At 45.8% G+C, this 574,749-nt stretch overlaps 13 protein-coding genes, 2 long non-coding RNA genes and 1 pseudogene across 37 annotated transcripts; 7 read left to right on the top strand and 9 right to left on the bottom strand.

Annotated features, from left to right (window-relative positions):
* Positions 1–614: 614 nt before the first annotated feature.
* On the bottom strand, positions 615–30,527 carry RAB11FIP1 (RAB11 family interacting protein 1). Of its 2 annotated transcripts, XM_082680280.1 has the most exons (6): positions 30,105–30,527; positions 15,414–15,859; positions 13,519–14,305; positions 10,684–12,474; positions 9,805–9,913; positions 615–4,179 (listed from the first exon to the last, which is right to left on the bottom strand). In XM_082680280.1, exons 1-6 carry the CDS (start codon positions 30,482–30,484, stop codon positions 3,961–3,963), a joined length of 3,732 nt encoding a protein of 1,243 aa, XP_082536406.1. In that variant the 5' UTR covers positions 30,485–30,527; the 3' UTR covers positions 615–3,960. The 2 variants fall into 2 exon arrangements, with proteins under 2 accessions (XP_082536406.1, XP_082536407.1); XM_082680281.1 differs by lacking the exon at positions 10,684–12,474.
* An 18,506-nt stretch (positions 30,528–49,033) lies between these two features.
* Positions 49,034–53,832, bottom strand: GOT1L1 (glutamic-oxaloacetic transaminase 1 like 1; the record flags this gene model as incomplete). Its single annotated transcript, XM_082680409.1, has 10 exons — positions 49,034–49,185; positions 49,447–49,589; positions 50,068–50,233; positions 50,718–50,868; positions 50,962–51,054; positions 51,265–51,374; positions 51,633–51,744; positions 52,482–52,663; positions 53,539–53,716; positions 53,815–53,832. The coding sequence occupies 10 exons, from the start codon at positions 53,830–53,832 to the stop codon at positions 49,034–49,036; spliced, it is 1,305 nt and encodes a 434-aa protein (XP_082536535.1).
* A 13,778-nt stretch (positions 53,833–67,610) lies between these two features.
* Positions 67,611–68,785, bottom strand: ADRB3 (adrenoceptor beta 3; the record flags this gene model as incomplete). The annotated part of the gene is given in 5 exon segments (XM_082680410.1): positions 67,611–67,672; positions 67,675–67,765; positions 67,771–68,669; positions 68,672–68,698; positions 68,701–68,785. Coding segments are annotated over 5 exon segments (1,164 nt in total).
* A 17,713-nt stretch (positions 68,786–86,498) lies between these two features.
* EIF4EBP1 (eukaryotic translation initiation factor 4E binding protein 1) lies at positions 86,499–108,609 on the top strand. The gene is made up of 3 exons (XM_082680401.1): positions 86,499–86,832; positions 105,809–105,988; positions 108,175–108,609. Exons 1-3 carry the CDS (start codon positions 86,688–86,690, stop codon positions 108,204–108,206), a joined length of 357 nt encoding a protein of 118 aa, XP_082536527.1. The 5' UTR covers positions 86,499–86,687; the 3' UTR covers positions 108,207–108,609.
* Positions 108,610–120,907: 12,298 nt separating this feature from the next.
* Positions 120,908–126,703, bottom strand: LOC309838905. 3 transcript variants are annotated; one of them, XR_014298422.1, is made up of 4 exons: positions 126,271–126,309; positions 125,823–125,932; positions 123,175–123,299; positions 120,908–121,187 (listed from the first exon to the last, which is right to left on the bottom strand). It is a non-coding gene; the product is annotated as an uncharacterized lncRNA (long non-coding RNA). The 3 variants fall into 3 exon arrangements; XR_014298420.1 differs by lacking the exons at positions 125,823–125,932; positions 126,271–126,309 and adding an exon at positions 126,512–126,703; XR_014298421.1 differs by lacking the exon at positions 125,823–125,932 and having other exon boundaries at positions 126,271–126,376.
* ASH2L (ASH2 like, histone lysine methyltransferase complex subunit) lies at positions 126,475–165,558 on the top strand (the record flags this gene model as incomplete). 9 transcript variants are annotated; one of them, XR_014298414.1, is made up of 26 exons in its annotated part: positions 126,490–126,677; positions 127,357–127,423; positions 127,543–127,688; positions 129,150–129,238; positions 129,520–129,614; positions 133,125–133,220; positions 133,894–133,989; positions 134,862–134,937; positions 135,709–135,726; positions 137,407–137,500; positions 138,247–138,464; positions 145,707–145,874; positions 146,164–146,357; positions 149,251–149,343; positions 150,908–151,006; positions 151,734–151,793; positions 151,890–153,914; positions 157,700–158,012; positions 158,633–158,715; positions 159,130–159,340; positions 159,715–159,912; positions 160,280–160,444; positions 161,765–164,156; positions 164,783–164,884; positions 164,969–165,032; positions 165,444–165,558. XR_014298414.1 is itself a non-coding variant. In XM_082680320.1 (17 exons), the coding sequence occupies 17 exons, from the start codon at positions 126,490–126,492 to the stop codon at positions 151,995–151,997; spliced, it is 1,905 nt and encodes a 634-aa protein (XP_082536446.1). In that variant the 3' UTR covers positions 151,998–153,946. The 9 variants fall into 9 exon arrangements, 2 of the variants coding, with proteins under 2 accessions (XP_082536446.1, XP_082536447.1); XR_014298415.1 differs by lacking the exon at positions 158,633–158,715 and having other exon boundaries at positions 161,765–162,595; positions 164,041–164,156; XR_014298417.1 differs by lacking the exon at positions 158,633–158,715 and having other exon boundaries at positions 151,890–152,708; positions 153,748–153,914.
* Positions 155,920–160,696, bottom strand: STAR (steroidogenic acute regulatory protein; the record flags this gene model as incomplete). Its single annotated transcript, XM_082680322.1, has 7 exons — positions 160,593–160,696; positions 159,521–159,634; positions 159,108–159,235; positions 157,819–157,977; positions 157,518–157,702; positions 156,553–156,646; positions 155,920–156,033 (listed from the first exon to the last, which is right to left on the bottom strand). The coding sequence occupies exons 1-7, from the start codon at positions 160,654–160,656 to the stop codon at positions 155,920–155,922; spliced, it is 858 nt and encodes a 285-aa protein (XP_082536448.1). The 5' UTR covers positions 160,657–160,696.
* Positions 165,559–165,594: 36 nt separating the features above from the next.
* Positions 165,595–170,618, top strand: LOC309838913. 3 transcript variants are annotated; one of them, XR_014298424.1, is made up of 5 exons: positions 165,595–166,560; positions 167,980–168,091; positions 169,630–169,710; positions 169,979–170,107; positions 170,480–170,618. It is a non-coding gene; the product is annotated as an uncharacterized lncRNA (long non-coding RNA). The 3 variants fall into 3 exon arrangements; XR_014298425.1 differs by having other exon boundaries at positions 169,630–169,706; XR_014298426.1 differs by lacking the exons at positions 165,595–166,560; positions 167,980–168,091 and adding an exon at positions 168,576–168,958 and having other exon boundaries at positions 169,630–169,706.
* Positions 170,619–171,751: 1,133 nt separating this feature from the next.
* LSM1 (LSM1 homolog, mRNA degradation associated) lies at positions 171,752–182,182 on the bottom strand. The gene is made up of 4 exons (XM_082680335.1): positions 181,749–182,182; positions 177,800–177,868; positions 176,317–176,432; positions 171,752–172,934 (listed from the first exon to the last, which is right to left on the bottom strand). The coding sequence occupies exons 1-4, from the start codon at positions 181,792–181,794 to the stop codon at positions 172,764–172,766; spliced, it is 402 nt and encodes a 133-aa protein (XP_082536461.1). The 5' UTR covers positions 181,795–182,182; the 3' UTR covers positions 171,752–172,763.
* A 156-nt stretch (positions 182,183–182,338) lies between these two features.
* BAG4 (BAG cochaperone 4) lies at positions 182,339–210,795 on the top strand (the record flags this gene model as incomplete). 2 transcript variants are annotated; one of them, XM_082680238.1, is made up of 5 exons in its annotated part: positions 182,339–182,608; positions 199,156–199,263; positions 207,702–207,956; positions 208,833–209,087; positions 209,813–210,795. In XM_082680238.1, the coding sequence occupies 5 exons, from the start codon at positions 182,339–182,341 to the stop codon at positions 210,302–210,304; spliced, it is 1,380 nt and encodes a 459-aa protein (XP_082536364.1). In that variant the 3' UTR covers positions 210,305–210,795. The 2 variants fall into 2 exon arrangements, with proteins under 2 accessions (XP_082536364.1, XP_082536365.1); XM_082680239.1 differs by lacking the exon at positions 199,156–199,263.
* Positions 210,796–225,612: 14,817 nt separating this feature from the next.
* On the top strand, positions 225,613–258,890 carry DDHD2 (DDHD domain containing 2; the record flags this gene model as incomplete). 3 transcript variants are annotated; one of them, XM_082680583.1, is made up of 18 exons in its annotated part: positions 225,613–225,751; positions 226,999–227,226; positions 228,040–228,230; positions 229,016–229,105; positions 229,662–229,782; positions 230,925–231,014; positions 231,968–232,103; positions 233,924–234,132; positions 234,414–234,481; positions 235,136–235,258; positions 236,141–236,236; positions 237,278–237,406; positions 237,514–237,669; positions 237,942–238,044; positions 238,183–238,353; positions 239,058–239,220; positions 248,829–248,936; positions 258,780–258,890. In XM_082680583.1, 16 exons carry the CDS (start codon positions 227,007–227,009, stop codon positions 248,908–248,910), a joined length of 2,148 nt encoding a protein of 715 aa, XP_082536709.1. In that variant the 3' UTR covers positions 248,911–248,936; positions 258,780–258,890. The 3 variants fall into 3 exon arrangements, with proteins under 3 accessions (XP_082536709.1, XP_082536707.1, XP_082536708.1); XM_082680581.1 differs by lacking the exon at positions 225,613–225,751 and having other exon boundaries at positions 226,968–227,226; XM_082680582.1 differs by lacking the exons at positions 225,613–225,751; positions 258,780–258,890 and adding an exon at positions 250,214–251,141 and having other exon boundaries at positions 226,968–227,226.
* PLPP5 (phospholipid phosphatase 5) lies at positions 248,984–257,081 on the bottom strand. Of its 4 annotated transcripts, XR_014298455.1 has the most exons (10): positions 257,004–257,081; positions 256,788–256,896; positions 256,259–256,349; positions 255,804–255,867; positions 255,206–255,330; positions 254,387–254,557; positions 253,320–253,511; positions 252,550–252,634; positions 251,046–251,149; positions 248,984–249,548 (listed from the first exon to the last, which is right to left on the bottom strand). XR_014298455.1 is itself a non-coding variant. In XM_082680589.1 (8 exons), the coding sequence occupies exons 1-7, from the start codon at positions 257,060–257,062 to the stop codon at positions 253,348–253,350; spliced, it is 660 nt and encodes a 219-aa protein (XP_082536715.1). In that variant the 5' UTR covers positions 257,063–257,081; the 3' UTR covers positions 252,344–252,634; positions 253,320–253,347. The 4 variants fall into 4 exon arrangements, 2 of the variants coding, with proteins under 2 accessions (XP_082536715.1, XP_082536714.1); XR_014298456.1 differs by lacking the exons at positions 248,984–249,548; positions 251,046–251,149 and having other exon boundaries at positions 252,344–252,634; positions 253,320–253,459; XM_082680589.1 differs by lacking the exons at positions 248,984–249,548; positions 251,046–251,149 and having other exon boundaries at positions 252,344–252,634; positions 254,387–254,434.
* Positions 258,891–263,103: 4,213 nt separating the features above from the next.
* On the bottom strand, positions 263,104–366,468 carry NSD3 (nuclear receptor binding SET domain protein 3). 3 transcript variants are annotated; one of them, XM_082680587.1, is made up of 24 exons: positions 366,232–366,468; positions 330,878–331,596; positions 322,307–322,378; positions 321,778–321,940; positions 311,009–311,163; positions 308,988–309,503; positions 306,726–306,852; positions 303,116–303,216; positions 300,939–300,984; positions 297,869–297,999; positions 297,368–297,496; positions 296,603–296,729; positions 289,456–289,653; positions 288,819–288,992; positions 284,208–284,354; positions 280,776–280,932; positions 275,419–275,621; positions 274,603–274,715; positions 273,749–274,018; positions 267,937–268,053; positions 266,148–266,289; positions 264,546–264,652; positions 263,788–263,992; positions 263,104–263,359 (listed from the first exon to the last, which is right to left on the bottom strand). In XM_082680587.1, the coding sequence occupies exons 2-24, from the start codon at positions 331,550–331,552 to the stop codon at positions 263,118–263,120; spliced, it is 4,317 nt and encodes a 1,438-aa protein (XP_082536713.1). In that variant the 5' UTR covers positions 331,553–331,596; positions 366,232–366,468; the 3' UTR covers positions 263,104–263,117. The 3 variants fall into 3 exon arrangements, with proteins under 3 accessions (XP_082536713.1, XP_082536712.1, XP_082536711.1); XM_082680586.1 differs by lacking the exons at positions 263,104–263,359; positions 263,788–263,992; positions 264,546–264,652; ... (10 more) ...; positions 297,368–297,496; positions 297,869–297,999 and adding an exon at positions 298,474–300,044; XM_082680585.1 differs by lacking the exons at positions 263,104–263,359; positions 263,788–263,992; positions 264,546–264,652; ... (11 more) ...; positions 297,869–297,999; positions 300,939–300,984 and adding an exon at positions 301,915–302,072.
* Positions 313,765–314,945, top strand: LOC309839073 (glutathione S-transferase LANCL1-like; annotated as a pseudogene). The gene has a single exon. The product of its transcript is annotated as a glutathione S-transferase LANCL1-like (transcript).
* Positions 366,469–372,411: 5,943 nt separating the features above from the next.
* LETM2 (leucine zipper and EF-hand containing transmembrane protein 2) lies at positions 372,412–387,833 on the top strand (the record flags this gene model as incomplete). The annotated part of the gene is given in 11 exon segments (XM_082680411.1): positions 372,412–372,458; positions 373,868–374,321; positions 375,156–375,273; positions 375,276–375,298; positions 379,604–379,741; positions 380,157–380,357; positions 381,972–382,091; positions 384,863–384,976; positions 387,196–387,288; positions 387,606–387,704; positions 387,819–387,833. Coding segments are annotated over 11 exon segments (1,422 nt in total).
* Positions 387,834–393,428: 5,595 nt separating this feature from the next.
* Positions 393,429–440,666, bottom strand: FGFR1 (fibroblast growth factor receptor 1). Its single transcript, XM_082680323.1, has 18 exons — positions 440,566–440,666; positions 432,667–432,845; positions 407,367–407,633; positions 405,929–406,018; positions 405,458–405,630; positions 403,708–403,831; positions 402,468–402,658; positions 400,448–400,592; positions 398,239–398,442; positions 397,141–397,285; positions 396,788–396,909; positions 396,251–396,361; positions 395,534–395,724; positions 394,751–394,873; positions 394,544–394,614; positions 394,139–394,276; positions 393,842–393,947; positions 393,429–393,727 (listed from the first exon to the last, which is right to left on the bottom strand). Exons 2-18 carry the CDS (start codon positions 432,755–432,757, stop codon positions 393,551–393,553), a joined length of 2,469 nt encoding a protein of 822 aa, XP_082536449.1. The 5' UTR covers positions 432,758–432,845; positions 440,566–440,666; the 3' UTR covers positions 393,429–393,550.
* Positions 440,667–574,749: the final 134,083 nt, after the last annotated feature.

Consider the following 574,749-nt stretch of genomic DNA (forward strand, 5'->3'; position numbering starts at 1 on the left):
GAGGCAGGCAGACCTCTCACCTCATCAGCAAAGGTGGGAGATTGGTAGAATGAGCTCAGGAGGAAGAGTCCTTTACAGCCAGAATTCCCTCTACTCAGAAATGAATGAACTCGGTTGATGGAACCAGGAACCTAGATCTGGTACTGATCTGGGCGTTCCTGAACCCAGTGTGAATTCAACTCATGCTCCAAAGGTCAAGATGCCACTCTCTGGGAAATCAGTGGGGCAGGGGTGAGGAGGCAGGGGGTGGCATGGGGGAGGGAACCAAGAAAGTGGCCTTGTTCATGTGATTAGCTGAAGGCGACCACTGCCAAGGAAAAGGTGGCAGCCTGTAGCACTAGGGACAGGAAATTCAAATGATCTTCATCTGGTAAACACCATAGTCCCTTCCAGGCCAAAATATGGGGTATGTCATAGGGAAGGGTCAGAGATGTCCCAACCTCTGGAGGAGAAAGGGCATTGGGATCCCTGGGCATCAGACAGCGTGGCAGCAGCAGGAACCCAGGCAAGAGACCCTCATGGGGTGAGAAACGCCGGTCACGCCCCCAAGGAAGGTTTTCCAAGAAGACAGAAGAAATTCTTATTGCACCCGTACGACACCACAGACACAAATCTTTGAAAGGTAGTGCCATTTTATTTAGTGTTGTAGGAAATTTGAGGTTACTTCTTAAAAATAAAAGCAAAGAAGTTCAAAATTCCCGAAGTAACAAAGCAGGAAATAAGAATTCTGTAATCCAGAGATGCTGGGTGAACTTTCACGTCAGAGGGAGGAAGAGGTCAAGTTAGCAGCTCACATGATAGATACTGAGAAACCACAGGGTTGAGGCTGGTGTGGAGGTTAAGCTTAACTGGAGGTTAAGCTCTCCACTCACCTAAGGCAACAGATCCTTCAGCCTTGAGGGACCATTAGTTAGCAGTTCTAAAAAAGAAGGGGCACAGGGAGGGAAGATCGTGCCTAATTTAACATCAGGTTGCCTCTGGCCTTCAGTTCGGCAGGTGGCTGAGTGTCGTGGATCCTCCTCCCTCTTTGCCCTTCCGAGCCCCCACTGTTAGCAAAGCTGGAAACCACACACGTATCCCACTCACCACGCACGCACCCTCCACTCAGGGTCAACGCTGTTCGTGTGGCAAAGGACAGACCTTCCTGCCCCTCCATTCTGTTACCCGGAGAGGCCGACACACAGGAAATAAAAGGGGTGGGCAGGACATCTGTCAAAGTCCAAGGACTGAGATGATATGAAACACCCGGGCAAAGGGTTGACATTTTTTTCCGGACGCTGACCTCCCACTGAAGTTCATCGCAAGGTGTTTGGTATTTCATCGGATGCTTCTCTGAAGTACTGACTGGTCTTCCAGGGGGTCAGCCAGGCAAGGCCAAGAAAGAGCTGCTCCTGCTTCTGCAGAGCACGGCCTCCTCCTAGGGCCCGTCAGTTTGGTGAGCACTTTCAGCAGCTAGAGGCTAATTCAGGCTCTCCTGGTATAGACAGCTGGGTGTAAGCCCTCAGACCCACGCCGGCTGCAGGAGCTCCAGCCCTCCAGTCCACCTGCCCCTGCCAACAGCTCAGAGCAGGCTCCAGCTTTCCTAGCTGAGTTCTCCCTCACAGCAGAGTCCTCAAGGACAGGCGTTAACCGGTGACCTTGAGAGGTGCAGGAATGCTACCTGCATTGGAATTTTTTTCCCAGCAGTGGTAGAAACCAGACACCCTTGAAGTAGATTGTCCTTCATTCTCCAGAGTTCTCGAGTGGCATACAGAGCAGAGGAATTTGCTCCTCCACCCAGACGTTCCTCTCAAACGGAGACCGTTCCTCTCAAACAGAGACCGGCTCCCATCCCCGAGGTCCTAGCAGCAGATCTTTCCACAACAACCAGCTCTTGGGAGCATGCAGGTCTCCGTAGCGGCTCTTCCGAGGAGAAACCACTCAGCGCTCCCGCCACCCAGTGCACGTGGGCATCACCGTCAAAGTACATTGACATCAAGTAAAAAACATTGCAGAACAAATATATACACGTGCATTTGCAGAGTTCCAGGGAATATCCAGTTCTCTTTACAGGGGTGCACGGAAATCTCATAGCGCTACAAAAATACAAGTCATCTGAGAAGTTTACAGTGGTCCCCAGTACTGTAGGAGGGTATTAAATAAAAGAGCTATCGATAATTCAAAGCAAATTAGCTAAATCAAGTTACAGTATCATCCTTCAGATTAAAGTGCTCTGATATTAACTAACGTGGCAGCAAACGTGATCCTGAAAAGGGATTCCGCTGCCAATCACCTTGCCTCTTAACTTCAATATAACAAGAATGAACATAGAAGAGCGTTCCATTTAATAACCGCTCTCATCTCAACCCCTGCCCACCCACTTGGCCTGTGACATTCTCCTCCCAGGAGAGATGTTGGGATTTGAAGAGATTCTGTCACAACTGGGAGAAAAAAATGAGTAATACAGAAAACATTCCAATTCCAATATCAGGTTACTAACAACGAAATTACCTGAAGACTCTGAACTGGTGCTATTAGTTGAGAAGGGGGCAAGTGTCCTAGTTTAAAAAAAAAAAAAAAAGTATGTTAATCTAGTTTTAAAAATACAGCCATCTAAAAATAGGTATCATCTTGCTCTTCACAATTTTATAACAAGGGGTGGGGGAGGGCAATGCCAAGAAGAGCTGCTAAGGGAACCAGGGAGCCAAGCGACGGCACGTGGGAGAGGGCCAGTGGATGCCGCTGCAGTTGTTCCGTACCTGGTGGGACTGTTTTAGCAAATGCTTGGCTCACCCGATCCCTAATCAAGGCACTGACTCGGTCACTCCAGCCAGCAGGGACCCTGCGATCACAAGAGGAGGGATTTTGACCAACTGCCCCAGTGCAAAGTGATTCTAATTCCCCTGGTCTACTTTCCGTACCTCCACAGCCCCTCTTGGATGATAAAGAGCACACTTTAAGGCTACAGAGTAGCGGAGGCTGATGTCTGAAAAAGGCAGCTTGCTCCAAATATCAGAGGCACACTCGGAGGTGTACCCTAAGCCCCTCTGCTCCAGTCGAAAACAAAAGACCAAGTCCGAGGAGCTGGGTAGGTTTACATAGTATCAAAACTTAGCATCTGCAGCCAAAACGCCACAGCTGGGCTACTCAAAGGCCAAGAAAGTATGTGCAACACCGCACCAACTGCCTGGTCCTCATCATCTCACCCTAAGTTTTAATGGCTGGGGGAGACGTACTTTATATTTTATTTTTTTATTTTTTAAAGATTTTTTCCAAGGTATGGTTTCTCCCTCCTAGTCCTATTGGCTTTTTTTTTTTTTTAATTTTATTTATTTATTTTTGGCTGTGTTGGGTCTTCGTTCCTGTGCAAGGGCTTTCTCTAGTTGTGGCAGGTGGGGGCAACTCTTCATCGTGGTCCGCGGGCCTCTCACTATCGTGGCCTCTCTAATTGCCGAGCACAGCCTCCAGACGCGCAGGCTCAGTAGTTGTGGCTCACGGGCCTAGTTGCTCCACGGCATGTGAGACCTTCCCAGACCAGGGCTCCAACCCGTGTCCCCCGCATTAGCAGGAGGATTCTCAACCACTGCGCCACCAGGGAAGCCCGGGAGACGTACTTTAAAATCTCAATATTAAAGAAAGAAAACCCCAATGTTAAAAATACATTAATACCCCCAGCGCCATCTGAACCTCTGGGCCAGGATCAGATCTAATGACCATGTCTCCGGTCAGGCATAAAATATTTACAAGTTGGTTAAAGGCACAGTGGCATTTAAAAATAAAACCCTGGGAATGTCCAATAAAAGATTCATTGTAATAATTAACCTGGCTTCTGTGGGTGGGACTGACTCTTGCCAGATAAGGCGTGAGGGAGAGAGCAGTCTGGAGCCTGGACCCTGGGGCTCCCAGGCACACCGAGTCCTCTGCCTTGGGAGCAGGCGGAAACAAACTCACACACAAGTCTCAGTGCCGGAGGCAAGTGATTCACATTTTTCCTGCTTTTTTGCCAACCTGAGAGGGAACCCGGAGGATGCTGGGGGTCTCTTCCATGACCCTGACCAGCAGGTTGTCGATGTAGTCTTCCAGCTGGCGCACCTGACACTCCTTCTTGCTTATCGTTTCCTTCTGTTTGAGGACAAGCTGGATCAGCTCGTCGTGGGTCAGCTGTGCATAAGCAAACGCGGGTTCCGAGGGCTTGTATTTCTTTGGGGGGGGGAGAAAAGTGATAAAGTCAGTCAAGGAGTCAAACATCTTAAAGAAATACAAAAGAGGTAGCTTTTAGTGACTGAGTCTGTGATCTGAGTCTCCTGGGAATTCGTCTTTGATTTTGGTGGAAAACTGATGACGGATGAACTTTTCTGTGAAAGGGCCAAAGAGTTAGTATTTTAGGCTGTGCAGGCCACAGGTGGCCTTGGCTGCATGTTCGTCTCTGTGGTTTGGTTTGGTGTTTTGTTTTATGACCTATTAAAAATGTACAAACCGTACCCAGCTCACAGGCTGCAGACCCCCCGGGCTAGACTCTGGGCTTGGGGTTTAGAGATGTAATGACTGGTGGCCTGTGACCCCTGGAGCTGGCACAACCAGCTACCCAAGTGGAGCTGAGCCCCAGTCTAAGGTGACCTGTGAAGAAACCCTAGTGGCAGACGGTGCAGGAGGCGACACTGTCCCCCCAAGACAACACGTGGCCGCTCATCCCAGAAGGTCTGCTACTGCCTCGGCTGTGCTCAGGATATCTGGGGATCAGGAGGGTGCACTGGGAGACCCCACTGTAAGTCACTCCCCAAAACTACGCAGAGTCAAAGCCACGGGCCACCATCACAGCCATCAATGGCGCCCCCTCTGGGTACAGCGGCTGAGCAGCCCCGTCCTGACCAGAGCAGGAGCCCCACGGAGTTACACTGACAATCTGGGATGACTGGCGGCTGACTGAAAACTGCCCAGGCCCCAGCCACGAGGAAACGCAAGATAAGGATTATATAAAGTAACACGCTGTACCAAGTCTCTAGTGAGAGGGGAAAAACCCCCAAAGCTAACTTTTCCTGAAATCTGTGGCTCAGATTCGTAAGTTTAAAGAGACGAGGTCATGGGGCAACCTCAAGACAGTTTTGCCGGTGGAACTCTGAGGTAATCACGGTTTCACTGTCGTGAGGGTCTAACAGTTTCACCGAGGAAGGCTCAGAACCACCTGCTTCAAGAAGCAGCTACGTCAAGAGCAGGGTCAACCCTGACACGACACAAGAGAAGACCCTGTTCAGTCCAGTGACGCAAGCTGCCTGCACACCGGCCAGAATCCCGAAAGAAATCCCGTCCCTCTTGTCCGGGCTACAAAGAACAGCACGATGATGGCAACACTAGCTTAGAAATGTGCCTGACACTTTCAAACAGGGTGTGTCTGTTTACATATCCTATCAAGGAAAAAAGTGGTCTTTGTAAACAATAGCCAAGAATACACCCTCAAGGGGTTTTAGATTATACCTCTGTCACAGAAGGATTATATGTATTCAAAAATATTGATTACATAAGATGCTCTGCAAGAGAGTTTGGGAGAGAGGAAGAAGCAGCAAGCCGTGTAGCGCAAAAAAAAAAATTAATTTCCTCCCCCCAAATAACAGGATTTTGTTTTGAATCATAAAAGGAATATTTACTTATCATAGAAAATCTCAAATCCAGAAGAGGGAAAAAATTATTACCCTCTAATATATATAATTATAATATATAACTTATAATATAAGTTATTATTATAACTCCAACACCTAACATTGGGGTCTCTTTCTTTCTTATTCTTCCTGTTTTTCTGTTTTGTTTTGTTTGTGGGGTTTTTTCGTTGTTGTTTTTTATTTGGTTTGGTTTATTTGTTTTTGTTTATTTGTCACACTGCACGGCTTGTGGGATCTTAGTTCCCTGACCAGGGATTGAACCCGGGGCCCTGGCAATGAAACTGTCAAGTCCTAACCACTGGACCGCCAGGGAATTCCCTTCCTGGGTTTTCTTTATGATATGTTTTACAACTTTAGCATCATACAAAATCGAGTTTTATAGCTTTTGAAAATTATTATTTTGTGAGCATTTTCCCATCATTAAACTTTAGAAAAATTGCTTTTTAAATGGATTTTCTTTGTTTGTTTAATTTTATTTATTTAATTTTCGGCTGTGTTGGGTCTTTGTCGCTGCACACGGGCTTTCTCTAGTTGCGGCGAGCGGGGGCTACTTTTTGTTGCGGTGCACAGGCTTCTCATTGTGGCGGCTTCTCTTATTGTGGGGCACGGGCTCTAGGCATGCAGCCTCAGTAGTTGTGGCATGCAGGCTCAGTAGTTGAGGCTCCCAGGCCCTAGAGCGCAGGCTCAGTAATTGTGGCGCATGGGCTTAGGTGCTCTGCAGACCAATCTTCCCGGACCAGGGCTCGAACCCGTGTCCCCTGCATTGGCGGATTCTTAACCACTGCACCACCAGGGAAGTCCTAAATGGATGTTTTAAATTTCATTATATTTTAACCATCTCTCTGTTGCTGGATATTTAGGTTGGTTTTGATTTTCACAATTATATAATAACATTTATTTAAATGTGTGACCATAAATCTTTGGTCATATCCCTAAATGTTTCCTTAAGACAAATGCATAGAACTGAAAAGGCATGCACACTTAAGGTACTTCCTACAAACTGTCCAACAGCTCTTCGATTTGGATTCTGTAATCTAAAGAGGAAACTATGCAGGACTTGGAAATCATTAGAAGTTCCTATTCATGTGATGACTAAAAAAATTAAAAAGCAATCCAGCAATTACAGAAAGTGAGTAATGGCCATGGAGAGGAAGAGGTGCAAAGAAAATACCCATTAATTCAAGAAACAATAGTGCCCAGTGTCACACATTTCCTTCCAGGATTTTTACGTTGGATTTTTCCCTTATAGCTGTACCAATAATGACGTACATTCAAATTTGTATCCAACTGTTCCCATACAACATGACAGATGATTTTTGGATCTAGTTGGCTGGATTATTTTTAAATGGAAGTGTGGAAGCCACCTGAATAAATAATACATTCCTAGTTTTAATCATCTATAAAAGATGGCGGCCCTAAAACAACAACAACAAAAAAAGCCATTGTAGTAATGATTCAGCTGGCTTTTCGTAACTTCAGCGATGCGACTTCTTTTCCTAACCTCTCTCTCACTTTGCAACATTCCAAAGAGTAGTTATTTTTATAAGCACTGTTTATGCCTTAGTACAAAGCGTCTATTCTACGGTCGGCCAATAGCCGTCTCCAGGAACCTTTCCATGTTTATTCAGAGTAGTTACCAGGTATGGTCCAGGACCAACAGCTTTGTTGCATCCAGGCAGGGGGGCAGCAGCGGAACTTACAAATCATGAGTAGAATAAGCAGCCGTTGCCTTTGTTTTAAGGCAAGTTACTCTCAGTCAGGGCCCGGAGATAAGGCCCTGGTTAAATGAGCTTTGCAGAGGAAGCAGAATGGGAACCAGGGGCCTTGCTTCTCTTCGGAGCCAAGCTGCATGCCACAGTAAATGGAAGAGGGGACGGGGCGAGGGGGGTGCTAAGTGACTCTAGTTTTCGTGATGGTCCCTTTCATGCTGTTCTTTTGCCCAGTTTCCCGGTAAATATCATTAACTCCAAGAGGACAAGTGCTGCCCCTTCTACACAACTACAGAAGCCAGCCAGGCTGAGCTGGCGAAGTTAGGGTCCACCTTTAGGCTTTGGGCTAAAACACCGTGGGTTCACAGTTCTGGCTACAGCTGATCATTTTGAGAATGATGCTTAACAGTGATGCCCTGTCAGCATGGACGACAGGGAAGAGAAGGCAAGATGGCCAGAAGATGCTAACTTGTTTTCAGCAGCAGTTCGTTATTACTACTCAGCCTCTCGACCCCAAAATCTCCAGCTTTCAGTGTACCTTCAGCCCAGCGCCTGGAGGCAAAGGTGCAACAGAGCCAGAGGTATCAGCCACCGCCTGGCACTTACGAAACGCTTGCAGGAGTGAAGAAGACGTGAGCAAAAGTTTTATTTTAAAAACACAAAAACTATTTGATGTCCTGGAGTCCCTGGGACCGTAAATATCTATGACTGAATGAAACTTCTAGACGCTTGCAGTAAAATAGAAATAAAGTTTATGTCTCCCAACTGCGATCCCCAGCGGTGGGTTAGGAAATTCCTGTCCACGTGTCTGAAACACAACACATCTGAATCCCTCTGATTTTAGGATCAGAAAGGGCAGGATGAAGATACTCTCCAGCAGAGATCATCTGGGGGGCACTGGTTTTGGTTTTAAGGGGAGGAGCTGGGTTTTTTCGTGTTAGCCACTCAAGCTTTTTAAAGAGCAGAGATCTTCTCATCCAGCAATAGTCTTCCTGGAAATTTAGCTTACGGAAATCACCTACAAGAAGGGAAAAGTTCTATGCGAGAAATTATTGATGACAGTGTTGTTCATATTGAAAAATAGAAAACAAGCTAAGTATCCACTAACCGGGGAGTGAGTAAGTAAAGACTGGCATAACCTGCTCAAAAAATAAGTAAGTAGCAACATGCAAAAGTGTTTACTATGTGATACTAAGGGAAAAAGAGGATTTCAGAGCGTTTCCACGCAGGTGATGGAGCTGGAGAACCATCATTTTGCTACCACCACGTGCGTTAGTGGACAGAAGGCCTGCCAGGAGAAGGCTGATAAGAACAGGAGGCTTACACCATCTGAAACGAATTCCCCACACATTTCTTACTAACTGTAAAGGGGAAAACTAGCAACTTTGCACTGGAGACCCTAGTGGACACCTCCTAACCTAAGTCATCACAGTTAACGCCCCACTAACAGGACAGGCTGGTGTCACGGGCTCTTTACACAACGCACTGGAAAGGGCACGTTATTTCTCTAGTTAATTCCTGCCGAGAATGCCCAGCCTTGACCAAACCGCAGGGAGACATCAGACAAATCCAAACTGAGGAAAGTTCTACCAAACGACTGACTGCAACTCTGAAAAAGGTCAACGTCTTGAAAGACAAAAGAGGCCAAGGAACTATTCCAGAATAAGGGAGACTCCCGAGATGAGATAACTGAGTGACCCTGGACCGGAGAACAGACAGACAAGAAAGGGCACTACTGGGAAAACTGGTGAAGGTGAAATACGGACCGCAGATGAGAAAGCAGAGAGGCATTCATGTTAAATTTCTTCATTTTGATAAACGCCTTCATTCTTGGGAATTACACACTTAAGCATTTAGGGGTAAAAGGAGCACGACGTGTGCATCTTACTCTCAAATAATTCAGAAAAAAATATATACGCAGCTACAAAGAGAGAACGGAGTAGGAGAGGGTGAGGATGATAAAGCAAATCTGATGAAATGTCAACAGTTGGTGACTTGGGATGGAAGTAGACAGGAGCTCTTTGTGCTATTCTTGCAGCTTTTGTAAAGTTTGAAATTACTTCAGAATAAAGTTACAAAAAAGTCTATCTGTGCAATGATGACAACTGCGAGAATTGTATGTTCTTGCCAAAAGATAAGAAAGGACATGTGGGGAAAATGAGAATATCTGATCTGCATGGGCTGGAGGGTGGGTGACAGTTTCTTCTCATTAAAAAAGAGTACTGGTGTCAATCATGTTGCTTGACACACAACAAAATTCAACGACAGCCAAAAAACTATGAGGGGAAAAGTAAGTATCCCATGGAAAGTGTAGGGGCTTCCAAAGATCATCCAGAGACCGAGACGTGTGGTTAAGTCACCCCTGGCGTTCCCTGCTGCCCCGGGAGATGTATGTCATGGTGACTCTCACAGCGGGTTTTCTAGATCCCTAACTAACCTGCCTCCTTCTGGAGAAGACATACCTTCATCATGGCTTCGTTGACCAAGTTCTCACTGATGATGGTGGCAGTTCCCGAGCTGGAGAGAGCGACCTTGGTGGCTGCCGTGTTCATTGGCTTCACGGGATGAAGTCTAAAGAGAAGGGGGAAAGGACACTTAGCTGTTTCTTAGACGTGTATGTCACGGCAGAACCGGAGGAACTGAGGGACTGCCTCTCTCAGACGTGGCCGCCAACGAGAGAGGTGACGGGGGAATAGCGGGGACACGCACGCTGACACCTGCAGTCCCACACGTGCCAACGTTCCTTCAGAAAGGAAAGCAGTCAGCGCGAGGCAGCCACGTGAAAGCCAACAAGGCACCACTTCCGGCCACGTGTCCCGAGCGTCTCACAGGACCCTTGGCCTCGTTATCAACGTCAGGAGAACGTTAAAGACGGTCTCCTATTCTTAGCGGCAGCTGCAGCCTAGGACTCCACTGTGGGAGTCCCCGCAGAGCCCTCTGCGCGCGCCTCGAGAGGGAGGAAAGAGCTCAGAACAAACAGGCCAGCTTCCCATCGGGCGCTGCTTAAAGTAAGCTGTCCGCACTGCTGGGTTCTCCTGGTCAATCTCAGCTGGTTTCCGAGACTAGGAAATAAGATACGGTTCCCGGTGTTTCTCTACAAGGAGAGCTCCAGCTCAGACCATGCAGAACAATTCCAAATCTACCTCTGAAGACAGCTGCTACTCTGTTCTTGCTACAAACGCAGCTACAAACGCTGCTCCCGGCCCAGGACACAGCCCTTCCGGCAACACAGGTGGACGCCCCGCAGAACAGCTGTGCGGTGAGCAAGCCCTGGCGCCTGGAGACGAGAAGCAAAGGGGGCACGGCTACACTCACGAGGACGGTCGTCCCCCGGCTCTCACCTGTGCTTGGCCGACCCGCTTCCAGCGCTTGGCCGAGCCGAGACGGGCTGTGTGTCTGAGGGTGAGACCCAGGCCTGAAGAAGCGGCTTCCTCTTGCCAGAATTTTCCACTTTACCCGCGGAGCCCTCGACTGCTGCTTTTTTTTGAGATTCTGCTGTACTGGTGTGGTGGGTGTCAGAGTGTGCACAGGTGGGAAAAGAGCGTGTGGCAGGAAAGGGCTCAGAAAAGGGGGGGCCGGACACAAGAGAATCCAGGGCTGCGGCTGGAGGCTGACCCGGCCTCCCATCTCCCACTGGTTTTGCCTCCCCGCTGTCACCGGGGCCCGGCGACTGTGGTTCCTGAACCTCCAAGGCTGTGGTCTGCTCTGCAGAAGGGGGGGCGGGTGCTCTGGACGCTCCCGGCCTGGGCTCGCGCAGGCCCCCTGCTGACCCGCCGGCCTCCCTGCTGGGCGCCCTCTCCCGCTCAGCATGGGCGGGCCACGTGCTCGGGGAAGAAGCCCCTCCTCCCAGAGCTGCCACCGGGGCCACCCCTCTGTCATCTTCAAGCTGATCTCCTCTCTCGTCTTCCGAAGCGACTTCGGGGATGGAAGGCAGGGTCAAGTCCAGATGGGCCAGGGCTGGGGGCTCTGCCTCGCAGGAGGACTGAAGGCCGTGCGGGGGGTCAGACAGCAGACCCTCGTGGTCACTGGCTTTGCTCTGGTTCTGCGCCATCCGGGTGTCGTCTTCCTGACTCCTGAGACGGGGACCATCTTTCCCCGAGCTGGCGGCATGCGCGGGGCCCCCCAAGAAGCTCCCCTTGGAGGACGGGCAGGGAGGGCCAGCTGCCAGGGCAGCGGGCCAGGGTCCAGCCACAGCCACGCCCTCGTGGGAGCGTCCCGTGTCCCACGCATTTCCAGGGGCGGCCCCTTGTGGCGTCACCGCCTGGGGGTCACCTCTGTCCCCGCGGACCAGCACAGGGGCCTCCTCCCCCGCCTCTTCCCTAGAGAGCTGCTCGGAAAACACCACCTGCCCCTCGATTCCCTTTCTGCCCTCACAGGCATCCGGACCCATCTCTTCGTGTCTCTGCATCGCAGAGTCAAGTGGAGGCACCGACTCGCCCACGGGAACGGGGGGCACCGCTTCCTTAACTGCAGGACTCATCCCGCCACCCCTGTCTGCATCCCCCACAGGAGACCTAGAATGACCCGCAGAGCCTGAGGCTCCCCGCCTCGCGGGCTTCCCGGCAGGGCTGCCCGTCCCGCCTCCTCTGAGCGCAGTGGCAGGTGTTACTTCTCGGGCCTCGACAGATGAAGGGATGGTGCCTCGTTGTTTCCTGGGGGGAGACCCCAGAAGCTCTTCTTCTCGCCCCACTTCCGGCTGCGTCCGGAGAGACTGTCCTGGGTCATCAGCGCTGGTCTTCCCCACTGGAGAGTCTTCCATCCCTTTCCCCACTGGAATGGGTGTCTGTTTGGAAAGCGAGCCCACAGCACAAGGAACAGTACTTGGAACTTGTGTCAAACTCTCCTTTTCTAGCTCTGGTTCAAGGAGCGAAGGCGGTTCTTCAGGACTGGCCTCACCCACATCTGTGGGAGGCCAGTGTTTAATGGGAGTGGATGTGGAAATGGGGGCCGCTACAGGAGAGGGGAAAGAGGAGCCAGGAGGAGAGTCCAAGGGCTGTGGCTCTGAGTCATGCCCCAGTTTAGAAGGGATGGGTGTCTGACCAGAACTGGAAGGGAGAGCAGAGAACACGAGAGGAGAGCGAGTGGAAGGAGGGAGCCTGGGTGCGGGCTGAGCCTCTGGAGACACTTCCAGTCTGCAAAAAGGACAAAATAAAATCTGCAGGTCAGTTGCAGATGCAGCATGAGAGGCAAAAGACATGTAAAAATACAGTCTTTCCAAAGGCGAGAACTCTTTTTTATATTGGGGGCAGTACCTTGAGAAGTTAAAGAAGCAGCACCAATACTTAATCCACAAAGGGCACAATTTTATCACCAAGTACATCTGCCACAGAAAGGACTGTTGCAATAGAAACAGAAAGATCCAGGTAGAGCAACAGTCTGCAGTCTCTTTTGGTGATAAAGAAAAAGCACCTAAAAAGTGCAAAGTCATAAAAGGTGTACCACAAAGCAAGAGGCAGATTTTGAAGAGGAATACTGTGTGTGTGTGTGAGTGTGTGTGTGTGTGTGTGTGTGTGTGTGTGTGTGTGAAATCAAAGTAGGCAGAATCTCAAAAAAAAGTCTCTCCCACCCCCAGCGCACAGGAATATCGTCACTGTGAATGTGAGTCATGCTGAGAAGCAGAACACCGGCTAGTGAGACAACGTGCAGAGGAAACACACAGAGAACCCTCCCAGTCACACTTGACAGTGGACCAAGGGTCTCTTGTGCCAGCAAAGCCACACCAAAGTGCAAGGAGGAGAGATTACACTTGCCTCAAAGGGAACTCATGGGAAGAACCTACTAAACCCCGGTCTGCACGTACCACCACCGAAACCTGGTATTGCTCCCAGACCACGGCACTCGGAATCTGATACAAAACCAGGGCATTCCACTGTGCTCTGCTTATCTCACTGAGATGGACAGACCAGTTCTAGGTACTTTCGCCAGAAGCAAAACTGTGTGCAGAGAAAACGCTTGCGGCAAAGATGCCTGCAAGGAAAATGTCGGGCAAGGGGCAGACCACGCCTGCTGGCAGTGGCCCCGGGCTGGGGCACATCACTGCAGTCTCTGCAGGTGGGCCAGGCCAGTGGTAGGAACTGGCTAAAAACAATTTCTGCAGGAACCACTACGGACCAACAAGCAAGGTCTGCTCTAACGTAGGCATGGCCGCTGGGCCCCGGGGAGGGGCCGAGACTCACCGGGGTTTCACGGCTCTGGTCTGGGGAGCCCTGGGTGAGGGAACAGGTGGCGCTGGTGCAGCCTTGGGCTCTGGGTCAGCTTCTGGTTCTGGGATCTGCACGTCTTCAAAGGGGTTCGGGGCTCTGCCCCATCCGGAGACAATGGCCGCAGTCTCCTCGTCCGATCTCTTCACAGGGTCGTCGACAGGCCCCGGCTGGTCCTCACTGGCTCTGACCGCCACGGGCGTGCCTTCCCTCTCCTTCCTGGGGGCGGCCGGCGGGCTTTCGCCTTCACTGCCCTTGGCTGTGTCCTTCTTCCCGGTCACCAGGGAGAGCAGAGAGGACTTCTTGTTCTCCTGTTTCTTGCTCTCTTTGGTTTCCTTTGCAGCCTCCAAGGTCGCCAGAGCCGCGTTCTCCCGAAGGTCCCCGCTGACCAGCTGCTGGTAGGATGGCAGGGACATGGACTTGAGAGAGTCCTTTGTGGAAGACTCGGAAGGCACTGCACCTCCTTCCCCAGGCTCCTTCAAAGGTCGAGAGGCCAGGTTTTCTGTAGATGAGAACAAATGCTTCTTCCTGAGGCCCTGGGGGGATGGCGAGGAGGCCGGGGAGCTGCCCTTGGTCTCGCTCTTGGCTTCAGGCTGCTCCACATAGACGTGGTTCCCGTTGATACAAACATTCGAGCGGGAAAGGGTGTCATTCTTAGACCGAAGGCCTCCCAGGAAGGAGAGTCCTTCCTTCTTGGGGGGGTTGAAGTGGATCTGGTTCAGCTGCTTAGGATCCACGCTTGCCGTTCCCTTGTGAGACAAGACTGTGGGAGAAGAACAAAGAACCAAGGGAGTGAGAAGCTAAGGGAATGGGTCGCAACACGGGGTGGGGGTGGGGGTGGGGGGCGGGGCATGGCTTTTGTCCTCACGCATCTGAGTGCATTTTTGGTTGTCACAGCTGGGTGGGGTGTGCTACCCGCATCTAGCAGGTGGAGGCCAGGATGCTGCTAACGCTCCTACAAGTACAGGGAGGCTCCCACAACAAACCGTTATCCTCCCAACTGTCAGCGGTGCTGAGGTGGAGAAGCCGTGCATGGAAGCAAGGATAAGGGCAGTGCTCTTGGTAGAGGTGCAGAATCTGGCCAATAATAGGGATCTGGTCACTGAGACTGAATTTCAAAATATCCAGTTAATTCAGAGTTAATGGAACTGGATTCCTCGGCTTTCATTAGGAATGTATTCCATGAGAGCTCAGTATAAGTACCCAACGAATTAATGAAATATCAGAATTACTGTAAGTTTCCATGGTTTTATCCTTAATTAAAAAAAGAAACTCGGGGCTTCCCTGGTGGCGCGGTGGTTGAGAGTCCACCTGCCGATGCAGGGGACACGGGTTCGTGCTCCGGTCCGGGAAGATCCCACATGCCGCGGAGCGGCTGGGCCCGTGAGCCATGGCCGCTGAGCCTGCGCGTCCAGAGCCTGTGCTCCGCAACGGGAGAGGCCACAGCAGTGAGAGGCCCGCATACCACAAAAATAAAAATAAAAAATAAACTGTACATGCATTCATTCTGTTAGCCCCAAAAGCTTGTACTAATGTACATCAGTTACAGAGCCAGGCGTTATGGAAAAGGCATTCGCACATTCCTAGAAACCAGAGGGCTTAGAAATAGAGAAGGCTTCCTAACCAAGGTTACCCCTCATCATCACCACCACTACCGTGACCACCACGAGCAGCTACAGCGCCAGCACCACCAGTAAAAGCAGCATCACCACTACCCCCGCCACCCCTCCACCAGCATCACCATCACTGTACTAACTGAGGAGCTGAATTAAAATCTTTCTCCTAAGGTTTGTTTGTTTCTTCTCTCCCAAAGCAAAGTAGGCTCAGCTTGGGGAGAAGGGCCAAGTAAGGAGGAGGGGAAGGAAACTCACCGTCCGAGGCAGAGGAGGACTTGTCCTCGCCATTGTCCTCATCCTCCCACTGGGACTGAAAGTCTCCAGGACGAAGCAGCACTTTGTCTGACTTTGCAGTCGGCAGGACAGACATGGACTGGGAAAGTGGTGCTCTCTGCAGGTTGGACCTGGAAAACAAGGTCTTGAGCTTTGACTTCTTCTTCTTGTCTTTCGAAGGAGACTCGTCATCGCTGTCAGCCGAGGGCGTCACGCTGGGGATGATGGCTGACACGGTATCTGATGCGCTGTCCTTATTCTTCCCCTTGATCTTGTCCTTCAGTTTCCCGAAGGGATTCCGAGACTTGTCTTTCATGGAAAGGTCAAACATGCTAGCGGTCATGTTGCTTCTCATAAACTGGATGTCAACCTCAATTTCTCCTCGTTCTTTATTCTTCTTCCCCGGTTTGGATTTCAAGGTACACCACCTACGAGGAGAAAGGCTGAGAGGTTACCTTTGAATGGAAGCACCTCAAACGATGTTCACAGTCCGTGTTACCTGGCCTCTCCTCTCTGCTATTACCAGCCTCGTACACACACCCTGTGTTCTCTTCTTTGGGGAGTGAGGGGTGCAGTGGGGGAGGGCAGAACTTGAAGTTTTATTTCTGAGAAGACACCCTCTAGGCAAAGATAGGATCTGATTCTGTACTTAGTGTAAGGTCACCTAAAATCTTGATTCGGTAAAGAGCTATTTCTAAGAATAAAATAAACATTCCATCAAATCACTTCCTGTGACTGGTTTTTTCCTTCAACGGGGTAAAAATGCAAAGATCATATACAAACAGTTACGTAGGTAGAGTGCAAATTTGCAAGAGAAAAGCAAGGGTTTGTAGAATAGTCCCTGGCAGGGAGTAATGGAAACTATAAGACAGAGTAAAAGATTTGTTAAAGAAAAAAAAAAAAAAGAGCGAAATAAGGCAGTCACAAAGTGACAAATATTGTATGATTCCACTGACGTGAGGCCCTTAGAACAGCCGAGTTCAGAGACAGAAAGGAGAATGGTGGTCACCAGGGGCTGGGGGGTGCGGGGGGACCTGGAAGTGTCAGTTGGGAGAATAAAAGTTTTGGAGTTGGGCGGTGGTGATGGTTGCATAAAAATGTGAAAGCACTTAATGACACAGAACTGTGCGCTTAAAAATGATTAAAATGGTCACCGTTCTTATATGTATTTTACCACGATAAGAAAGAAAGAGAAACTGAGAGGAGGCATTCATCCCCAGCTTAATAATCAGAAAAAGGAATATTTCAAGCATGATTCAAGAATTTCACTTGGTCATTTGCAAACTACTTCACGATATGGCAAATGATATTATATCAGCCCAACTCCATTGAAAGACGAACTTCAGAGAAAGTAAACCTCCCCTCGGCATTTTCCATCGGGTGAACCGCAAGAATGTGAGCCCGGTGAGTGGCGCGGGCTCCGCAGAACAAACAACTCCAAATACAGGGCTGACCCACAGCTGCCCCCGGGGTCACCCTCACATGCCGAGAACCACACTCTGATGTTCTTTTCGGTGACCTATTTAAGAGCTGAGGGCTGTGGACTTTAAGGAAATGATGGTTTTGCCCAAATAAACACAATTTCCTGTTTCACCTTCAGCCCGTCCTGCTCCCAGGGCAGATCGTGCCCCCCGCTACTTTAGCTCATTCTACACTTAAAGGGGCAGAGGGATGCAGAAACACACTTAGAAACGTCCTCCTCTAGGTCTCACGAGAATGACATGAAGTGGACAGCATACCCACTTTACAGATAAGGAAATTGAGGCTCACAAGTTAGGTAACTGGTACAAGGCCTTGCAACTGCTAAAAGGCACAGTCAGGACTCTGAACCAGCTCTACAATTTCCCCAAAGCTTTCCCTTACACCAAGATTCCAGGTTGGCACTCCCTCTGAACTCATCTTTGCTGAGCCGTCTTTTACAACACATAGAAAAGAGGGCTGAAATTTAAATTCTTTTTGAGGAAGGCTTAAGCTTCCAATTTAAATGTCCTGAGATGAAAGAAGAGAAAGGGGAAAGCCCCCATAGCTGGCATCAACCATAAATCATAGGGCTGCACATAAAGTTCAGACACAACGTCATCGAGAAGGACTTACACTGGATTAACAAAATACAGCCAAGATCTGGGAAAATGACATGAGCTACGACTTTGGACCTTTAGGAGAAATCTTTTACGATTTTTAAAACTACAGTCCACAGCTGGAGCAGGAGGAAGACGCAAGGTCCTTACAGACAGCCTCACCCTGCCAGCCGAGTGTCTTCCCAACACATTTTCCATGGCAGGCTGGGAACAGTTTGCATATCTGTCATTTAGATGTTGAGAGGATTATTTGTATCTTTCTCTTCTGACAGTCATGTGCTAAATGGTAGCCTTGGTGATGAGGGGTGGTTAGCTTTTGTAAATAGCAAGGGTAGGCACCTGAATAGGGGAAGTTGCTGAGAGCTGAGTGTGGAGGCACAGATGACCACACCAGCCACAAGCAGAGAGCCTCACCTCTCCACCCAGGGCCTTCTCCCAGCTCTTCCACCTCTCTATTCACCCTCCCAGGGGACGCAAAGGCTCCCGACCTTCAAAGAATACCACTTGCCAGCTCCCTGAACGGGGCGCCTTCCCCGAACTATCAGTGCTGAAGTCCGTTTATTTTGAGCGAAGCTGCAACCAACTCTAGGATCCTCCCTGAGGGCCTATTATCACCTGATGCTCAGGTTCAGTCCCTGGGCACTAGAGTGGGATTTGTTTTGGAAACTTCTAACACCACTAGGAGGTATGAACAGGCACTTCAACTGTTCCTGTCACTTATTTTCACACGCAAGCCTAAAACCAAAGACCAGGTAGCCAAGAACAGCCACAGGGCTATTTAAGGACGTGAAAAGCAGACTGAATCGTAGGCAGGTAAGTAACCCCTGTGAGTCTGCTGGATTTATTAAAGCTGGAAAGGAAGACAGGAATTCTTCTAGCAATATTATCCTGATCATTAAATTCACACAGCTTAAGCAAGGGATCTTTTTTTTTTTCGGTACGCGGGCCTCTCACTGTTGTGGCCACTCCCGTTGCGGAGCTCCGGACGCGCAGGCTCAGCGGCCATGGCTCACGGGCCCAGCCGCTCCACGGCATGTGGGATCCTCCCAGACCGGGGCACGAACCCGTGTCCCCTGCATCAGCAGGCGGACTCTCAACCACTGCGCCAACAGGGAAGCCCTAAGCAAGGGATCTTTGACACAAGTATAATCTGATAGTTCATGAAAGCAACGATCCATAAATGTCTCACCCTAAGAAATTCCAAAGCAGGACATATTTGTGGGTCCCAACATTAAGCATTGGTTCAATTTATCAGTGTTTCTGTCCGTTTGATTTTCAGTGCACTTAATTCCAGCACCTCACAGAAGTAGTTCATATATAATCAGGTCCCAGCAGGGCCACACAGCATGTGACAGCAGGGTGGCTGTGTCCCAGCACAACCATTCACGAAGGCCCAGAAAGCTTGAATCATCTCAGAAATCAGGGCTGGGCTTTCCCAGTACAAAGGGCAGAGTACAGAGAGAAAGCCATAATCCCAGTGTAGAAAGTTTATTTTTAGGCCCATATTCTAAAACATCCTGCAACCTATCAAAAAAATGAAAAATAAAAGGATCCCTTCTATAAGCAAATAGTCATTTTTACTTATAATTAAAAGTTAGTTCTTCCAAAATTAAAAGGATCTCTGAATACACAGAAAGTGACAAGAAATGTATATAAACTGTATTTTAAAGTAATAACACGCATAGGATAACAATTCAAATCATACAAAATGGTACAGAATGAAAACTTTAATCTCCATGCCCCTCAGTCAAGTGAGGATCTTGGAAATGAACATACAAGCAAAAATCGTGTTATCCAAACAGGCTGCCCTACTGTTTGGGAGTTTTTTGGTTTGGGGTTTTCTTGGTCAAACACAAGACAAGGCAACAGCTAAAAATATAGAAAAATTCATTTAAGTCTTCTACACTTTCAGAAAGATGCCTTATTAAGAGCAGCAAGGGAAAGAATGAATAAAAGTAAAAAAGCATGAACTGGGTACAGGAAGGAAAATATACAGTATGCAGGACACAGGGTCTGCTTCCCGAGTCGCCGGACTGGGGAACTAGTGTCTGGACCCGCATTGTCGTATCTCCTGGGCTTTTTATTTATTTCTTTTTAATACATTTATTTACTTTATTTATTTATTTCTGGCTGCGTTGGGTCTTCGTTGCTGTGCACGGGCTTTCTCTAGTTGCTGCGAGTGGGGGTTACTCTTCGTTGCGGTGCGCAGGCTTCTTATTGCAGTGGCTTCTCTTGTTGCGGAGCACGGGCTCTAGGCGCACAGGCTTCAGTAGTTATGGCATGTGGGCTCAGTAATTGAGGCGCACAGGCTTAATTGCTCTGTGGCATGTGAGATCTTCCCGGACCGGGTCTCAAACCTGTGTCCCCTGCATCAGCAGGCAGATTCTTAACCACTGCGCCACCAGGGAAGTCCTCCTGGGCTTTTTAAACACTCCTTTTGAGAACAGCTAAAACCACCCAACCATGTCCAATTATCAGGGCTGGTTTGCCTCAGAAGGTAGGTTTCTCAATACAAGGAAAGCTGGTCCCAGGGGGCCTTCTATCGGAATGTGGGAGAGCGGGGGCAGTGTGGTTCCTGCTCTTGGGAAATGAAAGGTCTCACAGTGCATCCCTGCAGACGTGCGGGATTACACTTGTAAAGGACTGACTGGTACGCCTCAAAAATAACCTGTCTGCAGCTGAAGCAAACATGTTTTTCCTTTAAAACATTCCAGAGGGGTAGACACAGACAGAAAAAATGTTGGCTTCAAAGATTCAAGACACAGAGAAACGATGGCTTCAAAGATTCGGTTCGGTTCATGTTTTTGCACGGCAGGCACTGGAAATACAAAACGAAGAGGCCAGATTCTTCGCTGAAAAGCTTACCCACCAGTAGAGAGCTGGCTCACCAAACATCACAAAGCGTTTGTTACACTGAAACAACTGCTGCCTTTTCTTTCTGACTATGAAGTGTGAGAAAATAATTAGACATGAAAAGAAATTCCTGCTAAAACAAGGACTCTCACACACAAAGAAGGTTCTCAGCTAATTGAAATCCCAAGGGGCTATAAGAACCACCTACTTAGGGACTCCGCAAAATGAATTAAGACTGCACCCTCCCATTAGACACAGGAGGCTCCAGGAAAGGCAAGGCAAAGGAAGACCACCAGCTCCACAAGTCACTTCACTTTAATGGGTGAGCATTAATTTCAAGGGGTCCTTGTCTATGGGTCTGATGTGGACTCCAGGGTCAATGGTGGACCGCCTACTTCCCTTCCTGCACAAAAACTCAACCATGAGTTATAGCATGAATCATCCCCCACGGTAACTAAACTTCATGACACAGGGGAGTTTGGCCTCAAGGGAGGAAAGAAGCAGGAAGAACACAAGAGCACCCGAGTCTAACGTTTGAGATGGAGGACGCACTTGATCTTTCTTAGACGGAGAAATTTTAAGAAGCAGTTTATTCACCGTCTTTCCCAGGGAATAAAAATAAATAATAAAAATCACGTGAGGGTAGCAGAGGAGGACATCTAAAAGGGGTTCTGAAAAGGACTGATTCCACATGGGTAAAGTGTCCAGACTTTTCTCTTGGTAGCCTAGAGGCAATGCACAGCAAACAGGGACAGAGATGTTTATGACCTATAAAAGGTTTGTGGTGTGTATCCTCCAGAAGCTAAGTAGTTTAACAGGTTTTGTCATTGACCAAGATAGCTAGTCCTAACTACCTAAGTGTGAATACAGAATCACCGATCAGCCAGCCTTGCCCCCGCCCGCCACCCCCGCCCCCAGGTGGACCTTCCCCTCTGCCCATCATCAACTTCCTGGTGGTAAATCATGAGGGTTGCAAATGGCTCCTTTTTTACCCTAATCCCTAAAACAGCCATTCTGGAAGCACTGAAAAGCTATCTGTAGTCACCAAATTCAATCCTAAAAAGCCAGTAAATGACATGGCAAAGGAGAGATCACAGAAAAAGCAGGTTGAAAACGCTTTTGATCTTCCTATACTATTTGCTCTACAGGAATTCCCTTAGAAAGTAACTAAAACAGGTTATAGAAAATTTTTTTTAATATTTTTTTAAAATTGACTTTCTCTCATGCTAATTCAAACATTCCCTTTTGCTGTATTTTCTTGAAGTCTTTTTCCCCCGCATAGTTCAACGATTACTAGCTGAGAGGCTTCAGACAAGTTACTTAACTTGTCTGTGGAACAGGGTTAAAAGCACCTACCTCATAAGGATGTAATGAAGATTAAATGGCTTAATATATGTAAAGAGCTTAGAACAGTGCCTGGCACTTACACTCAGTAAGTGTTCGCTATGATTATGACTTGGTAGTAACCAGAGTACACGTGCAATTCTATTTGCAGCGTGTTTTTAAAGATAATTGTCTTACAGTCTCCATACCCACCATTTTTAATGGTTGTATGATGTTCTGTGAAGTGCATTTATACCATTGTTCACCCATGGTTCTCAAATGGGAATTTAAGACATCAACAGTTCTGACTGACTGTATTCCTAAGGATCCAATCTTAAGCCATCAAACACAGATAACAATGATTTGCACTTGAAGGGAGCGGGAAAAGACTCAATTATAAAATTAGTTTGTGGAACTTCCCTGGTGGCACAGTGGTTAAGAATCCGCCTGCCAATGCAGGGGACACAGGTTTGAGCCCTGGTCCGGGAAGATTCCACATGCCGCGGAGCAACTAAGCCTGTGCGCCACAACTACTGAGCCTGCACTCTAGCGCCCGTGAGCCACAACTACTGAGTCTGCACGGCTAGAGCCCGTGCTCCGCAACAAGAGAAGCCACTGCAATGAGAGGCCCACGCACCACATCGAAGAGTAGCCCCCGCTCACCGCAACTAGAGAAAAAGCCCGCGTGCAGCAACGAAGACCCAACACAGCCAAAAATAAATAATTTTTAAAAATTGTTTGTATGACACAATTTCCAAAATTAAAAAGTACATACAATTTTTAAAAATACCACGATTGGTGAATAATTTCTATAACTTATCCTGAGATTTAATGATCCTCAGAACTCCACAGGATTTCTAAGTAGGTGGGAGAGACAAGAAACAGAGGCCCCCAAACTATTTCAGACATACGCCAAGATGGCATAACTGACTGCAGTATAAGGATCAAGACATATTTTCTAAGTTGAAAGCAATACCAAACTCCTTGTAGGTAAAGACTAAAGAAAAAACCAAGCACCAGTGTTTTAAGATTCTCTAAGAATTAGAAAAATTAACACATTTATAAACATGTAAGTCTACCACTCCTGCCATCATCTAGTTACCAAGTTTTTACTTGACCATATCTCAAAAAGCCACAAATGTTAATATTCTAACATCAGATCTGGTATCTCGCCTCTTGCCCAAAAGTAAATGCCACTGATGTAGTCTACATGATCTGCCAAAGAACAGTCTCTGTGGGGTCTCTTTAAGGATGGGGAAAGAAAATGTGATGGTTTGGTTCACCACCTCTCGGCCAGGACAAAAGAAAACAACTTCAGCATGACAGACATCAAAGAACATTCAGTCCACTCTACCCCACAGGCAGACTCACACTCCTTTCTGTGGGAGCTCCCGGCAGGGAAGCACAGCATCTGATTTATCTGGTAATCAGGTAAGTCCCAAGGAGGAGGAAAAAACCCCATACCACGAGGATTTCAAAATCCTGTTCTCATGACAAATGATCAGTAAAAACGAAAAGTTCCATTAGTGTAAAAGGAAATCCCACAGGACTGGTGCTGTAGGTGGCGACACTCTTGAAGAAATAACTCGGGGCCCGCCTGCCACTGGTGCCCCTCACACAGGACAGCGGTTATTTAGGATCACAAGAGGCCTTTTCAGACCAGGCTTTCTGGAAGCCTTGGCTGTTCTCCCTCAGTTAGCCAAGTCCTTTTGAATAAACAAGAATTTTAAAAGTGAAGTGTGCAGCGGTCACACCTCTAGAAAGGGTTTTTCTGGGATTTCCTATAAATGCCTTCCCTCTGCTCCACTCAGAGGCCAGCATTCAGGAAAAGACACTTAATTACAGCTGGCTTTTTTCTCCCTACGGGCACATTCCTAAATGTGTCCCTCAGGGACACCCTGGAGACGAAAGCCCTTGATTTTTCTCTAACAGATCATCCCCAGACCTGTCCCAGCAGGAAAGGAATTTCTCGTCTCATTAGTGGCTAAAAGCGGCTCCTTTACCAAGGGCACCGTAAGCCCCAAGCTGCAGGTGACCTGCTTCTCCAGTGTTGAGCAGGGGTGCTGACGAGCAAGCCAGACAGCACACTGGGAAACGGAGAGAAGCGAGGCTTTGACCTCATACCGAGGCCACCCCTAGTCTTTAATCCACTGGGCTAAAAGTAAGATTAAACACTTCTCCACGTCCACACGGGCAAACGACCGCCTGCCCTGTGTCTACAGGGACCGCACTCAGAGACATCTGCGCAACTAGGCTGGGTCACACAGCAAACAACGAGATGGAAGTGGTCCCTGGCCAAGGGGAAAGCAGAGGAACTGGCCTGGTCTCCTGCTGAGCCAGCTGCGGCATGAGATCTGGCCCAGGACCCCTTAAGGGGAGCACAACCCGCTCACCAAGTTTTTTCCACACAGTGGATGTTGGCTTTCTTCAAAGGCCATACACGTGTCTGGGTGTTAATCGTGTTGGAATTCAAAGGCCCTGAGGGGGACTTCCCTGATGGTCCTGTGGTTAAGAGTGCGTGCTTCCAATGCAGGGGGGTGAGGGTTCGATCCCTGGTCAAGGAACTAAGATCCCGCACAGCGCGGCCAAAAAAAACCAAAAAACCAAAAAAAAACCCCAAAGACCCTGAGGCTTAGAGATCCGCACCAGGCCCAGGACAATAGGCCACCCAGGGCATGGCTCTGAGATGAAGAGAAGGTCTTAAATGCCCTTCTATTGCTCCCACGTTTGGGCAGGGCATCTTAATCCTCTGGAGCTAGGCCAGAGTGAGCGTCCCTCCAAAAGTATAGGGTGAGAAGCACAGCTTTCTCGGACGTATGGCAATTAAAATTGGAGCGGCCAAATGGATACCTAAGATTACCGTCCAGGGAGAGGGAGAGTGGTGTCAGCAAGTGCATGTTGGAGTTGATGACCGTTTAATAAGCACGTGTACTGTTAATGTAATCATAACATTTTTTAGTTAATAACTACAATTAAAATGACAGAGATACTATTTAGAAAAGCCTTCCTCTGATGGTAGTTGTGGAAATACAACAGAAGTCTTTGTAACCAAAAGGAAGTTAAGCAAAACAAGGCTCTTTTGTGCGCTCACCTTCCCTGATGTGAGAAACCTTTACATGGTTGACTGACTTGCCTCCAGAGGCGTAGTTTTCATTTACAGGTTTATTTTCCCTCGTGTTATTTATTATTTTTCCTTTTCTTAGTCCTGTAGTCCTCGCAGAAGTGACTCTACCAGCGGGTTGGGGCAACCAGAGAGGTCACATCGGGTTATTACAAAACAAAGGCTTGGCCTGTGTTGAAACTGTAAACACTTGAAGACATACATATACACACCCTGGTTTCAATGGTGTTTCCTGCTCATTCACTCAGCGCACAGGTATCACTGCTGGTGTTGTCTTTGTAATGGTGATCTCACTCTTGTGTCACGGTGACTGCCAGGGAAAGAAACCTGCCACCGTTTCCTGGTTCATTTTCAACAGCAAGTTCTCCTTATTTTGTTTGTTCATTCTTATCACTTCCTCTCACTCACGCCCACCCATACCCAACCCATCACCAGTCAGGCCAACTGAACCTCCGGAATACTTCTGAAATCCACCTACCTCTGTCCGTGACCATGCCTGTCACCCGAGTCCAAGCACCATAATTGGTTGCCTAGATTCCTGCCAGAGCCTCCCACTTCACCTGTCTGATTCCAGGCTAGGCCTGCTCCCAATCTGCTCTCCACCCAACAGCCACAGTGATCTTTCACGAACTGCATCACATCACCCCTCTACTTTCAACACTCAGTGGCTTCCACTGCTCTTCAACGAAGCCCTGCCTTCCTCTTCAGCCTCAATGGATGCAACCTCTCCAGCTTCCCAGGCATTCCTGCCTCAGGGCCTTTGCACAGGCTGCTCCCCCTTCCTCTACCTTTCCCTGGGAAAATTCCTCTTTATCCTTCAGGTCTCTGCCTCAGAGAGGCTACCTGCAATCTCCTTCCTGCTCTTTTCTCTTATGACACCCCGTTCTCTTCCTCCACTGCACTCACCCCAATACAGGATTGTTCATTTATGTGTTCATTTGTTTACTGGCTATCTCCCCCACAAGGCTCTCAGCTCTCTGAAAGCGGGGATCATGTGTGTTTTGTTCATCACTGTTTACAATGTATACCAAGTGCCTCACACATAGTAGGCATCAAAAAATAATTACTAAAAGTATGGATGAACGTTAACAACAAGGGGGAAAAAGGCAGTTAGAACTTTCCCCATGCTAACTGTCTTCTAAATGAAATCATCATCAAATCATATCACGAAAAACAGGAGGGAACATCTTTCACATCGATGGAACTGTGACTTTGAGCCACCCTTCCCCTTCTTAGTCACTCCGTTCCCCTGCTGTGAACAGGTTGGGGTTATTTATCCCAGAACCCACAGATCCCCGTCCTGGACGTGAGCTATCAGGTTCCTACACTGGGTGGGAGGGTTTCTAGTAACGCCCAACGGCATCTTTAGGGGGAATCCCAAGGAAAGAAAAACTTAAGCAGTAACAGCATTGCTCGAATTTTCTAGTCTGTTATAAAAAGCCGAAATGTGCTTAGGAAACCCAGAGGTATAAGTGCAAACACTGACGACTCAGATTTGTGAATTCGAGACCTCTGTGCTCATCTGTCACCTCTATGCCTCCACCTCTCCCAGAAAAACAACTGTCTAGCCCTCCTTAATCACCTGAATTTCCTTTGACAGCTTGTCACTCTTTCTTACTATACTTACAGTTCTTCAAAATGTCTAACCTTTATCAGTATCCAGATCTTTTCACATGCAACCAAATTTCCTCTTGAATCTTCAAGAAATATGAGAAAATGACCCTCCATCAGTCTCTCTTCATATCTGGAAGGCTATCACAGTATCAAGTTTCATCCTATTTACTTACACAATGGCCTTCCAGGCACCAGCCTGAATATTTATTTTAATCTGTCTTTAAAAGATTATTTCTCCCATTTTTATTGCTCTTAGTATCCTAAAAAGATGTTTTGGGGCTTCCCTGGTGGCGCAGTGGTTGAGAGTCCGCCTGCCGATGCAGGGGACACGGGTTCGTGCCCCGGTCCGGGAAGGTCCCACATGCCGTGGAGCGGCTGGTCCCGTGAGCCATGGCCGCTGAGCCTGCGCATCCGGAGCCTGTGCTCCGCAACGGGAGAGGCCACAACAGTGAGAGGCCCGCGTACCGCAAAAAAAAAAAAAAATGTTTTGTTTTGTTTTGTTTTGTTTTCAGTCTAGGACCCCAAACTACATGAGACCGGACAGCAGAGAAATCCACATGCTAGTCACCTGATTCTGCCTCCTCTCAGATTCACGTCTGTTTTATGATCACGGGACTTAACTGATTCCCATTTAACCGGGGCCCAGCTGAGACCCCAGATAAGTACGCACGAGTCGGCCCTCTGTATCCACAGGTTCCACATGTTGGATTCAACCAACCTCAGATCAAAAATATTTGGAAAAAGAAACATTCCAGAAAGTTCCAAAAAGCAAAACTTGGATTCATGCATTGGCAACTATTTATATAGCATTTACATTGTATTTACAACTATTTACATGGCATTTATATCGCATTAGGTATTATAACTAAGCTAGAGATTATTTAAAGTATACAGGAGGATGTGCAGAGGTTATATGCAAATATTAAGCCGTTTTATATAAGGGACTTCAGCATTTGCAGATTTTGTTATCCCGGGGGGGGGGGGCGGTGGAGGTCCTGGAACCAATCACCCTCGGATATGAGGGACAGTTGTATAAGTGCAAAATCAATTCATTTCCATTTTTTCTTAACTAAAGGGGCCAAACACTCTTCCCTGTTAAATGGATCCTATCTATATGTCAGCCTCTGTTTAGTGCTTTAAAGATATGTATCATCACACTAAATTTGAGGTCTGCAAAATCTGAGTCATTACAAAAAGCATATTCTCTTGACTCCAGATACATGATACATGGGGGCTTATTAAGAGAACAAATGAAAATATCAGCACAGTTAGCTCTTAATGCCTTGAGTTTTAGCTTCTGGACCCATGGGGGAAAAAAATCATACTCTAGAGGAGCAACTGTTCTCTGTAGAGATGAACACACATGCACACATTAACACACACATACAAAACTGCAGACCAAGATTTGAGCTTTTGTTTTGGTTTTGGTTTTAATGTCTAAGGTGGAGTCAAACCATTAATAGCTAGTTCAAATGATCTTCCTAGCCCAACCAGTTTCTTTCCGTTGAATTCCCACCTCTCAGTGTATATCTCATGCTCCAAATCACAGCTACCTTGGGCACCCAAGTGATGTACCAGGACATCAGACAGGCTTAGTTTAACTGGGTTTCCCCAGCACCTTGGAAAGTCCCAGCAAGTGACAGGTGGAAAGCTTGCAATTTCACCTACTGCTTAGCAGAGCAAAGAAGGCTTCCTTTGCAGTTATTAAAAATCTATCAACTAAAAAAAAAAAAAAAATCTATCAACTAAGTACCATTTTCCTATAAGCTGATACTCTAAGTGGTCACAAGCTCATATGATAGAGACAGCAGTAATCATCTAAGTTTAGAATTACATCAGAGAGGATGAGAAAAATGGAGATGCGGAGACTGTACCCTTCCTGAAACAGGGAACTTGAGGAGGTTTTCATTCCTCCCAAAGCAGTAACAGAACCTTTTGAATCTATACACGGGGCTCCATTAATCCAGCAACCTGGAAACATCTTATAAACATCAATTAAGTCTGGCCACAAGCTCCATTTATACATAAGGCAACTTGGATGTTTAGAGACCGAGTAGCCTGAAGCCCAGCAATGAGTCAGGGCGAGAGTGGGCACCAGACCCAGGAATCTGGAATCCCCATCTCTGGCAGGAAGATGCTATCTATCTTTCAAGGGAATAAAAGGTTCACAGAAGAAACAGATGGCAGAGACAGACGATAATATCCACACATCTCAGGATGGGACAAGACAAAGGACGGCCAATGGTGCCTAGTTGAAGCTGGAAAGGAAGCCAACCCCAGGCCCCAAATGTCATTTAGTCAAATGGAAAATTAGCATTGCTTCAGCCCCAGCTCAGCAAAGACGCTGCTGCTCACCTTATGGCTTGTAAGTTGATGCCACAAAGATACCCCATCCATCCTCACCTCAAGGCTCTCTCTTTTTATCTGATTTGAGTTCAGAAATGCCTGTTCATCTTTGGCCAGGTAAGAGGAGCAGGTATTACAGTTGCAAGCACCCTACAGAAAGGGGAGTCTGGTAACTTCAAATCCTCTGGCTCTTCCTGTCTCCTTCACAAGGGAAAGCTGAAATACCGTTTATATCTAAAACACACAATATGGATCAGAGTGCTTCGTAAACCACAGGAGTTAGGTGATAACATGACTGCCTTGCATATTTAAGGTCCAGCAAAGTAACCAATTAAGCTAAGCGAGGCTAGTTGTCGGTACACTAGATGAGCATAATCAAATGTTCCCTTCCAAACACCCGCGAAAGAGAACAAATAAATCGGTATCACTTTGGAGTGCACAGGGTTTCGCCCTGCTTTCCCTGCGGGACTCTGATACCCTAAAAGAGAAGTCTTGGGGGCGGGGGGGGGGGGTGCGGTGGCTACAGGTGAGCAGCCATCCCCTCCCCACTACCCAGTAGGACCAGAGAACTTGACAAACTCCGGACAGAAACAATGCTTACTTTTCAGTTCAGCTCGGCCAAGGGCAGGCCCTGGCTCCAGCCATCAATGGGAAATCCTTATTCCTTTGGGGCCCGGGGCAAACACGGTTAGTATTTTTCGGTCTGAAAGTGAAGACCAAACTGTTCTAGCATTCTTGAGGGAGGGGCGGAGAGGAGGGCGGGGCAAATTCTCTTGACCAACCCCTTCGGCGGCTGTGAGGTCGGGTTGGGGGATAGCCCTCCCCAGGCAGCCCGCATTCCCCGTTCCCCAGTCCCCACCGCACTGTAACGCCCCAGCTCAGTCCCTGGGCGAGGCTCTAGGGCCCTAGTGTCAGTGGCTTTCACTGCTCCAGTGGGTCCTCCCTGCGCCCCGGCCCAGCCATTCTCAGCTCAGTGTCCAGTAAAATTAAATACCCAGGAGGCTTTCCACGGAGGCTAATGGGTACATCAAATATACACGCTACTCAACTAAATAAGAGTAATTCGTCAGCCCACAGGTAGTTTCGATTCATCAAAAATTCATTAAGTGATTACTAAGTTCCAGACGCCGAGCGCCGTCCTGCAGATTCAAAAACTCTCCGGGTACCCGAAGCCACACACTTGGGAGAGCCCAGGAAGGTGAAGCTAGGTGAGAATACTAGTACGGGCCGAGGGGATCCCTCTAGAAGGGCCTCGCTCCGTTCGTCCCCTTGGTGGGGACACACTCAAAAGGGTCTCGGCGCCCAGACCACGCGTCCTCGCCCCCGGCCCGCACTCACTGGGTCTTCCTGTGGCCGTGGTCCCGGTGCAGCTCCCGCAGGTCCACCTCGGCGCGGCCCAGGAACTTGTCGAGGCCGAGCAGCGCGCGGTGCAGCACGGTGAGCTGCAGGGTGGCGGCGGCGGCGGCGGGCGCTGCCTCAGCCGACAACAGCGGCGGTAGCTCAAAGGTGGCCTCCTCCCGCCACACGGGCGCGCCCAGGCTGCGCTCCGACACGGAGGTGGCGTACTTCTCCTTGCCCACCTGGATCACTGCGTACGCGTCGCTCGTGCCCCCGGGGCCCTTGGCCCGCAGGCCCCGAGCCTGGAGCACCGTCACCTGCACGTGCGTTGGGGACCACACGGCCCCCGGGCCCCTGCCCGCCGAAGCCGCCAGGGACATGGTGGCTGCGCTGCGGTCCAAACGAAACTGAGAAGATCGCCGCGACCCGCGGCCCCTACGGCCCGCCCCGCCGCGCCGGCCTCTTTAAGGCTTCCGGCCACGCCCCCTCTATGCCTTGCCCCTCCCAGCCCCGCCCCGCCACCCGCCCCACCTGCGGGTGCTGGGCCCGCCTCCTCCGCGCAGGCCGGGCGAGGCTCCAGGGCGCCGAGGACTGGGCGGGCTCGGCGCGGGCGGGGGCGGGGCTTGAAGAATTCGGGTCTGAGAGGTGCTAGGTGAGGGCAGGGGTCTCCGACTGCCAAAGGTCTCCCGGCCCAACCGGAAGTGGCCAGAGCAGCTACTGGGGAGCCACACCTCATTTCCAATCTGGCCTTGCCAACCGGCAGGTGTGTGACCTTGCACAGATTACTTAATATCTTTGGGTCTCAGTTTCTTTATCTGTAAAATGAGATAACAATCACCTCATAGAATTGCTATAAAAAAATGTTACCTGGCACAGGGTGAGTTCCCAATAAACGGTAGCTACAAGGGTAATTATGAATGCGTTCCCAAATTCGTTGCTCTTCCTACTTTGGCCGCGGGGGGCGTTGCTATGGAGGAAAGTGGGTTCGGGGAAGGTGCCAGGTGAGGGAAGAGCGAGGAGGATCTTTTGAGGACCCGAAAAGGAGAAGGGAAAGGCAGGAGGCGCCTGAGACGGCGTAGGAGTGTTCTGTTTTGCCCCGCCCTGACCAAATAAGGTGAGGCCAAGAGGCTAAGTCGGGGAAGGGGATGAAAGGAGGAACTGAAAATGGGATTGCCCAACGGGGCCCTTCCCCGCAGTTACCCTTTTCTCCCTGGCTGGACCCTCTGCAGTCTCTCCTCGCTCTTTATCTCTGAGCTCCCAGTCAGGCACTTTCTCGTTCCCAGTTTCCATTAGAGTGGCTGATTCCCTTCATTCCCAATATGCTACTTCAAAGACTCAAATATCTATTGATCATCAGATTGCAAAGGTCACTTTGAAGGTTTTTAGGTTTTAGAATTAAGGAAAGAGCCAGGGAAGCAGAGAAGTGACTCGTTCAAGATCCTGCAACAGAGCCAGGACTAGAACCCAGGTGTCCTGACTCCCATCTAGTGTTTCTGCTGCATCCTTTGCTTCTTCCAGATCCTCAGAACCCCAATCTTGGATGGCTCAAGGCACTCCTATCTGGACCCCACCCTGATTCTCTCTCCTCTATCTCCTGAGCAAACTGTAGCCCAGATAATCTTCCCACCTCAGGCATGTACTCACTTGGCTGGCCCATGGCGGTCCTGCCCACCTCTCTGCCAACCCATGTCCTATCCACCGCAAGGCTTCACTCAGATTTCTCCAGGGTCTGGCTTCTGATAGCCCTCTTCAGGGCAGGACCGGGTGGTGACTTGTCTCCTCCAGAACCCCCAGCAGAAACCTGGGCAGCCAGTGAGTACTCAGGAAGTGCTACGGAACTGAAGAGTTGGCAGGTTATCCCAGCCAACCATGAGTACATGGTGTTTCCTTTTACCACGTAAGAAATTACAAGACAGACATTATGCCTCAGGTTTGCAACTGAGGGTGGCTGCAGTGTGGGAAAGGCCTATTTACTAGGCCTTGAAATGTTTAACAGTGATCGGAAGCGGAAAGGAAAGGAGGTACCAGACCTGTAAGCGGCAGGAAAGCCTAGCAGAACTCTGTTGATTTGGTGCCATTTCCCTGCTTGACGATCTGTTAACCTCACTCAACCTTATGGCTCCATTCGCTACTGTAAAGATATATTGAGAACTGACCTGGTGCCCAGCGTGTGCTAGGTGCTACAGACCGAGGGCACAAAACCCTTTGAATGAGACCCAGTCCCAAGGCACGCCCTGACAAATGCTGTAAAGGAAGTCCTGTACCAACAAAATGCTTTGGGTGTTTTGAGGATAGAGCAATTTCTCTAAGCTAGTGGATTTTTTTTAAATTTTTTAAAAATTGAAGTATAGTTGTTTTACAATGTTAATTTCTGCAGTACAGCAAAGTGACTCAGTTATACATATATATTCTTTTTTTATATTCTTTTCCATTGTGGTTTACCATAGGATATTGAGTATAGCTCCCTGTGCTACAGAGTAGGACCTTGTTGTTTATCCTTTCTCTATAAAATAGCTAACATCTTAAGCAGGTGGATTTTTATGAAGGACATGGCATTGAGCTGGGCCCTAAAGGATATGCCAGATTTGAAAGGCAGAGAAGGGAGCATGGAGGAAGAGCCTTTCAGGAGAGAACAGAACAGCTAAAGCAGGAGTGTGGAGGTCAGAGTACCCCAGTGGGGCTAGACCGTGGGATACTTCAGGAAGGCGTTGGGGGTAGGTGGTGGAGATAAGGCAGCCCAGGTAGGCCGGGCCAGATCACGCAGACCATGGACACCAGGCCATGGTGTGTATACAGAGCTCTGGACCAGGTGAGCCCGCCTCCAGAGGACTTTGAACAGTGGTGTGATCAGGTTGTAAGGCAAGGTATGACCAGAAGCAGCCCAGCAGCCAATAGCGCGGTAGGTCACAGCCAGACACCCACCTTTGTTTTCACCTGGAGACTGTCTGCCTCCAGCCCCATTCTGCCCCACCCCTGACCCGCCCTTGGTGACTATTCTAAGTTGATGCTACAATAAATAAGGCTGTACCATACTCCCCTCTTGGCTGCTCTGCCTGTCCACTGCTCCACCGCCTCCCAGCCAGACAAAGTCAGAGATCTGCCATCCAAACTGATCCTAGGAGTAAAGTTTTTCATCTCCAGCCTCACCTCCTCTCCCACACACACACGGTTCCCCGGGGGAGACAGAGCCAGGAGTGAAACCCAGAAGGACAGCCCCACAGGCTGAGTATGACACGGAGCATCCCCTCCACTCATGGGAAGGATATGAGGACAGGCGGGGTGCGAGAGGGGAGGAGAAAACAGGATCCCCTGGTGACCTCATGTGTTTGGGTTTCTGTCAGACACAGATAGGCTCTGTGGTTAAAGAGGAAGTGAGAGGTTGGGGGAGGACAGGGCAGCCTCGCCACCTCAGAGAAATCCCGGTCCATATCCTTCTCTCTAGACACTGGACATGGGCAGGGGTTAACTCAGAGGAGTGGGGCTCACCGGAGGCGGGAATGAGAAACTTGCCGGTGGAGAGATGCCAGGAGGTCCAGCACAGGGCGTGCTTGGGAGCTGGCTGATCGCCCTCCACACGCCTCGGGGTGGCTTTTCCCCCTCCCCAGCTGGAGCACACTGTCCCTGAAGGCCTACCTACTGACCGCCCAGAGTCCAAGAGGCTGTCTTCTTCCAGCTTTGTAGACAGACCCTCAGGCCACGTGGGGCAGGGGGTGGACGGGTGGAGCAGGCCCAATGACGAGGGCAAGGTTGGCGCTGGGCCCGCTGACCCCTGGCCGGCTCCCTGAATTCCGGGAGTGTTTGTAAACACCTCCCATGGCCAGGGTGCGGAGGGATGACTGCTCTCTCCTCTTACCCCGCCCCGCCTGGGGCTCTGACTGGCAGAGGAAGGAGTTTCAGCAGACAAGGCACCTGACAGGTTCAACTGGAAGGGTCAGCCACCTGTCCTCCTCCCAAAGCAGCAGGGCGGAGAGCACCTGGGCCCGGGCCTCTTGCCGGGCGGCGCTGGGCCTCGCTGTGGAGTCTCTAGCACAGATATGCTCTTAGGCTCATCCGGGAAGGTTTCCCCTCTAAGACATGGTGCAGAGCCAGACTAGACGGGAGACAGGGCCTGTGGAGGGGGAGGCGTCACTGCCCCGCCAGCGGCCAACCTCCCTACGGCCCCTCGACATCCCCCAGCTGCAGACACACGACCTCAGAGATCATCCTGGCGACTCTGGAGGGGCCCACATGCTCCCCCGAGGGAGGAAGAGAAAGGGCCTGGTAGGGCTGCCTGTCAGCCTGTTCTCCTTCGCCCCAGTCTCTGGGGGGTAGCGACAGCCTTCCACGCACATGACTCATTCACTGGGGCTCTGCTTAAACAGCCCTCTGGCTGCTCCGGTCCAGCTGCCTCTGCCTCCTCCGGCCCACTCGGTTGGCCAAGATTCCCTCCAAGGAGCAAGGGCTTCCTGCTTCTTCATGGAGTCAGTGAGCACCAGGCTCTTTCCTGTGCCCCAGGGGCTGTGGCAGTGAAGAGGTTGAAAGCATGGCCCAGCGGACAGAGGAGGGTCTCAACAAGAGGATGGCTCAGCCATCTCCCTACAATCTTGGTGACAGTACTGCTTTGTTTAATGAAGCTTGCCTCACAGATTACGCAAAGGCATTGCCTTTCCAACTTGTCAGGTCCCTTCAGAGAAGGCTCCTGAATCCCACAGCTGAAAAGCTCTAGGGAATGTGCAGCCCTCACCTTCCCACTTTCTGCCCAAAGCTTTCCCTCCCGCCGCTCCCATTCAGAACTGCTGCCTTTTCCTAGCTATTTTTTTTCGGGGGGCGGACACGGAGGGGGGTGGCCAGGTCACATGCAGGATCTTAGTTCCTCCACCAGGGATCGAACCCGTGCCCCCTGTAGTGGAAGCGCAGAGTCTTAAGCACTGGACCGCCAGGGAAGTCCCCCTAGCTTATTTCTTGTACTCGGAGTCAGCACTGGTTTTACTCACTTGCCAGCAGCTCGAAGGCAGGAAAAATGTGGTCCTCACCTTTGCCTGAACCATCTCCCAATTCCTTGCCAATGGAAGGCAGCTCAAGTTAGGTAGAAGAGACAAAAAGGACTCTTGAACCTTCAACGTTAGTCCATTTAATCCCTGCTACCGCCACCTCCAGCACTGCCCTGTATTACTGTCTTTTTAAAACATAAGGTTTAGGACTTCCCTAGTGGTGCATTGGTTAAGAATCTGCCTGCCAATTCAGGAGACATGGGTTCGAGCCCTAGTCCGGGAAGATCCCACATGCCGCAGAGCAACTAAGCCTGTCTGCCACAACTACTGAGCCTGCTGCACTCTAGAGCCCACGACCCACAACTACTGAGCCCGTGTGTCACAACTCTGAAGCCCGGGTCCCTAGAGCCCGTGCTCCGCAACAAGAGAAGCCACCGCAATGAGAAGCCCACACATCACAACGAAGAGTAGCCCCCGCTCACCGCAACTAGAGAGAAAAGCCCGCGCACAGCAACAAAGACCCAACGCAGCCAAAAATAAATAAATTAATTAATTAATTAAATTATAACGTTTATACTTTCTGAGTATAAAAAACTACATGTTCATCATAAGAGCCATTTTCCACCTTTCCAGAATCAACTTCATGGCACAGAGGGGCAAAGTAGAAGTTTTGAGTGTTTACTCCTCCTTGAATTCTCGCATTGGAAGCTGCCCCTCAAGATGTTGTTCTCTTCCTGGCATCTCTCAGAAAAGCCATGAGCCTCCACTTTCTCAACCGCTGCCCCCCCCGGACCACTGGGGACCCCACCACAGCAGAGCCGGCCAAGAGGAGGATGTAAACAACCCCATCAACATTTTACTCCTCTTCCCTTTTGATGCCACGACACATGGCACAGGGCTGATGGCTACGTGGACTTTTGACACCCTAAGGAATCGTGACGTAGACCCGGAAGCTTCAAGCCAAGCCCAGCGCTTGATGCTTGGCAGGGTCCAAGGGAGAGCACCAGAATAAAGCCCTTCCACTGCAGGGAGAATGGGTTTGATCCCTGGTTGGGGAACTAAGATCCCACATGCCAAGCGTCACAGCCAAAACAAAAAAAAGGAAGAAAAGTGTTTATATAACATAGGAACAGATTTTATTTATTTATTTATTTATTTATTTATGGCTGTGTTGGGTCTTTGTTGCTGCTTGCGGGCTTTCTCTAGTTGCAGTGAACAGGGGCTACTCTTCGTTGTGGTGTGCAGGCTTCTCATTGCAGTGGCTTCTCTTGTTGCAGAGCACGAGCTCTACACATGCGGCCTTCAGTAGTTGTGGCTCACGAGCTCTAGAGTGCAGGCTCAGTAGTTGTGGCGCACGGGCTTAGTTGCTCTGCAGCATGTGGGATCTTCCCAGACCAGGGCTCGAACCCGTGTCCCCTGCATTGGCAGGCGGATTCTTAACCATTGCACCACCAGGGAAGCCCAGGAACAGATTTTTTAAAACAAACTTTATTATAGCATTACAGCATGGCTATAATCAAGGAAAGAAAAATGTACTGTAAACATTATATGCAGAAAAGTACACAAAAGTTTCCAGCCTTGTGAAATTTCACCATCCAGATCAAGAAATAGAACAGGACCAGCACCTGCGGAAATTTCCCCTTGGTTCACCGCCAGTCACTAGGCTCCCCTCCTTTCGAAAGGTAACCACTACCTTGACTTTTATCCCCAAAGATTAGTCTTGCTATTTTTGAACATTATGTAAATGAATCATATATTAGGTATTTGTTTGGGATCTGGCATCTTTACTTTTTTTTTTTGTCTCAGCTGTGCTGCACAGCATGCAGGATCTTAGTTCCCCGGTCAGGGATCAAACCTGTGTCCCCTGCAAAGGAAGTGCAGAATCCTAACCGCTGGACCGCCAGGAGATTCCCCAGGGTCTGGCTTCTTTCACTCAGTATTATGTTAGGAAATTCACCAGTGGTGTTCGTGCAGCAGTAATGTATTCATCTTTATTGTTTTGTAGTATTCCACAGTATGACTATACCACAACCTATTTTTCATTCTACAATTGGACTCCTGGCCTCCAGAACTGACAACGAGAGAATAAATTCCTGTTGCTTTAAACCACCAAGGACGGCAGCCACTGGAAACAGGCCTATTAGGAATAAATTTGCTGTCCATTCTCATATGTCTTTGGGTACACATGCATAAACATACACACACACCTAAGCATGGAATTGCTGGGTCACAGGGTGATTATATGTTTAGCACTGAGAGAGCACCAGATCATTTTCCAAAGTAGTGATACCAATTTCTACTTCCATCCACAATGTCTGAGAGATCTTGTTTCTCCACATCTTTGTCAACCGTGGTATTGTCAGTCTTTCCTATTTTGTTCTTCTGGTGGCTGTGAAGTGGTTTTAATTTGTATTTCCCTGATAACTAAGGGGCTTGTGTGCTTGTTCATTGACCATCTGGATATGGTCTTTTGTGATATGCCTATTCGTTTCTTTTGTCCGTTTTTGTTTTCTGTTGTCTGTCTTATTGATTCACAGCGTACATATAATATATTGCGTATATTATACCTTTGTCCAAAAAAATCTCAGGCAAATATCCTCTCCCACTCTGTGGCTTGCCTCTTCACTCTCTTAGTGGTGTTTTGGGTGAAAAGAAATTCTTACATTTAATGAAATCTGAGTTATCAATTTTTTATGGTTAGCGCTTTTGTGTCCTGTTTAAGAAAACTTTCCTGCCTCAAAGTCATAAATGCAGTCTCCTTTATAATCCTCTAGCAGCTGTACTGCTTTACTTTCACATTTAGGTTAGCAATCCATCTGGGATTAACTTTATTGTGAAAAGATAATTCTCCAAAATAAGATAAAACCATGACTCATACAGATATAAAAATGAACACATCTTAAATTTTTATTTAATTTATTAAGAAGGAAAGGTGGCAAGGTGTTTCAGCCTGTTCCAAGGTGAATCCGAAGAATAGACTCACGTATAGATCAGGAATATTGAAATAGGGACTTCCCTGGTGGTGCAGTGGAGAAGACTACCTGCTCTTACTGCTGGGGGCCCAGGTTCCAGCCCTGGTCAGGGAACTAGATCTCATGTGCATGCCACAACTAAGAGTTTGGATGCCACAACTAAGAGTTTGGGTGCCACAACTAAGGAGTCTGCCTGCTGCAACTAAGACCCGGTGCAACTAACTAAATAAATTTTTTTAAAAAAGGAATATTGAAATAAATGTGCAAACTGAGGCAAAACTGGTTTTTCCACGGTTGAGGGTGTGTTCCTCCACCAGACAGAATTTATTTTTATGAGCTTGGCACTGCTATCAGTTATCTACAAGTTACAGAGGTTTTTTGGGTTTTTTTTGGGGGGGGGGTGGTTCTTTGGCTCCGCAGCATGGCATGCGGGATTGAACCTGGGCCACAGCAGTGAAAATACTGAGTCCTAAAAACTGGGCCTCAAGCAACCTCAAATTTTGATTGAAATTGCATTGAGTTTGTAGATTAATTTTGGGGAAATTTGACATCTTTACAATATTGAATCTTCCAAACAATGAGCAGGCTGAACTGCACTTAAACCATCCTATAGAGCATTTATAAAGTAAGGAGGACCTCGAGGTCTATCATCATGAGATATTTTTATTAAGCATAATTAAACATTCATATTGTACTGGGAATGATCTTTATAATGGTTAATCCAAAAACAGAGTAAGATCTTCTTCTGAGAATTTACATCCAAGAGAAAATAAATGAATACAGGTAAACGTATTTGATGATACTTTCCAAAAATTTATAAAGAAAGGGAGAAATGGTTATATGTGTCAATGGTCCTTGACTAGATCTTTCTTCTCATATAGGAAGACAAACAAAAACTTCTTACAAGTTGTGAAAAACTTTGTGTAGAAAATAATTTACAAACAAATGTAAAAATGAAACCACCATCGGTGCTGTGGAGCTATCTCTTGTCAGCATTTTTCAAGTGGTTTTGACTATCACTTCTCCATCAAATACAGTCAGTCTCCTCAGGACCTACAGGACCTAATACTCTAAATTTCTCTGAGAGTAACATCTGGAGGATGAGTAGAAGTTAAGTGGGTGAAGAATGGTCCGAGCAGAGAAAGCAATACGTGCAAAGGCCCTGTGGCAGGAAAGAGCAAGTGATGGGAGGCATTGTAAAAAAGGCCAACTTGACTGGCTCTAAAGAGCAAGGCCAATCATGGTGTGAGAGGAGGCCGGAAGAGTGCTAGGATACACACCGTACACAGCCTCAGAGGCCATGGCAAGAACACTTTTCTTAGGGTCAGATTTGTGTTTTGAAAAGATCACTGGCTAGAGTGGAAGACAGATAAAGGTAGGGCTGTGCATGGGTCAAGGGAGGCTAGTTAGAAGGCTATTTCATTAGTGCCAGTGAGAAGTTATGGCAGGTGGACTGAGTAGTAATGGTGGAGAAGGAGGGAAGGGAATGCAGTCTGGAGACTGCAGACAGTAATTAAATACCTACTCTGTGCCATGCACTGTTCTAGGGCTCGAAGATACAGCAGAAAACAAGACAGGCCAGGTGCCCGCCCTCAGGGAGATTATAACCTGGCTCTAGTTTCCTGGCTTGCATAACTGTGTGAACAATGATGCCATTAACTGAGCTAGGGAACACTGGAAGAAGGACTGGGTTCCATTTTGGACATGCTGAGCTCTCGGTACATTTGAGACACCCAAGAGGATGGTAAACAGACTGGTGGATATGTGGGTCTGGAGCTCAGAGGAGAGGTCTGGACTGGAAATGTATTTCCTTCATCAGACGTAGAATCAAGCCAAGGGTTCCCTATGAGGCTATTGTGGGAAAAAATGACTTTAAAGTTCTTAAAAGCCCTGCTCTTTCACAGAAAGGATGAAAGTTGGCTTCATCTTTACCCTGAGGCTGCATTTTCATGACAGCACCATATATTTAATTCCCCCTCCCCAGGCCCTTTATAAATCTGAGAACACTTAGCTACCTGTAAACACTGTCATGAACGCTCTATACTTCCTTGAAATTCTACCCGCAATATATACCAATTGATATAATGAATACAACGTGATTATTTTTACTCTGTTAATATGATGGATTATCTTCATGGATTTTCAAATATTGAACAAGCCTTACACCACTGGAATAAACTCCGTTTGTTTGTAGTGTATACTTTAAAATATATATATTGCTGGAAAAAAAGCTGGAAGTAGTACAAGAACTCATCCCAAATAACATCATCCTTGTCTACTGGATACTTGGAATACAGTGGAAAAAATGGCATGTATGTGAACGGGCAGCTGCTACGTATCTATACACATGTATATATATACCCACTATATACCTGTATACATGTAATTTGCTTGTATTTACTGATAACTTTCCTTATTTGTGTTACTATTATTTTTTCACACATAGTGATCCTGAACTCCTTTTTAAATTGTAACAATGTTGATCAAAGTCTGCTTTATATTAGAATTATTTAACCATGTCTATCCTTCATGAACTTCTAAAGGGTAGGACCAGGAATTCCATAGCATCCGGTTAGGATTCGGTGCTTTCACTGCCGTGGCCTGGGTTCAATCCCTGGTTGGGGAAGTAAGATTCCACAAGCTGCACGGTGCAGCCGGAAAAAGAAATAGATAAATAAAGGGTAGGACCACATCTAAATTTCACTGTTTCCCCTAATTCTGCATTCAATGGATGGATGGACTTACGTTTCTTCTCCCTTAAGACACATTCATTCATTCCATCTACTAGCGGTCAGATTTGCTTCCATACATACCTTAAGACACCCGTGACCAACAGCTAAAATTGTATACATAACACAAAGAATCATTCCTCTATTACTTTAATCCCTAATTCTATTATCTTGTATGTGTATATATGTATTATGTGTCTGTACGTATATATATATATCATCTACTTCTGTAAAGAAAATTCCAGGTACAGTTACAGTTCTGTTAGATGTGAAAGAGGTCAATATGGGTGGTGAGGTGAGGAAACGGGTGGTCTGGGAATCAACAGGCATCAATCTTAGTGTAGACACTTTAGCTCTGGGACCTTCAGCAAGTCATCTAGTCACTTCCAGCCTCAGTACTCTGCAAGGATGGTGTTAAATGATCTCTATGATCTTACGTCTCTAAAATTCTTTGAAATCCACTTGGATGGTAAAAATGACTTTTCAACACTGAGATGCCCCTGACCACAGGCCTTTGGGCGAAACACCTCAGAGAAAGCAGGGAACTACATCTAAGTATTTGGTATGGCTACATTCAGCTTTTAAGACTGGAGGGAAAAGTGTGGGTTAAAACTGAAAGCCAGGGTTGGTGCTGGAGGTTACGAAACATCAGCCGGTTTGAAAGTGATCCTAGGAAGGTAAGGACCACCTGTTGAGGAAGGAGATGGTAGGCCCTGCAGTTTGAGAATTGCTTAGGTTTGTCACGAGTATAAGAAAACAACAGCTGCCCTGATCGGCTTCTGTATGAAAGTTGAGGCCATCGTGCGGTGCCTCGCTTTGACAGGAACAGCCCTGAAAGGGGGTCATTCCAAGTGTCAAGGGAAGCAGATGCTCAGATAGAAAATAGAACCAGGAGAGGGTTGGGGACAAGGAAATTCCCTCTTTCTGTCTAGACCTTGCTCTCTTAGCTTTAGACTCGGAAGAGGTGTGTGCATATATCCTAAGATGGTAGCACTGTCCTGAGGCAGACTAGAGAGTAGGGAAGAGGGACCCCACTAATGGAAAATGAAATAAAAATTCGTAGCCGTCACTAGTTTCCTGTAACTTTCTGCTTCCGTTTTGCTTATCCCATGGTCTTTTCGGAAGTCATTTCAAATGTTCCGACCTTCTGGGTTTAGAGCTTTAGAAGCTCTGCAGGGAGCTCTAAGGGAAAGGTCATGAGTCCACAGCAGCAAAATGGTTACAGGACGCAGCATCCCCAGGCTCCACCCTACCCTAACGCTTGACGGTAACAGCAGCAGCCCTAGAAAGATGCCAGGGAGAGGCCTTAGGAACGCCAGGGGTCAAAGTCAAGACTGTGCATTTCTATTGCCTTTTTTCATAAGGAGACCCTCTCTCTGCTGTCAGTCGTAGAAGATTCTGGATGTTATGGTGATTAAGGGATGGAGTCATTTTCTTTCTTTTTTTTTTTTTAAGGATCTTTCTTTTTTATTGAGTTATGTATTTATTTTTGGCTGCCTTGGGTCTTCGTTGCTGCATGCAGGCTTTCTCTAGTTGCGGCAAGCAGGGGCTACTCTTCATTGTAGTATGTGGGCTTCTCATTGCGGTGGCTTCTCTTGTTGTGGAGCACGGGCTGTAGGTGCGCGGGCTTCAGTAGTTGTGGCTCGCGGACTCTAGAGCGCAGTCTCAGTAGTTGTGGCACACGGGCTTAGTTGCTCTGCGGCACGTGGGATCTTCCCGGACCAGGGCTTGAACCCATGTCCCTTGCATTGGCAGGCGGATTCTTAACCACTGCGCCATCAGGGAAGCCCTGGAGTCATTTTCTTATATTAGCTCAAGGTTCAGCCACTATCAGAACATCTAACCTTTTAGAGCCGTGTTTTTCTATTTCTTTGTACCCTGACCTGTTTCCAAAAGGATTTAAGGCTGCTTACAAAACCACATAATGGAGTTAAAGAGCATAAATTAGAATAGCAGGGGAAAGGCGAGGCAGAGGAAAAACAAGGGTGAGGGCATGAAAGTGTGCTAAGAGTGAGCGGCAGCCCATGGAGCCCCAAAGGCACACTGGGCTCTGTCCTGTTGGGCTTTTAAAACTTGCTGAAGCTGTCAAACCAGTGTTGTTTTCATTCCCCAGAATCCTGTCATTGTTGGGGACAAAGCCCAGTGAAACAATCAAATCCGGATTCCCAGGACAGAAGGAGACCTCTTACCTAATCCGATGCCCTAACCCACGTGGAAAGCACTGCAGTTCACCGACCAGTCCCTGTGCATGCTTTCTGGAACCTGCACTCGCTGGACCAAAGCCCGACATTTAAAAATACATTTAAGGAGATGGCTTTCAAGTGTTTGCTCTGTTTTACTTCAGCGTTGCAGAATCCTCAGAGCAGTTTGAACTTCCTACGAAAAGGGGGGCTCCTAGGACCAGGGGGAGCAGGCAGGACCATCGAGGTCACCCCTAAGCTGGGTAGAGGGTGAGTCAGCCTGGCTGGTGGAGGGGGGTGTGAGAACACCTCTAAATTTCCTTGCCCCTCCCAGACAAGCTGCAGGTGGCCACCACCCAGGACTTCACCTGAACCGCATTCCAAAGACATCTGCGATGCCTACACACGTGGGAAGTACACCTGAGAGCAGATCTCGGGCCTCCTTCTCCCTGGGGCCGGGTGAGGAGTTCTTTAGAGGTCAAAGAGGAAGAAGATTCCCATCTCCCCCACCCTCCTCTGTACTGGCAGATGGAAGGAGAGAGTTACCAGGCCAGAGCTGCCCAACTTCTCAAGTTTAAAATTCAGGGTTCTTCTTCCCTGCTCCCAAGTTTGCTAAACAGCACCACCTACTGTCTCAGACGTCAGGAAACGGGAAAGAGCCGACATGGGTGAGCCTTGCAACGTGCCGTTGATAGAGTAGAATGAGTTTCCCTCCCAGTGCGCCCCTGAGACCCTCGGGAAAAAGCAGAGGCAGAGAAGGACATCCCACAGGCCAGCTTTACACCCTCTCCTCCCGGCCTACCCCACTCCAACCTCCCCTCCACCAAAACCCACCAATTTCCCATAGCTTTATGCTAATTCCGTCCCCAGCACCACATCGACAATCCCTCGGACACCAACATACCATTCATTGATAAGACAGGTCCTAAACCCAAATTCCGTCATTGAGCTTCTGTACTTCCTGGTAGGAAGGGGAGGTTAGCGGCTCAGGGTCTGATAAGGTAGACCCCCTAAAAGTTCTCATGGATGATGTGTTGTTGCCCAGTAACTTCTTTTTCGGTAGTGGTAAAACGCACATAGTATAAAATTTACATGTTTTAAAAAAAATTTTATTGGAGTATAGTTGATTTACAATGTTGTGTTAGCTTCTGCTGTACAGGAAAGTGAATCAGTTATACATATACATTTATCCACTTGTTTTTATTTTCCCCTATAGGTCATTACAGAGTATTGAGAAGAGTTCCCTGTGCTATACTGTATAAAGTTTACATGGTTTGGGCTTCCCTGGTGGCGCAGTGGTTGAGAGTCCGCCTGCCGATGCAGGGCACACGGGTTCGTGCCCCGGTCCGGGAAGATCCCACATGCCGCGGAGCGGCTGGGCCCGTGAGCCATGGCCGCTGAGCCTGCGCGTCCGGAGCCTGTGCTCTGCAACGGGAGAGACCACAAGAGTGAGAGTCCCGCGTACCGAAAAAATAAATAAATAAATAAATGAAGTTTACATGGTTTAAGTTGTACCGTCCCGGAGCGCTAAGGACATTAGCTTCTCGTGCAACCAAACTCCAGAGCGCTTTTCATCTTGACCCCAGTACCATTTTCAACACTCTTCTCCCCCCAGTTCTAACCTTCTCTTCTCTGTCTCATAGCTCAAGTTCTTCTTGATTGCCATTCGTATTTTTTTCATTGACACCATAAAACCCTGTGCGAGGGCCCGGGAATCCTGCCCGGCAGAGGTACCTGTCTTTGGCTCTAAGGGAGGATTCAGGGAACAAAGATCACACTTAGATGCCAACCCTCTACCCTGACAGATTGGGGCTGCTGCAAGTAGCACAGATTTCTGCAGAACTGCCCTGTCCAGGAGGCGTATTCTGGTTCTAATGTTCTATGGAGCAAGGAGGCGATTAGTTAATAAAAACGCTATCACAGGGACTTCCCTGGTGGCGCAGTGGTTAAGAATCTGCCTGCCAATGCAGGGGACACGGGTTCGATCCCTGTTCGGGGAAGATCCCACATACCACGGAGCAACTAAAGCCCGTGCACCACAACTACGGAGCCCACGTGCCACAACTACTAAAGCCCGTGCACCTAGAGCCCGTGCTTGGCGACAAGAGAAGCCACTGCAATGAGAAGCCCACGCACGGGCACGAAAAGTAGCCCCCGCCCACCTCAACTAGAGAAAGCCCGCAGCAACAAGGACCCAATGCAGCCAAAAATAAATAAATAAATTTATTTTTAAAAAGATGCTACCACAAATATTTGTGGTATTTTTATGTGCCCACTTGACAAGACGAATATGTTCCTTGTGCTATTTTACATTAAACTGGCAAAGTCAGAGAATAAAGCAAAATAAATACAAAGTGCAGCAAGAAGCATAAAGGAAACAAGAAGGAAAGGAAATAAAATATATTTGTGGGGGAAGGGAGACCTTACTTTGTAGGATGGTTACATACAAGTCTTTGGCGGGGGCGTGGGCGACATTTAAGCTGAGATCTGCGACCCACACCATGAGAAAGAACTGACCTTGCAAAAAGCAGAGAGGGCGTTACTGGGCAGGAGAGACTGTGCAAAGGCCCTGAGACTGGAAGACCTGTTTATATTGGAGGAACTGGAAGAAGACCGGTGTGGCTGGAGTGTGGTGAGCAAGCGAGAGAAGGGCGCTTAACTTCCAAATCACGGTGCGGAGTGAGCGTCCCTGTCACAAGTCCACGGGAGAGGCGTAGGCGAGCACAAGAATTTGGCTTCCCCGGGGAAGACCCTAGAGCCCGGGCAGGAGTGGAATCGCGAGCGAAAGTGAAGGCCTGCTGGGGGCGCTCAGGAGCAGTTCCGAGTCCATCCTCCACCACGGCCCCTACCCCGCATCCCACAGCGGGTCAGCCCTCCAGGCCTTGTCCAGGGACCAGAGCCCCAGCCTTAGACCAGGGACTCAGGCCGACTCCTAGGTAAAGAACGCCTTTCTCCCACCTCTGGGTTCCCCTCTACCCGCTGGCCGGTGCTTGGCCAGGTGACCTCGCCGCCCGCGGTCGGATGCTCGGCCCCGGGTACTGCCCGGCTCTGCTAGGTCCGCTCCGTCCGGGAGGCTGCGCGCTTGCCCCACCGTGGAACCCCATTCTCGACTTTCCTCAGCTCGAGTTGGGCGTCCTCCCAACCCTGGGCCCCCCAACACGCGCGCGCGCGCGCGCGCACACACACACACACACACACACACACACACACACACACACGCACGGGATTTGGAGCTGAGCCTGGGGCCATCTCTGCCTGCGGACAACGGGGTTTCCTGGAAGATGCGCCCAGGGCCCAGGCTTCTCCTTGTGCGTCTGCAGCCACTTGCCGACCAGGGAAAATCGGAACAAACTCGCAAATTTTCTTTTACTACGAGGTCTTGCTGGGACCCACAGCCGATGGAAAAGGGGAGAAGGCAGCCCCAGAAAGCTCAGTGCGTGCACTACAAACTGCTGGGCTTGGCGCCCGCATCTGTGAGCAGAAACACGGGGACGCCCGTCCCCGGGATCCTCTGGAACCCTCTGGAATCCCAGCTTGCCCAGGCTTGGATAACCTTGGAGTCGTGGGCCACCGACAGAGGCGGATTCACTTGAAGACCAAGATCCAATTAAATATATATATATTTATATATTGGACCAATATATATTTATATATTGGTATATTAATTGGACCAAGATAATATATATATTAAAAAATTAAAAAGAGGTGATCAAGGCAGAAACTAGTTTCAAGGAAGTCTTAAATGAACATCAAAGAGATGTAAAACGGAGACCTGAAGCCAACTAGCAACAAAGGGTGAAAAGATATTCTCTCCTCAAATCCTGCTGGGATTCTGGGCTGGGGGTACCAAAAGCCCGCATATTTCATATAAGCTAGTAGGAGAGGTCACAGGCAGTTCCAAGCTTTGCTTGTTCAAGGCTTTCTTATCTACATAAACTGAAAGTCACTAGAATTATTTTATTAGGCTCAGGAGGTTGGAGAGAACCTGGCTGAATAAATTCTATCCTCATGCTTTGAGAATGGTTACAAATGCTACCCACTGAGGGTTCCTCTAGAGATCTTCTGACATTAAGGCTAGAAGCCCTTAGAATCTGGGGACAAGAGACTCTTCAGAAGACCTGAAATAAGAATCTTCACCTGTGGGTAAACACAGGAACTTAAGATAAATTCATCTCTAAGCATCAGGAAACCAAAGGAGATGGCCTCATTTGCTCCATGAGCTTGCCTGCAATCCTTCTCAATTATGAGACCCGTAGACAGAACCTCTGCTTCCTCTCATAAGAACTACAATTTATGGAAAAGGTATTATTTATTTTCCAGGAAGGAGCCGCCAGCCTTGATAGACAGGTTTGAGTATCTTAAGCCCAACCCCATGAGGCTGCTCACTTGTCTGCACTCCCTGTAAGAACAATCCTCAGGGAGTGCAAGGAAGCTGAGAACGGACTTGCCTAAATCCTTGTGCTATATGCAGCTCTGGGACTTCCCTGGTGGTCCAGTGGTTGAGAATCCGTCTTGCAATGCAGGGGACACTGGTTCGATCCCTGATGGCGGAACAAAGATCCCACATGCGGTGGGACAATCAACTAGAGAGCCCGCGTGCCACAGCTAAGACCCGATGCAGCCGGAAAAAAAAAAAAAAAAATGCAGCTCTGCACCTAATTTAATGTGTGTTTCAGGAGTCCCCAAGGTTCAATGATTCATTAGAAGGACTCACAGGACCCAGTAAATCTGTTACATTCATGGTTACAGTTTATTACAGTGAAAGGACAGGACTGAAATCAGCAAAGGAAAAAGGCAGATAGGGTGGAGTGCAGGAGATACCAAGCACGAGCTTCCAGTTTCCTGTCCCGTTGTCCTGTTCCAGTTGCACAGACAGTGCTCAATTTTCCCAGCACCAGTGTGTGACAACGTGTGTGAGGTGTTGCCAACGAGGCACACCAAGATTTTGATATCCAAAGTTTTTATTAGGAGTTAATCACATGGGCATGCAGTGCCTGCATAACTCACCTTAACTACCCAGTCTCCAGCCCCTAGACATCAAACTGACACAGCATGACCCAAGGGTTCCATCATACAAACCACTTTTGTCAGGCAGGAAACTCCAAGGGCTCAGACTTCATTTCCCAGTAACTGGTCAAGGGTCAGTCCTGAAGCCCCTTGGAATGTATAGAGTTTGGGCAACAAAGTCCTGCTGTGTTAACATTTTCCTGAAACTTACTTAGCACTTATTACATGCCACCTTTTATGATTAACTTCTTTTTTACCAAGTGAGTTGTATTTCCCCAGCTGGGGTGGAGGACATCATAAGAGCAGCAACAGTGTCTTATACCTTTTAGTATCCTGGGGGCTTGCAGAGTTCCATGTATTAACAGACACCCAATAGTCACTTCTGTTTCATGTGATTAAGGCTCATCTTCCAACTAGACTATAAACTTCCAGAGAAAAAGAACTGGACTGTGCCTGTTTTTTGCATACCTTTTGATGCCCAGATGTTATGGTCTGAATGTTTGTGTCTCCTCAACATGCATATGTTGGAAGCTAATCACCAATGTGATGGTATTGGGATGTCATTAGGTCATGAACGTGGAGCCCTCATGGATGGGATTAGTGCCCTTATGAAAGATGACTCAGAGATCCCTCACTCCTTCTACCATGTGAGGTTACAGGCAGAGGTGCTGTTTATGAACCAGGAGGTGGGCTTTCACTAGGCACTGACTCTGTTGGTGACTTAATCTGGGACTTCCCAGCTTCCAGAACTCTAAGAATCTTAACGAATTTCTGTTGTTTATAAGACACCCAGTCTATGATATTTTGTTATAGCAGACCAAATGCACTAAGACACCAGATCAGGCCCTTAACATGATAGATGCTCAACAAATATGAGATGGTCAATGAACGTAAACATTCCCTTTTTCTCTGGGTCTCTTTGCTGAGGCCAGACCAATGCTTCATCAATGGACGGAGAGAGAGACAGAGAGTGTTTTGCAGAGAAATGAATTGCAGCAATGAATAATCAGCACAGGATTTTTTTAGAGACCAAAGGTTTTATTCCAATCAGGAGTCATTTACTTTTGGAAGCTATTTCTCTGAGTCCTTTGTGAAGAGGACAGCCTCATTGACGCTCTCAGTGATGTAATCTATGTTGTAGGAATTGATACAGGTGAAGTTGATCCGCCCATTCTTGGGGATATAGATATGCTTTTTCTTGACCAAGTAGTCCACCTGTTGGGCTGGTGATGACCATAGGGTCTCAGATCCTGAGGTGGCCACCTCTAGCTCCCCTCTAGCCTAGGGTGAATTATGGAGGAGAGGGAGTGTCAGCCTTTCTGGGGATCCAGAAGCATCTTGAAAGCAGCTCTACCTTCCTCAGGAAAGGATCAAAATCTGGGGTGAAGCTAGGGACTGGTCACCTAGTCCATGAAGTTTATGCTCAAATACAAGCCCAAATACAAGGTGAGAAAGTGGGGAGCTGTCCCTTCCTAGACACTTACGGTTGAGTCCAAGATAGCCATGGGACCCCTTCTGCTCCGTGATGTGATCCCAGGAGCCTGGGGTTCCCAGGAGCCGGAGCTTCTCCTTCACTTTTTCCTTGGTCATCATGACGTTCTTTACAACCCCTTCCAGACTCTGTTTCCTGCCAAGGGAAAGACATCAGGAAATTAAGAGCATAAGGTCTCCCCGTGCTCTCAGCCTCCTCAGTGCCTTTCCCCTCTTCTCCCTTCAAAAGTGGTGGAGCCAGGCCTCCACCTGGGATGGTTATAAATGGGAGGGGGTTTCAGCCCATATTAATGTAAGCAAGGGAAGCAGACTCTCAGGCAGACTGCCAGAGTAGCAGGCCCTTGGTCCTTCCTCATCTCCTCCTGCAATCTGGGAATGTTCAAATAATTCAATAATAATTTGACCTGGGTCCAAAAAGCGCATCCTATTACCCACTGCCGCAGGCTGGGCAACCCTCAGCATAGCCGCTGCCATTGGTACACAGGGGCTCCTCAGTAAAGAGTAAAGAGGCAATGTGGGCAGGAAGAGAGGCAGCCACTGCATCCTGTGAGTCAGCAAGTCTGTGGGTATCCAGAGGCTCCGCCCACCCGTCCTGCCCCACCCCTCCCCCTTACCATTCTCCCTGCATAGCCGGGTTACAGAGGACAGAGGTGATAATGCGAGCACCCGTGGTAGGAGGGTTTAGCCACAGGGCCCGCGCGAAGTCCGTCAGCTGCGAGAGGACGCACAGCAGGAGCTCGTTACTGAGTGCCACCACCACGAGGATCCCCACTCCTTCGTCTGCAGCATTGGGACAGACAGCCTGTCTCAGTGCCCCCTCTGCCATTCCCCGGCCGTGCACGCAGTCTCTGCCCCTTGCCTTGCAGAAGAAAGGGCTGGACCGCGGGGCTCACCACCCAGCCCCACCAACTTGGCATCCATGCCCCGGGAAGCTGCCACAGGCTCCTCTTGCAGGAAAAAGTAGCCACAGGTAAGAGCCTTAAAGGTGGAAGGGACTTGAAAGATCACTAACTCCCACCCCTCGTCTTATAGTGGAGGAAACAGAAGCCCGAGAGGCGTGAGATGGCTCAGCTAGAGTCAGTTTTAGCAGCTGAGCTGAGACCATACCACAGAACCTGACTGGTAGCTCAGTGCCCTTCCCTTCTGCCGCCGGTGCCCTCTCTGGAGGCCTGGGTTCTCTCCAGAGGGTAGGAGATGTCAAACGCGTCGCTCGTGCCCAGGGTGGGGCACCACCAGGCCTTCCCTTCTCCTGCCCACGTCATACCATAAATACCAAAATTCTTGGACAGAGACTGGCTGCAGAAGAACTCAAAGCCTCGAGACACAAAGTATTGTAAGAATCTAGCATCTTCTTCCAGGTCACCTGTCGTTAAACCTTGATAGGGAATGTCAAAAAATGGAAAGATCTGCTTGCTCTGTAGGAGAAAGGAGAATGAGAAAAGGAAGGGACTGATGGAGGTGCGGCAGGTGGTGAGAGGGAGGGGAGCCAGGCGGGAGGGTGGGCTCACCTTCATGAGGACCATCAACTGTGTCCACTGACCCTGTGTCAGCTTGCAGCTGCCGATGTTCCCAATCACGAAGATACAGCCATGCGGGGCCTGCTGCAGGTAGAGACTGTCTCGTCAGGCGCTTCCTTGACCACGTAGGTCGTGGCAACGCGACATTGGGAGGAGACGTGGTCCTCCATGTTGGTCCTACTAAAGGGCTACGAATCCAAGCCTAGAAAAGGCCTTGATGATCGAAGGGGGCGGGAAAGGAAAGGGAAACTGTGAATCAAGTCTCGGGGGGTGCTTCTGAGCGAGCACATCTACCTCCACCACATCGAGGAGCATGCTGGGGTCCAAGCACAGCCGTGCGGAGTCCCAGAAGATGTGTTCATAAACTGTAAAGCCCATGTCCTGGAAGACGCGTCCATGCGGTTCTGTGGGGAGACATCCCCCACCAGCTGGTACGCGGCAGGTGGAAAGATGGAAGCAGCCACACCAGAGAGTGAGCCTGAGGGGGAGGGTCAGTGGCCGAAGGCAGGACAGTAACAGGAGAGGGACAAGCATACCTTGGCTCGTCCACCATGTTTCTTATGACAGAGGGTGCAGAGGACAACAGTGGAGATTGCAAATGGGGTAGGAATCAGGAACACAGAACGGGGGTCTGCTGTCGCCCCCACTTGCCTAACACTCACCTTTGTGAGAAGAAATGATGTAAACTACTTGAGAATCCCGATGCCAAGTTTTGAGGAACTGGGCCCCCAGCTGGAAAGCACCGCTGTCACCTACAGTGTGCACGCCCCCTGCCTGCCAGCAAACCAGAAACAGGAGTAGCACCTGCAGGCACTGATGTTTCCCAGAAAAAGCTGGGGAAGGAGGGTCACTTCCTCATGGAGGTCAAAGCAACATGCTCCAACACATACGCCTCCATTGACTCATTCAACCAGATTTACTGAGCACCTACTATGTGCCAGACACTGTAGTAGGCACTTGGGATGCATAAGGGAACAAAAAGAACACCCTCCACCCCCGTGGTGCTCACATCCATACCAGGCACGGGCAGCCTTTTTCTACAAAGGGCCAAGTAGTCAATGTTTTAGGCTTTCAGGCTGTATAACTACTCAAGTCTGCCTTTATAGCAGAAGACAGCTCTGGACAAGGCAAGCAAATGATCGTGGCCATGCTCCAATAACATTTTCTGGACACTGAAATTTGAATTTCATATAATTTTCATGTGTCCCAAAATATTACCCCTCTTTGATTGTCAACCATTAAAAAAAAATAAAAAAAGAGTGATGGTGATACCAGCCCCACTTCAGATTCAGATCATCCCCTTCTTAAAAGAGCTTGCACATAATCACGTGGGCTGGTGCGAGAGCCCTGGTTTGGGGTCCTGGCTCTGCCCTCCAGTGACCAAGCTGGGGGACTCTTTGAGCCTCAAGGGGCCCGTCCAAAGTCTCTTTCAGGTTTATGATTGTACATCCCCTATCCCCGATCTCCGCTCCTTGTGTCTCGGTGAGTAAGGAAAGGGCCCTGCTTCTCACCCTGTTCTCCATAATGACTTGGCTGTCCTTTCCAAAGAGGAGGTTCAAGGAGGCCTGGATGAATGATTTCATGCCCATCACTGGCGTGTACTCATAGGTCAGGGAGGGATCCTGGGCGATCTGCATTCGGGTCTTGCGCACGACAGAGGACACCCAGGGTTGGCCTTGGCTGGTCATGCAGACTGTGAGGGTAAGGGAAGAGGGGGCCCTTTTTTTTGCGGCACGCGGGCCTCTCACTGTTGTGGCCTCTCCTGTTGCAGAGTGCAGGCTCCAGACGCGCAGGCTCAGCGACCATGGCTCACGGGCCCAGCCGCTCCGTGGCACATGGGATCTTCCCGGACCGGGGCATGAACCCACGTCCCCTGCATCGGCAGGCGGACTCTCAACCACTGCGCCACCAGGGAAGCCCGAAGAGGGGGCTCTTAATGCCCACCTCAGCATCTGCGAGTTTGGGCTCTTCAGAAAGCCCACAGATCTGTCCTGCCTCTCTTGGGGCTTTGGGAAGTCATCTAGGAAAAGACAACTTTCCTTTTCTTTTTCCCCTTTTATCAAAACAATGTGTTGTGAGTGAATGTATCTAATTTTCATCTTTTTAAAAAAGGCAACAGAAACCTATGCCATTTAAAGGGCAAAAATGATAGACAACGTGAGAGTTGTAGGTACATGAGACTGAACAAAGGTGACACTGACTTTCACCATAACAAGGGCTGGCTGCATCCCTGAACAGTCCATTTTAGGAGCCATTCTCAGTACAGGAGCGGAGGAGGGAGGGGGTGGAATGAAGAGGCTGAAGAAAGTACAGTGTCCACGCAGGCCCCAAGCGTAGAGCTGGGGGAGAGGATACAGCTCTCATCAAATCCCGGGAAACCCGCAGAGAAGGGCGGAGGGCACAGAATGACCCAGGAGGTTTTCTGCTCTTTTATTTACCCACTGGGCAATTCTGTTAACAGGAGCAGAGCTGTCTGTCTGGGGAGGCTTGGGCTCTCTCCCGATACGGCCCTCCTAGAGGCAATGATGGTAGACTAGGTCTCACACTCCAAAACTACGAGGCACCTACCTTTATAGGCCAGGAACACCTTGTTAGGGTGGTCATCTTGTTTGTAGGTCTTCAGCAAGCTGCCTTCTAGCTTCTGGGCTAGGGGCACATCCGTGAACACAGACATCGTTGAGGGAAAGTAGAGCCAAGACTGTGCTTCCGCTCCCGAAGGCTTCTGCTCTGCAGCGTTCCTCCAAGTCTGGACCCGACAGACAAGCCTCTTCCCAGAACCTTGGCAACTCCAACGCAGAGGCTCCGGTCAACTGGTCACCAGAGCAACAGAACCCCACCACTCACTGTCTCCGCAGTGGCCATCCTCCAGGGCTACGGGAATACTGCAAGACAACTGGGGAGAACCCTCTGAGAGAGGGGGCCGGGGGAGGGCGTAGGGAGGACTTGGAACTCCCAGGCACCTCTCCCTAACTCACTGGCTCCTCTCGTCACCTAATCCAAAATAACAAGTCAGCCCCTTAGAAGATGGGGCAATGCAGGCAGCCATGAGCCTGGTGAGGGCTCCTCCTGCAGATGGGAAAATCTCTGACCCAGCAGTAACGTGAATCGAGGGATACATTTTAAAAGCTTCTACTTTCATTTTGCTCAGGGCTCCAGATTTTTTTTTTTTAATAGAAAGAAATCACTGTTTTCTTCTACAGTTATTTTCATAAAGAGTCCTATGTTTAGAACAGTATAACTTGCAACTCTCTAAGCCAATCCTGTTTCTCTGTTATTTACAGACGAGACTTCTACATTTGCAAACTGTTTCAGTGGTGGCCGAGCAGCAAGTGTAGAAGGCAGAGACCAAAGGCAGAAAGCGTTGGCCTCTGCAGGGTCAGTCTTGCATTTTGCTTTCTTTTTTTTTCCAAATGACTTTGTGATCCTTGCAGACACTGTTGGTGTCTCACTCAAATACATTTTCCAGCCCTGTTGGTGGATAAGGCTTATCTTTCAGATCTACCTTCCAGATTGTCCTTGGCAACAGGAAACCACCTGGCAGGTTACACCCCCATCAGCATCACACTTACACCCCCAGGACTGCCTGATCCTGGCATACAAAAAGCCAGCCCTCTTGCCTTGGGGGATGCACGTGGCTCAATTTGCACTTCAGGGCCCATCCCCCAATCAGGCCAAGGCCCCATCCTTGCATGGCACCCTCCCCTTCACAATCGTGCTTCCCCCACTTCCTTACAGGTTCCTCCTACAGGGCACTCCCTCTGAAAATCACATGCCCCAAATCTCTGTCTCAGCCTGTGCTTCCAGGGAACCTGCCTTGAGACAATGATAGTGGAAGTTATCCTTATTATTGTAGAAAACTTTAAAACTTCAAAAAACAATAACAAAGAGCACCGATGTCCTACAGTCAATCCACAACCACAGTTAACATTTTGGTGTACACCCCTCTGGTTTCTTCTCTAAGATGTTTATATTTTAAGATGATGGTTATTGGGACTTCCCTGGTGGCGCAGTGGTTAAGAATCCGCCTACCAATGCAGGAAACACTGGTTCGATCCCTGGTCTGGGAAGATCCCACATGCTGTGGAGTAACTAAGCCCGTGCGCCACAACTACTGAGCCTGTGTTCTAGACTCCACGAGCCACAACTACTGAGCCTTTGTGCCACAACTACTGAAACCTGCACACCTAGAGCCTGTGCTCCGCAACAAGAGAAGCCCGCACACCACGAGGAAGAGTAGCCCCTGCTCGCCGCTACTACAGAAAGCCCGCGTGCAGCAACGAAGACCCAACGCAGCCAGAAAAAAAAAAAAGATTATGGAGATCAAAATTGCCGTGTCATTATTCATCATTCTTGTTTTCACTACACATTTCAGTTGTGACAATTTTAACATCTGTGCCAATGAGAACTTTTCATGCAGCAGGTAATAAAAAACCCAACCTAAACTACCTTGAGAAAGAGAAGGAATTTCTTGGCTCTATAACGGGGCAGCCCAGGGTACATCTGACCTCACTCATCGTTCAAGCCAGAGCGTAATGAGTCGTCAGGGCTCCAGCTCCCTTTCTGTGGTTCCCTTGGCTCTGCTCTTCCGGATGTTTCTGCTCTGTTCTCGGGCTGACTCTGGGCACGGGAGCAAATGCCAGTGTAGCACATGTGCAGAGGAAGCGCATCTGAGGAATTTACATTGCAGCTCTGTTTGCAAATAAACTAAATGCCAATTCCTGAAGGAATGTTTACATTAATAATGGGATATCCATATAACGGAATCCCATGCAGGTGTTAAAGGCAGCCCTACGTGTACAAATGTATACAAATATTCAAGATACATCATTAAGAACAAAGGACGTACAAATAGATAGCAAAGGGGGGAATATTTGGGGGGATATATCAATAAAAGATGCATTTGCATGTATATGCCTAGAAAATCTCTGGAAGGGTGCATGAGAAGCAGGTAACTGTGATCACCTCTGCAAACTGGAACAGGCTGGCTGGTGGACAAGGACAGAGAATAACCCTGACTTGCTTTCCACTGGACACCACGTTGCCCCTTGGAAATGTTAGACCACCTGCATATGATTTCTCATTTAAAAAGTGTTTATGGGCTTCCCTGGTGGCGCAGTGATTGAGAGTCCGCCTGCCGATGCAGGGGACACGGGTTCATGCCCCAGTCCGGGAAGATCCCACATGCCGCGGAGCGGCTGGGCCCATGAGCCATGGCCGCTGAGCCTGCGCGTCCGGAGCCTGTGCTCCGCAACGGGAAAGGCCACAACAGTGAGAGGCCCGCGTCCCGCAAAAAAAAAAAAAAAGTGTTTATGTTTTCAAACAATGGCTGCAGCCTTTCCAGACGTTACATCCTCACTATCCAGAAGAAGAGAAAGCGTCTCTTCTCTTGGCTCCTTGCAAGAACGAGGAAGCTTCCCTCCTCGAAGCCCCCGGCCTCCTTTCTCTGGCTGCAGTCGGTCACTGGCCCATCCCTGACCAAGGACGGGATACTCTGGTGCGTGTAAACCAGTCACCTAGAGCTGAGGGGGGGTGTTCATCCCTCCCAAACTGCACAGCTAAGAATGGACAGAAGCATTCCCAAAAGAGATGCCAGGTGTTCTCAGAAATGGGAGAGCGGAGAAGGGATGCTGGAAAGGCAGTCAGAGAGTGTTCGCTGAATCATCCATTCCCAAGGCTTAAGAACCACCATCTTTTTTTTTTTTTTTTTTAAATTTTGGCCACACGGGCTCTTCTAGTTGCAGCGCGGGCTTAGTTGCCCCACAGCGTGTGGGATCTTAGTTCCCCGGCCAGGGATCTAACTCACGTCCCCTGCGCTGGAAGGTGGATCCTTAACCACTGGACCACCAGGGAAGTCCCCAGGAACCACCATCTTTAATGGCTATTTTTATGTGTGTTGGCTTTGTGCTTCCAAACGTGTTAAACATCCACGGTCCCCACTGCTGTCTCAGCAGCAGAGGGAAGCTTCCTTTCTGGTCTACCCCAGGCTACGGAGAGTGACAGCATGTGGGGAGTAACGGAGGGGGCGGTTGGCTTGTGCCTGAGGCTCTGCCTGGAAGCTGATCAGCCAATAACTGGGGATGGAGTGTTTGTGGCCCCAAGTTCTGACCATTCCTGGGGTGTTCCCTAGAACACCAGCCCACGCTCTAGGGGCCCGGGCTTCAGAGTTGTGACACACGGGCTCAGTAGTTGTGGCTCGTGGGCTCTAGAGCACAGGCTCAGTAGTTGTGGTGCACGGGCTTAGTTGCTCCGCGGCATGTGGGATCTTCCTGAACCAGGGCTTGAACCCATGTTCTCTGCATTGGCAGGCAGATTCTTAGCCGCTGCACCAGTGGGGAAGTCCCACATACTTTGCTTCTAATAAACACTTGTATCTTTTATCTTTTTCACAATCTTGGTCTCTATGCTGAATTCTTTCTTCAAAGAAGACAAGGACTGAGGCCCTTCTTCCAGCTTTTCACTGCTGGAATCAATCTGTCAGACTTATTGTTGAGCTGCACCCACAGGCCTGCAAGGCATGGACTTGTCCAGTCTCAAGAGCCCAGAGTCAGCAACAGAGACATCAACGGTGTAAGGGATGAGAGGGACCTTACATGTCTGAAGCAAGGTCTTGGAGCGACACCCCGCTGTGTGTGGCAGACAGAAGGCAGGACAAGGCAGTAGTCTTCGCTCCCGGGGTAATAGAGAGATTACTAGTTATAGGGGACTTGACGTCAGGATGGCTCATCAGTTAACAGGGAAACCAGCAAAGGGATGCACCCCTCATGGCTCCTTTGGTAAACTATCATAGTTGAAATAGTTCTGATCTAAAGATTAGAACAATCACTAGCTAGGGCCAGGGTAAGTACATAGGCATTTACTGATTAGGCTCTATGATTAAGAGGGAAGGTCAGTCAGGAGAGTAGGGTGTAGGTGAAGCAGGGCCTGGCCCAGCAGGGGAGGTACAGAGAGCAAGAGAACAGCCATCTTGGGTGGCCTGACCATACACTTATATATCCGACTCCAGTTTCTTTCCTAACTTCCGACTTGGAAATCCAAGCCTACATAGTATCCCAATAAATCATTCATAGACGTTTCAAATTTACTGTATCTAAAAACTAACTCATAGTTTCATATCCTCCCATCATTTCTCCCCATTTTAGTAAGTGGCAAGTCCCTTCTGCCAGGTTCTCAGCCCAAAACTCTTGGTCTCATCCCGGACTTCTCTCTCTTTCTCTTACACCCTACCTCCAAGCCATCAGCAAACCCTGTCAGTTTTACTTTGTAACATATTTAGAATCTGTTCACTTTAAAGTTATTACTTATTGCTGGAAGGGATGGGTGAGTGGATGAGTGGAGGGTACAATCTGTGTTTGGATGGGCGACAGAGGGTACAGTCTGTGTGAAGGTACAAAGAAAAATTAGCTCTTTAGTGAATTTAAATGTCGTTTGGGGAATTCCCTGGTGGTCCAGTGGTAGGACTCTGCGCGTTCAATGCCGAGGGCCCGGGTTCAATCCCTGGTTGGGAAACGAAGATCCCATAGGCTGCGCAGTGTGGCCAAAAGCTAAAAATTAAGTGTGGTTGGAATAAAAGTGTATGGGGGAGAGGAGTGGTATGAAATCAGGTTAGGAGGGTAGGCACTTGTCCATCTAATGCCAGGCCCTTGTGTTAAGGGGTCTGAATCCTACCCCAAATGCTTCAGAAAATCACTGAATGATTTTGAGAAAAGGAATGACACAGATTTATACTTTAGAAAAATCCATCTGTGGGCTTGTGGGAGATGAACTGGAGGAAAGCCAGAGCTAGGCAAGAAGGCCCAGTGAAGACTACCTGAGTGAATTCTGTTAAGTGTTGAAGGCCTGAGATATGCTGTGGGTACCGGGTAAACTCACCAGATGTCCTCCATAAAAATACCAGGCACCACAGCAAGCCTGGAGGGAGATGTCAGTTCTGCAAAATATCTGCTTAATTTAAATAATATCTTATGTATCATTAATAATATTCACTTACTTTTGTCCAACTTTTCTACCTTTTTTTTTTTTTTTAAGAAATATCTTTTTCCTTACAACAACTTGCAAGAAATGTTAAAGGAAAGCAAAGCAAAGTTTTCAAAACTGTTTCATTCTCCGGGGCCAGAAGTGCAATACCAGAACGGGCCAAACGAGCTAGCCAGCAAGACTACCAAGGGGATGGGCATAGAGCTAGGGTTACGGAGAAAGGACTAGTTTGCTCTTAAAATGTGTTCTCCCCTCTGCGTCTTCACGTAGCGGTGATGTTTGCCACCAGCCTCATATGTTTCTCCTTCTCCTCAAATGGTAAGAATTTCTTCATTGGGAAAGCAGCTGCCTGTGGCCCTGGGAGAGTGTTCCGACGTCAGTTAGATTCAGACTTGGGCCCAAGGGGAGCCTGCAGAGGAAGGGCTCAGTCACATGATCCAGTGACAGGGAGAGAAAACAGAGAAGCCGTGGGTGGCACTGAGCTGATGCAAAGCTCTCCCGTGCCCAGCACTCTCTTCTCTGGGAAGAACTGACCCATCCACCCTTCCTTCTGGGAATACCAACAGCAGAAGCAATAAGACTTCATCTTGTTTCTTGCTGAAGAGGCTTTGGGAACTGTGTTTACTGTGTGTTATAAAGTGTGGTTCCTCACTAGCAACTCAGAAATGAAAAATGTAGTGCAATGAGTTCTTTAGCTCCTAATTTTCTCAAAAGGCTGGGGAGAAGGAATCATAGAATGACTGGTCATTCCCTCAGGAGTGAAGGACGGAGGCTGAGAGATGCTCTTTCTGGACCAGACAAGCAAGAGTTTCCCAGAGTCCTTTGGAGAAAAGCAGGCCATGGCAGATCATGGGACCTTCCTGAGCTTGGGGTCCCATTGTATTTCGGTTTCTGATAGGAAATCTTTGAAAACAGGACCAGAGAAGGACTGTTAGAAAGAGCAGCCTGGGACAGAATTGGGAAGTAAGTTTATATTTGTTTTTCTATTATTGGGCCACAGATTACCACAAAGCAGCTCAGAACAACACACATTCATTATTTCACTTTCCATGGGTCAGGAGCCTGGGTCTTCTGCTCAGGGTCTCACCAGGCTGCAATGACCGTGTTGGCCAGGGCTGCAGTCTCACCTGGAGCTCAGGGTCCTCTTTCAGGGTCACACGGAACCCATTTCCTTGCAGCTATAGAGCTCACCGTGGCTGGCTTCCTCAAGGCTAGTAGGTGCATTTCTCTTCTCTGCCCTCTGACCTTCTTTTAAAGGGCTCACCTGATTAAGTCAGGCCCACCTGAGGATGATCTCCCTTTCTGTTAACCTAAGTCAATGGATTAGGGACCTTAATTACATCTTCAAAATCCCTTCCCCTCTGCCACACAACATGACATAATCACAAGAGTAACATCCCATCACTTTCGGCATTTTCTATTTGTTAGAAGCAAATTACAGGCCCCACCCACGTTCAAGGGGAGGGGATTATATAAGGACATGGGTCCTTGGAGGTCATCTCAGAATTCTGCCTGCCACAGAGTCCAAGAGCTTCTGGAGAAAACAGCCCTTCCGTGAGGGGTGACTGGAGTGGATGAAAATTTCATGAGATCAGAACTATTCGTTAAAGAGTTCACATGGATCTCTCACTGTAATGGGTTGAACAGTGCCGCCTACCAAAAGGTATGTCAACCAGAACCTCAGAATGTGACCCGATTTGGAAGAAGGGTCTTTGCTGATATAATTAAGGCAAAGATCTTGAGATGAGATCATCCTGGATTAGAATAGGCCCCAAATCCAAATCCGATCTGTCTCTTACAAAGACACATCTGTGCCTTTCTATGAGACAGGAAAGGAGAGGACACACAGGGACACCGGGGGAAAGTGAAGACAGAGGTAGACATCAAAGCTATGTGTCTGTAAGTCAATGAAAGCCAAGAATTGCCACAGCTATCAGAGGCTGGGAACGGGGCCTGGAATGGACTCTCCTTCAGGGCCTCCAGCAGGAACCAGCCCTGTCAACACCTTGATTTCAGACTCCTGGCCTCCAGAACTGTGAGAGAATGGATTTCTGTTGTTTTAAGCCTCCAAGGCTGTGGTCACTTGTTGCAGCGGTCTTGGGAAACGAGCATGCTCACCGTCCCCATGTGAGTTAATGTCCAGGAGATGGGCTTGGTGGCCACAGGTACGACACGAACTCAGACTCTACAGAAATTCCAGTTCCCAGAGATGCCCTAGGGGAACCCAAGCAAGGCAGCCTTGTAAGGCAAGCCACGTTCATTACAGAATGTAGGAGATGTCCGTTCATTGTTATCCTTTTGTTGCCTCCCTTCACTGATGAATGTGTTTGATTCAGCAGCTATTAAAAAAAAAAAAAGCAAAAACAACGGTAGCTTAACAGGATAGACATTTATTTCTCTTTCATTTAAGAGTTTTAAACATAAGCAGTTCAGGGCTAAAAAGATGACTTCACACCGTTGGACACCCAGGCTCCCCATGTCTGGTTCTTCTGCCATTGGCAACACGTGGTTGCCATCTCATGACCCAATGTGGCTGCTTCAGTTCTTACCATCACATCTGCATTCCAGCCGGCTGGAAGTGGACAAGCAGACATGGGGGATACACCCTTTCCCTTTCAGACGTGGAAGCTGCACACTTCAGTCAGCTAGGACTTAAGTCACTTAGTCACACCTAGCTGCAGGTGAGGCCGCAATGTGTTTTTAGGGAGGCCACGTGCCCCAATCAAACTTAAGGGTTCTGTTACTCAAGGAAGAAGGGAAGAATGGAGAATGGACAGCAAATTCTGCCCACAGGAGACAACAAACGCAAAGTCTGACTTGACGAATCGCCTCTCAAATCTGGGGCCCAGGGAGATGGGAGAAAAGGCTCGTAACTGGAAATCCAGGAGTGCATAGCATGCCCACTACCCTTCTGACTGATTATAGGATGAAACAGGGCCTGGGAAATGTGGGTTTGAGACAGCAGTAATAAGATGAGCGTGGAGAGTTAAAAGTGTTCCTGCTTCCCCATCACACCCTCAGCTGTGGGTAGAATTGTGTCCCCCTAAAAGAGATGTTGAATCTTAAACTCTGGTACCCCAGAATGTGACCTTATTTGGAAATAGGGTCTTTGCATGTATAATCAAGTTAAAATGAAGTCTTACGGAATTATGCTGGGCCCTGATCCAATGGCTGGTGTCCTTATAAGAGGAGGGAAATTTGGACACAGACACACGGGGGAGAAAGCCAGACAAAGACGGAGGCAGAAGTTGCAGTGAGGCAGCTATGAGTCAGGCGACACCCGGGCTTGCTGGCAGCCACCAGAAGCTACAAGAGGCAAAAGGGGATTCTTCCCCCAGAGCCTTCGGAGGGAGAATGATCCTGCCAACACCTTGATTTTGGACTTCTAGCCTCTAGACCTGAATAATTTTCTGTTTGTGGTGATTTGTTATGGAAGGTTTAGCAAACTAATATACCATCTCCCTCTTCCGGTTCCTTAGGGTACATTCTCACAAAGGTACCATAAAGCACAGACATCTAAAAGTGCCCTCTCTCTTAAACCTTCTGTCCATCCTTAAAATTACCTCATTATAAATGCTGCACCCCAATGGTAGGGTGAGCCAAACCATGACCAAAAGGTCAGGCACAGGCCAGATCAGGGTCTGAATGTGAAAAGAGAGCTGGAGGGGGAGGTGTACAGTGACATGGAGGTGACACCATTGGAATCAGCCTGAGGTAGGGATGAACCTGTGGAAGAAAGACCAGGCAGGACATGCCCACAGTGACCAAAGGCAAGTGGGTCCAAGATCCAGGCTGTCAACAGAAGCAGGACCAAACAAAGACCAAAGCCAGGAGACCTGGGTCTAGTCCGAGCTCCGTACTCCATGACACCCCTTACACTGGAGGAGCCCTTTCAGTTTCCAAATCTTTTCACATACAGCCTCTCATCTGAGCTTCAAAACCAGTGTGCAGGAACTGAGTAGAGCAGTAATATAATCTGCGTTTGATTCACAGGCAAACAGAGATGTTAAATCACTTGTTCTGTGTGACTGATGGTGAGCAGTGAGTGCAGGGAAAAGAAAGTGAACTTGGGAGCCTGGTAGACTGGGTTAGAATCAGCATAGCAAGCTCTTTGATTTCTATGCAGATGTATTTTTTCTTTGTTGTCATTACAACATAACGTTTGGAGAGCACCTCTTAGAGTGTTGGCATATTTATTGATGGGTCATTCCCTTCCTTCCTTTTTTATTTGTTTTTTCCAGCTCCAAATTCCGTGCAGTGTTGCCTTTCATTGACTACACTAATCTTGGCTACTCACAATTCACCTCTCTAGAAGTCAGTTTCTTCATCCATTTTATCAAAGGATTGGGCTAAACCATTCCTAGGGTCTCTTCAAGTTTTTGCAAGTCAGGGCAACTTGCAAACTCTGTCCACACCTGTTGTACCTTAAACCGCCGTCAGGGGGCGCCTCGCACCGCTTATGCCTTGGATGGAGCACAAAAGCTCTGCACAAACGCTGAAGCTGCAAAGCTCTGCCTAGGGCTCCCCAGAGGTCGATGAGAGCCAGCCGTCCCAGTCACCGTCATTCCCCTTCTAAAGGCAAGAGAGGAGAGAAAGGGTTATTCTCCGTTTATTTTATAGATGAGGAAACTGAGGAATGCATTCTGATTTTCCTTAATCCCATAATAGGATGAGCTACGAAAGAGTCGATGGCCCTATGGAGTTTCTGCTCATCAGACAGTTGAGCATGATACTTCAACTGCTCACTCATTGGCCTAAGGCAGACTGTCCGCAGGGCGTTTGGCAGGGGGCTGGGGCGGGCATTAGCAGATCTGTACCCCCATTGCCGGCTCCCATTTTTTCCCGGGAAAGACACACAAACAAAGACATACTCCCTCCGCCAAGAGGGTCTGAGAGGGAGCCTGGATCTCTGGCTTTTAGGATGGAACCATAAAGGAAACTGTTTCCATGGCCTTCACCTGTGGCCCCAGGACGACAGGGAGAAGCTGCTCAACTCTGTAAGGGTTGAGGGATGAAGCTGGTGTGGAATGATAGCCCCGTGACCCCCCACAAGGACCACAGCCTGCACTTACCATCACTCCCCAGAAGAATCTACCACAGAGAGAGTCCTAGGAAAGTCTGTTATCAACCTCCCCCTCTCCCTAATTCTGCCTGCCCCTCAGCAGTCCCACCTGATGCAGAAGGAAGGTTCCCTCTGAAAAACCCAGTCACCCCTCATCCCCTGTCCTCCAGCTCAGCACTCTCCCCTCCCACCCCCTCACTTCTGCCCACGCCCAGGCCGGGCCGCTGTTCAGAGGGCCCTTTTGTTCTCACTGGTCTGTAAGTCTTCACACCCCTAGGCTCCGAGGATGGTTGTTTGTCTTCCACAGTTCAAGTGTTCAGGCCCTGTGCTCGCGCTAGCGAGAGCAGCCCACTTGGCATCCGAGGATGTAAATCTCCCTCAGCCTGACACCTGGCCACACGTTGCTGGAGAAACGACCAGAGCAGCCGGCTGCCTCTCCATCAGATGCACCGGTGACAATTCGCAGATGGAGTCCACAGCCCCGGTGCAAGTCCAAACACTCCAGAGGAGACTGACAGCTGGCACGCGGGTGCACGTCGAGCGAGACTCAAGCCTTACGAGCCCCTGGTTAGCGTTCAAGGACAATTCTACACACCAGAGCGCCCTTCCTCCCCCAAATCATCATTCTCCCCTGCCTAGCACTGACTGGGCAACTTCCCTCGGCGATGCTGGGAAAATATCCAGAGATGGGGAGAGAGCAGAGGCCCTCTTACGTGTCCCCAGGCTAAAGCAAGACTTCCCTCTCCCCTAAGGGTTCAACAGTTGAGTCCTTGCCAAGAAACTTTCCATACCTCAGACACCAGAGAGCTCACACTGCTCTGGGTCGAAAAGGAGAAAGTCATCTTTGGTATGCAAACATCCTAAGAAATAAAACCTGGACTCCTGGACAAAAGAAAGCAGCTGAGGCCAGGTCCAATTCACAGGCAACACCCATATGTGGAAATCCACCGAGCTCATCCTCAGGGCAGATCAGAGTTTCATATCCCTGGAGCCCCTGAACTTAGCCAATGCATTGTATGCTGCTGTCATCCAGCACGTTAAACTTTTGACGATTTAGTGGCTATCCTGTAAATCAGCCCGGACAATGGTCTCTGCTCATGGAGTTTAAATAAGAACCCACAAAATGACCCGGGGATTTCCATAGCAATTTTCTTTCCATAGGAAACTGCCTGATAAAGTTCATAAAAATTGAAATAAGGGGAAAAACTTATCAACGAGCTCAAACTTGTAACTCCAGTTTTACTTCAAGAGGATAATATAGGGCTTCCCTGGTGGCGCAGTGGTTGAGAGTCCACCTGCCGATACAGGGGACACGGGTTCGTGCCCCGGTCCGGGAAGATCCCATATGGCACGGAGCGGCTGGGCCCGTGAGCCATGGCCGCTGAGGCTGCGCGTCCGGAGCCTGTGCTCCGCAACGGGAGAGGCCACAGCCGTGAGAGGCCCGCGTACCGCAAAAAAAAAAAAAAGAGGATAATATAGATTCCTGACTCTCAGGAAAGGGAGTGGGAAGGTAGAGGTTATGCCAAGGATGGGAAATGTCAGAATATATTTATAACCCAAGACATCTGCCCAACACAAACAACGGTCTGCATGTCCAGACACACACACATACAGCACCAAACAAAACTGGTTCCTGAATCCACCACCGGCTTATAGCACAAGAGCTCCATATGCCCTGATCCCAGGCACAGCAGCCCCATCCTCCTGTGGACACACTGCTCAATCCCGTGGGTAGAATGGCTTCCAGGAATTTTGGAAAGGGTGGGGAGACAGGAGTGTCAAAGGCTCAAACTCCATCTCCTTCACCCAAACAGACATCATTTTTCCTTTCATGAGGATTAAGAAGAAAGGGGCAAGGATTAGTCCAAATTTATTGCCTCAGTCAAAAGCCAGCTCTAAGAAGGGAGAAAGTGGATTATGCAAAGAAAACAAAGGGAGAGAAAAGAGGACAATGGATACTTTGCATTCAGTAATATTTATTAATTTGATTTTAAAAGGAAAAGAAGGAATCCATTCTAATGGTTCACCTCCCCACGAACCCAGGAGCCCCCCAAAACTCTAAAGAAGTCCTTCTGACCCTGCTGTGAGGTAGATCAGAGCCATCCTGTGTCTAAAGTGAGGGAGGCTGGAGCTTAGAGGGCTGTAGTGAGGGAGCCAGGAACCAAACCCCAAACCTTGACCTTTTCTAGCTGCTTCTTCTCAGCCTGGGTCGCCAGGGCCTCCAGTACACTGACTGGTTCATCAGGGTCTGGGTGGCAGAAGGAATGGAACGAGGGTGCTCTCTTTGCCCTAAGCACACAGCACTCAAGCGAGCAAGGGGATGGGTGCCCAGGCAAAGCCAGCCCGGCTGCTGCAAGGACAGCCAGACACTCAGGCTGCTGAGGTAGTGGTGAAGTTCAGGGGTGGGGTTTAGAAAACATCTCTCGGAAGGAGAGAGAGAGAGAGAGAGAGAGAGAGAAAGAGAGAGAATGGTGAAAACCCACTTCGTAAGGGTTCCCCCTCCCAAGCCAGACCCCCTCCCCATCTCATGGCTCAGTGGTCAGGTTCCGGAGGGCAGAGTTTTCCAGCTGGGAAACTCCACAGGGCTCATTCCGAACAGGCCAGAGGCTCTCCAAAGGTTCTGGATCAATGGAGTTGTTTCTTCAAGGTCTAAGAAAGTCCCCAGGAAGCCCTGAAAAAAATGGAGATGAGGTATCTTGGGGTGAGGGGGCAGAGGGTGGGAACAGGAGAGGGAAATGGGTGAAGGTCAGGGACCTTGAGGCGCACGTGCGGTTACACAAAAACCTCGGGGACCCACCCTGCCACAAAGCCCAACCCAACTTCAACCCGGCCCGGTTCCTACCCGGGAAGAATTTGCACTCACACGTTCCTGAGCCTGTCTAGCCTTCATCCCAGAAGTGGATTCTCACCTTCATAGCTATCAAACCTCTCAAAGAAACCAAAGCTGAGCCCGAGGGCTTTGGGGGACCTCTAGTCTAGTCAAAGCCAGCCCAAGAGGTGGCAAGAAATCTGGGCAAAGAAACTGAGCTAGAACACCAAAACTAGAGCTGACCAGGCGAGGGGGGCCCTTGGGCACAGCGGGACCCACCCCATCCCGGGCCCCCCCTTGCTCCTGGGGTGGAGAACAACCGGCCCGCCCTCCTTTGCTTCAACCCCAGGGCAGGGTGGGTTGGGATGTGGGAAAAGAAAGGGCCCTGGGTTCCACTTCGGTTCCCTACTCCATGCCCCACTTCCCTCGATGCAGAGACCCCAGCCCCATCTTCTCCTACCGAACCCCAAGCTCAAAAAACTGAAGGGAAAAAAAAAAAAGAAAAAGAAAAAAAAAAACTGAAGGGGCTTCCCTGGTGGCGCAGTGGTTGAGAGTCCGCCTGCCGATGCAGGGGACACGGGTTCGTGTCCCGGTCCGGGAAGATCCCACATGCTGCGGAGCGGCTGGGCCCATGAGCCATGGCCGCTGAGCCTGTGCGTCCGGAGCCTGTGCTCCGCAACGGGAGAGGCCACAACAGTGAGAGGCCCGCGTACCGCAAAAAAAAAAAAAAAATTGACCGAAGGAGATACCGAATGCTTCCTGATCCCGAGCCGTCAACCCCTTCGCCTTGGCTACCTACCAGTCGAGCGGTGGGCACTGCCTGGATTCTGCGGGGCTGGTCAGGGCCGCGGGGGCGTGGAGGCGGCGGCGGGGTGCTCCTCGGGCCGGCAGCGGCCCAGCAGGCGGCGTAAGGCGCTGCGAAAGACAGGGCTGCGGCAGTAGATGAGCGGTTGAAGGCAGAGTTGGCATAGCCTAGACAGTTAAGGGCGAGGAAAGCGGGGCCGGGCACTAGAGAGGGGCCCCCGAGGGCGCGCAGCACGTTGACTACAAAGAAGGGCAAACAGCAGAGAGTGAAGTTTCCCATGATGAGCCCCAAGGTGAGCAGGGCGCGGTGTTCCCGCAGAGGCAGAAGGCGCGCCGGCCGCCGACCGTAGGAGGGCACCCCTGCGGGCCAGGCGCACGGCCCCGCCGGGGCGGGGCACAGGGAGCAAGACCGAGCCCGCGGAGACTCCTCTGGCGGGAAGCGGCCCAGCTCCCGGAGCAGAAAGCGCAGCTGGCGCGTAGCCACCGCGAAAAGTCGCGCGTAGACGAAGAGCATCACCAGGAGCGGAAAGTAGAAGGAGACGGAGGAGAGCGGCGCGTAGGGCATGTTGGAGGCGAAGGCGCAGCAGCGCGGATTGCAGTGGCAACGCTGCGCCTCGACGTCAGCCCCGGCGCGCCACCATTTGCTCATGATGGGCGCAAACGACACCAAGGCGGACACGACCCACACCGGGACCACTGCTGCCCGGGCTCGGCGTTTGGTGACCAGCGCGCCGTAGCGCAGCGGGTCGGTCACGGCCAGGTAGCGGTCCACCGCCAGGGCGCACAGGGTTTCCATGCTGGCGGTCACACACTGCACGCCCACCGAGGTCCACAGCTCGCAACCGGTGGCGCCCAGGGGCCAGTGGCCGGTCAGCGCCAACGTGGCACCCCGCGGCACTACCAGGAACCCCACCACCAGGTCGGCTGTGGCCAGCGAAGTCACGAACACGTCGGTCATGGTCTGGAGTCTCGGCGTCCGGGCGATGGCCACGATTACCAGCAGGTTGCCCCCCACGGTGGCCAGCACCGCTAGCGCCAACAGAGCCCCGCTAGTGCCACCGCCCACGGCACCCCGGGCAGCCGCTCGCGTTAGCAGTATTGGGCGCCCGGGTGGCGACATCTGGCCACGGGGCCAGAGGGCTGTTCCCGTGCGGCCAGGGAGCCATTCCCGCGTCGCGCGCGGGGCGGGAGGGAAAGAGGGAAGGGGTCTCGCAGCTTACCCGGCTCAGGGGACGGGGCAGCGGGCCGTGGGAGCGATTCCCCCGGCCTGGGCCATCCTCCCCAGTCGACCCGCGAGAACGCACAGCCTGCCCCCCGCCCTCGCTGGGTGCCACCACTGGGGAGGGGGTGGGAGGAGGAGTGGCGGCCCTTAAAGGGGCAGCGGCCAATAGTCGCGACGCTCGGCGTCTGTAGGGAAATTGGGGCGTGCGTAGGGAAGCACGACGGATGCTTGACTCCTCCATTAGCCAAATCCAGAGTAAGATGTGTAAGAGGTAGGTCACGCCGTGTGTTCTCTGCCACGATGTGTCCGCTCCTGCCATGACCGGCGCCTGCGCTGACACGCTCAGCGCAGCGCTCCAGCGGCGTGGGTTTTCTGCACCAATTTCCCCGGAAGGTCCAGCAGCAACTCTCGGGGAAGACACAGGAGAAGCCCCCAACCCTTTACCTTGTCGGAGGAAAAGGTAACCCTCCCAAGGCAAACAAGACGACCCACAGCAGCCCCTCTTCTACTTGGGTGTCCCTCCCCCTAAGATATTGTAAGTTACGTCATAGAGGGCAGCCAGGGTCTTCCCTCTTCTCCTAAGACCCCCTTCCAATGAGATCTGACCCCCTTCGCTTCTATCCACTTACCCTCCCTGTCACTCTAGTTTCCCTTCTTTTTTTTTTTTTCCTTTTCAAATCTTCCATTTTCCAGGAGTCTTTATCATTGTCTGCTCATTTGAATTTGGATTTGGCCTCAGGTAGCCTAAGATGCTGAGAGTTTCCATTTCTCCGTCTTCCACATTGCCCCCTCCACACACTTTCCACCAAGAAAGCTTCTAGGTGAGCCCCTTCTCTTAAAATGCTCCTGTTGTAGAGACGCGTTAAAAATGAACAAATGGGTTCCAGGTTGAGGCTTATCCACCATCACCCCCAGCTCTTCACAAATCCTCCATCACCATGGCAAAGTCTCCTCTCTACTTCCCTGAAGATTTTATTCATGAACATTTGAAAAGTAGAAGACACTGAGCTGAGGAATCCACACATTGCGTCTCGGAGCGTGTGGAACCACAGGCCTGGTATTTTAGTGTACGTTGAAGTCTCTCTTACAATCCCATCAGAGGATCCCTTCACCTGAAGAAGCCCAGGGCCTCCTCCCTTCCCCTTTCCCTCACCCACACTGATGCCTGGTTCCCAACCCGGCTCTCCCGGTGGCTAAGCCAGTTCCTCTCAAAGTGGGTGTGGGGAGATTAGGCTGCAAAACAGTGTTCAAGCTGAAGGGCAGGAAGGTATGACACCTTTATTAAGTCCTATCAATCCCGAACCTTGAAACTTCTTGCCTCCTCCCCTGAAACAATGGGACAAAAGGGGGTGAAATTATCATGGAAAATGCCTCCGGGGCCATGCCTTAGGGAGAATCTTTTGAACAGCTCTATATTTCAAAAGAACCCTGTAGAGTCACTGGTCTAAGCAATCCCTCTGGGAGGCTGAGCCAGGGCCTGGGAGTTAGAGAGACTGGAGGGGAAGTGAGGACCGAAAATTATCCTCAAGGAAAAAGAACCCAGCTGCCTACCCACGAGCAGGGTTGGTCAGTGGCTCCCAAGCAAATGCCTTTTGTGCCCATGCTGTACCCCAGGCAGGCCTTTGGATCCATGGAAGTGCATCGTGGGTAGAGGTGGAGAGGCCCGGCCTCTACCCCCAACCTCCAGTCACTACCAAGCTTTGCAGGCCCCAGCTGGCCAGAGTCTTGACCGTGGCCGCTTGCTGACCATCAGGGCAGTCACTCCCAAGTTGGGTTTTGCAACACCCCAGAGAGTGTTGCCAGTTACCACAAAGGGGTGACAGAAGATTCTCCAAGAGTAATCTCTAAAACAAATCCATGTCGTGCAGCAGGGTTTTTTGTTTTTTGTTTCTTCCAGGGTGCCAGAGTTTGTGGGGGGAAGGGAGAGGGGTGCCAGGAAGTCAAGCGGCTTCAAAGGCTGCTGTTGTGCTAGGGGTGACCTTGTTAGTCTGAGGAACTGTGTAAAAGTGTTTACATCTCAAAAAAAGACAAGATTTCCCAAACCACGTGAGCGTGCCTGCGTTTGGGAAATGATGAGGCCCATAACCAAAGGAGACTGTGAGGAGAGGAATTAGGGCCCCTGTTAGTGGAGGCATTTAGGAGCCAGCAGAGAGCAGTGACCCAGCACCTGGAGAGCTTCCTTCTTTGCTCTGGCCCATCCCCTATCCCACCTTTCTCAGTCTGGCCTCCCCACCTCACCGACTACCTTGGGGCCCACAGGGAGAAGGGGTCCATCCTTTACCACTTTGGTCTCTTTTTTATCGTGCTTTTGTGTTTCTTACTTTTCTCTTTTGACTAGGTGAGGCATCCACGTTATTCAGCCATCAAAATATACAAAAGACGTGTAATACAAAGTTGCCTTCAGCCCAGTTTTCAACTCCCTAACAGATAACCACCATTAATTAGTCTCTTGTTTATCTTTCCAGTAATATTTTATATATAAACAGGTCAATGCAAATACATATGGCTTTGTCGTTTCTTTTCGACCCAAATAGTAGAAAAATATACCGACTGTCCTGAATGTTGCTTATCTTACCTTAACAATATATATCTGTGACGCTTCCATACCAATGCACAAAAGCCTGCCATTTTTAGTATTCCATCGTATGGCTATACCATAATCTATGAAACCGATCGGCTATTAATAGACATCTAATTTACTTCCCATCGTGCCTAGTAGATGACGTTGCAATGAATCACTTGCAATCGTGTCGTTTCACACGTCTGTGAGTATATTTGTAGAATAAATTCCTGTAAATAGAATCACTATATCATGCGGTATATAGTTTACAAATTTAAAAGGTATTACCAGATTTCCCTCTCCAGGCAATGTACCCACTTACCCTCTTGCCATCGCTTCTGATGGCCAGCGAGGGGTGGGAGGCAAGTGACCCGCTGCTTTGGGAAATCACCCAAACGACTGGGCCCAGGGAGTTAGGCTGTCGGGTCTGTAGAGGTCATCCAACTGTGGAGAGAAGCGTGCATGGGCCAGAGAGAGCTTTACCCTGGCCCTGGGCCCCCAGATGACCTTTGTTCTGTGCCCTTGGAGGTAGACTGTGCATGCGGACCTCCGAATCTGCCGAGTTCAGGCCCCTAGGCTGCTGCTGTCTGTGTGTTGAGGGCTCCAAGGATGCAGGTCATCCTGTTGCGTCAGAGACCAGCTGTGTGATGGTCTGTGATTTAGAAAATGGGGTGAGCAGAGCCAGAAGGAGACAGCAGCTGCCCTGCCCCGTGGGCAGAAGTTCTAGGAGCAGGGTGTGCTCTCCTTCCTTTGTTGGTTTTAGCTCCTGGTCTGTCCTCCGAGCCTCATGACCGGGTCCACGCATGTGCGTGTGGCTGTGTGCCTGTTTACGTGACGGGGTAGGAGGAAGCCTAGCTCAGGCGACTGAGCCCTGTACTTTGTCCAAGACTACGTGTGTTCAAGCTTTCCCCTCTCATCCTGTCTCTCTTCTTCCACTGTAAGCGTCCATGCCATGCCGTGCTTGAAACGCTGTGCGTAGGTGTGGCCTCTGAACAGCCGGCTTGGTGTTCGCTGTTTCTCCTTTTGTTGCAATTAGTCCAGGAGGGTAGAATGATGAGCTAAAAGGGGTCTGAAAGATCAAATCCAACACCAACATTCTACAGAATTAAAAAGCTGAGGTCCGGAGAGGAAACTGAGGTTGGACCATAATCTCACAGTGAAGGTTCATTCCCAGCAGGAGTACAGGCATCTGAGGAGCCGGGTCCTCTTCCCAAGCGCCTCCCCCACACTCCCTAGCAGTCTGCGGCCGGTGCCACCTGCCAGCCTGTCCTCTGGAGGGGAGGCAGGGCTCGGAGAGGACCACCGCCCTGCCCCCAGAGCTGAAAAGAAGCCCCCAACCTAGCACTTTCCTTGTCTTCTACAACATGCCATGGCTACTCTCCACACATCTGCTGTTTCCCAAGGCAAGGAGCTTGAAGGAGAGGCAGGGAAGGAACCTCCATCTTCAGGAGCCAAAATGTCCTCTTGTGCCTAAGAGCTGGCCGGGGACAAGAGCCTTATTCAGGCAGACACAGGGGTGGACGCTTAGGATTTTCTCGCAGTGCCTTTTCTCTTGTTCCTGGTCATCCACGAAAGAGGGGATCAGAAATGTTTCTTTCCCTCCTGCAGTAGGGAGAGAAATCCATGTTCTAATCTCTTTGAATAGTGATTAAAATCCTTGACTATTAGAGAGGCTGCTCCCCAGGGACAGGACAAGATCACACAGCCCACCTGCAGCCCAGACAAGAGTTTCTTGGGGTTCAGGAAGGCACCCTCTCCCAGGGAGGTCGGGGAGCGATCAGGAGGGTGGGAGAGGGAGAGAGCAAGAGAGAGTGCTCACCAACCCTCAGATCATGCCTTCCGAGTCACCCCTGGATACTGCTTCCGCTGGTTTCTGTGCAGCCTGTTTCTTCGATTGGAAGCCTGGAAGAGGGCAGATCCGCCACGCTGCTTGCATCTGTGGTCTCTTCCCTCCCTCTCCCTGGGAAGGAAAGCGCCAACAAGGCTAGAGCCTGTCTGGCACTCAAGCTGCACAGTCTCTGGCCTTTCTCTCACATCAGCCCACAGTTTTCACCGGGAACAAGTACTGAACAAGGAGTATCCGGTGCTTGGAAGAAAAGGGAGCAAAACAAGGGGACGGTTTCTCCTCCGACGGGGAGACCCACGTCTTGCATATGAGACCCTCCAGTTAAGACAGAGTGAGGAGCTTTCCCGTCTGGAAAAAGGAAGGAAGCTGAGTCCCACAAACCCTTTTTTTTTTTTTTAAATAAATTTATTTATTTTTATTTTTGGCTGCATTGGGTCTTCATTGCTGCACGCGGGCTTTCTCTAGTTGCAGTGAGAACTAGAGAAAACTAGTTTTCTGGTCGGGGGCTACGCTTTGTTGCAGTGCATGGCCTTCTCATTGCGGTGGCTTCTCTTGTTGCGGAGCACGGGCTCTAGGCACGTGGGCTTTAGTAGCTGCAGCACGCAGGCTCAGTAGTTGTGGCTTGCGGGCTCTAGAGTGCAGGCTCAGTAGTTGTGGTGCACGGGCTTAGTTGCTCCACGGCATGTGGGATCTTCCCGGACCAGGGCTCGAACCCGTGTCTTCCGCGTTGGCAGGCAGATCCTTAACCACTGCGCCACCAGGGAAGCCCAGGGCTCACTTCTCTCTCTTTTTTTTTTTTTTTGCGGTACGCGGGCCTCTCACTGTTGTGGCCTCTCCCGTGTGAAGCACAGGCTCTGGACGTGCAGGCTCAGCGGCCATGGCTCACGGCCCCAGCCGCTCCGCGGCATGCGGGATCTTCCCGGACTGGGGCACGAACCCGTGTCCCCTGCATCGGCAGGTGGACTCTCAACCACTGCGCCACCAGGGAAGCCCCCAGGGCTCACTTCTTACTTGAGTTTCTTTGCTTGGTTTGGCTTGCTTTCCACTCACATGCCTGGACTCACATCTCCCCCCAGATTGAAGTGATTCCAATGTCGTGATACTATTTAAGACCAAAGGCAGCAGCCCCAGGAGCCAGGAAGGCATTCCAGGATGGTGTGATGGGAATAAGGGATTCCTGGGCTTCCAGGGAAGAGGAAAAGCACTCAGACACCATCCGTGATCGCCAGGGAAACACCATGGGGCCCATGGAGGGATCATCTTTTTAACCACTTCTAGCATCTGGAATCCTCTCTATAGGCTACAGAAAGGAAATCTCTGCAAAGTAGTATTGCCATGACCTCCTCCACCTCCTCAATATAAAAATGAAATGCTGCCCCTTCCAAATGCTTCCAGCCTAGAAACCAAAGGGTCCACGCTCCTGCCTTTCATTCCACTGTTCCCATTTCTCCTGGCCCCCAACCAAGCCCTCCACTCCTAATGAGCCATTGAGTACCAGAAGAGGAAATGTCAGCAGGATGGGGGGCCTGGTGGCCTCAGGGGCTCCAGAGCAGAGCTTGGCAGAGGGGGAAGGAGGGCTATCCTGATGTCATCACTTTTCAGGAGACCTCGGGCTTTTCCTGCCCAGCTGTGGGTAATGGACTCAGCAGCTGGTGCTGGGAGGTGATGAAGCCTCTGAGGTCTTGAGCTGGGATCTTGGTTCCTGATGCACAGTGGAGACAAGATGCTTGGTGGGGACCAGGAAGCCCTGAGAAGAGCAGGATGAGAATATTCATCTTAGTCTGTTCTTTCTGCAAAATAACTGAATACCCCAGGAACACCTTCCTGGGCCTGGTGAGAAATGCAAAAAGGCAGAAGCCACAATATTGCTCTCACCAAACCCCGTGTATTGTAGATTATTGAATGCACAGCTGAAAAATAGGAATACTCACCAACTCTCACATTAATGAAGGCAAAATAATTTGATACAATTCAAGTAGGGTATATGCAGGGGCTAGTTAAGTAAGTATAGGAGCTAATCCAGGAAGACTTTTTGGAGGAGGTTCCATCTCTACTTTCAGGAAAGGGCTGGCCAGGACTTGATCCTCCTTTTATTTCATCCTGGTCTCCTACAGTATCTTATATCCAATTTATTTATTTTTAAGATTGGTTTAGGCGTGTTAGGGCCTGTGCTTTCTCATCTAAGTGTTAGAATAAGCTTATCTATGTCTACAGAATATCTTGCTGGGATTTTGATAGGAATTACATTAAACCTATACATGAATTTGGGAAGAATTGGCATGTTTACTATGTTGAGTCATCCAGTCCATGACCACAATGTATGTCTCCATTTATTTAGGTCTTCTTTGATTGACTTTATCAGCATTTAGTAATTTTCGGCCTACAGATCCTACACATATTTTGTTAAATTTGTAACTAGGTGTCTCATTTTCTTTGTAACAATTATACATGGTATAGCATTTACAGTTTCTGCCTGTTTGTTCTTAGTATGTAGAAATGTGATTGGTTTCGTGCATCGATCTTGTATCCTGTGACATTGCAGAACTCACATAGCAGTTATAGGAGCTTTTTTGTAGTCTTTGGGATTTTCTGCATACACAATTATAACATCTGCAAATAAGGACAGTTTTCTTTCTTTCTTTCCACTCTGTATGCCTTTTTATTTCTTTTTCTTTTCTTTTTCTTTTTTTTTTGCAGTGGCTAGAACTTCCAGTACTGTATTGAATAAGAGTAGTGAGAGGAAGCATCCTTGCCTTGTTCCCAGTCTTAGGGAGAAAGCATTCAGTCTTTCACCATCAACTATGATGTTAGCTGTAAACTTTTTGTAGATGTCTTTATCAAACTGAGGTAGTTCCACTCTCTTCCTAACTTGCTGAGAATTTTTAATCATAATTAGGTGTTGGATTTTGTCAGATGCCTTTTCTGTACTAGTTGATAAGATTATGATTTTTCTAATTAACCTGTTGCTATGATGGACATTTAAAAAAATATTTATTTATTTATTTGGCTGCACTGGGTCTTAGTTCCATGCGGGATCTTCGTTGCCACATGCGGGATCTCCGTTGCGGCATGCGGGATCTTTAGTTTCAGCACGTGGGTCTTTTAGTTGTGGCGTGCAGGATCTTTTTTTTTTCTTTTTACTTGCGGCACGTGGGATCTTTTTTTAGTTGTGGCAGGCATGCGAACTCTTAGCTGTGGAATGTGGGATCTAGTTCCCTGACCAGGGATCAAACCCAGGCCCCCTGCATTGGGAGTGTGAAGTCTTAGCCACTGGACCACCAGGGAAGTCCCTGGACATTATTTTTAATCTAAACTTTATTGACCACTTGATATCGTGGAATTCTGAATATTGAATCAGACTATATATGTGGAATAAATCCTACTTGATCATAGTATATAATTCTTCTGATATTTATAATTATTTTAGAACAATGGATTCAATTTGCTATATCTCATGAGAGATATTGGTTTATAGTTTTTTTTAGTACCGTCTGTATCTGGTTTTCATATCAAGATGATACTGGCCTAACAATAAGTTGGGAAGTGTTCCCTCCTCTATTTTCTGGAAGAGTTTGTGCAAAATTGCTGCTTATTCTTCTTCAGGTGTTTGAAACTGGAGTGAAACCATCTGAGCCAGGAGATTACTTTTTGGGAAGGGAATCTGCTTTATCTTGATCATAACTTCTTTGTGCACTGGAGTCACAAAGGCGTTAGCCAAGTTACAAACTCTAGAATTTCAGCAGACCTTGGCAATCATCAAGTCCCACATCCCTCACTACATATGAAGACACTGAGGCTTGGGCTGAGAGAATAACTTGCCCAAAGTCGCAGAGCACTTTAGCAGAAGAAATGGGAAGAGCCCGTGGACCAGGATGCTTAGTCCAGCTACCTCTGCTCCTAAGTTAATGGTAGTGGCTCAAGAAGTGGAGACTTTCAACTTTCAGACACCCTGGCATTCATTGCCCACTTGCTCTTTTATAGGAGGAGATCAAAGTCTTCCCTGTGCACAAGCGCTTGATAAGAGGGTTCCCCAAGTCCCTTCTAGCCCATAATTAGAACAAGAAAGGGCAGAGGTCAAGAGCAGAGCTGGCAACCCAAGACCAAGTGGGCAGAGAGACAAAGCTATGGCAACTGAAGTCTCCCAACAAAGAAGCAACCACAGGACTGATCAGCCTGGGAACCTGCTCCCTCTGTTGGTTTGATGTGCACTTGGACCAAAGAGGAACAGAGGAAATTCCCTGGTAATCCAGTGGTTAGGACTCAGCCCTTTCACTGCAGTGGCAGGGGTTCAATCCTTGGTTGGGGAAGTAAGATCCTGCAAGTTGTGCAGCGCAGACAAAAAAAAAAATTTTAATAAATAAATAATTTTTTTTAAAAAAAGGAGGAACAGAGGAGGTGGGCACATCTCCTAACTGGGTCAGCAAACAGTAGGAAGTTAAGTCTTCCAGCTCACACCCCTCTGGCTCCCTGCAGCCAGAGGCCACTGTCCAAACTGCAGGTAAGAAGACAGAAGGAAGGAGTGGAGGGATTACACCTTCACATTAACATAACTCGACATTCCTACAGCCGAATCCCCATCACTGCAACAGCGTTGTTCAGTGGAACCTTCCACAATGGAAATATTATATATTATATATCTGTGCTTTCCAACAAGATAGCCACCAGTCACATGTGGGTAGTAAACACAGGAAATGTGAGTAGTGCAAGTAAGAAACTACATTTTTAATCTTATTAAATTGTAATTAATTTAATTTAAATAGTCATATGTGGATAGTGCAGACCTAGAGGAACCTCTCTTTGTAAATACACTCATGAACAAACATAAAAAGCAGGGGAAAACCAGAATCATAATCTATAACAAAAGAAAAAGCACTAAGATATGACAAATCACTTAAAATTGAGCTAAAAACCTCACTCCTCAAATTTGCACCAATATTACACGATGCTCTGGTTTCATTTTATTTGGTGGTCTACGCATGCTAGTTTTTAAAAATTCACCTTTGGCAGTACAAAAGAAGGAACAAATAACAGACTTCAGGGATCCAGATGGAAGTTACTAACCGGCTATAGAGTTAGTTTAGAGAAAGAACACTGCAGGGGTTTGTTTTGTTTTGTTTATTGGTATATCTCCAATGCCTAGAATATTCCCCAGCAAAGAAGTCTCTCAGCAAAAATTTGCTGAGTGGCCTCAAGGACAGACTGTCAAAGGAACTGATCTAATTAAAAAGAAATGTTTGCAGCGGGAGGACCACTAGAGGGCGCGCCAGCCCAGCAGCCAAGAGGCTGGGGAACAAAGGCGGGGAGGCTCTTGGGGTTCCCCTAGCGCTTCCCACGCTCTGGGGTGGCTTCAGAAGAGTAAACCCCGCCACCCCCTCCCATCACCCCTTATGTCTTCGTTTCCTTTTTATTCGTCTGAACGTTTTCTCGTGTGTACGAGCCAACCCACTGACCCCGAGGTCAGGATGGCCAGCCATCTATGGGCAGTGCAAGGCCCCCAGCCCCGGGACGCTTAATAAATGTCACATTTTGCGCCTCAAATAAAGGAAATGGAGAGTCACAGGCAGAAGCCCAGGCCGGGAAATCAGGAGGCGGGCTTCTAGACAGCTCTTTACACTCACTGGAAGCCCACCAGGTCCCAAAGCTTGTGCTACACGTTTTAACCCAGGTAGATAGTGTTACCTCCATTTCACAGATGAGAACATTGCATTTCAGTGTGATTGGCAAAGGTTACGTAGATCATAAGTGGATTGTGAACCCGGGATGTTTTCTTTACAAAACCCGTGGAATTAACACTGTGCCATCGTCTTTGAGTTCAAAGATGTCGCTACTGAAGGCACTGCTTTCTGTGGGATCCAGTGAGGCTGGAGACTGAAAGCTGGGGTTCAGCTGGAGTCAGGGGAGGGGAAAGAGAGGGAGTTACGTTGCAGCCCTTCCTGGGGAGCTGAAGAAAGGCACGGTCAGCACTCAGAAGGGCGGGGTGGACCCACCCTTGGCAAAAATCTTCCAGGTTCCTTCTGCTATGGACTGAATGTTTGTGTCTAGCCCCAGATTCATGCCTGTATGATGGTAACCCCCGCAATGGGTTGGTTGGGGGTTTTATTGGTTTTTTTTTTTTTTTTTTTTGGCCACACTGCAGCATCTTAGTTGCTCAACCAGGGATCAAACCTGCGCCCCCTGTGGTGGAGTGCAGAATCTTAACTACTGGACCACCAGGGAGGTCCTGGGATGGTATTTAGAGATGGGGGCTTTTGGGAGGTTAGAGTTAGGTTTAGATGGGGTCATGAGGGTGGGCTCCTCTCCCATCATGGGATTGGTGTCCTTATAAAAAGAGAGGAGTGACCAGAGTTCTCTCTCCCCACCACCGTGTGAGGACACACTGAGAAGGCACTGTCTGCAAACCAGGAAGAGGGGTCTCACCAGGAACCATATCTTCCAGCACCTTGATCTTGGACTCGCAAGTCTCCAGAACTGAGAAATCAATGTCTGTTGTTTATGTCGCCCAGTCTGTGGTGTTGGACACCACCCTTGCCTCCAATGTATCCTTTCTGTGCTTTGGGACGGCTTCCCCCTCTCCTCACATCAAGACCAGCTCCCAGATAAAGATCCCACCTATTTCATAAGCTTCTCGGCTCATCTGAAGCACTCTGAGGTTTGGGAATCACAGGGGTGGTGATGAAATGTATGGGCTTTGGACCAAGTAGGTTATAAAAATATCTAAATGTGAGCTGTGGCATGGGCAGGCTAAACCCCTACCCGCCCCCCCCAAGCCCCATGTGTGAATTAGGAATACTTGTTATACTTGTCCTACAAGGTCCTGGGGCCATTTATCAGTCTTGTCAATGTCAGACCTCTCACATGCAGGTCGGGCACAGAGCACAGGAAGTGTCCGTTTCCTTCCTCCTTGCTTGTGGTGTCATGAATGTGAACGTCACTTTACAGTTAGCAGAACCTTTAGCTGAGGACAGAAAGCTTTTTTAAAACAGGGGATTTCAGGCATCAACCTGTGAGTGGAGGAGATATTTGGGGGTGGGGGAGAACATTTGGGGACTGAGGATCTTGAGCATAAGGGTGAAAACGTGCAACTCAGATTGGGACTTGAACCCACGCTCTTTTTTTTTGCGGTACGCGGGCCTCTCACTGTTGTGGCCTCTCCCGCTGCGGAGCACAGGCTCCGGACGCGCAGGCTCAGCGGACATGGCTCACGGGCCCAGCCGCTCTGCGGCATGTGGGATCTTCCCAGACCGGGGCACGAACCCGTGTCCCCAGCGTCGGCAGGCGGACTCTCAACCACTGAGCCACCAGGGAAGCCCGAATCCATGCTCTTTTAACTGAGATCACACACCTGGTCTCAGGACTTAATGAAGCTCAGGTTCTTGATGTCTCATCGCAGAAAGAATTCAGTGAGAGACAAAGTGATAGGTAAGGATTGGATTTATTTAGAGAGAAACACACTCCAGAGACAGAGTGTGGGCCACCTAGAAGGCCCCATGGTATGGGGTTGTCAGTTTTTTTTTTTTTTTTTTTTTTTAATAAATTTATTTATTTATTTATTTTTGGCTGTGTTGGGTCTTCGTTTCTGTGTGAGGGCTTTCTCTACTTGTGGCGAGCGGGGGCCACTCTTCATCGCGGTGCACGGGCCTCTCACTGTTGTGGCCTTCTCTTGTTGCGGAGCACAGGCTCCAGTCGCGCAGGCTCAGTAGCTGTGGCGCACGGGCTTAGTTGCTCCGCGGCATGTGGGATCTTCCCAGACCATGGCTCGAACCCGTGTCCCCTGCATTGGCAGGCAGATTCTCCACCACTGCGCCACCAGGGAAGCCCCTGGGGTTGTCAGTTTTTATAGGAGTGAGTCATTTCGTAGGCCAATGAGTGGGAAGAGTATTCCAGCTATTTTGGGGAAGGGGCGGGGATTTCCAGAAATTGGGCCACAGCCCACTTTTTATGGTTGGCCTTGGAACTGTCATGGCTCCTGTGGGTGTGTCATTTAGCATGCTGATGTGTTACAGTGAGCATACACTGAGGCTCAAGGCTTGGACCATTTGGTGCTAATCAGTTTAGGCCATGTCCTCGAGCTATGTTATTCTTTTAAAGGTTGTGCCCTGCCCCCTTCCCTCCTGTCTCAAGGGGACTGGGGACACAGGTCACTGCTCTCACCCCAAAGCAAGAAGAGTGCACTGTGAGGTTCAACACACACACACACACACACAAACTCACGCACTTGCTCAGGACTGCTCCACACACACGCCTCCCAATTTCCCCTCTACTTGCTGTGCTGGAATCTTCTGTTGCCCCTGCTTGGTGCCCCAGGAGGTTGGCCCACAGGGCAGCATCCATGGGCCCCCTTGTCCTCTGTCTTCTGGCTGGACTGGGCCATCAAGGAGCCTGGCAGCAGAGCCGAGGGCAGGAGGCCAGTGAGGGTGAGTTTCTACCTTCCAGCTCTTTCCCTGTGCCCAGCCAGGATGGCAGGTGACAGCTCCTGTGAGGCCTTTCCCTCTCTGTCTCTCTCTGTCTCTCTCTGTCTCTGGATTCCAGTAAACACCTTCCTCACTCCTTCAGGCCCAATTCTGGCCCCAGGCACCACGATTTCCCTTTTGGTTTTCCAACCTCCTGCCCTCAACTTTGTAGATCATCCCTTTACTAAACTCTCCTCAAATTACCTGACTTAAGTGACCCTGAGGGACACGTCCCTGAAGGCTGGTTAGGGCCAAGGATCTGGCCACCCGCTGGCCCCTGGTGACCGCAGTGCCACCCTTCCTCAGTTGCCACCAAAACCTCTCAGCTGTTCTGCTCTCCTGGCCAACACACAATACCTTCTAAGCCTGTGAGGCTCCATCTCAGGTGGACACACCCAGGGTCATCCGTAGGAGGGCCCCCCAGGCAAACCGCCCTGCCTAGAGGTCAACACACCCACCCCCTCCAGCACCCTTGCATTGTTCCCACAGTGGGAAGATGACGATTCCCAAGGAATTAAGCCCAACAATCTGTTCTTGAAGTCCAGGTAAAGGTTGTAGACCCTGCTCTGAGCCATTAAAACCTTTCTTGCGAACTCTGAGCCCCAAAACGACACTAAAACTTTAAATTCATCATTGGGAATCCTTCACGTCAGCTCATGTGTCCTGTCACCATGGCCCTGTGTTCTTCAGAGGCTCTTGTGCCCTCTTATACGACAAGTGATTCCTAACCTTCCTGCCCCAGATGGAGATTCAACCATTTACAAAAGAGCTGTTTAAAAACAAACAAGCTCATAGATACAGAGAGTACAGATTGGTGGTGTCAGAGGCAGGGGGTGGGGATTAGGGGAAATGGGTGAAGGAGGTCCAAAGGTACCAAAAAAAAAAAGACATTAAAGAAAATAGGCAGGACTTCTGTGGCGGTCCAGTGGTTAAGACTCCACGCTTCCACTGCAGGGGGCATGAGTTGGATCCCTGGTTGGGGAACTAAGCTCCTGCATGCCACACGGTGTGGCCAAAAAAAAAAAAAGTATACTAAAGAAAACAGGGAGATTCTCCACTGACTAGAGGATAACAGAGGATCGTTGAAAAGAAAGAGCTCTTAGCGTAAGAAGTAGCCTTGCCGTTGGGTTTATCGGAGGCAAAGCAGCGCTAAGAGTCACGAGTACACAAAAGGGCTGAATGCTGGGGGGCCCGGAGACACGGCATGAAGGTGTGCGTCCGTCAGCCATCAGCTTGGGTTTGCAAGCAGGGCCATCCAAAGATGAAATAGGAGAGAGATGGTATGAGGAGACAGATGGCCAGCGAGGATCAGGATGGACAAGGGCCACGGAACCACTCACAGAGTCCACCAGGCAATGATGCTACAGATGTGTCTGGAATGGAAACCACAGCTCCATGAAGAAAGGCTGCATCTACGTCTGGGGCGGTAAGTAGAGAAGAGGAGCCCAGAATCCCTTATTGTACAAGAAAGCACAGAAGCCTCCAAGGACCACTGGGGGGTTGGCAACAGGACACGCCAGCTAATAGGAAGGAGTCCCAGTGGTGAACCAGGAGGATTTCCAGCATCAAATAACAGGAATGGATTCAAACAAACAAACACACCAGCTCACTTCTCTCTCACTGCCTCCCCTACACTCCCTGGCTTCCACTGGGGTGTGATTCCTCCCTGATTCCTCTTGTGGCCCCTGCTCCATCCTCCCCAGGCAGCCACTCCCAGGACCCTCTCCCACCACTGCTTCCCCACCCTGGTCCAGCTCGGCACAGCCTTGTTGAGATGGACTCCAGGGAGGGCCGGTGCCCACTTAGGGCTGTTCTTAATTTCCCCTGATATTATCTGTTAACCTCACAGAGCATTTCATACTGCAAGGACTGGGCCTGTGTGCCTGCTTGCTACTCAGAGAAATTCCACTTCCTTCAACTGATAAGATGGGACCCTTGCCCCTCCCCATCTACAGGTCAAGTAGAGTAAGGTGGGATGGAAACTGTCCTACCCGCCATGTCCTCCTTAAACAATCCTTGGCTCACTCTGTTTTCTTTCTTTTGACCTTCCCTTGCTCGAAGGGAAGACAGAAATAAGTAAGTTTGGCTCTTAGTAGAAGCACCCAAAAGTATTCCAGTGGCCTTTGTCAAGAGTGAGAGTAAACCCACGGTCCCTGCCCGTAGGAGCTGATACTTGATTACAAGGCTTCCTATGAATGAGTCCCTGCTCCGTAAAGAGGCAGAAATCACTATAGGTGAAATGTCTGGGCAGGAAACAGAATTCAGCAGTTTGTCAAAGACATAAAATGTCAATGCTCAGGGTCCTCAGAGATGTTCAAACACACCCCCCTCATCTGATAGATGCTGAAACAAAGATGCTGAGAAAAAGGCCCAGAGAAGGAAATAGCCCTTCAGTCTGGTCCAGGACTAAAGAGTTCTGTGGTGGCAGCACCAGGCCCAGGCTAGTATTCTTCCCATATCCACGGCCCCGCCCTGTGGCTCCCCCACAGTCCTCAGACTCCCCGCAGCAGCCCTTGGCAGCCCTCTTGCTCAGGCCATTGTGAGTGTGGAGTTTTCTAAGCAGGCCTCTTCCCTAGAAACTCTGCTCTAACCAAACATGCAGGTCTGATAAGGAACAAAACAAACCTTTTCAAAACAGTCCCACCCAAGGGAGGGGGATGGGCCACTTTGTTTTCTCGTGTGGTGAGAACAGGGCTGGCCTGGGAGGGAGGCAAGACGGGGTCCTGGTCCTGCCTCAGGCATTTCACAGCTGCGTGATCTTAAGCAAACCCTCCCGTTCCTCTCTGGGCCTTTGTTTTTTGTTTGTTGGTTGGTTTGTTTTGTTTTTTAATAAGATGGAGATAACTATTGTCCTGGATGGCCTATAAAGTACCTGACCAGAGCTAACATTTGATGATTCCATAGTTTTCTGGGAGGACAGTTTTGAGATCTTTTTTTTTTTTTTTTTTTTTTTGCGGTACGCGGGCCTCTCACTGCTGTGGCCCCTCCCGTTGCGGAGCGCAGGCTCCGGACGCGCAGGCTCAGCGGCCATGGCTCACGGGCCCAGCCGCTCCGCGGCATGTGGGATCCTCCCGGACCGGGGCACGAACCCACGTCCCCTGCAACGGCAGGCGGACTCTCAACCACTGCACCACCAGGGAAGCCCTTGAGATCTTTAGTATTGCTTTCATACCACCTCATTCTACAGCAGCACTGTCCAATAGAAACATACTATGAGCCATATATATATGTGTGTGTGTGTATATATATATACATATATATTTCTTGTAGTCCCATCAAAAAAAATAAAAAGCAGGTGAAGTTAATTTTAATAATAGATTTTACTTAGCCCGATATATTCAAAATATTATTTCATCATGTAATTAGTACAAAACAAATTATTGAGATATATGACATTATTTTTTTCATACTAAGTCTTTGAAATCCAGTGTGTATTTGTGATTGTGGACTAACCAAACTCCAAGTGCTCAGTGGGCACTTGTGGCCACTGGCTACCATGTTGGACAGCATAGGCCTAGGGTTTAGCTCAGCAGTGACCAAACCCAACCAGACTTCCTACCTTGGGCCTCACCCTCCTATAGTCCATTATAAAAAGAACATCGTGTCACTCCCCAGCTTAAAAGATGTCTGATATCTCCTACTCTTGAGACAAGGTCTGCACACCCTGTCATGATTTAAAAGACCCTCCACGGGCTTCCCTCGTGGCGCAGTGGTTAAGAATCCGCCTGCCAACGCAGGGGACACGGGTTTGGGCCCTGGTCCGGGAAGATCCCACATGCCGCGGAGCAACTAAGCCCGTGTGCCACAACTACTGAGTCCATGTGCCACAACTACTGAAGCCCGTGCGCCTAGAACCCGTGCTCCACAGCAAGAGAAGCCATCGAAGTGAGAAGCCCGCGCACCACAATGAAGAGTAGCCCCTGCTCGCCGCAACTAGAGAAAGCCCGCGAGCAGCAACCAAGATCCAACGCAGCCAAAAATAATAAATAAATAAAATATTTATTAAAAAAAAAGAAATGCATAATAAAAGACCCTTCACAATCCAGCCCTAATTTCCCTTTTAAACTTTTCTCTCTCCTTTTCCCTTCCAAGAGGTGGCCACCACAGGCTTTTCTGTCCTCCACTTGGGGATCTCCTTGAGGATTCGTTCCTTCCTTCGTTCATTCAAGAAGCACCTACTAAACGTCAGGCAGCGTCGGGGGGGACGGACCCAACTCAAAGGGTGTAAGGCACCTTCTCTGACCGACTCTTACCCCTCCCCACACGCCCGCCCCACCGAGGTCCAGTCTCTCAAAGCCCCACCTCGCTTCAGGTTTACCCCTCGTCGTCACCCAGCTGGATGGTTTGTCCCCATGTCCTTCTCCCACAGCCTCCAGGGCAAGAAATGTGCATTCTTGGCGCTTTCTTCCACGCCTGCCATATCACGAATGTTCAATAAACCGATGAATGACCAACCAACCAATCCCCACTTTCTCATCTGAGGAACTAGAGCACGAAACAGGGAGGGTTGAGGGGACCTTCAGGCCTGATGTCCCAGTATTGAAACTAGCCTTCCCACAGGGGGCCGGATGGGCTAGAATCCCCGCACAGCCTGAGACGCTCCCCCAACCCAGCAAGGCATTAACGTAGGCAAGCTTCCCGACCACCAACCCCAACCGACCCGTCCCTGCCGGCGTGTCAGCTGGGGACCCGAAAGGAATGGGGTGTGACCGCGAGGTACCCGAAAGGAACAGGGGCGGGGCGCAGGCTTCGGCGCGCTGGAGCGGGGGGGTAAGAGGCCTCAGACCCAGCGCGAGGGAGGAACAGCAGAGCACTCGGCCCGGGGGGAGGTGGGCGTGGCGGCGGCGCGGGAGGAACTACAAATCCCAGGGGGCGTCACCCCGAGAGGCGGAAGGGGCGGTCTCGGGCGGGGCGGGCCCGAGCGAGACTGAACGAGGCAAGAGGGGTGTGAGGGCCCCGCTCCGGCTGCTGGCGGAGCGCTCGGGAGACCATGTCCAGCGGCAGCAGCTGCAGCCAGACCCCAAGCCGGGCCATCCCCGCCACTCGCCGGGTGGTCCTCAGCGACGGAGTGCACCTGCCGCCCGGGGACTACAGCACCACCCCCGGCGGCACGCTCTTCAGTACCACCCCGGGAGGTAGGCACGGGCTCGGGGGTCGCCGCGCGCCCGCTCTGGGTGCGGGCGGTGTGGAGAACGGACTGGGCAGAGCTCGAGGGCTCGGGAACCGCCAGCTGGACGTGGCGACCTGGCTCCGGGGCGCGGCGGCTGGGAAGAACGGATACGGGGCATCAGGGAGGCGGTGAGGGTCACGGAGGTGGCCACAGGGAGCGCACGGGGGGCCGTCTTCCATAGCCCGCCCTCTGGGTGCGAACTCCAGAGCCGCGGCTGCAAATGCCACCACATTAGTTTCCTGCTTTCTGGGAGAGACAGCTGAGTCCTCTCACCCAAACAAACGCACGCTTCCAGGACTGCCACATGCCAAGGTGTGCTGCCCGTTGTGGGTGCTGGGGGCAGTTCTGAGGCGGAATAGGGTGGGGTCAGGGTGACCCACGAACCAAGAAGAGGCCGGGCCTGGGGTTTTTATGGAATAGGTTGTTGGCGTCACTGCCTCTTGCGGAGACCTTTTTCCTTCCCGAGGCACCCCCAGCTTTGGGCTGAAGGTGCTCGCCTGCTCCAGCAGTGCCTCGACGACACGGGTGGCAGATCGCCCTTTTACGCGTGTGCTTCTCAGCGAAGGGACCTGGGGCCGCGGGCAGCGCCGTGCAGAAAAACACGTTCTTCTGCCCGGGGGGGGGAGGGGAGGGAACCGTGTGACCTCCCTGAGAATGGATGAGGAAGAGGAAGCTGAGCTGGCGCGGGTGGGGGCCCGCCTTGGGCTGCCCTCGGGAGCCTGGCGTTCCCTCCCAGCCCCGGAGTCCCGGCGCACGGGCGCTGATGAAACCTGCCCGCGCGTTTGCATGATGAAACCCTCGTGCTCACCACTTCCCTCTCGTCCTCGCGCTGTTCTCACCCGCTTCTGCCCTTCCCCCCTCCTCTTCCACCCTCTTCCACCGCTCCTTCCCAAACTACTCGAAAACCGCCGCAGATTCTGGCGCTCCGCTGAGACCCACGGGTGGGGACGGACGCGCGCGGGCGGGTCTGCAGCCTCGTCGCCTGCCAGCGTCGGGGCCACATGCTTATTTTCTCAGGCAGCTGTCCCGCCACCAGCGAGCACAGCCAGACCCGAGGTCCGGAGCTGTTTGATCCAAAACATACAATGTTAGAGCTGTTAGCGATCTTAGACGTTCTTGTACAACGGTGCCGCCGTATTCTATGGAACGCGGCACTGAGGCCCCAAATACGTGCCCACTGTGCAGTGTCACACCGTTTCCACAGATTGAAGAAGGAATAGCAGCCAAGCATAGAGGGGAGAAATGCTGCCTCATCTATTAAAAATGATCCAGGGAAACGTTCCCAGCGACCCTTCCTACCACTCTTTGACTCAAATTCTCTTTCCATGCTGGAACTTATATAGTCCACGCTGTTCTGCTTTTTCTGTGTCATGATGTGTCTACCGGGACTTTTCTGGACAGTTTTGGGGCTCCTTCAAGTGAGGGTGTGAACCTGTGCTTGATCTCTTCGGGGTGGGCACTGAGGCAGGCCTGAGGCTCAGGTGGCCCGATTTTGCAGCTTTGTTGCTAGATGGGATGGGTCGGATTGGAAGCAATAGCCAGGGGTGCCCTTGATAGGGAGCTGCCCCTTCTCACTTTGCACTGGGAAATAGGGCTTTGGGGCAGACCTCAGCCAATCTACCTCCTTTTGAAGGTCTTCAGTTGAGAGAGAGAAGAAGGGGCATCAGAGTGTAACTTCGTTTCTGAGGCCAACAGGAAGGAAGCTAGCAGTGCCTGGAGCCTAAAGCCAGGTCTTTCTTGTCTGGGGTGTCCAGCCGGGGAGGCACAGCTCACAGCCCGTAACCTGGAGGATCCAGGCTTGTCTCTGCCTCAGCCAAGTCGTGGAGTCTTCCTCCAAAGCCCACTTCAGCCCAAGCCTTTGCCGCCCCTTTGCCCAGGGCAGAGGAGCTTGACCTAATGAGAAAAGGTCATTCCTGGCCCTCTTCTGCTTCAGTCTGGAGTGCTGTTTCTCAGTCTTCGATGTGCATACGAATTACGTGGGGACCTCATTTCAATGCAGATTCTGATTCTGTAGGTTTGCGGTGGGGCCTAAGATTCTGCATTTCTTTTTCTTTTTTTTTTTTTTACATCTTTATTGGAATATAATTGCTTTACAATGGTGTGTTAGTTTCTGCTTTATAACAAAGTGAATCAGTTATACATATACATATGTTCCCATATCTCCTCCCTCTTGCGTCTCCCTCCCTCCCACCCTCCCTATCCCACCCCTCCAGGCGGTCACACCGAGCTGATCTCCCTGTGCTATGCGGCTGCTTCCCACTAGCTATCTACCTTACGTTTGGTAGTGTATATATGTCCATGCCTCTCTCTCGCTTTGTCACAGCTTACCCTTCCCCCTCCCCATATCCTCAAGTCCATGCTCTAGTAGGTCTGTGTCTTTATTCCTGTTTTACCCCTAGGTTCTTCATGACATTTTTTTTCTTAAATTCCATATATATGTGTTAGCATATGGAGTTTGTGTTTCTCCTTCTGACTTACTTCACTCTGTATGACAGACTCTAGGTCTATCCACCTCATTACAAATAGCTCAATTTCATTTCTTTTTATGGCTGAGTAATATTCCATTGTATATATGTGCCACATCTTCTTTATCCATTCATCCCATGATGGACACTTAGGTTGTTTCCATCTCCGGGCTATTGTAAATAGAGCTGCAATGAATATTTTGGTACGTGACTCTTTTTAAATTATGGTTTTCTCAGAGTATATGCCCAGTAGTGGGATTGCTGGGTCATCTAACTAGCTCCCAGTGATTGGTGTAAGTACCACACTCTGAGTACCCAGGAATTAGTGGAATGGGACAGCCCTCACCGTTTCAGTCCTCCGCGGTCTGACCAAAAGTGATGCTTCTATCCAGGTAAACTTCTCTTGAGGTTGGGTTTGGCATCCATCTTTAAACCAGGGTCTGGAGAGCCAGGCTTTTGACAGAGTCTTCCTGGGTGGGAAGTGTCAGGAGCTACTGGAGTAAAGTGTCTGCTGGTCACTCTTGCTGGGAAGAACACTGCAGTGTCTGTCCCTGGGGCAGAATGAGAGCAGGTGACCTGAGCCGTCTCCATGCGTGTGACTCACTTTGCTTTCCATGGTCATTAACCCTACACAGGCTGAGTCACTGATCTGAAGTTAGGTATCTGGAGAACTTAAGAGAAATTTACTTCAGGGAGTGTCACAGATGAATATTTGAGTCTGTGGAGTCTTGTGGGTTGTTTTTTTTTAAATTTTATTGAAGTATAGTTGATTTACAATGTGTTAATTTCACTGTACAATGAAGTGATTCAGTTATACATATATATTCCTTTTCATATTCTTTTCCATTAGGGTTTTTTTTTTTTTTTTCTTTTTTGGCCACGCTCTGCGGCATGAGGGACCTTAGTTCCCTGACCAGGGATCGAACCTGTGCCCCCTGCCTTGGAAGCACAGAGTCCAATTCACTGGACTGCCAGGGAAGTCCCTCCATTATGGTTTATCACAGCATACTGAATATAGTTCCCCGTGCTATACAGTAGGACCTTGTTGTTTATCCATTCTATATATATTAGAATAGTTTGCATCTGCTAATCCCAAACTCCCAATCCTTCCCTTCCCCACCACCCCTTTCCCTTAGCAACAAGTCTGTTCTCTGTATCTGTGAAGTCTTAAAAATCTCCAGTAACACCATAAACCAGCAGAACCTTTGAGTGGGTCAGATACCTTCATCCACCCTTCCCGCACCAACCTCTATGTTCCCAGTTCCTTATTGGATGTTTGACCCCAAAGCTGTAGGGGTTGTTGCTTGGGTGGTAGTCATACCTAAGCCCTGGACCTGGATAAGGTTAATCAGAGGTACGCAGGTAGGACTACAGGTGTTACTGGCACCCTATTTGGTTAGACAAACAAAGTCTGTGCCCAGGAAGCTTACCTTGGGGCAGCTCCCAGGTCTGGCTGTGGAACAGACAGTGCCGGGAAGATGGGGAGGTGGGCTGGGCACTGAAGCTGGGGTACAGCCAGTGTCCCCAGGCCTTAGTCACATTGTCTCTCTTTTTTTAAAAATAAATTTATTTATTTTATTTATTTATTTTTGGCTGCGTTGGGTCTTCGTTGCTGCGCGCGGGCTTCCTCTAGTTGCGGTGAGCAAGGGGCTACTCTTTGTTGTGGTGCGCTGGCTTTTCATTGCGGTGGCTTCTCTTCTTGTGGACCACGGACTCTAGGCACGCGGGCTTCAGTAGTTGTGGCATGCGGGCTCAGTAGTTGTGGCTTGCGGGCTCTAGAGCACAGGCTCAGTAGTTGTGGCGCACGGGCTTAGTTGCTTCGTGGCATGTGGGATCTTCCTTGATCAGGGATCGAACCCGTGTCCCCTGCATTAGCAGACAGATTCTTAACCACTGCGCCACCAGGGAAGTCCACATTATCTCTTTATTACAGGTTAAAAGAACTTGACATTAAGGCAAGGAGGGAACTGTAATGGGCCTCCTTTTACACTGACCTGAGCTTCCTTTTAAAGCGTTTGGAACATTCCACACTATGTGCCTCATTAAAGACTTTGACGAGGACCCTGGTGTAGAGCATCCCAGACTCCCTCCAATGCCCATGGCCTCCCTGTTCTTAAGGCCTTTATGGCCTGGGAAGACAGTGTGACCTCGAGGGCTTGCGTTGCAAGTTAGAAAGATGAAGTCACACCTGAAGTAGAATTATAAGCATCAGAGTTTTATCTATAGACTGAAGCAATTAGACAGACACCCCACGCCACCCCAGAGAACCTGTATGATATTAAGTGAGAATTGCCCGCTCTAAGTAGTCGACCTGGTAGGCCTTACATTCTAACAATGCAGACACAGCTGTTGGATTTGAATTGCCTTCAGAAGCTTATGTATTTTTTTCCTCAAAGGTGGCAGGGCCTCATTATTTGAAAAAGGAGTTTTTTTGTTTTTTCATGAAAGAGCAAAGAAGTCCTTCATTACCACATTTGGTGAAAGGGCCAGCAGGATGGTACCGTATTGTTCTCTTGGTATAAAGTAGTGAGGCGTTTGCTTGTCAGGTTGTTATTTGATGTCGTTCCTGGAAGAGGAATTAGGAAACGGCAGAATTACTGAAAAAAGGATTGCTTCTTAAGGTGAAACGGACAAAAGGTATTCATTTGTGTGCATAGATCCTTGTGTGTTCAAACAAACAAAGGAAAAATCTGTTACTTTCTCATCTTACTGAGATCCATGCCAGCGTTCTTCCTGCTTTATGTCATAACAGTGAATCACATGTATTTGTTTACGTGTTTGTTCCCTAGGTTAGATAGGAAGTTCTTTCAGAGACGGCTTATTTTGCAGTGCCACCAGCTACGTGTGACGTCTAGAAGGTGAAGGGTTGAAAAGACTCCTGCAATGAAAGCATTCTCAGGGTAACCTAGTGTCTCTACCACCAGGCCTGGGTCTGAGCTGGCTTAATAAGAATATTTAGAATTTTCTTTTCTGTCCTTTCAGTTACAGGTATAGTTATTTATCTTGGAAAGTCCCAGAGGCAGAAGCTAACTTTCTCTGAACTTTCCCACTTATCCCAGTATTATTCCCAATCATTATGGAGCAGAAAGTGGAAGGAAGTGACTTTTTATACTGAGCAACTCAGTATTGGGGCCCAGGTCTTAGACACTAGGATTGCTGCTCTTTATTTACTTGTTTGCAGCCAGTATTGCTGACTAGGTGGAAATAGGTGACATCTATCCATGGCATTTGGATGCTCAAGACATGGGCCTTGTAACCCATTGCTTATGCCCATGAAGGTTCATGGGGAGAGCTCAGATACTAGACCCAGAGATACTTGTCTTGATGAGAATGGCTGTATCAGTTAGCTACTGCTGTATAACAAGCCGTCCCCAAACTTAGTAACTTCAACAACAACAACAATCTGTTATTTCTCTTCATTCTTTGGGCCAGTTGGGCATTTTTTGATCATCTTGCCTGAGCTACTTCTCTGGCTGCATACAGTTGGCAGCTGGATTGCCCTGGGCTGGAAGGTCCAAGATGGCCTTAGCCACCTGTCTGGGCATTGCTGGGGACAGCTGGAAGGTTGGGCTCTCTTTCTGTCCTCGTGGTCTCACATCATTCAGAATGTGAGCTTATTTCCATGGCAGTTTGCAAGGCCTCTTAAGGCCTAGGCTCAGAAGTCACGTAATGTCACTGACATGGTATTCTATCAGTCAAGGCAAGCTGTGGGCTAGCCCAGATTCAACGAGAGGGGAAAATAACTCCTTTGAATGAGGGAAGCCGCATGTGCAAACAGGGATTGGAGGATTTATGCGGACCACGCTTTTAGACGATGTTCCACAAGGGCCAAGCCTCAAAGAACAGTCCTTTAAGAAGACTTAACTGCCCGTTCTGCTGTGTGGCCAGCAGAGCCAGGGCCAGGTGTAGAAGCAGACAGGAATCACAAGCCTGTGTATTGACCGTTGGTTTAAGAACAGAGGACACCTTCCTGATAATATTGAGTCATAGATCTCATGCCCCATTTTCAAGCCCTTCTGTCCAGCTCCAGAACGCCAACCATACAGATGGCCATGGTGCCAGGCCACTGGGCCATACGTTCACTTGGTGTCATGCCTTCTCTTACTAACTGCCGCCCAGCCTACCTCTTTCCCCTTCAAGCAGCCGGGCTTTGGGTACACCCTTCAGAGGAGCCCGTGCTTGCCCAGCCCTGCTCAGCACTTGCATTTGAACATCCTTGACTTTCTGGAATACTGGCAAGAGGATGATGTCAGGTGTCTGAGCCCAGCAGTCCACAGCTGGGTGGAAGGGAGACTACTGGGGGTGCAGGCGGGTTCACAGTCAGCACACGCCTGGTGAGGCACACGGTGTGGAGGTGAAGAACTGGGTCTCTTGCCTTAAAGAGTGGGTGTGTATAAGTGGGCTTCTCTCTCTCTCTTCTTTTTTTTTTAAAGGGCTCTGGGGAGTGGCAGGGAGACTTCACAAAGGAAGCAGACTTGGGTTTTATTTTATTTTTAAAATTTTTAAAAATTTATTTTATTATTATTATTTTTTTTTGGCTGTGTTGGGTCTTTGTTGCTCCGCGCGGGCTTTCTCTACCTGCAGTGCGGGAGCTACTCTTCGTTGAGGTGAGCAGGCTTCTCATTGTGGTGGCTTCTCCTGTTGCAGAGCACGGGCTCTAGACACGTGGGCTTCATTAGTTGCAGCATGGGGGCTCAGTAGTTGTGGCTCACGGGCTCTAGAGCACAGGCTCAGTAGTTGTGGCACACGGGCTTAGTTGCTCCGTGGTATGTGGGATCTTCCCAGACCAGGGCTCGAACCCGTGTCCCCTGCATTGGCAGGCGGATTCTTAACCACTGTGCCACCAGGGAAGCCCTGGGCTTCTCTCTTCTGCTCTTCTGAACAAAAGGGGAAAGTGGGCCTATATTAATTTGCTAGGGCTCCCGTAACAAAATCCACAGACTGGGTAGTTTAAACAAGTTTATTTTCTCCTTGGTCTGGAAGCTGGAAGTCCAAGATCAAAGTGCCGGCAGGCTTGGTTTCTCCTGAGGCCCTGTCCTTGGCTTGCAGACCGCAGCCCTCTTGCTGCCTCTGCACCTGGTGGGTGTCCTTCCTCTGTGGAATCTCTCTCTCCTCTTACAAGGACACCAGCATGTTGTTTTAGGGCCCCTACCCAACGGCCTCATTTTAACATAATGGCCTGTTTAAAAGACCTTCTCTCCAGTTAGGGTTACACTGAGGTACTTGGGGTTGGGGCTTCTGCATGTGAATTTGGGGGGTGCCGTTCACAAAAAACAGGGCCCCTCCCGTTTCCAGCAACAACAGGGGTGGGGCATTTCAGACGGGCACTCCCCTGTTGGTAGTGAGTTTCGGAGGCAGCCTTACCTGGCTCTGCCAGGTGCACAGGGAACGGGGAGGAGCTGGGCTGGCCCTAGAAGAATTCATTCAACTATTTTGTTCTGAACGTCCCTGTAAAAGCCTTGTCCCTTCTGCTTAATTTTCGAATCAACTGCCCTATTCCCTCATGGGGCCTGAAGGGGGGGCCCTTTGCCACTCGCTGGTGGCACCTTTGTTACTCCAGGACCTTCATAAGACCCCTTGACCCTTGAGAACGTGGGCATCTTGGTTCTCTCTGCAGAGCTGGCGGGGCCAGACGTGAAGGGCAGGCTTGGAGGGAGCGTGCTCTTCTGCTTCTCTACCACGATTCTCTCCCAGACCGGTCGGCTCTGCTTGCCAAGCAGACTGCCCAGCAAGAACAGCCGCCCAGGCAAGGGCAGGGAGGGAGAGCCCTGCGGGCCCGCGCGGCTGCAGCTGTGCCTCCCGGTCGTCGGGGCACCGCCGGTGAGCCGGCTGTAAGCTCATCCGAGTGCGTGGCTCCCGGGAGGCTGGCCCGCGTCCGAGCACAGGCGTCCGGCCCTCCGCCTGACCGTGTTGTGAAATGCTCTCCCGGCCCTGGAAGGGGAACAGCAGTTCTAGGAATTCCGCGCTTGTACTCTTGTTGGGCCTCACGTCCTGGGAAGGAGCGCTTCTGCCTGGGAGGCCCGGGGAGAGCGAGGGACCAGCGTCTCAACTTACAGGAGCCGCCGCATCCAGACGCCGCTTGGCCCCGAGGGGAGGGCGGGACCGCGGGGGGGGCGGGGGATGAAGAAGGAATCTAGGAGGCCTCCCTCCCAGGGAACGTCCTGTTCTGGCCAAACAGGAGGGAAAGGTGGCAGAAATCTGGAGACCCCTGCGACTTCCCCAGTGGCCGGTGCGGTGGCCCCGCTGCCCTGCTCGTTATAAACCGAGGCTGGTGTTTGGGGTTGGAGGCGACGTGGGCTGTCTCTGCCTCAGGATGGCTGCGAGGGGCTGGCCTTTCTGAGCCTCAGTTTCCTGTCTGCGAGTCGAGGACAATGTGTCAATGTGTCTCCCTCCGGGGGGTCGAGGGGGCCACGGAGACCTAGCAGGTCAGGCTCTGAGCGCCGCCCCCCTGCCCACAGGCAGACAGGGCTCACGTGGTGATGTGATCTTCAGGCCACTCCTGGGAGGCGCGGGTCTTGTTGGCACCGAGCTGTGGAATGAAGCTGGGACTGGGAGATGAGGGCTGGTGTGTGGCACACCCGGGTTTGAGCCCAGAACTGCTGCGTCCCCGGCCCCGGGCTAGTTACACTTGAAAAGCACCTGCCCACAAGGAGATCCTAAAAATAAACGGTTGGTGTCAGAGCTGAAACAGACCTGAGAGATTACCTCTAAATCCTGGCACAGGGTTGGTGCTTTAAAAATAGTTAGAATGAGCCCACAACAAGCCCTTGTTTACCGGTGAGGAAACCAGACCCTAGGGAAGGTCTGCCTTGCTTTGTATGTTCAAACAAGCTGTCCTCACCCCAAAACCTGCCTGGAGAAAAAATGCCATTCTTGCATTTGGTGCACATAAGGAGTTTAAAGTCCCAGATGACACCAGTTATCAAACATGCCATGGTTCTTTTTAATTTTTTGGCCACACTGTACAGCACATGGGATCTTAGTTCCCCCACCGGGGATCCAACCCACGCCCCCTGCAGTGGAAGCGCAGAGTCTTAACCACTGGACCGCCAGGAAAGTCCCCTTGTGGTGTTTTTTTTTTTTGTTTCTGTTGCTGTTTTTAAATTAAATTATTTATTTATTTATTTGGTTGTGCCAGGTCTTAGTTATGGCAGGCGGGCTCCTTGGTTGCGGCCCGTGGGCTCCTTAGTTGCGGCAGGTGGGCTCCTTAGTTGCGGCTTGCGAACTCTTAGTGGCGGCATGCATGTGGGATCTAGTTCCCTTACCAGGGATTGAACCCCAGCCGCCTGTGTTGGGAGCGCGGAGTCTTACCCACTGCGCCCCCAGGGAAGTCACCTTGTGGTGGTTCTTGAAGCATGTTTCTGTGGACCAAAAAAGGGTGGAGGATGCCCTTACCCTCCCCCATCTCCACCCTTGCCCTTTCCCCACAAGTCTCTTCGCAGGGTTGCTTGCCTTCCCTCTGATTTGTCCCAGTTCTTTGTGTTTCTTTGTTTTGGCCCCCATACAACTGATCCCTGGTGTGGATGGGACTGAATAAAGGGTAAAGTATGTCACCTGAAGCCACACTGGCCATGGTAATAGCTAGGGTTTGTTTGTTTAGGGCTTACTTTGTGTCAGCCACTGTGCTGCCCCACGCAGTGACCCTGTGAAGTTGCACTGTCGTCATCACCATCATCCCCATTCTACAGAGGAAGAAATCGAGGCACAGAGACGTGGAGCAATAACGCCCAGAGTGGGTAGAGCCAGCAAGTGGGAGAGCTGAGTCTCTGACCACTAGGCTGTAGGAAGAGCAGCACTGTATTCTCTCCCACCTACCCCTACTCCAGTGTTGTTCCCACCCTTTCTCTCCATAGCTGGGAACTCTGGCAGCCCGCTGGACTTACGGCCATGCATTTGAATGGTCTTTCAGTTAGAAGGCAGCCTCAGTTATTCTCTATATGTAGTTCGAGACCCAACCTTGAACTCTCCCCCAGCACCCAACAGGATCCCAGCTACACAAACGGTTGGAAGGCTGATGGGGGTGGGGGTGGTCCGCCTCTCTTCTCCCCCCGGCCCTGCAGGGCGGCAGGTTCTGGATTCCCCTGCTCTGCACCTCCAGTACCTCCCATCTGAGGTGCCCATGCACCGCCCCCCAGTTCGGGGCAGTGCAGAATTGGGGTGATTTGGATGATTCTCTGCCTCAGGGGGTTAGGGTCAGGGGGCTTGGATTCTCTGTCGCCAGCGGTACACATGGGGTAGGTCTCTCCCTGTCCCTCTGTGATCCCCACCTATGCCTCCATTTTTATTTTTATTTTTATTTATTTATTTATTTTTTTTGCGGTACACGGGCCTCTCACTGTTGTGGCCTCTCCCGTTGCAGAGCACGGGCTCCGGACGCGCAGGCTCAGCAGCCATGGCTCACGGGCCCAGCCGCTCTGCGCATGTGGGATCTTCCCGGACCGGGGCACGAACCCGTGTCCCCTGCATCGGCAGGCGGACTCTCAACCACTGCACCACCGGGGAAGCCCCAATGCCTCCATTTTTAGACTCCACACACTTGACAGTAATCGTTTGTTTCCAGGTCTTTCTCCTCCGACTAAGTGTGTGTCTGAGATCAGGGAGCTGTTCCTATATCTAACGGTCCCTTACATCCCTCACACCTGGCCTACTGTGTTCCAAAGGGGTTCAGTGAGGGACTTTTCCCTGGCAGTCCAGTGGTTAGGACTCAGCGCTTCCACTGCAGGGGGCACAGGTTTGATCCCTGGTCGGAGAACTAAGATCCCCACGAGCCCCATGGCGCGGCCCAGAAACAAACAAACAAAGGGGTTCAGTGAGTGAATACACGACTGACCCAGCACACCTATTCTCAGAGCATGGGATTGAGCAAAGACCGGCAATTTTGTGGGTGAGTGTTAACACTTCTCCTGATCCTTGAATACAGTTCTGGAGTTAAAGTCTAGCGTGGACGGGGCTGGTACACATGGCCTGGAGGTGCTGGCGGGTGAGCTTACCACTCCTTCCCCAGCCCAGCAGAGAGCCCCCTGGGCTTTCATGGGGTGGGGAGGCTATCTTGTTCCAGCCACGGCAGTAACTTGACTTACTAGGAAAGGAGATTCTGACCTTATATCCTTATTTATTTGTTTGCTTAATATCCCTATATCCTTATTACAGTTTTTTATTAAAAAAAAAAAGTTCAGTGTAAAAGATGTTTTCTTTGCCTTAATCCTTATCTCACCCCCAAAGATAACCAAACACAAAATACAGTTCTGTGACTTTTTCATGAAATACTGTGGACAGTGTACACTTTTCTTATTCCAGTAGTACCTGCACAGCATTGCATTGTAGGTCTGACCCATAACTTATTTAACTTGTCCCTTAGTTTAAAAAAAAAAATCAAAGTTGTATATATATAAAGTTATAGGACTTCCCTGGTGGCGCAGTGGTTAAGAATCCGCCTGCCAATGCAGGGGGCACAGGTTCGAGCCCTGGTCCTGGAAGATCCCACATGCTGCAGAGCAACTAAGCCTGTGCGCCAGAACTATTGAGCCCGCGTGCCACAACTACTGAAGCCCGCGTGCTCAGAGCCCGTGTTCTGTAACAAGAAGCCACCACAATGAGAAACCTGCACACTGCAAGGAAGAGTAGCCCCCGCTCGCCGCAACTAGAGAAAGCCTGTGTGCAGCAACGAAGACTCAACGTAGCCAAAAATAAGTAGATAAACAAATAAATAAATAAATTTATTTTGAAAAAAGTAGACAGGGACTTCCCTGGTGGCACAGTGATTAAGAATCACCTGCCAAGGCATGGGACACGGGTTCGAGCCCTGGTCCGGGAAAATCCCACATGCCGCGGAGCAACTAAGCCCATAAGCTACAACTACTGAGCCTGTGCTATAGAGCCCACAAGCCACAACTACTGAGCCCACATGCCACAACTACTGAAGCCGGGGCGCCTAAAGTCTGTGCTCTGTAACAAAAGAAGCCACCACAGTGAGAAGCCCGCACACCTCAATAAAGAGTAGCCGCCACTCACCGCAACTAGAGAAAGCCCGCGTGCAGCAATGAAGACCCAATGCAGCCAAAAAATAAATAAATAAAAATTAAAAAAATAAAAACAGTAAACTGATTTTTAAAAAAAAGAAAAAAGACTCATCTCTCAATTCATGAAAAGTCTCTTTTCTTTTTTTCTATTTAAGTAAATTCTTTTGATCAAATTTTCTTTTCGCTCTTTCTTGACTTCCTATTATCCAGGATTTGGGTACTATCTCTAATTGGTTATCTTTATGTCTTCTGCTCCCTTTATTATCTGTTTTCTCCTGTTGGTTTTGATTTGTTTTGTTTTGTTTTTGGCTGTGATGGGTCTTTGTTGCTGCATGCAGGCTTTCTCTAGTTGCGGTGAGCAGGGGCTACTCTTTGTTGAGGTGCACAGGCTTCTCATTGCAGTGGCTTCTCTTGTAGTGGAGCATGGGCCCTACAGCACACGGGCTTCAGTAGTGGTGGCGTGTGGGCTCCATAGTTGTGGCTCGCAGACTCTAGAGCACAGGCTCGGTAGTTGTAGCTCGTGGGCTCTAGAGCGCAGGCGCAGTAGTTGTAGCTCGTGGGCTCTAGAGCGCAGGCGCAGTAGTTGTAGCTCGTGGGCTCTAGAGCGCAGGCTCAGTAGTTGTAGCTCGTGGGCTCCAGAGTGCAGGCTTAGTAGTTGTGGCATGTGGGCTTAGTTGCTCCGCAGCATGTGCAATCTTCCCAGACCAAGGCTCGAACCCGTGTCCCCTGCATTGGCAGACAGATTCTTTTTTTTTTTTTTTTTTTAATTTATCTATTTATTTTGGCTGTGTTGGGTCTTTATTGCTGCGCGGGCTTTCTCTAGTTGTGTCGAGCGGGGGCTACTCTTCGTTGCAGTGCGCAGGCTTCTTGTTGCAGTGGGTTCTCTTGTTGTGGAGCACGGGCTCTAGGCATGCAGGCTTCAGTAGTTGTGGCACGTGGGCTTAGTAGTTGTGGCTCATGGGCTCTACAGCACGGGCTCAGTAGTTGTGGCGCACGGGCTTAGTTGCTCCTCGGCATGTGGGATCTTCCCAGACCAGGGCTTGAACCCATGTCCCCTGCATTGGCAGGCGGATTCTTAACCACTGCACCACCAGGGAAGTCCCTGTTGGTTTATTTGAATCTCATTAAATGTTGTGAGCTTTTTTCAGAAATGCATGGAGACATTTGACTGTTTATATTTAAGAGTGAGGTGCTTAAGAGCTGACCGGAAGCCCCTTGTGAGTTGTGGAGACCGGTGGACTCAATCTAGTGGCTAGTTGGTTTTTTGCTTTTGGGATACCCCCCTCCCAAAATCCGTTTTTACAGATCTTTATCTTTACTCTTGATTCTGAGGCAGGGCAGGGCTGGGGGTTTGAGGCCACCGTTCAGGAGGTCAGCTTTACTTATTTTCCGTCTCCCCTCCTCCTGGGTGAGGAATGTGTGGCACCTCTCCCTGTTCTCAGCCCCCATCCCCATTTTCCTTGATGCCTCTAATTCCTGAACCTTCCTGGGTTCGGACCCCGCTTGCTTCCTGTTGTAACCTCCACTGCCACCTTCCTGCATTAAGTTGTCACCCTTTCCCTCTCTCTGTTAGAACCACAACTCCATTCACTTTCTGTCTTCATATATCGTGATTTGGAGAACAGTTGGAGCCCCTTTTGCATCCAGGTGGGAGCATGTGCTTCTACTTGTTCTTGGTGTTTTGCACGACTTGTGAGAGAAGCAGCAGGGAACACTGTCTTGGCTCTACCAGCTGGAAGCTGCGTAGATCCTCAAAAGCTTTTGTTTATAGAAACCTAGTGGAGGTGAGTCATTTTCCCTTACATGGCGAGGAAGTAGGCCCTCAGCTGAAGAGTGTTACGTGGGCACCGGCTGGTGTGACACCCACATGCGCCAGAGCATCACACTTGACCAGCACCTCGCTCAGCCTCGCAGGGACCGTGGCATCCCCTGCTGGTTCCCACTTCCTGTCCCGGTAATGCAGGCCACGCCCCCAGTTCCAGGAGACAGCAGCAGCCTTGTCACCTAAGGTTTCCTATTTTTGACAGTATGGGACTGTGTGTGTTTTGTAAAGTTTGTGTCCTCTGTGGGAGGCTTAGGGAATTTCCAGAAGATCACTGTTCACTGAAGCTGTGTGATGGTGGATCCCATGAAGGGTTGGAAGAAGAAAGGGTTAAAAAGCCAAAGCAGCTTCATCTCCAGCTCCCATCCTTCACCAGCCCCAAATTAGTCAGTGGTGGCTTTGTGGTCTCCTCCCCTCCCAGGCTCCATGCCTTGTTAGCTGACTTTCTGAACGCCGTTTACCATCCTACAGCCTCCATCCCTGGCTGAATTATTCTGATGGTGGCTGTCTTGGGTGCCACCTCTGCTGACATTTAGATTATGGATTTTATTAACTGAAATGAGGATTTTTATTTTTCAATAAGTGCACTAGCCATAGGATAAAGGGCACATTGTTTATTTCTTTTTCTCTTTTAAGCGTAATTACTGACTTTTCAAAGGCTGGGGGCTACTTCTGAGTAGGTACCCTGAAGAATTGAAAGGAGGGCCTCAAGATATTTGCACACCCATGTACCTAGTAGCATTATTCACAATAACCAAAAGGTAGATGCAGCCCGAATGTCTGTGGATAAACAGAATTGGTATAGCCATACAATTGAACGTTATTCAGCCTTAAATGGAAGGAAATTCCCGCATGGGGTCCAACCATGTAGATGAACCTTGAGGACATTACGCTAAGTGAAACGAGCCAGTTGCAAAAAGACAAATACTGCATGATTCCACTTATACGAGGCACCTGGAGCAGTCCAGCTCAGAGAGACAGAAAGTGGAGTGGTGGTTGCCAGGGGCTGGGAGAGGGGGAATTGTTTCCTGGATAGAGTTTCAGTCTGGCAGGATGAAAACAGTCCTGGAGATGGGTTGTACAACCATGCGGATGTACTTACACTACTCAACTGTACATTTTAAAATTAGTTCAGATGGTAAGTTTTATGTTATTTCTATTTTACTACACTTGTTTAAAAAATTGCTGAGGGCTAGTGACCTTTAAAGAACCTCCCCAGAAGCTGCTGACCTCCAAGTTCTTTTTTTTTTAAATTTATTTATTTTATCTATTTAATTTTGGCCGCGTTGGGTCTTGGTTGCTGTGCGTGGGCTTTCTCTAGTTGCAGCGAGCGGGGGCTACTCTTCCTTGTGATGCGCAGGCTTCTCATTGTGGTCGCTTCTCTTGTTGCAGAGCATGGGCCCTAGGCCCGAGGGGTTCAGTAGTTGTGGCACGCGGGCTCAGTAGTTGTGGCTCATGGGCTCTAGAGCGCAGGCTCAGTAGTTGTGGCGTACTGGCTTAGTTGTTCCATGGCATGTGGGATCTTCCCGGACCAGGGCTCAAACCCATGTCCCCTGCATTGGCAGGCAGATTCTTAACCACTGTGCCACCAGGGAAGCCCTCCAAGTTCTTTTTTGAGACGATCGGATCTCCAGCTCTTAGGTTCAACTCCAATGGGGTCAGTTCCCTACTCTGTGGTGAACAAACCAACAAAAAAAGCCAAGGTGGTATTAAGGAGTTTGGGGTTAGCAGATATAAACTCTCATATATAAAATAGATTAAAAAGGTCCTACTGTATAGCACAAGGAACTGTATTCAATATCCTGTGATAAACCATAATGGAAGAGAATATGAAAAGAATATATATATATGTATGTATGTATATGTGTGTGTGTATATATATATGTGACTGAATCACTTTGCTGTACACCAGAAACTAACACACTATTGTAAATCAACTATACTTCAATAAAAATAAAGAAAAAAATGATGGACTTCCCTGGTGGTCCAGTGGTTAAGATTCCACCCTTCCACTGCAGGGGGCGCGGGTTCGATCCCTGGTCAGGGAAGTTCCACATGCCGTGCAGTAAAGTGCCAGGCCGTGAGAACTAAGAAACAGAAAAATGGTCCCATCTCTGAAGCCAGGACGTCCTCCCTCAAGGAGAGGGCTCCATTGTTCTCCATTTGTAGCCCACTGGGCTCATAGGCACACAGCCCTTCATGGTACAGGTGAGGCCCGAACGGCAGGGGTCCGGGGGCAGGCACAGAGGGTGAGGTGCACAGGGCCACCCGGCTGGTTGATAGCAGAGCCTAACGTACAGCGCCGTTCTGTGTGCTTTGCTGTCCACGCCTCCCCCTGGGAAACGTGAGCTCTGAGCTTTTGTCCTGCTGGTGATGAGGGGCAGGGCTGTCAGCCTCAGCAGTACTGCCTCTCAGAAGAGGAAAGCAAGACTGGGCGGCCGCCTAGACAGGCCCGAGTCTGACTGGGACAACTCAGCAAGGAGGCAGAGTTCACCTTGGGTATCTCTCACCATCCTCTGCTCACCAGCAGCCCGGGTCATCCTCAGCACTGGAGCCCAGTCTTATTAACTCACATCAGAGCTCGGATGCAAACCGGTCCCTCTCCTGGCTCCAAGGGTTAACAGAGAGGCAGTGCTCAACATTGAGAAATGAATCTCAGCTGTTGGAATGTCACTCAGCAGAGCCATTAAGTGAGGGACGTATTTCAGGGCTATTGATAAGGAAGGGCATTCCTGAAGTCCTTGCATCCTGGTTTCTAAACTGGGGCCATTCACCGTCCATCTGCAGTCTTTATTTTTTTTTTCATTGGATTATAGTTGATTTACAGTGTTTCAAGTGTACAGCCCAGTGATTCAGTTATGCAATACATATATATAAAAATCTATTCTTTTTCAGATTCTCTTCCATTACAGGTTATTACAAGATATTGAATATAGTTCCCTGTGCTGTACAGTAGGCCCTTGTTGGTTATCTATTTTATATATCGTAGTATGTATATGTTAATCCCTAACTTAGACCTCTCCCTCATCTGCAGTCTTTTTATTTATTTATTTATTTATTTATTTATTTATTTATTTATTTATTTTGGCAGTGTTGGGTCTTCGTTGCTGCATGCGGGCTTTTCTCTAGTTGTAGGGAGCAGGGGCTACTCTTCATTGCAGTGCGCGGGCTTCTAGTTGCAGTGGCTTCTCTTGTTGTGGAGCACGGACTCTTGGTGCGTGGGCTTCAGTAGTTGTGGCACATGGACCCAGTAGTTGTGGCTCGCGGGCTCTAGAGCGCAGGCTCAGTAGTTGTGGCTCACAGGCTTAGCTGCTCCGCGGCATGTGGGATCTTCCCGGACCAGGACTCGAACCCTTAAGTGGTTAAGTGGATTCTTAAGCACTCCACCACCAGGGAAGTCCCTCCTCTGCAGTCTTTATCATACTTTGCATTGTACTTGTACATATATTTAATATTTCTCTTTATATCACCTTCTCTTTTAAATTTAGTTTTTATTATTACATATATCATGTAATATATAACATGTACTATTACCATATTCAATTATATCCTATTGTATTTATTAAAAGGAAGCTTGATATCACAACTGTATATGGAAAAACCAGACTCACTTGCTGTAAATAGAAGGTAGCTATAAAAAGAAACATAATGACAAGAAGACAGTTTTAAATTCTGGCTAGATTCCTCTGCCTGGTGATGGCTAGGAGCCTGGGGCCTGCTCCTGTTGAGAAGGGAGCCGTCAGCAAATGTTCAGGAGGTGTTATGTTACTAGGACCACGCTGGTGCTTCTGAGATAATCAGGATTAAACTAGGGCCCAACGGGAGTAACCTTCTCAGTCTTCACTCTTGTTTGAGGAATCAGCTGGCCTCCCACCAGGCTCCTGGGTCCTCTGCTTGAGAAAACACGCCCTTTTTAAGGAGTCTCCCAGGCAGCTGCCCTCATAGGAGGGGTCCTGGGTGCTTTAAGGACAGTGAATCATAAGACATAGTTCCTCACCCTAGGGTGACTCTTCAGAAAGGAGAGTCACCCTCTCTCCCGTGTAGAAGCCCTGAAGTAGGGACGCATCGGAGCGGATAGGTAAAGGATGCTGGGGGCGGGGGTGTCTCAGGGGAGATGGGCTGAGTGAAGAGCGGCGTGGGGCGGGAGGGCTTGAGTCCAGACAGGAAGCGTTCTCATTTTTTACTGGTTGGGGGGATCACTTGATTTTTCTCTTTGCTCCTCTGTTAATGGAGTTAAAGATTCTGGATATCCCACGAGGGTGCTGTAAGGACAGAATTGAAAAATGCATAAAAAACGCACTTTCTCCGCTGTCGGATGTGATTGTCGTGAGTGGCGACACCGAGCACAGGGTCTGGGAGTGAGTTGGTGGGCTGTGAGCAGCAAGCACAGGGGAGGATGGATGCGGTCAGGGGGCCACAGGATCGCCCGCGGGACGGGGAGCCAAGGCAGTTTGGTAGCAGCAGCGTCCTGGGCTGCAGCCAGGCATGAGTAAGCCTCACTCCTCCGTCCGGGCTTTTGCAGGAAAACCCCCCACCTGCGCTGCAGCCACACCTCAAAGACATGGGGGAAAACAGCAGGCTGGGGGGGAGCGGGTGGTCCGCCATGGCGTTATCAATGTCCCCGCCCCCTGCCAGGTACCAGGATCATCTACGACCGGAAGTTCCTAATGGAGTGCCGGAACTCACCTGTGACCAAAACGCCCCCGCGGGACCTGCCCACCATTCCCGGGGTCACTAGCCCTGTGGGTCATGAGCCCCCTACAGAAGCCAGCCAGGACCACCTGAGCAGCAGCCCAGAGGACAAGCCGGCGGGCGGTGAGTGGCCGGGCTCGGCCAGGCTCTCCCTGGGGAGGGGGATGCGTGTGGTCCCATCCGCTCACGGGGAGTTCCAGGGAGGGGAATGATGCTCCTGCTTGGAACTGCCCAGAGTCCAGAGGGTGCGGGTAGGGACTGGAGTGTAGAACTTCCATCGGAACCAGCTCTCCCGGGGAAAGGGGCCCAGGAACCGGAGGAAAGGCGATTTGGCCTCATATAATCTCATTAGTGGGGAGCTTGCCAGGGGATCACGCAGCCACTTTGAGAAGCACTTTAATAACCTTTGTGTAATTGTCCCTGAAGTGTTTCCGCGTGTCTATGATACTCGAAGCCCACCCACGATATTTGTGGGCAGGAGGTGACATCAAAGTCACCGCATCCTCACCCTCTAGGAAATTACATGTCTGTGGGATCAGAAAGGCATCCGGGATGCCTTCTGTTAGGGTGTCCATAGCGGATTCTGGAGACGGTAGAAACAGTGCAACCAGTTGTTTCTGCAGGTACCACATGGGGTAGCTGGGTCCTTCCTGGTGTCTGTTCCCCACACCCCCTGCCAAGCGATCAGAGCAGCCACCCCGGCAGAGGTGTGTGAATGCCCTCTTTGTGGCATCGAGACTGGCTGGCCAGAGCATCTGTGCTCTCCCGCTACGTGGAGGACGCAGCATAAGCACTCGCAGACAACCTGAGTCAGCCTGGAGGCTGCTGACCCTTCACCCAAAGGCGGTACACCAAGCCCGGACAGGAAGCAGCTGGGACCTCAGGCTGGGCTGGCTCTGCTGACAGCAGCAGAGAACCCGTCTCCCCAGAACTCATCGCCTGCAGGATGTGGTTCATTACTAACTCGGGAACCCCACCTCCCAAGACAGGCCCCAGTTGCCTTGCCTTCAGACTTGGAGAGCCTTGGAGGGAAGGGAGGTGGACGGGCACAGAGAGCGCAGTAGGAAGGACGGCCCCAGGCAGCGCAGTTCCCTGCCCTGTGTTACAGGATGGAGAGAAGGAGGGATAGAGTCACGTGGTCGGTCCCCCTGCTTAAACCAAAGACTGGTAGTTGAGGATGGAGGTTGTCAACACCTGAAATGGTTGTGTCACCACTACCTGAAGGCTGTCCATCGCCCGCACTTGCACACCCTCTTCCCTCCCAGTTTCTGGAACTGCTCTGGCCCATAACAAATGCAGGTTAGCCCAGCAGTGCCCCAGGCCAACAGCTCTGACCCCACAATAACAGCCTAGTGGTCTGCATGGTTGTTGGGATGGGGTGTAGTGGAGGAGGGGGACATGATTGTCCATTTTGCATAACTGGCTATGAGAAGCCAAGGCTCCTGCCCTTGGACCCACATATCTGTGGGTAGACGAGGGTAGTTGTTCCCCTCCGGGTGTCACAGCAGGCATCCTGCCCTGTGGAACCTTGGAGCAGCCTTGGCCAGGAGACCATGAAGGAGGCAGTTCCATTAAAAAGGAAAACAAGGGAATTCCCTGGCGCTCCAGTGGTTAAGACTCCACGCTCCCAATGCAGGGGGCCTGGGTTCAATCCCTGGTCAGGGAACTAGATCCCGCAAGGCACAGCTAAAAGATCCCTCACACGGCAACGAAGAACCCGAGGGCCGCAGCTAAGACCACGCACAGCCAAATAAATAAATTAATTTAAAAAAAAAAGAAAAAAACAAGCTGCCGCAGCATGAATTACTTGAAAATTTTAATGGTAAGAGTTGGACAAGGGCAGTGAGTGGCTGAATTACCCAAATAACTTCTGTATCGCAGGGTCAGGCTGTTCTGTGGGAAATCGGATGTATGCCTAGTAGGTCAGGGTACCACTTTCTAAACCAGAAGCTGGGACATGTGCTCAGAAAGGGCTTACGTTTAAGAAATATTTGGGAAGTTGTATTTATTTCAAATCACAAGGAGCCATTCACTCTTATTACAGAATTCAGGGCTGTCACCTCTCCTGTGGGGAGACGTGGTCTCTGTGCTTCATTTGGGATTGGGGGAGGGAGCACAGCTGGACGTGTGTTTCTGGGAATTCCTGGTCCTCCCCTCTCTCCGTTCTCCTTGGAAGCACAGACCTGGCCCGGCCCTGCTCTCCTTGTGGGAACAGCAGAATGGGAAACCACGCCTCTTCTTGGCCTCTAGAATGTCAGCGCTCCCACATGCCCGTGGCTCACCTGGCCCTCTGTCTCTTCTCTCCCCAGGTGAAGAGTCACAGTTTGAGATGGACATTTAAAGGGCCAGCCGTCGGAGTGAGCAACGCCGCTTGGGCCCCAGAGGCCCGTCTCGTCTCGGGAGAAGGGTCACACCAGCCAGGCCTTACGAAAGTCACCATCCTGGGCAGCCATCGGGTGTGGAGCCTTCCAGCCCCGCCCGCTGCTCCCTCGCTCAGGGCACCTGCTCCCCTCCCCCTTCGTGGACACCAGCAGATACCTCCGTGTGCCTGCAGCCCTGCAGGAGCTGTCACCCGAGGGCAGTGACCTCAGGCACACCCTGCAGCCCAGGGCCAGCTAGTGGACACGCTCCGGCTCTCCCAGCCCCCTCCTCCGGGGGGCGCACCCACCCCTTCCTCAGGTTGGTGTGTGGGAAAGCTCCCCTCCCCCTCCCTTCCCAAGAAAGGAAATAAAAGCCACCTTCGCCCTAGGGCCAAGCGTTGGCCCCGTCTGAGCTCTTTTCACCTCCATGTGGATAGCTAATGCCAACTACTCTGTGCCATGCTTGTCAGGCGCTTTCTATACAGCATCTCGCTTGACCGTCACACGGATCCCGTGGGGTGAGTAGAGCACGGGTTGGCCTCGCTGTCCAGCTTGGGAAGGTAACAGCGCACGCGGGTCCAGGACAGATGTCATCGGGGCAGGGTTGGAGCTGCACTACTCTCCATCTCCTGTTTTGCGGTGCTAGGTGCTACCTCTTTTCTGGGCTGTGTCCCCCCCAAACGTGTCCAGTGGCTCAGTCACCTTAGCTCTGCGGGCCCTTCCCTGCAAGCATCAAAGGGAAGGAGAGCCTGACCCCACGCTGACATCGACTTACTGATCCACGTGCCCCTGGTGTCTGTCAAGTGTCCCTTTGTATGAGCTGCCAGGGGAACATGGATGTGAGAAGCTCTCTGCCTTGGGGATTTCACTGAAATGTAAGATTTGCCCATGAGAAAAGGTAGCGTAAAAGAGGTTGTATAGGGTTGGTAACCAGCGAGTGGTCCACGCAAGGGGAGGCTTCATGGAGGTGATGCTACCGCTGGGTCCTGAGAACGACTGGCTGGGGGGAGGCAGGGGCCCATGTTGCCAAGGGCAGGTGGTCTTGGGGAACCAGGCTGTACAAGGACAAGACATCAAGTTCCCCTCTTTGGCCAGAGCGGGCAATTTGTGAGGGTAGGGGTGGCTTATAAATGACAGAAAAAGGGGGGCCAGATTTCTAAGGGCCCTGAATGCCACGTAGAGGTCCCTGCTGAGAAGCAGCAGGTGTTTCTCATCACGGGGTATGCTGGGGGGTGGATGGCCTTTGACCACGAGGGCATGGCTGACCTGGACCTCACCAGCTCTGGACTCAGCACTTGTCAACCTGCCGTTTGGGGAGCAGAAGGCCTTAGTGGCCAGGTCCCTTGCCTGGTTTTTTTCTATAGCTGAGTTGGAGTCTCCTCTCCTGGCAAAGACTGTGACGGCAGCTGGAATCCCTGTGCCTGGTGACAGTGTGCAGAAGGACCCGGCCGTGGGGACATGTTGACTCCAGGCATGCAGCACATCCTTTTCCCCTGGCTAGGGAGTAAGACGGTGGAGGGGCCACCATCTGAGCTAAGGCAACAACTAAAGCCCCAACTAGGATCAGAGTAGAGATTGGCCCAGTCTTCCCAATCCCTCAGCTTTCCCCTAGAAGCGTCTCCCTCTCCCCTTCTGACATGCAACCAGAGGCCGTGCTCACAAGTCTACATGATCACAAGTGCACTCCCCTTCTTGGTCCTACCTCTCAGGATCCAAGGGACAGAGTATAAAATTTGGCCTCTCGGGGGCTTCCCTGGTGGCGCAGTGGTTGAGAGTCCGCCTGCCGATGCAGGGAACACGGGTTCGTGCCCCGGTCCGGGAAGATCCCACATGCCGCGGAGCGGCTGGGCCCGTGAGCCATGGCCGCTGAGCCTGCGCGTCCGGAGCCTGTGCTCCGCAACGGGAGAGGCCACAACAGTGAGAGGCCCGCATACCGCAAAAAAAAAAAGTTGGCCTCTCTGACAATAAGAACATTCTTCACAAGTTGTGAGCCTTCCCACAGAACAGAAGTATCTCCTCCAGAAAACCCAGGTATTGAGCATCATCCTGGCTGGGTGCTGTGGAGTGGTCTTCGTTGCTGGGTGTGGGCTTTCTGTAGTTGCGGCGAGCAGGGGCTACTCTTCGTTGCGGTGCGCGGGCTTCTCATTGTGGTGGCTTCTCTTGTGGAGCACGGGCTCTAGGTGCACAGGCTTCAGAAGTTGTGGCGCGTGGGCTCAGTAGCTGTGGTGCACGGCCTTAGTTGCTCCACGGCATGTGGGATCTTCCTGGACCAGGGCTCGAACCCGTGTCCCCTGCATTGGCAGGCGGATTCTTAACCATTGAGCCACCAGGGAAGCCCGACAGGTAGAGTTTTAATGTAGGGGGGGCCTTCCTGGATCATGGATGGCCTGAGGTACAGGGGCCAGGAGAGCACGTTAGCTGGAGGAATGTCAAAGCTGTTGGGTTTTCCGAATGTGAATGAAGAGGCTACCCCAGGGTAGTGCAGATGGGAAGAGGTATAGCCTCTGACCACTTGGTGAGGTGGAGGAAATCATGGTCTGAGTGACCCAGAGAGGAATGCCAGTTTAGGGGTGGCACAGAGTAAGCAGTGAGAAGGCCAAAACAGAACCTTGGGGAATGTTTCTAGCAAGCACAAGCAGAGCGTAGGGGCCTGATCAAATGATTTTTCTAATCTCCACTGCTGTTGGCACAGCTGTGGGCATACCTCCAACTCCCAGGTAGCCAGACTGAGGTTCCATCGTAGGCCATCTTTTTACTGGTACCCTCTAGTGTGATGGTCACCGCTAAAGGACTCAAAAAAAGGCCCAAGGACACAGGGCCAAGCACGAGGTCCCACGGTCTGAAACCAGTACTTCAGGAAGGGTGGGCTTCATCGACAGACCCAGCATGGGGTCTTTTCCAGCTAAGTCCACCCTTGTTCTGATTTAACGAGCCTTTGCTAAACCTCATGCACACGCAGCATGATGCCAGGCCTTGAGGCAATGCAAGAGAATTTCAAGACAGACACCTGAGAAAGTATGAAATAATCCCAGGAGGTGCGATTAAGTGCCAGTGACTGAGAGTGACAGGCCAGTGGGACAGAAGCACGTGGAGAGTGCAGATGACATGGAGGCCGTAGAGGGGACCCAGTGAGCCTGGGTGCGTCTGGGATGGACATGGTGTGTGTCAGGGTGTCCTGTGAGGCTGAAGAGTGTTGGATAGCACCAGGTAAACTGAGGTAGCACAGGATTAGATTACTGAGGGGAAAACTGCTTGAAGGCCTTCTCTATGTCTGGAGATTGACTACAATCTTAGTTATGGTCCCGATAACATAAGGTGAGTGTTTTTATTTCCATTTCACACATGTCCATGGCTAGTGTGTGTCAGAATTAGGATTCCAACTCTGTCCAGCTCCAAAACCCATGCTTTTTTAAAAATAAATTTATTTATTTACGTTTTGGCTGCAATGGGTCTTCCTTGCTGTGCATGGGCTTTCTCTAGTTGTGGTGAGCGGGGGCTACTCTTCGTTGCAGTGCATGGGCTTCTCATTGCGGTGGCTTCTCTTGTTGCAGAGCATGGGCTCTAGGTGCGCGGGCTTCAGTAGTTGTGGCATGTGGGCTCAGTAGTTGTGGCTCGCTGGCTCTAGAGCGCAGGCTCAGTAGTTGTGGTGCACAGGCTTAGTTGCTCCGTGGCGTGTGGGATCTTCCCAAACCAGGGCTCGAACCCGTGTCCCCTGCATTGGCAGGCGGATTCTTAACCGCTGTGCCACCAGGGAAGCCCAAAACCCATGCCCTTTGTACCATATTGGTTGGAACTGCGGTCTGGGCTTTAGGAGATTGGTAGCATATTCTCATTTGTGCGAAGGTTATTTATCGAGTACCTACCGTGTGCCCATGTGCAGGCACTGTTTTAGGCACTGGAGAGCAGAGCAAAGCCCTGCTTTCCAGAGCCGACCTGGCGAGGCAACATACCTTTAGCAATTGAGGCAAGCGTGATTCTTGCTTTGTGCATCCAGCTTTCATTGCTGAAATCAAACCTGGCCTCCTCAAAATAAGCTTCAGGATTTAGCACGTCCAGGCCTCCCTGACCCCCCTCAGGGGACACGCGCCCCTTGCTTCAGGACAATTAATCCCGTGTGGAAGAGCCAGCACCCCAGCGATAGGCAACAGACGCCTCAGTTCCTGGAATTAACTAGAACAAAGCCTCTCTCCTCTCTGCAGCCGGTTGAAGGAGTGTGAGAAGGTAAGAAAACTGCAGATTAATTGGAGAAAAGTGTGGCACTTAAAGATTAGGTTTTCTTGGGACTTCCCTGGTGGTCCAGTGGGCAAGACTCCACGCTCCCAGTGCAGGGAGCCCGGGTTGGATCCCTGGTCAAGGAACTAGATCCCACACGCATGCTGCAACTAAGGAGTGTGCCTGCCGCAACTAAGACCCGGTGCAGCCGAAATTAAAAAAAAAAAAAAAGAAAAGGTTAGGTTTTCTTGAATGCACACATTCTGAAGAGTATGACTTGAATGTGTCCTGCAGGGAGAGTGGCAGAGAGGAGGCCCCATGACCAAAGTAGAGGTGCATCCCTCCTCCCCTCAGCTGTTCAGAGGCCAGAGCACAGGGAGACAGTTTTAAAAGGAAGACTTTGAGCTGTCATTTTGTTCTGAAGAGGAAGGAAGGTTTTTAGTTTCCAGGTACGATATTCAACTCAGTGCTGCCTCCTGCTGGAAGACTCCGTTAAAACAAGGAAGGGAGCATCCCTCTCAAAGTGACTCGGTTCCATTCATTCCCTTAGGTGAAGAAAAGCTAAGGGTGGTGCCTGTGTTCAAACTTCTCCTAGTCCGTCCACCCCAACCTGGGAGAAGCAAGACTGCCCTCCAAAAGGACAGGCAGGACTTGGAACTGTTAAAAACTTCTGAGCCTCTGTAGGAGAGGTTCCGATTTGCATTGGAATCCTGGGTGTAAGTGTACTTGTCACTCAGGCAATCCCCCAACTCCTGGGACAGTTTCTGCTTCTGAGCCCTCCGAGAATCACCGGAAGCCCACCCAGAGCTGTGTCTCCTGGCTCCCAAGCTGAGCCTGTAACAGACAAGGGACCTCTACAGCAAGCTAGAAAGCTCTGAGGTCTGCCAAGAGGCGTGTTGACACCCAAATACTCTGCAACCTGATGAACTTGCTACGCCTTCACTCAATTCACTGACCAGTTATGCCAGTGGACCTGGTCCGATCTGGGGAGAGAGAGTAGTATGACTTCCTCTCTCCGAACCTGTGTAGATGGCAGCCTAGATTGGCCTTTTCCGGGCAAGGGGCCATCCCGCTGCCCAGGGGCAAAAGAGATCTTTGTGTGCGGGCAGTTTGTAGAGTGTGTGTCCTGTGGTTCATCCCCTCCACCTGTTCAACCCTAGGTATGGAAGCGCTCCAACTGCAGAGGACACGATGGCAGCACCATTCTTCGCTGCAGTCAGGATTTAATTGGGGACTTCCTTGGCAGTTCAGTGGTTAAGACTCCACACTTCCACTGCAGGGGGCACAAGTTCGATCCCCGGTCGGGGAGCTAAGATCCCACAAACCGTGTGATGCAGCCAAAAAAAAATTTACTGGAAGCACCACTCAACAGTGACAGAATGTTGACAGAATGTCCTATTAACACCTCCAACCAGAACCTTCAGCCACTGGCTCCTCTATGCCTCCTGGAGACTCCAGCTTCTTCTTGCTCCGGACCTGCAGGGTTGAGGATGGGTCATCGGAAACAGGAGGGAGAGCTGTTGATCCTGACCCATGAGACAGCTGGCCTGCGTGTGTGACACTCACATGTGGGTGCCACACACCGTGTATGTGACCAGAGGGGTAATTGGGTTCAGGGTGGAGGGGATAGCAGAGGACCCTGGCTCTTGGGCCTGCATCACGAACACTTAAATCCTGGAGTAACTGCGTGAAAGTTGGTGGTTCACTCAGAACCTTCCTTTTGTCGAGGAGGGGAAAGAAAGGAGGTCAAGATTTTGTCTCTTGGGACTTCCCTGGCGGTCCAGAGGTTAGGACTCCGCACTTCTACTGCAGGGGGCATGGGTTCGATCCCTGGTCTGGGAACAGATCCCGCAAGCCGTGTGGCCCAGCCAAAAAAAAAAAAAGGATTAAAAAAAGGGAATTCTCTGGTGGTCCAGTGGTTAGGATTCTGCACTTTCACTGCTGTGGCCCCGGTTCGATCCCTGTTCGGGGAACTAAAATCCTACAAGCCGTGCCAAAAAAAAAAAGAAAATTTCGTCTCTTCCTACACCTGAATGAGGCAAGCTCACTCTCAGGTGTCCCCTACTTTGAGTCTCCTCAGATAACTGCTGTCCTCTTGATCTTCCCCAGATGGTTGGGGGTTCCTGTACCACACAGCTTCCTTTACACTCAGCTTCTCACTACAGCTCATGCCCCGAAATTCCAGCGGAACAACCACCTACCACAGCCTGGTTAGGACTTGATAGGACTAGAGCAAGGGAAAATTTACCCTCACTCTTTCCCTGCCCACTTTTATGGCCTTCAAGAGAAAGCTTTCCATGGGGAGTCCCCAGAGAAACTTCCTAGGGCCTAACCCACGCATTCTAAACAGGCTCTATCAAGAGCTCGCGGAAGAACCGGAGGAGGAGGGATGCCTCTTGTTTGCATGCTGTGATTTAAATAAATACGGGGAGTTCCCTGGTGGTCCAGTGGTTAGGGCTTGGTGCCTTCACTGCCGAGGGCCTGGGTGTCCCTCAATCCATGCTGTGCGGCATAAATAAATAGATAATCTTCGTCCCAGTCCTAAGGCAGAGCTCCTAAGACCCTTGGAATTTCCTGTGATGAGAGTCATACAGGTGTCTCCTGGGAAGTGAATGAGGTGACTTCGTGAAATCTAAAGATGCCGGGCACAGGTCACCAGGGGAGCCAATCACATGATTAGAAGGTTGGAACTTTCGGTCCCACCCGTGACCTGAGAGGGGAGAGGGGCTGGAGACTGAACTCAAATCACCAGTGGTCAGTGATTAATCAATCATGCCTGTGTAATGAAGCCTCCATAAAAACCCAGAAGGAGAGGGTTCAGAGAGCTTCCTTGCTCGTGAGCATGTGGGGAGATGTGGAGAGAGTGGGGTGCTGTGAGAGCACGGAAGCGCTGCACCCTCTCCCCACACCTTGCCCTATGCATCCCTTCCATCTGGAAGTAAACAATTTCTCTGAGCTCTGTCAGCTGCTCTGGCAAATTAATGGAACCCGAGTAGGGTGCAGGGCGTGGGAACCTCTGATCTCTACCCAGTCGGTCAGAGGCACAGGTGACAACGTGGACTCGCTGTTGGTGTCTGAAGTGGGGGAGGAGGGACAGTCTTGTAGGACTGAGACCCTAACCTGTGGGAGCTGATGCCATCGCCAGGTAGACAGTGTCAGAATTAAATTGTAGGTCACCCTGAGAATTGCCTGGTGGTATGGGGGAAACCCTCTCCCCACGCACTGGAATTGGTACCAGCATCAGTAGGTCCGTGCCCTCGTAGCGCTCAGGATGGGACCTGAGCTTCCAACACTGTTCCTCCTTATCACCCTGCCACATCAGCGCTTCTCAAGTTTTTCTGGGCCACACCACACGGCCTGCGGGGTCTTCCGTTGCAGAGCACAGGCTCCGAACGCGCAGGCTCAGCAGCCATGGCTCATGGGCGCAGCCGCTGCGCGGCATGTGGGATCTTCCTGGACCGGGGCACGAACCCGCGTCCCCTGCATCGGCAGGCGGACTCTCAACCACTGCGCCACCAGGGAAGCCCGGCCTGCGGGATCTTAGTTCTCTGACCAGGTGACGAGCCTGCACCCCTTGCAGTGGAAGCGCAGAGTCTTAACCACTGGAGCACCAGGGAAGTCCCAGCGCTTCTCAACTTTGGAGGGTATCAGAATGACCTGGAGGGCTTGGTAAGACACAGGTCGCTGGGTGGAACCCCCTGAGTTTCTGATTCTAGGTCTTGCAGTGGAGCCTGAGAAGTTTTATTTCTAATAAGTCCCCCGATGAGCCTGATGCTGCCAGTCCTGGGAATGCACTTTAAAAACTGCTGAGCTCCATAATTGGACGACATCAGCTCCGCTCATCCGAGCCTATCACAGCAAACCTACATCCACGACAAGGGCCAGAGTGGAGAACCAGCCGGTCAGTGCCCCTGTGTCCTTGGATAGACAAAGACAACTTGTTTCCAAACTTCTCAGATGCCAGAGGAGCCCGTTACTGAACCCTCTGGGCTGCTTTCCCCAGGGATTGGTGACAACTTTGGCCTCACAGTGAGACAAGCCTCATTCATAGGAGAGAAATGCAATACCGTTCATCAACAAACATTTCTTGAGTGTTTTCTATGTGCCAGCCATTGGGCTAGGTGTCTGGGATACATCAGTGAACAAAATAGATAAAAATCCCTACCCACATGGAGAATTACCTCTTTCTAATAAAAGGAAGAATAGAACTCTTTTTAAATGTGTTGAGTAGGACCCAGATACCTGGTTACTGGAAGTAATCAGGAGTCTTTATAGTCAACTCAGTTTATAAACACTAGAGATTAAGGTCCAAGAGCTCCAGCAGAGACTAAAGGAATGCTCCAGTGAGATGAAACACCACAATAATTATCTTCATCTTTTGGACAATTACAAGGAACACAGAGTGCTTTGTTTTGCTTTATAGAGGATTAAAAAACCACTGGGGCATGGGGTGGGGGGGGAGAGCAGGGGGAACCCTAGGAGTCTAGGGTTCTGGGCATCTAACCAACTGCACTTTTTTAGGAAAGTATCCAGAGACTTTTGGCAAAGGCTGGTACAGGGATGGGGCATGCTTGTTTCTGTACAAGTTCTCTCCGTAAGACACTGAAGCCTTTGGGAGTCCAGAATCCTCTCTATAAAGTACGAAAACAACTCTTCTGGAGGGCAAACACTTTCATCTTTGCCAGTGTCATGGATGTAATTCTTGGTCCACAGCTCAAGATGGCAAGGAATATATCTTTTTATAACTGTCGACTGAAAAAAATGCACAACCTAAAAGTTGAGAAGTATGTTTTATTTTGCAGACAAAACTGAGGACTTAAGCTCAGAAGCCAGCCTCTCAGATAGTTCTGAGGGACTGCTCTGAAGAGGTAAGGGAAGAGCCAGGGTATGTAGGAGTTTTTGCAACAAAGACCCCGTAGTCGGAACATCAAAAGATTACTGTTGGGACTTCCCTGGTGGCACAGTGGTTAAGAATCCGCCTGCCAATGCAGGGGACACGGGTTCGAGCCCTGGTCTGGGAAGATCCCACATGCCGCGGAGCAACTAAGCCCGTGTGCCACAACTACTGAGCCTGCGCTCTAGAGTCCACATGCCACAACTACTGAAGCCCAAGCACCTAGAGCCCGTGCTCCGCAACAAGAGAAGCCACCACAATGAGAAGCCCGTGCACCGCAATGAAGAGTAGCCCCCGCTCGCCACAACTAGAGAAAAAAACTTGTGCACAGCAACAAAGACCGAACGCAGCCAAAAATGAAAAAATAAAAGATTATTGTTAATTAAAGAAAACCAGACATCTCAAGTTAATGAATTTAGTGTGCTTTTCTGTGCATGGCTCACTGAAATCATTCCTTTGATATGCACCTTAGCTTAGCTATCTAGGGCCAGCATCCTGCTTTCTCCATCCTAAAGCCCCTCAGGGTGCACAGCTGGGGCGGCTATAATGTGATGGCTTGATGGCTGCAACATCCTTTGTCTACTGATGTGGCAGGTGACATTTTTCATCCACATTATCCAACCTAATTTCTCTTTACATTCTCTTTACATTTCTTTGTATAATCCAAACAGAATTTCTTGTGAACTGTGTTCTGTTGCGGGTGGTACATCCAGGCTTCATTTGAGGCTCCTCTCTCTTCCTGGGGACAGGGTTTCAGGTGTCAGGGTCCGGGCAGCTGGTGCTTGATGCTGTCTATGCATTTAGGCATCCACCGAGCCTTCCCTCGTCCCACCTGGTATCCAGTTATGGGCCCACGTGTGTCATTGAAGCCTTGGCCCTTCAGCTCCGGCTGCTCCCTCCGCTACGCATGGACCAGGTTAGAGGACACGGGAGTCTTCCTGCCTCCTCTGGGCCACACCAGGGCACCCACATCTCCGCAAGGCTGAGTCCCAGTCTATCTGGACTTACTACATAGTCATGGCCCATCCCTTTCTCATCTCCCGGGTAATCTCTTCGTGTGGGAGGAAAAAGCATTTACCCCAAACATCTTAGTTATGTGCAGCGTCCTTTCCGTTCTTCTAAGAACGTGTATTATAGGGTGTTTTTTTTTGCTGCACAGCTTGTGAGATCTTAGTTCCCCAACCGGGGATCGAACCGGCGCCAGCCAGCAATGGAAGTGCAGAGTCCTAACCACTGGGCCACCACGGAAGTCCCTGTAAAGGCTATTTCTTTTTCATGCAGCGCTTTCTCCCGGAGGCACATTAGAACCACGTGGGAAGCTTTTTTTAACGCTCTCTCCCTCTCTCCCTCTGTTACAGGGTTCAGTTATATTGTCCAAAGGGTATTGTCTTTTTTTTTAATAAGATGTTGGGAGTAGGAGTTTATTAATTAATTAATTAATTTTTGCTGTGTTGGGTCTTCGTTTCTGTGCGAGGGCTTTCTCTAGTTGTGGCAAGCGGGGACCACTCTTCATCGCGGTGCGCGGGCCTCTTACTATCGCGGCTTCTCTTGTTGCGGAGCGCAGGCTCCAGACGCGAAGGCTCAGTAGTTGTGGCTCACGGGCCTCGTTGCTCCGCGGCATGTGGGATCCTCCCAGACCAGGGCTCAAACCCGTGTCCCCTGCATTAGCAGGCAGATTCTCAACCACTGCGCCACCAGGGAAGCCCACTGTCTCTTTTTTTTTTTTTTCGCGGTATGCGGGCCTCTCACTGTCGTGGCCTCTCCCGTTGCGGAGCACAGGCTCCGGATGCGCAGGCTCAGCGGACATGGCTCACGGGCCCAGCCGCTCCGCGGCATGCGGCACCTTCCCAGACCGGGGCAGGAGCCCGCGTCCCCTGCATTGGCAGGCGGACTCTCAACCACTGCGCCACCAGGGACGCCCATGTCTTTTTTTTTTTTAAGCGCCCCAGGTGATTCTAATGCAAAGCCAGGGTTAAGCACTTTGTGGAAAGGGAGAGAGGGAAGGAGTGTGGCAAGAAGACTAAAGAGGGAAAAGAGGGGAAATTTACGATTTCAGAACTCTTCTGCTACATCAAGTAATCGCTAAGCAGGGTTAGTTATTGTGAGTTTTAAACAAAGCCCTGTTGTACCCAAGCAGGATGTTATGGGGCCTTCCCAGGACAGAACCCCTCCCCCACATCCTCTGCCTTAGCTCCTCTCTGAAGCACCTAGATAATAGTATCTGGCACACATTTCCTGAGTTGTTTTCCAGACGCTAAAACCACCACCAAACGGAAGAAATTAACTACTTGATGACCATGAGCACATAGCCCCCAGACCTACTGGAGCCTAAGGATTGTTAACCTCTGTGACACCACCCTGGCCAATCAGAGAAGTGTGCATCCTGGGACTTCCCCTTCCTCATCTTGCCTTTAAAAATGCTTTCCTGGGACTTCCCTGGTGGTTCAGGGACTAAGACTCTGTGCTCCCCATGCAGGGGGCCTGGGTTTGATCCCTGGTCAGGGAACTAGATCCCATATGCTGCAACTAAGACCTGGTACAACCAAATAAATAAACATTTTTTAAAAAATAAAAATGCTTTCCTGAAACCCATCTGGGAGTTCGATCTTTTGAGTACTAGCTGCCTTGGACTCCTTTCTTGGTGTCCTGCAGTAAATGCTACACTCCTTCACCACAACATGATGTCAGTAGATTGGCTTTACTTCGGACCCAAGTCTGGCTCAGTAACACTTTTGAAAAGGAGCACATTAGAGAAGCTTGTGGGGAGATGCAATAGAGCTAGAAACACTCTGCTCCCTGCTACTCCCAGCGTGATCCTGAGACTAGCATCCTTGCCATCACCTGGGAGCTTGTTAGAACTCTCAGGTCCCACCCCCAGACGTCTGGCTTCTGTGAGGTACTGCTTGAGCCACTCCAGCTGCCCTCCATATCAACAGGGTCTACATCTGTGAATTCAACCAATTGCAAATCAAAAACATATACTTTTTAAAATTCCAGATAATTCTAAAGAGCAAAACTTGAATATCTCATACACCAGCAACTATATACATAGCTCTTACATTGTATTAGGTATTATGGGTAACATAGAGATGATTTGAAGTGTACAGGAGGATTTGTGTAGGTTGTATGCATTTTATATAAGGGACTTAAGCATCTGAAGATTTTGGTTTTCTCAGGGCCCCTGGAGCCAATCCCCCTGATTGCAAGGGATGACTATATTTTACTAAGGGCAGGCTCCTGGGAGGAGGCAGGTCTAATAGTGGGTTGTTAAGTGGTAGGAATTTCTGGAAAGCTTCATTCATTTCTGAGGGAGCAGCAAGAAAATATTCATGCAAGAGGTGAGTGTAGGTGCTGACACAGAGATGTAAAATGGACACAGATTTGGGTCAGTTTCTGCAGAATTAGAATCCAGTTCACGTGTATCTCTGTTTTCTTTTTAAATGAGAAGAAAATCCTCAGTTCCTTAAGGGTCTGGACCATTTTTTCTCTGCTCAAAAGGTGACAGAAGTAGTGTTGTTGAACCCAAGTTCATGTACCCAACACACAGTGAGGCCATACAAACCAAAAACATGAGCGTTTGGAGCAGAGAAAGGTTTATTGCAGGGCCCAGCAAGAATGGGCCGCTTGTGTTCAGAAGACCCAAACTCCCAGACGGTTTTCAGGGAAGAGTTTTTAAAGGCAACATCTGGGGTGATGGCTGCGGGGTGTGTCACGTTCTCCTAATTGGGTGGTGGTGAGGTAACAGTGGTGTTCCAGGAATGTCAATCATCAACTTTCTGGTTCCAACCAGTCTGGGGTCTCAGCAAGTAGTCACCATGCTCCACCCGGGTGGTGGGGTTGGGGGAGGTCTTAGTTCCTATAAAACAACCCAAAGATCTGTGTCAGATTGTGATGTATATCCCTTGAGGAGGAACTAGGACTGTTTCATGGCTGAACTGTTGTTTTTGACTGCTTTTCCTTTGCTTCTGCATTCCTTCACTTCTCTAATTAATAACTGCTTGAATCTGGTCTTTGGAACTCAGGGAAGGTGGAGGAGACTAAAGCCTTTTCCTACAAAAAGAAGTGGGGGAGGGGAATTCCCTGGTGGTCCAGTGGTTAGGACCTTGCGCTTCCCCTTCCCCTGCAGGGGGCATGGGTTTGATCCCTGGTCGGGCGAAAATCTTGCTAAGCCACGAAGCACAGCCAAAAAAAAAAAAAAAGAAGCGGGGGGTGGGGGGAGGGAAAGGCTTTTGTACCCTGGCAGTTTCAATCCCCCTTTTCTCTGATGCTCCTCAATCTTTAGGGGAACAGGTACAGGACAAGAAAGGGAGGGAATAAAGTTTTGGATACAGAGGTTAACCATAAACTCGGCAGGGGAACTCGGTTTTGGGGAACTAGGTTTCAGTAGGTTAGTTCACTTTAATACCTGTCCTGGGAGTTCCCTGGTGGCCTAATGGTTAGGATTCCAGGCTTCTACTGCTGGGGCCCGGGTTCAATCCCTGGTTGTGGAACTGAGATCCCACAAGCCACCTGGCCAAAACAAAAACAAAAATAAAACAAAACAGGGCTTCCCTGGTGGCGCAGTGGTTGAGAGTCTACCTGCCGATGCAGGGTACACGGGTTCGTGCCCCGGTCCGGGAGGATCCCACATGCCGCGGAGCGGCTGGGCCCGTGAGCCATGTCTGCTGAGCCTGCGCGTCCGGAGCCTGTGCTCCGCAACAGGAGAGGCCACAGCAGTGAGAGGCCCGCGTACCGCAAAAAAAAATAAAACAAAACAAAAAAACCTGTCCTGGTGTTACCCGAAAACTGGGTCTCCTCTTGGTGGATGTCGAGCCATAAGATACAACCAAGCCAAAGATAAGAAGAAGGAAGGATTTATTACTTGTATCAAGTAAAGAGAACACCAGAGATCTTTCTCAAAGTAGTGTTTCCAAACAGCAAAATTGGGAAAGTTTTAACCTAAGGGTACGTGCATGTTCATGAAGGGGCTTGAGCAGGGGACAGTCCAAGCTTTAGTTGATTGAAGTCAGGAGGGTCAGAAAAGGTCAACATCATCACCCCTTAGGTTCCAGTTGATCTGGTGATTGAGCACTTGAGGAGGGATTTAAATTCTGCAAAATAGCTCAAGACAGTGCTTTCCGCTAGTCTTTACCATTGAAGTAGAACTGGGAGTCTACGACTGATTTGTTATCTTTGCCATTGTTAATTCTCTTGCCTGATAGGTTTGTCCTTTTGTTCCCTTAAGATCATTATTACAGTAAGTCCCCTACATACGAACAAGTTCCATTTGAGAGTGCATTCGTAAGTCCAATTTGTTCATAAGTCCAACAAAGTTAGCCTAGGTACCCAACTAACAATCATCTATATAGTGCTGTACTGTAATAGGTTTATAATACTTTTCACACAAATAATACATGAAAAACAAACAAAAAATTAAAAAAACATTTTTAATCTTATAGTACAGTACCTTGAAAAGTACAGTAGTACAGTACAACAGCTGGCACACAGGCTGGCACTGAATGAACAGACAAGAAGAGTCACTGAGGGGCTTCCCTGGTGGCACAGTGGTTAAGAATCTGCCTGCCAATGCAGGGGACATGGGTTCGAGCCCTGGTCCGGAAAGATCCCACATGCCACGGAGCAGCTAAGCCCACAAGCCACAACTACTGAAGCCCGCGGGCCTAGAGCCCACGCTCGGCAACAAGAGAAGCCACCGCAGTGAGAAGCCCGCACACCGGAACAAAGAGCAGCCCCTGCTCAATGCAACTAGAGAAAGCCTGCGTGCAGCAACGAAGACCCAACACAGCCAAAAATAAATACATAAAATAAATAAATTTATTTTAAAAAAAAGAAGAGTTACTGACTGGAGGAGGGAGTGGAGGTGAGCGATGGTAGAGCTGCAGGGTCATCAGCAATAGGAGATGGAGGGCGAGCTGCCATTTCACTCATGCCGGATGTTGATGGCACAGGTTCTGGCTCCTTGCTGGAACTGAAACAGGAGAGAAGGGGGCAGGGCACCATCTTTAAAAGAATGACATAGCCCAGGGACACGACATAAACTAATTAGAACAGGTCCAAGATGGCGGACAAGCTGACTTCCACTAGACCTTGAGCTTCTGAATAGACCCATTGTAACACACCCACGGGTGCCATGACAGTTCCAAGGCCAACCATAAAGGTCAAAAAGGGGGCGGTGGCCCAATTCCTGGAAATATCCGCCCCTTCCCCAAAATCCTTGGAATAGTCCTCCCTTTCATTAGCCTATGAAATTACCCACCCCTATAACACCTGACAACCCTGTACCCTGGGGGCCGCTCTCACCTTCTGAGATGGCCCACACTCTGTGGAGTGTGTTTCTCTCTAAATAAATCCACTTCTTACCTATCACTTTGTTTCTCACTGAATTCTTTCTGCCATGAGACATCAAGACATCATGCAACAGACTAGCAAATTTAGCAGATGTTGACATTTTGCCCTATTGACTCAGGTTTTCTCTTTATAGAGGTAAAATGCCTCAGGAAAAAGGTGGGAAGATTTGTCCACACAGCTATTTCTACTTCCAGCCCTCTATTCACTTCTCAATCCATTGCAATGTGAATTCTGCCCCCACCACTCTATTACTCCATTGAAATCATTTAGGACTTTTAAAATGAATGTTACCAAACTAAACTTAGGTCTGCTGGCCAAATGTGCAGCAAATTCAATCTACCAACACCAGGATGTGGTGAAGGAAAATACAGCATTTATTGCAGGGCACCAAATGAGGGAGTGGGAGACAAGCTGCAGATCCACTCTCCAACTTGGTCTTTGAGTCTGGGGTGTTTTAAAGGGGAAGACCAAAGAGGCTGGGATTAAACACTGTCTTGTGACATTTCACATTTTGATTAAGAACACTGGTTCTGGGCTTCCCTGGTGGTGCAGTGGTTGAGAGTCCGCCTGCCGATGCAGGGGATGTGGGTTCGTGCCCCGGCCCGGGAGGATCCCACATGCCGCAGAGCGGCTGGGCCCGTGAGCCATGGCCGCTGAGCCTGCGCGTCTGGGGCCACAACAGTGAGAGGCCCGGGTACCGCAAAAAAAAAAAAAAGAACACTGGTTCTTAATCATAGTTTCGAGAGTCAAAATGTCTCTGGTTTACATTCTGTGGCCAGGGTCTATTAGCTCATCTTGCCCTGGAGAAACAATCTGAGTTTGTACGTTAATGGTGATGTCTATAATAGCAATTTTAGTACATTAACGATGTTATTGACCACAGCAATTTTAATCATCTGACTCTGGTTGATTACTGTTCAGTAAACAAGGAATTGAGCTCAGAGGGGACAAGAAAGGGAATGAAGTTTTGGATAGAGAGATTAATCATAAATTGAGTAAGGGAACTCGGTTTTAGGGGGACTTGGTTTCAGATCATTCATGACTTTCATTTAAAATGCAGATGCTGTCCAGGGTTCAATCCCCAGACTACTGTCCTTTGAAAACAATGCTATACCAGTGTTTTTCAGATTTGGGTCATCAAATCGATTTAGTGTGTCACTACTGGCATTAAAAAAAAAAAAAAGATATAGGGAATTCCCTGGCAGTCCAGTGGTTAGGACTTGGCACTTCCATTGCCAGGGCCTGGGTTCAATCCCTGGTCGGGGAACTAAGATCCCACAAGCCATGCGGTACCGCCAAAACCCCCCCCCAAAACAGGGACTTCCTTGGAGGTCCAGTGTAAGACTTTGCCTTCCAACACGGGGGGTGCGGGTTCAATCCCTGGTCCGGGACCTAAGATCCCACATGCCTTGTGGCCAGAAAACCAAAAACTAAAAAGAAGCAATATCGTAACAAATTCGATAAAGACTTAAAAAAAAAAACGGTCCACATTAAAAAAAAAAAAATCTTACAAAGCAAAATAAATAAATAAAAACCACTGAAGAGTATACTTAAAAAAAAAACACATGAACAAGATTTCTTTAATAGCTGGAAATTTTACATCATCTTATTTCCGTTCTTCTTCCTTCATAAGATAAAATGGAACATATATATATATGCACCCACATATAAAAATATATAGGTAATTAATACATATGTGTATATATCTATTTTTTTACTAAAGGCTAAATACTTCTCTGCAATAAAAATATGTATAAAAGTTGAAATTAAATTTTTACATACTTTCTGTAACCATAAATCTCTAGTGTTAAAATATTTCTTCAGTCAATTATCAGTATACAACTGATCGAATAAACATAGTATACATTTTGATTACTAAACATAAAAATTAAAATTGTATTAGAGATGCAATTCTTAATGAGACTGAGGATTAGATTTTCAATTAATCCATATATCCATGAATATCGCTACTGCTAGAATGAGACAGGTTCAGCATCAATTCTATTCCTATTTTTCGTGTTTATAGATATGAGCTGACAACCTTTGTTTACATAAACAAGCAGATTCCCATTTAGAAATCAGTTCAACTCAATTCTTTCAACGACTTCAAAGTTCTATGCCAAATCACATGGTGATCTCTTACCAATTACTTTTTTTGTTGTTGTTTTGTTTTGGCCGTGTGGTGCGGCTTGCGGTATCTCAGTTCCCTGACCAGGGATTAAACCTGGGCCTCCACAGTGAAAGCGCCGAATCCTAACCACGGAATTCCCCAGTTACTTTTTTGATTTAAATTTTCAATTAATTTTAAAGTCACAAAATTAAGCCGCCCATCTCTAGACGCCACTAGGAAACCTGCTCAAAGTGGCAGATCACGAGGGCAGTACAACAAACTACTTCTGGGGCGGGAAGACGTTTCCCACGTCTAACGGTGAGGAAAGTCTGCAATGCACATCACAGCCTTCAAAGCCTCTAGGCTGCCAGCGCTCTCAAGGCGCCTCATCTGCGCGGTGATTTCGTCCCGGTCACGAAAATGCGCAGCGTCCACCCTGAAATGAAGTGAGTCCTAGAGGCAATCCAACGAGTAATCTCACCTCCTCCGCCTTCACGTGGCTCCGTCTGTAGCTACCCAGCCCCGAGGCCCCGCCCACCTCTGTCTGCCCTCCCGACCTTAAAGCGGGTTTAGAGCGCGCCTTCCCTTGGCAGGCGATGTGCTCACTGAGAATCTTTACTATTTGAAGGTTAGAGGGCCAGTGAGCAACTCGCGCGAGACGGAGACAGTATTCTCGCGAGAAGTCTGGGAGGCGGCAGTGATGGCGGCGGCGGGAACCGTACCTGGCCCGGGAGTGAATGCAGGACCCGGCCCGGCAGTGGCTGCAAATGCAATACCGGCAGAAGAAGGGGAAACGAAGCCGGTAGTAGCGGTAGCAGCCGCTCCGGCCGGGGAGGGGACGTCTGCTGCTCCAGCCGCGGAGCCTGGCTCTGGAGAGGCCGAAAGCGGGTGAGACGTCCTGCAGCCCGAGGAGGACAGAGGGAGGGAGGGGGACGGGGGGGAGGGGGGGAGGGGAGGGAGGGGAGGGAGGCCCGCCCCTCTCGGAATCCCGCGGCTCCCGGGAGCACTCCGGCCCGCCCCTTCCGAACCCAGGCCCTGCGGCCAGCCGCTCGCCCTGCTCCCTCCCGGACCTTAGTCCCCCTCGCCGCTTGGCCTGTCCCCTCTGAACTGTATCTCGGGCTACGCCTCTTTCGCACCTTTTAGGCCAAGTTTCTCCTCCTCCCTCCCGGCCCTTGCACACCAGCAGGGTGCTGATAGGTCACTTTCTAGCAGGAACCCTTCAAAAATCCCAGAGAGGAAACCACTTTGCGCTGCCAGACTGGTGGAAGTAATGGTCCCTCTGGAAACAGAGCGGAAAAGCTGCATCTCTTCGAACCTCCCCCAGGACCAGTTCCATCCCCTGTAGACTTGTCTGTAAGGGCCGATTAGGTTTCCTTGATACGCCATGGGCTTGGGTTTATCTTGGCCGCATTCTTCCTAATGCTGGGCATCCAGTCTGAGAACAGTCTTTGCTGAAAAAAGTAGGAGTGTGAAGTTCAGCTGTACTTTGATCATCTTTGGGAATAGGCGTTTTCAGGTGTGTTTCTCTTGAAAATTCTTCTTTCTGAGTGCTTTCCTTATTTTACAGGGATGCAAACTCAGTTGATGTAAGTGGTGGCTTGGAGACAGAATCCTCTAATGGAAAGGATACACTAGTAAGTATTTGTTTTGGATGTTTGCAAAGCAAAATAGGGTTGGTTTTTAAAGTTTTTAAGCGAATCAAAAATACAGTCAGGTCAACTAACTTGATTCTCTCATGGTTCTGTGGACACAGGAAGGTGCTGGGGATACTTCAGAGGTGATGGATACTCAGGCGGGCTCCGTGGATGAAGAGAATGGTCGCCAGTTGGGAGAGGTGGAGCTGCAGTGTGGAATATGTACCAAATGGTTCACAGCAGACACCTTTGGCATAGATACCTCGTGAGTATTTTTCGTAGACTTTGTAAGAATCACTTTGTAAATGTTAGATCTCAACACGTCCAACAGTTGAATAGTCACTGTCTAGGCAAACGTAGATGCGTAGTGTTTCCTGTGTCTCCTGACCCCTGTTCACTGAGTAGTAGGATTTGAATCAGGAATTGTTTTAATAGCCTGAGCATGTCTTCTCTCTACTAAGGGCAAGCCCTTAACAGGTATAATGATAGTTATTATCCCTGTGTTTGCACTTAGGGCCTGGACGGGAGACAAACCATGTAATTACAAAGCATTAAATAAACAAATTTGAGACAGTGTCATTTAAACCTTGTATTGGGTATTGTGGATTTGGGGGAAAGGGGTGGTGTATATGGTGGAAAAAGCCTGATGTCAAAAATTTGAGATGGCCAGTCCTCTTCATGCCTGAGCCATCCTTTTTTTCCTTTTGGTTTCTAATTCACTTCCTTTAGGTGTCCTGAATTCTCTCCTCAGCAAAACCAATTTCCAGTCTTTACACCTCTTCTAGTGAATTAAAACCATTTTATGAACGATTGAGAATGAAAGGCGCCTTTACTTATTCTGAGTATTCGGTCAACAGCTAGCAAGGCAGCATTACTGACTCACTGTCTATGGAAATAACTATACTGCTGCCTCTCTGGGGTGTTCTTTATGGTCCATATTATACAAATAAATTTAGATAAGACTGTCTCAGAATAGGGCTGTGTTGTTAATTCTGAAATTAATCCCCCTTGGATGGGTTTGTGAAGAAATAACCTTCCTTTATAATTTGAGGACTGCTTTCTAGTTAAAAAGTTAAAGAAATACTAATGTTCTTATTAATATGTGACTGGTGAGGAAGGATAGAATGTTTAAAAAAGAAAGAAAATTACTGGAGGATCAGGAAGAAGTGATCTTGGTAGAAAGACCTATAGGGAAAATATATAAGCTGGTGAGTTAGACCTAAAATTGGGCCACTTTTGCCAAGAAGAATTTGTTTGGATAAACAGGGTCTAGGAAAGGAAATTTATCAGAGTGATAATGTGGAACAATCCAGCAATGAATCAAACCACAGTTCAGAGGTTTGGTAGAGACCAGTTTGTACCTGAATTTGAGAAGTTATACCTAAAACCCAGCAGGTGGGACAGATTATCGTTTATGGCTGAGATGGAGGAAGTGAGTGAGCTAGCAGGATATGAAAAAGGCTGCTCTAAACACTTGATTGTGTTTGAATTAGGTAACTATATACCTGCCTATCTCTTCTGTAAGTGAGCTTATCACTTGAAGCGTGGAACCCTAACCACTGGACCACCAGGGAATTCCCTTGGTGACCTTTTTAAGTTTTAAGAGTATATTAATACATTAGCGTTATTATGTAACTTTCACTGAGGGAGAGGATCCTCGTTGATTTACTTCTCATAAGTGTGTGTTCAGAACTTCACTAATTTGCACAATTTGGCTGTTCTCCAGATCCTGTCTACCTTTCATGACCAACTACAGTTTCCACTGCAATGTATGCCATCATAGTGGGAATACCTACTTCCTCCGGAAGCAAGCAAGTAAGGACAAACTCCGGAGTACTGCAAAGTGACTGTCCTCTGGTTAGCTGGCAAAGAAAAGGGATTTGGGCTCAGCCGAATCAGGAAACCTTTGCTTGGTAGCTGGTAGAAGTTACCTTGGGGCTTAGCTCTGAATAATTGCTATTGTCCATTTCAGATCAAATGATGACTCTATTCTTTGCTGCTGTGGTTGTTAATCTGTGGACCACCTAGTTAAATATTCTTTTGGTAACAGGGATATATTACTACAGGTAACTTTTTCTTCCTTTTTGTTTTTATAGACTTGAAAGAAATGTGCCTTAGTGCTTTGGCCAACCTAACCTGGCAGTCCCGAACACAGGATGAACATCCGAAAACCATGTTCTCCAAAGATAAGGTAGAGATAGAATTATTGTAATTGCAATTATGCCAAAGAATCAGGAGGAACTTCTAAATACAGTGGACCCTTGAACAGCATGGGTTTGAACTTCACTGGTCCATTTATATGCAGGTTTCTTTCACTAAGTACATCCTACAGTACTGCACATTTCAAGGTCGGTTGAATCCTTGGATGTAGAACGACGAATACAGAGGGCTGACTGTAAACTTACATGAGGATTTTTGACTGTGTAGACAGTCGGTGCCCTTAATCCCAGAGTTGTTCAAGGGTCAACTGTACAGTCTAACAATAAGTTCTTTCCCCCCAATTTTTATGAATATATGACTAATTCAGTGGTTACTTGGTTCTCATTTCATGTGATTTACTAACTTCCTAGTGTGTGCTCATTGTGTCATTGGCTTAGCTATTAAAAGGATGAATCCTTATATTAAAAAAGAGTGTATTTAAAAAAAAGATAAATCCTTAAATAGTTTTGATTGGCTTTATAGAAACAAACAACTGTCTGTCCCACAGTTAATAATCAGACCTTGAGGTGAACCTTCTCAGCTTAGTTTGAGCTGTTTTTATGGATGCCAATCACAGATTTTGTCAGGGGAAAAGGCCAGTTTATTAAAAAGATTCATCCTTTATTGTTAAACTGGAAAACCGCATGACTAAAGTCAGGCCTCAGAATTAGATGATCAGCCCGTCCGTGAGTCTTTCCTCCTGTGACTCACGGGAACAAAATATGACTTAAGTAAATTGTACAACTTTGGAGTTTCCGCTGTGACCTGGTATACACGCATATGTACCCGCTCTCATTTAAAGCTGAGGCCCTCTCTGATCTTTTCCCTCTGCGTGCCGATATTTTCTATTCTAGTCAACGCTAGTATTCACCTACAAAGTTGATTTTATAGCCTACTAATTGACTGCAGCCTACAGTTTGAAAGACACTGGTTGGGGAATTCCCTGGCCGTCCAGTGGTTAGGACTTGGAGCTTCCATTGCAGGGGCCACACTTCCACTGCAGGGAGCACGGGTTCAATCCCTGGTTGAGGAGTTAAGATCCTGCAAGCTGTGCGGCCAGGCCCAAAAAAAAAAAAGAAAGACACTGGTTGGTGTAGGGTATTTAGTGAGACGAATATATTCAGGATCAGACTGACCAGGGCCTTTTCTATTAAACAGAGAGGTTAGACTTAACCCTGTAAGCCGGAGGAGTCAGCAGAGGGTCCCCTCCCCACGCCCCACCCCCCCCAACCTTTTTTCCTACATTAAAAAGAATGCATTTAAATAGAGGTGTACTGTGATTAGGTTTGCCTCTTATTTTTTTCTCTAAATTGTTTTTCTGAATTTTTCAAATATATAGAAAAATTCAGATAGTACAATGAACATCTGTTTATTCTTTATCTAGATTTGCCAGCTGTTACCATTTTGCTGTGTTTGCTTTATCTCCCCATATCTATATATTCCCCCTAAGCTTATGTGAGACTAAATTGTAGATATTACACTTTACCCAGTATACTCTCATAACCACAGTGTAGTGATCATACTGAAAAAACTTAATGTTGATGCAATACAACTATCTTATATATACAGATTATATTTTTGTGTATTGAGTGTACATTTTCTCAGTATTTTTATTGTCTAAATAATATCCGTCATAGCTTTTTCTTCTATCCAGGACCTGATCAAGGATCACACATTAAAATTAGTTGTAATGTCTCTTTTATCTCTAGAATAGTTCCTTTATTTTACTTTGTTATTTTAGTCTGCTATAACATTTGAAATTTTGAAGAGCCTAGACCGTTATTTGCCATGATGCTCCTCAATTTGCATTTATCTGATTATTTCCTTATGATTAGGTTCGGGTTAAACATTTTTGGCAAGAATATTATGTAGATAGTGTGTGTTTTTCTGTGTATCACATCAGGAGACATAAGATATTGCTTTGTTTTATTATTAGTGATCCTAAATTTGACTACTTGGGTAAAGAGGTTATTTATTAGTTGTCCTGAATTTAACTACTTGATGTTTCCATTGTAAAGAGACCCCTTTTTCTTTGTAATTATTAAGTAATTTATCCTTTCAAGCAGTGGTTGTAGCAGCCATTGACTGTCCTAGCCTGAAGCAGTTAATAGAATGGTCATTGTAAACAGAATACATTTACTGGTTTACAGTTCTTCTGTAAAGAAGAGTCCTCCCCCCCACCGTTGTTGTTGTTTTTCATTTTAAGAATCACTGATTTTTATAGTCCATTATGAGATTTCTGGATTTCTGATGCGCAGATTTGACCAGTGTAGACCCATCCCGGCTGACTCCTGACACTTTTTGATATGTCCCTCTTCAGTCTTTGAACTCTTCCTTACTTTCTGGAACAACAAAACATCCCAGTCTTCCCTTGTGCTTTGCCTGATTCAGCCTTGTTCCTTTTAGTAAAGATTTGGTGTTCACGGAACTGATTCTGGTGGAAGGTGTTAGCGGCGGACAAACTCTGGTGGGCTGGGGGAGGTGGCCTAGGATGGGGGGAGGTTGGTGCCAGAGGATCAAGCTCAGAGATTGTTGTAGTCGTGCAGGCAGGGACTGGCGAGGACCACAGTCAAAGCAGTGGGGGTGGAAGGGAGCCCTGATTGGTGAAAAGTTTCTGAAACTTAAAAATTCATTTAGTGGGACTTCCCTGGTGGTCCAGTGGTTAAGAATCTGCTGTTCCAGTTCAGGGAACACGGGTTTGATCCCTGGTCGGGGAACTAAGATCCCACATGCCGCTAGGCTACTGAGCCCTCACACTCTTGAGCCCGCGCCAGAACTAGAGAGAAGCCCGCACGCGGCAACTAAGACCCGACACAGCCAAATAAATAAATTAATTAATATTTTTAAAAAATTCACGTGGTGACCATTTAGATGCGCAGGTTGTACGAGAAGAACAAGAGTGACTCCGTGTGTCAAGCCTGTGACTCTGGGTGACGGGCGATTCTGAGTGTTAAGAGCAGATTTATGAGGTGAGGTACAGAGTTCAGTCTCGGTCAGGAGAAGTCTGAGGTGCCTGCGGGGTTTCCAGGTGGAGATGTCTCTGGTGGGAAGGAACAGGAGCTCAGGAGAGAGAGTACCTGGGAGTCATCTTACAGAGTTAGGGCAGGTCTTTTCCCTTTAACTGGATTATGAGCCCTATGTGACTAAGAGTTGTATATACTTGTTTGAATCAAAATCTTTTTTTTTTTTTGGCTGCGCCTTGCTGCATGCCGGCTCTTAGTTCCCCAACCAGGGATCGAAGCCGTGCCCCCTGCAGTGGAAGCGCGGAGTCTTAACCACTGGACCACCAGGGAAGTCCTTGTATATGTATACTTGTTTGAAATTCCCCACAACCTATATGTTGTTCGCATGCAATTATGTATTTGTTCAGTTATTAAAAGGCAAAACATGAATTTGTCTTTTGATTCTGACAAGGTCTTTGAAAATGCAGCGTTTTTTTTTTTGTGAATATAATTTTGAAAGCAACTGTAAAAGCTTTAGTATATTTTGTTTTAAAAATTAGGATATCATACCATTTATTGATAAATATTGGGAGTGCATGACGACCAGACAGAGACCTGGGAAAATGACCTGGCCAAATAACATTGTTAAAACGATGGTAAGTAGGCTAAAATTGACTAGACTCAACATTTAGAAAACCAGTGTTCCTTGTAAGAATTTATATATATATATGTGTGTGTATATATATTTTTTTGGTCTCACTGAAATAATGTGATGACTGAGAAAATGAGAACAACCTAGTATTAAATCTTGGAGCGCAATTGTAAATTTTAATAGTTTTCACACAAAATCAGTAAATTGCACATTGTGTCTTAAATGAAGACATGGTAGTTTTATGTACGATGCTGAAACCTTTGTCCAGTGCACTTTGGCAAGTATAATTTTTTATATTGAAATTGGAGACAATTGTTTTCTTTGATTAAAAAAAAAACTCTGAACATTATTGTCCTTAGAATTAGAGAGAGCACCTGGGGAGAAGTCAGCACAAGCTGTTAACAGTATGTATCTCTGTGAGACGCAGGGATGGGTGAGGGTTATGAAGGACAGTGGCTCTCATTTTTTTAAGTTTCTCTATTGTTTGAATTTTTTGATGGTCATGCATTAATTTTCTAATCAGGGAAAAACAATACTGTTGTGTGTTGGGTTTTTTTCTGGTGGGGGGCGGGCTTTGGGATTTGGAGATTACACCTAGGGATTGGAGTTAGCGGTTCATCATCCATTCATTTTAAGTATAAAATTTCCAGTAATACTAAAATGCTGTTTCCTTTTAGAGTAAAGAAAGAGATGTATTCTTAGTAAAGGAACACCCCGATCCTGGGAGTAAGGACCCAGAAGAAGATTACCCCAAATTTGGCCTTCTGGATCAGGTACATTAATATGCTTCGTAATCCCCTTTTGATTTTTAAGTCATGGGGACAGAGAGAATCAGGCTTTGTTGACATTTGTATGTTCGCCATGTACAAATGCCCATAGCATGGTGGGTTCCAAATAAATGGTTCTTACTACACATGGAAAGAAAGAACACTCACCTTAAACCAGGAGACTGGTGTTTTAGTTCTGGCCCTTCCCTAAAATGTTATGACTCGATGCGTGTCATTTTTATCTTTTTTAACTTCCATTTCCTCACTTGTAACACAAATATGCCATTGCAAGTTATTTCTCCTTTTCTTTCCATCTCAAATTTTGCTCTAAAAACATTTGTTAGTGTGAAGAAAAATTTGCTGTGAAGAAGAATTTGTGTTGTGTATCCAGCATAATATGAGGAAAAAGAAAACTTCCCCTCTTTGTTTAAATGGCAGGTGTCACATTCAGCATCTCAGGAGGTCAAATCTTTCAGCTGTGCCTTAAAATGTTTGATTTGCCCACATTGAAAATTTACGATTTCATATGGAAATTCAGATTTCTGCCTTTTCTTGTAAAATGCGAAGCTCTAAGAGAAAAAAATCCGAAGCTCTGACTACACTGGGTCTGGTTCCCACAGGGAGGTGCGCCCTCGGCCCGGCCGCACCCCCCAGCACGGGTTGGTTGCCACTCATCCTCATTCTTAAACCACTTGGAGCCTGACACTTGGCTGCGTCACATGTGTTACTGGCTGGTCCCTGAAGCATCTAAGTGTGGGACCTCTGCAGGTTTCAGATCTAGGTTGTCATTCAATTAGAATTTCTCCTGTTCTTTTGAGCATTGCCAGGTTGGGTTGATTAGATCGCCTCCCTTTATCATTGAATATTTTTCCCTCTAGGATCTTAGTAACATTGGTCCTGCTTATGACAACCAAAAACAAAGCAGTGCCGTGTCTACCAGTGGGAATCTAAATGGTAAGTGTTTCAGTGTCTCATTGATGAAATACTTGTAAGCTGTTGAATTCAGATGTGCCTAGAATTGGGCAGTCTTTGGGTTGACTCTTAACTGGATATTTACTAAGATGCTTTAAAGTCCAAATCTCAATTTTTAGGAGCTAGCCAAGGGTTTGACAGATGGTAGTAGGGGAGAACTTTTTGTCACTTTACACTACAGTTTGGTCTTAAGTGAAACAGATTTAGCATAAAGCAAGGTGCAATTTTAAGGTCAGATTCGCTGTGTTTATATTAGACTCCCCATCTGTATCTTCATAACTAACACTTTAGATGCACTTGCTCTGCACTCTTTCCTTAATTCAGCTGTTATATAATACACTTCCTGCCCATCTTCTCATTTTTCTTGCCCTTAATCTTCAGCTTATTCACATGGCAGCATTTCTGTGTTGATCACCCACTGTAGCATATTTTTCTCTCTAACCCATCTAAGAGCAGGAAAGCCCTTTGCTGCTAATGGTAATCTAATGAGAGTGGGTATAATGGGGAGGTAGCTAGCTATTCATCTGACACATGGTGTCATTACCTTGTCTTTTGGAGTGGTAGCATCTTAAATATGTAATCATTCCACTGTTACTAATATTCTAAGATGGGTGGGAAATAGCTAAGTGTATTGTTCATCTTTTTACATTATTTGTAAAAATTATGTAATTGTTAAATTACATAATTGTAATTTTAATCTCCTTTTAATTGTTAACATTTGACGAATACATGGTGCCACTTCTGTTCTTACAGGTGGAGCCTCTTTTGGAGGTGAATTCCTCCTCTGTCTTCTTTCAGCCTCTCAGACTTAAGTATTTTGTGTTTTGGAAAATGCTTTTCGCTGAGTTGTGGTAGAAGCTAAACCTAAGTTAAATTTTTAAAGCATTGTGGAGATGGTGGCAGTAGCACTCGATATGAAACAGTAGTTCCGGTTTAATGTTAGTAATTGGAAGCTTGTACGTTGTCATATTCTGCCTAACATGGCCAGCAGTCCCCTTTGTGTTGCTTGTTTTGTTCAAGATGGATCTAAAACTTCTCTCAAAATAATTGAAATGCAGATGCCAGTAAAAACTTAATAGTTTTTTGATTAAGGTAACTTGAACTAGAGATGTTAATGTTGCAGCCGTTTAACATTAAGCCTTTTATGAGGACTAGGAATGACAACCTGGTATGTTCGTAAAAGGAAGTTCAGCATGAATCTGGTCCTGTCTACGCAGAATATGACCTGCCTTCAGTGTCTTGATCCTCTTTTTTTTTCTTTTTTTCTTTTTTGCGGTACGCGGGCCTCTCACTGTTGTGGCCTCTCCCATTGCGGAGCACAGGCTCCGGACGCGCAGGCTCAGCGGCCATGGCTCACGGGCCCAGCCGCTCCGTGGCATGTGGGATCTTTCCGGACTGGGGCACGAACCCTTGTCCCCTGCATCGGCAGGCGGACTCTCAACCACTGCGCCACCAGGGAAGCCCATTGATCCTCTTTTTATTGCAGCAGAACTGCTGATAATTTCCAAGCTTGCCCCAAATTAAGATACAGTACTTCATGCAGTTGTTTACATAAAGGTGTTTTCCTACAGTCCAGGGATATTTTCTGGAAGTTCGAAAAACAAACTGAGAGGAATGACAGAACTGGGCAAATATTTGAGTACCTTTTTAGAAATATACAAGGTAGTATTCCTTGTGGCCCTTGTATGTAGCTCATTTTTTAAAAAATAAAATTTATAAATTCTCTATGGGTATTTTCTCTTAATTCCACAAGCCAGGTTAGTCTAACCTAAATTTGGGGCATTGGCACAATTTTAATAATTGTAAAGATCGCCTGCTAAATTTAAAGCCGCCTTTCCTGCTCGTGTCACAGACAACCATACTGGATGCCTAGCGGCACTGGACAGAACCACCTTTTTAGTACCTCTGTTTTTGTTTTCCACGTTTGGTGTACTTTTGTCTTGTTGGAAATTCAAGTCCAGTGCTTTAGCAGATGCTGTGCCTCTCTTATGCTTATGGAGTGTGCGCCATGTGGAGTTCAAGCACGCGCACACCCCCTTTGTAGTGGGGATATTCTCTCCTTACGGGTGTTTGTATTCATTTGGGTGGAAAAGGGTTTTATCCATGCACTTGTTTCTAGCTGTGGGTGTTTGGAATCTGAACGAGTGAAAATGCATTTGTGTCACATCCTCGGAAAGTGTACTAGTAGTTGCAGTTCATTTAAGAAGTGAAGGTCTAAACTATAACACAGGTATCGTATCGTTAGTGCTAGGTTCACTGGACTAACTGCCAGAACCCAGAGTCCTGGGGTGGGAGCCGCTCGGCAGACTCGTTCTGAACCAGAGTGAAGCGCAGTCTGCTTTCAGGCAGGAAATCCTCCTGTGGTGTTACACAAATGCACGCTGGGAGTGTTAGCATCCCCATGGGGCATCTGTAACAGCTCATTGAAAGTGATCTGCCTTTTCTTTGAAGGGGGAATTGCAGCGGGAAGCAGTGGAAAAGGAAGAGGAGCTAAGCGCAAACAGCAGGATGGCGGGGCCACGGGGACCACCAAGAAGGCCCGGAGGTGGGCAGAACACCCACCCCACTCACCACTGTTAGAGTGCCCTCTGCGGCTGGCAGAGTCCGTCAGCGGGGAAGGGCTCAGGTGTCTGAGGACGCAAGCCTGTCTCTTTTTCTCAAATCCTTAGCACTTTGAGGGGTAAATGAGCCCCAGACTAGGTGACCTGTTTTAGGAACTTGTTACTAAGTGAAACAGCCCTGGGGCAACAGCCCTGGGGCAGCACACCTGTGGTGATTTACCTGGGAGTAAAGTTCCATTAAGGCATCTTGAGGAAGAGTAGAGGGACCAGAGAGAGTGAAACAGATACTGAATGTTAGCTCTTTTACATAAACTTTCTGCCTCTCCCCTCTGATGGCTGTTCCCTTCACTTTGCTCAGTACTGAGGTGGCGAAATCCAGGTCATTTCTCATTCAGCCTGGAAACAGGTAGTAAATGCTCATATCTTTTGAGTTTCTGTTCATTAGTTACAGTAATAAACATGCTAAAGGCAGCTGCCCTTGTTCCTCTGCACCCTTGCTCCTCTGTGGTCTACTGGCTCAGGTTCATAGGTATCCATACAGGTTAAAGTAATTTTCATTTCCCCGTTTTGCCTGCAGAGGGCAGGATCATCTATTTGAATAATGAAAAGCATTTGAAGTTACATGTGTTCCAGCAGAACTCTAATAAATCAGAGGCCTTTCTTACAGAATTGAAGGCACTGGAGCTAGAGGGGGTTTTAGTTTCTTGATTTTATTTTTTCCTTTCTGCAGTGACCCTTTGTTTTCTGCTCAGCGCCTTCCCCCTCATGGCTACCCCTTGGAACACCCATTTAACAAAGATGGCTATCGGTATATTCTAGCTGAGCCCGATCCCCACGCCCCTGACCCTGAGAAGCTTGAACTCGACTGCTGGGCAGGAAAACCGATTCCTGGAGACCTCTACAGAGCCTGCTTGTATGAACGGGTTTTGTTAGCCCTACATGATCGAGGTAGGTAAGCTATTAATGTTCGTGTTGGACCCAGTGTTACTTTGAACTTCTGTCGTCAGCTATGTCCTGTCTAGAATTCGACGGACACGTCATTCTGCTACCACTCCCTTACCCCCATCTCTGACTACACCCAGCTGGGATGTGCAAGAAATAATTTCTTCCTTTTCTCTTCTTATAAGCTCTAGCCAATTATATATGGTATGTGGGTTTTTTTTTTTAACTTTCTATTTTGAACTAATTTTAAACTTACAGTACAGTTGCAAAAATAATAGAATTTCCATATATCCCTTATCAAGCTTCTCCTAATAATAAGATCTTACATAACCATAGTACAGTTATCAAAACCAGGAGATTAAATAACATCAGTAAATGCTATGAATGAAACTAAAGACTTTACTTCAATTTCACCAATTTTTCCTCTAGCGCCTCTTTTCTAGGATCTCGCATTGCATTTAGTTATTTCTCCTTAGTCTGTTGCAGTGTTAATCAGTTACTTTGTTGACTGTTCCTCAGTGAGGGTCTGTCTGACTTTTTTTCATGATTAGACTGAGGTGTTGCACTTTTGGAAGAACACCGCAGACATGAATCCTTCCCACTGCATCACCTCATGAGCTGGTGATGTCGATGTGTCTTATTATTGGTTGTGTTGTCTTATTATTGGTGTTAAGGTGGTTTCTGCTGTCTCTATTGTCTTTCCCTTTGTAGTTCATAAATATCTTAGGGAAAGATGCTGCGAGGCTATGCAAGTATCCCGTTTCTCTGTAAGGTTTTGCCCACTGATTTTAGCATCCATCAGTGGATCTTGTCGGCAACAGTTGTTAATGTGGTATTTGCCTGATCGTTGCTATTCCTTTTCTTTATTATTTAATTGATTATTTTTATCAGTGTGCATTTAACGTATTTATTTTGATGCTCAAATTACTCCAGCTTTGGCCATTAGGAGCTTCTTTAGGTTGATTCCTTTTTTTTTTTTAATTGAAGTATAGTTGACTTACAATATTGTATTACTTTTGGGTGTACAACATAGTGATTCAATATTTTTATAGATTATACTCCATTTAAAGTTATTATAAAATAATGGCTATATTTCCTGATGCTGTACAATATATCCTTAAAGCATCATTGTTTTTTTCTAATTGGGGTATAGTTGCTTTATTTATTTTTTATGTTTTTATTGGGTGTTTGTTTTATGCATAGTGGTTTGTACCTCTTGATCCCCTAACCCTATCTCGCCCCTCTTCCCTTCCCTCTCCTCCTGGTAACCACTGGTCTGTTCTCTATATCTGTCAGTCTCTTTCTGTTTTGTCATGTACATTCATTTGGTTTTTTAGATTCCACATATAAATGATAACAGAGTATTTGTCTTTCTCTGATTTAGTTCACTGAGCATAATACCCTCCAGGTCCACCTACGTTGTTGGGAATGGAATCTTGTGTCCTTTTGATAAGCCCCATCACCTTTTTTTCCTTACTCGCTGACGTCACAAGATGTTTTTGGTTCATCTCGTATTTTCCGTGCTCCAGGCCAAGTATCGGCTCCGTCTCCAAAGAGCCCGGGTTCCTTTGATTGGAGAATGGTGTTTAGAAATGAAGATGTGAGTGTTCTGTGTGCTTACTGTTACAGGGTGTTGCTTCTAGGCTCCCTCCGTGAACCGAGGTGGGAAATGTATGTCCGTATTCTGAACGACACATATATACATGCCTATACTGAGTTTACTTTGCTACCTTGCATTTTAATCAAACACCACAAGGTTATTCCAGCCTTCCACCTTTCCATATTTGTAACTTCTTTCTTGAACAGTAAAACCTGATTCTAATTACCTCCAATACATTTTCTTACTCGTTCATGTCTAATATGCACATAAGGTGGTTTGAGAATTGCAAACCACTGTAGGAAACATTCCCTAACTAGATTACAGCATTTATGTACAGCTCTTTCTGTCTTAGCCTTGCATATCCCATCAGGATAATGCTAACTTAGATTAGTTCTTTCCTTCCCCACCTCCTTCAGTGTGCTTATGTTTTTCATTTGTGATATGGTAGGCTCAGTTGTTAGTGTTGGTATGCCATTTGGGGTTCTCCCACATCTTGGGGGCATGTGCATCTGTGTCAGGGGAGAGTTTGAAGGGTATGTGCAACATTACTTTAGTTCTAGAGCTACTGTTTTTCACAAAGGTTTGCCCAGAGTGTCATTCCTCCTCACCCCTGCTGCCCCACTCCCATTTCCTCTTTTTCTCCCACTTTCCCACCCACCCTCTACATGACCAGTCTCTCTGGTTTCTAGTTCATCCTTTATTTCTTCTGCACAGGTGAGCACACACGCGTGTATTTCCTTTTATCTCCTTTTTTCGTACATGAAGGGCAGCATACTGTAGATAGTCTTGCATTTTGGTTCATGCGGTTACTCCACGCCAGTTCAAAGAGCTCATCCTCAGTTTTTTCTTTTTTTAACTTTATGATATGGCATTATGTGGATGTACATGGTTTATTCAACCACTCTGAATATGGGCATTTAGATTGTTTCCAGGATTTTGGATTCATCAAGAGGCAGTGAATAACCATGGGTGTGTGTGTTTTTGTATTGTTGGTGGTATACGTTCATGGTTGAATTCTAGAAGTGGAATTGCTGGACCAAACGGTAAGTACGTATATACCTAGTTTTGTTAGATATTGCCAAATTCTCCTTCAAATGGCTGTGCCGGTTTGCATTCCCACCAGCAACGTAGAGAATGTTTGTTTCCCCATGACCTCACAAACAGAAGGTGTTGTCCTAGATTTTAATTTTGGCCAGTCTGAGAGGTGAGAAATGGGAATCTCAGTGTTTTAATTTGTGTTTCTTTGAGTTTGAACATTTTCTTTCATGTTTAAGAGTCACTACCTTGTGAATTATATTTGTGTGTTTTTATTTCCCATTTATCTGTTGGAATTTTGGTCTTTTGTCCCTTTATATGCTAGGGATGTTAGCCCTTTGTCTGTGGGATACGTTGTAAACATTTTCTCCCAGTTTGTCAGTTGTCTTTTAACTTTGTTTATGACTTTTTTGTCATGCAAAACTCTTTTTAATGTATAATAGTTCTTTTAATGGCATAATTTATTCAATTATTCAGAGAATAGCATTCATTATCTGTTAGAATGTGAAAGTGAATTTAAATAAACTACTTTTAGACAAGTGTACCTCATGGATTTCTTTGCTGTTTTTCTGAAGTATTAATGCAAATCCAGATAGCATATTATTTCACCCTTAGATGTCTCAGTATTTATCTCCAACAAGGATTTTTTTTTTTTTTTTTGCGGTACGCGGGCCTCTCACTGCTGCAGCCTCCCCCGCTGCGGAGCACAGGCCCCGGACGCACAGGGCCAGCGGCCATAGCTCACGGGCCCAGCCGCTCCGCGGCATGTGGGATCTTCCCAGACTGGGGCACGAACCCGTGTCCCCTGCATCGGCAGGCGGACTCTCAACCACTGTGCCACCAGGGAAGCCCCTCCAACAAGGATTTTAAGAAACATAACCACTGTGCCATTATCTTACCTGATAGAGGTGAATAATAATTTCTTAATTATTCCATACTCAGTCCATATTCACATTTCCACAATTGTTTAAAATATGCCTCTTTCAGTTGTTTCTTTGAATTGAATCTAAACATGTCCATATAGTTATTCCATTGGGAAGCCCATTCATTGTTTCTTGAATTGATGCTAAAAGCTGTAACACTTGTACTGATGCTAGTCCTTCAGAAGTAGAGTCAAGTGAAGTCACTTGGACATAATCCCTCAGTTTAATGACCATTGTACATGGATCGGTTTGGCTCCTGTGAGTGACAAGCATACTTTGATAGTAAGGAAGGGCCAAATAAGTGACTTCAGGGTTCAAGAAGTGAGCCTTGTTGTGTTTCACTATACATAATAGCTATAATTCTGGAGGGGAAAAAATGGGAGAACACTGGCCCTTATTTAGCAGTAACATGTTAGAATTTAATACGTAGGATAGCAGTGGCTGCCTGCTGTTTATGCTGAGCCTTTTAAAAGTTAATAGTAAATCTATATTGTATCTTTTAAACTTTTTATTTTGAGATAATCTCAGATTTATTAAAAAAAATTGTAAGAACGGTACTAAACTTTTTTTTTCCTGAACTACTTGAGAGTCAGCTGCCATGATGCTGTCTCACCTTTGAGAACTTTATTGTGTATTTCTTACAAACGGGGACATTCTCCTTGTGTTACCTAGTGCTGCATAATGAATTATCATAAAACTTAGCATTCTAAAACTACCAGTGTTTATCATCCCATAGTTTCTGAGAGTTGGGAATCTGGAAGCAGCTTAGCTGTGTGGTCTGGCTCAGGAAAACTCAGGAAGTTGCAGTCAAGCTCTTAGCTGGGGATGGCGGTCTGTTTCCCAGATGGCTCAGTCACGTGGCTTTGATGGGACACCGTCAGGTCCTCACTGTGTGGGCCTCTCCATAGACTGCTAATTTGTCCTCATCCATGGAAGCTAACTTCTCCTAGAGCAAGTTCTCCAAGAGAGCTGTAAAGAGTTTGACCTGTCTTGAAGTGGGACGGTCACTTCAACTTCATTATATTTGTTACAAGAAATTAGTTGCTAAATTCAGCCCACACTCAAGTGGAGGGAAATTAGGCTCCACCTCTTGAAAGGAAGAATATGAAAGAACTAGTGGATATTTTTTTAAACTTTCACAGCTTACAGAGCTGACACAACGATCAAAATCAGGAAATTAGCATCTGATTACTACCATCCGATGCTCATATTCTATCCAAGTTTGCCCAGTTGATCCAGAACGTCCATTATAGCAGAAGGGTCCAGTTGAGAATCATTTGCTGCATTTAGTTGTTGTGACTCTTAAGTCTTCAGTCTGGAACAGCTTCCCCATCTTTCCTAGACTTTGACCTTGAGGCTTTTGAAAGTTAGAAGGCAGTTATTTTACAGAATATCCCTCAGTTTGGTTTCATCTTGTTCCTAATGATCCAAGTTCTGCATCTTCAACAGGAATATCACAGAAATAATCTCACATACTACATCCTGTAGGTGGTGCAGGACTTGAATGTGTCCCATTACTGGTGATGTCCACTGATCATTTGGCTAAGGTGGTATCTGCCAGGTTTATCCACTGGAAAGTTGCTCTTTTTTCCCTTTGTAATTAAAAAGTTTTGTGAGGAGGTAGACCCTTTAATATCCTGTTCTGTCACAGACACTTAACCTTGCTCAGCCCCACCTAATGGCTTTAGGACTGAATTGATCAGGAAGGAGTAAAGGAAGAAGTATTTGTATTTGAGAAGGTAGAATTTGCCAGATACCTAAGAAAGCTCTGTTAAACAATGTGCATTTAATTTAGGGAGGTTGTCATTGTATCTCCTGAATACAAGAGCCATTGCGGGGTCACGGAAAGAGTGCAGGGCCAGGGCTTCAATCAGGCTCTGCCAGCTGCGGGGTGAGCTGGAACAGCCACGTGGTCTGCTTCTCCACTGGAGGTGGGAGTTGTGAGGGGGAGTCTGTCTGGCCATCTGTCTACCTACTTACCTACCTACCTATGAAAGTACTTCATAAATCGTAAGCCTTTATAAAAGCTAATGAAACTACATTTTGTTATTCCAGCAGAATTCAGACAACTTCTAGAGTCCCACAAATACTACTTCAAATGCTTTTCCCTCAGTTAAGTCTTAATTGGGTTGGAGGTGCTTCTACATCTATAGAATCAACCTACACAGCACAAAAATACTCTCCCGCCTTTTGTCATTTTTTGCTTCACTTCCAACTTCCAAGTCACAGTGTCCCTTCCAGTTGGTTTAGATTGTCCCCTTATGTTACATAATGGTCTCTTAGTAAAGTAAGATTCAAACTATACGCAAAGGTCGAGAGGTGAATACAATGAAGCTCCACAGAGTTTTCACCCAGATTTAAGTTATCAAGGTTTTGCCATATTTGTTTTATCCGCTCCTTTATTTCACTCTTTTTTTAAAATTTTTAAGAAGTAAGTCTCACCCTATGTACTCTTAAAAATATGTATCTCTAAGGAGTATGGAGTTTGCTTTTATAGCCACAAGCTCTTATTACACTTAGCAAAACATATAATTCCTTGCTATCATCTGAATTCAGTCCAAATCAGATTTCCTTGATTGTCTCAAATATCTTTTTATCTTCCCACAAAATACTTATTAATTACAAAGGGGAAATAGTAATTTTATAGTGGAGAAACCTGGAAGGCACCACCTTAACCAAGTGATCAGAGTTTAACATCACCATTTGGACAGCATGTGCTTCCTGACCTGACGTACTGAGAGGCCCAGCAGTACTGCAGTGGTGTCCCGGCAGCGGCATGACCTGGACCCAGACAGGAGGAAGCATCGGACAGACAAATGTTTGAGGGACATTTCTACAAACCAAGTGACCAGTACCCTTCAGAATGTCAGGGTCATGAAAGACCTGAGGAGACACGACAACTAGATGAAATGGGGGATCTTGGATTAGATCCTAGAACAAAAAAAGGATGTTATTTGGATAACTGGCTTAACTCAAAGGTGACCTATAGATTAGTGTAACAGTATTGTGTCAGTGTCAATTTTCTGGTTTTGATCCTTGTGTGATGGTCACAGATGGTGTTAGCACTTGGCAAGCCGAGTGAAGGACATATGAGGACTCCACTATTTTTGAAACTTTGAAATTGTTTCAAATAAAAAGTCTTGTAAAGGGTGGTTTATTCACATCAGGATCCAAACACATTACAATTGGTTTGTTATATTAGGGAATAGACAAGTATAATTAGTTTTAACCTGCCATCTTAAATAATCACATTTAAGGGCTTCCCTGGTGGCGCAGTGGTTGAGAGTCCGCCTGCTGATGCAGGGGACATGGGTTCGTGCCCCGGTCCGGGAAGATCCCACATGCCGCGGAGCGGCTGGGCCCGTGAGCCATGGCCGCTGAGCCTATGCGTCCGGAGCCTGTGCTCCGCAACGGGAGAGGCCACAACAGTGAGAGGCCCACATACCGCAAAAAAAAAAAAAAATCACATTTAATAAAAACTGATTACTCGACAGCTTTCTTCCTTTTTCTTTCTTTCTCCTCCTTCATCTATATCTGGAGACTTTTAAACTCCTGAACTAATATTTCAAATTCCTGACTTGATATTTCTGATTTTTTATTTCGTTTTACTGGAGGATAAGAGTTTGTGGCAGTTGTCTCCAAGTATTTCAAATAAGTTGCAGGCCTTTGTTTTAATCTCCATCACTGCAGCTCCCCAATTAAAGATCTCCGATGACCGGCTGACTGTGGTTGGAGAGAAGGGCTACTCTATGGTTCGGGCTTCTCATGGGGTTCGGAAAGGTGCCTGGTACTTTGAAATCACGGTGGATGAGATGCCGCCAGACACCGCTGCCAGACTGGGCTGGTCCCAGCCGTTAGGTAAGCTGGGGCTATGATACGGACGTGGCAACTGGTGGAGAGGTATAGACCATCTGGCTAAGCTTCATGACTTGTATGCTTATTGGATTGTGGTCATAAAATTCAATTCCTGAGGGTTTAGGTGGTTTGCAGTTCCTAGGAATATTTTTATAATTCATTGCTTGTGAGAAATAGTTCGTTAGCCATTTTACAAAACTGGCAAAAAAGTAAAAAAAGGAGAATATTTTCCTTTAGCAAACCAGAGTTGACTTGCAGTTCTGACTTCCTGTATATCTTTTTATTGGGACAGGTAACCTTCAAGCTCCCTTAGGTTATGATAAATTTAGCTATTCTTGGCGGAGCAAAAAGGGGACCAAATTCCACCAGTCCATTGGCAAACACTACTCTTCTGGCTATGGACAGGGAGATGTCCTGGGATTTTATATCAGTCTTCCTGAAGACACAGAGACAGCCAAGTCACTGCCCGATACCTATAAAGATAAGGTGAGTCTGTCCTCCCGAGAGATTCCTGGGTTGAAGACCCGTGGCAGCTGATGGCTTCAACTGTGTGTTCTCTTAATGATGCTTATCCATCTACATCTTTCCCAACATTTCATTTTGAAAATTTTAAGACATAACAAAATTGAAAGAACTTAAAAGTCAGTGTCCGAATACCCATCACCTAGATTCTGCCATTAACATGTTATGCATTCATTCCTCCACCCGCACACCCACCCACCCACACATACATCCATGTTTTTTTAACCCCCGCCAAGTACTTAAGGGTGCATATCATTAGCTAGAGATTAACTTTTGTTTAGTTTTTTCTTTTGATATAAAATTTACAATATAAAATGAAATGTACAAATTTTAAGTGTACGTTCACTGAGTTTTGAGGTTGAGCCAACCCCCCGTGGAGACGTTGAATCTTACACTTCAGGAAGTTCCCTCATACTCCATCCTAGTCAGTGCCAGCTCCTACCGGCACTGAGGCAACTACTGTTGTGAATTTTTCCCCGCATCACAATTCTGTTCCATTAGTTTTGCTTGTTCTTGAACTCATGTAAATGGAACCATGCAGTGTGTGATCTTTTGTGTCTGGCTTTTATTGTTTGTTATAATGCTTTTGAGGTTCTTCCATGCTGTTACAGGAATCTGTGGTTTGCTCCTTTTTACTGCAGGGTAGTTTCCATTGTGCGATACCACAGTGCTTACCCATATTCCTATTAATGGACACTGGGGCCATTTCAAGTTCGGGTTTATTGTACATAAAGTTGCTATGCGTATTCTTGTACAGACCTTTTTTGTCAACATGTTTTTATTTCTTTTTAGTCAATGCCTAGAAATAGAATTACTGGGTCATTATACATTTAGTTTTATAAGAGATTGTCAGACTCTCCATTCCCACTAACAGCGTATGAGTATTTTAGTTGCACTACATCCTTGCTAGCATTTGTTGTTACCAAACAAGTCTAGCCACTTTGGTGGGTGTGTAGTAGTATCTCACTTGGTTTAAATTAGCATTTCTTTGGCGACTAATGATACTGGACATTTTTTCATGTGCTTACTGGCCATTCATCTGTCTTTTGTGAAGTTTCTGTTCAAATATTTTGACTTTTTAAAAAAGTTGGGTTGTTCGTCGTCTTAATGAGTTGTAGGAGTTCTTCATATATTCTGGATTACAGTCTTTTGTTGGAAATGGCTTTTTAAAAAGTATTTTTCTCCTACTCTGACTCTTCTATTCATTTTCTTAATGGTGTCTTCTGATGAACTGAAGTTCTTAATTTTTATGAAGTGCATCTCAGATTTTTCTTTACAATTATATTGCTTTCTATGAGTTAATAAATCTTTGCCTGCTCTCAGGAAGTCATGAAGGTATTCTTCCATGTTTTCTTTGAAAACATGGTTTTAGCTCTTAATCTAGGTTTCTGATCCACCTTGAATTCATTCTTGTGAATGACGTGGAGTAGAGGTCAAGGTTAGTTTTTTTAATAAATTTATTTATTTATTTTTGGCTGTGTTGGGTCTTCGTTGCTGCACGTGGGCTTTCTCTAGTTGCGGCGAGCGGGAGCTACTCTTCGTTGCGGTGCACGGGCTTCTTATTGTGGTGGCTTCTCTTGTTGCAGAGCACGGGCCCGTAGGTGTGCGGGCTTCAGTAGGTGTGGCACGCAGGCTCAGTAGTTGTGGTGCACGGGCTTAGTTGCTCCGCGGCATGTGGGATCTTCCCAGACCAGGGCTTGAACCCATGTCCCCTGCATTGGCAGGTGGATTCTTAACCACTGCACCACCAGGGAAGCCCCCAAGTTTAGGTTTTTTTTTTCTGTGTTGATACCCACTTATTCTAGCCCCATTTTTTGAAAACTCCTTTCCTCATTTCTTTGGTTCCTTTTGTGACAGTCCAGTGACTGTGGAGATCGATTCCTGGGCTCTCTGTTCCACTGATCTATTTGTTGACCTTTATTTCTGCCAATAGTCCAGTGACTGTGGAGATCGATTCCTGGGCTCTCTGTTCCGCTGATCTATTTGTTGACCTTTGTTTCTGCCAATGCCACACTATCCTCATTATGGTAGCTTTAGAGTAAGTGCTTAAATCGGGTGGTGTCTCCTCCAAGGTTGTTCTGATAATAAGCAGTCAGAGCACGTTGTATTGGTGGCATCACACTGCTGACTGTCGTCACTCCTGCCACCACCTAGAACTTTCAGCCATATGAGTGCTTGGTTCTACAGTGCACAGAGGTCTACGGTTACCGCGAGGATACTGTTGGAATCCTTAAAATTATGTAGTGTTTCATTTCCATTATAAAAATTTGTTTTTAATTTGAATAAGCAATTACTAATATGTCCATAAAATGGAATACTGTGGAACTGTTCAGAAGAAAATGAATGTCAGAGAATTCCCTGGCGGTCCAGTGGCTAGGACTCCACGCTTTCACTACTGAGGGTGCAGGTTCAATCCCTGGTCAGGGAACTAAGATCCCACGAACCACGTGGTGCGGCCACAAAAACAAGTTAAAAAAAAATTAATGCCATATGTTTACCCGGGAGTGAATAGTTAAACAGAGTCTTAGGAACCAGTAAGAAAGGAGTGACCCAGAGACCACCTGTGGGAGAAACAGGTAGGGAACTAGGAGGGAAGGAAGTGACCCCCCCCGCCCCAAATCTTAGTAAGGGCCTTTTGGGAAAATATTTAACAAGCATGTGCCATCTGGTAATTCTAAAGACACACATAGTTGTTCAAAATCTAACAAAGCTGACTGCAAAGATTTTAAATTTCTGTTCAGAACACAAGGACTCAGTGCTATTTGTGTGAATCTGGCTCCCCCCCCCATGATGATGTAGCTGATGCTTCATTTTTCCTTTTTTTTTTTTTTTCTTTCCTTCTCTCTTGGTTTTCAAGGCTTTGATAAAGTTCAAGAGTTATTTGTATTTTGAAGAAAAAGACTTTGTGGATAAAGCAGAGAAGAGCCTAAAGCAGACTCCCCATAGCGAGGTGAGTCACGGTCATCAAAATGTCAGAATTAGAAGAATTGGAACATTGGGTCCAACCCCCTTATTATGAAAGTGAGGGAATTGAGTCCCACAGGAGGGATGAAGGGATTTCTGCTAACACAGCAGCAGCAGGGCCAGCGCACTCTCTTGCCTGCCGTGTTTTGTTCTTTCTGGGCTACCTGCTGCTGCTATGAGAGCAATGACCTGGATTCTTAGAGAAAAGGGGGTATAAAACAGTGGCCAAATAAGAAAGCCTGAGGGCAATTGAGGAAGCAAGTCAGAGATACTTATCCTTTGTCAGAGGAGGTAGCAAGTGCGGAAGGAGGAAACTGGAATAGGAGATTCAGGGCCTCGGTATGTGACCCGGGGGGCAGCAGGAGCTGTGATGGCTCGTTCAGTGCCTTCTAGAACTTTTCTGCCTCCCTTCTCCAGGGTTGTTGGGAACATGTTTGCCCAAGGTCATAGCACAATCAAAGAAGGGCTGGTGCATCTGGACCAACCAGAGAGGCCCAAAATAGAAGGGGAAGGGATGGAAGAAAGTTCTGAGCTGGAAACATTTTTCCATAAAAATGCTGTGAATCCACCTGCATCAGTAATACAAGCAAATGTAGGAGACATAAACTAGGATTCCGATTGTTTTTAGGGAAAAAGTAGTAAAGGGAAACAGTTAATTGAACTAAGGAGATAACACAGCCAGAAAATACAGCCAGGCAGAAGATAGCTCTTGCTGGGAAGAAGAGGTAGAGAAAGTTACTTCAGAAAAAGGAGCCTTTTCTGAAGTCCATCCATAGTGGTTAAGAGAATATTCCGGATAGTTTTGAGAGAGAAAGGACAAAGAAATAAGGATTCAGAGACTTTTTTTTTTTTTTTTTTTTTTTTTTTGCGGTACACAGGCCTCTCACTGCTGTGGCCTCTCCCGCTGCGGAGCACAGGCTCTGGACGCGCAGGCTCAGTGGCCATGGGTCACGGGCCCAGCCGCTCTGCGGCATGTGGGATCTTCCCGGACCGGGGCACGAACCCGTGTCCCCTGCATCGGCAGGCGGACTCTCAACCACTGCACCACCAGGGAAGCCCGGATTCAGAGACTTTGACAGAAGATCCTGCGAGATTTTCAAAGTAGAAATGCAGAAGTGAGAACCTGAGGCAAGGGAAGGGGACAGATAAATGAGCTCAAAAGGGTATAGTTCCAAGGGATCAGTGGATGACCAGTTACCTTTTATAAATATAATGTAATGAAAAACAGAAAGTGGAACTGTTTGATATAAGTAGCATAGGAATTCAGAAAGCAAATAAGCCTGAGGACCAATAAAAAAAAAAAAGGCACCATTGCACCTCAAAAAAAACCCAAAACCTAAGGACCAGCTGGAATAGAGCATGTAGATAGGCTCTGAAAAATCTAAGGTATTACATAAATGTCAGCTATTGCTGTTACACAAGCCACATGCTATTCTTAGGATTTCTTCAAATGCTGCCACCATACTGCTGATAAAGGGTTCTCCAACGGAGTTCTTTTTTAATTTGTTCTTTTTTAAAATTCTGAAGTAAAACCATGGTTTTTGTTTCAGATAATTTTTTATAAAAATGGTGTCAATCAAGGTGTGGCTTACAAAGATATTTTTGAGGGGGTTTACTTTCCGGCCATCTCGCTGTACAAGAGCTGCACGGTACGTATCGTCTGTTCATCCTGTGAACACAACCTGAGGGAGATAGGTGGACGGTTGTGGTGAAAGAGCCACTGATGGGATTCTAGAAAGAAATGTGAAAGGCCTAGGAGTGGGATGGGAGCATATTCCTACTGTTACTGCTTGTTCCAAAAACATGTGGGTCCCCCACGAAGTATTTGCTTGGACAGGTAAAGATCATGCAGTTATTGTAAAGCCCCATACCTTTCCTTTGGATGTACTATGTGGTCACTGTTGTTCAGTATAAAGGATATAAAGTATTTACACGCATAAGTCAATTTGGTGTTATGTGTCGTGATAACCTACCATCATTAGTAACTGTTGCTTATAGTGATTTTTAAAAAAATATGATCCAGCATGAAGGGACTATCATTAGAGCCTACCAGCTAAAGAAACCAAATTATTTGAAAAGGCAATGCCTGGAAGTTTCCATGTCCTCTTACTCTGTCAGTAGCCCCCATTGAAGTAATATAAGGAACTCTTTAGGTTATAAACAAAAATCAGCACAAGTTTATTTTATTTACCTAATTCTTGATGGCTATTATAGGGTATTGACCACCTTTAGCAGTATTAATGTATATCATTTGTTTCAGTTATACCGTGAATATCACAGCTACATTTAAAGCGAGAAATTTCCCATGTCACATTAAGGTTTTCACTACTTTCTTCTTTTGTTTCTTCATGTCTGCTTGGATTGAATTTATCCCAGGTCTCCATTAACTTTGGACCATGCTTCAAGTATCCTCCAAAGGATCTCATGTACCGCCCTGTGAGTAACGTTGAACATGTCTGCGTGCGTCCTCAGTCTTCTTGCTGCGGTTACTCCAGTCTCACCTCACCTATCTGTTCCTTGTTCCTCCCACAGATGAGTGACATGGGCTGGGGCGCCGTGGTGGAACACACTCTGGCTGACGTCTTGTATCACGTGGAAACAGAAGTGGATGGGAGGCGGAGTCCCCCGTGGGAACCCTGACCAAGTCCCTTTTTCTTTGCAGACACGGACTTCCTGGGGAATAATATGAGCGGGTTTTGTTTTTTAACTGTGACAAATGTTTTCCTGAAGATACTGCAGAACGTGGCCTCTGCTGTAGCAAATTAGAGGCCGGGTGGGTCTGAGAGAGACTCCTTGCCCTTCAGCACTGTCCCTTCTATCACGGCTTTTACTTCGTGTGCCATTCCCAACAGCTGCCGACCCTGGGATCCCATAAGCGCCCTGTGAACTGGGCCTGTGCCATGTACCCCACCAGCTAGACTTGCTGCTTACTGTGTTTTCTAAGGAATGGGTGACCTTGCCCAAGTAGCTAACATGTTTAAAGACATGTCCTTCTGCGGGCATTGCCTCCATCCCACCTGGTTCCCAAGGAAGTGGTGGGCCTGTTTCTGAGAACAGCTGAAATCCATGGCTGTACATTCCAAATCAGTCTAACAGCTCTTCCCTTTCACCGTGGGTGTGTTTTTGTTATTAATTTTGAGGTGTACCTTCGAACACCGGGATCTATAGTAGAACTATACTTGTGAAGGGAACTTGCTTGCAGCTTTAACAATTAGAAACTCTTCCCAAATAAAACTTGTCTTCGAGTGTGTGTGGCACTTTGCTTCCCTTTCAGGTTGGGGTCCATGTGGCGACAGTGTCGGAACAATAAGGCACTCTGAGGAAGGGGAGCCAGCCTTGGAGGAGAGACAGGTTTCTATCTCCACCCTCCCCCGTTGCTTCGTTCCCTCCAGCCAATTTGACCACCCCCTCTTATCCTGTGAAACCCCTCTCAAGAAGGTGAACAGGGGACACTTCCCTGGGGGTCCAATGGCTAAGGCTCCGTGCTTCCAATGTAGGAGGCCCAGATTCAATCCCTAGTCAGGGAACTAGATCCTACATGCCGCAACTAAAGATCCCGTGTGCCACAGCTGAGACCCGGCACAGCCAAATAAATATTTTAAAATAAATTTATTTATTTATTTATGTTTGGCTGCGTTGGGTCTTCGTTGCTGCACGTGGACTTCCTCTAGTTGCAGCGAGCGGGGGCTACTCTTCGTTGCAGTGTGTGGGCTTCTCGTTGCGGTGGCTTCTCTTGTTTCGGAACATAGGCTCTAAGTGCGCGGGCTCTAGACCACAGGCTCAGTAGTGCCGCACGGGCTTAGTTGCTCCGAGGCATGTGGGATCTTCCTGGACCAGGGCTCGAACCCGTGTCCCCTGCATTGGCTGGCGGATTCTTAACCATTGCGCCACCAGGGAAGTCCTAAATAAATATATTTTTAAAAAAAAGGTGAACAGGAACTTAAAAGGGTAAATGGTCTCCCTCCAGCTCTTCCCTTTGAACTTGTGTGTTGATCTGTGCAGGTTATGTTCCTGCCTTGCTTATCTTCCTTTGTAATACCTGATGATTAAAGGACAGTTTTCAGAAGACTAAAAACTGGAATGTAAGAATGAGCCTTCCCCGGGGGTCCCTAAGTGCTTCCCTGTCCTCCTTTTAATCAGTGGCAGTGCAGTCCTCCCAGGATTGCTCCAGACTTCCCTGTGTGTAACTTCCTACCTAGGTTAATAGAGTGGTTCACCAAGAGTCCGGTAATATGTTGCCAAGGATCCCTATATATTATGCCTGTTTAATTTCCCAAATTTCAAGTGACTGTTGGTATCTTAACACAGAAGCTTTGACTAATGTATTTGTCTCCTAATGAATCACCCAGACCCAGGGTCTTTGTTTCGGTCATTCCACCTCTCTTAACAGGAAACCCAGCAGAATCAGGCTGAGGTCTATTCATTCGTGGTCTTATGGAGCAGACTTGGTTATAAAGCTTCTGGATCATCAGGGTTTGAAGAACTCTAAGTAAACGAGGATGGTGTTATCTAGAGGAAGCTGGAGATGAATTCTTTGTAGCATGAATTACCACACATGTAAGTTGTGCACCCACTCTCCATTTAAATGATCAAATTAGGGTTTTGTGCATTTCGCTTTCATACATTGGAGGTTACAGAAATAATGATTTTTGCCTGTTTATACTGCATATTCTGTGTGTGTGTGTTGATTAGATTCATTTGAAGGGCTCAAAGAATACCCACTCTTCTTATAGTCCTATATGAAATGGTTTCTGTAAGCAAATCATCACTGACAATTCATTTTATTCCAGTGTAAAATTAAACAAGTGAGAAAATACCTCCCCAGGTACCTCAAAGACACAGTTGCATAGTTTGAAAAAGGCAAATTATAATCAAACTCAAAACCATGGTGTGTGTTGAAAGCCCATTTCTTTACTGTCAGCCTGTTCTCTTGAAACCGGAGCGTATGTTGCTCTACACATCTTTCAACAAGTAACCCTTTCTCTTAGCTGGGAGTGGATGATAATTCTGTTCTAGAAACACTTTTACAATTATCCCATCTCACTCTGAAGCTCCTGGCTGGATAAACGTAATTTCATCTATGCCTAAAATAGACTACTAAGAAACAATCAGAATAAATATTAATAAATATCTCTATCCGTTGTAACTTCTCAATACCTCAATAAATTATAACAGCATTCCTGCTACTGCTCATTTGTTTAATAAATAAGCTAGAACTCTAATTCCAAATGGTGTAAATCATCAATGCTGTTAGCACTGGAATGGAAAAGCTTCAAGTGATAATGGTTAGGTTTTCATCCTACTTATACGTTTTAGCCAAATAACCCCATCTCAACTTACATTTTTTAAGCACCAATTCTCTGAATCTTGGAAAGGGATTTTGCTGTCACCCTATCACCCCTTCTTCCAGCCATCTCCTCCAAAATAGTAAAACATTGACCTGTTAAAGCAGAGAAATTGGCAGCCCCGAGTCAAGCCAAGAGGAAATGTCATAGGCTCCAAACTAAAGATTCAACTCCCTTTTTAGGTCTAAACAATCACTAATGGGAAAGTAATAAAATTTGCTTTTGTTTGATCTTATCTTAGTAATACCATTCTGTCACTTGCCTTTGGTTCTATCCTTTTAATTAGGTAAATAAAAGTCTTCAGTCATAATCTTCGTCTTCCAATGCCCGTTAATCAGCTACCAGCTATAGAGTTCTTTTAAGAACTGATTTAGTCTTGTGCTTATCGTGTAAATTAAATTTTTATGAAAGATTCCGGTAACAGATCCTACATAATTAATGACCTAAGTCCCCTGGAGTTTTTCCTTTGAGTGAGGTAGGGGACTTAGTTTAACTAATTAAAGTCTTCATCCATGACTCCTTTAGTATGAAGTTGCAATTTACTAGCATGGATTTTAAGAGTAGAATTTTAAAACAGGTACAGACTAAAGTTTTTGTGTTAGTTACGATTCTTTATTCTGACTACTGCTCATGGAAGAAGTAGGGGAATCAGTCTGATAATTAGTTTTGTATTTTTTCATTAAGGTAACTTGAACTAGACTTCTGGACGGTATGTGCTGTGGGAGTTGCTTGTTCTTTGGCGCAGTTCTCTGCCGTCTTGGTGGAGGAGCAGAGGGTTTCAGGAGGCTTTGTGTAAGACCTGCTCTGTCTGCACACGTTGCCCACAGGGAATGGAGCTCTTGAGCTCATCAAACGTGCGGTCCTAATCCTGGCATTTTGCACCCTCTGCACCCTGCATTCGTTAACTGGTAGCATTTTAAAGATGTTTCTAGGTAGACAAGTAAGGACCCAGAAAAAAAATTTTTACAAATATTTTGGGACCCCTGTGCTTCATTTTACAGCTAATCAGTGAATGAAGTTAAAAGAGCCTTGTCCCCACTTTCTTGGTACTAAAATGTTACCCATCTGAGTTCTAGTATCATACTGGACACGCACCACCATCCCATCCCTGTCCCTGGATGAAGATCTTTAACAGACTTGTAGACTTCCAGCAGAGACCTCCTCGTGAGCCTGCAAGCGCGCTCAGCTGGGAGCCGTTGGCAGCAGCAGGCTGGTCTTCAACACCTGGCTTCCAGAGCAGGGCGGGACTCCAGGCGCTTGCGCAGGTGGTTGGCAAAGTCCACCTGGGTCTGTGAGAGGACCTGGTTGATGATAGTCTTTGGCAGCCATCCCTAGAGTTGAAGTTAGAAGAATTTGGCCATCTTGTGGGTGACATTCCACTCTATAGACACTGCCGTGCCCGATCACACACCTGGTGGGTTGCCTAGGCTTGGCCTTCTAGCTCTGTTGGTCCGTGCCCCTGTTCAGTTGATCAGGGTCAGGGGCTGGAGGACTGCATTACTGCCCTGCTGTCATGACCGTGTCAGAAGCGCTGTCCAGGCAGATTTCAGCCCTGTCTTCCCAGTGGTGTGACCCTGAGCTAGCTACCGTACCTTCTTGGGCCTAAGTTTCCTTGTTTCTAAAAATAACTACAGAATTGAAATTTGATATGAGAAGTAAGAGGGAGCCAGTGCAGGCTTCTGAGATGATGGAATAGCAGTTAGGCCATCACTCCAGTGTCCCCTCTGCAACGGCCCAGTTCCCTCACAATGGAGGCTCTTTCCAGTTGTGTGTGGGATGATGTGGGAGCAGTAAGAGCCTACTTTGCTCACCACCGCCTGTCCCGAGCACCCCCCCACCCCGCCCCTTACCTTGAGGTCAATGTTGAGCAGCCAGGTGAGTTTGGTCTTTGAGGGGCTTCCAGCCAGGGGATGGAGCACCATGCAGGTGGGGCCGTGCTCAGCTCTGCCGGGTGAAGACACGTCAGGTCAGGGGGACAAGGCCGAGTTCTCAAACGCTGACTAGTCTTCCCAGATCTCATCAGAGAAGTGTCCTTTGCCAAGGGTGACATTTAACGGTTGGCACGGTTACCAGCTCATCAGAACAAATGCTGACTGGAGCTGAAGCCTGGAGGCCTCCTGCGGTGCCTTTTAGTCGCTGGATGATGGGGAGGTCAAGGAAGGGTCCAGGGTGGTGCTGGGGCCCCTGGGAAGCTCAGGTAGCAACGGTTCCAAGTGGTATGGGTTCTGTTTTAATCAACATTACAGGGGGACCTGAGCATACCAGCTAAACATCAGCCCTACTTTTTTTTTTTTTTAAATCTTTATTGGGGTATAATTGCCTTACATTGTTGTGTTAGTTTCTGCTGTATCACAAAGTGAATCAGCTATATGTATACTTATGTCCCCATATCCCCTCCCTCTTGCGTCTCCCTCCCACCCTCCCTATCCCACCCCTCTAGGTGGTCACAAAGCACCGAGCTGATCTCCCTGTGCTATGCGGCTGCTTCCCACTAGCTATCTATTTTACATTTGGTAGTGTATGTATGTCCATGCCTCTCTCTCACTTTGTCCCATCAGCCCTACTTCTTGTTTTAGAAAATTACTAAGGTTCTTAAACTTGCCGGGAGGGTCAGGACAAACTGGTTATGTAAGTGTGGCCAGTCTTGTCTTCCCCGCACTGCGATGGAAAATGAGACTTCCTCTGTGAAAGGTAGCTGAGGGTAGGAACCAAGGATTGTGGTTTCTTAGAGCTGGGGATGTATCACACACTTGGCAGTTGCATGTCCCCAGCCTGTGTTTAAAAAGGGAGCTTTTGAGGCTGCTGCCAGTGTTACCTGATGACGCCCTTCTGCTCAGGCATCTCCCCGTAGTGTGTGGCCATGCCAGCCAGCACACACACGGAGCCCCGGCGCTTGGTACAGCGCACACTCACGAAGTCTCGGGGCCCCACAAGGTTTCCTGCCGCCTCTGCGGCCAACTCGTGAGTGATGACTGTGTCTTTTCCAATCTTCTGCAGGACCTGCCAGGCCACAGAGAACCAGAGTCACTACTCAGCCAGGTGGGGGGCCGAGGCACACCGCAGCTCACAGCCCCCTCCCGACTGCTGTGGCCATCCTTCTGCCTGGGCCTCCCCACCTTGATCTCCTTGACATTCGGGTTCCACTCGCCCATGGCCTCCATGTGCTCCACGAGCTCTTCGTAAAGCCTCTCCACGGGCTGGTCCACTACCACCTCCAGCCGGAACACCTTGCCCACGTCTGGGATCACTTTACTCAACACTTCGTCCCCATTCGCCTATCGGCAGGGAAGAGAGGAGCCCCAAGGGAAAGGTTAGAAAAAAATATTCCCGGCCTAGGACACGTAGACAGTGCCAGGCAAGGCAGGAGGGGAACAGCCAGGGGAACTCTAGGCTAAGCCTGAGTAAGCCTGGAACCATCTCTGATTAAGGTAGAGGAGGTCCTCCTTCCTGCTGCCTGCCTCGTACATCTGCTGAGGACTGGGGAGGTGACCTGCCTGTTCCCTGGGCCCTTTTTTCCTGGGTGTAAATGTTGATGGGTGTGGGTAAGGGCCACCTGAGAAGGCCCTTACTTGACTTCAGAAGCTCAAAGATCCTGAGAGAGACGCATCTGGGAGCAGGGAAGGTGGTTTACAACCAGCTAATTTCACACATAGGTTTATTTTAAAAGACCAATCCCTCATTTTACACCAGAGGGATGTAGGGCCAGAGAAGGTCAGTGAGATGCCCCAGGACCCTTAGCTAAGAGCATTGCTGGGCCTAGATCCCAGATTTCCCAACTCGCAAACTTGTAGTCTGTTAACTCTAAGAACTTGGAGAAGGAAAGATCTCACCTGAACTTTGGCCAATGGGCAGCATGTGAGCTTTTGGTGAAGATAAAGCGGCCAAAGTCTCGGTAGAGCCGTTGGCCTTTAACACACACCTTGTTCCCAGCTCCCAGTGAAGGGGCAGTGCTCAGGAGCAGAGCGCCCCAGAGGGCCTTGGGCCACTTGTATCCCACTCCAGCCCTGTTGCGGGTGAGCCCAGGTCACCCCTGCGAGGTCAGCCATAAGGCGGGCTAACAGCACAGACACTGTGCTTCAGCATTGGAACTTCTGACCCAGGGGGATGAGGCCTGTGCTGCCCCTGGAGTCCCTGTTTTGCATGGTCTGAATGGGTGTGCAGTGCATTTGGAGGGGAGCTAGGGATACGGGAAAAACGTTTCTCAAACGCAGTCTCCAGGACATCTTTGTTGGGGGAGAGGGGTATCTGGGGATATATTCTTGGGAAAGGAGAATTCTCAAAAATGCTTGCTACCCAGTGACTGTTACACAAGGCCGGACTTCTGAGAGGAGCAGAGACCCCAGCTGGCCTCGAGCATGGCCCGTGAAGAGCAAGGAGCTGTGGGTTCCTCCGCACCCGCCCTTACCTGCTGGCTCTCCTTCTTCCAGCCCTCCTGGTCACTGAGGATGCCTAGGGCCCTCTGCATGGCCTCCTCTCCCTGCTGGATATAGACCAGTTCTTGGTTGCTGTAGAGAGTGTCTTCCAGCTGAGAACCTGGACACAAAGCCACGGAGAGACTGAGCTTCCTAGCCTCCCACGAGCTTTCACCCCTTTCATCTCTGAAGAGCCCAGACCAAAGCCATATGGTCCAGCCTGCAGGTTAAGTTAGACACAGGGGACAGGGAGGGGGGTCTAGCAATGAACAATGCCATTCCCATCAAAGTGAGTGAGGACGCCTGGGGGATGCGGGGGAAGGGACCAGAGCTACATGCACATCGTTTGCCCGCCCCCCCGGAGCCCCCCGCCGCTGGTAAAAGCCCCAGAAGCCTCAGCACTTACCGAGCAGAGAGCCGCGACGCGGAACCTGGTTAATCCAGGCGGCTGGGGTCGGCCCCCCCGGGGCCCTGCGGTTCAGCTCCTGGCCGATGGCCAGCACAGCCTGGTGCCTCAGCCCTGCAGGGAAGGGAGGGAAACTGTCGCTTAGGAGCAGAAAAGCCCCTCAGAGAATGTTCCACCCCTTCATCTCATCACAGAGGAGGAAGCTGGTCTGGGGCAGAAAGTGACTTGATGAGGAATACCTCCAGGGCCAGAAACCTGCCTGCCTTCTGGGCTGGCCGGGCCTGGAGGCAGGGCCACACTCAAGCTTGCTGAAGTTTCCTTCTTGAAAGGGAGAGAAGCTTTGAACAACCTATTCTGCTACAGAAGGGGAATTACAGACACCCGTCCCCGAGGTCTGTGTGGCCTCTGCGTGAGTAACTGCTCCGTGTGCCCGGGGGTTCCCGCTGCTCTAGAGAGAACAGCCCCACGCCGGGTACAGGTCTTCCAAGTGCGGCTTCCATCTAAACAGTGGCCACCTGAACCCAATGTAATTAGAAAGGACTTGCTTAGGTTTGTCTGTGGTCCCTTCAGTGACCCTGGTTTCCGCCTCCTGACTGATGACAGCGAGACTCCCCACCTCACCCACCTTCCCTCTATAAGTGCTCCTCGGCTGTCTTACTCCCCTTTCTTGTCCTTCGCCCCGTCTCCCGCCTGCCCTGCCTCAGGCTTGCCAACACAGCTTCCTGGAGTCCAGGCTGACTCCTGCCTCTGCCACCACAGCTCGGACTTCCCTGGCACCCTTGGTACCTATCCTACAGACAGGCAGAGTCAGGAAGAAGCCAAGACAGCTCGGAGCCCTGGAGGGGAGGCCGGGGATGACAGAGTCTGCGAGGCACCCAGGAACCTTCGTATCCAGCTGCGTTCTTCAGCGCGGGGGACACTGAGGTACGGGAGGGGAAAGGCTTGCACAGGCTCCCCCAGTGAGCAGCACCCCTGGGACCTGAGTGGCCTGTCCCCCCAGGCCCACACCTTCCCCACTAGACACTGCCTGCGGGCTCCTGGTCGGCCGGACAGGGGGGCCCCAGGAGCTCACCCTTCATGTTGCGCACGTGTCGGTAGGAGCTCCCGGCGCACAGCTTAAACGTGGCGAGGAGCATGGTTCCTTGGCGGTGGGGCAGGCGTGGAGGCTGGTGGTGGTGCTCTTGGCTCCTCTTCTGGGCCGTCAGGGTTGGCCTCTGGGTCCTGCAGCCGCGGCTGGACCGTGCGTCCTGCTCCTTAAATGCCTCCAGCTGAAGGCTGTGTTTCATCATCAGGAGATAAAAAAGTCATCACTCATCGTGTAAAGGAAGGCACCAAGGATAGAAGGATTGCCTCACAAGGAGCCTTTGGCCATTTGCGGGGAGTGCGGGCGGGGGTGGGGGAAGGGCTTGGGAGGCTGGTGCCTGACCAGGCTGGATGGAGGGGAGAGAAAAAAAGGAGCAGCAGAGGTCAAGGCAATTTAGAAAAAAGTATGCACATGTGACAGTGGTTCTCAAGCAGCAAGCTGTTTAAAATGCAGCTTTGTAGCCCTCATGCTCAGAAATTCCAGATTTAACAAGTCTAGAATTGAGGCTCTGAAACCTGTATTTAAAAAAAATTTTCCCAGGTGATGGCCATGAAGGTATTCTGTGAACTGTACACTAGGCTTTGAGAAGCTCTGCCCTGGGGTAGCACCCAGGGCTTCTGATAGGGTACAGGCAGGCAGAGCTGGCAGAGGCCACCCCGCCCCAGCATGAGGGGCCCGAAGCCTCGGGAGGAACGGCGCTCCCTCCCCCCCGCCCCCCCGGTTCTGCAAGAATCGAGTCATTGCCCCTGCAGTCGCTGACCTACAGGACACCCTGAAAGGACTTCAGGAAGGTGATCAGGATGCGGCACACTGTGCTCTGGGGAGACAGGCAAGTGAGCCCTTAGACAGTTACCAATCTTACAATGCTTTAGAAAGTTCTTATGAATCTGGATTCTTACATCTTCTCATACTTAGAAAAGCACTAAAGTCATGAACGGAGAAACCCGTTGCTTGTGACCAGGAGCAACCTTCTACCAAACTGTGTGCTTGAGTGCAGGTACCCTTCCCCTAAATCACACGTAAGCCAGCGTCCCCTGTACCTCTCCCTCTTTAGAGCAGTTCCTCAGAGCTATCTGCGAGGGTTTCCCAGGCTATAGTCCTCAGTAAGTCCCCCAATAGAACTGAAACTCACAGCTCTCTTGTCGTGTGTTTTCCTTCAGTCGACAGTTTTGCTGACCGTGAAGGAGCACAGAGCTAACTTCTCTCCTCTGTCTGAACACTATGAGGATTCAGAACCTTGGTAGCAGCAAGGGCCTTTTATTCCCATCCACCTCCTCAGCGAGTCCAGACGAATTTGGGTGAGTTTCTCCTGGTTCTCAGATCTCCCAATAATTGGTTGATAATCCTGAGTTTTATTTGGTGGTGTATAACAGGTACCTGACGCCCAGTAGAAAGATACTGGGGGAGTGCCCCCTCCGTCCAGTTCTGCCTCCAGAAAGACACTGAATGGTCTGGACTGAGTGACTAGGTGTGAGGCTGGCCAAATGTCTTTCCTCAATTAGGCCAACTAAGGGGTGTCAGAAAGCCAAGCTCTGACTAACACCCCAGCCAGATTGATGTAAAATACATGCGGAACTTATCTTACAAGTACTTACTTAATTGGGAACTAACCACTGAACTGGGTAAGAAATTAAAGAATTCTAGTGGAAACCCTGATGGCTTAATAAAACTGTTAAAGGATCAAGATCAAGGATTAGTTACAGGGCTTCCCTGGTGGCGCAGTGGTTAAGAATCCGCCTGCCAAGTCAGGGGACACGGGTTTGAGCCCTGGTCCGGGAAGATCCCACATGCTGCAGAGCAACTAAGCCCGTCTGCCACAACTACTGAGCCTTTGTGTCACAACTACTGAAGCCCACATGCCTAGAGCCCGTTCTCCGCAACAAGAGAAGCCACCGCAATGAGAAGCCTGCGCACCACAACGAAGAGTAGCCCCCGCTCGCCGCAACGAGAGAAAGCCGGTGCACAGCAACGAAGACCCAACGCAGCCAAAAGTAAATAAATAAATTTATTTAAAAAAAATTAGTTATATATGATAACTGATGAATATGGTTATAATTTTTATGACTTTTTGTCAGAAGTATTACTGGCTTTTAATCTTTGTTTTCTAGGTATAAGGAAACCTTAAGCTAAGTATGACTTACAGCAGCTTGGTAAATTAGACCTTTGTCAGCAGAACTGAAACATTTATCTTTTCTTTCTACTTGATCCCTCCAGAAAGTGGAAACTTTCAGGTTCCCAGTAGCCTTATCAGGTGAATAAGGAAGGTCAACTCCTGGCAGGTGCAAGAATGTCAAGGTATTTTGGAGACCTTGAGAAGAGAGGAATTCACCCAAATCTATAGTTATTGTGGCGGAATCTAATGGCAAGCCCTTGGCATGGCTTTCCTGGCTCAACTTGAGAGGCCTTTTAAAAGTTCAATCTGAAATTCCTTATGAAAAGTTCCAGGAAAAACAATTTAAAAGAGCCTATATAATCAATTACACATTATGTAAATAATCAGGCCAAGTTTATTTTGCAAACAAATTAGCCTTAATTGGGCTATATTTGGTAGAAATGAAGGTGATTTTAGAGAAAAAAAAAGTTCTAGTGGATATTAAGTTCTAATGTTGTCAATTGTCTTCCAAGTTTGTACTTACTGCCCAGGGCTCACTTCTTTTGTTGGCTCCTTGTTACATTATTGTGAAGTTTAATTGAATTATTAAAAGGACATTGTAAGTTTGTTTCTGGAGCTTATCACAGGAATCCTTGGATGAAGATCAGATGCCTCATGACCTGTAACAAGATTACAAATATATCATTTGTAAATATATATCATTTAAAGGATGATAGAAAGAAAATATATCATTTAAAGGATTTTCTCCAACCTATATAGAAGGACCCTCCAATGAAAATAATGACAACTAGGCGACTTGATTAACCAGATAAATAGTTCTACATAAGATCAATGATTGTAATAGTGTAACCCTAGATATGGGAAGAAGCAGTAAGAGGGAAACTATCCCTGTAGTTTCCAGTAAGAGAGAAACTATAACAGACTAGTAAGACTATTATGGGCCTAGTTCAGTAACAGCACATTGAGTGGCCTATATCAGCGAAATCCTCACCAGACCTAAGAATGAGCCTTCCTAGCGCCATGGGACAAATTGGTCATGAAATGCCCCCTAAACCTTGGTCAAAACTATGACCAAGGGGAGGGTACTGCCAACTGAGGAATGTTGCCCACCATCCAGTTCTACAGCCCCTGCAGTCGCTGACCTATAGTTACCCCTAAAAGGACTTCAGGGCGAAGACCGTGCTCTGGGAAAACTGGCAGAACTGGCCCTCAGGTAGTTAGAGATTTTCAGGAGAAAACTTTTGTGAACCCGGACTCTTGCATCTTCCCTTACTTAATAAAGCACTAAAATCATTAAATGAGATACCTGTTCCTTGTGACTAGCGGCAACCTTCTCCTGAGACATGTGCTTGGTTGCACATACCCTCTTCACGTAACTCCCACATGCTTCAGAGCAGTTCCTCAGAGCTGGGAGGCTGGCTCCTGGGCTACAGTCCTTGGTAAGTCTCCAAACAAAACTGAAAAGTCACAGCTCTCACATTGTGCATTTCAACTACGGTGGAAATGAGCTGTTCAAGGTCACACAGCTGGTCGGTGGCAGGTCTGGGACGACAACCTTCAGCCCATCTTTTCACGGCTCCTCCTGCAGCCCCCCGACACTTCGTGTGTTCAGCTGTTCAATTACTGATGCATCCGTTTCTATCAACAGCCTTTACCAAAGCCCTGTTTAGGGTCAGTTCCCGTCTCAGGGGTTAGTTCTGGAGCAAGGATGACACCTCAGGGCTGAGTCCTGTCAGCTCACAGAGCAGAGGGGAGAATGGGGCCGGAGACACAAAGAGAGGGGGCCTGGGCCTGGCCATGCCCCACGCCCTTCTTCACGCTTTCCCGAGTAACCTAGGCTGGCCAGGCTGTGCCATAGGGCCTGGCATGAGCTGAAAGGTTCAAAAGACAGGGTATTGGGGTGCCCAGCCCAGTCTGTCCACTTTGGGGGGCCCTGTGGTCTGAACAGGGACTCGCGAGAGGCCCAGTCTCTCCTCTGCAGTTCCCACGCTCCAGTCCAGGCCCAGTGAGGGGGATCTCATTCCAGTCTGCATGCTGGTCTCCAATGACATCTTTTCCTCTTAAGGTTGACCTTGAGGTTGCTTCTGAGCTGGATTCACCTGGCAAGAAGGTCGGGGGTCGAGAGAATCACATTGAATTTGGCCCTGGGCCTGGGCCTGCCCCCCAGGTGAGAGAGTTCTGTGTCCTGTCACCACTGCACGGAGATGGAGGGAAGGGCCCCCACCAGCTCTTGCTGTCCCCCTCACTCTAGAAAGGACGAAACGGACAGGACCTGCCTGGAGCCAGGCCGAGTGCCTAGTGTCCAGAGGGAACAGGTGAGTCCCACACGCCCCCTTCAGGCCGTGCTGGCACAGTGGGATGCGGCCAGTGACCCGGAGAAACGCCTGTCCCGGTCTCCGCTCAGAGCAGTGGCTGCCTGGCGGCCTGGCCCGCCCTCCAGGGCCCCCGCGCCCGCCGCCCGCATGAGCTGTGAGGCCTTAACCACCCAGCCTTCTGAAACTGGCTTGTCCCTTACTGTGGGTCCCTCTAGGGGGCCTGTCTCGGTCCTGATTTGTGTCATGGCGTGCGCATGTTTGCTGTCTCCTCTCTGGGGCTGGTTCCCCTGCCCTCCCAGTGCTCAGCTCCCCGCGGCGGCGGCTCAGGGCAGGTTCCTGCTCCTTCTCTACAGAGAGCAGCTGGGGAGCTGACTCTGACTTAGGAACGCTGCCTGTGGGCTTTGTTTCCAGCCCTCTCAGAGTCACAGGGAAGCTGGCACCAGAGAGAGAGCCTTGGCCTCTTGTTTGTCTCCAGCCCGAGCCAGCGGTGTGGAAAGAGGTCGGAGGGCCCGGCTCGGGGGTGGGGGGTGGGGGGGGTAGGCAGCAGGCCAGCCGCCCCAGGCTTCTCCTCCGTCCTGGCCCACGTGCGCCCTCGTGCACACGTGCCTCTCGGTGGGGAGGGGAGGGGTTACCATGGGACAGGCCGGGCAGATCACGTTCAAGGCCCTGCCACTGCTGTCGTGGGGAGAATTATGGCCGTCGTGACGGGGAGGAGGTGGTATGGGGAGACTGCTGGATCGGGGCACAGGCTTCTGCTGATGTCAGAGCCTGCCACTGACTCTGGGATGGGTGTGGGGTGCTGGTGACCTCCTCCTGGGCCAAGGTTCTCTTCCTCAGCCTTTGCAGGCTGAGCGCCTTGTTAACTCTCACGGTCCCTCTGAGCAGGAAGGTAGGCAGAGAGGTCTGGGAATTCCCTCTGGTTCTGGAAGTCCTCTGTGTCTGGCTTTGCTTTTGGATGAGGGCAGAGCCCCCAAGGGTGGAGACCAGAGGGCACCGCAGGCCAGGAGGGAAGAGATGCGGCCCAGGCCGTGCAGAGTGCTGGACAGGAAGACCCAGGGCTGGGGAGGGAGGACCCCACTCATTCACTCAACAATCCTTTGATGAGTGTCCACTGTGTAGCTCTACAGTTACAGGGGAAAACGAACCATGTGACCCCCTATGGGGAGCTGTAGGGCAGATGAGGAGGTTCAGAAGTACAGAGGAGGGAGCACCTGACGACACAGGAGGAGAAAGGGAGTGCTTCTGGGGGGAAGTCAGATTAGGAAGGAGTCAGCCAGGTGGGAGAGGGGCTGGGGGCCAGGCGCTCCAGGTAGAGCATGGAGTGGGTGGTGGGGGGTGGTGGTGGAAATCTGAGGGGTGCTCAGCTGTGGAATGTCCGTAGGGTGCGGAGGGAAGTCAAGGCTGGAGAGAGAGGCAGAGGTCAGAGCCAGCTGGGTGGGCATGGGAAGATTCCTCCGCAGGTTCCCGGGAAGCAGAGGCCGGGAGTTGAGGAGGGGACCTGGAGCTGGTGTGGCCCGGCCCCGAGGAGGTGAGTACTGGGCATCGCCAGCGGCCTTTGACCTTGGGCGTGTGGGGAAGCTGTGGACTGGAGGGCAGAAAGCACAGAGGTCAAGTTCAGACAGACTTCCCATCCCACTCCCACCACTTACTTTATGGTTGGGAGCCCCTCACTTCAGTCTGAACTTCCTCATCTATAAAATAGAGTATGTTTTCTTTTTCATTTTCTTTTTCTTTGTGTAATCCTCTCAGGGTGGTTATAAGGCTTGAATCAGGTAACAATACATCAAGAGCCCCCAGGACCAAGCCCCGACTTCTCAGCCAGTGTCTGGGCCCTCGCGTCTCCCCCTAGCCACCCTTCTCATCTTGCCTAGCTCAGTGCGCTCCCGAGATGCCCTCAACGTTCAGGGCAGCTCACAGCGTTACTCCCTGAAAGGCTTCCCTTTGGGCACCCCGTCCCCCTACTCTTTAGTTAGAATTCAATACCTTTGGGCCCCCCCCCCCCCCGACAGACATTTATCACAGTAACAATAAGACTGTTAGGCATTCCCCACACACACCTTTTTTAAAAGACTGTTTTAAGAGCTGTTTTAGATTCACAGAGAAACTGAGAGGAAGGAACAGAGATTTCCCGTAGACCCTCTGCCCCCGCACCTGTAGATCCCCCCTTTCCGTGTCTGTGAGCTCCATCCGTAAGGCCCTGTAAACGCCATGAGGACTTGGATCCTTTCCAAATTCTTGATTCCCCAGCACTTAGCACAGGGCTAGATAATTAATAGATACTGAATAAATGTTTAGTAAATGATTGGGAAGCATGGAGCCTGGCACTTTGTAGATTATCAATAAGTACTGATTTTCTTCCAGCTCTTCCTTCCTGCTTATAGAGTATATGCTTATTTAATACCTAAAGAGTTTTCCCCCAAAGGGGACATTGTGAGAGGGCAGCAGAAAGTTAAGGCAAGTTTAACTCATTGGGCTTGAGGTCATTATGGATTACCTCCCTTCACAGAATATTTTTTTTTAATACATTTATTTTTATTTACTTATCTTTGGCTGCATTGGGTCTTTGTTGCTGTGCGTGGGCTTTCTCTAGTTGCGGCGAGCGGGGGCTACTCTCCGTTGCGGTGCGTGGGCTTCTTATTGCGGTGGCTTCTCTTGTTGCAGAGCACGGGCTCTAGGCACGCGGGCTTCAGTAGTTGTGGCTCGTGGGCTCTAGAGTGCAGGCCCAGTAGCTGTGGCGCACGGGCTTAGCTGCCCCGCGGCATGTGGGATCTTCCCGGACCAGGGCTCGAACCCATGTTGCCTGCATTGGCAGGCGGGTTCTTAACCACTGCGCCACCAGGGAACCCTGGAGAACATTTTATGTAATCCAGCACTTAATTCCTCAATTTGAGTTGGTTGCCGTTCTGTTATCACTCTTTTTTTTTTGGCTGTGCTACGTGGCATGCAGAACTTCCTCATCCAGGGATCGAACCCACGTCGCCTGCACTGGAAGCACGGAGTCTTAACCACTGGACCGCCAGGGAAGCCCTGTTATCATATTTGTACAGAGGAGACTAAGTGTAAGCTCAGTGAGGGGAGGGAAGGCATCCCATGAGTCTGGGGGGACTCAGCAGATGATAACGGCTGGCGTGGAGCGCTCCTGAGCCAGGGCTGGCTCTAAGCTCTTCACACGTGTTCACTCACTCCTTACCACCACCCAAAGAGCTGGTGCCATTAGATCCCCATTTTACAGACAAGGAGCTGAGAGGTGCCGCTGGACCAAGTTCGGAGAGCTCTGAAGTGAAGAAACCGGGACGCACAGCCTGTGCTCTTCACCTTTTTTTTTTTTTTATTGCAGTACAGTTGATTTACAGTGTTGTGTTAGTTGCTGCTGTACAGCAAAGTGACTTAGTTATACATACATATATATATATATATCCTTTTTCATATTCTTTTCCATTATGTTTATCACAGGATATTGAGTATAGTTCCCTGTGCTCTACAGTAGGACCTTGTTGTTTATCCATTCTCTGTATAATAGTTTGCATCTGCTAATCCCAAACTCCCACTCCATCCCTCTCCCACCCGCCTCCCCCTTGGCAACCACAAGTCTGTCCTCTATGTCTGTGAGTTTGTTTCTGTTGCGTAGATAAGTTCATTTGTGTCATATTCTAGATTCCACATATAAGTGATATATGGTATTTATCTTTGTCTGGCTTACTTCACTTAGTATGATAATCTTTAGGTCCATCCATGTAGCTGCAGATGGCATTATTTCATTCTTTTTTACGCCTGTGTGCTCTTCACGTTTTAAAATCTCCTGTTTCTCTCTGAAAAGCAGGGCCCATATTTGCCTCTCATGCCTGACAAATCTCAGGGTGATGCTCAGCATGCCCAGCTATCCCCTTACACTGGTTCCCTTGTCCTCGTCTGCCTGTTTCCAGCAGGTGAGCCAGGGACGTTGGCAGGGGCCACAGTTAAAGCTCTCTGTCTTCTGTAATAGCCTAACCAGAAGAGCAAACTGAAGGCAGGTGGGCTGAGTTGAACTTCCCAGATATTTTATTTGACCTGCACACTATTTTTAGAAAATTTTGAATTAGTTGCCAACACAAACTGTAGGGACAGAAAACAGATCAGTGGTTGCCAGGGGCTGGGGAAGGAGGGAGAAGTTAAATTCACAGGGGCAGGGGTGATGGTGATATAACTATATGCAGTTGTTAAAACTCACAGAATTGTACACTAAAAAGAGTGAATTTTACTGTATGCAAACTTATTCGTCAATAAAACTGGGTCTTAGGGATGAATTCCCAGGCAATCTGGGTTTCTGACCTTGGATACGGCCAGCACTGGGCCCTCTCTCTTCCTTGTGGTTCTAGCTGCTGGCTGGCTGGTGCTCTGACACCACTCAATGCTCTGTGTTTCCAGAGCAGCAGCATTTGAGACCATTTTCTACCCCTGGGTCCTGCAGCAACCGCTGCTGAATGTCTGAAGTTAGGGGGAAAAAAATTTTTTTTTTTTTAAAGGAGAATAGGTACAAAATAGGAGGTTGAGAAGAGGCAAAGCAGTGAAGTGAGACATGAGAAAAAAAGAGGACTTGATTTTATTTTCTGCTCCCAAGGAGCCCTGGCAGAGCTGGAGGAGTAGACAGCTAGGGGAGTGTGAACCGGGGTGGACAGCCCCAGAGCTTTGGGACAGGTAGGTACGTGCCATTTTCTAGGGTGGGTTTCCTAATTCTTTCAGGCTAGGAGGTCTTGGGTCACTTAACTAGATACAAAACCTGCTTCGCTGGCAAAAGCAAGCACCCATGAAGCAGTCTCTTGCTCTTTATCCCCAAAGGGGTAATATGCAAGGTGGAGGTGGGGCACTGCAGTTGGGAGGAACACAGACTGAAGAGTATCTGTTGCCTCCAGCAATCCTGACAAGTCCTCCCCCACCCCCAACCCCGTTTCCCTGGGATGCTCTTCCAGACGTTGGCGCACCAATCATCTCCAGACTCTTCATGCCTGGGGGGCTGTGGTCTCCAGTGAGGGCAGTAAGAGAACATCTCCACGTTCAGTGTAAGGATCTCTGCTAATCACTCCACTCCGGGATGCTCGGTGAGTCCTGCCGTCCTCATCCTTTGAGGCATTACTGGTCTCTGAAGCATCTTATCTGACCAGCCTGAATTCACTGCATTCCCCATCCATCCATCTGTCCATCAACCCATCCTTCAACCCCAAAAATATGTACTGAGACTTGATATATGCCCGGTATCATCCTAGATGTGGGACTACAGGAGTGAACATGACAAAAATTCTGTCCTTAAGGGTTTACATTCTAGTAGGGGAGTGGAGCAGACAGTAAAGAAGTGAAACTTATGTTGGATTGCGATACTTGCTCTGGTGAAAAGCAAAGCTGCCGAGGATATAGGTGGGGGGAGGGGGGAGGTGTGCTATTTAAAACAGGTCGTGAGGGAAGGATTCTTGCAGTTATCTGGGACAAGTATGTCCTAAGCAGAGAGAACAGGAAATTCCGGCCTCGTCCAGAGCCTGCTGCATCTGCTCTGCCTGCTGGCCTGCACCGTCTGCCGTCTGCACCTCGCTCTGCCTGACCTGCCACCCATACTCCTGTGAGCAAAACTGAGGCCACTCTCCAGCCATCACATCTGTCATACCCCTGGGGCTCATGCTGATGTGGCATCCCTGAGAAGCCCTGCACAATGGCAGCGTGAGGGCATCTGGTTCTGCTAAGTATCCAGGGCCTGTTGGGAGTTTATCCGAGCAGGGTGGGAGAGCAGATACTGTGGCTTAAATTCAGCCGACAACATGTGACGTAAGGTCAAGGGCCAAGGAAAGGGGAAAAGAACAGCTGGGAGAGAGAGAGGCTGCTGTGCCCAGTTATATCAGAATAAAGATCGCCAGGAAAGGGGCTGCAGTAGATCTTCCTTGTTTGTTTGTTTTCCTTGAAAGTGGTCTCATGGGAACCTCTACTGGAAGAAACTATTAAAGACAAAACAAAGGTATAGAACTGAGATTGATTCTGAAGCCTGATTAACAGTAGAGGAGTACCTGCAGTGGTCCAGGAAAAAAGCACGATTTCAGTACCTGCAAAAAGCCTGGACTGGGCAAAGCTGAGGGCAGGCTCTGAGCAGCAGGGAGACAGAACAGGAGGGAAGCAGGGAGTCTCATTCCATGCTTCAGCTCTCTTTGCTGCTGCCTGTGTGACAAAGGTCTAAAGGCAATATGTTATTACGCGTAACAACTGAAGCCCAGCTATGGCTTGGAAATTCCTGAACTACTGTGGAAATTCTCTCCTTTGAATCATGACTCTTTTGATTGCATTTGGAATTCTGTTTGAAGGAGGTTGAAAAGACGAGTACAGTGAATCCGAATCTCTTGAAGGTGCCGGATATTCTGAAACAGTGGTGCTCAGAAAAAAGCAGAATGCTTACAGAATGCTGTAATTCTGCTGACTCTCAAAGAACATCTTCTTGTAGTGAAAGTTAGCCACCTCTTCCACAAGTCTCCCCTTTGTGGGGAAGTTAATAACAAATTCCGGCTATTCAACAGTAAGGTTAGAGATGAAACACACTAGATAAATCATTTAGTGCGACGGTTCTTCACAAATTAGCTACCTTGAAACCAACCCAATGATGAATAGCTCAGAAGTCTGCATTTGGCGCAGTTTTAAAAACACCTGAGCTCATAAAATGTGGTATGTTTAATACTATAAAATAACTCAAACATAGGAATTGGCTATAAATATCTTCCCTGCAAAGAATGTCTTTGCTCAACAGACTATAAAATAAGTATCTGGAATAGTTTTACAGTTAAAACTGAGAATCAGGGAGGAAAAGTGACTTGCTTGAGCCCAAGGTGCTAGAGAGAACAGAGTCCAGGTTTCGGAAAGTACAGCCTCTTACGCTTCCTGTGTGATCAACATCATTCCAGAAAAGGGGCATCACTTGGCTTGGCTGAGAATAACCTAGATATATCAGTCACTGCAACACGATTTTATCTGTGCTTTTTGATCACAGCATAGGAGGCTCAAGACTCAATCCAAAGGACTAGAAAACCTAACGAAATTAGCAATACTTAGAGAAGTCGTTATGTGGATCTCAAGGGAACGCAGCTGGGATAGCTGTTGGTGAAGCAAACAGCTGCTTCTCAAACACCAGCTTCTCTTATAATCAGTAAGTGCAAAACTTCACGGAGAGAGCCCTCCTCAAGCCTGAAAACTTGTTTTTCTTATCAGAAAAAAACCATGACAAGGGGAGAAAGGAGGACCCACAGGATATCTGGTATGAAAATATTCCTTCATAAGTAACTAGTAGGTTGGAATTGTGACAGAAGGGAGATCCCAGCATGTGTGTGTATGGACTGCTTATACCTTTGAGAGCAGAAATTTAATGACTATTCACTGAAGGCAACTCAAACTTGGGAAATAATAACGTTGCAATTTTGAGATTCATATTTTATTTACAAGCAAATGAAGAATATTCCCTGTAACCATTAATTTGGGGGGAGAAGAGCAATATAAAGAAGTAGTTGCTGGCTCCACAGTGACGTGTGAAAGGAGTCCATGCCACTGTTTCTTTAAATGATTTTGTTATTAAAAAAACCGAAACAAAACGCACAATTTCTTCATGTTGCCTATGTGAAAGAATTCCAAATAAAAATGACTTTTCAAAGCTCTGCGGTCTCTCGTCAAATGTGTCACTTGGTTTGGTGACAGCCCCTGCTCCCCAAGAGCTACAGCCTCTGAGCAGAAGACTTAATACTCATCAAGAGTATCTGCTCGAGGGATAGACAGGCCTCGATCCTTCAGGGCCTGGACTTTCAACTTCTCAGCTTCCAGCTTGGTCTGCTGTTCCACCCTCTGTTCTTCTAGGATTTCTTCAATAGACACTTGCTGGAGGGGTGTGTCACTCTCCTTTTCTAAGTCCTACAAAACAAGCAGGTTTGGAAAACTTCACCTGATAACCAAGAATAGAAAATATCATAGATCTAAAGGCAAACCAGTTCCTAAATGGATTCCTATATCCAGCTTGGGTTATTTTTTGTACTTGAGATAGGGCAGAAATATCCTATGGACAGATAAATTTGACAAAGAAATGGCTGGCAATGCTCCTATAGAACACATGTGAGTGTGGTTTAACAGGAATCAGTATCGGCATGTATAACAAAGCTTTCGTGTATCCAAAGTAAAGTTCTACATTAGACAAGTACTCCTTCTCTTAAAAAAAAAAAAATATTAGGGCTGCTTACAGTTATTTCCCCAGCCCCAGGGAATCCAAGAAAGAAGGTACTGAGGTCAAGATGGCTTAAAATAAATTTTGTATTTATACATGATCAAAGTCAGCCTAATTTCTGGGGGTTTGTGCTCAGTAAGAAGGTAGAGAACACTGATTCAAAGTAGCACCACCACCTGCCCCCCCCACCCCCCAGGCCACAGCCGGTCCTGGCTCCTTCCCGGGCCAAAGGCAATAAACTGTCCCTCTGCCGCATTAACCAGGAGTTGTTACATTATAACACAGGACTTCTTCCCCCTTTATGGCAACAAGTCTTCTAGAGAAAACCTCAGCAGACCAGTTAGGTTACTATACCATTTTGGCCCCAATGTATTTCTCGCAAATATTGGCTACTTTTCCCACTTAATATGGCATAATATGCTTAATATTTTTATTTTTGAACACCTTCTAAACATCTGATAACCAATTTTATAATGCAGAACCTTGCTATAAAATTACCTATCTACAGGGCTTCCCTGGTGGCGCAGTGGTTGAGAGTCCGCCTGCCGATGCAGGGGACATGGGTTCGTGCCCCGGTCCGGGAAGATCCCACATGTCGCGGAGTGGCTGGGCCCGTGAGCCATGGCCACTGAGCCTGCGCATCTGGAGCCTGTGCTCCGCAACGGGAGAGGCCACAATAGTGAGAGGCCCACGTACCGCAAAACAACAACAAAAACACACAAAAAAACAAAACAAAACAAAAAAATTATCTATCTACAGACTCAGTTCACTCTCCTTAAGATGAGTATACAGGTGTCACTCTGTGTTTTAGTAACATGGAAAGCCTATACCGACAGGGCATTCTTATTTCTCATCCTCCTCTCTGACTTTTAATTATAAAATTCTGGGAAGGCATCAACACATACACAAACTCTCCAGACGTTCCAGCCGACCACTGGATACTTATCTTCAGATGCTGCTAAGGCCTCGGGACCCACAGGCAGTGACACAGCAGATGGAGGACTCTCACCAGAAAGGTTAGAATGAAAGCCACATAAATTACATAAGCAAGCCCTGCCCTGGGTCAAAAGTTAACTGCATCCAGCAAAATATATATTATCAAGTGTAATCTTCCCTCACAACCCATGGGCAGCAGGAGGGAAGATAATGTTCTTGGCTTAGTGTACTACTTCTTGGACTTTTCAATATTATGTGCTGAGCTGTTCATGTGGTTATGATAATGCTGTTTCCTAACAATCGGCTTATTACTTAAGGCTGTGTGTCTCATCATCCTTGAGGTAGAATCCAGGGACTCTGCAAACAACTGAATGTTTACAGAATCCAAATGGCTTCTAGGTTTGAGTTTTCCTAGAATTGGTTCATAACGTCTTCAAACTGACTACCGATTCATACAACTATGTAAGCATTTCCTGAACCATATTTCTTTAGTGGTACCACTATAAGAATTCTGCAGCATCCAAACCATAACATACAAAAAAAAGAGCACTTTTCTCCTCAAAAGGGCTCCCAGGAAACAATGAAGCTTCAAGAATAAACACAAGTTCACTTCTCTTCACATACATCTACACAGGGGCATGTTTGTGCCAATGTAACTGGCACAGAAAGCATGGATGTGGTGTTTACTACTGTACAACTGAAGCACAGTATGCGTGGATATTTTAACTTAAATCTTTCCCCCCACAGCAAAGTAATACATTTCCTCTTTAAAACAAAGAGGTGACAATTCCCGCTGCTTAAACATACACTGAAACCAAAAATATCAACCACAACTATATTTTTAAAATTAGAAAAAGTTATTTCATAGCAATACTTGGACAGTATCGATTAGTTGTTTCTAGCTGTTAACGACATGAGGTCTCTGAACGAACATGACCCTGGCAAAATTACCTCCTTACTTTGTCAAATGGTCTACCATTAAAAACAGCTACGGACCAAACTACTTCACTCCAAAGACTCCTGTAAACGTGATTTAAGATGTGGCTAGGGATTGGGAAACTTTACTGAAAACTTTAAAGATAAAATCAAGCAAACACCAAGGTTTGATTTTCCTGGAAAACCCAATAATCAGAAGCATGAGGATCGAGTCAAAGGTATTAAATAAAGTACTTCTCTTTTAAAGTAAATGTGTCTCATGTAAAATGTGAAATCAAGTTTTATTTTCTTTAAAAATGTCTGAGTACTTCTAATATATATTTTGGGCGAAGAGTTTTCTAATAGTTCACATACACAGACATATAGACCTACAGTAACACCACTTTAGAGGATTTAATTTTTCACCTGCCAGCTGGCTTTCCTGACAACAGATAACAGGTACCTCTCCTCCTTGGCTGGGAGCTAAGTATGCAAGTGGAGTTGAGCCCATCCTCGGAAAGTTAACAGAAAGGCTTCTTCTGCAGCCATTCTTTCCCCTCCCCGCTTTAAAAAACATAGATATCGCACTGTATATGCAGTGTGTCTTTCCCCCAAACACCACTAATAACCTTTATGTCATGAAAAACCATTTGTAAACAATTGTTTAAATGACTGCAAAATATTCCAGTGTTAACAAGCCACATTTCATTGAATTATTCTTCTCCTGTTAGATATCAAGCTTCAATTTTCTGCTATTAGAGATACAATAACAACATACTAACGAACACATTTGTGTGGGACAGTATTTACATATATATATGTTTATATATATATATCTATGGCTGCTCCGTGTGGCTTGTGGGATCTTAGTTCCCCGACCAGGGATTGAACCCGGGCCCTTGGCAGTGAGATCGGGAGTACTAACCACTGGACTGCCAGGGAATTCCCATGTAGGACAGTATTTTTTATGGTATCAGGTAAAAATCAATGGTATTTTGCTGCTAATGGGATCAAAATCTTTAAAATGCCAGGAGGCACTGAAACAAAGTTAATTGCTCTCTGTAGCTTTCCTTTTACAATGTAGCTTTCCTAAGCTAATTGGGTGGTTTCCTTGAGAAGCTGGGTGAAGGTGGAAAATATATTTTTTCCTTCTTGAAAAGACAAAAAAGAAACCTAACTGGCATGATTATCAAGAGCCATAGCAGCTTAACAGTTTTCACTTACTATTTCTCCTAGTAGGACCACATTTTCTCCTCTGACCACAAAAATCCCTCGAGGAATATCACCGTATTTTTTGCCCACATGAATACGCTCCACAGTCTGATGTAGCACTAAGTTAGCTATAAGTGTACAGGGAAGAAACAAAGATATTTAGTTCAAATTACTTTATAGGTAAAGGTCCATTACTCAATTAGTCAGTTATTTTGAGTAGAAAAGATTTAGCTGTACATGACTTTCAAACTTTCTAGTTCTGGAAAAAGCTAAAATTTCAAACAATCTCTTCCTATTACATTGAGACAAACCACTTAGGAGACTTTTAAACAACTGCAAACTGAGAGAGTATTTGGGATTATGTTGCACTAATAAGGAGGATGGTGGAAATAAATGAAGAAAATTAAATTCCTTATGAGTTAGTTGCTAATATCAACATGGCTATAAGAAAATATAAATGACAGGGCACTTGGAAAACTCTAAAGCCCAAACAACTGCAGAAATTAAAACTCTGGGTTTATTTGGAAGGAAAACGTTTTTCTATGTTGCGTGGGTATGTGTGTGTGATGATTTACCGAAGATTTAACTTTGTTTCAGTACTTAGGATTCATTTAACCCAATGTAGGTACTCATGGATTACGATATAACGGTAACCTATTTTTTCCCTCTGTCAGATAACCATAATCTGGTAATGTGAGAGTAAAGCCACTATTTACCACTTTTCCCTCATGTAGTCTGATGAATTTGACTTAAGGTTTAGAACCACAATCTGTGAAGAATAATTCATTTTCCTCTTCCAATTGGTGCTGTTTGTCTTACGTGAAGAAATGCGGTATCTGTGCTCTTATCGTCTATAATTCTTACATGTGTTTCAATTATGTTGTTTTTCCTCAGGCCCAAAGCCACTGACCTATGCAGATGTCCAGCAAATGCTGATATGAACTGAGAAGTTCCTTAAGACAGAAGCAAATATAAGGTCTCTTTAGAAAAATGCAGGAGGCAAAACCAAGACCAAGACCTTGAGTCTAATGTATCCCAAGGTATAAAATCCTGAGCTTAATGTTGGGGGTCCCTAAAAAGCTTCAGCAAAGGCCTCTGACCCACTTTTCATTGGACAGGGAGGGATTACCTTCAGGGCAGGAACTGCTTTGAAGAGTAGTCGCACCCAAGCCAATGTACAAATGAGCAGCTTTTTCAGTGGACTGAGTTTATTTCTATCATCTGGCTCCCTCTAATGGGGAAAATAAAAAATAGTCCAAAACACTGTCAGCGCATGTTCTAGTGAAAACCAGTTTTAGAAATACAAGCTTGTAAACACAAGCTTTTGAACCACCTAATTGTAATTTAGAAAACGATGTAATGATTCAAACCAATATTCTATTATGCCAGACACGTGAAAAAAGTTGCAGACAAACTTCGATATGAAACAACACAAAAATACAGTGGGCAGCTCTTATTATCCAGAGTACAGGAGAAGTCCGTGACTAATACGTACCAAATTGATCAATGCTTCTTAAAAAGCCTATAAGCGTCCTTCCATCTCGAAGCAGGACCAAGTGCTTTTCTGGGGAGAGGAAAAAAGATCTTTAAAAAATGTACTGTTGGGACTTCCCTGGTGGTGCAGTGGTTAAGAATCCGCCTGCCAGTGCAGGGGACACGGGTTCTAGCCCTGGTCCAGGAAGATCCCACATGCCGCGGAGCAACTAAGCCCGTACGCCACAACTACTGAGCCTGTGCTCTAGAGCCCGCGAGCCACAACTACTGAAGCCCATGTGCCTACAGCTCGTGCTCTGCAACAAGAGAAGCCACTGCAATGAGAAGTCCATTAGCCTGTGAGTTTACAGGGTAACAACAAAAACAAAGTTCATAGCAGATTAAGCTCTACTACTTCTTCCAGTGTATTTAAGGCAGAGTTCACTGAGGAATTAGAGGGATGACCCCGGCAGCACGGTGTTTAGATGAGAAGACTGGTGATGGAAGAATCTGAGGAGGCGGCAGAGTGGGGAAGGACTGGGCACGTAGTCAGGGGGCCTGACCAACTGGTTCTAGATGCTGATGCTTGACAGTTAAACCCTCTCAGTGTCATGTCAGTTTCCATACCTGCAAATTTGGAAATTGAATCTAGGTGATCTTTATGATCTTAATTCAAGAATTATTTTCCCCTCAACCGAGATGGAGAGCTGCTATTTCAAACTCTGGAATCAGGGAAGGTTTTAAATAAAAAAAATACCTCAGACATGGAGAATGAGGACACTGATAATAAAACTAGAGCAAAAGTTCAATAAAATTTATGGAGAGCTATGTGCTGTTCTGGGGCCTAGATATAGAGTAGAGCAGGGGTCCCCAACCCCTGGGCTGTGGACTGTTGTCCGAGGCCCGTTAGGAACCGGGGCCGCACAGCAGGTGAGAGGTGGGCTAGTGAGCGAAGCTGCATCTGCCGCTCCCCATGGCTCCCCACAGCTCACATTGCCGCCTGAGCTGTCCCCCGCCCCGCCACCCAGTCCGTGGAAAAACTGTCTTCCGTGAGACCGGTCCCTGGCGCCAAAAAGGTTAGGGACCGCTGCGGTACAGAATAACATTTAGAGTCACCAACCTTATGGAACTTATATTCCTGGTGGAGAAAGTCAAACAAATTTTTAAAAATGCCCTATAGCGCGTAGTCTAGCGGAATAATAAACAAGATAGCAGAATGAGAAAAAGAGGGGAAGAAGCTACTGAAGAGAGGGTGGCTAGGGAAAAGCTCTCTGAAGAGGTGACCCTGAGCTGACACTGAAGAATGATAGTCAGCCCGTCACTAGAATAGGTAGCCAAAGTCATTCATTTGTTCCTTAATGCCACAGATAAAGTACTTTCTAGATGCAGAACAGAGGAACAAGACAGTGATTCTTTCCTGAAGGAATTTATAGGCTTTCTGGGTCTATAATTAAGCACCACAAGAGAGCAAATCTTAATTATGTGAGACTGAGAGAAACTGTATCTAGCTGGAGCAGGTATCTGAGTTGGACATTTTTGGCCATAGGAAGAGTGACAGGGAAAGGGAAGAGGAGGGAAATCTGTAATTGAGGCAGAAGAAAAAAGAGCTATGTATCCAAATGTCTGGCGAAAAGTTGAGGGTGTGAAGGGAAATAACAGGAGATGAAGTCAGAGAAGTCCTGGGAGCAGAGGCTGAGTCTGGATGTGACTTCACAGGGAACAAGAAAACTCTGAAGATTAAACTGGCAGAAAAGAGAGAACGGTTTTGAGGCTAGACCCAGAGTCTGAGACATGAAAAAGAGACCTGAACCAGGGGAGAGATGGGAAGGGACAGGATGGGAGGACCAAGACACTACAGTTATAAGGGATGGGATTTGTCAGCCAAGTGTGTTTGTATATGTGGGTATGTGTGAGAGAGTGGGGTGCTGAAGAGATGAGTTAAAGAAGATGTAGGAATTCTGAGTCATCATGTCAGGGAGGACCATTTACCAAGAGCTGGGAGTAAAAGAAGCAAGCTCAGTGGAAGGTGATTAGCTGTAGTGATTCTGAAGTGGTATCAGGACACCTATGTAGAAATGTCAACTGGCAACTGGAGATGTAAGACTGGCCAAAGAAGTCAGGATCGCAGCAGTTTTTGAATAAGTCCACAAAGAGGTGATATAATAATTAAAGTCCAGGAGCCCTCCTAGAGATTTAAAGAAAGAAGCAAGCCAAAGATGGGACCTAAGTGTCCATCTATTTTAGGGAACAATAACGGTTGCAGAGGTAAGAAAATCAAGTACCAGTGTTGGAGAAATCAAGAAAATGAAGAATCCCGTGGTAACATTATCACAGTGTTGCAGAGGAGACGGAAGAGCTCGGAGAAGTGCATCAGAAGGTGTCTTTAAGACTGCAGTTTCAGTAGTGTGTTGACAAAAGAAATCAGATTGCAGGGGTAATAGAGGTAGGTGGTCTATTGCAGGTGGTCAGGAAGTAGAGTTAAAATGGGAGACTACTCAAGAGGTTTGGGGGTAAAGATGTGAAAAAAGGGATAGGAATTTGATGGTGAAACACAACTGAGAAAAAATTCGACAGACAAGAACATACATGAAGGGGAGGATTCAGAGCGGGAGCGAGAGAGGATATGAGAGCAACAGGATATTAATGGAAGAAGGTTCCAGAAGCAGTGGAAGGAAAGAGAAATAAGACACAAACTGAAAGGGAGGAATACTTCCTATTCAAATGAGAGGATGGGTGAAAATACAGAAAGACTGAGGAGAGGAGAGTGTCTGAATGTCACAGTGAAGGGTGCATATGAAATGGTTTCAAATCTTTCAGTAAAGGAGGAGCTTGGAATCTGCACAAAAGGGGTTAGAGGCTTGAGAAAAGCAATTATTTTTAGTAGAATGGCAGGATGTGTTAGGGGCCTCAAATAATTCAGATACATAACAAGAGAGGTGAGGGCAAAAGGGCATCCTCAGATAACTAAGACTGAGGATTTCATCACCCATTACAGACAGGCTTGTACAGTGGTTATTCATACATGACTTTGGTCCAACCTACATTTCCCTTCAATAGCAAAATCACTAATTTGGATCTAAAAAGTGATTTCAAACGACAGGAAGAGAACTTAATCATAAACTCACTCTTTAATTTACATACATAGTAACTGTTGAGATTCCTGTAACTTGTTTGGAACTGTGTGTAAACCGTTTTGCAGCAATTACAAGTTAATGAGACAGATCACACGATTGAGACTTTAAAAATGTTTAAGGAATAATTCACAGATGAGAGTTTGGAAAAAGGAAAGACAACTGTACAGAAGTGAGCTCCTCTTCAGGACAGTGACTAGGAATAAGGGAGCTCTTAATAAATGCGAGAGAAAACTGTCTAACAGAAGAAAAAAGTAAGTTTGAAGTGAGTGACTCAAGTCTTTCTGGAAAAAGCAATACCTGGTCCGGCAGTGGTCTCCATTACCATAACCCTAAAGTCTAAATACCCTCAACGGTAAAAGATTGCAAACGGCCACACAGCATAAATCCTATGTTTAGTGCTAATTAAGTCCAACTGCTGTTGTATTACTCTTTTCGTTTCTTGAAGAATCCTTTCTCTAAGAATTCTCATTCATCCACCAGTAACCACCTGGTACTTCGAAATGCCGCAGGTGGGAGATGATGCACCGGGGAGGCGGCCAACTTTCACACTTGGGCCTCAGCAGCCGCATCCCTGAAAAGCAGAAGTGAATTCTACAGCTTGCCCGGGGGCCGGTGAAGGCTGCGAGAGACAGGATACAGGGAGCAGGCTAGGAGGTGGGCAAACGGTGTGTCCCGTGGCTCCTGCATCCTGTGGAAGATGCTAACGCCGGACGTCCAGAACCTTACTAAAAACACACCGCCCCCAGCCCAGACTCATTCTATGAGCTCCCTCCTAAGAGGCACCCTCCTGGGAAGAAGGGTCTCACCCCAGACTTCACTCGGAGACGAACTACTCACTGTCGATGTCCTCGATGAGGCTGGCGGTGCCGGGCATATAGTTCATTTTGAGTTGAGATAAGGCTGCAATGTATAGTGGCGGTGGGCCAGCGCGTCCAACACGTCCTTCCTCCTATCGCAGTCGCCGCCTCGGCGGGACCGGGACAGGAATCCGGACCCGGACCAACTCCTCGCCCCGGCTTTCAGTAGCCGGGGCCTGCCGGAAACGCCACCATATTACCCCCACCCACTTCCGGCATCACGTGCCCGTCCTCAAGAAGAGGCGGGGCCCTAGCGCGGTCCTGGGATACGCTTTCCGCAACCCTGATAAGAGGGGAAGAGGAATCTAGATTGGATAGACAGTGGGGAAAAGTGTTTTCCCTTTTAAAGGAACACGGTGCCGCCCCTCGCTTTCCTGCTTCCCAGACCCCAGAGCCACGGACCTCCGTCCTTCCTCTCAGGACGCGGAAGCTGAGGGGGCGGGACCCGGCCTGGGATTGGCTGTTGCCGGCCGACCACCCCTTCCCTGCGGTCCAGTCGCGCTCCCCCGCAGGCGCCTGCGCAATGGGCCGGCCTTGGGGGGCGGGAAGCGCCCGGGGGCAGTGGAGCCGATGTCGGCCTTGAGGCGCTCGGGCTACGGCCCCAGTGACGGTCCGTCTTATGGGCGCTACTACGGGCCTGGGGGTGGAGATGTGCCCGTGCACCCACCTCCGCCCATATATCCTCCCCGCCCCGAACCCCCCCAGCCTCCCATTTCCTGGCGAGTGCGCGGGGGCGGCCCGGCTGAGACCACCTGGCCGGGAGAAGGCGGAGGAGGCGATGGCTACTATCCCTCTGGAGGCGCCTGGTCGGAGCCGGGTCGGGCTGGAGGAGGCCACCAGGTAAGCTTTGCGCCATCTGTCCCAGGGGGGTCCGACAGGGTAGTCTTTGGGGGGTGAGGGCCATTGGGATTGATACACCTCCAAGAGTTTGTAATGAATCGTGTTTCCTGTGTTTTCCTTAGGGGGTCTTTGGAGAGACAGAGACTAAGATCGCGGGTGGGGGTTGGTTTGCTTGTGTTCTCTTTGCCCCTCGTCTTCTGCTTCAACCATAATAAATGTCTTACCATGAAAGGAGGAAAGAAGATCCTGCGCTGACCTGCGAAGCTGAGTAGCAGGCTGCGAATCTCTTGCCTGGGGACGAGGTTGGGCTGGTGTGGCCCGGCTCTTGCTTTTCGAGTCCTAACAATTTTTCCTGCGTGGCTCGTCAGGTCGGCTCTCCCCGAGGAGAGAGGTGGCTGCAGCCTCCTCCGTCACTCAGCAACCCCTCCCGCTGGGAAGGAACGTGAGGGAAGGAGAGGGAACTGGGCATTTAGCCCTTTGCCCCTAAAGCTCTGCCCCGCATTGGATCACGGATAATCAGTGTAGGAAAGCACCTTTACTTGGATTGTTTTATTTCATCTTAACGGTGACTGCAACGTGTCATCACAGCGTTCCTACTTTACGGTGAAAGAACTGCTGGCTGTGAAAGGTTAACTCGCTTACTCAGTATATTCGGACCTTTAACATTTTATTCTGTGTCGTCGTGCCAGAAATATACTTCTGTTTTGTTAATGCAATATTCTTCGTAGAGAATTATCGTTATACGGTGGGGGCATACATCTCCTTTGCTTCAGGAATTATAACATCCTCATTGGTTGAAAATGTGATAATGAAATTTCTAAACATTGCTGGTGGGAATGTAAAATGGTTCAATGGTTTTGGCAGTTGCTCAAAACGTTAAGCATACTGCTAGGATATTACTCAGCAAGTCTGCTCCCAGGTATACACCCAAGAGAACTGAAAACACGTCCACATGAAAACTTGCACACGCATGTCCATAGCAGCGTTATTCATCATAGCCAAAAAGGGAAATATCCCAAATGCTCATCAACTGAAGAACTGATAAAATATGGTATATTCATACAATGAAATTGTTTAGCCATAGAAGGGAATGAAGTACTGAGACATTCTACAAATGAATGCACCTTGAAAATATGCTACATGAACGAAGACAGTCACAAAGGCCAAATACTGTATGATTCCATTTATATGAAATGTCCAGAATAGGCAAATCTGTAGAGACAAAGATTTGTCATTGCCAGGGGCTGGGGGCCTGGGGACATTGGGGAAGATAGATAAAAGGTATGGGGTTTCCTTTGGGGAAGATGAAAATATTCTGGAATTAGTGATGATGATGATTGCACAACTCTGAATATACTAAAGACCATTGAATTGTACACTTTAAAAGGTGGGTTTTATGGTATATCTTTAAAAATTGTATGAGTAAAAACATGTAGTGAGAGGTTAATTGTGAAGAAAGGTCCATAATTTCTGTCTAAATGTGGAATAAGTAGCCGTGGGACTTCAGCCCCATGACAGAGTAGAAAGATGAAATGCTTAGCGTATAGGTAGGCAAACTACACCGAGGCTCACTTGAAGGGAAAGGGGAAGGACTGCTGAACTGACGACTGTCCGGGCTTGCTATGTCATCAAAACAAAAGTGTGTTTTCAGGTTAAGGTTAGAGAAGTTAAGATCTTAACATTGTGCAGGGAGTTGTCAGGTATTGGTTGAGTACAGGTGTGCACACAGGGTGGGTGATGGTGCTGGAGGGATTGGGCTTAAAGCTGGAATGTGTAATGGGCATTTGTAAACCATTTCAAGAGTCTGTCTTTCAGGGTGACGTTTCTGAAACTTGAAAAGTGTTGGATGATAGGTTTTTTTACATTTTAAATATTTATTTATTTATTTATTTGGCTGCATCGGGTTTTAGTTGCAGCACGTGGGATCTTTAGTTGCGGCATGGGGGATCTCGTTCCCTGACAAGGGATCGAAATCCGGCCCCCTGCATTGGGAGCGCAGAGTCTTAGCCACTGGACCACCAGGGAAGTCCCTGGATGATAATTTCTTATGCAGCAATAGGAAACTAATAAAAAAGATAAACATGTTGTCACACGTGTTGCAAATTTTTTTTCTAAATTCGTTATCTTTTGACTTTATTGTGGTTTTTGCCATGTAAATTTTACATATTTATATAATAAAACATGTCAGACTTAAAAAAAAAGGTATAGCAGCCTTTTAAAACCTTACTCTTGGAACTCCCTGGTGGTCCAGGGCTAAGACTCCACGCTCCCAATGCAGGGACCTGGGTTCAATCCCTGGTCAGGGAACTAGATCCCATGTGCTGCAACTAAAAGATCCCACGTGCTGCAACTAAGACCTGGCACATCCAAATAAATAAATATTAAAAAAATAAAATAAAACCTTACTCCTTAAAAAGTGTGGGCCGTGGACCAGAAGCTTCAGTGTCACTTGGGGGTTTGTTAGAAATGCAAAATCTCTCCTGCTCCAGACTTACTGCTGCTGCAGTTTAATGAGATCCTTAGGTGATTCATATGCACGTTCATGTTTGAGAAGCATTGCTCGGCAGAATTGAATGTATTGAGATGATGTTGCACTGAACCACTACAAAGGCTTGACTTTATATTAACCTATTTAAATATTGCAGGGGAAAAAACGGAGAACCTCTACCTGTGTTCTTTCTTTTCTTACCTTGTTAGCTATACTTGCAGCACTGCAGTTTGATTCCTACACTAGCAGCATACGCATCACCTAGGAGCTTGTTGGAAATGCTGTATCTCAGGCTCTGCCCCAGACCTGCCGAATCAGAATGTGCATTTTAACCAGATCCCTGGGGGATTTACGTGTTCCCCCAGAACGAGTCATCTGAGAGAGTGCTGAGATGCAAGCTGGAAGCTACAGTCTCTTCTAACCTAAGCTCGGAAGTGATCCACCATCACTTCTGCCGTATACTACTGGTCGTGGAGACCAGCCCCAGTACAGTGTGGGAGGCCACTTCACATGCGTGTGAATGCAGGAGGCAGGGGTCTTTGGGAGCCATCTTGGAGGACAGCTACAGTGGGAGGGTTTGGGGAGACAGCTTAGTTAGGCTCCCAATTAGGTCAGAAAAGAAACAAAAAGGGCATGTGTTTCAACAATGCCTGAATGTAGACAGGTTTATTTTCAACATTTTATTATAAAAATTCTCAAACATCTAGAAAAGTTGAAATTGTATGTGAAAACCAATATATCCACCACCTAGATTCTATGGTTAGCACTTATTATGTTTATCACATGTATCTATCTTATTTTTTGGATGTGTTTCAAAACAAGTTACATAGGGGACTTCCCTGGTGGTGCAGTGGTTAGGAATCCACCTGCCAATGCAGGGGACACGGGTTTGATCCCGGGTCCGGGAAGATCCCACATGCCGCAGAGCAACTAAGCCTGTACACCGCAACTACTGAGCACACGTGCCTAGATCCCATGCTCTGCAACAAGAGAAGCCACTGCAATGAGAAGCCTGGGCACCACAACGAAAAGTAGCCCCCGCTCGCTGCAACTAGAGAAAGCCTGTGTGCAGCAGCGAAGACCCAACACAGCCAAAAATAAATAAATAAATAAATAAATAAAAATAATTGAAAAACATATTTTAAAAAACCAAGTTACATAGATTCGAAAGACATTTTCTTTTTTCTTTTTTTTTTTAAATTTATTTGGCTGTACCAGGTCTTGGTTGTGGCAGGTGGGCTCCTTAGTTGCAGCTCGCCACCTCCTTAGTTGCAGCATGTGAGCTCCTTAGTTGTGGCATGCGAACTCTTAGTTGCAGCATGCATGTGGGATCTAGTTCCCTGACCAGAGATTGAACCCTGGCCCCCTGAATTGCGAGTGCAGAGTCTTACCCACTGCGCCACCAGAGAAGTCCCTCAAAAAATTTTCAAAGGTGTGTATCAACTGCAAGTGAGGGTTGCAGGAGAAACAGAAGGTAATTCTGAATTTTTAGTATTTCATAGGATTAAAGATTTCATAGGAATGACAAAGAAGAGGAACAGGTTTTTATGGGAAGATATGTATGGTTTAGTTTTTTATATATATAAATTTATTTATTTATTTATTTATTTTATTTTTGGCTGCGTTGGGTGTTTGTTGCTGCACGCGGGCTTTCTCTAGTTGTGGTGAGCGGTGGCTACTCTTCGTTGCGGTGCACAAGCTTCTCATTGCGGTGGCTTCTCTTGTTGCGGAGCACGGGCTCTAGGCACGTGGGCTTCAGTAGTTGTGGCACATGGGCTCAGTAGTTGTGGCTCACGGGCTCTAGAGCACAGGCTCAGTAGTTGTGGCGCAAGGGCTTAGCTGCTCCGCGGCATGTAGGATCTTCCTGGAGCAGGGCTCGAACCCGTGTCTCCTGCATTGACAGGCGGATTCTTAACCACTGCGCCACCAGCGAAGCCCTGGTTTAGTTTTGTACCAAAAGAACTAGTGATTGGTTAATAGAGGAGCTTAAAAAAAATACAAAGACTTGCCAAGTGTTTATGTACTGCCTTTATTTCATTTCTGCTGAAAGCCAGTTAGTGACGGTGGTTACTGAGAGCCAAGCTCTTGATGCAATGTATGTGATTGATTAGAGAGACGTCTGTGATTTTCTGTTTTTGTTTTGTGGTTTTTTGATGTCCAATTTTAGAGTCTGTGGTGTTGAGGAGTTGTTGTCTGGGAACAAAACAATAGATGTGGGGCTCAGGAGGGAGACAGGGCTTGGAGACAGTGATTTGAGAGTCATCAAATGGAAGCATACGTGAATTACCGAACCAGGTTATGCTGCCATTGGAGAGCTTTGAGATCTAGGATGGGTGAGAGAGAGAGAGGACCCAGAAGACACTGAGCGAGAATACTTGGATAGAAGGAAAATCAGAACGTCATGTGATACAGACCAAGCGAGGCCACAGTTATTTTGCAGGTGAGTGATATGAGGACCGGAGAGAAGCAGTTGGATTGGCAATTAAAGAGGTATCATTGATTTTAGTGGTGGGAGTTTAAAACAGTATTTAAGTAATGAATGGGGGGTTTGGATGGCAAGAGAAGTGGTGTAAACTGTTAGTAAATGAGAAGGTGGTCACTTGACTGGGAACCAGGATTGAGGGAAGAATTTTTAGGATGAGGTGGCTTGAGGATGTTTGTAAGCAGAAATCAACAGTAACAAAATAATAGTGGGGGACTTTAACACCCCACTTAACACCAATAGATCATCCATACAGAAAATAAATAAGGAAACACAAGCTTTGAATGACACAATAGACCAGATAGACTTAATTGATGAGAGTAAGCTAGTAGATTGAGAAAAAAGATACTAACAAAAGGATGGAATATGGCTTGGGGAGAAGTGGATTAAGAAGTGAGGAAGAGCTGAGAAACCCCTTCCACAGCTAGAGGGGGAGAAAGGAAGCTTTGAGTTGTAGGAGAGGGGCATTGGAGGAGTTCCTGGCTCTTGATGTCCTTGTTGATGAAGAAGGAGGCTAGGTCATCTGAGGGTAAAGGAAGTGGGATGGGATACACTGGGAGCTTGATATGGTAAATGTTGAAGCAGGTGCTGGGGGAAAGGAGGCACTGTAGGGAAGCACGGAAGAGACCCAAATGAGGTTAAAGCTGAGAAATTTGTGATGATGGACAGTACAGGAGCGTAAAGTGTTTTTTAGTGATTTTGGAATATATCGCTATAAAAATAATTTGTCATGTATTTTTCTAATAATTTTTTTTTGTCTAATTCTTACAAAACATATAAACAAACTTGTAAATGGATATTTGGTAGTACCAGCACTACTGACATTCCTCTACTGTTAGATTTGCTTGGGCTGGGGTTATTTTTTGGAGGCATGGTGGCAAGTGACTTTGTAAACCATACATCCACTTCATAAATGGGACTAGATAGTTCTATGATAAACATGAAAGGTGTTGACTCCAGCCTTCACCTGAGATATAGGTATTTCTTCTCAAAAGAGAAGAAAGTAAATAAATTTATTATGTTCTTGCATAATTTTAATCACATTTCCTTTGTCATAAAAACTTTAATTCACATTATTCCCACTTGTGAAAACCTTTTATCATATTTGTTTAGTTTACATCATCACCTTTGTCTAGTTTCAGACAGCACATAAAATGTTTGGAGAGACTTTGGCACATGATAAAATTGGCAATTTGGTCTATAGAACAGCTGTCAACTTCAGCCAGCTTCCTGTGAAACCAAACGCTATTTCATAGAATTAGTGTCATGTTAAAAGGGCCTTGAGCTGCAGACTTTGATTGTTACTGGGGATATTTTTAGATTTGTTCCATTTTGTCCAAAAGGGGAAAAAAAAAAGCAAAGGCAGTCTTTTTAATTAAGACTTAATAAAATTAATAATTTTTACTGCTTCATTGAGGACATTCTTTTTTTATATAAAAATTATGATATATTTACATATTGTTAATTTTACCATTTTTAAGGTGTAGTTCTGTGAGTTTTGACAAACACATATGGTTATGTAACCAGTACCACAATCAAGGTATAAATATTTATCCATCTTTTAAAAAAAGGACACTCCTAGGGCTTCCCTGGTGGCGCAGTGGTTGAGAGTCCGCCTGCCGATTCAGGGGACGTGGGTTCGTGCCCCGGTCCGGGAAGATCCCACATGCCGCGGAGCGGCTGGGCCCGCGAGCCATGGCCGCTGAGCCTGCGCGTCCGGAGCCTGTGCTCCGCAGCAGGAGAGACCACAACAGTGAGAGGCCCGCGTACCGTAAAAAAAAAAAAAAAAAAAAGGACTCCTAGGATAAGATGGAAGATTTAATTTTTATTCACCTCTAAACCCCATTAAAATTACAGAAAGGGAACTGTGTTTCTTACCGTTTTTTAAAGTATTTTATGAACTCATTTGCATAACATATATGTATTTATGTGTACACATACATATATTAAGTATTTTGAATGTGTCTCAATCAGTTGCTGTCATTCTTTTATTGCTTAAATGATCCCATATGATGCCAATGGGAGCCCCCTCTTCTTGGCTTCTAAGTCCTTTTGACATGACCCATTGATTTTTGACAGCTTCTTTGATTTCTGGTACAAGATATGCCAGGCTTATTGTATAGTCTGGCCCAGATGTTATAATCAGCCATTCTTTTAAGAAACCTTGTTTTTGTTTTGTTTTGTTTTTTAATTGGAGAATTTTATTTAGAAGCTATATTTGTCAGGATCCAGGCAGGAAAACAGAACCTACACTAGTTCTTTTAAAAGAGAGAATTTGATTTAGGAAATTAGTTAAGTGGGTATTGGAGATCTGAAAAGGTAAAAAGAGAAAATGTAACACAGAAGATAGTTACTGCAGGAAACAGCCTCAATTCCTGGGGCTGGGGAATAAAGAGAAGAGGTTGGGGGTATAACCTGGAAACTTGGAAGAATGGCGTGGTATAGCTGGCACCGAGGAGACACTGCCGAGCTGGTGCTGGTACCTGTGAGGGAGTTCTCGGGAAACCAGGAGTCTGCAGACTCTGCTGACTGACGCTGCCCCCAGGTTGAGGGGCTTTGCTGGGCTGGCACTGGCAGGAATGGGAAGCAGGCGAGCAAACAGGAGGGAGCAAGTCCATTCTCCCCTCCTCTAACCTAGTGCCCCCTATTGGCAGAACCAAATAGTAAGCAAGTGACAAAGAGAAATGTTTGCGGACTCCTGGTCCTGCATCTCAGAGCCAGTTACAGAATGCTGTGTTTGGAGCTGAGGGCCGGTAGCTTAATAACTGGTACAGAAGTTACATTTGGGTGCTAGGTATACTGATTGCTGTTGTGTTGTCATTGCTTCTAAACCTTTTCAATGGACAGAGTTATATAAAATAAGTATTTAAAAAAAAATTTTGTTGGAGTGAAGTTGATTTACAATGTTGTGAATAAGTATTAATATTTTAAAATAGAAAAATAAATAAGTTCATATTTGTGTTAATTCAAATTTAATGTCATAGATTATTTTTACTTCTTAGATTGTATTTATTACTTTTGTATGGAAAATTTTGGTTCCTAACAATATTAAGGTAATTACAAATACTTGTACAGTCCTACAATAATATATAAAATAAGTTCAAAATAATGCCAGGTTGCCGCTCTGGCATGACAGCATGAGGAGCTCTGTGGGCCCAGTCCTCAATGAAACTGGTGAAAAATATTTTTTAAAAACAACCAAATTAAAGTGTCTAGAAATGGTCTTAAGGAATTTAGCAAATGAGGAAATATTTATTTTAGAAAATTTACTCGAACTCGGTAAGAACAGTGAGATTCTGTGCCATCCTCCACCTCTCCCACCCCCCAACCCCCAGCTCAGTGAGAGAGAAACTCCATTAGCCTGGAGCGGCAAATAAAACAAAGTTTCTTCGCTCCCCAGGTCCCAGTCCTCCTGGGTGGGCAGCACATCGACATTGCTTATCTTGCCCCCAGCTACTATTGCAGAGGCCACGTTCTGGGCAAGTGAGGCCAATAGTGGTGGATCCTACCCATGCCCTGTCCCTACCTGTGGAATGGAGGCTTTACCTTGGGTAGGGCACTGCTGAGAACACTGGGGCTCTGCTCACCCTTACCCTGGCTTGTAAGGCAAGCTGGGAAGGTCTGAGGCTACTGCCCTTTCCCCCCAGATGCTCAGCTTTTAAAGCAGGGGTGTCTCTCAGAGAAGCACACCATTGTCCCCAGCCCAACTGCAGAGTGTAGCTCAGACATTTTATCTGGAGGCAGACGCAGGCTGTAAAACCGGTAGCTCCTAATCTTTTCCCAAAGGAACTGACTTTATTTGCATCAGAATATGGAGAAGCTGAAGCCAAAGGATGTTCTCAGAAACTGTGGAGGGTGTCGTGAAAGGCATTTGGGAGATCAGTAGGTTCACTGCAGATACAGACTGGGCTGCAGGCCAGCCAGTTTGCTGGAGAGAACTAGGGAAAGAGATCGCTGGGAGGGGCCCTCTGGGGTCGGAACACATCTCAAACACTGACTTTGGGAGGTGTCCCTTCCAAGGAGCCCAGATTTGATTGGATCAGTTTGTAGAGCAATTTATGTCCCAAGTAAACAGTAAAGAAATTAGCTGGAAATTTGTGGAGCTTTAACAGCTAGGTGTGGTCGAGGAAAGATCGACATATATATACATCTATGTAATACATACATTTATATATACTCATTAAAGAAATTAAAAAGCTGCATTAGAAAATATTCACTTAATGCAGAAGCAGTAAAGGAAGAATAGAGGAACAAAACCAAACATGAGATATAGAAAACAGAAAAATAAAATGGCAGATGTAAATCCAACTATATCAATAATAACATCAAGTGTGAATAGATTAAACAATCCAATCAAAGACAGAGACTGTCAGACTGGATTGAAAAAAAGAAGATGCAACTATATGCAGTGTGAGATAATGGGAAAATATATATATATATATTGGTCTCTGCCCCAGGTTCCTGGCGTAGAGCTCCTGAAACCCTTGTAAATTCCTAAGTCATAAGAGCACTAGGAACATCTTTTGTTCTAGTATTTGGTGTCTGAACCTGGTTCCTGACACAGGGCTCCTATATCCACTGGAGTTTCCTGGGTGACAGGAGTGTCTTTTATACTAATGAGGCAACTCTCGGTGTTTTCATGGATGGCTCCTGGATAGGGCTGGTCACCAGAAAGACCAACTCATGATTAGAAGCTTGGAATTTTCAGCCTCATTCCCCATTCTTTAGAGACTGGAGAGGGGTTGATCATGCCTACATGAGGAAGCCTCCATAAAAATCCCAATAGTATGGGGTTCAGAGAGCTTCCAGGTTGGTGAACACATTCACATATTGGGAGGGTGACACAGCTAACTCCAAAGGGACAGAAGCTCTTGTGCTCAGGACCCTCCCAGACCTTGCCCTATGTATCTATTCATCTGCCTGTTCATCTGTATCCTTTATCATATCGTTTAATAAATTGGTAAACTTAAGTAAGTATTTCCCTGAGGTCTTTGAGCTGTACTAGCAAATAAATCCAAGAGGGAGGAGATCATGGGAACCTCCAATCTGTAGCCGAGTCAGACATAATTTGTGGGTAACCTGGGGACCTACTACTTGCAATTGGCATCTGAAGTAAGGGGTGGGTAGTCTCATGGGACTGAGCCCCTAACCGGTGGAATCTGGTGCTATCTCCAGATAGAAAGTGTCAGAATTAAGTTGAATTGTGGAACACCCAGCTGGTGTTGCAGAATTGCTTGGTGTGGGGGAAACCGCCCCCACATCTGGTATCAGAAGTGTTCTGAGTGTGGTAACAGTGTGAGGATAGAGGAGAAAAGTAGGAGTAGGAGGTTTTTCCTTCTCAGCTGTCTACAGGAGACATACTTCAGATTTAAAGACACAAATGGCTTGAAAGTAAAAAGATGGAAAAATATGCAAACTGTAGCTATAGGAAAGCTGGAGTGGCTATGCTAATATCAGACAAAATAAACTTTAAAACAAAAAATATTACTAGGGGGCTTCCCTGGTGGCGCAGTGGTTGAGAGTCCGCCTGCCGATGCAGGGGACACGGGTTCGTGTCCCGGTCCGGGAAGATCCCACATGCCGCGGAGCGGCTGGGCCCGTGAGCCATGGCTGCTGAGCCTGCACTTCCGGAGCCTGTGCTCCGCAACGGGAGAGGCCACAACAGTGAGAGGCCCGTGTACAGCAAAAAAAAAAAAAAAAAAATATATATATATATTACTAGGGATAAAGAGGGACATGATGAAAAGGTCAGTCCATCAGCAGGATATAACAATTATAAATATATATGTACCTAACAACAAAATACACAAAGGAAAAGCTTACTGAAATAAAAGGAGAAATAGACAATTCAATAATAATAGAGACTTCAGTACCTCACTTTCAGTAATGGATGGAACAACTGGACATAAGATCAACAAGGAAATAGAAGATGTACACAACACCGTAAACCAACTAGACCTACCAGACATCTATAGAACACTCCATTCATCAACAGAATATACATTCTTCTCAAGTGCACATGGAACATTCTGCAGGATAAACCATATACTAGCCATAAAACAAATATTAATAAATATAAACGGATAGAAATATACAGAGTATGTTCTCCAACTATAATGTAATGAAATTAGAAGTTAATAGCCGAAAAACTTTGGGCAACTCATAAATATGTCAAAATTAAATAAAACAGTCCTAAAAAAACCAGCAAGTCGAGGAATAAATCAAAAGGGAAATAAAAAAATACTTTGAGATGAACGAAAATGAAGACATAACATTACCAAAACTTACGAGATGCAGCTAAAGTAGTAGTGCTTAGAGGGAAATTTATAGTCATAAGTGCCAGTATTAAGAAAGAAGAATGATCTCAAATCAAGAACCTAATCTTCCATCTCAAGACACTGGAAAAAATGAGCCAACCAAACCTAAAGCAAGCAGGAGGAAGAAAATAATGAAAATAAGAGTGGAAATGAGTTAATAGAGAATAGAAAAACCATAGATGAAATCATTTCAACTAAAGGCTGGTTCTTTGAAAAGATCAACAAAATTGATGAACCTTTAGCTAGATTGAACCAGAAAAAAAAGAAGACTCAGATTACTAGAATCAGAAATGAAAGAGGGGACATTACTACTGATCTTACAGAAATAAAAAAAGATTATAATGGAATATTATGACTAATTGTATGCCAGTAAATTAGGTACCTTAGATGAAGTGGACAATTCCTAGAAAGATACAAACTACCAAAACTAACTCAAGAAGAAATAGGAAATCTGAATGGATCTATCAAATATTTAAAGAACTGACACCTATTCTTCACAAACTCTTCTAAAAAAACAGAAGAGGAGAGAATACTTCTAAACTCATTCTGTGAAGCCATTATTACCCTGAGAGGAAAACTAGGCAAAGACATCACAAGAAAAGAAAATACAGACCAATATCTTTTACGAATATGGATGTGCAAAAATCCGCAAAAAAACCCTAGTGAACTGAATCCAGCAATGTATAAAAAGAATTATGTACCATGACCTAATAGGATTTATTCCAGGAATGCACGGTTGGTTTAATATCTGAAAATCAATTAATGTAATACACCATATCATTCAAATAAAAAACAAAACCCCTATGATTACCTCAATAGATGTGGAAAAAGCATTTGGCAAAATCCAAAACGTTTTCATGATAAAAACACTCTAGGAATTCAAGGAAATTTCCTCAACCTGATAAAAGACATCTGTGAAACACCCACAGCCAACCTCATATTTAATGATGAAAGACTGGATGCTTTCCCTTAAGATCAGGAACAAGACAAGGACATCTGCTCTTGCCACTTCTATTCAGTATTATACTGAAGGTTCTAGCAAGGGCAACCGGGCAAGAAAAAAATTAAAAGGCATACATAACCTATATGTCTACATGGAATAGAATTGAGAGTGTCTGTGGTCAGCTGATTTTTTTAAAATTTATTTATTTTACTTATATTTATTTTTGGCTGCATTGGGTCTTCGTTGCTGTGCGTGGGCTTTCTCTAGTTGTGGTGCGTGGGGGGCTACTCTTCGTTGCGGTGCGCGGGCTTCTTATTGCAGTGGTTTCTCTTGTTGCGGAGCACAGGCTCTAGGCATATGGGCTTCAGTTGTTGTGGCTCACGGGCTCTAGACCACAGGCTCAGTAGTTGTGGCACACAGGCTTAGTTGCTCCATGGCATGTGGGATCTTCCCGGACCAGGGCTCAAACCCGTGTCTCCTGCATTGGCAGGCAGATTCTTAACCACTGCACCACCAGGGAAGCCCATCAATTGGTTTTTAACAAGGATGCTAAGACCATTCAATGGAGGGAAAAGTCTATGGCACAACATATGGTACCATGACAACTGGATAGCCACATACAAAGAATAAAGTTGGACCCTTACACCATATGTAAAAATTAACTCAAGGGACTTCCCTGGTGGTCCAGTTGTTAAGAATCCATCTTGCAATGCAGTGGACGCCAGTTTGATCCCTGGTCAGGGAACTAAGATCCAACATGCTGTGGGGCAGCTGAGCCTGCGTGCCACAACTAGAGAGCCCGAGTGCCACAACTACAGAGCCCATGCACTCTGGAGCCCACAACTAGAGAGGAGTCTGTGCGCCACAACTAGAGAGAAGCCCATGCGCCACAACGAGGAGCCGGTGTACCACAGGGAAAGATCTCACGTGCCGCAGCTAAGACCCGATGCAGCCAAAAAATAAATAATATTTAAAAAATTAACTCAAAATAGGTCATAGACCTAAATGTAAGAACTAAAACTATAAAACTCTTAGAGGAAAACATAGGGATAAATCTTCATTTCTTTGGATTTGGCAATGGTTTCCTAGATAAGACGCCAAAAGCACAACCAACAGAATAAAAAATAGACAAATTGGACTTCGTCAAAATTAAGAACTTTTATAATTCAAGGGACACGATCAAGAAAATGAAAAGGAAGAAAATGCTTGCAAATCAGATATCAGAAAAGGGACTTGTATCTAGAATATATAAAGAGCCCTTAAGACTGAACAACAAAAATATAAATAACCCAATTTAAAAATGGGCAAAACATCTGAATAGACAGTTCTCTAAAGAAGATGTGCAAATGGCCAATGAGCACATGAAGAAATGCTCAACATCACTGGTCCTCAGGGAACTGCAGATAAAAATCACAGTGAGATATGACTTCACACACACTAGGATGACTATAAAAACAAGCAAAGCCACAGGAAAAAACAGGTATTGGTGAGGAGATGGAGAAATTAGAACCCTTATACTTAGCTGATGGGAATATAAAATGGTGCAGCTTCTTTGGAAAACAAATGCCAGTTTTTAAAATTGTTAGAGTTAACTGTATGACCCAGCAATTCCGCTTCTAGGTATATAGCCAAGAGAACTGAAAACATATGTCCACATAAAATGTTATTCGTGAATGTTTATAGCATCATTATTCATAATAGCCAAAAAGTGGCAACAATCCAAATGCCCAGAATGGATAAGCAAAATGTGATATCTGTATACAATGGAATATTTTTTGGCTACAAAAAGGAATGAAGCTCTGATACATGCTACAACATAGCTGAACCTCAAAAACATGCTAAGTGAAAGAAGCCAGTTACCAGATATCACATATTATATGATTCCATTTATATGAAATACCCTGAGTAGGCAAATCTATGGAGATGGAAAGTAGATTAGTGGTGGTGTAGTGCTGTGGGAATGGCAGATAGGAGGGTGTAGCTAAAGGGAACAGTGTTTCTTTTTCAGGTTTTGAAATGTTCTAAAACTGGTTGTGGTGATGATCACACATATCTCTATGGATATACTAAAAATCATTGACTTCGACAATTTTAAATGAGCGAATTGTATGGTAGTGAATTATATCTCAATAAAGCTGTTAATACAAATAATAATATCAATGTTATGACTAACAGTTCCCTAGTGGATGCAGTTCAGGTTTCTTTGCAGTTCATCTGGTCTTTAGAATATATTCCACTAAGTGTGTACAGTCAAAGTAAGATGATGCAAAAGTCATTAGAAATTCTTTTTTCCGTATGGTTATGTTACCAATTTGATGTTTAGTTATCTCATCAGTTGATTTTTCCTGTAGTAAAACACAACTCCAAGAGTTGCGGCTTACAACAATGAATATTTATTTCTTGCTTTTGTTCTGTGATGTCGCTGCAGGGGCTCATCTCCAGGTTCTGGGTTGGGTTCAAGTTTGTTCACGTGTTTTGTTCTGGGACTCAGGCTGAAATGACAGCTCCTACATGGGATATGCTAGCCCACGGTGGAGGGCAGGAGTGCAAATGGGTTCCTAGAATTTGCATTAATTCCTAAATCCTTTGTTTAAAACTGGCATGCTGTCACTTAGCCATATTTGTTTGTTTTGCATACAAGTTTAAATTACATTTTAAAAATATGTGAATTTATACCTGTTTCTCCAATTCGATTCATATTAAGTATAACATGAGATAAAGTTATCAGTTGAAAAATGAGGGGGTAGGATAAGAGGATACTGGAGATTTGAGGGGACAAGAAGGTGAAATAGTTGTTGTGTGAGTGGGATGAACATACTGAGGAAGTGTGGTGTAGTTGCTAGGCAGTGCTGAGTGTCTGCTTGTGTGAAACCAGAGAGCTTGTGTTTCTCTGCACCGATATTTAGGTGAAGTACAGATGTGGAACCAGTGGATAATTGGGTTTAAACTGGGTTAGGTTTTTGCAGGTGAGAACATCCGAGGGAAAGAGTGGTAAGGGATTTAAGGTGTTGAGAAGCTGAGTAAGGAAGGAGTGAGGACAGGGTGGGTGGAGAGGTAGTAAAAATGTGTGGGGTACTTCGGAGGATCAGTAGAAAAGGACAGAAACCAAGGAAGTTCTGGGGATTTAGGTGTTAGTTCACCACTGCTGGAGTGAGTCAGCTTCAACTCTGGTCTTTTCACCTCTTTAATTAAGATTCAAATTCTTGGTAGAGAGAAATCAATTAATTAGTCAAATACCACTTAACCGGGGGAAGCGGGGGGATTAGTCAGGGGAATTTGCCTGATTGAGAAATTTGGTTGTTAGGATCTGAAGTTGCTAGTTTCTATATTGCTCTAGTTGCTGTATTATGTAAGGGAGATGTTACTTGCCCAGCTTGTATAATGTCATGTGGAATAATTGCATGCTTTGAAAACAAAGTATTATGAAACTGGTAAGTAGTGCAGTTAAGCTCAGATGGTGATAATTAAATTCTCAGAGACTACAACTGCCAGTGAATTTCTTTGTGAAACCATATTTGAAGATTTGAAGATCCTCTTTAAGCTTAAAATTAAACTATAAAGCTCAGAGCAAAATAACTCAACTTATGGGATGACAAATGTATATATTAAAACAGCCTGAAAAGTTTTGAGTTGATCTAGTTTCTTGTCAGAGTGTATTGGCTTATTGAAAATGACACTAACTTTTTGAGGTGAAGTGAAAGCTGTAGAGATTAATGCCGTAGCTAGATTTTCTCCTTGGAGTGCTAATTATTCTACGTAATTCCTGATTCCGAGTTAGCTGTGGGCTGCCAGCAGAAACCTTAGCCATAGCAGAAAGTAGAGGAATATGAAAAAACTAGGGTGTGGCCAGGCAAAGAAGTTGAGTATTGAAGGTGTATGCATTTTAAGTAAAGTTTAGTATTAAAATATTACTTCAAGTTTCAAAGTTGTTCAGATAGGTAAATATTATACTACTCTTCTTAACACTGGCAAAGAACTACAATTGTGCTGCACTAATTAAATTAGTGATGGCTTAGTGATGGGAGAGAGATAAAGGAATTGAATGTCTCTGGTTTTGCTAATTAACTTGACATAGTAGATATATCATTTGTTATAATTGGCATTATGCACAAGAATAGTCAATATTTGCTTTGTTCTAGGGCAAGTGATTGAGCATGTATCTGCATCAGTTTTAATAATGAGTGATTTTAGAGTGGGGTTCCATTGCTTTTTGTCTATTGCCTATTTTTTTTCGATACTTATACCTGCCTCTATCAACTTTTCAGAATGATGTAAGGATGTTAGTAAAAGTGAATCTATTTTCCTTTTTGTCCTTAGGAGCAGCCACCATATCCTAGCTACAATTCCAACTATTGGAATTCTCCTGCCCGACCTCGGGCTCCTTACCCAAGTACATATCCTGTAAGACCGGAAATGCAAGGCCAGGTAGGGTCTAAAATTGACAGACTTTCTGAATTTTTTCTTAATGAATCGATTTATTTTCAGAACCTGTGGAGATTTCATAGTGAGGGTGTGTGGGCTTTTGTTATATAATGCACTCTATCTTAATCATTTTAATGTTTTTAGCTCAGAGATAAGGAAATATCTAGGCAGATGCTACCTATAGCAAAGGCAGCTTGATGCATGATAGATTATTTCTCAGGACCTGGAAACAACAAACGCAAAATGTACTTATTTCTAAAAATTTGACCTTTTATGGAGCTATAATTGACATATAACTATATTACTTTCAGGTGTACAGTGTAAAGGTTCAATATTTGTATACTTTCCAAAATGATCGCCACAGAAGTGTAGTTAACATCTGTCACCAGACAGTTACAAAGTTTTGTTTTCTTGTGATGAAAACTTTTAAGATATACTCTCTTAGTAATTTTCAAATATTACAGTACAATATGTTAACTATAGTTACCAGGCTGTACATTACATCCTATGATTTACTTATTTTATAGCTGGAAATTTGTACCTTTTGACCCCCTTTACCCGTTCCTGCACCCCAGCCCACTGCTCCACCTCTGGCAACCACCAGTCTGTTTTCTGTATCTATGAGTTGGCTTTTTTTGTTTTTTTTAGATTCCACATATAAATGAGATCTTATGGTATTTGTCTGTGTCTGACATTTTATTTAGCATAATGCCCTCAAGGTCCATCCATGTTGTCCCAATGGCAAGATTTCCTTCTCTTTTATGGTTGGATAATACTCCATTGTGTGTGTGTGTGTATATATATATATATATATATATATCACATTATCTTCATCCATTCATCCAGTGATGGACACTTAGGGTGTTTCCATGTCTTGGCTGTTGTAAAATAGTGCCGCAGTGAACATGGGGTGCAGATATCTTTTCGAGTTAGTGTTTTTGTTTCCCGTGAATATATTCCCAGAAGTGGAATTGCTGGATCATATGGTAATTCTGTTTTTAATTTTTTGAGGCACCTCCATACTGTTTTTCACAGTAGCTGTACCAGTTTCCATTCCTATCAACAGTACACAAGGGTTTCCTTTTCTCAACATTCTCATCCAATACTTATTTCTTGTCTTTTTGAGAATAGCCATTCTAACTGGTGTGAGGTCGTATGTCATTGTGGTTTTGATTTGCACTTCCTGATGATTAGTGATGTTGAGCACCTTTTCATGTACCCGTTGGCCATCTTGTATGTCTTTGGAAAAATGTCTATTCAGATCCGCTGCCCATTTTTTAAATCAGATTGTTTGATTTTTTGCTATTGAGTTGTATGAGTTCTTTATATATTAACTCCTTACCTTATCAGATATATGATTTGCAAGTATTTTCTTCCATTCAGTAGGTTGCCTTTCTTTCTTTTATTTATTTATTTATTTATTAATTTATTTTTTTGCGGTACACGGGCCTCTCACTGTTGTGGCCTCTCCCGCTGTGGAGCACAGGCTCCGGACGCGCAGGCTCAGCGGCCATGGCTCACGGGCCTGCTCCACGGCATGTGGGATCTTCCCGGACCGGGGCACGAACCCGTGTCCCGTGCATCGGCAGGCGGACTCTCAACCACTGCGCCACCAGGGAAGCCCTCTTTTTTTTTTACTTTTTAAATTTACTTATTTAATAAATTTTTTTTTTTTTGGCTGCGTTGGGTCTTCGTTGCTGGCTGCGGACTTTCTCTACTTGCGGTGAGCGAGGGCTACTCTTCGTTGCAGTGTGTGGGCTACTCTTCATTGAGGTGTGCAGGCTTCTCATTGCGGTGGCTTCTCTAGGCGCGTGGGCTCAGTAGTTGTGGCTCACGGGCTCTAGAGCACAGGCTCGGTAGTTGTGGCGCACGGGCTTAGTTGCTCTGTGGCATGTGGGATCTTCCCGGACCAGGGCTCGAACCCGTGTCCCCTGCATTGGCAGGTGGATTCTTAACCATTGCGCCACCAGGGAAGCCCTGCCTTTCCTTTCGTTGATGGTTTCCTTTGCTGTGTAGAAGCTTTTTAGTTTGATGTAATCCCACTTTTTAATTTTGCTTTTGTTTTGTTGCCTTTGCTTTTGCTGTTAAAATTTTTGACTCTTATGACAAATATTAAATTTAAAATATTTCAAGCATTCTGAAAGAGTACAGAAAATATGTACATCTTTTTTTATCTAGCTCCTAGCTTTGTCAGTTTTTAAGTTTCAGATTTTTAAAAAGAAGTAAAATAAATACAGTTGAAGCCCCATATAACACTTCTTTCCATTTCTTAAAGTTATATTAATTGTCTCATATGTGTTTTTATGCTTTTACTACTTGTATATGCATTTTTATAGTATTATTTAACATGATTTTAAACTTGATATGAGTGGTTTCATACTAGCATTCTCCTGCAATTTGCTTTTCTTTAACTCAACATTGTTTTTCTCTTTTCTGTTGTACAACATATGAGACGAGCATTTCCCTCGTGTATGGAATTGGTGGGTTTGGATACGTACATATTTATTTAATATAGCCAAATTACTTTTCACAGTGGTTGCCAATGAGGAAATGAACTTTTCAATTTCAGCACAAAAGGCAGCTGGGATTTTCATTGAGATTGCATATAGATCAATTTGGAGAGTAGCAGGCATTACTTTTACAGTTAATGTAAGAGGAAGACAGAACCCAAAGTCATGAGTCACAGTTTTTCTCAGCAATGTTAATTTGTCTGATTTCATCAGTTGTTCCTATTGATAAAGATTATTTTTGGGGACTTCCCTGGTGGCGCAGTGGTTAAGAATCCGTCTGCCAATGCAGGGACACGGGTTCGAGCCCTGGTCTGGGAAGATCCCACATGCCGCGGAGCAACTAAGCCCGTGTGCCACAACTACCGAGCCTGCGCTCTAGAGCCCGTGAGCCACAACTACTGAGCCCATGCGCCACAACTACTGAAGCCCACGCTCCTAGAGCCCATGCTCTGCAACAACAGAAGCCACCGCAATGAGAAGCCCGCGCCCAACAACGAAGAGTAGCCCCTGCTTGCCTCAACTAGAAAAAAGCCCACATGCAGCAACGAAGACCTAACACAGCCAAAAAAAAAAGGGAGTCAACATATTTTTTTTAAAAAAGATTATTTTTGGAGATGACATTTCCCCCCCTTAGATAAAGGCATTTATTATATGTGTATATTACATATATTCAAGAAAGATTCACTTTTAATTTAGTGATGACTTTTTGAAAGCAACAGCAATAATCTGAGAGAGCTTTTAGATACAAAAATTGTTGGATTCTGGGCTTCCCTGGTGGCGCAGTGGTTGAGAGTCCGCCTGCCGATGCAGGGGACACGGGTTTGTGCCCCGGTCCGGGAAGATCCCACATGCCGCGGAGCAGCTGGGCCCGTGAGCCATGGCCGCTGAGCCTGCGCATCCGGAGCCTGTGCTCTGCAACGGGAGAGGCCACAATAGTGAGAGGCCCGCGTACCGCAAAAAAAAAAAAAAAAAAAAAATTGTTGGATTCTAAACCCAAAGGTATCTAGACATATGCTTGTATGGGATTAGCACACGTGTATTTTCTGGTGAAGCATCACATGGGGATTATACATTTATCTTCTGACCAAAACAGACTCCTGCAGTGGTATGTAGATATGACCGGTTTCCTTTTTTAAAAATTGAATGGTTTCACTCCTTTGCCTTCTATCTGCCGCCTCATGTTAGCTTTGCCACATGATCAGTCTTCTCTTATAGACCGGGAGTGCGTAATTTCATGCACTTTCCCCCGGTAATGTGGAATTTATATCCGTTTCTTCAGAACTGATGGATGTTGGGAGGGCCCCTGAGCAGTCCCCAAAGCTGATTAGCCTGTTGTGTTCAGGTGCAGTCTATGTGCTACGCAGGAACAGGGGACAGTCTTTGAAATACAGCTTTCCTCATTTTCAGCTAATAGTAAGGATTGTTGAGGAGCATGTTGGACAGTCTGTGGAGCAGGTTTAGGCAGTATGAAGTAAACCAGCTCAGGACAGAAGATTTGGGCTCACCAGACTGTTGATGAAATTCATGAGGTATTTTCTGAGTTCTTCAAACTAAGATTGCTTCTTATTTGCTTTTAACGCCTTCATTTGCATCAAAGACTGTCTTCTGAAGCCCCAGTAGTATTTTCTTTCTCTTTGGCCTCTGTATCAGGGCTTTGAAGCTGGGCCAAGAACGCCTTTATTTTCTTTGCTATGCTGCCAGGCTACTCTTCAGAAGACTTAAAAACTTTGAACAGTTCTGAACTATGATCATAAGCTCATCCTTAGTCAACGTCTGTAGCAACTGCAAGGCTAACATATGTTCTTCCGATGCTGATCGTTTGTAACCATGCATGTTGTAGCTCTGATCCATTGACCCAGTGGGTACTTGGGAAAAGCATGATAAATACACAGCTTCTCTAGTAATGATTGTGGTCGGGTGTTTTTGTTTAAAATCCTCTCTTTGGTCATGAATGCAATTTGTTTTTCTAAAGCTTCTTTTCCACGTATCTAAAGGATGAAAGACGGATGTTTTCACATTGATTTTCTGATAAAGAAGCTAATTCTCTTGGGTTCTGGGAGATCACACCACAGAACACTGAGTGCCTGGGAATAGAAATGCTCTAAGAAACAAAACTGAAGTCCTCTTATAATGTTATGAATTGAGAAATCATGATACAAAAGGACTTTCATCAGAACCTATAACACCTTTTCATTTAATTTAAAGGGGACCTGGGTTGTAAAATACAGCTTATTAAGTACTGTGGTTTGGAGCTCCTATGAGACAAAAATTGGAATAGTTCTATAAGGAGAGATACTGCATGAGGAAGTAACCAGTGGATGATAATAGATTTGGCAATTCCAGAAATGAGTATTAGTAGAAACTCAAGTTGATGTCGACTGCTGATAATTGTGAAGTCTTGGAGTACTTTTGTGGTGAAGCCTTCCATGTTTTTCAAGATAAGCACAACAGGAAGAATTGTGCTCTTGCTAATGGAAAAAAAGGTTTTTCTCCCACTTGGATTGGGTCTGTTTGCTGTTTGATATTCATGTATCAAATGGAAAGGGAATCCGTTGAACAAGTGTATCACTTTCTGAGTGAGAGACCTGATCAGTTTTCTCCTCTTTGGATTCTACATCTATAAACAGTCCGTCAATTGTAAAACCAACTTTTGGAAGAAGTGTTACCTCCTGGATAATCTTTAGCTTTTGCAGTGAGACATCATATGATGTGACATGATTTTGACTTTTAAATGCTAAGTCATATTTACATTTACCTCTAGAACAAGAGCAGCACTTGGGATATTTTTTGAGTTTTAAGAGCTCCAGTCTCTTGATTTCTTCTGGAATCCAGAATGAGACTTCTACAGAAATTCAGTGACTATCAAAGATTTTGTTTAATTCTTCTTGCAGTTGCTCAGTTTCAGATTTTCTGTTGCCATGTCAGCTCACAAGTTTCAAATCACAGCTTGCTATCCTTAGATACAAGTTTCCCTTCATGAAAATAGTCTACTTGGACATAGATGGAAGCAGCTATGGTCCAAGCAGCCCACCAGTTTCTAGACATACTTGAGATTTCATGACTTTTTTTTTTTTTTTTGGCTGTACCTCACTGCATGCTGGATCTTACTTCCCCAACCAGGGATTGAACCCGTCATGACATTTTTTTTTTTTTTTTTTTGTGGTACACGGGCCTCTCACTGCTGTGGCCTCTCCCATTGCGGAGCACAGGGTCCGGACGCGCAGGCTCAGCGGCCATGGCTCACGGGCCCAGCCACTCCGCGGCATGTGGGATCTTCCCAGACCGGGGCACGATCCCGTGTCTCCTGCATCGGCAGGCGAACTCTCGACCACTGCGCCACCAGGGAAGCCCAACCTGTCATGACATTTTTAATAGCATATTTTTTTTGCTATAAAATACAACTTTATTACTAAACACTTGGGAGATAAAAGGGAGAAAAAACACTAATTCTGTCATCCTAATATATCCATATTTTGGTAAATTTGTTTTCAACCTTTCCCCTATCATATTTACACAGCTTTACATTTGTCTTTTAATATGACAACTCATTTTACATATGCCTTTTAATATGACTTTTCATTTATCGTATGTACTTTACATGTTATAGGGTGAAATAACAGAAACTTTTTTTTAATAGTAAGGAAATTTTCAAACATAATCCAAAGTAACGAGAATAGTGCAATAATCTCCCATGTACCCATTACTCAGCTTCAACAAGTATCAATACATGGCCATCATGTTTCATTTATATATCCTTAGAGTATTTTGAAGCAAATTCCAAACATCATGTTATGTCTTTTGTAAATACTTAAGCATGTATCTTTAACGTATAAGGAAGTTTTAAAGATATTACCGCAATGCCATTATTAAAACTTAAAGGAAAAAAAACCCAAATAATTCTTTGATATCATTAGATGTCTGGTCAGTTCTAACAGTGAGTTTTTTAAAATTAATTAATTAATTTTATTATTTATTTTTTTGGCTGCGTTGGGTCTTCGTTGCTGTGCGCAGGCTTTCTCTAGTTGTGGTGAGTGCGGGCTACTCTTCGTTAAGATGCGTGGGCTTCTCTTGTTGCGGAGCACAGGCTCTAGGCACGCGGGCTTCAGTAGTTGTGGCACGATGGCTCAGTAGTTGTGGCTCGCGGGCTCTAGAGCGCAGGCTCTGTAGTTGTGGCGCATGCGCTTAGTTGCTCCGCGGCATGTGGGATCTTCCTGGACCAGGGCTCAAACCCGTGTCCCCTGCATTGGTAGGCGGATTCTTAACCACTGCGCCACCAGGGAAGTCCCTAACAGTGAGTTTTTAAGACAGAATAAAATTTCCTCAATGAATAACCAGTAGTCTACTTAATCATTCCATCAGTACAGGACGGTTAGGTTGTTTATAATTCTGCGTGATGGTGAATCATGCTGTGATGAACAAATTCATGCCTATAATTTTTTCTCTAGTTGAATAATTTCCTTAGGAAGGATTTCTAGGATTTGAATAACAGTACAAAAAGTCGCATGATTTTTTTTTTTAATCTTAAGTCTTCAGCTGTATATGTTGCATAAGGGATTGTTTGGTTAGGCACAGCAGCCTGTAGGCAGAAGACTTGATTAGCCTCACAGTGGCTGCTCAAGGAATGCCTGGCTGGATTTTCCCTCACCCCGTCCCTGCGCGGAATTCTTTGGCCGTGTGGTGATAGTAGCCTGTCTTTTATCCTCTTGCCATAAAGCTGTGGCTAAGAATTTATTTTCCACAGAATTATGCCCTCCTTCCCACTTCAATCTATCCCTCTTTTTGTTGTGGTAGATTTGGCATCAAATTTAAATTTCATTTTCTTCAGTCATTAACAACTGTAGAAGATATCAGGATTCTTTTTTTTTTTAAATTGAGGTATAATTGACATATAGTTAGTTTCAGATGTACAGCGTAATGGTTCGATATTTGTATACACTGTGAAATGATCACCATGATAAGTCTAGTTAATATCACAAGATTCTTATTCTTCTACCTAAAATGGGAAAGATTGTCTAGTTTTAGAAGGATGAGTCCAGGAAAACTTGATTCTGTTTTTACCATTTTAACAAGGTAAAGTAGAAATTAATAGAAAACGCTAAGGTAATCGTTTAGAGCTTAGCTTTAATCTTGTTTGGATTACTAAACTGAGGATTCTGGGTGTCAGTAATAGTCTGGATAGGTGACGTAAAACTGCAGTAAGCAATATATGAGGAATTTGTCTCTGTCTGCTGTTATCATTTGGGGAAGCAGAGTAGGCTGGTATCAATACAAAGCACATGGGCTTGGAGTCAGATCTGGGTTCGTTTCCTGACCTTGCCACATTAATACTAACAACAATTTGTATTGTAAAAATTGCAAATCATTGAGCATACTACGTGCCAGACACTATACTAAGCATTTTATATATGTCATCTCATTAATTTTTACAATAACCCTGCAAGATATGTTTATGATTTCCATTTTCCTGCTGGAGAAACTAAAGCTCAGAGAGGGTAAACACAAAGCCAATGGCAGGGCTAGGTCTTTCTCTGTGGTCTTTTTTTCTTTCTGTTGTATTATGGTTACTTTCTTCTTTCTCTCGCCATTCTCCCAGGTTTCCCGGAACACCCTCTTCAGTTTGTGGGGACAAGTTCCCTGCCATTAGGTGCAATTGTTAGGTGCACTTATGGAAATGGCTGAGAAGCACTAAAGGCCATCACTTCATCCTTCATCACAATATACCCATTGTTATGACAAAGACTCTAAGGTGATAATCTGAGTTTAATATATGTATATGATTATAATATATGAAAGAATACCTCAACGGTTGCTTAGGTAGTTCATATTTTCATTAGTTACTGATCTCCTTTCTTCTCAAAGTTTTTGAAGTGAGGGCATTTCAGCTCATCTACTCATTCATGTTTTTTTTCTCCCAACTTTGCTTTTTTATAGAGTTTGAATTCTTATACAAATGGAGCATATGGCCCACCATACCCCACTGGCCCTGGGACAAATACTGCCTCATACCCAGGGGCTTATTACACATCCGGGTATGCTCAGACCAATTACTCCACAGAGGTTCCAAGCACTTACCGTTCACCTGGCAACAGCCCAACCCCAGTCTCTCGTTGGATGTATCCCCAGCAGGACTGCCAGACTGAAGCAGCCCCTCTTAGGGGGCAGGTTCCAGGATATCCTGCTTCACAGGTGAGCATTCATCTGTTGTGTTTTTATTTTTTCATATTAATGAATGGTACCAAGTTTTTTTTCTGTTCACTTCAAGAGGTTAGGTTTTTTGGGGTTTTTTAAAAATAAATATATTTATTTATGGCTGCGTTGGGTTTTTGTTGCTGCGTGTGGGCTTTTCTCTAGTTGCTGAGAGCGGGGGCTACTCTTCGTTGCGGTACGTGGGCTTCTCATTGCAGTGGCTTCTCTTGTTGCGGAGCACAGGCTCTAGGCACGTGGGCTTCAGTAGATGTGGCACGCGGGCTCAGTAGTTGTGGCTCGCGGGCTCTAGAGCACAGGCTCAGTAGTTGTGGTGCAGGGGCTTAGTTGCTCCGCGGCATGTGGGATCTTCCTGGACCAGGGCTCGAACCCGTGTCCCCTGCATTGGCAGGCAGATTCTTAACCACTGTGCCACCAGGGAAGCCCAAAAGGTTAGGTTTATATTTTTTAATATTCTATGAATGTTTATTTCTCTGTTCACTTCAAGGAGAGTTCTAGTATGTCTTTATTTGTGCTTCCTTATAGCATAAGGGTCCATTTATTTATAGTATCTGTGGGACAGACTTATGCTGTGGGACAGACTTATGCTGTGCTTCAGCCACTGAAGTTTAGGCCCTATTTTTCTGAGTTTGATGGTCACCAAATCTGCCCCTGATATCTTTGGAACCAAGTTGTTTTAGGTTTGGAGAAAATATTTGCAACTCATTAGAAATACTACAGTTTAGTCCCATAGCAGCTAAGATATACCCTGTTAAGCCAAGAGGAAGCATCTCTGAATCTGTTTACACCAGAATATTTTCATTACTTCTTTAAGTGTCTTTTAGCAATGACCAGTGTATTTCCTTCCTCTCAATCTAGAACCCTGGAATGAGCGTGCCCCATTATCCTTATGGGGATGGTAATCGTAGTGTTCCACCACCAGGACCAACTGTACGATCCCAGGGGGACTCCTGGGCTCCTCCGGGTGCTTATGGCATGGGAGCCCGTTACCCCTGGCCTTCAGCTGCCCCCTCAGCACCACCTGGGAGTCTCTACATGAGTGAGAGCGCTTCATCATGGCCAAGCAGTGGCTCTCCTCGGCCACCTCCTTCCCCCCCAGCCCCACAGCCCAAGGTAGGAGGCTTCTAGACGTTGTCCTCTTAATGTCTGGGTAATTAAGAGAGCACAGCGTGGAACTTTTTCTGCATTGGTCTGTGTTAAATGGGGACTAACTTCAAAATGTTGGTGGCTACTACCTGTAACTTTACCTAGCCCAGTTTACTTTTTATTTAAAATAGACTTTATTTTTTAGAGCAGTTTTAGGTTCATTCCTTTTTTTAAACGACAGGAGAATGCTCATTTACTAAATTAGATGTAATACCATTGGTTTGTTAGACAAAATCAAAGATCAGATTTTACTACCTCAGTCTCCTGACAGAAGACAAAACCAATGTGAAATTGCATGGTTTTATGAAACCACACACTTGAACACCATTTGCTTGTGGCCAGGTTCCTTTTTAATATTTGTCTTCAGGTTTTATCTCTTAGGGGAAAAAACTATCTGATTCCTATTTATTAAGTCACTGGACAGATTGTGAGGTGGTAAAGATAGATTATGAGGTGTTCATGATGATGACCTGTCTCAGGGTAGATTCCAGCCTTTATACTCAGGAATTCTCTGCCTTTTATCTTTTTAGGGCTGTATTCTTCTCAAATGATTAAGGAGGGCCGTCCACTTTTATGGGTGGGGAGTCTTCATGTACCTTCCTGGTCAGGTGAAAGATGTGGGCTAACAAATCTGATGTTGATGGATCTCCATTAAAACAGCTTTTTTCCCCTCTTTGCTCTCCTACTCCAAGGATTCCTCATACCCCTATAGCCAATCAGATCAAGGCATGAACCGGCACAACCTTCCTTGCAGTGTCCATGTCCATCAGTACGAGTCCTCGGGAACAGTGAACAATGATAATTCAGAGCTCTTGGATTCCCAAGTCCAATATACTGCTGAGCCTCAGCTGTATGGTAATGCCACCAACGAGCATCCCAGCAATCAAGATCAGAGTCATAATCTTCCTGAAGAGTGTTTATCTTCAGATGAAGGGACTCCCCCAAGTATTAAAAAAATCATACATGTGCTGGAGAAGGTCCAGTATCTTGAGCAAGAAGTAGAAGAGTTTGTAGGAAAAAAGACAGACAAAGCATACTGGCTTTTGGAAGAAATGCTAACCAAGGAACTTTTGGAACTGGATTCAGTTGAAACTGGGGGCCAGGACTCTGTCCGGCAGGCCAGGAAAGAGGCTGTTTGTAAAATCCAGGCCATACTGGAAAAATTGGAAAAAAAAGGATTATGAAGGGATTTAGAACAAAGGGGAAGCCTGTTACTAACTTGACCAAAGAACTCTTGATTTTGGTTAACTACCCTCTTTTTGAAATGCCTGTTGAGGAGAAGAAGCAATACATTCCAACTTTCCTTTGATATAAAACTTGAAAAACTGGTAAAGGACGTGGAAGAACAGTTGGGTTATGAGTTGTTTTCAGTTTTCAGACCAATGAATGTAATAGGAAGCTATGGAGTTATCAGTATTGCCAAGTAGACTCACCCCTTAAGAAATTTATGGGTATCTGCAAGCTGCTTCTTATCAGCAGGAGGGAAATCCACCTTATGTAACAGGCTTATCAGAAACCTACCGGATAAGACTGGATGTTGTCTGAGACAAACAGGCTCTGTTTTTTTAAACATCTGGATTACTTGTCACATTTTTGTACATTGTGACTGCTTTCACCATACACTATGTGTGTAAATTATAGCTTGGACTTCAGCCTTCTTGGACCTCTGTTTTGTTTTGTTGCTTGTAGTTCACAAATATAGTGTTATTCTCTACTTCTTGGTACATTTTGTAGTAATATGTTTAATATAATTACTCAAGAGACTATACTGACAGCCAGATAGTATGGCAGTTCTGGATGAATTTATATCTTTTCACCACTTGAATATATTGCACTGTGTAGTGAGTTCCTGAGGTAGATTGTCTCCTTTTTTGTATAGATCATTAGGTTAGAGTTTTACCACTTGTATTTTTCATGTTACTATTGGAAGGTTAATTTGGAAATGGCATGGGTATAGGAATGAAAATGGGGCTATTTCCTTTTTTGCTGTCTTAATCGTATTTGGATGAAGAGCCACTTTAAAATTTCCTTTCTTCCCCCTTAATTATCTTTTTACTACAGCTGCTTGCATATGGAGCAGTGTGATGAACACAGATTAAAAATTAAATGCCACAGCACGTAGAAATAATAACTGCAAAAGTAACTGCAAAAGTAATAAATACAACCATTTGGGAATGCTGTTCTCCATCTAAAATATTAGCTTCACCATCAGGATCCCTATGAGGAGATTCCAGCTCAGTGTATCTGCTCAGTTTACAGTAAGAAACGACGACGGTAAGAGAGGATTCATGCTCAGGGAATGAATCAGCCATAGCTAGAGTGGGAAATTGTGTTCTTCTTTTAAAGGTAGATTTGATGTTTATCTTTGTTTCCCTAGAATAAATTGCATAGACAGTATTGCCTATTTTATTAAAAAGATGTTTACCATCACTAATAACAGTCATTTTAGAGCCAGATTTAAGGAAGGGATATTGAAAGGGTCTTAGCTGGATTTGCTCGGGTAGCTCTATGCTATCATGTAGAAGAGACTTAGGTAGATAACTTACTTTTTTCATCTGAAGTGAGTTCCAGTATGCAGTATCTGTTATTGGAAAAACTGCTGTTTCTTAATAAGATATCCAAGTGATTTTTTTTTTCTTGACTGCCAGGCCTATTAACAAGAAAATAAATCCACCAGCCATCTCCTCTCCTTATAAAAAAAAACCAATACAAACATATTATATGACGAGAAAAAGTAAAGTAAAAATACTGGCCGGGCCTTAGGTTGGTATGACTGATTTTATGAGATAATATGGTGACAATTTTATTCTAGGATTTTTATTTTTGGCCTAATATAGGAATGTTACAAAAGGCTTTTCTATGAAAATTTAAAAGTTGTACTTTAAATATTTAGAAGGGGGAGAACCTTAAAGCTAAGTTAACATAAACCAGTGAGACAATGGCTAATACAGGAGAGAACACTTTTTTAACTGAGTGCCCAAGATACCAATTTCCCTGAGGTCTTGATTTTTTTAATCTATAAATCACACATTATACACACACACATATATATGTGTGTGTGTATGTTTTTTAACAGTTTTTTTTTTTAGTTTTGAGATAATTTTAGACCTCCTGAAGAGCTGCAAAAACAGCGGTTTCTGTATACTCTTCGCTCACCTTCCCTTTATATTAACATCTTACATAGCTGTAGAACATTTGTCAAGTTAAGAAATTAGCCTTGATATAATGCTATTAACTAAAGTAGAGAGTTTTGAAAGTAGGGATTTTCTAGTCTTTTCACTAATGTCCTTTCACTGTTTCAGGATCCAATCCAGGATCCTGCCTCGCATTTAGTTGTCATGTCATCATAGCGTCCTCCGATCTGTGACAGTGTATCTTGACACCTGATGCGGTAATGTATTTCTGGTGTTATTAACCTTAGCCACTACCTGAGGTGGCGTCTGCTAGGATTCTCTGCTGTAAACTTACTATGTTTTCCTTCATAATGACTGAATGTTTGCTAGAGATAATGTGAGCTATGCAAATGTCCTGTTTCTGCTAAAACTTTTGCCCACTCATTTTTGTATCCACTGGCAGATCTTGCTTGTTACTACTGTGGTGTTCGAATGTGACTTTGTTTCTCTTATTCCTTCTACATGTATTAGTTGGATTCTTTCTGTAAGGGAGGGCTATTGCTTCTGGATTTATAATTTTAATTATAATAAGATATTCAGGGTAAGTACAGACTTAGAACTTAAAGGTGTAAACCATGTTAAAATGATTCCAAATGCCAATGTCAAGGAAAGGAAAACTAAATTGCAACCTGTGCCAGAAAATATAGTGAATATAAGAAGGAAAATAGTATTCATTTTTTGTGGATCTGATTCAGTTCTTGACTTAGTATTGACTCTTGACTGAATTCAAATTTTTTTTGGTATTTCACATCTGGACTTTTAAAAAGTGTCTAAGTTTAATATTACTTTGGGGATAATTTCTGTCAAAATCTTGAATAAAGTTATCCAGATCTGGCATGTTAAACACAGCTATGTTCTCTATAATAAGCCACTATTGTTCCAAATATAAACGCCAATGTAAATATTTAGATGAATTTAAGTCCCAATGAAGTATTAGCAGGATGGGCTGGTCTCTACATTGTTGGTGGGGAATTCTTTTAAGTGCTTTGAAAAATGGGGTTTTGAAAACAGTTTTGTAGTTGGTTAATATAATACCATTAGAGGTGGGAAGATTTTTTTTTTTAAGTTGAAGAATATGGATTAAATTGGCATTAAAAAAAGTTTTGGGGGGGATGGATACTTGAGGACTGGAGTTTTTCATCTTTTTTTCTTTTTAAAAAAGTTATGAGTTTGAAGACTCAAATAATTCTATGGAAGTTAGCAGTTTAAAGAGTCAATTCTGGGACTTCCTGGTGGTCCAGTGGTTAAGACTTTACCTTCCAATGTAGGGGGTGTGGGTTTGACCCCGGGTCTGGGAGCTAAGATCCCACGTGCCTCGCGGCCAAAAAACCAAAACATAAAACGGAAGCAATATTGTAACAGATTCAGTAAAGACTTTATAAAAATGGTCCACATCAAAAAAAAAAAAATCTTCAAAAAAAGTCAATTCTATGAAAAAGATCACTCTTCGGTTCCACTCCCATTTTTCCTTCTACAAAAGTAACTACTTTCAATTGAGTTTTTTAAAAAAATTATCTCCATATTTTTTTAATTACACAGTTGTATTGCTCCCTTTTGATTTATCAATTTTAGGTCATTTCTACTGATTTTCTGTTGTAGAGGATGAAGGTTAGGTCTCTCTGCCTCTACCATACACACATCCCAGCTCTGATCCCTCCAGTTTCTCACTCCACTTACATGGTAATTCTGTTGTACGTTATTATACTATCTAAATGCTGCCCAGAGCTCAGTCATGCAGTAAACTGCTTACTTTTCTTTTCCTGAACAACAACTTGTTTTCTCTGGAATGAATCATGTCATACTTATTTTGTTTGCCTATGTGCTTATGACTGATTTGACCTCAAACCCTCCATCATTTGTCTAAATCTTCTCTTAAGATGCTCAGACATATTTTATCAATTTTAGGCTCCTGAAGACGCGTTCCTGGAGCCCTCTGCCTGCAGCACTTGTATGTTCCTGGTGCATACTTTCATTCTGGTGTCTTCTGTTCATCCTGGGGATTCTCTCCACCCCTTCTGTTGGATTCCTTTTTTCCATAGCCTGTGTCTTTCTCTTTCTCAGTTTATTCCCTCATTTTGGTAGAGCATGTTCCCCAGTAGCTTCCTGGAAAAGGGTGCATAGGAAGTAATTTTTTTCCATCTGGCATATTTGAAAATGTGTTTTCATGATCCTTTGTTTAAAACTTAGTGTTTCTTCCTGGAAGCTTGTAGGATATTTTTGTCCCCTCTACAGTACAGTGTTGGTATGGGTCTGTTTTTGTCCACTTTGCTGGGCACATTTCATTCTGGAAACTCCTGCCCTTAAGCCCTATAACATTTTCTTGAGTTTTGTTTGTTTGTTTCTTTTCCTCCTCTGCTACGCTAATCTCTGTTACATCTTTCTAGAATTCCTGCTGTTTCTGTTATAGATCTCTTAGACTGGTTCTTTGATTTACTTATCTTTTCACTTTCATTTTTTGCCTTTTTGCTGTACTTTGTGGGGGATTTACTCACCTTTATCTTCCAACTCCACTGAATTTTGTTTCATCTATCATATTTTTAGTTTCTAGGAATTTTTTTGTGCTCTGTGTTCTCTATGGGATTCTGCTCTTGTTTGTGGGTATAGCATCTTATATCTCTGAGGATATTAATGATAATTTCTTGATTTTTTTTCTTCTCAAATAAATTTCCTACAAAGTTGTGTTTTCCTTTCTTTTTCAATCTCCATCTTTTTCATGTTAGAGATTTTTTCAGATGTCTATTACTTCTTGGTTGTGTTTTTTACAGCGTTGTTATACTGGAGACCCCAAATTGCTTCTAGAAAATGCTTCCTGACTATTCTGTTTAATTATTATTTTTTCATAATCGTTCTTGGAGGGAATAGCTATTTTGAGTTGAAGTTGAGAAGGGAGGATTATCTGGATAATTTTTACTCCTCTGTGAAGATAGGAGGGTTTTATACTCTATGTGGCTTTTCTCATCAGGAGTGGTGGGCAGTAGCACATTTGTTGTAATAAAATGTTAGGCAGAGGAGATGCCAGCTGCTGAGAAGGGAGGATTTAGGGGTTTCTGAGATCAGGGCACATTTTCTGTAGCCAACTTTTTTTATTTATTTATTTTTTTGCAGTATGTGGGCCTCTCACTGTTGTGGGCTCTCCCTTTGCGGAGCACAGGCTCTGGACACGCAGGCTCAACGGCCATGGCTCACGGGCCCAGCCGCTCCGCGGCATGTGGGATCTTCCCGGACCGGGGCACGAACCCGTGTCCCTTGCATCAGCAGGCGGACTCTCAACCACTGCGCCACCAGGGAAGCCCTGTAGCCAACTTTTAAATGTTCTTTTATTTTGCAATATATACCTTATCCTGATAAGCTAATGCCAAGGGTAGTATTGCCAGATAAAATATAGGACCCTCAGTTACATTTGAATTTCAGATAAACAACAAGTCACCTTTTAGTATCAGTGTGTTCCACATATGGCATGGGACATAATGATACTAAAAATGATTGTTTTTCTGAAATCCAAGATAACTAGGAGTACAGTCATCCGTCAGTATCCGTGGGATTGGTTCCAGGACCCCGCCGTGGATACCAAAGTCCATGGATGCTCAAGTCCCTTATATAAAATGTTGTAGTATTGCATAAAACCTGTGCATATCCTCCCATATACTTTAAGTCATCTCTAGACTAGTTATAATACCTAATACAATGTAAATGCTGTGTAAGTAGGTGTAAATACAATGTAGATGCTATGTAAATAGTTGCCGGGTATGCAGCAAATTCAAGTTTTTGGAACTTTCCTGAATTCTTTTTCTTTCCAAATACTGTCAGTCCATAGTTGGTTGAGTCCGTGAATGTGGAACCCATCGATAGGAGTACCAACTCTATTGCATTATTTATATATTTATTTTTTTGGCCATGCCACATGGCTTGTGGGATTTTAGTTCCCTGACAAGGGATTGAACCCAGCCCTCAGCAGTGAGAGTGCGGGGTCCTAACCAGTGGACTGCCAGGGAATTCCCTATATTGTATTTTTTTCATTAAAGTTTTTATTTTGAGATAATTGTAAATTCACATGCAGTTTTATGAAATAATTCAGAGCTTTCCTGTACCCTTTACCCAGTTTCCCTCAATGGTAACATCTTGTAAAACTTTACTGTGATGTCACCGCCAGGATATTGACATTGATATGGTCAAGATACAGAACAGTCCCATCACCATGACTCTTCCTCCTGTTGACCTTTCACAGCCGCACCTGCTTCTCCTTTCCCACCATGCTAAACCCCTGGCAACCACTAATCTGTTCTCCATTTCTAAATTTTGTCCTTTTGAGAATGCTGTATAAATAGTATTGTATAGTATGTAACCATTAGAGATTGTTTTTTTTTTTTCCATTCAGCATAACTCTCTTGACATTCATCGAAGTTGTTTCCTGTATCTGTAGTTCTTTTTTATTGCTAAGTAGTAGTCTATGATATGGATGTACCACAGTTTGTTCAACCATTCACCTCTTGAAGGATGTATGGGTTGTTTCCAGTTTGGGCTATTATGAATAAAGCTGCTATGTACATTCATGTACAGGTTTTTGTGTGGACATAGTTTTCATTTCTTTGGGATAAATGCCCAGGAGTGTAGTTCTGGGTCATATGAAAGTTGCATGTTTAATTTTTTGGAAACTACCAAACTATTCTAGAGTGGCTGTACCATTTTACATTCCCACCAGCAATGTATGAGTCTCTCTGCATTCTTGCCAGTATTTGGTGGTGTCACTATTTTTTATTTTAACCATTCTGATGGGTAGGTAGGTAGTGATATCTCATTGTGCTTTAATTTGCATTTCCTTAATGGTTAATGATGTTGAACATCTTTTCATGTGCTTATTTGCCATCTGTGTATTCTCTTCTGTAAAATGTCTGTGTGTGTCTTTTGCCCACTTGCTAACTGGGTTTATTTTAATAGACTTCTTATTGTAGAGTACTTCAGATGTACAGAAAAATTGTGATGATACTACAGAGCTCCCATATACCCCACACCCTGTTATGAACACCTTAAATCAGTGTTGTACGTTTGTCACAATTAATGGATCAGTATTGATACATTCTTGTTGACTAAAGTCCATACTTTATCCAGATTCCCTTTGGTTTTACCTAACACCGTTTTCCTCTTCCAGGATGCCATTCGGGATACCGTATTACATTTAGTCATCATATCTCCTTAGGAACCTCTTGGCTGTGCCGGTTTCTCAGACTTTCCTTGTTTGTTTTTTTGGTTTTTTTTTTTTTTTTTTTTGGCCACACTGCATGGCTTGTGGGATCTCAGTTCCCCGACCAGGGATTGGATCCGGGCCATGGCAGTGAAAGCCTGGAATCCTAACCACTAGGCCACCAGGGAACACCCATGACTTTCCTTGTTTCTGATGACTTTGCTAGCCTTGAGGAGTACAGGTCAGATATTTTGTAGAATGCCCCTCAACTGGGATTTGTCTGGTGCTTTTCTGATAATTACACTGGGGCTTGGATTTGGGGGAGGAAGACCACAGAGGTAAGTGCCCTTTCTCATCATATATCAAATGTATTTGCGATCTACATAGCTCATACTGTTGATGTTAACCTTCATCACCTGGCTGAGGTAGAGTCTGTCAGGTTTCTGCACTACACAGTTACTATTTCTTTTTTCCCCCTTTTCATACTGTATTCTTTGGAAGTCCCCATTTGCAGCTCCACACTTAGGGGATGGGGAGTTATCCTCCATGTCGGTGAGGGTGTTTATCTATGTTAATTCTTTAGAATTTACCTGCAAGGTAGATTTGGTCATTCTCTCCCGTTTATTTATTTGTTTAATCAGTCATTTATATCTGTGTGGACCCATAGATATTTATTTTATACTTTGTGTTATGATCTAATGCTACTTTATTTATTTATTTATTTATTTATGCAGTACGCAGGCCTCTCACTGTTGTGGCCTCTCCCGTTGCGGAGCACAGGCTCCGGACGCGCAGGCTCAGCGGCCATGGCTCACGGGCCCAGCCGCTCCGTGGCACGTGGGATCTTCCCGGACCGGGGCACGAACCCGTGTCCCCTGCATCGGCAGGCGGACTCTCAACCACTGCGCCACCAGGGAAGCCCTACCTTACTTATTTTGTTGCTCAGAATGTCTTGCTTTGGCCATTGGGAGCTCTTTCAGTTGTGTCCTTTTGACACACCCCCATGATTGTGGGGGCTTTTTCTTTTTGGAGCCCTCCTCACTTTCTGGCACTACGTGATTCTTCAGGCTCATCCTGCATATTTCCTGTTCCAGCGCTAGAACCATTTGCTCCTCCAAGAAGCCCTGGTCCCTCTTATTGAAGAATGATATTGAAAATAAATTTGGGTTCCATTGTTTGTCTTTTCACTGCTGAGTTTTAAGAATTCTATGTGTTTTCTAGATACTGGTCTTTTGTCAGATTGGTGCTTTGCAAGTATTTTATCCCAGTCTGTCGCTTGTCTTTTCATCCTCTTTACAGAGTTTTTCACAGAGCAAAAGTTTTTAATTTTGATGCAATCCTATTTATCAGTTTTTCCTTCTGAGAACTTTTGGTGTCAAGTCTCTAAGAACTCATTGCTTACCCCCAGTTCCTGAAGATTTTCTCTTATTGTTTCCTAAAAGTGTTGTATTTAACTTTTGCATTTGCTACATTTACATATGCTCAATTCGACAACCCTAGCCAAGAGGAAACCTTGGCTTGATGGAAACCTCCAGGGGCCCAAGGAGACACCTTGCTGCACAGCTTCAACTGAAGTTATCAGCTCAAAACAGTCTTCATTGAAGTGAGACAGAGGCAAATCACTTGCCTCAAAGTGGGGAAAAAAAAATCTAAGATTATTCAGCTTGAGGGCAGGAACTATTCAGTTGTGGCTATAAAGTAATAAAATGCATTTTTATGAATGGTTTATGGACTTATAAAACTCACCAACTTTGGGCTGGAAGAGAACGTCACACTGATGTCTCTATGGTTCCTCTAGTTCTAACATTCTTTTATAAACAAAGTCATAGCAGCAGCCTGTATATTCTTGTTTAAAATGTAGATTCATGACCCCTCTGATTAACTGTCTTGGGTTTGGACCTGAAATTTAAAGAATCTACTTAGCATACCCTTCTATTCATTAGAGTTTGAGAATCACTGTCACAGCCTGGCCTGCTTATTTTATTGTCAGATCATCAGAAACAACTGCGGAGTTTTCTCAACTTTTGATGCCGACGTGTCCACCAGGGGTTGAGAACTTCTGTCTCCAAAAACCATGTATCCTCGTAGCACCTAATCCCTTGATAGGCACTCAACACAATACCTTTTGATGCCTAACAATTATTCCGACTTTAGATGTGAAATCCAGTTGTTTCATGACCCTTAGACTGTTGCTTTTGCTCTTTAGGCAGCTTACTGGCCATTAGCATTATCTTTTGCACTGGAGCATGGAGTCAGCAAACTACCACCAGGGACCAAATTTAACCCACTGCCTGTTTTTGTAAATAAAGTTTTATTGGGACACAGCCACACCCAGTGGTTTACATACTGTCTCTGGCTGCTTTTGTGCTACAGCAAAACTGATTGGATGCCACAGAAACCTTGCAGCCCACACAGCCTAAAATATCTATCTGGCCCTTTACAGAAGAAAGTTTGTTGTCTCCTGTGCTGGAGCATTGAAAGGGAAAAAATACTTTGTTTCAGATTTTACCTTTTAAGCCTTTTTCTGGTAAAAGATTTGATATACCACTGCAACAGCAATAGCCAGTGAAATTAACTGGTGGTTTCTTTCTTTTTTAAAAAAAATTAATTTATTTTATTTATTTATTTTTGGCTGCGTTGGGTCTTCATTGCTGTGCGCGGGCTTTCTCTAGTTGCGGCGAGCGAGGGCTACTCTTCATCGCGGTGTGTGGGCTTCTCATTGCGGTGGCTTCTCTTGTTGCGGAGCACGCGCTGTAGGCGCGCGGGCTTCAGTAGTTGTGGCTCACAGGCTCTAGAGCACAGGCTCAGTAGTTGTGGCGCACGGGCTTAGTTGCTCCGCGGCATGTGGGATCTTCCCGGACCAGGGCTTGAACCTGTGTCCCCTGCATTGGCAGGCGGATTCTTAACCACTGTGCCACCAGGGAAGCCCAACTGGTGGTTTTTTGAGAGATATCAGATATTCTCTCTTTCTGAAACTACCTACCTGCTGGGCCTTCTTGGAAACCTAGAATTTATACTTCTTAAGGCAGTGTTTCTCAAAGTGTGGATCTCATGCTGTCTGCATCCAAATCACCAAGAGGGCTTGTTTAGAATGCAGATTCCTGAATCCCACCGAAGACCTACTGAATGAGAATTTCTGGAGGTATGCCTGGACATGAGATTACTCCCTCTCTTGTAACTATTGGTGTATCTGGTCTCTGTTGTAGCAGTCAACGCGATATTTTTTTTTTTTTTGAGGTTTGAACCCAGAGTATTTATTGTCATGGGAATATGAAGAAATGTTCATATTCCTGTGCTTTTCTTTTTCTTTTCTTTTTTTTTTTACATATATCTCTTCTTTTTTGCATTTCCTTCCCTTTTAGGTCACCTCAGAGCACTAAGTAGAGTTCTCTGAGCTGTACTGTAGGTTTTCATTAGTTGTCTGTTTTATACATAGTAGTGTATATGTGTCAATCCCAGCCTCCCAGTTCATCCCACTCCACCTCCCGTTCCCCCTTGGTGTCCATACATTTGCTCTCTACATCTGTGTTCAACAAGATATATTTATTTGTTTACCTGCCTGTGTTTCCTATTGAGACTGTGAACTCCTTCAGGGTAGGTATTGTGTTATTCATTGCTTTTGTATTCCAAGCCCCAGATTAGGCACATTTAATTGTTGTCATTCTCAAAGAGTGGTCCATGGAGGCTGGGAGTCTCAGAGACCCCTTTAGGGGTCACAAGATCAAAACGGTTTTCTTAATTGTACCGGGACATGATTTGCCTTTTTTGCTATGCTGTTGACATTTGCACTGTTGATGGAAAAGCAATGGTGGGTAAAATTGCTGGCGCCTTACCAGGAATTAAGGCAGTGGAAACAAATTGTTCTACCAGTCACCGTATTGTCCACTGCCCTGAATTTGTAATAAAAACAGTGCCAGTTTCACTTAAAAATATACTTCACGAAGAGTAAAAATTATGAATTTTATTAACTCGTAACCCTTGAGTTCACACCTTTTTCACATTCTGTGTGACAAAATGATTAGTACGCAGGAAGCAATTCTGCGGGCTGAAGTACACTGGGGAAAAGCGTTCCTGGACCCAATTCCAGTGTGTGTGTAGAGGCCTCCACACACCAACAAGCAATTCTTATAGGCCAGACGTTCCCATGACTTCCTCCTTGGCTTCAGTTAACTTGCTAGCACGGCTCACAGAACTCAGGAAAACCCATTTATTTACTAGATTACCTGTTTATTATAAAAGGATATAAAACGACAGCCAGATGAATGATAGAGATACATAGGGCATGGCCCGGGGGGGGGGGCAGACCTTCCGTTCCCTCTCCAGGTGCACCACTCTCCCCAATCCTCACATGTTCCCCAACCTGGAAGCTCTCTGAACCTTGTCCTTTGGATTTTTAGTGAGGCTTCATTACAAAGGCATGACTCAGTCACTGGGCCGTCGGCAACGGATTCAATCTCCAGCCGCTTTGCCCTCCCTAGAGGTTGGGCGTTGGGACTGAAAGGTCCCACCCTCTAACCACATGGTTGGCTCTCCTGGCAAGCAGCCACCCTCCTTCGGTGGGATCCAAAAGTCACTTTCTCTGAAGCGTTTTCAGGACCTGAGGACAAGAGACCAAATGTTATCTCACTGCTTTTATAGCTCAGGAAAGTCCAAGGGTTTTGGGAGCTGTGAGCTAGGAATTGTGAATTAATATATACATTCATCTGAATGACCAATATATTGCAGCTGGTCACTTGAGGAAAAAGCACGTGACATTATTTGACTTGGTAACTGAACTAGCTACTATTTTTTTTCATGGAACATCATTTTTAGTTGAAAGTACAAACAACAGACAAACTGTGGCTATGCAGATTTAGGTATTTGGCAGAACTTTTCTAGAAAAAGTGAGATTGTTACTTCAAGGAAAACAACTGACAGTATTTGTTGCCAATAATGAAATTAGACCTTTACAGGAAAAAGGATTTTGGAAGACTTTATCTGCTATGAGCTTGACAGCTTCCTGATACTTAAAAGACTTCTAATTAGATTGGTGGTAATTAAAAAAATAGTGAAATACGTTAACATTTGAAAGGCTGCATAGCTCAGTGAACTGAAATTTTACAAATGACCTATGCATGATGTCATCAGTCATGCATGGGTAAAAGATCTATTCAAAGTGCAAGATAGACCAATGGTGGGGATTTTTTGTTTTTCTGCCGCACCTTGCGGCATGTGGAACTTCCCCGACCAGGGATCGAACCCACGCGCCCTGCAGCAGAAGCGCAGAGTCTTAACCGCCAGACTGCCAGGGAAGCCCAAGACCAATGGGTTTTAAAGTATCAGAGTACAAAAATTCACTAATATGTTTTCAGATTCCACATTGCCACTAACTTTTAAGAACCTACCATTTGTTGAATTTTATTGTAGTAGTAAAAAGAATACTCCACAATTATCTGAAAAGGCCATTAAAAGATTCCTTCTTGGGCTTCCCTGGTGGCGCAGTGGTTGAGAGTCCACCTGCCGATGCAGGGGATACGGGTTCGTGCCCTGGTCCGGGAAGATCCCACATGCCGCGGAGCGGCTGGGCCCAGTGAGCCATGGCCGCTGAGCCTGCGCGTCCGGAGCCTGTGCTCTGCAATGGGAGAGGCCACAGCAGTGAGAGGCCTGCGTACCACAAAAAAAAAAAAAAAAAAAAAAAGATTCCTTCTTTCTTCAACTACACAGTGGAGTGAGGCTGGATTTTCCTTATATACTTCAACCAAAACTAAAATTGTAACAGGTTGAATGCAGAGGCAGATATGAGAATCCAGTGGTTTTCTATCTAGCCAGACATTAAAGAAATTCACAAAAATGTAAAGCAATGTCATCCTTTTCTCTGGTTTTTAAACAATTATTTTGGAAACTAGTTATTTTTCTGTAAAAATATTTACATAAAATGGATTTTCTTATTTTTAAATGAATTAAATGTTTAAATTTCTCGGTTTTAACATCTAGTACAGTAAATAGTGGTAGATACAATCTACATAAACACTCTTTATAGAGTTCTCAATAATTAAAAGTATAAAGGGTCCTGAGAAAAAAAAAGAAAATTGAGAACAGCTGGTATAGAGGCTGCAACAGGGATTTGGAGAAAGAAGGCCTAAATTCAAGTTCCCGTTCTATCACTTAACTGCGATTTTAGGTAAGTTACTCAGGTGCAGGCTCTGAAGACAGACCTTGTGTTTACATTGGCTCCATCACTTGCTGGTAGTATGTGAGTCATTCTACCTCTGCAAATAGGGATAACCTACTTCACCAGGTTGCTGTGAGAATTAAATGGGATTATACTTGTCAAATGCTTACAGTTGTTACCTACAACATAGAGTTAAAAGCTAGCTACTGGTATTAGTTATATTAGCTAGTCATCTGACAGGATCCTAGAGGCTGGGGCACAGTCCTGGCTTTCTTCATCCTCTCTGTGTTACCGAACCCAGGTCCGGCTGCTTGCCGCTGGAAAGCCAATTCTCGAGAGATGAGTGTTGGTAGGAAGGGAAAGGTTGCTTTATTTTGGAGGCTGGCAACTGGGGGAGGGGGTGGACTCCTGTCCAAGAACCAACTCCCGACTGCTCTCAGGGGACAGGGGCTTTTAAAGGGGAGTTTCAGGGTTGCATAGGCAGGAGCAGAACAGCACAGTCAGTTCGGACAGTCATCGTGAAACCAGTAATGCGGTGGTCTGGTCAGCGTCATCTTGGTTGTTTTAAGAACAGTTAATCTTTAGTTCCAGGGTTTCCATTTCTTTGAGGCCAGTTCTTGGAATTGTGGCAGCTTATGTCATGGCTACAGTCTGGTCATCATGTAGTTAACTTCTTCCACCTGGTGGGGATTTCAGTATCTGTAAGACAGCTCACAGGATACGGCTTAGAATATTATCTATAGCCCTTGAGGGACTGAAGGTCCTTGACTATGCTTAATGACTAAACTATTATTTGGTCTCCTTTGACTGTTTTCCTTTGTTTCTGCATTTTCTCACTTCTCTGATTAAACTTATTCTTTGGCTAAAGTTTTTCCACAGACAAAAGGCGGGCTGAGGACATGGGGTGAGGGGCAGGGACCGTGGGGTCCTGCTCCATTTCATCTGCAAAGAACAGAAGCTATTCAGGTGTTATAAATTTGAGAAGAAGGTATAAGTAAACTTGTGGATAATTGTGTGTGGCTCTTAAACTGTAAGAGAATTAATCTGTTATTAAAAAATCCCTTTTAGTTTCCTTTTTCTCAGCTTTTGAAGAAATAACAAGACTGAAAAACATTCCCTGAACCCTTGCCCTATAATCTAGTTAGAAAATAGGGAAGTATTTTATTGCATGCCCGAAGGAATTGAAGTCTCCCAGAAAACTAAACAGGAGAGCTGGCAGGGCTACTACTTGGGGAATTCTTTTAACCTCTTGACCTCTGTTATGTCATCTTGCTGGACAAAAATATCTCATCTCCAACCCTCTTGCGGCTTTTGAATCCTGCCAAGCCCACCTCTACATCTTTTAAAGACATCTTTTTGGCAGCTTCTAAATCCCAATAAACGCAAAGGAGAGGGGCAAAGACCCAGAGACGATCTTTTGTTCCCTTGCAAATGCCAATGGTATCCGTTCTCAGCACCCAGAAGTGGAGGTCTGGGTAGACGCAACTACCGACAGCGCCTGTCCTACTTCTCACTAAGGGCATGGCATCCCGGCGTCCCTGCACCATCCCGGCCCATGAGCAGGGTTAGCCAGGGTACCACCGGGTCAGAGGTCTGTTTTCCCATCTATTAAGTGGGGAGGCTGGGTCATCTTGAAGAACCTTGCTTTCACTGCAATTTGAAACGCTCTCCACCTAAAACGTCTCATTCCTCATCCCTGCCTTCTAAATACCTGAGGCCTTGCACCCAGACCCCGCGCGCGGGTACCAAGCGGAGGGCGCGCCGCCGGCAACACCCGCGTGCCCAGCGCTCCGACCGCCAGCCCGCTCGGAGGAGCACATCTCGCGCGATTCCCTCCACCTCTCGCGACACTTCCCGCCAGCGCCCCTGCGGGCCTCCACGCCCCACCCGTTTCCTCCACGCAGCGGTCCCCGTCACCTCACCTTTGCTCTTGGCAACCTGGCCCGCTGCTCGGCCGCTGGGAGCGCGGCGGAGGCCTGTGTTGGGCGCGAGCCCGGCAGGGCCGCAAGCTCCGCCCTGCTCTGCTCCGCTCCGCCCCTCCTGGGCTCGCGGGGAAGGCCTCCTTTGGGGATATGTCGTAGCCCACTCAGCGAAGGTAGGAGAACTTGAAAGGCTGCGGGGCTGCAAGGTGAGTCTGCCGGGGCGCGTTGGGGGCGGCGGCCGGGCCCAGGGCTCCGACCGGCGTGCGGGTGGGAGGCACTGCGGGATGGAGATGCCAGGGGCAAAGGAGGACGCGACGCCCGAGGCAGGGAAGGGGGGCTGGGAGGACCAGCCCTGGCGGGGTGGGGGTGACAGCGGTTACAGGGACGCGGCCAGGGCCCCTTTTGCATCCACCGTGCCCGAAGGCACCGGGAAATTACCTTGTTTTCATCCACGCTCCGCTCCTCTCTGCGGGGCTGGACGCGGAACGGGGAAAGGTGTCCGCGAACCCTGAGGTCCCAGACCTGGGCTGCAGGAGGCCCGGGGTCGTGGGGAGAAGGGACACACAAAGTGGCGGAGGTAAATTCGTGCTGGGAAAAAAGATAAAGTGGCGGAAGCTGGAGAGCGTCCGCTCCGAGGGAGGCCGGGTGTTTGCGGTCCCGCTGCGCTCGGTGCTGAGATAGCGATGGTCTTGCCCGCGCCCCTCCAAGGAGCCTGGGTTTACTTTCGACGTCTGCAGTGTTAGTCTCTGCGAGTGTTAAAGGGGCGGAAACACACAGGTCACGGTCTTCCTTGAGGGAAGGAGGCTTTTGAGGTCAGTTGTTACTTTTCGTCTGAGACCTGGATGGTGCGAGTGGGTGCGCGCCTGCGCACAGTGGCCCCAAGCGAGGGTTCGCGTTTTCAGAATTTGTACCATAGTCTCTACTTAAGCACCCTTCAAGCATTGATAAAAAGTGACTGGTTCTTAAGTGAATAGTTTTATTTTCCGTAGTGTGATTCCAGTAGTCATGTAAATGTGTAATGACAAGGGCCTGGAGCCTAAAACCAGGCGTTATTAAGACGGAGTACGCGTTTTTGCCTTGGGACCAGACTTAGATTGGAAATTGGGGTAAAATTTTTTTTGCAGTCAAGATTTCGACCATGTGTTTCTTGTGATTCCAGTTTTGTTTAATTAAAACCATGCAGTTTTCTGAGAGGATTGGAAGATCAGTGCAAAGTGGTTGGTCTAACTATAAGAAGCGTTTTGTTTAAGGCCTCCTTCCTCCAAAAAAAAAAAAAAAAAACCCAAAAACAAAACCAAAAAAAGCTGTTAATTTATGTTATTTCTGTTTTAAATTATGTAGCCCCCTTAGTTTTTTTTCAGAAATGACTCCTTAAAAATGACCAGTTTTGTGTGTGAACAGTTACACTGTTAATAGAAGGAAATGTTATTTATAGTTTTCTTTTGTCTTTTAGAGAAAGAAATGTCATCAGTGGAATCACACGAGGAACAATTGTCCCAGTCAGATCCATCCCCGTCACCAAACTCATGTAGTTCCTTTGAGCTAATAGACATGGATGTTGGCAGTTTGTACGAACCCGTTTCTCCTCATTGGTTTTATTGTAAGATAATAGATTCTAAGGAGACATGGATTCCTTTCAACTCTCAGGATTCACAGCAGCTGGAAGAGGCATACGGTTCTGGTAGGGTGAAAGCTATGACTTGTAATAGACAAGGACTTACTGTCATTTCTCTAAAACTATAATATAAAAGTCCTTATAGTGAGTGCTATTAGAAGTAAATTTTAGATCTTTTTCTAGTTGTCTCATAGCATTTTTTTTGCTTTACATTTTTTATACTTTCCAAATTTGACTTAATAATCTTTTCTTTTTAACATCTTTATTGGAGTATAATTGCTTTACAATGGTGTGTTAGTTTCTGCTTTATAACATCCTATAGCATTTTTATATAGAAGTTCTGCATTACTATCCAGCCAATTTATAATCAAGAATTTGGTCTGTATCTTGAAAACAGTACCTATTGTAATTCCTGCATAGTTAACCAATAATGTTTCTTATGTTTCAGTTTGTTTATGAAGAGTGTGGTGCGGGCAGTGTCACATTGCAAAAGAATGCATTCTTTCATTTTTCTCTTGTTTTTTCTTCTTTTATGAAACAAGAATGATGCCGGTTACTACTTTATCATCATGATGGTCATTAATTTATCTTTTGGTCCCTTAAACAAAAAATTCAGAAAAGCTTTCTTGTATACATTTTTTTTTTAAGGGACACTCCTATCTCTCCTTAGAAAAAGAACAAAACAGCGTTGGGTATTATTTTTTTCATGTTTCATTAAAACCAAGAATGATTTTGATGGTTTATAAAGTAGTTTAGCCAAGAAGAAACAGATCATTCGTGTGTTTTATAACATTATTGAGAACATAACTCAGAGTTGTATTTTGGGAGCTTTATTTTGCTATACTATGTACTTCATTTCCCCTTTCCACTCCTTGATAGGAAAAGACTGTGATAGGAGAGTTGTGCCCACTGATGGGGGCAGATACGATGTTCATTTGGGGGAGAGGATGCGGTACGCCGTATACTGGGATGAGCTAGCATCGGAAGTGAGGCGCTGTACCTGGTTTTACAAGGGAGACAAAGATAATAAGTATGTTCCATATTCGGAGAGCTTCAGCCAAGTGTTAGAGGTATTCCTGTGACCCTTTTACTCATTTTCTTCATTGTGTTCTCTTATTTCATAATCTTTTCTTCCTCTTGTGACTTATTCTGTGAATTTACAGAGAGAGTTTGGTTCTATTTGCATCACAGTTCATAGCATTTCTTTTTGCAAGTTAGTTTCAGGATAAAGTAGTTTTATTTTCAAATTTTGAAATACTATGGAAACTATTACGTATTTAAATTAAAATTTTTTTTCTCTAGTGATCTTTGTGAATATTTAAACTGTGACCACAGGATTGGTCTTTTTTGCCTTTTATTTTTCTTGCTCTGAAAATATTCTGAAATTTGCTTTAAATTGGAGTAGGATATTAATATTATTGAACGAAATATATCAAAATGTGAACAATGATTATTTCTAGTCTTGATGATGGAATTGGGACTGATTTTTTTCCTTGGTCCTGTACTATTATCATAATTTTAAAAGAATTTTAAAATAAATTTGACAAATCAAGAGAAAGAACTTTATATGTAATGTAATCCTCATTTTATGGATAATATACATGCATTAACATTACTGAAAGAAATATATCAAAATGTGTACAGCGATTATCTTCAGTCTAGATGATAGAAGTGATTATTTTTTCTTTGTTCTGTACTAGTACCTGTTCTCATTTTAAGAGAATTAAAATAAATTTGATAAATTAGAGTAAGATACTCTTATTGTAATTGTTTATCTAGCAGTATTCTTGTTAAAAAGTTCAGTTTTAATAGAAAAACCATTACAGAAATCTAATGAAATGTGTTTTCTTTTAAGGAAACTTACATGCTTGCTGTAACTCTGGATGAATGGAAGAAGAAACTGGAGTCTCCCAACAGAGAAGTTATTATATTGCACAATCCAAAGGTTAGCAAATTAATGCCCTTCTTTAACATTGGGATTAAAGGTTAATTGCATTAGTAAGAACTTAATTGGTTTCTTTTTCTGGGGATTCTTCGTAAGATAAGCTTTGGACATTTTTATATTGCATTCACAGTCATGAAACTTGAAGCTGTGGCTCTTACCATCATTTCCTCATTCAACTCTTACACAGAAGTTTTCTTAGGGAAAATTATGTCGCTGTGGATTTAGAAAATCACTGACACGTTATGTGGGCACCTCTTCCAGGTGTAGGGTATGGTTGAAAGATCTGTTAGCCTGATGAATTTTCATTTTCCTTTTTTTTTTTTTTAGCTTTACTGAGGTATAATTGACAAAATAGTAAGATATTTAAAGTGTACAACATTAGCCTAATGTATTTTCAGGATTCTCATTTCAAGCTGTAGGAGTTGCATATCAAAACTCCAGTTGAGATTTGACTATGTGTTATGTTTTAAAAGACCCGTTTCTACCCCTCAGAATGTATAAATAGAAGTGTCTTTAATGTAGAGTATGTTTATTGCTCTGATCTTTTTTATTTAAGCTTATGGTACATTACCAGCCAATCGCGGGGTCTGATGAATGGGGTTCAACACCCACTGAGCAGGGCCGACCTCGAACAGTGAAGAGAGGGGTTGAGAACATCTCTGTTGACATTCATTGTGGTAATGTTAATCATTCATTTTTTTCCTTATCTTCTGATATACTTGTTTATGAGTTAAATCGTGGTCTTTCTCTGTGGCTTTAGATTACGTCAAGGCTTAAAAATGGTCTTTAATCAAATGGGCTTATTCTAAGTTAAGATTAGCATTACTTCATCTACTAAGAATCTTAATAGGTATAAAAATCTCTTTTAAAGTTGCTAAGTATATATGGTGGGATGGATAAAATTTGACAGTACTAGTCAGGAGGTCACTAAGTACAAATGAACTGATTTAGTCCTAATTCTAAGAAGTGTGATTCCACCTGCTTGATTATTAATTTATTCCTGGTAACTCCTGAAGGTTTTCAGGAGGTTTTCAACCAGGGAAAACTATTTTTCAGGGACCTTGATGGTTATCCATTGCTCTCTAGCTAGGGTCATTTATGGTTGGTTTTATAATATATTTAACTGGATTATAAAATTCCTTTCATCTTTCAGAGGAGATGGCTTGTCTCTTGGACAAAGTCGTAGACTTACTGTAATTTGAAAAGATGAGTTTAAAATTTCAGGCTTCAAATACATGTCAGATTTTATTGGTACAACTGATAAACACAGGATAGTAGGTAAAAGTATCCTGTCAATATTAAATTACTTGAATTTGGTAACTGCCCTGTGGTTAAATAAGAGCATATTCTTAGGAAATACATAATAAAATATTAAAGGATTAAAGACATGTGATATGTGCCATCTGATAATGTATGCAACCTGCTCCCAAATGGTTCAGAAAAATAAATGTGTGTGAATACACATACACATAGAGAAATAAAGCAAATGTGGTAAATGTTAGTGTTGAATCTGTATAAAAAGTACGTGAGAGTTTCTGTACTGTTCTTTCAAGTTTTCAATAAGATTGCAGTTATTTCAAAATAAAAAGTTGAAAAAACTTGAACAATTTTTTCACTGACTTATTACAAGATAAATAAGAAACAAAGTAACATCACTATATTTTTACTAAGTAGTTAAATATGGGACTATCTGTGTCTTTTAAAATATCTGCTCATATTTTAACTTGCCCGTTTCTATTGTCTACGCATTGTGAATGTTTGATTTTAGAATACATGACTCGTTATATAGAGTAATTTTTCTTTGTAATTTCACTTGTAGGGGAACCTTTACAGATAGATCACTTGGTTTTTGTAGTCCACGGGATCGGACCAGCCTGTGATCTCCGCTTTCGAAGCATTGTACAGTGTGGTAGGTTCGCAAAGCATGTCATATTAGATCATGTAAGGGGACTGTTAGTGCTCCTGTGAGTTGAGATGAAGTGTTGTCTTTAGCCTGTTGTCTTAGCTGCATAATAAGATTTGGAGAGATGAAGACAGGTGGCAAGGTAGTCAAGCTTCCCAGCTTAGACCTAAAGTGCTAGTAAATTCCTTAGGCTAATAGGTTTATATTCTTAACTAATAATTCTTGAGTGAATAAGCCCTCAAGTCTTATACAATTGTTTTATGATGTGATGATCCTGTTTATAACCATTCTAAATTTAAAGGGAACCATAAATATATGACCATGAAGATAATATAGTTTAAATGAATAACAGAAGCTTCAACCATTTTTGTAATTCATACTGTGATAAACCTTATGATATTCTAATTGGAATATTTAGGTCATTAGTATAACTTGACTTTGAAAGGCAGTATTCATAGTCTAACTGCCCTAATTTGGGAGTCTGATCCTAATGGCTAATGCTTCTAAGCATAAACCTCCTAGAAGGTTAAGATCGATGCAATATGAATTCCAAACAGCAGTGTATCTTTTAAAAATTTAAAATATGGGGTAAACGTTGTTTATAAGAACCAGAAAGTTAGGATAGGAACCTGACTGCAAGGCCAATTGACATAGTCAAGTGGTTTTTTTAAAAAAATGGAAACAGTTCCCTTGACATGGCAGAAGTTTTGAAGTTACTGTGTGATTTTTTTTATATAAAAATGTTTTGTATAGTAATAGCAGTTCTATATTAAAGGAATGTCTTTTCCTACATGCACTGTTAATTTTTTCTTGACTACTCACTCTACTTTTGACTCGAGTCAATAGGTGCTATAAGCAGATATAGATGGATGTAGTATAATTAATTATAAGATCTGTTGCATTTTCACTCTACAAATTGATCGCTTCACCGTTAATGCATTCTTAATTTTCTTTTCTAGTTAATGATTTTCGCAGTGTTTCTTTGAACCTGCTACAGACGCATTTTAAGAAAGCCCAAGAAAATCAGCAGATTGGGAGGGTAGAATTTCTCCCAGTCAACTGGCACAGTCCTTTGCATTCCACTGGTGTGGATGTGTGAGTAGTACTTTACACCTTTGAGTTGCTAACTGTGATTGTAATGTTTTCTGATCATTGATATGCTTAGGAACATTTCTGCTATAGCTGATCGTATATATAAAATTTTGTTCAACAGAAAACTTTTTGTACTTCTGTGTCTTTTTCTTAGAGACACATTATTAAGTGCGGACCAATCCCTTTGTTTAACTAGCTCGGGTTAGGAGTGGGGAGTTGTGTGTATCTTCCAGTATGTGTTACTGGCTCGTTAGTGTTTACTGTTACAGCTTTATTATTTCTTTAGCATAAAGCCAAATTCTCCCCATAGTGTATAAGCATTTCCATCTTAAGATGTCAAAAGCCAATCTACCTCAAGATGCACAAAGTATTTTGTTGTTCCTTTTGTGATCACATTTAGATAATATTTGTCCAAATTTGGGGAAAAAAGGAAATTCCCAAATATTAAATTATTGGGTTTTATAACTTGAGGTATAATTGGTGCAATGACTTATAAGTAAGTGATGGCTTTCTTAAGTTGCAAGCTCAGAAGTTCTGTTTGTAAACTTTTTGGTAATGTCAGAGAAGGTTGCCTTATATTAAGGATATTCACTGTGGGCTCGCCAGAAAGAAGTATGTTCATGATATAGTTCTAGGATAGAACTAGGAGATGCTTCTCTGGTAGATAAAGGAAGTAGCATTGTTTCCATGCTGGTCTTGGAAATGGCTTTTCTGATTCCGTGTCTCTCAGTTCTTAATACCCTATGATTTGAGCATATTCCACGTGCCAAATGCTCCATTGTGGTGTTGCTTTTACTAGGTGTACAGAGTTCACATTCTTTCATATTTGAGCTGATGCTAAGAGGTTACTAGGGGCACATAGCCCTCTCTAAACTACAGAAGATGTTGAAGGTTTGAGGAGTCTTTCTGGGAGCTTTGAGAAAGCTTTATGTGGAAGCTGATTTATACTACGTCAACATTGTTTTCCTTTGCGAGATATGAGTTCTGTTTGTCCTTGGCATCTGGCAGTCTCACCTTCTTTCAGCTTTTAGAAATTCGGCATAGAGAGAGAGAGAGCTGATCCATTTATCATTTGACTTGTGATCAAAAAACCTTAATGCTGAGAATTCTAGGAAAAGCCTCTTGTATCTTTTAAAAAACTTTATTATAGAGAATTTTGTACACAAAAGTAGCATATATAATGAATCTTCATGGATTGATTATGATTACCCAGCCCAACAAGCCTCAACACGTGGCCAGTTCTGCCCCATCCATATCTTCCGTGTACTGCCCATCCCTCCACTCTATTACTTTTGGATAAAATCTTAGACATCATATCATTTCATCTGTTAAATGTTTCAGTTTGTATATCCTTTTAAGGATTAAAAAAATATATATAACACCATTATCACATCTAAAAAAATTCTTAATATCAGCAAATATACAATCAGTATTCAAATTTGTAATTGTCTAATGTCATGATTTATATATACACATACATACATATACATGCACATACACACATAGTTTAAACTGGGATCATAAATTGCAATTAGTTGATGTCTTTTAAGTCTCTTTTAATCTCTTGATTACCTTTATCTCTTATTTTCTTGTAATTTATGTCTTGAGGAGGCTGGGTTTTTTGTCTTGCAGCGTTTCTCACACTGAATTTTGCTGGTCACATCCCTTTGGCTTCATTACAAATGTCTGTCTGTCCACTGTTTCCTGTAAATTGATAGTTATCCCTTGTATCTTAATTTCTAAGTGTAATTTGGATAATAACTTAGAGGAGGCTGTGGAATGTATTTAGGTTTTCTGCTTAAAATATCTTCTGTTTTTTTCAGAGATCTGCAGCGAATAACTCTGCCCAGCATTAACCGCCTAAGGCACTTCACCAATGATACAATTCTGGATGTCTTCTTCTACAACAGCCCCACCTACTGTCAGACTATTGTGGACACAGTTGCTTCTGAAATGAACCGATTATATGTACTTTTTCTGCAGAGGAACCCTGATTTCAAAGGGGGCGTATCCATCGCTGGTCATAGTTTAGGTAACGGATTCTTTGTGATCAGAGATGACTATCACATTTTAAGGATAGCTGGGTTTGAAGTACAGTGTCTTTTATCAGTATCAGATTCAGAGGTCTAGAACTGGTCTGTGATGAAGAATTTGGAAGGCGTTGGAAGGGTGGTGGTGGATTGGAAAGAATGACTCCCTACTTCATAGATTTTGCTTCATGGGTAATTGGCTTATTACTTTTTTTGTATGAAAGACAGCTATTTAGTGCTAATGCTTCGAAATTGTCCCTTCTTTCTTCTGTTTTACTTGTAGGTTCACTTATATTGTTCGATATCCTAACAAATCAGAAAGATTCTTTGGGGGATGTTGACAGTAAAAAGGTAATTTAGATGTTCAGATAGGTTCTTTTGTATGCTTTCTTAGTAAGCGTTTTTAGATTTTAGGCTTTTTGTTTTTTGCTTTGTTTCATACCATAATATTTACGTTTATTTTAATTTTAACAGACTTGTAATTATCTCTGTCATTCTTGGATGATAGAAGCAAGATAGTAGTATGCTTCTACAAATATTTGCCACATTCTAAAATAATTATAGGTATCTTATTTTCTCATTATAAATATGCACTAGTGATCTGTTATTAGAATTATAGAATCACTGAGTTGAAATGGAATTTGCATACGAGGAAATGAAGAGTGAATTGGATGCAAATTGATATAGTTTATAGAAATTCTGTTTGAAAGCCATCCTTAAACATTAATAAGAGCTCAGGGAAGGCTTTATTAATGATGATGAAGAATACTTTGATGCTCATTTATTCACTCATTCATTTATTTAAAAACATACTAGGTTTCAACTGACTGCAAAAACTTAAAGATCAATCACATCTTAATTTATATTTCGTGTAAATTACAATTTATTCAAAGTTAAGGTAGGTCTCTGTGGATATCAAACATAGTACTTTCCTTTATTGCAAAGTAATATTAATAAAAATCTGAATGAATTTAGAGAATACGAGCTTTACAATTTAATTTTTAGGATTTGCCAAGTATTTTCATGGATCAAGGAGACACACCGACACTGGAGGAAGATTTGAAGAAACTTCAACTCTCTGAATTCTTTAGTGTCTTTGAGAAGGAGAAAGTAGATAAGGAAGCTCTGGTAAAAATAATCTTTTAAAACTTTGCACTATACCATTTTCAGTATTTTTTTTAATAAATTTATTTTATTTATTTATTTTTAGCCAAAAATAAATAAATTGCGTTGGGTCTTCGTTGCTGCGCATGGGCTTTCTCTAGTTGCAGAGAGTGGGGCTACTCTTCGCTGTGGTGCACAAGCTTCTCATTGCGGTGGCTTCTCTTGTTGCGGATTATGGACTCTAGGCGCGTGGGCTTCAGTAGTTGTGGCTCGCGGGCTCTAGAGCGCAGGCTCAGTAGTTGTGGTGCATGGGCTTAGTTGTTCCGTGGCATGTGGGATCTTCCCGGGCCAGGGATCGAGCCCGTGTCTCCTGCATTGGCAGGCAGATTCTTAACCACTGTGCCACCAGGGAAGTTCCCCCTTTTCAGTATTTTTATTGCTTCTTTTCATCGTACTGCTTTCTAAGAGCCTGCCCTTTAGAAACATTTTAGTCATAAATACTTCGTTATCATTAGTAATGCTCTTTAGCCTTATCTGTGTGCTTTTTATCGTATAAAGTGATCTTTGCTTTGTGGAGGTTCAGAGTTCCAAGGAGCCGCGTTAACAACAATGGAGCAAAGACTAAAACACAGCAGAGCTCTGAAAACATGAGAGCAGGAATAAATGACCACTAACTTTTCCAACTCTTATTTTCTGTTATACCTTGTAGAGCTCTACTGTGGATATTTGCTTGTTTATTTGTTTTTGTTACCACTAGGGAGTCCTAGTCATGCAAAGCAAAGAACAACAGAGTGTTTAGGCCTTATTCCTCTCAGAGAACAGGGCGTTTACTTACTTATTTTTAGGACATTTAATTGATTTTAATTTGCCGAGAAATAAGAAAGATATTTGATTTTTTATGCTTAGGCTTTATGTACAGACAAAGATCTTCAGGAAATGGGAATTCCCTTAGGACCAAGAAAGAAGATACTAAACTACTTAAGGACCAGAAAAAATTCAATGGTATGTGCTTAATATAGCTTGTAGGAGTAAACAGTTTTTTGACTTCCTTGTATCCTTGTGCTTTGTGAGGTGTTTAGTATAGGGAGCTAAGCAATTTTTAAAATTGACCTTTGGCTCTCTTTTCAGAAATTAAACACATTTACTTTATTGATATCTTTAAAAGTGTTATTAGCTTCAGAAGTTTTATTTCCCCTGGATTTCCACCATTCAATTTTTTCCTTTTTTTTGTTTGTTTTGTAACTGCTTTATTGAAATATAATTCACAACACATACCATAAAATTCACCCTTTTAAAATATACAATTCAGTGGGTTTTAGTATATTTGCAGAGTTGTATAACCATTACCACTATCTAATTCCAGAACATTTCCATCACCGTAGAAAGAAACATCATATTCATTAGCAGGCACTCCCTATTCCTCCCTCCTGTGAACCACTGATCTATTTTCTGTTTTCATATATTTTCTTATTCTGGATATTTCATATAAATGCAGTCATACAATATGTGGCCTTTTGTGACTGGTTCCTTTCACTTAGTATAATGTATTCAAGGTATAACCCCGTTGTAACAGTGCTTACGCACTGAGCATTTTTGGCCACTGATTCCTTTCCATAGTCTAATTAATTATTTTTCAACCTTTTAGCAGGTTGCTCAGTTCTGATTTAAGGCTGATAGAGACATACTACTTACTTTGGTTAGAAAGGCATAGCACTTCATTGAACTCCTCAGCAATCCCCAACATTCATTCCACAGTGCTCTGCTATCGTTTTCTCTCATGATGGTTGCCTAAAGTTTCAACTGCTACCCAGATGGCTTTGTACAGCTTTCATTATTTCAGAGCATGTAGGGATATCAATTCATAATTTAAGGCAACTTTTGTTTTCATCAGCTTTAGCTTGTTCTCTGAGAGATTCTTCTTAAAATTGTTGACTACCATTTCAAAACCTTCCCAAGCATCCTTTTAAACCAGTAGAAAACTGTATAATCCTTTGGATATTTTCACTACATAGCAGTTGCACAGAACTATTTTTTATTCTTTAGGGTATTAATAGACCAACCCCGCAATCACCTGCAGGGGCGAATATGTCTAACATCCCCAAAGAATCGGAGTTCTGCAGTAGTACTAATGGTACTGGACATGGTGAACATCTGGATGTTGGCATTGGGCAGGTAACAATACTAATTCTCTTTGGTCATTTTATTGTTTGCCGTTGGTATGGTAGGAACAGATGTAACTTTTGTTGTTAATGAGAGATGCTTTTACTTCCTCCTTCCAGGTGCCTGTAAAATACCCCCGGCTCATCTATAAACCAGAAATATTCTTTGCCTTTGGATCTCCCATTGGAATGTTCCTTACTGTCCGAGGCCTGAAAAGAATTGACCCCAACTACAGATTCCCAACATGCAAAGGTTTCTTCAATATTTATCACCCCGTAAGCATTGGACAGCTCTTGTGGTTTTACCTATTAGGGCTTATTGGTAAAGCACGTACGATATTCTATTGTGTTGATTTACTTTTTTCTATATTATTCTGTAGTAATGAGATAATTTATAATAGTATGGATCTGGAAGTGATGGGGCAGAACAACTACATTTTAAAAAATGAGCTTATAATTATTCTTGCCTGATACATAGCTCCTGAGACTGTCATTATCTTTCTTCATCTTCAGCAGAGGTATTTGTAGCTATTGTTTTTCCTATGTAGTTTGATCCTGTGGCCTATAGGATTGAACCAATGGTGGTCCCAGGAGTAGAATTTGAGCCAATGCTGATCCCGCATCATAAAGGCAGGAAGCGGATGCACTTAGGTAAGTCTTGAATATAGAACCTGATAATTCTAGACCTTCTGGTCAGTGCAAACCGACTGGACCTCATTCACTTTGTTTAGCTGTGTTGAACCCTTTTACCTCTGTAAACCATGTAATGTTCTTTTTCATATGTTTCAGAACTGAGAGAGGGCTTGACCAGGATGAGCATGGACCTTAAGAACAACTTGCTAGGTTCGCTGCGGATGGCCTGGAAGTCTTTTACCAGAGCTCCATACCCTGCCTTACAAGCTTCAGAAACTGCAGAAGAAACTGAAGCAGAACCTGAATCAAGTTCAGAGAAGCCTAGTGGTCAGTGACACTGTACATATTGATTTCCTGCACCAGGCCAGATAAGAGGGACTCCATGGTGTCTGGTTCTTATTCTCCCAGGGTCTTCTTACTTTCTCCTTTTTTATTGTTTAGGACCAATACTATGAGTCCTAATGGGCCTTCAGCTCTGCTGGTGTTTTCTGTCATCTAATAGCCACAAATTTTGGAAAAACATTGTTTGTGAGGGAAGATGTCAAGAGAAGCTGAGCATCTAGTAATGAGGCTTTAAACATTCCCCACTTGGGCACTATGGCAGTGCTGCTCAGAGCCTACGCTGTGAAGAACCTTGCTTTTACAGGGGAATGTCTGTGTATTCATGGGTTGGTTTTATTTTCCTGGCTGGGGACTAGCTAGGACACTTTTCCTCTTAATTTCACAGTTAATGTTGCATTCTTTTGCTTTAGTTTTCAATTGCCTAAGGAGTTCTAACCCTGTTTGCATTTAGTTTGTAAACCAAAGGCAAATGGAATTAGCCATTAAAGGTACAGGAAGGAAAAAAGGGATTGGATAAAGTCAGTGTGCCTTGAGGAGAGGCTTTAAGGGGATTGAGAGGAGGAACATGAGAGAGAACTTTCTGAGCAGGGTAGCTCGTCCTACGGTAAAGCTGGAGCCTGAGGGAAAGCAAGGACAACCTTGGAGGGCTGGATGCTTTTATATTCTTATTACGGTTCTTCTGTATCCAGATGTTAGCACAGAAGAGAACCTTGTAGCAGTTAAACAAGAAGCTCCCCCCATCCATGTGGGAATGCTGAATGGAGGCCAGCGCATCGACTATGTGCTACAGGAGAAGCCCATTGAAAGTTTTAATGAATATTTATTTGCTTTACAAAGTCATCTATGCTACTGGTAAGTGTTGTTTTTTTAAGTCTACCTTTTTAAAAAATTAATTAACTTTTATTTTTTTATTTTTATTTATTTTATTTTTGGCTGTGTTGGGTCTTCGTTGCTGCGCGTGGTCTTTCTTTAGTTGCGGCGAGCGGGGGCTACTCTTCGTTGCTGTCACGGGCTTCTCATTGCGGTGGCTTCTCTTGCTGCAGAGCATGGGCTGTAGGCGCGGGCTTCAGTAGTTGTGGCTTACGGGCTCTAGAGCGCAGGCTCAGTAGTTGCGGCACACGGGCTTAGTTGCTCCACGGCATGTGGGATCTTCTTGGACCAGGGCTCGAACCCGTGTCCTCGGCATTGGCAGGAAGATTCTTAACCACTGCGCCACCAAGGAAGCCCCTAAGTGTTTGTTTTTGTTTTGGAGTTTTTTGGTCTTAATTGTTTGTTAAGATTTCTTCAAATGACATGAGTGTGCTGTTTTGTAATTGTCTGAACAAGAAATCATTCTAATCCCAAATGTACACTGGCCTATCTCCTTTTTCTGCATCTATCAAGTATCTGTGAAACAATTAAGACTTATTTCACTAAGCATGATATTCTTTAGGTCCATCCACGTTGCTGCAAATGGCAGAATTCCATCTTTTTTTTTATGGCAGAGTATTATTCCATTGTAATATATACCACATTTTCTTTATTCATTTGTCTGTTGCTGGACATTTAGGTTGCTTCCATATCTTAGTTATTGTGAATAGTGCTGCTATGAACATTGGGGTGCGTGTATTTTTTCAAGTTAGTGTTTTCGTTTTTTCTGGATATGTACCCAGGAGTGGAATTGCTGGATCATATGGTGGTTCTATTTTTATTTTTTTGAGGAGCCTCCATACTGTTTTCCACAGTGTCTGCACCATTTCACATTCCCACCAACAATGGACAAGCATTCCTGTTTCTCTACATCCTCGCCAGTGTTGTTATTTTGTGTTCCTTTTTTTTTTTTTTTTTTTTTTTTTTTTGCGGTACGCGGGCCTCTCACTGTTGTGGCCTCTCCCGTTGTGGAGCACAGGCTCCGGACGCGCAGGCCCAGCGGCCATGGCTCACGGGCCCAGCCGCTCCGCGGCATGCGGGATCTTCCCAGACCGGGGCACAAACCCGCGTCCCCTGCATCGGCAGGCGGACTCCCAACCACTGTGCCACCAGAGAAGCCCTGTGTTCCTTTTGATGACAGCCGTTCTGACAGGTGTGAGGTGACATCTCATTGTGGTTTTGATTTGCATTTCCCTGATGATTAGTGATATTGAGCATCTTTTCATGTGCCTGTTACCCATTTATGTGTCTTTCTTGGAAAAATGTCTATTCAGGTCTCCTACCCATTTTTTGATTGGGTTATTTGCTTTTTTTTTTTTGATATCGAGTTTTATGAGCTGTTTATATATTTTGGATATTAACCCCTTATCACATATCATTTGCAAATATTTTCTCCCATCCAGTAGCTTTTCCTTTCATTTTGTTGATGGTTTCCTTTGCTGTGTAAAAGCTTTTAAGTTTAATTAGGTTCCATTTGTTTATTTTTGCTTTTATTTTTTTGCCTTAGGAGACAGATCCAAAAAAATATTGCTGTGATTTATGTGAAAGAGTGTTCTGCCTATGTTCTCTTCTAGGGGGTTTATGGTCTCCAATCTTACATTTAGGTCTTTCATCCATTTTGAGTTTAGTTTTGCAAATGGTGTGCAGAAATTTTCTAATCTCATTCCTTTACATGTAGCTGTCCAGTTTTCCCAGCACCACTTGTCAAAGAAACTGTCTTTTCTCCATTTTACATTCTTGCCTCCTTTGTCGTAGATTAATTAACCATAGGTGCATGGGTTTATTTCTGGGCTCTTTATTCTGCTCCATTGATCTATGTGTCTGTTTATGTGCCAGTACTAATCTGTTTTGATAACTGTAGCTTTGTAGTATGGTCTGAAGTCGGGGAGGGTGATATCTCCAGCTTTATTCGTTTTTTCTCAAGACTGTTTTGGCAATATGGGGTCTTTTGTGCTTCCATATAGATTTTAGGATTATTTGTTCTAGGTCTGCGAAAAATGTCATGGGTATTTTGGTAGGGATCGCATTAAGTCTGCAGACTGCTTTGGATAGTATGGCCATTTTAACAATATTAATTCTTCCATTCCAAGAGCATAGGATATCTTTCCATTTCTTTGTATCATCTTCAGTTTCCTTCATCAGTGTTTTATAATTTTCAGAGTGTAGGTTTTTCACCTCCTTGGTTAAGTTTATTCCTAGGGTATTTTATTCTTTTTGATGTAATTTTAAATGGGATTTTTTTCTACTTTCTGTTTCTGATAGTTCATCATTAGTGTATAGAAAAGCAATAGATTTCTGTATATTAATCTTGTATCCTGCAACTTTACTGAATTCATTTATTAGTTCTAACAGTTTTTTGGTGGAGGCTTTAGGGTTTTCTATATAAAGTATCATGCTATCTGCAAATAGTGACAGTTTTACTTCCTCCCTTCCAATTTGGATGCCTTTTTTTTTTTCTTTTTTTTTTCCCCGATTGCTGTGGCTAGGACTTCCAATACTATGTTAAATAGAAGGGGCAACATTAGGCATCTTTGTCTTGTTTCTGAATTTGGAGGAAAGGCTTTCAGCTTTTCATTGTTGAATATGACGTTAGCTGTGGGTTTGTCATAAATGGCCTTTGTTATGTTGAGATATGTTCCCTCTGTATCAACTTTGATGAGAGTTTTTATCAAGAATGGATGTTGAATTTTATTAAATGCTATTTCTGTGTCCATTAAGGTGATCGTGTGATTTTTGTCCTTTCTTTCGTTGATGTGGTATATCACATTGATTGATTTGTGAATGTTGAACCATCCTTGTGTCCCTGGAATAAATCCCACTTGATCATTGTGTATGATACTTTTTTTATATTGTTGGATTCAGTTTGCTAATATTTTGTTGAGGAGTTGTGCATCTATATTCATCAAAGATATTGGCCTGTAATTTTCTTTTTTTGTATTGTATTGGTCTGGTTTGGGTATCAGGATAATGGTGGCCTCGTAGGATGAATTTGGGAGTATTTCCTCCTCTTCAGTTTTTTGGAATAGTTTAAGGATAGTTGTTTGCTCTTCTTTGTATGTTTGCTTGAATTCCCCTGTGAAGTCAGTTCTGGACTTCTGTTTCCTGAGAGTTTTTTTAAATTACAAATTTAATTTCACTAGTGTTTGGTCTGTTTAAATGGTCTGTTTCTTCTTGATTCAGTCTTGGCAATTTTTATGTTTCTAGAAATTTGTCCATTTCTTCTAGGTTGTCCAATTTGTTGGAATATAACTGTTTATAGTATCCTTTTATGATTTTTTTATATCTCTGTGGTATCGGTTGTAATTTCTCCTTTTTCATTTCTTATTTTGTTTATTTGGGTCCTTTTTCTTTTCTTCTTGGTGAGCCTGTCTAAAGGTTTATCCTTTTTGTTTATCTTTTCAAAAAACCAGCTCTCATTTTCATTGATCTTTTCTATTGCTTTTTTTAATCTCTATTTTATTTATTTCCTTCTCTGATCTTTATTATTTCCTTCCTTCTGTTGACTTTGGGCTTTGTTCTTCTTTTTCTAATTCCCTGAGGTGGTAGGTTTGTTTGAGATTTTTCTTATTTCTTGAGGAAGGCCTGTATCACTATAAACTTCCCTCTTAAATCTGCTTTTGCTTCATCCCATAGATTTTGGAGAGTTGTGTTTCCATTTTTATTTGTCTCAAGGTATTTTCTGATTTCCTCTTTGATTTCTTTATTGACCCATCATTTTTTAGTAGCATGTCATTTAGTCTCCATATGCTTGTTCTTTTCCCATTTTCCTTTCTGTAATTGATTTCTAGTTTCATACCATTGTGGTCGGAAAAAAGCTTGATATAATTTCTATCCTCTGAAATTTGTTGAGACTTGTTTTGTGGCCTAACATGTGATCTGTCCTGGAGAACATTTCATGTGCACTTGGAAAAAATGTGTATTCTGCTGTTTTGGAATGTAATGTCCTGTAGATATCTGTTATGTCCAACTAGTCTATTGTGTCATTTAAGGCCACTGTTGCCTTATTGATTTTCTGTCTGGATGATCTGTCCATTGATGAAAATGGAATGTTAAAGTCTCCTACTATTACTGTGTTATTGTCAGTTTCTCCTCTTATGTCTGTTACTATTTGCTTTATATATTTAGCTTCCCCTGTCTTGGATGCATATATGGTAACAAATGTTACATCCTGTTCTTGTATTGATCCCTTTATCATTATAGAATGCCCTCCTTTGTCTTTTGTTATAGCCTTTGTTTTAAAGTCTATTTTGTCTGATAGGAATATTGCTGCCCCTGCTTTCTTTTCGTTTCCATTTATAGGAAATACCTTTTCCATTCCCTTATTTTCAGCCTGTGTGTGTCTTTAGCTCTGACGTGAGTCTCCTGGAGGCAGCATATAGATGGGTCTTGTTTTTCATCCAGTCACCCACCCTGTGTCTTTTTTAAAATGTATTTATTTATTTTTGGCTGCGTTGGGTCTTCGTTGCTGTGCATAGACTTCTCATTGCTTTGGCTTCTCTTGTTGAGAAGCATGGGCTCTAGGCACGCGAGCTTCAGTAGTTGTGGCACGTGGGCTCAGTAGTTGTGGCTTGCGGGCTCTAGAGTGCAGGCTCAGTAGTTGTGGCACACGGGCTTAGTTGCTCCGCAGCATGCAGGATCTTCCCGGACCAGGGTTCGAACCCGTGTCCCCTGCATTGGCAGGCGGATTCTTAACCAGTGCGCCACCAGGGAAACCCCACCCTGTGTCTTTTGATTGGAGCATTTAGTCCATTGACATTTAAAGTAATTATTGATAGGTATGTACTTATTGCCATTTTATTACTTGTTTTCCGGTTGTTTCTGTAGTTCTTCTGTATTCATTTCTTTTTTTTCTTCCTTTGTGGTTTAATGATTTTATTTAGCAGTATGCTTGTGTTCCTTACTTTTGTGTGTGTGTGTGTATGTTGTAGTTTTTTGATTTGTGATTACCGTGGGGTTCTTATATGTTGACCTATATCTACTTGTGTTAAACTGGCAGTCATTTAAGTTCAGACATATTCTAAACAACCTACGTGTTTTTACTCCCCTCCCCTGCATTTTGTGGTTTTGATGTTATATTTCACATCTTCACGTTTATCCCTTAACTGTTTATTGTAGTTATAGTTGCTTTTACAGTTTTTTTGTCTTTTAATCTTCATACTGGCTTATTTAAGTGGTTGATCCTCAGTCCTTACTATGTATTTGCCTTTTCTATTGGGATTTCCCCTTTTCTATAGGTTCTTACTTCTTTTCCACTTAGAGAAGACTTTTTAACATTTCTTTTAGAGTAGGTTTAGTATTGATGAACTGTTTCAGTTTTTGCTTGTCTGAGCAGTTATCTCTTCTTCAATTCTAAATGATAATCTTGTTGGGCAGAGTATCCTGGGTTGCAGGTTTTTCCCTTTCAGGACTTTGAATATATTGTGCCACTCCCTTCTGGCCTGCAGGGTTTCTGCAGAGAGATCAGCTGATAGCCTTATGGGGATCCCCTTGTATATGACTCTTTTTTTCTTGCTGCCTTCAGAAGCCTCTCTTTACCTTTTGCCATTTTAATTGTTACGTCTTGGTGTGAGTGTGCTTGGGTTCATCTTGTTTGGGACTCTCTGTGCTTCCTGTTCCTGGATATTTGTTTCCTTCAGATTTGGGAAGTTTTCAGCCACAATTTCCTCAGATACATTTTCGATGCTCTGCTCTCTCTCTTCTCCTTCTGAGACCCCCTATAATGTGAATGTTGGTACATTTAATGTTAGCCCAGAGATCTCTTATACCGTTTTCATTTTTTAAAATCTCTCTTTTCTTTTTGCCGTTCTGATTGGGTGATTTCCATTATTCTATGTTTCAGATCACTTATGTGTTCTTCCTGTATCACTCAGTCTGCTATTCAGTCCTTTTAGTGTGTTTTTTTTATTACAGCTATTGAATTCTTCATTTCTGATTGGGTCTTTTTTATATATTCTAGTTCCTTGTTAAAATTCTCACTATGTTCATTTATTCTTGTCCCTAATTCAGTTAACATTTTTTAATTAACTGTTCTGAATTCTTTATCTGGTAAATTGTTTATTTCTGTTTCATTCTTTTTTCATGGGTTTTCTTTTGCTGTTTCAATTGAGAGCAGTTTGTCTGCCTTTTCATTTTGCTTAACTTTTTCTGTCGCTATGAATTTAGGTGAAACAGTTACCTATTGCAGTCTGAAAGGGGTATTCTTATGTGGGAGCATCCTTATACAGGCTGTGTGTGCCCAGTGCCGTTGATGGGAGAGCAGGATTTGATGACACGGACAGAGTCGTCTTTCCTCAGCTATCACCTTAGTAGGGGGTGGAGCTGGATGTGAGGTGGGACTTCCCCTCTGCTCAGTGGCTGTCACCATGCAGTTGGGGACAGGGTCTGATCCTAAGTTGCTGGAGCCAAAGCCCTGATGGTCCGGCCCAGGCTGGCTCTGTTCCCTTTAGGTGTGTTTCCCAACCTCCCTGCACTGGAACCCTTGCCCCAGAGCTGGGGAGGGCAGACAAAAGTGGGGCCCATGTGGGCTCTCTGCAGACAGAGGTCCAAGCTGTCTGCCATGTGCAGCCTTGGGTGCATGTCCCCTTTGCCCCTCACAGTCGATCACTGCCCCCAGCCTCCCCTGTCTTGTTATGGGGCCACACTGCAGGGCAACTGGGGCCTGTGTGGACTCTTGGCATATGCTGGGGTGTAAGCCGTGGGGTAGGGGCCGCCGTCAGAGTTCTGGGCTGCTTCTGATGCACTGCTTGAGTAAGTACCAACAGTGGCAGCTGACACCCCACCCAGACTCTGCCCCATGCCCGGGTTGCCTGTGCATCCCTTGGCTGTGTTTCTCCCTGTCGTGGCGGCCCTAGATGCTGTGCAGTGGTGCATCGTCATGGAGCTGAGCTGTGCACCCAGGCGGGGAGACCTGGCAGCCACTAGAGCAGTCCTCCCACTGTACTCTCCGCCCTGCCTGGGGGCAAGCCAGCACGCACGTGCTCCCACAGCCCTGCTGCCCTCCAGCTAGCCAAGGGGGCTCGTCTCCCCTGATTAGGACCCCAGGACTGGGGCGTTGAATCTGAGGCTCTCACTGCTCACTCCTCAGGGTGGGTCTCCGCCTGTGCATTCTCCCTTTTCCTCTGAGTCCCCTCCCAGGGGCACAGGTCCCAACCTGATCGCTTTCCTTCCCATCCTAAACGATTACATGTGGATCTTTCTTACAGCCTTGGTTGTACAGGAGTGTTTCTGCCAGTTTCCATCCCACATACAGATGTACTTTTGATGTGATTTTTTGGGGGGGGAGTTCCACGTCCTCTTACTCTGCCACGTTGATCGATCCCCCTTGCTGTCCATACATCTTCTTTAGTGAATTGTCTGTTGAAATCTTTTGCCCATTTAAAAAATTGGTTTATTTCATTATTAAGTTTCAAGAGTTTTCTACATTTTAGTTACAAGTTCTTTTCAGATATACTTTTTTTCCTCAGGATGTGGTTTGGTTTTCATTTTTCTGTCAAGTAGGTTTTGAAACGCAGTTTTTTATTTTGATGAAGTCCATTTTACTGAAGTTTGTGCTTTTCTGACATATTTAAGAAATCTTTGCCAAATCCAGTGTCATTAAGGTTTCTCCTTTGTTTTAGAAGCTGTGTCATTTTAGCTTTTACATTTAGCTCTGTGATCCATTTTGACTGAGTTAATTTTTAAAGATGGTGTGAGGAAAGGATTGAGGTTCATTGTTTTGCATGTGGTTTTCCTGTTCTAGCAACATTTGTTGAAAAGTTTATTCAGATGGAGAAACTGTTGACTTGCCTTGACTCTGTTTTGTTCCACTGATCTGTTTGTCTGTCCTTATGCCAATAAAACACTGTCCTGATTACTGTAGCTTTATAGTAAGGCTTAAAATTAGGTATCATGAGTCCTTCATCTTTGTTCTTCCTATTCGTAGTTATTTTAGGTATTGTAGGTCCTCTGCATTTCCTTATATAGTGTAGAATGAACTTGTTAATTTCAGCCAAAAGGCTTTTTAGGAATTTTGATTGTGATTGCATTTTATCTATAGATCAATTTGGGGGAAGAATTGACATCTTAATAATGCTGAGTCTTCTGACCCACGAACACAGTTGTCTCTCAGTGTATTTTGGTCTTTAGTTTCTCTCAGAAGTGTTTCGTGGTTTTCAGCGTATGTATCATGCACTCTATAATTTGTATTGCCCTCCTCCTATTATGAATAAGGTTGAGCATCTTGACATATATTTAAGGACCATTTTAATTTTCTTTTTGGGGAATTATCTATACCCTTTATTCTCTTTTATATTGAAATTTTGGTCTTTTTTTAATTGATAAATCTGTGATACGAGTTGCAAATACCTTTTCCCCAGTTTGTCTTTGACATTGTGTACATTAATTTTTGCTAAGTAGAAATTTTGATTTTTACGTAGTCAAATTTATTTTTTCCTTTTTTGGCTTCTGGAATTTGTGTCATACTTAGATTTTCCTTGCTCTCCAAAGAATTCCTTACCACAGTTTATTCTGATATTTTAGGGTTTCATTTTTACATATAAATCTTTGATTCTGTTCAAATTTATCCTAATAATAAGGTGAGGATTGATCCAAATCATTTTCAGGATAGCTATCCAGTTGTTGCAACACTGTTAATAGATTTGAGGTTCTAACTTTATTGTATTAAATTTCTATGAGTATTTAAGGCTATTTCTGGACTTCCTGTTCTTTTCTATTGATCCATTTATTTATGCACCAGGATCACACCATTTTAATATCTGGTTTAGCTAATCTCTCCTCACTGGTATAGGAGGAAGGAGTTTCTTAACCTGCTGTCTGTGTATGGAACTTGTGGGGAATAGAAAAAAGTCTATGAGTCCAGTGAAATTCTATTTATAATTTCGGGTATATATGTATATGGTATCTTTTCTGGGGAGTAATCCATAGGTTTCATTAGATTCTCAAATAGATCCATGACTTTAAAAATGTCAAACCTTAGATCTAGAAAAGTGTTTGAGCCATATACCCTTATGGCAATCCACGAATGCTGTATTTTTATAATCAAATTTCTTTACAAACTGGATATAAGTAATTGCTTGTACACACACTGAATAATATCTGGAAGATGCATGAGAAATTGATAACGTCAGTTGTCAGAAGTTGGGGACTAGTGGTTAAGAAACAGTGAGAAGGAGACTTCATTATTATATCCTTTTATATCTTTGATTTTTATTCATATGATTGTATTGGCTTTTTGAAAAAGGTGAATAACATTTAAAAAATTAAGGTGATGAATTGGACGACTCTTCCATGTTGTTCCAAGAATGAGTTCTGTGGAAAGGGAGGGCTTGGTCATTTACTACTGGCTTTTTTATATTACAGGACATAATGCTAGACTTATTTGTTATAAGGTTACCTTACAAACCACTGCCAGTTACATCACCTCTGAGTCAGATTTGTTTTAAACAGTAAAAAAATGAACTCGTAAGGTGGTCGTGTAGATTGAGATGATACATGTAAAGCATCTAGTACGAATGTTAGTTTCTTCTTTTTACAACATAATTTTTTCTCTACAGGGAGTCTGAAGATACAGTACTGCTGGTCCTCAAAGAAATCTACCAAACCCAGGGTATCTTCCTTGATCAGCCTTTACAGTAAAAATGAACCACCTATGGCTGCTTAATGTAAGTTTTTAAATGTCATGTATGCAGCATATTACATGTGACGAGGAACTGTGGAGCCTCAGCTCTTCCTACATATTAACATGTGATGAGGAACTGTGGAGCCTCAGCTCCTTATAAATATACTTTTTGTTGCCTGTCACCAAGATCCAGGTTATTACTCATTTTTAGAGGGACCCTGCTTAAAATTCATGGGAAAAAAGCACAGTAGGCCACTTAGAGAAAGGTTAGTGTATGTTTGTTTTGTTAGCGACTTGGTCCAATAATACTTGCCATTTTTAGGATCTAAACTCAGAATCTTAATAGTTGACCATCTGAGAGTTACCAGGGCAACAGTTACAGCTTTAAGTACAAACAGCTCATCCTGGGATTTATGTTGCTCAGCCCTTTAGATGTGTAGTTAGGAAGTTTGTGTGGCAGACTCTGGCGTTCTCTCTGGTCGCCTTCCAGCGTGATGACCTCTTCAACTCCCTCCCTTAGACGGGCACTGAGGGGTCCTTCCCCAGAACACCTGCCTCTTTGTTGCTGCAGTTTTTTCCTCTCCTCAGCGGCCCCATTTCCTGCAGGTTGCCAGCCTTGCTCACCACTGGGGTCTTAGGAAGATAATCTTCCTCTCTGGAAGTGAGTGGAAAAGCAAAGGGAAGACCCTGTTACTTTTTACCACTGGCTTCAGAGAAACACTTGCCATTCTTGCTTCATAGCTGGGAGTGGTTTGCATCTTTAATACTTTGATGATGGTATTTAGGTACCCCACTTCTTTTTTTTAACATCTTTATTGGAGTCTAATTGCTTTACAATGGTGTGTTAGTTTCTGCTTTATAACAAAGTGAATCAGTTATACATATACGTATGTTCCCATATCTCCTCCCTCTTGCGTCTCCCTCCCACCCTCCCTATCCCACCCCTCTAGGTGGTCACAAAGCACCCAGCTGATCTCCCTGTGCTATGTGGCTGCTTCCCACTAGCTATCTGTTTTACATTTGGTAGTGTATGTATGTCCATGCCACTCTCTCACTTTGTCAGAGCTTACCCTTCCCCCTCCCCTTATCCTCAAGTCCATGCTCTAGTAGGTCTGCGTCTTTATTCCCGTCTTACCCCTAGGTACTTCATGACCTTTTTTTTTTCTTTTTCTTAGATTCCATATATATGTGTTAGCATACGGTATTTGTTTTTCTCTTAGGTACCACACTTTATTGTTTATTACTTGAGATGGTATAAAGTCTGAGTTTTTGTTTTGGGTTGGGTATAAATTTTTCTAAGAAATTATTGCTTATCTTTAGAAAATATTCTAATCTGGAAGTGGACTCCTGAGATTCAGAAGGCATTTTGGGGTCTGCTCATCGCTCATGGGTGTTCTCTGCATTTGAAGGCCAAGTCTAAGTGAATGAGGGAGACTGGTGGCCATCAGATTCTCTTGAGCCAGCTTTTATTTCCTACACGTACTGTATGAAGAAAGACTAAAATCTGTAAATACTGTTTACTCTCTCTACAGCTGACTGACAGATTTATTGCTAGGAATCACTGACGCTGTTCATTGTTTCCACAGCTGTTTGAGCTGCTCTCAGAGGACAGTCTAAAGTGGACAGTTTAGTTCACATCAGGTGCATCTTTATAAAGCAAAGATGTTATATATGCTAGACCTGCCCTTTTATATCATATCATACTTCAAACTGGGAGACTCTAGACAAAGTCCGACTTAGTTGTTAGTTCTTGAGGGTTATAAAAGCGGACAGACCTGAAATTACACAGCTTTGACTGATTAAGTGATGAATAAAATGTTTCAGTGGTGCATTGATGGTGAAATAGAATTTGTGTAAGCCATCTGCCACAGCTGCTTGGGTGAAGGGAGTATTGAAGAGTGTCCTCTTCAAGCACACAAACAGCGTTGCCTCCTTAGGTACCCGTAGTGCAGGTCGCTATGGAACAGGCTCTCGGCACAGGCAGTGTTGGTAGATCTGGCTAGGGGGAAGTGTTCCTTATTCTGAAAGACAAACCTGCGTCTATGGGGCCAGGAACAGCTGGTGCAGAGTCAGTGTCAGAGCGTGCAAGTGAGATGCACCTTGAAGAAGACGAGTGAATGGAGACTAATAGTTTCCAAGGCATCTTGCTCACCACTGTGCTGTAGGTATTTTCTTTCTCACAGGTCTCAGTTTGTGATTGTCTTTGCAGTTCTCTTTGTGACAGTCCTTCACACTCCTCTCAGGTTCCTACAGGCCCTGGTGGACAGAGCGGTGTAGACAGGCAAGCTGTGTTTCGCTTTTTATATCGGTTTCTTGTAAGTAAATATATCATGGTATCCAAAGCCCTGGAATTTAACATTCGCATAAGCCATCTCTGACAGCAGAGGGAAGGTTAATTACTGTCACCCTAGAGATAAGTTCGGGGTAAAGGTGAGAGCCTGGCCTTACCTTGTCCATCTGCTTACACACTAACGCTAAGCCACTAAGAAGTCTCATCCATATGAAATACTTTATTTTCTTTACTACATAAACTCTGCGTGTGAAGTAAGGGTTACTGAGAATTCAGTAGCATTCAGTACATATTAAAGGGGAAGCTTTCATCAAGTTGTTGTCTTCATATTTAAATTTGGTCTTCCTATTAACAGAATAACTAAAATTTAAGAGTAAACCAAAGGACCAGCAAGAGTGAGTCCCTGTAACCAGAGATGAACAGGATCAACCTGCATGGCTAGATAAACCACTGTTTGTACTAAGAAGTGTTTCCTTCCTGGTGGTGAGGGGCAGGTGACTGGAAAAGAGCTTTATATCCTGTTTGTCCCCCGTGCTGGTTTCACGGATGTATATTCCACGGGGTAATAAGCTTGACTTGAGTTCCTTGTTTGGTTGTATATTATTTGCACTACTTCAGCATCATGCGCAATCTCTTGACCAAGGCTACTTTTAAATGCTGGTGGAGGATCATTTTCTCCATATTCCCAGCTGCAGAATTGCTACTGCTAATCTCAGCAAAAGCGATGGTTTGCATGGAAAGATCGGTAGCACCGATTAGCGTTCTGACAGTTTGCACTTTTTGAAATGTTTTTTATGTGATTATATTTAAATCTTTAGTAAATTCTGAAATAAAACCATATTGACCAGTTGTCTACTTTTACCTGGCTCATCCATCATAAAGTAAAGAGAGTCAATACAATAACCATTCTCTTCCCCTGTGTACTACTAAAACAAGTTTAAAAAGAGTTTTGGGCAAAGAACTAACGTTCAGGTTCTTTCCCCTTGACTGTTGATTCAAAGTGCGGCAATTATAAGGTAAATATTGAGATGCTCCTTTTGTATCATTGACATCAGCCACTGCTATAGACAGTGGAATCACTTGTGTCAGATAGGGAATCTGGTGTCTAACTTTGGAAATGTTTCAGGTCTCAAATGGAACTTTAAGCACAAAAAACCACGTTCACCGTTAGGAAAAAGATATATTGAAAATATGTTATAGAAATACACAAATCAAGGTCATATTTATAATATAATCACAAAAAGAAAACATAAAATATAATCACAACACAGAGAAAGGCCGTTATAGGTCCTACACCATCAGTTCCGCCGATGTCCGTCATGGTCCATTATACCCTACGGGGAGGGCGGGGCGGGAGGAGACTCACCTGCCCTCCAGACAGCCGGTCTCTGACTACCCTGCCCTGCCTTGGCTGCTTGGCACAGCTGGTGCATTTGGGCAGATCTTCAGTCCTGAGTGGAGGGAGAGCAGCTCGTGAGCACAGTTACACAAGTGAGGTGGAGACAGTGAGTACTGAATCCACGCTCCTGACCAGTTTCTTTTTTATTGTGTTTACTCAGTAATTCAACAAATTATCAAATCTCTTATGTTTACAGTATTCAAAATGGACAGCAGTACTTAGCTGGACTTGAATAAGATATGCACAGTGGTAAATAAGCCAGAACTGGAGATTCTCCTATTTAAGGTGTGATGGAATTGCCACCAGAGAAAGTAAACAGAACTAAAATAATTTAATTGCTCATGCCCTAGATTTTAAGATTTTGAGCTATGGGAAATGGAAATTAAGTTCCGATCATCAACGCTAGCTTTTAGGATAAAGTGGGGCTAAGGTGAAAGCTTCTTTGCGACAGAATCATTCCAAGAACAGTACTGAAGTTAAGTGTAAAAACACTGCAGACCTTGGGATACCAATCTGATGGGCCACATTCATAAGCTGGAAAGACCATGGAAAGATCTCGTTACTGGAATGCGTGGCGAGCAGTAGTGAAAAGGGACCTTGACTCCTCGCGATAAATCCCTGTGAGCCAGGGCAAAACTGCATGATCATGGGGGCTTCTCTCCTCACCTGTACCTCTCAGGAGGTAAAAGGCAGAAATTTTTGTCCTGGGAGTGGTGAGTTAGGAGGGGCTGATTCACCTGTTTTCCAGGAAGGCAGCTCCAGTGTCTAAACATCAAAATGACGAGGGTCGCCAAGCTGCTTTTGCGCGGTGGGAAGAGCAGGGCTGCGCTGCAGTGGTCTGTGGCACTGGGCGTCCGTCAGGGGAGGGTAGTACTGCCTATAGCAGACATAGGCGAACGTCAGGCCGATGGTGGATCCAGCCAGGACATCTGAAGGCAGAGGAGACGGGCCTTCCCTCAGTCACGGTGATGCCACCCAGCAGAGGGAGCTTGGCCCTCCAGGTTACTCTACTTGTTTAGCCTGCAAACCCCCTCAATTCCAGGCTTATGGGGTTTTGGGGTTTTCTTAATTTTATCGTACATTTGCAGGATGTTCTCTAAACACCAAATCAAAACACATGTTTAGTTGGGTAGTTATAACAAGGCTTTTTCTGAGTTCACTGCATTGAATATTTTTAATTGAGAAGAATAATGAAGGTTCACTTAATGCTATCAACAACTCCTTCTCACCATTTAAAGGGTTCTAGAGGAAGGAATAAACTCTTCAGGAGTTGCTTCTCTTTGCAAAAATTTATTCTTTAAAACTGAGCTCCTAAGGTCCTCTGGGCAATACTGTCAGCTTTTTTTTTTTTTTGAACTGTGGGCTTTCTGTGCAAATATTTGGATATTTTACTCTATCATTCAACTTAAATTTCTTTGGTTTAATTACAATTTTATGTTTTCTTGAATTTTACTTTCGTTTCTGAACAAAAACCTCACGACAGTGAACTTGATTTTTAAGAAAGTAAATTGAATTTTGAGGTTGGGTGTAAAAAATTTCTTATAGAGTTTATTCTGAACTTATGATGCTTCAAAGTCATGGGAAAATCAGAATGTCCCTCATTGGTAATCTGTTTAAAAGATAACAGTGTGCTTTTTCATTTTCCGTGTAGCAATAAACGCATACTCAGTACAGAACGCAGACCATCCTCTGCTCACTTGTCTGTTCATTCAGCAGACACCCAGGGAGCGTCTCCTGTGCCAAGTGCTAGGGAGAAATGATGGGAGAATGGTGGAGGCGTCCATGGCCTGGATGCCTTGCTTACCTTGCCAGTGATGCTTGTAGTCACAGGTGCGGGACAGTGCAATCACAGCTGCAAAGAGTAGGGGTGACAGAAAGGAACAGAACCTCCAAGATTCCCCTCGGCCTCGTGGTGTGAAGCAGTGTAACTTCCCTGCCAGGTAGAAGGACGCGAAGGCCAGACCAGCAAATGCAACTAGAAGAGGGAAAACCTCTAAGTATATGTCTTTTAAAGAAAAAGAGGAGGCTATGTTTTTATCCCTTTTGGTAACTTTTGGTGTAGATCATCGATCTACATCGTCAATTATGAGGGAGAAGGAAACAAAAGGGAAAATGAAGCACCGTTTCCCAAAGTGAGTAACATTTACCCTGGGAATAGTTTTGGAATCCTAGCAATGGGACTTCACTTCCTGATGCGTTAGTTTCCTGATGCGTTAGTTTCCTGATGCATAAATGGGAATCATAAAAACAACAGTACCCATCTCATTGGGCTCTTTATGGTATCAAACGAGACACGAATCTAAAATGCTTTCGGAAGCACCTGACATACAGTAGCTCTTCAATAAAGGTTAGTTAATATTTTTATGACTGGAGCAAGATTGCAGAATTTAGGCAAATAAAACAGTAATAATAAAATGTTCAAATTTCATGAAGGTAAACTACTTCCTCTGTCCTCGAATATTTAATATTCGAGGTTCAAGCTTGTTATTAAAGAAGGGGGCTCTCCGATTTCTAGATGCAAGAACAAGAGCGCATGAAATGTTCCCATCCTCACAAGCTTCCTAGGTTAAATTCAATGATCCCCCAAAAAAGCACAGATATAGAGTCCACGTGGTATTCTTACAGGAAGAATGTCCACTGGGGAAGCTCTTGCGGCCCTCATTCACCACGTCCTCATTTCCTGTGCACGTCAAGTCATGATGGGCTTGCCCGTCGGGGAAGCAACGGTAGAAGTAGTCTGGGCGTGGCCTGCACGAATAAGCGAGGTCTGACGTGGATCATTTCCAGCTCCAGAAATTATTTTTTGGTTGTGTTAGATAGCTTTCTTAACTGTCAGTCAAACAGTGTCCCAGGCAAAACAGTGAAACGGGATTGGATAGTCACCACTAAGAGAAAAGCCTTATTTCCAGGGTCAGCATTTAAACCAGGAAGGAAAAAAAGCCACTGCGGCACGTAGTTACTTTTTAGGGCAAAGAGTGAGTCGTGCTGCAGCTTCTGGGGGTGCTCTGGAGGACAGCGACTCCGTGTCAGTGGGAAATGCTGTTCAGGGCAGAAGAGAGCCCGAGAGTCACCCAACGGACCGAGGCAGAGGGAAGGGAGGAAGTGTTTGTTAGAAGAGAAAGATCAGACTGAGAATAAAGAGAAAAGGCTACGGGGAAGATGTGGCAGCAGTTGCGTGCGCCTGCCCTCCTGGGGCGAGGGCGGCAGCGCTGGGCACTCACCTCCCCACTATCAGTTTGACTGTGTTGGTGAAGACGCCGTTCAGAGCCAGGGCCAGGCTGGCAGCTGGAAGGCAACGGAAGTGGCTGCTGGTGGCGTCTGCCCAGGAGGAGCGGCCGGGTCCCTGTCTCGTGAGGCGCAGCCGCGGTCTCCGGGGACAGAGGAGCGCTCGGGCTCCAGCCGGAGCGGAGCGTGAGAATAATCCCGCCCCCCGCCGGCCACTCCGCCTTGGCACAGGGAGAACGCGCTACCCGGACTGAGGACTCGTCGGAGCTGCAAATAGTCCGGTGCACGCAGGTGCACCCAGGACGTGGAGCACGTCTCACAGGCAGCAGGCGGGGCACCCCGGAGACGCAGTCACTCGAGGAACGTAGAGCTCGGCCCCCCACCCCCCCGCCCCGCAAGCCCCGTGGGGGCCCCCGCCTCCTGCTTCCGGCGCTGGGGAGGCCGCGCTTACCCAGGCAGGCCTGCCGGCTGTCCACTGCGTCCGCCTTCTTCAGACACCGGGCCAGGAGGACCGGGGCCAGCGGGGCCAGCAAGGCGACGACCTGCGCCGGACACGGCAGAGCTGAGCACGCGAAAGGAAACAGGGCCGCCCCGAGAACGCCAGACAGCTAGCTGGGAAAAGAGCTCCCACAGCAAGAGGGGTGAAGTGACAGCAGAACTGGCCTATCAGACCTCCCGGCTCCCCCGCAAGTGCCGCGTCCCGGGTCTGCCTGCAGCTAGCTGGGCGCCGAGCTCCCGCGGGAGCCGCCGTCACCGCTCCTCTCAACGACCAGTTGCCCCGGGCCGCCCTGAGCAGCCGCCCCCAGACCCTATCCCTGGAGCCGAAGCGGACGGACTTCTCTCTCAACCTGGCCCTTAACCGTTACGACGCGAAGGCTCGTCTTCAGCTCCGTGGCGGAGCCAGGGGGACCTGCCCGCTCCCTCCCTAGCGTTCGGCTCCGTGAGAAGTGCGGTCAGAGGGAGGCTGGTTCTCCACGCACAAACATCGGCTTGGTGGCGAAATACTCTGCTTCCACGTACGGATTCCGGTAGAGCCACATCTCCTCGGGCTGGATGAGCCTCTGGAAGGGCGGGAGCAGCTCTGTTACCCTAAAGGGGACACAAAGGTGCGGACGCGTCGGCGGCTTCCCGGAAGCGCGCGCGGAGCCCGGCCGGGCGGCGGGGCCGGGGGCCGGAGGCCGGAGCGCAGTCCTTACATGAAGACCGCGAACAGCGCGAGCCGCAGGCCCACCTCCGCCGCCACCTTCTTCCCCATCACGGCGCGCGCGCTCAAGGCTGACGTGGCGACGCCGAGGGAGGGGGGCGCGGGGCGGGGCCGGAGCGGGGGCGGGGGCGGGGCCGAGCGCCTGAGACAGCGACGGACGAAGTGAGGGGTCGCTCCAGCTGTCTGTCCCCCGCCCGCCCGCGCGCCCGACCTTGCGTACCTTACAGAAGCCCGGGCCTTCCGTCCCGGGGACCACGCAGACTCCTCGTTTCCGGATCCAAGTCCCCTGAAGCACACCGCGTACTGCGGAAAGACGTGCCGGGCTCCCGCAGGACCTTGCGGGCCTCGCCGGCGCGGTGGACGCGCTGGGTCTTTCGGCCCCGCGCTGGTCCCCTCCCGCTTAGGATGGCCTCTTGCCCACTGAGTGGTAGCAAGAAATTACGGGCAATGAACAAGTCCACATATTTAATTTGCAACATACGGGACAATTTATTGAAGTCAACCTCAAGCAAAATCTGAAATCAGTGGAATGTCATTAAAAACCTTTCCAAATTAATCCTCACGGAAGCAAAAAACACATTTGAATTCCAAAGTATTTGTAAAATAAGAAAGGCAGCATCTCAGTAAATATAATGTACAAAAATTATATGTTCCTACCAGCACACACAGTAGTAAGAAGCTTAAATATTACAGGCAATGCTAATACACCGTAACTAGTCAACACTAAGCTATCTATATACAGGTTAACCAAGCTTTACACGTTTCACACTATGCAATAAAACATAGGCCAATCAACAAAATCCCCAAAATATCATATATCTTGAAGTCTATGTGGCAACATCAAGTCATTATACAGTAATGCCCTAGTGGAATACCTCCAGGGAAAATGAACACTAATCTTTAGTGTCAAGAGCTTCTAGCCAAGTCACAGAAACTCAAAAGAGATTGACTTAGTGAATATTGATGCTTTGTTATTAAAGACTCAAGTCTCAAGGGATTTAGGCAAAAAATAACAGTTCACAGGATCTACAAAGTTTATTACAGATAAAGTACAGAAATAACCAATCTACAAAGGTAATTATCATAGATAAAGATCACGAGGAAATGAGAGCAGAATCTGTAGGTATCTGTGTTTTGTTGTGCAATATCACAAGTGGATACAAATGAATTTCTCCTATCAATTCCAATTATGCACACACCCCTGTATATAAAAAGAACCAGTTGTAGTCATCATTTAGCATCTTGGTTATCAGTGGCAACATGATTTTCTTTTTTTTTTTTTTTTAACACAGGGCATGTGACAGCACAAATGAGATAAAGAGCAATATTAGTGACAACAAAGTAAAAGTAAATTTTATCCAGTCCACTTCTAAACTGACAAGTTTGAATCCCTCATTTAGGTCATCTGATGGATACCGAGAGGCATTCACACACATCAGAAGTCTGTGGCAGGTGGGGAAGGGAAACCCGAGGGTGCTTTCTTGCCAAGTAGCAGGTGCAGTGATGTCACATAAGAAAACGAAGGACTGAATGAATGACTTTGGTAACTATTCATCTTTTCCCTTTTTCTTACACATTAATGACTCTGGGACGCCACCAAAGGACAGGTAATTCTCTTCCTCCTTCGTACATATGTGCCACACGAACCTGAACTTGTCACTTAAGCAATGGACTGAAAAGAACGGAAATGGGTTTGAAACACACAGGTTACACCCAGCATTTCAGGAGAGTAACATAAGTGCAAATTTTTGTTTTTTTCCCTACGCAGGCATATATTAAAAGGAAAGAAGAGGTGCTTGGGGATAAGGTTGACAAAATAACAAAACAGAGAACATACATATGAAGTACTCGTATAAATGCTGCTGGTATTTCATGCAGGAGTCTCTTCCCCGAACGTGTGCACTGAATCTGAGAGAACTACTGTGGACACTTCCGTCTGCAGAACTTCGCCTTTAATCCAAGTTCAAGAGGGTAAGAGACAAAACAGTATACAAAACAATGCTTTCTACTTCATAAATCTTAAAATAACTGTAAAATAAGGAGAATCTGAGGAGTTTCAAGTACTTAAAAAACCTGAATTCAATGAGGCAGAGGTCTCAGTGTTAAAGTGGCTACTTCGTACCTGTGGTAAACACTACACCCCCTCCCTTACCCTACTGTAACCCCCTTTCTCCCTGTACCCCACCCCGGATAAATGTCGGTAGATTTCAGTATATACAAATTCCCAACTCTTCCTATTTGTCAATATAGGGCAAAGCTGTCTAATTATATCTATTCCCGAGCCTATCTGGAAAGGGAAGCGAGTTCTACTGTTTGTTTACAAATAACCAGAGACCAATTCTAGGTGGCCTGAGGCCAAAGGAAGTTGTTCCAAGTGATCATGTCTGCAGCAGCTCGGACAATGAGGGGGCTGGACACATCAGCCTTTTAAGAAGTAATTCAAGTCGAATTTGCACTGCACAGCACAAGCAACTTCCCAATGTAGAAGGACATCAAGTGTGAGCTTCCCAAGCTGTCAAGACGCCACGGTAACTTGTTCTCTTATCCTAGTGGGACATGGCATGCGGCGGTACCTTGACTTTAAGGTGAATGCTAAAGAAGAGGCTTTCTGTTTTAAAATGAAATGAGAGACAAGCAACAAATCCCCGGGAGTCCAGAGACTGCGCTCCACACAGCTGGCCCATCTGTTTCCAAACTGCAGATCTGGGCTGGACCCTGACTGGAACACACCATGCAGCGAGCTACTCAAGGGAAACTCTACTTCCTGAGTCAGGAAAGAAAGGTGTCCAACAGCCGCCCTGTCTGAGTCCTTTCCGCAATCATCTCGTTGTGAGTTTCCCAGCGTTATTCACAGGTGTGCCTCCAAATACTCTGGGGAAATGGCAGCTGGGAGCTGGGAGCAGCCTTCCCCCTGCCTTTTTTTTTTTTTTTTTTTTTTTTTAGTTTTTAGATGTGTTCCTGATTTGAACACATAGAAATCTCCAAGTTTCAATGATTCTAAAAGTCAGCCTATTTTATAGCTTAGGCCAGAGAATTTCTGAGAATTAGGATAGGGTGGGAACTTGTTAAAAGAAAAATGAAAATAAAACCCACCCCACTCCTAATTCCAGCCCTGATTAGATATTAAAGAAGTGACTCACTCCCTCCAGCTGCTTCTGCCTGGCCTGCCGGGAGCACAGGGCCGTCCACCCCTCCCTTCCCAGCCAGCGGCAGGACTCCTCACGCCCCCTCCGGCGCAGGGCCTGGAAGGCCTCCAGGATTTCACCTCTAGCTCTTACAGATCTGATTTCTGAAGATTTATGCTGATTATCAAAAATCTTACGTTCGCTTCTTCCACCAAAGAACCAACATAAGGTTAAAAAAAATGCCACCGTTATCCCATGCTGCTTTAAGTTATTTCATTTTCGGACAAGAATTAAAACCCAACCATTTATGCTCTGACCACAGACAGATTGAGAAGTTAACAAATAACAACTTCCAGCTATCAGTGAGCAACATGTCTTTTGCAAAATTTCATTGGCGAAGCACAGACAAGCACCCTGCATGGATACTATGCACATATAAAGCACAACTTATTCTTTTTCTGCTTCCATAGCCTGCACCTTTAAAATATACAAACTAGGCAACAGTACGAGGTGTGAGGAGAGCTCCCTGGCACTGCCAGGACTAAAGCCACGTTCCAGACCGTTAAAGGACACTCGCGGACCAAGACCCCAAGGCTGTGGTCAGCGATGGTGTTTTCCGCCCTGATTTCTGAAATGGCAGAACAACCCTATTAGCCAACCCCCCACCCCCCCCAAATTAAAAAACCTCAGCAGATCTCTGCTACAGATACACAAACAAAATGTGACACAATGAAGAAGCTGCATAAAAATACTTAAACCTAAGGTATTTGTAGTATACAGGATATACCCTGGCTTACCATATAAAACTCACCAGATATTAAATAGCACTAAGTCCAAAACAAAGCAAGGAGATAAGATTCCATGTTGGATACCGTTTCAACACGAGGTGCATTTCAGATATTAAAGGAAATCCTTCATGTTAGTAAGTTTAAAAAAGCAAACATTTATCATATACATATATAAAATAAAGTTTTAGTATGATAAAACCTAGATTTTCTTAAATTATTTTTTAAAAGGACATCAAACCATATGATTGCTCAAGAGCAAACTTTAGTGTTTTGGTGAGCTGTAATTCACGTGACTTGTAGCAGTCGCATTTGGTAACACATACAGCATTTTCTATCTTGCTCTTTCTTTTGGGACCATATCTAATCAACAGAATTACTGGAGGCCCAATAAGTTACCTCAGAACTATTTGCTGGAATCAGGCAAATGGCAGTTTAGGAGCTTAAGTAAAAGAACTGTAGTGTTTGTTTGTTTGTTTTTTTTAACAAGAAAAAATCCAGTATAATTGCACATTTACATACAAAGAAAAAAAAAAAAGAAGCACAAAACAGGTTTTTTTCTTCTTTTTTCCAGAGAAGAGTTGTAAATTGATAAGGAAAAGGAACACACAGCACAACTGAAGGAATGTTGTGGAGCATCTATCTTCCCTGCCTTTATAAGGTCACTGGGTACTTCCTGAGGGAAAATAAATGCTACCAGGTACCGGCAATTGTTAGCAGTCAAAATTCACAGAGAAGTTGACGTTCATTCAAGCTAAACCTAGGCTTCTACTTAGTACAGTGTTACAACAATGTCTGACAGGACTAATTAATTCATACAGGGAATCCTGGAATATACATATTCCTAAGCATTAAAAGCAAGTGAGTTCTGTGGCAGATATTCCGGTTCACTTGCGTCTATGAGCTCCAACCATTCCTGCTATCACTGCTTTCTGTGGAGCTCTCCCTAAGTGCTTCCTGCCATGAAGTGTGTTTGTGTGGCTCTCATTTACCCTGTAGAAGTACAAGTGCTACCACTTTCACCCCCAAATTAGGAACTGAACAAAAAGATCTATTCAAATACAGTTCAAATTCATTTGTGTAGTTTTCACCAGGACACGTGACTGAGTGGTCAGCTGACAAAGGGAATGTTTGCTTGGGAGAAGAAAGCAGAGACAGAAAATTAAAATGCCCATAATTCTCTCCAAGTCAGACCAGGGTGTACATTAAATTGGATAGAAAATGGTGCTTATTTGACCCAACTTTTGGTCTGTGCCTTTCAACTCCCTTTAGCTGCCTTTACCAGTGTGTCAAGACAACAGGAATGACCATTCTAACTCTGTATTCATATCCACAGAGACACACTTCATCAAAAACACCCATTATCAGTGGAGAACGTTTCAAACTCAGTGAGGGCATCGATTTCTTTTTTTCTCCAGAACAAAAAACCAACAACCACATTATATACCTTTCTAGGTAAAGTTATATCGGAAAGCCCACCTAGTTTAAGACCACAGAGGTAATATTCACTGAGGCCTTTTGATTTCAAGAGGCCAGATTCAATACTCCCACAGAGCCCTTCTCTAAGACTACGAGAGGCGTCTGGAAGGGAAAGCGAAGCCAGCCTCCCTGCTGCTCAGGAAAGCGGTATGTAAGACCACCATACCCTTTTCTAGAGGGCTTTCTGCAATTCCTACTTAAAACACACACACACACACACACACACACACACACACACACACACACAGACACACACACACACAGATTAGACTATCTGAACTACACTTCTCAAAATTTTTAAAAATGAAAATAAATAAAGGAATGATGGCTACTTTTGCTTTTTACACCCAAGGAACACATCCTAGACTTTAAATTTATCTCATTAACAGAACTTCTTCTCTTTGTTCTTATTTTAAAAGCGAAGACATCTCTTTTGCCAGCTGCAAAGGCATTGAAGCACAATAAAAGGCAAGAAAAGACCAAGGGAACCTAACCCTCCACAAAAGAATCCCCAAGCTGACAGGACGAAACTGAAAAACCAGATCCCACCAACGGCTTCTGCCTGCACGGCCTGGTTCCCCATCTTCACTTTAATAGGGCAGCGCTGATGGCCAAGGCTGTATGCACTGCAGCGGTCTCTTCTTGTACTAACGCATTCTCTACTTTTTTCTTTTCCTTTCTTCGTTTCAATAAAAAAAGAAGGAAATCACTGCCCATTTATTCTTTGACTTCTTCTCCATGATCCTGTGATTCCAATTTACATTTGATCTTGCTCCAGTATTCGGGTGACACGGGAGATACAGGGTCATGTTCAGAGCAGCAGAGACGGCCTTCCAGAGCGGAGGGCACCAGAGCCCCCTTTTCATGATCTTTGCAAAACGAACGTGGACAGAACTCACAGAAGGACACAGCTGCGCCGCCGCACTCATCGCACTGATGCCACGGGCACTCCCACTTTCCTAGTGTGGGCGGGAAGAAGGGAAGGATCCCAGTGAGTGCCTGTCCCCAACACCCACGAGACACCCCACTTCCCACCTTCCTCTCGGACTGGGGGCTGAATGCAGGTGACTACGACTCCAAACCTCAGCCAGCAGAGGTCTGGGTGCACCTGTCGGTGTGGCTGCGAGCTACTGCCCGAAACTCAGCTAGGAGCCAACTACCACCTGTGGTGATGGACAGTAAGACACCAGTCCTTGCTGGCCCACGGGCGTCCCCCATTTGCACTGAGACAGATTTTTCACTAGCAAAATCTTTGCTTGCTACTGTTGCTTGCTCTTTCCAACGCTTCCCATCCCACGGCTCCACACGGGGGACTAGACCGCCCGTACTCTGAGTCGGGCATGGTGGGCAGAGATGGAGTCGGGCGGGGCCTGCAGGCCGGGCTCACCGTAGGGCGGCTGGGGCAGGTTGAGGCAGAGCAGGTGGTAGGCTTTGGGGCAATCCTTCCTGTCGCACATGACCAGCTCGCCGCTGTCCCCGCACTGGAAGCAGTGATCCTCATGCAGCTGCTTCGGCTCTGTTTTGATTTTTCGTCTCTTCTGCTTCAGCTTAGCGTTTTTTGCCTTTTCTTCAGTTGTGGACGCACATGCCGACTGGCAGGAGAGAGGGGGTCATGGTTTTAACGATCACAGTGCGTGAAGCTTCACGTAAAAGGGAGATCCTACAACCTCACGTTCATTTAAATTCACCTGTTGTTCGGTTACCTAAAACACCAGGAGGGCTTACCCTGTCACGGAACTGTAGTAAAAATAAATCATTTTTCATTGATTTTTTAAATAGGTGTTTTTTTTTTTCCAAATTGCAAAGACAACTGAGATAGCATACACAAACCATAAAGTTCACCAATTTAAAGTGTATAATTCGGATACACTAAAGTGTATTAGGATAGTGTGAATTTTTTTTGAAGTTTTTGAAAAAGATCTTGCTAAGTTCAAATTCAATCAGAAACACAGACATTTTCAGAACCTAACAGTTCTCACTGAGATATGCTCTAGTGGGAGGTCGGAGTCTAAACTCTGGGTAAACGCAACTGCTGGCCTGCAAATTAAACCAGGTCCCCCTGGCCAGCACCTCCTGAGACAGCCCCAAACAAGCTTCTTCAGCAGCCCCTCCCCAGCCCCAGGGGCGCCCCCTGCAGCCACTGACCTTTGGCCGCACGCCGAGGAAACCACTGCAGTTATCCGCCCCGCAGTGGCACTCCGTCCTGCCATTGCCCAGACAGTCCAGGTTGTAATTAAATGTTAGCTCCATCCCTAGAACACAAGAGAGAGAAGTATTCAGACTCAAGTCCTGGGGGAGAGAAATGCTGTCAAAGACACACCCTCACAACGAAAAAAGAGACATAATTCTGACATGAAGACCCTTCCATCCTCCGTGTTCCACACTGAAGACGGTGATGGGAAAAAGGAAAAAAACAACGAAAAAAACCCAAAAAACTAGAGAAAAACATCCGATCCACCAATGATTAAAACAAAAATAAATATTCTACAAAAACCATCATATTCTTTTCACTGAAGTGGTCAAAGACCATGTGACAGAGATTAAGAATCTGAAATCTGTGCTCAAGAAAAATGGGTTCTAGTTTAGCTCTCTTTTCTAAAACTAATTTACACTAGTTTCTAAATAAACAAGACGACCGTGGAAGTGTCACAGCCATACCATTTCCAGTAATTAATGCCTCACATCACGGTCAGGAAAGACTTCAAGATGCACATTTACTACATGCACCAAAGCCCAGGGACTCAAACTAGGAGGCCTAAGCTTGCTTTCTTTCGTCCTTTTTTTTTTTTTAAATTTGGCCACACCATGCAGCAAATAGCAAATTCAATGTACACAGTCAGTCCCCTGCTTTTCACACATAACAGATTCCCAAGAACGTGTGCCAGAGTTAAACAAGGGACTTCCTGTTATGAAGTGGTTTCTTTCTCAGAAATTAAAAAAATTACATTAAGTACTGAATTAAACCCTGTCTTTTTGCCGTTGCCTTTAAGGACAGATTTCTAGCATTTTAAAGGTTTTTTTGTTTTGTTTTTTTGGCCACACTGCTTGGCTGAAGGATCTTAGCTCCCCAACCAGGGACCAAACCTGGGCGCCCGCAGTGAAAGCACTGAGTCCTAAACACTGGACTGCCAGGGAATTCCCAGTTCAAGCTTTCTTTAGCTGGACCTCAGCAATCCACAGCGAGTGCTAGAAACACAGTTTACATCACTTTTAGCTACAGCATTTCTCTTCCCACCCATTTTTCTACAGACTTAACAAACGAGAAATTAAGTCTTGCTGTTATTGATGCTGGATGGGTAAGGAAAAATGAAAGCAGTAACTCTGCTTTGAGAAGCGTTTTATGTCTAATTTGAAACAGACTGATTTTTCAAACTAAAATACAAAACAAAACAACCTCCCGCAAACAAACGAAGAGACCAGTTGATGGTAACAACTGGTTAATATTTTCTTTAATATTAAAGAAAAAAAAGCTTAAACATTTGGTTACATTATACAGACAGCAATAATTTGGAGAACTAATTCAGTGGGATCATAGACACAGAATTCTGTGATACCCTCTCTTACTACGCTCCCTTTTGCAGGATACAGATGTTTACTTCCTACAGGCAGGTAACAATTCTAAATATAGCTCTTTATCTTATTTGAATAAATACTTGAGTGTCAAAACTTGTCTGACACTTGAGTGTCAGAATGTCCTGCCCTCAAAGACATACTTGCTTTCCGGGGAGGGGGCAGAGTCCCTTTTACCTGCAGGAATGTCACAAAGAGCAAAAAGGCCAACTCGAACATCTCCATTCACCGTCCACTTTTGTGTTTCACAGTTTGGATTACAACTGTGGTTCATAAAGCGAGAATAATTTCCCTTCGGGCCAGCGTCAATGATACGGTCCTTCAGAAAGAAAAGAAAGGAAAAGTTCCTTTGACATGAAACTGAGCACAAGCGTGTCTGAGAAACATCCAACTCAGGCGAGAGCCACGAGGCAGCACTGTTTGCCACCAGCTGAGGTCCGACGACCGACAGCTCCGAAATTGTGCTCGCAGCACAACTGACTGAGTTCTCTACTTTACATGATGACCAAGTCAAAAGCAAGTAAGATAAAGTGGAGTTTAGTTTCTTTTAAAGTTTGTTTCTAGAAACAAACACACCACAGAATAATGCGACTGAGATCAGCTGGCCGCGGGCTTAGCGACAGGCATTTTCTGAGTAGACCGCTCTCAGCTCGGATGCCACTTGTGACGGGAATTATGGTGCTTTGCTGTCAGCCCTCCTTTCCTGCTCTAAGCAAGAAGCAAAGCTTGTAGAGGGGTAGATGGATGAGAGCTTAGGCCATAAAGAGGGAGGCAGGAAAAACAAGAAACTTCTCTGAATGAAGACTTGGAGATCTGACTGATGGAAGGGCTAGAGTTTGGGATATAATCTTCATAGTCTATTTTTACTTACACAAAAGTTCAAAATACCATAAAAAGCTCAACATTTTGGCTCCCTGAATTTCAACTCTGATAGTCTGGGAAAGCTCTAGAAGACGGAGCCTCCCAAGTGCTGTCCAGGTGGCTGCAGGGGTCACCGGCAGCGAGGCTAGGATTTAAGGGGCCAATGAGCAGTCACAAATAAATGGCATTTTATGTATATAAAGTATATGTTCATGAAGGTGGTAAAACTTTCAAACAGTGACATATCAGTTAACATAGTGCTTCTTTTCGATGATTTCTGGTTCTTGTAAGGCTGTTCTGACTCCGTTTTAGAGACAGCCTGGAACACAGGAAACATGGGTACTAGTCTTGGCTCATCATTAAACTGTAACAAGATATCCAACAAATCACTTAGGGCTGGATCTCAGTCTCTCGTCCTCTGTAAATCAGAGGACTGTTTTTTTTTTAAAATCTTTTATTGAAGTATAGTTTTATTGAAGTATAGTTATTGGTGTACAATATAAGTTACAGATGTACAATATAGTGACTCACAACTTTTAAAGGTTATACTCCAGAGGGCTGTTGAAGAAATTAAATGAAATAGTTGTGCTGTCATGTGCATCAAACAGCACTCGCAGTTACATGTATTAAACCAGAAGTTTTACTGTCATTTTTCTTTTGACAGCATTCACTTTTCCTAACTCATAAAAAAAGTTTAAATATATAGAACAATTTACAGTTAGGATTTTTGCTAAAGCAGAACTTTACTGGTGGTTTATAACTTAGAATTACAGAGCTAATTATCTCCCTTGGGGATAAAGAAACTGAGGGCCAGGTCTTTCACTGACTAAGAGCTGGGACTCAAATCCAGATGTGTCAACCCTGTTCCTGGTCATCTTCTCACTCACAGCGCGTCTCACATGACCTGTGCAAGGTGCCAGTAATCATTCACTTTTGTACTCTGGTATAACGAGCATATTATAGTGGGACACACACTGGCTACTGCAAACCATTATAATTTGCTTGAGAAAAACCAAATGAGAGGAAGGAAACTGAGTTTAACCTAAGACCACCAAATTAAACCAAAAAATCCTTTTTTCTTACCAAAAAAAAAAAGCAATTTTACCTTGGTAACAGTTAACATATAAAAATTAGTTACACTGTTCTCGTGGGCTCGCTTGATTCGCAATCTGCATTCTTCCTCATCAATTAATTCGCCAACATATTCATTTACAAATTCACCCTGCAGAGGAGCACGCAATACATAAATGTACAGTCAGTGTATCCTATTAGAAAGCATTCCTTAACACCACATGTATAATCCGAGAATTAACCAAAAACATTCCTGGAAATACAACTATAGTACAAAATAAAACCAGAAAATGGACACTGGTACAATCTACAGGCCTTATTCATATTTCACCGATTTCACAGGCACTCATTTGTGTGTGTTATGTGTGCATGTGTGTGGTTCTATGGGATTCTACCAGGTGTAGAGTCAGGTAACCACCACCACAAGTAAGATACAGAACTGTCCCATCAGCACAGATGCCCTGTGCTTCTCCTTCATAACCACATCCATCCTCCATCCCTAATTTGTTCTCCAACTCTATAGTTCTCCTAAAAATTTATTTTATTGAAGTAGAGTTGATTTACAATGTTGTGTTAATTTCTGCCATACAGCAAAGTGATTCAGTTATACATATATTCTTTTTTATATCCTTTTCCATTATGGGTTATCACAGGATATTGGATATAGTTCCCTGTGCGAAAAACAGTAGGACCTTGTCCACCTCTATAGTTGCGTCATTTTGAGAGTGTTCTATAAATGCAATCACAGTATGTAACTTTTAGAGATTGGATTTTTAAAGAAAAACTGAGCCTAATTCCCTTGAGATCCATCTAAGTTGTATGTATTAACAGTTCATTCTTCTGTCACTGGTGAGTGCTGTGCCACAGCAAGGAGGCACCACAGTTTGTGTGACCGGTCACCGGCTGGAGAACATGTGAATGGTCTCCGAGTTTTGGCTATTACAGATAAAGCCGCTGTGAGCACTCTGATAAAGTTTTTGTGCAGACAGAGGTTTTCATTTCTCTGGGATACATACTGGGTCATATGGTGAGCACATGTTTAATTTTTTAAGAAACTGCTGAACTGCTTTCCGGAGTGGCTGTACCACTGCGCGTTCGCACCCTACTCTCCCCAGGTAGGAGAGATGCAGTTTCCCCACTTCCTCACCAACATGTGGTATAGTCCCTATTTCTCATTTTGCTGTTTCTAACAGGTGTGTAGCGATAAGCTCCTTTTTAAATAAGTGTAAACACGGTACATTCAACCTTTCATGTTTACAAATGCATAAGCATTAACCCTTTTACCTCAAAAGCGTGGCTGATTCAGTCTAGGACAACAGCATTAGCTACAGGACTTACTGGTGTTACCAATACATTTTTAAGGTAAAGAAATGTCTTAGGCAGTAAATTAAAATGTATTTGCTTATTGCTTCACCAGACTTGTGTTCCTCCCCCGGCCCCCGACACAAATTCTCACTAGCCGTTCTCATAGCTCTTAGTATCACAGAACTGAGAGTACCAGTCATCTCAAGAGTACTATATTATATTTTCTGATTTTGATGAATAATTAAGAGCATAAGCCAATGTCCTTTCTCTACTGATAAAAAGACAAGATTGTGATTTCTGTGTAAGAGAAGGGCGCCTGTGGGTCAGCCTTTCCCTAGGTGGCCGGCCGGCCGTGGGTGAGATGGGGGAGGAACCCCGCCTGCTTCAGGCAGCCACACGCTCGTTTCAGCTGGGCCTGGTCACCACAAGAGTGCACCTCAGGCTTCTTCTCTCCCCCATTTTAACTGACAGTACAAGCTCTGACAAAGAGTTAGAAAAGAACCGCACTTCATCTCTAACTGCAACACCACGGCAGGACCGCTCTGCACGTTCAGGTACTACGCACTGTGGCCCAGAGTGGCTTTTCCTACACCCAGTTTGGACTTGGACCCCGGCTGCTGAAAACATTCTGCACCTTTGTATGGTATCACCACCCTCACCAGGTAGAAGATTTCATTGCCGTCTTGGCTGCACTGCCACCTAGTGTTCCTTTATTCTATGGCAAGTTTCCTTTAATGGAAACCTACAGAGCAGAATTTAAACCAAATCAGCTCCGCTTCATGTTTTTTTTAACAAATTGGGATTCAAGTTAAGGTTTCATTTGAAGAAAGGGTTCTGTGGCTTGAAAGGCCTGAAAACCATTTATTATAGTTTATATTTACTATTCTATGAAAATTGGTGAATACAGAAAGGTGAAAGTGCTGATATCAAACATGAGGCGTGGAAGTCTCGTAAACTCAATACCATTGTGAATAAATGTCTCTAGCTATTTTGTAAAAGAAATACTTTAGGCATCCAAAAAGTGACAAATCTTTAGTCTCAAAGAGTTGCTCACTGGACTTAAAACCATTAACTGTGAATTCAATTATGGATTAAAAATAACAAAATAAAGAACTTTTAGGGAATTCCCTGGTGGTCCTGTGGTTAGGACTCCACACTTTCACTGCTGAGGGCCCAGGTTCAACCCCTCGTTGGGGAACTAAGATCCAGCAAGCCGCGCAGTGTGGCCAAAAAAACCAAAAAAAAACTTTTACAATGCTAGAAATCTGTCCTTAAAGGCAATGGCAAAAAGGCAGGGTTTAATTCAGTACTTAATGTAATTTTTTTAATTTCTAAGAAAGAAACCACTTCATAACAGGAAGTCCCTTGTTTAACTCTGGCACACGTTTTTAGGAATTGTTATGTGTGAAAAGAAGGGGACTGACTGTGTACATTCAATTTGCTATTTGGTTTCTGTCCCCTAAGTATACCCAAACCTTCTCCATGTTGCTACAGTCTTTATGATTATGCTGTTCAGTGACTGTATATTTCTAGCTATTTTGTAAAACACCAATTGTCTTAACATTAGCAATTCCTCAAGTGCTAAAGTGCAGAATAATCCTGATTGTATTTTCTTTTCTCTTAATTATATCATTAATTTAGTAAATTAGAATATGGTTTAGAATAAGTGTTATTAAATAAATGTTATTAAAAGATGTTAACATGGTATTAAACTGGATAGATTTCAGGATGGCTCCCCAAACTCCCCTGAAATCATAAGCAAAAATTTGCAAGTGATATGCAGGGCATTAAAGTAATATCAAAACATGTGCATTATATGATGCCATTCTAAACGCAGATGGCCTTTGACCAGGCGACCCAATCCACAAACCCAATGCATTGGCAAATCCCGTTGGCTCTACCTTTAAAATGTCAGAAATCCAACCACCTCCTTCCTACTCAACTACAACCCTAGTTAGTCCAGGCCACCAGCATCTCTCTCCGGGACTGTAATGGTCTCCTTTTTATTGCTCTCTCTCCATGATCATAAATTCCCCACAGTACAGCCCAAGTTATTCTTCTGAAGCCCAGACTCTTAAGGTGGCCCCAGTGACCCCTGCCTGCTGGTGCTCACGCCGTTGTGTAATCCCCTCCCCTGGAGACAGCAGGACCTGTGACTTGCTTCTAAGCAACAGAATGTGGCCCAAGTGACAGGATGTGATTACGTGAGTTTGTTACATTAGGGCTTCAGCATCCATCCTGCTGGAGCGTCTCTTTCCCTCGCTGGCTGTAAGGAAGCAAACAGCCCTGTTGGAGAACCCCATCTGGCAGGGAACTGCAGGAGCCTCTGGAAGCCAAGAGCAGCAAGACAACAATAACCACAAACCCAAACCCAAAACACCTAATGCTCTCAGACCTAGCGCCGTGAAGAACAGAACTGTGCCAGCAGCCGTGCAAGCTGGGAAGCCCCATCTTTCCCTAGTTGAGGCACAAGAATGAGAATCCAGCCAGGTCAGTGCCCTGACCGCAACCTGGTGAGCCCCTACGTAGAGGACCCAGCTACGCACTGACCTATAGGATCTGTGGGATAGTACGCTGTGTGTTATGCTGTAAGTTGCCAAGTCTGTGGTTATCCTGTTAAGCAGCAACAGAAAATCAACACATCGAGGCAGACGGACGCCCTCCCTACTAAACTCCGCCAGAAGTCCCTGTCCCGAGGCCGACGAGGCCCCGCACAACCTGGTCCCGCTGCCCCTCTACCTTGCCACCCGCCCACCTCCCCGGCCCTCCTCTGCTCCCTCTCCAGCTCCCTGCTGTCCTGGCGCAGGAGGGCCTTCACTCCGGCCTGCTCTTCCACGTGCCTGCACGCCCTCCTCGCTCACACATTCGGGTCAGACCTTCCTGAACCCAGTCCCTGTCACCCCTACCCTCTTTGACAGCTTTGTTTTTCTTGGTGGCATTTGGTGGTAAGTGGCGCCACATGTCTATCATCTGTCCCTGGTGGACTCACAAAGGTGTCCTGCTCACTGCTGTCTTCCAAGTGCCTAGCACAGCCCCAGGCACAGGGAAGCCGCTGAACAAACACGTGCTGAATGAGTGAGCTTCACCCAAGCAATCTGACCTACAGAAACGGATGACAGATGATCAACAGAATGAAAGAATGTGTGTGTGTGTACACACACACACACACACACACACACACACACACATTTATTGGAAAACAGGCTGTGTAAATGATGGTACATTTTACTATGGAATACAATGAGACTATGAAAAACAATGAGGTGAAATCTGTATTACGGCCATAAAAATAATTTTCTGATACATTAAGTGGGAAAAAAGAATAATATGTATGATTATATTGATGTTTAAAAAACCCTACAAATACAGAATATATGAATATGTATTTGCATATGTGTTTATGTGTAGAATTGCAAAGAAAATGTTCTAAAAGGCTACATACCAACCTATGGACAATGGTCCTGTCCATTTGAGGGTGAAGGAGGAATTTCACACTTTATTATCTGTTTTTGTATTGTTTGATTTTCTTTACTACATTATATGGTATTTCTTCATGACAAAGGTGATTTTTTAAAAGGCAGAAAAACGCCAAGAATAATTTTAAATTCCCACTAGGCCTGTCTTCTCTCACTAAACACGGCTCCAAGTTCTATATGTTGGCAGGTGGGGGGAAGGGTGGAGGTGGGGGCTTGTTTTAAAACAGATTGTTCAGGCCTGTCACCAATATTTCAGGTGGCACTGTTTTAACAAGGACCCCAGAAGATTCTCAGGATATCTAAAGGTTGAGAGCCACTGTTTGAATAGCAGGATTTACTGGTGATTTTCAATTTTCTTTGAGCTATTTGCATTAAAATATCTTCTACAATGGACATGTATTTCTCATGTTAAACAAAGGGACTGCTTTGAAAAATTGCTTCAAAGTATAAGAATGAAGATAATTTATAAGTATCAAAGATCTCAACTTTTTCCAGTTGCTTCTGTATATATGATCTAGTTTGAGACTAGCAACAACTCTTAAACATGTAGGGCAGGAATTATGTCCATTTTAGAGATGAAAAAACTGGGGCTCAGCGAGGTTAAGTGACTTGACCAGGGCTTCATGGCTAATGAATTATGATGTTGGAGCAAAGTCCTGGGGTTGCTAGTTTCTGTCTCAGTACGCCCTTAACTTTACTCTTTTTCCTTTACATATTTTAAATCTAGTTTGCTTAACAAGTAAAAATTATTTCAAATAGAATTACCAGTGTCCCTTCTCCTTTTTGACTGATCATAGGAAACCCAAAGGTTATGTGTATTTTATTTTTTTAATTAAACAATTTTTTAGCGTCTTTATTGGAGTATAATTGCTCCACAATGGTGCGTTATGTGTATTTTATTACTACCTCTTTTTACTGCTCCCTCTTTGCTCAAGAAGTGCCAAACTCTCAGCTTCGCAAGTTTCAAAATTCTGGAATAAATCCCCATGTATTTAATCCTTATTGAAGCATTTCTAAGAGGCATAGGTCCTGGTCTGTTCCGCCACTGCCCCCATCCCACGCTACCTTCTTGATGCTCCTTTTGGTCCTGAGGCCCCAGCCTCTCCGCTCCGTCTTGATGATTTCTGCGTCCGGGTAGAGCCTCTTGGTGAAGCACTGGTTCTGGCAGCGCTCCCCTGCCGGGCACACCTGCGGGTGACACTCGTACTGCAGCATTCTGTTCAGGCACTCGGACTCCAAGCCACACGGGTTCTCGTCAGCCGGCTTGCAGTTACAGCGGGGAATCTCTGACAGGTCTGCAACCTGGATCTGTACCTTTCCTATCACTTTGTTAGCCTGAACAACAAAATCACAAATGGGAGGGAGGAATTTGAACAGGACACAGGAAACACCCAGGCCCTCTTGGCTCTGCTACTGCCCTGTGGTGTGACCCTGAGAAAGGCTCTTTATCTTGATCATAATTTCCCCATGAATAAGCTAAGACTAATAGCTGTCTCTCCTTAGTTGACAAAAATATCAAAACCTGATGTGAGTTCTCACTTATTTATCCTGTGTATTTCTCCTTCTACCAGTTGATGACAATTTCAAAACTGAAAACCACTGTGGGCTGTCTGGAAGAAAGGGGTTAAATCCCTATATTTTTATTCGGTCACACGGCAAACTGATGGATCAAGAACAGGTTTCCCCATCAAACGTATTTGCTCCTCGGTGTGAGGGGCTCATCAGAGCCCCCATCAACCCAGGGCAGCAACCCCGGCTCCCGGCTGATACTCCAACAGAAGCTCTCAGGTTGTTCTGCAGAAGACTGGGTGGTAATTAGCAAAAGTTTTTATAAGACAACAAGGGCCTCTAACTACTAAGAGAGCAATGCATTTCATCTTGTCTGTCAAAGAGCAATGTTTTCACGGGTAAAGACTCACTTTGATGTGTTTGTAAGGAGGGGGTTTTCTTGAGTTTTTTTCAATCTCTAGTGCTTCTTTACTTTCTCTTTGCGCTTTCAATTCCTGGAAACGTTTTGCAGCTTCTTCCAACGCTGCCAATAAGACCAAACAAAGTATATAAATACCAAAAACCAAATAAACAAAAAACATTAAGAGATTAGTTTTACCCTGCCTTCCCAACACACTGAATCTGGCCGGAGGGTTTCTTTTTAAAATTATATTCTGGAAATAACCATTTACCACCAGGACAGGGTAACACTGAAATAGGATATAACTCCTTTACGGCTGAACACTGTGCCCTGTGCAGGCTGTTGCTTCGGAGGAGAGGTCCCACTTCAATGATCAGAGGTTTCCACGTGGACCAGAGAGCAGCTCTTTACCTCGTACCAGATTTAAATTCACTTTACTCTTACCCAGAAAGCCAAACTTCCTGGCAACTTGTTGCAAAAGCAGCTGTAAGGCTCTTCCTGGGAAGCATTTAGTCTTACTATCTTACAAAGGAGCTTCACTTGATTAAGAAGACTATGTATTTCCAGAATAATCTCTATGTTTGTAGTAAGATCACTGAGGGAGCTCCTTTCACGTACACAGCACAGTCTACTACACTGAATGTATTTTTCCAGCTGACTGGATTGTGATGTGGTTCTAATGTAATTGGAAACTTATGGAGGCCGGATCATAACACCTGGTGAAAACTCTCTAACACCAGAAACACATCTTATGCAAGTTAGGAGGTGTGGAGAGATCAACCCAGGGGTGTTAGTTCTGAGCCACTGTGAACGTTGTCCAACGTACCTTTTTTGAAGGTCTTGTTAATACTAGTCTGTCCCTCAGCAAAGCTTTTGTCTCCTTCGACGTAAGGGAACACTCTGCCCTGGTGTACCCAGTAGTAGTCGTGAGAACCGAAGAAGAACACGGGGAAGTCCCCCAGGTCGTGCTTGAGGCCCTGGATGTTGAGTGGCACAGACCGGGGGTTGCAGATCTCCGCTGGCCACCACCTGAAAGCAGGAGGATGAAATCGCACTACGCTTTACGTGGCTGCTGGGAGCCAAAAAACAAAGGTTGTGTACTTCGCAATTTTTATTCAGAATCTAAGGACACAAAATACCTCGCTTATCTTTAATCCTGCCCAAACCACACGTCATTTAACAACACAATGAATGAAATAGTGAACACAGACTAAACAAACTAGGCCCTAAACACCCAATCTAGTTTCTTCCTTAAAAAATTAATATTTGATATTTATAAAAGAATGTATATCATGAAAAGAAAGCATAATAATAAAGTAACAATGAAACCACTATACAACTTAAGAATCAGAATTTACCAATAATATTCCAAACCAGATTTCAGTCCTAGGAAAGTCATGTTTTTCTCCAAATGTGACATTCTTAATACCAAGTCTGTCTTTATTCCTAGTAATCAAGGGCATCATTTGAGAATAAACTGATGCTACAGTAAAGAATGCCCACTCCCATTCAAACTGGTGTTTTCTGACTCTCTAATCAACCAGGATAAATACTTTCTGGTCAAATGTACTAGGTTTATATCAGTGTATATTTCAGAATCTAATTCATCTTAGATCATAATAAATGGGAGATTTGGGACAGGACTGAAAACATAACTCCTTCATGCGACGATGACTGTGTCCACAGCAATCACTGAGGGAACCACCTGTGAGGCTCACTGGACAGTTTCCCACAATTGGGCAAGTCAGGAATTGTAGTATATAAGATCATCGATACCAAGAGTAGATATATACAAACTTAAATTTCTTTCAGTCTCTTATTTATAGATGCCTAATAAAATTGTTTATTTAATGAACAACGACATTACTGAGAAGATAAATGATGGCACGGTCGCATTCCCAGATTTATAGTGCGACCAAGAACACGCTTCACCTAAAAGCACTCCGTGTCCATCTAAGAGTTAATTAAAAACGTGGGTAGAAGTCTGTGCTCAAATTGTTAAAACAAAACAACACTCTTTTGTGTAATCAGTATTTAGCTCTCCCTCAAAGCAGGCTGGGCGGTGGTCGTATTTCCGAATCGCGTCAAGGCGTGCCGGGAGCTCGCGGTAAGTGCGAGCACTGGCTCAGGTAGACAGAGGCACGCTTTCTGCCAGCCTTGTTCCAGGCACTCACCTCCCCCAGGAAGCTTCACAGCAGAATAACTAGCTATTGAAAAGAAACAGTTTCGTGGGGCCCAGAAAGGCCTGATTGGAAAAAATACATTAAGAATTAGTTCATGGATGTGAGTCTTTGCAAAATGAACAAGAAGAATATGAGCTGCATATGAAATCTCAGTGAATTGTGAATGGGAGCACTGCTTTGGGCTTCTTTAAAATGTAATGTGATAGCACAGGGGGATGAGCTCGGTGCTTTGTGACCACCTAGAGGGGTGGGATGGGGAGGGTGGGAGGGAGACGCAAGAGGGAGGGGATATGGGGGTATAGGTATACGTATAGTTGATTCACTTTATTATATAGCAGAAACTAACACACTATTGCAAAGCAATTATACTCCAATAAAGATGTTAAAAAAATGTAATGTGATTAAAATTTAAGTATTAAAATTAAGTCAACTATATTTTCGTATTCATAAGTTTTTTAAAAAAGGAAATATGTAATGTACGGCACAGTGACTACAGTCACTGCTAAGAGACTATATTTGAAAGCTGCCAAGAGAGCAAACTTTAAAAGTTCTCATCGGAGTTCAGGCTTTTCTGGCACTAGCTGTCCTGAACTCCTAGCTTGGCTCCCTGTCATAAACACTGCACCCTCCTTCACCACACACAAAAAAAGTTCTCATCACAAGAAAAAAAAATGTGTAACTATATATGGTGACGGATGTTAACTAGACTTATTGTGATCGTTTTGCAATACAGACAATGTCGAGTCATCGTGTTGTATACCTGAAACTAATATAATGTCAATTATATTTCAAAAAAAAGGCAAAAAAACTTTTAAAAAGGAAATATTCTGAAATGTGTTTGAAGATCTAAAGGCTCCTTACACTGTTTTAGATATTTCTTATCCAGGAATGTCTTATCTATTATTTGTCAAACCTGCACCCCTCCCCTCCTGGAAAGATATATATTTTTAATTATAAAAGCAATGTGTGCTGGTCAGAATCGCCATCACTAAAAAGTCTACAAATAACAAATGCTGGAAAGGGTGTGGAGAAAAGGGCACCCTCCTACGCTGTTGGTGGGAATGTAAGTTGGTGCAGTCACTATGGAAAACAGCACGGAGGTTCCTCAGAAAACTAAAAATAGAGTTACCATGTGATCCAGCAATCCCACTCCTGGGCATATACCTGGACAAAACTATAATTCAAAAAGATACATGCACCCCTATGTTCACAGCAGCACTATTCACAATAGCCAAGACACAGAAACAACCTAAATGTCCATCGACAGATGAATGAATAAAGAAGAGGTGGTACATATATACAATGGAATACTACTCAGCCATAAAAAAGAATGAAAAATGCCATTTGCAGCAACATGGATGCATCTAGAAATTATCATACTAAGCGAAGAAAGTCAGAAAGAGAAAGACAAATACCATATGATATCACTTATATGTGGAATCTGAAATATGACACAAATGAACCTATCTACAAAACAGAAACAGACTCACAGACATAGAGAACAGACCTGTGGTTGCCAAGGGGGCTGGAGGGGAGGGAGAGGGATGCACTGGGAGTTTGGGATTAGCAGATGCAAACTATTATACATAGGATGAATAAACAACAAGGTCCTATTGTACAGCACAGGGAACTATATCCAATCTCCTGGGATAAACCATAATGGAAAAGAATATAAAAAACAAATGTATATATGTGTATCACTGAGTCAGTTTGCTGTAACAGCAGAAATTAGTACAACACAACACTGTAAATCAACTACACTTCAATAAAAAAAAAGACTATACCTTTAAAATTATTAAATGTAACTTTATGGAAAAAAAAGCAATGTGTGTTTCTTTTAAAAATTAAAACAGTGCAGAAATGTATAACAGAAAAACTGAAAATGGCTCCCCCTAATAATCTCATGCCTCAGACTATTAACATTAGATGTTTTTTTTCCAGGTAATAATAAAAACATATTATATCTAGATCTACAGTTTTTAAAAGTTGTATAAACACATGGAGAGATAATGTATATACTGTTTAACATACTTCCTAAAATTAACTATATATTGTGGATACCCTCCCATGTTACTATACGCACCTGCATATTCCTTCTTTTGGCTTCCAGGTATTCTAAAATATGGATACACTACAATTTATCTGACAAATACCCTACTGACTGAACATTTGGATTATTTAAATTTTTGCAATTAGAAATAATACTGCAATGAACACCCCTATAAGTACACTTCTGCCCATTTGTCCAGTTCTTTTCCTTAGATAAATTCCCTGAAGGGGAACTACTGGGTCAAAGGGATGCACAGTTACAAGTCTGATATGTGATGCCTTACTTGGACAGGAGCACTTGTCTCCCCATGCCCTCCTAAGCTGCAAAATTATTACTCTTAAACCTTTGCAAGTCTGTTAACTGAAAAGTAAACTCTTTGTTTTTAATGTACATTGATTTTTAGTGAGGCTGAGCATTCTTTACATGTCTATTTTCTATTCCTTTGCAAACTGGCTCTTTCTCTTCTTTGCTCCTTTTTCTTTCTTTTTTTTTTTTTTTTTTGCGGTACGCGGGCCTCTCACTGTTGTGGCCTCTCCCGTTGCGGAGCATAGGGTCCGGACACGCAGGCTCAGCGGCCATGGCTCACGGGCCCAGCCACTCCACAGCATGTGGGATCCTCCCGGACCGGGGCACGAACCCGTGTCCCCTGCATCGGCAGGCAGACTCTCAACCACTGTGCCACCAGGGAAGCCCAGCTCCTTTTTCTAGGTAAGGTATTTTTCTTTTCTTACTGAGAGTAGAAGAGTTCCCCTGGTTTGATATTTGCCTTTTAAAACTTTGTATCTTTTGCCATAAATTATAAAATTATTTATGTATTCAAACTGTCCATTTTTTAAAAAGAGCTTGGAGATTTCCCCGACATATGTTAAAAAAAAATAGCTGGGGGGGAGCTTCTCAATGCCCCTTATCTCAGCTAAAAACTAAGTTTTTAAGGTTAAATAGGTAAGCAAGCAGTGTATTTAAAACAGAGAAAATGACATAGCCCTTGTTAAAAAAAATTACAGTATGTTTGAAATTCTACAGAAACATATTATACTTAGGATTCTAATTGAAAAGCAGAACTCTACTATGTGTGTGTGTTTGTGTTTTTTTTAAACCAAGGATGGACTTACACTGACACATCATAATCACCTAGTTTACCTTCGAATTCACTCTTGGTGTTGTACATTTTATGGGTTTAGACAAATGCATAGTGGCATTTATTCAACATTATAATATTATACAGAGCATTTTCACTGCCTTCAAAGTCCTCTGTGTGTTCTCTTGAATAGTATCTATTTTCTTAGTAAAATTATAAACATATGCCTCAAAATGTAAAATGCAGAGTTTAAAAAAACATCATTATTCCTGTTCACTTAAAGGCTTGTTAAAAACAGGCTTCTTAAAAGGAGGAAGATTTATTAAAATAATGGCAATCACACATACTTCTTGCTTCATTCCCTTAAGATCTAAAGGCTCCTAATGAAATAATCTCTCTCTTTAAATTCTAAAAAGCTCTCTCTTTGCACACAATTTAGAGCTTCTAGCTAGAACTATAATGGACTAGATTTAGGGGTAAAAAGAGCTATTTTGGCCAGGATATAAACTCTTAACTTCATTAGAAATCAGAAATTAATATAAATCTAATTAGAGTGCAAAAAAAAAAATCTTCCCCACTCTCCACATGAAAGCTTTTATTTTAAAATCTATTAGTACCATAGTCCATTAGGAAAAAGTAACTTTCAGAACTTAAAAACAAAAGTCAACCAACTCATAAAAAATATCTATCAACCACTAACCTTCCCAGTCTTCTAAAAACCCAGACTCAAACTATGTTTCTTCTCTTTCTGTTTCTAAGGAAGTTGCAGCACTGTGTTGCTTTTTCTACCTATCTCCTAGCCACTTTGTGTACAGGCTATGAACTACTGAACAGTAACTGAATACTTCCTCTTTGTCCTTGGAAAAACTTGCCTGTAATTTCCCAATTTGACCCAAACAATCTGCTTGTAATGTAGTTTCTTGCCAGCTTTACAGTCATTGCAATTCCAGCAGCCTTCTGGCATCTCTATGCTCAGGCACTCCGGGTGGAAGGAAGCCGGGCACGACTCACAGCAGAGCAATCTTCCACCTTGAAACAAACAAACAGTCTTAATAACTGAGAAAAGAGGAAAGAGAGAGAGACAAGAGAGAAAGTTATCTTTTACCTGCATTAAATTTGATTCAGATTGAGGGAAATTAACCAAGGGACTGAGTTATATTTTAGTGATGGATTAAAATACAAAGCAATGAACAGATTTAGCTGAAGTAGCCCTTTCCAGGGAGGGCTTCAGTGGCCAGAAACTCAAAGCCTTTGAGTAGTAGGAAAAACATTACTCTTTATCCCTCTAAAATGTGGGCTACTGAAGTACCAGTTTAGCCGGCAGCTAAGACTATTAACATATGACAAATAGATGCATAAAATCTTTAGACTGAGTAGATTTGAGAACAGATTTTCAGAGAAATACGTAGCAACTCTCTTTTTCTCCTTGAGAGCTAAGAAAGCAAGCAATGGTCATCTTTGTATTTTAATCCAGTGGCACAGTTAACTACATCCCTTTATAACAACATAAGCAAGAATGAAAACAGCCAATAGGTTGACCAGTACTTTTTTCTTCCCATGTAAGAATACAAAAAAGGAAAAGAATCTTGAATTGGTGATTATATTATCATTACCTTTTCAGTGAAGACAAATAAAGTCAAACAGGCTATAAAGCAGTGGTTTGCAACTTTTTCAGCACCAAGGATCCCCTTGCCCTTTCTCATGGATCCATATGTTTTCAAATATTTTACCAAACAAAAAACCCACCAAAACCAAAAAACATTTTAAAAGTAACAATTATTTTCTTCTGTTTTAATTAACCAAAGAAATATATAACAGCCAATCAGAGCTTCTGATCCCAATAACAAAACTGGTATTATCACATTAAATTGCTAAAAGCATAGCCAAATATAAAGAAACTCACACCACTGTATTTTACACAAATGTCTGATTCTGTTAGACTTTCTGAACTGTTAAATATAGTTCAGAATTTTGTTTGTAATATTTCCTGATGTCATATTGAGAACCACTGCTTTATAGCATAAACTAAGTAAGTATCAGTGTAGAATCAAGTACCACACACAAGGAGATGTCTCCAAGTACCCTAGCAAAATCCTCTCCTTTTAAATACACAAAACCATCTCTGGATCAAGACCAAAGCAGGTGCGGCAAACAAAACAATACTATTTTTAAATCCAAAAAATTAAAGAGATTTCGGGGAGAAATCTCTTTATTGTTGTATTTTCTCTTTATTGTTGTATTTCAACAAGTGACAGAAAAGAATGTTAACCACTGAAGATGAAATGCAATAAAGACATTTACTGGAAAAAAAAAAATCTTTCTTGGAAAACCAAGTCTACAACCCATGAGTGTACTGAGATTTAAAGTCTCATAAGCAAAAGGTTAAGAGCCCTCTATACAACTTTATCAAATCACATGCTCCAACCTTTTGAGGGTTTGCTATCAATTTTCCAGAAAATCTCGTCTTCCTGTAGACTTTCAAACTTCTAACTGATTAACATAAAAACAAAAAGAAAATCCATATACAATCAGTGATGAATTAAATTACTATATTTCCTCTGCTTAAAAGCTTTTACTTCAATCATTGGGATTTTCCCCTTTGTCTGCAGATCTCAATATGGATTAATTGTTCCAATTCTCCAACCTAGAGATTAGCTGCCTGAGTGCTCTTAGCCTAGGTAGGGAATTCTTCTGTAAGTTTAAAGTAAAATGAGATAATTCATTTTTCCATCAGAAAGAAATGACCGATAGGGAGAGCGGTCTTTGCAAATACCTTTAGAGGACAAGTGATTATTAGGGTTGGTGTGGAAAGGTCAGTCTGGCCATTTTTTAACATTATGGAACAGTCCTAAATTTTAAGTCTTATTTCAGAGGAAATACAGACCCTGAATCATCAGTGAAAATCATCACGATTTTTTGACAAAAATACACAAGGGAAATAGAAAAATAAAAATATGAACAATCCACCTTGGTGCTATGCAAGAAAACTGCTTTAGGATGCGAGAGAAGAAAGATATGGTTCAAGCTAAGCAAACAGAGGGCTCAAAATAATTTCAATTCATGTCAAGGTCAATACCGAGTACTGAAAAGAAAGTAAACAACAATTGAATTAGTCTAATTTTATAAAGGCGCCAGCAGGAAAATAAGGCATTTCCTAAAATGCCTCAGGTAGTCTAATTTTATTGCACTATGGAATTAGTCAGACCCATGTCCATCTTTGTTTTGGAAACAGTTGGTATCACCAGTAAGATGCCAAACTGTGACTTCAATAGAAAACAGACAAAAGAGTCAACAGTCTCTCCAACCTCCCTCTTCATGGGTTCTAATCAACTTGCTTAGTTATACTTTTTTTTAGTCATGGGTTGCCACTTCAGATGTCTGACAAACAGCAAACATACGTCATCAGCAGGCAACACAAAGCATGAAAAAAAAAAAAAAAGAATTGAATTTTCTTTAAAGATTCTGAGCCTGGCCTCAGATCATAATGGCAATGTATACAGGAAAAGGCTTTCACCTTCCAAGTTATTTATTTTACCCTCTGGGATAACTCCCCAAATAATACATTATTGTTAAACCACTTTTTTCCCTTTTATTACATGTAGGCTATATAAAGCAAAACACAAGATTTTTCTTCCATAGATTAAATTAACTTGGAGAATATAAATATACATTTAGCTCTTGGATCTCAGTGGATAAATTATCTATTAGCAATTCTTCAATTCAGCTGGGCTGCCTTTCACTATCCAGTATTTGCAGCATTTTCCCAGCTGCCCACCAATGTCTCCTAAGAGAAGGGCAACTAGTTTTCATAGCACCATAACAAAAACATTTAAGAAACAAAATGACAGAATGTATTTCAGAATCAAAATTTTAAGTGTCAGTATCTCTGTTTCCCTCTATAACCTGTCTTGTTATTTAGCTGAAAGTTAGTAACAAATTATATCACATCTATTCTATTCTAACATGAATGATACGGTTCTACATCAGGCAAAAGAGGAAGAGCCCTCAGAACATGCTTCCATATTAAGCAGAATCCTAGTCTTTCAATTTTAATGACTATAGATATATGGAAGGTGTGAAAATTTATTCAAGGAGAAGAGTAAGTAAAAATTTTTCACAATGGAATTATTTTAAGCCCTTTTTAATAATTTTGCAGCCATATGAAGACAGCCACAGCCACCAAGGTAGAATTTACCAAAAGCAACAGATGGTGCTTGACAGGCATACATTTCCCCCCTTCATTTAAAGAGAAAAAATAGGAAATGCAAAAATAAAAGTAAGAGATAAACTATTTTGATTATTACCTTTCTCACATTTCTTTTTGGAAGCTGACGAAGAAGGAATCATAGGTAATTTCATCAACTCTGCACGATTTGATTCGTTCAGTAGGTAGTGGGACTTATAGGCATAGGAACTGAACATGGGGTCTGAATGGTCCTGCACTATCAGCCCTATACGAGACAAACAGAAAGATGTGAGCTGCAATGAAACTACCCATGATTCCGTGAGGAAAAAATAAACCAACACCTACTATGTAGCTGTGCTTAAAGCTGGGGGGGAAAAGAATAGGAGAAGAAAAGATCTGACAGACAAGGCTTTCCATCGTTATTAAAAGGAGTTTAAGCTACTCAAGGCTTTCCATCGTTATTAAAAGGAGTTTAAGCTACTCAATGCCTTATCCCTATACAGAAACCTATACACCCAGAAAGAAACTCCAATTTAATTTGAGGATGTAAACTGCTTTGACGTCATTCTGAAAACCCCCTCTGGAAAACAAAGCTACATTCCTTAAGGTTTAGAAGTACTATGACGACAACCCAAAGAACAAAATAATGTATCACTTAATTGCTGGAAATAAGAACTGTCTACGTGACACACTAGAGACCCTGGTCACCTTCAATACATCAAGCAGCGCTGAAAGGCAGAATTGGGCTGCTTCTCCTCTCTGCTCAGATCTTTAGATACCCTCAAATTCCAGCTTTCTCAGCCAGATAATGAAGCTTTTCTCTATCAGTATGATACATGACTTTAGAGAAGATATAAGTTGTTGAAGTTCACTGAGGTAATGCAAACAGTTAAAGTTTTGTCCTGCCATGAAAATAACTGACTTAAACGCTTACCAACTTAAGGGTTTATAAAAACAGTCCTTTCAATCTACCAGTACAGCTGTCCTGTTGGAGGAAAACAGCATCTGCTCTAAACTACCCGTGACACCCACCTTTCCCCTGAGTTAAGTCCATCCTGTAGCTACGGCCACTCCTAAACCCAGGACCTCTGAGACCAGGGGAACTTTCTCTATTTGGTTACTGGTCAAATCATGACCGCAGTTTCATAGAGATCATTTTGAGAAGAGGGAAGAGTTTTGTTTTTAAAGGGGTGACCATTTACTATTTTCTGTGGATTTTATCTTCATTTGATGCTATCCTACACTGAGGCAGATTCAAGAAATACTGATATTTCTCATGTGAATGGAACTTGAAATTGCTAATCGGCAATACATCAGAATTTTCGAATAAAGGTTATACAATGTTGAATGAACATTTCATACATTTAACAGAGAAAAGTGGTGCAATGGCTTTTAAATAAGAAAGAACAACTTAGAATATTAAGTAACTTTTATTTTACACCACCCTCTAGATGAAAGGAAATGCTGAAGAATCTATACTACACTGAAATATAACTGCACACACCCTGTGGCACCATGCGGGGCAGGGGAGGAGGAATGTTTCTCTAAATGCTGAAGCATTTCTAAAAATACTTCCAGATATTTCAGTCCTAAAGATTAGCTTAGGGCTTCCCTGGTGGCAGTGGCTGGGAATCCGTCTGCCAATGCAGGGGATGCAGGTTCATGCCCTGGTCTGGGGGGATCCCACGTGCCATGGAGCAAACGAGCCCGTGCGCCACAACTACTGAAGGCTGCGCGCCTAGAGCCCGTGCCCTGCAGTGAGAGAAGCCACTGCAATGAGAAGCCCGCGCAATGCAACGAACAGTAGCCCCTGCTCGCCACAACTAGAGAGAGCCCGCGTGCAGCAACGAAGACCCAAAGCAACCAAAAAAAAATAAATAAACTTATTCAAAAAAAAAAAAGAAAAAGAATTAGCTTAATGATTTTAAACAACCAAGAACTAAGACAAAAATCCTCTGTGCGGAGGGAGAATCTGTACGCGACAAGAAACAAAGGCAAAACAAGCTGAGTTTTCTAACACCAAAACATAAACAATTGAAGTATCCCTTTTCATGTGTGGATTTATTATAGTTAGATTTCCTTAAAAAAGAAGACCTCTATAAATTCTGGTAAAAGAACACATATCATTTACTTCCGGAGAACTTTTAAGCCCTTCTCAAATCCCAACATCTGATCTATTTAGAATAAGTTTCTGTAAAATGCTGGAAAGGAAAATGAGAGTTTCTGTTTACTGTGCAAAGTTGCAGTTAAAATATTTGGGGATTAAATAATCTTGCTCTTTAAAGAGGCATTTAAATACAGCACATCTTTCAGAATAATTGCCAAATTGATAAGATGCAAACAGCATCCTGTTGTTAAAACATGAGTTTTCCCCTCATTTCCATTATCTCAAGCTTTTAATCAAGGCATATAACTTAAACTTAACAAAATGGTTAGAAGTTTCTCTAAAACTAGGTTCCTTGACAATGGGTCGTTTTCTATCTATCTTAAAGGAAAACACCTGCTTTAAAGGGCACCCAATTATTAAATGAAACAGAGCAAAAGAAAATATTGGTCGATATACTTAACTGATGGTACTTGATTCAGAATATACTCCAAAGTAAGCCAACATGATAGTTTTAAACTTGGTATTTAAAATGTTGGCTCAGTTACTTACACACACACCCACACACACCAACACACCTACACGCCCACACCCCTCCACCCCTCCTAGTAAAAGTGAGTAAAAGTGAGTGCCTAGAAGGGTAGAATAAAGTATTTACAAAGTGATAGACTTTATGTTATCACTGACACTCATCTATTTGAAAGTCTCTAAAGCTAGTCATTCAGTTGATAATTCAGTATTTTCATCCTAGCATTATTTTCTTAGGAGTGGAGAGATGGAAAAGGCACGTGACTTTTTATTTCTTTGGCTAATACAGTGTGGCAGGAAACACTTCAGACTTTCTTCCCCCGTGCCATCCAGACTTCAGAGCAGGACGCAGCTGTCGTCACTACTCTACACAACACTTCCTTCTACCTGCAGACCGCCCCGCGCACTTCCAAACTGAAAAACTCAAAGCAGTGTGTACAATGGACCCAGGAGGCTGCCATGGAAAGGACTACCACTTACTTAATCTTGTACCGTCCACCCCCTCTGGTTATTTTTCTTTTTTTTAATGAGAGTTTCAAAAGCAAAACAACTCAAGATCTATCATACTAGCTAAATTCTATTAAAAATACTCTATAGTACTTTCACCAAATTAAAAGAACTGTCTCCTAAGGCAAAAAAACAAAAACAGGAACTTCCCTGGTGGCGCAGTGGTTAAGAATCTGCCTGCCAGTGCAGGGGACACGGGTTCAAGCCCTGGTCCAAGAAGATCCCACATGCCGCGGAGCAACTCAGCCCATGCACCACAACTACTGAGCCTGCGCTCTAGAGCCCAGGAGCCACAGCTACTGAGCCCCCGTGCCACAACTACTGAAGCCCGCATGCCTGGAGCCCATGCTCCGCAACAGGAGAAGCCACCATGATGAGAAGCCCGCGCACCGCAATGAACAGTAGCCCTCGCTCGCTGCAACTAGAGAAGGCCCGTGCGTGCAGCAAAGACGACCCGAAGTGGCCAAAAATAATAATAAAAAAAAAGATAAATAAATTAATAAAAAAACCAAAAACAAATAAAAAACAAAACATGATCCAAAACTTCATTTTCAGTATGGGCTAAATATAATCTAACAGGCCTGATATGCCACACAGTCCTTTCAAATATTTCACACTAAGGGAAGTTTAGAAAACTTAGCACTTATGAGTAAACAAAACAAAAAAAATGCACTTGGGATATTAGTTGTTTCTAAAATGCTTACTAAACACTAAAAATTCTTTTATTATAATATAGCTGAGACGCTCTGTAAAGTTAGGTACTCTGTATCACATTCAACTGAAGAAGTTCTACTTTATATTATTACGAACTCAAGTTCACTGATGCCCTCAGGGACGCAATATTGTTTTGAAGCGATCAATCTTAAGTGGCAGACTTAAATATCAACAGCTGGCAAGTAAGAAAGCCTGTACTGCAGGCTCTTAACTAATACACCACATATGTTGCCTTGGCTGTATTCCACCAGGTCTTCCTCAATGCCAGACCAAAACATGATAAAATACAACATAAACAATTAAAAAATAAATGTGCTCTTCTTGCCTTCCAAGTGAAATCTCAATTAGTTGAAAACTCTGGATTAAAGAATATGACATGGGAAGAGTCTACTTCGAATAGAAGAACTGTTTGCACAAGGGAAGAGAGCTGATCCTTGAACAATGCCGCGGTCAGGTGTGTGGACCGCCACGCAGTTGGAATCCCCTGTAACTTTAAGTTGCCCCCCCCACCACCTGCGGATTCCACCAACCTTCAATCATGTAGTACTGGAGTACGCCACTGAGAAAAATGCGCACAGAGTGGATCTGCGCAGCTCAAACCCATGTGGTTCAAGGGTCAAGTGTAGATTAATCTTTTGATGCTCCAAACAGGAACACTAAGAACTCATTTATAATTCTAAGTTACTAAACAGATGTAGATTTTAGCTTAATTTATGGAAGAATTAATATTCTAACAGTTTGAGTGTCTAATGTTATAAAAGGGACGAGTTACTGGAAGTGTTAATCTCTCTCAGGGATTTTACTGAAACTCGATTTTAATGGGGGAAATATGCCAATGAACCCAGAAAGACATAAAGAGAAAGGGCTGACACTCACCTCTTGCACAAACGAAACAAAAGCCTACATTTACAGCAGAGGAAGAGTTACTGCTCCGTTTGGAATGATTACTACAGATGAGAACGTAGGAAGACACAAATATGCTGCCGGCAGCAATGCAAGCATCTCCAGAGTGGTAGGCTACTGGGCACCTCAAACATCTCATCATGCGACCTGTTGAAAGACAATCAAAAAGGAATCTATGTAAGAAAGAATCAGCTGATATAAAATGAGATCTTTTGGGATCCAATATGATGCTGGTTACAGTAATACAAAAATCTTTTTCTTCCCTAGTTTGACTCTGCTGTTTCTGTGCTGTATGGCCCCTAAATGCAGTGCTCATCAGGAGGTCACTCAAAGAAAAATGTGTCTGTGCCAGTGCTGGAGAGATGCTGGTCTCCAATATGGCACCCGTTTAAGGAATGTTCAAGGGTAATTTTGAACATATGGAATTTTCTTCCCATGGTCTAAATTAGAACCTAGAATCCACTTACCTTACTATCTTTTGTGGCTGAGCTGTAATAGCTATAGATAAACAGAGGGAAAATGCCTGATGTTCTTTATAATAATGTGCTTACTGTTTGCTACTGAACTTACAAAAAAAAACAACTGTCCCCTTCCTTAGCTCTGTTTTTACCTTTACTTGCTTTGTGGATATCTTTCTCCATACAGCAGGCAGAGCAGCAGTGCTGGGGACAGCGGAATCCTTTTGATTCAAAGATGGCAGTGGGGAATTTGCGGACACAGGCTTCATGGTAAAATTTCCCACAAGCACCAACAGAGCAACGCTTCACGTCTGTACCAGACACTTTACATGAAAAACACGGGTGCTCTCCTGGAATATTGGTGAGGAACACAGATTAAATAAAATCTGATTAAAGCATATTCCTTTTAAACAGAAGCAGTCACTGACACCGAAGAGCTAATCCCCAAAGATTCTACTATTGTGTGTAAGATTTTTAACATACAAAAAAGGCACTGAAAATAGTTAAATTAAAATATGACTTAATAAAACTTGCTAGAATAATTGATTTGCTACAATAATTGATCGTCAATTTGAGGATATAGCACCAAGAACAATTTAGATCTCCACTTCTCACTTTATACTGAAATTCCATAGAAAATCTAGAACAGAATTTTCAACACCTGGCAGCTGAGAGTGGCAAGGTCTTCCCAACATAGAATAAAGAAATTACCAATAAAAAGGCAGATTCCATTAGATAATCACAATTTCCATTTGTAAAACAGACATAAAATGAAACTCATAATCCTAATAAAAACAGAAAGTTATATCTACACATCTTATTCAAACTGTAGAAAATCAAGGACAAAGAGAAAATATTAAAATCACCCACAGAAAAAGACAATTACCTTCAAAGGAGCAAGACTGCTGACTGAAAGAGAAAGATGGAAGCCAGAAAACAGGGGATGCTATCAGTAAGGGCTCAAAGAAAACTGTCACCAGCCAGAATTCTACGCCCAGTGAATGTACTCTTTTTTTCTTTTTTTTTGCGGTACGCGGGCCTCTCTCTGTTGTGGCCTCTCCCGTTGCAGAGCACAGGCTCCGGACGCGCAGGCTCAGCGGCCATGGCTCACGGGCCCAGCCGCTCTGTGGCATGTGGGATCTTCCCAGACCGGGGCATGAACCCACGTCCCCTGCATCAGCAGGCAGACTCTCAACCACTGCGTCACCAGGGAAGCCCTGAATGTACACTTCAAGATGGAAGTGAAGTCAATACACACTGGGGAGAACTAATAAAACCAAAAGTTGTTTCTTTGAAAAAGGTTAATAAACTTATATCCCTGGAAACAAGTAACTAATAAAAAAAGGGAAAAAAAACAACGTTAACATCAGAAATGAAAAATGATACATCACTACAAATCCTACAGTTGTTTAAAAAATAATAAAAGGACATCACTATATTTTTGCCAATAAATTTGAAAATTTAGATAAATCAACAGATTCCTAGAAAAACAGAACTTACCAACACTGGCACAAAAATATTAAATAGAAAAAATGACAGTTCTATAATCTATTTAAGAAATTGAAACTATAATTAGAAACCTTCCAACACTAGAAACCTTCCAACCAGTGGAGCCCAGGTGGCTCCACTGCTCAACTGCCAAACATGTTAAGAAAGAAACAATTAGAATAGAAAAGAAAAAAAAAAGGAACAAGTGAAAAACAGATGTAGAAAAATAAATGCAACAAGGATGACAAAGGATTATGTTTTGTTATATAAAGAGTTCACATATGATGTTATCACTTATATGTAGAATCTAAAAAATAAAACAAGTTAATGAAAATAACAAAACAGGGACTTCCCTGGTGGCGCAGTGGTTAAGAATCCACCGGCCAGGGCTTCCCTGGTGGTGCAGTGGTTGAGAGTCTGCCTGCCGATGCAGGGGACACGGGTTCGTGCCCCCGTCCAGGAGGATCCCACATGCCACAGAGGGGCTGGGCCTGTGAGCTATGGCCGCTGAGCCTGCGCGTCCGGAGCCTGTGCTCCGCAGCGGGAGAGGCCACGACAGTGAGAGGTCCATGTACCGCAAAAAAAAAAAAAAAGGAATCCACCGGCCAATGCAGGGGACACGGGTTTGAGCCCTGGTCCAGGAAGATCCCACATGCCGTGGAACAACTAAGCCTGTGCGCCATAACTACTGAGTCTGCGCTCTAGAGCCCGCGAGCCACAACTACTGAGCCTGCGTGCTGCAAATACTGAAGCCTGCACGTCTAGATCCCATGAGCCACAACTACTGAGCCCACGTGCCACAACTACTGAAGCCTGCATGGCTAGAGCCCGTGCTCTGCAACAAGAGAAGCCACCACAATGGGAAGCCCGCGCACCGCAACGAAGGGTAGCCTCCGCGCACCGCACCTAGAGAAAAGCCTGCGCACAGCAATGAAGATGCAACCCAGCCAAAAAATAAATAAATAAAATCTTTTTTAAAAAAAGGAAATAACTAAACAGTCTCACAGATACAGAGAACAACCTAATGGTTACCAGTGGGGAGAGGAAAGGGGGGAGGGGCACTAGATAGGGGCAGGGGATTAAGAGGTACAAACTACTATACATAATAAAATAGGTAAGATACAAGAGTATATTGTACAGCACAGGAAATACAGCCAATATTTTATAACAACTTTAAAAGTAATATAATCGATATTGAATCATTATGTTGTACACCTGAAACTAATATAATATTATAAACCAACTATACTTTAACCAATTAATCAATACAAAATAAAGCAGAATCATGGGGGAAGAAAGAGTTCACATATGGAGAAAATATATGTAACATATACAAGAAAAGATAAGAAGACTTATAAAGAACTATAAATCAATATAGAAACGGCCTAATATAAAAGTGGACGACTAGTATGAACAGGAAATTGACAGAAAGCAGAAAGACAGATAGCCAATAAACATATGCCAAAATGCTCAACTTTGCTAGTAATCAGATAAATACTAACTAAAACCACAAGTAACATTTTAAAAATTCATCAAATAGGAAAAAACTTAGAATCTCATAATACCCATCATTGATCAGGGCGTGGGGAAACGGGCACTCTTATGTACTGCTGGTAGGAGTTTAAGTTGGAAGGAACTGTCTTCGAAGGCAACAGGGCAGTATCCATTCTAAAAGGAGACATTAACTTCCTGTGGCCTAGAAATTCTATAATACTCCTTGCTGTCTGTGTTAGAGGGGAGACTTGTACATATAAAAGGATGTTGACTGAAGCATTGTTTGCATCCGCATACGACTGAAAGTTGTAATTATCTGCCTTTTAAAATTAGGATTAGCGTTTTCCTTTTGTGTCTGTGTTACATATGGAAATCATAAGTGACTATTTATTTGGATATCATCTTTTGGGAAGTGTTCAAGTCTTTTGCCCATTTTTCTTATGATGCTATAAAATTCTGAAAGACAAAAAATACAAGGAATAGTTTTTTGTTTTAATTTTTTACAGAAAGTTATATTTGGTTTTGGAAGTACCTCACCATTACAAACTGGCTAAGTCATAAAACTTTAAAATCAGGACTTAAAACTGTGATATTCAAATTTTTGTTGTTGTTAACTGGCTTTGTTGTAGAAATAAAATAGAGCAGTGTTAAACTGGCTGAATTATAAAAATTCTTTAAAATTAGTACTTACAACTGTGATGTTCAAATTTTTTGTTTGTTTGGCTTCGTTATACAAATAAAACAGAGTACAGCAGGGTTATTTTTGTTGTTGATGTCCTGTTGCATATATATAATTTCAAACTATATTTTAACATATTGGTAGATCTGAAAGCAATAGTACTGTTTTGTTTTGTTTTTTAAATAAATTTATTTATTTATTTATTTTTGGCTGCATCGGGTCTTTGTTGCTGCACACAGGATTTCTTTAGTTGTGGCGAGCGGGGGCTACTCTTTGTTGCAGTGCATGGGTTTCTCATTGCTGTGGCTTCTCTTGCTGCGGAGCACGGGCTCTAGGCATGTGGGCTTCAGTAGTTGTGGCGCACGGGCTCAGCTGCTCCGCGGCATGTGGGATCTTCCCGGACCAGGGCTCGAACCCGTGTGCCCTGCATTGGCAGGCGGATTCTGAACCACTGTGCCACCAGGGAAGGCCAATAGTACTGTTTTTAAAAATTTTTAGGGCTTCCCTGGTGGCGCAGTGGTTCAGAATCCGCCTGCCAATGCAGGGCACACGGGTTCGAGCCCTGGTCCGGGAAGATCCCACATGCCGCGGAGCAGCTGAGCCCGTGCGCCACAACTACTGAACCCGTGCACTGCAACTACTCAAGCCCGGGGGCCTAGAGCCCATGCTCCGCAACAAGAGAAGCCACCGCAATGAGAAGCCTGCGCACCACAACGAAGAGTAGCCCCCGCTCACCGCAACTAGAGAAAGCCCGTGCGCAGCAACAAAGACCCAATGCAGCCAAAAATAAATAAATAAAATAAATATTTTCTTAAAAACCATAAAAAAATAAAATAACTTTTAGAAATTTTAAAAATTAAAAGAAAATTATTTTAAAGTTTAAAAGGTGTGACTTTACCTAATGCATAAACTGCCCTACGTAAAAATGAAACAGGCTTTCACTTGCATAATTATCAAAGTAAGTCTAACATAAATGAAAATTGTTGTAATTAGTGGTACCGTCACACTAACAGAGCTGACTGAGCTATAAACCCCTGTGAGACTTACGTTTAGAGCTCCAGCATGGGCACACTTCCACTACCCTCCCCTCCTCACTAGCACATGGTCTTCCTTTAGACTAAGAAAGTAATAAGTAAAATTCCCTGTTACACATTTTATTCAAAAGGGCAAATGAAAATGCTTTCTTTCCAGAAGTCACATTTGTCTTAAACAACAGAAAGTGGCAGTATAAGAACTTATCGGGCATGTATCCTGTAATACTTTTTACATGTGAAGTGTTTTATCTTTTGATAAACAAAAAAAGACTTCGTAAATGATCTTAAACAATGGTTTGAAGAATCTGAGTTTTCACTCCTAGTATGTTGGTAGTGTACCACATTGGTATCAAACTGATTTTCATGTGATAGTAAATATATCAAAAGCAGTTTGAAAAACAATTACTTTTGTGGTTTTGATTTGCATTTCCTGGATTACTAATGATGTTGAACATTTTTTCATGTCTTACTAGCCATTTGTGTATTTCTTTGGAGAAATGTCTCTTCAAGTCCTTTGCCCAATTTTGAATTGGGTTATTTGGGGGTTTTTGGTGTTTTCTTCTAAGAGTTTTATAGTTTCAGTTCTTATGTTTTGGTTTTTGATCCATTTTGAATTAATTTTTGTGTATGGTATAAGGTAAGGGTCCAACTTCTTTTGCATGTGGATCTAATTTTCCCAGCACCATTTATTGAAAAGACTATCCTTTCCCCATTGAACAGTGTTTGCACCCTTGTTAAAAAATCATTTGACCATATATGTGAGTTTATTTCTGGGCTCCCTATTCTATTCCATTGGTTTATATGCCTTTATGCCAGTACCACACTGCTTTAATTACTGTAGCTTTGTAGTAAATTTTGAAATCAGGAAGTGTGAGTCCTCCAACTTTGTTCTACTTAATTGTTTTTAAAGCAAATTTCCTTCTTAAATTTTCTGTTAGTTGTGTACCCAATTAGATTATATCGAACCTTTGTTGGCAGAATTCTGCTGGATTCTATAGTTAGAGGAGAAGCCCTAAGAGTGTTTTAATACTTAGATACATGGTCCTTCCTATCAGTAACTTATCAGGCTGCAAATCTGAATGCTTAATGGGGCCAGGCAGATTACATCAATGACTGAGTGACAGGGTTTTAGAAAAAGTGTCTGGTAGGGAATATGGGGAACAAGGAGTATGTGCCTGATCCAAGTTAACACATTCAAAACTCGTTCTGAGGGCCAAATAAAACACTGTGCAGATAATCTGACCCTGAGGCTGCCAGCTGGCAGACTGTTCAAAAGCTTTACTGCAGAGTCTAAATGTGATAAATAAAGTGATATTTTACATAGGGAAAAAATATAAGTTATGTGTTTAAAACAGCTTGTGTAACTTAATTTTTGCCTGTGTATGTAGGTGAGTGTGTGTCTGTCTGTGGTCAGGATATGTGCTATGTGATTCCCATCCTACTGAGTCAAGGTGGCAGAAGGCAACGGTAAAGGGCAAGGACTCTGGGGTCAAGCTCTGCCTCCTGGGCCTGAACCCCAGTTTCACCATGTGTGTCTCTGTGACTCTGGGCAAGGCTGGAAAACAAACTCTCTAATCCTCAGTTTCACATTCTGTAAAATGGAAATAATAATAGTATCTATCTCATAATGTAGTGAGGAGCAAATGAGATAAGAAGATAAAACGCTCAGTACTAAGAGCATCTGGCATTTAGAAAGTATTTGGTTAAAAACAAAGTTACTGTTCTAATGGAATCTAGAACATACAAAGGATTTTTGGAGGCCTACGAGTAAAAAAGAATAAAATAAGTATCTATGAGAATCCAAATAATGGGAGGAAAGGAGTAGGAAAATAATAAGGTACAAAGGTAAGGTCAGCATATCGTAAATACTCGACATCCAATTGGCTCACAGCTTCTCACAGCAAAACCAAAACAAAACCCACAAAAACGTGAACATGGTTCCTAGAAGCACTACCAGGTCATCTCCAGGTGACTTTTCACTTACCTTATTGGTACAAATTAAACAATTCTATTTTCTGCTTTCCATGACTTAACTAGAATCATGGCTACACAGAGAAGAAATATAAACTTACATATTTCTTTCTCTGTAAGTTATTTTGACAGGTGGCAGTCTATACATGGGGTACAAGAGATAAATGATGACTCCAAAACCCCCATGTTTTAAAAACAATTTCTGATAGTTCCATCTTTCCACTAAAAATACAATCCCCATGGTTATAGTCTGTGACGGACACTTATTCTGGTCTATAAAGTCAAGGGATTTTAGATCAATTTATTGAGCACAAAAATCTCAAACCCACCTGAAAAATAATTCACTCTACAAACTTTGTATAGCTCTTTAGATAAAACATAAATACATCTCGATGATTTGACAGATTTTATGGTAAAGGCACTAGTGGGAGGAGATCTGACAATAATATTACAAACTGCTCTTTAGATGTCAGGAAGCCTAATCACTGGATGGTCTTAATTTGTTGGAATAGCTATGGGAGAGGAGATACGAGCTACATAAACATGGTAAGAGAGTGTGATGTCATGGAAGATGCGGGCACTGCACTTTCTCCACCCTCACCCCCATCTTCTCACATCTACCAGGACGCTCACCAGTTTTACATTCGACGCAGATGAACTTTCCATCAGGGAATGATGTCAGTCCCAGGCACTCCAGGTGGAAGTGTTTGCAGCACTCTCCCTCGCAAGGAATCAGAGAATCCCCAGAGCTTTCACAGATCTGTAACATGGCAAAAAAAACCCAGCTGTGCTCAAACTGTAGCAGGCATCAGGACCACTGGGGGGGTCTGTTAAGACACAGATTACTGGGTCCACAGTTTCTGATTCAGCGGGTCTCGGGTGGGGCTCGAGAATCTGCATTTCCAATAAGCACCCTGACAATGCCAATGCTGCTGGTCCTTGGCCCTCCCTTTGAGAACCGCTGAACCAGATAACTATTTCCAGACCCAATATGTATAAAGTTTAAAAGTCATACTTGATCTTTTATGATTCCTTCTTTGGAATCTGCATACTTTAACTCTTCTTCAGAGTGCAAAGCAGTATTTTTCAAAAAGGGTAAATATACATTAAAAACTTTAATACCAACTTCAATCTGAGAAGATGTTTTTGAAGTCAGCCATCTGCCATTTACTTCCAATTAATAAGGGAGCATCACAGTGAAGACTGGCACTTACACGTGAATAGTAAGTATTCCAACTCCGAAAGGGAAGAAAAGAGCCTGAAGTGGCTTGTAGATCTGTAGCTTGAAAGCAGTATCATAACTTAGAAAGATACTAACCTCTCAAACAGGAGGGAAGTGTATTACTGGCAGGATATTACAGCCTTTGTTTCAAGCTGCAGGACAGGTTGCCTGCCTACCTGACATACAGTGTCCTTCCTACTCATTCCAGTGCCTCTTCTTGACAAACTTGAGTCCACGGACTGCACATCAGAAACATCTGCATCTGCAGTAGCTGAAGGGCTATCGACTTGCTTTCCAAAGCCTACCTACATGGAAAACAGAACACATTTTTAAGAAAAACAAAAGTTTCCTCAAAATTAGGTGCTACGAAAATCCTAGTTAAGACTTGCTCAAAGAAACCTTCACACAACCTCTTCCTCCCTTCTGAAACCCCTGGATACCCAATGTTTGGTGTTTTGAGAGAAACTGTTACAATTAAAAAACTACGCTCCTGTTATGTAAGAGACCAGCAAAATTAAGAGACCCGTAAGTTACAAAATGACCAAAATGATTTCTTTTCTACCAGCATTTAAAAAAAAATTCCCTGTTCTCGCCGAGAAAGTCAGGCAAAGCATTACTTGGTTGCTTGGTCTGGCAAAGTGAGACAACACTGCGCCCAGGCCCTGGGACATATTTACCTGCAGGTCACTCAGTCCTCTGGAATCGGAGTCAGACGTGTCTCTGTACGTGGAACTAGCCATTTCTACATCAGTTGAGGCGCGGCTCCTTTTCTTTAGAGGTTTACAGGAATCTGAAATCTCGCTGGCACCTTAATACAACACACCGAAATTAATCCTAAAATAGTACTTAAAGTTTGTTGTTTTAATTTTTTTGTGGGAGAATATTTTCTTTCCCCAAACTCATCTGTAGTGTGAAAAAAAGCATAGCTCTCTTTGTAACACTGAAGTCACGAGTCAAAATTTCATAAGCTTCTGACCTTGCTGATGGTGAGTGATGTAATTTACAACCGCTCTATTAAAACACTCAATTCCGTGCTCCTGCTCTAAAGCTATTTTCGGGCAACAGAGCCCAAGTTCCAACCTAAAAACCAATTCTATCAAAACTGCAGGACAGCTGATCGATTTGGAGCAATCCAAAGAACCATTCAATTTGGAGGGGGAAGACATAAAACCCAACACACTGTGTAGCTTACAAATATGGTCGCAGAGACACCTCCATCTTGTTTTTATTAGGGATGTGACAAATCTTTGATTTGTATTCGATTCGTACACGGATAGTGCCATTTTCCCCCGAATTTTGCAATTCAGTTGATTATTGCCCCCCAGATAAATCCTGGATGTTCACAATTGTTCATCTGAGACTTCTTGGGTGAAGGGCATTTACTGTGACCATTACAAGTGTTGCAGCACAGCTACATACGTCATGCCATCTAGGAGGCACAGTGCTGAGGGCTGTAAACAGACAATGTTCAAGTGCAGCCAAATCACGAAGAGCTGGATGAGAGGCCTCTGTGTGGACTTGGTGAGGGAAGGAATAAATATGAAAAAAAAAAAAAAAAGGCAGAGAATAGTGTGGAATTTTTTTTTTAAAACGGTGTGTAATACAAATCCAGCCAAAACAATAGTGCAAAAAGTTACAAAGCAACAATCTCTTGGGCTAATGCAGTATAGGCTATACAGAAACAGCCACGATGAAATGTGCAGATCAGGCACGGTGAATACCAAGGAACCAAGGAGACGGTTAATATTTCAACCCACAGTTTGTGTTTTAGATTTTTTTTTTCCCCCAAAATTTCCATACAACAAACAGACATCTAGATCAGCCCAGCAAGCTATGGTGGAAGTGTGCAGTCCAGAAGAGACCATGGAGAAACAGGTCTCCCGAGGCCATGAAGATCCGCAAAGGCTGAGCGGGAACAGCACTTGGTGTGCGGCACGGTCTGTGCAGGAGGATGTGGACCTCGTTAGACTGCTCAGGTTACTGGAACCTCGTTATCACATCCCATCCTACAAGGTTTTCACTGAATGTTTCCTTACATCTACAAATGAGGGTGCCTGCCCGTGTTAACGCTGATTAAAAAACACAAGTACACAAATCTATCTCCTTCATTGCTGGTGTATGGACCCAGAACACCACCACAAAATATTTCCTTGGCCTAAAAGATCACTGGATTAACAAGGAGTTTTAACAGAGGAACAGGAGTGCTGTACTGAGAGGCTTTCGAAGGGAAACACAGGTACCGCCATTTCCGATGAGTTTCTGAAAATGCTAGAAAAAGGACAGGCTGCCAAAGGCAGCCACCACGCTGTTCTCCATGATAACGGCACTAATGTTAAAAAAAATAAGAGCTTTTAATGATTGTAATGTATACAGTTTGGGCTGTTTGGCAAAACCCTGCAGATGTGCATTAATGACGCTTTATTTTTTTAAAAAAACAAAAACAAAAACAAAAAAAACCCAAAAACAGTCCATGTTGAAATTGATCAGTGTAAGTTAAACGGTGGTTTTTAGGCTGGACCCATGATTTAAGCTGTACCCATCCAGCTCAGACAAAAAAAAAAAAAAAAAAAAGAAAAGAAAAAAAAAATCATTTGAATGTTAAAGCAATTGTTCAGAGTCTTGAAAAAGAAATCAGGCAGGAAAATGCCCATAATGATGATTGGCAAAATCAAAATTGAAAACAAAGAAACTGTTTATCGAGCCGCCGACAAAGAAATCTTGCATGGAGACTACAAGTCTGGAGTTTCTGGGATGAAATTGTACAGGAATCTCAGTCCACAGTTTCCTCACTCGCTGCGGAGACGGAGCTGTCACTGAATCTGACAGAGCCCTGCACTCCCCGGTCCGCCGACCCTGTGGAATGGTGGAAACACAACGCAATCAGGCCTCCTAATCTCGCAGCGATCGCGATGTCTTTTCTTGGAGCTCCGCCAAGCAGTGTTCCCTCCGAGAGGCTGTTCAGTTCTGCTGAGGATCTCCACGGAGACCATCGCTGCAGACTTCTCCCCGAGAATGCAGAGAGGCTGGTGTTTTTTTTTTTTTTTTAAATAATGCAATTTGCCCAGAGTAAACTACAGGTATTAAATACAGTCTGATCTCACCAAAAACGCACGAATCATGCTATGGAGTTTGTACTGTAGTCAAATTGCACACAGAAAAGTACAGACTTAAGTTTAAGGTTTCTTAAACTTTGTGCATATCTCAAATAGATTCTGCATAAGGTCATCAAATAATGGCCATAAATATGCTACGAATCATTTTAATATACAAAAAGATTTTACAGCACTGTAAAAATAAATGTGGCAAGATTTTTTTTTTTTCAATCAGGTTGTCTTGTCTGATTTGTCATAGTCCATGTTTGACCACTATTGACATAGCTACTATTCGGTATTCAGTCGAATACCAAAAAAAGTGGATTCGTCACATCCCTAGTTTATAAACCAGTGAAACCCCAGAATCTTATGGAGAAAAGCTGGAAACAGTATCAAGCCTACGTGGTGTTCTCCAATTTACCAAAACAAATAAGACTTTTCACATGGAGGCACAGAGTAAGATCAATTCTAAAAGACACACACGCACGCATGCGCGCACACACACACAAACACGGGAATACTTCAATTTCACACAAATTATCGACTGAAGAGCGACAAGTGATTTACAGAGACACACAAAAATACATGAAGTACAAATAATTCTTTCAAATTGTTTTTAATCAAGGAAATGCAGAGCAACATTATAATAACTCACCTTTTTGTAATCCAGTCTTCACTGTAGCCTGAGGAACTGTTTCAACCTGTTTGGACAGAAAAATACAGCATTAATGGGGAATTTTTTTTCACTTAATTAACAGAGGGAAAAAAATAATACTTCGATCAATCTAAGTAATGATGAGCGATTAATGTATCTGAAATCTGGACTCGGTCCCATTTTCTGGTAAAGTTCTCTGTCTCAGGGTCAGGGAGGGTTTAAATCCTAGCTGCCTGTGCTGGATACCAAGTGACAACACACAGCCACATGCTTTTGAGCAACGACCTTTCCCACCATTCCCTTGGTATATGAAAAGAACACAAATACTTTCCTCAGTGTCTGGGAGGCAGGAGAGGGGTTGTTTCTGCAACCAGCCCCGATGTTGCTATAAACCCCTCCCGCCCCAAAGACGTTAGGATAAATTTTTACTTACTATGATACTCAGGTTAATGTAACTCACGCCACTTTAAGACCCTTCCGCGCCTGCACTCACATCTAAGTTGCTGGGAATCAGGACCCTCTCTGTAGAGAGTGCTACAGGGCTCCATACAGCTGGAAGCTCAATACTTTTGCTGCTAGTACAAACTTAAGAAAATAAGTTTGTGATATTGCAAAAGCACTTTCTTGAGTGTCTTATGAACAGTGTCTTGATCCTACATTAGGAGAGCGAGATCAGAAGTTATTCTGCCAATGTTTATGTAAAACACGTGGTAATTTGAGGATTGAACCATTGGAATTAAAGAAAGGATGCCATTTGGAGGAGTACCTGCTTAAGCTATGAATTGGATTTAATGTTTCTCTGAGTGGTGAAATATGCATGTTGCAACACATTTTGTAAATATTTAAGGATTATTCTAAGCTTTTTAAAAAAATTTTTATTTTTTCTTTTACAACAAGTAAAAAAAACATACAACAGAAGTGCTTTTATAAGATACAATTAGTAATACAAATATAAAATCTTCTAAACAATCACTGGTATTGTTTTACTACTAACTATAAACACAGTGGCATTAACAATCCATCCCAGTTTTTGTACTCATTCTCCTTATTAATTTTAGACTGACTGGTCACAGACTGAATTTGGGAACCAGCTGGCAAAATCACAACTTCATTTTGGAAAGGAATACTGGAGATCTGCAAGAGGTTAGAAAGATTTTTTGGAATATAATTTCCTAAGTATGAAAGCTAATTATGATAAATGAATGACAAATTAGGATATTATTTAAATTTTTGTTAAATATTTCTGGAAAAACTGTTTTACATGTCTGATGATACCATAGAGTACCCACAAAATCACCTCTTAAGTTTGGAAGTTTAAAATTCTGAAGGAAATAATTTAAATAGAAAACTTCACATTCTTCCATATTTAAGTGGTTTTAAAAATATAAAGCTTATTGGAACTAATACTATTCACAATTCTTTTTGTTTAGTAGCAGCTGTCTGGGTATAAAACTGGATATTCTTTCACTTTAACAAATTAAGAAAAATTCTGACTGTGAATTTAAGTTAAAGGAGTTAACGATTTCCAAACATTTCTTTGAAAAGGTAATTTAATATGCCTATTGCTGTATTGATTACACTGGCTGAATACCCTTCCGTCAAAATGCCCCTCCTTCTTTTTACATAAATAGTGTGTATCTGATAACTTAGTAACAGGTGAGTGCCATTCCACTGGGAAAATAACATTCCAAAAAATCTGTGATACCAACAGAAAAACCAGATCATCTATGATTATCTGTTTCTTAAATAAAACTCTTATAGGTAAATTAATTTGGTCTGTTTAAAAAATAAAAATAATATATACCAGCAGCTTAAACCAAAAATTAAAATTAAAAAGAAAAGGGAACTCAATGATGGTTCCAAATAAAAATCACAAAAACATGAAATTATTTTGCTCGTAACTGAAATGTCAAAATCAATGTGAGGAATTCTTTAGAAGTCTTGTACCACTGACTTCCCATCTCCTGAAGCCTGATCGTTTTCTGTGAAAATGCTTGAAGCAGCATCACAGGGATGGTTGTATTAGGACTGGGCACTGGGATTCACCAGGACAGAAGCATTAGGTAGTCCGGAAAGGAAAGCCAGTGTGGGGGGAGTCTCTCTTTCTTTTAAGACACCAGCATAAGCCACAACACTCACAAATACGACGGTTAACCCTCTACATGTGGGAAGCCAACCTGCTCCTTTTTGATCTTCTTCTTTGGCACGACCTCAGTGGATTTCTCTGATTCGGAACGGGTTCTAATGGATCTTCTCTGTTGCTTCTTTTCTACTGAGCCTAAAAGACAATTCAAACGAACAAACAATAAAACCTCACTTGAGTAACTGACATTCAAGTAATTAAGATCTGACCAAATTCCTTCCTTTTCTTATCCATTACTTTTGGTCTTTTAACTATAACTCATTAAAAAAACTATTAAACACTTGGGAGTACATTAAAAAAATTGTATAGATCAAATTGTAAAAGTTGATGGGTTGAGACTAGGAGTCATAACGCACTCTGAACTATACAGATAAAGAGGGATTGGATTTTTAAAAATTGTAAAGTCAAACCAAAACAGCAGATAAACACATTTAGGTAATAATAACTGAAGGGATGAAGGGACTGAGGGGATGGATGAAAATGATTTTATTCTCAGTTGACATTAGGAATTAATGGTTCAAAATTCAATCGGTACTATGTATTTTGCATTTTAACAAATAAATTAATTCTACACGTAAAATGCTTAATAGTGCTAGGTGCTGGTTTTGCTATTGTTATATCATTAACAACCAAAGGGAAAAAAGCAGGAAACGCACAAAAATGGGACTAAAACTGAATCATTAATTTGACTATCAAGGGACTTGTATAACTTAGAAATAATTAGTCATGGAAAACTAGTTGAAACAAATTATCAAGCTATTTAATATTAAATGGTGAAAAAAAGAAACTATGAAGATTTTTAAACAGTAAAATTCTTTGAAAGAAAACTCACATAGACCCCATTTGGGAAAGGATAAAACTTAAGACTGAAGGCCGCAATGTGAAGAAACACTAAGTCAGGGATGAATCACAGAATGATTCATTCTGTGACCTTAAGAAGGAATGATACCTTCAGCACAGCTGTTCTCCATCTTTTCAGTGCTTGGACCACCTAAACAGTCCTTGCTAGATAATAATCACCTTGCAGAAGCTACCTCAATGAAGTGTTCCATATCACCTGTATATTTTCTGGTTTCATTGTTCTTGTTTATGTGGAAAGGGCTTTCCTCACCTTTGTTCAAAGCCAAAACAAAGAAGGATCCCACTACTTTTTGGGGGGAAGGAGTAGGTAGTTTGATGATAATGTATTGTTTCTGAGTTGTGCTTAATTAATTTCTAGCAGAGAAGTCACAAAATGAATGTGTCCTTTACTCTCACTCTTCTCCTTACAATGATGAAAATGTTAACTAAGACAACAGGTATCCTACCCTCACAGACACCTGAGTATTCCAAAGATTCACATTTCAGTATAGTCATCAACACTCAAGACCTACCAGGGAAGAGGAAAATGAAAATAGAACTGCGTAAAACAAACAAACAAAAAACCTTGTTTTGAGAATGACAACAAAATTGTTCTAGCAAGGGCAAATGATATTTGCTCTATTGTCTTACAAAGATAAGACAATGTGGTGACTCCGTAAAATTATTCTGAAAGCTACCCGAAGAACATATACATTCTACTACATTTAAAGACACTAAAAAGTATTATATTTATGTTCTAAGAGAGGAGAAGTGAGCATCTCTGGATTTGGAAAATAGCTTAGAAATCTGGCAGAAATGCAGATACAACTCCTCAAACCATAGAAATGTAGCAGTGCCACACATCCTATGTAGCACCTAAATTTACTAAGAAAAGGCTGGAGAATTCCCCATGAGTAGTTAACACCAAATGAGATAATGGTACAATTGGTTTCTGAAGGGAGATTGGGTCTCTTTTCTGACTTTTCAACTACTGAAGTTATTTTCGCAAGGAACAAAATGGTCATGTAAAAAGATAAAATATGCTTATCAACTACGGCTGGTAACCAAATTTAAACCAAGGTCAAAGCTTTAGAGCGCTCATCCCTAAATTAAGGCTGCAACGTTAATTTACAATCTCATTACATTATGTCTGCCTGAGGAAGGAACTGGGCTTTTTCTTGATATAAAGAATTATAACCTTCCACCTTTAGCTTTCACTAGAAAAGAAAAAAAAAAGAAGGAAAAGAAGAAAATCCACAGCAGAACTTAAATTGAAATGAAAAGACTACATGAAGATAAAATGTTCAGTAGCTGAGGGGCAGAAAAAACAATCTCCATTAAAAGTAAAAGTTTAATATTTAAGATCAATCTAATATCCTATGAAGAATTTACTTTCTCCCTAGTTCGGAGAATGCAGATGTTTAAGTAATGATCCTCCTAGTCTAAATATCACACTTACATTCAGACAAATTACTAACAGTTTAACAGTAAACAGTTTAACAATAAACTAACAGTTTAACAGTAAAGAAAGATGACAAAACTGATAGACCTAACTACAGAGCACTGAGGCCAAAAGAGTCTTGTGGTATCAAAGAAGGTAACAAACATTTTCAATTATGGCTAATTAATGCAAAATCTTCTAAGTCCATTATTCATTGCTTCATTATAATTTCATTTTTTATACAGTATTTTGAAGTGATACAAGTTGCAGATCTGGTTCTGGACTTTGCTACTCCCTCCTTACCTTACTGCAGCTTCCTTTCCCAACTCATTGTTGAATAAAGGCATTCTATTTACTATGCCCTGTCCCCGTGGCAACACCTTTCCCCATCCTGCAGCCCTTTCTTGAAAATAAAGGGCTGCAAGTTCTTTCCTGAATAATGATTGTTTTAATTTAGCTTTTATAATAAGAAGAATCTTACTCAAAATTTCCCTTACAAAAATACTTACCCCTTAGTGCCACTCAATTACAGGTTTGCCTGAGCTACTACTGATCCAAGATTACTACCTTGGGTCTTAAGACTTTAATCCTTCTAGAAAATTATTTGGTCACTTCTTAGATTCCAAAAAAAAATGTGAAAGAACAAATTGAAACAAACTCCTTCCTCCTAAGATTTCAAATGACCAAGTTAGTTGGTATCTAACTCTTTTCTTAACAGCTGTATGCAGCAGTAATACTGTTATATAAACCAAATCCACCAGACACTCAATTAAGCTTCTATAAGATCCTCAGTCAGTCTCTTAATAAAAATTACTTTGCCTATTCCAAAGGCACGATCTTACTAAATACAGGCATTTCTTCTTTGAGCAACAATAATGTAGCTTGATTTTCAATTCATGGTATCTGTTAATCAGAGAAGATTATAAGAGAGCTAGGTCCGAACCCCTCAACTGCTGACATCTAGCACACCTAAGAATAATGGAAAGAGTGTGGGCATCTACCAATTTGTGTCCAATAGGGGATAAAGGAGGAAAGAGTAAGAATGTGTTAATAGTGCTGGAAAATTAAAGCTGTTATTCTCATGCAGAGAGATCATCAAATGGTGCATCTAGTCAGATATGTACAGACTGTATAACTATAGTCTTTTCATTATAGAATCCTATTATTTAAATTCCTGTAGGAAAAATAACTATTACTATCAATAAAGCTCTCTGGCCCCTAAACCATTCTTTCCTATTGAAATAATCACTTTTATGATTTCATTTTTAAAATATAATTTGATTTTGATAGGAACAGAGCTGCCATGTGACAGTCAAGCAGAACCAAGAACTCCAATGGGAACGTACTCTATATTCATACCCACCTGCAGGACCAGATGCTGTTTCCGGAGATGACATATTCTGAGTTGCCTTTTCATTCCTCTGGTTTGGTGTAGAAATTATAAGTCTGTCTTGTCCCCTGACACTTATTTCTGTTTTGTTACCAATTCCCTTCAAAATAAGGCAAATTAAAAAATAGGTGATTACCAGGCAAATGGCATCATTGGCTTATAAAGATGCCTTAAGACCATCATAATGTGCTTGGATTTTTTTTTTTTTTTTGCGGTACGTGGGCCTCTCACCGCTGTGGCCTCTCCCGTTGCGGAGTACAGGCTCCGGACGCGCAGGCTCAGTGGCCGTGGCTCACGGGCCCAGCCACCCCGCGGCACGTGGGATCCTCCCGGACCGGGGCACGAACCCGTGTCCCCTGCATCGGCAGGCGGACTCTCAACCACTGCGCCACCAGGGAAGCCCTGTGCTTGGATTTTATATGGTCTTTGATTGCAGTTAATTTATTATCTTAGCCATTATCAGAACAATTTTATTAAGTCATCAGGATGTACTCTAAAATGTACAATGAGACTATGTGGGGGAAAAAAACCTGTTTTCTAAGTCCAGATGATGAATATCACTAAAAAATAAACCTGTATCATCTAATTTTCTGTCAAAACCAAAATATTTTCTGGTCTGAATAGTCTCTCCCTTTACCCATATCACAGTAAGAGAACTATAGTCATTTTCATGTGGTAAAGTACCCTACTACAGATAAAAATATCAACACGTCTTTGAAAGACAAGGATATCCTTAGATTACAGAAGTGTGATGAAAATGTGCACCCCATAAGCAATCTGGAGCAGAGAGAAGGCAGGGAGAATTACAGTTCTGTCTCATTTTAGGTATTTTTAATGCAGTGAAATAAAGGAGTGATTTATAAATATAGTATATGTATTTTTAAAGCTTTCATTTTTAAAAGGTCAGTTTTATCTCAAATTTGATTTAAATAGCACTCTTTGGGGGGGGGGGGTGACAAAGTTTGATTTGTGCATCCAAAAGCAGATAAAAACCAGCTCCAAGAATGAAGCCAATTCGCATTCGAAAAAGATACAAAGTATTTACTTGCGAGTCAAAGCTGTCAACAGAACCAAGTGGGGACTGTAACTTAAGTTTTTCCAAGGAGCTTCGCCTTACTGAAATCGGTTGAACCTATAGGCAGAAACAGGTTAACAGAGGACCCTTATGCTTCTCTTTAGGAAAATATATCACCAATGAGGTGCACCTATATTTATTTTAATGTGCATAAGACAACGTTAGGAAATCAGCACAGAATTCTTGAAACAGCACACATCCATGAGGTGCCACTGAATTTGGATTCACAAGCCCACAGTTGTGGTGTCGGCTGGGAGGGTAGTGAAGAGGTACACGGAATAGAAAGTACAAATGTTGTAAAAGAGCTTTAAAGTCTTCAAGCTAAAGTGTGAGCGCCCTAAATGGAGGCCCAGGGCTGTCTGAGGGAGGCATTCCGTTTGAAGAGGCTACTTTCACCCCGTTACACAAGCTGTCACCGCAGTTCATTGTGACAGAACAAACACAGTTCTGGTACTTCTCTAAAATGTATGAGCTATCGCAGGTCAACATGAGCCAAACAAAATTGCTGGTGCAACCAAACAGAGCAACAGGTATAATGATTACAACGGTTAATTCAGATAACTGACAGAAATGATTTAATAAGAAGCATACTTTGCAACTAAGAAAAACTAACCACACAAACCAGAAACAGGCAAAGTGCCCAGTTTTTTCCCATGATTTTAGGGAGCTCAGCTCAATTTTGGCTGCACAGCTCAAGATTAATCTAGTACAGATGGGGATATTACAAAAGAGAGAAAAAAAAAGAACAAAAGCAAAGCTTTTTTGCCTATGTCTTTTTTGCCCCCATCTTAAACAGAGTAAACTGACTGTACATTTCAAGTGCAGTGAATACAAAGGGTATTCAAATTATGACCTTGTGTTGTTTGGGTTTTTTGGGTTTTTTTTTTTGCGGTACGCGGGCCTCTCACTGCTGTGGCCTCTCCCGTTGCGGAGCACAGGCTCTGGACGCGCAGGCTCAGCGGCCATGGCTCACGGGCCCAGCTGCTCCGCAGCATGTGGGATCTTCCCGGGCCGGGGCACGAACCCGTGTCCCCTGAATAGGCAGGCGGCCTCTCAACCACTGCGCCACCAGGGAAGCCCTGGGGTTTTTTTAAATGCCAAGGTTGACTACTTACTAGATACCTAGGTTCCCCCAAAAAACCCATGAGAAAAGAAGGTACCTTCGTTGAATAAACAAACTGATCGATAAATTTCCCATCTCCTGTAGCATTCTGAAGAGCAAACACTTGTTCAATTTTCACAACTGGAGACATGTTACACTTCTGCAAATCCAGGCTCCCTTTGTGCATTGTGATGGAAGCTGGTAAGGATTTCCTCGCAGCTGCCGTTTTCCAGGCTACTTTAACCGGAGGTGGTTCGTCCTCTTCCACGCTTGTGTGCCGCCTCTGGCTGTGTCTCCGAATTTCAGTACCTGATAGTGAGGAGGCCGCCTCGCCTGCACTGGTCTGTTCTGGCTGAGTATTCAGCACTGATCTTGGCCTTCGGGTTTTTTTAACTTCAGCCTTGGAGGCAACATTCTTTTTTGCTTGGGATAAAGCCTCCTCAGGCTGTTTATCAATGTAGATAAAAGTATACTGTTCAATTCTTTCCTCCCGGGTCATTTTCAACGCTTTCTCTGCGTGGGCAATGCCGATATCCCACTGAGCACGTTCTCTCTGAGGCCGGGGTTTCCGAATCTGTAAAGAAAGATACAGGCATTATGGAACATGCTTTAATCTAATAGGGACAGTTAAAAAAACATGTATTTCCCATGTGGTCTTATCATCTTTCCAGGTATGCATAAACATCTTCAGGGTCTTCAGTCAAACAAGGGAAATGTTCTAACTCCATGACTTTGATGAATCAGCGCTGCTATCAAGGACATGCAGGTCCACTCTTTTACAGTAAACCCTTCTTTGTTGCCCACTCTGCTGGACAAGTCCCTCCAAGAGGGAGTCGTCCGCCTCATGTCACATTCCTAAAAAGCTGGCAGTGATGATGGCAGAGAGAAGAAAGATTACAGAAAGGATAACTTTCAGGGGCCAATAAAACACTAACATTAAAGACAACACCCTAAAACTCAGGGGTGCCACACAGACCACAGCAAAGCTAAGTAAGTGGCACAGAGCCAGCATTTGGAGCTGAGCGGCCAGCCTGTGCCAGAATGCAAACAGGGGCAGAATGCAGAGAAAGGGGAGCCCCGAGGAACACGTGGAAATCGATACAACACAAGAAAACAGGATCGTATGAGAGGAAAAATAAACCTGCATCACAGTTTCCAGAGTCCTGATCAGAAGACTTTGGATTGGCAAAACAGGTAAGAAAATTTTGAATAAAGGTATGTGAGATGAGCAAAGCAATTAGGAATTATCCAGGGGGTTAGACTGAGGTAGCCAGAAATTAGCTAATGAAACAAGGAGACGGTACAGTATATGTCAAACACTGTTAAACACTGTGAAGTGTTAAGTTTGATAAAAGTAATCAAAATCCTCTGTGAAAATATTTAGCTTAGAGTGAAAATATTTCTGAATCACCAGAGGCCCACACTAAATTAGTTGAGTTTAAAAATCTCGACCAGACAGATTATCAAGAGTTCATGTCAAAATTCTATTATGTCCACCACCACAACAAACATCTTTAGTTCCATCACTAGTGTGACCTTGGTTGAACCCGCTACTTAAGGGTTCTGTGCCTCAATTTCTTCATCTGCAGAAATAGGAATAACAGTATCTACCTCACCAAAGTTGTAATGAAGATTAAATGGATTAATACATATATAAAATGCTTAAAAACAGTGCCTGTCTCAGAGTAAGTACTAAATATTTTTAAAACCTTACTTTCATAAAACAATTTTGCTAAATAAGAATAAAGGGGAATTAGGGGAAAATGCTGAAATAGGAAAAAACATAAAAATCTCTGACAAAATCCTCATTTCACTAGCATCTACTAGACTATGTACATTTGAATTCAATTCAAAATAGAATCCAAAATTGTATTAAGCAGATAAAGTTTTCAGTAGGACTATAATGTTGTTTATATGACATATAAAATTTATTGACACACAATGAATTATTAAAATTGAGCTTAGGGGACTAAAATAAGTCATTCTAATTGCTTGAATTCAAGTATGAAAAGCTCTACTAAATTATTAAGTCCTTTACAGTCCACATTCAATTGACCATGTTCCTATGTCATCAGTCACCTTCTGTTTCTCAGAGTGATTGCTGGCTTGTCTGGTCGCCTCGGCCAGTAGTTCTTCATACTGTTTGTGACCTTTGTACTCTCGGACCCGCTTTTCGTGAACCCACGCCCTCTCTGGCTGGTTGCTAAAAAATTGGACGTGATATTCCCGGGCACCTGTAAGTAAAAATTCTTATTAGCCCTTTCAGAGCATAAGCAGCCACATATACTTTGCCAAAAATGTGGACCTAAGCCAGGTTCCCTAGTTTACTCCTATTAAAACGTGTCATTTTTGGATCGTCCAAAGATGTAATCCAACATCTACCAATAACACAACTAATTGTTACTGTAAAAATCACCCCAAACGATTAAACTTGGTACAGCAAGTTTTAAGAGAAAAAAAAAAAAAAAATCAGAAATTCTGCTGTCAGATTTGTTACCTTGGTTACACAATTTATATTTACTGGCCTCAAACCTTTTTACAAACAAATCTGGGTACAAATAAATAATTTTTCCTTCAAAAAAATGCATAACATATTTTCTTGGACTTTCAAAAGCCAATTGCTGGTCAAACTGCTTTTCTAATGACAAAAACGTGTGGCGCACAGACCTGGGGGTGGTAAGGGGAGGACAGGCTACTGAGACTCTCCCAGGGATCCTGCAAGGTCAAAACCATCTTCACAATAACACCAAGGTGTTGTCTTTTTCATGATGTTGACATTTGCACTTAATACAGCAAAAGCAATGGTGGGTCAGACTGCTGGCATCTCAGCACAAATAAAGGCAGTGATGACACCAAATTATACTAGTGCCGTATCCTTCACAGCCATATGCTGGCAGTTACAAACAAACAAACAAAAAAGCCAGTTTTACTTAATATCCTTGATGAAGCAGTAAAAATTACTTTTACTAAATCTCAACCCTTGAACACGTCTTTCTAGTATTCCTTGTGACAAAATGGGAAGGGTGCATAAAGCACTTCTGCGCGCTGCAAGTATGAAGATTGCCTTGAGGGAAAGTACTTCTGGGATTGAACTGCAAGGTGAACTGGCCACTTCTTCATGGAGCATGACTAAGAGAAAAACTACGGTTATTTGAACTTGAGAATTTGGCAGGTATTTTCTCAAAAGTGAACAAGCAAGTTTGTCACTTCAAGGAAAACAGCTGATAGTATTTGTTGCCAATAATAAAATTTGATCTTCCAAGAAAAATCAAAATATTGGAAAACTAGTATCTGCCCCTATGAGTCTTCCAATTTCCAAATAATCTAAGAATTTTCTGATGAAGTAAGTGGTGACAACGAATGTGATTTTAAAAATATCTATAAAGGAATGTGTCAACATTTGGAAGATATGCATGCAATATTTTTTAAATGGCCAATGTATGATGTTACAAAGTCATGAAAGGCAAATGATCCATTCAAAGTGCAAGGCAGAAACCAAGTACAAAAAGTTTATTGATAGGATTTCAGATTCCATATTGCAACTACCCCACCACTTGCTGAGTTTGGGGGCAATATCAAAGAAATATACCCACAGTTATCTGAAAAGGCTATTATTAAAATACTCTTCCCTTTTCCAACTACACATCTGTGTGAGGCCAGATTATCTTCATTTTCTTCAACCAAAACAACAAACCATAATAGACTGAATGTAGAAGCAGATATGAGAATCTAGTGTCTTCAGTTAAGCCAGTCATTAAAGAGATTTGCAAAAATGTAAAAATACCATTCTTCTCAATTTTTTTGCTTGAGAAAATATTTTTCATAAAAACAGAATTAATAATATAACATACAGTAGCTTTTTAAAAATGAATTGGTAAATATTTAAAATTTTTCTCAGCTTTAATTTCTAAATTAACATCAACAGTAATAGATATAACCTATGTAAACAAAAGCATTTAGCGTTCTCAAATTTTAAGAGTAAAAGGGGTTCTGGGACCAAAACACCTGAGAACCACTGCTCTCTGGCGGTGCTACTCTGAGTGTGGTTCCCAGGGCAAACCAGTCTGCCACAAAACAAGCAGAGAAGGTAAGAGTGAGCATTTAGAAACTATGATAATTTAACATTGCGTGACATCTAGGCCCATGATCAGGGATCCTGTACCGTGTATTTTTTTTGTAAGGGGAGGCCTTTCATTTCCCAAATAGTTAATTTTATCGTATTTTACAGAAGTATTGGTCCATGGTGGACTGGAAAATTTTTTTAAAAGAGCAAAAAACTAGTCCTTTACCAATAACAGTTGAAAAACATCACTGTAAAGAAAATGTCTCAGGTCAATAGAGAAATGTGAAAACTGGTCCTCTTGGGGAATCCAAGATAAGGCAGGTATGGAGAGAAGGACAAGCAGATCTTGACAGAAAGTATGGGTATCAGCGTGAACTCAACTGACTGAGTTACAGGAAAAGGATTATATCTTGGATTTGAAATTTTTAAATTTTATTAGACATTAACGGGAGATTACTTAAGGAATTATTTTTAAACCAAATTAAAATTTCATATGTAAAATAGCCTGTGAGAAAAGAGAAACATACACAACTTGGTTTTCCATATCATCTCATCTGAGAAGAGCCAAGCATAAATTTGACTGTAATCAATCAAAGAAGGTTTATTAAAAGTCCAAGCGTTTTGGAGGACAAGAACAAAAATACAGCCTCAACTAATAGGTAGGTCTGGAGGTCAGGGTGGTGGGTACAAGCAGTAGGGTTACAAGAACACAGGACAGGTGAAAGCGGGCTTCTCGTTTTGTCCCGAGGCCGCGGGGCTCGTTTCTGGCACCATGGCGCCAAGGGCCTCCCCAAATCCTTACGCCGATTATAACAAATCCCTGGCTGAAGGCCACTCTGATTCTGCTGGGATGACTACCGAATTCTCACAACTCCTGAACAATAAGATTCGAGAGCTTCTTCAACGAATGGAGAGAAGCCTAAAGTCTGCGGACACTCGGGACAGCACTGTTTACACTGGCTGGGCAGGTATTGCTGTGCTTTACTTACACCTCTAGGATGTGTCTGGGGGCCCTACCTACCTACAGATGGCACATGGCTATGTAAAGCAAAGTCCGAACTATCCGACCAAGCATTCCATCACCTTCCTTTGTGGGGATAGGGGCCCCCTGGAAGTGGCCGCTGTGGTGCATCACAAGATGAACAATGAGAAGCGGGCAGGGGACTGCATCGTCCAGCTAATTCACCTAAATAAGACTGATCCCCATATGCTCCAAATGAAATGCTCTATGGTCGAATGGGCTACATCTATGCTCTTCTCTTTGTGAAGAAGAACTCTGGAGTGGAAAAGATTCCTCAAAGCCATGTTCAGCAGATTTGTGAAACAGTCTTAACCTCTGGAGAAGACCTAGCTAGAAAGACTCCACTGGTGTATGAATGGTACCAAGAATACCATGTCGGGGCTGCTCATGGCCTGGCAGGAATTTATTACCACCTGAGGCAGCCCAGCCTTCAAGTGAGCCATGGGAAGTTACACAGTTTGGTCAAGCCCAGTGTAGACTACGTCTGCCAGCTGAAATTCCCTTCCGGCAATTACCCTCCTCGTGTGGACAATACTCGGGATCTGCTAGTTCACTGGTGCCACGGTTCTCCTGGGGTAATCTACATGCTCATTCAGGCCTATAAGGTGTTCAAAGAGGAACAGTCTCTCAATGATGCCTATCAGCGTGCTGATGTGATCTGGCAGTGTGGCTCGCTGAAGAAGGGGTACGGGCTGTGCCACGGCGCTGCAGGGAATGCCTACGGCCTTCCTGTCGCTGCACAACCTCACGCAGGACGCAAAGTACCTGTACAGGGCCTGTAAGTTCGCTGAATGGTGCTTAGATTATGGAGAACACAGATGCAGCACACCAGACACTCCCTTCTCCCTCTTTGAAGGAACGGCTGAACAATTCATTTCTTGGCTGACCTCCTAGTGCCCACAAAAGCCAGGTTCCCTGCATTTGAACTGTAAAAGGAAAGTCCCCTCACTGCAACTCACTGCATGAGCCTCTCTATACATCAAACCCGGGCTAAAGCAACAATAGAGTCAAACTGTGTACTTTAGTTGATTTTTTTTTTCCAGAATATGTCTTTAGTTCAGTTCCTTTTTATTATTTACTTTTATTTTAAGATATCCAGGGAAATCTTAATTAACTTCAGTTTCTCTTAAAGGGAGGGTAGGTGATGTGTACAGTATTTTGAGAGCATATATGCATTTATTTCAGAACTTGGAGGCAGTCGTATTCTTTACTCAAGCTTATGAATATAACCATCTGTTACGGTTCTAAAAATGTTTAAAAGAAACTAAATGTAGATAAATACATGCTTATCGCTGGATATTGACATCCACCTCTTCCCTTTAGTATGTTTTTTATGACACTTTTATGACTTTGCTTTTCTCTGAGTGGTTGATTATGAAACGGGACAAAAATATAACTATATGCTTCCAGGTCAAAAATTGAAAGAGTTGCCAACTGGGCTAGGGACCTAAACACCATTTTTCAGATTCACAATGCTTAAACTAGAGATAAACATACTTTCAAATTTGCCTCTTTTTGTTAGTAGAGCATCCAGGCTCTACAATCCAACATTTTTATCAAAAACTTCTGAAATGTGATGGTCGTTATATGAAAATTCTGATTTGAAGGTTATTTCTAGATAAGCTAACAGAAAGTTTGTTTTCTCCAAATAAGCTAGTATGTTTTGGAACTACTTATGTAAATTTGTTTCTTCTTTGGAATAACTGTAAGATCAGGAAATGAGATTTCTGTGTGTAAATATATTACGATTGAGTCCACCCTTTCTGACTGACCTTCTAAACTTTGTGTTTTACTTACTTTGCAATGACGATGCTTTATAAAGCGTTGGTTGCTGGGAAGAAGCCATAGGATATTTTCCTTCCTATCTGTCTAGATGTTGATCTTTTCACTAAATAGTAGAGCACCCTACTTGTTTAAAAAGGGGGAGGGGTGCTATACCGCAAAATCGCTAAGCTTTTGACAGGAATGCTGGTTCCTGAGAAGGTATTATCCAGTGATTATTCTTAGAACAAATGGCTTTTGTCTCTTTGCATACCCTAGGCTTTAACACTCATCCATTTCTGAGCCCTCAGGATCGGATACTGATATGGTAGGTGAAGAATCCCTGGTGCTTCAAATTCTGTACAAATGTTTTGACTCATCAGCTCCCATTCCTCCTTCTTCCATTGCTGACTTTCCCAGGCTTGTCTTTTCTATGTATTTTGACTGATTTTGAAACATTTTGCAGCTTTTAAGAAAACAGGCTCTAAAAATTTTTAATGTGCCTATTTCACGGCTCTCTCGGTCACAAAAACATGCTATTTTTATTGGAACTGTGAACCAAATCCCCACTGAGTACATGTTGGTTCCCGTGGATAGCAATCCCCTATTATTTTTCATTTAGCACCAAAATAGCTAATATTATTGGCAATTGCCTGACCCTTTAAAGGCTACTGACAGTAGGATCTAAAACACAGCCCACTGCTCAGTTCCCAGGATTAGCTTATTCCTCTGTGACTCATGCTAGCTGGGGACAACCTTGTGTCTCTCAGATGTGAAGCACTGCTGGCAAGCTCTGTGCAAGCCGTGCCTTTCTCGTGAACGTGTCACATGAACAGTGTCAGCATCCACAGGAAAGCTAATCTGCCTTTGGATGGGTGTCCAGCTTGAAAGAACAGACCCCATTTGGTTTAGTTAAACGTCTTACTATACTTTTCCTGCACTTGTAGCTACTATAGTTACTAACCAAGGGAAAAATAACAAAACACTTTCTCTTAACTGGAGGAGACTGATCACAGTGCTTCACCAAACACCTTAATTAATTCAACCCCAGGAAGACATCAAGGCAGGGAGAAGAACACTTTGAATAAGATTCTTATTCCTATTTAGATTGCTGTTTAGCTACTGCCATCCATTAACAAATTTATCAATACAAACACAATCCAGTTTTCATTTTTTTCTTTAGCTTTTTAAGTTATTAAACTGGCAAGATTTTATATTTGTGCCATTGTTTATTTATGTTTAAGAGCTCAGAAAGTTTGATAGGATTTTAAACTCAGGCAAAGGCTATAAAACTCAGACTAATACCCTAACACCATGGTAGAAACTGAAACTTTTACATGAAGTTTCTTAGTTTTGAAAGGAAGAGGGATCATTTCAGTTCTATTTCTGTTACATCATTTTTCCCTCAGATATTTTTTTGGTTAGAAAACAAAACGAAAAAATGCACAAAACTGCTTCCCAGAAAACTGAGTAGTATCTTTTATCTCCATGTAAACACTAGGTAGTGAAACCTTAAAACCCTGTCAAGCAGTATTCATTTATCTTGTCGTGTGCTTCTATGAACATCACGATCAGTTATTTACATCAATCCTATTGGTCCCATCAAGAAGTCAGTCTTTAATCCTTAGAGTCATTTGACCCTTTGATGTCACTTCCAATTATTTGGAATCAAAAGCCTTCACGGTAGGTAAAAGTGGCCATTTTCTCTCCTGTTACAACTTCCCAGCATGACTTAATTGAGAGGTGTACTTTGCTCATAGGTCCTCAGGTTAATTTGTGTCTGATCTTATAATGCCCTGCCTTCTCTTGACTGAGTATGAAATACAAAACATGAAGAGTAAACACTTATTCATCTACTCCTTTGGCTACGTGAACTCGTCTATAATCCTTTGTTATTCATACTCAATTCTGACTTCACTGCTGCTCCCCCTAAATAGGTCAGAGCACCCCACTTCTGTATTGTTAAGCTGTAGAACTGTTTCTCTCCTACAGGTACAAATCAGAGTAGGATATTCAGGGATCCTACACCAATGTTATATAGCCATTTACTGGAAAGGGCTGGAATTGTATGTATTTCTATGTTCCGTAAAGGATTTGACTTAACTGATTCTCAACGAAATTTTATTAGGACTATTAAAAAAAAAAAAAAAAAGGGACATAATCTGTTTCCAAAAGTCAGAGTTACTTATTTAGAACCGAACAGATAATCCCAAAAGACTTTGAATTATAGTTAAAAACATGAAAACAAAAACTCACAGATAACATAAGCTCATTTTAATCTTTATTTTCAACTTCTTCCTCCATTAAATCACTTACTACAGAAGAAACAAATCAAACAATTTGTCTCTTTGTTGGCACTTTGTTTCCTGCTGGCTGGAAAACTATATAAAAGAGTGAAATAAAAACCCAAAGACCTGACAGATGGAGAAACAAGCACATCTGTCTCTGAATAATGAGCTAAATTTCCAATAGAAAAATGTGGAGGAAACATTTTTATATAACAAAAATAATATAGGTAAAACTGTCCGGTTTTAAATTTCTAAAAATATATTGGGATTAAAAGTTACAACAGGTATAATGTGATACCATTTAAAACTCTCAGTTAAAAATCTTTATTTTCATATCTATTAATTACAATATGCAAAGAGAAAAAGAATTACTCCCAAACTCTTTTTCTCTTTTGGCCGCACCTCGAGGCTTATGGGATCTTAATTCCCCCACCAGGGATTGAACCTTCGTGCCCTGGCAGTGAGAGCACAGAGTCCTAACCACTGGACTGTCAGGGAATTCCTGGAATTACTCCCAAACTCTTAATAGTTGTTATATATCTGGAGGATGAGACTATGGGCAACTCTGCCTTCTGAACATATATAATGTATTGTCATAAGCAGAAAGAGCATTCCATTTTTAATTTTTACACTTAAAATGAGATCTAAACAATGAAATACAACAAAATAGACATGTGATCCAAACATCTTTCAATGTGCTCTTCAAAGAATTATATCTGTAAGTGTGAAAACTGCTAAATACGTTTTCCAATGCTGAGAATCTGACTAATAACAATACTGACTAATAACAGTATGGAAACCATTGATTACTATATAAAATTCAAGACAAATTTTACAAAGTAGTTTAGATAATAAGCAGCATAAAATGTTTCACAGGTATCATGTGTGGAACATAATCAACAAAATCAAGTTTTATACTGTGTTTCTGGTTTGTAGAAAAACTGTCAAAAAACTACTTCATTTAAAACTGCACGGCACAGCCATGCAATGAAATATTATTTGGCAATAAAAAGAGACAAAGTACTGATACATGCCACAACACAGATGAACCTCTAAACATGATGCTAAGTGAAAGAAACCAGACATAAAAGGCCACATATTATATGATTAGATTTGTATGAAATGCCCAGAAAAGGCAAATCTATAGAGACAAAAAGTAATTAGTGGCTTCTTAGAGCTGAGGAGCAGAGGGGAGAATGGGAAGTGACTCCTAATGGATGTGGGATTTCTTTTTTGGGCTGATCAAAGAAGTGATAAAGTTAGATTGTGGTAACTGGTCACACAACTCTGGAAACGTACTAAACATCATTAAATTGCAGGCTTTAAAAGGGTGAATTTTATGGCATGTAAATGATATCTCAAGAAGGCTATTATTTTAAAAACTACTGCAGGAAAGAGAAAATTTAAAATATTATCAGTATGTACATTTTTCAAACCTAAATTCTCAGATTTCGGTTTCCTCAACAATACAAACAAAATCAGTTTTTCCAGTACTAAAGTAGGGAGGACCAGACCAGATTAATTCATAAAATAAATTTAAACACTTCCTTTGGAATACAAGATGAAGCATAGATTATGCTTTCATTTGTACCCCAGAAAAAAGCTATATTAGTAAGTTTTCATAGAGTAATTAAATGTGAAATTCTTTATATAATCTCAAAAGGATGCTTTCCTAAGGGGACAGAACTGAAGAGCCACAACTCTCACGTGATGTAATATCTTAGAGTGCTCTGGAGGCCCAGATAGGGACTTGTGTATTGTTTTATCTAAGAAGGCTTGTCCCTTTCTTCTCCCATTCAAGAATCACAGATTATTAAATGTGCAAGGTACTCAAGAGATTAAGAGTCCAACAGCCCCACTATATAAATGAAGGGGCTAGGACTGCCTCCCCCAGTCTCTGTAAATTATGAGTAGGGGAATTCAATTACTTTCCTTTTATTATACAGTAGTAGTTAAGAGTGGAGGTTAGGGACTAAGATTTCTTTAAGACTCTATTCACAGATCCCAAACATAAGGATAATAGTACCTACTTCATAGTGTCGCTGCTATGAGGACTGCTTAAGAAAATATACATGAGAATTGTTTGTTTTTTCATTTACTTTTTGGCCACGTCATGCAGCACGTGGGGTCTCAGCTGCCCAACCAGGGATCCAACCCATGCCCCACGCGTTGGAAGCGTGGAGTCTTAACCATTGGACCCCCAGGGAAGTCCTACAAGAGAATTGTTTAACACTGTGCCTTGCACAGGAGTGGACATCCAACAGTGTTGGTTTTTTTTTTAAACTTCTGCCCCATCGATACTTCTAGTCACCCCAACCTTTAATCAGCAGATTATAGTGACAAGATGATTGCCTTCTGTATCTGGGTGGATTTCTTGCTGGGTAGCACAAGAGTTACAAATATGGCAGATCCCGTCACAAATCTGACTTGCCAGACACTTTTTCTCCTCATAACAGTGAACAGGGACCAAGATAGAAAGTTTAAAATGAGAGAAAAAGAAATAGGTGCAGGGCTTCCCTGGTGGCGCAGTGGTTAAGAATCCGCCTGCCAATGCAGGGGACACGGGTTTGAGCCCTGGTCCGGGAAGATCCCACATGCCATGGAGCAACTAGGCCCGTGTGCCACAACTACTGAGCCTGCGCTCTAGAGCCCGCGAGCCACAACTACTGAAGCCCGTGTGCCACAACTACTGAAGCCCACGCGCCTAGAGCCTGTGCTCTGCAACGAGAAGCCACCACAATGAGAAGCCTGCGCCCCGCAGCAAAGAGTAGCCCCCGCTCACTGCAACTAGAGAAAGCCCGCGTGCAGCAGCGAAGACCCAATGCAGCCAAAAATTAAATAAATGAATAAATAAATAAATTTTAAAAAAAAAGAAATAGGTGCAAAGTTGTCACAGACAATAAGGGACTCGACAAGTGAGTTCGCAAAGCAAATATCCAGAAATAAATTCCCAACTCCAACCTTCCTCTGGCTACTAAGCAAGTCCATTCCAAATGCTAAAATCTCAGGAATCTATTCTACAGGTTTTGGTCAAACTCTGGAAAAGGAGTAAAGTTAGAATACAGGTTTTCTTAACATTTATTAACATTCCTAAGGTAGGATTCTATGCCATGTAGCTGGCTTCAAACCATACTTCTATTTCATAATGAATTTATAAGCATGTCCCAGTAAATTTACAGATTCAAAAATGGAGTAAAAAAAATTTTTTTTCATTAAAAACAAACAAACCACCACCCGCAAAAACAAAAAACAAAAAAAAATGGAAAGAAGGAGGAAAAAGGCATCTTGCAAAATTTATCAGGATGAAAAGCACTTGTCTGAGTAAAAAATTACTACCCACAGGAGTCAAAGATGAAATAAAAATGTTCAAAGAAAGCTTGGCCCAAATGTCTATTACGCTCATATACGACATCTCATTACCTATCGGTCTGCTTGCTTTTGGAGGTCAGATTAAGGTTTTTTAAAAAAATAAGTGTGAAAGAAATTATAAAACAAACATAGGGTGTTCTAAGGGAAAACAAGGACCATGTCAGCTGTAGAGGCTCTCTGCCAGTTAAGATGACCGTAATTATTTCACTGTTCTTTAAAAACTGATACTGATATGTGTTTGGGTGTCAGATTATATTATCACGTATGTATTATATTCATAAACAACATTTTAGACTCACTTTTTTGCCACAACTTTTTACTAATGTCCATTTATGCCTTTTCTTACCTCTTGTGTTAATTTTGGTGTGAACCTCGAGTTGGGGATCACTTGAAACCATACAAGGCCACCAAGGATAGGTTCCCACCTTAGACCAAACAAGATCGCCAACCTGGAACTTAACACCAGCGGACACTTCTGTTGTTGGAACAGAAGGTAACATCGGCTGAACCTGTAGGAAAAGGTCATAAAAAAATTCACTCATACTTTTCTCTGATGCTTGCTATCGGTATCTAGCAAAAGGGAAGAAGAGAGGAGGAAGATAAGCCCCACTCCAAATATTGAAAAGAGGACTGATGGTTTCTGTTGCCAAATTATTGATAAGGCATCTCAAAAATCCACATCTATTAAAAAGTGGTCATAGTTTTGAAAAGGAAAATAATTCGCTAAAAATATCTACCTTTTAAACCAGCTCCAAGATTTATTTCAGTATAACTTCTGAAGTAATAATACATGCTATGTGTGTTCTAATTTAATCACTCTGCTTCCACCTTCTCACACCATGTTTGGTTAGACAGTATTCACTAAAGCCACTCACCGGGAGCTCCTCTTTCAGTACTGGATCTTCTCTTGGTTTTTCTGATACAGTGTCAACCCTCTCATTTGGTCTCTATGTGAAAAGAATAAAATGGCAGCAAACCAAAGAACAGTGACACACACAAAGAGTCAAAGAAAACTAAACAGCAAAGGGAATAAAGGACATTTATTAGCTGAATAATGTAAGGAGGAAAAATACAACTTACACAGTACATGATGCTGTGTCTTAACATCCATTGTCCATTCTACACCACAGCTATAGCTCCCATTTCTTACTTTATCACTTTTAAAACTTAATTGGTTGATTTTCATTTTTTTTTAACCTATCAGAGCGCAAAAAAATGGGCACTCTGAGATTGCTAGTAAGATGTAACTTGGAATTCTTCTAGAGAGCCATTTGGCAATATGTATGAAAAGCCTGAAATTTTCAGACTCTGACCCTGCAAATCCACTTCTAAAAGTGTATACTGCAAAAGCACTGATATATACACATACGGATAGATACACACAAAGATATGCACACCAGTGCTATTTTAAGAGCGAATATTAGAATTAGACATTAGTCTAGATGTCCAAAAGCACAGAATTCGTTAAATAAATTGTAGTACAACTAGATAGTGGAATAATATAAAATTTTAAATGACACGGAAAAATAACAATATAATGTTATTTGAAAACAGCAAATTGAAAAGCAGTTTGTATAGTGTGATTCCAATCTTGGAAAAATAATTTCTTATGTGTACAGAAGAAAAAGACGAGAAGGATACCACCAGGTGATGGAATAAGTGATTTTCTTGGATGTGCTTTTCTATATTTGTCAAATTGCTTATAATAAACATCACATTACTTTTCTAATCATAAAACCCACAAATACGTTATTTAAAAATTGATTTCTACCATCCTTTGAGGAGGCAGTTTGGAAGTATCTATCAAAATTCAAAATATGTACACTCTTCAATTTAACAATTATATTTTAGGAACCTATCCTACAGAAATACACAAAGTGAGAAAATCTAAGCAGAGGGATGGTAACTACAACATTATTTCATGTCAGTAATCCACATCTATCAAAATCTTCCTACTTTTTTTTCCTACTTTTTATTTTAAAATAGCCTGTATACGCCTTGAAAAATATGTGATACATTGTACAATAAATTGATAAGAGTAGTTATCTTTGAGGAACAAGATTAGGGAAGCGGTGAGGGAAGATCTATACTTGTATATTATTTGTGTTTTCTGTAAAAAGCAAATTACTTTTGTAATTTAAAAGGTTTAAAAACTTTTCTTGTCAAAGAACAGAATTTAGTTTAGATGGCTTAAAAAAAGAGAAATATATCCATTAACTTGGCTCTAATTCCACTTAAAAAGTATTGCTAATTCTAGAAGTTACTTAAAATTCTCATTCAATTAATTCAAGCAGTTTAAGACGCTGCTATAAAAACAAAGTTTTATTAAATAAAAGAAACTGTAAAAATGATGAAGAAATGATAAGCCAGACTCATGTGCCAAACCCCAAGTATCATTCATTCATTCAGCAGTGCCTACGACTTTCCAGGCACTGTTCTAGAAGTTGGGTATACAATGTTGTAACAGACAGATAGGATCTCTGACCTCAAAGAGCTCACAGTTGGGCAGAAGAGACAGACATTAAACAAACACATACATACACTCATACAATGTAAATGTAAAAAGAGAAATAATGGTGTGTCTGTATGTAGCTATGATATGAAGGTCAGGAAAGGCCTGAGAAAGTATAATCTGAATCAAGAGAGGAGGAGTTAATCTAGTAAAAAGTGGGGGAAAGACCACTCCAGAGAGGAGTGGCATGTGTGAAGTCCCTGAGGTTAAACAAAGGTAGAAACTTCAAAAAAGCCATCACAACGGACTTAACTGCCCCAAGGAAGAGAGAGGTTACAAGATGGGAGTGGAGAGGAGGTTACATCACCAGGGCCTTGTAAGCCACATTTAAGTGTTTTATCCTAAGTGCACCGAAAGCCTCTGAAGAGGATTAGGCAGAGAAGTAATACACGGCCAATTTCTGTTTTAAAAGGATCACGTTAGCTGTTACATGGAGAATATTTTGGAAGGGAGCAAGAGGGGAAGCAGAATGTCTAATTAGGAGGCTACTGAAAATATGGGAAATAGCCCAAGTGAAAGAAGTAGTGGCAGCTGTTGGTGGGCACTAAATTAGCTCTGTCAGATGCGTCTGTGGTGGCACCATGACTAGCTAATCCAACAGGACACGCTCACTGAGCAAGGAAAGAAAAATCTATGTTCAAATGGGAATTTTTGTCCTTATCTCTGGTGTAATGAGGCAGTTTAAAAATATGGTCCAGGGCTTCCCTGGTGGCGCAGTGGTTGAGAGTCCGCCTGCCAATGCAGGGGACGCAGGTTCGTGCCCCGGTCCGGGAAGATCCCACGTGCCGCGGAGCGGCTGGGCCCGTGAGCCGTGGCCGCTGAGCCTGCGCGTCCGGAGCCTGTGCTCCGCAACGGGAGAGGCCACAGCAGTGAGAGGCCTGCGTACCGCAAAAAAAAATAAAAATACGGTCCACATTTGCGTAGGCCCGTCCGGCAGCTTCATTTCAGTCCACAAACATAGCTTAAACCTTCACCTCAGCTTCTCATTCTCAAGCTACAGCAGGAGGACAGGACCACCTGGGGAAGCACATGTGGAGCCAAGAAAGCAAGTCCTCCTCCTGGGCACATTCAGTCTTCTGATGCTGGGGTGTTAGGGATCTCTGTAACTCTGAGGGCAGATAGATACGGAGTGACTAATCTTTGCCAAACGACAGAACCCTACTGTTGTTAAGAATTCGTCTGAAGCTCAGTAACATTTTTCCCTTTCTGGATTAAAGACAGGATTTCCTCCAAAACCTTTTTATTATTCAAATGTCTTACCTCTTTTTGATTTTTTTGTTTGTTCCATATTCACATTTCCTCCAGGCTGGCTTGAAACACTGTTAAAATCACTTTCAAAGAACTGAGATTTTTTTACACAGTCATTTTAAAAGGCAAGAAATGGCAAGGGAGAAAAAGAGGCCCAAGAAGATTTATTCTAAGCTTTCAAGACTATAAAAATAAAAGAAGAAAAAAAAGTCAAAGAAGGATGCTGCAGTGACAGAAAGGGAATATACATGGTAAAATGTGCTAATGCGTGAACAAAAGTCATACTTACTAGGCATTTAGAGACCTATGACTTGAGCTCAAAAGAAAGGTAAAGAGAGAGAACATAGTATCACAAATACCAATTAGGAAGGGGAGTTTTTAAGATGAAATGGTCAAGGGAAGCCAAATGCTTAGGAGTCAAGAAAAATAAGGAGTCAGAAATTGCCAACAGATAAAATACTGCTGGGTATAAAATCCATTTTCCTTCAGTTGTTCAAAGGATAAGCTTAAAAGAGATTAAAATCAGGGCTTCCCTGGTGGCACAGTGGTTGCGAGTCCGCCTGCCGAGGCAGGGGACACGGGTTCGTGCCCCGGTCCTGGAAGATCCCACATGCCACGGAGCACTGGGCCCGTGAGCCATGGCCGCTGAGCCTGCGCGTCCGGAGCCTGCGTGTCCGGAGCCTGTGCTCCGCAACGGGAGAGGCCGCAGCAGTGAGAGGCCCACGTACCGCAAAAAAAAAAAAAAAAGAGATTAAAATCAAATAGGGACTGAAGACACCTTTTTTGGTACTAGTAGTGCTGCTTCGGAAAGAGAAAGCATCAGAGAAAAGGTGACAGTGAGGGAGCTCCCCATAGTGTTCAAGTCATCTTAATTTTTTTTTAAATAAATTTATTTATTTTATTTATTTATTTTTGGCTGCATTGGGTCTTCATTGCTGCACGCGGGCTTTCTCTAGTTGTGGCGAGCCGGGGCTACTCTTCGTTGCGGTGTGCGGGCTTCTCACTGCAGTGGCTTCTCTTGTTGCCGAGCACGGGCTCTAGGCACGCGGGCTTCAGTAGTTGTGGCTCGCGGGCTCTAGAGCGCAGGCTCAGTAGTTGGGATGCACAGGCTTAGTTGCTCCACGGCATGTGGGATCTTCCCGGACCAGGGCTCGAACCCGTGCCCCTTACATTGGCAGGCGGATTCTCAACCACTGCACCACCAGGGAAGCCCGAGTTATCTTAATTTTAAATGAGGGCTTCCCTGGTGGCACAGTGGTTAAGAATCCGCCTGCCAATGCAGGGAACATGGGTTCGAGCCCTGGTCCGGGAAGATCCCACATGCCGTGGAGCAACTAAGCCCGTGCACCACAGCTACTGAGCCTATGCTCAAGAGAGCGGAAGCCACAATTACTGAGCCTGCATGCTACAACTACTGAAGCCCACGCACCACAACAAGAGAAGCCACTGCAATGAGAAGCCCGCGCACCTGAACAAAGAGTAGCCCCCCGTTCGCCGCACCTAGAGAAAGCCCAAGTGCAGCAAGGAAGACCCAAAGCAGCCAAAAATAAAGTAAAAAACAAAAAAAATTAGGGGGAATTCCCTGGCGGTCCAGTGGTTAGGACTCGGTGCTTTCACTGCTGAGGGCCCAGGTTCAGTCCCTGGTCAGGGAACTAAGATCCCACAAGTCGTGTGGTGTAGACAAAAAAAAAAAAAAAATTGGTCTTTTTAAAATTAAAACCCAAGAGATTTATCAGGATGAATAATACTCATCAAATCTGGCAGAATTCAAAATCCTTAATAGTTTTCAAAACATTAAGTAAAATCATATTCTCTAAAAGAACCAAAAACTTATGTCATCATTTAAGGTAGAAAGAAAAATGTAAAGTCAGTAAATTGTTCGTGCATTTTTCTTTTACTTTCTGAATAACTGTAAGTTCACAATGCATATGAACAGTTTCTAAGAATTCTAAGACCTAACACTCTGAGGCTGGAGAACCAAATATAACCTCTAACTTAGTGCTAATGGGACCAAACCAGCCATCTGGCTTTTTATAAGTGAAAATGGCAAGCTAAGAGTTAATGAGACTGGCCTTAGTGGATAAGCCCACCAAAGTGCCAGTAGAAGACCAATGTTTGAATAGGGCCTACACTCACATGCCTGAGGCATTACACCTGCCAAGGAGGAAGAAATGCAGAAACATTTCCACATGTTTCTAATTTGGTGGGAGAGAAAACAGCTTAAAGCAGCTTTACAAAATATACAATTTCAGTAGTGATCTCAGGTCTCCTGCTGCCTGGATGTTTGGACACGTTTTCATTGTTGAGAAGATATACTTAGGTTGTTCCAAAGAACGGCCACTCTTTAGAAGGCCAAACAGCTCAGAATTGGGAGGAAATACTTGTAGATCAAATATGAAGAAAAAAGGAAAGAAAAAAGAAGTGAAATCTTGAAGCGTATTATTTTAGATGAGATTTTGTTTGCTTTGTTTGTCTCAGAAAAGAACCTATGAGCGAGTTTTAATGAAGAAGTCTACATCTATATCCATATATCTATAGCTATAGCTGTATCTATCTATATATCTGCAGACCCAGCTTGAGGACAGTCATCCCAGGCACACAGTTCTCACTACGCTTCCCTCAAGCATCTGGGGGAGGGGAGCTGTCCCGTGGTGTGGGCAAACTCTTACGTGGGCTTCTTTCCCTTCTACGCCTGCTACAATGCTGAACACCAAGAGCGTGGACCCCCAGTGACAACCAGGAGACACAAGAGCATCAAAAATTAAAGCACTTAAAAACAACTGTCCTGAAGAAGGCAAAAGGGATGTTGTTCAAGTTAAGAAAACCCCATTAAACACATACACAGTTACAAAAAACAGGCTGATTTGGGCACATCCCTTGTCCGCATGGCTTAGCAGAGACACGGCACTAACAACGAGCAGGGCCTTTGGGGGCTCCAGCCCAAAGTTCTACTGTCAGAATGGAGCTTCACTTTTACGGCACCATCTCTTAAGCTTATAACTGCCTCCCATGTGTGATAAAAGTTTAATTAATCAAATTCAACTAACAAGAGCTTAGCTTTTCACCGTATTTCTTTGAAAGAAAAACCCCTGGATTTTCCCCCAAAGCTCAACTTTCAGGCAATGGTCTTGGTAACATTTAGTGCAATCAATGCCACTTAACACATCTATACTTTCAGTCAAAGTGACATTCCTTTACCCCAAGACACTGTAAGATCCTAAATAATGAAATATTAAATTATGCCCCACATGATTTACTAAAAAGGAAAATGAACTAAAACTCTTAAATTACATCTAACCATTCTAATTCCTGGATATAACAGTTAACTGAAGGTTTAAGTGATATAAACGGCCAGACATAGCAGACATCCAACAAAGACAGAACTGGCTTTAAAATCTCACTGAAAAGTGACTACTAGAAATATCACATCACTGCACTGAATTTTTTTCCTAGATTCCAATAAAACAAAGAGTGGATACAAAAAATGAACAGACTCTCTTCTCCTGCCTCTGCTTCCAGCCCTATTTCTATTTGGTGACATATTTTAAGCTATATATTTTAATATTTTTACCAATAAAGGCAAGAAGTCTAGCCTAATAAATAAAATTGGATATTCTCCTATTTGCCAGATTCTCTAGAGCAGAAGCAAGACGGGCCAGCAAGATGGCTCTTAGGACCTAAGCTAAAACCAAATGCAGGTTTTATGCATTTTCGTGATTGCTAAGGATCATAGTGCATCACATGTCTTTTCACTGCAGGTCCATGAACAAACTGCTACAGTGGAAGTCTCTGGAGAGTAAAAAGTTAACTTCTCTCCTTCCACTGATTCATTCATTTAATAAACGGTGTAAGATACTATGTGAGCTAAGTTCTGTGGGGGGCATTTAATAACTGACATAAGAAATTCAAATGCATTCCAGAAACCACTTAGTTTCAAAGCCTTCATTTTACAGCTGCAGAACTAAGATGGAAGAACTACTAGTGTCCGCAATTACTCTTTATCTCATCACCCAGTTTTATTTTCTTCATAGCACCTACCACTATCTAAACTTAGACTCATTTACATACGTATGTGTGTATTTTCTGCCTCTTCTTAGTAGAATATTAGCACCCTGAAAGTAGGCATCTTTACTTTTCATTCACTGCCCAACTTTCAATTCTTAGAAAAGCGTCTAATACACATTAGGTACTCAGTTGATATTTGTTAAATGAATAAATAAGAAAACTATAGAAAAATGAGAAAAACATACTGAAATATCACACTGAGACTTGTGAGAGCCTAGAACCAGTGTGACTTTTACTCCAGAAAAACACCATATTTGAGTTGTGTGAAGTAGTGGAACCCAGCTACCAAGGAAAAGGTGAGTTGGTAAGATGTAAACATTACTTTGAACAGAAGATGATAAATTAACTTATTCAGGCAGAGCAGACAGAAAAGCATACAATTGTCACAAAAATTCATAGATATTCATTTCTTCCCAAATCAATGTCTGGGGACATCTTCAAGTAATACCATGTATTAGAATACTAACTAAAAACTCTTCATTCAAGCTAGCATTGATTTGTTACATACCTTTCTTATTAAGAAAATTAATACTGAAACCTCAGAGATGTTAAAAAGAAATTAGCAGCATGCATCTTAAGTTACCATTAAAGAATGACTTTTATAAAACCTCTACCTGAAGATTTAGTGAATATGTATGAATACTAACTCTGATTTTATAAAAAGAGTTCCTTTATTTACTTCAGGTTATTTTGTGGCAAACACTAGTAATGAGGGTTAAATCTAAGCTCTACTAGCAAAAGTTGGTCTGGAACAATGGAAAACCAATATCATTAACCATCTTTCTCTGCCCTTCCTCTTCATCTTCAGAAACCAGGAGTTTTTTTTTGTTTGTTTGGTTGGGTTTTTTTAACATCTTTATTGGAGTATAATTGCTTTACAGTGCTGTGTTAGTTTCTGCTGTGTAACAAAGTGAATCAGCTATATGCATACATATTTTCCCCACATCCCTTCCCTCTTGCATCTCCCTCCCACCCTCCTTATCCCACCCCTCTAGGTGGTCACAAAGAACCAAGCTGATCTCTCTGTGCTATGCGGCTGCTTCCCACTAGCTATCTATTTTACATTTGGTAGTGTATATATGTCCATGCCACTCTCTCACATCGTCCCAGCTTACCCTTACCCCTCTCCACGTCCTGAAGTCCATTCTCTACGTCTGCATCTTTATTCCCGTCCTGCCCCTAGCTTCTTCATAACTTTCTTTTTTTTAAGATTCCATATATATGTGCTAGCATACGGTATTTGTTTTTTTCTTTCTGACTTACTTCACTCTGTATGACACACTCTAAGTCCATACTCCTCACTAAAAATAAATCAATTTCGCAGAAACCAGTTTATTACGAGCAAAGTTAAGTGAGGCTATTAAACAAAGAAACATAGGAGGCAAGATTTTTAGTGTCACATGTTTCTAAAATATTTCTTTACTCAGATGATGTCCATTCATTTATTCAGCAAATATTTACTTACCACCTATCATAACATCCCAAGCTGCATGCTAGGGATCAGATGAAAGAAGTTATCAGAAATATTTATATTTGGAGAGATAAAAACTGAAAAAGGTCTCTTGGACTTCCAGTAAATGTGAAATATTACAAATTTTTTCAAAAAGATGTTTCAACTTACATTTTGTTCCTCTGGTTCTAATCTGGGGATTTTGTGTGACTTGCGCTCTTCAGATCTAGATGAATCGTGCTTGTTGCTTTTTTTCCTCTTTTCTTTTCTGCTTTCATGCTTTGACTTTGTGTGCTCACTTGCCTGTACTTCATTTAAAAGGTCTCCACAAAGGGAAGACTCAAACAATTCCCTGCCATTCTGGATAGTTTTGGTTATTTTTAGTTTAATTTCAGGTGAGCCAGTCTTCTTTGGAATCACAGTCTGTGGTACTGAAGGAGGAGGTGGTGGCTGTGGAGGAGAAGGTTTTTCCAGAATTTCATGTGGTCTTGTGTTTGGAATTTCTGAATGGTAATAGTCAGTGGGGCTAAAGTTTCTAACTGCACCAAAGCCATTGGCCGACCCATTGGGATACTGGTTATAGGACTGGTATTTGGTTTGAGTTTCGTACATGCTGATTGATGATGGGTAGCCATTCGTGAGTGGAGGAAGATCTTCTGTTGTAGGTGGGTACTGAAAGCCTTGCTGCAAGGTAGCTTCGTATGGTGTCTGGCCACCATCTTCAACAATGTCACTGTTGTTATCAAAGGCATCCTCCTGACGGATGTTGGCGGAGTCAATGAGTTGAGGTGGTTGCTGAATTGTGTTTCCCATGATCCCTTGCATGAAAGAGAAAGAGAAATCCATTGTTCTGCTCCAGCATCCTTAACTTTCCCTTTCTCTCATCGGGCCTAAAGTTTTAAAAGAGAGATTAAAAGGTGTTAGTTAACATCCTCAAAGACTAGAGGCTAATCAACTGCAAAAGGATTAAAGTAAAATATTCTGAATCCAATTTTCATATCCAGATTTGCACAAACTAAATTTTTAAAACAGGTAGCCAATATAATTCTGACACAGAGCAAATACTTTTTATCTTAAATGCTTATCTGTGGGCTTCCCTGGTGGCGCAGTGGTTGAGAGTCCGCCTGCCGATGCAGGGGACACGGGTTTGTGCCCCAGTCCGGGAAGATCCCACATGCTGCGGAGCGGCTGGGCCCGTGAGCCATGGCCGCTGAGCCTGCGTGTCCGGAGCCTGTGCTCCGCAACGGGAGAGGCCACAACAGTGAGAGGCCCGCGTACCGCAAAAAAAAAAAAAAAAAAAATCTTATCTGTTTGAAACTCAATTACTTTCACAATAACTTGAGTAACAAAATTTTATCCTCTTTGCCATCATGCAAAACAGTTTTGACATTCCTTTCTGTTTCCTAAATTAGAGATTATAAGTCTCAGTTAAAACTGTAAATTGCAAAATAAGCAGTGTCCTGACACATACAAATTAGGTTCCATGTGTGCTTTCCTTAAATCATTCATATTTTATCCAGTGGTTCTGTTATTACAAAAATAATAAAATCTTATTGTAAATATTTTAAATACAAAAATTAAAAGGCCAAATCCTCTCCCACTCCACCATTCCCATTCTCCTAAGTCATGGATAACCACTGTAAATACTTTAGTGGGTACTCTTCCAAATATTTCTCTACATATTTATACACAAAATGTTTAAAATAGTTTATTCTGTGACTTGCTTATTCAACTTAAAGTATGTCCTAGATATCTTTCTACATCAGCATGTACAGATCACTCTCATACATACTCCACTCTTTCAGTGGCTGCACAGTAAACAACTGTGTAATCTACCCTAACATGTTTAACCATTTGCGTACTGACAATCATTGAGCTGCTCACAACTGTTTGGTATTATAAACAGGTTTACAGGAAACTTTCTTGAAACTGTATCTTTATGCATATATGTATTCTTCCAGGACATCTGAATTTTAATAGATACTGCAAAACTGTTTTATAGGCTGTACTATATCAATTTATACTCATACCAGCAGTGTGAGGGGATGCCTGATTTCCTATACTCTTGCCAGTATCTACTTGTTTTTAATCAGTGGTATGTATAGCAGAATCATCTTTACTTTTACAAAAGGCACATGTCAAGATCTCTATACTGATGACTGTGATTCAGGAAATCTGGGGTGAGGCCTAGAGCATGAGTATTTTAAGGCCACATTCCAGCTCATACTGATGCACACTCCTGGTTGGGTCACCACATTATACGCTCACAATTATTGTGCTTTCTCTAGAAGATGTCTGAAAATGCCCACACTGTGTAACAAGGTTATAATATGGATAAGCATCTGTTAGGAAATGCTCTAAGACCACTCTGCTTTGTCATAAGGTTTGACAGTCTCACATCTTGAGACAGAGGATTAATGGACTGCCCAGATACTATTTTGAAAATCCTATAAACACTTCTTCTAAAAAGCTCTAAGGCTGAGAGGATTTCACTACTGTATCAAGTCTGATGAATTGACTGTAGCTGCCAGAATACTAGGAAGAGGATTCTGAAGCTACAGTCCAGTTCAATTCCATGACCAACTAATAATGTCCACCATCTTGGTTCTAGTAGGAATTACCATAATGATAAAGCAAGTAACCCAGAACAGCAAAGGGAAGAAGGAAACAAAAGCTGACAACACTTTCCAAGGTGTATCCAATTAAACAGCTGTTGTTTATTCTGCTGTTAGCAAATGGAAAGAATTTTAAAAGTTCTAAAATTGCAAACAATGAATATGTGAGCATATAGGAAATCAAACTGCCCTTACTGCTCTATAGTGGAGTGAGGGATGGGGGGCATGGGGTGTGAGAGAGCACTCCCGCTTTTTTAGCATCTACTCTGGGCCAAGCACTTTATATGTATCTCATTTAATCCTCAAAACAACTCTGCAAGGTGAGTATCTGATTCCTGTCTCCTAGGTAAAGAAAGTGTGTTTCAGAGGGGTTAGGTGTCTTGCTTAAACCCCTATAACCAGGGGGCCGAATTAGGATTTGAATGTAAGCATCTCTGACTCTAAAGCCCAAGACTTTTGCCACTATGCCACTTCCATTTTCTTCAGCTGTAGGTTCTGAGAGGATTTGTTTCTTTCCTTCATGTGCTTTTATTCCTTGGTCACTGCCAAAATGACGACTAACTATTCTATAATAACCACCGTTGACACTTAAAGAGCGCTTATCGAGTGTGGCAGGAGCTGTTAAGCGCTCTAAATACAGTACTACATTTAATGCTCCCAACAACCTTCAGCTAGACATTAATGTCAGTTCCCATTATGGATGGGGAAACAGAGGCAAGAGAGGTTATGACTTGCTCAAATGCACAAGGCTAGTCATTAGCTGACAGCTGGGATTCGAGCCAGGCAGTCTGGTTTCAGAGTCTGTGATCCTAACCAGCATACTGTACTGATAATGCTGACAAAGGTTAGAAATCATTTCTTTACATATATAGCTTAAGAGTTGAAACATTACCCTACTCTGACCCTTGGCAAAAATGTGTATAGCTCACAGACACTAGAAGGGTATGTTCTAAAATTCCATAAACAGGGACTTCCCTGGTGGCACGGTGGTTAAGAATCCGCCTGCCAATGCAGGGACACGGGTTCGAGCCCTGGTCCGGGAAGATCCCACATGCCGCAGAGCCACTAAGCCCATGCGCCACAACTACTGAGCTTGCGCTCTAGAGCCCGCGAGCCACAACTACTAAGCCCGTGTGCCACAACTACTGAAGCCTATGCACCTAGAGCCCATGCTCTGCAGCAAAAGAAGCCACCGCAATGAGAAGCCCGTGCACTGCAACGAAGAGAAGTCCCCGCTTGCCGCAATAGAGAGAGCCCACGTGAAGCAACAAAGACCCAACGCAGCCAAAATGTAAATAAATTAATTAATTTTAAAAACTAAAGGAATACTTAATTAAATCATTTTCCTGTAGTAAAAGTCAGATGTGAAAAAGAAAATAAAAATAGAAAAAAAAATAAAATAAAATTCCGTAAACACACATGGGGCAAGTACACAGGTAGAATTCAAAAGTTCTCCAAACTTCCAACTTGAAGGCAAGTTAAATACCAACAATTGACAAGATGCAACCTGTGTTTTTGGTTCTCATAATTGTTGTACACCAGATCAGCTTCCAGATAGTCTCCCCAAATTATAGTCCACAGAGGTTTTCAGGCACATGTATTCAGAGACTAAGATTTCTGATGCTTTCGATTTAGTTCCAAACACAAACTTCTAAGAAGTTTGGTATTTTCCCCCTTCTCTTCTCTTCTCTAGCTCTATAACCAAATATTTTATTTTAGTTTGAACTAAGAACAGAAATAACATTACCCTATTACAATTATAGTATAAGAGTTTACAATTACAGTGTTTTCATATACATTTTTAAAAATTAATTAATTAATTTGGTTGTACCGGGTCTTAGTTGAGGCTCGCCTGCTCCTTAGTTGTAGCATGTGAACTGTTAGTTGCAGCATGCATGTGGGATCTAGTTCCCTGACCAGGGATCAAACCCAGGCCCCCTGCTTTGGGAGCTCCAAGTCTTAATCACTGCACAACCAGGGAAGTCCCCTCATATACATTCTTATTTAAGCCACAAAACAAGCCTGTAAAGCTGACAGGGGAGGTGTTAGCTTCATTTTTCAGATAACTACATTCAATATTTGCTGAATTTCCCAAGACTACAAAGCTAATTAGTGATTAAGCCTGAAAAAGCAACCTCTTAGCTTCTAATCCTATGCTCTCTTCCACAAGATCTCACTGCCAGAGAATATCCAACCACCCACAGACAACATACTATAACCTTAAGAGTCATACGTTCAAAGCTGAACAGACTGTCCTTCCTTAACTCAGCTTTCCTTTCAGACTACCCCAGATCGGCCGTTGCTTCCACTATTTTTCTAGCTTCCCAGGCTAGCAGCCTCAGGTTCACAGGTGACTGATTCTTCCCTCTCTGTGAGGCCGTAAAACTAATCATTGGACAAGTCCAGTCTCTTCCTTTGAACTCTGATTTGTTCTTTGATCTCTACATCCATTGTCAGGCCAGGCCCTTGTCAGCACCTTATCCTGGACCTACAACGACTGATTTTCTAGATATTTCTCACCTCTAACTACTTCTTCTTTAGTTTCATCTAAACCAAACTGCACTGGATCTACTCCCATATTAAGACACTCTGAACTCCACACCACACCAAGTCCCTTCCATGCCTTTCAAAATTTTCCATAATCCCACCTTCTCCTACCAATCCAAATTGCACGTGCATGAATGAACTTTTCTGAGCATCCACTGGGCCAAAAATCTATAAACTGAGGCCTAATATATATTACACATTGTTTAATCCTATGAAGCAAAGTAGCATTCCCATTTTACAGATGAGAAGGAATGGAGCTCAAAAAGATCAAGTGATTTGCCCTTAGTCACGCAGCCAACAGAAGTTGAGTAAAATGGTGAAACTCCGATCTTCTAACTCCAATACAGAACTCTTTACATGGCAGCTGCCTCATAATATGCAAACTATCCAAACTTCCCATTTTAATCCAATATGCTCCTTACCCATAATACAAATGCCTGTTTGACAGCTCTCATACCTCACAAGCATCTTAAAATACCTAATAATGAACTCTTAGTTTTTATTTTACTTAAGTGTGTCCTTCCCCCAGTCCCTCCTATGAGAAGGAGATGAAACTTCCATCTATCAGTTGTCAAAGCCAGAAACCTGGGGATCATGACACACCCCTTCCCCTCACTCCTACTGTTGCCCAATCTGTCAGTGAACTCCCGGAGTCTTACCTCCCAAGTGCACGTCTCACACTTGTCTGCCTCATGCCACGTCTCCAGCCCCTCACGCTGGCCCCTGCACCTCCCCTTGGCTCCTGCACAGCTGCCTCCGCAGTCTCCAGGCTGCTTCTCCTGCCTCTCAGAGCCTACTTCCCCAGAGGACAGCCCGCCACCTTTTAAAAGCTAACCCGCTAACCCGATCACGTGATGACTCCTCAGATTACAGCAGGGAAAATGAGCGACAACATGGATGACTCTCACAAAAGTCATTTTGAATGAAAGAACCCAGACATCACGATTCCACTTATATAGTACACAGTGTGATTTCATTTACACAAGGTTCAAAAACAGGATGAAGTTAAAACTAAATCCATGGAGATAGCTGTCAGAACAGTAGTTGCTTTTTTTGGACGGCATGCTGTAAACACTGGAGGGGGGCCATAAGGGAGGTTTTTAAGCTGCTAGTTATGTTTAATTTATTGATCTAGACAGTAATTACATGATTTGCTAAAATAAGCAAAAACAAGCAACAAAACCTTCAATGCCTTCCCAGTGCACTCAAATAAAATCCAGACTACATATCATCCCAGCAAGCCCCTGCATGGTCAGGCCTCAGTTTACATTTCCAAAGTTATCTACGAACACTCTCCACTGGAAGCATTACACTCCAGGGGCTTCTTTTCAATTTCTCAAATGTGCCAACTTCATTTCTGCAATCGGGATTCTCATATGTGCTACTCCAGCTTAAAAACCTCTCAGATAGGACTTCCGAGGTCCTCTGCTCATTTTCCTCTGTAAGCTTATTTTTCGTCCTTTATAGGACTCACCACAATATGTTATTATTCAGGTATGCATTCGCCTTCTTATGGTCTGTCTCCCTCATTCCACTGCATGCTCTGTAAGTGCAGGGACCATGGATGTCTTATTCAATGCTGGACACTCAGTACTGTTCAATTAACAGATGAATGAGAGTCCCTGACCTCAAAGGGCTTAAAACTAGTACACCTCCACTGACCTGCAGGATTTCTGGGGATATTAGCCTATAACGTAACTTTACTCACCCACTAATCCCTTGTTTGGTAAAAATGTATTATGCTCATTGTAAAAAACAAACAAGCAAACAAATAAAACATTGACACCCATAGTTACGTCGTCAACTGATCTTCCGCAAAGGTGCCAAGGTAATTCAAGGGGAAACGATGGTATTTTCAACAGAGCCGGGAAAAAATGACTGGATATCTGTATGGAAAAAGCGAACCTCACCGTTTCTTTACATTATACACAAAAAATAACTAAAATTAGTTCATAAACCTGGTACTAAAGTCAAACCATAAAACTTCCAGAATAAAACGTGGGAGAAAATATACCACTGTGTTAGGCAGAAGAGTTCTTAAACAGGACACAAATACCATGAACTATGAAAGAAAAAGACTGATAAAATGGACTTCAAAATTAAAAACTCCTGCTCTTCAAAAGTCACAGTTAAGAAAACAAAAAGGTGTGAAACTAACACAACATTGTCAATCAAGTATACCTCAATAGAAAATTTACAAATAAAAAATTTTAAATGCCAAAAAAAAAAGGTGAATGATAGGCAGAGAGAAAATATTTGCAAAATACATATTTAACAAAGAATACCCTTATACTCTTACATTCTAGGAAATGGGGAGAGATCCACTAAGGGTTTTTGCGTAAAAATAAGACAAGTGAAACGACAGTTTAAATATTCATCACTCCACAGGTTACTTACTAATTGCAAACAGAAATATGTACAGGAGAGAGCTGTGGCGGGCAGCATTTCAGACAAGTGAGGAGATATGGCGTTACCAGAAGCCAAGCGGACAGGCCTCCTGTGCCTTGTGGTGTGATTCATGAACACATCATCATCTCCGAAGTTCTCTTCCCAGCACTTACACTGAATCTCAAAATGAGGAAACAATCAGACAAATCCAAAACGTGGGACCTTCTCTCAGAAAACTGGCCTCAGCTCTTCAAAAGTTAATGTTACAAACAAAAGGTGGAAAGACTATGCTATATTTTAAAAGACAAGATTTAACAACCAATGCAATAATGGGTGAACTTTGATGAAATCCTGGATTTAAACATACACACGAACATAAAAATAATGTTTTGGAGAAAATGAGAATTTTAAATGTGAACTAGCTACTAAACAATGGAGCTACTAATTTTCAAAGGTATAACAGTGTTCTGTTTATGTAAGAAAATGTCCTTATTCTTAGGTGAGCTATGCTGAAACATTTAAAGTGTCATGTGATCCACAACTTACAAATGGTTTAAGATTTTAAAAGTACATATACCTAGAGTAAAACAAAGGAGGGAAAATGTGAACAATTCACTAATCCAGGTGTTGACTATAATATTCTTTTAACTTTCCTAAAGGCTTGAAATTTTTTAAAGTAAAATGTTGGGGTAAGATAAAAATAATTTAGCTAAAGGGTTAGAAGAAGTATTGAAAAGAAAAAGCAACTGCTTCTTAAGGTGGAAAAGCATGCATTAAATCCTGATACCATATTCCGACCAACTCAGCTAAATGGTCCACTGTATCATATTTTCTAGAAAGTCTAAGCATGAACAGAGACACACTTTTTCATATTATACCTCCAAAGAGTACAATAATGCAATCAAGAAAGTAGTTTTGATAATGAAAAAAGAAGATATTTTAGGACTATAACTAAATTCCTTTACATAGTGATTTTTTTTTTTTTTTTTTTGCGGTACGTGGGTACACTGTTGTGGCCTCTCCTGTTGCGGAGCACAGGCCCCGGACGTGCAGGCTCAGCGGCCATGGCTCACGGGCCCAGCCGCTCCGCGGCATGTGGGATCTTCCCGGACCAGGCACGAACCCGTGTCCCGTGCATCGGCAGGCGGACTCTCAACCACTGCGCCATCAGGGAAGCCCACATAGTGATTTTTATACATACTGCAGTCTGGCGGTCAGCTTTCAAACAGCAGACACACCAACTGACATTACAGAATTAGGAGGCGCTCTAATGAGTACTATGGTTGACAGAATCAAACTGCTAGGTTCAAAACCCAGAGCCAAGGCTCATTAGCTATGTGACTTTCGGCAACTTAATCTCCCTAAATCTCAGTTTTCTTACCCAGAAACTGTGGATACTTTAACTGTCTACAGTGTTTCTGTAAGAAATAAGAGTTAATCCATGAGCAGTACTTCGGACAGTGCCCCGAGTATAGTTAGAGCCCAGTATCTATTGGCTATTATTACTGTTATCATTCAGTACAATGCTGGGCACACAGAACTTGTGAAAAACCTGATCTCTGACCTGAAGGCATTCACAATCTCTTTAGTATATTAGACAATATAGGATTCTATGAGCAAGACTCATATGTAAACACATTAAACAGAAGGTGACTAAGAATTACATTGTGTGCCATCAGAATTAGAAGACATTTGAGGACAGTGCTCACTGGGGAAGGAGGCATTTAGGCCACAAAAGACAGGCAGGATAGGAAGTTAGGTGTTTTTCACCCACACTTTTTTTTTTTTTTGGCCATGACACATGGCTTGCAGGATCTTAGTTCTCTGACTAGGGATCGAACCCGGGCCCCCCTACAGTGGAAGCTCGGAGTCCTAACCACTGGACATCCAGGGAAGTCCCTCAACCACACATTTTAAAACTCCTCCACAGAGGCCACCAAAAACTCTCATACCTTTGTCATTAATAAATCCCTGATAAAGATGTATGTTTTAAATTTTCTGTATTACTAAAGTAATAATAATAATGACTAACATTGGAGGACTTACTCTGTGTCAATGCTACTCTAAATGCTTCACATTTGTTATATTATTTCACTCCTTGTAACACCTCTTCGAGGAAATACTATTGCTTCCCCCATTTCACAAGTGAAAAATGAAGGCCAGCATGATTAAGTGACTTGCCCACCGTCAGACATCCTGTAAATGGAGGATTCACACACAGGCCCTCTGTCTCACAGCACTGGCTCTTGGCCAGTAAACTCATTTCTCACCATCCCTAAGTATGCTGAGAAAACAGCAACCCAAACATTCACTTTACATCACACACTTCCCGATCCCGCTGCCCAGAGCTAACAATTTGGTGGGAGACTTAGCGAACTAGTGTTCCGCCCATTCTAATATGTACTGCCAAGTAAATGAAACCATCACAGGCAAACAATTTAGGACAAATTCTTCCTCTGAACAATGTTTCCACGTTGGTTTTTGTTCTGTTTTGAGATGAAAGAAATCAGTGAATGAAAAAAAAGAGATGAAAGAAATCAATAAATGAATACTTTTTTCTTAATTTTGTTGAGGCCGTTCACAGACTTTTTTTTTTTTTTTTTTTTTTTTGCAGTACGCAGGCCTCTCACCGTCGTGGCCCCTCCCGTTGCGGAGCACAGGCTCCGGACGCGCAGGCTCAGCGGCCATGGCTCACGGGCCCAGCCACTCCGTGGCATGTGGGATCTTCCCGAACCGGGGCACGAACCCATGTCCCCTGCATCGGCAGGTGGACTCTCAACCACTGTGCCACCAGGGAAGCCCCCACAGACGTTTTTAAAGGAAAAAAGTTGAAAGTTATCAACTAAAGCTTTAGGTCATTCATTCATTCATACACCAACTTATTCATGAGGGGAGTGATAACAGAAAAGTTTACTGAAGTCAATCTTAGATACAGAGTTAAAAGAAAAAGGAAGCATGTTATGTTTCAGATGAACAGCTTGAAGCTATAAACATCAATTAAGTATTCACGATGTGTTAAATGTTTAGTCTAAGTCACTATCACAAATTCTTAAAATGAACAATGCCCTTTGGTAGACTGTACATATTGCTAGATTCCACTTTATAGAATTACATGCTGTGCTGTATGTACTTATTTTCCTATGTTTAACACCAGTTTCTTCTCAATAAGAAAAAAACTTTATATTTTATTATGGATCAAAATCCCTCATATTGACATCATTATTCAGGGTTTTTGGAATCAGAAGTAGTTCTAAAGGTGTCATATAAATTACCTATTTCTGTCTTCAGACCCAACTGCCCCTTCAATACATTCCTAGGTTACTTAATTTGTAAATCTAACCGCATCACTTTCCTGATTAAAACCCTTCAATGATTCCTAGAAAAAGTCAAAGCACTTCAGCCAACAGAGCACGCAGGCCCTCTAAGCAAGGTTTCTATCCATATCTCCAACCTTAAGTCACTTTTGTACACTAGTAATGTCAGGTTACTGAGAACTACCGTACACACATGATTTCGTACCACTGTGCCTTTACTAATGTTATCTCCTATGCCTAATACGCCCTTTTACTTTTTTTTTTTGGCTTGACTTTTAGTCATCTTTTGAGCTCAGAAAGTCATTTCCAAGGAGTAGTCACTTAAGTTCTAGGCTAGTCTGAGTAACTTTCCTCTGTGTTCCTAAGATAAAACCTCTTAGAATTAATCATGAAACAATCTGTTTATGTGATTTTCTTAAGAGCAGGAGTAATTTTATTCATCCATCTGCTCCTAGAACCCAAAGCAAAGGCTCAGAGGAGGGGCTTAATGAACCTTTTAAACTGAACTGTTTAAACTTATGGGAGTTATTACATATAAATGAAATGCTTTAAAGACTTGTTGAGGATCTTGCTGTGAAGAATGCAAGATAATATAAACGCAACTATGGTCTCCTCAGGAATATCCTTGGCAAAATTTGACTGATAACCAGCTACCTAGCCACTACTGAGATTCTCCTTAGTCCTGGGCTACACTTCCCTGCAAGGCTTAAAGCCCCAAGAGACTGGCATGAAGTCAAATGAATTTCCAGGGAGAGTCTATTAACCCAACTAAAGACCAAAAGATATCAAAAACTCCTTTATAAGCATATCTATTTAAAACCCTAGTGTTATTAATACTGTAGATCTGAAATTCAGAATGTGGAAGCTCTCAAAATACAATTTTCACAGTCATAGTTAATTGAACTGGCATGAACATGAATCCTCATTTTGCAAATGTATTCCAGTAATTATAATCAATCCTACTAAAATACAAAGCGAATTTGATATATCAACATTAGAAGTTTTACAGCTAAAGAAATATAGTGGAATATAACGTGATTCCCACAGCACAGAGGAAGAGGGTGGTCTTCCTTTACCCCAGGATAAACAAGGGATCCAGATGTTTCTTTATGTGAACTGTGCAAGAAATATTTCTCAAGGTTTATGATAAATCCACAGTCTGTGTGTGTTTCTATAGTAACAGGAATGGAGTGCACGCAGACAGTCTACAGTAGTGAACCAGCTATGCTGGTTCTTGAAAACCTGGCATTTTTACTGTTTGGCAATTTCTGCGGCAAAACACTATAAAAATGATACATGATGTTCAAAAACTAGAGTCATTTTGTTTTAAAGCAAAGAATTGAAATTAAGCTTAAGTATATACTCTTTGAGGTGTAACAAGAGAAAGCTATCAAATATAGTCATATACTGATTTATAACTGAATGATCACTAATGTTTGAAAAGAAGATCCTGCATTTGAAATCAATTCAATACATACACACATATCCCTCCAGAAAATTTCAACTACAACTCGCACTTAATGACACAATATGAGGATTTTTGGATGACTGCATCAAGGGAGATTTTCATTTTACTATTTTTTCCCCAAATCTACACCAAGAAGAAAATGGTAAGGAGAGTTAATCTTTTTTTTAAAATATGGTCCATTATTTTCAGTACTTAGGTTTGCAAGGGTGAAACCAGGGCCTCTATAAAGTAAAAACTTGAAAAAACATGCATAATCTATATAGGAAGAATGCTAAAATCCCCTAATGCCAGGGTTTTAAAAGAGACTCCATTCTTCTTGGTTGTGTGTTCTATTCATATTTTAAAATCTAATTATATGATCAGAGTGATCCTTTGACTATAAGTCATAAATTCTGTATTACCCGTTTTGTCTTTCATAATTTAAAAATTGTTTAATTGCTAGTAATGTAATAACAAAGGTGTATTGTTAAAAAACAGGTATATTATTTTGTTATAATTATCTATTTTAAATCGGTAAATCATTCACCCTTTTTGGAAATAAGAGATAAATATTTTTCAAGAGCCCAAACACACACCTTTAAAAATCAGCAAACACAAACTGCTACTAAGTATCAACAAGATGCATATTACTCTAAAAATTAATATTCTTCTTTCAGAAGCCTTTCTACATTTTAACTTCACCACACACACACACAAAAAAGGGGGTAGTGTTATGGGAAAAAGAAAATCAACCACTTGGTTCTAAGAACTTGATCATGCCTCTACAACATCAAAAAGGAAATGAACAACAATATTCACCTTTTGTTTACTAAAAGTAGCTAGAATTGATAGCATCTAATCTGGCTCTGTTATAGACAAAAAGCAATAACTGAATTTGGTACAATGACTACACAACTCAACATCAATCTTTCAAACAAAACATATCCTGCTTGAAAATTCTTTTTTTTAAATAAATGTATTTATTTATTTTTGGCTGTGATGGGTCCTCATTGCTGTGTGCGGGCTTTCTCTAGTTGCGGCGAGCGGGGTGGGGGGGCGGTGGGGAGTACTCTTTGTTGTGGTGCGCGGGCTTCTCACTGCAGTGGCTTTTCTTGTTGCGTAGCACGGGTTCTTGGCACTCGGGCTTCAGTAGTTGTGGCTCGTGGGCTCTAGAGCGCAGGCTCAATAGTTGTGGCTCACGGGCTTAGTTGCTTCGCGGCATGTGAGATCTTCCCAGACCAGGGCTCAAACCCGTGTCCCCTGCATTGGCAGGCGGATTCTTAACCACTGCGCCACCAGGGAAGCCCTTTTGAATCATTTAAAGAGGTTTACTGCCACTCTGGTTGAGGCTAACTCTTTGAAAGTTTAATGCAAAAAAAAAAAAAAGTGCAGGGAATTCCCTGGCCATCCAGTGGTTAGGACTCCTCGCTTCCACTGCCAGGGGTCTGGGTTTGATCCCTGGTCAGGAACTAAGATCCCGCAATCCGCAAGGTGGGCCCCCCACCCCGGCCCCCCGCCAAAAAAAGTTTAATGCTATGATTTAGGGAAAAACATTTTATTTTCTGAACTATATTTCAGCAATTACACTAATAAAACATCAATTCTCCAAATGATACAAAAGGCTTGCAGTATTGTAGTATGTTAAATAAATGTTCTATATTAGTAAACCTTATATGGATATCTTGACTTAAAGGTACTTTCCGAGGTAGCCTTTTTTTTTTTTTGCGGTACGCGGGCCTCTCACTGTTGTGACCTCTCCCGTTGCGGAGCACAGGCTCCGGATGTGTGCAGGCTCAGCGGCCATGGCTCACGGGCCCAGCCGCTCCGTGGCATGTGGGATCCTCCTGGACCGGGGCACGAAGCCGTGTCCCCTGCATCGGCAGGCGGACTCTCAACCACTGCGCCACCAGGGAAGCCCCCGAGGTAGCCTTTTAAAAAGAACTCTAAGCTGCTGACTAATTTCTGGGTTAAAGTGGAAAATATGCTTGCTTTAAAAAATAAACAATTCGAGAGAGAATATATTCCCTTTATATCGTCATGTGATTTTACTCATTTATCCACCAAGATACAAAGGGAATCATGTCATTTTTATACAATTACTGACAACATGCACCCAAATCAAAGTAGTTTTACTCCATCTATATCTAATAAACTCAAGATGTATCAATAGAAGATACCTTTCTAGAACAGGATTTGTTACATGACATTTATTCATTAAACAACTAAGCAAAGGCATAAGATTGGCCACTCTCTTCAATAAATGAAGAAATAAAATATGAGTACGATGCTTAAATAAAAACAAAACAGAAATAAATACTGGTGAGGTTTTCTCTTCTTGCTCCCTACTCAGGTACAGTATTTTTGTCCTACTTTTTTTTTTTTTAACATCTTTATTGGAGTATAATTGCTTTACAATGGTATGTTAGTTTCTGCTTTATAACAAAGTGAATCAGTTATACATATGTTCCCATATCTCCTCCCTCTTGCATCTCCCTCCCTCCCACCCTCCCCATCCCACCCCTCTAGGTGGTCACAAAGCACCGAGCTGATCTCCCTGTGCTATGCGGCTGCTTCCCACTAGCTATCAGTTTTACATTTGGTAGTGTATACATGTCCATGCCACTCTCTCACTTTGTCCCAGCTTACCCTTCCCCCTCCCCATGTACTCAAGTCCATTCTCTAGTAGGTCTGCGTCTTTATTCCCGTCCTGCCCCTAGGTTTTTCATGACCTTTTTTTTTTTTTTTAGATTCCATATACATGTGTTAGCATACGGTATTTGTTTTTTTCTTTCTGACTTACTTCACTCTGTATGACAGTCTCTAGGTCCATCCACCTCACTACAAATGACTCAATTTCGTTTCTTTTTATGGCTGAGTAATATTCCATTGTATATATGTGCCACATCTTCTTTATCCATTCATCTGTCGATAGACACTTCGGTTGCTTCCATGTCCTGGCTATTGTAAATAGAGCTGCAATGAACATTTTGGTACATGACTCTTTTTGAATTATGGTTTTCTCAGGGTATACGCCCAGTAGTGGGATTGCTGGGTCATATGGTAGTTCTATTTTTAGTTTTTTGAGGAACGTACATACTGTTCTCCATAGTGGCTGTTGTCCTACTTTCTCAAAGACACAGTAGTATTCCTACAGAATGCCCTGTAATCTATTAATTTTACTCAATTTAAATAAGAATGCTGTCACAAAAAGCTACATATTGTATTATTCCATTTATATGAAATGTCCAGAACAGGCAAATCCATAGACACAGAAAGCAGAGCAGTGGCTGCCAGGGGCTGCGAGGAGGAAGGAATGGAAGCTAACTGCTAGTGGGTATGGGATCTCTTTTTGGGTGATGAAAATGTTCTGGAATTAGTGGCTGGTTGCACAACCTTGTGAATATAATAAAAACCGCAGAACTGTACCGTTTAAAAAGGTGAACTGTATCTCAAAAAAAAAAAAAAGGAATGTCTAGAAGAAATCAAGAAAGTATTTGCGTATGTTTCTCAACAATGAAGTCTACAATACCTATACAAAGATTTACTGGTTTCAACACACATGTACACTGTACTTAAAATATGGGCTTCCCTGGTGGCGCAGTGGTTGAGAGTCTGCCTGCCGATGCAGGGGACACGGGTTCGTGCCCCGGTCTGGGAAGATCCCACATGCCGCAGAGCGGCTGGGCCCATGTGCCATGGCCGTTGAGCCTGCGCGTCCGGAGCCTGTGCTCCGCAACGGGAGAGGCCACAACAGTGAGAGGCCCACATACCGCAAAAATAAATAAATAAATAAATAAATAAAATTTTAAAAAACAAAAAGCGCTACACTTATTAAGTAAGCTACAGCAATTAAAAGGTGAGGTACTGGCAAAGAGACAATGAAACAGACTAAGATCCGAGACACAGACCCAAGTCGATACGGGAATTTGGCATGTCACAGAAGAATCACTGCAGATGAGTGAAGAAAGGATAGAATATTTAAAGAATGGTACTGGGACAACTGTTTATCCATATAGAAAAAAAATTAGATCCTCACCATGTAATATAGCAGCTCCAGGTGGATTAAAGACCAGATATAAAAAGTAAAACTTAAAAAATTTTTAAGGAAAAACAAAAACATAAAACGGAAGTAGATCATTATGAACTCAAGGTGGGGAAGGATTTCTTAAACAATATATAAACAGTAAAAAACACATTGATGAATAAAAGCAACAATATTTTTTTAAAAAACTGTATACCACAAGATCACACAAACAAGTGAGAGGGCAATTCTCCAGACTGCAATGCATTAAAACAAAGCTGGGTTCTACCCTCCAACCTTCTGCCAACTTTCCTCAGTTCTTGCTATGTTCACTGGCTGTGCCTTATCATCTCATCTGAATTAGAGTAACAACTTCAAACTGCTCTTCCTGCTTTCAGAGTTGTCCACCTCCAATCTACCCTCTCTACCACTGACAGTTCTTGAAAAGAAAACAACCGTTTCCCCCCACCCCCAAATTTAATAACCTCCCATGGCTCTCCATGCCTTAGGATAAACTCCTCAAAGCAAAAGGTCTCTCTTGATTTGGCCCCTGCCTACCCGTCCAGCCTCCCCTCCTCCTGTTTCTGCTTTCCCACTTTGCCTTCCACCATTCTATCATTTCCTCTCTCATCAACCACTTAGCTTTTGTACAGATGTGTTAAAATACTCCAAGAAGCTTTCCCAGACCACCCCTCACCCACCCTCTGAAGTCCCTGATAGCATCCTACCTATACTCTACCACAGCACTAATATATCACAGAGGACCATCTTGACCTAAATGACGGGTGTGTGTGTGTGCGTGTAAGCGAACATGATCTCAAAACATCTGTGTAAGAAATAAGAATAAAATACTTGATTACATCCATTCTGGATACCAGCTGCTGTCTGTTAATTGCCCTCTGTAGGCTGAGACAATGTTGGGCGGAAGTTCACGCCAGCTCCTCCTTCCTTCCCATTCTGCTGCTACTACAATGGGAAGGAGACCAAAAGTTACAGCCAGGTTGTCCCCACCCCAACCTATACAGGCTCCTCTAATAAAGCACATATTTATTGAGCACCTACTACATGCCAGACATCGCACTAAGCACTAAAGTCGTAGAGATGAAAATTCAGACGTGGTTCCTGGAATTATACAGTTGCATTATTACCGGAGAGAGAAAAGCAATAAAGGGAACGTGCTGGAGATGAGGCTCAGTAATACGCATTTATTCATTTCATATCGAGTGCCTGTATTATGCTTAGTCCTAAGTACTAGAGATAAAAGATGAGCAAGACAGAGTCCCTGTGGACAGAAGGGACAAGTGCCCTGGATGACAAAGGAAAACATCCAAGGTTGAGGAGCTGGGGGATGTGGGACAGAGAGAGGATGCAGGGGACCTGAGACATTTCCAAGTATAGGAAACAAAAGGTCCTAACCTGTGGAAGGGAGGGGAACTCCTTTACAAAGACCTATATTAACCATCACCTAAAATGGTTAAGAACTTCCTTGGCTTCTTAGTTTCACATCTTCTAAATGATCTAGATTATATATTTCTTGATATGTTGCAAAACCAAATTACAAGAATTTGATGAAAGCACACGACATAATTCAGGGGTATAAAAACAACTTACATGCCAGAGAATATGGCAAGACTGGAAGTTTATGATGAGGACATGGGACTGCTTCATCTCTGAAACCCAGCCAACTACAGTGGCTAGCACATTATCAATAAACAGATTGATCACAAACAGAAAGGAGTATTGCAGTAAGGAGCCACAGGATTAGATTAACAATGTGAGTATTTTAACATGAGCTCATAATTGTTAAGTAACTAGTGTTACTGAAATACCACAGGTGTTTGTTAGCAGCATGCATTTAGAACTGACTGTACAGATTTACTTTTTCCCTCCTAAAAAGATCATGAATAAAGCTGGGAAGTAGCTGCACAAAACCAAACAAGCAGCAGGTAATCAGGTCACTAAGAGGAAACAGAACAAAATGAAATTTCCCCCTATTATTTTTAACCTTTTTCAAAAGTTTAGTATGTAATCTTACTATATATTTTATCAAGTAACCTTTTCATCAGAATTAGAGTAGAAGATATTTTATTAAGTGCTGGAAATTCAGAGTATAAACACATCACAAAAAAAGAGTCACTGGCTGACAAGAAATGTATTTACCTAACCATATTTAATTCGAAGCTCACTACCATGAATCTAATAATTCTACAGGCATACATAAACTATTAACAGGGACTTCCCTAGTGGTTCAGTGGTTAAGACTCCGCCTTCCAATGCAGGGGGCATGGGTTCGATCCCTGGTTAGAGAATTAAGGTCCCACATGCTGCAAGGTGTGGTCAAAAAAAAAAAAAAAACACATTTAAACTATTAACATATTAGAGTTCATATTTTCCAAAACAGTAGTTATATTATGAAATGAAGCTCTTTCGTTCAGTGTATAAAAATGCAATCATTACTAATGGGATTAAGAGAAACTGTCACAACATTATCACTGTTGAGCATAACACATGATAAGAAGAATATAAAACTCTAATGAGTTTCTAACAAAATGACTTCCCTTTTTTGAATCATTTATAGCCTAATACAAAAGCTGTACTAAACACAAAATCAGTTTATATTAGAATGCCAACCTGTATTTGAGGCAACTTTGAGTAACTTCAGCATTCAGAGAATTGCCAAATGTGTTCAGATTTCTGAAGTTCATATTTATCTTTAATTTCCAAAGCAAAGGGTAGCAGTGCCTCTTTGGTCATGGAAAAACCAACCAGCCAACAAAACAAAACTATTTCACTTCTAGCAAAGGTACTGGGTACTTTTATGTTTTGCTCACTGCTGTAACCCTAATCCCCCAGTACTGTAAGGGAATGAAAAAGGCTGTTAAATGAATACAGGAATGGCAGAAAAGACAAGCGGAAATTAGAACCGCTATTTTACTGAATGCTCATTTCCATCCAAGTAATGAAGACAGAAGAAAATGTGTTTTGGCTCTCAAACTACAGTCAAAAGTACAGCCCCAAATCACAGCATTAGTATATGCTGTAACAGGACTTCAACTCCATAATCTAAAATTATGCAGATAATTTCAGTGTGGACCTCATCAAATCTCTGTGTTGTTATACTAATCTCTAAAATTACTAACATTTCCCAAGAGCCAGATATGAATTACCAAATCAAATTTGGTTTTTAGTATCTGGACTTTACATAACCCACTGATCAAGAAGTGATCCAAAACTCAAATATATGACTGAGAATCAGACTAGGAAGGCAACACACTTACCAATGAGTTCGCACTCTTAAACAACGTTTTTGAACCCTGGCACTACTAACACTTGTTGAGGAAGGCTGTCATGAGCATTCAAGATGTTTAGCAGCGGGCTTCCCTGGTGGCGCAGTGGTTGGGAGTCCGCCTGCCGATGCAGGGGACACGGGTTCGTGCCCCGGTCCGGGAGGATCCCACATGCCGCGGAGCGGCTGGGCCCGTGAGCCATGGCTGCTGAGCCTGCGCGTCCGGAGCCTGTGCTCCGCTACGGGAGAGGCCACAACAGTGAGAGGCCCGCGTACCGCAAAAAAAAAAAAAAAAAAAGATATTTAGCAGCATCCTGGCCTCTACGCACTAGATGCCAGTAGTACCACCTGCCAGTAATAATAAAGGATGTCTCTAGACATTGCCAAATGTTCCCTGGAGGGCAAAATCGCCCTAGGGTTGAGAACTACTGCCCTAAAAGGATGTTCACCAAAATGGAAATGCTTACTATAGTCTGTTCTCTCTTGCTTTGCCTTCTCTGTAGATTCTATAATGAACATATAAAAATGTTAATATGTCTCTTCAAAAGAAAAAATACAATTCATTAATTACAAATCAAGAAAATGCTCATATTTATTCGGCTTCTATCCTATTTTTCAATGACTAATACACACAGATGTTTTCCTGAATATGCCATATTTCTGAGTATTCAAAAGGTTAAACAAAAGAACCTGCAACAACTCAGAATAGATCCAGATTTTAATCTGTATAAGAATCTCTCTAAAATTTCAAACAAAAAATACTTTAAACATGTTTCAAGTAAAATAATATAATTTACTGAGGACTTACAATGTGATGTTCCAAGTGCTTTACAAGTATTATCTCATTTAATCGTCAGAAAACTCCTGCAAAATGGATACTAGTATCTCCATTTTACAGATGGGGAAACTGAAAGACAGACAGGTTAGGTGGCCTGTCCAAGGTCACACATAAAGTAAGGGGTAGAGCCAGGAGTCAAATCCAGGCAGTCTTGCTTCATGACTTGCACCCTTTACCACATGCTACACTGTCACTGACCACTGAACCACTTTTCTGTCATGTCTGTATTAATTCAGAAAGGCAACCATTACTGCTTCAGAAAACATCCCTACAATTAACAAAGCCAGCATCTTCAACTTGTAAAGAGGCTGTGATGGACAGAATAATGACCCCCCCACCAAATACCCACATCCTAATCCCTAGAACCCGTGAACATGTTACCTGATGTGGCAAAAGGGACTTTGCAGATCTGATTAAGTCAAGGATCTTACAATGGAGAGATTATTCTGGATTATCCAGGTGGGCCCAGTATAATCACTAGGATACTTACAAGAGAAAAAGGGATGGAGAAGAGTCAGAGAGAGATCTGAAGATGCTCTGCGCTGGCTTTGAATATAAGAGGAAGGGGACCGTAAGCCAGGGAACGCAGGCACCTACAGAAGGTGGAAAAGGCAGGGAACAGATTCTCCTCGAGAACCTCCAGAAGGAATGCAGCCCTGCTCATACCTAGATCTTAGCCCAGAGAGACCCATGTTGGCCTTATAACATCCAGAACTATAAGATAATAAATTTGTATTGTTTAAAATTTTGCTGTGTTTAAGCCACTAAGTTTGACATCATTTGTTAGAGAGGCAAAAGGAAACTAATATAGAGTCTTCTCTAACAGCATTTCTAAACACTCCCTTGTCTTCATTAGTTCTAGTAACATCCCTATAGAACCTAGGACAGGAAGGAGGAGAATTCCCTTAGCTTCCTTAACCTAAGATGTGGGGAACGTGAAACAGAAAGAGCACTTTTTTTTTTTTTTTTTTGCAGTACACGGGCCTCTCACTGTTGTGGCCTCTCCCGTTGCGGTGCACAGGCTCCCGACGCGCAGGCTCAGCGGCCATGGCTCACGGACCCAGCCGCTCCGCGGCATGTGGGATCTTCCTGGACCAGGGCACGAACCCGTGTCCTCTGCATCAGCAGGCGGACTCTCAACCACTATGTCACCAGGGAAGCCCCAGAAAGAGCACTTTTAAAGGTCTTACCCCATGACAACATGAATAGTCCTATCTATGGCTACAAATATGCTAATGTGGCCTACAACCTGTCCCTGGACAGCCAGGAAAGCCATCAGCCTGCAATTGCTCAGAGGACGCTGCTGTTACCTTTTACGCTGCAGAAGAGAAGTACGTGATTTCTTCCCGTTTTGTTGGCAGTCACTCCTGCTTTCTATGCTCTGGAGTTAACTTTCATTCTAGTTGGAGATGTGATACAAACAGCGATGTAGCAGCAAAGCCAACACCACGCATGACACAATAACGTTATGGGTCCTTTTATTACTAAAATACTTACTGTATCTTTCCATTTCTGACAACTAAAATCTCTGGGCCACACTGGATTCTGTGGCTGATTTTCACAAAAATATGTGGTGGGTGTGGAGAAAACTCGCAGTAGTAAAGACAGCACTATGGTTAAGAACCATTTTTTAAAGTCTGTTAATTTAAACATATAATAGCCACAGTTAATAAAGAAAAGCCCCTTGCAGCCATCCCAAAGAACTCTACTGAGTCAACATTTTTTATAATGAATAACCTCTAACTGGAAGTTTATTTTGTAAAGGTGAATAATGTATAAGTTCCCTAAATAAAAAGACTGATTCATATCTCAAAACATTAACTATTTACGACTATGTATAGGAATAGATGAGTAAAAATAAAACCCTTTCCACACTTATCATGTTGGCATTTAAATATCAGAAATTAAATGACCTAATTTACTGCATGAGAACATTTGATCTCTGACTACTCACAGATAACTCAAACCACTATCAGTTAAATACCGCTTTTATCAGGTAAAGTGCCTATGTCTGCTACACAGTGATGTCCATTCATAGATGACAAGTCAAAACAACACACTGGAAAACTAGGATTTGGCAGTTCTCTCTGTTCTGACCAATGGCATACAAATAAATGACTTCGAGTAAATCCCTTAATCTCTAAAAGGTTACAAAATGAGGCTGAATACTCAAAAACCGATGATGGCAATATTTTCTCATTTGTTTTTCCATTTTGTCAACTCTATGATTTTTTAAATAAATTTATTTATTTATTTTTGGCTGCGTTGGCTCTCTGTTGCTGCGCGTGGGCTTTCTCTAGTTGTGGCGAGCGAGAGCTACTCTTCATTGCGGTGCGCGGGCTTCTCATTGCGGCGGCTTCTCTTGTTGCAGAACACGGGCTCTAGTCATGTGGGCTTTGGTAGTTGTGGCACGTGGGCTCAGTAGTTGTGGCTCGCTGGCTCTAGAGCGCAGGGTCAGTAGTTGTGGCGCATGGGCTTAGTTGCTCCACAGCATGTGGGATCTTCCTGGACCAGGGTTCGAACCCGTGTCCCCTGCATTGGCAGGTGGATTCTTAACCACTGTGCCACCAGGGAGGTCCCAACTTTATGATGTTTTATGTGGAGAGCATTTATTTAGTACATATGTGCATGCCTGGACAAATGTTTGTCTATTTTTAAAGTAAGAGTTCCCACAGAAATGTTTCTATACAGACTCATTCTAAACTAATCGCCATAAATTACCCATATCAACACTACCAAGATAATGAAAAGCCGGGCCTCACCTTGCCTGTTCCCAGACTCTAAGTGGTTTGTTATTCCAGATATATATCTAATTCCTCACAAAGTCCTTTTTTTGTTTTGTTTGTGACACAGTTCATTACTGAACACCAACTATGTACCAGGCCCTATTCTAGATCCTGGGAAATCAAAGGAAATATGATTCTGATCTCATAGAGCTTAAATAAACATGAAAATTTCAGAAAACGATAAGCTACTATAAAACAGGGTAATAGGACACAGTGACTGGGGGTCTGGATTGTTATAAAACGGACTAATGGAATCCAAACCAGGAACTAATCATATAGAAAGATTAGAGGAAGCCACGTGAAGAGGTGATCATCAGACATATCTTTTATTTCCTTTCAAGTTCTCTTTGTTTCAGAGGCTTCTGAGATTATAGTAAAAATATTTAAATAATAGTCAAGCATTCCAAGTAATATAAAAAGTTTAAGATTTCCACATTATTTAACCATAACTACTCTAAAGTACTACTGAAATGAAATCATTTTGTTGGTCAGCAGTACATAGTCTGTTAATAACTGCGTTGATTAAAAGAGTTTTTAAAAATACTTTTATATTTTAAAAAAAGGGCTTCCCTGGTGGCGCAGTGGTTGAGAGTCCGCCTGCCGATGCAGGGGACGTGGGTTCGTGCCCCGGTCTAGGAAGGTTCCACATGCCGCGGAGCGGCTGGGCCCATGAGCCATGGCCGCTGAGCCTGCGCATCCGGAGCCTGTGCTCCGCAACGGGAGAGCCACAACAGTGAGAGGCCTGCGTACCGGGCCTCTCTTAAATATTTTAAAAATATTTAAAATTTGTATATTTTAAAACAATAATCAAATAACTATTACTAAGTTGTTTCCTGTGAATGGATTTATTCATTATCTAAGAGAGTAAGCATTTGGAAAAATGAGATTTTAAAGTCCCAACCCCACAAAAACACAACAAAAGTAATCACAAGAGCAAAGAATGTGAAAATGTCCACTTCTACTTAATTCTTTCCCTTCACTAATAATATCTAAATCTGTGCTAATCACACGTGGCTACTGAATTGTAAACAAATTAAAATTAAATAAAAAATTCAGTTCTCAAGTACACTAGCCACATTTCAAGTGTTCAAAATCCACACATGGTGGGTGGCTACTATACAGGACAGCACAGACACAGGGTATTTCCATCACTGCAGAAAATTCTCTTGGTCAGTGCTGATGTAAATCATTTCTCAAATTTGACCCAAACAAAAACATCCTAAGAAAGCTTATAAAAATAAGGTTAATTATAAACTTTTTAAAGAAATTGGTGAATAGTACCGTATAACTAGACAGAAATCACATATGAGGAAATTTAGCAGACACGTATGCAAGAATAAAATAAGAGTAAGATAAATCAGGGACAAGGAAAAATGCGCTCTGACATTGGTCTTGCAGTCATGAGTCTTGAGTTTTAGCTGTGAGTCTGCCTCTCTGAAGAGATAGACATATTTGGGCTTCTGTTTATAGCCCATAATAGAGGTTAAATCAGGTGATCCGATCACCTGAAATGACTCCAAACAATGGGAAAGTGAGCTGTGATTCCTCCTAGTCACCAGTACATAAATGTAGGGGTTGGATTTGCATTCTGACAAGAACATATGCGATTTTAAAAATTAACTTTAATGTCTTACCTACCCTCTGAACATTATTTAAAGATGTTCGTTATTTGCAATAGCAAACAATTATATGAAATTCACAACCAACACCTATTTGCCTAAATAAGATTGTAGGGGGTAAAGCATGACCACCATATTTCTTTCTACAAAATTCTCTAAGTAATCAAGGTGTATTAGAGAAGTAGCACCTTTTCTTATCATTTTTAATTTTCCTTAGTTTATACCACTAGTAATAGAGTAATACTATTGTTAAAACATAACGGTACTACTAATCTGTTTAACTCTAGTATCATCACCCCAAATATATTCTGAAATTTTCACTTAATAATTTTCCACTAAAATTGTGTTAAGAGAAAGATGATGGTCAAGGACATGAAAATATCCTGTATAAGGGAGTGACCTATGTGAAATGAAACACAATTAAACACCAAAAAAACCCTGTCACTAAATACAGTCACACAATTTTCACTTGACTATGATTCTATTAAGTTACACAACATTTTAGGTTGCTTTGTAGTTCTTTTTTTTTCTGACTAAACCACATTACTTATTGAACTGCCTTGTACCAATACAAAACTTACTAATAAAACATGCAATTTCCCTTATCTATTTGGTTTAACCTCAAAGTCTTCACTTTGTTCTTGACCACACCCAGCAACAACAGACATGGTATTATGACTGGAAGAAAATTCACATTAAATTATTTTCCAATCCCTTACATCAAGGGACTGGCTCACAGTGAAATTTATGACAAACTAAGTAACTTATATCAGTCATCTTGTTCCATTCACTATGAAATCTAGTAAACTAACAAGTTCATCCACATATTTTCCTTCCTCTTTCCCTAACAAATTTTTAAATTACAGAAAACAGGTTTGAGATTGTTCAAATTTTACTTTCTTTTACCATATCAAGGCAAGGTATCACAGAAATTATAATGTAGTTTTTAAAGTACTAAGCAATTAATTTCTCATAATATCTAAAATGATAATTTACTAAGTTTATTTTTCCTATAAAGACCAGGGGTTTTTCTTCTTTTTTTTTTTGGGGGGTCATCAGGTTTATCACTTTAGTATTTTAGGTTCAATTATATTCAACATTTCATTTTTAAAATAAACAATAAAAGAACATAAGGAACTTCATACTATATTCAAATTTTACATTATCACCTATTTGCTTAATCAGAACATGAAGCGTTGGTGAAGCTATAGCCATCATGCTTTTGTAATAACAACAGTGGAAGTAAATTTGGACTGGAAAGTTAACTTCATGTTCCTACTTGTAACAGCATGAATTCTCTTTACCAACTGAGAAACACCCATATAACCCATGCAAAGATTCTGCTCAAGCACTAACTAAGATTCAACTTTTAACTTCTATAAAAGTGAGTTTAGGCCAACTGATTCACATCTTCATCGATGAAACATTCGACTAAAGACTAACTCATTTTGCATATGCTATTATTCTTGTATTTTTTTAAAAGTCATTTATTATCAGCTACATGCCTGGTCCAGTTCTAGGCACACTCTAGCACTTCTAGTTTAGATCTCTATAACTGCAAAAAGTAGTCATTTTCATCTCCAATTCAGAGGTAAGAATACTGAGCCCCAGTGGTAGAGGTACGGTGGGAATAAGAACTCGGGTCTCCCTGACACTTGCCCTACACTCCACTGCCCATCGAGTTAAAAAAAAAAAAGTTTTGTTAAATGGCTTAAAGCAAACAGAACAACTTTCAGGGTGAAGGTCAGTTAGAGCAAAGCAAACCTCTCAATAAAAAGAAAGCCAAACATTTTATACAATAAGTTTGCTATAGTTAACTACATAGGTATAGCATACTTTCCATAGACATTTCCTAACATAAGGTGCTTCTGAATAAAATCTGAATGAAAAGAAAGGTATTTTATTTTATTTTATTTTATTTTATTTTTTTGCGGTACGCGGTGTCTCACTGTTGTGGCCTCTCCCATTGCAGAGCACAGGCTCTGGACGCGCAGGCCCAGCGGCCATGGCTCACGGGCCCAGCCGCTCCACGGCATGCGGGATCCTCGCGGACCGGGGCACAAACCCGCATCCCCTGCATCGGCAGGCGGACTCCCAACCACTGCGCCACCAGGGAAGCCCAAAAGAAAGGTATTTTAAACCACATACAACGCTTTCTCAATAAAGGCATCGTGACTGAACGGAAAGATAATTTTATAATTCAAAAAATCTACCTCATCCTTTGTTTTATAAGCTTAAACTTTGTCATGTTTTCTTAACACAAGAATATGAGCATCTTGTTTTCATAGATGACTTTTAAAATCTCCATAAATTGATATAAAGTATATATCATCAATTACAACTCAATAAGGCTGGAAATAAAATTTTTCAAAATAAGTGATAGGAATTATAAAGAAAAAATGTATCACACAAACTGCTGCATTCTTGTATACCTGTACTACACTTTAAAAACCACAAATAAATGCAGTTTTTTAAAACAAAGCCTTTCTGATATTGCTAGGAGTTTAAATTGGTTCAAACCTTGCTGGATATGTTCTAAAATCGACTGTGGTGATGGTGCACAATTCTATGAATATACTAAAAAACACTGCATTGTACATTTTAAATGGGTAACTTGTACGGTATGTGAATTATTTCTCAACGAAACTGTTATTTAAAAAAAAACCTTTCTGGAGAAAATATTGGAAATATGTGTCAAAAACTTTTGTAATGTTCAGACCTGTTAAGTAATTCTACTTTTAGGAATTTATTGTAATCAAATCATTACAGTCATACAACTTTTTAAATATGTAAGAATGTTCATCAAATTTTATCTAAAAATTGCAAACTGCCTAAAACGCCAACAGAATAATGGTAAATAGATATGGCACAACCATACAATGAAATTATATATCAGTTTAAAAAATCACATTCTCAAAAAAATTTATTTCACAATAAAGCAGGTTATAAAATAATATTATATACTATTCCAATTTGTAAAAAAAAAATACAGGTATGCATAAGAAAAACACTGGAAAGATACAGAACAAAATGTTAACTGTAGTTGTTTCCAGTTGGTAGGATTTCAGGTGATTTTAACCTTCTTTATATCTCACTGGTGTTCAATTTCTCTACAGTAAACTACCCTTTCATAACTTAAACATAATAAATGTTATTTTAAAACTACCAGCCACTTTGGAAAGTACAAATTTTCCATTAAAAATTAAAAACTAATAGTGCTGGGGGTAGTGGTGGTGGTGGGATGAATTGGGAGATTGGGAATGACATGTACACACTAATATGTATTAAATAGATAACTAATAAGAACCTGCTGTATAAAAATAAATTTAAAAAAAGATTCTATAAGAAAAAACCTAATAGGGCTATCAGCATTTCTTAGGGGTACTGTGTGTGTGGACCTATATGCATATGGATGTAATACCTTAATTAAGACCTTAACCTCAACACCCTAATTCTATGACACAATAAAATAAATTCTAATGATCAAGGCTAAATTGTACAGGTGATAACAACACAGAAAGCATGAGATGATCAAAAGTATATTAACCCTACTTCATATACAAAGCCAAATTACCTACTTTAGGTTTAAAAAACTATTACATTAAATTATGTGTGTTTCCACATCTAGGAAAACTCAACATATACAGTCATTTCAAGATTTAAAATAATTATTTCTCATCCTTGCAGGAGAAAAAAATAGCAAGGGATGTATTTAACCTTCACCCAGAATAAAAAAGAACAACATTCTATTGGAATTTTAGGTGAAGCATAGCATGAAGTTTCTCACCACAATCAAATATGAAATACCATATTGCAAGGTATTTGGATCCAGCAGAGATCAAGAAAAACACAGACAGCTTAAAGTAACAAAATTATAATAGCCAAATAAAGGCTTTAATTTATGTATGCAGATGTGTTATTAAAATGTCCTTCTTAAAGTCCACATTGCAGAGTTTTATGCAAATAATCTGTATTCATCAGGTAGTCAGAGGGGAAAAATAATTTAACTTTGGGACTTCCCTGGTGGCGTAGTGGTTAAGAATCCACCTGCCAATGCAGGGGACACGGGTTCGAGCCCTGGTCCGGGAAGATCCCACATGCCACAGAGCAACTAAGCCCACGCGTCACAACTACTTGGCCTGCTCTCTAGAGCCTGTGAGCCACAACTACTAAGGCCGTACACCACAACTACGGAAGCCCGCGTGCCTAGTGCCCGTGCTCCGCAACAAGAGAAGCCACCGCAATAAGAAGCCCATGCACCACAACAAAGAGTAGCCCCCGCTCTCCACAACAAGAGAAAGCCCACGCGCAGCAATGAAGACCCAACGCAGCCAAAAATGAACAAATAAATAATAAAATTTTTTAAAATTCTCAAAAAAATTCAACTGTTTTCTGCTATCAAAATCCTCCAAAGTCAACATTTAACTTTTCCATACATATAAGAAAATATGTCTAGAAAGTCAGGGAAGCACATTAAAGTAGGTTTCTCCAGTTAAAAAAGAAATCTAGTTCACCTAGCCAAGATGCAGACAAGGTAAGAATCAAGAGGCGCCAAGGATGGAAGAGTCAACATAGATTGCCCCTGTTCAGGTTAATACTTTTTCTAATGGTTACATTAATGTGAAAGCAAGAGAGTCAAACTAGTTTTTGTAAATAAGATACTTAAGTTAGGTATCAGGCACAGATACAGGCAAATCTGACATTTTCTAAGCAAAAGCCATTCTTAGAGTCTGCACATAAATCTAAAACGAGTAGTCACTGAATCCTACCAAAAACTGCATCAGAGATGAACTCTGAAGAAACAGCTTTATGCAACATGGCATGATTCTTGTAGGATTCAGCATTACTTTTTGTTTCACATTCATTAGTAAAGCACCAAGATTTCAAATGACTAAATGACTACACTAAATGTTAGGAAACTTTTTTTAATTGCCTAGATAACCCTTTTGATAACAACAAATAAAAACTGGCGATTCAGTTTTTACCTGTGCTGACTCCTCATGGTTATTAATTTTTCAGCTTTCTTTTCAGCACAGTGTTATCCCTCAAGTCCAACTACCACCAAGACAATACCACTTAAACCAATGAGACTGTCTCTGCAGCTTTTCTTACAGGGCATATTACCTGGGTGGTGACTACATGATGTTTGTTTTCTAATTATTTGTTTATACCATACATTTAGGTTTTACGATTTTATCTTTATATGTCATGTTTTACAAAAGTCTTTAAAATGCACTTTAAAAAGTCTTTGCTTGTTTGTTTGTTTTTTATGTACAGCTTTCTTAAGACTCCACAGCTAAGAGATGTGAGTAACACAAGACTCACTAGACACAATACCGTCTTGGCTACAGCCAAAATGCCAGTAGGCAAGCCTCCACATGAGATTTCCTAATCTTTTGAATCTCAAATAAATTTGATAAACTAAATTTTATTTTACCCACAAAATCCCAGGAAGCCACACATTTCTTAAATTTAAAATACCTACTTATTTAAATTGAGTTAAATAATTATTGTGCTTTCCAACTTCACACACACACACACACACACACACACACACAAGTTATTGTGCTGGAATTCTATCAAACATCTCAGAAGATATCACGTAAAACAAAGTATTATTAGATAATAATATTCATATATGTATATGGTTAAAATGGAAACTATATGAATATAAATTTGTAAAATTTTCCTATTCACTCTCTCAATATAGTTCTAAATCTAGATGAAAGAGGGAACATAGTAGAAAAAGAATTCTCATTGTAGATCAGTCAATGATAACACAGATTCACATTTAAAATTTAAGAATAAGCCAAGAATCATTTATCAAAGAGCTTTTCAAATGCAAAATTTTGTCAATAAGCAGATGTACTTTAGAAGTAACAAAACACATCTATCTAGTAAAAACTGAACATTCTCTAAATAACAAAATTTTAAATATGCCTTTTTCCTTCTTTTCATGCCACCCTGTACTAGCACAACATAATACATAAGTGTTTAAAAGTACTTATTAAGTACTTAGTAAGGTCAACAATAAAAACAAAATGAAAAACCTCTGAGTATTTAAAAAATGTGTTAGGTAGTCGTAGTATAATCAGTTTCTTAAATTTATCTTTATTTATATTTATTAAAAGATTAGCCTGCAGAAATAAAGCTCACCATTCATTTAAAAACTCAAATGCGGGCTTCCCTGGTGGCGCGGTGGTTGAGAGTCTGCCTGCCGATGCAGGGGACACGGGTTCGTGCCCCGGTCCGGGAAGATCCCACATGCCGCGGAGCGGCTAGGCCTGTGAGCTATGGCCGCTGAGCCTGTGCGTCCGGAGCCTGTGCTCCGCAACGGGAGAGGCCACAAACAGTGAGAGGCCCGCGTACCGCAAAAAAAAAAAAAAAAAAAAAACCTCAAATGCTGGACATGTTATTTATTAACACATGAATAAATCATCTTAGTTGCTCTTTCAAAAAATAATAGACTCCTATTTTTTTTTTTGGTAAAACTAAAAACAGCAATGCACCAAAATAGATTTTATGGATAGATACCAAATTCTAAACCTTTTTAAAGCTTTAATGATTTTAATTTTTTAAGTGTTTAAAACAGACTTTTTGTTTTAAAGGAATTCAATGAATAAGTATCCACGGTTACGAATTTTCTTCTTGATAGTAAAAAATAATTAAAAATAATCAGTGATGCCTAAGATTTTTTTAAAACTTGTTTTCAATTAGGTATTCTTTCCAAGTTCTTTTCCAGGACCATGATAGACCTCTTATTTTTTTATTTCATTGATAATTTTGTTAAAACAGGAAAAATTCTGCCAAAACCACTTCATTACCCAAAATACAAACTTCAAGATACCTGGACAAGAGTCATTTATGCATGTAAAATTATTTTGTATAAACGCTATATGTACAACATGGTGAACAAAGTATGGAAAAAGAGAAGCAAGAGCCTTTACCTCACTGCAACTTAATCCCCTTGTGCTCATTATACTAACCATGCCTAACCTTGAGTATTCCCCCTCACCTTGAGCTTTCACAGAATGCACAAATACTTCCACAATAATAAAGTAATGTGATGTGGTATAAAGAGTCAAATGACAGGTTTTTCACCAAAGCCTTGGACTTAACTTCTCTGGTCTCAGTGATTTCTCTTGTAAAATAAAGTAGTTGGACTATATCTCTTCTATTTAAATAGGCTGTTAGGAACTTAATTCAGGCCCTGCTACATTACTTGTAATAGCAAAAACTTGTTAACAACTTAATGTTAGTATTAATCAATATTTCAAACAATGGAATACTATATGACCCTTAAAAAAAAGAAAGCTGTAGGTCCATATGTGCTTGTTTGAAAGGATGTCCCAGGTAGCCTACTAAAACAAAAAAGCAAAATGCAAACTGTGTGATAGAATTTGTATGTATTTTAAGACAGATGTACGTACATACGTACAGAAATTTTCTAGGACACCCAAGAAACTTCAAAATGGTTGTCAGTGGAGAACAGAGTGTTAACTTTTTTTTAAACCTCTTATAGTCTTTTATAATATTTCAAAAAAAATTAAATAATGAACGTGTATTATTTTTATGAATCTTTACAAGAAAATAAAAGTAAAGGTCTGCTGATCAGGTTTTATAATTAGAAAAGACCTGGGTTCGTATACTGGCTTTGCTGTTTACCATCTGTGTGTTATTAAGGTGTTTAACCTCAATCTCTCCATCTGTAAAAAAGGAGTTAACAGTACTAACCCTCCCACAACTGTTGAGAGGATGAAGGGAAATCATCCATATAAGACATTTAGCGCAGCACACTGTTAGAGGACAACAGCTATTAGTAGCCATTACTAGGCTTATTATAAATATTATTATAAATTCCAGAAATGGAGTGTCTTTTAGAATCAGACAACTGACTAAAGACTTTGACAATTCATTCAAGGATGACCAATCTCAAAGGCAACCAATTTCCTTTACCCCAAACTCATTCAATCTGATCAGTATAAAAAAGGGCATATCTATTAACTTAAAGTTAAAAAAAAAAAAAAAGCTATCACAGGTAGCAGGTGAGCTGATGAGAGACATGGTAATCAGAGCACAGTCTGGGTTTTAATTAAGTATCAACTAACTAGAGTAGCCTTCTTCATTACATGTGGATACCTAGCCAGGAGCCAGAATACTCATGACAACTGGGCAGGCGACATTTATCTTTACAAAATGCCGAATATCTAGGAATAAACTTTTTTTTTAAAGTAATTCAAGCTTTCAAGAGTCTTTTCTTATTTTAATATACAACAATTTCTCATTTTCCTAAAAATTTATGGCACTGATGGTTCATTCACAAATTAATTACAAATAACATGTCAATCAAGTGAGAGATATAAAAATGAAATCTCCATAAAAATAAATCCCAAAAAAGCATACTGAATGGATTTTTTGAGTGGAACTTTTTCTCATAAGATTTTTAAAAATTCAGGCTAAATATTATCAAATCAAAATAAGTTGTATATCTGACCTCTATACTAAAAGTGCTCTCCCAAAGTAACACTCTAACAATATTCAATTTAATTTTGCCAGCAGACCAAGAACACATCCTAAAATTCTATATAACAACTTGAAAGGATGAGGAATTAGGATAGATTAAATCAATATGTAGCACAACTGGTTTGAGTCCATCATATTACAATTTTAACAGGCCTTCCTGGTATTAGAGAACAGTTTCAATACCAATATGATGGATTAAAGTTTGGATTCTCCCAATTACAATAATAAAACAAAAACAAAAGGTCACACACATTTAATCCTTTTCAATATGAAAATAAAATAGGCTCCACTTAGTTCAGCTCCTGTAAGTTTGTTAGTATTTAAAGCTTTAGAATAGTAACTATTTCAAATCACATAAGTAGGTACACTTGAATACATTTGAGAGTTACTGTAGCTTTCCTGAGAGTGACCTGAAGTTCCCACCAAAAAATCCTGGCACCTGAATGACGCTCTGAGCTCTGCATGCCTGCTTCATAGATCACTGCACTGTGCTGAACTGACATTTGGAGATTGTACCGGGCAATTGTATGAAAGCAAAGAGAAAGGATGGAAGAGAGTTTATTTTAAAAAAGAAAACACTTCTTAACACACCCATCACCTATAAGCAAGAGCCATCAGAAACACCATTTTAAAATACACACATTTCTAATTTTCCAACACGCAAACTACAGCAAGCAGATAATGTACCACAGCAGACCTTCCTACCCCTCCTCTCCCCTCACACAGTGCTTTGCCGAGAGCACAAGCCCAAGTAAAATAACCGAGGCAATTTCCTTGTTCACTTAAAGAATTGCAGAAAACATGTTGACTGCTTCTGAGGCTTCTGAAACAAATGAATTTTCAACATTTAAAAGCCTTTTCATGATCATGTTTGAAATAAGAGTAGTAAGGATTCCTTCAGCTAGTAAAAAATATAGTTTTAACTTTATTAAAGGGGTTAAATTTTACACCGCAGTTCATTAGCATGCCTTGTTCGCAACCAGAAAGAAAAGGGGAAGGGGGGGGCAGCAAAACACACAAGATGGAAAACATTACTACCTCCTTTGGTGGTTATGAATAATTTTAAATAACCCCAAGATGTATGGGAAGAGTTCATGAATAGAAAGAAAGGGGGTTAACAATCTGAACTGGCCCCTTCCAGATTCATACTGATGTCGGAGAGAAGAAGGAATTTATTTACACTGCAGTGCCTGGCAGCAAACATGGCTGCCCCTGCCCCCTTTAAATCTGAATAGTCTTCACTCCTCACCAAAACCATCAAATTATGGCCATGTCTCTCTCTGTCTTGCTACCATTACACGAACACACCTCCTCCTCCCTCAAAGCACCTCAAAGCTGTAAAACCCACACCTCCCCATTTCACAACACCATAACCACTAGCTTCTCCATTATCTAGTCTTGAAAGAAAAGGCACAGAATACACACAAATATAGGAACAAAAGGCTTTCCCTTCCTAACACTTTAACAACCCCCTTCCCCTTCTTTTCCTCCCACTCTGTGACGCTTGGTCCATAGTTCTCATCCTTCTCAACATTCAGTAAATTTCCTTCCCGAGCCCGATCCTGGGTCTCCCAGTTCCTGAGTCTATTTCCTATCTTCCTATTGCATCCTGTCTCAAGCATTTCTCATCCCTTTTTCCTAATCCACCTTTTCCTCCACTTCCATTCCCCTCGTGTCTCACTTGAGGCCCCATCTCTCCACCTAATTCTTTCTCCTTCCCCCAGACTCTCCTAGTTCCCATACTCCACCCCCAAACCTGCCTACTTCTCTGTCCGCCCAGGTCTCTAATCTCCAAACCTAACTCTTCTCCTCTCCCCCTGCCCCTCCCCCGTTCCATCTTTATCCCCGCCCCCATCCCACCTCTACTCCCAATTCCCAGCTTAGCGCCACTCCATCCCTTATCCCAATCCTACCTCTCCTGCCCCACCTCCCAATCCCCTCCACATCCCCCGCCTTGCTTCATCCTTCTAGACTTCCCTCGAACCCTTTCAGGCCACCCGCTAGTCCTCCCATCCCTGCTAAGGTCTCTCTCCCTACCCGGGTCCCATCCCTAGGTCGCCCCCTCCTCGCCGTCCCCACCTCAGCGCTTCCTTCCAGAGCGCGCGCACACAAACACACACATACACACGCATTCACTTTACCTTCACTTTGTTCCATTCTAACCCCCCGGCCGTGTCAGTACGATCACAGGAGACACACGGAGGCCCGGAGTAGGGCTGGGGTGCAGGCAGCCGCCGGGGCCGCGGGAGGAGGAGGCGGAACCAAGCTAGGCCGCATGAAATCCCCGGGCTAGATTTCCCCCGCGCCGGACGCCTCTGCCATGGCGGCCGGCACCGAGGAGGGCCACGGCCAGGCCGGGCCGGGCGCGCAGCAAGAGGAGGAAGACTGCGGGCGGTGGGGTGGGCAGCGGAGCCGGAGGGATGGGGGTCGCCGCGCAGCTGCAGCTGCCAGAGACCAGCCCGTGGCTGGCGGCCGGGCTGGGGCAGCAGGGTCGTCGTCGGGGCTCGACTCGGCCTCGCACGCCTCTCCGCGGCGACCAGTGGACAGTCCCCCTCCGCCTCCACCTCCGTCTTGGTCGCCGCCGCCGCCCGCTCCCGCCGCCACAGGCACCGCCACCGCCGCCGCCGCCGCCGCCGCCGCCGCGCACAAAGCCCCCCCCACCCCGACTCTCGGGGCGCCGCCGCCGCCAAATCCTCAGCCGCTCATTGGCCGCTGGCCGCGGCGCCTGCCGGGAAATGCAGTCCGGGGCTCGGGGCGCAGTGGGCTAAAGGAGGAAGAAGCCAGTCGGCGGGCGGAAAGGAGGGGCTGGGGGAGAGCCTGAAACGCCAGCGGCCCGGCGGGGTCTCGACTGGAAGTGAGACCGCAGGCGATAAAGGCGGAGAGACAGAAAGGCACGACGCGGAGGAAAGTGAAAAACAAAACAAAACTAGAAGGCAGGATAGAGGTTGGGCCTGGGAGGCGAAAGTGTGCATGTGCGTGTTCTTTGATGCTTCTAACAGCACATGTCAATCACCTGGTGGGACTGCTTGGGGTGACACTGCGATGCCCTCCCTAGACCTTAGAAATCCCCTACAAACGGGCGCCCGGTTAAGATGAGCGGGAAAGGGGACAGCGATTTCTGTGCCACCCTGGTTGTCTCCCGCCCGACAGTTGTCACAGAGGAGCTCCCTGTCCCACCGGGCTCTGCGTGTGGCAGCGATTTCCGACCGGAGCCTTGGGGGACAGTCTCGGATGGCAGGCTCCTCGGACGCCTCCCTGGCAGGCCCCGGGCCCCACACGCCTGCTTCCTTCTCGCCCCGCGGGCCCGAGGGCTTGTGGGTAACAGGGGGAAGGAAGGCAGAGCCTTCCGCACCCCAACCCAGAGGGACCGGCGGGCTCCCCGCCCGTCACGTGCCGGGCCCTGCGCTGCTCGCGGCTAGACCTGCGCTTTGACGGATGAGGGCGTTTGTCCCAGACAGAGCTCACGTACGCAAGAATGAGAGGACGAAGCGGGAGTCAAGATTCTCTGTAACCCTATATCCCTCCCCATCCTAGGAAATTATGTGAAACAATAGAAGGTACCAGGTACGTGACACAGTAAACTCCTCTTGCAGGAGTGGGCCGATTTGGTGATATTTCCTGGGGCCTGGTGATAATGACTTAGAACGTCGTAGCACAGACATGAAAGTACAAAGGAAACACAGGCAGCGAACAGATGAGGAAACCAATACTCCGTTCTGAGAATAATAAAGTCATATCAGCACTAGACCTTAGACTCTCCATCGACGTTACAGTGCTGTTATCTATTTGGTACCGTTACGGGCAATCCCTGCTACCTTTATCTTTAAATACCACTTAAACAGGAAATTAAAAGATTCCTACAGACCAATTATTTTCATGATTTCTAATTTTGCATTCGTTTAAAACACACACACACACAACCCTGTTAATAATGCTAAGGATGATATTCAGAATTAAGCATTCCCATTACTGTTAATCATTAACTATTTCTAAATCTATGCTTGTGTGGTTCATATGCTTGTGGTACCAAAAGTTAAAGGAATCAATAAAAGCACAGTTTTGTTTTAAATGTCTTCTCCAAAGGGGGCCACACCACCTGAGCTTATTTCAAATGTTTGATTCTATCTCCTGGAAAGAGAGGTTAAATTGGTCTTTTTTTTTCCCTTTCCTATGATCCTTTCTATCTTCATCCTTCTTTCCCACCTTCCTGTATTGACAAGAGTTTAAAATTAAACTTACGTGAAGTAAATGCATAGTCTCTTCCTGCATAACATACACATTGTTAATAATATTTGATTTGGAGCCGTACTTAGGGAAATGGCCATTAAAATAATAATTTACATTTTTAGCATCTAACGAGGTTCAGAGCATGTTTTCTATTCTTCATAGAAAGTGAGCAAAAATTTCATTAAGAAAGCAACCTGGGACTTCCCTGGTGGTGTAGTGGTTAAGAATCCGCCTGCCAATGCAGGGGACACAGATTTGAGCCCTGGCCAGGGAAGATCCCACATGCCGCGGAGCAACTAAGCCCATGTGCCACAACTACCAAGCCTGCGCGCCTAGAGCCCATGCTCTGCAACAAGAGAAGCCACTGCAATGAGAAGCCCATACATCACAACGAAGAGAAGCCCCTGCTCATCACAACTAGAGAAAGCCTGCGCACAGAAACAAGACCCAAAGCAGCCAAAAATAAATTTAAGAAAAGAAAATTTAAAATTTTTTCTAAAAAGAAAGCAATCTAACACAATTCTCAGGACCAAGATTAGGGAGAAAAAAACATTTTTGTTTGTCTTCTGAAGATTATATTAAGAAATGCATTACATGATAAATCATTTATCCTGAAAGTCAAAAAAATCACCCGGCCTGATAAAAGAAGGCAGACATTGTTTTGAACCAATGGATTTCAATAAGAAAGATTCTTAAACCTTCCCTTTTTAAAATGGGATTGCTGACATATGGCCATGGTAGAAAATCTAGCTCATCTTTCAAATACTGGGCTTGGAATCGTTCATCTGGTTTATGAATACTTAATGATTTTCACTGTGCCTGGTTGTAAATGAATACAATGCATGAATAAGAATATTTCCTGGCATAAAATGTCTCCCAGGGAACTGAGAAGAATATTTTTGCATCTTTTATGATCTTTTGCAGAAAAGTACATGTACATGATAGTGCAGTGATTAATTTATGAAATTAATGTGAAAATTATACCTACCTAGCCTTTTAGAGTTCAAAATTTACCATCGGGAATTTTCAGGGAAGGAAAGGTAAAGAGACTTTATAAAGCTTTGTAGATTTTGTTAACTCTCGTAAACATAGAACGTGAAGTGAAACCTTTCGGTCTAAAGTTGGGTATCAGACACGCACAAAGGGCCCTCTAGTGGCCAAACTGAAAAGTTTTGCCTATGTAACAGTGGATCCATTTGGTTATTAGCTAAAAAATGCTTTGTGGATTAAAAGCAGTCTACATTTTTTTAAAAAATGAAATTTTATATACCGCCATCTTTTATTCTTACAAATGTGCAGCCCAGATGAGTAAGGTCTGTGGTCAGTCACATGTTAAGAGAAGTATTCTCCGTGTGAAAGCAATTCCTTCCTGTCATGTTAAAGTAGAGCCACCAAAATTTTGTTTTCCTTCTAGAGCCAGATAAAATGGATGGGTAGAGATAACTGGGGATAGAGTACATTTTTAGATCTTTCACTTTCCCAAGATGGCTCAGTTCCCCATCCTAGGAACTGAAGTGCCCCCAAACCTGCAGTGCCAATGTCATTGCACAGCTACTATAATATACATTTTAAATGTTATTTGAGAAACGCAAACTACTGAACATAATCAATATCTGTTAAGAGAACATTTATAAAGCAATTTTATTTAGTGGAATTCAGATTTCCATATGAAGATTTCATAGCATTCCAGTTTTTGGCCCTGGATATAGGAGAGGGGATGTTTTCCTCACCATTCCCGCCCTTTCTGCCACTCCCTCCCCTCACTGCTTTCCCCGCCCGCAGTTGCGGAGTTGGAAGGTGGGGGAATATATCAGAGTGATGTAATTGGTGACTCCCAGATAGTCACCATGGCGACTATCAGGCATATTACGCGACTGGTAGGGTAAGAGCTTCTTTAATCCAGCTTCAAGGAAGGGTGTTTTTTTGGGGGGGAGGTGAATCCACAGGCTACAGAGTGTGAACAGGCAGAAAAGCGTCAGTATTGAGCCCCCCAGCATAAACACTCCTTAAACTAAACCCAGTAGAGAAGTCATTTCGCCGGTGAGAACCAGACCTTGCGGCCCCCTGGGCTGCCATCGCGAGGGACGCCTTAGCGCCCCAGAATCTGAGAGCTCATTGGTGGGTGGTGTCGTCACTCAGAGTGACGTAATGGCTGAGGAAAGAGGTGGAGCCATAGAGAGTTGGCTTCTGGCCCTTCTAGCTGGGGGAGCTGTGGGAGGAGGGGAATTGGGAAGGCGCTGGAGGACTGAGGCAGCAGTTCCGGGGAGCCTGCCGTAGGAAGTAGGGGTGGGCGGGCCAAGTCCTCAGGCTGTTACTTGGTGGACCGCGCCTGCCTGTTTTCCTCCGGAGCCCGCTCCCTCCGCATCCTGCTCCTCCCATCAGCGCCCAGATTTCCAGACAGCTTCGAGGCCCCACCCCGCGCTCTCCTCAGCCCCTGACCTCAGCCCCCCGCCCGCACCCCAACTTTGGGGCTCAGCCTCCATCCCCCCTCTTTCCATGCTTGGCCTCCTCATTTCTTTTCCGTACCCTGTGTCCCGATTCTTCTCGCCTTCCTTCCATACACTTGGATCGCCAAGGCTCTTGGTCCCCGTGCCTGCAACACGCCCGCTCCAAAAAAAACCCAAGACCCCGCCCCCCGCCCCGGGACCCCAGCACAGCAAACACAGCCCAGCAACACACAACGCGCACAAAAGTCACCGGCTGGGGAGGCCGAGAGCGCGTTTTGCCACCGTGACGTCGAGAATCTAAGGCAAGGGTAACGGGGGGAGCCTGGGGCCCGGGCGAGCGGGCGTGGCGGCGCATAAGCGCAGGCGGGGCTCGCCGCCTGGCTCCGCCCCGCTCGCCGCCCGGCCCCGCCCCGCCCCGGTCACGGCCGGGCACTCCTGGGAAGTGGTTGCCCACAGTCCAGGGGACGAGTGCCTGTGGCCCGAGAGCAGATTAACTGCCCGATCGGGTCTGGCCTTCCTCCAGCAGGGGGCCACACGCCCTTGGTCTGGGTGCAGATGTTCCGAAGTATTATTTGAATTCTTGCTCAAAATGTCAGGTCTGTGGTTGAGGTTTCCGTACCGGAGGGATTGCTACTCCTTTCCCAGCTTCAGGAAAGCAGAGTTGACACTGCGAGATAATAAGGCTCTTGCTGCCGTTGGCTGAAGAGCGCCGTAGGATGCAGAAAAATTTTGGTAAAGGTTAAAGGTTTAAAGCTCAGTTTGGGCTCTTTGGAGGGTCACGAGCATAGGAAACCCACTTGAATTACCTCCACTTGAATTATTAGGAGGTGCCATGCATATTTTCATTGCTGAATGAGTACTTTCAATCTTTAAATGTTGGCAGCAGCTTGTCCAAGTATGGAAAAAAGCTAATTGAAAACAAATCCAGGATATTTACTGTCTACCTGTAATTTTAGGCTACAAATAAGCTTGTCTTGATTTCTTAACTACTTGGCAACCGTTCAAGTAAATTACTCAGTACTGTTGACCAGAAATCAAAATGTCTTTGAAGACCATGTCACCATCATGAACATCATCGTATTCGAGACCATTTCTATTTGTTGGGATCTCAAATAACCATTCTCAAAGCCAGGGCTAAGAAAATATTATTCGTGATTGTTGGAAATGCTCTTGAAGGAAATTTTACACCTTGAATAGAATATGCAAATTTTCTTCCCTTGCAATAGTTAAAAACACTTCAATCCTGATATCTGTATAATTGATTTTTTTCTTTTTCCTTTGGCTGCATTGGGTCTTCCTTGCTGCCTGGTGGCTTTCTATGGTTGCTGCGAGCCGGGGCTACTCTTTGTTGCAGTGTGCGGGCTTCTCATTGCAGTGGTTTCTCTTGTTGCGGAGCATGGGCTCTAGGTGCGCGGGCTTCAGTAGTCGTGGCACGCGGGCTCAGTAGTTGTGGTGCACGGTCTTAGCTATTCCGCGGCATGTGCGATCTTCCCGGACCAGGGCTCGAACCCGTGTCCCCTGCACTGGCAGGCGGATTCTTAACCACTGCACCACCAGGGAAGCCCTGATGTGTCTTTAAAGTACTGAATTGTTTACTTACTCCTTCTGTCTAGGTCCCTATGTTGACTTGTTGAGACAAACACAAATATGGCCTTCTACAGTTATAAAACAGTCTTAGCTATTGCCCGAGCAAGGTAAGCCTTGGAATTCCACCCCCCAATATTTATATAAACTTTATTTTTCTAGTTGGAAAAGATACATGTAAAAGGATAGGTTTAGTACAAAATTAAAGCTTTGTTGGTTTTAATTGTGTTGGTTTTTAGGAAGCTGACATTTTAATGTATTTAAACTTACCCCAGATTTTCTATATGCTTTAGAACTCAGGCTGAGTAATTTTGTAGAAGTGTGGGAACAGGTAAGATACAAGATGTAATGGCTTTAGAGTGACACCTCTGTAATGAGGCCCTTAGATGTAAAAAGGAGTAAAACGGCTGGTAAACAAGCCAATTCTAGGGTATATACCTGCCCCAGTAAGGTCTGTTATCACTTATTTGTTCCAAAGAATATTCACTGAGAACTTACTGCATGCCAGATATGTTGTATATTTTCCCCTTTGGCCATTCAAAAAGTGCTATACTTGGCACGCTTCAAAAATAGTCTGAAAGAATGGAAAAAGCTATCTCTTTGCCCAAAGAAGTCTCTTTGCCAGAAGTTGTCTTTGCCTAGATGGGTCTTATTTTTACTTTCAAACAATCTGATGTGTCAGTTTAGCTGAAGATTGTGAGTTGTCACAAAACTAGATTGTAGAGATCCCTGGCTGGGGAGCCCAATTCCTTTTTTTTTTTTAATTTAATTTATTTATTTATGCAGCAGGTTCTTATTAGTTATCTATTTTATACATGTTAGTGTACATATGTCAATCCCAATCTCCCAATTCATCCCACCACCACCCACCCCCCCGCCACTTTCCCCCCTTGGTGTCCATACATTTGTTCTCTACATCTGTGTCTCTATTTCTGCTCCGCAGACCGGTTCATCTGTATGCGGAGCCCAATTCTAACTCTTATTCCTAACATTCTTTAGGAATCTTAGGTGAAGGGCATTTCAGTAGTAAGTCCCTCTCATTTGAAGGAGTCCCTGGGCACTGCATAGACAAAGCAGTATTGTGTGATTGGTTTATCCCCACAGGGACCATGAAATGTCTCATTCAAACAATATATATATCATCAGTAGACTAGCTAAAGACACAAGTGTTCCACCTGTTTTATGATAATAGAGACAAAACTTTCAAACATAACCCAGGGTAAAAGAATGTTTGCTTTTTAAATCAATAGTCACAGAGTTTCTAACTTGTAATACGGCAATCATTCTTAGGAATTAACTTATTAATATTTCTCTTAGAGTATATCATTCACCCATAAAGCATACTATCCTTCAACTGGGCTCAACAGTTATATTTCATTCATTCATTAACATAATCTACTTTTAAAATGCAGGCTTCAAAACGATTGTTCTATTTTTACCAAATAAAATATCTATTTCTTTAATTTTTTGTCTTGTAATAGTATGTGCTCAACTCAGAGGATGTTGTTCTTTATTCCAGATTCCCTAGCCATTGTGTCCATCCCACCAGCTCTTCTCACTCCCCATCATTTGCATTTCTTCACTTACCAGATTCCCATTTAAATAAAACATATATGAAGAACTATGGCAGCAAGAAGTACTCCTATTCTACTCAGACAGGCCATAAAGTACTTCACTTAAGGACTAGAGTAATACAAAAGCTGCACACATCTGCTTACTGGCTGCAGGAGGTCCCGGGTAAACCTCAGCTGGAGCAAATCACAAAGAAGCCACAGGTGCCAAGCCCTCAGCCAACAGAAGAAACTGGAGTGAAGATTAAGGAAGAAAAGCGATCTTATAGGCAGATAATTATGGATGAACTTAAATATTATCACAATGGATTCTATTTGCTTTGGATTGACACCAAAGTTGCTGCCAGAATGGTTTGGAGGCTGTTGCACGGACAGGTGCTGACCAGACGAGAGGGACGAAGGGTAGGGCAAGAGTCATATTTGCGAAAGAAAATGGAAAGTTAAAATGAACTATTTGGAACCAACTTTTTTTTTTTTTTTTTTTTGCGGTACGCGGGGCTCTCACTGTTGTGGCCTCTCCCGTTGCGGAGCACAGGCTCCGGATGCGCTGGGTCAGCGGCCATGGCTCACGGGCCCAGTCGCTCTGCGTCATGTGGGATCTTCCCGGACTGGGGCATGAACCCGCATCCCCTGCATTGGCAGGCGGACCCCCAACCACTGTGCCACCAGGGAAGCCCTGGAACCAACTTTTAAGTTCCACTTCAAGTTCATCTTAAAAATCCCAGAGTAGGAATAGTAACTCATGGTGAGAATCAGAATTTCTTACTTGTCTGCAACTGACTTGCTGTACAACTTTAGGCAGCGTTCCTAAAATTTGTGTATATTTGTCCATGGAATGGTTATAATTGTGTTTTCTAATTTCTCCAAGGGGTTGAGAGGCTTCAAGTTTGATCTGTGCATCTGGAGTAGAAACTGCTGTTAATATATTAAGTATACGCATTTGAAAAAGCAATTTTAACAGATACCATGTTATTAAAATACAGACCCCTAACTTAGATAAAAGCTCAGAGACACCAATAACATGTTTTGATTGTCATAGATTTCATTGAAGATATCCCATAAATATTACTTCAGAGCTATGGTACAGAGGAAAATCCGGCCTTTCCATTTTATAAACAGCTGCAGAAAATCTGTCTTGGTTTTTTTTTAACACTTTAAGAACCAAGGCAGGCTTTTGTTTTTGTTTTTGGCGTGTCCTAAAATGATGACTATTTGCATATGCATTTGATTCTTTAGCTGTTGAGAACGTGTGCTGATTTATTCCGCCTGGTTCCATTTATGGTGTTCATCATTGTTCCCTTCATGGAATCCTTATTGCCAGAGTTTCTGAAACTCTTCCCAGAGATGTTGCCATCATCTTTGAAAGTGAATCCAAAAAGGTATGTAGGATTTTAAACTTTTTAAAAAATTAATAGATTTTGTTTTTTAGAGCAGTTTTTAGGTTTACAGAAAAATTGAGCAGAAAGTACAGAGGGTCCCCACGTATCTCCCTCCCCCTGTTATTTCCCCCATTATTAGCATCTTGCATTCGTGTGGTACACTTGGTACAATCGAAGGACCAGTATCTATACATCAGTATTAATTAAATCTCATACTTTACATTAGGGTCCACTCTTTGTGTTGTATAGTTCGATGGGTTTTGAAAAAAAAATAATGTCATGTATCCGCTATCACAGTATCACACAGAATAGTTTCCCTGCCCTAAAAATCTCCTGTGCTCCACCTTTTAGTCCCTCTTCCCTCTTCCCCTAACCCGGGGCAATCACTGATCTTTCTACTCTATAGTTCTGCTTTTTCCAAAATGTCATGTAGTTGGAATCATACAGTGTGTAACTTTCTCAGACTGCCTTCTTTCACTTAGAAGATGCATTTAAGGTTCCTCCATGTCTTTTCCTGGCTCATTTCTTTCTATCAATGCATAATATTCCATCGTACGAATGTACCACCATTTATCCATTCATCTGTTTGAAAGACATCTTAGTTGCTTCCAGTTTTTGGCAATTATCAATAAAGCTGTTGTAAATACTCATGTGCAGGTTTTTGTGTGGACACAGGCTCTCAGTTCATCTGGGTAAATACCTAGGAGAGCAAATTGTTGGATTGTATGGTAAGGCTATGTTTAGTTTCAAGAGAAATAGACAAACTGTCTTCTAAAGTAGCTGTACCGTTTTGCATTCCCACCAGCAAGCAATGAAAGTTCCTGTGGCTTCATAAGCATTTAGTGCTGTCGGTGCTTTGACTACTATTAGCTATTCTAATTGGTGTGTAGTGGTATCTCATTGTTATGTTAATTTGCAATTCTCTAATAACACATGACATTGAGCATCTTTTCACATGCTTATTTGCCATCTGTGTATCTTCTTTGGGGAGGTGCCTGTTCAAATCTTTTGCCCACTTTTTAATCGGGGTGTTTTCTTTTTGTTGAGTTTTAAGGGTTCTTAGTATATTTTGGGTACAAGTTCTTTATCAGATATGTGTTTTGCACATATTTTCTCCCAGTCTTAACTGTGTCTTTTTCAGAGCAAATCTTTTTAATTTTAATGAAGTACAACTCATCAATTTTTTTCTTTCTTGGATCATGCTTTTGGTGTTGTATCTAAAAACTCACTGCCAAACCCAAGGTCACCTATATTTTCTCCTGTGTTTTCTTTTAGGAGTTTTATAGTTTTGAGTTTTACATTTTGAGTTAATTTTGGTGACAGGTGTAACATGAGTGTCAAGCTCTTTTTTTTTTTTGGCCTGTGGATATCCAGTTTTTCTAGCATCATTTGCTGAAAAAAACTATCCCTTCTCCACTCAATTTTAACTTTTTACCATGAAAAAATAAAGAAAACAAAAATCACCTGTTACTGCAGTGACTAGTTGAACAGTACGCATGATTTATTCAGCCAAACAGACCATTTAGTGCTTGTGAGTAGTCCCTGGGAAGAGGGTGTCCTTCTTTGATGGTCACTGTGAAGGTGAAGCGCTGGACCACCGAGGCAGCCCCTGCATCCTCTCCATCTGTGCCACTCTCCCAGACAGATGGATGAAGGCGTGGACACAACACTAGCAGAGGACAGAGAGGGCAACTTTGAAAGCAGACCAGGAAATGTTTCACGGAAGAGGTGACCATGGACCTGAGACTTTAAGAGTAGTAGAATTTTACCACACTGTTTGAAAGTCACTCTGGATAGAAGGAATAGCACTTAAGATGGCTTAACAGTGTAAAAGAGTATGCCAATCAGAGACCACTGACTGATTCTTTGTGGTTGGAGCAGGGAGTACAAGGGGATGGGTGGGAGAAAATGAGACAAACGTGATGTGTTGGGGTCAGGTTGGAAAGCATCTACCACCCTAAGGAATTCAGAATTTGACAGTGGTGAGTAATGGAAGGTGTATGTAAGCAGGGGGTGAGAAAAACAGTAATCTCTATTTTAGATCAATCTAAATAATCTAATCAACCATGATTAGAGTTGTATTTTAGAAAAACAAGTTGCTGGCAGGAAGGATTAAAGAGGGCAGAGCCAAGTGAGGAAAACCAGCCGGAATGTTTTTGCAGCAGCACAAGAGAGAGATGAAAAAGCCGGAATTATGAAAGTTGCATGAGGAGTGAAAACTTGAAGATAGATTTGAGGGACTTCCCTGGTGGTCTAGTGGGTAAGACTCCGCGCTCCCAATGCAGGGGGCCTGAGTTCTATCCCTGGTCAGGGAACTAGGTCCCACATGCATGCTGCAATGAAGATCCCGAGTGCCGCAACTAAGACCAGGCGCAGCCAAAGTAAATAAATAAAATATAATAAAAACAGTAAATAAAATAAAATTTCTTAAAAAAAGAAGAAGATAGGGCTTCCCTGGTGGCGCAGTGGTTGAGAGTCCGCCTGCCGATGCAGGGGACACGGGTTCGTGCCCCGGTCTGGGAGGATCCCACATGCCGCGGAGCGGCTGGGCCCGTGAGCCATGGCCGCTGGGCCTGCACATCCGGAGCCTGTGCTCCGCAACGGGAGAGGCCACAGCAGTGAGAGGCCCGCGCACCGCAAAAAAAAAAGAAGATAGATTTGAGACAGATTTAAGGGGTAGAATCAAATTGCAATATTTAACTGCCTGGCAGTGGTTTAGTTTACTTACATTTAAAGTAAACAGGATCTAGAATTAATACCATAGGATTCCAAGGAAGGCATTAGTGAATGCAGGAAGATGGGGGGAATGAGGAAGTGATTTATCTAAATATTCCTCTTTCCTCAGCACTACTCATTCCCCAGACATACATATATACACATCATGGCCACAGTTTCAGACAATACTGTCTTCTTTGCTTTGTTCCATGAACAGAAGGGGAGCACGAGAGTAAGCGTGAGTGTGCTAGCTTTCTACTCACACCAGGTCACAGGAGCATGCGCTTCTCTTTCATGGTACTTATCTGGTATGCTTTCACATTAATTTGTGGAATTACTGGATTATCATTAGTCAATAATGGTTGTCTCTCCCATTAGACTAGAAGTTCCATGAGGGAAGGGACTCTTATTTGTTTTTGCTCATTTTATCCCAGCACCTAGCACACAGTGGATGCCCAATAAATAAATGGATGGATGGATACAGATGAATGAAATGGATGGTTAAATGGGTTTTAATGATGGTGTCGCCACTGTGTAATTTTGGGGGCTGATTCTTTTAAGATCTTTCTAAAAAAATCAATGATCGCTGTGATTGGCTGGTCATTAGAATCTCTTGGGCAACTTAAGGGGGAAATGTATATATATATATATATAAAATATATATATATGTGTGTGTGTATATATATATATACTATACACACACACACACACACATATTCCTGTTCCTCTCTACTCACCCTGATCATGGTTATTTTTTATTTTATTTTATTTTTTTTGGTACGTGGGCCTCTCACTGTTGTGGCCTCTCCCGTCCGGAGCACAGGCTCCAGACGCGCAGACTCAGCGGCTGTGGCTCACAGGCCCAGCTGCTCCGCGGCATGTGGGATCTTCCCGGACCGGGGCACGAACCCGTGTCACCTGCATCGGCAGGCAGACTCTCAACCACTGCGCCACCAGGGAAGCCCCATGGTTATTTTGAAAATACTACCACACTGCATCTGTGATAATGAATGAGAATTTAGAAATACTGGTCAACATAGTGTCTTAAGAGTATACATTTAATTCTCTTTTATATAGTGCTTTGTTCATATCTGTTATGGCACTTAACTCATTGTCTTATAATTGATTCTTTCTGTTTTCTTCTTAACCTGTAAGCTACTTTAGCTTAGAGTTAATTTCCTAGTTTTCTTTAGTTTGTGGCCCAAGCAAAAACAGGGGCCACTCACACTAGGGGTTGACTTGACCAACAGCCTAGATGGCTTGCACCAGGTTAAGAGACAGTATGTATCTGTTCTAAATAGTGACAAAGGCTTCCATTGAGGGGACATTTTGGATCTATCAAATACTTATGATCATTGTATCAATGAAAAATGAAAGGTAAGATTAAGGAGACAAGCTGCAAATCAAGGCTACTTTTTAATTTGCTCTGGTTATCACAAAGCGCCTTCAGTTAGGTCTGAAAATAATATTCATACGTGAAATAGGGATGACCGACAACAAAGCCACAGTTATTTTTCTCTCATCTTTATCTACCAAGTTGTAATCACAAAGAATTAACTTTGATTAACTTTTTCCTCTTCTATTATGAAGGAAGAAAAACAGAAAAAGAAAATGGCTGCGAAGTTGGAACTAGCAAAATTCCTTCAAGAAACGATTGCAGAAATGGCAAGGAGGAACAGGGCGCAGCTGGGGGATACCTCCACCCAGTTCGCATCCTACATCAAACAGGCGTCAGTCTTTTATATAAAACCGGACAACGTATCATCATGGAGCTTCCAACTTGTTTATAATCTCTGAATTTGCAAATATCTAAGTTACAGAGATATAATATTGCAAACATTTATGGGAGTTTGCAGGAAAACCTATCTTAAAGCCATCAATGTGTTGAAGATGTTGATAACTTCTTGGAAAGAACAGTAGAATGAGACTCAAACTTCTGAACTGCTCCTGATTTTTCAGTTGATTTAGGCTGACTTCCGACAGATTTTTTTTTTTTAACTCCTCTTTGTAACACAGGGCACGCTTCCACTTCCAGACAGAAGACACAATCCATAAATGCTTTGGCGTCTTTCAAATAGTCTACAGGGAAGATTCAGTTAAGTAGGAAGCACGTTTTAATCAGCCCCTTCGTCCCACTACCTAGGTCCAGACAGGCCACAAGCCCAGCACAAAGGAGATAGTTCGCTTTTCCAAACTCTTTGAGGATGAGCTGACCTTGGAGCACCTCGATCGATCTCAGCTGGTGGCCCTTTGCAAACTTCTGGAACTGCAGTTCTTTGGAACCAACAATCTGCTCTGCTTCCAGCTCCTGATGAAGCTGAAATCTATGAAAGCAGATGATGAAGTAAGAGCTGAACTACAGTTGTAGGGGATTAGCCAGGCCTTGGGGACTGTCTTAGGGTGGCTTTGTGACAAAGTGCAGTGTCTTCTGTTAGGTCTGCTCAGGGGCTGGTTCTGGAAGAATGAATGGTTTAAACCAGGGGGTCTCCAACCCCCGGGCCACGGACCAGAACCGGCCTGTGGCTTGTTAGGAACCGGGGCCGCACAGCAGGAGGTGAGCGGCGGGTGAGAGCAAAGCTGCGTCTGCCACCCCCCCCATCGCTCTCATTATCATCTGAACCATCCCCCTCGTCACCCGGCCACCCCCGTCTCGGTGGACAAGTCGTCTTCCACGAAACCGGTCCCCGGTGCCAAAGAGGTTGGGGACCACTGGTTTAAACAACCACTGACAACCTGAACCTTGATTACTCACTTGAGGAGTTGCCTGTCGTATTCTTCAGAAGGCCCTTGTAAGCAGTTAGTAGTTTGGATGTCTTAGCTGGGACTAATCTAAAGCAGTTAGGGTCTGCTGGGAAGGAACAGCAACCCAGTAGATCCCTGAGAACAGCAGATTCCACCGCCAAGGACAGTGCGCGACCCCCTGTACCTCCCCTCTGCTTCTCCCCACACAGCTGGGTGAGCCCGCCTGGTACGAAGGGGTGGCAAAGGATAATGCAGGGAGGGAAGGCAGGACCTCGACATCTTCTGGAAGAAAAGGGCACCATTTGGACTATAGCTACTAATTAGAGTCCTTAAAAAGTGGGAAGACAGGCTTCCCTGGTGGCGCAGTGGTAGAGAGTCCGCCTGCCGATGCAGGGGATACGGGTTCGTGCCCCGGTCCGGGAAGATCCCACGTGCCGCGGAGCGGCTGGGCCCGTGGGCCATGGCCGCTGAGCCTGCGCGTCCGGAGCCTGTGCTCCGCAATGGGAGAGGCCACAACAGTGAGAGGCCCGCGTACCGCAAAAAAAAAAAAAAAAAAAAAAAGTGGGAAGAATGTTTCTTGAATCTGAATCAGTTGCTTTAAAAGCATTCTGCCTGAGGGAGCAGAGCTCCCAGAACTGAGAAGGCAGGATCCCATCGGCCCCATTTAGATGTTTAGGGGGTGCTTTTAGAACTTTGGAATAAACAACACCGGTCCCAGAAGTACCACAGTTTGGGGTCATACCAAGCAGAAACTGTGTTAAGTTGTTTTCTGAAGGAGTTTTGCAGACCAGGGAGCTGGGGCCGTTCCTGGGGTCGGGGAGGACCACCACCCATACGTGCAACAAATGGTCCATTGAAAGCTTTTGTAGTGGAATATTTTTCTATGAGTCTTAAAGCTGCCGCGAAAGGGAAGTGGAGTAGAGCTGTCACAACCAGGCGAAAGGCAACGCAAGAGGGGAAAGAATTACCTTGGGGACAGGCAGTTGAGGAGTTCTGTCAACTTCTCTGATGTTATTAATACCTGTTTGCGGGATTCCCTTCATGTCAACCACTGCACCTCCCGAGATCACCTTGCTTTATTAATTGCCTGGCCTTTGCAGCAGTCAGCGCAGGGGACAAAGTGGGAAAGTGACAGATTCTGCGTTTCCCCCGATTTGTTGGAATTAGGTAAAATTGGAACCAAAGGATCCAATACCATTCCTTACGTTTGTTTCAGGTAATTGCCAAGGAAGGGGTGAGTGCTCTGAGCCTGTCAGAGCTGCAAGCGGCCTGCAGGGCCCGGGGGATGCGCTCACTGGGTCTCACTGAGGAGCAGCTGAAGCAGCAGCTCACAGAGGCAAGTAGCAGCTTTACTGGACCCTCTTCCCCGGAACTCTCTCCCCTGCCATCTGCAGACCTCGTTTTGTGATTTGTGCTTTGCCATCTTACCTAATTTGCCTTGTTTAGTTGAGCCGTTGGCAGCTGAAGAAGCTGGATTTATTTCTTTTTTAATTAATTAATTTATTTTTGACTGTGTTGGGTCTTCGTTGTAGTGTGCGGGCTTCTCATTGTGGTGGCTTCTCTTGTTGCGGAGCATGGGCTCTAGGCGTGAGGGCTTCAGTACTTGTGGCACGTGGGCTCAGTAGTTGCGGCTCGTGGGCTCTAGAGCGGAGGCTCAGCAGTTGTGATGCACGGGCTTAGTTGCTCCGTGGCATGTGGGATCTTCCCGGACCAGGGCTCGAACCCGTGTCCCCTGCACTGGCAGGCGGATTCTTAACCACTGCACCACCAGGGAAGCCCTGGATTTATTTTTGACAGAGACACGGTAGGTACTCTATTAAAGAGTTCTCTATTGCTGCTAACACACCACCACAAATGTAGGGGCTCAAAGCAGCACCCATTATAGGCTCATGGTTTTGCAGGTCAGAAGTGCAGGCTGTTTTCCTTTCTGGAGGCTGTGTGGGAGACTCCACTTCCAAGCTCATTCAGTTTGTTGGCTGAATTTAGTTCCTTGCACCTGTGGAGTGAGGTCCCTGTTTCCTCACTGGCTCCCAACCCCAGGCTACTCTCAGCCCTGGAGGCCCCTCCACCTGCATGAACTTCTCACATGACGTCTAACAGCAGATTTAAGGTCTCACGTGATTAGGTAAGACCTACCAGGATAATCTTCCTATTTTAAGGTCAACTGACTTGGGACTTGAATTATATCTGTAAAATCCCTTCATGGCAGCATCTAGATTAGCGTTTAATTGAATAACTGGGAGAAGGTGTGGGTACACGAGGGACTGGAAATCTTGGGACCATCTTCGAATTGTACTTCCTCTGGGTATTATAAGGGCCTGGGCAAAAGCTCTGATAGAAGGCCTGTCATCCGTGTGAATCCATCTGGAGCCACCTTGCCGGGGGCTCAGCTGGGGTTGCTTTCCCAGTTTGTGCCCCAAACCAGGGTCAAGTGTTAGCTTTGTAACAGATTTCCCCTCAGATAACACAGTCTCCCTCAAATAAGAGATTTTAACTGAGTGTCAATGCTTTACAACAAAGGAATAACTCCTATTACAATCCTCATTCCTGTAACTGTATAAAGTGTGTACTACGGAATATACACAAATTATCTGGGAATAGGAACCACTGTCATGACTTTGAACCCCGTCAGGTAGCTTTTTCCTCTTCCATGTCGGACCTGCTCTGGTTGGAAGGTGAGCATGTTATCAAGGGGTATTTAAACATCATTTATTTCCTGAACATAGAGTATTAAGTGACTTCACACTGTCAAATTGCTTTCTTGAAAGGATGTATCATTTTACAATGTACTTCAAGGGGGTGAGAATACTAATCCAACCATACAATATTCAGCACTCTGTAATGTAATTCCAAAAATCCTATGCTAGGATACGGCTGACATTTTACAGAAAGGAAAAGCTAAAAATGGTAAACCTAGGAAACAGCTTAACTTCAGAAAAAGATAATTAAAACTATGCAATTTGGGAATTCCCTGGTGGTCCAGTGGTTAGGACTCCACACTTTCACTGCTGAGGGCCAGGGTTTAATCTCTAGTTGGGGAACTAAGATCCCACAGGCCACATGGTGCAGTCAAAAACAAACAAACAAACATACAAAAAACTATGAGACTCCACATTCACCTGTTACGTTGGGAAAGGTCAGAGTCTGGTGACACATCGAGTTGGAGAGGATGTGAGGAGAGAGGCACTCATGCATTGCTGGTAAAATCCTCCATGGAGGTTTGGCAATAGCTTTCAAATTTTAAAAATGCACTTACTTTGCCCTAGAAATTTCACTTCTAGGAATTTATCCTATATTCTTGCACATGTGCAAAATGAAATATCTACAGGGTTATCTATTGCAGCACCATTTATGACAGCAAAAGATGGAAAACCGTAGAATAATCAAATTATGGCATTTCCGTACAATGGATTCCTTTACAGACGTTTAAAAAGAAGGCAGCTCTACATCATCTGGTATGAATCAATTTCCAAGATATTTCAGAAAGCAAAGGACAAAACAGTGTGTATACTGTCACACTTGGTGTAAAGATAAACATAAAAATATCTATTTTATATGCACAGAATATCTCTGGAATATTGTATCAGGAACTGCTATCAGTGGTTGCTTCCAGGGAGGGAAATAGGGTAGCTAGAGAATAGGGTAGAAGGCAGGCTTATTTTTATTGATTAGATTTTATTTACCTTTTGAATTTTGTCTCTTGTGCGTGTATTATATCTGTCTATATACACATACATACATACATTTAAAGTTTGGCCATTTGGTGCTTGAAAACTTACATCTCATTCTAATGTTAATTTCTTTGGTTATGAATGAGGCTGATGTATTCTTTCACATTATCGACTTCCTACTGAAGAGAAGATACTTAGCTACTTTGATCCACAACTGGTTTGAGAGTTTAACTGAACCTCCCTCTCAGACTCTGAAAGCGAGAGGCTGCAGGGCCCAAGCACTGGTGCAGAAGCCAGGAGACGTGTCCCTGTCCTTGTTCTGCCCTTAGTACTCAGCGTGCGCCTGCGGGCTGTAAAACCAGGGAAGAGTAGATGACCGTGGGTCCAGCTCCCACGTCCTGTGATTGTCATGTTTCATCCTCCCCCCATTCTCCAGTGGCAGGACCTCCACCTGAAGGAGAATGTCCCTCCTTCTCTTTTGCTTCTGTCCCGAACCTTCTACCTGATAGATGTGAAGCCAAAGCCAACTGAGATACCACTCAGTGGGGAGGTAAGTCCTGGGTCGGTGGGGAATCTGGACCCCAGGACTGGGGCCTCTCCGCAAACCTCCATTTCCCGTTACAGTCAGAGTAGGCATTTCTTTTGGCATATCTTGGAATTTGGCCCAAGTGGCTTTAAAAATCTTTAAAAAATGAAAATCACTCAAACCACCTCTAGCTATGTAGCTGTTACTATCTTTAGGAGTCTTATTTGATTTAGGAGTCTTATTAGGAGTCCAGTTTATTCTTTCTCCTTAAGTATCTAGTCTTTTTAGCGGTTTTTTTTCCCCCACCATTCTTTCTCCTTTGAGACTGAATGGTTCCTGTTCTTTCATGTCTATTTCATTTGTCCAGATTCCTATTAATTTTTTTAAGGTTTTTTTTTTTTTGATGTGGACCATTTTAAAAATCTTTATTGAATTTGTTACAATATTGTTTCTGTTTTATGTTTTGTTTTTTTGGCTGCGAGGCGTGTGGGATCTTAGCTCCCCGACCAGGGATTGAACCTGCAGCCCCCTTCACTGGAAGGGGGAGTCTTAACCACTGGACCACCAGGGAAGTCCCCAGATTTCTATTACTTTTTAAGCAGTGAATGGCCAATCTAGAATATAAACAGTTCTTTTTGTCTTCCTTCAACTCTTTTCCTTAATCATTTTTTTATTGCCTTGAACTCAGCAGCTTTTCTCCTGGTGTTTTACTGAAGAACCCAGGACTGGCCCAATCACTAGAGCATCTTGCTCTGGGTCCATCAGAAAGGGCCTCTCGCTTCCCTACTTTGTGGCTTCATGTCTGACTCAGAACATGCATCAATGATAGAAGATGCTGCACGTGTGACTGAGCAGATTGAACTAAGTACTATGGAGTGAGGACCAATCATTTTAAATCTTAGTTATGCTATTGACTCCTTGGGCAAGCCAACAAAAATGATACAATGTCTCGCATGAAAAATGTACTTCAGTAGTTTTGGACCTGATTCATAAATGTGACTTCTGAAAGGGAAGTGAGATGAAGGTCTTGGAAGAAGTAGGGCCTAATCATATTTCAGTATGCTTGGATGTGCTCAAGTGATACTTGAAGAATAAAACTAACGCTTAAGGATCTTAATCTTCAATAAAGCTTGTGGAGGACAGCCAAAAAATAAAAAATAAAAATAAAAATAATGTACTTCAGGAAACACCATCTTACTTTCCCTTTCCATATTTCCAGAGACTAATCTGGATTTGGGCTTTGTCCAGAAGGATTCTAGGGAGACTAGGAGCAATTCTGGAACATAAACCATGTTCTAATAGGCTGCTGGGTTCTTACATTTTCTGAGACAGACCAGCTATTTGTCATTTTTAGACTGCCCTTCAGTAGCAAAGAAATTTTGGAGTAGCAAAATGTCTTAGAGCTAAATTTGAGTTTCAGAATTATTCTAGAGGGGCATAAACTCTTGATCCAGATGTTGTTTCTGGAATGGTTAATAAAGACCTAAGAAGTAAGGACAAGCTCCTAGGCATTTTATTGTTGTTGTTTTTTTAAATCCATGCTTTTAAACTTCTCCATATATACAAAATGAAAACAAGTAGCATACTAGGTTCAGTAGAGAACTGAGAGACATCAAACTGAATATACTATAGTTTTGGATATACGTAGACCCTTTCCCTCCAAAGTACGTGAAGAAATTACTTACTTCCAAAGAGCAGTGATATATTTGCTTTTCAGATCTAATTAATGTAATTGTTGAAGGCAGATTAGCTAGCTCTTCTAAAATACTACTCCCTCCCTCCATTTTCCTGGTGTTGCAGGGCATCTATTACGCAGCACCTACCATTTGAATAAGTCAGACAAGTTTATCACTTATTATTAGACACCATATAAAGATGTCACTTTTGACTAAGTTATAGCAATGCTATTAGAAACTGATGGGTAAATGAGAAATGGCCACTTTTGTGTTTTTTTTTTTGAGAGTGAGAACAGGATCAGAATTGGCAAATCAGTAGCTTGTTAATAACAGAGGATTTTAAGTATCAGAATCTAATTAGAGTGCAACTAGGGTGCTCAAAACTCAAAAGATAAATAATACTAAGTTGCTATTTCAGGGACATGTACTTCAATATGTTACTCATAAAGGAAGTCAGGGATTTAGTGGAAAGCAAATTGTGCTGGAAAGTACCGACTACCGTAGAAGTGCTGCTGAGTTTCAGGAAGAACAGAAGGCTTAGCTTATATAAAACATTTCTCTCCCTAGGCTCCCAAGATGGATATTCCCGTGGGATCACCCACTTCCTCTGAATCTAAAGAGAACATGGCGGGTTTAGCACTTCAACTGAAGGGAACTAAGGTTAGACAATTACTTTTCATTTGCTTAAGTGAAAATAACAAGAAGTTAATTTCTCTATTTTTCACCGCCTGAATGAAACTGAATTTCAATACAGTGGTGTTCTTTAATATGGATTTTTTTTTGGTACTGCTTGATCTGTTTCTAAGAAAGTTCAACATCTGGCTATATGTACTTAGGTTCCAGATTTTGCCTGTTGAGTCCAGTGCCAGATGTGAAGTAGCTGTTTCAAGCTCCTGGTAGCCATGGCAGGGTGACTGTAGACACAATATACCTTTTGCTGTAAGTCAGTAACCCAACTCTCAGCTCTGATGTTTAAGGATGAAGAACTGATACAGCTGCCGCCAGCTACATCATCACTTACACCATCAAATCCTATTTCATTATGTAAAGGATCCATCACTTCTGCTAAAGAAGCTGTAAGTTTCTAAAAAAAGAAAACCCTTTCCCTCTAGTTACTTTTAAGGGCAGTGAGAATCTAGAATTATAACTGTTGCAAAACACCGCACCCTGTCTCCCTGTCTTCCAAACAGGAAGCTGGAGGCTGAACTTTAGTCATCTTTATAACCACTATATTTTTTAAAAACTCCATGACCCAGGGCTTCCCTGGTGGCGCAGTGGTTGAGGGTCCGCCTGCCGATGCGGGGTGCGCAGGTTCATGGCCTGGTCCGGGAGGATCCCGCATGCCGCGGAGCGGCTGGGCCCGTGGGCCATGGCTGCTGGGCCTGTGCATCCGGGGCCTGTGCTCCACGATGGGAGAGGCCAAGGCAGTGAGAGGCCCGCGTACCGCCAAAAAAACAAAAAACAAAAAGAACCCATGACCCAAAAGTGAAAGAAAAAAAAAAATCAACAAACGCAATCGTGGATCAGACCTAACCATGTTAAGTCTAGAAGCTAATTACAATATAGGCAGATTCTTATTTTCTGTTGCACCAGATGGAAATAGTTCCCATATGTTGTGTATTTCGCACAGGCTTCAGATGTCAGGAAATACTAGCAGGAAAGCAATTTAAATCTTAGGAGAAGTGCATGTAAATAAGAAATTACTTATCTATCCACTTTTCCCATTTGGGGGCGAGAGCAGAAAGCCTGCTGCAGTGAACAGTAGGGGGTCACGGGGGAGTTGAGTTGTGGAGTGGCTTTGCTGACTCCTGAGAACCAAGGAGAGAACCAAGGAACTCCCAGATTTTTAGGCCTTGTTTGCATGTCTTCTTTCTCACTGTGACCAGTCCCTAAAATCCTTATGTTTTGTACCCCGACACTCCAGGCAGAATCACAAGACAACCCAGAACAGCAAGGCTAATTCGAATGGAGCATAAGGACTCATGGAGGATGGAGCGCCCTCTCTCTGGCTTCCTGCCCTCAGCAATGGCATCCGTAAAGGACATCCCAGCCAAGACTACCTATGTCTGGTTTCAGATATAAGATCAGACATTTAGTCCTTGGGGCAGTCTTTTGAGGCCTTGTAACCATTCAGATGATGTCAGCAGCAAGACCAAGTTCAGACCATTTGGAAAACTATAATTGCCAAGTCCATTTCCCCTGTAGCATTAGGTCATCCCACTGGACCTTGTGTAAGGCCCACCCGCCATGTTGTTTTCCAACAGCTTCATGTCCTTTAAGGGAGGAAATTTTTTGCATAATGGAATCAGCTTGGTGCCTTAGATACCTCTCGTCTCCTCTGGCTTGGTAACCCGGGTAAGAACTTGGGTACCTCCGAAGCCAGTGATGGTGAGAGTGCCTGACCCATCAGTAGGAACAGTGCCCTGGAAACGAAGTACCTTCTGAGACAGAATGGATATAACTCCCCAGTTAAGTCTTCCTGGATATAAAGAAGAAAAAGCTTCTTGGAGAAGCAAATGGGGAGTTCAACAGACTGGCAATCAGAAAGACTTGGCCGCGGCTTGGCTGTTCTGAGACAGCCCCTCTCGGGCCTGCAGAGGCTGCAGGGATCTGGGAGGCTGCCACTCTTCCAGCACATATGGCTTCCATTAGCCTCCATTTGCTAGGAAACATAATTAAGGGTTTAAGACTTAACCATTTGTTTGTGCTGGGTGTGTGTTTTTCTGGTCTGTTTGTCTTTCACAAACAAGACTATCTGTTAGTCACAGGGGTTGTTAGAGTCTGATATCATCCCTACGCTACCCAGTAACAAGTATCATGTTCAGATATTTACGTTGGGTGTCTTCAGTGTTGTCCATACTGAAAAAACTTAACATAATAAATAGGCTGCCCTGCAGCTGACCACCAGCCTTCTTCCCTTGGGGAGTGCTTAGAAGGGGAGAGGTATTTCAGCTGTGGGTGATGAAACTGGATTCCTTTACTTGCTGTGAAATTGAAAGCAGTTAGATGGGAGTCAATGGAACCAAGGAAAACTCACATCTCCCCACCTGGGATCATCTAAATGAGGAATGTCACCAGCATTTCGCAGCAAGGAAATGCACTTTAAAACGCTTCCTAAACCTCTTCTCCGCCTCACCATGTCCTGCCGAGGAACGCCAGTGCCTCGACTACGACGAAACCCGACCGTGCGGCCTTCCGGGCATCTCAGCATTGGCTTCGCAAGGTGATTCACAATAAATTTTCCCATTTTTCAAGTGATGGTTGTTTAATTAGTTCACATTTCAGGTGTTACACGTGAGAAAGGGATGAGCTAGTGCACTTGCTCCACCCTGTTTCAGCTGGATGCCTCACGGGTGCTGCTGGGCTGCTCTACAACTCTTCCTGGCTTTCCCCATGAGCAGAGTGGGACTGGTTAGCTCAAGGGGTTTGGACCTCCGTTGGACTTCACCCATTTTTGCTTCATAAATAGGCATCTAAGACACTTGACACACCTCTCCTCCCCTTCTTCTGAGAGTCCTCAGAGAGGTCAAGGTCGTTGCTTTGTTTCATCATTGAGAGCCCTTGGCTGGTGGGTCCCATGATCGTTAGATGCAGCCCCCTGCTGAAACCGAGCTAGTGGTGTTCTGGTAAATGATTAACACCCGACTCTGGCAGGGGCCGTGGTTGCAGGGGGAGCCCTGATTTGTAGCCTTCGCATATTACGGTGATGTAAGTACTCCCACAAGGTTGATTTTCAAGCTACCAACAGGAGGTCACCGAACAATGCAGAGTTGGGAAGAGATGTACACGATCAGCTCAAGACACCATACTTAACAGACCCTAGGCCTCCTGGAGGAACGAGAGACACTTAAACCTCTAATTGGTGCCTGCAGCAACTGTATCAGTTCCATGTACCAACACAGGCATCTGGGAGGCAGTACCGTGTAAATGGCCATAAATACTGTTAAGTGCCAACCTAGAGAGAACTTGCCCCAACAGAGTGTTTCTGAACACCAGGGTTCCTGCTGATCTGGCTCTCAGCAGCTGAGGGAATGGAAGCCTGTCTCCTTCCCCCGCTCTCTACTCTTCCCCACACATGCAGATACTGCAGCTGTACCGGCTGCTAATAATCTGAGTATAACTTTAGGCATTTTCTAAAGCCCAACCCCAGTGGTGATGTCAGACTCGGCCCTCGTCTCACTCACTGAGAATTCTGCTCCAAAAGAAAGGTGTTGGTGGCATCTGACATGTGTGGACCTGCACCGTGTCCATGTCTAATCCTGTATTTCGATCATTACAGGTCACACTGGTGATATCGAATAAATGCTCTATAACGTTAAAACCTAGACTAAAGATTTCCCGGTCCCCACCAGCGCACAGCTGTAGGCCAGGTCAGACTAACGGAACGTGAAAGCCGATTGGCACGTTCCTTAATCTTTGATTCTGGCTTGCTGGCTCCCCCCACTGGCGGCTGATCAACACAGCGACTCTGTTGTCATTGAGACAGATTCTTTCCAGCTGAGGTTTGATCTTACTTACCTGAGATCAATACGGTACATTAGCGGTGCCCGGGGAAGGATGCTCCCCAGCCTGTGGCAATTAGAAAGGGCGGGAGGGCAGTATCGATCGATGCTGTGGTGATCCCAGGCCCTAATCTTTTAACCTTCAGGAAACCAGACACTCAGTGCCTTGACAGCACGACATCTTCATTAGATAAGCTGGATTCCTTTCCTCGGGAGACCCAATCTGGTCAACTAAGTAAAATGGCCATTTCATTTTCTCTCAGGTCAATTTCACTATCTTTTATTTGCCAGTCAGCTCAGTCTCTCGGGAAATTCACGGGGGATTTCAGTAGCAACAGCGAGGACATCACTGTTACAATAACAGTGCCTTCTATCTCCCAGCACCTCTCCCGAAGGTACAGAAAGCCCTTTGTAAAAGATCGCCCATCCGTCCACACAGCCGTGGGCAGAAATCATCACGGGTTTACAAGGAAAGGCCCCACTAGAAGGTGTCAGGCAAATGGTTTTAAGTGCTAAAATTCATTTCCTGGCTCTGCCAACGTATGCCTTCTTTAAACATAAACACAAATCACGATATGTTGACAGTTGCATATTCATTCACAGAGGAGACCCAGGAGAAGAGAGAACTTTACAACGGTGCGAGCCCTGCGGCTGCCGAGAAATAGCTCAGAAAGGAAAACTCAGGAGCAAAAAGCCCATTCTCCCGACAGGAATGAAAGCGTGCTGGACTTCCTTTTGCACTCAGGAGGAATCCAGCAAAGGGCAAGACTTGGGGGTAGAAGCCGAGTTCCAAGGAGCCAGGACCTACTTGGTGAGGGCAGTACTAACCAGCAGGTGGTGGAAGAAGAAAATTTCCCAGCAGCCAAAGCACACACATTCAGACCATGTTCTCCCTTTCCTGAGGGCCGGGGTGGAGTTTGTATAGGAAGAACCATAGGAAGCCAAGATGTGTGATAGCCCCAACACACGCAGTCTGATCACACGAATTCAGGAATCGTGGATGGGCAGGGGGGAGGGGGAATCATGGACACAGAATAGCCTGGGAGGCAAGAAACATGAAGCAAGGGGGCCTGAAGGTAAAGCTCGTCTTAGGGGACAAGTCCTCCTTCACACAGAAGCACGGGCAAAGCCACACCCACACACAGAGGGGCAGCCGCGCATCTGGGCCTGAGCGCCTGCAGGCCCTCGTCGAATCGCGCTTAGCCTACTCGCTGGCTCTTCTGAGGTCGGCCCCCAGCTCCCTGTCTGACCCTCAGACCCCACCTGGCCTCACCCTCTCCCCCGAGGAAATGGTCCGTGGTGGAGAGGGCCGCAGGGCCTGGCCCCAGGCCCAGCTTCTCTGCTCCCTGCCCATCACGCAGCCGTCTTCTTTCCCTGTCTTTCCCAAAGCATCGCAGAGCTAGGAGGCTTGTCCGGAGGCCTCAGTGCAGGACCTGAGGGCAAGAGCTGGTTGGGAGTGGGGACCACAGAGAGCACGCAGTGCCCTCTGGACAGACAGCCCCAGAGCCCGTCAACCTTGCTCCTCTGCAGCTGACATTCTCTCCCGTGTCACACAGCCCGTATAAAAATGAAGCAGCAGCAATTTTTATTGAGGGACCTAAACTGAAAATAGGTTTAGAACATAATTTAAAAAAATAAAACAGCAAAAGTAGCAAAAAATATATGACCTTTTTAAAAACATTTTCCTTTTTTTTTTTTCTTTTTTCTTTGTTTTTAACATATAGCAACTGATGCCTCCCAGCCACCAGGAGCATCTTACCCAATGGGTAAATCTCTGGTAACGACCCTTTTAAAAAGACATGTAAATATATACTCAGATTTATACACTTTGTGTTTTCTTCATAGCTATGTACAAAGCCCCTGCTCTGGGGCTGGGCCCCAGGGCCACGACACTGCTCCCAGCCTTTGCGTCCCCGTCCTCCGGTACCAGGTATTTGGTCAGCAAAGCAAATTAGTATCGGAATTAATAAGCCACTGGCACCATCCATCTGGAGCAGAGGTCGCCTTCCACGGAGGCCCGAGTGCTGACCACCCCCCCTCACTCCTGCTGTAGCCCGAGGACCGGGCACCCGCCACGGGAACACAGGCTGCACGGAGCAGACAAAACCAACACAGAAAACCTCGGTCGGCTCTCCCTCGTGTGCTGCCCGTGCCCCCACTGCCTGACCCTCCAGGCAGTGCCAGGCGGCTGGGAGGGGTCCCGGTCCAACATCTGGGACGGAACCAGGTGGCCATCAACAAGTCCCCGCCTCCCTGCTCGTCTGTGTCAGCGGCAGGCTGAGAGGAAGAGGAGAGGGGAGCTCGGGGGCGACAGCTGGCTCCTGCCAGCAGGAAGGGCAGAAAGGAGGCGGCGAGTCCAGCGGGAGCGGGGCTGGGGCCGTAGCTGAGGATGGAGTCCGGGGAGGGGTGCGGGGTGCTAGTCAGCGCCGTTTGAGTCCGCCATTGGCCAGCTGGGCCGGGTGTCGGGGCAGACAGGGCTCCTCGGGCAAGGGCTCGTGAGAGAAGACGGAATCCTCCCCAGAGGAGCAGGTAGAGCTGCGGGTGTCGGGGAAGCTGGGGGAGTACTGGTCCAGGGGCATTGATAGGTCCAGGTACTCCTGTGGGAGGGGACAGAAGGACGCTGGACCCGCACTCTCCCCCCGGCAGCGGCAGGAGGAATTCAGAGAGAACCCGGCCGGCGGGGCCTGAAGGCCTGGGCAGGGCAGCCTCACCTGGTTGGAGGTCAAGGCCACTATGCGGTCCAGGTCTTCCACCAGCTGCTTGAAGGTAGGTCTTTGAGAGGGTACCGCGTGCCAGCAGTCTCGCATCATCATGTACCTGAGGCAGGCCGGTGAGGGCGGGGGAGGGAGGACCAGAGCTGACAACAAGGCTCAGGGCGGAGGGACCACGGGAGGAGTGACCGGGGAGGGCTGCGGTGTCCGACTAAGCACCCCTTCTTCCCTCTGCCTGCCCAGCCCATCTCTCCCCCAGGGCCCAGGCCTGGACCCCAGGCATCTTCTCCGGCTTACAGCTCATTGGTGCAGTTACTGGGCTTGTCCATACGATGACCCTCCTTCAGCAGCTTGAAAAGCTCCTCCACAGGGACGCCAGGGTACGGGGAGCCGCCCAGAGTGAAAATTTCCCACAGAAGCACCCCAAAAGACCACCTGTGGAGGAGCGTTCCGGGCACAGAGCTAGGCCACCCTGCAGTCCTTGCTGCTCTCCCTCCCCAGCACGGCAGGCACGCACCCTGAAGCCGGCCCCGGCCCCCAACACAAGTCCCTACCCCCAGGGGACTCCAGGGGACCATGACCTCCGGGAACAGAGTGAAGGGGCACATACAATGTTTTTTTCTCTCAGGGATGGAATGCCAGACTCTACCGCCCAGGAAACTCTCTCCCGGCATCCCTGGCAACTGCTTATTTCAGACTCACACGTCGCTCTGGTGGGTGTAGATCCGGTCAAACAAGGCCTCGGGTGCCATCCACTTGACAGGCAGTCGGCCCTGCAAGCAGCACGGGGACACTGGTGGTGGCCCGGGGCAGGCGGGGGCACATGCAGGGCTGGACGTGGCTCACCCCACCACAGTGGAGCGGAGCCCCGGGCAGAGGACGGGCACCGAGGGCGGCGCCAGCACTTACGTTGGTCGTCTTTTTATAGTAGTCGATGTGGTGGATGTCACGAGCTAGGCCAAAGTCTGCGATCTTCATCACGTTGTCCTCCGTCACCAGCACGTTCCTGGCGGCCAGGTCTCGGTGTATGCACTGCGGAGCCAGGAAGGGAAGGCGGATGGGAGTGAGGAGGGCGGGGCGCAGGGGAGGGTCTGCAGCCGTCTGTGGGCCCGCTCCCCTCGCAGGCCTTCGCCCACCTCACCACTCGACCTCCCCGAACGGTCCAGCTGCCCGCTACGATGGCCCTCGCCCGCACGTCAGAGCCAGCCGTCCAAACACCCCCAGCTCTGGGCCCCTCGATCACTCCAGCAAACCCTCCATATCGACCCCTTTTCCTGCCCCTCCCAGCTCTTAGCTTTGGATTTGCACCCAGCAAGCGGAACCTTTCGCTTCTGTCCAGTGTGTACGCGCTCTCACGCCCCGTCTCCCTGGGCGAAGCACATCCACACCAGGCTGGGTTCAAACAAAGCAGCATTTACTGAGCACCAAAAGCTGTCCTTAAGTCTTGCACGGGACCTCATTTTCCCCCGTAGCCGTTCTACAACGCAGGCAGTAGTATTCTGACTTCACGTTTGAGGAGAAGTAAGGAGGCGGCTGCCTGGGGCTGCACAGAGAGTGCCAGTGCAGGGACTGGAACCTAATCCACCCTGACCCCAGGGCCACAAGGCTGCACTGGCTCGCCTGACTCTGACGTCCCCTAAGAGCGGCCCGCACATCCCCCACCCCAGCCAGGGGAGCCTTCAGGAACCACACCTTCTTGGAGGCGAGATACTCCATGCCTCGGGCCACCTGGTAGGCGCAGGATACCAGGTCCTTGGAGGACAGCTGCTCCTCGGGATGACGGCTGGGGTTGTAGCAGTATTCCAGCCCCGGCGGCCTCCGGGCCTGCAGGTACTCTCGGAGGTTGCCCTTGGAGGCGTACTCCACGATGACATACAGGGGGCCTTGGGGACACGAGGACCGAGAGGCCGTCAGGGCCGCCACGCAGGCACACGGGCCTAGTTTCACCCCAGGAACTCTGCCCCCAATGGCACTGGGGGAACTGCGAGCCTGTTCCCCAAGCCTAACCTCCCCTTTTAGGGAACCCCGCAAATTCATTCCAACTCCCCAAAGAAACCCAGCAAAATCATTCTCCCCTGCACAGTCCAGGAAGTTCCCAAGCAAAGCTGGGGGCAAGAGCCCTAACCTAGACCACAGTAACTCAGCTGTTCCTGTCCACACAGTGTGTGTGAATGCTGGTACCTGTATGAACCCCAATGGGCACCAGCCCAGACCCTGAGAAACACATTCCAACTACTGCTAAACCAAACTCTCCTCCCAACCCACTTCCCGAAGCGTGGCTGAGAGATGCCGGGTCGCTGACACCCCAGCTAGTTATCTGCTCCCCGACAGACAGGCAGCAGGAAGCCCGGGGTTCCCGCCTGAGCCCCTTCCCGACACGGGTGGGAAGCCTGCGGGCTCAGCGCCTACCGTCCTGCGTGCAGGCCCCCAGCAGGTTGATGATGTTCTTGTGTTTCCCGATCATCTTCATCATCTCCATTTCGGAGATCAGGTCTGACAGGTCTTTCTCGGTTGCATCCGCTTTATGGACAAGTCAGAGAAGGGAATTGAGACTAGTTTGCATTGGAAGGGAGGCCGACAGGAGAAAAACTCAGGGAGGGGATGAAGTGAGCACCCAGGGGTCCCTTTTCTCTGGGACTTGCTTCTCTCCTCCCTTTTTCACATCCAGACTTATCCTCCCATCCCTCTTACGAGAGCCGGTGTCGCCGTAAGTGGTAATGAGTAGGGCAGAGGCTACGTCAGGAAAATCAGTTGGCAACGGGATCTAGAATAAACACCTGATGACGACCCAGGTGGATGCCAAGGAACAAAGTGAGAGCATAGTGATCTTGGGGTGCAGAATGCCCCCCACTCCCGGACCTCCCTAAGCAGGCCATGCAGCGGGTGTGCAATGGCCCGCGTGGAAAGGGAAGGGATTGTCTCTGCAGGGACACGAGCATCACTTACACTTCAGCATCTTCACAGCCACTTTGGTCACCCGGTTGGCTTTGTCCTTGTCCAGCCCAATGGCCTCCGCCAACACCACCTGCCCAAAGCAGCCCTCTCCCAGGGGTTTGCCTAAAACCAGTCTTTCGGGGAAACAAAGGGTGGTGGTATAAGCCGGGGGCGGTGAAGTTCAAACCTGACAGGACACCCCATTCCTCCCCGCCTCCACGTCGCCCCCCCAACCGAGAGCAGAAGGTAGAAATCATCGTCTCTGATGCACCTGGTGCACCGTCGCTCCCTGGAAGGTCGGAGCACACACCACTGCCAGCGTCAGAATAACGAGCGGGGGTTCCCCAGAAAGGGGAGAGGGTTACCTGTCCCGAGGCAGCTCCCAGCGAGGGTCTTCGGGAAGCTCGTATTCAGAGACCCCAGCCAGCATGGGGGTCCCGCTGGAGGAGAGACGCGAGGGCCGGACCAGCAGGACCCCAGAGTTCATGGATGCGCTGGAGTCGGCCGACACCTACGGGGAAGCGTGGGGTCACCCTTCCAGCGGGGACGGGGATTCCTCTCATCCCCAGTTAGGGCTTTTTGCCAACGGCAGAAGTATGTACCTGTCATCTGATGCTCCTTCCCCAGCACAGAGCGGCAGAAAGGCCACCGGGGGTTGGAAGACCTAGGTTCTAAAACTGACTTATTTTCCCCACTAGCCTTTCTGGGCTTTGATTTACTCACCTTTCACATGAGCGTTCCAGACTGACATTGTGTATCTTACCATTGCAGTAGCAACTCTATTCTCGTCCCCATTCTTTGTGAAAACCCTGCCCCGGATTAGGGATTCCTGACTCCCAGAGCTCCTTCCAGAATTAGCCCAGCTCTTAGCGAAGGTGGCCTCCTTTCACACACCTTCACCCTCCGTTCCATTTCTGGGATGAGGGGTGCACAGGAGAGGGAGGGCATCTTGGGACCCAACTCAGGTCCTCTCCCCCACTCTGTACCTTTGCACCTCTATTCTCCTCACTTTTTAATTTTTTTGGCCGCGCCCCGTGGCTTGTGGGATCTTAGCTGCCCGACCCGGGATCGAACCCGAGCCCTTGGCAGTGAAAGCGTGGAGTCCCAACCACTGGACCGCCAGGGGACTCCCCACCTTGGCACCTCTAATGGGCCCTGGGGCAGTTCAAACTCGCAGTACCAGCTGTGCACTCAGCCCAGCTAGAACCGTCTTCCAGTCCACATGCCGGGTGAGCAGGTCACCGTGGCTGGGGTAAGATGGGCTCATGGACCAGAACAGCTTGGAGCCTGACTTGGAGCCCTTGGGACAGGACATTCTCCTGCCCTGGCCCAGAAGCCAAAGCCCGAAGCAGTTGGCTGGGCACCGTGGCGAGGACAGGGCATTAGAGGGTCCCGGGGAAGGCCCCGAGGCACAGGGATGGCGCACAGCATACGGCAGAGTGTGCAAACCCCCCATCTACTTTCTGTTACCTGTCTGCGCAGAGGGATGCTCTTGGCCAGCTTGTGCACGGCCATCTGGCTGTGGAAGTCACTCTTCTTGGTGCCACTCTTCATCTTATAGATGATGACGGACCCCACCATGCAGGAGATGAGGAAGGCCCCCGTGCAATAGATGATGATCTCCAGGTACAGGGGCGAGGTCATCACCGCCGGTCTCTCTTCCAGGGCTGGGTCAGTGCGAACAGGGTGTTAGCGGGCTCGGGGCGGGGCCCGTCCACTAGGGTCCCAGCTCCATAAGAAACTCAACACCCATCTCCTTTCCTCCGGGAATCTTCAGGGCAGAGAAGAACCAAGCCAGGTCCCAGCTAGGATTGGGGCTCTGGCACTGAGCACACATCAGACGTTCTGTGATCGCTGAGGCTTCCTGATCCTGACTCGTATCCCAAGAGGGATGGACTGTATCTTGCTACCCGAAGTCCATCCTCATGAACTCAGGAGCCCTCCTTGCTCAGCGGGACGGCTGGGCTGGAAGGGTACCTGGTGCCCTGCCAGAGACGGCTGAGAACTCACTTGTCCTAGATGCCTTGCAGAGTGTCCCATGAGAACTCGGCCCTTCTCTGCAGCGCCTGAGCACTGTGTCCCCCTATCACAGGGGACAGCTGAACCGTCCATCGATCTTTCATCACTGACAGCCCACAAGTACCCTGAGGGCTCAGACGGCACCTCATCCATGTGTGTAGGCCACAGCGCCTGGCATCTGGTGGCGCTCACAGCATGGGGACAATGAAGGGGAGGGAAGGGAAGAAGAAAACCAGTGTGTATCCTGACTTCGTCTCTCAGCTTCACCTAACGTCACCTGTGTCAGGTCAGACGTGGAAATATCCACACCCCGTCAAACCACAGGCAAAACTAACTTCATTTCCAAATACGTCTGGACTGCTAAAGATGGAAAACGTAAACTTCCCTTAAGACTTCTGCTCACAGGTCTAACTCCTGAAGCTGAAGAAGGACGTGGAGGGGGGTTGTTTTATTCTCTTCTCCGTTTAGAATCTCGCCCTTCCCATCCCCACAGAAGCCCGTGCAGTTTAAGCCCCCTTTCCCTCCCACGCGGAGGCTGGGAGGGTTCCAACCAGCACCACTTCACAGAACACACATTCCCCATGAGGGGAGGGTCCCTCTCCCCCCACAGCTCTCCACCCACTCCTCCCCTTTTAAAGACCCCCGCCAGCCACAGGGGCCAGCACCCCGAGGACCTCCCCCGGGAGGCCCCAGGCATGACCCCAAAGGAGCCCAAAGGGAACCTCCCGAGGCCCGACGAGGGGCCGGCGGTGCTGATAACAAGGAGAAGCGGTTCTGTTTTTCTCTTTCCCCAGCGTCGAGAAACACAGACAACCAACTGGGAGCACACACGGGACAAAGACAGCGACGAGGAGAAAAACAGAACGCTTCTCTCCCTCCAGCGGGGGTGTTATCAGAGGAGGAGAGAGGGAGAGAGGAGACAAGAGGACAGAGTCTGCAGGAACCAGAGCAGCACAGCGCACAGCCCACGTGCAGGCCCTGCAGAGGCACCAGCCCACCACCCCGAGCAGGCTGCAGGCTCCTGCCTTCCTGGACCAGTGCACACAGCTCCCCTCTGGAGAGAGGCAACGTCGGAGCCAAGGAGGATAAATGGGCACCATCAGGCCCCCTGTGCTGCCTGGGAAAGGACTCGCTCGATGCAGCTCCAGTCCACTGTCTGGGTCTGGGTGGAACCTCGCTCACTGTGAGGTGGCAGCATGGGAGTTAGGAGAGCACGATCCTTGCCAAGAGCAAGCCCCTCGTTCCAGGGTGCCTACGTTCAGTTACAGGGGGAGCGGGCCCTTCTGAGACTTTCGGGGGGTGCTGGCGGTCAAGGATCAGACAAGCTAAGGAAGGCCGCCGGACCCAAGGAGGGAAGGAGCCTGCCCTGGAGGAGAGCCCAGCTGCAGGTTAAATCCAGATCCCAGGCATGCATCGCACTGGCCCAGGGGAGAGCCAGAGGCAGGCACACAGGTGGGACACCTCTGCGTTCCCGCATCACGAGGAAAGCACCTGTGTGAACCGAGAGGCTTCGACCTGCAGAGCCGGACAGGTTGCTGGGGCCACCTGCTGGCCCTCGGAGCCCAGCTCTGTGTCTCCCCCAGCCCCGCGATGCATGCTCCCCCCGTGCCCATGGCGAGGGCAGGACATCGAGAGGAGAAGTACAGTGTATACCTTCCAGAACGGTCAACCATGCAGAGTGATGGGAGAGTCCGATAGAGTTACCCGCCAAGCATGTATACTCCCCCGCGTCCTCAAAGGAGACATTCCTTAAGTGCAGCACTTCCATCTCTTTGTCGGTGGTATTAACTCCGGCCGTCTAGAAGAGACAACGGAAGCAACATGGACAAGCCCGGGACCTGAGACCTCTCAGAGGCGCAGAGGGAGGGAGGGAGGGAGGAAGAGGAAAAGGAAAAAAAAACAAAAACAAAAACAAAAAAAACCAGAGGAAGAAATGCTCCCCAGCGTCTCCTTTGCAACAAGGAACAAACAAAAACCACCAGGCAGCGCGAGACCTGTTAGAAGAAGAGAGTGGGACCCTGAGGAGGAACTCGGCAGACCTGAGACGACACGAATGGCTGGTTACACCCATCACCAGACGCTGGCAGCCCCGGCCCGGCCCGGCATGCGGCGGCGAGCGCATGGAGAAATGGGGCCCGGAGCGTGGGGGGCTGTTTGGTTTCCAGAGGGCACACACAGGAGGGGTGGAGAGGGCGGCAGCCACGCACGCACACACGCCCGCGGACGCTGGTCCACTCTTGTCTCCATCACTCAGACCCTCCGTCTGCATGACCAGCCGGGACGCACCCCACACACAGCCAAGGAACACACACAAGGCACAGAGGGGGCGACACCAACACAGAACCAAACCAAACCAGCCTCCCAAGGCCGGGTATTTTTCCATGGCTCCGGGCACTAGAAACACAGCAGGGTAACAGGGGGAGTGGGGCGCTGGCCTCCCCACCTGCCCCAGCAGCTTGGGGCCTCAATCGAACTCCCAGCACAGGGGCCCCTCCAGCTCCCCGTTACCTTTTGCCACAGGTCTGGTGACTGTGAGCCACGCAGACTGGTGAGCTTCACCAATATAATTGGAAACCTTACACACATACTCCCCGCTCTGGGCCTCTGTCACATTGAACAGGGTCAGCACCTCCGCATCCGAGCTATTTATCCCCGAATGCTGGAACAGACCAACGACACGCCATCAGTTGGGCCAACACTGAGATGTGGCTGTATTTTGCTCCCACGCAGGCCCAGGAGCTAAGGCAAAGGGAGGCTGGAGTGAGACTCGCCATCTTCCCCTTGTCAGGACAACACAAGCGGACTTTGAAAGTCCAGAGCAGTTGACCGAAAAATAAACTAAAGAAAAAAATCACTGCCCCCAAGCAAACGTTCTGTTGGTGTTAAGCCCCCTCCTCCAGGACGAGGGCAGGGACTGTGAATGGAGAGGGCGGCCAAGGCCAAGGCCAAGGCCACGACCCCGCTTCCTACATGGCAGTTTCAGCACCCGAGGTGAAGAGCAGGGTGGCCGGTAAATCTCTGGGATGGCCAAGCCCGGGAGGATGAGGTCTAATGCTGGGACCAGGAGGGAAACCACTTTCCCAGCTTCTGGTGACTTCCTGTTGCAAGATCCACTGGAGAATTAGGCAATTAGCTTCCCTGGATTAATGGAGCATTCAGGGACAATCAAAGTCTGGCGGTGGGAGGAAAAAGGAAGAAAATGCCAATTACTCCTGAAACCGCTGAGGACTGACCTGTGGCCTTTGCTCTTCCAACCCTACCTAAGCCGTGCCTGTCATTCAGCCCACGTGCCAGAAAGAACGTGACTTGGGAACCAGGGCAGAGACTGGGTGATGCTGCCTAGAAAGGCTGTGGTCATGGGCAATGGAAAAGCAGGAATGCCAACGCCTTCCTGGAGTAGCTGACCCCAAAGCTCGGGCACAGTCACTGTTGATGCTCTTTAGAAACCAGCAATGCCCACCCCCAGCCCTCTGTGCCCCTCACGCCTCCACCCGTGACCTGCCACTGGTCCTGCGGAATGTGGCTGGGTCCCCATTTAAGATGGAGCCTGTATCCAAAGAGAAGGGATGGGGCCGCATCGTGGGCCCTGAGCCTGACCCCAGCAACCTGGGCCCCGGGAGATACAGGCCTCTTTCTCAGAGCCCAGCCCACGGAGACTGGGGCCAGGGATTACCTTCAAGATCTGGACATAAGGCAGGTTGTCCGGACCAATCTTACTCCCATTCACCTCGATGTGCTTTAGCCACTGGATATGGGGCTGCGGGTCGCTGTACACCTTACACATGAACTCCACATTGCTGCCCAGGGCCACTGTCTTGTTGGCTGGCAACCCTGCCTGCAGGATGGGCCGGTGAGGGGACCGCTCTGTGGAGGGAGGGAGGGGAGAGGCTCGTCAGGCTCTGCCACGGCTGCTCCTGGCTGAGATGCTGACAGAGGGCACCCCAAAGGCCACCAAAGAGAAGCACTCCCGGACCTCGGCCCAGCCTACCCGTCCTTAGCTAAAATCACAGTCACTTAGACGCTTGCTGTTCAAAGTGTGGTCCAAGGGCAGCAGCGGCAGCATCACCGGCTTGTGAGAAACATCGAACCTCAGACCCAACCCCAGACCTCCTGGACCGGAAGCTTCTTTTTACAAGACCATAGCCTCAAAGCCGAAGCAGAATGCTGGCTGGGAAACTCTTTACCTTAAGGTTGCTAGAGAATGAGACTCAGAACCTCTAGAAGGAAGAGGCTGCAGTCACAGCACCCAGAGGCGTGACATTCTTCCTAGTGTCTCATGCACTGCCTGGAGTCTGCATTCACCTGGGGCCTGTCCTCTCTGAGCCTCTCAGTCTGCTCTTCCGTACAGTGGGAACAACAGCTCTTTTTTTTTTTTTTTTGCGGTATGCGGGCCTCTCACTGTTGTGGCCTGTATGCAGAGCACAGGCTCCGGACTCACAGGCTCAGTGGCCATGGCTCACGGGCCCAGCCGCTCCGCGGCATGTGGGATCTTCCCGGACCGGGGCATGAACCCGTGTCCCCTGCATCGGCAGGCGGACTCTCAACTGCTGCGCCACCAGGGAAGCCCAACAGTGCCTCTCTTGCAGGGATGCCAGGAGAATTGCCCGTGGTGTAGTTACTGCACCCAGCAGACTGCTGGCATCCAGGCAGTGACAGCTACTATTAAGCTAAGTTTACCACCACTACTCCAGTCACCTCCTGCAGGAGGGACTACCAACAGCACCTGTCACTTTACAATGAATCTGTGGTCTGGCTCATCCTCCCACCTCTACTTACAGGTAAGGAGAGAGGCAGGTGACAGAACTAATAAATGCCACACCATCCGGACTCCAACCCTAAGTAAACCTGGCTCCAGGCTGTTTTCTCAGCGTCCCTGCTCTTTCCTCTAAGCTCCTGCTCCTGTCCCTTCTTACCCACGACATCAAGCTGGTAGGTGTGGTTGATGCTGCCATACTCGTTCTCCACGACGCAGGTGTAGTTGCCCTTATCAGAAGGCACCACGGAGTCCATTATGATGCTCCAGGTGGCATAACGGACCTGAGCGGAAACACGCCAAAGGGTTCTACTGCGGGTCTGGAGGAAGAGGCGGTGCTGGTGCCCCGAGGCGCTTACCCTCCAATCAGAGCACGGAGGACGCAGCCCAGCTGCACAGTGACCCCAGCCCATTTATACTCTGCAAGAAGGCATCAGGCAGACAGGTGTGAGGACCCAGAAAGTCTCCCCACAAAGGCCAAGGCCATCGTGATCTGTACAAATGTGCCTTTTGCACCCTCCCAAATATACTGGGAACTTCCCCAACCCTGCACCCCTGTCCACCCTGTTCTTGTGCCAGGAACAGCTCCCCGCTACGAGTCCAGCCCTGCCCGCCCTTGACGTCTCGTTTCGAAGTCCATCTCCTCCAGCCCCATCTCCGGCCAAACCTGTTCTCTCCGTCCCTCTGTACCTTGCAGGTGCAGTGCCCATGGATATCTGCCATCCTATTAGACAGAATTCTGTATGGGCAGGATACTGCCTCATGAGACTCAGAGCACAGAGCCTTGCCTACAGCAAGTGTTGGGTGAATTAATTTAAACAGTTTCCATATTTTTTCTGATCTCCTTTGCTTTTCTTATACAAGAATAATGAGAAAAGAGCAGCTAAGTGAAATGGAAGAGAAACAGGAACGATAAGAATGATCAGAGACTTTAAAGCAGGGATTAGATGAAGATGTTCTTCCTGGAATTGTAAACGGGCAAAGGACACGAATAAACAATTCCCACAACAGGAAATGGAAATCGCTTATGAACACATGAAAATTCTAAGTTCGTTACTAAGCAAAAGAGCCCACAGAGAACAATGCGATACTTTCATCTATCAAATTTGTTGGCAAAGGTAGAGTGAGCTTGTCATTCTCATACTCTGCTATGGGAGGGAAAATTCATCTTCTCTTTGAGAAAGTAACTGTTACCACAATAAAATAAAAAATAAAATCGCACCTCAACTGATTACATCATCCTCCATTAGAGCAAATATCACAGTAAAATTTTATGTCTTCCCATTGTACTTTGAACTCTGTTGCCTAGTACATTTTCTGGAAAGACATGTGTTCAAGAAATGTTCATGTAATAAATGAATACATGAATGAATGGATAAAATTACCTAATTATCAGGAAAAACAAGTAATTGGGTAGCATGCATCAAGGGCTTAAAAACTGCTTACACTTTGATCTAGTAACTTCCCTCAATCTGTCCTAAAGAAGAATATTTTAAAATGCTGACATAGACTTAAGCACAAAGATATTCACCGCAACATTATTTACAGCAGTGAAAAACTGGAAAGTAACTAGCATTGCAAAATAGTTCATTAAATTATGGAACATTTTAATACCGGGATATTATAAAGCCATGAAAAATTATCTTTCAAACACATGACAAAAGATTCATGTTATAATGTTAACAACTGACAAGAAATTATACAGACGTGATCGTCCAAGTAAAAACCGTAGGTATACACAGAAAAAAAGACTGAAGAGTTTTAAGTTTATATACACTTTTTTGTATTTGAAAGATTTTTAATTTTATAGATAGAAAGCGTTATTTAACACAATTAAAGCATATAAAGAGGGATTTTCTAAGCAGCGGCTCCTGTTCCCCTGATTCTAACTTTCATATCAACACAGGTACCTTGTAGCCTCCGATCCTGTGGTCAGGCTTGAATTCTTTGCCATTTTTCAGCCAGCGCAGCGTGGGGTTCGGGGTCCCACTGGAAGGGCATTTGAACTTCACTGTCTTGGCAGCTGGCACCGCGTGCAGTTTCTTTTCCATCTTTTCTGGCGACGTCCAGTAGGGAGCCACGGCTGCCCGGGGAGAGCCGAGATAGAGAGAGAGAGAGAGAGAGAGAGAGAGAGAAAGAGAGAGACACGGGCAGGGCCTGGTCAGGCTCAGGAGCGAGGGCCTCCGCCCTCCCGCCCACCCGCCCACCACCTGTGGATGACGCCTGCACTGCTCCGGACCCCCGAGGGATCCCAGGGCCAAGCACTGTGACCCCACATGCCCCCTCCTCCCCTTCTCCAGACAATCACCCGAGCGCCCCTCTTCCCGTTCAAACCCAACACCCAGGCCCAAAGGGCAGTAAGGTAGGAAACAGTGTCTCACGCATACGGTTTGGTTTGGTGTTATCTGTCTCTTTCTCCTCTGAAGAGGAGTCATCATCGTCATCATCGTCCTCCGAGGAGGGGAGAGCATCTACGGGAAGGAGAAAGGGGTACTGACGTCCCTCCAAGGGAACAGGGGCTGGCGAGATTCCCATCCAATCAACAACCACCCAAGGAACACAAAGGCCAGTCCAGTTATAGATGACCGCAGCTACCCCTCCCCATACTGTCCCCCGGCCCCACTCCTCCCTTAGTGCCTGTCCCTCGGAGGGAGAGACACGGTTTATTTAAGAACTGCACGCTCTGTGCGTGTTGCCCTCCTCCACCGACCCCGACGCCCTGCCCTCCTCTGCCCAGAAGAAGCCTTCACACTGGGCAGCTCCACGGCGGGCAGGTGGGCTCTCTTCAATTTAACTCCACCCTGCATTCAGAGGCTCACTCAACTCAGCATCGCCTGGATGCGCAGGGTCTCAGAACTAGCAGCCAGGGAACCTGTGTCCTCCTTTGGAAACCCAGATCTAGGCACTGCGGCCAGAAGCCATTTCCGAAGCCACGGGCTGAACGACGTAGAGTTGGATTTTTCCTAGCACGCATCTGCTGAGGTCTGGGAGCTGCCCTTCTTAACCAGAGCAGACAGGGAGCCCACAACACAGTCCGCAGCTGCCAACACCTGTCCCCAACAAGTATCCACCCCTTTTAGCATGTGGTCACCAATCAGGGTTCATGCCAGATCTTTTTCCAGTCCTTTCTAGTGCTTTTGGGGGTCTGGAGGGAAAAAAAGGAGGCAAGTCCCTCAGTTAGGGGCAGGTTCTAGATGACACCCGGGGGAGGAGATGCCAGGCCCGCACCCGGGGACGCACAAACGGCATAAAGACAATTCCAGCTCCACCTTATTTAATCCTAAGGTTTTGTACAAGTCGCATCCTACAAGTGGCAGATCCCGAAAGTCACAGAGCCCTAGGGTTCCCTGGCTGCCCTAACAGCTCTGGAAGCCGTGGATACGGCGGCGCACCTGGGTCATCCCCCATCACCCGGGGACCTCACCACGTATTCGGGGGTGCTAATTACTAAGCCCAGTACCAAGTCCAAATGGCCAGGGAGTGAGAGGGTGGAAGTTGCCTCGGCCCTCGTAGCACCCGGAGGACTGGGCAAGCTGTGGTGGAGAAATCACAGTGTCTCATTGCCCCCGATGTGTCCGCAATCACCTCCGAGGTAGGTCCCGGAAGCCCCTGCTCTCTGGCCTGAGGCCGGCACCACGGGTCACCCCTGAGAGCTAAGCCACGCGGCGGGCAGGGAGCGATGTTAGTGGGCAGCAGCTTCTGCAGCAGAGTAGGGGCAGATCACAGCCGGGCAGAGGGCCTGCCTCCCCCCCGAAACCAGCAGACAGGGTTGGAGGGCAGGGGGTCTGAGGGAGGGGGAGGGCGGGCTTTGCTACCAACCTGAGACGTTGACGGAGAAGTAGGTGGTATCGCTGCCCGAGGGGCTGCTGGTCACGCAGGCGTAGAGGCCGGAGTCGGCGGGCACGGAATCCCGCACCTCCACCTCCTCCCCCGTGATGCGGGTGCGGTTGCTTTCCACCAGCTGCACCCCGTCCCGCAGCCAGTTGATGCTCTGAACATCGTCCCGCAGCCGACAGCGGAGCTGCAGCAGGTCACCGGGGTGGACCAGGAGGGACTCCACTTCCACGGGGGCTCCCCAGGGCTGGGCTGCTGCCGCCACAGGGGCCGGGAAGAGGAAGCGGGGTGGGGGGGAGGGGGGAAAGACAAAGGGCATTATGCCAGCCGCACTGAGTTGCAGCATCCCAGGGGCTACGGAGCTGGGGAGGGGGGAATGGGAAGATGGGTCAGTCGGGAGACGGCTGGCTACCTGGGCACCCCCATCGCTTCCTCTCCACCCCACTCCTCCAGAGGGCAAAGGAAGAAAGAGGCAAAGTTAGGAAGCAGCTGCAGCAGCATTAAGCGGTTCAGGGTTCATTTCTCTCCATCCTAGGGGGGCAGCCGGCCCTTCCCAGGACCCCTGTGCGTCCAGAGTGTCCCCTCCCCACACACTCAGCTCTTTGCCAAGAGTGGCCGCTTCCCGGAGGAACACCCCGTTTGCTTCTGGCTGGGGCAGCCTTACCCCTTTCCCTCGGAACCGTTGAACAAGCCCCCCTGCCACAAACCCAGCAGCCCCCATCCACGTGGGGGGCAGTTTGTCATGGGAGGTGTCTGGGTTCAAGTGATTTAGCACTGGGGGGTCTGAGCCCTGCAATGGGTCTGATGCACAGGGTGCATATGTGGGAGAGACAGCTCAAGGGAAGGTCAGCTCAGGGGAGCCTCTAGCTAACAGGTGTTGGGCCAGAGGATTCGGACCTTTTGACTATATTAGGAACGGAGGCCGGCAGCTGCCACAAAACCCACACTTGCTCTGGCAGCAAAAGCCATTGCACACAAAGCTCCTTTCTCCTCGTCCCACTGCAGGGCTCCCCCTCTCCAGCCCCCCACCTTCCTCTCCCCTGCCCCCCTCCGACGCACGGGCACACACATCTACTTCCCCTCACCTCTCCTTCCCCAGAGTCTGGGGATCCGCACACCCACCCCTCTCCACCAGCAGCACTGCACTCACGCTAACAAGAAGGCCTGAGGCCGGACACAGAAAGAGGTCACCATCCCAGGCGGACCCTTCTGCACTAACAAGGGGGAAACGCACCTCCTAGTTCCTCTTGGGACATGCAAGCCTGCTCTCGGCATCTTCTGTCCACTGTCCATCGCCCACCAGAAGAACACACCTGCTGCAGTTCCCGTCTACCACCTGACTAGTTTCTGCTGCCTTTTGGAACCTTCCTTCTTTCTCACCATGGGTTCATCACCAGAGGCTCGCCGGGGGCCCCCTGCCCTGCAGGCCCTGATGAGCGAGGCTCTGAAAGGCACCTGGCCCTACTGCCCTGCCGGGCCTTGCATCTCTGCCTGGCTTGTCCACACACCCTCCGGTTCTCAGCCTGGCTGGAAACTGCCTCAAACCCTTCCTCTCTTTTTTGTTTGTTTGTTTTGGCCACGCTGCCACGTGGGATCTTAGTTCCCCGACCAGGGACTGAACCCGCACCCCCTGCATTGGAAGCTCAGAGTCTTAACCACTGGACCACCAAGGAAGTCCCTCAAAGCCCTTTCTGACTCCACTCTGGGTCAGGTGCTCTCCCTTCTCACTTGTCACACTGAAGGAAAGTCTCCTTTCTCGACTGGGTTGTGCGTGTGGGGACGTGTCACATTTACCTTCAAATCCCAGCACCCAGTAGGGCCCTGGCACATGACAGCTGGCAATACATGCACGCGGAATGACGTAACAATGATGCACTGTCTCTTCATCACCTTCCCTTCCAAACTCCCTCTTCTCCTTCACCACCTCATTTTAAAAAAACTCCTGAAGTCCCAAACAGGTTTCTTCTAGAAACCTCACCAATGAAGAAATGAGTGTCCTGGGAGCCAAGAACTAACAGTAGTTTTGCTCAGAGGGGCCTCGGATAAGGCTCAGAGGCCAAGGCTGCAGGCCCCGGCGCCCTTCGACCCAAGGGCTCTGTCTTAAATATTGGGCAAATATGGAGTCATCAGAAAGGGAGTGCTGCTTTCAAAGGGTTTGAGAACCACGAGGCCCGCACTCATTTATTTCTGTGAGTCACGTCAAGAGGAACGCCACCAAAGGTGAGCAGACCACACAGCTCATTAAATATAAGCTTTTGTGGGTCTTGGAAAAAAAGTTATTCTTTCCATTTTTAATGGTTTGTGGTTTTGCCAAAAGAAGGCAGAAGAAAAGCCGTTCAGACTTGACCCTTCAGGAGAACAGAAGACGCTCCTGTGGATCAAATCTTATTTCCCTACAATGACCTCACTGATTAAATATTTTGCAGCTCGTGATCTGTACCAGCCGTTGGTCAAACAGTAAACTCCGGTAAACGCAAATTCTCAGCCTCTGGCATCACAGCCTATTTTGACAGGTCCCAGAAACAAAAAGGTAGCAAGGGGCACACGGGCGTTTCCCCAGGAGAAAGCAGCAAAGGGAGACTGGTCCTGCTGAGACCAAGCTCTAGCTGATTCTAGCTTGGATTCTAAACTTCCCGCTCATTCCAACCAGGACGTGCGAACAAAACTCTCGTACGTGGTCCGTTAAAGCCTCAAGAGCCAGCTTTCTTGTCCCTGCTGCTGGAGGTAAAGCTCCCCCTGATGTTCCAGGCCCTGGTGAGCTGGTCCCATTCATTCTCCTGATCAAGTATCCTGTGCTGTGTAGAGGATGTACTCTAACCCCGTGCTTGGCATTCAACACTCGTCACAGTCTGTTCCCACCTCCACATGCGACCTCGTCCGCACTTTCTGCTCCAAGTCTGAATGTTTCCTGCACGAACTGCCTTACTTCTGCCCCACAATGAAACTTACTTCTGCTCAAGACTGTCGGGCATCTCTCTAGAGCCCTCCTACCCACCTACTCAAAGTGTACCATCCGAGACACCCAGGAAGCCTTCTGCTGGCACGAGTGTCTCTACCCTCATTTTCTGTACAACAGTAACCGTCTGAACCACAACGATGCACACTCAGTTCCGTACCGTGTTGCACTGTTGCTTTTTCAAACAACTTTATTGAGATAATAATTCACTACCATAAATTACTTATTCACATAAATTCACCCATTTAGAGTGTATCATTCAATGCTTTTCAGTATATTCACCAAATTATGCAGCAATCACCACCATCTGACTTTAGAACATTTGCATCACCCCCAAAAGAAACCCTGTACCCATTAGGAGTCACTCCCTGTCCTCTCCCCCTCCCCCAGTCTAGGCAACCACTGATCTGCTTTGTCTGTATAGATGTGCCTACGCTCGATAGTTCATATCAATGGATCTGCACAATATACAGTCTTTTGTGTCCTCCTCCTTTCTTTGAGCATGTTTTCATGGTTCTTCCATGTTGTATCATGTCTCAGTACTTCATTCCTTTTAACAGCCAAATAATATTCCATTGAGTGGATATACCACATTTTATGAATCCATTCATTGGTTGATGGAAATTTGGGCGCACTGTTTCCTAACTGTCAAAAGTGTCCATGTCTCGCCTAAGAAACAGCCAGCAACTCAGGGCAGAATTGCCTATCATAGTTTTCCCACAGTGCCTAACCACGTCAGAAACTCAGAAAATACTCAGTAGGCCTTGAACTGAAGCTCGCGTCCGGCACAGACTAATTTTTGGAAGAACCAAAAACCAGCTGACGGCTCTTGGGTGATTTTTTTTCATGGCTAATAGTGCTCTCGGATGTGTGTCAAAGTCTCCACTGACAAAGCAGGTAAACACTGCTTTCGTTTAGGAGGTGATGGAACGGTAATGGACCGCTTGCTGCTTTACGGGGCCCTGCCCCTCTATGTCACCCCCTGGAGTAGCAGCCCCGACCTTGGAGAGTCCTCTGTAAGGCGGCTGATGCAGGACATCACTGCTCACCGGCCGCCTGCGACAATCACGTCACTACTCTCCATTCTCTTTTGGTCTTTCCAGGGTCCCCCATTTACGCCCTCATTGGAAAGGCCCTTGTATCTGTGGCTCCATCTCTACTGAGCTGGCCTTTCTCTGGCCGAGACCCATGGACCAGGGCTCTACGTGTTGTTAGCAGTCAAGAAAGGAGCCAACTGACAGCTTTACTGGGCTGGCCATGAACGATGAAGAAGAGAAAGCAGTTTATTGCTCAGCAACTTGAAAAGACATTCCAACTCTTAGAGCACGTGATGAACTGGAATGGGGACGCTGAGGGAGACGGCAAACCCACACACGTGCTTTATGTGTCCCGTGCTTCCTGAGGGATGGGGAACAGAGGCTGGAGGACATTTGGTATCTGGATTCCGTGGTGACCAGGCTTTGGGTACAATATGCTTGGAGTGCACTGTGGGAAAACGGTGCATCATGCTTCCACGCCCGCATCAGAGTCACCACCATCACCACCGGGAGCTAGATGGTTAGGCTTAGGGTTAGGGCTGAACTTGCACACCCTTAGAGGATTAAGGCCGTCAACAACTTGGCCATCTCTCCAGAAGACAAGGAGAGGACAAAGCCTCCTGCATAGCTGCCTGAATCTGGGGTTCAGGAGCACTGTGGTCCTGGGCAGCTCCTGGGACGGTGCAGCTGGCAGGTGGACTGTGGAAGGCTGTGCAGGCTGGACCTGGTACCCCCTTTAGTGGGAGGGAAAGGGATTCAACCCCGTCCTGCTTCTCTGATGGAGCCCCTCCATCCCCCAGGGGGAATTAGGAGCAGACAGGGGACCCAGACTTTTTAGTAATCCTCAAGGAAGCAGCTAGAGGTGAGGGGCAGTGCTCTCAAGTCTAGGAACGTGATTAACGTTCACGGGGCCCTACTGTGTCCCTCTCCCTTCCTACTTTCCTCCAAAATACCAGGGCTTTGTAATTCCCAACGAGCCAACAGGATGTAGCATTTGGCTTATGGCAGAAATCTGCCACTGTCATCTAGCAGGCAGTTCTGCCCTGGGTTCATCAGATCAGATCCAAGTTCTTGATTCTGAACTCTGAGTCTTCTCCAGCCATGGGCACCATGTAGGGTAGGGAATGGCCTTAAGGAGGCTCAAATCCATACAAACGTTGTCATTAGAAGATGAAACCCCAGTTTCCAAAAAATCCAAGAAGACAGAGGCTTTCTCCAGAATGGCTATCACTAGGTGTCTCTGTGAGCCCCTGTTACCGGGCAAAGAGATGTAAAGGATTAAACTAAGCAGCGGAAGGGCTGGTTAACCTTGTGCTAACCAGGGTGATAAGATTTATGCGATACTTGATCATACAACACGAGGCAACGGGACAGGTGAGAGAGCCCAGGACAGGTGATCCAGCACAGGCTCTGAGGTTTCAGAACTCAAGTACTGGTGGTCAGTGCAGACGGCGATGTTCACAGCACAGGGGAACATGACGGTAGGGAAAGGGAGCGAAACTTTGGGGGGAGCAGAAAAGGATGAGGTGCTTATGAGCAGTGCTGTGCCTCGGAATGAAGGGGATGGGAGATGAGGCCAGACGCATGGCCTGCTTGGAACAAAAGAAAACATAGTAGAAAACAGCCCCCAAGGTGATTTCAACTTATAAGGTGGGGGATAGAACAGAACCATTCAAGAAGTCCCAGGGAACACATTTCTCTGCAGAGACTGTGAATGCAGGCCTTTCATGCCACAAGGACGAAAATACCTGAAAATGTATTACTGAAATACCATTTCACCAGCCCTGGTCCCATAAGAACCAGTTCGGTCTGGAAGTCATCCATCCCCGAGCCTCACAACTTTGCACGAACCCAGGAAGGAATAACAACATACTTGCATAGCGCTTTGCGACTGACCACGCGCCTCCCCATATATTATCTTGGGATCCTTAAACAACTCTGAAAACAGTAACACCAATGCGGGCAGTATGCTTACTATATACATCCCACATCCTGTGAACACTTTTAACACACACTATCACTGAATCCTCACAGCAACCCTATGAGGTTGATAACCACTCTTTTTTTTTTTTTTTTGCGGCACACGGGCCTCTCACTGTTGTGGTCTCTCCCGTTGCGGAGCACAGGCTCCGGACGCACAGGCTCAGTGGCCATGGCTCACGGGCCCAGCCGCTCCGCAGCATGTGGGATCCTCCCGGACTGGGGCACGAACCCGTGTCCCCTGCATCTGCAGGCGGACTCTCAACCACTGTGCCACCAGGGGAGCCCGATAACCACTCTTATCTCTACCCTGTGGGTATAGAAGCTGACAGCTGCTCCACAACCCTGTGGAGTGGGTACTATCATCCTCATTTTACAGAGGGGACCCTGAGGCACCTGGAGGTTCAGGATGTGTCCAAGGCGGCCCACCTAGTCAGTTAAGTGGCTGAGCAGGGATTCACACCCAGGTGGCCTGGCTCTCCGCAATCCCCACACATCTGGAGCCCAGGTCTACCGCTTTGAAAGGCAGCCCTTATTTTCACTGTCTTTGCAATCCTTGACTTCCAGAAGACAACGGAAACGCTTTCTGGTCGGCCCCAGGGTCTCGTCTGACGGCGCCCGTGTCTCCTACCTTCTCACAGGGGATTCTGCAGTTGGTTACTTTGGCCTCATCCTTCCCTTTTCATCCGCCCCACAACTACTGCTTTATAACTCTGTTTTCTTCCTTACAAATGTACTTTCCCAGCCCTGCTGAGCTACTCGAAGTTGAGGAGCTGTGACTGTGCGCACGTGGCGGAGGAGGAGATTGTGGAGTGGGTGCGGCGGCACTGGGACACTGGCAGACCAGGACCAACAGTCATGCCCTGTTTCGGTATGGCGCCTGATACTTCACAAGGCGCGTTTATCCACGTTCATGTTCACCTGCATTTATTCCATTTAGACACAGGACAGTGGAGGCAGAGAGACTTCTCCCAAAGTCACAAAACAGGGCTCAGCGCTGGCTCTAGGTGCTGGGTCTGCTGGGTCCTGGGCCCTTCACCCAGCACACGTGGCATCGGGAGGTACCTACAGCTCTGCCTTGGCCACAAGTATGCGGCACGACCCCTCCCTCCTGCCTGGGTCCCTGGCTCAATCCCTGACACCTCCTCTGGTCCCAACCCCTCCCTCTCGAGCGCAGCTTACAGCTGAACTGATGCCCTCCGATGACCCCTGCCTGATCCACTGAGATGATCCAGAACGTTAGGCAAAGAGGCTGGCCACCCCTTCCCTTGGGCCAGCTCTCCTGATTACACATCCCGAGTGTCGCACTCCTGGCCCTCTGCATCCCATCCCCTCAGGCCCCCCGAGAGCGCAGTTTGTGTCCTCCTCCAGGACCTGGGGGTCTCTCAGCTACCCCCTCCCACCCAGCTCTCCTGGTTCCACCTCTGCAGCCAGTACCCTCACTGCCCTTTATTTTGCTTTCTCCTAAAACACCTTGTTTTCCTATCTCTCCACCACTTCCCCAGACGTGAAAACTCATTCTCCGGAGACTTCCGCGGCTCTGTTCCTCCTCTCATTTGTAATGTGACATAGGAAATAAGCTTGTGGTTACCACGGGGTGAGGGGAAGGCGGAGGGATAAATTGGGAGATTGGGATTGACATAGACACATTTCTATATATAAAACAGCTAACTAATAAGGACCTACGTTATAGCACAGGGAACTCTATTCTACAGAATACTCTGTAATGGCCTATATGGGGAAAAGAATCTGAAGAAGAATGGACATATGTATAACGGATTCACTCTGCTGTATACCTGAAACTAACACAACACTGTAAATCAACTATACTCCAATAAAAATTTTAAAAAAACTCATGGCTTTATCATGCACTCATTCAAGCTGCTCGGCTGAGGGCTGGTCCGTAAGTGCATGTCTCATCTACCCTCTGAGGTCAGGTGTGGTGTCGTGTCTATACCGCACTCCGAAGGGGACGGGTGTAGGGCTTGAATAACCAGCCCTCCACAGATCCATGCGTGTTGTCTCGGGCAGGGGCTCTCCATGGCTGTCATCCCTATGAAATTCTTTTGCTTTTGCGTCTCTGGGTTGAGAAAGTTAGGAGAGAAGGGCCATCCTCTCCGGTAACGTGGGGAACTGGTGGTCCAGGAATGTTTACAGTCTCGGCACAAACTCCCCAGAGATAAATGAGGGGGCAATTGTGGGTGGGGGAGGAACTCGGGGTGGCTTTGAAAGCAACTTAAAAGAAACACAGAACAGCCCAGTGGGGCTCCGGGAGCTCTCGGCCGAGGTTTTTATGACGTTACGTTGGCTTTGAAATGGAACTGAAAACTTACTTTAGTCTAGCAAGGCCAGGTCAGAGGGGGTTCTCACCGAAATCCCAGGGAACAACGGTCATCCTGCAACGGTGGGAGGGTCCATGGAGGAAGCCCTCCAGATGTGAGATTCCCTGGACGCGAGGCATCCCCAACAGGCAGGGAGAGCTGCAGAAATGGGGCGCACGGCCATGGGTGGGAGGGGAGCCGGGGACACCAGATCAATTAGCGGGGCCTGACACCCAGATCCAGCTGTGTTCACCGGGCCCCTGACCCAGGGAGATTTGGAGTGTAGGGTTTGTTGTTTTTTTTAATAGAAAAAGGGACAGAAGTAAGAAGGAGCATTTTGCATGCAAATGGGCCACTGCCAGAAGAGCCCATTAAAATGTAAAGACTCCACGTTCAGCCTGACAAAACGGTGCAAACTGCTGTGTTTGCCAGAGAGGCTGCAATACGGCTCCCGACAAAGGGGCCCGGCAACAATGGGAGCTGAATGGCCTCAGTCAGCAGGTCCCCTCTCGCGTTGCCATGGGGACCCCACCAGGGCTTACTAAAGGTATTTCCTGAGGAGAAAGGCAGTGCACACATGCCCAGGCAGCCCAGCTAATCCTGACAGGAAGCCATCGCCATTCAGCAGCCCAGGGGCTTGGGGCTGGGAGGTGTGTTTTGTTTTTATTAAAAAAAGATTTGGGGGCTTTTGTGTTGTCCCATCTCGTCACTGTAATTTAGCGCAGAGCCGCCTGTGCTGGCCAAAGCCACAGCCAGGGCCCTGCACCCACCCCAAGACCCCCCAAAACCAGCTCCGCAGGAAGTGGTTGGGCAGGGGAGGCCCAGCATTCTGTGCAAACCTTCCCAGAGATGTGGCGACGGGTAACCCAGCATCAAAGTGGAGTCTGGGGTTCAAGCCCCAGTGCCGGGTTCCAGCTGATGCCTCCTTGGTACCTGTACTTTCTTCCCTCCTAGGGATTGGGTAACACCCACCCCTCCCCAATACCTCCCACCACGAGGAGGAGAACACTTTCAGGCCGGGGAGAGGGCTGTAATTACGTGATTAACAAAGGAATGCGCCCAGGAGTTGTTTTTAAAAGAAATCTCCCCTCTTCCTCTCTCCCCAATGTTTACAGACGCACTCTGGGCAGAGCTGGAAAGAAAAATGCGTCCTCCACCCATTTCCCAAAAGGATTCCTGGTACCCTGGGCTGCTCTACATTACCTGGAAGAGAGAGCTGCTCTGGGAAGGGGCAAGTTCACCTAAGACGTGCAGGAAGAAGCGTAAAGAGCAAAGGTAGGTGCCTTGCAGCCACCGGGAAGGGAGGGCCTCAGCTCCCGGTTCCTAGAAGTTTGTGTCACCGGCTCACATTTGGCACCAGAGGAATCAGCCTTGGCAGATTCAGGGAAGAAAGCCAACAACACAGCTGGCGGTGGAGACAGAAATTCCTGCGTGACAACTGCCCCCCTCGGACACAGTTTAGGGTAAATTAACATTTCCTGAGCAAACTTGTATGTGGAAGGAGCTGGCCTCGGTGAAGAGGATAAAATGAAGGGGGCTCTACCCACCCAGGTCTGTGTGTTTGCAGAGCCCATGCTCCTGCCTCTAGACCTTCCGCGCAAAATGTTTTGAACTGGGTATCTCGATAGAATCAGAGTGGTTGTTTGGGCAGCATTAAGGCTGTGCCTTACAACTGCCCTGGGCGCCCGGGAAGCTTCTAGAGCCATGTTCAGGGGGGTTCCTATTTTGGAGAGAGAAGCTGGAGAGCCTTGTTCATTGATGGAAAACTTCCCCCAAAGAACCGCAAGCCCAGTAAGGACACTTGTGTGGGCTGTAAGCACAGGGGTCTGGACCCTCAGCTGGGGGACTTCTCCTGCCTTTATTACAATCACATCCTAAGCTCAAAGCAAAAGTACCACCGGCCACCAACTGTGACAACACAGAAGTAAGAACACCTTCCCCTGAGCTGTCAGGGAAAAGCTGGACAACTAGCTGAAGTGGGGTGTGCGTGTGTGTGCGTGTGCGTGTGCGTGTGTGTGTGTGTGTAGGGGTCCCGCTGCTCGAAGGGGAACTCAGACCCTCCCACCACTGGCCCAGAGCCCAGGCCTCCCAGCCATGTGTCTGCAGCTGTGACCTGTCAGGCACTTCCTGGTCTGGGTTCTGTAATGGAAAGATCATTAAGAGTGGGGGAAGGAGGACAGCCAAGAGGTAGCCCTGCAGCTCCCAATCCGCCGGGCGCTGACCTTAGAGTCCGGTCAGGTTCCTTGAAGAAAAGAATGTATGGCTCTCCCCCCACCCCGCCCCCTCCCAGGGCCTTGGGACGGCCTCCCCTCCCCCATGCTCCTCGGAGCTGGTTTGGGGAAGGAAGCACCAGTAGCTGTGTAGGAAAACGCTGCCGCTCCCTAAACTTGCTGATGAATTAGTCGAGGCCACAGCTGTTTCAGAATTTGCCTTTTGCCCCCTCCCCAAACCTCAGTGGATGCTTGAGAGCACACGCACCAGGGCTATCAGCTCCCCTCCGGCTCTGTGCCACCTTCCCTCCCTGGCTGGTCCCGTGGCTGCAGTGGTGGGTCTGGGTCACCATGCCCAGTGCAAGGACGCTCACCACCCACTGCAGTGGAGAAAGGAAGGGACTCTTCATAAAGTGACCTATTTTTTTCAATGTTAAAGAAACATCCCTTATTTTTACATTACGAGAATAAAGGTGATAGACATCCTTTTATTTATTTTTTTGGCCACGCCATGCAGCTGGCGGGATCTCAGTTCCCCAACCAGGGATCGAACCCGGGCTCTCGGCAGTGAAAGCGCAGAGTCCTAACCACTGGACCGCCAGGGAAGTCCCAATAGACACCCTTTCAAAAGGAAATGGTGTAAAAGGTGGTTGCCAGGGGCTGGAGGAGAGAAGACTGGGGAGTTACATGTTTAACAGGTAGAGCTTCAGTCAGGAAGGTGACAAGTTCTGGAGACGGACAGCGGTGACGGTTGCACAACAACACGAATGTCCTTAATGCCAAGGACCTGTACACTTAAAAAGGGTTGAGTTTTATAGTATGTATATTTTACCACAATTAAAACAAGCACCGGTAGTGGACAGTGTTGGTTTTTTAAAGATGTTCTTACGTGGCAAAATAAATTGTCAACCCAAAATATCGGGGGGGGGGGAATTTGACTGGCCCATGGAACCTGGGGCCAATGGTCTGTTCCACAGACTGGCAGGAAAGTGATGGCCCAGAGGACCCGCTGACATACCACGTATTCATTCTTCTCCTTCTCCTCCTCCACACACACTGTGAAAGTAGAGCATTAGGACTGTTTTCAGAAACTAAAAGAGCGTGGTTTGGGGATATTTCTCCCTGAGATGGAATGGCACTCAGGCAGAGAGCAGGTAGGAGAACCAGGACCAAAGGCTGCTTGGAAGGCCAATGTCTACACTGGGGAGTCCTGTGATCGGACAAGCTGGTTGATCTTAAACAATGAGCCTCCTGTGGGAGATTCCCTACTCTGGGCAATGTCCACATTCCGGATGTCCTAAGGGATGAGAGCCTCATTTGAAATCCTTGTGAAAACCACACAGTACCAAACTCTGCTTGAGCCCCAGGTGGTTGTAACTGGCTGGGAGCAGCAGAAGGAGTATCTGACTGGAAGTCACTGGGATGACTGGCCCTGCCACTCCTGTGTGACCCGCGCCACATCATCTCCCCTCTCGGCCTCCGTGTCCTCAACTGTGAGATGGGAAGGCTGACTGGACAAGCTCTGGGCAACTCCAACAGCTCTAACCAACATTCTAAGTTTCAGCTGGGCCTTGGGAGTTGAGTACCATTCACTACATCCCCTCTAGCCTCCACCAGCACAGGTGGCCCTCCGCCATGAGGGAGGGCAGGAGACTGCAAGTTAATTTTCTGTAAGAAGAGGGGAGGGGACTCCCCTGGCGGTCCACTGCAGGGGGTGCGGGATCGATCCCTGGTCAGGGAACTAAGATCCCACATGCCGTGTGGTAAGGCCGGGGCGGGGGGGGAAAGACACATGGGACTTCCCTGGTGGCGCAGTGGTTGGGAGTCCGCCTGCCAGTGCAGGGGACACGGGTTCGGGCCCTGGTCCAGGAGGATGCCACGTGCCGCAGAGCAACTAAGCCCATGCACCACAACTACTGAGCCTGAGCTCTAGAGCCCGCGAGCCACAGCTGCTGGGCCCATGTGCCACAACTACTGAAGCCCGCGCGCCTACAGCCCATGCTCCCCAACAGAGAGAGGCCACCGCAATGAGAGGCCCGTGCACTGCAACGAAGAGTGGGCCCCGCTTGCTGCAACTGGAGAAAAGCCCACGTGCAGCAACGAAGACCCAACACAGCCAAAAATAAATAAATTAAATAAATAAATATATAAAAATAAATAAACAAACAAATAAATAAGACACAAGGATGTAATGCACAGCACTGAGAATATAGTCAATATTTAAAAAAAAAAAAAAAAGAAGAGGGGATTCTGTTTTGGCCACAGAGCTGCAGCCACCAGCACCTTCAACACATGTCTCCCTTCATCTTTTCCCTCTGGCCCGAGATGTTCCAGAAGAAGCCTCAGGGCCGAGGGTATGGAGTAGCTCAGAAGCGGTGACTGGCAGAAAGCTGGGAGCCCAGGTATTCTAGAAAGATTTATTTCACTGTCCTTTTTTGATGCTCATGAGAGACTTCATGAGAACTCACTAGGCAAATAAATTTAAAAAATGGACTGGGAGTCTGAGGGTAGTGGGGAAAGGACACATATTCCGAAATAAATGCCTCTTCCAAACGTACCCTTCAGGCATTAACACAGCCTTGAGAGTGCAAATAACGTGGACGAAAGCTTTAGATGCCGAAGCGAGACCTTCAATCAGTACGTAGTCAAAGAACCTGACGCTTCTAAGGTTTAAAAACTAATTCCTAAAACCGAAGGAAAATAAACCTTAATTCCCAAAGTCGACCCTGAAGTTGGATAATAAAGGGGCAGAGATTTCCGAATGCAAAAGGACCCTTCCAGGGGCTTCCCTGGTGGCGCAGTGGTTGAGAGTCCGCCTGCCGATGCAGCGGACTCGGGTTTGTGCCCCGGTCCAGGAGGATCCCGCATGCCACGGAGCGGCTGGGCCCGTGAGCCATGGACGCTGAGCCTGCGCGTCCAGAGCCTGTGCTCCGCAACGGGAGAGGCCCGCGTACCGCAAAAAAAAAAAAAACAAAAAAAAAAACCAGACCCTTCCAACGATGGGAGAGCTGATCCACATTCCAAAGGTGGTGGTAACTGACTTAAAGCCCCAAGCAACACAGAAGAAGGGTGTTCCAGGAAGAGGGTCTCCTTCCTTCCAGACAAGCTTTTAGACAACTTTCTACTCCTGGTCCTTCCTTCCTCCAATAAACCCCGGCAATCGGACTCAGCCCTCTTCTACTTCCTCGTTTCCCCCACCTCCCAGTACAGGGGTTAGAGCCGTAGGCACTGATATTAAATAGACCTGAGTCGAACTCTAGCTACACCATTTATTTTAGCTGTTCAATCTGGCAAGTGTTCGTTTGACCTCTCTGTGTCAGTTTCCTAAACCGTGAAATGGACACACAGCACCTACCTTATAGACAATTAATTGATATCAGATTCTCAAAGTGTGGTCCCTGGATGGCAGTATCAGCATCCTCTGGGAACTTGTTAGAACCACCCAGCTCGGGCCCCGCTGCAGAATCCAGAGCCCTGGGGGTGGAACTGTGGCAAAGGTTTTTTGTGATTTTTGTTTTTTTAAAAATTAATTAATTAATTTATTTTTGGCTGCGTTGGGTCTTTGTTGCTGTGTGTGGGATTCCTTTAGTTTCAGCGAGCGGGGCCTATTCTTCATTGGGGTGTGCAGACTTCTCACTGCTGTGGCTTTTCTTGTTGCTGGGCACTTGCTCTAGGCACGCAGGCTCAACAGTTGTTGTGCGTGGGCTCAGTAGTTGTGGCTCGCGGGCTCCAGAGCACAGGCTCAGTAGTTGTGGCTCACAGGCTCTAGAGCGCAGGCTCAGTAGTTGTGGTGCACGGGCTTAGCTGATCTGCGACATGTGGGATCTTCCCAGACCGGGGCTTGAACCCATGTCCCCTGCACTGGCAGGTGGATTCTTAACCACTGCGCCACCAGGGAAGTCCCGGCAAGGGGTTTTAACAAGCCCACTGGGTGATGTGCCTGCCGGGAAAACCTGAGAACCACTGCATTAAGTGATATAAAGGACTCACTGTGGGGTAGCAATAATTATTTCTCACCTACTTTCCTTACCTTCCTGTTGAAAAGGATTTCATTCTTATCTTCCCCTTTTTTAAAGCTAGAAATTGTAGGTATCTTTTTTTCCCTAGTTCCTTTATTATTTAAAAAATTTTGGGGGGTAGTATAGTTGCTTGACAATGCTATGTTAGTTTCTGCTGTACAGCAATGTGAATCTGTTAAACATATACATATAGCCACTCTTTTTAAGATTCTTTTCCCAGATAGGCCGTTACCGAGTATTGAGTAGAGTTCCCTGTGCTATACAGTAGGTCCTTACTAGTTGTAGGTACCTTTTTCAAAAAAGAAAACGGATGGTTACCTCGCTGTGCGTTCATGCATGCATTCATTTCTTCAAAAAGTATTCATGGAGTGCCTAACGTGTATCAGACACTATTCTAAGGTGCTGGGGTAAACAAAGGAACGAACGACACCTCTGCCTTCATGATATATGTGTGCACACAAACGACAGTCAATCTGCCCCTTCACTTCAGGGAAGAGGCCCTCGCCTGTGGTTTCAGATGTCCTCATAACCTGAGTTTTATGTCCTTATTTGAGGTTGTCACTGGATGATGTTTTTTATTTTATTTTATTTTATTTTTTGCGGTACGCAGGCCTCTCACTGTTGTGGCCTCTCCCGTTGCGGAGCCCAGGCTCCGGACGCGCAGGCTCAGCGGCCATGGCTCACGGCCCCAGCCACTCTGCGGCATGTGGGATCTTCCCGGACTGGGGCACGAACCCGCGTCCCCTGCATCGGCAGGCGGACTCTCAACCACTGCGCCACCAGGAAAGCCCCGGATGACGTTTTTTAAATGAGTCACTGATTGTATTTGCCTATGCGTAGTAAGAGTGACACTGGCCAGGGCTGGGCCTGACCCATGGTGAGGCTGGGGTAGGGTTGCCATTTGTCCTGGGCCTCCCAGTCAAGAGGGGCCTCCGAGAATTTTTGTGTTTTCCCCAAAAGGGCACACAGATAGTTACTGACAGAACTGGAAGAAAATATTTACCAAAAAACTTGCAATAAATCTGTGTTCTATTCCTGGGGCACACCTCAGACAGTATACCACAAATTAATTAATTTTGAAAATCCTGTAATTATTTTGTGACTAGCCCAACTACATCGTATTATATATATTTTTGTTTAAAACATTAATTTGTTAGATGTAAACACTAAGAAAAACAAAATTTCAGGACCCTTGTGGGGTTTTTTTTTTTGCTTTTCTTCACGCTTTAAATAAATATTTACTGGTAGCCTCAAAACAATGCTAACGCTTCAGGCTTGCTGAACCTTCTAACATGTTTATTTCCATCCATGAGACATCGTTGGACTACTTTAGAAACATTCCAGGTGGTTTACTGTGTCCCCGCAATACCACTATATTCTAGAATAAGTGTGACCTACGAGGAAAACTCAGGTGTGGCCTCTGATGCTTTAGCGACCTCTGATCCCAGACCTACTCCAAGTAGGAGGTCTCAGCTCCTGTGCAAAAGGCAGCCTCGATGGGGTTTTCGTTCCATTGATTATTCTAAGCTAGGGAATCACTTTCATTAGGGCAGCTCACAGACCTATGACCGACGCATAACCTCGCAGCCAAGAGCAGAAGAATGTCACACAAGAAATGCACAAGCGTCTCCAGCTGCCCTTACCCCAATCACACACATGGACATACCACCCCCGAAAGGGAGGTGAAGCCCAATTCCTGTGAGATAAAAGGGACGGACCCAGCAATGTTTAAATTCACATGTTGGTCTGCCTGTATTTCAGGAAGAAACCCAGTTTGATAGAGGGACATAGTATAATACACTGGAAAAAAAAAAATTGGAGTCAGACCTACCTGAACCTGAATCCCACTTTCACCGCCTATCAACTAGACGACCTTAGACAAATTACTTAACTCCCTGAACCTCAGTTTCCTCATCTGATTTTGAAAATAAAATCTATGGCCATGGGATCAATGTAGAGGTAAAAATATGTAAAGGATGTGGAATGTGAAAATGTAATAAATAGTGTTTATTAATTATTATTTTTAAAGACCTTTACTGGTATTACCTTTCTGGGGCTATTTGGTACTAGGTAATCACAACTTTTAGAATATAAGTATCCTTGGATACATGGGCAAATTTTATTTGTAAAAGTATGTTCACTTAAATGCAAACTATTGAAAATAACTTAAGTGCCCAACAGTAAAGGCCTGGGTAAACAGATTTTGCACACCCACACTACTACATAGTTACTTAAGCATGATGGAAACGTCTCTGCATGGCAGGAAGTACCTGCTTACGTTACAAACCAGTATATAACATATAAATTCCATTTTTGAAAAGTTATGCTTGTATAAATGCAGGGAAAAAATCTATATAATTAGATTCACCAATAACAGTGATTATTTTTGGATGATGGGCATATAAGAGACTTTCTTTTTCTCTTTACAAGTCTATAATTTCTAAATTTTCCACAATGAACCCAGATTGCATATCAAAATATCCATGTTTTAAAAGAGCAATAAAAACATTCTTTCTGACTGCATACAACTTTGCTCTAGTGGAGGAAACAGCCATATGTTAAAAACTTCATAATGTGGGCTTCCCTGGTGGCGCAGTGGTTGAGAGTCCGCCTGGCGATTCAGGGGACACGGGTTCATGACCTGGTCTGGGAAGATCCCACATGCCGCGGAGCGGCTGGGCCCATGAGCCACGGCCGCTGAGCCTGCGCATCCGGAGCCCGCGCTCCGCCACGGGAGAGGCCACAACAGTGAGAGGCCCGCGTAACGCAAAAACAAACAAACAAACAAAAAACTCCATAATGTAAGAAAGAGGAAAGTAAGTGCCAGATTGAAAGTTACACAGAAAGGGGGTGGGGGGGGAAAGGAGTGATTAATTTGGAGACAGAGGAGGGCTTCAAGAGGGAGGTGGCCCTTAAGCTACTCCTTAAGCTAAGAGTAGAAATTACAAACAGTGAAAGCAGGAAAGGATAGGGATGGACATTTCCAGCTAAGGGACCAGGATAAACAGTTGTTATGTATGAATGTGTATGTTGTATTAAACAAGGGAAAAGGAAGTCTTATTTGGCCAGATGGATGGATGGATGAATGGGAGACAGGGAGGAAAGGAAGGAAGGAAGGAAGGAAGAAAACTAAATCAGTAAACAAATGGTGAAGGGACCACTAGCCAGGGGCTAGTTTTCGTCTGTAGAGAAAACAGAGGAGGGGCTAAGCTCTAAGTTCAACTTTCTTTGTTGATCAAATATATGACTCTCCAGTATTCATGGTTTTTAACCTCTTTCCCTGCCCAAGCTCATGACCACTAATGTTCACTCTTCACCGAACTCCTTGACCCTCTCACCCACTTGAGGCTTGACGCACCTACACATCCAGGGCCTGGGAAACACAGCCACATTCACACCAACATTCACCTTCTTTTACACCACCCATCCCAGGAGCCTTGGCCACGATACAACACGTGGGCTCAGGAAGGAGCACTGAGTTTCGAGCTCCATCCGAGCCAACGGTTCTCGTGCTTGGAACTGACTGGACAAACCCCTCTCCCGAGGTTTCCGGTTTGCAAGGAGACAGCCTTTAAATGAAGGCAGTGGGCACCTCGTTTGGCAAGGGGGCAGGGGAGGGTCGGTGCGAACCAAGAACAGGAGACGGGGGACTCAGGGTACAAGCCACAAGCAGCCCATCAGGCAAATGTCCCCCCGACTTGGCCGTCAGCGGCTGTAAGTCAGAGCAAGCCCCCAAGTTCAGAAGCAGCCCACAGTCTAGAACAGCGGTCCCTGACCTTTTTGGCACCAGGGACTGGCTTCGTGGAAGGCACTTTTTCCATGGACCGGGGTGAGGGAGGGTACGGTTTCGGGATGATTCAGGCGCATTACATTTATTGTGCACTTGATTTCTATTATTATTACATTGTAATATATAATGAAGTAATCATACAACTCACAATAATGCTGACAGGAGGCGGAGCTCAGGCAGTAATGGAAGCGATGGGGAGCAGCTGTAAATACAGATGCAGCTTTGCTCACTCACCCCCCCTCCCCTCCTGCTGTGCGGCCCTGTTCCTAACAGGCCACAGGCCGGTACCAGTCCGTGGCCCGGGGGTCGAGGACCCCCTGGTCTAGAAGGCTTCTCCTAGGAGGAAGCAGTTTGGGATTTACTCCAGGCCTTAAGAGACCAGGTAGAGCAGTTAACTTGCTGCTGAATCACTTGGGGGGCGGAGGTCGGGGACAGGGTGGGCCGAGAGAAGGGAATGCTGGGCGTAAGTCTGGATGAGCCTCCTCTCCAGAATGAACGGGGCAGCCTGGGCAGCTGAATTTGGGAGACCAGCAGTGCCAGAGCAGCTGGACTTTCCCGGTCAGCAGGGAAACAGTTGTCTCGTTGCCAGGCTTTGGGGAGGGAAGAGGCAAAGGTGGCGTCTACAGGGGGAGCTGGAGCCCCCAGTGGCCCCCGAGGATCAAGGCCCTGTAAAAACAGGGCACAGCTGCCGGTCAGGATCTCTGACCCCGGACCTCTCCCTCCCGGATAATGACTCCCCAGAACTCACTTCTCCCAAGGCCATCCCTCACGGCCCCAGACACGAGCCATCACTCACTATTTCGGCCTGACCGGGAGCAAGCATCCCGGCCGGGCCCTGCTGACCCACCTCCGGGCAGGGGCCACAGGCCCCAGAGGCATCCCTGACCCTCTCTCTCCAGTTCCTGCCCACCCAGGTCGTCACAGAAACCCGGGGGCAGCAGTGCGGCCTGCTTCTCTGTTTGGGCTCCCTCCCTTCCCCCTCCCTGGCCAGGGCTCTGGACAGACATTTGTTCTTCCCTGAGAAATTCCTCCTCCCTGACTTCGGGGAGCTGGCCGGCAAAGCCGGAGTGGAAAATCAGTGAAGCTAATGGTGCAGCAATGCAGCAGGCAGGGCCAAGAACACGGCCCTGGGGTGGCTCTGCCCGGCGTGGTCAAGTGGACACGTGAGCCCTCCGGCTCCTGCCTCACATTCTCCCCCTGCACCCACCCTCTGCAAAGCTCAGCTCCAGGAACGCTTGCAAACACACCCTTCCGAAGGCACCGAGCTACCTCTCTCTGGAGACGGGGTGAGGGGCTGAGTGGAGTGCCCCGGGGAAACCTGGTGGCCCCGTGCCGCGCAGATTCCCACAGCCCGAAACCCTCCGGCCTTGCACTCCAGTGGGTCTCCCCACATCGCTCTCTGCCCTGTGGAATTCCACCCGCCTTCCGGCCCGGAGGGGGGAGAAACTCCTCTTCAATGTCCAGTGTCAATTAGAAGTAAACAGGTTCTTTTCACAAGAAAAAATTACGTTGCGGACGGGGTGGGGTGCAGCAGTGCTCCTGAATGTTCCCCTCCCACCCCCGGCAGCCACCCAACACTGGCCCACAGGACACTGGCCCCCAGGCCGCAGGTCCTCCGGCCACGCCCACTGGCCGCAGCCAGTAGGACCTCGGCCTGTGCGAGGCTGGTGGTGGGATGCCCTCCGGTACTTGTTCGGGGCTCCCCCTGCAGCCAGGCTGAAATGCATACCCCTTCGGGCCAAAGACAGCTGCGGGAGCCCCTGGGGGGTTGCCAGTGGCGGCCAGGGCCCAGGGCCGGACTTCAAGCTGGGGTGATGTCTCTGGCACCATTTGCAGCTCCCCGCCACGGGCCCAGGTTTCTGCAGAACACAAAGACAAAGCCTTGCTTTGTGGTGCCTGGCATCCAGGGGGCTTGCAGCCAGAAATGGAATCGTGCGGCTTTTCCATTAAGTGTAACCTCTCCCTCTTCGAGCGGCCACCAGACTCCTTCAAATCTGGGTAGGTGGGAGGAGCTGTAAAACCCCGGCCATTAAATCGTTTATTAGTTGCAGGTTTCTGAGCATGTAGGCAAGTATTTTGAGACGGCAAGGCTCATACTGTGCCCTCCACCATGTGGGGTCTGGGGGCTTTAGCCCAGGTTACTGCTGAAAAGGGGGTGAGGATCCCCATTCCCAATTACGAGAAGCGGCCTTGTAAACAGTTTTGGATTCACCCCCTTGCTTTTCTGCAAGTCTTATTCTAAACGAGAGAAAAATACACAAAAACAAGCCTCTTTGAGCTCAAAGTGTCTTTCAAGCTAGTGCTTATCTTTTTAAAGGGGCATTCTACTCCCCGGCCCACGACCCCGCTTCAGTCTCCCCCGCCCCCCTCCCCGCAAAGCCTGGTCTGAAACAAGCTCAGCCTCTTTAAGATCCCAAACTAGAGAAGGGAAAGGAGAGGGAGGAAGGAGGGAGGCTGGTTTTCCTGGAACCCTTATTAAATCAACTTTCCAAGGACAGCCAGAAACTTCAGGCCCTCCCCACTCCCTGAGGAGCATTTGCAGACTGGGGGAGGGGCTCCCGACACACACACACACACACACACACACACACACACACACACACACACACACACACACACACACACACACACACACACACACACACACACAGCAAAGCCTTTCTAAAGGGCAAAAGCTCTCAGTCAGTGGGAGCAGGGTTTGGGGTAATTTGCTTTAAACTTTTGGGCAAACCTTTTAAATACAGAGTCCAGTCTTTTCTGAGGACAACAGCAGCATTGTTATTGAATAATCAGCAGGGCCGAGACCACGGCAATACTTTACATTTGTGAGATACCTTATAGTTCACAAAGCGTGGAGATAGATTTTTCCCTTAGGACTTCAGGTCTCTGAAGACGGTGGGGCCCATGTTCCGCCATCACAAAGCTCAGAAGGGATGATCTAGGAGAAGGGGTTGAACCACGAGAGGGACTGACTCAACCACATGGGGACCTGGGACCTGATGTCCATCCAAGTCTCGTGGGTTTCCGCTTCTGCGTCCTAAGGCACTCCAAGTCCATCCATGAAACAAGCCCTTTACCACGCGGTGTCTCCTCTGGGGTCCCAGGAAAAGGTACCCACATCTACCATTTCTGGCTCATTGACTATGTCCAGGCATGGTTCTTACAGCTTTGCAGGCATTTGCATCTGATATTCACAACGACCTTAGAAGTAGATGTTCATTACCAATATAGATTATAGAGTGTCAGAGAGGAGCTTTCCCAACAGCCAACAGTCGGTAAGCAATGGAGCCCAAATCAAAACCAAGGCAGTCCGGGGAGAACGTATGCCCGCAGACTTGTACACGAACGCTCACAAGAGTTTTAGTAATAATAGCCCAAAGTGTTAGCAACCCAAATGGCCACCATCAAGTGAATGGATACACATTCCCCATATAATTCCATTATGTGAAATTCTAGAACAGGCAAAACTAACCTACAGTGACAGAAAGTAGATCCGTGGTTGCCTGGGTCCGGTGCTGCCAAGGGGACTGACTGCAGAGGGGCAGGAGGCAAGTTTGGGGGGTGATGAAAATGTTTCATATCTTGATTGACAGTTACGTGGGACAATGCTACATTTATCAAAACACTTCAAACTGCACGCTTAAAATTGGTGCATTTTATAGAATGTAAATGATACCTCAATTAAGTTGATTTTTTTAAAATGGCAGTGTAACTTCACTCTTCACTGCCACATCGCCTCCTCATAGCCCTCCTCACCTCTCCTACCCCCTCCCTCCTGTTTGCAGAGCGGGACTTTGTCATTTTCAAGACTTTCAGTCCCTTGACTCCACCCTCCATCACTGCCCCGGCTTCCTTTCCCAGTCTGGATGCACAACCAGAAGCTTCAGGACCACCATCACCCCCTCAACCCCTATTCCTTATGTTTCGACCCTTGGATACGATACTCCCTTCCTGCTTACAAGTACCCAGGTCCGAGATGCGTACTATTCACTCTCTCCACCCTCCATCCCTGGGCTGCAAAACGGTTTGTTAGAGAAAGTTAAAAAAAATACTTTAGGGTCCACCATAAATTCATATTCCCAAAACTTATCCACCCCTCCTCATTGCCACCTATGCTGTGGCTGACCCAAATCTCTATCTACTCCTCAGAAACCTCCCACTCTGACTCACTCCCTTTACTCGCATCTTGTTCGTGTCTTTAGTCACCCGGAGTTGACATCCAACCTACTTAAACCCATAGGTTGTTTTTTTTTTAATTAAATTTATTTTTTTGGCTGCACTGGGTCTTCGTTGCTGTGCATGGGCTTTCTCTAGTTGTGGCGAGTAGGGGCTACTCTTCTTCGTTGTGGTGCGCGGGCTCTAAGCACACGGGCTTCAGTAGTCGTGGCACACGGGCTCAGTAGCTGTGGCTCGCGGGCTCTAGGGTGCAGGCTCAGTAGTTGTGGTGTGTGGGCTCAGTAGTTGTGGCGCATGGGCTTAGTTGCTTCAGTTGCTTAGTTGCTTAGTTGGCGCATGGGCTTAGCTGCTCTCGACCAGGGCTCGAACCCGTGTCCCCTGCATTGGCAGCCGGATCCTTACCACTGCACCACCAGGGAAATCCTAAACCTGTAGATTCTATTTCTATAGTGTCTCTGCTATTTTTCCTTCCCTTACAATCCTCCACTCTAGTTCACTGCCTTTCTCTAGCTAGACATTCAGAACAACCGTTTAAGCAACTCGTCTTTCTGGCAACAGTGGTAGCAGCAGTAATAACTCCTAACTCTTTGCCTGTCAGTGCTTTACCTGGATTATCTCACTTAATCCTGTATTACTGCTCCATTTCAAAGATAAGCAAACTAAGACTTCCTGTGTTTGAGTAATTGGTCAAACCAAGTAATGCAGCTATTAGGTGGTAGAGCACGACTTTTTTTTTTAGAATTTTTAAAAAATAAATTTAATTTATTTATTTATTCATTCATTCATTCATTCATTCATTTACGGCTGCATTGGGTCTTCGTTGCTGCGCGCGGGCTTTCTCTAGTTGCAGCGAGCAGGGGCTACTCTTCGTTGCAGCGCGTGGGCTTCTCATTGCGGTGGCTTCTCGTGTGTCGGAGCACAGGCTCTAGGTGCGCGGGCTTCAGTAGTTGCGGCACGGGGGCTCAGTAGTTGTGGCTCACAGGCTCTGGAGCGCAAGCTCAGTAGCTGTGGCACACAGGCTCTAGAGCACAGGCTCAGTAGTTGTGGCACACGGGCTTAGGTGCTCCGCGGCATGTGGGATCTTCCCAGACCAGGGCTCAAACCCGTGTCCCCTGCATTGGCAGGCAGATTCTTAACCACTGCGCCACCAGGGAAGCCCTGCGGAGCACAATTTAAACCTAGGTCCGCCTGACTTCTTCCTCCCATCCATCCAAACTCAGCTGCCTAAAAATCTGGAAGCTGGATTGTGTCACTTTCCTGCTCAAAACTTTTCAAGACTCCCAGTATCTACCCATTTAGGTACAGTTTCCTCAGCAGGGCATTACAGCTTTCCATATGCTAACTCAGTCCAATTTGTCCAAGCATTCCGTCCCCCGACTACCTACACACCAGGTAAGTTGTTCTCTGTACACCTTATACGTCCTGCCCCAGCACCCTCACTCATGCTGCTCCACCTGGAACACCCTTCATCTCCCTCCCAGGCCCCTGCCCAGCTCTCTGGACCATCTCAATGACGGTGGCTGTCCCTCTCCCCCAGCATTCCCACTGCATTGTGTTATAACTCCACTGCGTGGTTTAAACACGGTCCACCTTGAGTTTAGCTGCCTCTGTGCTTGTCATCCTCTACCCGATGGTGAACTCCCTGTGGGCAGAGATGGTCCCTCCCACTCGGGGTCTCCAGTGTGTTCCAGGTCAGGCCTTGCCTTCAGTTCTGTCACTGAATACAACACCAATCTGCCTGCCCCAGCCAGTGCATCTTCTAGAAAGCCCCCCCAACCCGTCCCCCCTCCTTCTCCATCACCCTACAAGAGGGCAAATATCCTCACTCCTCATTCGTCACTCACACAGGTCCTGGCAGCGAGACTGGTGGCCCTTTAAACGCAGCCACCATGTTGTGCGCACACCTGAGCCCTTTACCCACCACCTGCCAACCTCCTCTGCTTCTGTCACCAGCCACTGGGTCACAAGCCACACTACCCTTTGGCAGCAGAAATGCCCGAATATTAGTTCTCAGAGACCTTCGAAAGCTGCCAGGTGTGCTGTACCTGTAATTTCCATGAAGTATTTTCACAAGTCCGGAAAAATCCCATCAGCAGTGGGTGCAAGTCTTTTCCGTCACTAATAATCCCTCCGAATTCCCAATAAACTACAGGTGTCTACCAGCGCCTACGCCCCGTAATGCTCCCTGGTCCTCAATCTCTTTGAAATCCCTCCAGCAGTATATCCAAAGCAAACCACTTACCAGGCCTCCAAACAGGGCCTGTGAGAGATGGTCAAGAAAGACAAAATGGCAGGCACGTGGCCATAATGGCCGACCCTCATAGAAGATATGTCTTTGGAACAATTTTCTAGAAGCCGGAGGTCTTTATGAAGCTCCCACAACCCTGCACATCCCCTGGACCCCGATCCAAGTTCTAAACCCAAATTCACAGGTCACTTGCACCCACTACACCGCCCAACCCCATTTTATATACATCATCTAGGTTAGGGAGCTAGCTCTTGGGTCCCAACCAGAAGTTCCTTTTTCAGAAGGAGAAAAGCATAAACCTCCCCCCTGAGCACGTCACCTCTGGCAGATGGATGTCACCAGCCTTCACGACCCAACCTCTGATGAAGCTGGCTGTGTCTGCAGCCAGGCCCCCACCAGCCCAGGTACCTCGGGAGCCTCTCCTACAGTCCAGGCGCCCTCTGCTCCACCTGGGATGGAGCCTTCGCAGTTGACCACATCACGTCTGTCCCAGCCCACCTTGTTGCTGAGGGCCGGGAGCCCAGGCTGCCCCTCGGCCCGCGCCTTACCTTGTTCCGGCAAGGTTGGCGCTGGCCTGGCAGTGCAGAGCGCGGCTGTGACCAGCACAGCCCAGAACAGGAGACACTTCCAGCTCCACATCCCAGTTCTGCAGTTAGAGGTTGGTGACAAGGCTCCACACCTCCATGGAGACTCTGCCGTGGGCTTGATCCTCCTGTGCAAGCTGACTCTGGGGACAGAAAAAAACCCCCAAAGTTAGGGGGGTCTGCATGGGGGATGGGGCCAAGGAGAAAAAGAGGGAAGGCATGTCACATGGCCACCCTGCCCACAAGGGTGCCTGAAGCAATAACTAACTCCTTCAGACACAAGAAAGGAACTGTGGTCCTGTCCCAACGGTGAATTCAAGGTTATGCGCCTTAATTAGACCAAGGAGTGGTTCAGTTCAGTCCTACAACTATTTATTGAGTGTGGACTGTTTCCCATGTTGGGAAAATCATCAGAAAGTTCCCCGAGGCATGAGCCCCAAGATCATTTGTGCTGGGAAAGCGAACGGCCTCAGGAACGTCTCCCATAGGTGACCTGGGTGTGCAGATGTGACCTCTCCCAGTTTAAGACTCCACTCCCTCTAGGGCACACCAACCCTTCGGTGAGGGATAAAGAGAGATGAGGAATTATGGAAGAAGCCCAGAACTGGGAAATGGGAGCCAGGTGAGATGCTGACCCTCTCTGCACCGACGTGATGAGGAAGCTGAAATACACCATCTCCAAGGTTCTTTCGTTTTGTCTCTAAAACTGGATGCATCTCAGGGACCTCTGGTTCTACCAGCTTCCCTCACAGAGAGAACACAACTCTCACCAGCTACATAAAAAGGGCCTCAGAGTAGGGAGCCGTGAGCTGGATCCAGTTCTCCCCGAGGCTGAGAGGGGACGGCAGACGTCCAACAGAAATGGATCCAGAAGTGGGGAAAGGTCGTGCTGAAGAATAAGGGTTCTTGCAAGGCCTGACTCAAAGATGGCTCATGCCAGCCCCGGTGAAAGGCACAGACTGCGGTCCTTTATCCTTCTCAGGTCCGAACGGGTAAAATTGAAAACAACCCTCCAAGGTCTTCAGGATAATGGTCTTTCCCGCTCAACATTTACCAAGTGATAAGACTTTCTGGGCACCGTTTGGGCTACGAGGGGGTGACACCCTCTCTGTCTTCCAGGTGGCTTTTGCCCTAAATACTCCAGGGAACCATCCAAGTTATTCGGAGAATCCACTTCCCCGGAACATGCCCTAATGTGGTGCTTCGGCCGGGCCTCCCCCTGAGCCAGACAGGGCCCCTTGTGAGTGAGTCAGGCGCGGCTGGCAGAAAACCCCCTAGAATTCTTGGCCTCGTTCACAAGCGCCTGCCAGCGGGAAGACGCAGGCACTGCCGCTGCTAGCTCCCTCCCAAGGCTTTCCTGAAATTTTTTAATGATTTCAAACCAAAGGAGAAGTAAACACTTCTATTTTTCTAAATTTAGGAAAGGGACTAGACAAGGCAGAATCGAACAAGTATTTACTGAATACTCATGACGTGCCAAGCACGGACTAGGTAAGATTTTAAACTATAAAAATTCATTTCTTCCCCACTGTGAACTGAAGGGGAGGGGTGGGAATTATTACTGCCCTTTAAGCAACGGGGAAACTGAGACGCAAAGAGGTTAAGTGCTTTGCCCAAAGATGTGCAGTGAGATGGCAAGGGCACCAGGTCTACGTCACCTGGGTTTTCGGATGCCAGAGACCAGGGTGGGAGGAAGCGATAAGGGGGTGATCAAACCTGGCTCTACCGGACGCAAGCTCATTTTCTCCAGAGGGCATCCCTGTGTCACACAAAAGCCATGTAAATAAGGACAGATCCGAGGTGACTCTGGCAATGGGAGAGCCTTTGATTCTCCTTTCCTTTGCTCTAGAGAAAGACCCTTGGAAGCAGCTCATGGATATGCCATCTAGGACACAGGATGGGGCATGATTCCCGGCCGGGGATAGAAGTGATGCTTGCCAGAGGACATCCCAAAACCACATTCCACATCTCATTACATCCCAAAGATACAGCAAATGGATGCAGGCCAGTCACCGAGAAAGGTACACCTGACTAAGGACCTAAGTAAATCCCATAGTAATGGCCAGAGTCATGAATGAATTTTTAGTATCCAACAGGAAAGGGTGGTATCATCTCGAGATGATGAAGCTTGTTTGCAAAGGTAGCAGGCAGGCAGCTCCCACCACCACTCGGCCGCTCTGTCCCCTGAAAAGCCTGTCTACCTCCTCGCAGGTGTGGTCTGCCTGCTGACTGCCCTCTTTCAGCTCTGTGATCAATGCACTTCAAAATAATCTGGCAGTTTCCCTGCAAAAGTCTCTTCCTCTCCTCCCACCCTGGGCCTTGAGTCCCACATCTGTAAAACAAAGGATGGTCAGAAAACCCAGCCCCCCGGCCCCCAGGCACCCACTCCTGGAATGAGAAGGGGTAAGCGGGCTCACAACCTATTGTGGAAAACACAGGGACGCGAACCAGTCCCCAGACTATCTGGGACCCTAGGGACTGCCACCTCCCCCTTCACCTCACCTTCTTCCCATTCTAATTAATGAATTCTTTAAGTCTCTTAGGAACAGTCTCCTTCCTCCACTGCCTGACAGATGTGACCTGTAGCCCTGCAGGTGCACACAGCAGCCGGCCCCTCAGCCTCTCCCCATCAGTCACGTCTCCTGGGACTGGCAGCCCAGCTCCTGCTCTGGGTGCAGAGGTCCTCACTGGGGAACGAGGAGAGTTGGGGGACACACGTCATCTCACTTATCCCACTTGTCATCAGAGGGAGCTAAAACAGTTGCCTTGCCTACACCACAGGAGGTTACGAGCTTCAAATGGGGGGCATGGGTGAAAGTATCTGCTCTCTCTCTAAAGCCCTAATCAAATGTAAGGAATTATATATAAACATTGTGCTTTGAGTCACTTCTTGATAGCAATCTCAGGAGACTTTGGTAATTGGCAACCGGAGGACATGAACTTCCTGCCTTTACAAAGGCATTTCTCACCATCCATCTTTACAAACCCCACACTCTAGACCTAGCTGTCCCATTAGGTGGCCCCTCGTGGCTACAGAGCACTTGAAATGTGGCCCGTGCGAGGCAGGATGTGCTAGAAATGAAAAATACATACAAGAATGTGGAGCCTTTCATTGATTTTCTTAAACTGATTACATGTTCAAAAGATGATATTCCACATATATTGGGCTAAAGCAAATACATTATAAAAACTGAAACAAACGAATTAAGGAAAATGAATTTCACCTGTTCCCTTTTTCTTAATTTCAAACGTGGCTACTGGGCTTCCCTGGTGGCGCAGTGGTTGGGAGTCCGCCTGCCGATGCAGGGGACACGGGTTCGTGCCTCGGTCCGGGAGGATCCCACATGCCGCGGAGCGGCTGGGCCCGTGAGCCATGGCCGCTGAGACTGCACGCCCGGAGCCTGCGCTCCGCAACGGGAGAGGCCACAACAGTGAGAGGCCCGCGTACCGCAAAAAAAACAAAAAGCGTGGCTACTGGAAAAATCTGAGATTCCATGTGGCCTGTGTTACATTGTAGGGGACAGGACAGCTCTGGGCAACCTCCGTGCCCTGCCAAGCGTTTCTTCTTTGCCCTTCCTCTGTCTTCAGCGGGCTCTCTCATTCGCCGAGCCCCACCTCAAACAGCCAGGTCCTCTTCTACAAGTCTTTCTTGGGCCTTGGGAGGATCCTCTGAATTTCCAAAAACACCATAGGGTCTCAAGCTCCTTAAGAGCAGGGTCTATACCCAATTAACCTTTGTCAATGACCTTAGCACCTAACACCCACACGGCAGGGGCGGGTACATTTGGGAACTGGAGGCATAAATGAATGAAACAAGGAGAGGCCGATGGAAACGAAGCTGACAGAGCCACGCTTGCAGAGAAGAGGTTGACAATGCCAGAGGAAATCGTCCAGCACTCCTTGTTAGCCAGCCAAACTCGATCTCAAAGCATACCAACCCGGACATTTTCTAAACATCTCGATTCCTCAGACTTGAGGAAGTGACGCCCAAACTTTAATCCCTTTAGACGGGAGTAAGACTTCTTAACAGAAATGGTGGCTTTCCCCAAAAGTGACCAACAATGAGCATCCCTACTCATTGGTGAGAGTGGCAGGACAAGTTCTTAATAAACATCTGAAAAAACACATGCAGCTCAGCTTGAGAAATTGTACCGGCTCCAAGAGAAACGCTAATTTAAAAGTTTTTAGTCTCTGTCAAAAAGAGTGCCCAAATGTCCTTGGGAGTGAGGTATGTAAAAAGCAAGTAGTAATAAGAGAAACCCTAAGTGCTCCACGGTAATCTAGGCAGCCTTGCTGCTGAAGACAGAATGGGCTTGTGGACCATCACATGCTTGGAGGTGTTCACCCAGGTGAGGGCTATTTACTTGGAGCCCAAACATGGCTTTTTTAATTGCAAGTGGAATGGTGATGAGGAGAGAATTTCTAAGGGAAATGCAAACTTAGGGAGAAAAGCAACTCTCCTAGCCCAAGTCTGGTTTTTAATCCTCTCCGGAAACCCCAGAACCTTCTCTGAAGTTCTGCATCTAGACTCCCACCAGTCCCGGGTTCACTCAGACCTTTCCCAAAGCTCTTGCGATGAAATATGCAAGATGTATTTCCCAAGAGGAAATTAAGCTCCTCTCAAGTGATGTGAGGCCCTTTCAGAGCAAGATGTTTGGACCCCTTCTGTCTACCTTCTTTTCCTTCAGCAGCAACAGGCTCAAACTGTCCTAGGAAGCTCTTAACTAACAGCCATTTTGATGAGACAGATTAAACAATGGAGGCCCAAGGAAGCATTCAGAGGCTGCTGAAAGCCCAAGCTCACAGGAGCAGATCTCCTGTTTTAGGGGTCTCGCTCCAGGTCGACACCCAAGAGCAAACAAAGCAAAACCTCATGGACTTTTCTCGGTCTCCATGGCTGGAGGCTACCTACTGGACGCTCAACTCAGTTCTCCTAGCCCCCAGAGTGCACCAGGAACAAAGCTGGGCCAGGCTTAGGGATGCCTGGAGATGCTCTGATCCTCTTCCTCAAGGCAGGGTGGGGTCATAGCAATGACCATGCTCCTCTCAATGTCTTCCCGTGCTTCTGCTCCACTTGCTCTTCTAAGGGTGCCTAACGGAACTTTCTCACATCCTCCATGGCCAGGAGCCAGGGAAAAGAAGGACCCAAGACTGCCTACTCTGGAGCCAAAGGAAGAGGTGCCCACTCTGGCCCGAATCCCATTTGTGAAATGCCTCCAAAATGCACATTTCTACGGGCTTGGTCAAAGCAGACAGTGAGAGCACGCTATCCAAGTGACTCGCCACCCGGATGGCCCTCATTAAAAAGCTGACACTCAGCTATGACTAAGAGTAAGTGCAACAGACGTTTCAAGGAGCTCGTCACCGATGCAGTACACAACCATCCCCGCTGGAGCCAAGCCTCCAGCAGCCTCCCTGTCCCCAGACACCCTGCGCTCCTCCGGGGGTCTGCAGCAGCCCTGGAGCTTCTCCCAACCAACTGGGGGGAAATATGTAAACAAGTCATTAGAGAGGTAGTCCCGTAAGGTAGCTGGGTCCTCTGCAAGGGCTCTCGCTCCGACACTCACTCGAAGGAAGGGCTATGACCCAGGCTTGGGGGTAATCGGCCAGACAGAGGCATGTCCCATGGGGCCCTACTACTTAGCTCTTAAACAAGCCTCAGAGAGGAAACCGGGAGCCCGGGCCAACAGGGGAAAATGGCCACTTTCTGCTCAACAGTCTCAAGGCTAAGGTTCTACAATTTAGAAGGTATTCCAAAAAAAGCTCTGGACCGGAGGTGCAAAGGGCAGGGCACATCTGCAGAGGAAACAGTCACCTTAATTACCATGTCTAGAGAAAGTGCGATTTCATTACAGCCTCCAAACTACTGCCCAAAGGAGGAAACCAGAGAAGTGTTTTCAATTTGAAAGAGGCTGGAAAGGAGAGGGTGAGAGAACAACTCTCCCCACCCTCCTGCAACTTGGGAGCCAGAAAGTGCTTTCCTGCCTTGAGGTTAGAACCAGAAAAACCCTCCACAGTCCTTTCAAACCTCCACCCGGTCCTGACTTGGTAAAACGCCCCCCACTTCAGTGTCCGGGAGCTGCCGTCCAAAGAACTCCTTAAAAACACCCAGGGAGCGACAGCCCGGGGCCTCCCTCCCACGCCCGGGCCGCTGCGCCCCGGGCTCGCTCCAGGGAGGGTGGAAAAGGGACGCGTGACGCCACCGCCGGGCGGCCCGAGACCCGGCGGCGGGCTCCGGACAGGGTCAGACGTTCCCACTGCTCCAGCTGTAACTGAAGGGAGGAGAATGTAATGCTTTGGTTCCAGAAACTTCCGTGAGGGCCAGTTCTGGGTCTGACCATCTCTAGCAGATGAGATGGGCCACCCCCGAAAAACTTGGCCCCCTCTCCTACGATGCCTCTTTTTCACACGAGCCAGAAAGCACCACCTCCATATCAGATCCTAAATAACTTGGCATCCAGGGCAACTTCTCTTCTCCTCAAATCCCAACGCCTCATCCCCAAGTCTTAAGAAATCTTAAAGAGCGAGGTGGTACGGCCAAGTTGAATAATCCCAGTTTTAATCTGGGGGAGGGGGGAGGGAGGAAGAGGGATGTTCTTGTGACTGCGGTGTACCCGTGTGGGGTGAAACGGAACCAGATGCGGCGGCTACATCTGGAAAATCGGGGCGGGGGGGAGTGGTGGGGGAGAAAGACACCGCAGAAACTTTGAAAAGGGCTAAAGCTTCTGGGCCCAGAAAGGAGAAGTAGGCTTCACCGCTCCCCCTCGCCCCCCACCCCCTCGCCCAAAGGCGTCTGGCTGCCTTCACAGGCTATGAGTTAAATGAACTGCGACTACAAAGTCAACAAATTCCTCTGCAAATGAGCGTTCTAGCCCCTCTTCTACTAACCCCAAACATAACGGGAAGGCGGAGCGGGGGCAGAGGGTTCTGGGCCCGAGAAGCAACCTGCATCGCAGCCGAGTGAACCGCACGGGACAAAACCCTCATCCCTTCCCCCACCTCCTCGAACCAGATTGGAACTGAACATTCCCCTCCCCCCCGACCCCATAATGGGGCTTAACATCACCCGCTGGGCGCCCTCCCCTTCCCCAAACTTCCGATCCTTTCAGAGATGGACTAAGTCGAAGATAAGCGCCTCTGGAAAAGGGAATTCCTTTCTCGCTCTCCGCTAAGGCAGATTCAGCCATTTGGTGACGACACCCCCTTAAAACCTATTCGAAGAGAAGCTAACCTACCCCTCCACTTCCTTCCCCCTTCAGGCCCCCAGCCGCCCACCCACCCGCAACTGCGACCCCAGACCTTCCCGGAGGTGGAAAAGGACTTAGAAAGACCCCGGATTTTTAGCGTGCCACCCAAAGCTACCTGCTGGATTGGGGTGAGTCCCCACGGGTGGACTAAAAGGAGATGGAGTGGAATGCGGCGCGCGCGCGCGCACACACACACACACACACACCCCACCTCGCTGCCCACTCCCGCCCGCCTCCCCAGTCCCAGGAAACCGAGGGCCGCCGCCGCCTCGGCCCCGGCCCTGTCCCTGCCCGGACTCACCGCCGAGCCGCCGCCGCCTCGCCACCTCCCCAGCGCGAGTTGGCGGAAAAGTTGAGCGGCGGGCGGATCGGTGGGACCGGCTCGGGGAGGGGGCGCAGGAGGCGACGCGAGTGGAGGGAAGGGAGGGGAGACAAAAGGGGGGCGCCGAGCGCTGGGGAGGGAGCCGGGGGTGGAGGGGGGCGGGTAACGAGTGGAGGGAGGCGCTGGACCCGACTGGGTTGCGGCCGGGGAGAGCGCGCAGCCGGGAGGCTCCAGCGCCGGGGGCCGCTCGGGACGCGGAGCCCGCCCCGGATCCGGGGGCGCCGCGGCTCTTACCTCACTCGGCGCTGCGGTTCCGCCTCTGGAGGGTCCGCCGTGGCTTGTGCGGGCGGGCGGGCGCCCGCGTCCCCGGCTCCGGCCCGCCGCCCCCGGGCTCCGCTCGGGTCCTGGCGGGGCCGCGAGAGCCCCACTGTCGGCGCTCGACTCCCAGTGGCGCTCGGAGCTCGGCGCCTCCGGCCCGGGCGGGAACAATGGAGCCGAAGCTGGTGCCCCGGAGGCGGGGCGGGGGGAGGGCTCCGGTCCGCCGCCCGGGATTTCCAGACCCCGTAGCCCCCCTCTCCAGAACCGGGCGGCGGCCCTCACGCTTCTGGCAGCCCGGGCTCCATAGCCCTGCCGGGGCCCCGGCGCCGCGGCTTGCCCGACTGCCGCACTGGTCCCCTGCGCCCCGCGGGGCGCCCCTCGGACCGGAGAAAAGTCCTCGGGCTCCGCCGCTCTTCCAGCTGCGGCGCGCACTGGCGGCCGGGGAAGGCGAGGTCGCCGCAATGCGCTAAGCAGAGTCTCGGTCCTGTCTGGACGTCGCCGCCCAGCTCCGGGCACAGCCCGGGCTCCTCCGCGCGCTGCGGCTGGACCAGAGTTCGGGCTCCCGCTCGCCGCCGCCGCCGCCGCGGAAGCCGCCACACCAGTGCCCGCAGGAGCGCTCCGAGCGCTGTGCGCCGGCGGGGCGCGAGGACTCGCTCTCTCACTCCCACCCCGCGCTGGTCCCACCTCCTCCTCCTCCCCCTGCAGCTGCCTGCTGGGCCTTGTAGTTTCCGAGCCGCGGCCCCCGAGAAGGGGGAGCGGGCTGAGCCGCCCCGCGCTCCGCTGCTCCTTTCCTGCGGTCTGGCCTCCTTCGGCGCGCGTGCCCCTCTATCTGAGCACCGCCAGGAGCGCGCCCAAATTTCGGGCGGTGGCAGAATGAGCAGTTGTGAGGATGAGGTGGGGAGACGCTGTAGCCCTGAGGTTGCTCATGGTAGCACGGGCTTTGGAGTCGGACTGTGTGCCTTGGGGAAACGCTGTTCTCGCTCTACATCTCAGTTTTCTCATCTGTAAAAGGGGGGTAAGAGTACTTTCCGCATAGAGTTTAGGATTAAATGATAGCCTGGCACATAGTTACTCAGTAAATCCAAGCTGCTTTTATTCATGAGAAGGTCTGCTCCCTCCTCAGACCCTTCACTTTCCCCAGCCACATAGCCTAGGTTTTGTGGTCCAGGGAGCTGGGTTTTGTCAATTCTACAGCACCGTTCTTGGCCTCCAGAAGTCTTCAGCCTGCGGAGAACGTTTCGGAAGCAAAGAGTAAGTGAGAGGAGCTGTGGGGGGTGTTGTTGGTTTGGAAATTAATCAGAGCCCACCCAGTGCACACTCCAGTACTCTATGGAACCCGAGGAAAAGTAGCTAAAATGCCCTTTCCCCTGGGTCCTTCCTCAAAGTGGTATAATCTAGTAGGTTCCCTAATCCAGATGGGCATCTGTCCTCCGAGGAACTTCTAAAAAATACAAACTCTTAGACCTGCTCAGACTCGAGGAATCAGGCTGTCCCAAGAAGGAGCAAAGAGGTTTTTTTTTCTACCACTCACACTGTGTCAGTAGGGGACCACCGGAAGGGTGAGAAATATGTCATCCTAGGTATGAGAGGCACCTCCATTATGGCCCACTACTTAGGAACTGTTTGATTTTGGACAGGTCATGCATCTGAAAGAAATCAAGACCTGTTTATATATTTTCCCCCAATTGGTTGGGACTGCCTCACAAAGTTGTCACCAGAATCAAATGAAATAATGGATGTCAGTGCATTCAAAGTGCTAGTTTTGATATAAATAAAGTTACTATGGAAGTTAATGGTAGGGTCTGTTCCCTCATTCTCACCTAACCCACAAGATTCTGGAAGCTCAAAAACTGAATAAGATAAACCCCCTCCACCCCCGCCCCTACCATTTAAGGAAGGGTCTCCAAGTTATTTCTTTTTTTTTTCTTTCCTTCTTTCTTTTTCTTCTTCTTCTTTTTTTTTTTGGCCATGCAGCACGGCTTGTGGGATCTTAGTTCCCCAACCAGGGATCGAACCTGGCCCTAGCAGTGAAAGTCCTAACCACTGGACCGCCAGGGAATTCCCTCCAAGTTATTTTTTTTTATTGGACTAGCAGGAGAAAGAATAGTGATCACTGTAGTGTCATTCACACAGTAGGAGCTCAATAAATGTTTGTGAACTGACTGAAGAGTAAATAAATAAATATTTATGCAAGTGAAGGAAGATTAAACTAAATAAAAAGCAGGAACTCACATATTTGTTGAGTAAATGGAGTTCAGTCATTGTTTATAGGGTTATAAGCCTATCTCTCCGCCCTTCAACCCTTCTGCTCCTGATCAGACTCGATTTATCCTCCCATATAAGCTGCCCATCCATTAGGCCTCCTTCATTTTATGATTTTTTATAAATTTATTTATTTATTTATTTATGCCTGTGTTCGGTCTTTGCTGCTGCGCGCGGGCTTCTCATTGCGGTGGCTTCTCTTGTTGCGGAGCACGGGCTCTAGGCGCACAGGCTTCAGTAGTTGTGGCACATGGGCTTAGTTGCTCTGTGGCATGTGGGATCTCCCCAGACCAGGGCTTGAACCCGTGTACCCTGCATTGGCAGGTGGATTCTTAGCCACTGCGCCACGAGGGAAGTCCCCCTCCTTCATTTTATTTTATTTTTATTTTTTTAAAAAAATTATTTATTTATTATTTAATTTTGGCTGCGTTGGGTCTTCATTGCTGGACACAGGCTTTCTCTAGTTGCGGCAAGCAGGGGCTACTCTTCATTGCAGTGCACGGGCTTCTCATTGCAGTGGCTTCTTTTCTTGTGGAGCATGGGCTCTAGGCACGTGGGCTTCAGTAGTTGTGGCTCTCAGGCTCTAGAGCACAGGCTCAGTAGTTGTGGTGCATGGGCTCAGTAGTTGTGGTGCACGGGCTTAGTTGCTCCGCAGCATGTGGGATCTTCCCGGACCAGGGCTCGAACCCGTGTCCCCTGCACTAGCAGTCGGATTCTTAACCACTGCGCCACCAGGGAAGCCCCCCTCCTTCATTTTAAATCATGCTCATTCCAGGCCTGTTAGAAGGCCAAACTTACACCCCTCCCCCTTGGAGGGGCCTTCCCAGCCAATCCCAGCTCTGTCAGTCCCTGGAACCTCTACTGACCTTCTGGTATATCCCATTGATTTGATATTTAACATTACTTTGTTAGTTGTCTTTTTTACTCTTTCTCTCTAACCAGCTGCTAAACTGTTCTAGAGCCCGGATCCCATCTATGTATTTGACCTAGCTCAGGACTCCCGTCCGGAGGTGTTTCGTTATATTGTTGATGGACTTGATTATAAACCTGGGTGACTAGATGAGGAAATACAGTTTGAGGGAATATGATTGGGGAGACAAGCGAAGGACGATCCAGCATTTAACATCCAGCTACTGCTTTCCCACTTTGTTACTGGAAGAGAATAGTTCACACTTCCTCTCTCTGATTCTTCTGAAACAGAGTTTTTTAAATCCAGCCCCTTTGCCTTCTGATTTAGAAGCACTTTAGGAGTATCTTGAACCCCAAAGACGAGGCTGAAGAACGTGCCCTTGGTTTGAACAGAAAGAAAATGGTTTTGATGCCTGCCTGTTTGGTGTTGAACGGCATCGACCCGGTGCGGAACAAATTTCTCTGTAGATGTAGCAAGAAACCAAAATGAAAGCAAGTGGTCAACTTGATAGCTCTCCCACCCCCAGTTCTCAGGGAAACCACCAAAGACAGCGCAGTGGGGAAGGTGAGAAACCCAGGGAACCAACGAACGGCCTGTCCACAGACCACAGACAGGGATCCTGAATAACTGAGAGCACGAGTCTTCTCTCCTCCCAGCCCAGCTCCCCTTCGGAGCTGCTGCTTCCCCTCCTCTTCCTGAAAGGCAGACCCTCCACTTCAGGATGGGCCCCAGGCCGTTGGAGGGAGAGCCTCCCCAGGGTAGCCCCGAGCCGCTCCAGGCAGAGGGGGTCAGGCAGTCGCCCTGCTGCCTCTGTCCTGCTCTGAGGACGCCTGGCACCTTGCCTCCCCACACAGAAATGTAATCTTCCCTCCGAGATAACAAAGAGCTGGGAGGGTCAGGGAGGATTTGTAGGCCCCTTGCCCTGCTAGTGAGATGTCTGAGGGGGGTACAGAGGCCCTCACGGCTCGAGGACCTGATAACCAGCTGGGGACCTGTTGCCTCTTGCATCTGTGGGAAGAGGGAGAGCGGTGCTGAATGAAACCGAGGGGAAAAGAGCTCTCCCCAAAGCCCGATCGGGTGTCTTTGTTTGGAAACACTGCAGAAGATCCCTTCCCTTTTCCTCCAGTGTCCTCAGACGTCTTCCACGGAGGAGGCAGCCCTTCCCCTCCCCAGGGCTCCCCTGCTCCATCAGAGTTTAGTTATTTTAGGGCTCAGCTCTTCCCACCAGGGATGAGCACCCCCTACTACCCTGGCTGAGTCCTGCGGAGTTAACACCTCTCTGTTATGGAAGAAGTTGGGGGAGGCTAGCAACCTCTACACCCACTGGGGCAGGGTGGGCCGGAGAGCAACTCCAGCTGGCCTTGGGAGTCCCGCAGACTGGTGGGGGACCGGCAGAGGCTCAGCTCTGAGGGCTGGCTGCAGGGGGGCACGCTCGGGAGGAGGGAACTGTCTGGGTTTCTCCCTCCACAGTGGAGGTTCCCAGGTCCCTGGGAGCAGGTGGGCAGCCTAGCCTTTTGCCCCAGGCCCCTGCGGCAGCCAGTTACCATCTGGCTGCCATTTGGTGACCCCCGGCTGTTCTCAGCACAGCTTCGGCATATCAGGGAAGGGAGGGTCTTGTTTGGCTTGGTGTTTCTGTAAATAACATTTCACTCTCTCCGACCAACTGGGAGTGGGAAAGGGAGCTCTCAGCCGTGGCAGCTCAGCTTCTCTGGCCCTAGTGCCACATTCATTCACCGAACACTGGGGCAGGGGTTGGCGGTGTGTGGGACACGTCTCATGTGCCAGGTACTGTGCCGGGCACAGTGGATCCAAAGATGAACGAGATGAAGGTGCAGCCTCTGGGAGCTGACAGTCTGGTCGGGGAGACCAGGAGCACCTGCAGGGTATTTGGGGAGGAGACATCAGGAAAAGAGATGCTCAGGGGAAGTGATGCCTGAACCTTGAAGGCTGACAGCATGTGAAACCCACAAGCTCAGGCGGGATGATTGAGGAAGGCCAGACTGGAGAGTTTGTGCAGGGGTGTTGATTATTCTGTATTATCTTGCTCTGGAGAGAAGAACTCCATGCCTGGTGCAGAGCAAGTGCTCAATATATGGTAACCTTGTTATATTTTAGCCCAGGAACACCTCTTTCGGAGCCTTTTTTCTCCAGGTATCCTTGTGGTGTTACCATCCAATCACCACCACCCTCAAATTCTCTGTCTCCCAAGATCTGCAGTAAAGGATATATTTTTCCCTCTTATCTCCCCCTTCCTTGTTGACCCCATCAAGATAAACAGCCCCTTTTGTTACAGATTTAACTGTGAAACAAGAAGAAAATCACAAGAACACATATGGAGAAGCTAACAAGTCTTATAAAACCTCCATGATCCTAACAGCTGTGGTCACTGGTCTAGGTTTCAGACCCCCTTTGGGATGCTCATGGCAAACCAGCTGGCCTTTTGTCCTCTGGTTTTCTTCAGAGCTCCCTAAACTCTCCCCTCTTTCTGACCCCAACCTCCAAACCCTCTCCCAGTCAAAGTTGCCCATCCAAACCACCGTGCTGGGGACTGGAGAGGTGACAGAGAGGCAGCGGCCGAACAGTGGGCATTTGCATTTCTGAGGACTCCCCAGGAGTAGAGAACCCGGTTCCTGAGGCTTCTGCCCTGCCCAGGGACAAAGATCAAAGTTGCAGGGTTAGACTGGGATACTTGAGGATTCAACTTTGAAGTGGATTCCATCCAAGGATATGCTAACCAACTGCAGATGACCTCTCCTGGGTCGTTAAGAACTTTTGGTGATATCGGGATGGGGGGGGTCAGAGAGGAAGAGAATTTAAAAATAGACAGTGTTAGGTTAGGAAAGATAGACATGCATTTTACTCTTTTTTTTTTTTTTTTTTTTTTTTTTTTGCGGTACGCGGGCCTCTCACTGTTGTGGCCTCTCCCGTTGCGGAGCAACAGGCTCTGGACGCGCAGGCTCAGAGGCCATGGCTCACGGGCCTAGCCGCTCCGCGGCATGTGGGATCTTCCCGGACCGGGGCACGAACCCGCGTCCCCTTCATCGGCAGGCGGACTCTCAACCACTGCGCCACCAGGGAAGCCCAGACATGCATTTTAAAAGATGGGAAGATAGGGCTTCCCTGGTGGCGCAGTGGTTGAGAGTCCGCCTGCCGATGAAGGGGACGCGGGTTCGTGCCCCGGTCCACAATGGTGAGAGGCCCGCGTACCACAAAAAAAAAAAAGATGAGAAGATAAAGGTGTCGGTGAGAGTGTGGGAAAACAGGCACCCCAAACCCTTGTTGGAGGGAGTGCTGATTGGATAGACTCCTTGTGGACCATGTCATAATATTTATCAACATTTAAAAGGTACATACTTCACATACTCTTTGACCCAACAATTCTTCTAGGAATTTAATATACAGATGTCCTTGCATATGTGTAGAAAGACCGTGCGTATAATGTATATATAGATATGTGTATATGATATACATGATAATCATTGCAGCGTTGTGGTTGCAAAACACTGAAAACAATGTACTGACTGGTTCACGGGGGACTTGGTGAAATAAATCATGGTAAGTCTGTAAATGCAAAATTGTGCATCTGTTAAAAGGAATAAGATGTGTCTATATGGAAGGGAAAGAGCAAGAAGCTTTGTACTGTATGTATAACAGATCACTTGTGTTAAAGGAAAAAAAACCAGGGGCGCACACACCCTTACACATACAGATACCTACATACGTATATATTGATCTATAAGTAGATTACCTGGAAGGAAACTCACACACACATACAACAGGTGAATTGAATGTCTAGGGGGGCAGAAGTGGGAAGGGGACTTTCAAACTACCTTGTTTGGTACTATAAAAATTTCATCGTGTGCCTATATATTTCCCTCTAGTTGAATGTCATTCTTCTGTTAAAAACAAAACAAAGGTTTATTAGCTAAACCATTAATAGTGGTTTCTTTTGGGATATGATTATAGGAGAGTTACACTTTTTTTTACACACATTTGCATCGTCTGAGGTTTTGGGAAGGAGTGTGTTTACAGGGTGGCCAGTACGGTTGAGCAGGTTGCATCCTGGGTGTGTGTTTCAGGGGCTGAAATTCTGTGTGCTGCTGCCCCTACCTCTGCCCAGAGGAAATGGTACCATCTTCCGCCCCTGAGCGGGTACTACGTTTATGATCAGCAAAATGATAATAATAATAATTATTATAGCATATGTGGAAAAAGCAGACGTGCACCGAGTGCTGTGATTTTATCTTTAGGCAAGAAGAGTGATCATGAAGACATGTCCTGCCCAGGCAAGTCCACTGGGACAGCATTTAAGTGGCCATACTCAGGCCCTCACAGATGCACCTAATCCCTCACCCACAGTGACCCACAACCCAAGACACCCTGCAAAATGGCCCCTCATCTGAAGAGAGAGAGGGACAACGTGAAAGTTGATTTCCAAAATTGCAGAGGTTTGGACAATGCAAATGAATTCAGGAAGGGCCGCAGACCCCTCTCATTATGAGTCTTTCCTGAAACCTGCTCTCCTCCACGCCAGCCGGTGCAGGGCCCTCGGGAAACCTGCCTGAGTCAGAAGCTGGGCCCTTTCCCGCAGTGCCCTGCACCTTTGGTCAGCAGCCGAAGCAGGGGGGTGTAAGCTGAGTGAGCTGGGGTGGATTTCTGAGACCTAACTAGGAAGCAATCCAGATGGGTGTTCAATCTTCCAGGAAGTTTCTTACCAAGGCTAGGCATAGGCTAATAATTCACTGTCGTATTCCTTAAGCCGCTTGTTTGGCTCTGATAGGTTTCCAAGCATGTGAGCTTATTTTCTAAGAAGTGGGTAGAAAATGCAAATAGAAGTGTTAGGTGTGATCTCTCTGCTTATGCCTTTAAAAAAAATGTTTTGTTTGGCATCCCCAATAGCTAATAGTTAATGAATGCTTGCCGTGCAGGCACCTTGCTACGTGCTTTCACATTTGCTAAGTGAGGTCATCTCATTTAAACTGCACAACAATGAGAGAGGTATGACTCCCATTTCACAGATGAGAAAACTGAGGCTTGGTTGGGGGGGGCTAACTGGACCCACAAGTGATGAGATAAGGAAGCCAGGCTACAAATCCAGACAGTCTGACTCCAGAGCCTTGACTGCCAGCCGTTTTACCTCGGGAAAAGAAGATGCTCTTGATTTAGCAGTGTCTGCAGAAGGGACTTTAAAATCTCTCTTTCTTTGAAAACTCAATTATTAAAAAATTAAAAAAAGGTTAAACCACAGCAAACGGAATTGTCACAGTTTGAGTGTGTATTTTAAAGACAACTTATTATGAATCTGCTTGAATCAATACCAGTGCCATTTTTTCTGAAACAGTTCTGCCTTGTGGGATCTCGTGAGTGTGTGTGTGAGTGTGTGTGTGTGTGTGTCGGGGGTAGGGAGTGAGGTGGGGTGGTGGGGAAAAAAAGAGCTAAAATCTGGCACCAGTGGGCCCCAGTCTCAGTGTCACTTAGGGGTGTCGCTAGGTTTCAGAATCACTCTGCTCAAGTTCACCTGGTCCCATAGGAGCTGTTGTTCAGGAATTACACGTTAAAACTGAAGCAGGGGCTTGGGAAAATATGGAAGGCATTTTTAAGGAGACTCAACCAGCCAGTGCAGAAACTGTATTTTAAGTAACCATATCTCTGTTATGAATAGGTCCACAGGGAATTGAGATGGAAAGAATCTTTCAAATCAAATGTGCTTTCTGCTAGGTATGTTTCAAGTTTATTTTTCATTTTCATCTTTTTCCATACCCCCAGCCCCTCCCGCTTATAATTCCATCTCCTTCTGTCTTTCAAAGTTTGGAGAAGAAGGGCAAGGGGCGGCATTCTGATTAGAGAAATGATTTGGTCTTTTACCTGGCTGCCGGCTTACCCTCACCAGAAACTCTTGTTTGGCTGTGGTATTTTCTTGACTCTATAAAAGACCCCAGGGAGTTCCCTGGTGGTCCAGTGGTTAGGACTTGGTGCTTTCACTACCAGGGGCGTGGGTTCAATCTCTGGTTGGGGAACTAAGATCCCGTAAGCTGCACGGCACAGCCAAAAGAAAAAAAGGAAGATCCCAGAAGCAGGTCCATATATAATTCGGGCCACTAGTTGCCTAAATGAGAGCTGTGCTTAATAGTATGATTCCAGACCCAGGTCTTAAATGCAGTAAACATCATGAAACAATCGGGGAGAAAGTTAGGACAAAAAGTTGAATGTGTGGGTGAAGGAGGGGAACCATCCTTCCTTGAAGAAAGACTAGCACCTGACTCAGACTGTGTGTCCCTGTTACTAAGCCTGTTCCTCCACCACGAGGGCCACGGCGGCACCCTGGCAATCGGTTCTGATGCTGCAAAGTCCTCTCTTAATGACTTAATGGAGACTCAGGCAGACTGGCCGCTGGGGTTCAGCTCTGTGATTTCTTCCTTCCTGCATTTTTATTGAAGTGCCGGGAAGGGAGCCAGGACATTTGATGATGTTTGTTTCTGCAGATACTCCACTCCCTTTTTTCCCTTCCAGATCAGATTATCGTGTGTTGGTGGCAGCAAAAAAATAGAGTATTGATGACAGGTAGAGAACTTCTGGGAACACATGGGGACAGAGAACGCACACCCGGATTGACCCAGACGCAGGGCAGGTCGTGTCGCCCCTGCCCGGGATGAAGGCGCTTTGTCCTGGGACTGGTGAGCTGTCAGGCCCCGTTCCTGCCCTCCATTTCCTGTTTCTGCTTCAGGTGGCCTTTTATTGAAACTCTAAAGCCCGTTGGAGGATCTAAATGAGACTTTCTTTAGCCTTAATCAAAAATACAGGATAACCAGAGACCTCCTACCTTTTACTTCTGTGATTTTCCCATATTCACCTGGGGCTAGGTAAGCATTGGTGGGTCCGGCATATGAATTTTTTTCTTTTGTCACCTTGGCAAGTTTAGCAGCTTCTCTGGGCCTCAATTTCCTAAATTGTAAAATGGATACATAGGGTGGTGAGGATGTAAAAAAACAAAACAAAACAAACAAAACTCCAAAACAATCCATCTAAAGCCCTCCACACAGTGCCTGACATATAGTAGGTGCTCATTAAATGCGGCCTGCCTTTACCTGAGCTACTGTACAGTGTACCAGGAGCACCAAAGGGCAAGAAGGCCTGAACGAGACTCTAGCTTAAAATCCATTCATGGGGGTGGGGGGGTGAGGGCGTGGGAATCAGGCTGGCCACTCCACTGAGCGATGCTAAAGCTGTCACCCAGGTTTATCCCGGTCTACAGAGGCAGGGGCTTCCTGCGTCCTTTGCCTTCCTTCTTCTCACCACCATCAATGGGCTTCATCTGGCCCCATCGCCACTCAGCATTTGATCCTGAAATGTACCCACAGCGCCCAGGTCTCATACAGATGCGTATCGAAGAAGAAGTGATGGAAGCAAAGAGAAACAAAAGGTGAGCAATCAGGAGAATGAAACAGCTTGGTGATTCTCAAATTCCTTTTTCTCAATAACCTCCTTGGCAGTCTCTCTCTGGCCTCAGATTCTCTTCCTCTCAGCATCTCACAGCCAGGTTTCGAATGAATGAGGTAAGACTGAAGCTTAATGGAATGTCCATGATGTTCCTGGCCCTGGCTTCTGCCCTCTGCCTCGCTTCTCTCCTCCTGGACAGAACCTGCTGACCTTCCTCTTTCAGAAGGCCGCTTTCAATCCCTCTTCCACCACATTATCCTCCTCCAGGGAATCAATCCACTAGGAAACTAAGGAGGACCCTCAGCATTTCCTGCCCGCGTCTTGCAAAACACAGAGCCTGGTAATTCCCATTCATCAAGGCTGTTTTTTGCACAGCTCTGTTTCCTACGGGAGTGCAGGGGGAGGCGTGAATGGTCAGGAAAACCTGGCGGTGGCAGAGCCTGAGCCTCCCCAGTGGTGGAGCTTCTCACTGACCCATAGGCAGCCCTAAGCCCCGCAGCCAGGCTGTAGGGACGGCACCCAGGAGATGCCCTAATGGGACCTTGTGCCCAGGGTTGGGCTGCCCGGCTGCACGTGGCCCCTTTCCCTGCAGCTGGAGAACGTGAGAGCAGGAAGACACCTTCTGGATCAGACCTTTCCGGCAGAGAAGAAGAAGCTGTTTGGCTCGTGCCTGGGGGATCTTTAACTTGGAGAGGGAATGGCAGCGCTTACAATTAACTTACATCACGGGTGCTTTTTATTTTCAATCGCTAAACGTTGCCGACTCCCCCATACTCCCTGCAGCCGAGAAAGCTAGATAAAAGCAGCCTCCTTGGGGTGGGAGCGGCCGTCCAGCCGTGAGATCCAGGAGTGGTGGGGGTCACATGGCCACGGGAGGGGTGATTTTGTGTCTAAGAGGAGGACAGAACAGAAGCAGGAAGAGGTCAAAAGGGACCAGGGGGCTTCCCTGGTGGCGCAGTGGTTGAGAGTCCGCCTGCCAATGCAGGGGACGTGGGTTCGTGCCCCAGTCCGGAAAGATCCCACACGCTACGGAGCGGCTGGGCTCGTGAGCCATGGCCGCTGAGACTGCGCGTCCGGGGCCTGTGCTCTGCAACGAGAGAGGCCACAACAGTGAGAGGCCCACGTACCGACAAAAAAAAAAAAAAAAAAAAAGGGGGACCAGGAGGGTTAAAGTAGCTCGAAGACAAAGAGGACCAGAAAGGGAAAGAGGGGAGAGAAACGCAGGAGGGGGATGCCACACAGCCACTGTCACTGCCAGGGGCAGACAGGGAGCTGGGCTATTGTGGGAGGGTTCCAGAAGGGACTCAGGGGCTGTCACATGAGCTGCATGGTCTCCAGACAGCAGTTCCAGCAGACAATCCCACTGCGCTTTGTGCGGCCCCAGGCGGCTGTCCTCCGACCGGGCCCAGGCTCCTGGGGCCATGTGGGGACCTGCTCCCCAAGTTCTTTCTGTTACCAAGACACCACTTCCAGGGAGAGCACCTCCCTTCCCCTGGCTGATCTGGTCCTAAATTCCAGAGCCCGTAGCCTCCTTGCAGTGGGTTCTGTTCACACTGTGCACATACAACCAGTTTCCCCTGTGTGGGCTCCAGCATCTCTGGACCTCAGCATACAGACATTAACTCCGGTATCTATTCGTGGAAAGACTCTACGAACGAACGCTTCAAGGGCGTCCAAGATGAGCAAGAGGCAGCCCCGCCCCCCCGCCCCCGAGTGACTTATTGCCTCCAGTGGATGAAGGAAAGAGGCATATCTCAGTTTTCTGCTGGCAGCACCCACCAGCCCCTGTCCCGATGACAGAACCTTCCAGAGGAAGCTTCCTTTGCATCTCAGGAGACAGGAGGAAAATGATGGCTCAAGAAGGGAAATGATCCTTGCATTCCAGGTATCAGGAGTCACCTGCACAGGGAGTTAACAGTCACCATACACTCCCATCACGGTGCTTCAGGCTTTGGAAAGCGCCAAGCATGGGTCAGAGGGAGGTTGGGTGACTTGCCCAGTTGGGCTTCAAATCATAGAATCTTAGGAGCTAGGATGCTAGGAAGTTTCCCATTTCTTGAATTGATTTCCCTCTGTGATGAAGCTTTCAAAAGTCTGCATTGAAATGAGAAAAGTAAGATCACATACTGGATTTTTCCATATTTCTTTACAGGACTCTCCTTCATATTCTAAGATTGTGTCTCTTCTCTTTTTTTAGTACTGGAATGCGCTTTCTTTTTTAACTGATAGTGAGAGGAGATGGCGATATTTTAAAAATATCCTTATCTGGCAATGTAAAAAGTTTTTGTAAACTTTTAGTCAATTGGACTGGACCAAAATTTGGGAATCATTGATCAAATTCAACCCATTGCTCATGGAGGTGGGGAAACTGAGGCCCAACAAACTCAAGGGACCTGTCCAAGGTCACATGGCAGATAGGCACCCTCTGCCATACCATGACGTGCCTATTTTCTTTTCTGGCCCTGAAGCATGTGGGATCTTAGTTCCCCCACCAGGGATTGAACCCATGCCTCCTGTGGTGGAAGTGGAGAGCCCTAACCACTGGACCACCAGGGAAGTCCCCATGCCATGCCTATTTTCTTCATTCTCCCCATTCTGGGAATATTGTGTGACTGAGCCTTGGAGTGTGTGACAAACACTGCGTGGTCCCTGAAAGTGTGGTGACCTCCCTGTTTCCCTGGGTTTAGTATTAGAGCATCATTCTCTCTTTTCTAACCAACTGCCTCCAACTCTGCATTTGCTCCGTTGCGTAAAGTACCTCATTTCCCCCTTATAAAGCAGACAGCAGCCCGGCCCTCCCGTGCACGACAGCTGAGAGCTGGCCTCCTCCACAAAGCCCCTAAAAGGCAGAAATGAACCTCCCACCTCGCAGCACTCCCAGGTCTGACCTGCAGGAGGGGTGCGCTGTGCCACTCACTGGCTCATAAATTCTGCATGTACCTGGCTTACCTTTGTGCTCACCTGACCTAAGTTAAACTTCCTGAGGGAAAAAACCGTTTCTTCTCTTTGTTCTGTGACTCTCCACCCCTTTGGGTCTATTATCTATAACAATGCAACGCCCTCTGTTCGGAGTTCCAGAAAGGTCAGATAGATTGAATAATGTGGCAGACTGGAGCTGGGAGGAGGGGTAGGAGAGGAGAGGATGGTGGAGGGAAGGATTCTTAAAGCAAAGCTGGAGGTGAGAGAGGAAACCCTCATCCTAGCAGACCCTGGAGCTTAAAGAGGCTCCATCCTTCAGTCCCAGGATGAGGCTGCATTGGGAAGGACCTAGGTTCTGACACTTCTAGACATGGAGGGAGGCGTGTGAAGCCCCAGAAATCAGACAAACGCTGGTAGAGAGCAGGGAAGTCTTCTTCCTGTTCTGGAAACTTCCGCGCTTCCTCTCCCTGGCAGATGGCTGAACTGGAGAGTGGGTTCATCCAGCCCTCCAGCTCCCAGGCAAAAACGACCATCCCATTCCTTTCCCTCGCATTGTTACTGTCTGGCGGAGGGGGGGGGGGGGGGGGCAGGAACCATGGCCAGCTTTCTGTTTATTTGTTCTAACCAAGGAGGGTGGGGCTCAGATGAAAACAGAAGTTGCATTTTGCCTTGGGGTTAAAAAAAAAAAAAAAAAAAAGTAAAAATCATTCAGCTTGAAATGGGGCCCATTCAGGCCTTTGTGCCATGGCCAGTGGTCCAGCCCTTCTCTGCGGAGAGACTGTGCTAGATGTGGGCCTTACCACCTGGAATAAAAGCGCTCAGAGAGGGAAGGAGAAGAGAACTCTCACTGCAGAGGGAATGTTAAATATATTAGGAGAGAACTTGGTTACGGAGGAGCAGGTCCTTTACCTGAGGCTGAGAAGGTGTCAATCGTCCAATCAGAGGATAGGAAGGAAGTCCCCACCCCCTCCTTCTGGTGTGTAAGTCCTATTCAAGACAACGTGTTTATCCTGGGTTTAGTACTCAAGGACACCAGTCTGGATTTAGAGAAAGAAAACCCACATTTTTTACATTCCAATATCCATTGGGTAACAAGATGTGACGGATTTTGGAACCAGGCAGGCTTTGGCTCCAAGACTGAGGTAGGGAATTTGGTCAAGGTCATTGCTGTGTCATTACATTTAGTTTTGTGAGCTTGGACAGTCGCCTGGTCTCTTTGGAGACTCAGCTTCCACATCTGTAAAGTGGAGACAAAAAATGATATTACAGCTGGAGCTCATGTAAAGGTGAAATAATGATCAAGGTGTATGAAAACCCTAGCTCTTAAGTACGTTCTCAAAATTGCTTGTTCCCTCCTGCTTCCTGCTACCTACCTGGCTGTAATCAAGACTTCTGAGAAGGGGAAAGCGAGTAAATAATTCTCTCATTTCAAAAGCTGTGTACTCCCTGTTGCTGTGTCCTGTCCCCAGGCTGCTCAGTGAATGCTGTCATCATTAGAACGCATTTGTCCAGCCACTAATCTGTTTAGAGGCAGCTTGGCTTGGTGGGAAGAATAGAGAATCAGAATCCAGAAAACAGGCTCTCTTCTTGGTCCACCACCTGGTCTCAGAGACATCAGTGACTCTCTGGATGGAGAGGGACCTTCAAGGTCATGTCCTCCAACCACATACCTGACGCTTGACCCTTATTCTCCACACACGCACACACACACACACACACACATACACACACGCACAAACACACATACGCACACACCATCCCTCATAAAGTGGGTTGTCCACCTTCTATAGGAACAACCCACTACATTTAAAACATCTTGCTGAATCTTTAGACAATTCTGACTGTGACAGTGTTTTTCTTTCTGTTTAGGTGAAATTTGTCTTCCTGATGTTTCTTCCTATTCATCATACTTCTGTCCCTTAGGGCCATAAAGAAAAATAGACTCCCTCTCCCATGTGACAGTCCTCTTGTACTTAAAGGTGATGATCGCATCTGCCTGAGTTTTCTCCGGCCCCTGACAAGCTGCCTTCCGTTCCTTTGCCAGTCTGGTTTTCCCCCTCTGCACTCACCCAAATTCTGTGAGCCTCAGTTCCCTCATTTTAAATTCAGGGATCGCTATTCGCGACCTGAACGACTGCAGGGAGGATTTAACAATGAAATGTACCCTTCGACCCAGGCTGTGCTCCATTAATATTTGATGACAAGTGAGTAGATAAATGAGTATGTGAAAGCACTGTGTAGACTGTAATGTGCTCGCTGTATCAGTCCGCTTGGGCTGCCAGGACAAGGTACCACAGACCGTCTGGATTAAACAACAGAAATGTACTATTTTCTCACAGTTCTGGAGGCTGGAAGTCCAAGATGAAGCTGCTGGCAGGTTTTGTTTTCCCGAGGCCTCGCTCCTTGGCTTGCAGACTGCCGTCTTCCAACTGTGTTCTCACATGGTCTCCCTTGGTCTGTGTTGTTTGTGTCCTAATTTCCTTTACTTGTAGGGACATCAGTCATATTGGATTAAGGCCCACCGTATAGACTTCATTTTAACCTAATTACCTCTTTAAAGATCTTATCTCCAAATACTGTGACATTCTGAGGTATTAGGAGTTAGCACTTACTTCAATATATGAATTCATCGGTGGGGAGGGGGCATCCAATTTAGCCCATAACACTCACCAATGTATTGTTAGCAGTTTTATTTATGGTGACACTTTTCAGAGATAGTATTTGTGTGCTTTGGGGGGAGAGTGGTGGAGCCCTTTGCATATGAGAAATGAGATATTACAAGCCCATTTTAATACATGTATGTTTTTGAATAGGTAATATGTTCACATGGTTCAAAATTCAGAAAGTCATGGAAGAGGAAACATGAATGGAAATAAACATAAGAAGATGCTCTCAGTGTCACCAGTAACCAGAGAAATGTAAATTAAGCTCATATTATCACACCATTTTACACCCACTAGATGTAAAGTCCGTTAGTATCAAGTGTTGGAGAGAAGGCAGAGGAACAAATACCCTTCATGCTGTGGGTGGGAATGTGAATGGTACAACTATCTTGGAAACCATTTGGCAAAGGTATATCTACCCATTTGCCCAGCAGCACCACTGCCAGGATCAAACCCTAGATCCCTGTTGCATGTGTGCCCCAAAAGATAGGCGTAGAAAGCCCATAGCAGCAAAAATGGGAAATAATCCAATGTCTAACACTAGGAAAATGGATGAATAAAGTGGGTATATTCACTCAATGGAACATTAATTAACAATAAACACACATGAATCAGGCATCAACATGAATGCATCTTAGAACTATGGTGAGAGAAATTAGCTCGTCACAGAAAAATACATACAGTGTGACACCATCTTTGTAAAGTTCCAAACAAGTCAAGTGAAGACTATATTACTCAGGGACATATACGTTCATGATAAAACTCTAAAGGCAGGTGAGATTGACGATAACAGGATGGCAGTGACCTCTGTGGAACCAGGGACGTGATGCAGGAAGTCTCAGCCCTGTTGTAACGCTCCATTTCTTACAATGGGGGGTGGATCCACAGGGCAGAATTGTTTATTATCCTATCTCAATATATACATTCATCTCATGTGTTTTGGTACATATGAAATAATTCATTATTAAAATTTTTCAAGTTCAAAAGGTAGGGAAAGGTATGTAATGAGAATCTTTCTTTGATGGCAACTGACCTTTTCAGATGGTTGTGCATCATTCAGAAATCATGTCTACTTACAGAGACAATAGATGCTTGCATCGTTCAGAGATAAGTTATATTTGACAGCAAAACATACATGCACACCTGTGTGTGTGCATGCGTGTATGTTTGTATCCTACAATACCTTCCCTCCCCCTCCTTTTTATACACTGGTAGCACGTCTGCAGTTTCCTTTTATTTATTTATTTATTTTTATTTTTTATTTATTTATTTTTTTTGTGGTACACGGGCCTCTCACTGTTGTGGCCTCTCCCGTTGCGGAGCACAGGCTCCGGACGCGCAGGCTCAGCGGCCATGGCTCACGGGCCCAGCCGCTCCGCGGCATGTGGGATCCTCCCAGACCGGGGCACGAACCCGTGTCCCCTGCACCGGCAGGCGGACTCCCAACCACTGCGCCACCAGGGAAGCCCTGCAGTTTCCTTTTAAACAACACTATCAACCGATAGTAAAAGGTCAGAGTAAGGAGAAAGTCTGGGGAAGAAAAAGATGGACTTGTCTGTCTGTCCGGTAGTTTGGATTTTAAATCAAAGACAGAATCGTCACACAATAGTAAAGAAACTGCATAGCGGGAATTCAGCTTTGTAGCTGAGGCTGATGAGACATGGAATTGGTACCTGTTTACAACATGGGGAATGGAGTCCTGTCACCTCCTGATTGCCTCAACCAAAGAGCAGAGGAGAGCAATTCTCCATTCTTGATAATGAGACCCCCTGAGTTCTAAGTGTCTCAGACCAGCACAGATGTGAAGAAATAAGGAGAGGGCAGCCTCCTGACCAAATCAAAGCAGGGTGCGAATACATCAAGAGACCATAACGTATTGACATCAAATGTATGTCAAGCGCACAGCTGGGATTAAGGCAGAGACCGGGGAAGCGTTCTTGCACAGAAGCCAGGAGAGGAGGAGAGAGCCTGGCCCAGCAGCTGGGCACGGAGGGCAAGGCCAAGTGCCTGCCGAGGTGGACGGTGGTGAGCGACACCCAGGGAAGTGCTAGGTTCAGACAGGGCCAGCCCATGGACGCTGCCAGTGCCTAGCTGATCTGGGAAGACTTCCCAGAGAGGCTTTCAGGAGCAGCTTGAATGGGGAGAGAAACAGTTTGGTGAACAGATTGAGGGCGGGAGTTTCAGGCAACCTGCCTATCCACGCTGGCGGAGCTCCAAAGGAACACTTGCTTATCTTCTTTCTGTTGTGTCTTTCACCCTTTTGTATTTCCTTAAAGATCCCAGAATCTGGCAGGGGTGTTCGGTTCTAGGATAAGCTGTTGAGAGTGGGTGTGCGCTAAAATGCAAATGAAGGCGGTGGGGACCAGATCTTGGTGGCGGAGCTGGGATGTGGATGCGCCAGAGGACTCGCCCTGGCAGAGAGGCAGGGTGGCACAAGGCTCCAGCCCTGAGTGGGAATTGGGAGCCCTGGGCTGCAGGCCCGGCTCAGATACTAACTTGTGTGGGACCTTGGAAGGTCACAGGACCACATCTAGCTTTTGTCAAGGACAAGATGGGTGTGTTGGACTGAATGACCTGTAAAAATCTAAGCAAGTCAGCGACTGCCAGCCAAAGAACCCAAGTCTACCAGTTCAATGGAACTGAATATCGCCACAGCCTTGAAGTTTACAGTATAAACATCATTTGTGATAGTCATGCCTGCCAAGCACTTGACACAAGTCTTTTCCCTATAGCATGTCATCTGCTCCTCCTAATGGCCCATGAGGCAAGCACGGCAGGTATATGATTAGCCCCATTTTACAAACGGGGAAACTGAGAGATGGGCTAACTTGTTCAAGGTCCCAGTGCTGGACCCTGGCTGGCTCTCCACTCCACCCGTCCCCGCCCCGCCCCCCGCTTGGATGTCAAGTGATGTTCAGAGCATGCCCAGTGCTGGCTCTGGGGATGATAGCCTGGAACCCTGATGCCAGGTGTACCCACTCCACCTTAACCTCAAGGTCAGGGTGGGCCACTGTCACCTGAGCACCACCCCCTGAGGGATATCTGCTCCACCTGGTACCTCCCTGCTGCACTTGCTCCAGGGCAAGGCACACCTTTTACTTTCATAAGGATGTGCCCTGAGCTGGCACTCAGGCCTCTGGGGACATATCCTCTGGGCTCCTGAAACAGTGGCAGCCTCCGGGCTCTACCCTGAGGGAGTGGAATTGCTTTTCTCCCAGCCTGGCTTCCTGTCTAGACATCTCGAATGGTCCACTGGATTTAGCTCGCTGGGTTTGCCTGCCAGCTCGGTCAAACCCACACAGTTCAGTGTCCGGTGGCTGCCTCCCCCTCATCAGGGCTGCATCCTAGGAGGAGTGGCTGGAACTGAGGACTGAGGCTAAGAAACTGTATAATGAAGGGACCCGGGGGAGGTAAAGATGACAACACCCTTAGGGGCAGCTCAGCTAGCATCCTGTCCCTTGTGGAACTCACACAGGCACCTCCCTCTCTCCCGCACACCTGGAAGGTTGGGTTGTCAGGGCAACCACTCATAGGCCCCAGTATCCTCAGTCCCACCGTCCCAGTGGACACACTGAAGCTGGCTGTGGAGAAGAAGCCTGTCCCTCGGAGAGACACCAGCAGAGCTAGTCCTCTGCGATACCCAGTCGCAAGCCAAGACTCTCTCTTGGACCTATCCTTGATGGAGGCTGAACCTCCCACGTGAGGCGAAGCTGAGAGATACATCAGGCCCAGTGCTTCTAGAGTAAGGACGCTAGGGCTGGTTTCTCACCTGCGCTGCACACAGGCTTCATAATGGAGGGGAGTGCAGGTACCTCTCTCTCTAACCTGCCCAGGGGAAAGAGGCGGCCCCGCTGTGGTTCTAAGGAACTTGCAACCAAGTTGAGAAAAAAAAAATCAGTCAAATCCTGATTGTGAGACATTCTACAAAATACCCAACCAGTCCTTCTCAAGACCACTGAGGTCATCCAAGACAAGGAAAGTCTGAGAAACTGTCAGAAGCAAGAAGAGCTTAAAGAGACCTTAACGTCTCAAACAGCCATGTGGTAGGACAGGGCAAGCACTGGACTGAGAGTCTGTTATTTATTATTATTTTTTGCAGTACGCGGGCCTCTCACTGTTGTGGCCTCTCCTGTTGCGGAGCACAGACTCTGGACGCACAGGCTCAGCGGCCATGGCTCACGGGCCCAGCCGCTCCATGGCATGTGGGATCTTCCTGGACCAGGGCACGAACCCGTGTCCCCTGCATCGGCAGGTGGACTCTCAACCACTGTGCCACCAGGGAAGCCCGAGAGTCTGTTATTGACACTAGTTAGAACTAGGATGGGCAGCGTGCTTTTACAGTTGCAAAGCAGCATTTTTTTAATTAAAATTTTCTTTTAGTACAGTTTTTTGTTGCAAAGCAGCATTTTTTTTAATTAAAATTTTCTTTTAGGACAGTTTTTTGTGGCAAAGCAGCATTTTTTTAAATTAAAATTTTCTTTTACGACGGTTTTTTGTTTTTGTTTTTGTTTTGGCCACGCCATGAGGCTTGCGTGATCTTAGTTCCCTGACCAGGGACTGAACCTGGGCCCTCAGCAGTGAAGGCACAGAGTCCTAACCACTGGACTGCCAGGGAATTCCCTAGAACAGTTTTAGATTTACAGAAAAAAGCGAAGATAGTACAGAGGGTTCCCATACACCAGGACCTAGTTTCCACTATTACTAACATCTCACATGAGTATGGTACATTTGTTAAAAGTAATGAACGGGGGTCTTCCCTGGTGAAGCAGTGGTTGAGAGTCCGTCTGCCGATGCAGGGGACACAGGTTCGTGCCCCGGTCCGGGAAGATCCCACGTGCCGCAGAGCGGCTGGGCCCGTGAGCCATGGTCGCTGAGCCTGTGCGTCCAGAGCCTGTGGTCCGCAACAGGAGAGGCCACAACAGTGAGAGGCCCACGTACTGCAAAAAAAAAAAAAAAAAAAAAGTAATGAACGAATGTTGATACATTGTTATTATTATTATTAACTAAAGTCCCAACTTCATATGGATTTCCTTAAAGTCCTTTTTCTGTTCTCATCCAGGATCCCACATTATCTTTGTCATGTCTCCATAGCCCGTGCTTGGCTGTGACAGTTTCTCAGACTTTCCTTGTCTTGGATGACCTTAGCTGCTGGAGGAAGATTGGTCAGGTATGATGTCGAAGGTTCATCAACTGGGACTTGTCTGATGTCTGATGATTAGGCTGCGGAGGAAGAGCACAGAAGTAAAGTGCCATTTTCAGTCCATCACATCGAGAGTGGATACTATCACCATGACTTATCACTGCTGATAAGGCTCACCTCCTCCAGGAAGCCACCCGTCTGAGGTAGTATTTGTTAGGATTCTCCACTGTCAAGTTATATCAAAGCACAGTTGGTAACATATGATTTCCTTTTATCTCATGAAACCACCTTTGGGACTTTGCACACCCACTTACTATCTCTAGTCCCTGGCTGTAGAAGGAAGATACAGAACACCTCTGAGGTCCTGGTTCTAAGATTCTCAGCTGTACTCCCTAGCTATACTCTGACCTGCAGAGAAAAGGCGGCAGCCACAAGACCACCCAGGGAGCCCTCCATCCTCCCTAGATGTGCCACCCTCTCATACCTGGGAGCAGGCTGGATGTGGACTCCCATGTTCTGGAGGGTGAAGAAGCATTCTATTTTTATTTAGTTACTTATTTATTTGTTTGGCTGCGCCGTGTGGCATGCGGGATCTTAGGTCCCCGACCAGGGATTGAAGCCGTGCCCCCTGAAGTGGAAGCGTGGAGTCTTAACCACTGGACCACCAGGGAAGTCCTGAAGGAACATTCTAGAAGTTCCACCAGTGAGCAAGAAAGGAAGCAAGGAGATGTTGAATGAATGAACAAGATAATACATTTATTAAGAACTTACTGATACCTTGTTTTGTGCTAGGCATGATAGGGAATGGAGAGGTACAGGACGTAGTGAACAAAATTTAGAGTGGGGACCAGATGTAAGCTGATGAACAGTGACAAAGCACATTCAGCCTGTCCTTGAACACCATTGCCTCTATGGAGCCTTTTCTAATTGTCTTATCTGGATATCTGCTCTTCCTCTTCTGAGCCCTTATACTACTCTGTGTAAGGAAATGGCATTGCTAGTGTAGCTCTTAGTTTATACGACTGTCCCTGGTAGACAGGAATTCTACTCTTTACATCAGGGACTGATCATGAAAACTCACTATGTGCTGAATTGGTCTAACTCTGGGACCACAAGAAATTAAAGTCTTAGAAGCAACAAATATGCTGGGTTCTGAGGAGGGAGAGATCTTGGGTGGCTTCCTGGAGGAGGTGAGCCCAAAAGCATAGCCAAAGGACAAACAGAGGCCTTCCTCAGATGAGGCAGAGGTGAGTTTAAAGCCAGGCTCCTAACCTCAGTGCAACCTAGGGACCAGGCCCTTATCACCCAATTCTTCAGGGCTGGCTTCTCTCCCCATGCCTCCCATAGTCCTGCCTTTAAGTGTTAGCCCACACCTGTCTCTCCACCTGCCGTGCTCTCCCCTCTCCTCCTTCCCTGATCGCTCCAGCCCACGGTGACTTTGCCTCTCTGACTGTCCCGACGAGCACTTCCGGTTTGAAAGCCCTTGTTTGGCATACCACCCATGTACAGCCCAGGACTGTGGCCTATCTTTTGTGAATTGGCTTGATGTCTCCTGACAAGCAGGCTCTGGGTCTCAAGGCCCCCAGCTCAACCCTGGCACAGAGGAGATGCTCCGTCAACAGTGGCTGGTGAGTTTATTTATTTATCTTTAAATTTTTATTTATTTATTTATAGCTGCATTGGGTCTTCGTTGCTGTGCACAGGTTTTCTCTAGTTGCAGCGAGCGGGGGCTACTCTTCGTTGTGGTGAGTGGGCTTCTCATTGCGGTGGCTTCTCATTGCATAGCATGGGCTCTAGGCATGTGGGCTTCAGGAGTTGTGTCACGTGGGGTCCGGAGTTGTGGCTCGAGATCTCTAGAGCACAGGCTCAGTAGCTGTGGTGCACGGGCTCAGTTGCTCTGCGGCATGTGGGATCTTCCCGGACCAGGGCTCGAACCCGTGTCCCCTGCATTGGCAGGTGGATTCTTAACCACTGTGCCACCAGGGAAGTCCCCGATGAGTTTATTGTTTTGGAGTCTTCAAGGGCTGAAACCTCTCTTTCCCACCTGGCACTTTATCATACCTCCAGCGCCCAGTTGATTCTTCCTGTTGGGGTCCTTGTGCCTCATTGCCCACCTGCCTTTCTGTTGGTGGGAAGACGCAGTGGAAGGGAACATGGCTCCCACTTCCCCAGTCACTGCTCCCCAGAACCTGGAACTCAGCTACCATTGCTTGGATAACACCCACAGAGTCTGTATCCTAGCGACTCTGGAAGGTTGCCTCCACAGCCTTTCATGAATGAAGAAAAGCTCCCTCTGCCTTCTGTGGCCTCAGAGGTAATGCTGGATGTGAGTCTGTGTGTGTGTGTGTGTGTATGTGGTGTCCAGGGTGTGACTACCTGTGAATGAGGGTGTGTGAGGGTGTTGGTGTATGTGTTGCGTGTTGGGGGTGGGATATGAGGATGTGTGTTGTATGGATGTGATTGTGAGTGTGAACGTATGAGCATGTGCACATGTGTGAGTGTGGGTGTGAGGGTATGGGTTTGTGTGTTGCAGTGTTGCGTGTGTTTGCATGGGTGTAAGTCAGGGAGCGTATGGGTGTGTGTGAGCATGTGCATGTATGAGCAGGGGGTGTGGTGCGCGTGAGCATGTGTGTATATCGCACGTGTGTGAGTGACAGTGTGAGCATGTGTGTGAATGTTGTACGTGTGAACGTTAGGGTATGGGTGGGTTGGATGTGTGCATGTGTGGCGGCTGTGAGTGTGTGCAGGGGTACAGGGGTATGGCTTGTGTGTGACCCAAGGGAGGAGAAGTCTTCCAGACTAATCCTGTTAGATGACTCAGGAATTTTTTTCCCCCCCTTGGGTAAAAGACTGAAGTCTGGGCCCTCGGACAAAGCCTTCACTCCCTCTTCCCCTCCCAGCCCAGGCCTCTCTCTCTCATCATAGGGGTCCACTGGGCGCCGCGGCATCTGTAGTCAAGCCACTCCAGCCCCTGCTGCGGCGGGTGAGGCCCCGCCTTCCCATCTTGGCCCCGCCCCCTTCCAGCCAGGACCAGACCGCCTCGGAGGACGCCCGGAAGTGGTTCCGCGATCCACCCCGGCCACGTTCCAAACCTTTGGTGTCCCCCAGACCCCCCTGTGAGGGAGATGAATTTGGCATCAGATCCCAGCTGACAAGAAACTGCTGACACAGGCCCGATTTTGTGCAGGCCCTGCTGGGGTGATGGATGATGAGTTTCCAAGTGAAATCTAATAGAAAGTCCATGCATAATACATCTTTAAGGGAGCAAATTCCAATTTGCATCCCATTAGGCCGCTGAAGTCTCAGAGGCCCAGCAGTGCCGCGGAGTCTTCCTTCAGAAGGAACCCAGAACAGAGGGTGCCTGTCCCAGAGCAGAGGCTGGGAGCCGGGGTGCACCGCCCGACAGTGGGAGCTGCCCACGTGGGAGGGGCCGTGCTCTCCCGCGGGCTCTCCCTTGGTGCTGGCCCCGGGCCTGGCTCTGGGCAGCTCTTCTGACGTCCTGTGCCTCCACATGCCCTTCACAAGCGGGATCAAAGGAGAGCCTGGCTTCCCAATGATGCTGTAATTTCCCTTCACTGTCCTGCTGTAGGTCAAGGATTTGGAGGAAAATAATGTGTGCCCCAGTTTGCAAAGAGGTAAAGGAAGCTTGAAGAGGAGTCCCTCCTGCAAGGGTGGGGGGCTCTAGGGGCAGCGCGGAGAGAGGAGCTAGGGGGTGTAGGGCAGTGGTCAGGGCAGTTAAACTGGAGCTCTTGGTATTTTAAGAGCAGCAAAGAATTCTGGAAAAACTGGGGAAGGGAAGCCGGGCTTGCAGGTGTGTGGGGTGAAGTCTGGTCCAGTAGAGGGAGACCCAGCCCCTGTGGCTGTGGATAATTCCTTCCGACAGTAACTGGGGACTCCCCAGAGCCCCTCAAAACCCATCGGAGGCTTAGGATGCAGGCCACACCCGTTGCCCTGCAGAGAGGTCCACCCCGAGTTCTTAACTGTGCCAGGGATGTGCTTGTGGGTGGGAGTCACTGTGTCCTAGGACAGAGCCCTCTGTGAGCGCCGCCCGATTCCTGTTTGGCCCTCTGCCCGGCTGGCCACTGGCCTTTCCTCTTCTGCTCGGCAGCCACCGCTGCCCTGACCCGAGGCCTCAGCGATTCCGCGGGGCCCTCCCTCCCTGGCTGGGCTGATGGGCACTCTAGAGGCCCAGACTCCTAAATTACTCCCTGTAGTTCATGGAGAGGCACAGGGCTGTGATTAGGTGAGTCAGAGCCCAGGGCAAGGTCGTCCTGGAGGGATGTGCGTCCTGGTGATGTGGCAGGGCAGCCTACGGGGCGGGAGGGGTGCCTGCCAGCTCTCAGAGCCATAGAGACCTCTTGGCTTACATGGCACTAAGTGAGACAAAGGTTTGCCCATTGTCCATCAGCTTGAGGCCCTAACACTTCTATTTTTCCTTCTCAGTTATTGGGGTAACCCAGGGAAAGCATGTAAAGTGTTACAGGGTAGCATTTGGATGATACATCCTGACCTGTAAGGACGTGTCCACGAGGGATGAATGTCCAAGTGTAGCTACAGTGATGGGTCAGGCCACAAAGACAGGCCTGGGAAGGCCCAGCCTGAATTTAGTTTTTTCTCCTGTAAAATGCTGCTTCAACTAGTCTCACGATTTTCTTGGGGTAGTAAAAATGGGAGAATAGAAACAAAAGTACACATTTGATAAGAGGTCCAATCATGCTTTGGAAGTACTACCTATACTGCAAAGCATTAAGGTATAACCTTAGTGGGTTTGTATAACTTATTATGACAGTCCCTGCTGTGTTAGCCAAGAATGTGAACATAATCTGTAGTTGGGACAAGAATGTCACACTGATATGTAATCGTTTCGATGTACTGCCTTTTGAACTGATGCCAAAGCGGGTGAGATCCTGATGCCTGTGAGATGGGCAGTGAGTGTCCAGATATCTCTCCGGTTTCCAAAGGGGTAGCAGGTTTTACTCCATGAGTTTCTCAGGTTGCATTGTTCCTCTAGAGCCTTTCTGCCAGGGACATTCATTGTTTTATTATTCTCAGTAGGTTTTGTGATGTTTCTCCTAAGACTTTTGTGCTTCTGTCAATAACTTCCACAGTAATTATTCATTTTCTCCAACAGACAGACTGTTTGCTCCATGGGACAAGATTTGTTGATGTGCTGTTACAGCGCGATCCCAGTACATTTTGTGGTGGTGATTCTCCAAAGCATTCTTCGGTATTTGCTATCGTGTTGCACCATGCATGGGGCAGTCCACACTTGCGGGCTGCCTACTGCTGGGTAATTGTTAAATACCTGCTGCGTCATCTGCGACCGACAGGGTGCATGCCCTCCAATGATGCCTTCCATCATTTCCTCGGTTGGTTGTTCCTGAGTACGTTTTCATTTCTTAGGTGCCTGTCATAATGTTTAGTGGTGAATGCATGATCTGGGATCAACTAAACAAATTTTCAGTCCAGACCAAACACCTCACTTTATTTTGGTCACAAGTCAGACATTGTTTTATCTGGATGGTTTTGTCTAAACTGCTTCAGTAGCTACCTGAAGGTTTTTCAGTCGTCCTGTTTACATGTGTTCCTGGGTCTTTTTCTTCCCCGTCTTTTTATGGCGGTAAGATACACATAATGTAAAATTTACCACCTGAACCTTTTTTTTTTTTTTTTTTTTTTTTGCGGTACGCGGGCCTGTCACTGCTGTGGCCTCTCCTGTTGCGGAGCACAGGCTCCGGACGCGCAGGCTCAGCGGCCATGGCTCACGGGCCCAGCTGCTCCGCGGCATGTGGGATCTTCCCGGACCGGGGCACGAACCCGTGTCCCCTGCATCGGCAGGCGGACTCTCAACCACTGCGCCACCAGGGAAGCCCCTGAACCATTTTTAATCATACAGTTCAGTAGTATCCAATATATTTGTAATGTCATACAACCGTCACCACCATCCATCTCCAGAACCCATTTCATCTTGTGAAACGGAACCTCTAAACCCATTAAACAATAACTCCCCATTCCTCTCTGCCCCCAGCCTCTGGCAACCACCATTCTCCTTTCTGTCTCTATGAACTTGACTACGCTAAGCACCCCCCTTAAGGGGAATCTTACAGTATTTGTCTTTTTGTAGCTGGCTTATTTCACTTAGTGTAATGTCTTCAAATTTCATCCATATTGCAGCACATGTCAGAATTTCCTCTTTGAAGAGTAGTTTTTCTAACAGATTCGCCTGTTCAGTTTTCAGCCTTTAATGCAAAACTGCCATAATTTTCACAGACCAACTAGGTTGCTATGATACTCACTGAAGACGTGCCTCGTTTTGCAGTCACGGAGCAGTATCTATTGTCAGTGTGAATTACTTCCTTTCCACCTGAGAAACTGGGGGATTTCCAATAGGAGCATTTCCACAGAGAGTTATTCATTAACTCCTTGACGTTCCATACAATCTCTGAGTCAGGCCACTTTATAATACCACAAATCTGTTTGAACAGACACAACAAGTGGCCATAGTTGCCTAAATCTCATTGCTTGTGTTGAGGCAAGTTCTTAATTTTTTAAATTTTCAATAGGGTGAGATGCTTTCCTCAGCTTCTCTTATTCACCTAGATGGTATCTGCTGTGTACAAGACAGTGAACCAAGGTAAACAGAGACCCAACTACTCTCTCCACATCTGCTGGCACAGGTGGACAGCAGGTGGACAAGATAAGTCAGTGCTATACACGTCTGTAAATACTTCACCTTATGGGATTTGGAGGGTAACTATCCTCAGAAGGGAACCCCAAAGCTTGCCAATCTTTTGGGGCAGGAACTAAATCTTCACCTCCTCCTGCCATAAAACCTGCCAGTTTACTATGATTGGCATTTTAAAATTTCTCCTTGTACTGAATTTTCAATCGTCTACATGAGTGATTTTTTTTGGCATGGGGGTGCAGGGCGATGTCAACCTGGGAGGGCGCTGTGTAATTTGAAAAAGTGTTTTCTCTAGTCTACTATCATTTCATCTTTATAAAATTAAAAACAGAACGTACTACTTCCAGAGGGCCACTCAGAGAAAGCCCAGCATCTTTCCTGGAGGGTAGAGAGATGTAGATTCAGTATCAGTTATTCTCAGGGGGAAGGAGGAGCACACTGTCTTTATCAAGAGTTGTTCTGGGCTTCCCTGGTGGCGCAGTGGTTGAGAGTCTGCCTGCTGATGCAGGGGACACGGGTTTGTGCCCTGGTCTGGGAAGATCCCACATGCCGCGGGGCAGCTGGGCCCATGAGCCATGGCCACAGAACCTGTGCTCCGCAATAGGAGAGGCCACAGCAGTGAGAGGCCCACATAACGCAAAAGAAAAAAAAAAAAAAAAAGTTCTTTCACAATTTGGTTCGGTTTGCATCTCTTTTTGGCAGAGTGCATCTGTACCAGGGCGCGCGGGGTCCTGACAGACCTGTCAGGTGCACCGACTGGATTTGGAAACGAACCGTCTCCTGGCAGACCGGGGAGCCTGCTGCTGGTCTGTGCTGCCTTGCCCGACTTTGCAAAAGAGAGCCTTTCTCAGCACCCTGTCTTTAAAGATGGGAGAAGCCACACGGAGGATGGGTGCCTAGTCCCTTGCTCTTGAAGGCAGAGGCAGTTTGATTTAGAGAGTAGGAAATAGCCAGGAAAAAAAAGGAGAAAAAAGAAAACCACACACACACACACACACACACACACACACACACACACACACACACACACACACACACACACACACACACACACACACCCTGAATACAGAAAGGATTCCTTAGGAGAGGAGGGGCAGGCGGGAAATTGCAACCTTATCCCCTGGGACTTGGGCTCAGGAGCCGAGCCTCCAGGTTCAGTGAACCCGTTAGTAACATGAACTTGGTTGCCGTATTTCTCAGCCTGAGCTCATGCATTATTTACCTGTTGTAAGTAAACCGGCTTCTCCCAGTGTTGCTGGGGAAACCACTTTGATTTAGCGAGTTGGGTCTTACTTTCCAACTAAAACACTGCAGAACGAGAGGAGGGAGAGGGCGGATGCTGGGTCCCAGAGGCTCGGGGTGTGGATCAACGAAGGGGAGACCCCGCTTCCCCCCTGCTCCCCGGGAGCCCCACACCTTCTGTGTCCTGCTTCTCTGAGTCCCCTCTCTTTTTTTTTTTACACCTTTATTGGAGTATAATTGCTTTACAATGGTGTGTTAATTTCTGCTTTATAACAAATTGAATCAGTTATACATATACATATGTTCCCATATCTCTTCCCTCTTGCGTCTCCCTTCCTCCCACCCTCCCTATCCCACCCCTCCAGGCGGTCACAAAGCACCGAGCTGATCTCCCTGTGCTTTGCGGCTGCTTCCCACTAGCTATCTACCTTACGTTTGGTAGTGTATATATGTCCATGCCTCTCTCTCGCTTTGTCACAGCTTACCCTTCCCCCTCCCCATATCCTCAAGTCCATTCTCTAGTAGATCTGTGTCTTTATTCCTGTCTTACCCCTAGGTTCTTCATGACCTTTTTTTTTTCTTTTCTTTTTTTGCAGGCCCTCCAGGAAGGGGGAAGAACGAGCAAATCCCAAGGAGCAAGGTGTGCATCTTCTGAGGTCCTGTGAAGGCCACTTGCTGGTCTCACTCTGCCTGCTTTCAGAGAGATACACATCAGTTTGTGTTGCGCTGGGGCGGGGGGTAGGGATCAAGTTTCCCCAGAGGCTGTTTCCCAGGTGAATCAGCCTTGGGAAGCCAACTCCATACACACAGGTAAAGTGGTCCTCTCTCCTGCCAAACTCGCTTGGGCTCCTCTTGCGTGAGTGCCCTCCTGGACCAGACAGCTGTGCTCTCATGGACCATGCAGCTGTGGTGGCTGAGGAAGGCTCAGGCTGATGGATGGGGGGCCCTGGGTGCAAGTCTCAGTGCTTTTATTTATGTTGGGAATTGGAGCAACTTATGTAGTCTTTCTGCCTCTCCATTCCCACCTGCGGGAGATGGACACTAGTGTCTGCCCGGGAGAGGCTGGGTGGAGGTTGCCGAGGAAGTGACCTGGGAGCCCGGTCCATGCCCAGGCCTGAATTGGGGGTGAGGGACGCCGGCCAGCACTGCTGCCTCTTTGCTGTTCTTGACAGCAAGGCTCAGGCAGCACGGCCGCCTCCCTTCCTCCTCTCCACAGCTATCGATTTTTCCCTTCCTTTCTTTATTCTATTTGTGGCTTCCCTAGCCCCTCACAATTGCATTATTTCTGCAGAAGCACACGCTATGAGGAGGCCTGCTGTGCACGTCAGCCGCCGGGCCCTCCTCCATGCCCGCAGGTCCGTGCTGTTCCCTGTCCAGGACCTTGTTGCCTTTCGGTGCAAAAATGGCATCTTTTGGTCGTTTCCAGGGTCTCTGTTTGTTTGTTTGTTTTCTGCGGTACGTGGGCGTCTCACTGTTGTGGCCTCTCCCGTTGTGGAGCACAGGCTCCTGACGCGCAGGCTCAGCGGCCATGGCTCACGGGCCCAGCCGCTCTGCAGCACGTGGGATCTTCCCGGACTGGGGCACGAACCCGTGTCCCCTGCATCGGCAGGCGGACTCTCAACCACTGCGCCACCAGGGAAGCCGCAGGGTCTCTGTTTTGACTGTGAGGAAGCTGCTATTTGTCAGGTGAGTGTGTGGGTAGCAGGACTGCCCGAGTAATGCAGACCCAAGCGATGGCAGGAGTATACTCACTCCTGCAGTGACAAATATTTAAGCAACAACTCTAACTTGGGGGAACTTTGAGTTTTTGCTAAACTACAGTGAGCCGATATGTTCAAAGGACAAGGAAACCAGCTTCCTAGGTATCACTAACTTAACTTTTAGCAACATCTTTCTAGATTTGCTTTTGTCTTCCTGGGGCTATTTTGTTATTTTTCAAGCTTAGGGCTAAGTCCTACTTAGCTACTGGTGAGATTAGAATATAGGTGTTAATTACGTCCTCAACATTTCTGCTTTTCCATTAGGTGCTAAATATCCCCAAGTGACTTAGTTTCTCTCCACTTAAGCCTGTTCACCTGCTGCAGGCCCCTGCGCCTCCCGTTTTCTCTCTGTGAACCAGGCCGTGTGGCCAGGAGGTCCGCGTGTGTCGTCCCTGTGCTGCCCGCGGCTTCGCTGACGTCATCCATCCAGAGCTGATCCTGTGGGCTCCAAACTGGCTTCTTAAAGAGACCTCATTTCTTCCAGACTAAATGACAGGTCAACAAGGAAAGCACAAGACACCTCACAGACATCTTCTGGCCGCAGGGGCTCTTCTGAGAGGATAAGGGGGAATCCGTCCCTGAGGAAGGGGCCAAATGAAGAGCAGAGGGGAGGGGGTAAGGGCCAGATGTTCTTAAATGTTAGGGCATTGGAATGCACAGGGTGCTGAGCCTGCCCGGGGTCGGCGGGGGCGGGATTTCTGATTCAGGAGTGCTGGGGCAGGGCTGGGGAATTTTCATTTCCAGCAGGTTCGTGGAAGATGCTGAGACCCTTCCAGTGCTGGAACCACTGTTCAAGGCAGAAGGGACCCCAGCGGAGGCCTTGAGGCAGGAAAGAGCTTGGTGGGTTCAAGGTCTGGAAATGAGTCCAGTGTGGCTGGGGGACAAAGAACAAGGTGCTGTAGATGTAGGCACGAGCCATGCCATGCGGTGAGGACGCACACACACACACACACACACACACACACACACTGGAGAGGTAGGCAGGGGCCATGCCATGCGGTGAGGACACACGCACACACACACACACACACACACACACTGGAGAGGCAGGCACAGGCCATGCCATGTGGTGAGGACACACACATACATACACACACACACACACACACACACACACACACTGGAGAGGTAGGCAGGGGCCATGCCATGCAGTGAGGACACACAAACACACACACACACACACACACACACACACACACTGGGTGAGATTTTTGAAGTGAGGTGCGTGAGGAGGGCTAAGACCTGATTTGCATTTGCATTAGTTATTTTATTGATATTTGAGTCTCTTCACAGTTACCCCACTGTGAGCTCTGTGCCTTTGACCTCTGGAACCCCGGCACCTTCCACAGCACTGAGAACAGAGCAGATCCTGGATAAACTTTATTATGTGCACACACTGTACTCAGCTCGTCATGAGTATGTCTCATTTAATCCTCCTAAAGACCCCGTGAAAGAGGAGCGATTACGATCCCATTTCACAGATGAGGAACACTGAGGGTCACCTAACTAGGGAATAACAGACTGTATGTGAACCCGGCACTGTACCAATGCAGGAACTGAGCCCTGGCCTCCACCCCACTCTGCTTCTTCCACTCCATGTTGCCCTTGTAAATGAGTGAACAGCTTTGAGAGGCATAATTATCATCACTGTTTTAAAGATGAGGAAACCAAGGCTCAGACAGGCAATTGGTCACGGGTGGAAGAAGAGTATCAACCCAGGTCTCCTGATTCCAGATCTTAAGGTCTTGTCGCAAAACCAGCTGCTAATAAACCACAAGCCCTAACTGAGTCCCCCATGTGCCCGTCACTGAACTAAGGGACAAAGACGTTTACCAAGAAAGAGGAGGCCCCGCCTGGCAGGTGTGAGGGTGAGGCTGGTACCCTGCGAAGATGGGGCTGATAGCTTTGTTCTCATGAGGGGCGTCCTGTCAGTGGCCTGCCTCCCTCCCTCCCTGGGCTGGGCTAGGGCAGCAGCTGGGATCCTGGGCCTGGAGGTGCCAACAGGGCCAGTCATTCAGAAAAGCTACAGTTGGGTTCTGCAGCCACAGAGAAAGATACAGTCCTTCTCTCCAGGGAGCGATAGCTGATACTGTAAACACTTTGGGCTTTATCTTTGATCTGGTGGGGCATCAGAGCTGCTTTTCTCCCCAGGTAGAGTTACCAGGAGAGGGCTGACCCAGGGCTTTGGAAAGCTGTGCCCTGCTGAACAGATGGTACAGATGGGGGCGGGGGAGGCAGTAGACACACACAGAGGCAGAGTCTGAGAAGGGAACCCAACAATTAGGCCCAAATCTGGAACCCAGACACCAAATTCCAGACCTCTGGGAAATTCCCAAGTTTAAAATAAATTCCTGGGGTTTCAACTTTCGGTCTTCAGACTTAAAAACAGTTCCTTTCTAGATAATGGAAAATAATAACATGCATAATTTAAAAGGCTCCAAACATCTTTAAACTGAAAGTATATAAAGGCAGGTGCCAGGCCCTGAAGAGCCCTAAGTTTGAGATGATTGATGGAGCCCAGCTCTGAAGCCCTTTTCTTTCTTCCAATCAACAGCTTTTGATTTGGGGTCCTTTCCCTGGCAGTTGCAACAGATCATAGTTCTGTTCAAGAAGGAAGTTATTTTCAAGCTAACTTTTATTATTGTTCTGTTTCCTCTGCTTGTAACACTCTTGCTGCTTTTTGGCCTCGTGAACTCCTGTTCATCCTTCAAGACCCTATTCAAACATCACCTTCCAAGCTGGCATCTCCTACTGCCCTTCCAACCCCAGAAAATCATTAAAACCATCAAACTATCCTTCCACTGTCCTCCATCCAAGAGCGCCTTGTTTACAAGCCCATATAACATGTGAAAGATTACAATCAAGGGTTTTCTTCTGGCCAGATGGACCACAGAACTTGAGAGATTATTTCTCATGTATCATTGTGTCTCCAGTGCCCAGCACAGTGCCTGGCAATTAACAAGTGGCCTCAAATTAATATGGTTAAATGAATGTTCTTATTCTTTCTGCATCAGAAGAGGAGTGAGGGGAAAGAAATATATACCTTTCATATATATATGAAAGCATCTTTCATAGACCAAGTACTGTCTAGGCACCATTTATAAGTTATTTAATTTCATCTCTATCCGAAGTGTTTTCATTTGTTTAACTCAACACAGTGACCAAGGGGAAAAAATAATTGACATGGGACATACAACGAAGGACAATGTCATTCTCTAGGAGTTTAGAATCCGACTGAGGATGGACACATACATTCCCTGCCCCTACATAGACAGCGTCCCCCTCCAACAACACATAGACTGCATCCACTCGAAGAAAGGTTATTAACGTTGTAAAGCACACTAACTTCTAAATATCTGATACAGAATTCCCTGGCGGTCCAGTGGTTAGGACTCTGTGCTTTCACTGCCGAGGGCCTGGGGTTCAGTCCTTGGTTGGGGAGCTAAGATCCTGCAAGCTGAGTGGCGTGGCCAAAAAAAAAAAAGAAAAACAAAGAAAAAAATTGTGGGCATAAATACCTGATACAGTCCTATATGTAATAGAAATGGAAAAACGAGAGATTGCCGTGGGTGTGATGTTTTCAAGGGAACCGCAGTCATCAATCTCTCCCACAGTTTGTGCTCTCATATGACTAGAGCCTGGGAACAAATTAGGTAACCTCTAGCACTCCGCTGGCTGGAGAACTGGAGAGTGATTTAGAATACCTTGTGTTTATGACTTTTCAAAAAGCGCCGTAACGTCCATGATCATATTTTTATCCTCAAAGTCACACAGCTGATGATGGAGTGGGGTCTGGGTTTCTCTCTCTGTCACTTACTAGCAGGGCTCCTCTTGCCCTTACGGCATCTCTGTGCAGATGAGGAGGCTCCTTCCTCAAGTAAAATTTGGTTGTATTTAGTATTTTGTGGCACAGCTTGAACAAGTGTGCAAGGCAGCCCTACCCTGGCCGTGCCCAGCAGAGAGCTTTCCTGAACCCCAGCACGCGGCAGCCCCCAGTGAGAACACGCATGTGTCCCCCCTCACTTGCTCATGCTTCCTTCCCGCCCCTTCCCCCCAATGCCACGACACACGTGCCCCTTGCAGCCCATGCCTCTGCGTCCACCCTCATGCTCCCAGATTCAAAGTAGGGAGGGGTAGGGACTGGGTCTCCAAGAGTAGAGGGCAAGCAATGGGAGACCAGGGTCGGTAGTGTCTTCAGAGCTTATATCATTGTGTTGAACAATTTCCAAGGGTCTTATGGTTGCCAAGAGGTGACAGGTATAAATAACCAACACCTACCAGTTTCTCAGTTTACAATCTCCTTGTAGGTGTCTCTGTGACGTTGTGATGAACATCTGTGGTCAGCTTGCCCAGCATCCTTCCCTTCTTGCTTTGGTACTATCCCTCCAATTTTGGAGAGGGAGACCACTCCCTCGTCCCTAATCCATGTGATCTGGAAAAGGCTGGGAAAAACCAATCAGGTCGCCATGGTAATTAATTGAGAAATGGGCACATGACCCCAGCTGGTCCCCTGAGAGCCATCCCTGGCACTCGTACTGAAACTATCAGAGAAAAAAATGCTTGCTTTTCATGGGAATGGGTAGTTGCAAGGAACCAAGTAACATGGAATTTCTGGGACCATCTTTGCTGCCACATCAGAAGAGCTTGCCTGAAAAACGAAGACAGCACGGAGGAAACCAGAGCTGAGAAATACAGAAACAGGATGAACCCTGACTGACATTAGTTGAGTCCTAATTCCAGTGAGCCGTCTACTCATGGACATTTTTAGTTCCAAGAGCCAAATAACAATGTTTTGCCAAAGCTGGTTTGAGTTAGATTTCAGTCCTGGCTACAACAGCTTCCTCTCGTGCTTCGGCCCCAGTCCCCAGAGCTTCAGACCCTCGGTGGGAATAAAGTAGACCCAGGTGGTGTCAAAATAGCCAGGCTCCTGGCCAAGGTGTCCGAGGGACCCCAGAATCACTACTCTCCTGGCCTGATGGGTAGCCTGCCTGGTACCCACTCTCAGGCCATGGGTGTCTTTCTTTCCTGGGTCTTGGGCTCTCCCTTTCTGTCTTGTTCTGTAGTTTCTAGTGCATGCTCCAGTGTGTGTGTGTGTGTGTGTGTGTGTGTGTGTGTGTGTGTGTGTACGTTCACATCCTTTCCTCCTACCTTGCTGGATCATCACGAGGATCCAGTGGGGTGGCGTAGGCACGGTGCCCATCCCAGGGCCCCGCACATACAGCAAACCCTCCTTCCCTACCCTTTCCCTCCTCCCGACTCATGCTGGGATTGAAGAATCTGTGATGGATTCCGATTTCCAATGTCCTGGATCAATAATGGAGGAGGTGGAGTACAGTTGCCAGAAACTTGTGCTCCTCTTAATTAATTTTATCTGATCAGAGTGAGATATCTCAAAGTCACTGAATAAGTTTAGGTCACGTAAGTTTACGCAAATCAGTATTTTTCTTTGGAGCTGACAGCCGAAGTCTCTGTTTGTTCCATGACGCTGCCGCAGAGGCCAAATGTGCCATGTTTTCTCAAGCGATGGCTGCCAGCTCTCCAAATGTCATAACAGGCGAGGCATTTCACATGGGGGCAAGCTCCAGTGTTGAGGGTGTCTGGGAAGCATCGACAAACCTATTTTTATTCTCTTTATTTTCACAATGCATTTTGTTCTTTATTGAAGTTATAAAAATAATTCATACTTAAAGTCAAACAGTACAGAGTATAGAAAAATAGATTTTCTTATCCATTCCAACTCCACTCTCTGAAGTAAACAATGTAACCAGATTCATGTGTATCCTTCCACATTTTTCCATATACTTAGGTTCCACATTTCCCCCACATTTTAAAACATGTACAGATATATATAAACATATGTATCTATTTATAGGCTACCCTTTAAAATTTTTTAATACAGATAACATCATCTATGACTTGCTTTCTCAAAACTTAATAATCATAGATCTCTTTTCAAGTTAATGTATGTAGATATAACTCATTCTTCTTCACAGCTGCATTGTTTTTCATTGAATGGATGTACCATCATTTATTTTACTAATCTCCTATTAATGGATTTTTGGAGGTTGTTTACAGCTTTTTGCTATTACGTACACTGCTGAAATAAATACATTTGTAAATACACTTATTTATATTCAAGGAAACATTTGGTTATTCTCCTTTGGCCCGTGTGTCGTGTATGAAGGACACTTAACTATATCGATGTTTACTTGGTCCAGCACACAAGAAGGCTTCCTAACTCCCTTCCCCAATGTGTACATTTAGCAGAGCCCTGTTGACCGCAGGGCACACCTTCCTGTGACTGCAGAACCTGGGCTCAGACGTAAGATCGCTCCACACCTGACCCGGAGCCGTGATTTCTCTGCTCCTTTTATTCACTCTGTCCTGTTGCACCCTCGGCATCCCAGCCACCTCCACATTCAGTGACAAGATGCTATTGGAGGTAAAGGGCTTTGAAGTCCAGATAGATGAGATAATCAGTCTCTGCTCTCCAGGGATGCAGGGCAGAGTCTGTGTCCACTGAACGGTCTCAGCCATGCTGGGTGTATAGTAAGTACTTAATTAATATGAAATAAGAACAATAAATCCAGGGGCTGAAGTGCTGCCTTTGAAGTTCGGGTCAACTCTGAGCCATCGGAGAAGAATGAATGGAATGGATAATTGAAACTCACAGATTATCCTAAACCCCATCTTAATAGTTAATCGGTTCAGGCTCTTTACCTAGTAAACTCTTCCTCAGAACTGCTAAAGTAAATCCTCTGCTGTATTTATTTTTTCATTTTTTCTGGAGCAATTGAGCAGTGAAACAGCCCCTAGGAAGGTGAAAGGAGAAAGAGCTAGGCGTCCTGAGTGAGACATTCATAGATGGCTCATAAGCAACTTCTGAATCACGGTATCGTCTGCCAAGAGGCCCCGCCAGTTATGGACACAGACCGAAGAGCGGTCTCCCTCTGGCTCCTCCTGACCTGGATGGGGTGAGAGTGAGGCTCTGGGAGAAGAGGTGAAATGACGCTCAGTCTAAGCCACCTGGCCGGAGACGCCCCAGCTTTGCCTATGAGGTTATTCATGGACTCCAGCCTCTAAGATGTAACAACAGTGTTTCACTTCATGGGTGGGTCCGGTGCATTTTAGTAAAAAGGAGTGATCTCATCACATCCTTGAGCAAAAAGGGAAAAGGACCTGCAGGTGGAACAAGGACAGCAGGATGGGGGTGACCAGGATAGCTGGGTCTGCATCTGGCTTTGCTATGAGCTCTCCCTGTGACTCTGGGACCGTGGGGCTGGCTTTCCCTGCCGCTGTTCCTCTGTCTTTAAAACGCAGGGGTTGAAATTTGGGATTCTAAGATCCTGGCTATCTCTGACTCTGAAAACAACCCCACAATCCTGAAGAATTTCGCACTGCTGCTCCATAGGGGGGGTTTCATCAGGAAGGGAGGACAGATGGCTTTCTCTGGACCAGGTTCAGAAATGTGGAGCGTGATGCAGGGTGTGAATGAAGCGTGGTGCCCTTTAAACACAGTTCACCCCGGGAGGGCTGGCTTTCATCCTCCTCCCGGCATCACTCTGGGCATCACTGCCTTGTGCACTGAAACACACACACACACACACACACACACACACACCCCAGCTCTGACACACACTCCATGATTCACGAACCGACAGGACCATTACACGCACTGGATGACTCACTGGGGGTTTTGCTCACACGCACAGGATCACACCCACTGTGCTGAGTAGACGTGCCCAAACGGGCACCCCCGCGGGAGCCTCGGTTGTGTATTGCACCGGCGTCTGCAAGCGATTTACGATTACGCTCTTGGCTCTTCCAAACCGCCTGTTCTTTGTCTTTCTGATCACTGTTCAACCCTCTCCTTCCCGTCCTCCTCTACTTGGCTGGTTTCGGTCTCTTGCTCCAATGCTCCTCAGCCAGTTTCCGGGACTGGACCCCACCATCTCCAGGGCCCTTTCCAAGTCCAAGTCTCTTTGAATAACCTCCTCAGCTGTGAGCAGACCTTTCCCCATGGGGCTCACCCCTTCCCTGGCCAGGCATCTCTTCCTGGCTTCCTCCCAGGGTCTTGGCAGGAGGCTCTCCAATATCTGTGCCCCCTTCACAGAGTGAGGGGAATTGAGCTGTCACATGATGGAAGTGCGGGCACCTGTGGAGTGTGGTCTCCAGCATCTCTGAAAACCCCCCTCTTCCCAGTATCCCAGGCAGAAGGCAGTGGAGGGGCTTCTGGAGAGCCCACCTCTGGGCATCGATCAGGACCAGCTGCTTCTGAAGGTGCTGAGGAAGAAGGGGCTCGTGAGCACCGAGGTCTGTGTGCGGTCCTTGCTGACTGGCCTTCACCTGATGTGGCCACTGGCCATGGTTCTAATCAGAAGATGGGGAACAGGTCCTGGTGCCTGCACAAGGAGTAGAACCCTGGCTTTTCTTCCTTCCCTTGGGAACCTCTCAGAAACCGAGAGGGGGTGTACCCAAGTCTGGTGAAGCAGCCACGTGGTCCTGGGCATGTCATTAGCCACCATGAGCATCTGCTTCCTCGGCTGTCAAATGCCTTAATAGCACCTCTCTGTCTATCCCAAAGATGTGGTTGTGCAGAGCCAAGGAGATTATGTGACAGTGCTTTGATGAATTCCTCTCTCCAGGAGAGAGGACAGACGGGCGGGGGCTGTGCTTGAAGGAGTTCACGCCCAAGTAGGCGCTGGTCCAGTGATGCTGAAAACCAAGGAGCTTTTCGTGCCCAGAAACATGGAAACTCAGCTCTTGGCTAGCTGCTGATAGCTGAGGGCTGAAATGCCCCTTTTCAACTCTGAAATTTTAAGAGCCTAATAAGCCTTGAGAGCTTTTCCCCCCACCCCTGCTACTTGTGTAAGAACCTTATCTCTGACCACATTCAACCCATCTGAAGGTCTGGATCTCAGAGGGTACTACCTTGCCTTGGCCGACTGAGTCTCTGCACCAAGCCTGCGCCCTCTGAGTTTCCTCTGCTCTCCTCCCCACTCCAACACTACTGGAAGGCTTCTCAGCAAACATTCTTAGAGAGATTTCCAGTTAACTCCTTCCTTCCAACGGATCTCCTAACTTTGGATTTAAGGTTATTTTGCATGGAATAGCTCAGATTATCTTGGAGATACCCTAGCAGGCTCCGCAGGTCCCAGTCCGCTTCTGCCAGGACCCCAACCCCTAAAGGGGAGGAGTTTAAGAGAAAGAGAAGACAGGGTTGATCAGAACAGGCCCTGTTTGACTTTCAGTAGGGGTACACGGAAGTTTCCTCACTAATTCCCATCTTCTGTGTGTAATCTTCCAGAGGATATTGGCAGAGACGAGAAAGACTACACTGTAATTAAACATGCATTGATGTGTGGGAGGACCAGCCACGTATGTATGGCGATTCCCTGTAACACCGCAAACGATCTACAAGGTCCACGCATAGGGTGTCACTTGTACCTCTGTTCCAGACGAATTCAATACCTGGAAACTTAACACAATATTTTTTGAACTCTCAGTTAAATCTTTAACTTAAATAGCACTCACTTTGTGCCAGACACGGTTCTAAGCATGTTTCTACAATATTCATTGATTTAATTTTCATAAAACCCTTATGAAAGGGTACCCTCATCCCCATCATGCCGATGAGGACCCCGGAAAGGGATGAAAGAGCGAGCGTGGCGGGTGAGTGCGGGGTGTGGGTCTCCAGCCCAGGACACCTGCCCTGGGATAAGAGCCTGTGACCAAGCTCTCCACCTGGTTTCTGGTTATTCGGACGGCATCAGAATTCTCCGGCTGGTTTCTCGGGGCAGCGGGAATTCTTGACCTGGGGGGCGGTGAGGAGAAAGGAAACTCGGTCTAGAGTTCAGGCCCAGGTCCACGACCTGACCATTGCCTTTGTTCTCCCTGTAGGGCTGTGTCTTCCCTGGCCCAAGTGAGCCGCATCCACAGAGAGCAGAGCCGGGGCCACCGCTCTGTCCTAACCGCCCTCCAGCCCCTCCGGGGAGTCCTGCCGAGCCATTGTCCTCCCGGCCCCAGCGATCCGGCCTCCTTTGGCAGGGACTGTGCGGTTTCTCTTATTTGCCCATTAACAATTAAGCTCTAGGCATTTAACATATAAACACAGAAAACATCAGCATAATTACAGCAAGGATTTCAAAAGCTCTTTGGCAAGGAAGGGCCTGAATATTTACTTAACAAAAGAATTCCTTACTTCAGTCTTTAATAAAGAATTCACAAGAAGACTTAACTAGCCCTCTTCGCCGGTAAATGAAAAACATTCTTTTATTCACAAAGAATATGATTTGTGTGTTGTTTTTTTTTTAAGTGTGACTCACCACAACTTTTCAAGATAACATTCACAACTTTATTTTTTCTGAGAGCTCTGTTCCCACATTATCTTTCAATATTTCTTACTGGTTGAGATAGTTCCTCTCTGAGCAGAGATAGATGGGGTGTGTGTGTGTGTGTGTGTGTGTGGTATGTGCCCCTTAGGGTCTGAAATTCCACCATTAGAGACTCTTTTTCTGTTTTAAGCTTGTCTTCTACACATGTGTTCGGAGTACTGACCCTTAAGTATTTCTTCTGTGATTAGAGGGATTTGAGCTGGTCTGTAAAGGTCCAGGGCCCTTGGGAAGAGGAGTGGGTAGGGAGAGAAAACACTAGTGGGTTTATTTGGAGACAGGAGGGATATTCATGTTCATTTGTTTGTTTTGTTCTTGTAGGCATCCATAATGATTCTCATATTCCTACCATTGCCAGACATTTGGGATGCAAAGGTAAACAAGAAAATAGTATAGTCAGGAAGACAGGCAAAACAAATAGCTAAGCTACACAGGTGAGCAAGGTGAACAGTCAGAATGGAGTGCCCAGCTCTCCTTAGTCCAGGATTGATAGATGGATTTGACATGAAGGCAGTGTTGGGGACGGCGGCACAGAGTTGATAGTTGAGTTTCAAAGGTTGAGGAAAAACTATAATTAAAAAAACTAACACAAATTATATTTGCTATGTGCCTGGCATTATACTAAGCAACTTACATTTTATCTCATGTAACCCTCACAAAAATACTGTAAGGAAAGTCCTAATATTATCCTTATTTTATAGTTAAGGAAACTGAGGCCCAGAGAAGTTAAGTAATTTTCCCAAGTCCCGCAATCAGGGAGAAGTACAAGTGGCATCGGAGCCTGGGCAGCCGAGCCGCAGTGCTCGTGGCGAAGGACGCTAACCCACTAGAATGCGTTACTGTGTGCAATGGTGATTATCATTTCCATTATGAAATACTTCAAATGTCTAGAAAAATACAAAGAATAACATAATGAAATCCCACGAATCCCATCATCCATCTCCATTGAATTCCAGTATTTTGCCTTGCTTGCATAGTATTTCTTAGAAAGAGACAAGAGGGAATTCCCTGGTGGCCCAGTGGTTGGGACTCCATGCCTTCACTGCCGAGGGCCTGGGTTCAACCCCTGGTTGGGGAACTGGGATCTCGCAGGCCACGCAGCACAGTCAAAAAAAAAAAAAAAAAAAAAAGAAAGAAAGAAAGAAAGAAAAAAAGAAAGAAAAGCAATTATAGGTACAGTTGAAGTCCCCTTGTGTATTCTACACTGAACACATTCCTCTCTATCCCCTGAGGTAGTGCCTGCCCTGAATTTGTGTTTACATTTCCAAGGCATATTTTTATACTATTAAAGCATTTGCATGTACCCATATATAACATTGTTTTGCATGTTTTCAAACTTTACATACATAGTGTCATTTTACAGCTCGCTTTTGCGCTCCGCATTCTATCTTCGAGATTTTTATCTATGTTGATTCCATAGTTCTAAGGTCATTTATTTAAAATAACATATTATCAAATAGCACTTAAAATATTGTATAGTATTACATCATATGAATAATACACCATGTATAAATCTCTGGCTTAAAAATATTTTGCATAAAATATTTTTTTTTTTTTTTTTTTTTTTTGGGTTACACGGGCCTCTCACTGTTCTGGCCTCTCCCGTTGCAGAGCACAGGCTCCGGACGCGCAGGTTCAACGGCCATGGCTCACGGGCCCAGCCGCTCCGCGGCACGTGGGATCTTCCCGGACCGGGGCACGAACCCGTGTCCCCTGCATCAGCAGGCGGACTCTCAACCACTGCGCCACCAGGGAAGCTCCTGCATAAAATATTTTTACAGACAATGCTGCAATGAACTTTCTTGGCATGTTCTCTTTTGCACTCCTTTGATAATTTTAGAAGGGGCATTGCTGCGGGGAAAGGCAGGACCATTATTATCTTTATCTTGTGAAATTCCTCTCCAAACGGATTGGCCAACTTTATTCCTACCAGAAGTAAGTGACAGCCCTGTGGTTCTGCATCTTCCCAGTACTTGCTGTGATCAAACTCTGGGTACCAAATGACTTCTTACTGTCATTTTAATTGCATTCTCTGATTACTAGGGAAGTTGAACATCTTCATAGTTTTTCTTTGTTTCTTGTGTGAATTTTCTACTTACTTATGTCCACCTTGATATTTATTCATTTGGTTTTTTTCTTAATTGATTTTAAAAATCAGAGTAAAATTGAATTTTTCGAGGAGGGGGTTTTGCAGTTCTAAGTTTTAACACATGTTAGAAAAAAAGAAACCAATGAAATTAAAAGAAACTATGAGAATACTTTAAACTATAAATTCAATGTCTTTAATAGATACAGTACTATTTGGGTCATCTATCTCTTCTTAGGTAAACTTTGTTAATTTGTGGCTTTCAAGGAATTCGTTCATTCTATCTAAATTGTCAAATTTATTCATGTAGAATTGTTCCTAGTATTCTCTTATTATTCTTTCAATGTCTGTGGGGTCTATAGGGGGATCCTCTCTGTTACTCCAGAAGTTGGTATGGTCGGCCCTCCCTATTGGTGGATGTGGAACCCATGGATTCAGAGAGCTTACTGTACTTTGCCATTTTATATAAGGGACTTAAGGGACTTAAGCATCCACAGACTTTGGTATCTGAGGTGAGTCTTGAAACGAATCCCTCCCAGATAACGATGGAGGACTGTAATTTGTGTCTTCTCTTCTGCTCCACCCCCTTTTCTGTTACTCTAGCTAGAGATTTATCTACTTTTATTGCAATTTTCAAAGAATCAGCTTTGAGTTTATCCTTGATGTTCTCTATTGGTTTTGCTTTTAATTTCATTGGTTTCTTTTTTGTCTTTATTCTTTCCTTCATTCTAATTGTTTTGAGTTTACTTTGCTCTTCTTTTTCTACTTTCTTAATGTGGGAGTTTAGAATATTGCCTTGAGATCTTCCTTCATTTCAATTATTAATAGAAGCATTTAAGAGTATACATTTCCCTCTAAGCATGGCTTTAGCTGCATCCCACAAATTCTGATATGTGGTGTTTTCATTCAGGTCAAAGTATTTTTTAATTTCCCTCAAGACTTCCTCTTTGACCCATGGATTATTATGTTGTGTAAGTTCCAAGTGTTTGGAGTTTTTCCAGTTATCTTTCTGCTATTGATTACTAGTTTAATTCCATTATGGTCAGAGAACATACTTTGTATGATTTCAAGTCTATTATATGTATTGTTTTATGACTCTGGATATGATCTATCATAGTCCAATATATATGTGCATTTGAGAAGAATGTATTCTCTGCTTGTTGGGTGGAGTGTTCTGTAAATATCAGTTGGATCAGTTGCTAGATGGAATAGTTCAGTTCTTCTATATATTTGCTGATCTTCTGTTGGCTTGTTTATCAATTACTGAGAGAGGAGTGTTGAAGTCTCCAACTATAATTGTGGATTTGTCTAATTGTCTCAATTCTATCAGCATTTGCTGAAGCTCTTTTGCTAAGTGCATACACATTTAAAACTGTTACATCTTCTTGGTGAATTGATTCTTTAATTATTGTATATTGCTCCTCTTTAGTCTTGGAAATTATCCTTGCTATGCAGTCTCTTTCGTCTAACGTTAATACAGCCACTTCACCTTTCTTTTGATTAGTGTTTGCACGGTATTTCTTTTTCCATTGTTATACTTTTAACGTACCTATACTACAAAACTGTAGACAGCAAATAGTTGGATCTTGTTGTTTGTTTCATTTTAAATTGAATCTGACAATCCCTGTCTTTTTAGACAACTTTTATTTCATATGTGTATTGATATGTTTAAAACTAGGTCAACATTTTTAGTATTCCAGTTTATCTGTTGAGCTTTTAACTGTGTCTCTTTGCATAGTTTTAAATAATTGTTTTCAGTGGTTTCTCCAGGGATTATAATATATATTTAACATTTTACCATTTCATGTAACATGTAGAAAGCTTACCACCCTATAGGTTCCTTTACCCTCTCCCTTCATCTTGTAGTTGTCATGTGTATCACATCTATGTACACCAGAAATTCACTGAAGCATGTTATAATTTTTGCTTTCAATTGTTATACATATTTTAAAGAACTTAAGAGGAGACAAATGCTCTATTCTATTTACCATTTTTCTCTTTCTTCATTCCTGATGCCCTAAGTTTCTTTTAGGTATCATTTTCCTCCTAGCTTGAAAAATTTTCTTTAGCATTTATTTTATTTTTATTTATTTTGGGCTGTGTGGCATCTGGGATCTTAGTTCCCTGACCAGGAATTGAACCTGCGCCCCCTGCGCTGGAAGTGTGGAGTTTTAACCACTGGACTGCCAAGGAAATCCCTTTAGCATTTATTTTAGAACAAGTCTGCTGATGACAAATTATCTTAGTTTTCTTTTATCTGAGAATATCTTTATTTCACTCTCATTCTTGAAGAATATTTTCACTGGATTTAGAATGCTTTTTTAAAAACTGAGATAAAATTCATGTGATAGATAATCTACCATTTTAAACTGCACAATTTAGTGGCTTTTAGTACATTCATAATGTTGCTCAACCATCACCAGTATCTACCTCCAAAACATCTTCATTACCCCAAAAAAGAAATTCTACTCATTAAGCAGTTTCTCCCTATTTCCCCCGTCCCCGTTCCCACTAATCTACTTTCTGTCCTTATGGATTTACCTGTTCTGGACATTTCATATAAATGGAGTCATGCAATATGTGACTTTTATGTTTGGCTTCTTTCACTTGGCACAATGTTTTCAAGGTTTATCCACGTTGTAGCTTGTATCAATATTTCATTCTTTCCTATGATTAGTTAATGTTCCATTGTATGGATATATCACATTTTGTTTTTCCATTCATCAGTCGACAGACATTTGGATTGTTTTCACTTCTCAGCTATTATGAATAATGCTGCTAGGAACATCTGTGTACAAGTTTTTGTGTGAACACCTGTTTTCAATTCTCTTGGATATAGATCTAGGAATAGAATTGCTAGGTCATGTAATAATTCTATGTTTAACTTTTTGAGAAGCTGCCAAAATGTTTTCCACAGTGGCTGCACCATTATATATTCCCACCATCAAATTATGAGGGTTCCAATTTTTCCACAGCCTTACTAACACTTGTTATTTCCTGTTTATTTTATTTTATTATAGCCAACCTAGTGGATGTGAAGTGGTATCTCACTGTTTTTTTTTAATTTGTATTTTCCTAATAACTAATGATGTTGAGTATCTTTTCATGTGCTTATTGGCCATTTGTATATCTTCTTTAGATAAATATCTGGCCAAGTCTTTTGAATTGGTTTATTTTTGAATTGGTTTATTTATCTTTTTGTTGTTGAGTTGTAAGAGTTCTTTATATATCATAGATACTAGATATATGAAATATAAATATTTTCTCCTATTCTGTAGATTGTCTTTTCATTTCCTTGACAGTGTCTTTTGATTTAAAGAAGTTTACAATTTTGATAAAGTCCAATTTATCTATTTCTTATTTTGTTGCTTATGCCTTTTGTGTCATATCTAAGACTTTATTACCAAATTTAAGATCACAGAGAGCTACATCTATGTCTTATTCTGAGAGATTTATTGTTTTAACTCTTGTAGTTGGGTCTTTGATCTATTTTGAGTTATTTTTTGTATATAATGTGAGGTAAGAGCCCAATTTCAGTCTTTTGTATTTTTGGTTATCTAGTTGTTCCAGTACTATTTGTTGAAGACTATTCTTTCCTCCATGCAACAGTCTTGACACCCTTGTCAACAATTGACTATAGATAAATGGGTTTATTTCTGGACTCGCAGTTCTATTTCCTTGATCTATATGTTTATCCTTATGCCAGTACTACACTGTTCTTTTTTTTTATTGAAATATAGTTGATTTACAATGTTTCAGGTGTACTGCAAAGTGATTCATTTATATATATGTATATATAATATATAATATATAGAATATAGAATATATATGATAAAGAGTATATATGTTAATAAAGAGTATATATATATATCAGTACTTCAGATTCTTTTCCATTATAGGTTGTTACAAGATACTGAATAGAGCTCCCTGTGCTATATAGTAGGTCCTTGTTGTTTATCTATTTTATATATAGTATTATGTATCTGTTAATTCCAAATTCCTAATTTACCCCCCCCCCCACTTTCCCTTCTGGTAACAATAAGTTTGTTTTCTATGTCTGTGAGTTTATTCCTGTTTTGTAAATAAGTTCATTTGTATCATTTTTTTTTAGATTCCACATATAAGTGATATCATATGTTATTTGTCTTCCTCTTTCTGACTTACTTCACTTAGTATGATTATATCTAGGTCCATCCATGTTGCTTCAAATGGCATTATTTCATTCTTTTTTACGGCTGAGTAATATTCCATTGTGTGTGTGTATCACATCTTTTTCCATTCGTCTGTTGAGTACTACACTTTTTTGATTACTGTAGCTTTGTAGTAAGTTTTGAAAGTGGGAAGTATGAGTCCTCCAACTTCATTCCTCTTTTTCTTTTTTTTTTTTAAGATTTATTATTTATTTATTTTAGTTTTGGCTGTGTTGGGCCTTAGTTGCGGCACGTGGGATCTTTTGTTGCAGCAGGCGGGTTCTTTGTTGTGGTGCATGGGCTTCTCTCTAGTTGTGGCATGTGGGTTTTCTCTTCTCTAGTTGTGGTACACAGGCTCCAGGGAACATGGGCTCTGTAGTTGCAGCATGTGGGTTCCAGAGTGCGTGGGCTCTGTAGTTTGTGGCATGTGGGCTCTAGTTGAGGTGCCCAAGCTCAGTAGTTGTGGCACGCAGGCTTAGTTGCCCCGTGGCACATGGGATCTTAGTTCCCTGACCAGGGATCCAACCTGCATCCCCTGCATTGTAAGGCAGCTTCTTTACCATTAGACCACCAGGAAACTCCCTATTCCTCTTTTTCAAAATTGATTTGGCTATTAAAGGTCCCTTGTCATTCTGTATGAATTTTAGGGTCGGCTTGTCTATTTCTGACAAAAAACACAGTTGGAACTTTGATAAGCATTGTGTTGAATTGGATATAGAATTCTTGGTTCAGTTTTTTTCCTTTCAGCACTTGAAAAATGTTGTTCCTCCTCCTTCTGGCCTCTATGGTATCTGATGAGAAACCTTCAGTCATTCAAATCAGAGAGTAACAAACAGGAAATTTGCCCCCCACTCTGGAGGCCACCCCTCCTCTGTGTCCCTCAGGGCTTTGGCACTTGCCAATATCATGCCTTCACTTTGGTAATACCTGGCGATTGGAGTGGGAGAGAGCTAAAAAAGAGAACAGCAACAACAAAAGTACTGAACCCTTTCTGACCCTTTTCCCCTTCTACAGACCAGGAAAAGGTTTCCCTGGGAGCTCTTTCTGTCCTCATCTAGTATGTACTTCTGGGTTTCGGGTTTCCTTCAGGTCAGGTGATATCAAGGGGAAAAATAGGTACCCTCACCACTGACTGGGTAGAACTTTGAATTCTGGCATCTTTCTCCCATCAGCCTATTACCACTTACTTTTCAGTGTCCTTGGAGAGCTAACTGCCCCACACAATCTGTGTGGGATTTATAGTTGCATTCAATGGCGGAGGCAGGCAGGACATGCTTACTCCATCCACTGGAAATGGAACCTCTCTTAAACTGATCTTTAAGAGGTCCTTATAAAGTGTGGATAAAATACTGGTATTAAACTATCTTTTTTAAATTGAAGTATAGTTAATTTACAATGTTGTGTTAGTTTATTAAACTCTTTCTTTTTCTTTCTTTCTTTCTTTCTTTTTTTTTTTTGGCCACGCCACGCAGCTTGTGGGATCTCAGTTCCCTGCCAGGGATTGAACACGTGTCCTCAGCAGTGAAAATGCGAGTCCTAACCACTGGACCACAAGGGAATTCCCTAAACTCTTATTGTGTGTGCTGCACATATTTTTTTCTAGTCCTGGTCTTTAAATTTTTAGAGGTTTTCTCTTCTTGAATGAAGCTTTACATCTTATTATAGTCAGATTTATCAATCATTTCCTTTATGGGTCAGGCTTTTATGGTCTATTTAAGTACTCCTTTTCAATACTGAGGTCATAAAGGTATCCTACTGTATTTTCTTGTTTCCTCTTACATTTTCTTCTGAAAATTAAAAATTTTCCTTTTTTATATTTATGTCTTTTGAACGCCTGGAATTTATGTATTCTATATGGTGTGAAGTAGACACCTAATTTTTTTTCCAGGTGAATAACCAGTGCCCTGGCACCATTTACCAAATAATTCATTCTTTCCCTACTGATGTTTAGGGATATCTCCACTGTCATATATCAAATTTCCAAAGATATGTGGGTTTCTGGGCTCTTTATTCTATTTCATTGGTCTGATTGTCTATTCCTACTCAGTTATCTTACTGAAATAACTATTACAGATTCAGAAGAAGTTCTCTCACCTTGCTTTTCAAAATTGTTTAGCTTTTCTTGACACTTGATCTTTCACATGAATTTTAGGATAAGATTGTCAAGTTACAAGAAAAATCTGTTGGGATTTTGATTGGCATTGCATTGAATTAATATATTAATTTTGGGATAATTGATATCTTTACAAGAGTGAGTCCTCCTCTCCATAAACATGATATACTTATCCATTTATTCAAGTCTCCTCTTAGGTTTTTAATAATGTTTTATAATTTTCTTCAGAAAACAAATCTTTTATTAGAAGTATTCCTGGGTACTGGATCATTTTTGTTGTTACTGTGAATATCATGTTTTTTAAAAATTAGATTTCCTTGCTGAGCTCTACTATTAGTTTTAATAGTTTGTCAGTTTTTTTTGGATTTTCTATATACTATCATATTATCTGTACATAGGGATAGTTTTGTCTTTTCCCTCAACCCCCAATACTTATATATCTTCTTTCTTTTCTTGCATAGGCTAGGACCTCTAGTAGTTGGGTAGAAGCAGCAACAACAGGCATCTTTGTCTAGTTCTTGAACTTAATGGCAATGCTTTTAAGTTTCCCTACAAAAGTGGTTTTTCCTCTAAGTTTGATAGATGACTTTTGTCAGGTTAAGGACATTGACTTCTGTTCCTACTTTCTTTTAAAGTCATGAATGAGTTTGAATGTTCTTAACTCTTCATTATAGGAAAATTAAACATATAAAAACACACAGACTAGTATAATAAACCTCTGTCTACGCATTACACAGCCTCAATAACTGTTGGCACATGGTCAGTCTTGTTTTATCCATACTCTGCTAACTTCTCCTCATTCTGTGTCATTTGAAACAAATGTCAGATATTACGCCATGTTATCTGTAAACATTTTAGTGTCTATCCCTAAAAGATAAGAATTCTTTAAAAAAGAAAAACAACTGTAGAGCTATTATCAAACAAATTTAACAAGAAATCCTTCCCGTTATTAACTATGCACTCTTTGTTTGTGTACCTAATTGTATTAGTATTGAACTTCAGTAAATATTTTTTCAGAATCGATTGTGCTAATTAAGTGGGTTTTTTCTCTTTTAATCTGTTAAATTAGCAAACTTTAATAGATTTTCTGTTGAACCATTCCATTTTTGAATTACTGAGACAAACACACTAGGTCATGCTTTATTTATTTATTTTGTGGTACGTGGGCCTCTCATTGTTGTGGCCTCTCCCGTTGCGGAGCACAGGCTCCGGACACGCAGGCTCAGCGGCCATGGCTCACGGGCCCAGCCGCTCCGCAGCACGTGGGATCTTCCCGGACCGGGGCACAAACCCGTGTCCCCTGCATCGGCAGGCGGACTCTCAACCACTGCGCCACCAGGGAAGCCCGTCATGCTTTATTTTTAATATATATTTCCTAGAATTTAATTTGCTAGCATTTCTTTATCTGCATCTATGATTATAAATGATATGCTTCTACATTTTTTCTGTTTATTCTGTGCTTATTGGGTTTTGGTATTAAAGCTAAGATTCTTATAAAGTAAGTTGAGTAGCTGTATTTGTTGGGGTAAAAGCTAAGCTCCTATGACAAAAAAGCCACCCAAGTACAGTTGCTTAAATAAGATGGAAGTCTCTTTCTCACTCACGGTCTGGAAATGAATGGTCCAGATCTCCTCCGTGTAGTCATGTGGAGACCCAGGGGTTTTCCATTTTATGTTTCTGTCATCTCCTAAGGTATGTCTTCATCTACATGGTCAAAGTTGGTTCAGTTCTGTGTCTGTGTTCCAGCCGATGGGAAGGGGAAAATAAGAAAGTGGAGGGCAAGCGATTTCCTTTTAAGCAAGTATTGTGTTCCTCAAATTCATATGTTGAAGTTCTAACCCTCAGTACTTCAGAATGTGACCTTATTTGGAACCAGTGTCATTGCAGATATAATTGAGCAAACTAATAAAGGGGTTGCAGTTGAGATGAAGTGATACAGGGAGAATACTACGTGAACATGAAGACAGAGATTGGCCAAGGAATACCACAGATTTCCAGTAAATGATCAGAAGTTAGGAGAGATGGAACAGATTTTCCCTCATAACGCTCAGAAGGAACCAACTGCAATGACTCCTTGATCGCTGACTTCTAGCTTCCTTCTACTGTGAGAGAATACATTTCTGTTGCTTAAGTCATTCAGTTTGTGGTACTTTGTCACAGCAGCCCTAGGGAACTAATACGGCAAGTGGTGGAGAAGTAGCCAACCACTTCTGCTCATAATTAAAGGTGGGAATTTAGTCATATGGCCACGCCTAGTTGCAAGGGAGGCTGGGAAACGTAGCTTATAGGTGGGTGATCCTGTGTCCTGCAAAAATTTTATCAGAAGGATTTGGGAGGATGACATTTGTTTAAGAATTTACTTGTGCCTTAAAGTTTAAGAAAATGAGCTTCTAAAACCATCTGAACCAGATATCTTTTAGGGTGAGAGACCTCTGATTATCAATTCAAAATTTTTAATAGCTTTCTAGTTATTTTTGCACCAACTTTGGTAATTTATTTATTTCTAGAAAATTATCCATTTCATCTGAGTTTTCAAATACACAAAGTCATTCACTGTATTTGAAAATCTTCTGTGTAGGTGGAGACTGTACTTTTTTTATTCCTAATTTTGTTTGTTAGTGGATCTTTCTTTCTTTTTTAATGGTCAAGGTGTGCTAGAGATTTGTCTGGTTTAGAATTTTCTTTCAAGGACCAGCATTTTACATTGATCCTTTCTGTTGTTTCTTTGGTTTTTTTGTTTTGGTAATTTCTGCTCTTATCTTTTTTTTTAGTTTCATCTTTGCTTGAAATCATACATACATTTAAATGAAAAAGTTAAGTAGCCCTGTAAGACTTGTTATGAAAAACGGTGGACCCCTTCTCCCTGCCTCTCCTTTCCCCTTCTCCAGAGGCAACGTTTTTCAACTCTTCTGATTTTTTTGGCGTTTACCTCTATATCGCTAAATAATATGCTTCTATTCCTGTCTCTTTATTTTTCAGCTCTAGGTATTATTGATAGACTTCCCTCCATAGACCATAAGGCTTTAGGGCTCTCTCCCTTCCTTCTCCACACATGCAGATACTCTTTTGTCCCTTTATCCTCCCAATACCATTGTAGTGGGGCTGGTGAGATTTCAGAGATAAATTGGGGAGATAAATAGGAGGTGACGGATTGGATGGATGGCAAGGACGATTTTTAGTTTCTGGGAGACTGGTGGAAGGTGGTGTAATTTGCTGAGCTTAAGGCATGCAAAAGAAGTGGCAGGTTTGTGGGAATTCATTTTATTTCACAATTTTGTCAGTGGGTGGCTCTGTGTGTCCTCTCCCGAGGTTCTGGTCCTGACTCACCAGACAGACACCTGTTTCTGAGTCCCTGCTGATGAGGGCTGGAACCTGGGAAGACAGGGATGGGTGGGGGATGAGCTAGTAGACAGGTCTGCCCTCAGGCTGAGCTCTTTGGAGTGAGCGTTCATCAGTGTACAGGAAATGCAACTAAGGCATGGGAGGCAGAGAGAGTCAAGCATTTGAGAAATAAATAGAGACACATAGAGACAAACAGATAGACTTAGGAGCAGTCTTTCCTCTCTGGTTGGTCAGAATTCAGTCCTTTGCCCCCTGACTAGCAACTTTTCTTTTAAAGGTCCTTCATTACCTGGGATCCAGCCTCCTACCATAGGTCTCCCCCGCAGGAGAAATCCATAGGAGGGGAAGATAATTAGAAAATCCAGAGGCTGGATACAAATGAGCCTTGGAGTTAGGAGGATAAACTGCCTTCTCCCGTGATCCCACAGAAGATGCTGGCTGGGGGGAGGGGACTGGGCGGGGTCTGCGATGGTTCCTCCTTCTGTCCCTTCTCTCTCCCACCTACTCTCAACCTCTTCCTGAACCTCCAGTCCTCCCCCAGCCCAGGCTGTTATCTGACTTCACAGCAGTCAGAGCAGGTTCCAGAAACATCTCTGGAGTCCAGCGGAGTCAGCTCAGATCCCAGAAGTTCACTCTGCAGAGGGTCGAAGTCCGGGGTTAGGGTTAGGGTAGGTTCCCCGGCGGGTGTGGGGAATATAGGCTGAAACACAGCACGTTATGTCTGGGCCTCACCCTAAGCTCTGATGGAAGCAGATAGGTACTGCTGTCGCGGTCTTGCTCACGCTCTTACTCTTACTATTTATTTTAGGCAGAAACAGAATAATAGAATGTTAGGAGCTGTGAAATCATAATCCAACCCTGCGTTCCATATGTGAGGCTCAGGGAGGTTAAATCACTCATCTGAGGTCAAACCAGGGACATTTCACTTTGCTCTGCCCCTCCTTACCCCACCCCTGGCTCCCAAAGGGCTTTGGGGCCAACACAGTGAGCTTGGGGTACGCCTGCCAGGGGAGATATGGACAACCTTTGTGGGCAGGGCTGAGAGTCCCTGGGTCCCATGGGGACAGGCAGTAAGGGATCAGAGTTTGGGGGCTCATCAAATCTGGGGTCCACGTGTTTGTCCATAGCCACAAACACAGGATGGGCTGCTCGCATTCAGTGGGTCTCACCCCTGCAGGCCCCTGCACCTGGGATTGGAAGGATGAATAGGGACCTTGTTTGGTAGGAATTTCTTTCCTCTGCTGTTTGCTTTGGGTTTTTTCCCTCTCCATTTCTGGCTGCTAACCCAATATTTGGCTTTCTGTGAGCACTAAATATAATTCTTCATTTAACCTCCAGAATCATGGTTTCCTACCTGCTTCCCACGACCGGATCCACAGCCTGGAATGAAAACAGAACCCAGAGGGCATCAGCGGCTCAGGGCTGGGGGTGGGAGCGGTTCCGGGGAGGGGGGAGGAGCAGAGGCAGGGAGGCAGGGAGGCTGGGAGGGAGAGAGGGAGGGTGCATCCACCCGCGCCGGGTGTCTTAGCGAGGGAGGCGACTCACTGGCTTTTGTCCCCGCTCCCTGAAACCCGGGCCTTGATTCTCTCGTTCTTACTCAGAGGGTGCCTGGTTGCCACCGACAGCATCTTCACACACCCTGGCGTTCCAGGACCAGGGCTTAGTGAGGGGGAGCTGGGGCCCAGGGGAAACAAACAAAACCTACTCGGGACGCGCACGGATGCTGCAGGGATGGGGGGCGGGGCTTCCGTGCGGGCTCCCCACCTTCCTGCTCTCCTCACTGTGACCAGTCAGGGCAGGTGAGAGCGCCATTGAACTGGGCAGTGGAAAATTACCCACAGATTCTCCTGGGGAGGAATCCCTCCCCCTTTTTTTTTTGCGGTGCGCGGGCCTCTCACTGCTTTGGCCTCTCCCGTTGCGGAGCACAGGCTCCGGACGCACAGGCTCAGCGGCCACGGCTCACGGGCCCAGCCGCTCCGCGGCATGTGGGATCTTCCCGGACCGGGGCACGAACCCGTGTCTCCTGCATCGGCAGGCGGACTCTCAACCACTGCGCCACCAGGGAAGCGCTGGAGCAGCTACTCTTGAACACCAGGGCTTGTCGGGCACCTGGTCCTCAGGTCCTCCGCCGGTTAAGCCCCAGCTGCGGAGGAGGAGGGCGGGAGGGAGCGCCGGGAGCCCGGCCCCCCAGCACTGGCCCGCGCTAATGCCTGTTACAAATCTCCTCTGAAATCAGACGCGGTTTTGCAGACTGGGGAGCCCGTGGTAGTACATTTCGTCTCCCTCTGGTTGAGCAGGAAAACAGGCGACAGAGCTTCCTACCGCCTTCCTTCACAGCCTGGGCGTATTTTCGACACAAATCACTCCAGGAGAGCGGGGCTCCATTATGGCCGTGATGCAGATGCGGTGAAGCCGCGGCAGCGCTTCCTGCCGGGGCGGGGAGGCGGCGCTCGGGCTCACACCCGGCTGACCTGGGGATCTGGGGACCTGGGGAGAGGGGGGCAGGCCTGAAATGTGCCTGGCACCCCGGGGGGCCATGTCGGGGGACCTGGGGTGGGCGGTGGGCCGGCAGGGCAGGGGGCGATGGGATAAGCGGGCCATTCCGACGTTCCTCTGCGTTCATCCCCTTCCTCACCTGAACCCACCTTCATCTTCACGGCTGTCCGTGGCGCACACTCGCCAGGCGGGGCCCCGTGGGAGCTGCTGAGAGGACACAGGAGGCATAAGGGCCCCGCCCTCGGTTCCACAAGGAAGAGACAGGACCGCAGGGCCTGCAGGAAAACTCAGAAAGCAGTCAGTGCACTAATAGGTACAGAGAAGTGCCCTGGGGATTCAGCCTCTTTCACAGGGGGCAGAGGGGGCGTCCCCAGAGGTGCGAGGTGATGGTGATGTTGGTGTCTCTGGCAGGAGCCCCCTCCCTACAAGGCTGACCTGGGTCTGTGGGGACCCCCCTCCCCCCAGCTAAAACCTGCCCAGAGCAGCTGCTTTTTGCTCTTAGATGAGTCAAACCCGGGCGGCAGGGGCTGCCTTTCTGTTAGGAGCTGCAGGGCTTCTTTAAGGTGGCATCAGGCAGGCATCACCCCTCTGCCTGCCCCACTGTTCCGTCAGAGTGAGAGTGCTTTGGGCATCGGTTCAGCTCTCACCTCTTCTGACAGGGTCACATGGCTCTTCCTGTAAGACCTCAGCAGATTTTGCTGATCTGACTGACTAGCCTTGTCGGGGGGAGGGTCCCCTGAGCCGCTTCCCACTCCCAGAACAGAGCACGTGCTTAATCTTCCCTCGGGGTGGTCCGCCACGTGAAGCCTGGCTCCCCTGCCACCTCTCCAGCCCCAATCTATCTCTACACCCCACCGCACCATGGGAAGGTCTCTCCCTGCTCCCCATGGCCCGTGACGTGGACACTGCTTCATCCCACCCCGACATCCATAGAGGGTGATTTGGGTACCAGGACACGGAGATGAAGCAGGACACCCTGCCGCCCTCGAGGAAGTCACAGCCCCGTTGACGTTTGGCTACTGCTTTCCAGGTTACAGCGCACTTAGACTTGTGCGCGATTCCCCTCTGCACAGGGCTGGGAGGTGGGGCGCGGAGGTACCATTACTACCCTCAGTAAAGAGGCAGGTGACACAGAGCTCAGATTCGCAATGGTTTGCCCACATTATTCCCGTCAGGGGTGGGAGTTGCTTTCGAGTCCTACTCTTGCCACTGTGATCTTGGGCAACTTTTTCCTCCATGAAAGACCAGCCTCACTGGGTCGTTGTAAAGATCAGTCGTGTAACATAGCATACGCCTGGCACGTAGAAGGCACACTGTGAGGTTAGATTTCCTTTCTTGGGCGGAGGACTACATCGTATGTGTATGTGAAGCTCCCTGAACATTGACTGAGACCAAATTCCTGCTCCCATCCCTCTCCCCTTGCTTTGGTTTTTTCTGATGGTGAGGCGGGCTGGGCTAGGTCGGGGGAGGGAGGAGTGTGCTGCCCGCAGGGTGGGAGAGAATCTGGGTTTTATTAACCGCATCCTTGTCTCATCCCAGTGGGCGGAGGCTGGGCAGGTGGGTGTCCCAACCCGCCTGCTGGCAGAGGCAGCTTATGGATTTGGTGACAGATTCCTCTGAGGAGATGAATGAAGCAATTGTGTGCTTGGTGTAGAAAAGATCCCAGATAGAGGAGATGTTTTCAGTGGCAATAACCCTGAGATGTAGTATTTCACCGAGTCAACAAACAGCGTTATCGGGCCCGGCTTCCCTTTGATGGGCCTGCGAGCACTTGTAAGCCTCCGGAGCGGTTCTTGGCACGGAGGGACCATGTCTAAAAGCTTTTATTCTCTTCTTCGTTTTAATCACCCCTCTTACCTCCTGGAGGGATTCCTAACTCACATTCTTGGACAATAAAGGCTGTTAACGGAATCCCAGTGGGTGAGGTCCCAAATCAGAAAAATAGCTTTCACACAGCGCCATAGATGCCCCTCCTGGATCAGCCTTCATTTTTCAGAAACATCTGATGACCAGTTTCAAACTGTAAGGAGTTTAGGGGGCTTTGTGGGGAGAAGGACCCTCTTCACCTGCTTGTCAGAGTTTAAGAGGATAGCTAAGGGCTGGCCATGGGCAGAGAACGACTTGCAAAATGTTTGCTTGGTGAATACTGGACTTAAAACAATTTTCCATTGGAAGCCGAAGGTGAGGGTGGAGGATCCAGAGAGGTGTGTTACCCGGGCTTGTCAACAATGGAGGGCAGGCCACACAATACGAAGCCCTGTTTCATGCTGCTGAGAACTGCGTGTGAGAAGGCACTTAGCAGGAAGCAGTCCTGATGGACAGCCACAGAGCAGCAAGGATGTGGTCAGGGTGCGGCTAGGGGGGTAAGGGGTGAGATTTGGAAACTGGAGGAGAAGGCGATGCTGGCCGAGAGATATCCAGGGGAAAACTACCCTCTCTTTCAAAGACTTAGAAGCCCCGTCCATCCTGCCTTAGGCATCTGAAGAAGATACCCCAAGACCAAATGTTCCGGTATTACCAGAGATTGCTCAGGGATTGCTGTGAGAACGAGTGAGCTTGGCCTTGGAGATAGATGACCCTCCAGCTCCCAGGCTCTCTCTGGGTGGCGTCTTGGCCTGCGGTGGTGTCAGCCAGGCTGGTGCCCTTTCATTGACACCACAGCCAGGCAGGGCAGCATGGCGGCCCCTGGGGTGGGGGAGTGAGGTCAGAAACAGAAACTGTAATTAAATCTTTTTTTACCCACCTCACCCCCAGCAGGAAGTTATTCTTGGTGCTCAGTGAGGGGGAAGAAGGGGCGGAGTATGAGGCAAAAGGCCGCTTTTGACCTTGTGGCCTTCCTGGTGATTGGGTGGAGAGGTTTTTAGATTGAAGAAGAGATTTCCTTGAGCATCTTCTGAAAATAGTAACTGGGACCTCTAGTTTGACTCTTTCCAGATTCTCCTGCTGCTTTGGGGAAGAGAAGGCCAAAGCAGTGAGCGTAGACATCCTCCAGCAACTGCAGCTCCCGCCTCTTTCCTTGGACGCCAGGGTTGGATGTGGACCACATCCTGGAGACACAAACGGAGTGGCCTCACTTGTGTGGGTGGAGGCAGGTGCGGCCGTGGTGAGCCAGGGGTTGTGTTTTCCAGATTGGTGGCTTGTGTTTTGGTGGAGCGGGTCTTGGAAACACGTTCGTCCGCAGCTCTTCCACCTCTTCCTCCCCTAGAGTCAGACGAGGGCAAGAAGTTCTGGCCTGAGGATGCTAAGCAAGAAAGCAGAGGCAGGGGATTAGCTGTTTTGCCAGGACTCTCTCTTCCTGTTGGGAAGAGTGGTCCATCCCTCCTCCATCATCCCCTTGTGTGTTCTCCACTCCATCAGTCCCCCAGCCCTCTCCCTTTCCCCCCAAACTGGAGCCAGGGCCAAGGAAGCGTGGCCAAGAGTGCAACTGGGTCCGGTCTCCTGCAGAAAGGATTCCAGCATCGCCTATTCGACCAAAGCCAAAGTCTGGGAGAAAAAAAAAAAAAAAAAGGACTTGGGGTCCAAGTTCTTGGAACAGGAACTGCAAACACTTTACCTTCCAGACGAGAAATCACCAGCCACTGAGGGAGCTGCCTCCAAAATGAAGACTTAGGATCCTGTTCTTCTGCTCCTTGGGGCAAAATTCTCTTCTACTTGCATTTTTATAGAAAATTTAATGGGGGAGCATCTCTCCCCTTTAGTTCCTTCCTCTTGGAGCTCACCCTCCTCCCCGCACCGGGGGAGCCAGCTGGAGCCTGAAGCGTTTCCCACACGTGTATATGCAATTCCCTTTCCACGGTGAATAGTTAGTCATCCTGACTGTGGCAGCACATCTGACATCACTGGCATCTCAGCAGTGGATGAACTGGCTGGGGAGGGAAGGAGAGTTCTGGCAGGGCCCTCATCCTTGATGGTGGCTGGTGGGGGCTGTCCAGTCCTGCCCTCACATCCAGAGTACCTCCCCTCCTCACGCTTCATTTCCAAACACCCCCCAGTCCTGCTGTCCTATCCTCTCTCTTTTTTAAAAAAACAATTTATTTGTTTTATTTATTTATTTTTGGCGGCATTGGATCTTCGTTGTGGTGCACGGGCTTCTCATTGCAGTGGCTTCTCTTGTTGCAGAGCACGGGTTGTAGGCATGTGGGCTTCAGTAGTTGCGGCACGTGGGCTCAGTAGTTGTGGCTCGCGGGCTCTAGAGCGCAGGCTTGGTAGTTGTGGCGCACGGGCTTAGTTGCTCCGCGGCATGTGGGATCTTCCCAGACCAGGGATCAAAGCCGTGTCCCCTGCATTGGCAGGCGGATTCTTAACCACTGCACCAACAGGGAAGCCCTGTCTTATCCTCTTCAATATTGCTCACTCTATCCTCTTCTCCATCCCTGGCCACCATCACCACCATCGCCTGGATGAGGCCTCCCAAGTACCTGTGAGAGCCTCCCCTGCTCTTGTTGCCTGCCCCTGGCTCCTTCACTGCATCCCCACTCTGAGGCCAGAGTGAGTTTCCTAAAATTCACTGTGGCCATGTGATTCGCTGTACTCACACATATACACTTTTGCTCACACATACTGTCCAAAGCCTAGGCATGGTTTGACTCCCTTTGGGTACCACAATTTCCAGGAAGAATTTCTAGATGGACCTCCCCGCCATAACCATAGGATGGATGGCTATTACCATCTCACCTCATTTAAAAAAAGGTGACCCTCAATCTCTCTGTTTTTGATGCTGTTGACCACTTCCTCCTTGAAAATATCTCATCTGCAATACTTTCCTCTAACATCCATTCTTTCTATTTTTTTGGTAATACTTTTTTTTTTTTTAATTTAAGGACTCTACTCCTCTGTGTATGCACTTTGTGGAAAATCAAGTCCATCTCATGCTCTAAATCTGGGGAAAATGGTTTGCATATAAGCTAATTAGAGCCACAGACATTGGTTCAGGGATGGGGAAAAATTTGATAGCTTTCCAGGTAAGAAAGTTTCTTGCTCCTCTGGGAGATATCTGGGTGTGTGGGTCTTTTTCCTCTGAACTCAGAGGGGACGATATGAAACCTAGGAGTTTTGGCAATTGGCATTAGAAGAACGCTAATCCCACATAAGGCAGAGCCAAGAGACAGAAAGAAACTGAATCCTTGATGTCGTTGTTGAGCAGCTGGATCAAACTAAACCTGAAGCCAGTGTTGGCCCTGGATTTCCAATTACACGCACCTTTAAATCACTTCTATTATTTAGGCCAGTTTGCATTGGCTTCTTACATGCAGAAAAGTCCTAATGCACTCACTCTCTTTCTCTCCTGAGTTTTCTTCTATCTCTGATCATTCCATTCAACTTTCCCCAGGTTCCTCTTCCTTTTCCTTTGGATTATATGATGGTGTTCCTCGGGGTTTTTTTTTTTTTTTTTTTTTTTTTTTTGCGGTGTGCGGGCCTCTCACTGTTGTGGCCTCTCCCGTTGCAGAGCACAGGCTCCAGATGCGCAGGCTCAGCGGCCATGGCTCACGGGCCCAGCCGCTCCGCGGCATGTGGGATCTTCCCGGACCGGGGCACGAACCCGTGTCCCCTGCATCGGCAGGCGGACTCTCAACCACTGCGCCACCAGGGAAGCCCTTCCTCGAGGTTTAACCTTGCTGTCATTTACAAACTGGATGACCTCAAGTACTTGTATGCTTTCAGTTTGCCAATATCTTCCAAATCCATAACACCGTCTAACAGTTTTTCAGCATCTCCTATTTGTCCCACAAACACCTCAAAGTCAACGAGTTTAAAACTGAGCCCTTTATCATCCCCACCATCCTGCCCCTTGTCCGTATTCCCAGCCTTTGTTAATTGCTCAGCTGTCCTCCCGGCCGATCAAGCCAGAAGCCGGGTGTTGTCTTCCTTCTCACGCGCAACCTGCTTCCATTAGTTGCCACATCCTGTCCGTGCGCCCTCCTTAAATCCACCCACTCTGTCCCTCTGCGCTGCCTCACCTCCGTTGCTTTAGTGCAGTTGTCAGGCATCGCTCACTAGACAGAGAAGGCAGGCTCCTCCAGGACAGCATCCTTCAGCTCTGGCCAGTCACCTTCTAGAATGTAAATCTGACCGTGCCTGGCTCCGTTTAGAGCAGAGCGCTTCTCCTCTTCTTCCTGAGCTCCAGTTCCCAGATCCATGGCCGTTAGGCCTGCCAGGCCTCTGTCCCTTGCTCCCCCTCTTCTTTAGCACTGCTTAGGCCCCCCCACCACAGCTGCTCACTCTGCATCCTGCTGGCAGCCCCTGCCCCCAGCCTCATCACACTGTGTCAGCTTGGAGACTCTAAGCTCCTTGAGGGCAAAGGCGGTGGAACTCCCAGCGGTGCCTCCTACACAATGGACGACCTCCACCCCAGCCCTGCTCCTTATCTGCTCCCCAGGTGGGGAGCTCAGTGAGGATGAATGGGTTTGCTGTCCTCTGTCCCGGCAAGCACTCGGCTTGAGGTCCTCAGCAGATGTCCAGCGGAGCCAATGAGTGAACGTGGATGGGTGAGACAGGATCCTGGGGGCCACTACCTGCAGGGCCGTCCTTGTGTGTGAGAACAGCAACCCTGTCCAGCCCTGAGATGAGCTTCTCCAGTCAGGAGAGCATTGAGAAGTAGCTAAGGGGCTCCCTGGGGCTGAATTGTCCTCCAGGCTTAGAGACACCCCGGGAGACAGTTCCAGGTTGGAGCAGGATGGAGAGGGTGGAGGAACCTGGAGACTGCCCTCTGACTGGTTGCAGCAGCAGGTATGAAGAGAAACTGAGATGCATTATCCTCACTCCCCAGGTCTGTGGGGGAACTTAGGGGAGGGTAGAAAAGACCACTTTAATCCCTAGAATTCACAGGAGAATGCTTTTTGCTGCTTTGGGGGCAGTTACAGGGAAACTTCCAGGCTATTAGGGACCAGGCAGGGGAGCAGAGACGTGCTTAAGGTAGAAAGAGATCTCTGGCTGCCTTTGCTGCACCCCCCAATCCAGGTGCCCCTGTCCCCATCCTGCTGGACCCAGCTCTGGCCCTGCCCCCTCCGGAGGCCTCCCTGAGGACCGCCAGCGCTGATTCTCCCTTCCGGGGGAGGTCTAGAGGCCCGAGCCCTTGATGAATCCACACGCTTGTGGATTTGAAGTGGGAATGTAGGTTTGGGGGGGCCTGGTGCCGATCAGCTGATCCCGGGGCAGCTGCAGCTGGCGAGAGGGGCACTGGTTCCGAACTACTTATGAGTCCTGAATTATGATGAAAACTACTGATAGTAACAACCGCGTGACGGGAACGCACTGGGATACCTAATCCGCTTTGCAGCAGGCCCTTCTAATGAGGTCTCCTTCTGCTGAGTGGGACCGGGTTTCCAGGGAGTGTCTGGGGGCAGGCCCTCCAGGTCCTTCTTTCCCGACGCCCCTCTGAGGTAGGACCAAGCGGGAGGCCTGTTTCAGCGCAGCCTCCTTGGGGCCCCAGTGGGCGGGGCGGGGCCGACATCCACACAGGCAGGCAGGATGCTGGGAAGAGGGGCTGGAAGGCAGGGCTCGGGGACACTTGGGAGGAGTGCCAGCCGCCCATCCGTGCTCCCACCCGCTATGTAGCTTGGTTCTTCCCCTCCGTGAAGGGAGGGCCTGCTTTTCTATTGCTCAGGAAGGGAGGGGAGTCAGGATCGGGGGCAGCAGGGAGCTGGGGCAGGAAGGAGCTTAGGACAAGCAAAGCTCAGCAAGCCACGGCTCAGAAGCCCCTTGGAGCCGCGTGTGTCTGCTCTGTAGCCACAGTGACTGCACAGGGCCCCTCCACAGTGTGGCCGCCGGTGTGTTCCTTCCTTTGTCACCGCTGCCTCGCCCCCTCTCCCTGCCTTCCTTCTGCTTCCACCAGACTCCAAGTACCACCCTTTATCTCCCTGGAAGAAAGCTCACAGAGTTATTTCCAGGAATATTTGAATTTTATTGGGGCTTCTGAAGGCTGCAAAAGGTCCTTAAGAAATGCAGTAATATTGGTGGAACCTGACAGGCTGTTTTGGAGGAGATTGGAAGATAGGAGGGTTTCCTAGGCGCTATCCTAAATAGTTCTGCCTAGGTAATCCTTCCCTCCCTCCCTCCCTCTTTCCTTCCTTCTTTCCTACCAGGGCTCTGAGCTTGACACTGGGATGCAAAGGAGTCTAAGACCTGGCTCTTGCCTGAAAAGAGCCCCCTCCTTTCACTCTCACTCCACACGCCCAACTCCCCGCTTTAATGAAGTGCTGGTTCTCCCAGAAGAGGGAGCAGGGCTTCTGATGGGAATGGGGTTGGGGGTGAACTTTTGCTCCCTAGTTGGGCTCTGGATCACAAGGAGTCTGAAATGGGCTCTCTGTGGGGTGGGCTCAGCCCTAGTGAACCAGGGGCTTCCAGTCCCATTTTGCTGTGGCTGAAGGCACCCGGCAAACTACAGCACGATCCTTAGAGTTGACCTTGTTACGGCCCTGGTGGCTGTAGGAGGATTTGCAGCTGGAGGCTGAGCCCAGGGCCTGGTAGACGGACAGAAGTGTGTAACCATGGGGATGAGCCACCATCACACTCCGTGTGCACACCCAGGGCTGGGAGGCAGGGGGATGCTTTTTTTTTTAATTAGAGTGTAGTTGATTTACAATATTGTGTTGGTTCCAGGTGTACAGCAAAGTGATTCAGTTTTTATATATACATATATATAGTTCAGATTGTTTTCCAAGGTATTGAATATAGTTCCCTGTGCTATACAATAAATCCTTGTTGCTTATCTATTTTATGTGTAGTAGTTTGTATCTGTTAATTCCGTACTTCTAATATATCCCTCCCTCCGCTTCCCCTTTGGTAACCATAAGTTTGTTTTCAATGTTTGTGATTCTGTTTCTGTTTTGTATATAGATTCATTTGTATTTTTTTTACATTGCATATAGAAGTGATATCATGTGATATTTGTCTTTCTCTGTCTGACTTACTTCACTTAGTATGATAATCTCTAGGTCTATCCATGTTGCTGAAAATGGCCTTATTTCATTCTTTTTATGGCTGAGTAATATTCCATTGTGTGTATATATATATATATATATATATATATATATATATATATATAACCACATCTTCCTCATCCAGTCATCTCTTGATGGGCACCTGGGTTGCTTCATATCTTGGCTATTGTAAATAGTGCTGCTATGAACACTGGGGTGCATGTATCTTTTTGAATTAGAGCTTTCAACTTTTCCAGATATATGCCCAGGAGTGGGATTGTTGGATCACAGGGTAGTTCTATTTTTAGTTTCTTAAGGAACCTCCATACTGTTCTCCATAGTGGCTGCACCAGTTTACATTCGGGGGATGCTTTCTGGCGTCTTCCCAGGGACACGGTGAGACCCAGAAGCTCTCAGCGCTCTGCTGGCTTCGGTGTCTTGGGAAAGGCTGGTGGCGGAGGGACAAGACACAGGGTGGCCCAGCTTCAGCTAGGTTCTCTGAGCTGCTGGGGCCTGAGCAGGGCCAGTGAAGTTGCCCCAGCTCTCAGGGTCAGCCCTTTGGCCCTCACCAGCCCCTCTCCCCCCATCAAGAGCCTGTTCCGTCCTGCATCCATTTCCTGAAGAATCTTGCTTTGTGATTCGCAGGACCCAGTGCACAATGAAAACACAGGGTCACTCTCATTAAAAAATTGTTAGATTCTCAATATGGCCCCAGAAGGGCGTAAAACTACGTGTAGGGCCCTTCCGAGTGCCATGAAGCCAGCCCTCAAAGAGAGACTTTGGGGCCATCTCAGAAAACAACCCTAAATGAGAACTTTCAGGCCCTGGTGGCAGGTGGCTGAGGAGTTAGTCCTGCCTGATGCTCTCAAATTGCAGCACGGGGATCGGGGACCACCTACACCAGTTCCCTCGTACGAGGTAGTTTCCTTGGCTTTTCCGTCACCTGTGTTCTTTTTTTTTTTAATTAATTTTTTTGGAGTAGAGTTGCTTTATGTGTTCTCTTTTGAATTTTCCTGTCAGGGGGCCAGGGAAGGAGGGGCTGTCCGTATGTGTGTGTGTGTGTGTGTGTGTGTGTGTGTGTGTGTGTGTGTGTGTGTGTGTCTTGGGCCAGAAGAGCCGTCGGAAGGATGGATGGGGGTAGACATCAGGCTTTGGTTTCCTCATAGTCTGGGCCCAGCCCTGGTGCTCAGGATGGGGGTCACCACACTGGGTGCCGTGCCTGTTGTTCTGTGACCTGGGGCTCCAGGTACACTCTCTTTCCTGCTTTTCTCGCGTTGAGGGAGACCTCGTCGTCCACCCAGCTGCTTGGTAGGGAAGATAAACACCGTGGAGCGCCTGCAGCTCATGTCCAGAGCAGAGACGGAAGTTTAATGGGCTTGTTTTCTGGCACCTGCTGGGCTGCACATCCCTCTCTGCAGAAGACAGGGCACGGAGATAGATGATCTGGCCAGAGCTGCCTCCCGGGTGAGAGGAGAAATGCCTCAGAGCAGGAAGGGGTGAATTTACAGAATAGGCAGGTCATGGGGTACAGGGAGAGACTCAGTGGCACTGCTCTGGGGGGAGAAAAGCAGCCCTCCCCCTGCACTGCCATTGACCATCCAACTCACCAATGAATCCAGAAATGTCTGCTGCGTGCCTTATGGGCTCTGCCGCTGCTCCGGGGAATACGGAGAGTAACCATCACCCCTGCCTCTGATGAGTCCGAAGTCCAGGGACAGGTACAATCCTGGTCTCACCTCCCTGAGAACTGCGGCTGTGGGCTGGGCATCTGGCAGAGCCTGGCTCATGGAAAAGACATGAAGGAAGGGACGACTGAATGAATTAAACTGAAAAAAGGAGTGGCAAACTGTGTCAAGGACAATACTCCCTTCAGAGTTCGGACAACAAGAATTCAGAATGATGAAAGACAACTTCCATTGGGTTGAAAGTGGGCAGCTGTCAGAAGAGATGGGATTTGAGCTGCATCTTGAGGGATTTAGATTGTTGGGAGCTGGAGAGAGTGGGGGATGACAGGCAATGCAGGGGAGAGATTTAGAGCAGAAGCGTTGGCATTAGGATGACCTGGTTTCTCTGAACGGCCGTGTGGCTCTAGGTAAGTCACTCAACCTTTCTGAGCTTCACTTTCCCTTATATGTTTATGGGGAGAAATAGTACTTGCCTCATAGAACTGCTCGAAGATTACCTTAAATATCCCACCAAAAGCATGTAGCAGGGTCCTGGCATATAATATATTCTCAGGAAATGGTGTCAGCTTTTTATTATTAACTACAAAGACACAAAACAGGAAAGTACAACATGTCTGAGGAAGAGGCAATAACTTCTGTTTCACTAGAGAAAAGTGGGGTTTATTTAGGGGATGTAGGCTTTAAAGTTTACCATGGAGCTAGGCCACGTAGCTAGACCATTTTGAAAGCCTGGTTCCGAAAATGAGCTTGTTTTAGAGAAGATCAGAAAAATCAAGCGGTGCTTTGGAATCTCGGAAAGTTGTTCCTTTCGCTCTAACTAGTTCTGTCAACTTATCCTCAGTCGGTACTAACATATTGTGTACTCTGTGACCGTTCACCTTCTTCTAGTTACTTTCAGACATAATGAATTTTGTCTAAATTGGGAAATCACCATGAACTAGAAATTGAGAAGGGAAATCCTTGGAATCTTAGAATTGAAAACATAGCTGTAATTCAAGGATTTGCCTGGTTCCCACCTGTGGAAACACACAAGAAATCATGAAGAGATGTGATGTCCCCACCTCTGCCTCCAGGTGGGGAGTGATGGACAGCCGAATGGAGCCCCTTGCCAGTCCCCTGGCTCTTGATGCCCAGGTAGGAAAGATACTTCTTTATGTAGGATCTTCTCAATTAGCCTCCTTTCTAGAAGGTGATGGAGGAATATACATCCAAATGTAAAACATGCAACTCCTTTGGCCAAGCGTTCCCATATCTGGGAATTTATCTCAAAGAACGTCCACTGTAGCTTGTTTAGCATAGCAAAACCATGACAACAGCTTAAATAACACATTAATGTAGTGTTGACTGCTATAACTGGGGGGTTGTCTATTCAACAGAATATTAAGCAGGTGTTAAAAATTATGGTGTATATCAAAACGTTTGGTCATTGAAAGCTATCTATGACAGACTGTCAAAGAAAGAAAGCTGGTCTCAGAACAGTGTATTTGGATGATCAAGTTCGTGCAAATTACATTTATATATATATATATATTTTGTGTGTGTGTGTGTGTGGTACGCAGGCCTCCCACTGTTCTGGCCTCTCCTGTTGCGGAGCACAGGCTCCAGATGCGCAGGCTCAGCGGCCATGGCTCAGGGGCCCAGCCGCTCCACAGCATGTGGGATATTCCCGGACCGGGGCACGAACCCGTGTCCCCTGCATCAGCAGGCGGACTCTCAACCACTGCGCCACCGGGGAAGCCCCTATATTTATATATGCATTAAAACTCAGGAAGGCTGTAAACCAAACTATTAGAGTGTCAATCTTTGGGAAAGGGGTTATGAGTAGACGTTTGATGTTAATTATGCTATTTCTGTATTGTATGAATTTTTAACAATGTATCACTTTGATCATAAAAACATCTCAGATTTGAAAAAAAAAATCCTTGTGCCTTTTTTTTTTGTGGGCTTGAAAGGAAAATAAAATCAGTAAGTGTCCTTGAAAAGGAGCTGATTTGAGAGTAAACAAGGTGAAAAAGAGCTACCTTTAAAGAGAAGACGTCTCAATGGTTGGCATAACTGAAGTCAGTATCAATTGTAAAAAAACAATTGTGTTCACTGTAAATTATTTTTTATTTGTAACAGCTTTATTGAGGTATAATTCATATACTGTATGAGTCACCCATTTGAACTGTAGAATTCAATGATTTTTTAGTATATTCTCAGAGTTGTGCAATCGTCACCATGCTCAATTTTAGAACATTTTCATCACCCTCAAATAAACCCCATACACGTTAGCAGTCATTCCCCATTGTCCCCATCTCCTTTTAGCCCCTGGCAGCTACAAATCTGCTTTTTCTCTCTCTGGATATTTCGTATAAATGGGCTCATACTGTACACGGTCTTTTGTGCCTGGCTTCTTCACTTAGCATAATTTTCAAGGTTCCTTCATGTTGTAGTATGTATCAGTGTTTCATTCATTTTTTTTTCCTGAATGATATTCTATTTCATGAAGATAACCGCGTTTCATGTATCCATTCATCGGTTGATGGACATTTGGATTATTTCCCACTTTTGGCTATTCTGAGTAATGCTGCTATGAACATTCGTATGCAAATTGTGGTGAGGACATGTTTTCATGTAAATTACTTCTAAGGATTTAAAAAAAATCAAACCTACCAATTGTGCTTAAAGTTAAACACTTAAAATCCACACGAATGTTATGAGGTGGTATATGTTTCTCCCTCCTCTATCTGCCCCAGGCTCCTGGGGTCCCCTGAGAATTCAGAATTGAATGGCACCTGGGACTCAGAGGCTGTTCAGTGGCCTGTCTGCCAGTGACACATTTTAATAAGGCAGGATCTCACAGTGAACCACAGACGTTATGAGAAATATGGTTACTCCCATCCTTTACCAGTCCTTGTCTTGGCTGGATATCAACAAATAACTACAGTTGCCTTCCGTATCCGTGGGTTCTGCATAAGTGTTTCAACCAACCGTGGACTGAAGATATGCAAGAAGAAAAAAATCCAGAAAGTTCCAAAAAGCAAAACTTTTGCTTTGCTAAATTTGCGATAGTATTTACATTGTGTTTACAACAATTTACATAGCATTTACATTGTATTAGTTCTCCTAAGTAATCTAGAGATGATTTAAGGTATAAGGGAGGATGTGTTATAGGTTATACACAAGTACGACGCCACTTTATGTAAGGGTCTTGAGTATCCTCGGATTTTGGTATCCTCGGGAGGCCTGGAACAAACCCCCCTACCCTCTACCGAGAGACCAAGGATGACTGTATTTAATTGGGCAGTTAGTAAATGCCTCACTAGCTGAGGAGCTAGATCTGAAGGGAATAAATGGTCCTTGCTTTCAAGGAGCCTGTATCCGTTCCCCTCTGGGGCATCGCAGCTCTGGCGATAATAGAGTCATAGTTAACCTGGCAGGTTGTTGACCAACCTGTATGTTAAGTGATAAAGAGAAGTGGGTGAGGGGGGGAATGGTTAGGGGGGAAAGGATCTCCTAGAGATGATTAAGATGGGGAGGTACATACTCCTTCCTTGAGATGCAGTAGCTGTGATTTGTCAGCTGAGGATGTGGTGCTCCTGAGAATTCGATGCCGGATGTAAAGTGTGAGGCAACCTCGGTGGTGACTAAAAGCAGGGGTGGGGGAAGCAGACCAGCTTGGGTTTGGATCTCCGCTCTGCTGTTTACCAGTCGTGTGGCTTTGGGCAAGTTACTTCACCTTTAAGCTCTAATCTCTTCACTTGTTAATAAAAAAAAAGGGAGTAAGGGTGTGAGGTCAAGTAAGTAAAGTACCACGCATAAAGTTAGTCCATTAATTACCTTTCCTGTTGGGTATTTCTTTCCCATTTTATGGAAAAGGAGACTGAAGCATAGGGGAGAAAGTGAAGTCTAACTCCAGAGTTTCAGCTCTTTCCTCTCATCAGCTTCCCTCCCAACTCCCTCTGTACACCCACCCGACTCCTTAGCCCTCTACCTCCTCTCCGATTCTGCCCTGCATCCTCTGTGTGGTCACACATGACTTGTCTCCCTCACCCTTCTTTCATGTCTCGAGTCCAAGATAAGACTGAACTCTCACATCCTTGAGTGGGGCATACGTAGGAGACTAGAGAGAGAGAAGAAGAGTGAAAATGAAGAGATGACTCACGGGTGATAACTTCTAAAAAGCAGAGGAAGAATAGCATCTCTGGGACTGAAGGTTCAGGAGAAATGAGCTAAAGGTAGTGTCTTCTGAACGGAGCAGGACGCTGGAGAACCAGAGTCAGAAGAACTTCCTGTTGCCTTGGCTTGGTGGGGGGGGTGGGAAAGATGCGGAGGAAGTGAGAAGAGAGACTGGGTGCCTCGTAGGACATGGTGGGCCAGGGAACCGTGCCCTGAGAAGGTGCATGTGTTACAGACCGGCGGACATTCAGAGGCATTGAAGTAAGTGGCCATCATGTCCTATCACAGGGGGACCCCAAACTCTAGGGTTCCGTGGGGATATTTGTGTGTGGAAAAAAGGGTTAGGAATTTGTTGGTTTCTTTTTTTCTTTACTACAAATGCCCAGTTATATTTCATTTTACTTTATTTTATTTATTTTACTTTTTGGCTGCTCGTCGTGGGATCTTAGCTCCCCAACTAGGGACTGAACCCCGGCCATAGCAGTGAAAGCGTGGAGTCCTAAACACTGGACCGCCAGGGAATTCCCTGTTAGTTTCATTTTTTTTTAAACGTGTAAGGATTTAATTTCCAAACCTGATTTTCTTTTATTTTCTTCCGTGTCTTCTGTCCCATATTCCTTTTCTCTGATGCATGCAAGTGAGGGCTTCTCTTGGAAGAAAATACACAAATGTGCTACCTGTTCAAGGATCCACATGTTATCGTCATTAAAGGAAGGTAGTTCCGAATGTTCGCGAACACCCGCTCCCACGTGCGCCGGTGCTGACAGCTCCCGCTGGAGCAGTTGTGTGGAAAGGAGGGATCACAGCCCAGAATGAGGCCCCTCCAAATCCAGCAGCCGAGGTGGTGCAGGTGAGGCGGTGAGGAGGAAGCCAGGAAGGTGAAGGGAGGGCGGTGTGAGTGCCGACAGGTGTGGGCATGGGGTTGACATAAGCCCTTCCAGCTGGTGGGCTGGCATCCTGGGGTTCCTCTTTAAGCAGAGATGACGGTAACATACAAGAAGCAGCTGACACCGGGCTGACGGAGAGTGGACCCTCAATAAGCACTGGCTCTCCTCGCTTCTCCTTTGGAGGGTCCTCTAGGCCAATGTCGTTGTGGGGCAAGACTCTCGTCTCCCGATACGCTTGCAAGCCAGTGGATAGTTACTCAAACGCTGCAAAATTTCCAGAGTCCCCTTCTGCCAACTCCTGCTTCTGACGCGGCTCACCTGCCCACCTTCTGTCTGGACAGGTGAGATGGGGCAGGCAGCAGATGGGTAAGTTACTTTCAGCATCCCGAATAGGATGACGTAGGTGACTTTGAAGGCCACATACCTGTTGCGGTGCTTATCAGACACATGCACATCGACCCAGTGTGGGTGAAGAAGAAATTTCACTAAGGAAGTGCCAGGAAAGTTCCTGGACCAGGCAGAGCGGCAGCATCCCGTGGTTTGCCTCAGCCGGGCACCCAGGGCGAGGTCCCAGCCTGCGGAAGTTGACTCCTGAAGGCCTCACCTTTCCCCACGCCTCTGTAACTCTGCGCCCACCACCCCTCCCCGCACTTCTTGTGTTTAGGTCCTGGTGAATGCCTCCCAATCTTTCCGCACGTTTTCCCGACACCCCGGGCAGCGTTAGAACCCCACGTGGGCTGCCACAGCACCTCTGTTAGTCCCCCCCACACTATTGTTCACACACTCTGACAGTCACCTGCCTCGTAAACCAAATCGAGACCTTGTCAGGCCAAGGCCCTGCCCGATTCCTGTTCGAAGCTCAGAGACATCACACAGAACTGGGCACGTGGTGGGTGTCTGTTGAAATGAATGCATTATGTAAATGTGTCAATCAAATATGACAACTAAGACAAAGAGGAATTGGTCAAATTTGTGACATCTTTCCTTCTACTTGGCTCCCACTAAGTACGTTCTGATTAGGTACTAATTTAAAAAAAAATGCCAATGAATTCAAATGACTTTGGTTTGGAGAACTTCACAGCCACCTGCTGAAGTCGCTGCACATCTGGGGACTCCCCAAGAGAAAGGTGAGCATCCCTGTCCCTCATCCTCGAGTTAGAAGACACTTGTCGCAGGGTGACCGGCTGGCAGCAGGGTTGGGGTTACTCACACAACACAGCGAGGCACACAGGAGCCGGTCAGCTGGGCGCCTGGGGCTGACTCGCCCTACCAAAGCTCTTGCCCTGGCTCACTGGTGGGCTGGCTGGTCTGGGCTCCCACTACAGAGCTGCCTTCATAATGGGTTAAAGCTGCAGCTCTAGGAAATCAGGATCAACCTTCGGGTTCCCCAGAGTTCAGGCTTTCATCTGGTGTCTTGAGCCTTCTCTGTCCGGGCCTTGATGAACACTGATTGGATTTAAGTGCCCCAAAGGCTGGGGCTGGTATATACCTTTCTTCCCCGCAAAGACTAAGACTGTGTACCTCTTCTTCTCCCAGGGCCCTCATGGGGATGCCCTACTGTTGCCCTAGGGGTCAGGGAAGAGGGAGTAGCTGAGGGGGTCTCTGCTATGCTTGGTGGCTTCCACTCCGGACGCGTGTGGCTTTTCTGGTCTGATTGCTGAGCTAGAAGGCCATGCTACGGGCTCGTGGATAAAATGACTCAGTCGCCATTGTCTCTGACGGGTCAAGGTTCACTAGGTACGTTAGCATTTCAAAGATGCTCCAGGGAAGATGCCCAGAGAAACTAGGACCATTTGAAGGGGAAGGTATGCAGATGACAAGGATGGCAAGAAAAAGAAGAATTAAGCCCCAACCTGCACCTGGAGGATCCTCCTCGTAAAATCTCAGAACCTGATTTTGAAGAGCCTGGTAGTCACAGCACCAGCAGCTGGGGGGGTGAGACTTGCCTTACACCCTGTCCCTGGACTTTCCTCATTGTGTCGCCAAAAATGAGATACCAGGGGCTCTGAGAACATGTTACTTCAGAGGTGGAAATTACAGACTCGTAGCAGCCCAAATGGCTCCTTGCAGTAATAACTATTCTCGCACAGGTTGGAAAAGCCTAGTAAATGTTGCCCTTGTTTGAAATCTTCCCCGATCCTCATCCCACTGCCTCCCCAGTGATGAACAGGTTGGGAGGCAGAGGGACTATTTTCTGTTTGTTTGTGTTTCTGAGCCAAGCTGTCTGGAACTACTGTCTGGAAGAGCCTCTTCCCCATGCTAGCAAGTGTACCCAGCAATCAGGAGCCACTGCTGGCCCCGGGGCTGCCTGGATAAACATTTACTAGGAGACCCAGAGGGATCATTAGGGGAGGGCCGAAGATGTCTCTGTTTGAACCTCTGCCAGTCACCATAAGTCACACACTGAACTCACTCATTGACCTTTAACTCATGGGATTTCAGATGCATTGGGAAGGAGAGCGAACAATCTAAATCAGAGAGTCTCAGCCTTGTCTGCACTTTAGAATCTCCCAGGAGCTTTTGCTAATCCAGATCCCCAGGCTGTGCTTCAGAGGATTAAGTCAGAACCTCTGGGGGCGGGACTCAGCCATCATCTTAACCCCAGGTGGATCTAACATTCAGCCTCTCCGTTGAGAACCTCTGACTTAAACGACGCTTGGGGTACAACCCATGACTGAAAGCCCTGGAGTGAGGATGAGAGAGAGGATGGGACTCTTCCAAAGCAACCGGAGTGTATGGGTAATCGAAGGGATTTTCAAGCAGAATGTTGACCTAATGAGGTTATACTTATATCCAGACTTCCAAACCTCATCCCTGGATGACTCCCCTGCATTCCTTTCTCAGTGGACAGTAAACCATTCACCAGTGGCCCTTCCAGAAACCCAGGCATTGTTTTTACCTTCTTACATGCCCTCTGTGCCTGCATTGGTCCCCGGGTCTCATAGATGCTACTTCCCAAGCTTCCTCCAGCTCCTCTGCCCCTGCTTTGGGTCAGTCCTTCCTCTCGCATCTATTACCAGCACCTCCTGTCTCTAGCCTCATTCCCTTCTGCTCGGTCATCAGCCTACCTGCAGATGATCATTCAGATGCAAACTGCCCTTGTAGACCCCTGCTTAAAACCCACCAGCGAGCTCCTCGCTGCTTTCCTAAGAAAGCTTTTACATGTCTGGGCATGACCTTCAGTGCTCGGATGGCCAAGCACCTTTCCGGCCCCATCTCCCGTCACATCCCCTTAAGGACCCTGTACTCCAACCACATCGAAGTTTGCTTTTTCATGAGACTTTGCGTAGGCTGTTCCCTCTGCCAGGTGTTCCTTTCCCTCTGCTGCTAGATTCCTTCTTACTTGTCTCTTAATAGTCAGCCCACTTGTCAGACCCTCCCCCTTCCCCAGGCTGTGTCCATCCCCGGTCACCATGCTCCTCTCCTGTGTGCCTCACTCAGGTGATGTGTTTCTCCCCATGAGTCCGTGATCTCCTTGAGGGCAGGAGCTGGGTCTTTGCATCCCTGGTGCCTACACAGTCTCCAGACTAAAGTAGGTCTTTGTGTTTAATGCCTGAACTGGCGCCGGTATATCCCTCCCCTTTCCCCTTGTTGATTTGAGACCTGGCTCAAATTCATTTGGCGAGTGCAAAGCTCTGAAACAGGAAAAGTGTGCCTTGGGCCCCCTTCCATCTTTCTGTTCTGCAGTTGCTCCCTGTTTGAGGCATCTCTTAACTGTTCCTAACTCCTTTATTTGCCAATTCTTTTTCTCCAATTCTTTCTCTATCAAAGGAAATTCTCTCAAATTCTCTCTCTGTTAAAGTATGCCTTCAGAGTAAGCACATTTACTCTGAAACACAAATAGCAGTTACCTTTCCCCAGCTTATTAGTATTTTCACAAAGTCAAAGAAATTAATTTCTAAGTGTGGAAATATCTGGCCATAAGAGGAAGAGTCAGAGGAAAAAAGTTGAGGGTGAGACAGCCTGCTATGGACACTTTCTTCAAAGACTGTCATGTATCCTCTTTTACCAGAGGAAGGATTTGGAAAGGCTGAAGGTTACTCTTCTGCAGTGGAGAGAACAACAGAGGAGAGAACGAAAGCAAACAGGAGACTCGGAAGGCGCTAGGCAGGCCCTAGCTAAGTTGCTGGAGGCAGAGCAGAGGCGAGACAGTTGTCATCTATCGGGGAGCAGAGTGGAGAGGAGTGAGCATGGGGTGGGCAGAGCAGGGGGAGCTGCTCAGGACCTAGACCTCCAGCCCTGGGCAGCCTGGGGGGGTGTGCCTTTTAGGTGGGTCCCAGCAAGACTCCCCCCGACTGAGGGAGACCATGTTCTGGGTGGGAGTCTGGGCTCACGTCCTGTGATGAACCATAGCAGACCTCTGCTTCCCCTGTCTCAGGCCAGAGTGACCCTTGTCCCCAGCGGCTGCGGCCCCTGTGACATGAAGACCATCGCGGTGGGTAGCTCAGTGCCCCAGGGGTCTGAGTACTGTTGTATCAGCCACTGTGCAGCTTTCTGGCAGGCAGCGTTCATGTTTTCCCTGGGGCAGAAGTGCAGAAAAATATACAGGAGTCACCTTCGGGCTTGCAGCCAGCAGCCGGGGGTCCTCGGGTGTGGCCATCAGGGTGCATGTTCCTGCCACGTGGCCTTGCCTTCAGAAGCGTGTGCGACCACTCACTGAGGGAGGCTCAGACCTACTTGATACCTGCCCTCTCCTTCGACCGTGGCAGCTGTGTTTCCTCCACCACATTCAGAGGCAGGAGGTTTAAGCTGGCACACAGGCAGACCGGGTAGCAGCCACTTAGCTCAAGGGGCTCCAGAGACCCCTCTCTCTCCATCCCCCCAGATTCCTTTATAGTTTACTTATCCCCCTAATTCCTTATTAGGATTCCACCCTTTGGTCTCAAGACCCTACCTCTTGTGAGGATGCACAGAGCCTAACGTCCTCTTCAGACACCTAGCTCCCCTGTGCTCTTACCAGACCCCACCTGGGGCTGCTTTCAACCAAGGGGAGACCAGCGGGAGGATGGATTGGGGTGGGCAGCAGGAAGTACTGTGTGAGGGGAGAGCATAGCTGACAGGGGACGGACGTGGGGACTGCGTGAGGACCAAACACACCTCCTTACCAATCAGTCTCTAGCTGCAGTGATCACAGTTTCTAAAACCCAGCCGGGACGTTTGGGCGATGAGAGATTTTTGTACCAATTCCAAAGTGAGGCACAGTTTTGAAACTGTAGTTTGGACACTGAAATGTTATAATTTCCAGGCCATTTGGATGGATTATGGGGTCAACAGGATATCTGAAACTGGAACTGTCCTAGAAAATCCAGGCTGCCTGGTGGCCACACTGTGGTAGTGAGTGATGGTGGGTCCCCTGGTGACTCCCATCCGCTGACCTCCATCTCATCCTTTATTCCAGATCGTTTAAAGAATGGAGACAAATGGGCGCACCCTGGTCAGTCAGGCCCTCCTCTGGGCACAGGCTCTGGTTCAGCCCTAACATGAACCATGGTTGCCCAACAGCTCAGGGAAATGGGTGAGAATCCAGAAGCTTCTCTGCTCTCCTTGTCTTGAGGTCTAAGCATGTGTTTTTCTTCTGCGGGAAGGAAAAGAAGAAAAGAGAGAGCAGAAGAAAGGACTGGGTGGGGCGAAACAAACACAAACGCAAAGCAAAACACAAACAGAATGGGAGCACACCATCCAAAATCCCTTCTGAACTTCTTGGAGGAGACCACACGGGTCTGACCTCCGGCAAACAGCTTGGAAGCCAGCATTGAACTGCCTTGGCATGACACGGGGAAAAGACAGGGGTTCTTCAGCTGGGTGGGATGTAAGGTGTCCTGACACATTTGTGAACGTCTGTATCTACACCCTCCTGGGCTTGGAGGCCAAGGGAAAGGTCTGAATACCCACCACATCCTCATCGGCAGGTCTCACATCTTCCCAAAGAGTCTTGTGAGCTAGTCTCACACTTGTTGGAGAATCTGTCGTGTCCACCTTCATCCTCCCCCAGGATGCCTAACAGTGCTGTGCACGTAGCAGATGCTCAGTGAACTTGGCCCTAGCCTCATCGGCTTCCCTTTAGCCGCAGAGGCTGCGACCCCGAAGCGCCCTATGGGAGGGACCTCCCATAGCACATCCATGCTCCCCTCAGAGCAGAGAGGCTCCGTGATCGTAATCAGGTGGGACCGGAGCCCTCAAGTCCACCTGTTTTTCTGTTTGACCTTGTCAGGGGCACCTCGTCTCTCTGCCATGCCCCTCCCCCTGACCCCAGGGCTCCCTGGGCACACACGGGCTCTTCCATCTGTGCACAAAAAGCTCCAGATTCTAGGATGAAACATAGGCTGTCCAGGTGCAAATGATCGCTACTTTACTACTCCAGATATCCTCCCTTTGAAACTAATAAAGAAATATTTGTGCAGAGATTTCCCCCAAGGCCGTTTTTAATACACCTGGTAATCGGCACTGGCTTTCAAAAGTATGGTTATTATTGCCGTAAAATTATTGCGTCATTTGATTAAAATCCTTCTGTGAATGTTTCTGATAAAATATTTTTATTAAAAAATGTTTTCTAATGAGGCTATTTTCCTCCCCTTTCATCTGAGGGGCAGAGTGGAGAGGAGTGAGCATGGGGTGGGCAGAGCAGGGGGAGCTGCTCAGGACCTAGACCTCCATCCTCCCCCAGGCGGACAGAGGCTACCTCAGTGTAGCTAGTTATTTAGAAGGTAGAAGGCTTCCTTGACTATTTCCCACTTTTTCTTCTGAGGACCTTAAGGTGATTTCCGGATACAGGAGAAATTTGTTTTGCATCTAGGATGAAATGTAGGCACTGCGGATGGGGTGGGGTTGCTATAAAGTGTGTGGTCCCAGATCACGCAGGGATCAATCCTGGGGCAGAAAAAGGACATCCATCTCCTTAATCTCCCTTTGCTATTTTTTTTTAATATATAAATTTATTTATGGCTGTGTTGGGTCTTTTTATTTTTTTTAACATCTTTCTTGGAGTATAATTGCTTTACAATGGTGTGTTAGTTTCTGCTGTATAACAAAGTGAGGCAGCTATACATACACATGTGTTGGATCTACATTGCTGCGTGTGGGCTTTCTCTAGTTGCGGCGAGTCGAGGCTACTCTTCGTTGCAGTGTACGGGCTTCTCATTGCAGTGGCTTCTCTTGTTGCCGAGCACAGGCTCTAGGTGCGCGGGCTTCAGTAGTTGTGGCACACAGGCTCAGTAGTTGTGGCACACGGGCTTAGTTGCTCCATGGCATGTGGGATCTTCCTGGAACTGGGCTCGAACTTGTGTCCCCTGCATTGGCAGGAGGATTCTTAACCACTGTGCCACCAGGGAAGCTCTCCTTTGGCTTTTTAGGAAAGTTCCTTTGGATAAATTATGATGGAAGAGAGGTTTATCTTTATCAATCTCGCCTTCCCTGTTCTAAAATTTTTTCTCCTCACCCATCCCACAACATCTTTATAAAGGATACTTGGTAGACCTTGTTAATTTTTGACTTAGGAGTTTTTGTTTTTGTTTTTGTTTTTGCGGTATGTTGGCCTCTCACTGTTGTGGCCTCTCCCGTTGCGGAGCACAGGCTCCGGACGCACAGGCCCAGCGGCCACGGCTCACAGGCCCAGCCGCTCCGCGGCACGTGGGATCTTCCCGGACCGCGGCACGAACCCGTGTCCCCTGCATCGCCAGGCGGACTCTCAACCACTGTGCCACCAGGGAAGCCCAAGGAGTATTTTTTATTTTTATTTTTATTTATTTATTTATTTTTTGCGGTATGCGGGCCTCTCACTGTTGTGGCCTCTCCTGCCGCGGAGCACAGACTCCGGACGCGCAGGCTCAGCGGCCATGGCTCACAGGCCCAGCCGCTCCGCGGCATGTGGGATCTTCCTGGACCGGGGCAAGAACCTGCATCCCCTGCATCGGCAGGCGGACTCTCAACCACTGCGCCACCAGGGAAGCCCCCAACGAGTATTTTTTATTCTATCTTTTTCTTTTCCTTTTTGAGTAGCATTGCGACACCCTTTCGGAGAATTAACTCTCCTCCACTGGATCAGTTGTGATGGTTAATCAGATGCCTGCCTTCCCTTAGCTAAGGGGCAGCACATGAGCTTTGCTAGGCCAGCTGGATGCCTGTACTTATTGGTAATATTTTAACATTTTCCTAGAACTCTTATTTAACTGGATTATCTGATATATTCTTAGTGTTGCCAAATTTAGCAAATAAAAATACAGCATGTCCAATTAAATCTGAATTTCAGATGAACAGCAAATACCTTTAAAGTAACTTATACTCTATGTTACAATATGTCCTCCATATTGCCTGGGGTATACTTATACTACAAAAGTATTCCTTGTTTATCTGAAATTCAAATTTGACTGGGCATCCTGTATCTTATCTGCCAACCTTATCAGTCTGCTGAGATGCACCCACTCCTGGAAAAAGTTCAGCTCTTGGTCCAGCTGTGGTTTCCTTGTAAGCAGATATTGGGTGGGAACAGGTTCTGTGTGGATGTACAGCCCCTCTGAAGGGTTAGAGAGGCAAACCCAAAACAAAACAGTGCCCCTCTCTTCCGATAGAATAGGCAGGCCAAGGACTCTGTTTATTGGGTCAAGTTTCACAGCCAGAGGTGGAAATAACATAAAGGTTTAGAGACGTGTTCCTGGATTTGAGACAGCCATTAGATATCAATTAAAATGTTGGTATTCAGCTGGAACATCATGAATTTTCCGTTTTCAGGCAGCAGTGAATGGGACTGGGAGAAATTCAGCAGAGATGTAGGAAGGGAGAAGGTCTGAAGAGAGAAGACCAGGGGCGGACAGAGGTGCTGGGACAGGCTGGTCCAGACTCCGAGAGAAACCGGAGGGGAAGCCCTTCTGCTGCTGGAGCCTCAGCATCTCCAGGGAGCTGGGACCATCCCAGGTGGGAGCGATGGCCATCGGGCACGAGAGAGGGCCCCAGCATTGGGGTGTGGATGTTCTCTGCAAACGAGGTTTCATACACAGGCACCGAGCTACCCGACAGGTGTGGGAGGAGACCCCTCACGCCACCCTCAGATGGCAGACCGTTACCCCACCGCATGACCAGGGCACACTGAGTTCACAGGTGTTTCATTGAATCCTGGAATCAGTCATCTTGTGAATTTCACCATTATGTTGCACTGTATATTTCTTGTTTTAAAGATGTTTGCTTGATGTAAACATTTGTAATAGCCCCTCTTTTGGAAATATCTTCGAAACCTAAAAGTGGTTCAGACCTACCTTGACTTCCAAGGATGCCTACCGTCTCAGGCAGAGCTGAAGAACCCTGTGCTCCCAGAGTTCCCACCTCCACTAAGTCACTGGAAAAGAGTCAAGACCCTAATTTTTTAAAATACATTTATTTTTGTCTGTGTTGGGTCTTTGTTGCTGCACGCGGGCTTTCTCTAGTTGTGACGAGCGGGGGCTACTCTTCGTTGCGGTGCGTGGGCGTCTCATTGTGGTGGCTTCTTTTGTTGCGGAGCACAGCTCTAGGGGTGTGGGCTTCAGTAGTTGTGGCATGCAGGCTCAGTGGTTGTGGCTCATGGGCTCTAGAGCGCAGCCTCAGTAATTGTGGTGCATGGGCTTAGTTGCTCCGTGGCATGTGAGATCTTCCCAGACCAGGGATTGAACCCGTGTCCCTTGCATTGGCAGGGGGGTTCTTAACCACTGCGCCACCAGGGAAGTCCCCAAGACCCTAATTAAAGCCAGGTTTATGTTCATGGTCAGCTGGGTACACCCAGAATGGGCTTAGGCCCTCCCCATTGGCTCCCCCAAATCTTCTGTTTGCTGACACCTGAAATTATGTTCTCAGACAAGGGAACAAGTCTCAGTGTGAATGGGGGTGGTGAGGAAGGGGTAGAAGACCTGAGAATTGGCACCCAACTGGGGTTAAAGTTTCAGCAGAAAGAGGAGCCTGAACCCAGAACACAGATTTCAGAGTCTGCAAGTCACCCCAGGCTTGCAGTGTAGTTGGGAATGCACTCTGGGGCCCCTGCTCCAGGGGTTGATCCTGGCTCTGTCAGGATCTAGCTGTGTGACCTAAAGCAAGTTACCTGACCTCTCTGTGCCCGATTGTCTCATCTGTGAAATGAGGATAATAATAATATCTTCCTTACAGTTTGGCTATGAGGAATGCAACAACAAATATATGCAAAGTGCTTATGAGAGAGCCTGGCACAAAATGAGAGTTAACTTAGAGTTAGCTTTAATAATTGGCCCCCACTGTCTACCTTCAGCTGTTTGCTCAGGCCCTTCAGTCCTGCAGCTAGAAGGTCACCAGCTGGGTCTCAACTGACTTAAGAAGTTGTGGGGGAATGAGATTTTTGGGTTTTTTTTTTTTTTAAACATGCTCACTCTCAAGGAAAGAACACCATACCCAGAGGATTTGTAATTAATTATTTCTATAAAACTATGGCAAAATACCTTCTGAAGCACTTGCATTTGAACAGATCAAGGAAGCCTGGCCTCAGGAATGCAATCTGGGGAATTTTAGGCATCCCTCTGTCGATAGCATTCAAAGACACCACTGGTACCAGGGGGATGGCTGGGGCTGCAGCAGCTTAGGGGACAGAGATGGGGCTGAGTTAGACTGGGGGTTCCTGCAGAGGTGCGAGCTGGGCCATGGGCTAGAGCAGCGGGTCCCAAAGCGTGGTCCCTGGACCAGCAGCATCAGTGTCCCCTGGAAACTTGTCAGAAATGTGAATTCTTGGGCCATCCCAGAACTATTTAACTCAAAACTCTGGGGATGGAGACCAGCAATCATGTTTTAACAAGTCCTCTTGGTGATTCTAATGCTAAAACCCGAAACTCTCTGGTCTGCAGGATAAGTAAAGCCAAGTTTCAAATAACTGAGGTAAAGTCAGAGCCAAGAGACTGGAGGAGGGTGAGATGGAATCTGAGCCCAATCAGAGGATGGAGGTTCTGGGAAATTGCTCTGAACACCCGTGGCTATTTTCAGCCAGGCTTTATCTTCTGCAGGTACAGCCTGGGGTTGGGTTGGGCTGACTTAAAGGACCAGAAGCAAAGTGGATAGGTAGAGAGGTATTTGCAGGTCTTTTTGCAGGCCATTCTGATTCTTTTGGAATGACAAGCTGTGGTCGTCACCCTTTCTGTGTTCAAAAGATTAGTTCTTGTCGGTGCTTTTCTGAGCGATCTGGCCTGGCTTGAATATAATATGATGGAACCAGAATTTTGCCATCAGATGGGACCTTACAGGTCAGAGTCTAGCCCTGCTTCTCCAGGGCAGGAATCAACTCTGCAGTATTCCTGATAAAGGGTCAGGGATCCCCCTCCAACACTCCAGCTAGCTGGAATTAATTCCGTTTGTTGCAAAGCCCTTCCTTTGGATGGCCCAAGGCACCTGTTACCTTGCGTAGAGTGAGCGCTCGCACATACTAATTGAAACACGAACGCCTTCTATTGAACAGACATCTGATCCATGTGACTCTCCCCTCTGCCTGGAGCAACACATGACGTGTCTGCTCCTGCTTCCATTCAGGGATGCCCGTTATGCTTCCCACGGTCTCTTCTACAGGAGAATGTTTCCTTAGTTTCTTCCAAGGTCCTAGTGTGAAGTGGCTTTCAGAGACCCAAAAGGCTCCAAGTAAAATGTCTAAGGAGCAGAGATGTGAAAGAAGGCTCCAAGAAACCAAACTGGATAAAACGAGAGGGAGTAGGTTGGGGTATAGAAGAGAATGCGCAGAGGTCAGAGTAAGGGTGGGTCTGATGAAGCAATTTAGCATCTAAGCCTATGGGCGCTGGGTGACCACGGGGGAGCTATTTTCTGTGGGCCCGTGCGTCTCACCAAGGCTAGGAGGATTTGGGTGGAAGCTGAGCAGGACCAGCCAGGGTCAGGTTGCAATTATGGTCGCTGAAACCCCCAGGTCCTTTGTCCACGAATTACTGCCAAGCCAGCAATCCTGTGCTTCCCAATTGGTATTTTGAACCTAACTTCAGGGCTTTACCTAATCCTTATTCAATTTAATCTTGTTTATTCTCATCAGTCGAAACCATTTGAACTTTGTTTCTGGAATGTGTTATCCGTCCCTTTCAGCTTTGTCTCGTGCATTAAATTTATAAACTGACTCATCTCAACGTCTAAATCATGGACAAAAAATGTTGACCAGCAGCCCATTAGAGACTGCCTTTCCAATCGAAACTATATTAACCATCACAATTGGCTATGGGCTGTTCGACTAGCTATTTGTGCATTTGTTCATTTGTTCACGGGAAAAATGCTACTCGGAGGAGCCTGGAACCTTGTTCCGATGGTGCTGGGTGGAGGACTGGGTTCGAAATGTCTACGGCAGGGCCTGCAGTATCCACAGGCCCTTCTGAGGAAATTATGTTGCTTGAGGCAGCATCAGGCTACAGTATCTTACACCATGGGACCCCTCTCCTCCTCTGGCTGCACCTGACTGGACCTGACTCAAAAGCAGCTGACTCATGGGCTGCCCATGGCCTAGTGGACTGGCCCAAGACAGTACCTATTCCCAGGAATTTGTATTAAGACAGGTGGAGGGGGGCCTGCCTGGTGGTCCAGTAGTTAAGATTCCGCACTTCCAATGCAGGGGGCATGGGTTTGATCCCTGGTCGGGGAACTAAGATCCCACATGCCATGTGGTGTGGCCATAAAACCCCCTAAAAAACAAACAAAAAACCCCACAGCACTGGTTCCATCAGCATGGATATGTTCTAAATTGCCCTAAGAAAAATATCTGGCTGCCGTATTCCCCAGCATCAAGAATACTGCCTAACAGACAATAAATAATTGTTGAATGAATCAATAAATCATAAAAAAAAGACAGGTGGAGAGGCCAGGTATTTAACAAGAGGAGCTGAGGCTGACATATTGCCCAGAGAGGCAATAAAATTATTAGTATGGGAGTCATAAAGTATCTGAATCGGCAAACCATGAGAAGGCAGCAACTATGAGGAGGTTCAGACTTCGTCAATATGGTGAACCAATATGATTTGGGGAACTCTTGCTACAAAACACCTAAAAGTCTTGGATACGATAGAACAAATACCCTTTTCAATACATAGCTAAGCTTATAAAAAAGTAAAAGAAATCCCTGGGGCCCAAAATGAAGAGCAAACTGAAAACCAGACTGGTAAATACAATATGTGATCAAAGACTGTGGCAGCCCTGGGAGGAGGCCAGCTTGTTCTCAGACCTGGTAAAGGATAGGGATTCCGTCTGAAACCCCTAGGAGACAAAGCCTTGGACCTGCATCAAGCAGGGGGGTTGGGACTGAGGCTCTTGCCTAAAGCTAGAGTCACTTATGGGCTACATGCTCAGTAAAATAATGGGCTAAAAAAATATCCACTCATTCGCAGAAGGAGCCAGCTAAGACACTTGTCTGCTTTGGCTTGGGTCTGGATGGGGGAGAGTACTCCCTGAGAATTTGTAGTCACAGCCTGTACCTTGCCTGAGTTTGGTCCTAATTTATAGTATCCGGGTGGTCCAGGAGTCCTCAGGCTAAGACATTAACATACACATGGCCCAAGGCTGATGATACCTCCAGGGAGACTGGAAAAAGCAAACACAAAATCCCACTAGAAGGACACACCCTGACACAGGATTCTCACAGACGGAGTTCTGCTGAGTATGGGCTCAAAACTTAAAACTCACAAGGAAACAATCCATAATGAATGTGTGTCCATGGATACAACTAAGAATTTTGGAAAATATAAGAGATATGAATTCTTAAAAATAGATGCTTAAAATGATTAAAGACATAAATTAAGTAATAAAAATGCAAGAAAAGAGAAAGATATAATGGAAACATAGTGGGCATATGAAATGAAAACATAATAATTGTATGAAACAGCAAATTGATACACAAAAAAGAATAAACAAACTGAAAGCTAGAGCTGAAGACACTGTCCAGAATTTATTGCAAAGGGTTAAAGAGATATGAAATATTAAAGAAATGTTAAGAGACATGGGGGATAGAATAAAATGTTTCAATATATAGCTAATAGAAGTTCCAGAAAGAAAAATAAATAAAAGAATGAAGGAGGGTCAATACTTAAAGGGGTAATGACTAATAATTTTCCAGAGTTGATGACAGACATGAGTTGTAGATTCATGGCAGAATAAATTAAACTAAATCCACAACTAGACACATTGTGGTAAAAAGTCAGAACAGCAGAGACTAAAAGGAAGTCTTCAAAACAAAGCAATCCACAAAGAAAGAGCAATTAGATAATTACCAGATTTCTCAACAGTAATAACAGAAGCCTGAAAATCATGTAGTAAAATTTCAGAAGGCTGACAAAAATTTTTATACCTGGCTAAACTATCATTCAAGAGTGAGGGCTAAATAAAAACATTTTCAGAATGAAGACTGCGAGGCACTAACACACCCTTACTGAAAGAAGTAGAAGATGTTCTTAAGAAAGAGTAAGACTGAAAGCAAAGGGAAGGATTGAGGTGTAAGTAGGAATGATGAACAAAGAAATTAGTAAATATACAAAAATCTGAACAAGCACTGATTATACAAAATAATGATAATGATGATTAATTTGGAAGGTGTAACAAGAGGTAGGTACTAGACAACTACATAAAAGATGGGCAGAAATGATTGGAGTTAGAATGCTAAAATTCTATTATTATTTAGAAAGGGGCTAGAGATATTGATGAAGGCAAATATACATGCTATGGCAGACATGGAAATGTACAGCCTAACTCTTCCTTCCAGAAAAGACTTGTAGCCCAGCTTCAAGGATACCTGGCAGCCTCCAGCTTCTAGTTTCATCAGAATCTACCTTGGCTTCCAAGTCAAGGTCATGCTATTCTTGGAGCAGCCTCTGGCCAATGACTGAGCAAGGTGATAGTAGCTAAAGTTGTGGAACAAGGGCCTGGCTATTTCTATCTGATGTGGGACTTCACAGCTTCCTGTGGGACCAGCAGAGACTTTGTTGAACTGCACCATAGTCTGAAAGCTCCCCCTTGCTCAATTCCTCCTGCTTCTTTTCTCTTTCACAGTGTTACTCCCCCAAAATCCCTTTGCACAAATACTTCCATCTCAGCATTTGTTTCCAGAAGAACATGACCTTGTGATACAGGTTAAAAAGTTTAGGGAACACAGAGCTTCCCTGGTGGTGCAGTGGTTAAGAATCCACCTGCCAATGCAGGGGACACGGGTTCGAGCCCTGGTCTGGGAAGATCCCACGTTCCGCGGAGCAACTAAGCCCATGCGCCACAACTGCTGAGCCTGCACTCTAGAGCCTGTGAGTCACAACTACTGAGCCTGCACACCACAACTACTGAAGCCTGTGTGCCTAGAGCACATGCTCCACAACAAGAGAAGCCACCGCAACGAGAAGCCCACTCACCACAACAAAGAGTAGCTCCCACTCAATGCAACTAGAGAAAGCCTGAGCACAGCAGCAAAGACCCAACACAACCAAAAAATAAGTTTAGAGAACAACTCCTCAAAATTGAAGTATAAAATATAATTTCTAAAACCAGAGAAGAAGAAAATTGAATTGGTATGGAAAAAAAAATCGGTGAAACATAACATGGTAGATATAAATATAACATGGTAGAAATAAATCTAAATATATCAGTAATCATATATTTATCATATATGATAAATCTAAATATATCAGTAATAGTATTTTCATAATGAATGTAACTGGATTAGCTTGCCAATTAAAATACAGATTGTCAGATTGTTTTAAGGAACAAAAAAGCAAAATAAGCTGTGAACATGCACACCTAAAACATCAGTCTACAGGAAAAACTGAATGTAAAAAAAAACAATACCAGCTAAAAGAAAGCTGGTGTAGCTATACTAATAACTGACAAAATAGATTCAAGACAAAAAGGATTATTAGGGTGAAGATACACAATATAAGGTACAAATCCTTAGGACAACAATTATGAACATGTATATATCAATAATATAGCCTCAAAAAGTATAAACAGGGCTTCCCTGGTGGCACAGTGGTTGAGAGTCCGCCTGCCGATGCAGGGGACATGGGTTCGCGCCCCGGTCCGGGAAGATCCCACATGCTGCGGAGCGGCTGGGCTCATGAGCCATGGCCACTGAGCCTGCGCGTCCGGAGCCTGTGCTCCGCAACGGGAAAGGCCACAGCGGTGAGAGGCCCGCGTACTGCAAAAAATAAAAATTTAAAAAAAAGTATAAACAAAAGTGGACTGACTTAGAAGAAGAAATTGGTAGTTTTATAATCACAGTGGTAAATTTTTATATTTCTCTCTTAATAATTAATAGGTCAATTAGGCCAAAAACTTAGTAAGAGTACAGAAGGCTTGAGTAATACAATTTTTAAGCTTGATCTAATGGAGATTTAGAGAGCCCTGTACCCAATAAAAAACACATAAAATTTTTAGAAAAATTGATCTGTGTGGAAGTCAAGGAGGAGAATCATCTAGATTCAGGGAGAAATAGGCATGTGAAGAGTAACTGAGTCTCATAATTTACACAGAACGTGAGCGGAGGTCCATGAACACTTTTTTTTTTTTTTTAAGATCTCAGTTTTATTTCTTGCATCCCAATCTGTATACCTTTTTTTAAAAAAAAATTTTACTTATTTATTTTTTGGCTGTGTTGGGTCTTTGTTGCTGCGTGAGGGCTTTCTCTAGTTGCGGTGAGTGGGGGCTACTCTTCGTTGCAGTGCACAGGGTTCTCATTGCACTGGCTTCCCTTGTTGTGGAGCATGGGCTCTAGGCGCACAGGCTTTAGTAGTTATGACACACAGGCTCAGTAGTTGTAGCTCATGGGCTCTAGAGCACAGGCTCAGTAGTTGTGGCTCACGGGCTTTGTTGCTCCGCGGCATGTGGGATCTTCCCAGACCAGGGCTCGAACCCGTATCTCCTGCATTGGCAAGAGGATTCTTAACCACTGCACCACCAGGGAAGTTCCTGTATACCCTTTATTTATTTTCTTGTCTTTTGCATTAGCTAGAACTTCCAGTACAATGTTGAAAAGGAGTGGTGAGAGGGAAAAATCCTGCTTTGTACCTGATCCTAAAGGGAAGGCTTTGAGTTTCTCACCATTAAGTATGATTCTTTTGGAATTAAAAAAAATCATGTACAATTAAAATTATTATCCATTATTATTATTAATATTAATAATATTATTATATTAATATAATATATAATATAATAATATTATTATTAATATTATTATCCATTGTCCAAATACTACCTTCTTCCTAAAGCATTTCCTGATTCTCCCAACCAGATGATTGCTCCTTTTCTTGAAAATCCCATGCCATTAATTTTTATCCCTTGTGGCACATATTATATCCTGTCCTGATTTACAGTTACTTGTGGACTTTTCCTAGGCCCTTCCTCCTGGATTTCAAGCTTGAGAGCAAGGAACCTGCCCTACCCATGTTTGTATTCCTAACTATGCCTTACAACATTGGGTTCCTGATAAGTATTTGACGGATTTAGTCTAACTGAATTGTTTGGCCACGTTCTCCCGCTCTTTCGTTTTGCTGTTGTTACCTGTTAGCAGTGAGCAAGCTTCTCCTACTCCTTACACCTTATTTCCACAGTGCAGCGTCTGTCAGAATGCTTTCTTCATACCTTGCCCTGGAGCAGTAACAAGCTCAAGAAGAAGTCATTTGCCCGTAGCATTTTTCTCCCTGGTCTGTGTCACTCTGAAAAGCTTGGTTCTGTGAAATACATGGTGGAGCTGGCTTCTTGGTAGCCCAACAGCCCTTACTGAGCTGCACCTCCTTGGAGAAAGTTCCTTGCTTTCTGACACTTGCAATCTGATGGGAGGAATATTGAGATCCTCCGAGGATGAATGCTGACAAAGGCCTCTTTGTGTCGTTTAGGGTCTGGTTTTGGAGCGATGAGGGCTGGGACCTGTTCTCACCTGGACAGGAAGACGGCTGTCTGAGCTCAGGTCCCAAGCGCATGATGAAGGGCACAGCCTATCTGGTGGGGGCAGCAGCCTGCATGTGACACTTTTATAAATCAGTTTCAGAGAAACTCATTGTAGCTAGCAGATGGAGGAATCTCAATTTGTTGGAGTGTGATCTTGAAACGGCATGATTTTTTTCCAGTCACTGCTTTTATTTATACAGTGTAGACGCTCTGTCCCACTGGTTAGTGCATTCCTTAATGACTTCTTGGCTGGGTGCTGAATTTCCTGTCACTTTGAGTCATCTGCCCTGTCTCATTCCAGTACTTAAGACTTCAGTCTTAAGCACAAAACAAGGCTTGTCCCCTCCCTCCTCTTGGGCTGGCGAGAGTGTTGACTCCCAGCTGCTTACAGAGCAGGAAGAGGGTGCAGTCTGCTTCTGAGACCCTTGCTCCTTTTGTCTCTCCTGGAAGGGGCTGCGGGGCAGGAAGGAGGGGTACAGGAGGTAGAGGTTTCTTTCCCGGACCAGCCCTGTGTCAATGTGGGGAGGTGTTGCAGCCTGGCTTTCTTGGGGGTGATGTTCGGCTTCACCCTGGCCTCCTTCAAGGTGAGGAACACCCTCTGGGGTTGCAGGGACAGCAGAAGCTCCTTTTGGTCCTGTGTGGAGCGTGCGCCCCTTCTGGTTTGGATGCCCTACTACCTGGCTCTATGGCTGCCCCAGAGCCGCTGGTCCTGTCTGCTAACCACAGACCCCTTCACACACAACATAGGAGTCCCCAGGCTCATCTCTATATCCTCCGGCGTCCACAGAGCACTGGAATAGATGGGAGTTACCGGCCTTCCTTTTAGGTGCTCTATGCTGCGGACCCTTCATGTTCAGCTGGCACTGGCCAGTCCAGTGAGCCTTCCGCCTTCAGAAATCTTTGGCCCAGAAATGGTCCATAACAGTATCTGTTATGGGTGGAATTGTGTCCCCCCCCCCCAAAAGCTATGTTTAATCTTAAACTCTGGTACCCCAGAATGTGACCTTATTTGGAAACAGGGTCACTGTAGATATAATTGGTTAGGATGAGGTCTGGAGGAGGGTGGACTCCTAATCTAAGGTGACTGATGTCCTTGTAAGAAGGGACCATGTGAAGGCAGACACAGGGAGGATGCCATATGATGACAGAGGCAGAGACTGAAGAGTTACAGCTACAAGCCCAGGAACCCTAAGGCTTGCTGGCAAGCCACCAGAAGCCAGGGAGAGGCAGGGAGGGGTTCTCCCCTGCAGGCTTCAGAGGGAGCATGGCACTGCCCACACCTTGATTTCGGACTTCTGATCTCCAGAACTGAGAGACAATAAATATCTGTTGTCTTATGCCACCCTATCTGTGGTTCTTTGTTATGGCAGCCCTGGGAAACTGAGATAGTACCTCTGCTCACAAAGGTAAAGGAACACATGACAAGCACCCTCTTTTTGGTGCCCATGGGTGGATGAGGGAGGTTGAAACACCATTGCACCATGCGCTTAGGCTTCCAGAAGGTTCTTTGAAGAGTTTCTCATCACCTTCCATTCCAGTAAGTTCTGCAGCTCTGTCATTGTCTAGTGGGGGATGAGATGCCAGTCTTTCCTTCTTTCAGGCATTTCTAACCTTGATTAGTGGTTCTCTTGGAGTCCCCCTCACTCCTCTTTGGGTCACAGAAAGCACCCTCATGATCACCACGGTGTTCTTCAGACCAGCAGGACCCCTGCTTCCTGTCCTCAGATCCACCTCCTATGGCCTGGGCTGGTGGCAGCCCTGCTGTTTCTGGCTCCTCTTCACCTGTCCTAGGTGACCTGGTTGGTAGCGCTGAACATGGAACGTGAGGTCTGACTGTAGTTTGCCTCTCTTGCCCTCATCCTGGGTCCTGGCCATTATCCTGGGCAACCAGCAGAGTCCCATCCATCACCTGGTTCCCTCCTTTAGAGCAGACCCTCTGCTTCGTCAGAGGAGCCTGAACAGGCTGTGACGTGTGGCCACCTGCTCCCGATTCTCTAAGGTGAGAGAGCAGACTCCTGGGGCAGGGGACCCCTAACCCAGTAGGACTGATGTCCTCCTAGAAGAGACCATGTGAAGATGGAGACAAGTCCCCAAGGTCCAAGCTGCCTCAGAAAGCAGCTCACCTAGCCTTCGGGCTACCTCCAGGGAGGGCTGGGTTTCAGACAATCCCTGAGGGGAAAGGGGAACCTCAGTAGGTTTCTTTCCCAGTCAGTGTTTTTTAGTGGGGGAGTCCCGCTGCTGTGACCGTCCAGGGCTGACCTGAAGGTGGAAAGGTCACAGTTCAGCCTGAAATCCAAGGTGGGTGTGCAGACGGGGAGTCCAGCCTCAAGCCTTGCCTTGGTTCTAGTGAAGGAGGAGGCATGGGTCCTCAGCGGACCCAGTTCTTAGCTCATGTCCTCTGCAGATTCCTGGCTGGGGCTGCCTGCTTGTCACAGGGTTGGGCCAGCGGTTTGCGGAGCCCCAGATGGCTCTCTTGCCTGGGTCCCTCCGAAGACGTCCTGTGGGGACCAGAGCAGGCCAGGGTGGCTGCTGTGAGGTGGGGGGACGTGGGGTGGCCTTGCCCACGTGTCTGTTCCCCCTTCCATACCTGGAGGCCCCGCCTGGGAAGGGGTCAATTAACTGAGGTTTGGCTTTGCCTGGCTCTGGCTCTGGTTTAAGGACCCGATGCTCCCAGACCCCCTGGAGAGCAAGGGGCAGCTCTGCCTCGGAACCAGAAGCAGGAGTTGCAGCCGCGCCAAGGCGGCTCCGGAGCCCGCTCGCCGCAGAGTTCGTTCTGGCCACGTGGTCTCCCCGGCCCGGCACACTCCTTCTCTCCGGGTGTCCCATTTCGGGCCAGCTTCCCCATCTTCTCTGTCTACGTCACACATGCAGTCAGATGGGCCGAATTCTTCCCGTCAGGCCACCTCGAGGGATGCCAGCCGGCCTGTGGGCGGGATGCCCTGGGGTCTCCCACTTGGGCCAGCCCCGGGCAGAGCCTCTTGGCGCCGCCCCCTCCGGCAGAGTTCTGGGCGGGGCAGCTTTGTAACTGACAGGTCTGGCTGGAGCGCTTGCTTCACAGCGATCCTTCAGTCCCTTCCCAACGTCTTCTCTTCCCAAATCAGCCCTCTGGACGGGCTAAGTCTATACTTGCCCTTAGTGTCAATTCCTCTGGGACAAGAGAGGCAACAGGAGGGCAGTGGGTGCTGCTGGAGAGGAGGGGTGCTGAAAGTCGGGAGAAAAGGTCCACAGAAAGGGTGGTGAGGCCGTGTGCCGAGCAGCCTGGCTCTCTGTGTCCTGCCTGGAGGGGTGAGACCTCAGGGACTCGCAAGGTGACCAAGTCCCAGAAATCCCCCTTCCAGCCCTGCCCCATGACGTGTGTGTTTTAATGCCATGTCTTCCCCTTCTCCTACCTTCTGGAAAGAGGCACCAGGTAGAAAACCCCAGCAGTGTGGTATCTGGCACTGAGCCTACCCTCAGACCTGGACACCCCAGGACTGTCCAGTGCAGGCTGGGGAGCGGGTGGAGGAGAACTTCCCCAAAGAAGTCAGTGATTGGACAATTCTCGCCAGGGACTAGGCAGGGGTAGGATTAGTATCAGAACCACCTGGAGATTTAAAAAATTGCAAACGGTTTCCATCTTTCTTCTCCTGTGATTCTTAGGGCTTTTGGCAGGGGGATGGGCAAGAGCATTTTGAAAAGGTTCTTTCCAGAGGATTCTTTTTTTTTAAATTTTATTTATTTATTTATTTTTGCTGTGTTGGGTCTTCGTTTCTGTGCACGGGCTTTCTCTAGTTGCGGGGGCCACTCTTCATCGCGGTGCGCGGGCCTCTCACTATCACGGCCTCTCTAGTTGCGGAGCACAGGCTCCAGACGCGCAGGCTCAGTAGTTGTGGCTCACGGGCCTAGTTGCTCCGCAGCATGTGGGATCTTCCCAGACCAGGGCTCGAACCCGTGTCCCCTGCATTAGCAGGCAGATTCTCAACCACTGTGCCACCAGGGAAGCCCTCTCCAGAGGATTCTGATTCTCTCACCTACTTCCCACTTTCCTCTTGGAGAACCACTGCTCTACTCCTGTTGTCTCTAAACTTTTTGGATTGGGTACCTGTGGATTAAAATCTTTAAGCATGTACCCTCAATATTTGGGTATTTAGTAATTTAAAAACGACATCCATGTACTTCTGTATTCATATATTACAGTCATAATAAAGGAAGCACAAAAATAGAAATTAATAGAGGGCACGCTTAAAAATAGATAGAAATGGAACTTCCAATATTTTCCTACCGACCCCTAACTCACCTGGTGCCCCTCCCCAGGTTGTGTGTAGCCCTTTGGGAGACCACTGCTCTCAGTGCATGTTTGTACCCCCCATGCCTCGCTCAGGGCCTGACATGCAGTAGGTATGGGACAGATGAATAACGAATGAGTTAGAGCTCGATTTTGAAGAATATGACTATTTTGAAAATAAGTAAGTGTGGAGAGGGAGCAAACTGAGAGCCTCCCTCATAGATTAACATTATGATTTATTGACTTTTCTTAGTAGAAACATTAAGATAGGACCTTACAGGGAGGATATAACATTTGAGTCATGATTGATTGCTTGGTTAATTAAATTAAATGTTTTTATTTATCCCTCATCTCCATTAGTATAGTGGCCCCATCTTCCCACATTCTAATTGCTTGATCATCTCCTGGCTGGGCCAATCCACCCTGTGAGATGGGTTCTGACAGCAAGACAACCTAAGGGAACAGGGGAGCACTCTGCGGGGAGGGATTCGGTGACGGTGACGAGTTACCCAGGACAAAGAAGCCCCAACTCTTAGCTATTTGTTAATTAGGTGCTGGGGGAAAAAGGCTTGAAGGGCCGAGAGAAAGGGATTATTACAGGCTTCTAATGGCTGGGAATTGATTTATTAGCACGAAACCACATTTGCATGCAAGACAGAAAGTTGGTAATAACCCAGAGTGGGATTTTGCAGGCAGAGGGATGGAGGGTTTGGGGCCACTGAGGTAGCCTCCGCAGGGATTTCTTTGAACTTTTCCCTGCCCAGCCACTCCAGGAGCCTTTCTCGGGGGAGCAAGAGGTAGTCCCTTTCCAAGCAGGAGACCATTCGCAAAGATGGCTTTCAGCAGCACTGCACACCTGACAACAGGATGCCAAGACTGTCCCATCTGGGTCCTTCATTTTGTAGATAATAATGGCAGCACTGATGTGGTGCTTACTTACAGCTTCTGTGCCGCACTCTGTTCTCAAGATGCTTTGCACAGGCATTGACTTGCTAAATCCTTACCACAATGTGACAGTATGGTGCTAAGAGTTTCCTTTTACAGCTGAGGAAACAGGCACACAGTTAGTGGCGAATACGTGGCAGCTCTAGGACTCAGAGCCTCAGCGATCTGGCCTCAGTAACACCCTCAGCCACTGCATCATTGATGAAGGAGCAGAACTTGCCCTGACTTAAATGACTTCGTCTGTCTTTGGCTCAGTTGGGTACATCCCTTCCCCTCAGAACCCTGGTACCCTAGGCTCCCACCTCGTAATTTTCTAAATTAATCTGGTCTCAGAGCCTTCCTTCACGCTAAAGTGTAAAGGACTGAGAATCCCTTAGAGGGATACCCCTCCCTGGAAAATATTTTAGCAGGATCTGGAATGATAAACAGAAGGGATGAAGCTTTATTAAAGGTGGAATCTGAAGTAACTTCTGGAATGTGTGTTGTGAGTGGGATTTGGACCCTTCAGGGTCACACTCTGCAGACCGGTGGGCTCCCATTGTTTGGGGACCTGGCTGCCAGGAGGATGGAGCTGGGCGGAGCCTCAGCCTTGCCCCACGCTGCCTGCAGACCCGTGTTCATGGTCTCTGCTGGCTCTGCTGGGGAACATTGCAGAGCAGAGCAGCTGCCAGCCACCACCAACTCCGTCGTTAGCAAACCTGGTATGAAGTTTATAGCATATTTCACAGTTTTAAAAGTGTGATTTTGATGTAAATCTTCTCAAACTACTCACCCTCCTGGGGCAGGTCAGCTTGGTCCTCGTGCCAGCCCCGCAGCCGTCTTGGACACATGGGGCTTTGAACGGCAGTCCCCGCAGCTGGGATGCTGGTGACTGGAATGGCCTCTTGGAAGGCGGGAGAGCACAGAAACCCCCCTGAGTGGCCCAGAAGAGAGGTCCAAGTCCTCCTCGGGTGTCATTACACATGTGACCTACAGAGAGGAGGCTTTTTGATGGAGTCCTGGGGAGCTTGGGGTTGCAGGCAGGGATCACAGAAACTTCTGAGGCTGCCCCCTCCAGGGAAGCAGGCCCCGCCCTGGATCCATGTCTCATGTGTGGCCTTTATGGGCCATGACTAATGGCTCAAGGCCTGGGCTGGCAGCCGTAAGCCTTCATCCCGGGCAGGAATTCTAATTAAACTGGGGCTCCTGGGTCTCGCTTACAGAGAGCTCAGCACCAGATTCTGCCTTTCAGGCCCCACCGGGCGGGTCATACTCTCGAATGCTACCTGCGGAGACGGCCGGCTCGGGGGGAGGGTAGGGGGGTGAGGGGGTGAGGGAGTTCCCTGCTTGCCTCCGCAGTGGCTGCAGAGGGCTGGGGCCCCACACTGATGCTGGGAAGAGGCCTTGAGCTTTAATTCAAACACATCTCTAGGGAAAACACTCGATGGCCTCTCTTCCGGTGTTTCTCTTGCCAGCCCACTCTTCGTGCTCTTTGTGTCTTTCTTGACAGTGAATTGGGGTGGCTTAGGTCTTTAAGGACCCAGGGAGATTCAAGGTGGTAGAATCATATCGTCCAGTCTTCTCCAAGAGCTCAGTGGGCGGAGGTTTACTTCGATGTATTCTGAACCTCAGGGTCCCTGGTGCATGGGAGATGGATGAGGGATGGAGGGCTTTCCGGAGAAGCTGGACCTGGAGGTGAACCCTGAGGGGCTGAGAATGTGTGTGAATGCGGCTGCAGATGACCTTGGTGGGGCTGGGGAGGCGACCCCCCTGGGGCTTTGACGGAAGCTGTGTCAGCGGACGCATGACTGCAGTCTCTCTGCACCACACCCTGCCACAGCCTCTCCAGGGCCCCCTCTTCGCAACCCTTAGCCCCACCACGGGAGCCTGGGTCCCTGTTTCCGCGGGTGAACAGAGAAGCCTAGAGAAGAAAGGGTGGAAGGTCGGGGTGAAAGAAGATATCCAAGAGGTCCCTGGCGCTCCTCGTGGGCACAGAAACCCCCCAGGCTCCGTGGGGCCCCACAGGCGAAGGCCTGGGCTCCTGGCCCACGTTCCTGCTTGTCCAGAAGACACCCACACACCCAAACTGCCCGGAACACAGCTTGCTGACCTTGGCAGGAAGGAGGGCTGAGTTGGCCTTTTGCATAACATAAATACTCAGCACAGCTGCCTCTGACCTTCCCACTTCTTGTCTAACCCAAGAAGGAAGGGACCTATGGGCCAAACCCTTTACCCCACTGTACCTCAGACCCCAGGGAACTTGGACTCTGCTCAAGTGAGTGAGTTGAAGCTCCCCAGCCCCCAAACTGGCTGCTGGTGGAGGAAAAATCTGGGTAACAAAGGACAGCAAAGAAATCCCAGGAGCTGCCTGTGCTGATGGAAAAATAAAAGATCTGCTGTTGATAAACATTCTTGGGAAGCTCCCTACAAACCCTGTTAGAGAAGCTCTGGGCCTCTCTGCCTTGGCCGACCCAGGTGGGGAGAAGGAAAAAAAAAAGAATAAAATAATTCAACTTGGCAAAAGAGGTTGTCTCTCCCAGTGCTTTTCTCCCACATCCTCAACATGAACGCTGGACCTCTCATCCCCCTCTCAACCCCATTCAGCCCTTCGTTCATAGTTCATCACGAACTGTCACCAACCCCACTCTTTCCGTCATCTGCAATGTCTTCCTTCCTCCCTCTGCTTGTCCAGGTCCCACACATCCTTCCAGACCTGACTCAAGTCCCACGGCTTCCATGAGGCTCCCTGCCACTCACTGTAATTCCTCTCTTCTTGGAACTCTTGACATCCTGGAGTTGGTCCCACACATGCTTTTAGCACTTAATTTTTCTCTAACAGCTTCATGAAAATTAGCTCTGTCTTACCAGCTTGTTGTCATCACTTGGAGAGCCCAGACCGGTTGCAGACTGGGATGGACTCAGTAAGTACAGGTTGACGGATGGGTTCTTGGAAAGATGGCAAGTTCTTCCAGTGGATGAGGGTTGTTCACCGTGACCATCTTCCACAGGGTAGATTGGAAGGAGGGTCTTTGGTCCTGAAATTTGGAGATGAGGCTGCAGCAAGAAGGAGAACTGAGCCACTAGATTCACATATGATTTCTGGACGGAGCCCACCTCAATCCCAAGGCCCCTTTGGTAGCCCTTACATGAGGGCTTGTTGGCAGGTGAATGCACAAGGTGTTGCCTCAGCATCTCAGGGCCCTAGTTTCCTTACTGTATGAATGGTTTAGTAGGTTATCCCCAGTGTCCTGCTGCTATGGCTGGATTGTGTCCCCCCTCAACTCCTGAGTTGACTGTTTTCGGAGCTAAGGCTTTGGGGAGGTAATTAAGGTTAACTGAGGTCCTAAGGGTGGGGTTCTAATCCCATAGTATTAGTGGCCTTATAATAAAAGAGAAAGAGAGAGAGAGAGATCTCCACGCACACACACCGAGTAAAGGCCATGTTTGGCCCAGTGAGAAGGCAGCCATCTGCCGACAAGAGCCCTCACCAGAAGTCAAACCCTGCTGGACACTGATCTTGGACTTCCCAGCTTCTAGAACTGTGAGAAAAAAATCTCTGTTATTTAAGCCACCCAGTCTATGGTATTTGTGATAGCAGCCCCAGCTGCCTAACACAGCTACGTTGTATTCACCTACTGATACAACCAGTATTTACTGAGTGTTTACTGCGTCAGGAACTACTATCTCTGTGGGGTGGTGGTGAACAAATAGATAAAAAAGTTCCTTCCCCGTGGAGCTTACGTTCTAATGGGGGAAAGACAGACAGAAAAAAAGAATGAATAAGTACAGTAAATATGTTAAATAAGTACAGTAAATGTTAAACGGCAATCAATACTATAGAGCAGGGGTCTCCAACCCCGCGGGCCGTGGACCGGTACCGGTCTGTGGCCTGTTAGGGACCGGGCCGCACAGCAGGAGGTGAGTGGCGGGTGAGTGAGAGAAGCTTCATCTGCTGCTCCCCATCACTCCCCATCGCTCACATTACCGCCTGAATCATCCCTCCCCCACCCCCCTCCATCTGTGGAAAAATTGTCTTCCACAAAAATGGTCCCCGGTGCCAAAAAGGTTGGGGACCACTGCTATAGAGAAAAATAAAGCAGAGGAGATAGGAAACGCTAGAAAAGTGTGTTTAGGCAAAGCCTGATGGCCTTGTCCAGAAGACCTCACCAAGAAGATGACATTTATGCAAAGACCTGAAGGAGATGAGCAAGTAATCCACATGAATATCTGAGATTTTTTTAAAAATTAGGTTAAAAATATCCATTGTACAAACAAAAGGTATGGAAACCCTAGTCTAACAATGGTTCATAATTTAGGGATTTAGTTGACTGCAAGTTCACCAAGAGTCCTGAGGGTCCTGTGGTTGCCCAAAAGCCAATGTTGAATTAACAGAAGCTTAGTGGCCAGATAATAGTGGTGACATTACAACTGTGCTGTATCTAGACTATTGAATTCAGTTCTGAGCATCACAGGTTGGAGCACTCGAGAAGACCACAGCAGAAGTGTCCGGAGACTTGGAAACTGTGACCTTGGGAAACGGTGGGGAAATTGGCAATGCTAGTCTACAGAAGGCAAGATTTACATGGATGTGAGAGGGATCTTATCAAGTACGTGGAGGGTTGCTAGCTGGAAGAAGGGCTTACTGCATAGAGATACTGAGTGCAGAACAGGGACCAAGGGGTAATAATCCAAAAACCAAGTCAGTGCCAACAATGGAACAGAAACCAGACAGGTATATTTGATAACTAGGCTTTAGATTTTCTCCTGGGACTGGTGGAGGATGGTGAGAGCAAGCACAGGGTTTGGAGGGAAGGTGCTAAACATGGCCACACATCAAACATGCTGTAGAAGCCAGGCCTGCATGGGAGGAAAGAAGGACTGATGTCCTTTTGGTCCAGTCAACTCTAAGAGGTCAATCAGAATGTGCATGAAACACTGTGGCATAGCTGGAGTTATGGAACTGGAAGAGGGGAGCCTCCCTCTGCCATTAACCCCTCTGGGTCTCAGCTGTCTCCTATGAAAAATAAAAACACCTGCCCTGTGCAAAGGCAGGGGCCAACAAGATGATTGCTTGAGGGTCCTTCCAGCTCAAAGATCCACTAATGTTAGTTAATAGAAGGGAGACTGTAGCCCATCATAGAGAAGAGTATTTCTTACCCTAAGTGCCATTTGACAATGGAACGGTTATCTCGTCAATGGATATGTTTCTGTGGAGCTGGGAGACATCCAGTGGGGATGCAGTAGAGGCTAGATGACTTCCATGGTCTCCCCCAGCACTTAGGGCCCTCTATGAGGCTATAGGAGTCATACCTCTTTATACTCCTCGCCCTTTCTTCAGCCACCATTAGCCACTTACAGTCAAATGTGACCCCATATTACATCCAACGATGAAAACCAGACCACAGCACAAAGCCTAACTGTAAGGTTCTCCAACTAAACACCTTGACAGTTACCTCCATTTGCCTCTTGAGTGGAGAGGTGGTTTGTGTCTCAGGACCCGGGACCTCCATTCATGGAAGCTTAAACAGGGTAAGACATGTCCTGGCAAAGACACATAGTGAGATGGCGGCTTTGGGGGTAAGGATATATGATGGATACAGAGCAAACAGGTACTGAATCAGACGACACTTCCCAAGAGCGACAAGGGACTCACTGCCCCTCTTGGATTCCGGCAGAGCTGCCGAAGCCTCTCTCACCTCTCATTAACTGCCCACCTGTCTTCCCCCAGAGCCTCGCCTGTCTTCTACTTTAGTCGTCATATTTATGGATCCACAGAATCCTAGCATTTCCCATCTGGAAGAATCCTTTGAGAATACATAATTCAGCATTTCCCCAAATGTCAGTCTTTCACACACCACTTTCACAGTTTTTGCCATATACATATGCCAACTGTTCTATTATTTACTCATAGCTTTATTTAAATTGAGACTATTCAAAAACCTGCATTTTTTATATTACTAACATAAACGGAAAACCAGCCTTACCTGCCACTCATTTAAGATAACCATGATCAATATTAACCATTAAAATTTAAAAATGTTTTCCCATGTACCCATGTAAAATGATCCCAAGTACTTACTGTGGTACCTCCACACCGTGCTTTTGGAAACATGGATTTCCTGCAACCCTCTTCCTGAACAGATATGAAAACTAAGGCCCAGAGCGGTTGAGTGACTTGCTCAAGTTCCACCAATGGTGACGGCCTGCACTCTTGACTCTCAATCAAAGACTCGTGGTCCATTCTATCTCATGCCTCTTTAGATGAAGCAGATGCGGGTTAAAGATGCTTACCACCTGTATTAGTTTCCTAGGGAGGCAGTAACAATGTATCACAAACTGGATGGCTTAAGATAAGAGAAATATTTGGCCTCATGGTTCTGGAGGCTGGAAGTCCAAAATCAAGGGGGCCATGCTCCCTCTGAACCCTTCGGGGGAGGATCCTTCCTTGCTTCTTCCAGCTTCTGGTAGTCCGAGATGTTCCTTGGTTTATGGCAGCATAACTCCAGTCTCCACTTGGTTTTTACATGGCGCTCTCCCTGTGTATTTCCATGTCTTTCCATGACCATCTTCTTATAAAGACACCAGTCATACTGGATTAAGGACCCACCCTGCACTAGTATGACCTCATCTTAACTGATTACAACTGTAGTGACCTTATTTCCAAATAAGGTCAACTTGTCTTTTGGGGGGAATACAATTTTTTTTTACCCAAATACTATCCCAAAGGAACTTGAATTTCAGAGGGGACATTGAAAGACCTCAGATACATTGCAAATAAGACGAAGGTAATGGAATTACATACATTACAAAATAATAACTTGCATTGTACCTGGTGGTGTGCAAACACCATCTCCTTTGATCCTTGCCATGGGTCTCTGGAGGAAACAGATGTGGTAGGTTGTTACAGTAATGGTCCTTAATGAATCATTCTTCCCGTATCTACATCTTTTCTTTGTGTAGCCCCTTTGACAATGATTCTGGGCTTGGCTTGATGACTTGCTTTGGACAATGGAATATTAGTAAGTGTAATACAAGTATAGGCTCGAAAGGTTCTTAGATAATGGGGGTTCGCCTTCTCTTGTTGCTGGGAACTCTTCTGCTATCACGTGAAGAAGCCTGGACTGGCCTACAGAGAATGAGACTTCACGGGGCAGAGAAGACTGTCCCAGTTGAGGCTCCCTAAACCAACCAGCCTCCAGATGACCTGATAGCTGACTGTAGCTGCATGAGTGACCCTGGGGGTCAGCGTCCAGCAGAAGAACTGCCAACTGAACCCAACCCAAATAGTTGACTCACAATAGTCATGAGCAAATAAAATGATAGTTTTAAGGAACTAAATTTTGGGGTGTTTTGTTACTCAGCAACGTATAACTAGTACATCAGACACTGCTGCTGTTTTACAGATGAAGACACTGACTCTCCAAGGATTTGATTGACTTGCTCATCAGGACAAGGACTGGAAAGAAGGAGGAAGCACCATCCTTCTTTGATGCAAGAACCTAGCCGTTGAACACAGTTCTATGGGCATTTCTGATCTTGGCTGACCAATAATCCACGATAGAGTTTGACAGATTCTAGAAGAAAGGAATAACGTATTCTAGGGGCTGAAGTCTGGCCAAGTATAAAGAGACTCCAGAGAGGAGGCCCTTTTTGACTGGAAAATCAAATGCGTTTTAGGAGAAGAGAAGGCTGCAAAAACATGGTAGAAAGGTGAACACAGACATGGCTACCTCATCTGAAAATCCCAAATTTGGGGTTCAGGACAGCCTCCAACACTTGAAAGAAGTAATTCTAGGACAAATAAAGGAAAGGGCTACTTTTCACAGTGGGCATTCAATTAATAGGACTCATTACTTTTATTTATTTATTTATTTAAATTTTATTTATTTTTGGCTGCTTTGCTGTGCGTAGGTCTTCGTTGCTGTGCGCGGGCTTTCTCTAGTTGTGGCGAGCGGGGGTTACTCTTCGTTGGGGTGTGCAGGCTTCTCATTGCGGTGGCTTCTCTTGTTGTGGAGCACAGGCCCTCAGCATGTGGGCTTCAGTAGTTGTGGCACATGGGCTCAGTAGTTGTGGCTCACGGGCTCTAGGTGCATGGGCTTAGTAGTTGTGGCGCATGGGCTTAGTTGCTCTGCAGCATGTGGGATCTTCCTGGCCCAGGGCTTGAACCCGTGTCCCCAGCATTAGTAGGCGGATTCTTAACCACTGTTCTACCAGGGAAGCCCAACAACTGATTTTTGACAAAAGTGCCAAGGCAATTCACTTAGAAAAAAATAGACTTTTCAACATATGGTGCTGGGACCACTGAATAAGTGTATGAAAAATATTAAACCTTGTTCCTTACCTTAAACCATGCAGAAGAATTAACTCAAAGTGAATTATAGACCTAAAGGTGAGAGCTAAATCTAGAAGAAAATATCAACTAAGTATCTCTGTTACATTAGGTTAAGCAAACATTTCATAAAGATACAGAGGGTACAAATCAGTTGATAAAATCAGCTTCATCAAAATTAAAGACTTTTGCTCTTCAAAAGATACAGTTAAGAAAACAAAAACACGTCTCTGACTGAGAAAAAATATTTGCAAAGCATACTTATGACAAAGGATATGTATTCAGAACATATGGAGAACTCTTACAGCTCAATAATAAGACAAGCAACAGGTTAAAAAAAAATGGGCAGGAATTCCCTGGAAGTCCAGTGGTTAGGACTCTGTGCTTTCACTGCCATGGGCCTGGGTTCGATCCCTGGTCAGGGAACTAAGATCCTGCAAGCCGTGCAGCATGGCCAAAAAAAAAAAAAAAAAAAGGGCAAACAGTTTGAATAGATACAGAAGATATAAGAATGACCAGTAGGGCTTCCCTACTGGTGATGGAAACATCTGTATCTTGAGTGTAGTCATGTTTCCAGGAGTATATGCAGTCACTAAAATTTTATCAAACTTTGCACTTGAAATGGGTGAGTTTTATTGTACAGTGTGCTGAGCAGATGGGAGGGGAGGAGAAGTGGATGCTAGGAGACCAGTAGGAGGCTAATGTTGCCCTCGTCCCCCATCTTTCACACAGCACCCCCTTTCCAATGGCTTTGCAGCTGGGGAGTCTGACACACAGTTGGGGGACCTGGTTCTTTTCCAACTCACTACAACACAAGGGATCAAACCTACACCACTGCTCTGGTCACCATCTCCGTGTCTGGCTGGTTCCCAAGGACATTACTGGGTTAACGGAGACCTTGCCTACCAAGCAATCCCGCTTCTGTGGAGACCAACATGCACTGAGCCCAAGGAGGTTAACGGCTCATCCACCGCAACCTGTTTTCTCCAGGCCTCTGTCCTCTTGTCGGCAAAGGGAAAGGCTGAACTCCATGGCCTCTGAGATCCCTTTGAGCCCTAACAGCTTGTGATTTTAAGTACATGCAGATGTGATTTGAGCTTTTATGTCCAGTCTTCCTATGTGTGCTCCTCGGCAGGAAAGCCCTCCTGTCCTCGGCCCCCGATTGCCTCTCACTCCGCCTTCTTGGCCAGCTGACGTCCCCTTCGTACTCCAAGAAGCCCCTGCTGACTGTTCTCCGGCCCCCGGCTGCTGTTATAGTCGGTACTGAATCATCTCGCACTTACACATGGAGCGATGCAAACCACTCTGGACTGTTATTTTTTATATAATATTGGTCACTTTTCAACTAGTTTGCAAAAGTTTCTCCCCTTCCCCATCCTCTCTGACCCAACAGACACACACAGACACACACACACAGATTCGCGCACACATACTGCTATGAGTTTTAAGCATTAGGTACTGGATTGGCCAAAAAGTTCATTTGGTTAATGAATACGTTGTTCAATAAAGTTCTTGGTGACAATGAAATATGCGTCTTTTATTTTTACTTAAAACCGAATAAAAAAAAAAAAAAAAAAACCGAATGAACGTTTTGGCTGACCCAATACAGTCTTGTTAGATTTCCGGTGCTCTTTTTCTACCTCCATGATTTGCTTTTCTTTCATTCTGCTTGACTCTCTTCCTTCTTGACCCAGCACTGGCTGCTCCTATGCAGGGATCAGGCAGGTAACCTCCAGCTAGTTCTCAGAAATCCTTAGGAAGCTGAGATCCTATCTGGCTGCCCAACTACAACCACTGTCCTTACTGTTCCTCATTTCACTAGAGTTGACAGTGTACATACTCAAAATCTTCTCACCAAACAGATGCTTGGCTGAAGAGCGGGGAGGGTGCTCTAAATGAGAGGGCTTTTCCCCATGTTCTCTCAGAGATGGTCATTGGCCCAATGGCACGTTTTCTTTCAACCGTAGACCAAGTTCTATTTGGTCTTAAGCACATGACTCCCAGACACATGTAGATCAAGGCTTATTTCTAGGATTTTATAGAAAGAAGACCAGTTGCCATGTGTTGAAATGTATGGTCTTGGAAGTCAGCTAGACTTGGGATCGAGTCCTGGATCTGTCACCTACTAGCTGTGTGACCCTGGTCTAATCATGGCGCCTCTCTGTGCCCCAGTTTCTGTATCTTTAAAATAAGACCTGTGGGAGAAACAGAGAAAATGACACATGGACAGTGCTTGGCACAGGGGCTGGCATGGAATTAATTACTCAACAAATGGTGCTTGTTATACTCTTCCTGTCAAGCCCACAATGCAGGGTGCAAAGCACAACAGCTCCACTTTTCCAATGGGGAGGCGAGTCTGGGTGTGCCCTGGAGGGTGGCTGGACGAGGCCCTCTGATTGCCATCCCAAGGAACTCTCCAAGTGCTGGCTGCGGCTGGAGGCTATGGTGTTCTTTCTGGGCGGGTCCCCAGGCTTCAAAGGCTCAGCCCATCCTTTTGAAGGGGAGTATTTGCAGCTCGTTAGCTCTGTGGCCCAGACCACCAACCAAATCAAATAAGGGTTGTGGTTCAGCCTCTGCAAGATCCCCAAAGACCTCTGCAGCCTTTCTGGAGAAGATAAGTTTGCTCGCCTTCTACTTTCAGACTAACACAGAGAGGAGAGGCTGGGTGTAGAACACAATCGTATGGGTGTATAATGAGCAACAGCTCTTGATGCTAAAGAGAACTCCAAACACTGCAGAGTGAGCCGCTTAATTGGCCCATCACGGTGTCATGCACATCTGGACACTCTGGGAAAAAGTGCCATTTGATGACGATGTTGGTGTGATAGCATCGCTCCCCAAAGAACTCTTGGGCGAGATGCACATCAAAGTCCCAGACAAATGTTCTCCCCCTGTATAACCACACACCAGGCGTGCTGCCCTAGAGTGAGACGTGAGGTTTCTTGCTGTGTCCAGCTCGGGTAGAAACCATGGGCTGTGCCCGTAGAGAGCCCATGACCACGGGGCTCCCAGAACCTCCAGCCCAGGATTCTGTGTCCGGGCAGGAATGTATCTAGGTTCACCTAATTATAATGAGTACACTGAGCTGTGTCTCTTCAGACTGGTGGGACGGGAGGGACGATTTCACAAGTGCCCTTGTTCATTGCTGGTGGCATTTCATAGTCCTTCTCTAGCCCAGAAGTGAGGACGAGAAGCCTCTTAGCTTGGTTTCCAGGACTGGGTTCTAGGCTGGCCTCAGAGGGCAATGAGGATGCAGCTGCCTATAGAGTCTGCATGAGGAAAATGAAAGAGCACCGTTGCTCCCTTAAACTCCTTTCCCTTGGTCGATGCTGCCTGAGGTCATTTTAAAACCTTTAATTCCATGATTAGGGATGATTGAAAAGCAAATATCTCTAGGTTGACCTAACCAGGGTTTTAAATTCACACATAAGTCTAAAGGATTGAGCTCAAAGTATTTTCCTAAGGGCATGTTTTGCTGGGCGCTAGGTTTTACAAAACTGGTAGGGACGGGGTTTGCAAAGGAGTGGAACTGGTACCCAACGAACAGTTCTGCCCAAAGCCTTGACTTAAGGTCATGGGTTACAGGTCTTTCTAGACCAGAACGGCCCTGTTCTATTGGAAGTCAGGGGGGTGGGGTGGGTAGAGGTGGGTTGATGGGTGGAATCTAGGTGACGCCACGTGATGGGAGTTTGTGGATTCCCGATGTATTCCTGCCCTCAACGAGCTCATGTTCTAATGAACTTTGAAGGACAGAACTTTTCTCTTCTCTGTTCATTTAAGATGCTTTGATGTCCCCAAGGATGCCAAGGCTCCACTTCATGTAATCACAGGTGACGTAATGGGAAAGGGGAAGCAGGTGCCACTGAGAGAAGGACGCTGTTGGGAAGCAGCAAAGAGTCCCATTTCCTCCGGCACTTGTGAGTGTTGAAGAAGTGGGGTTGGGATGGAATGTGAGATGGGCAGGGAGTTGGGGGTGAAGAAGGGGAAGGAGGAGGAAGGAAAGGAAGCTCAGAATGGTCTTTCTTTACATTCTACATGGAAACAAGTGCATGGGAAAAAGAGAAGGCCAGGGGAGGGAGGCAAGGGAAGTGCAGTCCAGAGGCTTTTCAGTCCCTCCAAGATGGGCCTCTTGGGCTTCCCCGGTGACGCAGTGGTTGAGAGTCCGCCTGCCGATGCAGGGGACACGGGTTCGTGCCCCGGTCCGGGAAGACCCCACATGCCGCGGAGCGGCTGGGCCCGTGAGCCATGGCCACTGAGCCTGCGCGTCCGGAGCCTGTGCTCCGCAACGGGAGAGGCCACAACAGTGAGAGGCCCACGTACCGACAAAAAAAAAAAAAAAAATGGCCTCTTATCCCTTTACTCTCCCTGCAGCCAGGACCCAAGATATTTCTGAGGAACATGCTTCCTTGGGCAGTGGTGCAGGATAGATGCACACGTATCCTGAAGCATATCCTGGCTCTTCTTCTGAGACTGCAAATATTTTTTGAGGCTTTTTCTCCTCCCGCTGAGGCTTCCCAGCTAGGCAGCAAATAGTGAAGGCTCTCTCCCCTCTCCTCGCCCCTCCCCAACTGGGCCCCTCCTCCCGTCCCCCTCCTTTCTCTCCTCCACCGAGCTAACCTCCCTCTTCTCTCCTGGGTGAGCCTGGCCTCTTGCATTCAAGGGCAGACAGGAGTGTGCAGAGGTGCTCACAGCTCTGGCAGAAATGTCAGAGACATCTCAGCCAAGTGGCCTGAACTAACGAATGCAAGACCTGCTGGGCTGGCCCAGAGAGAGAGCTGGGCTTCGGCCTTGCAGGAAAAGCAGAACTCTGCCCCCTTGTTGGGAAGATTTACACCGGAGGCCCAGCGGGCCCTATTGCATCAGGCAAACAATTACTTGGAAAACTGTGTTTTGTGGAAACGAAGAACAGACCAAAAAAATTGAATTCCTTGCTGCTGTCTCCCCCACCTATGGTTATGTTTTCCCCGTGTCACCGATGGTTTCCCTCGCTGTGCCCCGCTCACCCCAGAGAACTGGGACTAAGCCGCTTTGAAATCAAGCAGGTTGAAACTCTGCACCTGGAGGAGAAGCTGCCCCACGAGAAAGGGGAGTACGGAGACAGCAGGAAACCTGTGGTCCAGGGCTTGATCCTTGCTTGAACCCTTCAACCCTCTAGTGAAAGCATTTTGGAACTCCCTGGTGCTAGGGTGGGGTGGGACCCCGACTCTGAGAGGGAGTTCCCAGCACTAGAGCCCTGTCCCATGATCAGGAGCAACTGAGCTCCGTCTGGTTCCAAAATCCCAGGTCGTTAGGGGCAGCGGCCAAACACAGGCCCCCCAAAGTGGCCACGGGTCTATGGAGAACTCTCTGTGGGACTTGATTACTGTTTTCAAGTACTTAACAGGCTATCATTTGGAAGAGAGATAGATTTATTTGGTGTGGAGCCAGAGGAGAAAATTAAGACCAAAGGTAGAAGTTATAAGAAAGCAGATGTAGGGCTCAATAAAAAGAAGAACAGTTTTGCTGCTGGTGGCATCGGGCAGTGGAATGTGTAGCCTTGGGAGGTAGTGAGTTCCCCAGCACTGGAGGCATTCAAACAGAGGGAATTTGGAGAGGGGCATCTCAGTATCTGCTGTCTCCCCATGTGCTTCTGGAAGGGAGGTACTCTGCTTTTTATGTCTCTAGAGAGTGCCCGGCATGTACATAGCAGGTACTCAATGTTTGCTGAATGAATTAATGATTAAAAACCATAGGGCAGGGCTTCCCTGGTGGCGCAGTGGTTGGGAGTCTGCCTGCCGATGCAGGGGACGCGGGTTCGTGCCCCGGTCCGGGAGGATCCCACGTGTCGCTGAGTGGCTGGGCCCGTGAGCCATGGCCGCCGGGCCTGCGTGTCCAGAACCTGTGCTCGGCAGCAGTGAGAGGCCCGCGTACCGCAAACAAACAAAAAAAAACCATAGGGCAGAAGGTAGTGTTAAGTGATGTCTAAGGTCTTTTCCAACAGTGACTCTCTGGGAGTCTCTGAGTGTTTTCTCGCTTTTCAGAGGCCAGGAATAGAGCAGTTTTGAATGGGAGAGAGCTGGGTACACACACTGAGTCATTAATGGCTGTGGTAGGAATTGGACGGGGCTACAGGGCTCCTTTATTATAGCTCAAATTCCCAGGCCAGTTTCCAGCAGCATCCAGTACTCACACAGGGGCTGGAGCCGTGAGCTTTGAATGGAATGTCTCACGGTGTCCGAGAGCCTGGGGTCTGTGAGCCCCTCAAACACCACAAAGGGGAGTAACAGGGTGGGGGGTGGGAGCTGGAGCAGGGCTGCGCGTCCCCTTTGCTTTTATTTGTCTGATGTATGGGAGTCCCTTACAATAGTTTTTGAAGAGAGGGCTACGCACTGGGAAGTTGAAAGTCCCTGGCTTACAGGCTTCATTCATTTATTGAGCACCTACTACGTACCAGACATTGTTCTAAGTACTGGGGATACAGCAGTGAAACAGACAAAAAGCCCTACCCTCCGGAGCTTGTGTGCTAACAGAGACAGACAAACAGACAAGACAACACTGTGGGGTGTTTGAAGGCGTTAAGTGTTATGGAGAAAAGTAAAGGCGGGAGAAGGAATAGAGAGTGCAGAGGATTAGGAGTCAGGGAAAGCCTCACTGAAGAGGTAACGCTTGAGCGGAGACTTGAGGGAGCCATGTGGGAAGCGTGGTCCAGGGGGGGGACCCACTGGGACAAAGGGCCGAGGTTGGAGCACCTCCTGTGTGGAAGGAAGGACAGGAGGCCAGGGCAGATGAAGACGCAGCCATTGCTACAGTGGCTCCGCTGCTCCCTGCTTCCTGGGGGCCATGCTTTTATATACTCCCCTGCCCTTGAGTGTGGGCTGGACCTAGAGGTTTGCTTCCAACAAATATAACATGGCGAAGATGATGGCGTGCCATTTCTGGCAAAAAGTCACCGAAAGACTCTGGCTTCTGCCTCGCCTTCCTCCTCTTGTTTGCTCACTTGCTCTGATGGAACTGCCTGCCATGTCGTGAGCTCCTTCTGGGGAGACCCCATGGCCTGCCGCCTACAGCCAGTGAGCAGCTGAGGCCCTCAGTCCCAGAGCCCACGAGGCTCTGAGTGCTGCCAACAACCAGGTGGGTGAGCTTGGAAGTGCTGAGCCTTGAGATGACCTCGGTTCCAAGTGACACCTTGATGGCAGCCTCGTGAGAGACGCGCAGAGCCCTGGGACGTACCTACACCGCCACACCCTGTCTCCTGCCAGGAAACTGTGAGGTAAGAAGTGTTTGCTGTTGTAAGTCACTAAGCTTGGGGGTAATTTGTTATGCAGTCATAGATAAGTCACGCCCAAGGGGAGACTAGTAAGAGATGAGATCACAGACCTAATGGGATCCGGACCTGTCGAGTTTGTTGTTCATGAAAGCCCTTTGGCATTTTCCTGGGTGAGGCAGGAGCCATCAGAGGGTTTAAAGGAGAAGTGGGATGGGATGTAATCGGACTTTAAAATCTTCGAAAAGTTTATTTTGATTGTTGCCTGGAGAAGAGATTTAGAAAAGGGGGCAGTTATGGAAGCAGGGAGACCTGTTGGCAGGCTATTGCAATAATCCAGATGAGATGATGCTGGCTTGGACCATGGGAGTAGCAATCCGGGTGATGGGAAGTGGTTAGAATCTGAATTTATTGTGAAATAGAGCCAACAGGATTTTCTGATGGACTGGGCGTAAGATGTGAGAGAAAGAGGGAGGCAAGGATGACCCCACATTTTTTGATGGAGCATGTGGAAGGATGGGGTTGCTATCAAATGAGAAGAAGACTAGGGGAAGATCAGGTTATGGTGAGAGAATTACAAATTCAGTTCTAGATGCCTACTGATATCCAAATGGAGATGTAGGTAGACTGTTGGATATACAAGTCGAGAGATCAGGGGAAAGGTCTGAGCTGGAGAGGTAAATTTGGAAGTCATCAGCAAATATATTTCAATCCATGGGACTGGATGAGCTCACCATGGCGTGGAGAGAAGTGAAGAAGTCCACCGTGTGATCAGCAATTCCACCTCCGGGTAAATACCCAAAAGAGTTGAAAACAGGGTCTCAAAGAGATATTTGCACACCCATGTCCATAGCAGCATTATTCACAATAGCCAAGAGGCAGAAGCAACCCACGTGTCCATCGATGGATGAATGCATAAGCAAAATAGGGTCTGTACATACGGTGGAATATTATTCAACCTAAAAAGAGAAAGAGATCCTGTCACATCTACAACATGGATGAACCCAGAGGGCATCATGCTAAGTGAAATGAACCAGTCAGAAAGAGACAAAATACTGTATGATTTTATGTATAAGGGGTACCTAGAGTCGTCCCATTCATAGAGACAGAAAATAGAATGGTGGTTGCCAGGGGCTGGGGGAGGGGAGACAGGGGAGTTGATGTTTAGTGGGTATAGAGTTTCAGGTTTCCAAGATGAAAAGAGTTCTGGAGGTAGCTTAAAAATGAGTAAGATGGGGGCTTCCCTGGTGGCGCAGTGGTTGAGAGTCCGCCTGCCGATGCAGCAGACACAGGTTAGCGCCCCGGTCCGGGAAGATCCCATATGCCGCGGAGCGGCTGGGCCCGTGAGCCATGGCCTCTGAGCCTGCGCGTCCGGAGCCTGTGCTCCGCAACGGGAGAGGCCACAACAGTGACAGGCCCGCGTACCGCAAAAAAAAAAAAAAAAAAAAAAAATGAGTAAGATGGTGGGAATTCCCTGGTGGTCCAGTGGTTAGGACTCTGCACTTTCACTGCTGAGGGCATGGGTTCAATCCCTGGTCAGGGAACTAAGATCCCCGCAAGCCACGTGGCATGGTGAAAAAAGAAAAGAAAGAGTAAGATGGTAAATTTCATGTCATATATATTTTACCATAGTTAAAATAATTTTTAAAGTTAAAATAAACAAACACTGGCTTCCCAAAAAAGTGAGAAGGTCCAAATCAGAGCCCTGGGGTACTCCAACAAGAGGAGGTCGGGGAGCTGGGGAGAACGTAGAAGAGCCTGATGACAAGCAGCATCTAATGAGGTGGGAGGAGGGTGGTGTCTGGAAGCCAAGTGGAGAAAGTGCCCCACGGTGAAGGGGTTGATTCACTGTGTCAAAGGCTCTTGAGGGTCAAGAAAGATAAACATTGGATTGAGCAATGTGGGGGCCACGGATGACCTTGGCAAGAACAATTTCAGTGGAACGGTGGGAACAAAAGCTGGAATGAATGGGTTGAGAGAGATGGAGTGGAAAAGAATTGGAGCGAGTGCAGCTGCCTGTCTAGGAGCTTTGCTCAAAGGGGAGCAGAGAAGTGGTGTCAAGGAGGTTTATTTGTTTTGTTTTATGTTGTAAAGTTAATGTAGGTGAAATAACAGTATGTTTGTATGGTGATGGGAATGAAGCAGGAAAGGAGAAGCTGTGATGCAGGAGAGGAAGGGAAATTGCTGGAGGGATGTCCTTGAACAGACAAGAGGGGATGTGATCCAGTGCACAAATGCAGCGAACTTCCGCTCCACCCTGTGACCGCAAAGGTTCTAGTAATCCTAAACTGCCTTTCCAGACTCTCTCTCACTGCCCCTCTTTATTTCACACACATATCAATTTTAGGGATACTATCTCCCTTCCCTGAATGAGCCACCCACTTTCCTGTTGCTGGACCTTTGCTTATGGAGCTTCCTCCACCGGGAATGTCTCCCTGGCTGTGGCACATCTAACTCGCGCCCTCCCGTGTTCTGCTGAGGGCTGCCTTCTCCGCAAAGTCTTCTTTCATCACTGCAAGGAGAGGGGTTTTCTCCCTCACCCCCTGGAGTTCTTCATCTGTGCCTTCCTGATTTCCTTGTCCACCTTGAGTTGCTGTCTTCTCTCCCTCTCTAGACGAAAGTTACCTGAGGGAAAGATTCCGACCCTGCATCCCTGCATCATCACCACCATCTTTGCTGACACATCTTGAGAGCTTACATGGACAGCACTACGCTAAGTGCACTATGTCATTTAATGAAATCGAAGTTTAATTTTACAAAGAAGCTAAGAGAGGCTTGGAATAACTTGTCTGAGTCACAGACACAGAACGATTCCTGGGGGGTTCCACGTGACGAAGGCTGGAGCTCTTCACCGCGGATGGATACGGCCTCCGTCCCATCACTCACCTCCGCTGCCGGGACCCCAGCCCAGAGCCATGCGCAATAAACAGTCCTCACTGGGTGGACAGAGAGACCCGGAGAAATCAATCCGGATGAACGGCTCCACACCTGTACCTTCTTCCACCTGTTATCTGGACCCCTTCTTTAAGGCCGGGAAAGAACAAGACACCACAGCCTCGCCTGCTGTGGAGACCGTGAGCCCTGCTGTGTGCAAGCAGTGGGCGGCACAAATCAGGCAGGAGAGGCCGGCCCGTCTCTGGGAGGGACCGCGTGCGCCTGCGTTCTAAGAGCTCTCCATGAAGAAGGACACTGCCAGAGAAACGGTCTCTGTGGGGAGGAGCAGGGGGAAAATGATGGGGAGGAGAGAGGGAGGGACAAAGAGTTGGGCCGAGAGGGGGAAGAGGGGAGCGCTCCCTTGGGCCCCTGGGTTGTGGTTCCTGGATGGGCTGCTGCGCCAGGCGCAGAAGGAGTGAGCATCTCCCTCTGGCTACCCTGCTACCCTGCTGCGCTATTGGGCAGAAAGGAGGCTGATGACTTTCCCTGGGAAGCAGCAAGGGGGCTTCTCCATCCTGCAAAGCCCGCGGTGCTCTGCGCAGACCCCGGAGTTGACGGCGGCCAGGCAGAGCCCGGGCGTCCAGCCCATGGAGAGTGAGTTCCTAACAGGGGCCTAGCCTTGGACAGCCTTGTCTCTGCCCCACACAGGCCTGCTTTCACACGGCCCCATCCACTATGTGCTCAGAGGGGTCTTACAGTCATCATGTCTAGTAGCTACCTTTAAAAAGTGTGAAATGGGGGCTTCCCTGGTGGCTCAGTGGTTGAGAATCCGCCTGCCAATGTAGGGGACACGGGTTCGAGCCCTGGTCTGGGAAGATCCCACATGCCGCGGAGCAATTAGGCCCGTGAGCCACAACTACTGAACCTGCGCATCTGGAGCCTGTGCTTGGCGACTAGAGAGGCCGCGATAGTGAGAGGCCCACGCACCGCGATGAAGAGTGGCCCCCAATTGCCGCAACTAGAGAAAGCCCTCGCACAGAAACGAAGACCCAACACAGCCAACATAAATAAATTAATTAATAAACTCCTACCCCCAACATCTTCTTTAAAAAAAAAAAAGTATGAAATGGTACCATTTGGAGAATGTGCTCCACGGCACCCACTCCAACGGGTGTGTCTTCTTTGATACAAGTGCTTGAGGTTGGAGACGTGGCTTGTCAGGCTCTCTATTGGGAGCAGCTTACAGGCTGGGGAAAGAGCCACTAGGGCACCACACTGTGGGGAGTGGGAGGCCAGGGGAGCTGGAGTTGTGTCGGGAGCTGCAGTCCAGGTCCACAACACACCCATCCTGAAGGCCTCCGGTCCCTCTGGAGGCAGGAGCTCACTGGGGCTCCAGGACTCAGGTGAGAGGCCTTGGCCTCTGTTCTGGTCCAGGAATACGCTGGGGCCTCCTGCAATGGAGCAAGACTTCCGAGCCCCTCCTTGGATTCTGGCCTCTGAGGTGTGGGGAGTTGAAGTGAGTTAGGCTCCAGGGGAAAACATGCTGGCTCCACTCTACTCTTGGGCCCATGGCCTGAGGCAGTAAAAGGGGTGGAGAGTGTCCTAGGCCAGGGCCGATGCCTTTGACACAGGATTTGATTTCAGTCCTCAGTCATTAAGGGGACGCCATGGTGAAAAAAAGAGAGTTTGGCAGGTTTATAAAGAGCTCAAATAATTGGCCGTCCACGCCAAGAGCTCATTAGCTCAAGCCGGATGCTTCAGTACAGACAGACAGCCTTGCACCCTGGGCAGAGGGTGCCCCGACTTCTGCTGCCAGCTGGGGAGGGGTGCCTACAGGTGGGCTGGTCCTGGCAGCTGGCTCCTCACCCAGCCCGGGGATGAAGGAGACAGCCATTCATCAGGATGATGGGCACCTCAGCCCTGAGATGCCTCCAGTTTTCACACTCTTGGCTTCCAACTACCCAGTGGAAAAGCAGAAGAAATAGGGAGGGGAAGAGCCTGGCTGGAGGTTGAGATTCTGTCCCCTTGGACAAGGACAAGAGCCTTAGGAGATGGCTTTATTCAGAGCTGGAGGAGACCTCCATGGGGACCTGGGAAGTCTCACCATTTGCAGACAGGCCTGCCAGGTTTCTCTTCCTGTCAGCCCACCAGCCCATTGTAAGGTCAGAAGATTTTGCCTTGAATTCTGTCCTGCCTATTCACCAAAAGCATGACCTTGGGAAGGCCAGTTGGCCTTTGTGAACCTCAGGTTCCTCATCTCTATATTCAGATAGTTGTGATTTTATGAGATCATGTGAGTGAAAGTGCTTTATAAATAAGGAATCAATAAATAAGAAATTTATATATTGTGGGTAGAGTTCAAACTTAGTGAGTGTCATAGTGAAGGGGGACCTCATGAAATCTGGTTAATCAGGTCTGGCTCCCAGGACTATTTTATGAGTCAGAAGTGGAGAAGACATCTTTGGGGCTAGCGGTTAGTTCTGTCCACAAGGAGGCTTGTCCTGTCCCAGTCCCTGGGGCTGGTAGGATCTAGGACATCAGATAGCCCTCCCAGAGTTAGAAGAAGGCTCATCAAGGGGAGGAGACTGTGCAGGGTTTGTTCAGTGAGCTCCTTCCACTCCAAGGGCCTCCAGAGTTTTCCTGGATGAGAACACTGATGAGAGCATCTGAGGTCTGCTCTAGACAAGCTAACTCTGAGCTCTGTCTTCCAGAGCCTTTGGAGGCAGAAAGGAAGAGAGCTCACATCTGGGGGGTGGGAACAACCCGCACTGACATTCCAGCAAATTCCAAAGAGGCAGAGTTTCGAAACAGTGTATACAGTACACTGTTTTCAAGGCCAGATGCCCTGAAAGCCTTGGGGTGAATGCCCCACTGACTCCTGAGATAGTCAAACCCCCACTAATGTGCTCAAGATCTGGGACTTCCTGATTCCTTCAGAGACAAATCATAAAATTAAATTATCTTGTTTTTCATTTTTAAATTGTTTGCCTGTAAATTCCATGAGAGGCAGATTCTGTCCAGAGATGGAGCCTGGCACCAAGTAGGCACTTAACAAATATTCGTTTAAGTGAATGAACATGAATGAATGGTATGGCCTTCCATCTCACTTTTTTTAATTAACTAATTAATTAAAATTTTTTTTTCTTTGGCTGCATTTGGTCTTTGTTGCTGCACACGGGCTTTCTCTAGTTGTGGCGAGCGGGGGCTACTCTGTGTTGTGGCGCATGGGCTTCTCATTGCAGTGGTTTCTCTTGTTGCGGAGCACGGGCTCTAGGCACATGGGCTTCAGTAGTTGTGGCGTGTGGGCTCAGTAGTTGTGGCTCACGGGCTCTAGAGTGCAGGCTCAGTAGTTGTGGCGCACGGGCTTAGTTGCTCTGCGACATGTGGGATCTTCCCGGACCAGGGCTTGAACCCGTGTCCCCTGCATTGGCAGGCAGATTCTTAACCACTGCACCACCAGGGAAGTCCCCCATCTCACTTTTTCATCTCTTCCCCCATGTTCTGTTCTTCTTTTTATTTTATTCTAGCCCTTCCCTAATCCAGCATAGGAACCTATAAGTGTAAATGAATTATATACTGATAAATGGGTTTTTGCTTAGGGATAGATTATTTGTATATTCATTCAACAAACCTGGAACTATGTATCAATATTAGGTGTTTTATAGATATTTCTTTTAATTTTCACTTTTAAGGGCAATAAAGAGAAATAAAAAGTAAAAGGATTAGAGAGGAAGAAACAAAATTGTCATTGCTCACAGGTTACATGACTGTATATTTGGGAAATCTGAAAGAATCCTCAGATAAACTCAGAATTAATTAGTGACTTTATCAAGGTCACTAGATATAAAAAGAGAAAAAAAGATACAAATGAACTTATATACAAAGCAGAAACACACCCACAGACATAGAAAACAAACTTATGGTTGCCAAAGGGTAAAGGTGGCGGGAAGGATAAATTAGGAGTTTGGGATTGACATATACACACTACTATATATAAAATAGATAACTAACAAGGAGCTACTGTATAGCACAGGGAACTATACTCAATATTTTGTGATAACCTATAAGGGAAAAGAATCTGAAAAAAATATATGTATGTAAAACTGACTCACTTTGCTGTATACCTGAAACTAACACAACATTGTAAATCAACTACACTTCAATAAAAAAAAAGCAATATGCAAAAATCAATTGTATTTCTATATTCTAGCAATAAACACTTAGGAAATGAAAACTTTTAAATGATACTATTTATAACAACATAAAAAGTCAAATATTTAGGGCTAAATCTAACAAAAGATATGTAAGATCTCTTCACTGAAAATTACAAAACATTATTGAAAGATAGTAAAGAAGAGGTAATTAAATACACCATGGAAGATACCATGTTCAAGGACTGGAAAAGTCAGTACTGTGAAGAGTCAGTTCCCCCCAAATTTATCAATAGACTCAATACAATTCCAACAGAAATCCAAGCAGAGTTGTTTCTTTGGTGGAAATTGACAAGTTGATTCTAAAATCTGTGTGGAAATGGAAAGCAAAGACCACCTTGAAGAAGAGAAATGAGGCCCCATGAGTTATATTATCAGATATAAGACATAGATTTACCATAATTAAAACTGTGTGGAATTGGTGCAAAAATAGACATACAGACCAATAGAACAGAATAGGATTCAGAACAGATCCTCATACATGCAGGCACCGGCTCGTGGCAAAGGTATCACTAAAATGTAGTGAGATAAGGATGATCATTTTAATAAATGTTACTAGATTAAATACATGTCCAACTGGATACAAACATTAGATCCCTACCACACAGCTGTACACAATTCTGGGTGGATCAAAGACAAATGTGAACGGTAAAACAATAAAATTTCTAGAAGATAACATATGTGAACATTTTCATGACCTTATGGTTTGTAAAGATTTATAAACAGGTCACACACACACACACACACAAACCAACTCATCAAAAAGGAGAAAACTTTGTTTAAATTAAGACTTTCCATTCATTAAAAAAGACCACGATGAGTGAAAAGTCAATATGTTTTTGTACTACATATATCTGACAAAGGACTCTTCTTCAAAATATACAAAGAACTCATACAGCTCAGTAAAAGAAAAAAAAAAAAAGACAACCCAATAAACAATGAATTTGGCAAATGGCCAGTATAGGTAATTCACAAGAGAGGATCTCTAAGTAACCAATGAGCATGTGAAGAGGTGCTTATAGATGGGGCTACAGTCTGCAGCTCAGATCTCCTTCAGGACTAAAGCACTCAATCCCTTAGCTTCTGGGCGAGTTGCTCTCAGCTGTGTCCCTCTCTGAGAATTGCCTTTGGCAAAAGAGAACTTTTTACCCCAAGTCATACTCCTCCCCGGGGACAGCCCACATCCCAGGATTGGTCAGTACTGGTAGGAAGATCTGGCCTCCTTGTCTCAAGGCAGGACAATCCTGAAGGTCCTGCCGGCTCCAGAGCTGCCCATGGGATCTGCAGAAGCCGATTTCGGTGGGATGTCAATCCTGCTGCCTTCTCTCTTCTGAGGGGCGTTCTCCAACCAACTTCCTGCAGATAAATCTCCGTCTCAGTCTCAGTCTGCTTCTCAAGGACCTGACCTGAGACAGTCCTCAATTTGATGAGTCATCAGGATAATACAAACTCAAGCTACCACGTGACTAAAATGGCTGAAAATAAAATATTGACAATACAAAGTGTTGGTGAGGATGAAAAACTGTGGGAGTGTAAACTGATCCAGGTACTTTGGTAAACTGGCATTATCTATTAGAGTTAAAAATACAGACACCCAGGAAATTCCACTCTTGGGTGTATTCCCAAATGAAACGTGAGCATATGTTCCCTGAAAGACCTGTATAAGAATATTCATAGCAGCAGTATTGTAATAATCCCAAGCTGGAAGTAACACAGATGCTCATCAACAGTAAAATGCAGCGGAAATTCCCCGGCAGTCCAGTGGTTAGGACTCCAGGCTTTCACTGCCAAGGGCCCGGGTTCAATCCAAGGTCCGGGAACTAAGATCCCGCAAAGCCCTGCAGTGCGGCCAAAAAAAAAAAAAAAGAGAGAGAGAGAGAGATTTTCCCAGTAAACAGTAAAATGGAGAGATGAATTGTGGTATACCATGCAATTAAAAAAAGAACAAATTACTATGATCAGATGAACCTAAATATCAAAGAAAAGAAACCAGGCACAAAAGAGTACTTACTTTATGATTGCATTTAAATGAACTTCAAAGACTGGCTGAATTAATTTATGATTCTAGAAGTGCTAATGTGGTAATTTTTTTGGGGGGGTGGTAATAACTGGGAGGGGGCTCTAGGGGAAATGAGTGCTGGGGTGCTGGTAATTATCCTAATGTATTTGGGTGCTCACTTTGTAAAAATTCATTGGGATTTAATGTATATGTGTTATGCTTCAATAAAAAAAATGAGAGAGATTCAGTGATAAAGATAAATGAGCTACCAAGCCACAAAAAGACACAAGAGATACTTAAATGCCCATTGCTAAATGAGAGACGCCAATCTGACAAGGCTGCGTACTATACGACGCCAACGATATGATGCTCTGGGAAGGGCAAAACTATAAAGACGGTCAAAAGGTGATTGGTTGCCTGGGGTTGGGGTAGGGGAAGGATGAACAGGTGGAGCACAGAGGAATTTTAGGCAGCGAAATGAGTCTATATGTTACTGCAACGCGGATACATGTCATTATACATTTGTCAAAACCCCTAGAATGTACACCACCGAGAGTGAAGGTATTAATGACGGGAAACTGAGGGTGGCAGATGCCAGGGTTTAAGGGAACTCTGCTTTCTGCTCAATTTCTCTGTAAACCTGAAACTGCTCAAAAATATAGTCTACTTTTCTTTCACATCTTTATTGGAGTATAATTGCTTTACAGTGGTGTGTTAGTTTCTGCTTTATAATGAAGTGAATCAGCTATACATATACATATATCCCCACATCTCTTCCCTCTTGCGTCTCCCTCCCTCCCACCCCTCTAGGTGGTCACAGAGCACCGAGCTGATCTCCCTGTGCCATGCAGCTGCTTCCCACTAGCTATCTATTTTACGTTTGGTAGTGTATATGTGTCCCTGCCACTCTCTCACTTCGTCACAGCTTACCCTTCCCCCCCCCATGTCCTCAAGTCCATTCTCTAGTAGGTCTGCGTATTTATTCCCATCCTGCCCCTAGGTTCTTCGTGACCATTTTTTAAAAATATAGTCTATTAATTAAAAATAGAGCAAAAGAGTGAGAGAGGCATCCAGAGAAGTGAAGTAACATTTCCACAGATGGGAAACGAAGGAATCAGGAGGTGAATCCAGTCTGTCTTATTCCCAAGGCTCAGCGTTCTCACTGCCAGTTGCTGTTCCGGGTGCTCATCCAGGTCTGCCTTCTCTGTATTCTGAAACTTCTCATTTAATATTATGATATTGGGGCTTCCCTGGTGGCGCGGTGGTTGAGAGTCCGCCTGCCGATGCAGGGCACACGGGTTTGCGCCCCGGTCCGGGAAGATCCCACGTGCTGCGGAGTGGCTGGGCCCGTGAGCCATGGCCGCTGAGCCTGCGCGTCCGGAGACTGTGCTCCGCAACGGGAGAGGCCACAACAGTGAGAGGCCCGCGTACCGCCAAAAAAAATTATGATATTGGGGGGCTTTTCTACACCAGGCAGTTCTCAGACACCAGCTGGGTGTCCTACAATTGAACCCAACTCTGTCACTATTGACCCGGAGAGAGCATCCGATCCCACAGGTTAAGGGCTTAGTCCCACGAGACTACCTCCAGCCCCCACCCCCCTCCCCTTCAGATGTCAACTGCAAGTCCACATTATTACCTATGCTTCTGACCCACCAACTACAGATTGGAGATTCCTATGACCTTGGGTTCGGTTACTTTGCTGGAGTGACTCACAGAACTAAGAAAGTTTTACTTACTAGATCACCAGTTTATTATAAAAGGATGCAATTCAGGAACAGCCCGATGCAAGAGATGTGCAGAGCAAGTTATGTGGGAAGGGGTGCGGAGTTTCCACGCCCCCTCCAGGGGAGCCATTCGCTTCACAACTCCACAACCCGGAAGCTCTCTGAACCCCAACCTTCTGGGTGTTACAGAGGCTTTGTCACACATGCATGATTGATTAACACATTGGCCATTGGTGATTGAACTCAGTCTCCAGCTCCTCCTCCCCTCTCTGAAGGTGTCTGTGAGGTGGGGTGGGGGCGGGACTTGGAGTTTCAAACCTCTAAACACACGGTTGGTTTCCCTAGCGACCAGCTCCCATCCTAGGTGACCTAAGGGCTTTCCCAAAGTCACCTCCTTAACATAACTAAAGACACCTTCAAGGCTCTCCTCACTTAGGCAGTTCCAAGGGCTGAAGAACTCCTAGTCTCACACAGGGATGAAGACCAAACACATATTTCTTATTATAAATCACAACATCACAAATATTTATCCTCAAATTGTTGAAAAATTAGAAAGTAATGATCACAGAGTATTGATGGAAAGTCATAGCAGCGGAGGATCGTTCCTCTTCAAGGTATTTTCCTTTAGTCAAAATGATGGAGGCAAAAAAAAAAAAATGATGGAGGCAAGAGGGATGGACAGACTTGTGAGAAAGGGAGGATGCCGTATCCATCCCTCAGTCCTCTCCCTATCCTAGGCCATTATTAGAAGCTCACTCACCCGCACATTTTTATTTTTTAATTAATTAAAAAATATTGAAGTGTAGTTTTTTGTCTTATTTCTGTTTTTTTGCCCACGTCGCATGCATGTGGGATCTTAGGTCCCCGACCAGGGATCCAACCCACGCCCCCTGCAGTGGAAGTGCAGAGTCTTAACCACTGGACCACCAGGGAAGTCCTGACTTACACATTTTTAGATATTTAAGTGATCTCTAAATACTAGCCTCCTTCCTTCCCTTACCATCACAGCAAAAGCTTCTGCCAACTGAAGGGAGGAAAGGAAGAAGGTAGTCCAGGTAAGGTGTGAGAAGGTAGTTTTTGGCCTCAGCATCACAAGCTCTTGAAGTAGTAGGGATGTGGGATTGATCCCGCGGCACTGGAAAGAGATTGCAGGCATCTCTGAAGCCTGAAACACACTCAACTGCTCATCAGCCAGGATGTAAAGCATCCGACACTGTACCTGGCACACAATGAACCCTCAATAAATATCAAATTTCCTTTTCTCACTGGGGTGCGGCATGGTTTGAGAACCCTATGGGGGAATACAAAGAAGTATAAGGCACCCTCCCAGCCTTTAAAGAGCTTAGAGAGTCCAACCCAACAGAACAAAGGAAAAAAGCCCCCAAATCCCTCTCCGCCGAGCCATAGTCCCTCCAAGAGTGGAAGTCAGAGGCACCAGTCTCAGCCTGCTCAGCCCTCTGCCCCTCTCCCCACCCTCCAAATTTAATCTGTTTAATTATTGCTTCATGTGTGCTCTAGAGAGCCTGTTATTTTTACGGGTCCGTGTCTATTAATTTTTCTTCCCCCACCTTCTCTCTTTCAGCACTGCAGACAGAGAGTTGGAGTCAGGTTCCAGTGAACAGAGATTACATAGATATACCGAGAGATGAGAGGAAGCAGGCAACAAAATCCTGTTACCTTTGAGGCTGCAGAGAAGCTGTTAAGTGCTGGAGATTTAAAGCTTCTTTTGCCTCTGTGCTAACTTCAAGCTGTTCTAAGCCCAGTCTCCCAGACGGCAAAACTCAGACCAGCTGCGAGAGAAAGGATATTAGTCCCTCTGGAGCCTTGGGTCTGATTTAGAGGGTGCTTAGAGGAGGCGGGCGGGAAGGAAGGAGCAGAAGAATCAGAGTTTTATTTCTGGGGAAACTTTCCCTGCTGAGGAGAAAGCCAAGGACAGAAAGAAAACACTAGTTAGGGATTTGTCACGGACCCAATGGACGAGATGAGAATTGGAGCCTCAATTAGGGCAGGAAAAAGTCAGGTTTATTTAAGGAAGAACTCATCACCTGCAAGGGTGGTTCAGTGGGAGATGGGGTGGAATCATTGTCTCAATATGATTTGCATGTTCACCTGTCCAAGAGGCTGGACCCCATGACCTCGTAAGGTCATTTCCAACCCTGTCTTATTGGTCTTAAGAGTCCGGGGTTGGGGCACCGTGGAGCAAGGCCAATTAGGTCTCCAAATGCGACTGAGTTGGTGGAGAGGGCCGTAAGGATGCCAGATACAGGGTTGGGGGGACTTACGCGCCTAGCTCCCCACTGGAGCAAACAGAAATAACTTTGAGGATTCCATGGTAGAAAGAGCACGCATCTGGGAGAGAGCAGCAGAGAAAGTGCTTTTCAGAGTGGCAGCTGGGCAGGAGCGTGGCAGCTGAGGAGAAGTAAGGATAAAGAGGCCTTCCCCATCTGTTGGGAAAGCCAGAGAATTTCAGGGACCGAACTAAGCAATCTTTCACACAAGGACGATTGGGGCTGAGCTTGGGCTTGACAATGGATCCCAGGGGCAGGCTTTGGGAATCTGAGGGGCAACAGCTGACTGCCGGTGGGGCAGGGGGCGGGGGGTGGGTTGCCGCGTTCATCCCCTAGTCAGTGGCAGAGGCTTTATGTAATGAGGGGTTCTCTGGGACAGCTCTGCAGCTGGTGGGCTCTCGGGCTTAAGGATCTATGGTAGAGGGTTGCTTTTTCTCCCTTCCAAAGATGTGTGATTGGGTAAAAGAGAAAATAGTATATTCTCCTCAAAGAATCATCTGACCTTCAGGTCAAGGTGGAGCTTCCTTCCTAGAAGGGAACTGCCGTGGGGAGCCACGGGGCCTGCGCCCGTTGGCCGTGGAGTCATGGACATGCCGCACACCCCGGGGCCATGCCCGTGGCCCGCATGCATCATGGGAATTTCTCAGAAGGGTCCACCCTTGGCAACAGGGTGGAAACAGGGGAGTTTGAAGCTTGTTTTTAGGGTTCTTCCTTTGCTGAAGACCTCTCTAGCCACTTATCCTATTCTCCATTCTTCTAGGACTTCTCAATCAGTATTTTTCCTTCCCATCTAAACGGTGGTCGAGAGTCAATGAAAAAAATATTTATTGAACCCACTATTTGTCCAGCAAGCATGACCCCTTATGCCTTGGCTGCCAGAAAAACAAAGTCCGAATTTATTGCTAAAATATCAGAAGCAGAACATTCTCCGTGCCAGGAAGTATCAATTCCTTCTGATTCCTTCACATGGATTCCATATAGATGGATCCTGAACTATATCCTTCTTCAGAGGTACCTTGAGTTATATTGAACGTTAAGTTGAGCACAAGATGAAATCAATCCCATATTAATTTTCATGTTCTAGACAATGCTAGGCAAGTGGAGGGGACCTAACATGGTCCACACATCATCCTTTCAATACACACACGTGTGACAAGAGGCACACAGAGATGAGACTGCATGTCAAGGTGGTTTGGCCCTATGTGGTCAGAATGAAAGACTGTTGAGACTCGGTTCTTCTACCATCTTTCCAGCCAGAGCTTGTCTTTGGGCTGTGCCAGAGTTTCCTGCTGCGAGTTAGGGTGTCTCGTAGTCATTCTACAAAGGGGAAACTGTGGTCTAGAAAGGAAAGTGATCTGCCCAAGGTCCTAGAGCAAACTGCCAGATGAAGAGTGCCGGAGAAATCACTCAGAATTCTAGGAGTTTAGAAAAGGAGAGAACCCTTTGCTCAGGATAAAAGGATGTGGCACCCATAATCCCATCCAGGGGGCTTTCAAGGGTCCTGAGGAATCTAAGAGCAGAATTGAGGAGAGCATTTTTTGAAGGCTTTCCTGGAACCCCTCAAATTGCGTGATGATGTAAGGAAGGCCTAAGAATGGAGACTTGTAGGGCTTCACCCACAAGACAGCCCAGCAGAGAAAGGTGAAAGGAAGTGTCCTGGAGAGGGAGTAGATTTGGAGAAAGGCATTTTACAAGGCAAGCAAGAGGTCCACTTCGACAGAAGAATAGTTCAGGGAGAGAAGAAAGGGTCACGTGCTTAAATATCTAAGCCAAGCAAATGGCAGCAGAGAGACATGAACTTCCCTTTTGATGCCTCTGGGTGTGGAGTGAACTCTTCCTGGAGAGCTTAGTTCCTCTCGGCTAAGACAATGATTGCATAACCTCTCATTTTTTGCCAACTAATGGGCTGCATTAATAGGCTTTTTTATTGGCTTTTTATGAGAGGATGATACAGTCCTGGATCTTTAGTAGTCAGTCAAATTGTCAAGTTGTCCATAAACCGAGACAAATTAGAAATGACCGTCCTAGTTCCTGGAGTCAGACATGCTTAGTGATTTTTTTTTTTTTTTTTTGAGTGTTCAGACAGGAAGGAGGGTGACTGCGGATATAGTGGAAGTGAGCAGATTGTTCCCTAGAGCTTATGCACTTTTAATCCAACAGCCCCGGGGGGGAGGAATTATTCAATTCTGGACTTAGTAGCAAGAGCCAAAAGCAGAAGCCAGGAGTTATGATTTAATGGAGCTTAATTATCATTCCACTTGAGAAAGATTTTTCTAGGTCATTAATCTGCAATCTTCCTACTGTAACTTGTCTGGGAGAAGGGAAGAAAGTTTCTTCTTCCATTTGAAGAAATTTGAAGGAATGGAGTAAAGAGATTTCAGGAATCTGATGCCTGAAACTCCCTTCTACGTCTTAGAGCCCCATGAGTTCAGGACAGACTAGGGCTGGGATTTGGAGTTTAGTCAGAAGGAAATGCTGGTTTGGGCTCAGAAATGGTTTCTAAATGAATTATATAATGTAAGAGCTAACAGACCTTAGATATAATTCATCTAAGTGTCTCATTTTACAGATGAGGGTCAGAGAGGAAAATGCACCTGCTCACCCACAGAGCTGAGACCTACTGGAACCTCGGTCTGCCGATTCCCTTCTTTTCCTGTAACGTGGCTTCCTCCCATGCAAGTTAAACATCCTCTTTGGCTGGGTGGTCCCACCAGGGAGGTGTATTCTCTTTCTTCTTTAGTATTCCCCTCTCTCCATCCCTCCCCTTTATTTCTAGATTCTACTTATCCTCCTGTGCTCTTATCCATCCTGTATAGCAAGGCTAGATCAGGGTGCTTTGCATCCTTGTCAATGCACAAAGAGGAACACCCCCCAAGAGACTTTATCTGTGGCTGGAATGCCCAGTCTTTCCCAACACTTGCTGCAATGGCTTGTCTTGATTTGGAAAATGCTGGACCCTCACAAAGGTTAAATCCCACTCTTCCACGTGCCTGATTCCTTACTCTGCATTTCCTCCACGTCACTTATGTATCCATGTTGTTTTGGTGCTGGGCAGGTGAAACACTAAATGATGAAGATTGCTGCCTAACTCCAGAATAGTTCCAGAACTGGTGGAGAAAAGCTGTTCTGTGAGGAATCTACCTCTTCACAGGAAAGCGGCCCCAGCTCTGTTCATTACCAGGAAGAGGCTACATCCCACCCTTTTTACAGAGGGAGGTTTGAGGTATAAGGAAGGTAAGTGACTGTCCAGGGTCACCAAGCAAGTCAGGGACACTCTCGGGAATAGGATTCAGACCCCCTGACTTGTGATCTTGCTCTGTTTCCAATGCACTTCACTTAAAAAATAAATCAATTATCAGTGCACTGTAGCAGGAAGACTCCAAATTAATGGACTCTCCAACTGATAGAATTCTTCACGTATTTTTGTTTTTAAATATATATATTTTTAATGTGGTCCATCTTTTAAAGTCTTTATTGAATTTGTTACAACATTGCTTCTGTTCTATGTTCTGGCTTCTTGGCCACGAGGCATGTGGGATCCTAGCTTCCCGACTAGGGATCCAACCCGCACCCCCTGCCTTGTGTGGTGAAGTCTCAGCCACTGGACTGCCAGGGAAGTCCCTCTTCAAATATTAATATTACTCATTTGCTAATTTTTAAAACCCATCTTTCCAAATAGTTCAAGACACATTTTACATAGACATTGAGTCTTGTCATGAAAGGTAAAGTAGAAGGCAAGGAAATTATGTGGAAAGAAAACACTAACTTGTGCTTTTATTTGACAGGTGTTTATGGATGCCTTACTATACTTTAGGATGCAATGCTGGCTGCCGAAGGAGATAGAAGAAAAATGTAAACCGGTATTTCCTCTCCAAGTGTTTATACTTCATTAAAACACACAGAAGGAAAGATCAGTGGAGGCTTGAGTGGTCAGGAAGGGCTTCAACGATGAAAATAAACTTGAGGTAGATCTTGAAGTCTTAAGAAGATTTGGATTGGGACTTCCCTGGCGGTCCAGTGGTTAATGCAGCGGGGTGCAGGTTCGATCCCTGGTTGGGGAGGTAAGATCCCACATGTCTTGCGGCCAAAAAAACCCAAAACATAAAACAGAAGCAATATTGCAATAAATTCAACAAAAACTTTTAAAACGGTCCACATCAAAAAAAAAAAAGATTTGGATTGGCATGAAGAGAACAGAGAAAGGGATTTCAGACAAAAGGCAAGGTTGGGATCAGAATAAGCATGACCCATTTCAGCCTTGATGATGAGTAGTATTTGCCTTGGGAAAGGAATGGAGACGAAATTGAATAGGTAGGGTAGGGCTAGAGCCTTGAATGCCATGAGAAGGAGGGGGTTATAAGCGGAAGTGGGGGGGAAAGACTAAGCAATGTTTAATTTAAAACTTCCAGCAAACTGCGATCAAAAGGAAGAAGAAAGAGCCTTTTAGCCCCGCCTACCCAAGAGCAACAAAAGATTCTGGCAGTGATGAACGCGACCTCGCAGCCAGTGTCTTCCCACAGGGACCCCTCAGGCCCCTGGCGCGGTGGGTGAAGGTGCCCGCGGGCACCACCGGCGGAGGGAGGGCGCCAGAACGCGGGTGCTGTTTTCCTGCATGTGTTTGAAATCTGGACTGACAAGACGAGCTGGATAATTTCGCTCAGTTACGTATTGAATTCTCTTCTCTGTGGTACAGGGTCCCCTTGAAGCGTGACAGCTGCAATGACTTCCAGATGGTCGCGTCCTCTCTTCCCGCAGACCAGGGTGGATGTGGTAGACTCCGTTATGGAAACCAAAAACCCAGCCAGATGTACCATGTCAATGTCAGCAACACACACATCTGGCTTCAATACCGGCAGCAATAACCAGAACAAATGGCTGTTATTCCCACTGTATTCGACTTGTCAGCATTCCCCGTTAAAAGGCGGTGGGGCGGGGCGCACGGCCGCGGGCAGGGGTGCGGGCCCCGGGCAGCCGGGTAAATCTTTGCTTTGCTGGTCCGGGACGCCGAGCCTCGGCGTCCACCGGGAGGCGTGGCCCTGGAAGCCCAGCTGCCCCTCCCAGAGAGGAGGGTCTCCGGGACGGTGGGCCGCGGGGCCCGGCTCTCCGATCGCCCCTCCGTGGCCGCTGCCGGGCCTCCTCGGGGAGCCCGGCAGGGCAGGCCGCGCAAGCTTCCCGGCTCCGCGGCGGCCGAGGCCCCGGCGGCTCGTTCCTGTCGCGATCACTGCGGGCCAGGCCTGGAGACCGGAACGCAGACTCGGAGGGAGTGTCTGGGACCGGCCACGTGGGCCGAGCTGGGCCTGAAGCGCCGGCCTAGGGCCCGGTTTCCGGCTCGCGGCCCCGAGGAGAGGGCGGAGCGGCCTCCTGATGTGAGCGCGGGGCCGACGGGGCTGCGAGCGGGGCTGCTCCGGGAGGGATGCTGTGGCCCAGGGCCCAGAACCGGAGGAAGATGCAGGGGTTATGCCCTCGGCCCTCCCGCCTCTAGCTTCGCTCAGCTGTGTCTCCTGAATCCGTGACCTGGACTCACCACAGTCACGGCCCATGAGTAAATCTTAGCTGTCACTATTTCTATGATCGTATTTTCTAAATTAAAACATCGGGCAGGGGCTTCCCTGGTGGCGCAGTGGTTGAGAGTCCGCCTGCCGATGCAGGGGACACCGGTTCGTGCCCCGGTCCAGGAAGATCCCACATGCCGCGGAGCGGCTGGGCCCGTGAGCCGTGGCCGCTGATCCTGCGCGTCCGGAGCCTGGGCTCCGCGGCGGGAGGGGCCACAGCGGTGAGAGGCCCGCGTACCGCAAAGAACAAAACAAAACAAAACAAAAAAAACAAACATCGGGCAAATGGATGTTCTGAAAACAGGACCGAGTTTAAAATCTGGCCTTCCTGGGGAGACGGGTGCCCACGCCCATGTCTGCTGGTCCCCAACCCGGAGGCTGGGAGCCGCTGCTTCTCTCCTCCCGCCCCGTAATTATAATTGACTGTCTTATTTACTCACAACAGATATTGTGTATTTGAAAAGCCCTTAATTTAGCACCGAAACACTTGGGTTTGGGTCCTGGTTCTGATGCCAGCCAGCCAGCTGATGTGAGCTATATCTTGGTTTCCTCCTTTATAAATTGGAATCATATATACATACATACATATATATTTTTGTTGTTGTTTGCTTGTTTTTTTACTGACTCAGTTGAGACAACGTTTACAAACAAAAGTGAACTATGTGTGGGACTAGAATTTGGGTTCCACTATTAACTAGTTATGTGATTTCATGCAACACATCTCATTCCTCACCCCCTCCACACCTCCACACCTCCACCCCCCCCCCTCAATTTTATCTCCGGAAAAGCTGGCTCAGGGAAATGGAAAATGAAAAATGACTCTGAAAGTTATGAGTACTATACGTATGCAGGATTTGTTACATAGCGAATTTTTTTTGCAACAGAAACACCAGGCTGGGAGAAATTGACTTACCTGCCTGCCCCAAGGCCACAGAGTAGACAAGCAACGTTTTCTTACTTATTTTGGTTTGGCTTAGATTGACACGTAATTGGCTTTTAATCAGCCACCTCAGTATGGCTTTGCAGTTCATCCTTCCTGCTACCTTCAGTTTTAAGGCCAGAGTTGTTTATTTCAGCTGAGGAAGGAGTCTCATGATAGAGGCACACGTCAAAAGCCCCTGGAATGCTACCTCAGAAGATTCCCTGGATTTAGCCCACAGAATTTCCATGGAGTTTGCTGCTCCCATTTTGGGTCTACAGCCCAGGACAAATGTCTCTGCCCCGTCTTATTCAATCTCTCCCCTTCTCATTCTGTCTGGCTCTCTTACTTTCTGCTTGTCATTTCTCCAAGAATACCATCCTTTTGCTTCCACTTCTTGTGGAAACGTCTCTCTTTTTCTGTAACTTTCCCAGTTCATAGCTCCCTTGCCTATTTTACCCATTAGGGACTTTTTGACCTTCTCTTCTGGGTCACTCTCTCCATTCTCTAAGGTAACTTAGCCAGCCCCATTCTTTCTGTCATCTCTCTTTTTAAACATTTATTTTGATCAAAGTGCTGTTTAAAAGATTTAAAAAGCCAAACAAACATGACTACTGGGCCTGTAACGACCATAACAAGAGAAACAGCAATTCCTGGACCACTTCCAGTTACCTCCTGATCAGAAGCAATCACTTTAAACTTATCTGTTTCTTCTCAGGATTTATGTCCTTGTAAATAACATGCTTAGCTTGTATTTCTCAGTTTATTGATTTTTTTAGGTCTTGTCTCTTTTTTTTTTTTTTTGCGGTTCGCGGGCCTCTCACCTTTGTGGCCTCTCCCGTTGCGGAGCACAGCCTCCGGACGCGCAGGCTCAGCGGCCATGGCTCACGGGCCCAGCTGCTCCGCGGCATGTGGGATCTTCCCGGACCGGGGTACGAATCTGTGTAGCCTGCATCAGCAGGTGGACTCTCAACCACTGCACCACCAGGGAAGCCCAAGTCTTGTCTCTTGACTTCTACCACGGAAAGTGAGACTAGGTGGCATAGTAACTGAGAGCGTGGAGTCTGGAGAGAAGTTACCTGGCTTAAATCCCAAGTCTAATACTTATTAATTTTGTGAATTTATGCAAGTTGCTTAACTGCTGTGTGCCTCAGTTTTCCCATGTGTAATATGGACGGTAATAGTATTTACCTCCTAGAATGTTTATGAAGATTAAAAGTTGAATACATAAAGAGCTTAGAATAATTTCTGGCACACAGTATAATATACGCAGCTATATAAATGTTGTTTATCATCGCTAACCTGGCCTGCACACATTTTCCCTCTGCTTATTCTACCAGTATAGTTACATCACCGTTTTTGGTTAGCTCAATATTAAGTATTTACATTATGACTACGTAAATATTATTCCCAGCTAAGCCACATAGAATCATGTAATTATGTTTCCTTTCTCACTCAGCTTTTTGTTTTCCCTGGAATTAATACTTTCTATCTTTTTTTTTGTATTCTGTTTAGTGTTCTATGTACCTACTATTAATTCATCCACAAAATCTCCTGTCAATACATTCAAATACAGGTATTCTCTTGGGTTCATTATTTTCCTTGGCAACCCTCCTGGAGCTTTTGCAGCTCTCCTGTTCATCTGGACTGGTTGCTCTGTGGCCTGAGTCACAGCTCTGGTTTGTGACTGGGACATTCTGGGAGGTCCCTAAAACATCATCCTGGCATTTATCTTTTCTGCTCTCCTGTACTGGAGTCCTGGTTGCCGGGATCATATACATGGTAGAAACTGCTGTTTATCCTCCCAAATCCATTCTTTCCTTCTTCCACAGGAACGGAATTGTATCTAATATGTGGCTACCCAGCTGAAGACTACACTTCCCAACTCACCCTTGAAGCTAGGCTTTACCACGTGACTAGGTTTTGCCAGTGGATGCAAGTGGAAGCAATGTACGCCACTTCCTGGCCTTTCCATAAAAACCTCCACACTTTTCCCTCTAGTGAACTGGAACGTGAAAGTGCCTGCAGTCGAACTTTGATCATATAGGAAAGGACGATGCCCTGAAATAGTCATTCTCAAACTTTAGCATCTATCAGAATTACAAGGAAGCCTTGTTAAAACACATTTCCGGGATCCATCCCAGAGTTTCCGATTCCTTAGACCTGATGTGAGGACCTGAAAACGTGCATTTCTAACAGGTTCTCAAGTGATGCCGGTAGGATCACTCTGCGAGCACCACTGCTGTAAGGGGCGGCAGAGAAGCAAGATAGAAGGAATCTGGTTCCCTGAATGACTAAATGGAGCAGAGTTACCCTGCAGACCTGGAGCACTTACCTTTGACTGTTATGTGAGGGGGGAAAAATTATGTCTTCATTAGCCACTAAATTCTTTTTGGATCTCCAGTCAGCTTTCCCATCACCACTTCTTCTTCTCCTTTCCTTACGCCCCTGTTTTATCAAAGCACATCCATCAACAGCTTCCTGAGAAAAGAAGGCAAATTTCTTGAGACGTTGAGTGTCTGAAACTGTTTTTATATGATTTATAGTTTTATTTATAGTTTTATATGATTTATAGTTTGACTGGGAAGAGAATTCAGGGTTAAAACCATTTCCCTCAGAATTTCTCCTTTGTCTTCCATTGCTATTCTAATTCTCAGTCTTTTTAAATGACTTTACAAATTTTTTTTCTTAATGGGCATCATCAGAAAATCTATAAACAACAAGCTAGAGAGGGTGTGGAGGAAAGGGAACCCTCTTGCCCTGTTGGTGGGAATGTAAATTGGTACAGCCACTATGGAGAATAGTATGGAGGTTCCTTAAAAAACTAAAAATAGAATTACCATATGACCCAGCAATCCCACTACTGGGCATATACCCTGAGAAAACCATAATTCAGAAAGACATATATGGGCTTCCCTGGTGGCGCAGTGTTAAGAATATGCCTGCCAATGCAGGGGACACAGGTTCGAACCCTGGTCCGGGAAGATCCCACATGTCGTGGAGCAACTAAGCCCATGCGCCACAACTACTGGGCCTGCGCTCTAGAGCCTGTGAGCCACAACTTCTGAAGCCCACACACCTAGAACCTGGGCTCTGCAACAAGAGAAGCCACCACAATAAGAAGCCCGTGCACCGCAACGAAGAGTAGCCTCTCGCTCACTGCAACTAGAGAAAGCCTGCACACAGCAACGAAGACCCAACGCAGCCAAAAAAAAAAAAAGACACATGCACCCCAATGTTCATTGCAGCACTATTTACAATAGGTAGGTCATGGAAGAAACCTAAATGCCCTTTGACAGATGAATGGCTAAAGAAGATGTGGTACATATATACGATGGAATATTACTCAGCCATAAAAAGGAACAAAATTGGGTCATTTGCAGAGAGATGTGGATGGACCTAGAGACTGTCATACAGAGTGAAGCAAGTGAGAAAGAGAAAAACAAATATCGTATATTAATGCATATATGTGGAATCTAGAAAAATGATACAGATGAACTGGTTTGCAGGGCAGAAATAGAGACACAGATGTAGAGAACAAACATATGGACACCAAGGGGGGAAAGTGGTGGGTGGCGGGTGGTGGTGGAATGAATTGGGAGATTGGGATTGACATATATACACTAATATGTATAAAATGGATAACTAATAAAAAATTAATTAATTAAAAAAATTTTTTTTCTTTTTAGAAACTTTCATGACTTTTTTATTCCTGATGATATGAAATTTTAGAATGATGTGCTTGGGCATGCCTTCCCTCATTCACTATGCTGTCCTTCAGTTCGGACCCAGTATTAATTTTTGAATGATTTCCTCCCATTCATTTTCTTGGTTCTTGCTTTCTAAAGCCTCTGTCTCCAAATTTCCTATCCTTTATGACTTCTATAACTTTTTCTTTTTTTCCACTTTCTGGAAGATTTCCTCAACTTTATCTTTCAAAAGAAAAGTTGATATTTTTTTCTCATTCATTTAACTGCTCAGAGCATTTTCTTGCTTTCTAAATCTTTTAGAGTCTCTTGTTCTTATTTCAAGAATGCAGTATTTTCTCTTTTTTAGAGACATTCTCTTGTGTCCTCCTTGTTTTTTCTGAGTTCTTCTTTTTGGTTAGTCTGGTTTGTTTTGGGGTGTTTCATGTTAGGGGCCCTTCTCAAATGTCTCTTGATCTTTTCCGATGTGGTGGGAGGGTGCTTGCCCTCCACGCAGGGACAAGCTTCACCATAGCTTATGCAGGTAGCTGACATTTCCTTGGGGCAAACTCCCCAGCCTCTTCTCTTAGATCTGTAAGTTGCTCACAGAAGAGTTTTCCAGTCTCCTGTCTGGGGTGGGGGTGGGCAGCGCGTGAACTTTGCTGCCGGCATTCTGGGAACCAAGCTGGGGAAAGGGCCGAGAATCTTACCTTTCAGTAGGTATGTCCACTTTCACTTAAATGCGCTCCTTTCACTAAGATGCTTCCTCCTTCCCTCAGCAGTGCCTGATGTCCTTGATCCAGAACCCATCCGGTTCAGCCTCTCTAGGGGGTAAACCTTCTGCCTTTCAGGGTCAAGGAGGGGCTCTGGAGGGTCGAGCTGCTTCTTCTAAAGTCAGTCGTGGATTTTAAGTCATGGCATGGATTTTAGTTTCCTCCCATCCACTAAGTCAGTTATCACTCCTCTGGCCTGCTTTTCAG

This window comes from Grampus griseus (genome assembly GCF_964374135.1).
Source record: "Grampus griseus genome assembly, chromosome: 21".
NCBI classification, from domain to species: Eukaryota; Metazoa; Chordata; class Mammalia; order Artiodactyla; family Delphinidae; genus Grampus; species Grampus griseus.

Excerpts from the sequence above, each read along its gene's own strand:
- FGFR1 (XM_082680323.1), bottom strand. The coding sequence starts at position 432,757 with ATGTGGAGCTGGAAGTGTCTCCTGTTCTGGGCTGTGCTGGTCACAGCC. Across the intron at positions 396,362-396,787 it reads GGCTGTGAAGATGCTGAAGT|CGGATGCAACCGAGAAAGAC; the intron begins GTAAGTGATGCT and ends TTGTCCATAAAG. Across the intron at positions 395,725-396,250 it reads GGGGGCCTGCACGCAGGACG|GCCCCCTGTATGTCATCGTG; the intron begins GTAGGCGCTGAG and ends CGTGTCCCCAAG.
- PLPP5 (XM_082680588.1), bottom strand. The coding sequence starts at position 257,062 with ATGGGGAAGAAGGTGGCGGCGGAGGTGGGCCTGCGGCTCGCGCTGTTC. Across the intron at positions 255,331-255,803 it reads GTCAAACTGATAGTGGGGAG|GCCACGCCCAGACTACTTCT; the intron begins GTGAGTGCCCAG and ends TTATTCGTGCAG. Across the intron at positions 254,558-255,205 it reads CCCCAGTGGACATTCTTCCT|TTGCATTTGCTGGTCTGGCC; the intron begins GTAAGAATACCA and ends TCCCTCTTCTAG.
- EIF4EBP1 (XM_082680401.1), top strand. The coding sequence starts at position 86,688 with ATGTCCAGCGGCAGCAGCTGCAGCCAGACCCCAAGCCGGGCCATCCCC. Across the intron at positions 86,833-105,808 it reads CTTCAGTACCACCCCGGGAG|GTACCAGGATCATCTACGAC; the intron begins GTAGGCACGGGC and ends GCCCCCTGCCAG. Across the intron at positions 105,989-108,174 it reads AGAGGACAAGCCGGCGGGCG|GTGAAGAGTCACAGTTTGAG; the intron begins GTGAGTGGCCGG and ends TTCTCTCCCCAG.
- LSM1 (XM_082680335.1), bottom strand. The coding sequence starts at position 181,794 with ATGAACTATATGCCCGGCACCGCCAGCCTCATCGAGGACATCGACA. Across the intron at positions 177,869-181,748 it reads CCTCATCGAGGACATCGACA|AAAAGCACTTGGTCCTGCTT; the intron begins GTGAGTAGTTCG and ends TCCTCTCCCCAG. Across the intron at positions 172,935-176,316 it reads TGGTCCTACTAGGAGAAATA|GACTTAGAAAAGGAGAGTGA; the intron begins GTAAGTGAAAAC and ends CTTGTTTTGTAG.
- RAB11FIP1 (XM_082680280.1), bottom strand. The coding sequence starts at position 30,484 with ATGTCCCTGGCGGCTTCGGCGGGCAGGGGCCCGGGGGCCGTGTGGTCC. Across the intron at positions 15,860-30,104 it reads CACGGCCACAGGAAGACCCA|GTGGTGTACCTTGAAATCCA; the intron begins GTGAGTGCGGGC and ends TTCTCCTCGTAG. Across the intron at positions 4,180-9,804 it reads TCAACGAAGCCATGATGAAG|AAATACAAGCCCTCGGAACC; the intron begins GTATGTCTTCTC and ends CCCCCCCCAAAG.
- NSD3 (XM_082680587.1), bottom strand. The coding sequence starts at position 331,552 with ATGGATTTCTCTTTCTCTTTCATGCAAGGGATCATGGGAAACACAATT. Across the intron at positions 322,379-330,877 it reads TAGAACCAGAGGAACAAAAT|AGACCAAATGAGAGGGTTGA; the intron begins GTAAGTTGAAAC and ends CTTTTCACATAG. Across the intron at positions 297,497-297,868 it reads GAGGACTGAGTGACCTGCAG|GTAGGCTTTGGAAAGCAAGT; the intron begins GTAAATATGTCC and ends TTTTCCATGTAG.